At 38.0% G+C, this 576,716-nt stretch overlaps 17 protein-coding genes, 1 non-coding gene and 2 pseudogenes across 49 annotated transcripts; 12 read left to right on the forward strand and 8 right to left on the reverse strand.

Moving 5' to 3' along the window:
- The first annotated feature begins 573 nt into the window (after nucleotides 1-573).
- LOC117423657 (melanocyte-stimulating hormone receptor-like) lies at nucleotides 574-1,545 on the forward strand. The gene is made up of 2 exons (XM_058990489.1): nucleotides 574-767; nucleotides 900-1,545. Exons 1-2 carry the CDS (start codon nucleotides 574-576, stop codon nucleotides 1,543-1,545), a joined length of 840 nt encoding a protein of 279 aa, XP_058846472.1.
- A 1,890-nt stretch (nucleotides 1,546-3,435) lies between these two features.
- Nucleotides 3,436-4,527, reverse strand: LOC117423658 (probable G-protein coupled receptor 148). The gene has a single exon (XM_034039732.1). It carries the CDS (start codon nucleotides 4,525-4,527, stop codon nucleotides 3,436-3,438), a length of 1,092 nt encoding a protein of 363 aa, XP_033895623.1.
- A 7,117-nt stretch (nucleotides 4,528-11,644) lies between these two features.
- Nucleotides 11,645-12,578, reverse strand: LOC117423659 (transcription termination factor 4, mitochondrial-like). The gene is given in 2 exon segments (XM_058990490.1): nucleotides 11,645-12,089; nucleotides 12,558-12,578. Coding segments are annotated over 2 exon segments (387 nt in total). The 3' UTR covers nucleotides 11,645-11,723.
- Nucleotides 12,579-20,403: 7,825 nt separating this feature from the next.
- Nucleotides 20,404-35,704, reverse strand: pask (PAS domain containing serine/threonine kinase). Of its 5 annotated transcripts, XM_058990102.1 has the most exons (21): nucleotides 35,578-35,704; nucleotides 35,328-35,402; nucleotides 34,526-34,761; nucleotides 33,703-33,935; nucleotides 32,683-32,853; nucleotides 32,171-32,308; nucleotides 31,307-31,441; nucleotides 29,995-30,310; nucleotides 29,683-29,867; nucleotides 29,101-29,272; nucleotides 28,627-28,731; nucleotides 28,254-28,425; nucleotides 26,836-27,854; nucleotides 26,182-26,360; nucleotides 25,474-25,641; nucleotides 24,524-24,649; nucleotides 23,727-23,861; nucleotides 23,046-23,245; nucleotides 22,219-22,352; nucleotides 21,518-21,661; nucleotides 20,404-21,044 (listed from the first exon to the last, which is right to left on the reverse strand). In XM_058990102.1, the coding sequence occupies exons 3-21, from the start codon at nucleotides 34,731-34,733 to the stop codon at nucleotides 20,860-20,862; spliced, it is 4,125 nt and encodes a 1,374-aa protein (XP_058846085.1). In that variant the 5' UTR covers nucleotides 34,734-34,761; nucleotides 35,328-35,402; nucleotides 35,578-35,704; the 3' UTR covers nucleotides 20,404-20,859. The 5 variants fall into 5 exon arrangements, with proteins under 5 accessions (XP_058846085.1, XP_033894672.2, XP_033894671.3 ...); XM_034038781.3 differs by lacking the exon at nucleotides 35,328-35,402 and having other exon boundaries at nucleotides 35,429-35,704; XM_034038780.3 differs by lacking the exon at nucleotides 35,328-35,402 and having other exon boundaries at nucleotides 35,403-35,704.
- Nucleotides 35,433-46,847, forward strand: LOC117423735 (protein phosphatase 1 regulatory subunit 7-like). 3 transcript variants are annotated; one of them, XM_058990103.1, is made up of 11 exons: nucleotides 35,433-35,450; nucleotides 36,371-36,448; nucleotides 37,156-37,248; nucleotides 40,096-40,148; nucleotides 40,840-40,905; nucleotides 41,024-41,154; nucleotides 42,559-42,721; nucleotides 43,681-43,797; nucleotides 43,978-44,082; nucleotides 44,673-44,759; nucleotides 44,921-46,847. In XM_058990103.1, the coding sequence occupies exons 2-11, from the start codon at nucleotides 36,415-36,417 to the stop codon at nucleotides 45,095-45,097; spliced, it is 1,026 nt and encodes a 341-aa protein (XP_058846086.1). In that variant the 5' UTR covers nucleotides 35,433-35,450; nucleotides 36,371-36,414; the 3' UTR covers nucleotides 45,098-46,847. The 3 variants fall into 3 exon arrangements, with proteins under 3 accessions (XP_058846086.1, XP_033895750.2, XP_033895751.2); XM_034039859.3 differs by lacking the exon at nucleotides 35,433-35,450 and having other exon boundaries at nucleotides 36,231-36,448; XM_034039860.3 differs by lacking the exons at nucleotides 35,433-35,450; nucleotides 36,371-36,448; nucleotides 37,156-37,248 and adding an exon at nucleotides 39,645-39,765.
- A 4,175-nt stretch (nucleotides 46,848-51,022) lies between these two features.
- LOC117423418 (E3 ubiquitin-protein ligase rnf168-like) lies at nucleotides 51,023-58,484 on the forward strand. 3 transcript variants are annotated; one of them, XM_058990105.1, is made up of 8 exons: nucleotides 51,023-51,329; nucleotides 52,990-53,300; nucleotides 53,639-53,715; nucleotides 53,873-53,965; nucleotides 54,357-54,533; nucleotides 54,721-54,827; nucleotides 55,820-55,904; nucleotides 56,377-58,484. In XM_058990105.1, the coding sequence occupies exons 2-8, from the start codon at nucleotides 52,997-52,999 to the stop codon at nucleotides 57,298-57,300; spliced, it is 1,767 nt and encodes a 588-aa protein (XP_058846088.1). In that variant the 5' UTR covers nucleotides 51,023-51,329; nucleotides 52,990-52,996; the 3' UTR covers nucleotides 57,301-58,484. The 3 variants fall into 3 exon arrangements, with proteins under 3 accessions (XP_058846088.1, XP_058846087.1, XP_033895050.3); XM_058990104.1 differs by lacking the exon at nucleotides 51,023-51,329 and having other exon boundaries at nucleotides 52,565-53,300; XM_034039159.3 differs by lacking the exons at nucleotides 51,023-51,329; nucleotides 53,873-53,965 and having other exon boundaries at nucleotides 52,567-53,300.
- A 1,137-nt stretch (nucleotides 58,485-59,621) lies between these two features.
- On the forward strand, nucleotides 59,622-78,801 carry LOC117423419 (UBX domain-containing protein 7-like). 2 transcript variants are annotated; one of them, XM_058990106.1, is made up of 11 exons: nucleotides 59,622-59,640; nucleotides 63,371-63,524; nucleotides 64,164-64,231; nucleotides 66,078-66,143; nucleotides 67,670-67,782; nucleotides 68,258-68,404; nucleotides 69,602-69,692; nucleotides 69,974-70,101; nucleotides 70,621-71,107; nucleotides 73,084-73,163; nucleotides 74,190-78,801. In XM_058990106.1, the coding sequence occupies exons 2-11, from the start codon at nucleotides 63,397-63,399 to the stop codon at nucleotides 74,349-74,351; spliced, it is 1,470 nt and encodes a 489-aa protein (XP_058846089.1). In that variant the 5' UTR covers nucleotides 59,622-59,640; nucleotides 63,371-63,396; the 3' UTR covers nucleotides 74,352-78,801. The 2 variants fall into 2 exon arrangements, with proteins under 2 accessions (XP_058846089.1, XP_033895053.1); XM_034039162.3 differs by lacking the exon at nucleotides 59,622-59,640 and adding an exon at nucleotides 60,021-60,185.
- A 12,939-nt stretch (nucleotides 78,802-91,740) lies between these two features.
- Nucleotides 91,741-101,281, forward strand: LOC117422912 (transmembrane 4 L6 family member 5-like). 2 transcript variants are annotated; one of them, XM_034038153.3, is made up of 6 exons: nucleotides 91,741-91,940; nucleotides 94,416-94,623; nucleotides 96,985-97,053; nucleotides 98,152-98,321; nucleotides 99,024-99,216; nucleotides 99,795-101,281. In XM_034038153.3, the coding sequence occupies exons 2-6, from the start codon at nucleotides 94,447-94,449 to the stop codon at nucleotides 99,807-99,809; spliced, it is 624 nt and encodes a 207-aa protein (XP_033894044.2). In that variant the 5' UTR covers nucleotides 91,741-91,940; nucleotides 94,416-94,446; the 3' UTR covers nucleotides 99,810-101,281. The 2 variants fall into 2 exon arrangements, with proteins under 2 accessions (XP_033894044.2, XP_033894045.2); XM_034038154.3 differs by lacking the exon at nucleotides 96,985-97,053.
- Nucleotides 100,825-101,940, reverse strand: LOC117423660 (sialidase-4-like; annotated as a pseudogene).
- A 5,852-nt stretch (nucleotides 101,941-107,792) lies between these two features.
- LOC117423386 (WD repeat-containing protein 53-like) lies at nucleotides 107,793-112,815 on the forward strand. Its single transcript, XM_034039059.2, has 3 exons — nucleotides 107,793-108,065; nucleotides 109,916-110,413; nucleotides 110,987-112,815. Exons 2-3 carry the CDS (start codon nucleotides 109,934-109,936, stop codon nucleotides 111,581-111,583), a joined length of 1,077 nt encoding a protein of 358 aa, XP_033894950.1. The 5' UTR covers nucleotides 107,793-108,065; nucleotides 109,916-109,933; the 3' UTR covers nucleotides 111,584-112,815.
- Nucleotides 112,816-124,373: 11,558 nt separating this feature from the next.
- LOC117423387 (serotransferrin-2) lies at nucleotides 124,374-135,677 on the forward strand. Its single transcript, XM_034039060.3, has 17 exons — nucleotides 124,374-124,694; nucleotides 125,844-125,995; nucleotides 126,321-126,423; nucleotides 127,220-127,414; nucleotides 127,892-128,024; nucleotides 129,084-129,139; nucleotides 129,602-129,765; nucleotides 129,927-130,083; nucleotides 130,302-130,474; nucleotides 130,833-130,929; nucleotides 131,454-131,483; nucleotides 132,082-132,240; nucleotides 132,498-132,654; nucleotides 133,379-133,443; nucleotides 134,061-134,251; nucleotides 134,710-134,896; nucleotides 135,471-135,677. Exons 1-17 carry the CDS (start codon nucleotides 124,652-124,654, stop codon nucleotides 135,512-135,514), a joined length of 2,106 nt encoding a protein of 701 aa, XP_033894951.3. The 5' UTR covers nucleotides 124,374-124,651; the 3' UTR covers nucleotides 135,515-135,677.
- Nucleotides 135,678-136,174: 497 nt separating this feature from the next.
- LOC117423662 (nucleotidyltransferase MB21D2-like) lies at nucleotides 136,175-138,036 on the reverse strand (annotated as a pseudogene).
- LOC117423111 (signal recognition particle receptor subunit beta-like) lies at nucleotides 137,540-142,912 on the reverse strand. The gene is made up of 7 exons (XM_034038550.2): nucleotides 142,688-142,912; nucleotides 141,605-141,699; nucleotides 141,017-141,112; nucleotides 140,668-140,750; nucleotides 140,214-140,350; nucleotides 139,794-139,848; nucleotides 137,540-139,079 (listed from the first exon to the last, which is right to left on the reverse strand). The coding sequence occupies exons 1-7, from the start codon at nucleotides 142,800-142,802 to the stop codon at nucleotides 138,863-138,865; spliced, it is 798 nt and encodes a 265-aa protein (XP_033894441.1). The 5' UTR covers nucleotides 142,803-142,912; the 3' UTR covers nucleotides 137,540-138,862.
- A 2,408-nt stretch (nucleotides 142,913-145,320) lies between these two features.
- On the forward strand, nucleotides 145,321-183,193 carry LOC117423277 (uncharacterized). 3 transcript variants are annotated; one of them, XM_058990108.1, is made up of 3 exons: nucleotides 145,321-145,636; nucleotides 149,313-152,213; nucleotides 177,927-183,193. In XM_058990108.1, exon 2 carries the CDS (start codon nucleotides 149,332-149,334, stop codon nucleotides 152,194-152,196), a length of 2,865 nt encoding a protein of 954 aa, XP_058846091.1. In that variant the 5' UTR covers nucleotides 145,321-145,636; nucleotides 149,313-149,331; the 3' UTR covers nucleotides 152,197-152,213; nucleotides 177,927-183,193. The 3 variants fall into 3 exon arrangements, with proteins under 3 accessions (XP_058846091.1, XP_058846092.1, XP_033894696.3); XM_058990109.1 differs by having other exon boundaries at nucleotides 177,930-183,193; XM_034038805.3 differs by lacking the exon at nucleotides 145,321-145,636 and adding an exon at nucleotides 146,136-146,230.
- A 3,102-nt stretch (nucleotides 183,194-186,295) lies between these two features.
- Nucleotides 186,296-351,800, forward strand: LOC117423322 (rho guanine nucleotide exchange factor 4-like). Of its 15 annotated transcripts, XM_058990110.1 has the most exons (16): nucleotides 186,296-187,016; nucleotides 197,474-197,509; nucleotides 275,837-280,384; nucleotides 283,672-283,974; nucleotides 285,198-285,327; nucleotides 324,259-324,398; nucleotides 333,827-334,006; nucleotides 334,320-334,514; nucleotides 334,618-334,797; nucleotides 335,309-335,541; nucleotides 336,826-336,955; nucleotides 337,833-337,964; nucleotides 338,502-338,745; nucleotides 345,173-345,250; nucleotides 345,863-346,098; nucleotides 347,012-347,143. In XM_058990110.1, the coding sequence occupies exons 1-15, from the start codon at nucleotides 186,813-186,815 to the stop codon at nucleotides 346,090-346,092; spliced, it is 6,963 nt and encodes a 2,320-aa protein (XP_058846093.1). In that variant the 5' UTR covers nucleotides 186,296-186,812; the 3' UTR covers nucleotides 346,093-346,098; nucleotides 347,012-347,143. The 15 variants fall into 15 exon arrangements, with proteins under 15 accessions (XP_058846093.1, XP_058846097.1, XP_033894766.3 ...); XM_058990114.1 differs by lacking the exon at nucleotides 283,672-283,974; XM_034038875.3 differs by lacking the exon at nucleotides 345,863-346,098 and having other exon boundaries at nucleotides 186,305-187,016; nucleotides 347,012-351,800.
- On the forward strand, nucleotides 347,343-347,449 carry LOC117423805 (U6 spliceosomal RNA). The gene has a single exon (XR_004547838.3). It is a non-coding gene; the product is annotated as a U6 spliceosomal RNA (small nuclear RNA).
- Nucleotides 351,801-352,901: 1,101 nt separating the features above from the next.
- On the reverse strand, nucleotides 352,902-371,345 carry LOC117423638 (myelin-associated neurite-outgrowth inhibitor). Of its 6 annotated transcripts, none has more exons than XM_034039706.3 (7): nucleotides 371,213-371,345; nucleotides 364,452-364,534; nucleotides 363,877-363,957; nucleotides 363,432-363,574; nucleotides 362,710-362,887; nucleotides 359,821-359,910; nucleotides 352,902-357,806 (listed from the first exon to the last, which is right to left on the reverse strand). In XM_034039706.3, the coding sequence occupies exons 2-6, from the start codon at nucleotides 364,519-364,521 to the stop codon at nucleotides 359,834-359,836; spliced, it is 549 nt and encodes a 182-aa protein (XP_033895597.1). In that variant the 5' UTR covers nucleotides 364,522-364,534; nucleotides 371,213-371,345; the 3' UTR covers nucleotides 352,902-357,806; nucleotides 359,821-359,833. The 6 variants fall into 6 exon arrangements, with proteins under 6 accessions (XP_033895597.1, XP_033895595.1, XP_033895596.1 ...); XM_034039704.3 differs by having other exon boundaries at nucleotides 359,821-359,946; XM_034039705.3 differs by having other exon boundaries at nucleotides 362,704-362,887.
- Nucleotides 371,284-380,467, forward strand: LOC117423637 (pleckstrin homology domain-containing family B member 2-like). Its single transcript, XM_034039702.3, has 9 exons — nucleotides 371,284-371,382; nucleotides 371,714-371,894; nucleotides 373,736-373,791; nucleotides 375,225-375,377; nucleotides 375,982-376,084; nucleotides 377,099-377,138; nucleotides 378,463-378,552; nucleotides 378,642-378,756; nucleotides 379,129-380,467. The coding sequence occupies exons 3-9, from the start codon at nucleotides 373,755-373,757 to the stop codon at nucleotides 379,263-379,265; spliced, it is 675 nt and encodes a 224-aa protein (XP_033895593.2). The 5' UTR covers nucleotides 371,284-371,382; nucleotides 371,714-371,894; nucleotides 373,736-373,754; the 3' UTR covers nucleotides 379,266-380,467.
- A 2,848-nt stretch (nucleotides 380,468-383,315) lies between these two features.
- LOC117423663 (otolith matrix protein 1-like) lies at nucleotides 383,316-401,133 on the forward strand. Its single transcript, XM_034039734.3, has 9 exons — nucleotides 383,316-383,563; nucleotides 386,810-386,946; nucleotides 387,180-387,282; nucleotides 388,847-389,032; nucleotides 390,761-390,935; nucleotides 392,883-392,950; nucleotides 394,882-395,066; nucleotides 396,851-397,022; nucleotides 397,962-401,133. Exons 1-9 carry the CDS (start codon nucleotides 383,485-383,487, stop codon nucleotides 397,970-397,972), a joined length of 1,116 nt encoding a protein of 371 aa, XP_033895625.3. The 5' UTR covers nucleotides 383,316-383,484; the 3' UTR covers nucleotides 397,973-401,133.
- Nucleotides 401,134-401,199: 66 nt separating this feature from the next.
- On the reverse strand, nucleotides 401,200-411,189 carry LOC117422844 (otolith matrix protein 1-like). The gene is made up of 9 exons (XM_034038043.2): nucleotides 410,921-411,189; nucleotides 409,923-410,059; nucleotides 407,665-407,767; nucleotides 407,014-407,193; nucleotides 406,327-406,501; nucleotides 405,686-405,753; nucleotides 404,770-404,954; nucleotides 403,160-403,331; nucleotides 401,200-402,279 (listed from the first exon to the last, which is right to left on the reverse strand). Exons 1-9 carry the CDS (start codon nucleotides 411,108-411,110, stop codon nucleotides 402,257-402,259), a joined length of 1,233 nt encoding a protein of 410 aa, XP_033893934.2. The 5' UTR covers nucleotides 411,111-411,189; the 3' UTR covers nucleotides 401,200-402,256.
- Between the last annotated feature and the right edge of the window lie 165,527 nt (nucleotides 411,190-576,716).

Raw genomic sequence — 576,716 nt, forward strand, 5'->3', positions numbered from 1 at the left:
TAATTAATCTGGACATTGTGTTTTAGGCCAGAGGGGTAGGAATTTGTGATATAAACCTATTACATCACATTAAAATGTATTGACAGACACATTAGCTTTCCATTAAGCCACCTGTAGTCTCTTTTATTATTAAAAGGCAATTTCTTTCTTTCTTTTTTTGTTTTGCATTCGAGAACAGTTTGAAAAATCAGCTGTACCTGTGTATTACTTGGCAACAAAAACACTTGTCACACAAGAAGAAAAGGGTTGAAAAAGGAATCACGGTCAACATTTGTTGAGCTTCTTCTTGCAACAAAGTAGTGGGCAATTTATCCTGGAGAGGCAACTACATCTTACCTTACACCACAATATACAGTCTAAGAATCGGATTTTCCAGGACAGCTTTTGATAGGAGGAAGAACATAAAATACCTGCTGGAGGATTAAAGAGATCAGGGTTTTTGGCTGAAAAAACATTGCTAAAATTAACATTGTAGGACTTTAAGATACCTGCTTGCACATAGAACCTGGCTTGTTTATGTTAATAAGGATGAATATGTGTAACTTCACTCAGCTCAACTCTTCAGGATTGGCAATGGATCATTCCTCTGGAAACGACTCCAGGTTTTCTGTCATAAAGATCATTGAGAACTGGACTCAGGTTCTGACGTATGGAGGAGGGAAATTCTTCATTATTCCTGCCGCTGTATCCCTGGTAGCTGTGCTGCCAGCCAGCCCCTTGGTCCTTCTTGCTATATTTTCGAGTAACAGCCTTTATCAAGAGACAAGGTACAGACTGCTCGCCAACACTTTAATCAGTGACTTAATTTACTGCATTGTGAATCTTACCATTACAGCTACCAATATCGCTCCATTTCTTTTCACCAATATACTCTGTCAATTTCTTCTAATTCTTCTGAGTACTACATATTTCACCGGCATTTTGAATGTTACAGCTATGGTGGTGGATGTCTTTTTGGCTATCAACTGGCCTCTGCGCTATAGCTCTTTCCTGCCCACACCCAGAGCTGTCAAGCTAATTGTTTGTATTTGGGTGGTTTCAGCTACATCTTCAGTATTTATTTATGCATTTTTATCTGCCAAGGAGATCATGCTATGTAAAATTCCAGTCTGCATTTTTGACATTATTTTCTTCATTAAACCAGTCAACCAAAAAGTAAGCCAGTTGTATAACTTTGTCGTCATCATCTTGTTTACCATCTGTTTTGTCCTAATCGTGGGCTGCTACTGCATGATGTACTGGAAGACCCGGCGCTGCGGCATTTGGAATGGATTTTCCAGAGCCAGACAGACTTTCTCCCTCCACTCTGTTCTCTTCTTTTTCTACTTTTGCCCAGTGATAATACTGATGCTGGAAACAGTTCTGTACTCCTATTATCTGATGGAGCTCCAGTCAATGGTTTACTCTTCGATGATCTTGTCCAACATTGTTATGATGCTACCAAGGGCACTCATTCCCTATATATACGGCTTGAGGAGCAGGGAGTTATCTAAAACCATCAAATCTATGATTAAATATAAGGTCCCGATTAGCCCAGGAGATTAGAAGTCATAAAAAGGGGGTGGTATGATCATTTGTCTTATGAAAATGGGTGCAACACATCCCTGCAAATCCTACAATAATTCAACTAAACACTGTGTTTCATATCTGAAGACTTTGTGATATAAACCTATTTGAATTCAGTTGTTTGATAAGATTAGCTTTCCATGAAGCCATCACTTGTAATGCCTCATGCCTTTGGAATTCTACTTCTCAGTGTTAGAGATGCAGATCCCATTCATGTTTTTACATCTGGTTATATAATTTATTTTGTCAGCTATCTCTTTTTGTAAAGCATTCTGTGATATTAACATGAAGGATGCTTTTAAAAAGCTTGTGTTGTATTGAAATGTTGTATGGCAAAATAATTACAGTAATAACCACAGTATTCCCCTTAAATGAGCAGACATCTGGTACTGTCGTCTCCTGCACAGTTTGCTTTGTTTTCTGTGGTTCTCTTCTTTGCTGCAGTGATCTCAGCAACTAAGCAATTAAAATATTATCTGATAGCTTTGCATTTTCAATAAGCTTTATTACTATCAATTATTTCATTCCTAACTCATAAAAAATGATTAATAAATCTGATTTGTGTATTTAATTGCCTTAGACTGAAGGACTTCATTGATATAATGATGTGATTAAAAATAATTAAAACAACAATAGATTGCAGTAATTCTACAACTTCCCAGCAACAAGCCCCTTTATTTAGTCTTTCCATAAAACAGAAATAGCTGCAGGAGTTTACATGTGGCTTAAAGCAGAGGTAATTTAGAGCAAAAAGCTATTACTAATTAAGTAGACTGAATACCATATTCATGCAGAAATGCAGCAGCACTTCAAGAGAGCCTTAAGGAAGGGAGGTGTCTCATATGAATAGGAATACGGTTGAGCTGGGAAGTAAACTTTCCTGCTAAAAAACAAATGCAAACCTCACTTTTACTGCACCACAAACATACAACTGAGCTTCACCTCAGCATCCAGCAATTTTAATCCAAGAAATATTAATATGAACAAAATTGTTCATTTAAAAATATGATTCACAGAAAAGACCTTTTCTCAAAAGTGGAATTCTATTATATATTTACAAGAGGATGTCCCCTGTTGTACCGTGGTTATAGAATTTGAGCTATAATGTGTACCTAGTTGTTTTTAAATCAAATTTCAAAAGTCACATTTGGTTGTATTGTTATTCTGTTGTCTTTATTCTGTAGTTTATAGGAACTTAAATAAATAAAAGAAAAAATAGGCCAAGGAAGAAAAAAAAAACATACAGGTGAGGCTGGTATTGAGAGATACAAAACGAAATGTAATAAAGTCAGTGACAACTGTTTCAATGTCTTCAAGGCTGGTAACTGGGTACATGTACTCATGTTCCAAATGGAGGGAATAACTTCATGTTCCTGAAGCAAGGCAGCAGGTTCATATAATGGAGCTGCCAGCGGATTGCTATGTAAGTGTCAAAATCTGTGTAGCATGATGGTCAAGGCTCTGCTGGCACAGTGTACGGAGTAGGAGTACCACTGATTAGTCGCCTTGTTGACTAGTCCAGCAGTAAAGTGGCAGTCGACAGTTAGCAAACTGATGTATGTGCAGTTGTGGTTGCAAACCTGGTAGCATATAAATTACATTGTAGAACACTCATAAATAGTTCTAATTTGAAGCCTACACTACTACCAGTGTGGAACCTCAAGTGCCTCAGTGTCTCCTGCTTTTAACTACGATGTAATGTCCATGTAATGACATGCTTATTTCACCAGCAGTTACCAAGTAAGAGCAGCAAACATTGGTAGTTACCCAGTTATTACAATGTACTAGCATGGTTATGCATGCCCCTTAATCGTAATGATCACCAAATAGTGTACACCAAAACAGTACAGATTAGGGGTAAATGATTCCTTATGTAACTGAAAGACAACAAGGTGCTGAAGTCAGTACACCGAGTTGACTGATTTTCCTTCGCCTAAATAGCCCTTTGAGAGTGTCTGATATTTCCCTGTACCTCAGTCCATACAGGTAAGGAAAGAAAGCTCTCGGCAGCATCATCAGAAAGTTGCTGTTTGCAGCATGTATCCACACCTTGACGTCCAAGCTCATAGTATCCTTCTGAAGCAAAATTATCTCGATCGCAAAAACCAAACCAGGGCCAAAGTAAAGGAGAAGCATCACAGTGTGAACAATTAAAGTCACTTTAGCCCGCGAGTATCGCCTCTGCCAAAGGCCAGCTGTCTTGGTGATCCAGTACAAGCGTATTAAACAAAACACAACCACAGAGGAACACAGTAGGGCGCCTAAACTGAAGTACACGTAGAAACCAATTACCATTTCATTACCTAATGGCCCGGAGCCCATAGTCAATAACATGAGACAAACCTCCTTCTGCTGTTTAAGAGGTTGGTTGTCAAGCATTTCCAGTATGATCATAATGGTAACTGGGTAGAGGGATGCCATGATCCAAATGGCGGGCAATATCTTTTTGGTTCTGGAAGATGGCACAATGTTTTCGTAATGCAGTGGCCAATGGACTGCCAGGTAAGTGTCAAGAACCATCAGCGTGATAGTCATGACACCGCTGCAGTACGATGTAGCTATGATAACGATGAGGATGACACAGAACAGCCTGTGCAATGGCCAGCCTTGCATGTTGCAGATTGAAACCACCAGGTTTAAGATTGAGAAGATGATGTCCGATAACAGGGTGTTTGCCAGTAGCAAGTAGCGGGATTCTTGTCTGAGGTTCCTGGTGGAGACTATGCAGATGAGTATGAGCGGGTTGGCTAAGAGGCTGACCAGGAACAAGACAGCTGCAGAGATCAGGAACAGTTCCAAGTGCCAGTAGCGGCTCCTCAAGAACCAGTCATAAGTGGCGTCTTGAGAACTTGCATTTCCACTGCCTGTGCTCAGTCCTTCAGTGCCTCCAGAAACTCCAGGATCCCACAGTATGATAGTGGTCTGTTCCAGTTCAGTATGGTTCAGGCCAAGCAAGGACATGTTGGGATTCACTGCAATATTTCAATAATGTTTCAGTGGTAATGTTGTGTTCTAATGTCTGCAGGAAGGGGAAACAAATGAAACTTTTATCATTCAGAAATGTCTTGAAAGGTTTATTTTAGTATTTCTGGCTTTAGATCAATGAGAAACGTGGCACATGTTTAAGCCGTGATGTGAAGATGAATAATACAAATTATTTATTCATGTGTAAAAGCATCTGCTAGAAGGTAAATAGAAGAAAAAAACATGTGTGTTATCTTCAAATTTCAGCTCATATATAAGTCACTTTATGATGAGGGAGCACTGTGTTAAATCTACTATGGAAACCCTTTCTCTATACAAATTGAATGACTAACTGAAAGTAAGGCTTACCAACAGAACTTTGTTTAACATTGTACCAGATATCCTGTTTTAAAATGAAAATATGTGCTAGCTGTAACATGTTTCTTTCAAAACTACATTGTGAATAAACGTGCACAAGAGGTAAGATTTATGATAGTAATGTGTTAGCTACTTCTAATATATATATATAAATATATATAAAAAAAAAAATATATATATATATATATATATATATATATATATATATATATATATATACATACATATATGTACTTGGCTTGATTCATGCCAAAGCTGACCTATTCCAGCCTTGCTGAAGCACCCCCAGATCATCACTGATCCTCCACCACATTTCACAGTGGGTGCGAGACACTGTGGCTTGTAGGCCTCTCCAGGTCTCCGTCTAACCATTAGACGACCAGGTGTTGGGCAAAGCTGAAAATTGGACTCATCTGGGGGTGCTTCAGCAAGGCTGGAATCGGGCAGATTTGTCTTTGTGAAGGACGCATGAATCAAGCCAAGTACAAGGTTGTCCTGGAAGAAAACTTGCTTCCTTCTGCTCTGACAATGTTCCCCAACTCTGAGGATTGGTTTTTCCAGCAGGACAATACTCCATGCCACACAGCCAGGTCAATCAAGTTGTGGATGGAGGACCACCAGATCAAGACCCTGTCATGGCCAGCCCAATCTCCAGACCTGAATCCCATTGAAAACCTCTGGAATGTGATCAAGAGGAAGATGGATGGTCACAAGCCATCAAACAAAGCCGAGCTGCTTGAATTTTTGCGCCAGGAGTGGCATAAAGTCACCCAACATCAATGTGAAAGACTGGTGGAGAGCATGCCAAGACGCATGAAAGCTGTGCTTGAAAATCAGGGTTATTCCACCAAATATTGATTTCTGAACTCTTCCTAAGTTAAAACATTAGTATTGTGTTGTTTAAAAATTAATATGAACTTATTTTCTTTGCATTATTCGAGGTCTGACAACACTGCATCTTTTTTGTTATTTTGACCAGTTGTCATTTTCTGCAAATAAATGCTTTAAATGGCAATATTTTTATTTGGAATTTGGGAGAAATGTTGTCAGTAATTTATAGAATAAAACAAAAATGTTCATTTTACCCAAACAAATACCTATAAATAGTAAAACCAGAGAAACTGATAATTTTGCAGTGGTCTCTTAATTTTTTCCAGAGCTGTATATATAAACATTTAAATTATAATTCCAATGTATGACATTATCCCAAGTGATTATTCAGGGATGTATGCTAAAACAATCTTACTGAATTTTTTTCAAAGTTTGTAAATAGATGAACAGAGAAAATGAATAGAAAGCAATGTTGCATGCTTCTTGTGCTGGTGTTGTATAATAATGATATTTTGTTGCATAGAAAGGGTTTGCAAGCTGTCATGTCCAAACAGTTAGCTTCTGTGCTTCATTTTGGAGATAACCAAACCAATGGTTTTATGGTTGTTGAACATCACAATCAATTTCACCCTTGTAGTTGGACCAAATTGCTAATTATCAAGAGATGTTAAACAGACGTGGATGCAGTGACTAATGTGAACATGTACAGCAAGTCATTTCTTAGCTAGATTATAATTAGAGCAATGGAAACAAAAACAACTCAAGCTTTTTCTTAAAGAAACATTCAACAATTTGGATTAAATTTCCAGTGTATCAACCCGAAGAACCCCCACAGAACAATTAGCACATTGACCTGGAACAAATATTGCACTGTGGGGTTCTGGGTGCAAACAGCCCACATAATGTTTCTGCAACCCACAGAAAATATGGCAAAAATGCTAATTTGTTATTTTTTTAGTTGCAAGGAGATCACATCATATTTTTGTATTACATCATCAATACAGTTCAAAAGAATTTTAAGGAAATTATTGTTATTGGAATTAAGATATCGTTGGTGTATTACCGCTGTGGTATGAAACTGACGTTATAAAATTTTTTTCAGTTCTAAAACCACCACACTTTAGAAATCTAGCTTTTAAAAAATTGTACAAAGTGTCCCTGTCAAGACTGCCTGGTCAATGTATTAGGACCTGTCCACTCGATTATATTAGGTATTGCACTGGTGGAGGTAATGTTATCCTGAGTTACCTTGGGTCCCTTGATTATTCCAGAAGGCAATTTTCAAAACAATAATTCACCATCTACTCTGTTAGAATTGAGAAGCATGGGAGTGACTTTTCTAGATTAGAATCTGACCGAGCATGTGTGGGATGAACTTGTGTCAAGGCTGTGGCATACGGGTCCCAACCAACCCGCTATTAGGTACAGGTCCTAATAAAGTGACCAGACAGTGTACATCGCAGGGCTGCAGCATTTTAAAAGTTCTTTGTATGTAAATCCTACTAGTGTGTATTGCACAAAGGGCCCCCCCCCCCGAGACATTTGCTGTTTCCTTTTTCCTGTTGTAATGTATGCTATAAAGCCAAGGGATAGTCATGTATGTGTAGAATATGATTGGGGATATGACTAAATGAAATAAGACCAGCTATTAGATTAGAGACTATTAAGAGATATCATTGCTGTAATTAACATCCTTTCTTTGGAACTAGTCCCCTTAAGTCACCATAGAAACAATACAAAGTAACCTGAGGTAATCATCTCCCACACTGTCTAACCCATCCTAATATTAACATATTTATTTGTATTACTATATGACAACCTTTATTTATTTTACTTTTATATTATCGCTGATATACACTTTCCCCCTTACCCATGCCATTCTAACCTAAAGATCCCTATGGCAACTATTAGAATAACAATTATTAGAGAGCAAAACAATTTTCTAAGCCAAATTATACTTCAGAAACTCCTGTTTAGATTTGGAAATAAACACATCAGATACAGTATTTTATTTAAGGCATTTTAAGAACAGTTATGTTGTTTATTTTTCATTCCATAACTTAAAAGGCTTTTGCAATTGATTAATTCATATTTTGGAGTAAAAATCTTTGAAAAGTGCCTCCCAAAGGAGCTAAACGACATGGAGAATCCAATCTTAGATTCTAATTTGGCTTTTTATATGGAGGAAGAAGAATTGTTGCTAAATATTCTTTAAACCATGCCACTGATATAGGTCCCCCGTAATAGTAAAAGCTCTGTTTAAGAGCAGGGTGAGTCATGCAAGTGTGGTTCGAAACCTGCTCACGGCAATCTGGCTGGTGACCCACAGGGAGGTCTGAATTGCCTTAGGTCATGGAAAATAGGCTGAGGGTTGCTCGCCTCAATTGCACTTTAGCGACCCCTACTGGTTAGTTGCTTGACTTCCGTTGAGGTCTTCCCAGGCTTGGCCCTCGCCACCAGGGTTCAGTAGCTTGGTAACATCCATTGCTTTTGTTCAGCAAGTGAAAAGAGGGGTCAGACAGTGGAAATGGAGCTTCAGTTGATTCTGCATTTACCTGATTGGTAAGTGGGTATCAGTGGTGAGGCAACATTCAAATTTACCAAAGTGGGTAACAAAACAGGCTTAGGTATTATCTATGCTGTCTTTAATTCATAAGAAGATCTGCGAAGGACGGGAGGCCATTTGGCCCATCTATGCTCGTTTGGTTCTTAGAAGCTGATGGATTCCAACAATTTGTCAAGTTGGGTCTTAATGGATCCAAGTGATTCAGCATTCAACAACATGCCTACTGTAGTTAACCTATTCACCCATTCCATACCCTCACCACTCTCCCTGTGAAAAAGTGTCTCCTTCATTCTATCTCTACCTAATTTGCAACGGTGTCCTCTGGTCCTGGTATCTTGAAATGGCTTCCTGTTCATTTGAAGATATCTTCAAACGATTTAGAGATATCTCAAAATGAACAGGAAGTTAGTTTGAGATATCTCTAAATGAACAGGAAGTTATTTGAAGATATCTTCAAATGATTTAGAGATATTTTAAATGATTTAGAGATATCTTTAAATGAATAGGACATTATTTCGAGATATCTGAAAAGCATTTAGAGATATCTCAAAACAATTTAAAGATATCTAAAAATGCATTTTAGATATCTCATTTAAAGCTCCATTTAAAGATATCTGTAAATCATTTTGAGATATCTCTAAATGTATTTTAGATATTTTAAAATGATTTAGAGATATCTTTAAATATTTGAATTAGAGATATCTATAAATGAATTTGAGATATCTCTAAATGATAATTTGGCTTGCCATGCTGCCCGATCTCGAATCATCCATGACGTACATACAGTCAGCCATTTTCAAAGAAGCGTCATTAGCTTCCTGAGGAATTCGTTTTTACTTCGAGAAGTTTTTACAATTTCAGTGTTTCTAAAAAACAGCTTGGACAGAACAGAAATGCTGATCAGACCCCCATATTTTCTGACATGCCAAGCAATACTACAGTTCACAAACTGGGAGAAAAACAGGTGTGAGTAATCAGATTGAGGGTGGGAAATTTGGGCTGTGTCTTCAATTCTAAGGAATACGGTAGATTGAGTTATTTCTTTATTGTTCATTCCTTTAAGCCCTTTCATACCCAAAGCAGAGTCTACTGGATTTTTTTGCTAAGTATCTTTACAATCGTGCAATCAAACTAAGGTGATAAGATTTGTGAAAAACATTAAGAATGTCAGAATCATGGAAGGCAACACAATACAGTACTGCACTGGATACTGGAGTATCCATCAGTGGTGATTCTAAATACTTATTCAAAGAAATTGAACCGTCCGTGTGTGTATTTCTGTCTAATGATTTGAACGATAACACTGAAAGACTTTGAAAATACCACAGATTTTTTTGGCAGATTTTGTGTAGTTGTAGTTTATACAGATCTAAACTTCAACAACTAATTATAATCATAGAAATATTAAAAAAAAACAAAAAAAAACAACAAAAACAACAAAAACATAATAAATTCAATGACAAATATTTTGAAATATAGTTATGGATGATAATTATAATAATATTTAAATGACATTTTAACTTGTAACTATAAAGTTAAACATTTATTAGACACAATGCATAAATGCAGGTATGCTGTTATTCTTATCCATATCAGTGATGTTGAATAAATGAGTCAACAGTTTTATTTCACATAACAAAGAACAGAACTTTCATCATCTCCCCTTTTCCTTGCATCTCGTCTCCAGACTGTTTTTTGCCTAAATGTACATCAACTGCTAATGATTTACTTTTAGTTTCTTAATTGATCTATAAAAGTCCAGCTCAGGTTTACAGCAATTCAGGCAATGGAAAATATCAATACATTGATTGAATAACTTCACCGTGAAAGTCAAATTGACTTTTTTTTTCTTTTTTTCTAAAACTAACACACTGACCATTAATAAAAAAACAAAGCAAACACTGGCATGCAAACCTTCAACACTTACTATAAAAAAGGTTAAATAAGCATCTCACCTGTTTTTAAGTGAAGTGGATGAAAAACATTGGTGCAAACCATTCACAACCCAATGCTTTTAGAGGCTGATCTTCTCCCCGTGGGATTACTGGTGTTATCAATAGATAATGTTGTGTTGACTCACAGAGGCACTGATAGCGCCCTGAGTGAAATGAAGCACAATATCTGCCATGGCAACAGAGAAAGCAAAGGAAAACATAGCAGTAGGGGACATATGTTACTTTACATCATTGATAAGGCAATATTTGGACAGGTTTAACTCTTTATGAAATCCGTGATTTGATTCAGTTCTGTAAGTCAGCCCTTATATTGATGGATGTGTCAATGTTATAGTATTGAACATCTCAGCAATATCCGGTTCAGATTCAATCTACGCATATCCTGTCTCGGTGGGCACCATACAGAAGAAGGAGATCTTTGGCCTTCCAATTGAAATCAGTAGAAATATATCAACAAGCTTGTCACCATGGAAATCATGTCATGAAACTGGCCCTTCCTAAGCAAGAGTTATATAATGTATCATCACTTCGGGGTGGACAGAGGATGCTTGTCTGTCTGTCCAACTGTCTTCTTGGCTTCTTATTGCCTGCTGTTACACAAGTAAAGTGGAATATTTTCATTGCCTGACAAAGCACTCTTTCATGAGTGTGTATCAATCATAGCAATCCTGTTAGAAGCCAAATGCAATTGTGTTTATTTTGGGTACTTTGATGACAAGGGGTCTGCCACTCTTTAAACATTATCCAACGTGTACATTTTACCCAAGGGTTATAACCATGGTTTGTAAAACATTTTCTTACCTCTCTGTAACATAATACTATATCCTTGAACTAGTTCACTGTTGATATTTTTCTTTTTCACTCTGAAGCCTCTTTCTCCTGGTGAACAAAAACTATAAGTACTGCAGCTATTTTGTTTTACAATCTTGGATAAAACAAACTGAATGGCACCACAACCTGAAAGAACTTCAAACCTCACAATAGTTTAACTGATTGAAGAAATTATTCTGATGAAAAAATGCTGTAGTTTATATATGTTATAGATATTTAAATGCAAACTTGGAGGGTTGTTGAAAATTAGGGCAAAGGCAAAACAAGAAACAATTTGAAAAAGAACAAAGGATACCATATATAAAATAAAATCTTGTTTGAATTGACAGAATGTCTATTGTAATATATCATTGGAAATTAAAGTACACTACTTTAGATCATGTGAACATATATTTGGCATTGCTCTTCTAAACAATAAAAAAAATATTAAAAAAGACAAACAAGTTAACTTTAGTAACTGATGTAAAAAGGATGATCAAATCCTTTATTAGGTCTATGTGTTATTGAATTTTTAGAATATCACAAAACCTTTATAGCATGATGGCTATTTCAAGGCAGGATCAATACAGTTTGAAAAAACGAATAATTACACAGAAACAAGTCCATTTGCCAGAAGCAGGGAGAGAAGGGGGTTACTTTTTTCTCCTGGTGTACTCAGTCTGCTCACTGTCCTCACTCTCATACCCCTCCTCTGCTTCCTCTTCTTCACTGTCAGAGTCCTCCTCCTGCCCCTACTTCTCCTCTTCTTGCTCGCGGGTCAGGAGCTTCCTGAAGACCTGAAACTCGTCAGGCGAAGCCCTGGCCAAGTCCTCCAAGGCCCCCAGGAAGTCCTTCAGCTTGGGGTTGATGATGCGGGTTTGCCCCTTCTTGTCGGGAGTCTCGTACACCCCCAGCCTCTCCAGAAAAACATGCCTTGAGCGGATCTCCTCCAGGGGGACCCTGAAGAGCCCTGACTTCACCATGTCTGTGTGCCAGATCCCCATCCGGAAATATGCGTACTGTTGGGGGAGACAGGATAGTGCGAACCTCGTTTAGACAAAATAGTGATGTCATGAACTGACTTGGAGGAATGATTCAAATGATGTTTCCATGCGGAGGGTTTAACCAAGGGAACTGTAGTGGTGTGCCTTTTGATTTTGTGGTGTAATTAATAGCAAATAACAGGTCTGGTTGATATATAATTGAGCAATGACAATATTAATAGTTTATAAAATGATCCTTGTTGTAGAAATACACATTTTTGTCTTACTAAATGAAATTATAAAACCATCAAAAGCAATGCACTTCAGTCCACTTGACCATCCATGTTGTTTGTCCCTTTTTCTTTGGGAAACAAAAGTGCAGTTATTTCTTTGGGGAACAAACACTGTTGTGTGTTACCAGAAAGACAATGTAAATTGGTCTTAAATTCTGGAAAAAGTTCATAGCTTGAATCTCTCTTGTTACAGGGTAGTGTGTACACCCACTGTGTCACCATGAATACACATGCTACCTTCCAACAATTCCTACCACAGTAATGGGACACAATAGTTTCCCCAATACTTACTGGAGGACTGTGTATTAATAAGCATGTGTATATATCTATTGCATTAGATAGCTCAGTCAATGAGGTCTCAGTACACAGTAAACTGTTGCTTTTCCGTATAGCTTCACCCTGTGCTCAACAAAACCCATTGTTTTGAAATTATTATATTATTGTCCCGCAAATAAACTAATTTCACCAGCAACATATGTCCCCACCACACTGCTGTTTCTCCCTGCTTCACAATGCTTTGTTTTACCATGCCTTCACAATGCTGTTTTACCATGCCTTCACAATGCTGTTTTACCATGCCTTCACTATACTTTCACAATGCTGTTTTACCATGCCTTCCCTATACTTTCACAATGCTGTTTTACCATGCCTTCCCTATACTTTCACAATGCTGTTTTACCATGCCTTCACTATGCTTCACAATGCTGTTTTACCATGCCTTCACTATGCTTCACAATGCTGTTTTACCATGCCTTCACAATTCTGTTTTACCATGCCTTGCCTATGCTTCACAATGCTGTTTTACCATGCCTTCCCTGTGCTTCACAATGCTGTTTTACCATGCCTTCCCTGTGCTTCACAATGCTGTTTACCATGCCTTCCCTATGCTTCACAATTCTGTTTTACCATGCCTTCCCTATGCTTCACAATGCTGTTTTACCATGCCTTCCCTGTGCTTCACAATGCTGTTTTACCATGCCTTCCCTATACTTTCACAATGCTGTTTTACCATGCCTTCCCTATGCTTCACAATGCTGTTTTACCATGCCTTCCCTGTGCTTCACAATGCTGTTTTACCATGCCTTCCCTGTGCTTCACAATGCTGTTTACCATGCCTTCACTATGCTTCACAATGCTGTTTTACCATGCCTTCCCTGTGCTTCACAATGCTGTTTACCATGCCTTCCCTATGCTTCACAATTCTGTTTTACCATGCCTTCCCTATACTTTCACAATGCTGTTTTACCATGCCTTCCCTATACTTTCACAATGCTGTTTTACCATGCCTTCCCTGTGCTTCACAATGCTGTTTTACCATGCCTTGCCTATGCTTCACAATGCTGTTTTACCATGCCTTCCCTATACTTTCACAATGCTGTTTTACCATGCCTTCCCTATGCTTCACAATGCTGTTTTACCATGCCTTCCCTATACTTTCACAATGCTGTTTTACCATGCCTTCCCTATACTTTCACAATGCTGTTTTACCATGCCTTCCCTGTGCTTCACAATGCTGTTTTACCATGCCTTCACTATGCTTCACAATGCTGTTTTACCATGCCTTCCCTATACTTTCACAATGCTGTTTTACCATGCCTTCACTATACTTTCACAATGCTGTTTTACCATGCCTTCCCTGTGCTTCACAATGCTGTTTTACCATGCCTTCCCTATACTTTCACAATGCTGTTTTACCATGCCTTCCCTGTGCTTCACAATGCTGTTTTACCATGCCTTCATTATGCTTTAACTAGAGTTGGCGGTTCTCCTCCAGCAGGTGGCGGGGGCGCTGCGCAGGATCTCCTGCAGGAAGCACACCATGGTGCCCAAATGCTTGGGGGTGAGGGTGAGGATGTGGGGGCAGTGAGCCACTAACCGCTGCAGGCTGCCTGTGGAGAGACGCTGAGGTTTATCCAGTAACAAGGAATACTGACAGACACTGTCAAGCGAAGGTGGAGGTTTAAGAAAACTCACTTTTTATCTCTTATAACAAACTACATAAATAAATAAATAAATAAATAAATAAATAAATATGTGTTTGTTGGTCACCAAGAACACACTAACTTCAAGGAACAGGTGGTAAAACAAAAACATAAAACCGGTCAAACGAAACTGCTGTTTGTGATCATTCTTAGAGGTTCTGGCTTGCAGCAGATATTGAGTTATTCAAATGTTTCTGTAAATCTGCCTTCGTCTGATTTTCAACTTGCTTTGAGCTTGTCTGATGAATCCTAACTGCTGCAACTTAACATCCTCATTCTGATCAAATTATGCAACACAGTGACAAGTTCCACACAAGTTCAAAGACATATTAAATATATACCAGCACTGGACCAACAGACCCAAGAACCACTGTGAATGATGGGAAATACCTTCAATAGTAAAAGACTTAACAGCATTTAAAATAACATATGTAGCTACTTTATCTTTGAATAAAAGATGTGGTTGGATTTGGAGGATCTGAATAAAATGACAGAAGCTATTTGATGGCGAGTTCCATCAGAATGGTTAATTAGCCTGGCTAAATAATTCCACTCCCTCTCCAATTAAACCATGATTTATAATTTCAATTAAGAAAACTCCACCTCTGGATTAGACAGATTTTCAACTATTTTGGGGGCTACAACAGTATCTATCTGGGTAGGATTAACCTGAATGTTAAGAATGTTTCAATTTTCCATTTCAAATATGCATATTGAGATGCATACAGTCATTACACTTCTAGCAGGCCCAGCTTCCTCAGGCTGTCAGTGCGTTGCTGGAGCTGGTTCCCATTGACGCGTGAGAGCTCAGGATACTTCTCCAGGAGCTGCAGGATGCTGCCAGGGTTTAACACCAGGGTGGTGAGAGTGTGGCCAGGCCTTGTGTGCTCAGGGGGGCTGTCTGGCTAGAGACTCCCTCACACAGCCGGATCACCTGATCCCACCGTGTAACAATTTTTTTTTTTTTTTTGTTCCTGGGTAGTAAGTGTTATTTCCTAACTGCTTATGCCTCCAAAGTATAGAAAATGGCTATTATTCCCCACAAACTTTGCTTTTGTGACCAGGACAGTGATATTTTGAAATGTACCTATTTTCCAGAACATTCCAGATAGATTCAGTGCTGAGTAAACTTGGAGTAACTTCTAGAACTTTCTAGAACTTTCCAGTAATATAAATAGTAGTATAAATACAGGGGCCTTAAGCCCACCAGCTCAGTTTAGTTCCAGCTGCCTAAGTGGATACATATCTGCATTTTACTGAGATGGCATCAAGGTCATAGGAGACTTCAAAATGGTGGCATTCCTGATGGGTCTCCAAGGCGGTTTTACCAAGTTTCCCTGCTATCTTTGCCTTTGGGACAGCAGGGACACCAAGGCGCACTACCACAGGCGGGACTGGCTACAGCGGACTGAGTTCTCTGTGGGGAGGAACAACGTCAAGTGGGAGCCACTGGTGGACCCCCGGAAGGTGCTGATGCCACCACTGCACATCAAATTGGGCCTTATGAAACAATTTGTCAGAGCTCTAGATAAGGAGTCGGCAGCCTTCAAGTACCTTCAAGACTTCTTCCCTAAGCTGTCTGAGGCAAAGGTCAAAGCCGGTGTCTTCGTCGGACCACAGATAAAGAAGATCCTGGAGTGCAATGAATTCCCCAAGAAGCTCACTAGTGAGGAGAAAGTGGCTTTGATCAGCTTTGTTGCAGTGGTTTGGGGCTTCCTGGGCAATCACAAGGCCAAAAACTATGTGGAGCTGGTTGAGACTCTGGTGAAGAACTACTGCACAATGGGCTGTAGGATGTCCCTCAAAGTCCATATCCTTGATGCTCATCTTGATAAATTCAAGGAGAACATGGGAGCGTACTCGGAGGAGCAAGGTGAGCGCTTCCACCAGGATATAGTGGACTTTGAACGCCGCTACCAAGGACAGTATAACAAGAACATGATGGGAGACTATATTTGGGGGCTGATTCGTGAAAGTGATTTACAGTATAATCGTAAATCTCGAAAAACTACTCACTTCTAAATCTTTTGTAGTCATTTTTGTATTACTTTAGTATAAATACATGTTAATTTGGATTCATATGTTGTTTTTTTCTGACTTTATGTGAACGAAAAGACACAAATTCGCCTGTTTTCTCATTGGAAATAGGTAAATTTCAAAATATCACTGTCCTGGTCACAAAAGCAAAGTTTGTGGTGAATAATAGCCATTTTCTATACTTTTGAGGCATAAGCAATTAGGAAATAACACTTACTACCCAGGAACAAAAATTGTGTAACATAGTGTCCTCAGTGAACCCCAAGTCCATTAGCGAGTGGACGGTCTCCTCAAGAGCAGAGCTCCCTGGGGCGCTCCCACTGAGGAACTTCAGTTTATCATGAAGCTCCTGTGAGGGGGTCTCAGGTCTATCCTTGTCCTGGCTGCATGCTCTAGCTGGGGTCTGCTGGGAAGGGAGGAGCAGTGTTGGTGCTACAGGGTCTCCTGGCCACATTTTTTCAGAGCCAGAGGGTGCTGAGATTCTGAGAATGATAATCGTTGGATTCTGAAGAGGGAGGCCCACCTCAGCATCTGGGGTTAATGAATGTATTCATAAAGCGTTAGCATACTAAAGATTCCATCTTTAAAAAACTTCAGTACAGTAATCCGTCGCATATCCGACTGCGGTGGGACCAGAGTAAGGCCTGATATGTAAAAAGTCGGATGAATGAATCCTGTTTTAAATACCATTATACACAGCTGTAACAATTACTATATTTACACAATTACCGTTTTGAGATTCAGCTTTTATTAGTGAGCTCCCCTAAACCCCTTGTTTAGAAAGGGTATTAATGCTTGTGACAGAGTAGCCATCTGCCGTGTGGGTGCGTGCATACACTGCAGAGTGACAGGCAGGAGATTGAGATGGAGTTTAAAGTTGATACGCCCCTCAGGCGAACAGGATTTATATACCTATCAACACACCGAACAGCTCACATGACACTGCCAGCAATGGCAGCGCACAGATCACATACAACACAGTGTATGAAAACTTTGGTAGGATCTACAATATCTGAACTAATCTTCTCTGTTCAATAATAAACTAACGTTGCTGAAGAGGTTGATCATGGCGGATATGTGACATGGCGGATTACTGTATTTTGTTTAGCATTGTGACGTGATAATGGATGGGCTCACATTTAAAAATGGATGCTAAATAGGAGGTATGAGCAAAATTGCACAAATGTATTTGATACACTAAAACAACTTCCATAGTAAATATTGGATTTGTGTCACCTCCCACCTTATAGTCCCTTGTTCTTTGAGGTTTAAAAATACTTATTCACGAAACATACCAAAACACATTTTGAGGCATTCATTTATGAATAAATCCTTTTACAAATGAAAATCCTGCAGAAAACCCTTCCTTTTTTCTTCCTTGAGATGAACATTGTCTACATCCTTCATTATCTATTTGCGGCAAACAGGAAGTCCACATCCTATTTTCCGATGGCAAGGACTCAACATATTTTCATAATTATTATATGACTCCACACCCTTCCACATGTCCATATAATTACCACATCACATGGAAAATATGCAAGTTACAGTACAATTTGAATGACTGAAGTAGGCTGACACAGCAGATATTGTGTACTCTACAGCATCCCACAAACAGCTTCATCCACAAAGGACGACAGTAAACTTATAGAAACTCTTTTTTCTGTTATCAGATGGTGACAAAGCTATGCAGTATAAAAGTACAGGAATGACCTTCCAGGTAAAGCATATTAAAAAACTAGTATTTAAAAAGACAGTGTAAAATTAGGTAAGCTGTGTTAAATGCAAAGTATAACCATGGAAAAACCTTGCTGGCATCAACTAGAACTGAAGTTAAGATCCTGAACTCGTAGTCAAAGTACTTTAACAAAGACTTATCAGAAAACAACTTCCATAAACATCACATTTTGGTACAGTGCACATTATGCTAAATTGTGATGCCCATTTTTATCCTTTAAGTGGCTGTAGCTCAAACAATAATTTGCCTTGCAGTTCAATTTCCTATATTGCGGTCTCAAATGTGTGGGTTTGAAAGCAGACATGTATTTCATTTTTAAAATGATATCTGGTACTACACTAAGTTAAATAAGTATCTGTTTGCAAGCATTTATTTGCACTTTTTTGGTTGGAGAGTGAAATACTACATATTTGCAGCCAGTAACATGCTTTGCTGAGGTGTGAAAGAGAAACAGATTAATTGAAAACCGAGAACTGGTTTTAACCTAGCTTAGGTTTGTACTAACATGTATTTCTTTCGAATTTGCACATTTGATAACAATAACAAATGGAAATGCATGACAGTTCGCATTTATGCAATTGTTTTGTTTGCTTACAACTGCTTTAAGCCATATACTCATATTCCATTCATTTTTGATGCAAGTATCAAATTCTGGCGAGTAAATTGTTATGTGAGAATCGTGTACCATCACATCAACTGCATACTCTGATGTGCGGTCAGTTCTTAAAACTGCCACTCAGTCCTGGGTTTCAGAAAGCATGTGGAGGGCAACATTTTGCAGCAATGCACCCACACTGACACGGACCATAAATCATGATGGCAGATTATTTTAATGCTAATCTTGTGAATCCTGGATACACCTGCATGTATATGTATTAAATTATATCAGATTTTCCATAGTTTTTATTTTTGGTTTTGTACAAGTGTGATTGAGCCTAATGCAAGTTTTCCTTTAATGAATATTAAATAATGCTGCATCCAGGTCTGCTGGATATATAACAAAACGCACTACAAACTAATGATGATAACCACTGCAATAATCATCCTGCACTCGGTCACACCTACCCTACCCCCATAAGGCACAACCTTCTTTATCAAATTAACATTGCATAATTGACATGAATAACGAATGTGTTGTGCTTCATGGACATATTATAGAACGTGTAATTCAATGGTATTAAAAGTGGTACTGTGGCCTTGGCTTGTGCTGCAGTGACATCGTGAGGGGAAACTTCTGCTCCGTGTATACCTATCTGAAAATCGTTTTTCTTTGTCTCATCTTTCCATTATTAATGCTGCCGCTAAATCATTTTGTACTGTAGCCTACTCGTAAATCACCAGCAACGTAGAGAGGTTCCACTGTTGCCTAGCCTCTATATATCGGAAACTTTTTTAGTTACAAATACTGGTGCAGTGTTTTGGTAACAGAAAATGCAGCTGAGACAAGCTGAGACGTAAGATTATCAGACAGGTTATAAAATAGTTATACATTACAAACAACAAATAAAGCAAGGTCCGTCGGTATACAATGTATTACAGAGTATTATTTCTGAAAAAGTGTTTAATAGCGACGATTTAACACACACCGGTGGTATTCCATAGCGTTTTTGTTTTCTTGCAGTATCACTGATTGCAGACACTGTCAGAGGATAGCACGCACCTCCAAGTGCAGCACACATACATATGTAACTTTTTCCAACACGACGCTTATCTGTTACAGCCACCAATTTAGAACAATTGACATCAAACATATTTTCGAACCTGCTTTCCTCAGCTGCGCATGCTCCGTCTGATACCTGACACAATCCTGCTTGAAACATCACACAGGGAAAATGGGTTCCACCTTAATTTGTGTCCTGCCCGGTATTAAATTTGTACTTGGTTAATACCGAACAGTGATTGTGATTCGTGTGAACTGGATATAAAAACGGCTTGCTGTGACCAGTTTAATGTTAATGTAAATGTATTATGTGTTAATAAACCATTCCCCTAACACACCCACATCTTAATGTATCTTACTGCAACCCATTTAATTGATGCAAGTTCATTTTTAGAAAAAAAAAGAGAACTGATAATTGATTGAAGTCAGCAATAAACATAATGAATGAACAGATTTGTCTGAACCTCCAGCTACAGGTGTTGTGAGAGTTCCAGCGATTAATTAATAAACAGGTATGCCTGATATACCACATCTGCTGAAACTGCTATACCATAAGAACTTTGATTTTATTATAATTTACTAATTTCTTAAGACAAGAATCTTCGATTAAACTCGAAAGAAAAAACTCCATCATGCATGATTAAAATATATGAAGCACTCTTTAATAATTCTTAATAAAATCTGAATGAAAAGTTACCACCCTTTAAAACAGTTGATATGAATACAGGAATACAATATAAATAAAGATTGTATTTCTGAAAATATTTATACAATAAACATGGCATGATTTTCAAAAGGCTGCAAGGTGTTTTGTTAAAATCTGATTTAGACTACTGTTTTGCCCCTTTTGTTAGTGCATAATCCTTCTTTCACTCACAGTATTGTCTGCAGCATTGATAGACAAGCATTCAGCCTACAGCAGCTGCTGTAACCTCAAGGGCAATAGATTAGCCAAGTTGTGCAGTCCAGTATTTCTCCATAATGCTCCGATCGTTTCTGTGAGAATTACAGTCAACTGTAGTGACAGGCATTATACCTCCCTGATCTCTGTTTATCAAATATTCAGTCTCATTGTCCTGCAACATAATGAAAACACTCAGTCCTGGCTGAGGAGGCATTTAAGAAGTTCAGTCTCCAGGGCAGCGAGGGACCCTTCCTCTTCATCTTCCTCAGGATCCATGGTGTCTGTGGGAGCCTCGTACATACCATGCCTGGGAGTCAGGGAGTCCTTCAAGCAGCCCTTCCCCTCCACGAGATAGACACTCCTGCATAGAGGGGTCTCTGTAACAAGAGAAGGGGGTGATACCTACTGGTGTCTGCATTCTTTATCTATGTACAGTGTTATTCAGGAAGACCAGGTGAATAGACGAGAATATGCTGCTTCTTTAAAACAAAAATACATCTAAATGATAGGATTTTCATACTACACAATTAAACAGTTAGTTAACTCACTTAGTTTATGGCCAAGCAATTCACATGGCAAAATATCATCTACTTTAGTAAATCTGGTCTCATGCCATTTATCTACAGATCTCCACACACACTCTTTCTTGTTTAATCCTTTCTAGTATCTTCTAAATAATATTTTTGTATCATGTATAATGCATTGTCTTCCATACATACGGTCATTCCTACCACAAAATTTGCAATATAATGTTCCTGCGTCACAAGCACTTCCCTGTAGATTAGCAAAGACAAAGGTCCTTGTTTCCCTCAGGAGTAAAGGCAGCCAGTCTGCGATCTCCCCAGCTCACCTTTCCTGGCAGGACACACCTCCTCCCAGCTGTATTCAGCCAGGTTGATAGGTTGTGACAGCCAGGGCACCTGCAGCAACTCCTCCAGCCTCATCCTCTCCTGGGGGTCAGGGTGTAGAAGGCAGGACAGCAGGGTTTGCAGCTCTGGAGAGCAGGGAGAGAGAGGGGGTCAAGCAGAGACAGACTGTATTATACTGCACCGAAAGCAGGCGTTCATATGTTTGCTGCTGTTAGATACATGTTATTCAGTGCAGCTTTGTAATATAAAATCTTCAATTATTTTTGATTGTCAAAATTGTTACATTTTTGTATGGTATTATTCTTGTGTGTGTGCACAAGTAATTTATCAGTCACTATTTTTTGTGTTTCAATTTTGTAGTGTCTCTCAATGTGCCAGTAACAAGAGACCTTGAAATCATCTACAAAAAGCAGAGTAGTGCTGGTTTGTCGTTGGTTTTCTGCGAATTACACTATGGATTATGGATGTGATCTTGTTCAGTTTGCTAGAGTGAACACATTTGTTTTAAAATGATTATTTTAAGTGCTAAAGAATATGCAATTAAAAAAAAAAATTCTGCAAAGATTCTGAAACTGAAGAAACAATGCAGGCAAGTTTCTCAAATAGCTTCTAGACTTTAGAAGGAGTACCAGGAGGAGGTAATATAAAAGGAAAGACACAGTTCTTCTCGCTCTCTAGTTACCTGAGGACACTGGGGCAGGGGGCCTCAGCTCAGCCTCCATCGTCTCCTCCACCTCACAGAAAGGGTTTTCTCCGAAGAGCAGGGTGTAAAGGGCCACCCCCAGAGACCACATCTCCAGCTCAGGACCCTCATACCTGCAGAACAGGACTAGATAGTTACAATCAGAGGCTGACCAGCCCTGCATAACTATAGTGCGAGGAGAGCTTAGGATATCTAGAAGGCTGCTTTATTTGGCCTCAGAAAGACTATACAGTAACTATAAACAGGCACTTTTTAGGACCCCCTCCATTTCCTCAATTTGCATTGGACCATTTTGCATATTCATTCCAATTCCTTCTGATTAACCCCAGAACGCAGATTGTCTACCGTGACAGTTGTAACCAGTTCTAGTACCATCCATCACATATTTCCCTGTACTAGCACTATTTAAATCAAACTTGTGGGCACAAGTTTGGCATTACCAAATATGCAAAACCTTTGAGTTCATGAGCCCCTCATTAAAAACACATGCTAAATAACCTGAGTGAATGTCACGCCATACAGGAAAATAAATGTGAATCATTAATCAGTACTGTATTTTTGTCACGTAGTGCTATTACAATAGTGGAGTAGGTCACAGTAAAACTGCTATTCAATATAATTGCCCATAAAATGTAATTTGGATATCAAGATTGCCTTGATAGATCTTGTGGGTTGAATGAAATTCAATACCTCTGATAAAAATCTGAGTGAAACATAATAAAACTGCTGACTAATACTTGAATGAAACAATTGATCAGCCTAAAATAGCAGTAGCACATTTAAAGCTAACATGTTTAAATACTTACGGATTTCCCATGAGAACCTCAGGAGAGCAGTACTCCAGGGTCCCGCAGAAAGTGTAGAAGAGTTTTCCTGGCTCAAGAAGAGCGGCCGACCCAAAGTCTATAAGCTTGATGTGAAAGTTGGTATCAATTATAATGTTCTCGTCTTTGATGTCTCGGTGCAGGATGCTCTTGCCACGCAGGTAATCTACAGCTGCCACCAGCTACAATACAGAAAAAGGTGCTCTTAATACAGCATTACTTCTTGAGTTCATTCAAACTATTAGACTTTCAGAGTCTTTTAGCCTTGCATATCTAAGGAGTCATCAGATCCTACAAATTTAGACATTGAGCCTAAGCTGTGACCAGATGTAAAATCTTAAATCAAATGGGAATTTCACCATCTATAATTCTGTTTAAGCACTATAACATGGCAGTGATAAGGTAATATCAATCTGCTGGCTATTGGGGCACTACATGAACAGAAATGTGACACCTTTGCAAGCAATCCCTCAGAGGGGGCAAGATTTGGATAGGCATGGCTATTGACAGGGCAGCGTGGGCAAGCTTGCACAGCTGTTGTCCATGTTGTACTTATTGCACTAGCCAATGGATTTGGTTTCCTGCATCATCAATTCAGTACTGAAATTCAGATTTGAATTACAGTTTGGCACTGTAGAGTAACACCCAGTCCTTGTCACACACCTGTCTGAAGATGTAGCTGGTCAGAGGTTCATCCAGAAGGGGCTGCCTGTCTATAAACTCAAACAGGTCAAGCCCATCTCCATGCTTCTCCATCACCATCTGGAAAAAGTTCTCATTTTCAAGCACATTCAGCACCTGCGTGACATGATAAGGAGATTAAACTGGTTTTGAGTCAAGAGAGAATTGATTTTTAATAAGACTGTTTTCACTGCAGGTGCTGCAATCTCAACACCAGAAGTGGTTCTGCAGCTGTTGTATAGCCTTGGTTGCTTGAAACCTGTAGTAAAAGCATAGTGACGGGTAATAAAACATATCAAAATTATGGTAAAGCATAGGTAAGCACTGTAAATCCCAGAGAGGTACAGGAAAACATATTACAAAACATGGAAAACCATGATAAACTATGATAAATGCATAGTATAGCCACAGGAAATGACTGTGAAAACTGTAAACATACTGTGGTAAACTTTTAGACGGGACCAGCCACAAGCATTTTTGAATTGTATTTAATTTCTGAATGGATTTTATTTGCATAACTTATAATTGACAACATACATTTATATGCTGTCCTACTGTCCCCACAGTCCCCAATTCAAATGAAAAGGAGGCTTAATACTATAGTTTTTAAATGCCATAAATTATTTGAAAAACAAAACAAAACAAAACAAATATATATATTTGCCTCTGCATACTTTTTTATATGAAGGGAGCTTATTAAATGAAATTAAGTGTGAAATGTGTATGTGCTTTAATCAATCATCAGTATTCATTTCTATTCTGATGGTCGGGTTGCTTACCTTGATGATATTGTGATGCTGGAGCCTGGACAGTATGGCTATCTCCTGGCTGACTCGCCCCAGAGCAGGATCCTCCACCCAGCAGTCCTTCAGAATCTTATCTTTTCTTATAAACTTCACCACAACCTACAACAGACATACATGCATTCAAAATAGAAATTTAAAAGGTATATTCTTTTCAATGTATCCTTTATATGGGGGCATCACATGACCTGGTATACATGTCAAGTTTATAGTTACTAGTTGGTTTGACTTGGTACAACTGGACATGATCCAGTTGTACTGAGTCAAACCAACTAGTAGCCTCATCAAACTTATTTTATTTTTAATATATTACTTTTTATAGGTCATTTTATAAGGCCATTTTATAAGGTCAAATCACAATTTATGGTGTGCAGTTAGGGCTTTGTGGGTGCGAGATGTATATTACTGCTCAAAGTATTGAAGCAACAAATGATTTTGTGAACGACTGGAGGTAGGCCAGTTATTGCCCATTTTACCCCTCTGCAGACTCCTTGCCTAAGCTAAATATCTTGGCAGCACTGAATAGATAACCCCTTTTTAACATTAGGCTTCATATTTTAATGAGCAAACTGTCTGACAGTTTCTGTAGTACAAGAAATGCTAGCCAGTTTTTTTTTTTAGCAATGTAGGATGACTGGGGGTGGTGCACTGATCAGCAATTTTATCCCTTGCTCACTAAATACCCAGGTAGCTGTCGCAAATGCAGGGGAACTCAAATACCTATTTGGATAGGATTTGTATTTCTTCATTTAACCCCCAATGGCGACTCCTAGAACAGTGTTCCTGTAATATGCCTGGGATTCAGCAAGAGTTTAGAAAAAAGCCCTACTATAACCCATTAAAAAGATTCAGTGTGTAAGCAGCACTGTGAAATGTGTCGCACTATGTGATGTACAGTGTAGCTGGTGCTATGAGTTGTGCTTCACCTCCTCGTAGTCCGTTCTTTGCTGTGCTCTCCAGACGAAGCCGAATGCTCCCTTGCCGACAGCGCTGATGGTGACATACTTCTGGTTGAACTCCCCCTTGCAGGCCTGCGACTCCTCCAGGTCCTGGGAGCACCGCAGGCCTTCACCCCGAGCAGTCTCCTGGATCACCTACAGTGGGCACAGCGCTCAAGTTAAATTACTTAGTAGTTCTTCTCATTGTTCATACAGAACTTACAACAGCACTCAAACAATAGCAGACTTCAATACCTGAGGCTGGTGACAAACATTTTCTAAACTCATGCAAAAGTGCACTTCCACACACATTTCTTTGTGGTTTTGTAACAAAGATGAAAACTTTCCAATGATGTACACATTTAAAACATTTCAATCTGACACAGATGTGAAGTTAGTTTGCAAGTTTTTTATCCACATGTAGTGAACTTTTCAATCAAAATTAAGTAATACATAGAAACTGTGTACCCAGCTTGAGGGTGAACAGAGCAGGGTTGCAGCACACTTTCCAGAGGGACTGAAATGATCGTGATACACTGCATTCTGTAAGTGGCTGTATTACCCTATTCAATACCCTAATGCCAGCGACAGGTGTTGTCAGAGAGGAGGAAGCTTTCTCTTGAAAACAGCTACTGTAGTCCAGAGTGAATCTGGGTCTGCTGAGAGGTACGGTCACAGCTAGGAAGGCTCACTCACCTCCCCCAGGCTGATGCCAGAAACGTCAGGGAGGAAATCGGTGCTGTTGAGGCTGGACAGAAGGAGCTTCATCCTCATGACAGCTTCTCTCTGAGTCTCAAGGTGATCTCTCACCATCCAGAGGCAAAATAGGGTCTGCTGCTCAGGAAGCTCTACTTTCCGGATCTCAAACTGCACACCTGGGGAGGACAGCAGCTTTTCAGGAACAACGCCAACTCTGCAGTTTCTTATTAAACTCTTCACTCAAACAATGATAAACCTTAAGTCAGTGTATCAACAGCTTAATATTTTTGCTACCTCTCCTTCTGTGCTGTGGTAAAACTTACTATTTTACTTTGTTCTGTTAAAATCTTTATTCTAGCATTTTACAATCACACATTTTAAAGTAATTATATAAACATTATGGGGTAGAAGATTTCAGATAGGATTTCAGAACTAAGCCCTAAATACAGCCTTCATGCTCTGAAGAAAGCCCACTAATTAATAACTCAAGTGCTTGTGTTAAAGAATGTCTATGTTAAGTTCTCCAATCTCTGTATTTAAAAATGTAAGTGTGACATTACATATAATGTACATATAGATGCTATATCCACATCACCATGAAGTGGTAAGGTAAGACAGATTACACAAAAATAAGAGAGACAAGAAGCTTACGAAGTCTGGACCCATCTCGATGATAACAGTTTCCGCTGTAATGCCCCTCCTGGATTTCACTCTGGGTTGTGGACAATGTTTGTCCCTCTGGTTGTTTTTTAGGGGTTGATGTTGCAGGATTCTCTGCCTTCAAAGACGTCTCTTCAAGTCCTTCTGGAGCTAGGTAGACACCATCCTTACTCTGAGGCACTGATGATGTCCAATGTTCCTGATCACCCAGTTCCAAGGGCCTGCACTGCCTTTCCCCACTTAGATCAGATAATGCAGTGGTGACTGCCTCCTCCAGCCCTGCAGAGTATGGAGGAAGCTCCTTTCCCTCACTGCTCTCCATCTCCAAGTCAGACTCCACCACGTAGGGAGAGGGTGTTCTGAGGAGCTCAGAGGTAGAACAGGAGGATAGATCTGTGGAAACCAGTTCCAGACTGCCATTCAGATCCAAATCCTGCATGGCTTGAGTGAGCAGATTGCCACTGGACTCCCCTTCCACATTAAGGTAGCTGCTAGACTCCTGAGAAATTAAACTGGAAACAGGATAGGACACAACTGGGAATTTACTTCTGTGAGAGACAACTTCAAAGCTGGAGTTTTCTCTATATCTGTTAGCCAGGAGATCAAGTGTATTTTGTCTTCCAGGCCACACCTCATCCAGAGTGGGGGTCCCTGGAGAGCCATTAAGGTAAACTGGGCACCCTCCGGCAGAGGGCTTGGCGTCTCCTTCTTCTCTGCTGATTCCATTCCAGCTATGCTGTGGAATTACCAGTCTGCCTGATCTTGTGGAGCCAGTCTGAGGTTCTCTCTTCTCTGGGGTATCTCCTTGGCCAATTCTGCTGCTGCAGAGAACAGTTAAGGCACTGGCTGGCTGATGCCCTTCTGGGTTCCTGCATGGAGGTGACTCCACTAAGGAGGGTGTTTGCAGAAGACCATTGGTGGTGCCCTCCTCACTCTCTGTCAAAGCAAAATCACTGTACTGTGGGACAACCTGGGCTGCTAGGCCAATCAGTTCTGCCGTGCTTTCACCACTGTGGAGATAAAAACAGCAGTTTTGAGAAGATTGTTTTTTCTGTACAAAAAAAATTAAATACATTTTCACATGGCTGCTATATATTTTTGTCCCACGTAGTTGCAGGACTCATTTCGGGGGGGGGGGGGGGGGGGGGGGGTTCAAACCCTGAAAACCACACCCCTTGCTATGCAACTGTTTTTGTGAATAAACAAATAGGTCTGTGGATTCACAAAAAATCTCCCCTATTTAAGCTCCCCTCACTGTGATGAATGCAGCGTACTCTAATCTATTAAGAGATAGTGTAATTTATATTGGGGTATGTTGTGTGAAGCTCATTGTGTAGCAGGAATGTATTATTCAGTGTACTGTTTATTGGCTATGCTGTTTGGGTGAATGGTTTCAGTTGTACACCTACCCGCTAAAGGGGGTGGACGTCACTGCGGGGGAGGACAGTGTTGATGGAACACTTTCTTCGTTCTCCAGTCTGGTACTGGTTCCAGTAAAGATTTCCACCTTTCTGCCAGCTGATGTCCTTTGCTTCTCCTCCTGAATTAATTCCACATTGCCAGCCAGTAATGGGCTGGGGTCTGCAAAGCATGCAAGCAAGAAAAGCTTTTAACAGCAAACATTTAGAATACTTTCTGGAAGTATGTCTTAAACATGTCTTCTTGTGGGGCTTAACAAGGCACAAAAAGCCCTGCTTTGAGGAAGCAGTAAGCTGAAAGTCATAAAATTCTACATAAGTTTAAAAAAAAAAAAAAAAAACACAGACATAACCGTGTACATACCTTTCCCACCAGTGGGCGTTTCCTCTGTTGAAGGTGGAATGCAGAAATTAACAATGCCATGGTCTCCATTTAGAGTGTTAGCGCTACCAGCAGGACTACAGGCATCTAAATGGCAGGTTAAACAAACACACAATAAACTAAAACACTAGAGACACACAGAAGCTACTAGGAAAGATATAAGAAGCTATAGCAAAAAGAACTACTTAATGAAAAAAGCAGCACAGAAATAATTTGAAACAGAACAAATGCTATCAGTTTCTGAATCACCTCAGAAGCAAAGCATGTTATAAATAAGTTTGTCAACTGAATGCACAGGTTTTCTTTCCCCTTTTGATTTTGAAAGTATGCTGTAAAGTAAAAACGACATTGTTGTGATATTATCCTACTGCATTAGAATAGCCGAATCTCGGAGAGCTCCGGTTTGTACAAGCCTTTAAGATAATAACCCTGAGGTCTACACAGAGGCCCTGGCACCTGTAATGCTGCTGGAGAGACTGGAACAAGCACGCTGGGGTTCGTTGCTCTCCTCTGCTAGCCGACACTCAATCTGGTCGCTCGGATCATCCTCAACGAGGGGTAGCAGGAGAGAACTCTCCTCCACATCACACAGGCTCTCATAGAAACCAGGAATCAGGAAGGTGATATTCTACACAGGCAATCACAACAGAGAATAAATTCACAGTCCTTAAACCTTGCAGTTTAGTAGGTCATAGTTGGGAGTTTTTTCAGTGCTCCTAAATGTGCAGTTGCAGTGATGGGTGTTTGAAACTGTGAAGCATTTGAAGTAAGGAATGGACTTTACAATGAATAGGTATTGCAAGTAAGGTGAAACATGTGACCAAGCTGATTGGAAGTAAAAGGAACAATCTCTGCCACTGTAGGTTTGATTAAGCACAAGACTGCCCCTGCTGCATGATGCTTTTATTAACACTAGTATCCAGCAGACAAATGTGTGAATGTCTGAATGTCTGTTTTACTTAAAGGTTATTATTGAGTGTTAGATTTTAGGGATGAATTACACATATTCAGATTTAGACAAAATGAAGACGCTCCTACCTTCCCCTGCAGTTCTGCCTTCTCATACCCAAACAGCATCAGTGCAAAGTTATTGTTCACACTGTGTATTGTTCCATCAGACCGCAGGGTTAAAAGTCCACTGATTGCTGTAAACACCCAAATGGTTCCTGAGTAAACCACCCCTAAACTTGGTACAGTCTGGGCCCATCTCTCCTCTTCACGCACTAGAACAGAACAAACAAAAACATTTGGGTATCCTTCTTCAACTCCAGTTTGAGCATTGCTTCTATTGGCATGGAATGGGACAGTGGCGGGATCTCCCACAGTGGATTGATTTGACTGTTTACGTACCTGTAGATTGAACATTATATTTTCTAGACTCTTGAATGCTTTGTGGTTCTTTGGGTTCAAAGTGTCCTCCAGATTTTAGATGTTCCGTGGAATCTGTTGGCACCACAGCTTCTAAACTGCTGGATAGTTTGCTTTGTTCTTGAAGTCTCTCAGAGCCGGGAAAGCAGGACAGGAATTTTGATTCAGACTCTAAAAGGCTGGAGTGTTCTTTGTGTTCTGTGGCTCTCACTAAGTCAAGAATATTGTTCAGCTTTATACTGAGTGGGAAGGTGGTACCATCCCTAGAACTGCCTGTGGCCCTCTGGATTCTCAAACTCTGTAAGAAAATTGATCAGCCATCAAAAGAACAAATGGTCCAATGTGTATTCAGAAGTAAACAGTGGCAAACCAAATCTATACAATTAAAACAAATTAATTGACTGAGGTCACAAGTGAACTGAATTAGGTGTGGTCTCAACTTTGCCTCCATTACATTAGTCAACATCACAAAACCATCATGAAATTCAGTACTATTGTCAGTGTCTGTTTGAGAGTGGCCAAGGATTGAAGTAGGATTGCAGAGCTGTGAGCTCTAAACATGCATGACTGTAGCTATTGCCCCTTAACTTTCATAAATGATAAAGCACAAGCACCAAAATAAAGTGAAACTTCCTTTAAGGAGTGACAAGGCTTTAAAGTCTAGTTTACCTTCCTTTTATTAGCATTAACCACACGATCACTGGTCCCCTTAACATTGTGGTTCTAACATGTTTTTTTAATTAAATGGGTATATGCAGATTTTACAATCACCACTGTATAACTTCAGAACATTACATTGCATTTTCTCTGGAATCATACCACTGACAGAGGGAATGGTCTATTTACATGGTCGCGTCAACAGGCCTCATTCTCGAGGGCCATGTTGAGTGATTCGGACACAAAGAATTACGAGAATTTTTTTTTTAAAGCTTAACTCTGCCTATCCCAGATTAAGGTTAAAAAAAACAATGCAAGACCAGTGAAGATGCTGCTAATGTTAAAAGAGGTAAGGTTCCATAAATGCTTAGAGTTTAAGTACCCTTTATTATTTCTCAAACCTTTATAAACAGTCATTAAAGCAATGCACCAATTCTTAATTGCGCAGGAGATATTTTACGTTTCATAAACACCTGCCACCCCCTCAACCCCTAGTTATGTTTCAATCAAATTAATGAATTTAGTTTATGCTTGATCATTAACGGTTTATAATACCCCCTCATGCCTTTCACTGAACCAGTTCCCAGAACTGAAAAAACTAATTCTCAGTCCACAAACAGTATCTCTCTCTACTGACCTTTGGAATTTTCCTGCAGGGTGGTGGAATCTGGAGCGATGGAATCAGATCTGTGACCAACAGCCCAGTCACCTCCTCTGGTGACAAATAGCCATGGAGGTTTGCAAACAGAGCATCACAGGACAGGATCCTACCCTGAAAGGATTCACAAGCATACTGGTCAACAAAAAAATGACACGTGAAGCAGGACCTAATAAGTAAGAGGCACAGCCATTTGGAAACAGTGATTGTAAGAGTGTATATTTTAATGAAATGCTATGCGAGATCCCAGCCTGGCATAATCTTAACACCTAAGTGTTAGAGACAGATAGAAAAGAAAACCTAAATGCTGCTTATTATCGGTCTGTCATTGACCTTCAGCTGTACCACACCCGAGTTGAGCATCAAGATGATGCTGTATAACTTCTGTGCCCCAGAGTCTGTGCAGTCCATAAAGACTGTTCTGTGACTTCCATCGGCAATCCTTTCTGACAAAATCAACAGGTTGCCCATTTTCATTAACAAAGACATCTCTAAAGATGGAGATGTACCATTTGCTTTATCATTTGGTTGGTGAACAAAAGCCTGATTGTGCCACCATACCAAATGGTGCTCCAAGGTGTGATACAGAACTTTTTTGATTCCATTCCTAACTGTCTTCCATCCCTAAAGGATATGATACTAAAGACTGTGCATGCTTTCTTTTTACTAGTCTAGCAGCAGTTACAGTTGCCACATTAAAAGCATATTTTTTCCGACTTTGGTGTTCAGATCATTCTGGTCAGGATCGGTATATTAGGGTCCAAAACTGTACTTAACTGTATAACTATAGCTGTAATTTATTCTGAAAACCTCTCACTACTTTCACTACTTCCAAGAACTTACACTTTCTCCAAATGTGACAGAGGCTGAGAGTCTCTCCACAGGCTCCATCACTACCAGACAGCGCCTTCCCTCGTCATTTAGTCTGCGCACCCATACAGACACTGGAATCTCAACACCGTCACTGCTCACAGCATCAACCTGCACCAGAGAGGACACCAGTCATCAACAACGCTATGCCATGGGATCTACCCATGTAAGATCACACCAGCATGGGTTATATTATATTATACTGACCCCTGTAGGCAAGCAATGGGAGGATGCCACCTTCACTGAAAGCATCACAAAGATTCAAGAAGCTTCTGTTGTAAGGCAAATAAAAAGCTGTGCTGGATCTGACCTTTTCCCAAAAAAAACCCTACTACTCACAGTCATAGTCAATGACTCATTGTGTGTCTCGCCAGTGAGAGGAGGACTTTTGCTGGTAAAAAATATAAAATTCCTAATGCGATGTCGGTTTTACTTCATCTAGTTAACCTGTGACAAACAGAAAAGAGGGATTCATATTTTTTTACCACTTTCCCTGAAATCATCACAAGGTTTCCTGTAGCCTCTAGATGCTCCTCCCCCAGGGCCTCCTCAAGGCTCTGATTGGTTTTGCGTAAAAGGAACGACAGCTTCTGCCCAATCAGATCCTGGCTGTTGTACCCGAATAACTTACAGGACATTTCATTGGCAACCAGAATCTACCAGAGAAGAAAACAAAAAAGAGGAAGGGTAAACACTGACAGTCAAACTTTTAAATCCTCAGAGAATCCTAAATAGGCTAAAATAATTGACTGCAAGAGAAATGCCTCTAATAATAGGACTAACATTTTAACCTATTATTACTTTTGAAAAGAAAAAAAAAACAACAGGGCTCCTGCACGACAGACTATTTAAATAAATGCAATCCTAAACATATACTGTATTCTGTAATATATAAAAAGATGCATCTCTCATTTGCAGGTCAGTTTTGCTTGATCGGCATCTATTTCTGACTGTATTACTAAACTCAGTGCATTCTGGTGGGCAACCACTTTATCCTAGATTGTTGTACCAGTAGTTGGGTTTACAATGTTTCATTAATTTCTGTTGCATCCTATGTATACCAGCAGCCTCATATTTTGTTATAGAAGCGGGATTGCAAATCACACAAACAGTGAGATGAGAACCAGAGTTGTATGTCTAGCATCCCCAGGACACCTTTAAAAAAATTAAGAAAATCTCAATGGGACTTCTTTCTAGTTAAGCAATAAAAAATGCATGAAGAATCTGTGCTGTCCTGGCTGATTGTGATGGCATTTTAACTTGGCTGAAGTTACAACTATGATTCTAGATGACAAGTTCAAGCTACACTTTAAAAACCTGCATTGTAAAAACCTTTGCCGTCTATAAAACGGCACTTCAAAATCATAATCTGTGTTTTTGTTAAAAGTGGAGGTATGAGGATTTTTTGTGGTTTACTACATTTTCTGTGTATATAACTCAGAATTCTTCTTGAACACGCCATGAATGAAACCCTCTAAAATGCTAAACATTGGGTATGTGCTGACCTCTGCGCTTTTGCTGTCCACAGTGAGAAGTGCCTTGTTGGGGTTGCGAATGGGGGACGGGCCTGTCCGGCTGAAGGCTCCCCTAGCCAGCTGCCTGAGGAGGGAGCTGTTGGAGATGTTGCAGGAATCAGACAGGGACATCGTGTTGGAGGGAGACCGGGAGTGACACAGGTCAGACAGCTGCATGTTACGGGCAGCCACTGAGCTGAAGCAGAAAGAGTTCAGCCCATCTCCTAGTATTCGAGACAAAACTGTGTTTCAAACCTGATTGTCCAGCAACTCTGCAGTACAAGAGAGTTTTGTTCAAAGGTTTGGCACCTTTTTCTAAAAGCCGATTCATTTTTAGATGACATCTTCTTCCTTACTGTGCTTGTGAATGTAGTGAGGGACAATGTGATTTCTGCCAGTGTACCTCAGAATAGCAGAAGCAGAGCAAAACTGTGCCAAATACTTTTCTAGTGATTTTGTGATGCTGGGAAATAACTTGGGGCTAGAATACCAAAATAACATTGACCTGGGCCACATTTAACACCAGACCTCCAATTGGGAAAGGCTACCACCTACAGCATAAATTATATTAAAATGCTATTTATATCCTGTTGACAGAGTTATAGATAATAATTCCATTAAAGGGCCAAAAATCATAAAATAGGGAATTTTACCCAGTCTCTCTACCACGGAGCTATACTTTAGCAAGACTGCTTCTATCTTTAAGCACTTCAGCAATTCCTCCCCCAATACTGTAGAATTATACAACATCAATCCTTCTTATATGATTAAGTTGATGCAATTGACAGAATCTGTTCTGAACAGATAGACTAACCTGTAAAGGAGTCGATGCCCGAGCAAAAGTCATGAGCCCAGTTTTTTCGAAGGCCTGGCTTGCTGGCGCGTGGGTAGGATTTGCTCAGGTCGAAGGAATCACTGAGTGGGAGCACGACTCCTATCCGAGAGGTGGCTGCACAGAAAGAGCCACCCCTGAGACAGGAGTTAAGCTGCCCCGAGTCTGAGGGCGGAGCTTTCAAAGCCATCACCTGCTGATGTACCCTCTCACCAGCTCTGGAACGAAAAGAGTCCCAAAACACGAAGTTAACGAACATTCCCAATTTAGTAGGGGTGATGTGGCGGTATGATATGATATGTAGCCTATTAGTCGCCCTACAGGTGATGGTCCTGACTGGCTCCTTGTATGCATACAATCAAATGATCATTTAATGATGGATTATTTTGTCAAAAGACAAAAATGTAATGCGATAGGGAGAGTATTAATTTATATCAACTATAAAACACTGCTAGACTGCCTTACTGCAGAAACACCTGTACTTCATCTCGTGTCAGGTTAATATATATATATATATATATATATATATATATATATATATATATATATATATATATATATATATATATATATAGACGCACACATACACACACACACACACTACTGTACAAAATACCTGACACAACCTGTAAAACTACACAGATATGTTATTTATTTATTTATTTATTTATTTAAACTTTTGTTTTGAACATATACAATGTAATAGCTATTCAGACATTACACCCCAAAAACCACAAACTTAGGTCAGCTACTTATCTACTCTGGGGCGGGGCTTCCGACTCACAGGAACACATGGATTGGATGATGCGCAGAATTAATTTTTTTGCCCCGCGGACCTTTGAAGTCGTACAACACTCACCTGGAAAAAAAAAAAGACCTGGTTACCTCTCTGAAGCCGTTGCTGTGTGTGAGTTCCCTTAGCGAAACAAAAGCTGGTAACCGTCTGTTACCCAACCAAAAACAAATCAAAAGCTATTTTAGACTGCCGCTAATTAAATATAACGTTGACTCCAGTGAAGAATTTGTAATCTTACAATTTTATACTTGTCATTATTGTTTATTGTTTTGAGCAATATTTCAAACGGCCGCCCCAGCTACAGTCCGTGCGGGAAGCATTCCTTGATTTGTTGCGAGGGTGGGTAATGAAGAATCTGACCAATCACAGGTTAGTATTTAGAAAAAGGCGGTGTACGTAGAAGGCAAACGGCCAACAAGATTAAAGGAATGACGGTTCCTTAAATGTTTCGGTTTCAAACTGGATCACGGTTCCTATGGAGATAGACATGGTAGGTTGAAGGGTCAGATATCTATAATGTAAACAGAGAGGCAGACGGTGAAACTAGTTGTAACTGTTACATCAAGCATGAATTGACATCTCCTGCAGCGGGCGTGACAGTACACAAACTATGTCCACACAATCCTCCAAAAATGACAGATCGTTTTTAAAATCTTGTATTTTAAGGTCTTGCTCAAGTACAATATAGTCAGTTTGTTATTGACATCTATGAACTCAAATGCAGACGTATTTAGTCCATTCGGTTTTAAATTAGAAACGTATTTGGAATGTATTAATATAAGCCAGATCGTTGTGTGCAGTGAGTGACCAAGCTGAAGTTATACACTTGTTCAATATTCGTGTGTGTTTCATAACTTGCTTAACTGATTATTACTATTTATTTCTTAGCAGACGACCTCATCCAGGGCGACTTATTTTTTATAGTACACGGGTATATATTTCTTATTTGATAAACTACACCTCCCAGGATGCCTAACAACACACTCGCCTACAAAGCGATTCTTGACCAGCGTTTTCTGGATTGGTTGTAGACGCTGTCACTTAAACAGTTTCACAGGGAGGAGCCAAAACAATAATGGCGTCTGCAGGACAAGCGCAGGATATGGAAGGTGAGGATAAATAAATGAGAAATTACCAATAATGTCTCTTCTATAAAGATGATTATTGTAATAGATATCCTAATTGGCTCCAATAAATCTACAAAATGTCAGTTTAGGTTTGAAGATTGAAAACATCCTAGGTGGACCGTCATAATTCGTGATTGTGTTATCATGAATGTGTGTTCAATACATCATATTGATGCAGTTCATTTGTAAATTGTGGGCTAAGTAAGAAATCCAGATCTTCACAATGGTGATAACCAGGGTTAGTGTTATACTTGAGTTTAACCGCGATCACTGTCTTAATATGAGTGGAGCGGTACGATTATTGTTGTTTTTTAAAATATGTATTACATTCTTGGACGGGACGCAGTCTTCCTCCTTCCCCATAGCGTTTGTGCGGTTTATTTGCTGCAGGGAACACATTGTTGAGATTAAATAATGTGGAATCAGACATCAGACCACAGTCCATACTGAGGTATATTCCGCATACGTGACGGATTTCTTCATCATTGAAGAGCCGTTTAGTAGTCGTAATAGATAGTAGCAACGCAGTAGTTACATTTTATTGGTCGTATCACCTCTATTACATTATTATCACGGTTCACTGTACTTTTACCAGTACTGTAATTCAAATAATGTTATAGAAGCTGTTCTATCTTGCGCAGCCTGTATTTACGGGTGTGTGGGTTTCCGTGCTGAGCTGTGTGTTTTAGTTGACAGGCGAGCCGAGTCAGAGGAGTCTGGGGATGACGAGGGGAAGAAGGGACTGAATGGGGAGTCTGACCCCGCACAGCAGGGTATTGGAGGTGAGTTCGTTTTATTTATATATATATATATATATATATATATATATATATATATATATATATATATATATATATATATATATATATATAAATAAAATGCAGAACATTATGGAGTTTAGGGAGACATATAAAGAAGCAAATAGAAACAAAATAAAACCGTCTGAGTACTGAAACTTCCAATATAGGCTTTCTACATACATGCATACTACTTATACCTTATACATAAGAACATAAAAAAGTTTACAAACGAGAGGAGGTCATTCAGTGCCTCCCATTTTCTGTTCTGAATGCCCCTTTATCTAATCGTCATTTGTGACCACTGGTCCTTGTTTTTCAGGTCGAAATTTTGAATACTTGAATCAGATCGCCGCATAGTCTTCTTTGTTCAAGACTGAATAGATTCAATTCTTTAAGCCTGTCTGCATATGACATGCCTTTTAAACCCGGGATAATTCTGGTTGCTCTTCTTTGCACTCTTTCTAGAGCAGCAATATCCTTTTTGTAGCGAGGTGACCAGAACTGAACACAATATTCTAGGTGAGGTCTTACTAATGCATTGTAAAGTTTTAACATTACTTCCCTTGATTTAAACTTTTCACTATATATCCGAGCATCTTGTTGGCCTTTTTTATAGCTTCCCCACATTGTCTAGATGAAGACATTTCTGAGTCAACATAAACTCCTAGGTCATTTTCATAGTTCCCTTCCTCAATTTCAGTATCTCCCATATGATATTTATAATGCACATTTTTTATTGCCTGCATGCAGTACCTTACACTTTTCTCCATTAAATGTCATTTGCCATTTGTCTGCCCAGTTCTGAATGCTGTCTAGATCATTTTGAATGACCTTTGCTGCTGCAACAGTGTTTGCCACTCCTATATTTGTGTCATCTGCAAATTTAAGAAGCTTGCTTACTATACCAGAATCTAAGTCATTAATGTAGATTAGGAATAGTAGAGGACCTAATACTGATCCCTGTGGTACTCCACTGGTTACCTCGCTCCATTTTGAGGTTTCTTCTCTAATCAGTACTTTCTGTTTTCTACATGTTAACCACTCCGTAATCCATGTGCATGCATTTCCTTGTATCCCTACTGCGTTCAGTTTGAGAATGAATCTTTTTGCAGGACTTTGTCTAAAAGCCCTCTGGAAATCTAAATAAACCATGTCATATGCTTTGCAGTTATCCATTGTCGATGTTGCATCCTCAAAAATGTCAAGCAGGTTACTTAGACACGATCTCCCTTTCCTAAAACCATGCTGACTGTCTCCCAGGATACTGTTACCATATAGGTAATTTTCCATTTTGGATACCTCGTTTCCATAGTCAAGCCAATTCGAGTACACGCCCCTCAAACGAGGTAAAAGAGAATTTATAACAACAGAGTGAAATAGGTGGGATAAAAATATTTCAATAGGTCGACTAGTCGCCACTTTAAATAACATACTTATAAATCATGTATTTGATAATGTGGTCTTGAGAATTTTGCTTTTTGTGAACTGTATTTTAAAACAGCTTGGATTTAAAAAAAAAAAAAAAAAAGGTCTTAATGTTCTAATATGTCGTTTATATGTTAATGGATTACAACCCCAGCTGCACTTCCGTCTGTCTGAAACCACATGCTTCACTAGTCGAGTACCAGTTTCTGAGGTGGACTGTCGCTTACCTCTTCCACTAGTTGACTGTTCGCTGCTACCCTGCTGTATAGTATTGCATGGAATGATGTACCAGTTTCTGCTTATCTCTTCCACTAGTTGGCTGTTTGCTGCTACCCTGCTGTATAGTGAATATTATGTAATATATAAAAGCTGCATCTCCCTGTTACAAATCTTGTTCAGTCACAATGGAAAGACAGCAGATCTGTTTGATAGCAGGGCCGATAGACTTAATGATGACTTTGTGGGCCATTCTGGAGAACACATTTTGCTGCAGATTTTCAGCTTTAACTTCCCAGAAGGATTAGGAAAAGGTGGTAATTGAGGAACTTAGAAATACTAAAATAAGCTTAAATTCAATGCCAAAAGTTTCGACAAGAAGTCTTTATGAAAGTCTTCAATGTACAACAACAATTCAGACAGCTTGCTGACTGATATGATCACCTTTATAGACACCAGAAATGCATTTTTCACAAGTTTAACCGTAACATTACAAGAAAAATGAAGGAAAGCCTTTTTCTATTCCCTGGTCAATATATACTGCCTATGAATGACCATTGGTTAGTGGCAGTGGTGTGTAAATCAGAGCTTTTGTAATGATGCTGCTCACGGGGAGAAAAAACAGTCAAAGCATTGTTCACGTTGCTCGACATTGGGGTTTGAAGACCCCCCCCCCAGACAGACTAGCGCCAGCACTGACCAGCTCCCTTCTCTCTGAGTCACAAGCTTACATAGCTGCAGCAAAGATTCTCCTTCAGAGCAACAGAAATCTGAAGAGAAAAAGAATGACCAGTTTAAAAGCATTGGCTCGCTGCTGTGTGATTTTCTCGCCAGAGATCTTTTACCATGGCACCCAGGGTAAGACGACAGCTGTTTATTTTAGTGGAGTCCCTTAATTAATGCTATTAAAGGCTCAGCAGCCAAGCATTGTCATGCAGGTATGCTCGTTCAAATCGAGCCCAAGACAGCAGTCAAAGTTTAATTGCTTTGTGTTGGGATTGGTTACTTTTAAATAACTGTGCGTGTTTGTCTGATTTTGGGGTTACACCAGTGGTTTTCAGCAGCAGTATAGAAGCCACTAGGTTTTCCTCTCTGCAGTAGCCAGGTTGGCTGCATGTTTATTGAACACCAAATAGTGTACATTGAGATTGTTAACCTCTCTGTATTTTTTATTTTTTTTACCTGTAGCGAAAGAGTCACCTGTTGACATGGAAACTATAATTCTTGACCCTGAAGCAGAGGTGAGTGTGTAACAATTCCTACAACACCTCTCATGGCCTTTTCATTGCGGGAGTAATGGAACACATTGCAATAAAATAACCTTTTACTGTTTTTTTTTTTTTTTATCGATTACAGTCAACGTATTTATGTGCATGTTTGTAATAATGATGATTATGATGTAATGCAGTCTATTCCCAAAGCTTTAACTTGAAAGTTATTTAAATAATGTTTTCTAGTTACAGTTTTATATTCAATAAACAGTTCTAGGCTATTTTGAGTTTACATTTTCTATAACCTACAGCAGACATTTAAAGAACCTTTTTCAATCTCTACAGGAAATCCATTTGAAACTTGAACCATCTCACTGAATTGCTTAAAATATCTCACAAGATTTCAGTGACTAACAAGATCAGAGCTGTGCCTCTAGATTCACTACACATGACTACAATATTTATTTTTTAGCAGTTTTAGTGATGTCAGGGTTCTCTGTCATTTGCATTTTGAGTCTTACAGGCACTAAAACGGACAGACAACATGCCTTGGCGGTACTCTTTCCATCTGCATACATACATCAGTGTACAAGTGCCAGGATGCTTGCAGCATAAGTGTGTGATTGCACCCTGCAACAAGGCCAGGTTTTTACTTGGCTTCAGACTTGATGCAGAGCTTTAACAGTGTACTGAGTATGACTGTGTTTCTCTCTTTTTTTAGGATGTGGATTTGATTCACTGTCGAATCGGGAAAATAGAGGGCCTTGAGGTGCTCCGGAAGGCAAAGGTTAGTTTAAGTTGTAGCGTTTAGTACCAATGCTGGCTTTCACACTTCTAGTAACTACTGTCCTTTCGTTGTTGAGCAAGCTTCCCTGATTAATGAGGTTCTCTCTCTCTCTCCCTAGATACTGAGCCTGCGTCAGAATCTGATCAAACAGATTGAGAATCTGGAGGAACTGGTATCTCTGAATGAGCTGGACCTCTACGACAACCAGATCAAGAAGATTGAGAACCTCCAGGCCCTCACAGAACTTGAGTGAGTAGCCAGCTGCAGAGACACTAGGCACAATACTCCAAATAAAATGCACATACACTCAGGAGAGCGCAGGTTTGCGTCCTGGCTTAGCCGGTCTAGCCGGCGATTCCAAAGGGAGTGTCGCATTTGAGGATAGGGAGCTCACTGACATCTGTTCTCCAGTTATTGGGTGTAAAAAAGAGGACGCTGGCTTGGTTGTGGGATCGGAGGACGCCCACTGAACCTTCGGATCTCCTGAGCTGTGTGGAGAATTGATGCGATGAGGGGAAAAATAATTGGGGGTAAAATAATTGGGCACTAATTTTAAAAAAGAAAAATAAACAACCTGACTGTACTTAAAAGGCATTGAATTAAATATCTGATGTTTATTTTCAGTTTGTAATGTTAACAGGTGTATTTTGAAACATTGATGGAGTTATGGATTTATTCTACAAAAGAGGAATAATGAATAACCGATGAGCCCCAAAAAGAGTGTAAAAAACATGGCACATTGTTTGTTATAACAAGTATTGAAAAGAAATGCTTAAACCATGTAATAGTTCAATTCTGAGAATTACTTTCCTTAGATCAAGCACTGCATCTGCTTAGCAATGCGGCATAATTGAAACGGTGCAATTAGACTAGTCATTGTGTCATTTGAGTGAATGCAAAGTTGATTTCAAAATGCCTCCTGGAACTTTTATCCAACACTTCATCTAGTGTAATAACCAACATTTCCTTTCTGAAAAAACTTTCTTGAAAGCGCTTTATGATTTTTATGTTGTTGTTTTAGATTTATTTTGACTAACTCTGAAGTCTGTTTAACCTGCCCTGTGAAATTAGCTTCCCAGTTGAAACATGAATGTCAGGTGGGATCCAAACGCATGCTGCCCAGAGATTGAATCTACAGTGTGATGGCAAGATAAGCAGGCTTCACTGTATTCAAAGTGATAATGAAGTCTTTAAAACTGAGTAATCTACCAAAATAAAGACAATAAAGCTGTTGGAAGCAAATGAGAAGAAAGAAAGTGACTTGCTGATTACTTCTTTACGACATGAAACACAGACACTTTTTTTTAAATTTAGTAGTCACCAATATTTTTTTGTATTTTCTCTCAATTTAGAATATTCAATTATTATTTAGGCTCAGCTCACCGCTACCAACCCCGTGCTGACTCGGGAGCAGCAAAGACGAACACATGCTGTCCTCCGAAGCGTGTGCCGTCAGCCGACTGCTTCTTTTCACACTTCTTTTTGTGTGCGGTGAGCCGAGGACACCCTGGCTGACGTCGAACCGGCGACGTCCAGGCTATAGGGCGCATCCTGCACTCCACGCGGAGCGCCTTTACCGGATGCGTCACTCGGGAGCCCCTTCACAGACACTTCTATAGATAATGCATTACTGTGTGTCCATTGCTGTCGCAGGGTCCTGGACATCTCCTTTAACATTCTGCGCAGGATGGAGGGGCTGGAGCGCCTGACTAAACTGCGAAAGCTCTTCCTCATGAACAACAAGATCAGCAAGATTGAGAGCCTGGGACACCAGCAGCAGCTGGAGATGCTTGAGCTGGGCTCCAACAGAATCAGGGTGAGGAGCTCCGCTCTATGAAATAGGGGTACAATGTCTACTGATTTGACAGAGTCCAGTAGTCCAAACTTTACAAAATATATTAGTCACGTATTTGGTGCTCTTTGTGAACGTCACTTGTAAGTGTACTTCCATCCATCTGAAATTGCACACATCGCAATTCCACAAACGTACTTACCATTTCAGTTCAAACTGTGAATATAATTCAAATTTCTTTACTATTCGACAAGTCAACTATTTGGTGCCACCTCTACTTTGAAATGCCAGCACTTCTGGTGTCTTAGTTACTTGTGTATAATTTTGAATAAAGTTAAGCATTATAAGCCCAGCATACATGAGGAAACACTTTTGTTCCATTTTTTATATTGTTTTTTTTTCCATTTTCATATTAATAAAACTATTGATGTTAACAGCAATCTAAAGTTGCCATCTTGCTTAGTGACACGACCTGTGCTCAAAAGATCTCTCAAAATGTTTCAAGGTACATGTTTCTCAAGTAGAACGTCATGCAGACTGGTCACATGGCCGTACACACACAGAGTTGTGGGAGGTGTTTGTCGGTTTGTCCTGTGTACATTTTGTCTTTTAATTTCTAGTGTGACACCTAGACAGTGTGTACAAGCTCACTGAAAACCATTTGCCATGGCAATATTGTGCTTGACATATTAACCAAGTCTTAAAAAAAATGACCAATGTGACCATTTTGTTGTCCAGACTTTTTTTCAGTTTTGTTTTCTCCCCCCATTAACTTCTTGTGTTCCCTACAATACAATCCTGCCTGATCAGATAATTGTCAGGATAACAGGCTTCAGAATCAGAGTCAAGAATAAGGGTGAGATTGTGGAAAAGACCAGGTATATGCTTCAGTTACAGCAGAAGGTAGTATGCGCAGGTGCTGCTTTGTGGAGGAAGTGAAAAACGCAACCGATGTTCTGAAGAAGTTGTGTTGTTGTTTTCAGGTCATAGAGAACATTGACAACTTATCACACCTGGACAGTTTGTTTCTGGGGACGAACAAGATCACAAAGTTACAGAATCTCGATGGACTCACCAACCTGACGGTCCTCAGTATACAGGTACTGAGCCACAACCTTAGAACTGCTTTCAAAAGTATGTCGATGATTAAGCAAGAAGACAAGGAAATGACCTTCTCAGAATCTTGTGTTTGAGACCTGCTCGCTGTGTGGAGCCACTTGTTCAGAGCGCAGCCTCAGGTCTGTGATTGTTGCTCAGGTTATCTTGCTCTCTCATTGCAGAGTAACCGCATCACCAGGATAGAGGGTCTGCAGTGCTTGATGAACCTGCGTGAGCTGTACCTCAGCCACAATGGGATTGAGGTCATTGAGGGGCTGGAAAACAATGTGAGTCTGGGGCCAAGGTGTGGTTACATACAATATTAATATTATATGCATTTCCAGCGACAGCAATATTGTGGAGGCACAATTGTGATGAAACTTGGCATTGACATTAATTGGCAGAAGTTAAATTAAAATGCTTATTAATGAGCTCAGACAGGTTGGGGAAATGGAGGCTGCATTTTATGATACTTTACATTTGTGCCTTTCCATAAGTGTAACCCTATTGTATTGGTTAACTCCTCGGTGTCAGACTGCTTGCGCCGTTACCACAAACAACCTTGGCCTTGTCATTTGTGCAGTATTATGATTAATCATTGGAATAAGTGTGAACGTTATTTTGTGAATGTACATTAGGTAACATTTGTACATATGTCATACAGTTCTTTACCTTTAGTTATTGAGGTTCTCAAAATATATGCTATTTTTTTTTTTTTTTATCTAACTTTTCATGGACATTTGTTATAATACGATTGTGAACACATGTCCATATATGTCACATCATAGACTAAAATCATCCAGAGTAAGTATGCTGTTATATATCTTTTAATAGAAAGAGAAGTGGTGACTATGCCTTCTTTTTGTTTCTGTGTTAGAAAAAACTGACCACATTGGATATTGCTGCAAACAGAATAAAGAAAATTGAAAATATCAGTCATCTAACAGAGCTTCAGGAATTCTGGGTGAGTAGGTGCATTGAAGGGGGTGAACAGGGGGCCAAGCTGACCCCAGCAATGAAAAATGATCTACAAATCACAGGAATACTGCCAGGAGAAACTATTTGGTAGAGGGTGTTTTGCCTGATACAGTAGTAAGTCACTGAGTCATTGTCTTTTCCCGGCAGATGAACGACAACCAGATAGAAAACTGGGGGGACCTGGATGAGCTGAAGAATGCGCATGCCCTGGAGACAGTGTACCTGGAAAGGAACCCCCTACAGAAAGACCCCCAGTATCGGCGCAAAATCATGCTAGCCCTGCCCACCGTGCGACAGATTGATGCCACCTTCATCCGCTTCTGACCTGCCAGGCCCCCCGCCCTTCTCCCCTCCCTGGGACTGAATATCCAGTATCTGCACGCTCACCTGGTTTATATCCTGCACTTCAGCCTGAACCAGGACCTCTAAACACAAAGCACACCAACCAGTCCTTGGAATGAGCATATGAGTGTCTCATACGTTGCAGTGTCTGCTGTTTTTAATATTATTTATTTAACCATTAATACATTCTAATCAAATCTGCTTCTTGATGAGGTTGTAGGTATTTTCATTCTCAGCTGTCCGGAGATTAGTGTCCACAGACCCCTACTGAGCATGGTGAGCAGGTTCATAAAAAAAAGATATGTTACTTGATACTGGTTCTATTTTCTGTGGAATTTGAACATTTTGTTTTAAAATAAGACTGTTTTCAAGATACTGTTTGGATATGGACAAGTGAACTGGCATTTGAAAACAATAAAAAAACAATGTGCAATGAAAGAATTCTCAGCTATTGCTAGCCTGGAAAAGCGTATACATATCCAGCAAACACAGTTTTATTTAAAAGCAACACTTTTAGGAAACAGACCACACAAAGCAGGAATTGATTTGTAATGAACAAACGTGTTTGAAAAAATACACAAGGATGAACTGTATGCAGTGTAAACACCTGTAGGAAAGGAAAGGTAACTACTCAGAAAAGTCACTTCCGTGCAGCACAGCTGTCTTATGTATGCCCATATGAACCATTTTCTAGCATTTTCAGTACAGAAAGATACTGACAGTATAGTACTGAATTAGTCTTAGGGTTATCCTTCTGTATAGTATAGTGTTTGATTTTTGAAACAGTTCTTATAGAGACATGTTTCTAACTTGATCAGCAATCTAAGCAAATTTTTGCCAAATCTACAATGGATTGTTCTTGCCAAATCTACAATGGATTGAGCAGGACTTATACAACTTATAAAAAGTCTCACCTGCTTCGTCTTGCCCTTTTAAATTATGTATTGGAAGAAATATAGGGGAAACTATAGATTGTAACCTATTCAACGTGGGTTAGTATAGTCTTGATTGTTTACATGACGGCCGCTGATCATTTTTAAAATATCAAGCAGTAAAAATAAGACTGATGAACAAGGGAATTTAATAATGCCTACACATGTTTATCTTTCCTTCTCCAACTCCAATTGTTTTGGTAACTACTGTATGTTTCAAAGATATTAAATGATTTTTTTTCAGAAGCAACACTAATGAAGTCCTTATCCATTTAGTTTGACTGCTTGACTTGTATTCAGAGGTACAGTGTAATTAAAAAAATAAATACATTTTGAGTCCCTAATTATTTTACCCCTGATTTTTCTGCCAAATTTAGATTGTCCAATATTTTCCCACTCACCGCATCAAATATCTGGAACTGATCAAATATCCTCCAGAACGGCGAAAAACGTGTACATGTTCTGACAAGACAGGGCACTGTGATTGATCAAATTGATTTTTCAAATTCACACCTGCCAGTTTTAGGAGACACTGCATGGGTCAGGACTTATGAGCAACCCTTTTCTTCACTAAATATATTATTGATTGTTTTTGTTTTGGACTGGTGGTAAAAGAAATATGTGTTTTTAAAAGTTCTGTGGATGAAACCCACAGTAGTAACAAAGCCTTCATACAGATGAGTAGAAACAGTTATAGGATGTCAGTTCTTGGGACCACTGCACTGTATATGTACCACATTGGACATCTTACTCCTAGCAACTGTCAAGAATCACATTTAAAAATAAAATAATTTACATTCTTTCACTTGTTTTTTTTTCTTTTTTCCCCCAGTTGTGCCAGGCTCCGATGTTGGCTTCCTTATCATCAGGGTTTATATTCCTGTGGGATGTTCCCATTATTCCTATCTGTGTTATTCTGCCATTTACACTGAAGATGGCACTGTTGCTCCAATTAAAATGGTTGTAAGTTTCCAGAAAGAGTGAAGGCTATTTATAGCAACACAAATGAGTATTTTTAAATGTTTAATAAAAATGATTTTGTTTTTACAATTTTAATTCTTCAAAACTACAGCAACTTTGGAAGTGTTTTAATTTAGGGTCTATTAAATAATGTTTATTTCTAGAGCATTTGAACCAACAAAGTAAAAAAAAAGTATATACTATATGTAAGCAATAAGGCACGACAGGGCTTCGCCTCATGATTTATAACGCACCCAGGACGTGTGGATATGAGAGTATATCCCACACCTGGAAGTGCCTTATTGCACTTGTAAAATGGATCAACTAAATAACTTTGTTTTTTTTTAAATGTAAAAACATGTTTTAATTAACAAAAACTTTTTTTTTTAATTAAATAACCTTCCACCTCTGACCTTAAAAGTAATCCCTTAAAAAAAAAAAAAATGCAATAATTTTTTTTAATATACATTGAACTTATTAAAAACAAGAAGCACTATTTACAGATGTTAAATTGAACACTGCCATTGAAATTGCAGCTTTGAAGATTTACAGGCCCTTTTTTTAGATGTTCATTCTGAACAGTAGATGGCGCTGCAGCAAGCGATTTCGAGCAACATGGCGTTTTCATTGTTGTCGTTGTCTGAGGAAGTGCAGCAGGACACTCACGCTGACCTTTGCCACGTCTGGCCATATTTAGTTGCACATCAAAACAAACATTTCTCACAAGACCTGCGGTCGTGTCAGGTGACAGTGTTGGGCAAGATTATTATTAGTAGTATTAGTAGTATTATTAGTATCCATTCCAGATTTGCGGTACTGTTTAGTGGCAAAAAAGATGTTTGTATTTTGAAATACTCGGAGAGTGGCATAAGGACACCCGATACCCAGGCAGTGGACTTCTGTGATTTTTTTTTATCCTTTTCTATGTCCAGAGGCTGTGCTTTGGTAAGTTCGATGCCTAGCAGTATTACATTTTTTTCACCAATTGAGTAAGTGTTGGTGCCTTTTAAATACTCTATCCTTACATATATAGAGGAATTGCTGGAATAGTTAGTAATCCTAGCAAAGGATGCTCTAAGCAGAAACAATACAAACATGATAGATATCAAATGCATTAGAAGATGGCAATTGTGAAATATGACATACATATTAATACAAGAGCAACTATTCGTAATCATTGCAAACATCATACAAAAGTAAGGGAGTGATAAATTAAAACCCTGGCATTTGTAGCTGTATCTATTTAAACAGTGTGAACAGGCTGGCAAGTAAATGTAGGACATAGAGTGGTGAGTGAAAATGTGCTGTTTCGCGTATTTAAATAATAAAAATAGCAAATAAACAGGTTGAACATAAAACACTTGAACACAAAACAAACAGCACGTTGGCCAAACAGACAGACATCATGGTGGGGAAGCAGGTCATCAACAATGTGCAAGAGGTCATCATGCCAGAAGTAATCTTAATGGGGTAGGATGGAGCCTACCATCCCACCCTCTATTCCGTGGTCTGCCGTATCTTGCTGAAGTTCAACTTCTGTAAGACACAGGCATTTTCCTCCTATATCAAGTGATTTTTGAGGCCCTGGCAGTAATGATGAGGCCGAGAAGATTTATATTTATAAATTTTCAGCAAAACTATATATTTTTTGATATATAAACCTGACACATAAATATAAAAATATATATAAATTAAGTGTGCTTTGTTTTTTATTGAGCTTTTACTTCAAACGCATAGTCCTTAAAGAAGTGATATTAAAAGTGTCAGGAAGGGACGTCTGAGGCAGACCGGGAGTCAATTACAATTGTAATTGTGCATTTCGTAATTAATTGCAATTATAATGTAATTGTAATTAGACTATATCATTGATCGATTACAGTTCAATTAAGCATTTATTTGCTATTCGATTATTATTGCATTTTTAACCACTTTTGGAGATCCCATTTGTTTGAAAAAAATAAATAGTTTCTTATATATCATATATGACTATTGCACTGCCGAACATGTGCCAAATCATGACTACCACCTGGGGATGCAGGCGCCACTCGTACATGCCTGCCCTATAGCATCGATTGAAAATGGTGCAAGACCAGGTGCACTGCTCTCAGTTCCAGCGCATTGATGTGGCTGGACTACCACCTGCCAGTCCAGACCTTACAGATCCCCCTACCGTTCCACAATGCCCCCCAACCGAGGTTGGAGGCATCCCTGGTCAGTACCTCCCTCCGGTGAGGTGACAGGGGTTCTTCCATCAGCTCAGGGCACGCCAGCATGACTGAGACACCATCAGCCAGCGGTCTCTGTCTCGAGCTGGGTGAACCACTTGGGCATTTAGCCATGCTTGCAAGGGGCACATATGGAGAAGACAGAGAGGGAGGATGGAGGAGGCTACAGCCAGCAGACCTAGCAAGCGCTGGCACAGCACCACCTGCACTGACAGTCTGAGATGGAACAGGGACACACAGGCCGTGTCGGCCGACAGGGAAGCGAGCATGGAGCGGGAATCCAGCCGGATACCCAGGAAAACCGTCACTTGCACTGGCTTTTATTTATTTAAAAAACAAACAAACACAAAACTCGGTTTGAACGTGGACCAAAACACAAAAACAATCTGTCAAAGACAAATACAAAATGGACAAGGCTGGAAACAGCAACCGCTGCTTCCCAGCCACCTAAACCACACGGCCGTGTAATATAGTACTATTTGAAGAAAAAGAACTACCTTCGCATCCAAAGCAAGGGGCAAGACAGCTTCCGAGGAGGAATAGCGAAGTATTTTACTAACCAAATCAGAAATCGAACCAAATCGAAAGAAAAAGAGATTCTCACGATAACAGAACAAGTGCTTACACATCTACTCAAGTTGGAGTGAGGAATCAAATGGCAAAGGTTGCTGTGTGACATAGTGTCTTGTTCCCAGAATGTAACAGACACGTGGTCACAAGGCAGCTTTTTAAATATGTCCCTCAGGTCATGTGACACGAAGGTCATTTCCCAACTCGTAATGATTGACATTTCGAGATTGAAAGGGAACTCCTGGTTACAAGCCCTTTTCTTTAACCACCAAACCACACACCCCTAATTAAATGGAATATGTTAAAAATAAGGACGGGATGTTGGATTTACACAGATGGATCAAAAGACCCTAAATCTGGGAAAATAGGATATGCTTACTATATACAAAACTTTGAGATATAAATCGGGAAGATTATCAAATCATTTCAGCATTTACTGCAGAGTTGATGGCAATTCTTATGGCCATTAACAAAATAGAGGCATTTAAAGAAAAGGATATTGTGATTTTTACAGATTCTCTAAGCTCGATACAGGTTTTAGAATTGGAAACAGGAGATAGGATAGATATCATATATGAAATTATTCAGAAATTACATCCTAACTATAAAAATATTCAGATAGCCTGGATTCCAGGTCACTCGGGGATCTTCAGAAATGAAACTGTGGATTTTGAAGCAAATAAAGCAACCTAAATAAACACATTGACATAATAATACCTTTGAGTCCTTCAGAGGTGAATGCTGTAGCTAAAGCAAACATAATGGATGTATTGCAAAAACAATGGGAAAACAGTGGAAAGGGAAGATTTTATTATACAAATTGTTCAAATATAAAGAAATATAAACATATGGGGAAGGGAAAAACAGGGAGGAAGAAACTAATATTAACACAGCATGAAATCATCATTTCTACAGGATTGGGAGTCATGAGAATGAATTATGTAATTGTGGTGAACAAGAAGCAGTGGAACATATATTCATGCAATGCAATACATATGATCAGCAAAGAAACACATTAAACAGAAAGTTAAGGGATACAGAAATTGAAGTAGCATCAGTAAATTATATTTTGAAGGTAGACGGGACAGAAAGACAAATGGGGAAAGAAATGTATATTAAAATGTATAAAAAGCATAGGGAAATGGGAGAAGCTATAAGGAAACTAGAATAGATATATACATATAAAGTAGAGGGCGCTCATCATCTCCCTTTAGATGACATGCGCCAACAAATCCTAAAAAGAAGTGACTCGCTCTGTTTAGGCATGCGCACCGATACGTTCAGATCTGAGGGAAAGGAATGGGAGTTGAATTTTTTTGCTTATATATCTTTAAACATATAGTTATATTTAAAACATGAAATTGATTAGGTAATATAGTTTCATGTTATAAAAAAATAAACCGTATTGGTAAAACACACCCAGAAATTGGGTCTGCGTGTGTTTTGTTTTTTCCTGTGAGCTGAAGAGGTGGATTAAACATCAGTGCGCGGGTATTTTATATTTATGTTTGAGGAGAGATAAGACAGGTAAGCACCATGGTTTTCACTCATTCGAGTTACATGCAATATTACTTAACACTACTATAATCTGTAAAAAAATGGTTTGACAAGTTTAATACTAGCATTTTTACAAGAAAGAACATCTTCAGTTAATTTCCGCTTGGTGTCGCGTCCCTTTTTCTTTACATCCAACTAGTTTCGTAATGTTTTATACATTTTTCAATACTTAAACTGCAGGTATATATACACGGAGAACGCGTTTTTGTTTCGGTTTTTAATAATATTTTTTATCCTACCTTATTTGAATTTGAAAAAGGTATCAGTAACTTTAATATGCTGTTTATAAGTAATGTCCAAAAATAACGTGGAGAAAGTATGTTTTGCGAGAACCAGATTCCTCACACACACAGATCAGTGTTGCCAACTCCTCTGTAAACTAAAAGTATCCAGATTGTGCAAAATGTCGCTGGAGCCGAAAACAAGTGTGAAGAGGGGGATTACCAACTGTGATACTAACAAGTACACACAACAAATTGTCTGTACACTAGGGCCAGGGTTAGACTCCTACAGAAAATAGTGAGTGGATTGTAAAGTACGAAACAGGATACGCATCCCAAGGGACCCACTGATCCAGGTGACAAAGTCCTATTTTGTTAATCACATTTACAGCTCTACTCGGGGCGGATTAACTATTTCTCTACTCAGTTGGGCCAGATCAACAAAGTCAACAAAATTAATCAATTTTAAAAATGCAAGCTATAGCTGATCCAATACACCAACATGGAACAATTTGAACAATAATGATTACTATGCAACTGTTTAAACGTTAAAAAAAAAAAAACTATTATTTTACATACTGTTTGGTTTGGTAAGTATGTCATACAAGTGAACTGTAAAGTGAGAGCAGAGGTAATTCTACTACCACATAATGTTAAAAGCAGTGTGGACACAAGAGTAAAACAAATATTACTGTTATCCTTTCACAGAATACAGAACACAACTCCCCCTAAATCCTGCTATGCAAATCAAAAATTACTAAAAAAAAAATCTTAGTAATAGCGAACTAAAAAAAAAAAAAAAACCGGAGGCCTGTTGTAAACTGATAACGAACAAAAAAAATCTTCTATACTCCTCCTCTTCATCGTATATTAATGGTCGTAACAGTTAAATATTCTGGCGGTTTTACGGTTGTTGACGAAGATAAAAAAAAAATGGACTGTTGTGTTTCTTATTGGTGTGTGAGTGAGGGGGACGGGGGGGGGGGGGCGTGTTCACTTTGTCAAGACTCATACATAAGGCAGCACGGAAAGTCGATGCAATTTGAAGTTCTTTATGGTGGGGGGTGCACTTCATATAGTATTTTATATTTTATTCATTAATTTTTGTTAAAAAAAAAAAATCGTAATGAAAAATTGCACGCAGTACTAAACGATAGAATTCAGACTCCAACACAGTTCAGTGCTTTGTTTATCTTTCTACCACTTAATACCTATGCTTCAAACATATTGACCACAACGGAAACAGAAAACCTAAAATTGGAGTTGCCTAACGTGCTTTGATTCTTCCAGTTTTGTTAAGATAGTGAAAGATTGAAACACTTGTGCTGGTGCATTTAAAGCGCAATGCCAATTGCAGACTTTTTGAATCATTTATGGAGGAAACAAACTAATAGCAATATTTTGCCAAGGAGTGAGATGCCGCAAGTGTCACTGGACGAGTTGTCTCAAGCTGACTGCATTTGTCCGATCTGCTTGGAGATTTTCCTGGAGCCGGTTACACTGCCCTGCGATCACACCTTCTGTAAGCTCTGCTTCCAGCAGACTGTTGACAAGTCCAACCTGTGCTGCCCTCTCTGCCGGAAGAGGGTCTCCACCTGGGCTCGGCTGCACGCCCGCAACAAGACCCTGGTGAACGAGGAGCTGTGGGGGAGGGTGCAGAAAGCCTTCCCTGTTCACTGCCAACGTAGGCTCAGCGGACAGGACCTGGATGACGCCACCTGTGAGTTTCAATGTCAATCACAAACCCTGTCACAAAAAAACAAACGAGAACATGGCTGACCCATGTTGCAGCTCCTGTTTAACCTGTGTTTGTCACATGTACTATGTAGACAATACCGTAACACTCGGCTACTCTCTTAAGTAATGTTAATCTTTAACATAGCTGTAGAAACTGTTTTTCCTTATTTTTAAATAAAAAAAAAACATGTTTTGTCATGTAATTGGGTTTTAGTCCTTAAGCTATAAGCACTTCAAAGCTTCTGGTCCTTGTTTTCTTGCTGAAATATTTTTTTTGTGCTGAGAAACAAGAGTAACAACACTGTCATTTTTTGTTCCCAGTGAATGCACTGATTCCTCAGCCTCAACTGTGTAAACCAGGAGAGCTCCGACAGGAATATGAGGACCAGAAAAGCAAGGTACATTGTGTCCAAGTATATACAGTCACAGACAAAAGTATTAGCATAACATGCAAAAATGAATTTCATACTTTAAGCATGACCCTAACCATTTTGTGAAGTCTACAAAGGAATTTCTGAAAAAGGAAGATTTACAGTTATGGATTGGCCATCTCAGTCCCCAGACTTGAATCCCATCGAGATGTTGTGGATGGACTTGAAGGCTGCTGTTGCAAAAAGGAAACCAAAGTCGATTGCAGAACTGAGAGCTGTATGTGTTGAAGAATGGGGGGAAAAATATCTCCAGAAAGATGCCAAGAACTGGTTTCAAAATACAAAAAAATACTGCAAGCTGTAAAGGAAGCAAAGGGTGGGCACACAAAATACTAATGTAAGGGTGCCCAAATACTTTTGTCAAAGTATGAAATTAGTTTTAGCATGTTGTTTCTCATTTTATGCATATTACCTAATAATTTTATGTTTTATTATAAAGCTGAATCTCTACTTTTAATTTATATCTTTCAATAGAACAACTAGAAATGATAGAATTATAGCTGTTTGTACAGTACATGTGCATACAGTGGATGTTGGACATGGTACCTCTGCTTTATTTACAAACGTGGTGGGGTATGTTACTCGTGTTCATTTCAAATAACTTTCAGCTGGAAGCAGAAAAACGTGTGTTGGAAGAAGAAGAAAGGCGAGTGAGTGAAGAGTATATTCAACAGCTCCTAGCTGAGGCTGAGGATGAGGAGAGAAGAGCTGAGGAGGGCAGGAGGGCAGTAGAGCTGCAGCTGGAAAATGATGCAAGATTGGCCCAGATGCTCAGTGAAGAACTAGTGAGTTTTAATAGAATTGCCTTATCATGTTCTTTCTTGGTCAGGAACTGTATTGTAGTCAGTCATTTTTCTCCAATATTTTCATGTATGGATTTTACATTTTACACAAAAAAAGCTTTTAACACTATAAAGGCATCCTAAAACGTACCCCAAAATAGTTTCTCTATTTATTTGTGTTTCTTTTTAGAATGCAAACCAATTTTCAGAAACCCAGGGGCCCTCTACAGAAATATCAAGACAGAACTCTTCAGGAAAGAAGAAGAAGAAGAAAACAAGTTTAGGGAACATTGAGAAGTAAGTTTTGCAGTTACATGTACAGGGGTGGGGCATTGTAGATAAAAGATATGATTGAGAAAAGAAAGTGCTGACACAGACCTTACTTCATTAAGAGTACATGTGTATTAGTGACTCAAACTGATGTTTATGACCTTCCTTTTTAAGTTGTAATTGATTAAGTTTGGTCCTCATGTTTGCAAGCAAGGTGTGCACCTATGAGCTTTAACCTCCCCAAGCTTTTATTAGATGCTTTAACCCTTTGCGGTCCATTGTCGGACCTGGTCCGACATTGCAATTATTCCTATCAGGTCCATTGTCAGACCCTGTCCGACATCATTATAGAAACGCAAAAAACTGGTTTTAGTCGTTTTTTCTCCAAAAAAAAGTCGAGAAAACCATTCAATGGCCGAGTGGGAACGACAGGAGCCGAGACAAGTCGAAAAAAAAAAAAAAAGTCTATCTCATGGTTTGTCATACATGGCCCTGGTATCAGATAACGGGGCGGTCGTAAGTAAACAAGCTGGCTGCCTGTGCACAGAGAACATGGACATTTGCAGAGCCTTTTTGAGATGTTATAGTAATAAAATAATAATTTGGATCGCATTATTGAGGAGTTTGGTGATAAAACGAGTGATCAGGAGATGATTGATCGGTATGTACGACTATTATTATTATTATTTATTTCTTACATAGGTAAAAGCTATAGCGAAAGAAAGGGTGGGGCAGGGCTGGAGATGCCTAGTGAGTGCTTTGTTGATATGCAGGGCCATTTAAACCCGTTTGACTGTGAAAAAAAATACTTTTAAACAGCGCGTCTAAAATTAACTGCGCGTGTGAAAATTAATTAGACCTGGCGTGCCTGACGCGCATTTAATAAATGGACTGCAAAGGGTTCAACTATAGTGTTAAGTTGAAACTTTTCTGACATGTATAAAAATTATGGATTTGTGAGAGGTACAACATTTAATAACGTGTACATGCTGTTAAGTGTCTTTTTGGTCTGTTTTCAGATACTTATCTCCTGTCTCAAACCGTATGCCAAGCTCTTTGATACATTCTGAAACTAGCAGGTGTACAAGCCTTTCTGCTAACAAGGTACATTCTTTACTGCCAATAACTTTTTTTGTCCACATATATATTTACATTAGTATATTGTTATATAAAAGAGGTGCCATTCTCCTTGAATTATGTACCAAGTTATATTTAATTTTAAATGATTTTGCAAATGGATCAGCCATCTACTAATGAATGTATATGATTAAGTAATGAACTATAATCTGGAAATGCTGTACCATATATATGCCCCAAACACTGGTTTGTTAATCCTCCACAACTGCACCCTACCAGACAATTCAAAACCAATGTATGGGGCATGCTACAGTAAAATAAATAAACATCAAAATGCAATGTTGTCTAAATAAATATTTGGCAGTACAGGATAAACATACAGTAACACAATACAGCATATTTACAAAGAGCTAGAAAGCTAGGCACGCCAGTAATGTTAACCAACTAGTTTTAACCATTGAGAATGCATGTGCGTAATTTGTTTGTTTTTTGTACTTAGGAAGATATCTCAGCTGCTTTTGGTGGGGCTATTTTGATAGGAGATGGAATACAAACTTTAAGTCCCCAAGAAGCTGCAAGTTTCTCCGAACTACCTGCAGAGTTACCTTTGCCAAAGTTATCTTTTCATGGCGAGAGTTATCACCACGATGATAGTTCAGACATTGTCAGCTTTGCAGATGATGCACAGTTTGGAGAGACAGACGAGAAATTAGACATTTTAGGTAATGCCACTAAGGCGGCAAAAAAAATAAATGCAAGTACCAGTGACAAAGACTGGTGTGTCCTTGTGCCTACAAGCACAGATGAAAGTGAAAACTGTGGTGTGCACCTGAGAGACAGAAGCAGCCATCCAAACTGCAGATCAGGCAGAACAGGTGATGAAGATCCCTGCAAGAGGAAGAATCCAAGTAAGTCTGACTCTGAGAGCAATTTCAAAAGCAAGAGACTGAAAGTGTTACCAGCAGAGGGCGATCCTCCCGAAGGAGCAGAGGTCTCTGTGGATGCGACACACGTGCAGCAGCTCATAGAGTTGGAGAATGAGCTTTTCAAGAAACTGGAGCAAGAGAAAAGAGACAGACTTTTGGCCTTGCAGTTGCAGAGGCAGCTGAACAAGGAGATGAAAGAAGTGAACAGAAAAAAAAACTCCCCAGATGGGTACCAGCTCCGCACTAAGCTGCCTGAAGAGAGAGCGTCGTGCAGTGGACAGAGGAATTGGTCACGGTCCTGCACTACTGTGAGAGGTGAGATGGAGACAACATTGCCTGCAAATAGACCCAGTGGGAGCATGCTGACTACTGCTCTGACCCCAACAGAAGCTGGCAGTCAGAAGGGTACGAGCAGCAGTTCTGGGTCACCCGCAGAACGGCAGATATATGGCAAACAGATGACCATAACAAAGATGTTCCAAAACCATGTAAACTAAAGGTTTCCCAGAGAAAACAGTCCTTTACAGCGTTAACACATCACAGAGAGATATCTTACTTTACTAATTTGACCCAACAGCCGGACTACAGGTTTTTATAAAGTCTGATACTTAGCTGTTTTTTTCCCAGCATTTTTGTTCTGCTAAATTACCTCCATATGATATCCATGCTTAACATTTGGTAGCCAACAAAGCCACAATGTTAACATCACGATGAAATGATGGGGTACAAATGTTTAACAGCAGATTGTAAACCTGGTCAATAAAACCAGAAATAACAATAAATAGAGATGATACTCTTATTAAATGTGGAGCAAATGTAAAAATATATATGTAGAAAAGATGTGTACAGCTATGACCAAATGTTTTGCAAGAAGCAAAATGTGTTAATTATATAGAGTGATGTAAAATCTTTGGCCAAAGCTGCATTTAACTACTATGTGCTTTGGTCAAAGCTCATTTAAACTAAACATTTAAGAAAGATACAAACGTGGTGCATTCAGCATTCTCTCGACACACTTTACAATTAGGTAACTAAAGGCACAGCATTTCAATTATAACATGATCCATGTATAATCATTTTACTGTTATAAATCTATAGGACCATACCATAAAACAGGACATCAAAGGAGGGGTTCCACAATCAAATCCTATAATTTTATTAATAATATTAGAACATAAGAAGAAGAACATAAGAATATTACATTCTGTGGCAGATACAAGATCTTTAGAATTGTAAGTGCTTCTATAAAACTTTGAGAGTACATTTGAAGGAATGTTATAAGGGCTCCACAGAGTTGTACACATACAGATTCTGATTAAACTGCCTTGCTATGAAACTAAATATGTTTTAATTCTGTGGAGCAGACCCTGTCTATCTATAACTTTTAAACACAAGTTTACTCTTAAACAACTGCCCTTTTTATCTACAGTAAGAGTTTATTACTGAAAACCTTAACAAAAACTTTGACATTTAAAATGTCATCCATAACTATTAAACACTCAATGGTGGTATATTGAGAAATACTAAAAGAGGCATTTGTCATTGAAGTTTAAAATCAGCAGGAACACGTTGGTAATAAAATGTACATTGTTGTTACTTTTGTAAAAGTTCTCAATACTTGTTTTGGGTTGGTCTGAAAAAAAAAAAAACATTTGCTTCAATGCAAAGTTTGCACCACTTTCAGTCTCTTGCTAGTTACCTTTTTGTTTTCTCAATCGCAACAAAATAGCTCAAACCTTGAACTGGGACACATACAGTAAATATTCATAAATGTCAACTACAATGCCTGTGTGTCTATATACTTGCACTGCACAGGGAACCACTTAAGTATGGTCTGCAATGTCCATTAGTATTAGGGTTTTATTAAGGTTTTTTAATCAATTTTCAACAGGTTCATGTTATTTAACATTAAGTTTGTATTTTTATGAGCTTTATTGTAAGTTTAAAAGAAACTTGATACTGGTACATCAACAGTTTTGTAATTGTAAACTTGAAATGAACATCAACACCAGTTATATATATATATTTTCATCAATTGTAATTATTTTTCTTGGTTGGTTGTAATGTTCCTTGTACATTTTACAGTTGAAACTATATGAGGAATATTCAGCATTCAGATGTCTTCTTCACTTACAATAAACTGTTTACATTAAGCAGACTTATGGAAGTTTACATTTTTCAGTCTACACTGTCATTTTGATTATATACATGAAAAACAATAAAAAGGCAATGTTCATCAGACAATAATACTGAACTTTTATTTTGCCTTGTACGATAAATGAAAATGTTCCACTTATAATCAGACTAATTTATTATTTTAGCAATTGAAAGGCATCTTGCATTGGATCCAGTACTGTTTTCAAGTTCATGGGCACAAGAATAATTAATTCATACTTTTGTGGCAGTTATTTTAGTGCAGCAGCCACACTGTCAGCGCCATATCTCACAGACTATTTCAGTTAATAGATAAATGTACCTGTGACCTATATGTTAAGGTTTGAGCACTGGCCAATTAGCCAACCCCTTAGTGCATAGCTAATTGTCCAAACCAAACTCTGCTACTACTGTGATTGACAGCATGGGATGTGATTAGTTACCATAAATTTATAGCACTGTCTTTAAAAAGTAATCCTGAAAAAAGCAAGCAAAGAGCCTAAAGTGACATGCATGTCAGCTTTTAATATCATGGACAAGTAAAGCACCATAACTGCATCCACCATATAACAGTTGTACAGATACCATTCTATAACCCCCAGAATCTGATACTTAATAATTTGTGCTGAAGAATGCCTTATCAAAGTTTCATCATAACTGGATAAATGATTCTCTTTAAAAAGGTAAGTGTGACTTGTATTTACTTACATACAGATAGACGCTATTTATAGCGTGTGCTAATGAATGTTCTTAACAAGTTTCATTACAACTGGCTAAGCGGTTCTCTACTCTAGACATTAAAAACTTTGAAGTGTGACACACTTATGCAATTGTTATTACATGCATCCCGAGCAAGGATAGTAAGAGGTAAAAATAATTCCTTTATAGTTCAGTGCCCCCAGACATGTCCGTTATCGTCTAACAACACACAAAAAGACATTTTTGACAACATTTTTTTTTTTAAGTTAACATTTTGTATTGCTTCATAACTTATATTTCTATAACGTGGTTCTGTTACTTGCATGCAAACTTCATTATCCGGAATGCTTGGCGCTGTTTGTTTATCACGTGTACCTTACCTAAGGGTGGGGTTAGAGTTCGCGGGTATAGCAGCTCAATGCGCATGCGGTCTGGACTGTTGTTGTCGGTGGCGGTAAGATGGCGGCGCTAGGGGATGCATCAGCTCCGGGACTGAATGGGTTAATACAGCAATTTACAGCCATAACGGGTAAATATTATATTTTAAAAGGGGTATGAGGTTTTTTTTTTAAAAACGGCCGCAAAAAATAAATAAATAAATAACTGGACTGTAACAAGTGTGTGAATTGCACTGGGGCATCATACAACATTGCCCCCTGTCATGGAGTAGGAGAACCAGTTCGGTAAAAAGAGACGAGCAAATAAAGCACATCAATAATGCACGTAATTATATTATGTTATTATTATTAAAGTTTACGTTAATCGTTGGCTAATAATTAAAGGAAATTCACAAGTAAAACTCCAAACACCAAGTCAGATGTAAAAATTGTTGCCCGTTTTAAAACCTTCCTTTTTTCTTTTTGTAGCTATAGGCTCCTCCTTATGGTGGTTGAACGTGCAATTCAACGTACAATTGTTAAAATGTTGTCATGTTATTTTAAAAGAAAAAAAAAAACCCTGCGAGACTTTAAATGCTGCACAGGAATCAAAGTGCAAAACTGTTGCAGAAGTGACTTGTTAATTAGGCTGTTGTGAGAAGCTGAAGTTTGAGAATTAAATTAGGCTCTGCTTGTGATGCACAAGTTAGAGAGAGTTAAACAGTCACCGTGTGGGTTAGGGGAGGCGGAGAAGAGGAATGTATCACCATCAGTAGCAGCGATAGCACAGCATAATTGGTCTCTGCACTATGGTATAGTACTACCACGCGGTTTTGGCTCAGGGTAGTTAACACCCTTACTAGACCGATCTCTTTAAACGTATTGTTTTCTTGTTCCGTGTAGAAAATCGTTTTAACAACAGATTTAGGATTAGTTTAAACCCGTACTGTAAAAACACAGCAATCCCAACCATTTCATAACATAACCACTTGATTACATTTGTGGAGGTGCTTACTATACTTTTTGTGTTTATTTATGTTCCCAGTCAGTTGAATTCCTGTATGCAGAAAATGTGATGGAGGCAAACCACTTTCACAAAACTTTAATGATCTGGGCTTCTTTGTAGCTTTTCAGACAAGGCAGTCAAAACTTACACAGCATACACATTCATGTCATCTTTATCCACAGTGCTTTGTTCTGAAGACTGTAGGGATGCTCAAGGGAATGTTTTATTATGCTTTGCTTGTCCGTTTCTTTCACTTTCTGAAATTGCAGTTACTTTCACTTTTAAGCGCAGTTCATATCCTTCTGTCACCATCTGTATAAACCTCATGGGTGAGCACCTGTTCATATTGGATTGAATTGGTTTGACGGGTCATTTCGACTGGTGTGGTGTAAAGAGCTCAGTGTGATGGAAGAATCTATATATGTAATGTAAAATCCACTACTAAGGGTTTCACTGACACATATTAGCACTTAAGGTAAATTAGCCCAAGATTAGTGTTTACCCTGTAATGCGCAAGCATTTTTGAAATAAGATAAGCTGCTTTATTTATGTAACTAGATTCCGTTTCTTGTACAAAACTCACTTTCTTCCCCCCTGTCCGGCAACCCATAATGTACTGCATATGGAAAGTTCTGGCTCGTGAGGCTAGATTTAAAAAGAGTAATATAGTGGGTCTCTTAATCCTGTAATGCCCATTTCTGTATCCCATGTGATACAGAAATGGGCATTACAGGATTAAGCAGGGTCTGTGAAACTACCCCTTTGTGTTGTAGGCTATTGTCTTCAGTGACTATGGATCTACAGCTACCCTGTAGAATTAACTCATTTTAAACCTGCTGAATAATGTTACGTTAACACATTGTATTGCATATCGCGTTGTAGTTTTCCATATACTTAACGAAAAAAACTGACACGTTGAAAAAAATGTGATGGTTCAAAATCTAACATGAAATACTGTACTGCTATTATGGCTTTTGCAATATCATTTTGTAGTTTCGTTGATGAGGTTAAATAAAATATCAAAATTATGTTCATATACTGTATTTAAAACTTTTTTTTTTTTAATTGTCACTATCCTAAAATTCTAGGTGATGCAAAACTTTTGGCCATAGCTGTAGGTTTAATACCAACAGTGCATCATGGCTATCCTTCCTCTTTTTAAAGTGAAATAGAGACGACCCACCCGCTGCTTCAGAGTGCAATAGCGGGTCTGTGTGCAGTAACGTTATTATAGATTATGTAAACCTGTTCACATCTCTTGTCTTTTTTTTTTTAAGTTTTAAATGAACACAATTGACTGAATCTGTTCTCAAGCCTTTAAAGACTGCTGATGTATTTACAGGCAGTGTTTAAGACAGGTGTTGCCCGAGTTGAATTTTGCATCACTTGGACAACTACGTGCTGACTTTTTACTGCTGGTTGTCTTTTGCTAAAAGATCTCATACAAAACGTTGAAGCACCTACAAATTAATATACTGAATTAATTAAGTTGGTATCTGATATCTGTCGAGTTAGTGAATGGCAAACATAAAGTAGTAAACTAAAGTGTAGCATGTACACGTTTAAACCTGACACCCCAAGTCCGTGAAATAAGCAGGTGGTTGAAACCTGGAGTGCTGTTGAGAGCTGTTGTTGAGACAAGGAAAAGACAGGCAAACCAAAACAGTGTTGGACTTTAATGCCTCGGGACAAGCACAGAGTGGCCTTTCATTTTAACAAGAAGACATTGGGTGATTTCATGCCACGTGCCACATAAGGGGGGGGGGGGGGGGGGGGGTGTTTAAATCTAGAAATAATTCTACTGTAGTGCTGTAAAAGAGACAGTGGCTTTCACAGGTAATTCTACTGTTATCCTTATGTTTGTTACCTGTCTCTCTCAAACCTATAAGGAAGGGATATGCAACACATTTGAGTGCTCTGTGCTACTGTTATAGTCTTAATAATATCTATATAATGGGTCATACTAGTAGATTGCTCATTTTGTATAGTCTGAATTTGTAGTGGAAATCACATTAAATTATTGGATAGTGAAATAGAAGATTTAAAACCAAAATAGATACATTTGAATATGCTTCTATCGAAGAAGGTACCAAAATACCATTAGTTTGAATGCTTCACAGACGCAAAACAATATTCGTATTAGGATAATTACTTCTATCACAAACTGGACCCAGGTTACCAGAAAAGCAATTGGTCATTGAAAATGCTGCTTAGTTTAAATGAAGATTCCCACTGTGACACCAGTAGTTGGTTGCATAGAAAGGTTATTGGTGTGTTCCACTTAAAGATAATTCTTTCAATAAAATAGCGTGTTTTTTGTTTTTGTTTCAGGGGCCACCGAGAGTGTGGGCCAACACATGCTGGAAGCATGTAACAACAACCTGGAGATGGCAGTCACCATGTTCCTGGACGGAGGTGGCATAGCAGAGGAGCCCAGTACCAGCTCTGCCGGGACCTCAACCAGCAGAGCACCCCCACATGCAGAGTATGTTCACGAGCTTCCTTAGTGATTACACATTTAATACAGAAATGGAGCTATGTTTTAGAAATGGTAGGCTATGACAAACAAAATAGAACATTTTAATTTAATGCATATGCCAGGGTTGTTTGGATTTGTGATAGTGTTTTATTTATTTTTTTTCCTGACGTGAACATGTCATGATAATAGCTCGTTATCTGGGTAGTAACCAAGCTTTTAAAATCTTTTTAACCCCTGATTGGAACAAATACTTTCTTGTATGTTAGTTATTTGGTTCTAGGTCATTTACACTTGTCAGGTTCAGTTGCAGGATCTGACAATGGCCACTAGGAGGAGCAGTCTGGCCTGTATTGAAGTGGCACCACAGGCCAGTGTAAATAATAACACAAATGTTTGTTGTTCCGTCATGTGACCTAAGAAGGCTGAGATTTTGACTTAAAGCGTAAAAGGCAGACTGTAATCTTTTGCTGTGTTATTTCAAGATCTGTGTGTTTTGCACAAAACATTTCTTCTCAACTCTTGCATGGCCATGGTAAGGGAATTATTCCAGGTGGCCTTGAAATCAAGTTACACCTAATAATGACCTGAATCCATGTAGGTTAAACAAACTCAACAGTTTAATGAATACATGTCTTATATTTTCAGCGATGAGGTGCGAGCGCCTATTCCACAGAAGCAGGATATTTTGGTGGAACCAGAACCACTTTTTGGTGGTAAGTCTCCATTTCCTCACTTACAGCTTCTTACATCTTATACGGTACGTCGAGAAACCTTCGAGTGCGTCAGCTTGTTGTAAGGGAGACTGGAGTTTTCTTCCCCTCAAAGAATTTGAATATCCAGTACCAGTGAACAGTCTAGTTTTTCGTTTTAACCAGACCACCATTGGATAAGCTGAACTCTATAGTATTGACTTGCCAGCATCATCACCAGTTCCTGGGTATTGGCGATGACAGGGCCAGTCTATAACACCTGTAATTACTTTGGAAGATTCAGGGGGTGCTTGGTTTTTAATATCTCGCCCAAAGGCTCACCCACAGCAAATTATTTTCACATTGCATTTTCAGATAGCAGTCTGTGTTGCTCAGTGCTAACACTATCCCCCTCTGAGAATGAATATGATATCCCTGTCAGTGAGATTATAGTAGAAGTGGCGTGGAAACATCTGTATATATACTTGACATTTAACGAGTGAACCACTTATTCTCTGTCTAATTTTCTACTAACCCTCAACATTGGTCACATGGCAAACAAACACAGATCAAGATTTATATATTATTTTATGTACTGGAGAACCACACACACGACTGTAGAAGGGAACCTGAAAGGATATAACAGTTGTGGGGACTACCAGTAGTATGTGAATGTTTATCGAAAGGGAGTCCCAAATTTAACTTGACATTAGTGATTTATACATTTCTGCGTTTGTCTCGTTAATAATAAGCTATGATTTCTGGGAACTCCATGAGCAATTGTGATATATATAAAAAAAAGGTAATTGAAGACTTGAAAATAACATTTGTTTGCCCAGCCATGTTGCTAGAAGCACATGCGGCCTGATGTTAACAGAATAAGGTCTATTATGAGGAAACGTGGTTAACACATCCTTTACCAAAGCTTATTTATTATCAGAATCTGGGGATAGAAGCAGATGCCTGTCCCGTCTGCCTATATGTATGTACTTGCACATTTGTCACACTAACATTTGTACTTTTATCCAGAGAACTTCATTACCAGTCAGAGGATATATGGTGAAACCTGTCTGTCTGTCTGTCCATCCATATGCCACACTTGCATTTTTACATGTGACAGCTGTCATTTTATATTTTCTAATCTGGCAGGGATGTAAGCTGCTAACATTTGTAAAATAGGTATTTTTTTGTTTTCCACATAACATATTGAAACTAAATCTTCAGAAACCAAATCAAAAGGAATAAAGCTTTATATTTTTATTTGAAAAAAGGAATTAACATGGGACTTCTTCCTTAACTCTGTGCTAAATTGACTTGATGTTTGGATTCCTGTTTTCATGTATCAAAACCACCAAGAAAGTTTCCTTGAATTGGGGTGTGAAGGAGTCTGGATGCCGATACTGTAGCCTCTTAAAACATTTTACATGTGAAAAGAGTTTTCCTGTGCTTCATCTAGTTTAGTAATAAGCAGCATTGACACAGAACAAATACAGCTGCTACCTTATTATTAGCGATTACATTTACTGGTAAAAGCAATTTTAGCTCATAAAGGCCAGCTATTCTAATTTGTATTAAATTAATGTTCTTTCTTGAAGCAGATTTCCTATAATTTAGATAGCAAGGTAGATAAGTTCTGTCGCTGAATAGCCTAGTTACTGTTAGAGAAGAGATAAGATTCACGATTGATCCAAATGCATTTTTGATCTAGCATCAAGACATTGTTGGTTAAGTCTACCTTATCTTTTAGACTGTCCAACGTGGCCCCTAAAGAATGAGAATTTCATTGACTCCTTTTCTTTTTCCCTATTTATTTATTTATTTATTTATTTATTTATTTATTTATTTGCTTTTTTTTTTTTTTTAATTATAGCTCCCAAACGACGGAGGCCTGCGAGATCCATATTTGATGGATTTCGGGATTTCCAGACGGAAACAAGTATGCATTTACAGTTTATCAGATAATTACTAAATCTATCTACTGTAACCTGCCTGTCTCTGTATATAGTTTAACAAATAAATGTGGTTATTGAAATAAAACAAAGCTACAATGTTAACGGGTCTGCAGTCTGTAGCTATCCGACAGCACTGGTTATATTATCGTACTTAGCTTGATTCATGAGTTTGCAGCGATACTTGATTTCTAAGAGCACACTGTCAAAACTGACAGGTTTCACTTGTTGTTGAATTGTTGTGGTCTGTAGCAGAAAAGCTACTAGAAAGTGCATTTTAAAAAGTGAAAGCATGTTTAGCACGCAGGTGGTACAGCAGACTAAATGCACTTCTGTGATACTGTACAAGTAACCCTGTTTCTATCCAATGTATGATTAGAAGTTTTAAAAAAAATAAACCACCCATTCACAGTCCTTCAGTTTGAGTACTTAATGCTGTTCCGTATTCAAACGATGACTACACTAATTCAAGCCCGGCAAAAAATAAATTGCAGTATGATAAGAGGGACAAGACAGGAGTGCGTTAAAAAAAATTTATCACCCAAAAAATGAGCGTGTTAATCGCAGAAGTTAATTGCTGTTTAATTGACAGCCCTAATTTAGAGATTAAATTAAAAAAGAACCGTCTAAGCTTCCTGTAAATTGTTCCTTTTAAATCACTTCGATTATACCAGTTTTACTTATCGTTGCTTCTTTTTCAGATTAACAAGCGGAAATTGTTAGCATGACTTTTCATAAGTCAAATTGCTTCAAAAAATGTAAATGAAAGTGTACCAACTTGCCAGTATTAAATAAAATAGCTTGTCTTGTTACACTCTGTCTTGGTTGATTTAAAAGGGTAATAATCAAGGCTTTTCTTACCAAATTTGTTATTCTTTTGCTGTTTTTGTTTTTCAGTTTTTTTCAATTGTCATACCCCATTAACTTTATAATGGCTTATAGGACCCCAACTAGTTTCCTATGTGCAGCACGGAGTGAGAGTGTAAGGGTTAAATTGGGCCCTATAGCCTGTCGCACATGTTCATTTTTATTGATGTAAACTGACTGGATCTAAATAAGGCCCCCCAAAACTTGATATTAATCCCAATTGTGTTTCCCTCACCAAGAGTGATTTAGTAACTCCCTTATAGCATCACTGAATACAATACAGTTACAGTTTAAAGAAGCGAGAATGAAATGTGAGTAAAGTGAAAATAAAGTCTGGGAAACAGCATGTAAGGGACATGCTATTAAAGCTTATGAGAGGTAAGAAAGTGTTTTGGCATTACCCCTTATGCGGCTGTTTTCACACACCTCAGCAAGCATTAATCTTGCACTCCCTGACATTACCATAGTAACATCATGTAGAGCAAGATTAGGGTAATCCAAGCGTACTGCTAATAGAGGTCTGTGATAGTCCAGGATTAGGGCCATAAAACCAGCCATAAGATTGTTGTTAGTTACGTGCATGCAAACTGTAAGTACGTATACTGTCTTTTAAAAGAACGTGGTTTATTTATTATTGTGTCAACAGTTCGTCAGGAGCAGGAACTTTGGAATGGCAGCGCAGTTGATAAGAAGCTCAGCACTCTGGCAGACCTCTTTAGGCCACCTATAGACCTCATGTATAAGGGCAGCTTTGAAACAGTAAGACCCCAGAAGCATGCACAAAATCGATTGTTTTTATTTTCTTTAAATTAAGAATAAGTGGTTTGTCATTTTTTTTTTTTATAGCTTAATTTTGAAAATAAAATGTTTCCTTATCAGCTCACAGGTAAATAATGATAGTTTTACTGTTATGACAGGTGAAGGGCATAATCCGAAGCATAAAATACATTTCATATGCAAAGTAATGTAATACTGGAATCAGTATGATTTTTAAAAGCCAATTTAGACACTCCATAACAAAATATTGTAAAAATCACTTTCACGATACTCACAGTGGGGAAATATGAAACACTCAAGCTATATCTATCATTATGTAACCTCTTCATTTTGACCCAGTTGTATCAATATTCTACTGTGTGTTTGTTTCCTAGTTTAGTTTTCGTATTTAAATAGATTTTCATGGAAGAACCCTTGTTTCAAGTTTTGATTTTACCCTCTTTTTCTGTTTTCCCAGGCAAAAGAGTGTGGTCAGATGGAGAACAAATGGCTGATGATAAACATCCAGAACGTACAGGATTTTGCATGCCAGTGCTTGAATCGGGATGTGTGGAGTAACGAGGCTGTCAAAGCCATCGTTCGGGAGCACTTTATCTTCTGGCAGGTACAGGGAAACCCAGGGGACGCTCAAGGCCCAACTCGCTCAACTCTAGCTGGTGGGGGGGAAATATTTCATTTTAAGTTCACGCAATGCATAACACGAATGTGGAGCAACTCAGTCTACTCCTGTACCACCATGCAAAATATACATTGTTCTTTTCATAATATTGTTTTATCCATTACAACCATACAATATTATAACATTAAAAAGTACGGGGAAAAAGGAACAGTAGGTTCAGTATTTTGTTCACCAGCTTATCGATCTGCTGTGTCTTTAAACTTCTGAAGCAAGGCAGTGTTATCCAAATATCTTATGTTATCAATATTCTAGCATAAATATGTTAAGGAAGTTTATCTTTCATATAATATCGTCTCATATAATATCATACAATACAATTTAATCTGAAGGTAGTTCAGCTGATCTTTGGTTATGTATAATTTCCATAATGTACCAAACATTGAAAACCATGAGGCAGCAGTATCAAGGGTCATAGCCACCCGTACCCTTGCCCACTCTGTAACGCTAAAGACATCTGTTAAATGTGTCATAGGCACATATCATGTGTGATGGGGTAATTAAAACAGCATGGAGTCAGGTCTTGTAAGGTTTTGGGATTTTATTGTTGAGTGTACAGAAGAAAGATGCCTCTGTTAAATTATGCCGGCGTAATGAATGTACTGCTCTTTCCAGACAGACCTGTGGAGGCTATTGTTCCTGTTCCTTATTCAGTGTATAGGATTAGCTGATAGTGCTCTGCCAGCTCAAATGGAAAGCTGGTTGACAAAACTATTGAGTTTTACTACAAGGACAGATTTGTACATAATCATTTTAATGAGGCTTTGCATATGAATAAGTTAAACAGAATGTAATCCCAGTACAGTGCTTCTGCATTATTTATTGAAATTAGTGAATCACCCTAATAGAATAAAATAATGTACATGTACAATAGTCAACATGGCCTAATCATGAATTAACAAGATTTGTATATTGATGCAACTGTGAACAAGGTAGCAGTTTATGCAAATAGGCTTAAAATTAGAAACCATTGTTCATTTTAACACAGTAAGTGATCCGATGAGCATTTAAGCAGCAGTGAAATTCCCAGCTGTGAAGTCTGTATTTTAAGTTATTTCAGTCGTTGCATATTTTCCATCCTGGTGTTTTTGTTGAGTGATTTCTATGATCTATATATTCTTGTAGGTATACCATGACAGTGAAGAGGGACAGCGATACATACAGTTCTACAAACTGAATGAATTTCCTTATATCTCCATTCTCGACCCAAGGACAGGTGAGAGAGCCAAATGTTTGCATATGTCTGGTCTTATAGGCCAGACTAAACCAACTCCAAAAACTAGGATTTCAGGAAAATGTGATTATAGCAAAGACTGCTGTTTGCAGCTGTGTTTGGTTTACTTGGTTTAAACCCTGACTTTTTAGTGGCACCATGCGCAAACAATACAGAGTACATTCTTAGTTAAATCTCCAATTACAGGTTGGCAATGTGATAGTGTGAATATACTGGTCTTTTTTTTCTAGAACATTAAAGGTTTGCTGTTTTGTCACCCATAGGCCAGAAGCTAGTGGAGCTGCACCAGCTGGATGTGAATTCTTTCTTGGAGCAGCTGACAGGCTTCCTCACTGAGCACGGCCAGCTCGATGGACTCTCCAGCAGCCCACCCAAGAAGAGAATGTGCTCAGTGAGTACTCGCAAGAGACGCGCTGCATAACTCAGAGCGACACAGCAACTGGAGTACAGAACAAGCTTATGGGCTTATCGCTGGCAAGGGAGATATTGGGGGGTATCCCTACCTGTGTTATACCTGTCAGAATTTTACATACATTGAGAGAACATTATGTGTATAGGTGAAACTATAGTCCGACTGTAAACTTTGAGCTGCTAAACAGAAATTAAATATTTATGCAGTAACATGCGATAACATATCATACAGTAAAAATCCATTTAAGATCATTATTTTCATTTGAGACCTCCTGCATACCCTCTATGACCCTTAGAAGTACCCCCAGTTGAAACCGCTGTCTTAAATGATCACAGTATTCAGAGCATCTATGCACAAATTCCAGCTGAGTTCTCAATGTGGATATGAAAAGGAACCCTACTAAAATCCACAGTACTGTTTGCAAATACCCATTGTGGATGATGTTCTCCTACATTTGCACAGTCAGGCAGTTGAACGTTGCTTGTTGTTTTCCTCCAGGAGAGTCTCATAGATGCCAGTGAGGACAGCCAGCTGGAAGCTGCAATCCGCGCTTCTCTGCAGGAGACGCATTATGAGTCCAACGATCCGAAGATCGACTATCACTCGGAGGAGGAGTCGGAGGCAGAACCATTTTCAGACAGCGAGGGGTTAATCTCCGTAGACGGCTCAGACGATGACGTGGTGGCGGAACAGCCCCAGCCTCAGCCTCAGCCTCAACCTCAACCCCAACCCCAATCACAACCCAAGCCTCAGCCTCCAACCCAGTGTCAGGACAGCCCCTCCAAATCAAAGAAATCTCCCCACAAGGAATCCAGCCACAGGAAAGAGGAAAGTAAAAAGAACCATTTGGAGTTCCCTGCAAGGACTGAGGCACCTAAAGACACTGGTGCAGGTAACAACCACCACGCAGAGCCAGCAGGGAACTCAGGGGTATCGGAGACACAGGAGGAGGAGCCATGCTGTCCGGAGCTGCTGGATGACAATGGTAAGAAAATACAAACTGGCAAAATCGGGGAAGTCGTTTTAAAAAATTGCGTTGGTCTGTCATGGAACGACCTAGTTAAAAGTTTTCATTAACCATACATTTTCAGAATATCGTATATATACTTTTAAGAGTGATTTTATAAACCAGTGCTGGATGTTTTTATAATTGTGTTGGCTAGTCATGGAATAGTCCAGTTGTTTTACAGAATAAATGGTCAGCATCTCATTAATTAACATTTCATTGTGATTTTCTTTAACACTAGGTAATGTCAATTTGTGTATATTATTTAATAATCAGAGCGACCAGTGGGAATGAAGTACCTAGAAGGTGCTCTCATACTAGAGGTGTCACAACATTGCTGCTGCTTCCTTTCTCACATTATACAGTTTTGTGTGACATGTCACTGATCACTGTTACTATAATATAATTTATTTCATGGTAACCACAACGAGATACCACACAATGTACCTTCTATTCTTTCTTGCTACACTTGTAAAAGCGTCTTTAGTGCAGATGATGCATTGTGGTAAAGTCTGAATGGTTGGTTGAATAACTCATTCTGGAATCTTTAGCACTGCTTCTGTTAAACCCAAACCCTGGAGTCATACATGAAATCGAGGGATCTACAGGACAAAGCATTGTACTCTTTTCTTAGTTAAAGAATAATTAGTGTTCCTTTTATTGCCTGTATTAATTTTCACCTTTGTTGTGTTTTTATGGCCGTCCATACCAATTACTCTGGCATCCATCGGCCTTTCTTGCCTACAGTTTGTAAGTTGGTCAGATGGTCTTTTCTCTTGACAAGTGCTTGTTTTTATCTGCTCAGTTTACCAATAGCCTAGATCCTTGGTTGCAGTTCAAGGGTTCCTTAGTAGTTAATCCTGTGTAGCGGACGCTCTCCTGGGTTGTGATCATGTGCAGAATTAGATTCTCCCGGGGTTAGTGCTGGCTCCATAGCTTCAGCTGCCGAGCTGATTCGAGTCTGCAACGCAACAGACAAAACCCAGCAGTCTTCTCTCAATGCATGTCTGTATGGCTGGCTGTGCAGTAGCCTGTAGCACAGATGCTTTTTGAGCTCCGCTCAGCTTTCCCGGGCACGCCCCCCAGCCAATTAGAACCACCCGATCAGCTCAGCACCAGACGAGCCCACCTGCTCAATTAGTTGGTTAGCAACGCGTCTCCTGTTGTGTGTCCCAGCTGCTTCCCTAAAGGCACACATGCACGCCAAGAACCAGCAACATGGTCTCCCTGTCACACATGATTACGTATCACCCCATGCACAGTGGCACTGAACAATTTTTAAAGTGGGGGTGCTGAAAGCCATTGAACGAACCCCTGTATATGGTGGAAGCAATGCAAAGCCGCACCCCTAGTTCCAGTGCCCCTGCCCATGCATCATGCTTTAATTACGTCCCATCACTATTGCATCACTATCTCCATGTAATCCCAGGTTAGTATTGTAATCCTGCTGTAAATTAATTGCTGTTATCAGCAGTCTGCGTTGATGAGAGTCTCCTTTGTGGTCCAGCACAAATCCAACATTTTGGGATATTTATTTATATTTACCAGGTAAATTTTATATATCATATTGTACAAAAGATACATGCATCATCAAAAGCAGTTCACATTGTAGATCACCAAATTGTTCTTGAGTGAAGAATAAGTGTGTTTTATGGTTGGTATGGGTACATACTCTCCCTACTCATTCATTTTTTGTCTTAACAAAATAGTCCATCATTAAATGATCATTAGATTTTATTATGCATCATAGAACTAGCTCATCGGGACCATCACATGTATCATGATACGTATTCTATCGTGACCTGCATATTGTAATTTGTATCATGACATTAGTGTATGGCTACACGTCTAGTTCTCGTGTTATTCAAGACAACATAGCCACACTTTGAAAATATGTTTTGGTTGCCACATTAGAAATAATTTCAGAATAATTCAAACATTGTCTTCCATTCCAGGGCCAAAGGCAAGACTGATGCTGCGATACCCAGATGGACAGCGGGAGCAGATCTCTCTGCCAACACACAGCAAGCTCCTGGTAGGTGGTCTGTGCACTTGTCATAACTGTCTTCCTTTCAAAGTACAATTTCATGTTAGTAAAACATGATGGGCTGCAAACAGACAATATCAGAACTTTCTGACCTGAAGAACTACTGTCACAATTATTTACTTTTACCTAATGGAATGACTGTAGAATTGTTTTGTTATCTCCTTTAATTTTACATTCAAATATGCATGTGGTTTTTGTTTCATCAATGTTTGGCCTTGCTTCTTTAGTATAACAAAAGTAAATGCATGGCTTAACCCTTTGCAGTCCATTTATTAACTGCGCGTCAGGCACGCCAGGTCTAATTAATTTTCACACGCGCAGTTAATTTTAGACGCGCTGTTTAAAAGTATTTTTTTTCACAGTCAAACGGGTTTAAATGGCCCTGCATATCAACAAAGCACTCACTAGGCATCTCCAGCCCCGCCCCACCCTTTCGTTTGCTATAGCGTTCAGCTATGTAAGAAATAAATAATAATAATAGTCGTACATACCGATCGATCATCTCCGGATCACTCGTTTTATCACCAAACTCCTCAATAATGCGATCCAAGTCATTATTTTATTACTATAACATCTGAAAAAAGCTCTGCAAATGTCCATGATAGTCTCTGTGCGCTGACGCACTCAACCAGCTTGTTTACTATGAACGCCCCATTATCTGATACCTGATACCATGTATGACTATTCATGAGATACGCCTTTTTTTTTTTTTTTTTTTTTCCCCGACTTGTCTCGGCTCCTGTCGCTCCCACTCGGCAATAGAATGGTTTTCTCGGCTTTTTCCGGAGAAAAAACGACTAAACACCCGTTTATTGCGTTGCTATAATGATGTCGGACCCAGTCCGACAAAGGACCTGTGAGGAATAATTGCAATGTCGGACCCAGTCCGACAATGGACTGCAAAGGGTTAAGACATGTTTTATTAGTAACATGTCTACTATTTACTGAGCAAAACACAAAGTATTTGTGTGCACTTTCACCAAGCAGTTTTATAAAATTTATCTTCTCTTGCAGGCTTTGGTGAAGCACGTACAGTCCAAGGGGTACCCTAACGAACGCTTTGAACTTGTAACAAACTTCCCCCGACGAAAGCTTTCTCACTTGGACTATGACATTACGTTACAAGATGCTGGTCTTTGCCCTCAAGAGACTGTCTTTGTACAGGAAAGGAATTAATGAATGCTGGGGGTAGCTTCCCCAAGGCACCACAAGCAGCCAGACCTAGCAGGAAAAGGGAGACTGTACTGCTCAGCCTGTACTCTGCACTTTCTTCCCTTAACCTCCAGTTTTCTGTCCTTAAAAACAAGAAGACCCTGAAGGCAGTGGCTAGCTAGGGGGGAGGCTCAATATACAACTGTCTTTTGACATAGCAAGCTCAAGTCAATCACAAGAATGACTAATCAGATTTCAACAACTTATACAAATCCAGGAGTCCTTGGCATGTCTACGGACCAGGAAGAAGAGTACTTGTTAGGTTTTGTTAAGCAATTTGTGCTTTATTACCAATTAGATAGATTGTCTAGGTATGTGTTTGTTTTTTTTGTTTTTTTTTTCCCAGAAAGAATAAACTGATGGTAAAATTTATTATAATCTCAAAATCACACAGGACAAATCTGCTCACTTTAGAAGTGCTTAGCAGATTACCAAATGTTGTCAGAGAATGAAAGCAGTGGATCAGTGGTATTACTGTACAGTATACAGTCAGTGGCACCACGTTTATGAGCAGATCATTGGACTTTCTGCAGTCTGGTATATGTAAAGGCCTCTCGTTTCTTGTCTCATTTGATCTTGAATTTCGCTTTATAACATTGTCTGCTATAGTAAATAAGATTTGTGCTTGTAAATCATGTTGGGTAAGGCCCATGGAAAGTGCTGGCCGTTCAGACTTCAAGAACTGCAGATCAAGCTAACACTATCAAGCCATACAGGATTACATACATAAAGCCTACGTGCTGAGGTGAACAAAAGGTGATTTTTTTCTTTTAAGATGGTTTTGTTAAATTATGATTGAAGATATTGTTACTGTTTTTTTTTCTATAACTTTTACCATCTAGCAATACCACTTTAAATCTCGCTGCTACAACTGCTGTCGCTACTGTTTAAATCTACCGATAGCAAATGTGGCATTTTGTTTCCGATTCTCATGGTTGATTCCCCGTTTTGATTGGCTGAATAGAACGGCTTGCATTAGAAAGTTTCAAGCGACACCCCAGAAATAACTGCACACTTGCATTTTTCTTTCTGTAATAGTGAGTATGCTATAATAAGGATAACAATTATTTTTTTTCTTTGTTAATAAATACTGTTTTTTTGAGGTTGCAAGAAGTTCAACTTAATCACCAAAGGGAATTGTTATAAATATATATATATATATATATATATATATATATATATATATATTTTTTTTTTTTTTAAATGTTGTTTTCTGTTTGCACTCCATATATGTAACATTTGATGGCCTTTTACTACAGAATGTCTCCCACCTTCATTTGGAAACTTGTTTTTTGTTTTCATAATGCACCCCTGCTTATGTTCCCATTATCTACAGTTTATAGGTATTGGGAGAGATACCGGTCCTTCTATCCTTTTTATAGTTACAGATGTGTGACATGTTTACTTTACTAATGATCCAAGACATCATTTTTTAATTCAACAATATCTAATAATAGGTATTTTGCACTGAGAGACTTCTAACCTCTTCAGCCTGTATTTGCCCTTTACTTTCTCAGTTACTTCTGCCTTTCTGTCCCATTTTCTAATTGGAATTAGCAAGAGATAGGCCTTTCAGTGCAAAATTATCATTCCATTGCCATATCAACAGAACAATTGAAAGTAAGTAACAGTTGTGCACATCTCTATTAATATCTGTGCTGTTTCTATTTGGGGACCAAGCAACATTTACCTGGACAAGAAGGTAACAAGTGCTATTTAACATGAAGTGGGGATAAACAGTTCAATAGTGTGATGGGCAGCCCAGTCGGCTATGGGAAGTAAAACATTTAAATTGCCCCAAAAAAATAAGCTTGTGGATGTTTGTAGAATGCTGTGTCACTTATGTGAAATGTGCAAATATAATTATTCAGCAGCGGTTTCCAGCTGGAGAAAGCTAATTGTCTTGGACCAGTGGGGCATTCACCCCAATAAACAGAGCAGTAATACTTTTTCATTGAGACATCGTATCTTTGTTTGTTCATATTTTACCTTGTTTACCTTGCATTTAAAGAAACATGCCGTTCTTTATGGCACCTTTCCTGGAGTTACAGTTCTGCTGTAACACTTTGTACCGTTATCAGTACAGTTGCACTGTTAACAACATGAAACGATACACGGTCAAGGTGTCGGGACGAATTTTCACTGTGTAAGACGGGTTCCTGAAATGCTCTCCTGGGTCTGGCTCCTCTTTACTGCTATTTCAATGTGAAGTGCTAGAAATATTTTGTTATTCTCCACAAAATAAAGGAAGAGCAGATTTTTTAAAGATTTACCCCAACTTTGCAAAAGTCAACTTAGTCATATGTTTCAAAAGCTAAACTTGGACAAATCTCCCAAGCTCCTTATTCCAAAGTACAATTTGCACCGTTTTTTGAGAAATCAAAACAAAACTTAATGTTGCTAAACTAGTAATAAGTCAGAGGTTAATTTAAGGACTTAATAGCAAGCATGTCAGTTTTGAAAAATAAACAGTTTAATTTTCCTTCAATAAAAGTAGAGCAGATTGCCCCAAGTCATTGGTAAAGTAGACACTGGTGCACAGTATCTGATCCAGTTTATTCCTACAAATGAAAGTATTATCTTAACTAAAACACATCATGAAATATTGTCTAAGGCTTATGTACATCTGTTTTGATTAATTAAATAAAGCGCTGTTGCTGCATGAATCTTTTCCAGACTGTTAATAAACCAGCAACTGTCGAGAACTTGAGTTAATCCCAAACACAGCTTTGTGAATAGGGACCATCGTATCTTGACAAAATGCTGTGAATGATTTAATGTCATAAATACCTCACTTAATTTCAAAGAAAATCTCACTGGAAAAGATGGTCCAGAGAAAGCAGATGGCACTTGTGATAGAAGTGTCAGACTGTGACAGTAATCGGGGAAGCAGCTGGTGGTGTGTGCTCTGTGATTACTTCCGTTTCCCTTCTCTTCATACACAGTAACTAAAACCTGGGATAGGACACCCGAGCCTAACGGGCAGCTGGGGTGGTCATTCACACAATACTAACAATTACTGTATTGAAATGAATGCAATTTGAAAGCCTGCATGTTAGCAGCTATAGGTGCTTTTTTGTTTCAAAATGTTGACCAAAATATTTTCCTGGTAATAAACTGCTGTCTTCTGCTGCCAATGTAAATAGTACACAATTAGCTCTATCAGAATTACGATGAAAAAGTAGACCTACATTCACCGTATGTACAGTACTTGTAAGATTCATCACAAATGGCTAAATGGTGCCTCTGCTGTATTCTCCCTTTTAAATGTTCACCATAGTAAAAGGATTACAAAGTGTAATAAAACATAGGTAAGCACTATAAAGAAATACAAGGTTTAGTACAGCATATTATTCAGCATGGCAAACCAGGGAAAAATATGGTACATGCATAGTATAATCATGAGAAAAGCATGGGAAAACTGCAAAAATACTGGTAAACTTTGAGAAGGGCCTAGCTGGTGATAATAAAATAAGGATTGTAGTTCCACCTTTGTAAAGTCTGCACCATGAAAAGGAAAAGGTTATATAGCCAGTTCTTCTTGTGAAATACAATGCACAGTCCTTGGTACTGTATTCCACAAAAGAATAACATAATATATTTTACTGCCCCCAGGGATTCAGGGGCATCTGAGATAGCATTCCCTTCAGGCTAATTTCAGTTTAAGTTGGCTCCTATGATGTGGGTTTGAATGGGTTTTAAAACTGTTTTTCAAAGCTACTTCAGACATTCGCAGAGCCTTTTGTACAAAAAGAAAGTCTCCCCTTCTCTTGCATGTTTGTATACATCATTCATGCTGTTTGGTGTTCATTAGGAAAATAAAGTTACCATTGATGAGACTAAGATGTTGTGTAGCAAAGGTATGTGTAAACTATAATGTATCCATCATTTAAGTCAATACTGTGTAAGAGCTGTCTGATACAAAGCCAGACTTCTTAGGTTTTAATATATTTGATTTCCATGTATGTTTCTTACTTGCAGTGTGAAAATACCTTTTCCTTTCACCCTTCCTCCCTAAAATAAGAAGTTGGAGAGTGTGCAAAACCCTCGCTTTCACTTCAGGTATCCGCACCCTGTATTGAGTAAAGCGGGCTGCTTAGTAATGGCTTGATCTGTAAGTACAAGACAGAAGAGGTTTTGGAGACAGCTTTGTGTCTGTGTATTGGGTGTTCACAATTGTACAACCGCTTTTATACAATTCGTCTTAATATTGTAACATTTTATCTGAAAATAAAAAGTGCTTTTCCAATTTGCCCGTCCCATTCTTCTGTTTTAAAAGCGAGTGGGAAATTCAATTTTAAGTGTAAAACAAGCAAAAAGTGAGGTATAATAAGGCTAAAAGTTGTGTTTTATTAAGTTTTGAATTAGACCTCAGCCTTTTATAAACTGCAATAAAGTGCATTTTGATACATTGTTTTCTGCTTGGTCTAAAGTTATTTTATTAGTTTGTTTTATTTTTGTATTGCATGGTTCCTTACATTTGACAAATCAATGCATTGCATAATATTTTTACATAAACCTAAACTATATTCATAGCTTGTTACTGTTTCTAAAAGTGACCAATCATTTTACAAAAATTGTGCCTGCTATTTGTTTTTTTCAATTGTGTACACATTTTAGTCTTTGTTACAAAAATGCCTGTTTTAACAGAAAATTGTACTTGCACCTTACTGCACTGTATACTATATTTTATAATACGCAGCTAAATAAAACAATTAAACAAACTGACACAAGTTATCTGATGCAAATTACAGTTAAAAGCTTTATATATATATATATATATATATATATATATATATATATATATATATATATATATATATATATATATATAGTAACTCCTGAATGTGTCTAAGACTTTTGCACAGCAGTGTATATGTATTCTTTTTTCAAATATATTGACATATATGGATGCATATATATTTGGAATCTATTATATATATATATATATATATATATATATATATATATATATATAGCTTTTGTAAGGAAAGGAAAATCCTTAATCCGCTCCCATTTTATTTGTTTAATTGAAGTTTATTCATGCAATGATCCAAGATTTCCATTACACGAGAGTAGATGTTAAAACTTCATGCTGATTTGAACTCTGCTCTCGCCAAGATAAGCACCAACTAAGACGTAGCTTTACAGTAAACTAATGTGATCCATATGTGTCTCCATCCATTTACGTTTCTTTCCATATGATGATGTAGATATCCTTCTGTCTGGTGTTAATGGCTGAAGTGTAATGCTGGCTCCAGGGATCAGCTTATTTTGCCTCCCTGGCGCATCAGCACACACAACGGATGCGATGCTGGCTCCGGGGATCGACCACAGTGCGGCCTCCCCAGCACATCAGCATGACAACCGTCTGGATTGAGCTAAGTAGGGTACATCTCTGGGGTCTTCAAGTTGGCACCTTCCATCCTCAGTGTTTCGTCGACTAGCCCACGACACCTCAAGAGGGCTCGACGGTGATTCTGGCGTCCCAGCATCACCCCCCTCCGTCCCCCACTCAACTCAGCCCAGCTTACTTACCTGTACATCAGCGTTTCTTTCTTTCTATTGTGCTTGAGATCCCCAGCCAGAATCTTTCCGTCTCAACCACAGCCAGTTGCTGCTCCTCTCTGCTGCTTCAGATAAGTTTGTCACTGTGCGATGCAACTCTTGGCCACTGAATCCGACGTCTCTGAGAAACCGGGTTGTAGAGTGTGCCACAAATCCTCGACAACCCACTTCCACTGGGTAAACCCGGACTCTTCATCCTCGCTGTTCCGCTTCAGTGGCTAGTTGAGCATACCACAGTTTCTTCCTCTCATACGCCTCATCTACAGCATCCTCCCATGGCACTGTTAACTCTACCAGGTGAACAAGGCGTGCTGATCCAGACCAGAAGACAATATCTGGTCGAAGGTTAGTGGTGGCAATCTGTGGTGGAAAAATAAGCCGTTGACCAACATCTGCCAGCATTTTCCAGTCTCTAGCAGCTTCCAGTTGTCCTGGGCGAGGATTGGTTTTAACACCTTTTCTTGGTGGTTGCTCTCCTGGGCGGAGGAATGTTGTCTTTTGTGTGTAATGTTTTGATGGAACAGGTGGCAACTTATTGGTCATGTTACACTTGTCTTCCAATGCTAAGGCCAAACATCGCAGCACCTGGTCATGGCGCCAAGTAAACCGTCCTTGGCTAAGAGCCACCTTACATCCTGTCAAAATGTGCCTTAATGTTGCAGGTGATGAACACAAAGGACATGAGGGATCCTCTCCTACCCAGAGGTTTAGGTTCTGTGGTGATGGGAGAACATCATATGTTGACCTGATGAGGAAACTGATCCTGCTCTGTTCCATTGACCATAGGTCTTGCCAGCAAATCTTGCGTTGTTCCACACTCTCCCATCTCATCCATTCTCCCTGCTTGGCCTGGGAAATGGCCTTTATACACCTCATCCTCTCCTCCTGCTTTTGCACCTCGTTGACTACCAGCTTCCTCCTTTGAGCTGGGGCTGCCTTGTGCCATGTAGGAGGAGCTGAACTGAGACCAAGACCCCCTCTTCCATGCTGAACTTGCCCCATGATATCACTAATTTGAAGGGCACCCTTTGCATCCTCCACAGCTTTCTTTGCCGCCCACTTTCTTCCAGTTTTCAACACAGGTGCTGCTTCCCTTACGCATTTGTCGCGTGACTCTACTAATGTCATTTCCAGTCTGACCTTGGCGCACGTAAAGTCCTCGGTTAGAGCGGAGACTGGTAGCTGCAGTATTCCTTTACCGTAAAGTCCCACTCTGCTGAGGCAGCGTGGAACTCCCACTCCCAACCATTTCCTGATGTATGAACTGATTAAAGCTTCCAGCTTCTCTACTGTTGTCAAAGAAACCTTGTACACAGTCAGTGGCCACAGCAACCTCGGCAGCAGACCAAACTGAAAGCACCAGAGGTTTAGTTTGCCTGGTAGAGCGCAGCTGTCTATGCTCTTCAACCCTTCCACTGCTTGTTGTCTAACTTCTCCCACACAAACTGTGTCCTTTAGATCCCCGTCGTACCATCTCCCAAGACTCTTCACTGGCTTCTCAGACACTGTTGGTATTGCCTCACCATTAATGAAGAATGTTTTATCTACTACTTTGCCTTTAATTATAGAGATGCTCCTTGATTTAGTGGGCCCAATAACCGATTAGTGCAGGCTACTGTTGTAGTCATGGTTGTCATGTCATCCATGTATGCTCGAATTGGTGGTAGTCGCATTCCAGAAGCCAAGCGCTCTCCTCCTACTACCCATTTTGATGCCCTAATGATTACTTCCATTGCCATGGTAAAAGCCAGTGGAGAAATGGTGCATCCTGCCATTATTCCAACCTCTAGGCATTGCCATGTAGTGCTGAATTCTGAAGTTGAAAAACTAAATTGCAAATCTCCAAAGTAGGCTTTCACAAAATTTGTTATTGTCATCGGTACACTGAAAAAATCAAATGCTGCCCAAAGAAGTTCATGTGGCACTGAACCATATGCATTAGCCAAATCCAGGAATGTCACATGGAGCTCCTTCCTCTCCTTTTTAGCTGATTGAATTTGTTGCCAGATCACATTGATGTGTTCTAAGCTTCCTGGGAAACCTGGAATGCCCGCTTTTTGTATTGACGTGTCAATGAAGCAGTTCTTTAATATGTAAGCTGACAATCTCTGAGCAATAATGCTGAAGAAAATCTTGCCTTCTACGTTTAATAGGGAAATAGGACGAAACTGACTGATGCTTGTAGAATCTTTTTCTTTAGGTATAAAGACTCCACCTGCTCGGCGCCATGCTCTTGGTACAATCTGTTTTTCCCATGCCACTTTCATCAATTTCCACAGAATTCGTAGAACTCCTGAATCACTCTTGTACACTCTGTAAGGAACTCCATTAGGCCCTGGAGATGATGAAGCCCTTGCTTTTTTCACAGCTTGCTCTACTTCTTTCCACTTAGGTGCACAGTCCTCCATTTGGTATTCTGGTGGATTGATAGGTGGGATGGGATAGGAATTGACATAGGCTCCTGCCTTTTTGAATCTGTATGTGTTTCCTCCAAATATCTCTCCAGCTCAACCTTAGATGCTTTTAGTGTGCCATTCTTCTCACTGGTGAATAACTTCTTTACAAATTTGAATGGGTCTTTATAAAAGTTAGCTCTTGCACGCTCCTTCTTTTTGTAGCGTTTCCGTAGGCGCTCAGCTCTGCGCAATGTTGCAAGCTTATCTTTTATGACCCTTTGTTAAGTTTGTTTATGTTGGTTTTGTATAAGGTGTTTCTTTTTGTGCCGTCACTATATTGCACAAGTATGTCTTGAAAAATTCAAATAATAATAATAATAAACTTTATTTTGTATAGCGCCCTTAAAAGCAATCATCTCAGAGCGCTTCACAATTAATAGTACAGCAATAAAATAAAAAGATTATACATAAAAAGCACAAGGAAATAAAACAATCATAAAAAAAGCCTTTCTAAAAAAGTAAGTCTTTAAATTAGCTTTAAAAACACTCTAAGAAGCTGAGTCCCTGATCTCTAGTGGAATAGAGTTCCATAATTTGGGGGCAAATGTGTTGCCAACATACTGTATCACAGTATCTAATACAAAAAGCTTATACTATGAATGCATAGTGTAAATACACAAGCAAAACTGCACGCTGGTACTAATGCAATATTAAATATCAATGCATTGGAAAATAAAACATTAACAAGAGCATGTAGCACAACATAATTAGATTATATACAGATAGAGATGTACCCTCTCACATTACACATTTTTGTTATTTATTTTTTATAGCAGGATGTCTTCATAAATGAACTCATGCAGAAAACGGCATCTCTAGATACAAATGTTACAGAAAATGTTTTTCAAAAATGATATCTTGTTCCATGCTAGGTTCAAGAAAGTTAGCAGTTTGCATACCCTATGTTCAGGAGTTACTGTTTCACTTCCTACACTGTAGGTCATTTGACCCAAGCTCTGACTCTGACGTCAAAGCATGTAACTAGCTGGTTGGTTAATGACAGGAAAGCATGTCTCTCAAGGAACCAATGTCTCTTTCCGCGTGAAATGACATAGTAAGTGTAAGACTACATCCATGAACTTAAAGCATGCAAATAGAATGTTCTTCTATCTTAATGTGGTACCAGTTATTGATTTAAAACTGCACATGAGAAACCTGCTCGGAGAATGGAAGGACAGAACAGGTAAGACGTATGGAATTATTTCATTAACTAGACCAGAACCCCTTTAATGACTGAATGATATTGGAGCTTTAAAGGATCTGTAGACTTCCCTGTTGTCTGCTGTGCAATAGTCTTGTGAAATCAAGGGGCCTTCCACAGTATTTCCTTAAATACTTATGTTATGTTCATGGAGGGAATAATGAGGAAGTGACTGTGCACATTAATGCTGATCAGATTACTATTCTGTTCTTCCCATCTGTGTAAAAAGTGAAAGACCGTCTTCTAGGAAGAAAAAAAATCCCCCCATGCTACCATACCATGATAGAGCTGCGTGAGCTGAATTTGTAGTTCCTTATGAAACCAGACTCCCACTAACTAATAAGACAAATACATAGTTTCCACATTATTTAAGTTGGTGAAATAGATATTTTTCTTTATAGAGCTTGAAAGTTTAGATTAAAGATTGATTTAATCAATTAATAGCTTGAATTGATTTAATTTTTTGATGAATCATATCTGCCTGAAACAGCTGCTATCTTTGTCCAGTTTTTATAAATCAATTTTAATCAAGCATAATTATTTTGCACAATTTTATGGGGTGGACCTATAATTCCATACCATATTTGAATGACATGCAATTTAGCGATTGATCACATGCACAGTTTGACAAATTTGCATTGCATTTCTTTCTTGTAGGAGGCTGTGTGGTCCAGTGGTTAAAGAAAAGGGCTTGTAACCAGGAGGTCCCTGGTTCTAATCCCACCTCAGCCACTGACTCATTGTGTGACCCTGAGCAAGTCACTTAACCTCCTTGTGCTTTGTCTTTTGGGTGAGATGTATTTGTAAGTGACTGCACCTGATGCATAGTTCACACACCCTAGTCTCTGTAAGTCGCCTTGGATAAAGGTGTCTGTTAAATAAACACATAATAATATGTTTTTACATCTTTATTTAACAGAACGTAAGAAAATGTACTAACAAGAGAAGGCTATTTGGCCCATCTATGCTTGTCTGGTTCATAGTAGTTGATTGAACTCAAAATATTGTCTCTTAAAGGACCCCAGTGATTCAATTTAACAACATGACCAGGTAACCCATTCCATGTCCTCACCAATCTCTGTGTAAAGAAGTGTCTCCTTCCCTCTGTCCTAGGTCTATCTCCACTTAATTTCCAGTTGTGTCTTCTGGTCCTTGTTTCTGTACTGCGCTGAAAGTATTGGTTTGGGTAAACTATGTCAACTCTTTTTAAGATTAAGAAGTCTTCAATTAAGTCCCCCCTAATTCCTCTTTGTTCTAGACTAAATAAATGAGGTTTCTTCAGCTTATTAGGTTCATTCCTTTAAGCTCTGGGGTTAGTCTGGTTGTACTTAGTTGGACACTCTCCAGGACCACAATGCCCCTTTTGTTCTATGGTGACCAGAAGTGGGCAAGGGTGGTCTCAATAGTGCATTATACAACCTCATCATAACCTCCTTGGATTTGTACTCTACACTTTCGACTATACACTCAAGCATTCTGTTTGCCTTTTTGATTGCTTCCCCACACTGTCAGTTATTTCTCTTGGTCAGCCTGTTCTAGTTCTCAACCCTCCATTTACTATTTGGATCCTACATTTGGATCCAGTTCTGAATACGGTCTAAATCCGTTTGGATTTCCTGAGTGGCTAAAAGCGTGTAGGCCAATCCCCCACAGCTTTGTGTCGTCTGCGAATCTTACAAGCTTGCTAATTATCCCCTGATCTAAGTCATTGATGTAGATAAGAAACATCAGGGCTCCAGTCACAGATCTCTGTGGCACCCCACTGAGCACAAGGCCCCAGCTAGAGGTTTCTCCTCTTAAAAGTACTCTCTGCTTCCTATGTTGTAATCAAGTATGTGTCTACTTGAATGTGCTTCCTTCTAATCCAACTGATTTCAATTTTAGGATGAGTCTTTATGAAATATGTTTTGTTTAAATGTTTATTATTCATGTGATCATGCAGCAGCTTGATGCGAAGACCACATTATGACTCAAACAGCATGTTCCGAACAGCACAGGCCAAACTGAACTCATGTGATGTGTGAGCCCTCAATGTTTGGGTTTTTTGCATGCTACATTATTTCAGTAAACCATAAATGATACTGATCATGTGTATTCTGTTTAGTAAGCATGAGAATTTCTAGCAGGTGTGGTCAGGAATATAGAATAAAGAAAAAAAAAATCAAAACAAATGTTGTGAAATAGTGATGGTGATCAACAACTCGCCACTGGAATGAAACTCATGTGAGGGAGAAGAGGACGTCAGCCAACCAATCCACTAATAATTACTAGTAAGTGCAAAACTCAACCCCCTCAAGAGTTATACAATAACCACACAGTTGCAAAATAGACACTTGACTCATTTATTTAAAGAGTTGTCGGTTGTGACTATTTGGTGATATTGTGACGTTCTGAAAGTTCTAGTCAAAATTTAAATGAAAAAAAAAATACACTGAACACTCAATAGTGCTAAAATTTTAAATACTATAAGAAACTTAGCAAATATATATACACACACTAACACACACACACACCGGTATTAACAAAAGCAACAGCAAGAACTAAATGCAAACTGCTGCACAACAAAGTTTGATCGTTTATGTGATCAACAGTAAGAGGAGGATTGATACATAATTCCTACATAAGAAAATCTGTAATAATGCTTTAATTGTTTATCTGGCAATACATGGCCAAAACGATTAGCAGCAGCTAGTCTGTCTTCCCTGCTTAACCTTTTGATTGTTGGTTTACCATATAACTGTATTCCATCAACTGCCATTGTTCTCACCACAATGTACTTGCCAACATATGTCAGTTGGGCTGCTTCAGTAGCATTAGGCGTGAATTGTTTTGCTAATTCTGTGATGGATCTGTGCATCTTAAACCTGTAAGAAACCTGTTGTGGCACACACTGTGTGCCATTGATTAATTTTAAAAGAAATTGATTATTTCCTTCAAAGGAAAATGCAGAAGTGGCCCTAAAGGACCCCATGTAATCACAGTTGAAACAATGTGATTTAATTGGTGAATATTAAAAAAAAGAAATTCCCTTCCATAAGAAATACCCTTATGGAAGGGAGTTTTCAACTCCAAACCTCTCGCTTCCATATGCGTAGATGATGTCCCCAAATTTATCCAGCTTCTTTTCAACTGTTCCACTTAACCTTTCCAATGCAAAACAGAGATCCGTGTTTACTGTGTCCCACACAGTTTTCTCACAAGCTCTTGACCATTTAACTCCAGGCTTGTGCCCGTTGAGGTTCTTTTCTCTCTTACGCTGGTTCGTCTGACCGGGTTCACAAGGATCATTAGGTTCATCACTAGTTGTATCCATGCAAGTCCTCCTCTCATCTACGACAGGGGTGCTGATGTCCTGTGAACTGTGGTTTGCTTCCTGTCGCTGGATTTCATTCGACTGACTTGACTGACTTCGTAAGAAGTACTGATCAATGCGAGGCCCTTGTCCCTTCTCCCTCAAGCATTTAATTCTCCCTTGATGAATCTTCAAACCCCTGACTGTTGTCGCCTTGCTCCAGCCGCAGACACAAACCTGGAGTTCCATGTCTTTGCTAACTGCAGATCTTGAGCTAATCCTTTGTGAAGTACTCTCCATATCCGTTTCCTTTCCTAAGTCGTTAACCGTGTTGTCTAACATTGAGTCATCTTCCACCCCCGCTCTCGCAGACTCTAGGGGTATTTATCTCTTTAGTTTCTTAGAAGCCTTGAGCAGGTGTCTCCAGCATCCTGTTCCCCTTGAAAAGATAGAGCTGGATACTGCCAACAAGGGTAGCTAACCCCTGCCAGCCCAAATGGGGTCTCTTTCATCCTGTCAGCTGTCTCTCCAGGCTGTCACAAGGTCTTCCCCTTGTTGCCACCTGCACTATTCACAGGAGTCACTGGTCCAGATCGTCATGATTTCCATTACATGAGAGTAGATGTTAATTAACACTGGAGTTAACAACTTTCGAAAATTCTGCCCATAATGTTTTAGTAATTCTGAATTTTAAATAAACACAAATAAATAGCTTTGCAAACAGTAAACTAGATAATATTAAGTTTAAAGCAGAATTCAAGAATACACAAACAAACTAAACTGGGTGGGTTTTAGGGCCTGTGGCAGTGACTGCATCCCACTACAGAGTTTTTATGGTTTGTTTGCGTGTTATAAATAAAGTTTGGTAATATTTTTGTATAATTTGTCAGGGATGGGGTTAAAAACCCATAGCTGGAAAAGCATGTGGAATGTGGTCAGACTCAACTTGAATAATTTAGTGCCAATTTGAGTCTGACCACCTGGATACAGGAGGAGCTGAGAGCAACTCCTTTGTTCTCCAGCAAGGACGGGTTTGTTTTATCAAACAGAGAGGCTGCCGAATCCGTTGTCCCAAAGGAACATGGGCAAATACAATAAGAAGAATTAAAAGAATTATATAGTTAGTTCTATAAAATCTATTTTAGGTAGGATAGTGTTACTGGAGCAGGATCTCCCTCTTTATGGGGAGTCATGCACAGGGCCAAACACAGTTACCTTTTGTTTTATCTATATTTTTATGTTTAGCATTTTTTACACTACTTTGCTGAAACAGCAACACCACCAGAGTCCTACCATTGCTGGAAGCTTGGTGGTGGTCTAGGGTACTGTGCCTACATTTTTGTGTAATATTAAATAATACCTGTATTGTATGTCTGTTTGCAACCTCAATCCTGCTCTCTCAGTATTTTAAACACTCCCACATCTCAAACAGCTCAAAGATGGATCTACTGGGCAAAAGGATGAGGGATGGGAGCTGACCCAAGAATAATCTCCCAAACCAGGCAAGAGAGTCTTAAAATCAATTTCCCTACACAGTTCATTTCACTGCTCTTTGTATTGTTTAGTTCAATGTTCCCATGTCAAACTGGGAAGTAAACTTGGGTAACAGTGATTAAATATGCCCTCCCCGATAAAACGCATTACAAAACCAAAACTGACTGTTTCAGCAATGTGTCAGAACAGATGGTTTTGAAAAGACCTGCATCAGTGGAGAAACAGGGCTCTGTGCACGTGAGGGCAAGCTAGTCAAAACCGACCACTGTTACCACATGAGCACGGATGTTACTTCATCCATCTCCACAAATCGGAGAGACAGAAAACTGATCACATGTTAAAAAACTTAAACAGATTTACTACTACTACTACTACTACTACTACTACTAATAATAATAATAATAATAATAATAATAATAATAATAATAATAATAATAATAATGCAGCGCTTCCTCATTATTTCACAATTTGGTAAATTTACGTTTAGGTCATGTGAACAGTTATTTGTTCTATGCTGTACTTTACTGTATAAGGTCCCTTTTCATACATTTTTCACTGTTTTCAATATTTCATTTTTTTTATGTCAGTTAGAGAAATAAAGACGGAGCATTGAACTGATTGTTGGACATTTCATTTAGACAATTTTCTATTCAGCGATACCAAGATATGTAATAAACATGGGATCTGAGTGATGCCGTAGTCTTTCTGCATTCCTAGAAAACAATCTTGGGGAGCCACTGCGCTTGTGAGATGGCCTTCTCATTAAAATCTTTTGTATATTTTTTAAGAGTAGATGATTATCTATTCAGGAATAAGTGACAATTATTTGTGTATTATTCCATATATTTCACAAGACTCAGTAGCAAAAAACTATATACTCCAGTACAAGCAATATGACTTCTTTATTTTATTGTACAGTTGACTAGTATTGGTAAGAGTAATTGGGAAACAAATACTAACACCACAATGTTTACTTATGCTTGTACTCAAACACAATGTCCTCTTTCTGAGTTCATATAGAAACAGTGGTGACTCATTTAGACCACAGTGGAGATATAAAAATATACCTCAAGAGATTGCATCTATCAAGTCAAACAGCAACTCATAAATATGTTGTAATACTGAAATAAGTTGTTAGTTAATAATGATGATTAGAAGCAATGGAGAATGATACATAATAGGCTATTAAAAAGGTAACAAGACATCTAAATAGCGGTTTGTTCAAAGATGAAAATGCTGAAGACTTGAATGCCAATTTGTGATGTTAATGTGATCATTTAAAAAATAAAAAGCTGGCAGATTGATGTTCTTTTACCCAAATGCTGATGTGTTTGAAAGTTATCAAGAACACTGAGATGAAATATGTAGATACACATCTCAAACTTATATTATTATTTATTTCTTAGCAGACACCCTTATCCAGGGCGACTTAAAAATTGTTGCAAGATATCACATTATATTTACATACAATTACATTATTTTTTTTACACATTATTTTTACATACAATTACCCATTTATACAGTTGGGTTTTTACTGGAGCAAGCTAGGTAAAGTATCTTGCTCAAGAGTACAGCAGCAGTGTCCCCAACCTGGGATTGAACTCAAGACCCTCCGATCAAGAGTCCAGAGCCCTAATCACTACTCCACACTGCTGCCACACACTGCTGCACACTTCACACGTATCTCACACTTCACACATTGAGAACATAATCCTGGGGATGTAGGAGGTGTCTGTCTGTCTGTTCACCTTTCCATCTGTATGTCACACATACATTTTTGCATATATCATTTCATTGCTAAATCTTATTGTATACTATTCTGTAATACTGCTGATGTATGATGTCATGGCGTGACAGAGAGCAAATGAATCCAAGTCAACAATCTCCCTCCCGACCTGTGAGGCCACGGTATAACAGGAACAGTGTGTCCTGCACTAGATGGTTTGACAGTGAGAAGTCGGCCATTGTGTCTGTTTGTCCAGAGCACTGCATCACCACTGCACCTGCACACTGCAAACCACTTTGCCACACATGGTCATCAACTTTTTCATCATACTGATGGCTAATTTTGAATTTACAGCCGTGGCGGGAGATATATGTTACTGACATGCTTGTCATAATTAGCAAGAATATTCTTTAGGCTGGCTCATTAGAGCATTTTTGTCCCAGCACAGCAATCTGCAACAGACACCAGTGTCCAGCACGTTTCAGCGGAGGACACAAAACTGTCAACAGATACTAAGTGAAGGAATTTGATGGCAAGAATCACCCAGCAGGTGTCTGTACTATATTAGTAAATACACAGGGAGTGCAATGAACTCAGTGTGATAAACTATGAGGGCCCAAAACAGATGCTTTATAGCCAGTAGATGGCAGAAATGCAAATACCTTACATTTTCCTCCCTTCCTAAATTTCTGCAGAGGGTAAATTCTAGTAGTAACGGTAACAGTTTCCAAAGTGAAATGATTCCAATTTTCCAAAGAAGTTAATGCAGAAGTGAGGGCAAGCCTCACATGGGATGGATGTGTCACACTGTTCTGTACAGTAAGGAGGCGGCTGTGGGAAGCTGGACTCCAGAGGGTAAAGTTGAATGAGGAGGACAGGATGAAACTGGCTCTCATGAGAAATGCTGTGCAAACCGGAATGGGACAATGCAGTGAGGAGTGATTCTCAGAATACTGCTTGTGTTTGTCTGATGAAACTGAGTAACAAGAAGTACAACAACATTCTGGCTCAATTCAGCAGGTCAGAATAGCAGTTCTAGCATGTTAATAATTACTATGTCATACGTACAGCGTTACTGTAATCTGATTACATTTTTCAGTAACTTGTAACTGTAATGGTTCCTTTTTCAGACAGGTAGCAGAATATGGTAAAGGATTACATGTTATGTGAAAAATAACATACTTTCTGTTATATTTAAAAAAAGGACTATGGCTAATGCATAACCTGGAAATTGGAAAGTGTTTCAGCAGTGCAAGGTAAACCCTACATGTCACATGATCACGCTTTTAATATCATCTTGCTAGAAAATGGCTTTCAACTAACTTTTCACTGTTACAGATTAATTTTTAAAAGTTACTCAACACTGTGTACCTTGTAATGTTTCAAAAGGGAAATACACAGGCATTAGGTTTGATTTCTTAATTCCAGAAAGTTATGCACACTGTGGTACGGTTAAAGAACAGGTGGATCCAACATGTGGGTGGTGACAAAAGTCCAAGCTGTCAAACTCTACTTGATTTCTAAATACAAGAGACAGCAGGAGATGGGCGGAGCTAAGGGACTCAAGCACTAATAGTTCCCAAAGTGATGACACAGATTCCACAGTGGTGGAAATGGAACCTGCAGAAGTAAGGAACTGCAGACTGCTTACTAAACCAACACGGTATTTCCTCAGGTTTCTTTAGTTTGGACGTACTGTGGGCACCTGTTTGTGAAGCAGTTATTTTGTATATTGTCTTACACTTTTTCTAAGCAGGGTTTAATGGAAACACAGTATAATGTGACATTTTGATACTGATTTATTTTCTTAAACCAGGTATGTATATTATTATTATTATTATTATTATTATTATTATTATTATTATTATTATTATTATTATTATTGGTAGCACTTTATATTAAGTGTCTCTAATTACTATGTATTTACTTGCAGTTACTTAGTAAATACATGTGTACTTACACATAATTACAATGTTATTATGCATAGTTACAATGTACTTAAATCTTTTTGCATGATATAAACCTAACCCTATCACTAATTGTAACCCTAACTGCATAACTCTAACCCCTAGACCCTTTTCTCTGCATAATAACATTGTAATTATGTGTAAGTACACATGTATTTACAAAGTATCTGCTATGTAAATATTCCGTAATTGTAGACAAAATGTAAAGTGCTACCTTTATTATTATTATTATTATTATTATTATTATTATTATTATTATTATTATTATTAGATTGTGAACATTTATTTACCTGTAGACTGCAGGGTTCATCAGTCTCATAACATTCTCCTTTGAGCAAAAAAATACTTAATTGAAAAAAACGTGCTGCTGCTGCATTATTTCCTATTTAAAAAGCATTACTTTTTTAGTTTGTTTGGAGTTAAAGTATAGAGGTTTTGCAGCATTAAACTATTCTACATTGCTGCTAAACTTGCCAACATTAATATTAAACTGTAATCAAATACTCAAAATAGACTTTAAAAGGATTTTGAAATACCTAATAGATTAAAGCTGTGTTAATAGAATCCTGCTGTATATTTAAAGCAAAAGTCCTGTGTGCATTAAGTGTGCAAGGAGATAAGTTTACAGTGTGGTTAAAATCCACATGTCCTTTAGTTCCAGATATTATGTGTCAAGTGCTTTGCAGGTCTTGGACTTGAACAGAATGAATCATTCTATGTCAGACAGTGCTGTCAATGGGAATCTTTGTGACATTTGTTAATCCAAACTGTACTGTAAACTGTTATCACATTATAGCAGGATTAGGAATCCGAAAGTAAATGGCATTCCTCTTGGCATGTAATACAATTTAGAATTTGTATTGTTTAGAACAGTGATTGTGCCAAATAATAAATAGTCAGGTCTTTCCTCCAATATAAATAGTTCCTCCAGTATAAATATATAACATGGTACTTACAGTTTGCAGTTTACCATGGTATATATTGTAGAAGCTTTCATTTGGGAATCCTCATTAGTTGTTCTCGTTACTTTGTTTTACAGACTCATGCAAAAAAGGTTGCCCAACCATGACTGAGAAAGGAAGGGTTGCATATTTCGAATTAAAATTACTCAATCATAGGTTCTAAAATGTAACTTTTAGGGAACTAGGCAAAGTAGACAAACATTTCAGTTAGTGCCTTCATCAGTATGAAATCAAATATATAACAAAATAATTCACCTGGAATATAGCTTTTTGATTTAACACTAAACTGTGCTATTTTTTTCCAGTTCAAATGTATTAATTGCTTGATCTACTTGAGCATAAATGACACAATTAAAATTAGTAAATAATTTGAATTTTATTTATTTATTTATTTTTATCAAATGTGCTATTTTTAAATCTCATGATGATTGGTTCCAAAGAAAAAAAGAACCAGCTTGCCTTTTCCTTGTGATAAAAACATTTAAGCAAAGATTGACCAATGATATATCAGGTCTTATAAGAAAGAAACACAGAAAATTACCACATACTGAATGAACCATTAAAAAAAAACAAATACACAAGAAACTGGTTGCTGCCTCCTTGCTCTGCTTTCTTCACAAAGAAACTGTAAAAGGAACAGTATTAAAAACGAATCTTGCATTGCTGTTTGTAATCCCAAAAAATAGCCTGTTTTCCATTTGTAATTTGTAATTGCAAAATGTTCTGATCTACACAATATTTATATTTATATTTTTAAATTTTTTAAACATTGTATTTCTTGCATTTCATGTTAGTTTAAGGCATTATGTGAGTTCAATATGATTCTTTGATGTTTCTGCTTAGATCACTATTTGACAGACTTACTAACTATACCAGAAAAAAAAAAAATCTGAAATGATTCCTCATGACTTATGGTGTGGACATGAGATTCTTTGCACAGTGCAATCAATGAGACTTGAGCAATCTGTTTTATGCTGGCCTCATTAGTAAGCATGGCAAATAGCATAACTTTTCATACCATACTTGTCATATGGAATTCTTTCTCATTCAATGAAGTTTCAAACAAGAAAAATGTTTTCAATAAAGAATTAGGCCCTACTCATAAAACAAGGACTGTTTTTAAGAACTGATTTTAAGACTTAGGCCTGAATTAAATCACAATTCACAGTGTCACCACTGCTATACCTATTAATGTCTGATTTAATCTAGTCCTTAGATTAAGTAATGCTTTGAAATATAAACATGATATTCTCAACCCTTTCACCAACTGTTGAGAAAAGCAAAAAATCAACAGTCCTAAACAAACTATTCCTTTACATGGTAGAACAGAACTTTATTGTAATCTTTGTGTTCCATGCTTAGGTGTGGAGTCCCCTGACCCTCACCTCTCACCATGTGTACGGGAAGGTGTGCTCACTGCCTCGGGATCTCTCTCCTCCCTTTGGCTTTGGCCTGCACCCTAGCCAACGCTTTCCTTCTCTTCCCAAACTTCGAGTACCGCTACCTCATAGAGGGGAACGTCAGCAGGCATGCATGGGTTATGAGTGGACTATGGGGTGGGGGATTCATGGTAAGAGAAATACCCAAATTACATTACAATATATTAAGCTGTTTCATTAGCCAAGATAATACTAATTAACCCATGCATATTAGATGTCATGCACTTCCATTCACAATGTCATTTTGCAATTTTAAAAGAAACATATTTCATAACAAACAGTTAGCTTCATCTAAAGAAACACAATTTTACCATACTAGGCTACAGGACAAGCGTGTATTTCTTACTTTCATTTCTGTTATCCCTGCTCCTTGGTCATTTCACTTTTTCAACTCAATGCGATTTGTCTGTCATTAACTGACCAGCTGCTTCCCTCCATTAACTGATAAACTTTGCAGCCATATATATACAGTGCCTTGCAAAAGTATTCAGACCCCTGACCAATTCTCTCATATTACTGAATTACAAATGGTACATTGAAATTTTGTTCTGTTTGATATTTTATTTTAAAACACTGAAACTCAAAATCAATTATTGTAAGGTGACATTGGTTTTATGTTGGAAAATATTTTTAAGAAAAATAAAAAACTGAAATATCTTGCTTGCATAAGTATTCAACCCCTGTGCTGTGGAAGCTCCCAGTTTACACCGATGAAAGAAACTGCCCTAACGAGGACACAATTACCTTACCATTGGCCTCCACCTGTAAACCATTAAAGTTGCTGTCACATTTTCTGGATAAAAACCCCACTGTTGAAGGATCATTGGTCAGGCTGTGAATCTGAAGGAAAATGAAGACCAAAGAGCATTCTACAGAAGTTAGAGATAAATTAATACAAATACATAGATTAGGGAAAGGGTACAAAATAATATCCAAGTGTTTGGATATCCCAGTGAGCACAGTTGGATTAATAATCAGGAAGTGGAAGCTGTATCACACCACCCAGGCACTGCCAAGAAAAGGCTGTCCCTCAAAACTCAGCGCTCAAACATGAAGGAGACTTGTGAGAGAAGCCACAGAGAGGCCAACAATCACTTTGAAGGAGCTACAGAGTTCAGTGGCTGGGAGTGGAGTAATGGTGCACCAGTCAACCATATCAAGAGCTCTGCATAACACTGGCCTGTATGGGAGGGTGGCAAGAAAGAAGCCGTTACTCAAAAAGTACCATCTGAAAGCACGTCTGGAGTTTGCAAGAAAGCATGAGAGTGACCCAGCTGCGATGTGGGAAAAGGTTTTGTGGTCAGATGAGACCAAGATGGAGCTTTTTGGCCAAAACTCAAAGCGCTATGTGTGGCTCAAACCTAACACTGCCCATGCCTCAAGACACACCATCCCTACAGTGAAGTATGGTGGTGGCAGCATCATGCTGTGGGGATGCTTCTCATCAGCAGGGACTCGGCATCTTGTTAAAATTGAAGGAAGAATGGATGGAGCAATATACAGGGAAATACTGCAAGAGAACCTGCTTCAGTCCGCTAAAAAACTGAAGCTTGGGAGGAAATTCACCTTTCAGCAGGACAATGATCCCAAGCACAAGGCCAAAGCAACATTGGAGTGGCTCAAGAACAAAAAGGTGAATGTCCTACAGTGGCCCAGTCAAAGTCCTGATCTCAATCCCATTGAGAATCTGTGGCACTATTTGAAAATTGTGGTCCACAAGCGTCGTCCAACCAACCTGAACAACCTGGAGCAAATCTGCCAAGAAGAATGGGCCAAAATCACTCCAACACTGTGTGCAAAGCTGGTGCATACTTACCCCAAAAGACTTAAAGCTGTTATTGCAGCGAAAGGTGGCTCTACCAAATATTAATGTGTGGGGGTTGAATACTTATGCAAGCAAGATATTTCAGTTTTTTATTTTTCTTAAAAATATTTCCCAACATAAAACCAACGTCACCTTACAATAATTGATTTTGAGTTTCAGTGTTTTAAAATAAAATATCAAACAGATCGAAATTTCAATGTACCATTTGTAATTCAGTAATATGAGAGAATTGGTCAGGGGTCTGAATACTTTTGCAAGGCACTGTATATACTGTTGTATAGTAACTGGATTTATAGTTGGAATTGTTATTGAGTTGTTTTATTTGATTGAGTATGGACTATTTAGGTCTCTCTTTGTATTAGTGCTTGCACTATTGAGATGTACCTGTGCTGGCTTGGCAGGCACAAAGTGATTAAACTAAACTAAATCTGTGTGCTATACCTGGATAATTGGATAATTCTCTGTTGTGTCCTTCACAAGATTAACTTCTGACCAACCTAATTTCCATCTGTCCAGACCACTCCTAAAAGACTGACAGTGAATTCCCACTAGGTACATTTACAGTACCAAGCATTGGAATAGTGACCTCTAGTGGATTTCTTTTAAATAAATGAATACATGAATCCAGATTTGAATGTGTATTAAGCACATCTTTTTTGTTTTTTAGGTTTTTATTGCTGCCAAATCGTTTATGTCCGCCAGTTCCAAAACAGGATGCTGTGAATTCAGGACTAAAGTAAGAATTTATAATGCTTAATTAATAACATTGGCCTTTTTGTTAAGTTTTACAATAAAATACAATTATTTACAACTATATGTAGTTTATAAGTTAGAAAAGATATGACACAAACATTCAGCTAAATATGGTTTTGCATATACTTCCTTTGTTTCACCTTCAAGTGCAACTGACATTCCTGTTTGTTTATGTCGTCCCTTGTTGATATTTGCCTGGTATTACGCCTCTCTGTGCCTCAGCGTACTGTTACTCCTGGCAGCTGTAGGATGTCCTTTTCTATGAAAATCTCAATGGGACCAAACACAATACTTCTTAAGATTGCATTTACTACACACATCCTACAGTTCATCCCAAGCACTACCCCATAAGTGGCATTGATGCTTCATGCTGTTCCCTTGCTTGTCAGCCCGTCACCTCAATCCACAATGCTGCTTTACAAGGGTATAACATAAGCAAAGTTAATTTAGTTAATAACACTTTACATAAAGTGTCTCTAATTACTGTGCATTTCCATAGTAGTTACTTACTAAATGCAGGCGTACGTAACATATAATTACAATGTTATTATATATAGTTAAAATGTACTTCATGTGTAAATCTTTTTGCACTATATATGTAAGTACACAATTGTTTCAGAAAGCTGATAAGGTGAGGGTTAGGGCTACGGTTAGGGTTACAGATTATACTGTGCAAAAAAAAAAAAGATTATTATTAAAAATTTAGCAAATGCTTTTCTCCAAAGCGACTTACAGACACTAAGGGGTGAACTATGCATCACAACTGCTGCTGCAGAGTCACTTCCAATAAGACCTTGTTTGTTTTACGTCTCATCTGAAGGACGGAGCACAAGGAGGTTAAGTGACTTGTTCAGGGTCACACACACAGTGAGTCAGTGGTTGAGCCGGGATTGAACCTCCTGGTAACAAAGCTCTATCTTTAACCACTGGAACACCAAGCCTATTTATTTAAACATTAGGTGCATTGTATCTATGCATAATAGCATTGTAATTGTGTGTAAGTAACTACTATGTAAATACATAGTAATTAGAGACACAATGTAAAGTGTTACCATTTAGTGTCGCTCGCTTGCTACCCCAGATGCTGTGCTCAACCCTGTATTCCGCTGTGGCACTGACTGGCTCCACCCTGTGCTTCATGATCTGCTGCACCGGGCTGGTAAAGGGGCCTCTCTGTGCGTACAAAGTGACCTTCAGCAACAGAAGCCAAGGACTGGAGTGGGGCTACCCTCTCGAGCAGTTCAGCACAAGGTACTGGAGCGCCAGAAAAACAAAACTTACTGTTTGAAAAGGATGAATTCATAGTTCAGCTGTGTTGCAAGGTAGAGGAACTATCTTATAAACACCACCCACAAAGATGAATCATTGTTGTGGTGCAACCAGAATTTCTTGTTCCTAATGCCCAGAAAATGAAATGGTCAAAGTTAGTCAGTGGATACTACAATGTTAATGCTGTTGTGTAATATGTACACAAACACAAATGCAGAAATATACATTGTTTCTTTTTTTAATGTAATAAATGTTTTTTTCTGCATAGACATGAAACAGTAATATATTTATTTTAATAGAGATATTTTAGCAATAGGCTTCATAACCCTCTAACTACGGTAAACAGGGAAGCCATTTTCAATCTTGAGGGGGACCCTTATAAATGTTACCCATTATAAAAGCACAGCTAAGCGTAATAAAGCATAGTGGAAGCATGGTCAGCATTGGAAAGCCCAGAGAAGTATGGCAAAGCATATTAAAAAGCACATAAAAACCTTTGTAAAAGATGGTAAATGCATAGTATAACCATAGGAAAAGCATGGTGAAAAAATTACCGTGCAAATGTACTGTGGTAAACTTTTATAACAGTCTGAAAAAGGTCAGGAGTTGAACATCCCCATTTGCCCAAGATCGGTGCTGTCCAATCTGTGTGCTAAATGTATCCCTTGCGGTTTCTTTGTTCAGGGAGGTGAACTATCTCTACAATCGCACCTCGTGGTTCACTGTCTGCGTGGAGCCTCACAACGTGGTGCTCTGGAATGTGGTTCTCTTCTGCATCCTCCTGGTGCTCAGTGGAGCCGAGACCCTTCTCTGTGTCGTACAGATTCTCAACGGCATCGCTGGCTGTGTATTTGGTCCTGGTGTAAGAAACAACAAGGTAGGTTCCCTTCAGTGTCCTAGGCATGTAGTGCAAAAAGATTTACACATGAAGAGCATACTGCTAATCTATGGTAGCACACTGTTTATTTGTAAATCCATCATGTTGCTATTGCTGGTAATGCTGTGGAGTGCTAAGGTTTAATTCTTGGTATATTAAACACAACATTGTAATAGAAATCAGCAGCTTTAAAATTGGAGGAAACATTATTTACCTCTGACACACCATGAGAATTGTTCATAATAGTTTATATATGTATTTACTTATTCATTAATCTTATAGTTACCATACTGTTTTAAAGTGCAGGATCCTTCATTACTTTCAATACACAATCATAATATGAATTCTGAGGTAAAACTAAGATACGCCACCTTGCTTAGCAGATTCAGGACGGTTTCATTTAGGGATAAATATGCTTCCTATTCCATACATTGTAATTGTTATACAAAGGAATACACCGTGAACGTTCATGGAGTACTGAGTTTATTACACTCACAACAATGGACGCTCTCTCTCTATGGTTATATTGTGCCAATACCTGCATGAAAAAGTAACTGATCTGTATTCCTGTATTTTAGGTTGGACCGGTTTGAAGCAAGGAACCTGAAGCAAGAGAATGCGGTAGCCTGCAGGTCAAGTTTGAGTTTTTGAAAACCATAACAGATGCTATAAACTGGAAAGTCTCAATCTGGATTACTGTATGGAACTATGGCTTCAGTCACAACATGCTGTAATTGGAAGACATTTTCCTGAGTTCCCTGCTGTGGCAACAATCTGATCTGAACGTTCATCTTTCTTGGGTGGGGGAAGCGTGAGGGAAGCTGATTGTCCTGGAGGGAGAAAAAAAGCCTGAGATGTCTTAGAACAAAAACTTACGAACAAGAGGCCATCCATCTAAGATCATCTGGTTCCTAGTAGCTGACTGATCTCAGATCTCAAGTTGGGTCTTAAAGAATCCAAGTGATTCTGCCTCAACAACACGACTGGGTAACCTATTCCATTCCCTCCCATTCTCTGTGTGAAGATGTGCCCCCTTCCCTTCAATTAATTTCCAACTGTGCCCTTTGGTTCTGGTTTCTGTACTGCGCTTAAAGTATTGGTTAAGATTAACCCTCATAAAGACACGTCGGAAAACTGACTTTCCTGGTAACCTGGGGTCCAACTGAACCCCAGCAATAAAACAACATATAACTAACAACTGCAGTAAGTGAATGAATGAAAATGTGCATATGAACACTTTATTTTGCTTTTCCTTTACTTCTAGCCATTGTTTGGTATAATGTGTTGTTTATGCTATGCAAAATGGATAAGACGCCCAATGCACACAGCTGTCTCTTAGCAAGTGAAGGCACCACTGTATTTCCTCCTCTTTCATTTGGTATATTGACTGAGTTCCTAGCTCTTTCCATTCTTGAGTTACAGGCACTTGAACACACCTCCCGATTTGCTGCACGTCACAGCAATGGAGCACTGAATGAGGGGGTGGTAGAAAGTACACATACGGGCATGCCTGACATCAATGGAAACCGCAAAGCCTGCACTTTTAAATGACGTTGAAACCACAATGTTATCTGTTGAAGCGACCGAGTAATAGGCAACAAACGAAACTTAGGAGCTTAGGGGCTTAGGGGACACTTCTGTAAACGGCAGCTCCACATACGCCGGTCTGAGTAGGCACTCAGGCCCTTGTAAATGAGCCATGGCTCAGACCAGCTGTCTGAGTCCCTGGGAAAGGTGCTGAGGTAGATACCCAGTTGGACATGGGCTTCTGGGCTGCTGGGGTGGGAGTAAATCACCCAGGTTGGGGGCAGAAAGTTTGTCTCAGGAACGTGCGGTGTTCCGTTCTGAGATGGACGACACCCATGGACAGCACTCAATGCAAGGCTGTTGAATGAACGGAGGGGATAGAGTTGGTTCTCTGGACCATTTGAGGGATTTACTGTTTAGGTGTCACCACACTCAAGAATGGGGGCCAGAAATCCAACAAGACTCCCGTGACACCTGTGGGGTTGCTCCAGCTGCCCCTCCAGAAACACAGCCCCATCATCTTTGCCTGAGGGCCTGTACCTTGTAGCCTGGAGGACTCCTGGAATTGCAGTACAGTGCATTGGTGCTGTCTTCCTCATCAACAGAGACAAGCTGACACTCCACCGTCTCCAGGCTGGGCACAAACTCCCAGAATCGCCAGCTCTTGCCGTGGCTGTCGCTGTAGAAGGTGAAGGAGTGGGGGGTAGTGGTACAGATTTTGCCGAAGCAGTCTTTGCAGTCGATGTGGTAGGCATATGCTGGAATTAGGAGACCAGATTTCAGTTGGATCCTATGACCTGTGCCCAGTGCAAATATAGCCCATTCTGTGTGGAATGAAAAAAATGGTCAAGGAGGTAGAGGTGTGTATCACGTCAAGGAAAACCAAAGGAACTTGTCTGCTAGAATTGATAAACAGCCAGCCCCAGTGGAACGGGGGTAGAACATTTGGTGCTTGCTCAAAACCCACAACAGCTTTTATGTCCACCTTGAATGAAGAACAAATGGCAGCCGTAGTTCATTGGTCCTGTGTGGCCCGATGGGTGGGGATTTTTTGGTAGCTATGTTTTGTGACCTCTATTAGAATGTGTTGTGCCAAGAGGATTATGAAAGCAAAGGTTTAATTGGGAATTTAATTTTCCCAGTTAAAGTCATATTTTCTGAGTAATTACCTTTAATTGATTTGAAGTTTTCAGACATCGATTAAATAGATTTAAATGTGTTCATTACTCAACAAAACACAGTGCTCTCCCTCGGTTTTTACATTTTTACACAATTATTGAGTATCAATCGATAACAATCTGATTATTTAATATAGAACCTGTCGTGATCAAACTAACTAAAACTCATTTATATTTTCAAAGCAATTATTTGTCTTACCTTTCTTCCGTCCTTTTGATATGAAATGTATATATTTTTACATTCCTTAGTTTCCTTAGAAATATGTCATCTCTGCAGGGAATTGTGGGATTGTTGCCCTGAGCAAGGTGTTATCTCTGATTAAACTCGAGTTAGGGTTAACGAAAGGTCATGTTTATGTGACGAATCAGTTGCATTTGCTAGTTTTCCAATATATTTTCATCGCTAGTTTACAGTCTCGGTTTGGCAGTACCGCAGTAGGAATGTCAGCGCCCCGGATGAGAGGAAAATTAGTTTCCAATCGGCTTTTGAAACATTCAATGCGGAAGTGAATTGCCATTGTTGATACTCAGTTGGAAAAGTGAAGGAAGGACAGATTTTCTTGTTTTGAAATCAACACATTAATAAATAGGTGTGTTTTCATTTATTTAATACCTACCTACAAATTCTTCTTTAAGGTAATATGACCATCAGCACAGCCCTATAAATGAAAGCTGAGTTTACTGAGACCGTGTTATAATCATTTTGTATTTATTTACTTTGTATCAATTCACTATTTAAAAACACATGTAATAATACACTAATACAAACTGTTCAGTAGTACGTTGGCCCACACATATTATAGTCTTTCATGCTTCATTTAATTGACGTAAAATTTCAAGTTGACACCACTTACTGTGCAACACATTGTCCAGGGCCAACTTTCTTCTAAGTTACCAGTGATATCTGGTGTTCCTCAGGGGTCTGTTTTGGGCCCATTACTGTTAAATTTGTATATTAATTATTTTCAGAAAATAACAGTATTATTATGTTTGTAGATGACACTATGTTATATAAAATAATTATAAATCCAGTAACAGATTCAATAGCCCTTCAACCTGATATCAATCTAGTTTATGATTGGTTTAGAATGAATTACCTGAAACTCAACAGTTCCAAAATGTTTGTTGTTTTACATCTTTACAAGAGTTTGGTAAGACCTATTTTAGAGTGTAACTGTTTTGTGTGGAATCCATTCCAAAATACAATGTGAAGCTGGAGTCTGTGTGAAAATGTGCTTGTAGAGTTGTAGTGAATGAATGGAATTTGGATTCTGCTTATGATAACCTTCTTAAGTCACTCCTCTCTTAAACCTCTCAGTTCCAGAAAGACCTATTTTATTCTTGCTCACTTTTACAAGGTTTTGCATTCATTGTGTTCAACCTGTGTGACAATCTGTGTAAGTAAAAGACCTGGGTTGAGAGTTCTGCACAGAGTTGCTCTTCTCGAGCAAAATAAACTGAGCCAAAGGAAACCCGAAATGTATAGAGTAATTTTTCATTTGGCTCGAGCACAACGTTTCGAGAAAAATCAGAACACACATGGAAACTCCCCCAATGTGAAATACCTATATCCAATCAGCTCCACTCCCCTGACAGCTGTCATGGCAAATTTCGCCCCCCTGCCAAATTTGTACCCCCCTGAGTCATGTGACATATTAGCGCACGAGTCACGTGACGATTAGGTTTCGTGATGCGAGAGGATAGGGTAAAACATTGGCATTTTACTTACTGAAAGTTTGCTTTTTTATTGGCATTTATTCGTATTATATTTATTTTTTGTATCAATGTTTTTTTTGTATCATAAATGGTTGTATTTTATTTGATTGCTCTTGTTTTACTTACTGAAAATTACGTTTGCGTGTTTTTTTTACATTTATTCGTATTATTATTATATTTATTTTTTAATATTTCAATGTTTTTTGTATCATAAATAGTTGTATTTTATTTGATTGCTCTTCACGTGATTACATAAGAGCTTTTACAGTAAATATAAAGTACATTAAATATTGTTTAATTACACACACACACACACACACACACACACACACACACACACATATATATATATATATATATATATATACACACATATACTAATAAATAAATAATAATAATAATAATAATAATAATAATAATAATAATAATAATAATAATAAAGTTGAACAGCTTAAATGATCACAACTAACGCAAACGTTATATTACAATTGTAACTTTTCAAATAAAAAAAATGTTTATAACAATCAATAAGTTAGAAGTATAGTCTGGTAATAATATCTACATGTTTGTGGGTAGTCATGTTGATGTTTATAGTCTTGCTGTACTTATCACAATCAGGGAGTTGTCATGATTACACATACAGTTGCAGACAAAATTATTGACACCCTTAACTAAAGATCATTCAAGACGCTTTTTTTTTTTTAATTATTGTGAAATGTGGTTACCATTAAGGTCGCGTATAAGCCTTTTGTGTTTAGATGACTTTGTATAGTTATTTCATACACTGCTATACCAGATGTTTCTTTAAATCCTTGGCTGTTAATGGTGGATTTTTGCGAGCAGCTCAAACAATTCTTTATGCTATAGTGGTACTTTTCCTGGGACGTCCATTTCTTTCCATCCTTTCAGTTGAATTAGTCTTCAAATACTTCCTGATTATTGTGGATTTTTGTATTACGATTTTTTCCCCACAACGCTCTTTATCGATTCCCCTGCTACTGTAGTAGTTACTGTAACAAGTGCTTTTCTCACATCTGGATCCAACTCCTTTGTTTTGACCATGCTGTGCTGAGTGCACAAACTACTTTGCTTCAGTTTCTGTGTGTGTTTTACAGCTAATGTTTTTTTTTTTTTTTTTTTTTTTTTTTTTTATAATATTGCTAAATTGATAAGTAGTGGTTTCTAATTGATGAATAGTGTTAATAGTGACTAGCTCAATTAAGACTAACCTTAACTTACAGACTTTAATTGAAAATGTGCCAATAAGTTTGTGATCAACAAATATTGTTATTTACACCAATAAGGCAGTATGATTAATATAGGTTATACAGTAGCTTCAGTGTATATTGTGAGAAATATTTAGGGAATGTCAAAAATTAAAGGAATGAACAGGTCAAAAGATTTAATCTTTAGCATTATTCATGCATGGTCTTGCACTAAATCTGCAAACACATTTCTCTTAGTTTAACCATATAACTTGTCATTAAAAAATGAAGTAATACACCCTCATTGTATGTGTTGCCACTTCCTACACTGTTTGTCAGATCATTGGCATCATCCAGGAATGGAGCCTGTCATTTCTCAAAGCAGGTCTGCAGATTGGTTGTTGTTCCTTTGTTATCAGTAATACTGTATATGCATTTGTTAAATATGTATGAAGCCAAATTATATCATATGCTATAAAATAAGAATGTTTCTTCCATAACTTCAAACACTCAAAAGTACAAATTTGGAACTAGAAGCAATATGATTGTTAACCACTACATACTGTCCCTGACTTTAGTGTGTATAGTTCAGGCTCTTAACTAATGAAGCATACAGGATGTCAGATTTGTGTAAATGCTAGAGTAGAAGTCAATGTAGATCCGAGTTGTCCAGTCTTAGTGCTGGGGAACCCTTAACAGAGCACTGCATGGCGAGCAGAAATCTGCACTCAATCATTTTAGTGAGTTGTGTATCAGGTGTAGTTGTCCAAACCAGAAAGACATTCACAAAAAAGGCACATGTTGAAAAATGTAGCAAACTTTATTTTCTGTATTCTTCACAATAAAACAAGTACATGATCAGATTGCATATTTTCCATTGTAACGTGCTATCCAGGACTTAATGCGTAAGCATTAGTGAAAAAAAAAAAACACTATACTGCAGGTCAGCTTTGGTAAAAAGCCCCCTCACCACGTCAAGGTCCTGACCTATGGAGTGGGGTGTTAGGAGCAGGTTTAACAGAACTTTAAAATGCCTTCTCACATAATACACAAAAAAAGAAGGGCTTTAAAGAGGCTGCCTGTCTAAAAACGACATCACCAATTTATAGTGATATCAGTAAATCATATGGACATTTCATACTCTTAACTTTTATAGTATGTAATTGTCTAATATCAGTAAATAGGAATGGAAATGGAATTTGAAATTGAAGCATTAATGTCTGAAAGATGTACACGTAAAATGTGAAGTTGTTTATTACTTCAGAATTACATCTACTGTACTTTTATATCATGTTACACCCACCTTATTTGGCACAATTTCACTTCAATACAGTGAATCAGCCCCTCCCCAGCTGGTTCAATGTAACTACATTAAACAAGGTGGGTGTTAGAACTGACATCCAGTTTACTTTTGATATCTCTGCCCTGGAAATACTCAAGTCATGCAGTAATTCAGTAGCTCAGAAACTAAGACTACCATACCAATTAAAAATGAAAGTGCAAAAGCATCTGCAATATTTCTCCAAATAAAAAGGTATCAATACAGAATCAGGGTCTGCTGAAAAAAATAAATTCTTCAAAATAAGTAGTTTGTGCGCTCATGAAAAATAAACACTGAAGACAATGAGTCTTATTAACAATACACATGTAAATAGCTGTAAATTATGGTAATGTTGCTTGACAGGCATTACCACATTGGAGTGTTAGTATAATATGTACAAAAAAACATATACAGTAAAAAACAAAATAAACCTGTTACGCCTTTACTTACCATACTTACCCATGTGTGTAACTCTGCAAATGGAGCACATATACTCCTCCATACTTATGAGGTCATCTAGCTGTAGATCTTGGCACTGGCCATGGAACCATTCACCACACCTCCCGCATTCCACCATCAGCTCCAGTGCAATCCTGTATGGTCTCCACATCACAGAAATGTACCTCTGGGAGGGGGGTTCTCTCACAGCTCGGGAAAGAAGTAAGAGATCCATCTACAAAACAAGAAAAAAGATGATCACGCATTTGCTTTTAATCATAACATAACTTACCTGTATCTCCACCCATGCAGAGTGTGAGGCTGTTTGCGATGGTAAACAGTCCACAGTCACTACATCCCTGCTGCTGCTGTACATGTGGCCACCCGATCCAAACTGTCTTTCCACTGTACTGCAGCATTGATATGACCTGGGAACGGAAATCATGGTTATTATTAATTCACAAAGAGTCAAACACATTTAAAGTACTTTCCTCACAGCCTATGTTACTTACCGTGACCCAGTGATTGCAAGACACATTGAGAATCTGTACAAATCCCTGAGACGATGAGCTGAAGGAAGTCAGCTGTGTCAGGCTGGTGACAGCATACAAACCTCCCACCTGTGGGTACAGTCTACGTAGCAGAGCCTGGCTGTGCTCCATCACCTCATCACCCCTCCACGTGTGCTGTCCAACACAATAAAACAAATGACTCCTAATTCTGCCACCCCCCTTCATTGAGAATGGCAGTCTTCTCTTCATCGGTCACAACCCTATAGAGACACTCTCCAGTCTTCTCAGGGACACACAGGTACTTACCTGACAGATAAAACAAATGGAAAGATAATACTACAGTAAATACTTCAATGAGTGGAGGTTTTTAAATGAATGTTTTTAAAAAGAATGAGCTAAAACCTATTCAAAAAAATCAGAACCACTGACAATACTGACATGTGGAAAACTGTCTCTGCCCTTTATAATGGTCATTTCTTAGACTCTTAAGTCACATAATTTATATATATTTATATATTCTTCTTTAATACAAATTCTGTTTTCTGGTACCCACATTTCTGCTATTAGTTATATATAGAGAGATGTTTTAATCTTTTAAAATTTGCCATGACAAGGGCACGTCAGAATGCTGGCGATTCACGTGCACAGCCGCACAGTGCTTCAGCAACACATAACACAGAGAGACAAAGGATCTGCCTGTAGGCCGTTGTTACAATACTATATCAGTCAACACAACCTGATCTCTGAAAAAAAAAAAAGTAGAACGATAAAGGTTTAATTACAGTACACTTTCAATTTACAGAACATTTATATTTGGTCTCTATCAATTATGATTTTGGGACACTGCAACTTTAAGACTTCAAGCGCTGTTTTGGGGACGTCATCAATCTGCGCTGCCTGAAATCCCTGCTAAAGCTTCAGAAACTTCAACGGAGAGCAGTATGTGCTAAGGGTAGGGGTACAGAGTAATAACAATACATTCATGGTTTATTTTCACATACTTCTAATATTAACAGAAAGCAGTTATTTTATTTCCTATTTGTTTAATCAAAAGCTCTTGAATGAATTCGGGGTCAATGAACAGCATCACCAACAATATGTATTGATTAGTATTATTACAAGTAGAGTAACTTCACGGTAACTTGTTGTCATGTATTGTTATATAGTGTGTGTGGTTAAAGAAACTATATTGTAGTTGAATTATACGCTTTGGATTATTTTACGAGTTAACACGCCGGACGTACCAACACTCAATCATTTGGAATGTAACTTGTTATATTTAATATTAATAATAATAATAATAATAATAATAATAATAATAATAATAATAATGACAATAATAATAATACATATACAGCAATAATAATAAAAAAAGGCCCCAGATTTGACCGTGCTGTTCAATACGTGTTAAAAAAGGTGTAACAACTGTAGGTAAACAAGGTGAATAGCCTCAGTTTAAAAGACCCATTGCTTCTCTAAATCAACGTGTGAACTTGGGATGGGCCTTCCTTCTGGGTATCAGGGTCATACTCGTGACTTAATTATTTTATGCTTGTGCAGTCATTAAAAAATCCTGTGAATGTACAACAGCTCACCGGGACTTCATTTTTACAGACTGTATGTCACTATAAATTGGTAATGTCTGTATGTTTGTGTGGTCGAGGAAAGGTTATATTACTACAGAATTTGATGACCATTTTCATTGACGCCATTTATAACAAGCAGCCATTCATCACCCTCCCTGCGCATGCACAGGTTACAGTGTCCTGCCTTTTAATATTTGAAACGTTATACTGCATGCCCGTAGCATTTTGTATAGCAATTTAAAGAGATGCCAAGAGTTGACTATCCCAGAATGAGACTTCCTGCCCCATAGAGTGAGATTTCCAGCAGGTGTGCTATGTTGTTGCTTAAGGCAGGGCCTCTCATCCCAACGGGCCAGGTTTTTAATCTAGCCATAGTTTATTTTAAAATGTACCCTGCATAATGTTGCATATGAAACACATAAATGTCTTAATTCATAGTAAAATCTAGGACATGTAAGAGTTATATGTGCAATGCAAACACGTGTAGATTTTTATATAAACAATTAGTTGCTGGTTGGATCAAAAACCTGGATAGTTGGAGATCCTTGAGGACCGGAGTTGATAACTCCTGGTTGAAGACACATAGTCCGTGGACAGAATAAGGAAAATACTCAAGAATAAACTGTTTTGATATAAATCAAGCAAAAAAGAAAACAGTTTTATCAATCCAACAATATGTTTATTTTATGTGTCACCTTGTCATAGAGATCACCCATTCAAAACACTTTACAGTACAAAGTCAAATTATTTGGCATATTACGTTTACAGCACAAGTGCTACAAATAAGCAATCAGATTTTAAAATAAATAAACGAAAAATCATATAATGAAATAAACCATAACCAAAACAATAAATTAAATGAATGTACAAATCAATAAATCAATTAAATTGAAGCTAACAAACCATAGATAAAGGACTCAGATTCCACATATTTTAAGTTTCTATTATTTTCACATGAATGTAGGCAAAGAGCTTAATGTGTATGAGTTTGGTACTCGACTTAGCCCCTATTGAACATAAGACCACATTACCAAACCACTACATAATTTTACACAATTGGTCGGCTGTGCTTGAAAGGGGGTGTTGAGGTCAGCATTGAGGCACACTCACATAGCTACAAGGGACATTTCTGAAGGTGCTAGCCAGCAAATTGATGACTAGGCAGTGCCTTCAATTCACAAAAATCACCTGATCCAATCTGTTTGTTGTTTTGTAGACCACTGATCCTGGGAGCATGGTGTGGAAGTGGTGCGATGGGCACTCCTTGCCGGTGCTTTGTGTGGGTGCTGGCGCTGATGGACTTTTGGCTTCAGGAGCAGAAGGTGGAGAGCTGACAGTGTGGAGTGACGAAGGGACTCCTATTGGTCAGCTAAAACTGGAGGGAGGTGATGATGTAACCTGTGCCACCTTCTCTCCATCTTCCCCGAACAAACTGTACGTCTCTCACGGGGAAGCAATCAGCATCTTGGACGCCAGGGCTTTGAAGGAACCTGTGGACCGTTTCCGCGTCAGCGAGGATGAAATTAACTGCTTGTCTGTGAATGAAACGGACAGCCTGATTGCAGCTGCAGATGACTCTGGGTCAATAAAGATCCTGGATCTTAGCAGCAGGAAGGTCGCCCGTTCACTGCGCAAACACACAAACATTTGTTCATCTGTGGCGTTCCGCCCCCAGCGACCTCAATGTCTGGTATCATGTGGGCTGGATATGCAGGTAAATGGATTTCCACTGAGGTTAATGTAGTCATATATTGACAAGGAAGATGAGTGCCAAACATACTAAGTTCAGTTATTATAAGATTACAATTTAAAAATGCCCATGTTTTGCTAACCCAGAATACAGTGGTTTTTGTTTACTATCGTTTACTTTTGTTGTACAAATCAACACTAATAAGGTAAAAAAATATATATATATATTTTCTAATTACTATATGCATAAACTGATGTAATCAATTTAATATGCATAATAGTTTTTAAAGCGTTACTGGCAATGTTACACAGTAATCCACAGCTCCTCATGTATTACTGCAGTTTTTTTTTTTACCCTTTCATAACATCGATGAATCGATGCATGGGCTTTTTTGGAGAACAACATATCGATAGTGAAAAATTAGACACCGCTCCAGCCTTAATGGTTAAAGGCTGTTTAAAGATACAAAAATGAACATTGTCCTTTGTATAGTTATGTAACCTTTGTACAGTAATATGGCCTTATAATCTGTTCTCATTACTTGTATATTGAATTATAAACTGTCTGTGCTTCAAGAAAGATGTTGTCTTGATGCAGGTGATGCTCTGGAACCTGCAGAAAGCCCGTCCTCTCTGGGTTCTAAACCTCCAGAAGCTGGGTGAAGAGGAACAGCAGCAGTGTGCGGGCCAGCTTTTCAACCCTCCTCTCGCGCATGCCATCACCGTGGCGACATGTGGCAACAGCTTTGCCTGCGGTTCTGAAGACGGGAGCATCCATGTGTTCAAAGTGGCGGGAACAAGGTTTGAGAGACAGGCAGGGTTCAAGGGTCACAGCCAGGGGGTGTCGCAGGTCCACTTTGTCAACTTCCTGTCCCATCCCCACTGGCTGGTGTCTGGAGGGAATGATGGGAAGGTCTTGCTGTGGGACGCCAGTGCAGGAAGTGCAACGGTGAGCAAAGAACAGGCCAAAGGAGGCCACAGGAGAAAGGCAAAGTCTGTAAAAAGCCAGAGTGCCAGTAAGGAAGGTGCTGACCACAACACAGAACTAGAAGTCATCGCTTTTTCACCAAAGCTGAGCATTAACCACGAGGAGAAAGTGAACTGGATTTGTCCGGCACAGCTGAAGGGGGAGGGTTGGATTATAGTGGCAGATCAAAGTAGCTCGTTGTCTGTTTATCCTATAACAGGCCTGTAGGATCGATACGTTTCTCCCCGTTGCTCCTTCAATATGAACCTTGCTGTGCTCCAGGGCCTCATATGGTCTACCAAACAACATTGATGGATAAAAACTAATTTTAAGTATGTACCATAAACCTTGTATTATCATGATATAAATTGTAAGCAGGGTAAAACCATTGGAAATCAGCACTGTGAGTTTACTAGTGGACTCGATGTTGTGCAAAACAAGTATTTTGATATTCTGATAAGTAATTGAAATAATATAGAAGCCAAAGTGAGTTTGAGTTTAACAGCAGGGCCATTTTCAGTGTTTTATTGTGTACTGCAATCCCATAACTGAAATAAACACAATCGCATTGCTTTTTAAAATCTGGAAAGAGTACAGTATTTTTCTCCTGTTGGTGGAACATTAACGCTTGTGCCCCTTTCAGTAGTGTAACTGTTCAGAGTTAGAAACTCACGCTCGCCCAAGGCGAATTAAATCTGATGAGGACTAGTTGATGTCTGTGTCTCGGTAGTCCTCTGGGCAAGTACGTAAAACAAATGTACACATATACTCTCACGTTCAGTCTTGCGTTGTCGGAGGACAACGCAGCTCTGGGCAGCTTACAGGCAAGCCCGCAGGCGCCCAGCCAGACTACAGGGGTCGCTGGTGCGCGGTGAGCTGAGGACACCCTGGCCGACCTAACCCTCCCTCCCCCCGGACGACGCTCAGCCAATTGAGCGCTGCCCCCTGGGAGCTCCCGTCCACGGTCGGCTGTGGAATAGCCTGGACTCGAACTGGTGACGTCCAGGCTATAGAGCGCATCCTGCACTCTAGCGAGTGCTTTTACTGGATGCACCACTCGGGAGCCAGGATGCAAAGTTTATCGTTTGAATTTACTGAAACACGTTGCATCTTTTGAAGTAAGTGTTAAGTCATTTTACAAAAATGTGTAGATTTATACTGGGTTACGACCCTGACTGAAGATGTCATAAGATGTCACTAACAAGGTAAAACAATAGGTCATGTTTAAATAAACATTTTAAAACTAATAAACAAACAATTACCATAATGAACATTATCATAGTATGTTGCTTAAAACTTAACACAATATATTCATAATAAAGTTGAGTTCTAATCTATAAAAAGTAACACGTTTAAAGCTTGGGACTCGCTGTCTGTAGCTTGGTGTTGTTTACATTATCGTCAGCATATTTTAAGTGATTGGAAGCTGAAATTAAAACACACTTTTTAATCACTGATAATAGGTGCACAGGAGGTGATTCTGTGAGCGCTCCGAGGCTCAAGCAACAATGGAGGAAAATAAGATCCCGCAGAGTGCAAATCATCTGTTCTGTCAATATGTAGTGTGGGTGCTTCACAAGCAGAACTGTTATAGCAGTGTTTTAAAAATATAAAATCAATTTATACAAAGTCTCCCAGCTTTCTTGAAAAGATCTGCGTTTCCCTCGTTTTTCTTTTGTATTTGTTATACTCTCATTAGTATCTAAGTAGATACAGCGTCCGTCAGTTCTGGCAGATTCTACTGTACTTGCTGAAGCGGTTTTCTCCCACTGCTAATTAAAAAAAATATATATAAAAAATTAGCCACCTAGCTAACAATTTCATCCCGAGGGCTACAGTGAAATGTACCTTTAAATTGGGACTTTAGTGAAGACTGCATGTGTATGTGAGTACATTAATTATTGTAGATGATAATTAATAGCCAGCCAGCATTTTTGTAAATAGTAACACATGTAATGTACAATAAAATAAACATTTTACTCGTGTCATCAATGTCAGTTTCAGGCGGAGGTGAGAATTTTCCTCTGTCATCCTGTCTGGTGCTGTCAGTGTCAGTTTCTCAGCACACAGTACAGATAGTCGCTCAGTAACGAGGTGCAAACAGATGATTGATTGATATGTATGAGCATTTACTACAAAGGTGCTTTGTTAAAAAAAAAATGTAAATCTAAATTTATAACGGTGTTTATTTTTTAGCAAAATAAAATCTAAGCCTATTTTTAGGGACCCCAACTTTTTGTTGTTTATTCCAACTTAGGCACTTCACATAAAGACTACTAATTTTAATCAGGACTACCAGGTTTCAAAAGGTGCTAGTCCTTTGGACTAGTAGCACAATATTGTTAGTTTCTAACCCTGCTGTTGATGTAGAATGTGTTGCATTGTATTTTGTTTTATTCTTTTTTTCAATGTACTGAGAACTTGTTTATGTCATACTTATATTTTAACATGTGCATACTGTGAATATGGGCAGTGGTGAGTACGTTTGAATTTACAGCCATGGTGAGATATGTATGTCACTAACATGCTTGTTTCCCCAGTTTCTCTGGCACTGCGGAAAACGTCTGCTAGTCAAATGGTTAAGCATAACAAGTTTGGACTAATAAAGTGAGGATGATGTTTGAACACACTGCAGTCACATAGCTCAGGTCTGCAACTGACGTGCAGGAATTCTTTTTCTGCCCCAACACTTGGAGCTGTCAGCTCGGGGTCAAGGTCAGCCTCAGTGATGTATATCAAGCAGGGTTCATATCGGTGCTCGACAACCTTGAAAAACTTCAGGTATTTTTATTTTTTTTTATTTTTTTATTTTTTAAACCTCATCACTGCAACTTACTTACCGGTTAGGATGACTAAAGATCAACAGAAAACCTTCTTTAACCACTGTCTCTTCTCCTGGTCCAGCCTGGGAAGTCTGCCTGGTCTTATCGCGTGTCTGACCAGTAGGGGTTGCTGAAAAAATCAACAAAAGTTCCTGCTGAAAAGCCTTTGTGATATTACTTTCTGTCTCAATTCAATTGCTGTTGTGCCACATGTTACAATGACAGGGTTAGCAGTAGGTTTTTCAACTATATGTGGTTGTAGCTTGGGGGACTAAATAGCTAAGAAAGATGGTCAAATAGGGTTAGGATTTCACCCTCTGCAAATATCTTTTCTTTCGAATATGGCTTCGTAATTGCTGTAAAATGTGTGAATTAAGATGTCACCTCGTCGTGACTCTAAATGCTTCCCAATAATGACATGCCTTTGTCACACAAGTGATACTTTTATGTCTGCTGAAGGCTCTAGACTTCCATGCTTACTGCAATAACATTGTTTTTGAATAGTGCCGAGAAAGATTATCTCATCGTTCAAGATCATAGTTCCACTTGTGCCAGCATTTCATTGTAGTGAGCTTTAGCTAAAAATATAAGAAGCTCCCACAGCAAAATGTTTGAATTTATTGGAAAGTTTTATAACAGAAACAACTGCACAACTAAGACATTATAAGCTGAAAGAATACAATAGGCATTTCTGTTTAACAGTGTAAGTCATGAAATTATTCTTAGTTCAGTGCTGTTTGTCTGGTGTTGAGTTTTGACAAATTGCTTGCCCTATATTTCAGAACAGGTCTACAAAAAAAAAAAAATGTTATGGTCATGCATAACAAAATAAGTGTCAAACTGTTACAACCAACTTACTTGGAGAAGGTCTTAACAGTGTCCCCGTTAGAAGTAATGGAAGTCCTGAATTTTCATGATGTGCGTTCACATCTCCTGTGCTAACTGCAGCCCATGAGGAGTTCAGAGTCAATTCTGTGTGATACAGGAACAATGTTGAATATGTATGTTTAGTAAAGTTTTCAACAATGTGCTGTCCTGGTGGGAAAAAATAAATAATAATAATTGGATATTCTCAACTGTACTGTACACTAATAAATAATAAAGGAACTCTCAAAACGGTCTGGAGATGAAGTCCTGCACCGTGGTAGTACAATCATAGCAGTGAATGACATGGGAATGCCAAAGGCACAGCATGATATTCTGGATTGAGACCATAATACCTTGTGTGCAGCAGGGATCCAGTTGAAATACATGGCCCTGACAAATATTGTGCATAGACTAAAAAGTCTCTGTGAAATAAGATAATAAATTGTTAAACCAGAAGTGTAAAACAGCTGATTCTAATATCTAAAAAAAAAAAAAAAATAGGAAGGGTGATGCTCAGGAAACATTTTCATGCCATACATTTTGGAATTAAGTAATCATCTTTAAAATTGGGTAAACACACACTTGTCTCTTTTTTTATTGTTTATTCAGTTGATGCAACTGATTTCCGACCACTTAAGAGGGTGAGTTTTGTCCTTACTCTAGCTAATTCCAATCGGAATGCAGTCACATGCAAGGCATTATGGGTAACTGCAAAAAGTTGGTTGTTCTTGTGCTGAAGCCTTTCAGCGGATGTAACTGTATGCTTCATGATTGCTGTTGTCATTATCTGACCCAGAATAGAGGAATTGGCTGTTTGAAAATGTCAGGATACAAAAAAATGGATCAGATGAAGATGCATCTATAATAAGATTGAATGGTCTGCCCTATAAAGACTTTAAAACAAAATGTGGTTGTACACTACATGCAGGACTATTTTTGGAGTTTACAGTACTGCTGCAGGGATCCAGCCATTCCAAGTGTAACTTGACCCTCCTTACAGGCTAGATGTTGATCCATCAACCTGTCCAGAACCGAATACAAAGCAAGAATTGCAGGACTATTGCACTTACAGTAAACCTACTGAAGCACCCTTGTAAATGAACTGTTATTGACATGTTACCTGTCCTTTTAAAACTTTTTGCTTTCTCGTGTTTGATATGTAACTTGCTACATTGTCCTACTTCCTCACTAAAGTGTCTTTGTTTTGTTAAATTGCATATGCTGGTATTATCATGAGAAAAACCAGAACCACTGATGCCATGGGATACTTTTAGAGCTAAAAATCCATTGAATTGAGCATGCTATCTTTGCTTTATAGAGTTTTATTATTGTTTTATTTTCTGTATTTTGATATGAGCGTGACTGTAACTTGGCCTGGAACCTCTGCTGGTATTAGATTTGATAGTATTTGTAACAAGTGAATATCAATTAATATACAAAAACAGCTTGTTTTTATTTTTAACTACAACAGGGACGCCAGTGTACACGTCAGACTGTAAGCAGTTATTCTCTTCATGGCGAGTATCTTTCTGGTGGTAAAGTGAGGGAGATTGCAATGCATTTTTGTACCTTTGCTTGGTTGGATACATTGGTAGATGGCGGACAGCTGTGGTAAAGGAGAGGAAATAGCTTTGGTTTTGTCACATGAAATCACACCTCCGTACACTAACTTATACAAGGAAGCAAAACTTTAAACATCTACAAACAATGCTATCTTTCAACCAAAATCTGGCATTGCCACTGGAAAATACGTTTTGTGTTGAAATCTCATGCAACTTCGTTCCAGTGTCAATTGAGTAATTCTATTTTACCTTGCTGTGTAAGGTTTATTGTCAATAGAAAATGTTTTAATTTTAAAAAATCTGTCACTTACGAAATCTTGGGATTTTGTTCCTAACAGAGCTCTTTTGTGCAGACCCCCCCCCCCCCTCTCCTGGGGGGCTTTGAAAGGTACTTTCCCTAGGGTATGCTTCTGGGAAGGAAAGGGCCTGGCTCCAGTCGACAGCTCTCTGTACAAATCAGAAAATGTTTCAAAAGGTCACAGGGTTTTTCTCCTTGTCTGGTACAGACTGTCTCTTTATCCAAAGTAAAAACATGAATATACAGACTTGCGTCATCTTTAACAGACTATGTATTTGATTGCTACTCAAGTTGACCTGCACAAAATTTTTGCATCGTTGTTCTGATTGATTGCTTGTGGTTATATGGCTTTTATTTTTTGGGGGGGGGGGGTGCTTGCGAAGTTAGTTCTGATGAAAGGGGGGTAGCTACAGTCAGGCAAGGTGCCAACACGTGTCATGACACCTTCCCCATGTAGCCCTGCACTCCTGAATCCTGACCTGAGCACCCCCTTGTTATGCTTAACCATTCAGACTCAGTGAAGACTAACAATTGTACCCAATTGTGTGGTAGAATGAAACATTCAGATTAGTTATTCTTCCTTTTCTTGCAGATACTGTACTTTCTAAACCCTGATATTCAGTGAAGTTATGGCTGTAGGCACTAATCGCTGTTACTCCTCCGAGTTTCTCCTCACAATAGCTTTTTGCTGGTACGTTTTCATTAATCTGTTTGCACAATTTCAATTGCTAATATCTTACAAACTATTTGAGGTGCATATTTACCATGTTCGGGCAAAATCTAACACTACCATTTACTTTGACATGTGACCTTAGATGGCTTGACATCTAAACAATTGTCAGTAAATTAGATTTATATTTTAGACCATAGGGCACAGTAACTTTAGACTAAGGGATACGGGGCAGATCATTAATTATCACTGGTCCCGTCTCCTGAGGGGAAGCATATCAGGTGTTTAACTGATATGAGTGGAAGCAGACACATTACTCAATAAACTTCATGGCTTGCTAAACCACTGACTCAACCCCTTCCCTTGCACTATGAAGAGAAAATACACATGCCAAAGGGAAATATATTTAGTTATTTTAAACATGATAGATCTACAGTTAATAATATTTTATATATGGTCATAGCGGCAGGAGTTTAAATAACGAATATGCTTAAAAGATTATATGGTTCTCTAATGTAGACCATTGCACAATAATTGGGATACTGTGTTTATTTTTTTAATTCTTCCCATTCTCTGAAATTGTCAATTTTGTTTTTCAGAATAATAAAAAAAAAAAACAATGATACACTTAGTTTGGCAAGTAACTGCTCCAATGAGAGACTTGTTTCCATTGTTCGAGTCAATCACTGTTATCTCTGCAGCCATACTGTACCACCTAGAAGATCTTGTCAGACCTAAAGCTAAGCAAGGTTGGGCCTGGCCAGTGCCTGGATGGGGGCTCTCCTTGGCAAATCAGGTTCCTCCCTGGTGATGTTGGTGGTAAGTAGGGACAGAAGTGCGGGGGGCCCTTTCCCAAAAACAGTGACATTCAGCTGCTTCGGGTCCACCTTGACGTGTGTTTCCCCAAACCCCTTGGAAATGGTTAGTATTGCAGTGTCGCTGGGTAGATTTAGCTTTCTAGAATGTCTAAATGATTTACACTTATTTGAAAGTGGGATGTGACGGAAGATGCTAATGTGTATTCTAAATGTAATTTGTAACTTCACAACAGTGTCAGAATATAAGTTTACTCAACTATGTTCATAAGTATTACCTTCTGAACCTCCATGTACATCTCGTTCTTGTGACCCCCCCCCCCCCCCCCAAAAAAAAAAACACACATTGGTAAACTCAAGTAGAAGTTCAAGAATGTTTGGAGACATCTGTTTGAGATTTTTGGTCCTATAATTCAAAGTATATGACTTTTAACAACACTGCAGTATGCAAATGTTTTGCTTCTGTTGCATTCACAGTGTTGTTTGGGTAAAGGTAGCCTTTTTTGTGTCATGTCTATCCCTGACAGATTTCATCAATGTTTCCTTGTCACTTCACAGCTATGTGCGAGACAGTAATGCGATGTTGCATTTCCTGTGTGAAGTACCGGTAAGCCCATCAGAATTTTTGGCAGATAGGTATTTATTACATTTGGTTATTTCCCCCTCCTACTATCCCGGTTCGCTGCAATGAACCTAAACTAGGAACCAATCCAACATCCGTCACCTCAGAGTTGTTTATTGAGGCATTGCAAAATTTTGGAAAATACAAACTAGCTTTGTGTGAATTTCTGTTATAAAATATACGGTCATGTTTTATTTGCATTGCAATTGCAGACTCCCCAGCAGACACGCAAGCTAGTACAGTGAACAACACAGCAGCTTCTTACATATAGGTAAACTAAACACAAACTTTAAACCGGTCCAGAAACTGTTTTAACGTATTGTGTGGTTATGTAGGCTGTACAAAAGGTTTTTACTTTCCTTTATTTTCTGTGTAGTCTACATGTAAATGTGTCCTTATCATTCATTCGGTGGGGTGTATTCAATTGATCCGCCAGCATTTAATTCTAAATTAGGACCAAACATGTACTTGTATTTACTTTGAAAGACTGAAATGCATTTAAGAGACTCACAAAGCCTGTTAGAGATGTTGCTTTTGTCCCCTTCTTTTAATGATTTAAACAACGGCTGTATTTAGATCCAACACATGTTTTTTGATCAAATTAATAGTCCTCAGTATTTGTTTAAACACTAATTATGTTAAAGTTCTGAATCTGAAACCTATGGCTCAGCACTTTTTAAAACCAGCTTAAGAAGACAGAACAGATCAGGGGCAATTTTTTCTGATAGAAGAGGTTATCAGTTGATAAGGAATTTTAGTACAGACAGGCTTTATTTGGCAGGGCGACATCTGTTTCACATCAAAACCTGCAAGGATAAAGAGTTTGCACGCAGCCACTCTTCATATTCATAGAAAAAGGAGCGGTGGACCATACATGTTTAACACGTAGAGCTATCAATCTCATAAACAAAGCGGATCACTATGACCTACACACCAACTGCACAGTATATGAAATGTGTAAGTGACATGTATGTATATATGGATAGACACTTCCATATGCTCCTAGATTCTGAAACTCTTAATAACTTGTGGTAAACAGTGCCAGTACCAAGTTTTAGTACGTTTGGATAAACAGATCTTTAGCTATGTGAAAAAATGTAAATGTGACTTAGATGTATGCACGTGGTATGCACAGTTGGACTGGCGCTCCACTTATCCAGATCCTGATGCTTAAACACAATCTGGACCCTAAAGTCCTCAATAACTATAGGCTAATCTCCAACCTACCATTCTTAGATAAGGTTCTAGAGAGAGTTGTTGCAATTAAATTACAAAATGTTTTAACTCTTAATGCTATTTTCGAAAAGTTTCAGTCTGGTTTTCGTGCTGCACATAGAACTAGACGGCCAGTCAGAGTTGTTAATGATTTGCTGATAAGCTCTGACTCGGGCTTTCCATCAGTATTAATTCTTCTTGATCTAAGTGCTGCTTTTGATACTGTAGACCATTCCATCCTACTGAATTGTCTTGAAAGCACAGTAGGACTGTCTGACCTTGTCCTATCCTGGGTCAAATCTTATCTTTCTGATAGGTTTCAGTTAATCTCTATTGTATTGGGGAGGTAAAATCTGCATTATCGGAAGTTGTCTGTGGTGTTCCACAGGGCACCATTCTAGGTCCCTTGCTGTTTTCATTATATACCGTTAGGTGACATTATCCGCAGTCACGGAGTGAACTTCCATTGCTATGCTGATGATACCCAGCCATATTTGTCCCCAAAGCCAGGAATTTCTTCTGCCTGGGTGTTATTAGCTACTTGCCTTACAGACATCAAGCGTTGGATGTCACAGAATTTTCTAATGTTGAATTCAGATAAAACAGAGGTTATGCTACTGGGATCACAGAACCAACTAAAAGGAAATGTGGGATTACATGAGCTCGACCCTTGCAGTCTGTCATCAAAACTTATTACCATTTGAGAAATATAGCCAAACTTAAATCAATTATTTCCGTATCTGATGCCGAGAGACTAATGCATGCCTTTGTTTTTATCTAGAATTGATTATTGTAATGCACTTTTTTCTGGTGTCCCAAATCGTGTGGTATCCCGCTTGCAGCTTGTTCAGAATACCGACGCTAGAATTCTGACTAAACCAGGAAAAGTGAACATATTACCCCTGTTTTGCCTCTTTACACTGGCTCCCTGTGCAGTATAGAATTGATTTTAAGATTTTGCTGTTGTAGTTTGCAGTTGTATGTGTGACATGCTATATAAATGTATTGTGGTTTGTTCTTTTTTCTGCTATAAATAAATATACCAATGTAATAATGACAAGTTTCCATCTTCTACTGGGTCTGACTTTTAAAGCAATTTCAAGTCAGAGTAATCCTTTTCCATCAGCAACAGTTTGAGATTGAATTGATTTCAGTTGGGACTGTCACCTTGATTTAGGATTGTAAAGCTAAGATTGTCAGATAAATATTAGAGGTCGGTGAATTCATTTATAAATAGCAATTATACAAAAATGTGATTTTTACCTTTTGTGTAATGAAGCCATCTGTTTTAGAACTTTAGGTGCACAGGCAATCGGAATAAAAACCTGTTCATGTAAGACAACTAGAATCCAACAACTAAGGAAATGTGCCTATTGTAAGTTATTTTTTTTTCCCTAGGTTGACCATGTCTCTTAGTGATCATTCACTGGGACAGTTCAGTTTTTTTTTTTTTTAACTCAAATCCAAAGCATTCAGTTGTCTTTTACCTGTCTCTCTTCTTTCAGGGTTACAGGACTACAAATACCAGAATGCAGTGTGAACCCAAATATGGTGGGATTTTACAGTGGAACATGGAAAGTATTTTTTTTGTGACAGTACAGTAGAACCTCCGAGTTACGAGCACCTTGGGAATTAAAGTCTTTAAAACTGTACTATAAATGGGTAAAGGCTAAATTGACGTTATCATTGAAATTGGAACTGTAACAAAAAAACAATGGGTTAACATAGTGCTTGTTTTTATTTTATTTTAAACAAAATGCATTGACGCAGCTTGCTCAGTCATGCAGCCTCCATGACCAGCATGCCACTTATAGCAGCGCCTATCTGATTGCATGGCATGCATGGTTGAGTGATAGTTCCGGTTGAAAGTGGGGTGTTCGGTAGACCGGTCAGTTCATTTGTTGTTTGTAACTCTGGGGTTCTACTGCAGTAGTAAAACCGAGGAAAATATGCAAGGCTTTTCGTGTGTAAAAAAATAAACTTGTATACTCACACAAAGTTGAAATGTGCTGGTAATTGATAGAAATCTGGAATGGAAAAGTAATATCTTAAACAATATACAGCCTAAACACACGTGATTATACTCACCCCATCCACTTAACCCACTGGTGTGTGCCAGTTTAATTTCTTGTACCTTTTCGCTCTTGCCAATAATGGCTAACTTGTGATAGGGATCCAGTTTGAAGTAGACTTTGATTAGTTACAAAAGTTGCCCAGTTTGAGAGGTCAATCATTGTATCAACTAAGTTAATTACAGAGGGAGTGAAAAGTGTGTGGTTGAGAAGACACTCGACTTTGAAATAATTAATGATCAAAACACTATAGTTAACTATAGAATACTATGGTATTGCATATTGTATACCATAGTAAAGTACAGTAAGTTTGGCCGCTACCTAAGAAATAATGTATTGGAGGTATGCATACTCTACCGTACAACTGCAGGATAGGCATGTGGATTAATACCATCGTGTGGTTGTTGGGTAATAATTACATGGCAAAAGGACAAACTGTGTAAACATTATGTTCTATTACGGGAACATGCAATCAAGCAAATATTTATAGTATTGTCATGTGCACATACAGCTCTGGCCAAAAGTTTTGCATCACCTAGAAGATAATTAAAAAAAATAAATAAAAAAAAAACTCCTCAGCTACACCTTAACAAAGAAGTCAGAAACTAATTTATGGGTCATGTTATACTAAATAATACAAAATAGCAAGTTGCTTGAAGGTAACATGTGATAATTAATACATGGTTAAAAGTAGGAACTGTGGTAGAAAAGCACTGGACTAGACCTGGGCTGCACAGCTGATACAGTAACTGTAGCTCTCTGGGCTTCTTTTTAGAGCTGATGTATCCCTTTCAAGTATATTGATGGGATTAAAAAGTCTGCAAGGACACCTCATTGGTAGAAGCAAGATTAACGTGCTTTAAAAACTGTCTCTTGTGCAGTCTGGTTGAACTCTCTCTCTCTCTCTCTCTCTCTCTCTCTCTCTCTCTCTCTCTCTCTCTCTGTTCTTCTGAAAAGTCTGCCTTTTATTTTATTATTTTATTTTTGTATGGCTCTTTAAGCACTCGCTGGTCATCCTTTGGGCTCTTTAGTCAAAACGCTCTTTACTTGATATGTTTACCAATGTAGAAACACAGTAACGTGTAATAAAGCTCAGTGAACGCATGGTAAAGCATATTGTATGTAAGCATTGTAAAGCCCTGAGAGATGGGGAAACAGCACATTTACCGTGCTGTTTCCCCTTTACATCTATAAAACGATCGGAAATTTGGCATCGTAACAAATACTTTAGCCAGTCACACCACGTGATTTTGCAGAATAGTTACGCAAAATGTTGCCTGGCAAGGGACCTGAAATGGTTAGCTGCGATAAAACAGTACCCTGATAGACACTTAACGTGGAGCCTGGGCATTTTTTTTTAATGTTTTATTTAACAGGGACAGTGTACAATTTTTATCATTCATGACAAGTCACAAGATGTATTGTACCCAGACTTAGCTATAAGCTATTTCACATCGGGATTCCCTGGGCTCATAAGAAACCAATAATAATAATAATAATATTAGTTTATTTAGCAGACGCCTTTATCCAAGGCGACTTACAGAGACTCGGGTGTGTGAACTATGCATCAGCAGCAGAGTCACTTACAATTACGTCTCACCCAAAAGACAGAGCACAAGGAGATTAAGTGACTTGCTCAGGATCACACAATGAGTCAGTGGCTGAGCCGGGATTTGAACCGGGGACTTTCTAGTTACAAGTCCTTTTTTTAACCACTGGACCACACAGCCTCATAATAATGAATTATAATAATAATTCATATACAACCAACACATACAAACAGCACATTACAATAAATACAACAGCATTAACAGATTAGTTCATGGAAACCAAAATCCCATATACTGTTTTATAATTATAAATATAGCAGCTACCAAGTACCAATACATACTGTTGTCAACATAAAAATATAACTAAAATTAATTCCCTTAATAAATACCCACCCAACCCTTATAATATATTAAAATCGTTATCTTAGAGATATTAAAACTAATAATTGTCATTACAATGCTATAAACATTACCACTGTAGTAAAAAAATAGAAATAGAAATTACATACAAAAATACCAACAGACAGTCATGAATCAATCACACAGTATCCCCTCCCTTTTACTTGCAGAACCCCGTTGATCTCTGACGGTATTTGGTAAGTCTGGACAAGGTCCTGGGTAAACAATAAGAGTTTTTTTTTAAATTTTTTTTGCGAACTCAGCTAGCCCCGCTCCCTATAAAAAGCAGGGTCCCAACAGCACTGTATGCACAAACTCGAGGAGAAGTTTGTGAGGCAAGTTCAGCACCTACTCTTTCAGAGACATCAACTACCCTGCAGCTCTCCGCAGAACGCAGAACCATCATGAACCCTCTCTTCCAGGCGCTACTGCTATTGGGACTAACAGGTAACCAATATCTGTTTTCACAGTTTGCTTTTATATATTGTTTTCCCATAACCTAATCATTTAATCATAAAACGACCAAAAATAAAGATTTTTTTTTTAAAATCTAATCGACTAGCATTACGTTTCTGTGTTCAAAGTTTCTAAAGTTCACAGCAGAATACGTTAAGATTCAATAGTTGAGTAAATGTGTAAATATGCTTGTCGCAAAATTATAATAATAATAATAATAATAATAATAATAATAATAATAATAATAATAATAATAATAATAATAATAATCATATTTATCCAAGTGAAGCTGTTACATTCAATAATCTAATACATTACATTTGAAGCTGGTACTTACTAGGCTGCTGATTATCGTACATGTTAAATGATGAATATGAAATAAAATAACTTGATAATTTGTGCGTGGCATTTTACAATAGAAAGTTTAAACTAGCTGTCTAAACAGGGTACCCACTGTTAATCAGAAAACACAAGTAGTTCAGAAAACCTGGTCCTCACAAAGCTCATTGTTATTATAAGTATTATCCACAACCCCACTCTTTATAGAACATACATTATTGCGCGGCTGTTCGTAGTATTTGGGTTCATAACTGTTTACTAATCTTTGATCGACTATTATTCCATCAATATGCGTTATTATAAATGCACATATTATATGCTTTTAATAGTCTTGCTAAACACATTTTAAATTTCTCAGTTGTGGCAATATTTGTTTCGAGGGAACGTTGGTAAATACAATAAATATGATTTTCGAACTGAATGCTAGACTAGAGTGGAAGAAACTTGTACATGCTACCAGAAGTTGTTTAGAAAATAAAGATTCATTTAAAGTATATGCCACTTTTTACTTAACAAATAATTGTATTATTTTTATTTATTTTTTACTTATGGTATAAGCTAAATGATTGATTATTATGTATATTTCAGTTTTTCTGTTTTTAATACTTTTAAATTGACCAAATGGAGGTGCTATCCTGTGCTGCAACCTTTACAATGAATGTCTGGTTAATAAAATGTGTTCAGTCAAATGATGTCATTTGGTTAAAAAAATGTTTAGGCACTTGGTCAAATTCCTTGTTTGCCATGACTGCAATATTTCTATTGTAGAATTATTAACTATTGTGTAATGTTTTCCTGCAGCTTATTCGTTTGCAGCACCAGCTGCCGATTCTGTCAGATGGTGCAACAAGTCCCCACAGGAGCAGAGGAAATGTGAAGCCCTGAAGACAGCTACGGGCCACTTTACCTGTCTGGAGAAAAGCGATACAATGCAGTGCATTGAAGCAATAAAGGTAAGTGTGACTTTCAGTATTAACATAATGACTGGAGGTGTGGGTCAGAGCATGTCTGATTATAACAAATCATTGTTAGGACAGTTTTTTCTTTCTTCATGTTGTTTTAAATAGCTTACAACTGAAGCTCATTCTTCCTGGTCTGGAACTTGGTGCCAGCAACCAACATTTGGATCTTAATCTAAAGAGTGGTGTATCTAAAACTGTTTAAGAATTAAAATAGGACTAAAATCTGGGTGAACCTCCTGTCAATAACGCCAGAGACCCAAACAAGTGTAAAATATGTAATATGTAGGAGCACATGTTCTTCTTTTTTTTTTTTTAGGCTGGGATGGCAGATGCAATAACACTGGATGGTGGGGATATTTATGAAGCTAGCCTTGCAAATCATGACCTTCACCCAATCATTGCTGAGGACTATGGTGAAAGTATGATAATCTGATTTTACAGACTGCAAATATCACAGTGATATTCTCTAAGGGATAGCCAAAACAAAAATAATACACCACACTGTAAAATATTGCATTATATTATACCAGAGATGCCTAACAACACTCCACTCTGTTCACTCACGTCCTTGGTTAGGCCATCTGGTGGCTTTATTGGCTGTGGATAGTCACATGACTGGCACTGCTGAGGAGTGCTTTGGGCAACTGATTGATAGATAGATAGGTCCATACAGTTCTCAACAGGGGATTACAATGTGTTGTAGCTAACACAATTATTTCATACATCTTTCCTGTTGTGCACTTTCATTTACTATATAGTCTCAAATGTGTAGTTTTGAAAGACAAAAAACGATGTTATAGCATTTGGGATTACATTTGGTGAATGAAAGTTCCTTCCAGGTCTGTTACTGCTTCACTTCCTGTCATTTCACCCCAGCTGTGTTTTCGGGGTAAAAGCTGATAACTGGCTGCAAAGCATGTCTGTCATTGGAGGAAGCAGTTGGTTGGTTACTGACTTGGAAGAAGGTCCTGAAAGGGTTGGGATGATTTCACTTAGGAAGTGCAAGACAACATGAAAGCATGCACTGCAAACAGAGAACTCTAACCTAGTATCAGATATCATGTTTTAAAGTGAATGTTTTTCAATAAAATTAATAAAATTGAAGAGATGTAAAATGTATTGAAGTATTTTGTCAGCTACAATCACTTTATATGGTCTACTTTAGACCAAAGCAAATCTGAAATTCTAATGGCTGACATTTTTTTGTCCCCATAGCTAGTTCTGATACTTGCTACTATGCCGTGGCTGTTGTCAAGAAGGGCAGTGGCTTTTCTTTCAGTGAGCTAAAAGGAAAGAAGTCCTGTCACACTGGACTGGGCAAGTCTGCAGGCTGGAACATCCCAATTGGGACTCTGGTGTCTGAGGGGATCCTAAAGTGGGAAGGGCCAGAGAAAGAACAAATTGAAAGTGGTAAGGGCAATACAACTTCATCCACTTCAGTAGTTTTCCACATACTTTCGAAGTCTAACACTGTACTAGTATTATGGCTTCTGGTAGACTTTTGCAATATCATTTTATAGTTTATTTGACTACACAATGTTAAATAAAATATCATATAGTTTGTATATGGGTGTAATATATATATATATATATATATATATATATATATATATATATATATATAAATGTTAGGCTTGATATATCTATATATATATATAAATGTTAGGCTTGATATATATATATATATATATATATATATATATATATATATATATATATATATATATATAAAGACCAACATTTTTACACAGGTACAAAATGCATGATTCACGTACAGTAGTTTGGATTGATAGTTAGGTTTGGATTGATGATTCACTTTTTATTACACTGATTTTAAAAACAGCTCTGTGAATAGGACCCAAATTAAAATGGTTTTCTCCCTCACAGCCGTCTCCAGGTTCTTTTCTGCAAGCTGTGTACCAGGAGCAGCCAAGGACGTGTACCCAAAGCTGTGTGAGCTGTGTGCCAACTGTGCCCGTTCACACATGGAACCTTACTACGATTATGAAGGGGCTTTCAAGTAAGTTCTCCTTCATTACTAATCTCATATTAAATAATGTTTTGTATTCAAGGTGCTGAAATGACACCGTTTGAATCAGAACAGATATTTACTGGCCTCTTACCAGGCTCCCAGCAGGTATCTCAAATCCCAGGCAAGTTTCAGAGCAAATACTGTTTCAGAATGCAGACCACAAACATACTTTGCAGCGAGGAGATTTTTAATGAATCTGTTTTAATTTGGACCAGATTAAACAGCTCCTCAACCAGCACCAAGTCTCCCAGACCAGCACAATCAGCTGCAAACCAGTAAACCACCAGCTTTGATCATTGCTGAAATGTCCCTCAGGGGAACCACTTTCCCCACTACTGGTTTGCTTTTTTGTTTGTTTTAACTTCATTTTTCCATTTGAGGTGAAGCCCATTTACTGTACGCTAAATATTTTTCATGGTAGTACTCGGTGACCACTCTCCATTCACTTCCTGTGTTACAAATAAAGGGCCCCCATCTGATCCTGCCTCCGTTCTTTTGTGTAGTATAAAGTGTAAAGGCCTATAACCTGTAACGCAGGAAGTAAATTTATTGTGTCAGGAAAAATCTGAACAGCAAAACAATTATTTATCTTCTTTTTCATGACAGCTATTATTATGTATTTACAACTGTGTAACCCAGGCTTTTTTGGGCAGTGTTAAAGCTAAAGTTCCTTATTAAATTAGCATTAGGAAAGTAATCAGGTCCAAAGCCATGTTTTATAACAGCACTGGAGATGGAAATCCCATATGTTTGTCCACAGGGCTGGCATTTCACCTGTATGTGCAGTGAGTGTATTGGCACATAACCCTGCTAGCCAGTCCTGTAGGATCTTACACCCTCTTACATTCCCTTCTAAAGTGTATCCTCTTTTGCGGAGAATGCTTGTGTCTTGTACCAATTGTGCTAAATCATGTTGTTGTTTTTTTGTGATGGGCTGAATCACAGAACTCATTTCACCAGCCCAGGCCCAGAACCCAGAAAAAACAATTTCACAATGATTTCTGTTCTGTTAATTCATGATGCTCTCATTTCCTCTACTTTGTTCAGATGCCTGAAGGATGGCAAAGGTGATGTTGCCTTTGTCAAACACCTTACAGTCAAAGGTAAGCATAAAATCGCCCCTCAGTAAAACCCACAAAACTTGTCTTTAAAATGCATTAGTGCAGTTACAGTGTTCGGCTACCAGGTTATACAAAAACCACTTGAGTGCCAAAACAGTATGAAACCTGGCAGGTAGAAACAGTGGACCATGTTTAACAAACAATTATTAACACACGTTTGAAGTAGAAGAAATTCTACCAATTAAAGCAGCCTTTGATCTAAATAACAAACCAAGTAACATCCTTGATAAATATTACTGATTTTGTTTTTTGCACTTTATAGTGTTAGCAATTATTTATTTGGGTGTTTCAGTACTAGCGCTAAAATTAAAGTTAAATCCTATGTATCTATCATTTCATGTAAAAGGTAAAACTTTGTCATAAGCCTTGTAAATAAATAGAATAAAAGTCAAGTAAAACCCACAATATTGCTTTTTATTAAACACAGTCTTTTCTTCCTTTTAGATGCTGACCCAAGTGTTTATGAGTTGCTGTGTAAAGATGGCTCTAGAAAAGAACTTAGTGATTACCTGTCCTGCAGTCTGGCCAGAGTCCCTGGGCATGCTGTTGTTACCAGGAGCGATAAAAACTTGGCGCATAAAATTTGGCAGTACCTTGAAGCTGCAAAGGTATTGTTCCTCCACATACAAACAGTGCTTGACTCAGAGAAACAGACACTATTGTCAAGAGTTGCATAAATTATATAATGCTACAGATCTGTTGTCTTGCCCATCGTGAAAAAGTCCCTTTTTCAAAGGAACACTTTCTGTTTTCTGTTGCCCATTCTCAGAGCACATTCCCCAACCTCTTCAAGTCTTCTGATTATGGAGGCAAGAACCTGATGTTCAAAGATTCTACAAAGAGGTTGGTGCTTGCCCCTGACAACATGAATGCCTATCTGTACCTGGGAGCGGAGTACATGCACATAATTCAAGCCCTCAAGAAAAGTAAGTAGAGATCTTAGCAGAGACACAATCCCCAGACACGCTTTAACCAGACTGCACTAAGACTGAGCTTCAGTATGTCTATGCTCATTAAACATGTCACCATAGCATCAATTCTGCTGATTTTTGTCTGTAATTATACTGTGTCGTTGTAGTCTTTTCAAACCCACCAAAAGCCTTGCATACTTCATTGTCGAAATCTTTTTTTTTTTTTCGTTCAGAGGAACCCACCAGCACCCCCACAGATCCAGTGAAATGGTGTGTGGTTGGCAAGAAAGAAAGAGAAAAGTGTGACGCATGGTCCATCAACACATGCACTGTGGCTGAGTGTGATAAAGGAAAAATTAAGTGCATATCTGGGGTGTCTGCTGATGACTGTATTGAAAAGATCATGGTAAATACTGCCTACATCTTATCATGCCAGTAAGCAAGTCAATATTTATAGGAGGGTAATCACATGGGACACAGAATGAGGCAATAGACAAGTCTAATTATGCAACTATGAACTGTGGTAGTTCTATTAAAGGTAGTACATATTTCAGTCATCACCCGTAAAATTCCCATCTTATAGACCCGTTTAAAAGGAAAGGCCTCCTTATCTTATTATGGTGTACATTCTTTAGCACAAGAATTTTGTTTTAGTTGTCGTTTGACGTTTTGGATGTAGGCAATTTTACTCTACTTTTTAAGGATACTAATAGCTTTGTGTTTACAGCAGTGGCTGGAGTTGAATTTCAATTTGTCTCTCGCAGAAAAAGGAAGCTGATGCTGTCACCATGGATGGAGGCTACGTCTACACAGCCGGGAAATGCGGCCTTGTGCCCGTCATGGCAGAGAACTACGATGCAGGCAAGGACCAGTGCCACTACAACCGCTTAGGGCTCTGTTTTAAAATGAATGCAGTGGTTCTCAATTTGTCTGTAAATAAATACATCTATACCAACAGTATAAAACCTGCTGCAAAGAAATGTGTTGCTCTTCAAAATTGGGACCTTAGTGTCACAGCTGTGCTGCCCTATGACTTTTTATTTATTTATTTATTTTATTCCAGTTCAAAACAAAATAATCATAATTATAAAAGCATAGTGACACTTGTATCCTTGTATATGGACTCTTTTAAAAAGGTATTTTAACTGGTATTCCATGGTGAATGCATAGCTTATAGTACAAATTCACCAAGGTATCTTCATTATGTGAAAACATTGCACTTCCACAGGAACCCAATCATAGACTGTTAGTCTTAGTTCTGATTGAATAATGTTATGCACAGTACTAATGAGCCAGAGATGAACATAGGGGATTACTATATGCTTAGGAGGCTATGGAAGGGTAAACAGCAAAAAGCGAATCTTAACTTTTCTCTCAATCCACAGCTGCATGCTTATCGTCATCACCAGCAAAAGGTAAAACTAGCTTTTTTTTTCTTTTTTTATGTATCTTGTTTCAGATCTATTATAATGTAAACAGTACAAACCAGATTCATGCTCACTACTGTATAGGAATCAAAGAGAGGGAATTACAGTAGAACCTGTTCATCAGTCAACCTACATGCCTAACCTAGGATGCCATGCATGTTTTCTGTAAACATGCAAACTGTCTGCAGTTAACTGATCGGGAAGGGTTAATTGGCAAAATATACAATGTATTAAGAATTGCAAAATAAATGTAAACAGCACAGTTTTCTGTTGATAATGTGAAAAAGAAACTTAAGCATGTAAGGAAAAGTCATTTTTACGTAAGAACAAAAACAAAACTATTTTGATCCATTTCTGTCAAAACATAGCTCTAAATTTAACTTATACAAAAACAAATATCCGTACATAAAAATATTGTTTTTGCGTCATCATTTCTTAACAGACCATGCAGCTGCCATTACTTTTGACACCTAACTCTAGTATCTACATTTATGAATTCTTAAATGAATTCTTAAATACAACCTGTTTGTGTGTTCTTCGTCTTCTCAACAGTCCTGGCACCTAAGCACCTCTTGTTTTTGTTTAGGTTCCTACTATGCTGTGGCAGTTGTGAAGAAAGACTCGCCACTCACCTGGGCCACCCTAAAAGGTGTAAAATCCTGCCACACAGGTTTAGGACGGACTGCAGGGTGGAACATTCCAATGGGAATTCTCAAGAAAACCGTTATCAATGACTGTGACTTCTGTAAGTACCGTCTGTACTTCTTAATGAGTTGTCCCTGCAAAATACTTACATGTTACCTGCTGTTCACTTCCTTTCGCTGTATACCTAGATCTCATATGTCGACTGTGAAAGCTCATTGCAAACATGCTTTTATTCTGCATTCTAAATACACTAGGTTATAGAAAGCTGTTAATTTGCATGCCATCATTTCTAATAGCCAGTTAGTAAAAGCAGTACTCTAGCACTGTATACTGAATTGTCACTTTTTCTTTAAACAGCTAAATTCTTCAGCCAGAGCTGCGTTCCCGGAGCAAACAAAACCTCCAGCTTGTGCTCCCTGTGCGCTGGAGATAAAAGGGTTACTATTGGAGGTGACGATTCCAAATGCTTAGAAAATGACTCTGAGTCATACTATGGATATGCTGGGGCACTCAGGTAGGTTTACACCATATACTTCTCACTAGAGTGCAAAAAGATTAGCCCCGGAGTGCAGTGGTCTCCAAAGAATCCAAAGCATTTGGGGCGGGACGTTGTTTGAAATTAGTGATTTGTTTCAAGTACTGTACTGGTCATAATCTGTACTATAATAAAAATGCCTAGGCTCTCGTGTTTTTTTTATTTTTTTCTGATTTAAACTGAAATCAGTAATTACCATTTAAAGATAAATACTGCAGATGTTTTACATATTTATTGTGATATAATGTTGTATACTGGATTCATCAGCAGGCATTTCATCAGCATCAAGGGTTTAAAATCCATCTTGCCTCATATTAGTACCAAACATATTAGCACAGGTCCCTGTTTTTATGCTGTTGAAGGTTTTTTGGTTCTTTTGCTTGTATTGTGTGCTTTAATTTAGAATATGCAGATATCTCAAAATGTAGATAAAGTTGTTGCAACTTCCTGGTACCTAGTCCCTTTATGTGTTGTAGTAATGCAGTTTATTTATAGTGTTATATTTGAAATATTTACATATCTTAAAATAACTTTAAAAGTGTCCCACAATCATGTTCAATTTTAGTAGGATAATTAAAATACCACTGTAGACCTGGCACTGTTAATTCAAATACAACTTTTAACTAAACTCAAGATTATTTATAATGCAGACATTCAGCATGGCTTTAAACTTAGTGTCAACCCCTTTTGTTTCTTTGTATAGGTGTCTGATCGAAGGTGGAGATGTTGCCTTTGTTAAACACACAACTGTGTTTGACAATACTGAAGGTACTGTAACAATACTGCACATCAATTCAATCTTTGATGTATTCATTCTGCAATTGAATACCTAATATGGGGACCAGTCACAAGAAATAGTCATATCTCCGCTATAACAATACTGCAGAATGTAGCATTTACACACCCAGTTTGGAATTCGGTTTGGAATTCATTTTTTTTCAGTGGCTCATGTAGTAAAGGATTTACCATGTGTAGCGCAGGGTGTGTCATGCAATCGAGCTAACTGGTTTGAATCCTGGTTGCACCGACTTGCCAGTCTGGGTTGTGGGCCCACTGGAAACACTGGCCATGGTGTTCCTGAGGGTCAGGGAGGAAAATTGACTGGGGATACAGGAGAAAATGAGGAGCTACACAATGTCATTTATATAGCACCTTCCGAAACCAAAGCAACCAAGTATCATTACCCCACCTACAGCACTGTTTTTTTAAGTTAATTTCATAACACAGATTTCAATGAGTGCTATCCCATCACTCCATTTTAGGCTCATTAAATATTAAATTGCCAACTATGCCGATCCTCACATAGATACTGCATACATATGAATGCTGGGTTTTTATTGATCAGAATTTTAAACTAATTAAACCTTTTTCCAATCTTTTTTTAGGAGGAAATATTCCTAAATGGGCCATGGACTATAAGCCCTCTGACTTCAAGCTGCTGTGTTACAATGGTGCAACAGATACTGCTCCCCCCAGCGACTATATGAAATGCAACCTTGCTCAAGTCCCAGCACATGCAGTCATGACTCGTCCTGAAAGCAGAGATGTGGTCGTCAGATTACTGAAGGAGCAACAGGTTTGTAAAGCCCATTAAAATCAAGACATTAAAATACTGATAACTAAAAATTTTAAAGCGACATCATGAATCATCCCCATTTTTGTTTTATGCTTGCTTTTATACACTTACTTTGGCGGCATGCAGATATTTCAGACACAACACTGTCTATTAAAAGTTGGTGCTGCTTCCTGGTATCTAATCACACCCAGTACTGTAGGTCAATTACACTCCAATGATCTAGCTGCAATCAGATACCAGTGCAATGCAATTGCAATTTTATAAAAATCTGTATATTCCAGTGTAACCTTACATCAAAGATCAATGCCATTCAAACATGTAAAGGTCGATATACACTGTTGACTGTTTTCACACTGTAATTTATTGTTTGAAAAAATGACATGATTCATTGATACTGTACACCTTGATACATCTCTTATCAAGAGATTCTCATAACTCCCTTCTATTTGTACCTACAGAGAGAGTTTGGTTCTTCTCAAACTGATGCAGATACGTTTAAGCTGTTCAAGTCGGAAACCAAGGACCTTCTTTTCAAGGACTCCACTAAGTGTCTGGCAGAGGTCGCTCCAAGAACAACTGCCGAAGGCTTTCTTGGAAAGGAATATTATGACTCTGTAACAGGACTTGCAGCATGCATGGCATCAGGTAAGTAACACCTGAGCAATGTTAGTCTAAAGACATCCAGGATGTTGTAGTAAAAAGCTGCAGTCTTTAATGATGAAGGGTTTAAATACTGTAGAACCATTTAAGTATATGTATTTATTTGGGGTTAAAAATATTTTTCATGAAGGCACAGACGGGCACTAAATGAGCCAAGAAACCACAGTAAACATATGCACTGTAACTTGACCTATACCAAGACATACAGTAGTAGACTGTTTTAAAGTACTGAGCTAAAGAAAGCATTCTAAATAGCATTAACAAAAGCGGTCTATTTTAATCCTGATGCCCTTATTAATATTAATAAATATAATTAAAAAATACAATGCAAAACTTGCCAAACAAAAGAAACTGCGTGTGCACGCATGTGTGGGTGTGTCTTAAGAAAATCACACCAAATTATAATTGGTGCAATAGCTTTCTAATGTTTTTCTAATGCTTTAGAATTAAAGTACTGTAAGGAAATTAAGGATCTAGTCAAATGTATCAAAGATGTCAGCAAACACCTTGTCATGAAGTAAAAAGGGAGATTCTACAAAATGTGTTCTTTTTATTGCAGAACTCCAGCAAGCATGCACATTCCACAAGTGCCAGCAAGCTTAAAAAAAAAAAAAAACATCTGAGAACTTCTTCAGGACCTGTGCTGTTGAATTCTATTCATGTAATCGTCTATCTAGACTAACAAAGGTGGAGGGGGGATGGGCATAGATCATGAGTCTTCCAAATGTTGTCAAAAGAAAATAAATAAAATACTTTTCAGACTGGATACTGCACCTTTTTGTTTTATTTTCCGCCCAATGATTTTGATGGTGTTCATCAGGTTCAGATATCATATAAAAGTAGGGAATTGAATGTTGTTCAATCAGTCAAGTAGTTTCCAAGATTCCAAGATACTTCCAAGAGAACAGTATGTGAAATAACTATGTTGTAATAAAGACCCATTTTCTTGTTTAATGGTACATACTGTGAAATTAAGAATATAAATGTACAATAGGAGTTCAAACCCAAGCAAGAAATTGATCCCCCACAGTCAACATTGTCAGGTCTCACGTTCATTTGGGAAATATTTGTATTTGCTGTACCCTCCCCCTGGCAAAAAGCACTAGCATTTTCACTGCCATACTCAACACATCTGTAGCGGCTAAATGTGCATGTAGTTTTCTGACTTTTATTTAAGGTTGCATATATATAGTATGAATTTAGGCACTTGTTACACTGCTATCCAACAACTGACACGGCTCGCTCCAGCCATCAAGGTATGTACTACTGCTCGACCCAATAGAAAACTATAGAACAGTAACGGAACAGCGAAACAAACATACGCACTGACGACAGCTTGCGAGCGTGCAGCACCACAGACTCATCGGAGAGGTGCTCCAGCATGTTGCAATGCGGGATGAAATAGTTTGGGCACATCTTGTTTACTAGGCAGTGTTGGAGGTCGTCTATAAGTCCGAGTAAGAAATGAGCCGAGTAGTCTTCCTGGGAGAGGTAATGGGTTGGAAGCCTGTCATAAGCCCAGAGCATCATGCTCCTAAGGTGGTAAGGGCTAATGGCTTTGGGTCTGGATAACAGTTTAATGATGATGGCCTTGCAGGCTTGATAGGCTTGCATTAGACTACCTGAGATGCACTTTTTTAGCTGCACCTCACTCCTTGCAAAGGACAGCCTCCATTCATTCTCCTTCAGACCTTTAAAAGAGCAAGCAGGCACCAGATAAAACCCTCTGATCACTTCCTCCTGTTATCTTGCCATCCCAGAAATGGTTTTCCATCAGCCAGCTCTGGGCCACTGCTGGCCAGCCTTTGAAAGGCACAACTGGTACAATGTCACAGAGCATGTGGCTGCTGCCCACCCCCAGAATAACAGATATTACTGTCCCATTCTTCTCCACCTTGGGCATCTCCCGCTGAGGCTTCTTCTGAATCGCCACCAAGACCACGCTGATGGACTCATAAAACCAATCCGCCACACTGGTGGGCGAGAAGAAATAGTTGGAGGCGCCGTTGATGTGATCAACGATAGTGCAGCAGTCTTTGCATTTGTTAATGGTCCCTTCGTCAAAAAGCCTGAGGCTCAGCCAGGAGTGGCACAGGGCAAAGTGCTGCATGTCCAAGGTGACCGGCTGATTGCGGTCATGGAGTTTCAGTGCCGGGACCAGCAGCGTGGAATCCATGTCATAGTTGGTGCCTCTGGCGTAGACATTGAGCTCATCCAGATCCATGTCCACCACCCCCTCCTGAACTCCTCCAGAAAGGAGCAGGTACTCATTAGCAACAGGAAGCTTCTGAACCAGGAGCTTGTCTAGGTTAAAATAAAGTACAGCTTATCAATACTTAAACAGACTGATCCAATTGCCCTATTTCTGTTGCATTTAGTATTTTTAGTTCTGAATACTGGTAAAATGTTTCTGCTGGCATGAAATATCATTTAATCTAGTTGTCCATCTTCATTCAAACTGAATTTTAACAAGAGTTTGGTGCAGCCTGGTGGCAACATACTGCAATTATAATACTTTTTTTTTTTTTTTTTAAATGAGCGATATTTTTAAAAGGGTTGGTGTCAATAAGGCCTGGAATATTAATGAAAAATGAAGTCAGAATATCGCAAAATGAAAAGCAGAAGTACTAGATTTAAATAAATTACACTTTATTGCATAAAAAACAAAAAACAGCAGTTAAGAAATTTCTGAGCAAAAAAAGACCTCTATCCATAGTAATAAAATATCCAATCCTAACTTACAAGCTTTTCTCTTGAAGGAGTTAGATACTGGATCTCTTTGAGTAAGGCAACCGTACAAGTCAAACCTGCTAATAACACAAGCTCAAGGGATCATATAAAATGGGTCTTCATGGAAATGATCATAACATCTTTGATTAATCTTTGTGGACAGCTCTGCAAGCTATCCCTCTTCCCCATTTACCACCAGCAGTTACTGAATGAGCTTTATTGATTTTAACAGAAGTAAAAATAAAAAATAAATTATTTTTCAGAACAGATCATCAGCTTAACTGTCTTTGTTTTAAACAGGTTTGTTTTTTGCTAAGACTAATACCTTCTACGACAGCCACAGCTGTCCTTGCTCACATTCTCTACCCACTGATAAAGGCAGAGTTGAGATCCATTGAAAGGACTGGGTTCAGTTTTCATAGAGATTTGACACACGTAACATGCCAAACGGGTCAGACAGTGAATAAAACATATAAGTGTGGAGGATGTACCTCCTTGTAAAAGGTATTGGCATACATTAAACTAGTAATAATTTCCTATTTACACAATGTAATGTCAAATGGCATTTCACTGTCTTGTATTCAACACCTTGAAGTTACATGCTGCCGGGTTTAAGGGAGGCTGCACTGCACATCTTCTAAAAACACATACATTTCATTTATAGTCTACCCTGTTCACATTTGGCACGGGTCAAATGTCTTATGTTGCAACTTGTCCATACACAACAATGCATTATGTCTACTGTTGCACATGCTCAAAAATAAATTCATGTTGTGTTGTTTTAAAGGCAAAGAAAACCCCAAATGCAAATCAAATTAAGAATAAGCCTCAAAACAAATCCAGACAAACAGCTCATTCACCAGACAAATACAAGTTAACACTGATGATTTTATTGGTTGTTTCTTTTGGTATATACAGTTCTAAAAGATAAATAATAAAGGTTTATTTATCTGTTTACTGTAATAGTTTTGCTGAGTAGTTGCAGGACAAGATAGAAAAAAAAGCAAGAGAGAATAAAATATCCTTTGCCCATCCATAAAATATGTTCAGCAGGACACTTATCATCTGAAGCCATACTTATTGTGGCTTGGGGTGTACAATGTTAAGCCATTATTTTCTATTGCTGCTTTGTGATGTCAAGAGCATGCATTCGGATAGAGGGAGACCAATAGCCAGCTCTATCTGTAACCCTGTTGATGTGAGGCGCACCATGTAGTCAGCTCATGAAATCCTAGCCAGGCACTTCTCAAGCTGCTCAATGTCAGCCTCTCCATCCTCTGCCTTGTACCCTTTGGCACTGCACTCCACAAACTCCACCTTCATGGGTAGCTGAGAGAATTCAAAATCTTTGCCCTTCTTGCCCAGGTACACAGTGCCTCCAGCAGTAGAACCGTCCTGAGTGCTCAGAGCTGCTGAGCGGGTCACTCGCAGGGTGTTGCTGTGAAGCCAAAGAACACAATGAATAACAACACAAGCTCATGTAAGTCATTCACAAATGCAAGAACAATATGTCTACTATGTCTCTGAGAGAATAAAGCTTTCCTCACCATCTTTCTTGTAGAAACACTGTATAAAACTAGTCACAACTGTTTCAAGCTCCACTGGGGAAGTATGATGAATTTGCCAGACCTCATACATAGCAGTTAGGTAGGCTATTGTTTAATTATTTACATGTGTGTTTTCCAGGCTGAGTTTGTATCTTCTTGTTCCTCATTGACATTTTCTCTGTCCTCAGTTGATCATGGTATGCAGTACATCTTTCAGGCTGTTTTTCTTTCTGTCATTTCGTTTGCCTTTTTTGTTTTTCTTTAAGGGTTTGTGTTAGTAGGTACCTCGCTCGAAAGTAGATCTTACACCACTTTCATCTGATATAAAAGTTGTAGTATAACAGTGATAATGGTACTGCTGTGGCGTGTTCCATGGTAATAATGGGACTCCTGCATTCAAATAATGCCCTTGACCTCTAAGGCTTTTTGACTCAAGAGTTCCATTATTACCATGTAACACACCACAGCAATACCATTATCCATTAAATATATTATAATATAACAAGTTAGGCCAATGCAAGCAACACAGCATACATTAGTTAAAATAAGAGACTACACCTCAATGTCATTTAAGAACCTAAATTGAGATTAAATTTAATACTCACAGTTCCTTTTCCAATTGCTGTTGAATAACTTTAGCAGACTTTGCCATTGTGATATCTGAAAGATAAGACAGGGTAATTTAACTTTGTGTGCACCTTTGCTTGGGTATTTTATTTTTATATGTAATCACATGTAATGTATTTTGTTATTTCTCTAGATTCTTAGCATTTCTGGTGTTGATTTGATCATATTATACCATCATGGTAAGCCACACTAGAATTTTTTAGAGCATTGTACAGCACTGAGGAATCACCCTGGTCTGCATTCAACCAACTTTTCATGTGACTAGCACGAAATACTACAAAAGAAGCTGTTCCAATCCAGGTGGGCACCCAGGTACATTTTGCTATAAAAATCCATCTGTGTCCCGGTGGGGTACAACTTTGTCAAACCAACCCCTAAGCATCATTCAAGTGTGTTACCTTGTTTGTTGCAGGTGACCATCAGAGCTGGGGCATTCTTCACAATTTCAGCATCGGTGAGGAGGGAGTACAGGAACTCGGCCACGTCTCGCAGTTCCTTCTGAAACACAGCGCTGTCCACGACAAACACAACAGCCCTGCGGAGCAATACAATCTAATCAGCTATACTGAAATGAGAACAGTTTCCAAAGTCAGACAGAGGGGAAATTAAACATAAAACTGATATGTTCATCACAAGCTTATCCTAATTGGAGCCTTTTTATTCCCTGCAGCGGAGATGCTCTTAGGTACAGCAAATCTGCACAGTTTGTAAATGGGAAGGTGGTAAGTTCTACTCTTGGTCTAATAAATCGCTTAGCTGGTTGTGCTAACTGTTACAGAGCCGCAACTTTGTGGCATAAACCCATAGCCAAATCAATTGCCATCTACTTTGCCAACCCCACTAACACATCACCTGGCAGCAGACTTGAACCTCTCCACAAACTGAGGCCGCAGACTCTCATGACCAGGAAGATCAATCAGTGTAAAACCACGACCCTGAAAGCAATGAAAAAAAGCAAGGAAAGTGTTTTAGCAAATGTCTGTATACTAAGTGGATACATATGTATGTTTTGATAAACAAATATCAAGATTTGGACAGGCATCCTGTCTTAAATGTACTTATGCTATATAATGGTGTAGAAGTCAGCACACTGAGATTACAATTTAAACCTATAAACCACTTTCCAGCCCACTTCTATATTTATAAGTTATTATTCTTGTGTTGTTGTCGCAGGAAATGTTTTTGATTAAAGCACAACTACCTTTGTTTGACTTGTCACCTTTTCACTTTTAACATTGTATATGGCAGAGCTGTCAGTAATGGAGGTCTGGGTCTTCTTAAATTTTCCCGACAGTAACTGGAAAAAGAAATAATGATCAAAACATAATCAACAACTCTGTTTGCAGGGCTAACTTTCTCATTTGGCTAACGCAACACAAAGGATGAAATTCACCAAGTGATTTACTCCAAAGTGTAATTATAAGGGAAAAAAGTAAAGTTACAAAACTTAAAAAAAAAAAAAATTCAGAACCTTAATTCAGTGACTATAAACAGGTATTATTCTGTTTATTTCTAGTTTTGTATCATTAAAGGGTGTTTTTCTCTTTTCAACAAAACAGTAAATGGTATACTTGTGTAGAATACTGGTATCTTATAATAAGGCATTTTAATCACAAGATTAGTGAATTAAAAAAAAACAAAAGCAAAAAACTTGTAAGACTATAACCTAGAAACGGAGAAAAAAACAACAACAGTCCTATAGTATTAGTACTATAAATACATGCTGCCTGATAATAAATGATGTATGCATTTCTCAAGAGAACCCCATGGGGGAAGCAAAGAAACATACTCTGCTGAAGATGAGAGTTTTTCCAGAATCACAGAGTCCAACCAACAGCACTGCACTCCTGGTGGTTTTTCTACCCCAAACAATCTTCATGAAAACTGCAACAATAAATAAATATCAAATTCAGCAACAGCTGGCCTGCACAGATATCAGCAACCTTTGAAGTACGGGGGACTAGTCACGCACTGCAAAGAATATGCCATACTGCTGTGGAATAGTTCAAATGCCATTTGATAAGGTTATAGGTGTGATGTACGTTTTCCATAGCAATATTACAAACTTGCATGCTAACTTCATACATTGTTGTAGAAAGCTACCATAAGAAGTGATTCTGTGGGATCTAACTCGGTGCTTCTCAACCTGTGTGTCTACTGAGTGTCATTCCAATTGAGCTATCAATTACTTAACTAGACCCTTAATTGAACTGATACTTTGTTTAATCAGATCTTTTTAATTGTTTTAGCTGTTAAACAGTTGCAGATTTTTTTCCATCCTGATTCTTTGTCTAACTTCAGTACATTCAAACGGGCCAGAGCGAAATACAACAGCTGTTTGTTTGTTTTTTTGTTTTTTTTTTAACCTAATTGCATTTCCTTTGATTACAAAATGCAGTATTTCGGACGTAGATATAGAATAAATAGATACTCATAATTAACAAACACTATACAATACTTTATTATGTTTAAAACATAATAAAGACTACTGAGAAACAAAAATCACAACGGGTTATTCTAATCGAATACCCAAATGTATGTATTTTATTATAATAATTAAACTAATGTGTGTTATTCACATCCCCTTCCATATCGTACGTATTAATACAATTGATTTCTGTGTAAGGTTCACAATCTGTATTATTCACGGGAGGATTTGAAATCCCCAAAACAGATTTATTCCACTTGTCGTATACAATAGCCTCATTTTATTTACGTAACGTTAGTTTGCTTAAGCTAGCGTCAATGTTTCAGAAACGTTGTTGTATTTGATCGGTACCGACGCGACCTGGGTGCACTTAACTATGCAGCCCAGGATTTACCTCAGGCCTATGCTTGCCTGTCAATGACTTTTTTCCGTTTATTTACTTACTTATGGAGATTATGACCACCACCAGTGCGACGAGCACCGCGAGAACAGCGGGGTCCTGTGCCTGTAATTCTTTCTGAATAGAATCCAGGAAAGGCTGAAATACAGCTGCTTCCATTTTCTGTCTTTCTCTTAATACTCGAGTCTTTCCGCCTGGAGTTTACGTGGACTGTCTCACTACAGGAAGGACACGTGGATTTCAGACAAGGCGCATGCGCAAGGCCATTCTGTACTCTGCACCGGCAAGGATGTGATTGTAATAGACACAGACATAATTTAGTTAAACTATTTGTTATACAAGGCCAGTGGTCAATATATATATATATATATATATATATATATATATATATATATATATATATATAGATACACTGCTGTGCAAAAGTCTTAGACACATTCAGGAGTAAACTATCTATCTATCTATCTATCTATCTATCTATCTATCTATCTATATATATATATATATATATATATATATATATATATATATATATATATATATATATATATATTATCGATGTTATGAGCATCAACAATGTACTCAAAGCCTCCACTAGTGTTTTCTACTATTATAACAGCTTTGACTGTTATTAATACAGCTTAGTTTGGGTGAGAAGAAACCAAGCTTCTCATTAAACAATCTTTAATTCACATTGATCAGAATCTTCAAGGAAAAGTTCTGCTTTAATTTTGAAAAACAGATGCAAGAGTCAGCTTACCAGAAAACAGACAATCCCCTGACACTTCTTTGATCAGGTCACAGGTCTGGTAGCCATGGAAACGAAGAAGCACAGCCAAGAGAATGAATACTCAGCAGTGCAGCTGATTGCATACAATGCGAATCTGAAAAGAGCAAATGAAAAATAATTAGTATTGAACAAACAGGACAGAAAGGCTGTTAAAACGCAGTGACAATGTCTCTCAGTAAGTTTGTGACAAGACTATTCTACTATCTACCTATAATATCCTGGGCTCATCTAGAACACAGCACTAGCTGAATTATTTCAGAGATAGTAGCGTTTATTTGGTCTGAACTCACCTGACAAATAAAAATCCCACATTTATATGAAGGGTCATCGCTCAATAAAATCTTAAGGAATTCAGTCTGATGTTGTGGGGCAAACATGGTATCGAGAAAAACACCAGAGATGGTTCAAAGTTAAGTTTCAAGTTTCACCCATAGATACACCAACAACCAATACATCAATAACCAATCGCCAATAAGTTAATTTACCTTAGGATTACAAATCAGGTTATCCTGCTATAACAAAGCCTAGTCCAGTTTGGAGAAAATGTATTGGCCTGAAGACATGCAGTTCTGTAGCTCTCCAGAATGGGGCACTGTAACATCTCAAATGGCCTTCATACTTGGCTATTGGGCCTTATTGTTAGGGGTACACCTGAATACATAGGGCTGTGTTTATCAAGGTCTTTACAACACAATGCAAATGAACCCTGAAAATAAATTCATACTGTTAATCTTACAAGACAAGAAAAAACATGTCCTTAAATTAAACTCTTATATTAGAGAGTCATTTGGTATGTGATTTTTGTTCACTGAAAGATGACATACTTAAATACACAGCACCAATGTAACCCAATTATTGTATACATTGACAGGGAATGGAGTGAAATGTGTAAAAAGTAACTTTTTTTTTTTTAATATAATTGAAAGTAAATGGCTGGTGTTGCAGGATTGATGCTTGTATTGACCAATTATTGCATTCCCATAAATATCCAGCAGAGGGCAACACGCTAAAGTACAATCACCCTGTGCTAAATCCATGATAAAGAATCTGTACTGAAACGGTTTCATCTGGAATTCCTTTAAAGGGGTTAATAGCCAAGGCTCCGTTGGACAAATGCAGTTTCCATGGTTTCACATTTGTATTTCTCAACCCTACACTGTAAAAACAACAATCAAACAACACCCAAAACAGTAATGCGAGTTAAAATACACGCCAAAAATATTTACCAGTTTCCAGTAAAAATAAAACAAAAACAGGCTGTTACATTTTACGTGAATTTTATATAACTTTAAGATTTGTAAGGTGAAAAATGTGCTCAGGTTTGCTGTTTTTAAATTTCTGTATTTTTTTCATTTTATGCATTTAGTGAAAACATAGTGAGGTACATGCATGTCCTACAGAAACTATAGAACTCAATTCATTATAAATACCTTGATATTTCAAAATGAAGTCCATTCATCACTAATAGGATTGCATTATACCAGCGAGGTGCAATATGTTTTGCCCAGCCAAACAGAACCATATTGATATAGCTCAGATGAGATTTGCCTGCAGCGTTATGGACATGTGGTGTTCATTAGAAGCACCCTACATTGTACTGTATTTAAGGGGAGCCATACAATTCTCATTAACTCTGATTCTTGGAACCAACATGGATACTTGATAATGAGAAATTATATGAACCCCTTACTATACCCTTTGGTTTCAGTGTCTTGAAATGTTTGTCTTATGTTTTGCATTCCAATAATTCTGCTTTCTGCAATACTGTTGCCTGCCTGGCATTGCGCTAATGTATGTTATTGATGTAATATTTAAAAGCGCAGGCTAGCTAGATTGGCCCATCCAGACATTCATTAAAAGGTGTTTCATTATGGCTGTTATAAACGCAGTCCTTAATAAAAAGCAATACTGATATCGATGTTTCGGCATTGTGCCTGCAATTGAAAAAACATAGTTCCACTATGCCTATGGGGTGTTAATTACTGTACAATATACTGGGCAATATGTTACGTTCTGTACTGTTACTGCGGTCTGCTGATCACTGCATTCCAGACCAAATGAATGCTTTAACAGGTTGGCTGGCTTGTTGTTATTCAGCACCGCGGACGGCTGCTTATTGATCTCGTTGGATTCCCCCACACTCAACTCGTGCTATTTCTAATTCACTGCCCATTCTGCTCGCAAGAGAGGGATGCAAAAGCAGGTAAGAATAAGACTGTTCCCGGCTTTCAACTCACTTAAACAAGGGGAAATTAAGATAGGTATGTTTATTCATGGTATGTATAATTGTCTCTTGTTAGGAATAAAAATACGCAATGTAAGGGAAATTGAAAGGTATATAGCGTGACACAAATTCCAATATATTAATAAATTTATCTTTCTGCCTTTTTATAACAAGTAAAAAAAAAACACGAGCATGCATGGTACAATAAAAAAAAAATACAATTAAAATATTTTTAAAAGTAAGAACTATTTCAGTGTATTGTTAAGGTAACCTATATAAACGAAACCTCAATGTATTGATTTTATAAGATGTCGATTATATAATTGAGATGAAGCGTTTGAAATACGTATTTGTTTTATTCTAGTAAATCACAAAGTATGTTGGTTATCGTCCTGCAATACGCTCAGTGTTCATAGTGGTGTAGCTTTAAAATGTATCCACTCTTCAGAATGGTATAGTCTTATTTTGAATGCAGAGGGGAAGATAAGAAGGGTGAGACATCTCTATAGTAACCGATTCAGTGTTACATATATGCCCTATGAAGAAGTGCATTCTTTCCAAATATCAGCAAAGGTAAGTCAACGTGATTTAATCTGATATTTCTGTTTAGGGTATGAATGTGTATTAATGCGTTCACTCATAGTGACGAGAATATAGTGTTTATGATTTTGCTGGTGATTGTAGCAAGAATATCTGAAGCGAGTTCCACCGTAAATAACACAGGCATAACTAAAATATCGATTTCATCTCTGTAGAAACGTATTGTTTATTTGGTGTGGGCTATGAGCCGCATTTCATTTGCATGCAGCATAAGGACCACTTCAGTTAGATGTCAAAAAACCCTTTTACAGGTTCATACCCTACTAAATATGTACAGGTTAATACCCTACTAAAAATCCTTATATTTAAAAGCGTGTTGTTTACCACGAGAGATATGGTGCATTTTTCTTTTTTTTGGACATTTGAATGAAGTCGCTAGATTTGTATTCACATTCCATTTCTCACACAAGTGTCACATTATAATATATCAGCAGGTCACTCATTTTTATAATGAAAGATGTGCGGTGAATTTTGATTAGGTTAGTCTGTGCGTTGAGAACTACCCATGGTGCTGAAATAGCATAAACTACGCGGCTTGACGTTGCGTTTGTTAATGTAATCTATCCAACCATCAAACGATTATATATAGATCCTCGATATACTATCACTAGTGATTTATAATACATTATTAAGGTTATCAAGCATTACTAGATGTATTTGTAGAAATATATTCAGACGGGTAGTTATTTCTAAATCAGTAATTGGTAAGAGGGATACAAAATAGCTTTTTAAAGTTATTAACAGATTAATGTCTTGGACATAGCATAACTCTATCATAATGCCGCTATATAGATGATTTATTGTTCACCATGTAAATTATCGTTTTCGGACCAAATACGAATTAAAACAATAATGACAAAAATATTTAAAGACTTGATTGTAGGTCATATTTATTAAGTAATCATTACATAGAAATGCAATCTACCATTTTGCGTTAGTATATTCATAATTCCCACTGCATTTGTGTATTGACACATGCTTATCTTTTCAATTCAAAATGCTTGATCTATACGTTGTTATTACCCCTGTATAAATGTTAATATGGACTATACAGTGTACTGCATATGCAAATTCTACTCAACACTTGCAGTTTTCAATTAAACCAAGTGTGTTTGTTTCTAGCATTCCAAATAAGAAAGGTGAATTGGAAACTACAGCTGTTGAAAAGATATATAAATGGCCACATTTCCCAAGTGGCATAATTTCAACATGAATTAGATCAACTTGCATTGACAAGACTGGAGGTTGTCAGCCTAGCTACATCCACCTAGCTACTGTTAACTTCATTACATCCATGCTATCTATAGTAATAGTATAAATGCTGTAAAACTATGATGCTGTTATTGCTCAAGTAGACAATTTATTCTATGCCCAATCCTGAAACACATGCTTGCATTCGTACATTTTTTTTCCCAGATACATTTTATAGTTGCTGCTTACAATTCAGTACAAAGCACATTTCATCCACAAAGCATCTCAATCCACTACAACAGACAGCTAAAATATATTCTAAATTAGACTAACAACATGCTGAGCCAAGATCAGATCTTTCAAAGCTACAGTACATATTTATCATTATGTTGAAAAACAGGCAGATACAACAACAGCAACAACAACAATAACAAGAAGTGGGTGTAAGGGTATCCTACAACATATATCCATTAAAAAACACAACAGTGCAAATTTAGCACAGTGGTAAATGTTTTGTAAATATGGTCCATTATATTTCAAATCATACGCTGTATTTTTTAATTGTCCACAGTGTATTTCTAAAACTGCACAGTAATACTGCTTCAGATAGTTTAAACACAACACCTGAGTCAAAATAGTACATTGCATTTCAATAGATATTCAGCCAATCAGAGTTTCACGCTGCGTAGTAACAATTAATCCAAATATTAGAGTCCCGAGTAGGAAAAATTCTGTGGGGGATTTAGGGGGAGCCATGCACGGTTCGAATCCCGTTTGTGTCAAGATTCACATCTTAGCTGGGTTCCCACATGGAGCAATGTCTAGGAATTGTTCGACTCCTTCGGCAACCCTTGCTAGTCAATTAGGCTATATGTAGCAGGTAATCCTCAATTGAGTCGATAGCTGCAAAATCTCTGCTCTTATGTCCCCCTGTGCATTTAAGTTACACAGTGTGGAAGTCTTTGACTAAAGCCCCTTTCACACTGGCACTTCTACCCGGGTCCCGACCTTGGTTCTGGCTACCTGGGTCAGAATCCTGCGTAATGTGAAACCACGTACCTGTGTTGGACCCAGTTTGACCCGGGTCACTGCAACCCACCTCATATTTTTGTTGATTGAGACACGCCATGAAAGCGTCCGTAAAAAGCTGCTTCCAGGGGGCGTTGCAGCATTCATAGAATATAGCGTTACACATCCCCACGTGTTGCCACAACTGTTTAAATAACCTACTTATAATTTTTCTTTTGATTGTTAACATCCTGACTAGTTTTTACACTTATAGTTTCAAAGCTAATTTTAAAATGTCCACTATTTCAAAAGATTAAATATCTCATGTGTTGATGGGGGGGGGGGGGGGGACGGGGGGACACGACACTTCTTCATACAGAAAGTGGTGAAGGTCTTGTTTTTGAGGCAGAATCAATTGGATCATTTAAGACCCAACTTGGCAAAGTTTTGAGATCAGTCAGCTAGTAGGAACCTGATGAGTTTAGATGGGCTGAATGGCCTCCTCTCATTCATTCATTTTCTTATGTTCTTATGTTTGTTTCTAGTTTTGTAAGTTTAAACTGTGTTTCTCTCCTATACTAATTTACTCTTTGAGTAAAAGGCTTTAAAAAAGCCACCCTCATTCTCTCTCTCTCTATTTTTTTAAACTTATATGCTTACTAACTATTCCAGCAAAAAATAACTGAAATAAGGATCATACCAAACAGAATTCACAGGATATTAAACAAGTAAAAAAGGGGGGTTAAATATCCCTTTAACCAACTCCTGAATTACCTAATGTAATTTTAAAGAAAACATAAAAAGCCAATTGCATAATAAGAAAATGGATAAATGAGTTGTTTTTTGTTTCCTACAGAAATGAGTGAGATGTCATCATGGATGGAAGAAAGAGTCCCCGAAAAAGCAGTTTGCAGCACACTGACTCCCATACCAACACCATTGTAGATATAGATTTTTGTGGAAATGACAGCCGGATGAGAAGCAGCGCCTCCACACAGCAGTGTTCCTCCCAACACAGCAGCACAAACGGACTCTCTACATTCTTCCTTCACGGCAATGGCAAACGCTATGAAGAATGGGGCAGATGTAGATCAGTTAGGAAAAGCAAAACACATGATTGTGTCATGGGCATGGGTCAGCACAGGGGCCATGGCACCACAAACGACGGGAGGATAACTCCCTCTGTTAGAAGAAGAGGCAGGCTTGTAAGCAGCATTAGCTTTTCCGGATTCAGAATTGCACAAAATGGTCACGGAAGACTCCTGCAAGAGAATGGGAGCACGCCCAACTATGGCAGGCAAATTATTGATTACAGGAACTTTGCCCCTCAAGTGCCCTTTGTGCCATCCATTGCCAAATCCATCCCTAAGAAAAGGATTTCGCTAAGGAAACCCAAAAAGGGTTTCCGAGATCTGTTTAGCATGAAAAGGCACAGACAAGAAAAGACAACGTCTCCAGGGATCTCTGAGAAGGAAGCAACCCTGGAAGGGCCGAGAAGACGTTCAAAACATCGGGAGCGCGTGGCTGGAAATGCTACTCTGCAAGAATTCTCGGATACTGACCCCCTTTCAGACTCTACCTATGACTACTGCAGCACCTTCTGTGAAGATGTTGCTTCCCTGAAGAGTTTTGATTCCCAAATGGGCTGTGGAGAAATATTTGCCGATGAGGAGCACTATGCCCATCTGGAGCTAGAAAGGCAAAAGGACCCTGATAAAGACCAATGTGAACCAAGAAAGCCAAGTCCTGTGGTGGAATCTTTCCAAGGAGGTGTGGAGCAGCTAGCATCTCCAGCTCAGACAGAGGTCATAGACTTTTTAGGCTTGTGGGAAAGTGTGCGTAACACAGGACTGTTAAAGCAGGAGGCTAGCACTGATAGCAGAATGTTGAATACACCTAGTTTGCCTCCTACACCAGCAAGTGAACATCAGATTAATTCCCCTTATGACTTGCAACCTTCCCCTGAGGAGACTGCAAGCGCAGTTATAATAACGCCAAAAAGTGACATTCAGGAATCCATTTCCACAAGCGATGAAGGATATTATGATTCGTTTTCCCTGGGGAAAGAAGAGAACAGCAAGGAATCCTTAACCCCTTGCACATCCATCAGGTTTCCAAGAGATAGCTACAGCGGCGATGCACTCTATGAGCTATTTTATGATGCTGATGAACCTGGAATGAGTCCCATCTTTGATGATGGTACATCTGTGTCAGAGAGTATTTTAGGGCAATCCAGTGACCTACCATTGTCTATGTACAGCTTTCACGTAGGTGCTGAAGAAAACCTGGCCCCTCCATCAGCTCTTGATGTCATCAGCCAAGAGGTCCTTCAGAGCAACTGGAAGGGCAAGGAGTGTCTCCTGAAGCTGTGCGACACAGAAATATCCCTGGCAATGGGAATCATGAACTGGCTCAAGCAGAAAACTGACAAGCTGAGCTCCTCTGAATTAACACACAACGGCTCCGAAGAACAGAAGAGCAACGAATGTCATTCCACCATGGGGGCTTTCCCTGAGACTCCCCAAATTGCAAATAATGAGGCATGGAATGACACCATGGATTCAATGAAAACCGAGGAGAGGTCAATGGTCAGTCAGAAACGGTCACCTGCTCCTGATGTTGTCCCCTGTAGACTTGCTGAGGCCAGTTTAGAGTCTGTCTTGTCTGAGCTGGATATCACAAGGGGGCATGTAGAAACAAAGACCAGATGTATCATTAACAACAGCCTCAACATTTTAGAAGTAGATGGATACCAAGTCCGTTCTTTAAACAGAGAGATGAAGAAGACAGCAAGTTCACCTGGCACAGGAGCAAATGGCGTAATCATTTTTGCTATTGACAAGAAATCATTATGTGAGACCTGCAGAAAATCTGTCAAGCACAACTCGCATGAAATGCATTTATGTGCCTCATGCTTATCTTTGATAGAACATATCAAATGTACAGAACTACTAAACAGCACAAGCAACAATGTTCATGAATCACTGCCTGTTGATCTTGGAGGGACCCATCCTTTGTTGCCTCTGGGGTTTTGTGAGTCCCCTATGAGTCCTGATGAAGAAGCAGGAGATATCAATATTACCCATCTTGTGGAGCAGTGTGTCAGCCAAGTGTCCTCTTTGAAAATCAACAGCAGCAGCTGCAAAGGATCTGAAGGGAGAAACCCATTCTTTCTTTCATTTGGTGAGGACAGCGATGTCAATGAAGAGAAAGACCTAGGATCCGAGAAGAATAAAGATGTGATCCAGAACTTTTTAAAACCTAAGAAAAACTGTTCGAACGATGCAGATAGGAAATTATCACATGCCAACTGGACTGGTCTTCATGATGGAAGTCCAGAGGTCAACATTATTGAAAACACTACGTCATCAAGTGCTAGTATCTTTCAGAGCTCACCGCAGGAGCAAAAGCATTTGGAAATAGGTCTGGTTACAACAAACAACTTTAATGAACTCATTTTGGAGACACACCAGAGCCCTTGTTTGAGCAATTCTGGCTCTGCAAACCTCGGGAGTGAAAATGCAAGCCAACCCCTCCGACCCACTTATCTCCCACTCTCCAATTCTGCTTATTCGGAGTTCACAAGCAACCTGACACTAGCTTTGGACCAGGCGAGGGTGGCGAAACAGTGCGACAAACCAAGAAGGCACAGGAAGTCATTGTTTAGTCGAGATGGACCCTTTGGATATGCTTTGTCCGATGAGAAAAAGGAGGACAGGAAGCGAAGAATGAAGAAATGAGCTACTCCGCAGTAAAGGTATGTGCTGGTTGAAACTGCATATATTTAACTCCTGGGTTCCATTACATTCCAAAATATGGGACTTTCATTTTTCCACCTTAAAAATGCAACAGTAATAAACTGCTTTAAAATATTTTTTTTTTTAAAAAAACAGAAAAAATAAAAGATAATATTTTTTTACAGTGCAATCATTTCAGTATATCACAATGCAACATAACATCACTCTGACTAAATTCTCTTTTCAAAACAAAGGAACATGCCATATTGCTAACCCACCTATCACCATAAAAGAAACACTGTTCAAAAACATACAAGAAAAAAACAAAAAGACACAGCATAAAGTTAGTTCCATAACATAATAACAAACTTAAAATTTAACACTTTATGAAGATGACTACAATTTCACCTTTTCACATTTCTGACCAGTTACGCAAGGTAAAATGCAGTTTGTTTGTTTTCTCTTGAGATTTTTCTTGATAGTGGTGTTGGGTTTATTTTTTGAGGATTTTATATGAACGGGAGGAGGCCATTCGGCTCAGCTAAGCGTGTCTGGTTCCTAATAGGAGATTGATCTCAGAACTTTGTCAAGCTGGGTCTTAAAGGATCCCAGTGATTCTGCCTCAACACATTATTAGGGGCAGCAGTGTGGAGCAGTGGTTAGGGCTCTGGACTCTTGACCGTAGGGTCGTGGATTCAATCCCTGGTTGTGGACACTGTTGCTGTACCCTTGAGCAAGGTACTTTACCTTGATTGCTCCAGTAAAAACCCAACTGTATAAATGGGCAATTGTATGTAAAAATAATGTATAAAAAAATAATGTAATTGTATGTAAAAATGATGTGATATCTTGTAACAATTGTAAGTTGCCCTGGATAAGGGCGTCTGCTAAGAAATTAATAATAATAATAATTATTATTATTATTAGTCATTTAGCAGATGCTTTTATCCAAAGCGACTTACAGAAGCTAGGGGATGAACTATGCATCAACAACTGCAGCTTCAGAGTCACTTACAATAGGACCTCGGTTTTACGTCTCATCTGAAGGACATTGCTACTGCATACTTCCCTTCACTTGAAAAACAGCAGGAACAGCCCTTCAACCCCACAATACCTTCAAGTACCTGACATTTCTTATATGTAAGTAGTGGGGGATATCTGTACTGTCTTTATTTGAAGTTATAGTTGTATTCTCTCATTCATAAGGGTCCTTAACAGCGGCAGTCTGTTTAGAGCCGAAAGGCAAACTTGATTGAAATCAAACAGCAGCACAAAAAACAAAACACATGTTGTAGAACAGCTCTAACTAGAGGATGCATTGATTGAACAGAATATAAAGTCTTCTGAGTGGACATTCACTGTATGAATGAGTCCTGAAAATAACCCTTTTCAGACAGTCAGGAGCTTAGAGGAAAAGATATAAAAAAGTGCAAAGCAAAAAGATAACGGAAAGGGGACAGGCAAATACTGAACACAGGTTTGCATTAAACATGTGTCAGCTATGTAATAAAACTGTGTCTTATGCTACATCAGTAGGTACAATAGGTGTGAGTCCATTTATGTGTTGCACTGCTTGCAACAACAAAAACAATGCTAACCTTGTTTATCCAGACAAAGTGGAATAATAATACAGCAGACTGCCTTTAGATTTTTTCAGAATGTCCAAAATGTTGCAGTAGGCTGGTTACCCATATGTGGTGTAGGGATCCTGCTATTGTGTCACCAAAAAGTGGTTTCTAGAGTTTGCAGGTTTTCAGGCCATTGACAAATCATTTGTCTTTTTTAAATAGCACTTGAAATTGCTAATTTAATTAGAACAATAATAATTGAAAGGTTGGTTATGTGATTCATGGAACAAAAGGCTAACAAATGAATTCATAGTAATTCTTGCCTGGTTTTGTTTGTGCGTCAGATTTACTGTATTTGCTGTTTTGTAATGCATCTCAGAAGCTCTACCTACAGAGGAGCCTCACTTGCAGTGTGCGTGGTCTCTGGTTCGCTGGTGTAACAGGACCTGAGTGTACTATTGCAGTTTAATCATTTGAAATCATTTTCTTTGCACATAAGCAGTTACAATTCAAACTGACTGGAGTTCTGTATCCACGGTTTGTCTGGCTGTACTTGTTGCCTGTTTACTTTCTCAGCCAATGAGAACACTGCATTTCTCTAAACTGTGATTAGATTTAACCATAAGTCCCCCCCAAAAAAGAACAAGACTACATTTAGTGAAGTCTTAACCATAAGTACTGACACAGATTCTGTTTACTTTTACTAAAATTGGGTATGACCTAGCATATTGTATTACTTGTATTGTAACACTTGAAATGTATTTGCTTACGATTGTAAGTCGCCCTGGATAAGGGCGTCTGCTAAGAAATAAATAATAATAATAATAATAATAATTTACATGCACAAGTCCGGGAGATATCTTTTGACTGCTCATTACTTCATTCAGCAATGCTCAACTGCATTCAGAACTGTAGATTGTCCAGGCTATTGACCAATAAGCGATGTTAAAATCAAAAATAAAATGTATTGCGTGCTCTTATGGAAATAACATTGAAATAGTAGATGAGGTCAATATGTTAAAACTTTGACAATAGGTGACATATGTATTTAAAGATGAACTGGCTGTCATCTGTCATAACCGTGGTACATTGAGAGGGCAGAATGTAATACAAGCTGACATCAGCATATTTAGGGAATTTCACAGTTCACTTCAGTGACCAGTATCCGAAGGCAGTTTCTGAATAGCAGCAGATTCATTGTGTGAATGTACAAGGTTAAAGGATCTTGACTAACTGGAGCAAAAGCACTTAAAGTATTTCTTCCTGGCTAACACTTTTCATAATCTCTTCCTGCTAACGGTTAAACCTGTCTCTGCTGTGGGCTCAGGTTTTAAATTTTTTAAATTCTTTTGTTTTCACATATGAATAAGAGACACAACAAAATTCTATTCATATTATAAAACGATTTAATCACTGAAGCTAGGTTTATCTCTTCAGAACCCTGGTAATCTTACCCTGATAACTAAAACATCTTCTAGATCTTACCTCTCACATCACTTCCACACTAATCATGATTCATTTATCCGTGTGTCTGCTTGACTATGGGGTTGGGTTAATCCCCACTGGGATGTCACATCTGGATTTTCTTAGAATATTTAACAGCACTGAGGACAACCTATCATGGTTATCCACAGATTACTAAAAAAAGCGATTTCTGGGTGCTATAAAATACTCCAAAATATAGCTGCAACTTATCCTAATAGGGTATAGGTTAATCACATCAATCTCCTTATACTGTGTGTTTCAAATTTTAATTTATGTTTGGGAGTTTGAAATCACATCAAATCACTCTTGCTTATATAGCGCCAAAGAAAGCATGAAAGAAAGCCGGATTGTTCATGTTCGAGATCTGACTTTATGAATTATTAGCTGGGAAGAAATACCTATTTGAAAGAAACAATGAACATTTTGGCCTATGTTTTTAGCTATACTTTATAATGGCTATGATGCTGCTGGTATCTGTAAATGACTTACTTGCTTAGCTGTCAGGTGGATTTACCACAGCTTCTAGGTGTCATAACATGTATTTTGATTTAATCCAGGCTGTGACATTCCTTTCTGCATTGTTTACCATTGCCTATATGTTCTTTTAATCATGCCTGGTTATGTGTCTTATTCATATTTTCTGGGAGCTTGTAGGACTGTAAATAGTAATACTGTTACTGTACTCAATTGAAAGCTAGTTTTGGACATTTCCTACCTTACACAACCTTGCTCAATGATTTCCCCTTAGAATTTAGTTTTAAGATGATTCTCCAGAATATTTTCCTGTTCACTGGAAATTGCTGTACTATATAAATTGAGTGTGAATGAAAGTCAGTGAAAGTCCAGGAGCTCTGAGCCTCTCCCTGCACCTCTCTTGAGATCAGAAATCGGGGTCCACAAATAGCAGTGAAACTGAGTGATGTATAGAAACGCTCAGGGGACTGCATCTAATTGGAACAATAGTTGTCCTGTGCAGTCCGTATCTGATTTTAATAAAGATTCCCTCAGAAACAAATTGCACTAAAGCCTGCTTAGCGCTTTTAAACATATTTTAAACAAGATTTGGATGCAGCTTGTTAGAATCTTAATTAGGCGTTCAGGACAAAAATGCAGTAATTCATTTTGTGTGAATCAATTCCCATGGGAGGTAAATGCTTTCTTTCTTCTAACAAAAGGCACGATGAAGGCTTTTATTAAAGGCTGACTGCAGTAGCTGAGAATGCATACATTATACATACAATATGTGTGCATTTTATGTGCTGTTTCCATTATTGCCTATGAGAAAAAGTAGTATTACATTTTCATCACAAACTCATTGAAATTCTACAATTTAATGCATAGATTTGCATGTAGTCTTCACCATGCACCCTGGGAGCCACATTTGGTATGTGATATAAATGAATCACTAGAATAAAATATTCACTACCTCCCTCCAAAATGTACTGAAAATGTACAGCTCATGCATCTCATTACAGTGCGGAACAAACATTCTTCTGTGTACCGCATTGTTCATGTAAAAACACATAGGTGGGCATGTGGTAAAGGTCGCCAGTTGAGCAATAACCCTACAGTATGTATCACAATCAGATTGATGAGGGGTTTAAACTGCTGGAAAGACATTTCATTTCACGACATCAGTCTTGATGATGCTCTGTTTGTTGGTTGTTTTGTTTTTTTGGTGAAGGAAAATAAAACTGCCAATGTAATGAAATTAGTGAGATAAAATATATATATATATATATATATATATATATATATATATATATATATATATATATATAAATAAATAATTTATAATGGCATTTTTAAATGGCTGTAGTAAAAATAGTATTAGCTGCAATGAAGTTAAGGGGTCTGTTTACATGTTGGTTTTTAGTTGTTTAACCTAATAGGTTCAGATAGTATCCGCAAGCTGTTTCTCCAAGGTGAATTTTCCTGGCACAGTATGTTGAGCACAGTATGGAGCAGGTGCATTTTAATTGTTTTCAGTTGCAGAGTTCAAGTTACTTATAAAATGTTATAGCTGACTTGAAATCTGCAACTGTTTAAGAGCTGAAAACAAGTAAAAAGGTCTAATTAAGCAAATTATCAGTTCAATTAAGGGTATAGTTAAGTACTTCAGAGTTCAGTTGGAATAAAAACCAGCAGGCACAGAGGGGCCCAGGACCGAGTTTGAGAAGCCCTGGTCTAACTGCTTTATATTTGGCATTTGTTGCTCACAAAAGATAAAAAGCCACTTCTGTATAAAAAATATTACTTTAAAATATCTTAGATCTCATTCACTATGAACAGTATGTAATATAATTTAACTTTACATGATAAAGTAAAAAAGGACGCTGTTTGGACCTTTCATACAGCAGAACATTATCCTCCCCCTAATACACCCTTATTTAATTTGACTGCGCCTGTCACTTCGTTTTAATAAATCAACACCTAGTGCAGTTCTAACTGCAGATGAGGACCAGCATGGAAGAGTGTGTCGCTGTATACTGTAGTGCTTCTTTAGCAGAATCAATAAAATACTTCTGTTTTTTTCTGAAAGCAATTCAGCTTCTCTTCATCCTTTTTCTAAAATCCACCATCCCGCTTAAACATAATTGCTGTGTACAGTTCAGTTCTGTAACAGCAGAAAGCCCACGAGAATTCATAATTGAATGAGGGGGTCAGAGGTTATTACTATCATTGTCTGATTGCGTGATTGCTACCCTGCTATGTGACTGCTGTTGTTTCAAATGCAGTTGTTTTATCCCCGGTTACAGGTCTAGCTGTATAATATTCCTCTACTGCAGTGTGCAGGTGGCTTTGACATCACTGTTGCTTTTCAGACAAATCATGAGTATGAATGGCTGCGTTCCTAAATTCAATGCTGAGAAGCAACAACTCTCAAAATTGTTCCTAAACTCACCGTTGAGAGCTAGTGACGCACAGAGCTGGTGAGCTGCTCAACAGAAAGATAGCGACACCCACAACCGCGATCAAGCTGCTATATAAAAACCATGAATGGGATTTAAATGTAGATACTGATACCGCAATCCGCCTTCAAAACGGTAATTGTTAATATACACACATTTTATAAAATAAAATAAATAATTATATAGTGTTGTGTTATGACAATAGTGACGTTTTTGTTGAGTTGCATTTAGGTACGCTCTGCAGACTGTCTTTGGAACAAACCACAACAGCAAACAGAACTTTTCCCCCCAAATTACTCAAACACCCGTCCACAGGCAGGTTGATTCACCAAACCCTGATAGTGTGAACTGACCTGTAGTCTAAACTACACTGCTATCATAATGAAATGAATGCTGGTGGTGTGTTGTTTTATTTAATCAAAAACTTTAAACTATACAAGGCCTTTTTAGTTTGGTACAGATTATAATAAGTAGATATGTCATCCATTAATAACAACATATCCAATAGAGCTACATTTAGTAACAAAATAAAATAAACTAAATAGCTACAATGTCATTTCAACTAGTGTTTTTCTTTTGAAGCCATTGAATTTATTTAGTACAGTGTTCAGTATTTCTAAAGATCACCATTAGTACTCCAAACAGTTTTTGATCTGAGCAGGATCCGGCTCTACTGTACGGAAGAGCAGACTGACTGCCTCCTTATACACAGAGATTAGGAGACTAGGGGATAAATCGTGATACTTTCTTTACATGATATATCGTATTGTAATAGAGGTATATATCGTTTGTATTGTGATACAAGAACAAAAGCACATCAATACTCATTGCAGTTCATCAAGTGGTTCTTGAATAACAAATAAGTGTGTTGGCATGAATACATACCCTATCTCATTATTATTATTATAATTATTATTATTATTTTGTTAAAAAAGGTCAATCATGACATGATATTTTAATCTTTTTATACATCATAGAAGTAACAATCAGGAAAATCATAGGTATCGTGATAGATATTGTATCGCGACCTGCATATTATGATACTTACTTATTGTGACATTAGTTACAACCCTCCCAAAGATGAGGACATTTTTTTTTCAAACTTCTATTTTTATCATTGGTTTAGTCTGATTTACAAAAAAGAACAAGTCGATACAGATACATAGGTTAAGCAAGTCTGAGTAACAAGTACATAGACACATAACATTAGATGAGGAACAGCTAAATAAAATAGAAGAAAACAAAGATTGAAAAAACACACCAAAAGAAACTACAGCATGGGCTGGTTAATGTAATTAAAGAACAAAAGGGGACATTCATTTTATGGAAAGTCCAAAAAATCTCAACAGCATTAAAGGGATTTTATGCCAGTGCAAGAAGTTCACCTGGCGACCAGTATTCAGTCTCCAGTTTTATAACGCTGAGCTGGACTAAATAGATATTTTAACAACAAGAATGTATTCCTGTCAGTCATGAAAACTTTTAGAAATGCAGGTAAAGACAAGGCCAGAGACCACCCCCCGAATTACAGGCCTGGATTTCAAGCTTGTGCAGGAAACTGAGACATTTTCCCTGGACACCACGGTCGGATTGGTGTGTAAAGTAAATTAAATTAAATTACATTCTGACTATATTACACTGCAGATGGATACATAATACAAGTTTCTGGTTTTGTCTTAATTTAAAATGTGTTTTAATTATTTTAATTATTTTTCTTCCCACAAATGACAGGTAGCTGTGTTATAAGCGATATAAACCACTTTGAGCCATGTGGTTCCAATGATATATACCAGGCATGGTTTAAGTAACCGGTTGACCGGTCCAGCATAGGACGGAGTGGAGTGTCCATTATATTTTTTTCTATTTGCTTCCAAATTTGGTCTTCTTCATTTTGTGTATCAGATAAATTACAAGCCTTTTTTTCCAGCGTTGCAATTTCCAAATATGAGCAAAGCCATTTGTCCCCACTAATTTTGTTGATGTCCTTCCAGTTGATGGCAATGAGATGTTTCACAGTCATGCATCTCACTGATATTAATCGTTTCTCAAATTTGTCCCATGGGTTGTCACTAAAATAGTTCGAAAGACATATCTTTAGGTCTAACGGTATTACACTTCCAGTAATTCTAGACAAAGAATCAATTACCAGAGACCAGTATCTCACCAGTTTAGGACAAGTTGATGATGCTATTTAATTACTCCTTAGAAATTGGACAAGCTGTTCTCTAGATATATGTAAAACTGTATATTGTGGCATATGTAGATACGTCTGCCCTTCCCCAGCAGGGGATCATAAAGGAATTGGTTGAATCATTGATTATTGATTTGTGGTGCTGCCTGCTAAATTCAATTAACTCAAATTCCCAATCTCTGCACTAATTTACAGTACATCTTTGCTCTGATGTTCTGTAAAGCATGCTCCATAAATAGGCCAGCCTGATCTCCACGTGAAATCTGATCCAGTTAAATGATTGCTTTGAGCCCCCCAGGCAAGCTGGTCATTAAAGTAATCTATTAACATTTAAATGAGACATGTAGACATGGGAAGGATCGGAGGAGCTATACCAAGCATTACCTCTGTGCTTAAACACAGCATGCCTTTCCTCCTCTTCATATCAGCACTGTCAGTTGTATTTGTTTCAACTCCACTAGAAGGAATTTAACAACCAAATAAAAGGTCCATTTGGACAATATTGCAACACTCCTTCAATAATATGAATTTCAGCCATGGTGATACCTTTTAGTTAGTCCAATAAAAGGTATCACCTCTCCTTGTCTTTGTCTATCTTTTCTGGACTGATACGGCTATCATTTCACCTAAAACCATACTGTACTTTAGTCTTGCCTTCTCTCCCACCCTCCCAAACAAAACCAAATCCTGGAAAGAAATAAGCTTGACTAAAATTATGTCATTTGAATTGGTCACTGAAAAACCACTCATGCTGACAATTGGAAAAAATCATGCAATTCCCATTAACCTTTTCAGTGACAGGGTGACAGCTAATTCAAGGTGTTGGTTAACCACTGTCACAAATAAATTGACAGAGCGCTATGAGGTCATTCTTGGGCGGCCTGTGAGCGGGTCCCGTGGGGATTGGTTGATTAGTTTACACAATGATGTCGTTGTGAGTTTACAGGTGGAATAATGCAAGACATTACTATGATGATGCGGATCCTCACAGAGGTTCATAATGAATGATGACCCTGTTGTGAAGACAAGAGGGTGCTTAATATAAATCATATCTAATAAAAGAACAAGAACCATAAAGCAATGACTATCTCACCATAAGAATTATTTTAACATTATTTATTTTCTGTTTAAAAAAATAGAAATGGGTATTTTTTAATCATTAAAATATGTTTTAATCATTAAAATATTTTATATACTTATACTAATTATTTACTTGCTGAGAACTGAACTTTTTCTATACATGTAATGTCTGAGAACTTCAAGAGAGGTAGCATTTGTTCTTTGTATAATAAAGGATTTACTGACTGCATGCCTCGTCAAGATAGGCCAGAACATATTCAAGGTCTATATTGGAGACAGGAGAGATAATGAAGGGTACATTGAATATTTGTGGGAATGTGAGTCAGGAGAAATAATTACAAGGTCATCTCAACTCCACCTGTTGTTTCGCCCGAGTAGTGCTGTTTGGGGATGACGCAACTAAGACAGAAAGTAAGGGCGAGAAAAAGTTGGGTCAGCAAGCAAGACTGAGACACAGACTTGGAGGACTAACACAGAGCTAGCTGATCTTTTCCAAAGCTACCTCCTGTTGAAGGACAGACGTCTGTCGCCTGTGCTCCCACTAGAATCTGGAGTAATATACACTTTCAGTGTTATACACTTGCTGCTTATATAATTGAATGCATTTCTATAGAGACTCATAATAAAGTTTCAGACGACCTTTCGTTGTTGTGCTTTCCTCCTTCGTCCTACACCTTCGGCATCTATTCTGACATCATTAAAAGGTACAGGCACCCTACTCTCAATACCATAACCTTTCATAATCTTTATATTGTATGACTGGGATGCCTTAGCTCCTTCTTCGTTTGAGGTTCCTTCCATGAAATCGTCTCCCACAAAACCAAGCTAATCAATGAGAACCATTAGTGATTGCTAGGTTACAGCTTTTTATAAAATAAACCAAAGTAAATGAATTTACATGTGCAAAACAGGCTAGTAGGGATGGTATTTATCTAATTTGTGCATCGTCGCTGGCATACCCCTACTCCTTACGCTACTTATTAGATATATATTGTACCTAATTGCCTGTAATCAGCTATCCTATATAACTGAATGCTAAAAAGCCATATATTATACTTGTATTAGTTTTAGTCACAAGCAGTGGCCCAAATCTATTGAGACATGAGCAATCCCCATTGTTCTTTACAACTCTTTTCACTGTGGTCTCCTATGGATGAATTAATGCATATTTAAAAAAAAAAAAAACTTACGCCTCTTATATATGATTCCTTAATCATGATTTTACCTTTTTTAAATGAACTTCAATGGCAACACACTGCAATGTCAAATGAATGGTTCTGTACTGTGGTGCAATCGTATGAGCCATTGATAGAATGGTACCACATTTTCATGTTTTCATATACCAATGGCAACACAATAGTATGATTCAATACACATTGGTAATCCATTGCAGTGCCATGGTATTTACTGTAGTTGGGCTTCTGTACATTATATGTTCAGAATCTATTGTGTTGCCATTGCTGGTAGCAATGTGGTCTACTCATTCTGCTAGTGTTTCTTCAGGGTAATGCAGTACTGTTATAATGGTGTGCCATTTCAGCATAGTTCTATCAACAGAGACCTGACAGACTGTTAGTATTAACAATCTAAGGTGCTATTAGCTTGGTATTCTAATAATGCCCCCTGCGCTTTGCAGAAATGCACTGCAATAAATATTTTGAACTGGACTAGATATGGCACAGCCAAGTGGACATTAGTCCACATCACAAAACCTCACTGTATGGCACAATTTCAGGGCTGAACAGGGTGTTGCTCTTGTGTCCATTTCCATGGGAACTAAAATTCACATGCACCTACATTTTCAAAAGGTATATGAAAAAGCAGAAAGCACCAGCTAGCTCTCTCCAGTCCTTATTTACAGTACTGTAGACTGAACAGCAGAGAATCAGCAGAGAGCAACACTCAGCTGAAAGACTCGTCCAAAGGGCTGGTGCCACACAGACTGCTCCCCTTTGTACAGCCTGATCTTCCAGGACTGAAGCAGTGGAGTCTGTTCTTATCGAACCAGAGGAATACTGACATCATATCATCCCTCAGTTCTCTGCATCTGCAGTTAAATCTGGGATCGAGACAAACAGCTCAACAGACTGTCGCCTTTTCACGGTCGCTGGTTGAAAATATTACCTCACAAATCATCCAGTGGAAATGACCTTCAAGTGACAACTACCCTGCCTGATTCTCTACATCAAGGGCCCTTTGTAATCTCAATATCCTTGTCACTGCCTACAGACCCAGCCGATGAAAAAATACATTTTCATGCCGTGGTTTCTCATGACATACTTGACTATGCCACAAATCTTTACATACATTCAAAAATATATAAGGAATAGATAAGAATACGGTAGCTATGCAAATTCATTTGAAGGCACATTACAGTAATCTATTACCTTTTACCAGGCAGTACAGAGTAGGCAGTAGGGAGCTCACTCCATCCTACAGATGTAGGGAAGTACATTTTTCAGTGTTTTGTAAAGTCATTTTGAAATTCAACCATTAAAATATCATCAAAGTCCAAATTTAGATCCAAAATGTACCTCCATCTTAAAATATTTTGTATTTTGTGAAGATCAACATATTGTAAATAGTTTGTTTTAAATGATACACAGTATGCAATACAATCTATTTGCGGTGCACAATGAAAAGAAAAAAAGATATACTGTATATCCTTTCACTAACTTTTCATCTTTTAAACATCTTCAAGAATAAGAGTTAGTCAAGAGAATATGAGAATATGAGTTAGTCAATTTTATTTTTCTAATATATTCCTATTGCATTTTATACCAAATTCATTGGCTGCCCATCCTACATAGCAGAGAACAGTTTTAATGTGTGGTTCCACTCCACAGAAAACGTGCTGTCCATTTTTGGTTGTATTTATAGTAACCTGACAGTGCAAAAGGACATATTCCTTTATACAGAATTCTAACACTGCTTCAATCTCTGATGCACGATCATAAACTATAGAACTACTAATAGAATCTGTTATACACTAATGTCAACACCTTTTAACAGTAGTTTGAGAGGACTGCGATCACAGGCAGTAGTCAAAATAGCAATGTATCCAAATACTGTGATAGGATCTCTCCCACTACTGTATATTACAACTGTTTGCATCCTCAGAAGTGAAAAAAAAACAGTAGACCCCCAGAGAAGTGTCAGTCAGTTGCCCGGAGAGTCTGTGTCATTCCACCCGCTGTGGAGAGATGGTAAATTAAACAATTTTCTTCATCATTTATCAAGCTGCTGGTAGGGCTAAAGGGAAACTGAGCTGTAACTACTGTATGCACGCTAAACATCTAGCGGCAATGCAGAAGACATAGTAATGCAGACAGACAGCTCTTCTAAAAGGAATACAGAGAATTTCCCTCCATGGGAATGCATTTCTAGGGTCTTTTGGTGGTAGCCATGAATTTCACATCACCCAACCTTGTTTCAGTCCTTAACAATAATACAGTCAAGCTGGTTTAACATTTATTTTTTAGTTCTTTTGAAAACCAAGCCGCTGAGGTAATGTAAAATTAGGGAAAACCTTTGAACCTCTTTACCAGTAAACACCATCTATTATGCACCCATCTGTGTTTATAGGATGAGTGGGATGGGCAGCTAAGTGGATTGGCTGTATATTGAGTCCCTGGGTCAATTTTCTGAACCAGTCAGTAAATGTCAATTTCACCTGAAGGCTGAAACATCGCCAAAGACAGTTACCTTTGACTGGTTATTATTGTCATCTTATTGCTTGTACTTAAAAAGCAAATTGGTAGGGCTATGAAATATCTTAACTAATGTATTTTTCTTGTCGTTTACAATACTTTCTGCTTTCAGTCATCACATCCATGTGAAAAAGAATACATTAGTTAAGATAACTCTGATATTTATATACCTGTGCCAAGTTGCTGTTTAAAATAGGTTTAAAGCCCTCTTGTGGCCTGTCTTTTGTCTAAGTTAGGCTGGTACACCAGAGTGCAACCATTAACCTTTCCCCATGTTTTCCACATTGATGTATTTCTGGTTCCTAGTTGCTGATTGAGCTCAGAAACTTTTCAAGGCTGGTCTTAAAGGAGCCATTGTTTCTGCCTCAACAACTTGACCAGGTAGCCCATTCCAAAGCCTGAATGAAATCCTTGATCTTTGTGGAAAGGGTGGTTGCTGGATGGGTTGTAGATAATGGAGTTTGACAGAAACATGGATTTAGCGTAGTTTAACAGACCTCGACAAGTATTGACAAGAAATAAATTGCAGCAGTTTGTCTTTGATTATAGTTAGAAATTCTCGACGGCTAGTTCTTTTATCTAGGCTTCAAAATACAATTTTGAAAATCCCTTCATAATGTCGTATAGTCATTACAGAATAAGAAACAGCTCACTGGGGTGTTAATTATTTAAAAATCAATTGTATTAACTTGATATTTCTTTTGAATTGTGTGTTTTCTTCAGACCAGATCCAGAGGGAACCCATTATAACACGGACTTCCTCGTCATCAAACAGATTTTTGTCTCCTATGTTTTTAAGTCAGATAATGATAATAAAATATAATTAAATCCAGGGAAAAATTAGAATGTTTTAATCAAACATATCATCTACTGTATATACAGCATAGCAGTTAATTAAGCAACTTCAGAGTCAGCCTTTTCTAATGAAAAATGTATATTTGTAAATCTGTCCCTAAATATATAGGCAGCATATTGATAGATGGGCTGCAGTGAGTTATTTCTATATTTTCATCTACACTGCAGGTTTAGTTGGCATTGTATGTTGGTTAAGTTACCAGAAACACAACACGCAAATTAAAACCTAGATAGATTTTTTTTTTGTTAGTTTTATTTAATGGCACAGTAAAACATCATATATCTCGATCACAGTCTTTAGCCTCTCCTACCTGCTTTAGGTACTGGGATGTCTTCACTCTCTCTATATATAAGGCCAGTTTCTTTGCAGTGTTCTTGTTTTCTTGTTCACATATGATACACTGGCTTTAGTGTGTACATTTTAAAATGGCCTAGAGCTCACAGCTTAAAAAGAGTGTTGAGAATTTTAGAAAATTAGTCATGATCACTCGATAAGACGACTTTGAATGAATGAATTCTGGGATTATGACTTGGGCTAGAGTTCAGTTATTGGGCTTATCTGTACACCCTAAGAACTAAAAATCAATTTGTTATCATACAGTTTGCAATAACAAATCCTATGTTTTAGTTTATAATTTTCTGTACTTATGGCTATTTTGCGTGTGTTGGAAATTCACTAAGGACACATTTAACCAGAACATTTGAAATCTGTGACTGTTGTACTTCTGCATCTCGGAAGATGTTATCAACCTTCAGAACTGTAATTTGGAATGAGTAGATAACAGTGAGACCATGCACACACTGCGACCTATAATTAGCAAATAAGCAGATGGATCAAGAAGCTATGCAGATCTGTAATGCAGTTTCTTATGTAATCTATTTGAATGCTTTATTAGATCAACACCATACATTTTGACAGAGCTATAGGTTCAGTCTAAATGGTATTTTTCTGCCTGGGAAACTGTCTTATTAAGTGCCCCTTCCAAACTCCTTAGGCTAGCTGCTATCGCCATAGCAACTGTCTCCCAGAAACGATTTTGTTCTAAAGGGTACTAGGTATGGCGTAGTATAGGGATTGTGCAGCTCTTTCAGTAGACGGTCCAAGGTCATAAACAGGAAAGAAATAGATCTGTGATCTAAGACTGGTAAACATTATGCATTTTGTATTTTAATTTGATTATTTTATTATTAAGAGGTAATGGGTTAAAAGCCATTATAAAGAATTATTTTATCATATATCATATTTTATGTTTGTTTTCAGGTTGTGATCAGGAGATTGTTGTTTGATTTAATTATATTCAAGTGCATGATTGTTGCAAGGAAAACTATTACTAAGTATGAGAATAGTATGGTGATAGTAGGTGTGCAATATCTATTTATATGTATATGTTAAATGGTTAATCAGTTTTACCCAGTATACTTTTGAATATTACCTGTAGTATTATATAAAGATATAAAATAAGGAAATAATTCTATAAATAGGTGAAAAAATGCTTGGTTTCCAACATCTTTCTTTTGACAATTTCTTTGTGCCTTTTTGAGCCCATTATTAAAAGGCAGTGAGGCCCTGTTGTATATGACGTTTCAATCCTCCTGGGGGCTGGCTGCAAACGAGCGTGAGCCGGAGACCACTGTGCTTGGCAGAGAACTCTGAAACAGATTGGATTATGGGTTGAAGCGTAGCTTATCAAAAGCTGTCAAGGATGAATGTCAAAGCCACAATAATTGTTGCCTTCAAGTTACAGGTCTGTAGAAAAGAACAATTTCAGTTAAATACATATAGTATTTTCATTTTATTTCTATATTTCATTTAGTGCCCAACTGCTCAAACCTTGACTGCCTGGCCGATCGTCTCTTTATAGCTAGAGGTTCTTGCTAAGCTACTAAACCTGGAATACAGTGTTAAACTCAGTCCATCTCCACCTGGCCTCGTCTGGCACCTCACTAGTAGAGGTCTTTGTGGCTCAGGCAGGCAAACATACCCCAGAGGATCTTCTCTGCCTACTCCATAGGAGCGCAATGGCTAATGCGGCACCTGCTTCTGGTGGTTCTTGTAAAAGGAAAAACAATTCTCATTGTTTAGTTTTTTAGACTAAGACTCTTCTGTAACATATTTTTAAAAAAATATTTATTTCTCAAGAAATATTTTTTTTTCAATTCTGTGACTGACGTGTTTTTAGTGTTGACTGTCGTCCTTCAAAGAGGTGAACCAAAGGTGTAGTGAGATATCTGTAAAGAGCTCATGATATTTTTTTTCTTCACCAATAGCTAAAATATTTAAAAAATAGAAATTACATTTACCTTAAAATGTGCAGATATAGGAAAAAAACCCAACAACTAAGTATTGGAATTGTTTTGTTACTGTAGCAGGTTTATGGTCAGCCTTGTTAAAGGTGTCGTGTAGTGCCCTGTATGGTTTAGGCATTACCACTACTTTTTTGTTTAGTTGAATGAGCCAGTAGATGTTTTGACATCAGCACTTGTGAATCGTTCTTAAAAGAGAAGGATTTTTTCCAATAGTCAAAACACACTCCACCAAGGGGATTTAGGGCTGACTGAGACTGCTGTCTGACCAATAACGAGTTATGAAATTCTCTGTCTGCAAGAAAAAATTGTAATGCAGTCATCAATCCTAACACTTGAATCTGTCAAGAAAGACAGCTGCAATTATGAATGAGAAAGGATTTGTAATTTGTGGCTTTCAGGCTGAAAAACGAGATACAGTACAGGTATTAATAATGTTTGGTGATTTAGAATTTGTGCAAGATCTCAATTTATTTGCCAGATGTTTCAGTCGGTAAGCTATATGCACTGTATGTGTTTCGCAAACCAAGCACAGTACTCCCTCTGCTGTTCAGTCGTACACATTGCAATTTTCCATTGATTTCTGTGCTCCAATACTGATGTAAAGCTAGGATCTGGGAGATAAAAAAATAGCTAAACAAGTAAAACACCAAGGCTTTAAAGACATTTTCTTACCTCATATTAGCTCTAGTTTCATCCCTACTTTTCTTGTACTTAATCGGTTCCTGTGCTGTAGGACAGGTTCACTCTTATGGTCTGTCTGCTTGTATGTGACTCACAGCTCAGGAAGGTAAGTGCAAGGAAACTTTAAAAATGATAGCATTAAATTTGAAAAAAAAAAAAAAAAATCAAATATAAACGTTATCTGCATAACAGAAAAGGGACACGGTAATTAACACCAGTGTCCAGTGCATCAACCTCCCCATCCCTTTGTTTTCGGATTACCTTTTAGTTTAAATGTTCTTGCTATATAAAGTACCAAGGTAGCAGCTATGCAGCATACATTATTTAAGAACAGGTCAAGAATAATTCACTAGAGATCAATTATTCACTGGAGATCAATAATTCAAGCCTAAAAGCCAATTTGTTTTTAAAAGGTCAGAAATGTGGTGAAAATCTGTGAGAGGCTAACGTGGTTTATTAACATAAATATAGATAGATTGATAGGGTATACCCTGGTGGAGAGAATGATGGTGTCACCAGCCTTATATTGCATATCTTGGTATCCCTGAATAGCTCATTGTCTCCTCTTTAATAATATGCATAATAAACCATCATGCCGGTGCACTGGTACCCCAAAATGTTTTCCATTTTTAGGAATGTAGAACAATAGAGACAGGGCTTTTATCACACAGTTTTCCCTACTCAAGCCTCTTGCTCACTTAATATCTTGTATAGATAGTATCCTTGAATAGATCATTGTCTCACGTTTAAGTAAATGCAAGATTTTTATTTTTTTTAAAAAAAATTATACTGTCCCACAGGTGAAATTGTACCCCAAATATTATCAATTTACTACCAATGCAGAATGACTGTGGGGGCAAATGTTCTTTTTTTTGCCCCACAAAACATGTTTCTACAATAGTTACTGCCAAGTCAATTTCAATGTGGTGTCATTAATTAGAGAATTCCCTTGAAAAAGACGTTGCTGTGGAAACTCGTCAGGAGTTCTATTGTGACTCCTCTATAAAGAGATTATTTTTATGTCAGTAGAAAAATATAAAACACATAGCTACAATATTAAGAAATTAAAATCCTTTGTCTTTATTGTGTAATCATAATTCACAATCATAATATAATTCTACCATGCACCAAAGCGCTAAATTAATTGTATACATCTGTGAGCAAATACTTAAATGTTTCAGCACATAGGCGCACATGCTTATATTGGGGATGATTCGGTACTTAGACATGATTCAGAGAGCTCTGGTGAGACCACAGGGGGTGCTTTAAACATCTGGGTAATAAAATGACCAGGGTCCGATGACAACAAGAAAAAGCATTAGTGAAGTTCATTTTGATATGTCTTATCCACACAAGTTGCTCTTTAATCAGTGCTGGGACAAATATTCTATTTTCTGTTATGTGGAATGTAATTATTATTATTATTATTATTATTATTATTATTATTATTATTATTATTATTATTATTATTATTATTATTATGTGTTTATTTAGCAGACGCCTTTATCCAAGGTGACTTACAGAGACTAGGGTGTGTGAACTATGCATCAGCTGCAGAGTCACTTACTGTACAACTACGTCTCAGACGAAAGACGGAGCACAAGGAGGTTAAGTGACTTGGTCAGGGTCACACAATGAGTCACTGGCTGAGGTTGGATTTAAACCGGGGACCTCCTGGTTACAAGCCCTTTTCTTTAACCACTGGACCACACAGCCTCCTCCTCCTTTTTTTATTTTTATTGTGCAATGCCCCCTTTTCCACATGTATTTTATTTGACACCATTGCTTGAGCTAAAAAAAAAAAAAAGCATACGTAAACCTCAGTAATGCTATTACAGTGTACTTTATGAATTGTGTGTTTTGCCACTTTGTTTGACAAGGCGATGTCTACTTTATGTACTTTTTGACTGAAATACACACAAACTACTGTCTGACATCCTTTGATTTGTAGTTACATCAGTCGGGTATAGTAAGGCCTTCATATTTTTATTACTTTCATACATTTTTAAATATAATGGCTTTGATAACATTTTGCCAATTCACAAATATTCAGATACTTGTCTGAATTTCAACAGATATTTGAACATGGAAATGTTCGTCCCAGCACTATCTTTACTCCGTCCCTACTTTCACTAAAGTGACTAGGTTCTACTTGGTTAATTACACTTTCAGTACTTTGCAACTGGATGCCTGTAATTAAGACTATGCACAAGATAGCTGTCTGAGAATCCTTAAATATTTCATAATGTATTACTGTGCTGAATGAAAGTGGCAGTCAGTGTATTAAACAGTTGAATGGCTTTGCTGCTGGGAACACTCAGCATGATAATTGAAATTAAAGTACAGGACATTAATATCAGTTTCAGAATTGTGGAATGCATTTTAATTTGGATATGACTGTATCATAGATCTGCCGTAAAACAGCCTGCTGGTACAGTATGGTGATAAATCATGGGAGCAAATGTAAACAGTTCCTCTCCAAATTAAGGACTCCCACAATCGCTCGCTTCAAAAAAACTCTCAAGACCCACTTGTTCTCTCTTGCTTTTAATGCTGTCTAAGCCTGGTATCTGTTATTAGCTGTTGTCTAAATTGCTATTTCAGGTTTTTCACTCCATCTTATTCGTATGATTCTGCTTGACACACGCATCCACAATGTTTAGAATTCACATCCTTGCCCTGTATTTAATGTACTATGCCCTGTATTTCACTGTATTTAATGTATTATGCACTGTTCCTCACTATCTTGTAAAGCGCTTTGTGATGGTGGTCCACTATGAAAGGCGCTATATAAAATAAATATTGATTGATTTATTGAAGTGTTGGCTGCTTGAGAAGAATGGTATCAATATTAAGAGAGGGCTACCCATTTTATTACACTCAGATTTGTAATATTTGAGAGGTTTTCTTTGCTTTAAAATCGCTGGCTGTCTGACTATTTGTTTGCCTCTTCTCAGATTCAGAACATTTCACTGGCTGCCTCAGGATAGTAATCAAGATACTTCGGCATACAGTTTGCATTTTTTCCCTGCAAAGTTGATAAAGTTGCTGACTTTGACATGTCTAACAAGCTGGGGAAGTGCTTCATTTCTCCTTTGGCATCACTCACACATCGATTCTTTGAAGCTTTGGACTGCTTTAGTTCACATGTCTGTTGGTTGTAAATCTAAGTAGGGCGGTTTATAGTGACCTGAGGCAGAATACATTCTATATTACACTGACTCCTGCCTGCATTCTTTCAGAGACCAGTAAGTCCTCAGTTTTTATTAACCCTTTACTGCCTCACCAAGATTATGTGAACCTGCACTAAATACATTAAAGAATTCTCTCACCAATGTATCTCATTCATGATATTTCTTTTTTAGTTATTGCCTTTCTTATGTTTCTCATCACATCCTTGAAACTTTTTTTTTTTTTTTTTTTTTTTTAAGTTTGAGCAGCAAATTCAACCAGCAAATCACAATGCAATTGTCAGCAGGAAAGCTTGCACTGGTGTTGAAAGTGAAACTGATAATCAAATTAGTCACACTCTCTTACCTGTAGTTCACATTGATGACTCAGAAAGCCCTTGTGGGGTCCTAACCAGAGAGACTAGTTCTAGTGTCTGGGCTGAGATGAAATATGTCATGACAAACAGAAACAAAACAAGGATTGTAAACCAAATGTCATACATGCTATGTGGGTGAAAGGGCGTTTTAAATTGTGTGCACTCTGATTATTGTACCTTTAATGACTTCTGCAAGTACTGTAGAGAAAGAGTAATGTAGGTGTCACTATTTCTGAGTATCTCAAATATGTATTTATCAATAAGTGGTTCTCAGGATACAGCTAAAACGCAAATATCATGTGCATTACCTAGAATTTTAAGATTTAGACATAATTAAAAAAAAACATATCAACATAATTTATTTAACATCATGTTCAGTAGTTCGGGACAAACACCAATCACAAAATGTTTTATTACAAATATTTATTGTAGAGAATGCGGAGTATGCGATTTAACAGAAAAGTATGCTGTATATACACATTCATTTGGCATCAAACCTAAACTTGGTTTGAGGGTTCGCTGCCTGGCCAACTGGACGAGGCTGAGACCCCCATTTGATAAAACATAAAAACTGTTAAGAAAGGTGGAGATGGGGAGGTGGTGGGTTACGATGAAATCAAAACGCAACTGAGAGATAAGTGAAGAGGGTATTTATAGTGCTAACAATTTAAATTAGCTAATGTGTAAATTGAATGATTCAATTTGGTGATGCGGAGATTGGTGTCTGACCCTCCTCCCGAACTTTAATTATAAATTTCATTAATCACAGAAACTACAAAATTATATCACAAAAGTCTGCCGGAAGCCATAATAGTATTACCGTATTTCATGTTAGATTTCGAAATGGCACATTTTTCCATTTTTGTCAGTTTTTTGTTAAGTATGTAGAAAACTACAAGGCGGTATGCAATTCAATATGTTAATGTAACATTATTCAGCAGGTTGAATTCGCTTTTATGAAGCAACATTTGTAAATTGTATAGGGTATATCTGTATGTGCATGTAATCCTCTCCACTAGATAATAATCTCTTTCAAGACGTTTGATAGATACAGTGGACCATTCAAATAAAAGCAAATTCTAGAAGCATAGACCAGACTTGTGATTTGTAGATGAAGCTGCTATCACAAGATACAATACAGTACAATAAAACGCAGGAGCAGCAACATGCCAAAATGCAATATCTGCTCCTTACTGCAAAAAGGTATTACACATGGTCAAAACCACAGCTTTACTAAGCTGATGCTTGTGTCTTACATAAATATCAGGTGGTGCTCATTGCATGGGTAAACCAGGGACTGTGCCTGCAGCCCGCATGCTGGGGTCTGCTAATGCTTCTCAAAGAGATTGTTCTTTTGAAGTGTTGTTTTCAAGTTCAGTCCTGGCTGTGTTTTTATTTTATCTCCTGATCTGGAAGCAGCTGTTGAGTGGGTTCAGAGCCCATCTGGACAGTGTTTGAAATGTGCTCTTCTGTGTCTGTGTGAGTAGGGTGCAGCAGGATGTTTTGTAAGTGCACTGTTCTGAAGGAGGGGTTATATTGTTCAGTTACAAAATATTGCGGGAAGACCAGAATCATGCCCAGTTTCAGGGTTGAACGAAAAAAAAATGGTTAGGTATTGATTATCAGCTAGAAATGATCACGACTATTTAAAATCTTTTTACTCCCATTAGTTGCAACTTGTTTTCCTTGTTAGTTCTTCATCTCACACACTTTGTCTGCTTTTCACTTGTTGGCTTTTTAAAGTAAAGCTATAGCACAGTTCTCTTTCAAAATAGTAAGGGGACTGAATTAAAAAAAAATTCCAATGCCCAGTTTCATGCACTTAACCGCTGTCTCAAACATCATTATTGATCCTTTTTTAGTTCAATAAAAAAAAATCAAGTTTGAAGCTGACCTGCATCTTTTCTTATATTATAACTACTGTTGGGGGATTATTCATACAAAGAAACACAGGAAGTAATCTATAAACGTATGAAAAATAAACCAGCCACCTGCCATAATCTCATTCACTATAAAAAGGAATACTGCTTGTGATACAACATCGCCCCCACTAGAGGACACTGTGTATGTTTATATGCCCAGAGTTAAGCACTATTCCAACAAAACCTACAATTTCACACTCTACTAGCTAGACTTTTACTTCAAACCCTCTTTGATGATTACATCTACATTTTTGTACTAGCTAAATTACATCAGGTCTGGACAGAGCAGAATATATATGTTGCTGAGCCCACATTTCCCAAAATGTTATGAAACTCTCTCCACCAACTCCTTTGCAACTGTATCTCTCCTCTGGGGAGTCAAAGGTCCTCCATCTCCCAGCATTGGTGATATCAAAAGTATACGGCTGATGCAGGAGATCGCACCTCAATTGAGCGAAGCTGCTGCTGGACTGGAAGATGAGATCCTCAGCAGAAAATATTCTACTTTAATCAATTAGATATATCAAAGCTGTGGTTTTTGGGTGGCTGTTTTCCAGTGATCATCTAATCTATTAATTGCTAATCTAACCTTATTGTATGGAAGCTGTAATATCAAAAGTATACGGCAGCTTGACATCGAAAACTGTGTGTGTGTCCTAATCAGCCTGTATTTTAACTTGAAAAGCTATATATTGATTTGGAAGAGTGTACAGTACATCTCTGCTCTGTCCAGATCTGGTGTCCTCATTCTTAGCCACTGAGAAGCCAGAGCTTGTAGCCTTGAGGTTAGAAAACTTACCGCTGGTCCTGAAGGTTGTTGGCTTGTGTCCAACATTTTCACAAATATATATGTTTTTTAATTTTACCATTTATTTTTATTGTGGTCTTAATTCATTTGAATTTGTGAGTTTAGAATGCCGCGTGCCAGCAATGAGAGGAGGTAGTTAATCTTGTAACTACTTAGGGATTGTAGGAAAGTCAACTCCCAGGATCTTCTCTGTCGGCTGTGTACCTACAAGCACACTGTGGAAACAGCAGGGTTGAGAGGTCATGGCCTTAAATTGGTTTCAGGACAGAGGACATCAAAGACCACGGGTACTTACTATTTCAAAGGAGCAATTATAGGGATTGACGCACTTTGGGAATGAGAGGTTAGAGATAGGAAAGTGTAGGGTAAAGGAGGAGGTGGGAGCAACACAAGGTAATCACAGAAGCGATTTTAAGTAATAAAAGGCAAGACCATTGGTAACTGGAGGGGGGAGGGGGGAGGGGGGGGGGGGGGGGGTGGTGAGATTGACCAATCACATTGACCATTCCTTGAACAGAACTTATTAACCACAAGCATGGTCGAAACCCATTTAGTAAACATGTTTCAATAATGATGTTGAATATGGAATATCATGTTTTGCCAATGAACACAAAGCAACAGTGTGTTGTTAAAAGCTAAATCTGTATCATTGTATTGTTTAGGCCTCGATCAAACTTGGAATGCCCAAAGTACTTTTGTGAGAATAGAGCATTCAGTCTGCACATGTGTAGACAGGGAAATTACCCAGATTTGACTCAAAGATATCCTCTTTTTAAATACTGCACTTTCGTATTCATCAAACCTCTAAGAAGTACGTATTTGAAATGTGTGGTCTTTGAAGATTAGCCGGGGGGATCACATTTTGGCTTTGAAAACGGGTTCAGTCTTGATTTACAAACTCACAAAAAAGCACACACAATCTCCATAAACCCTTTAGATCATGCAAAATCGTCTTTAAAGTTTTTTTTCTCTGTTGTTATACTAGAATCTATATTAATTCAGCATGAAGCAATATAATCGTGCCCAGATGTATAAGGGGGATTTCCTTTGCTGTAAGCTACTCATTATGTAGAAACATACCGCTGCTTGACAAGGTAACCAATCGTTCTTTAATTTGTGGTGTTTAGGGAACAAAATGCTAAAAACATTTTTTAAAACAACTAATTTTTGAAGACATTGATAAAGCAAGTCAAAATAATTCTCGTTGAATTTATAAAGTTTTGTTTAGTATTTCTAAGTTCAGTGCTATTGACGGTTTTAATACTGTAGTTATGGAAATACTGTGGTCAAATGACCTAGGAAATGCAGACTAACTGAAAGTAATTTGTGCCAACTACCTAGTATAGTGCTAGATATAATTGTTTCAATATAAAAATACATGTGTGCTGTAACATGTGTTACTTACTGTAAAACTACACATTTGATAACTACATAGCAAATAGAAGTGTATGACAGATAAGATTTATATAATAATATTTTATTAGCTATATAACCCCTTTAAGGCCTTTTGACCTGTGGTGGTACACTAGACATAGGTTCTTGTTTCGCATAATTTGGTGCCTTCATCTGCCAAATTTCACAGCTCTCTATTGACTTTGTAACTGCGCTGAAGAAGTCTTTAGCTAACAGGGACCTCTTCTGTTGACACACGTTACATTGTGGCTTCTCCTCCAGATTCAGTCAATGCTTAATTGTCGTTATTGGAATTGGTTCATCTCGGGAAGCTAGAGCATTCTGTTTCTCAAAAGAGCAGCTGTACTATTCAAATGGAAAGTCTAATTGCTGAAAGACCTTAAATATAGGGGTTCTTATCACATGCAGTGGCATACCAAATTTAATCCTAATAAATGCATAAAGCAAAACAGGATGAATTCAAAAAGGGCCTCAACAGAAAATGTGTAATATGCATTGGTACCGTGTATTTAAACCAGCAGGTACTGCAGGTCAAAAATGCAGACTTTCATGACCTCAATCGATACTCTGAATAAGGCAAAACTTTGTCTACTTGACTTAGTTTCTTATAGTTTTGCCTTAGATTTTTTTTTTACCTAATGGCATTATGGTTTTAATGGAACATAGGGCTTCTGGACTGATTTACAGACTCCTTCCATTTTGTACCAGCGTTGTTCAAGTGACACATACTCTGGTGAAAGATGTATCATAAATAGGAATGTAATGATTCATGGTGCATTGATGAATCGTGATGCTTTCTTTACATGATGTATCGTATTGTAATTGAGGTATGTATCGTCTGCATTGTGATACAATTTGGGAAGTCATTATAATATCAGGTCATTATCCAAACAACCCACAGTTCCAAATGATTACTGCCTTTCTGTACATCCTTTCATAGATATATCATCTTGGGAATCACATTTCAGGAAACTTCTCATTGACTTTTCATATTACATTTGGCCTTGCATATGATGTATTCCACAATACATTGCAGAGGGTCCGAATCAGTCATGTCAGGGACAGTCACGTGTCAACAAGATGTGCTAAACTAGGGAAGATTAAAATAAACCGATACCAGTGATTTCTATTTTAGTGTAAAAATGGAGATGATTGACACAACAATACAGTCAAAAACAAAAACTGTGAACATCTGAAATATTTCCACATGACAAGGTCAACACTTGTTCTGTTTTATTTCTTTTTGTCTTTCAGCAGTCTGGGGATGCCTTGAAGCAGGAGCACTGCCATTGAAAGACGCACTATAGCCAGAGAAGCTTTAGAAGGGTTTGTGTTATCACGAAGCTGGGTTGGAAACTGCCTTTGAGGGTTCTGGATGTTTTTAGCTTTCTGAAGATCTCTTCATGCTGGTGATAAAAGTGAAACGCTTGTTCAGCCTCAACAGAGCCCCAAGGCTGCTGCCCGTCTGTAAGGAGTCGCATGTATGCTTTTATCAGACAGTTATTTATTGTTGCCAATACAGTGGTGTTGCAAAAGCCATGACATTGTAATAGGTTTGGCACTGCGAAGAGGTGATTTTTAGTTTGTAATTGTGTATTTTATTTGATGTCGTAAAGCAGTGGTAACCAATGCTTTTTCATTAACTATTATTATCACTGCTCCCTTTTTGTAGGGATGTGAAGGATATGCACATATTTCGAATGCCACACTGTTGGTAAACTGAGCAATACCTGTGTAGATTACTGTACAGTACCTTCAAAAGACTATTATTACTGATATCCTATTTATAGAAAATGTCAACATTCGTGGCATGAACAAGGTATGTTATGAAAAACCATGAAATTCGACATTAAAATAAAATAGGATAAATAACTAGATAAAGTAACCAATGTTTCAAATGTTAATGAGTGACTATTAATCACTGGTAATTAATAACATTGGTAGCGCTTATTGTAAATCCCCATTTTTTACAATAAAAAATACAGCTGATTTTAATATAGTTCTTCATAAACTAACAAAATACAACAGCATGTGTATTGAAAACGAATATCTATCTATAGTATGCTCTTATTGATTTAAATATAAAACTATGACATATCGTATTTGTCCTGTACTGTAGACCATTGGAGTTGAACTTGAACATTGGATGATCTATATGCCATCATCCTTTAAATCACTACCACAATCCTCTGGCATTTTACATTTTTACTGACAGATGTGCACTAAAGAGATTTGTGCCCCTTTAGATGTTAGATTTTTCTGACTACACAGATTCTGATGATCTCAGTGGCGGTACCAGAAAGTATCACAGACTTCAAATATCTCAAATTGAAAGGATTTTTAACACAAGAAAAGTGGGCAGTGATAATAATACGAGTGTGAATACGAAGTAAGGTAAATGGATTTGAAAACATTGGTCAGCACTCCTTTAACTGTTTATTATGCATGTTCTGTATCATCCTCTACGCAGCAATCAATATTTGTCATGTTTCATAAATACAGTTTATCTGTATTCTGAACATTTTGTTTTAACACAGTATGTGCTGATGCGTTTCAAACAGAACTATCAAACATATTCTGAAGGGGGGGCATTTGTTTATGTTGGACAGTTTTGTTTGAAATGAGGAATTTAAAAACTGGACAATTGGGGACAAGAATGATGAGTGTTATTAGCCTCATTTCTAAAAAAAAAAAAAAGCAAAACTAGAAATACATTACTAGCTCTTGAATTCAATTTTTTTTTTTTTTTTAATTTAGTAGTCGGCAATTGATTTTACCCCGTTTTTCTCCCAATTTGGAATATCCAATTGTATTTTAGGCTCAGTTCACCACTACCACCCCCGCGCTGACTCGGGAGCGGCGAAGACGAACATACGCTGTCCTCCGAAGCGTGTGTCGTCAGCTGACCGCTTCTTTTCACTCTGCAGGCCTGCCATGCAGCCAACACAGAGCTACAGCGTCGGAGGACAACGCAGCTCTGGGCAGCTTACAGGCAAGCCTGCAGGCCCCTGGCCAGTCTACAGGGGTCACTGGTGCGCGGTGAGCCGAGGACACCCTGGTCAACCTAACCCCCCCCCCGGGCGGTGCTTGGCCAATTGTGCGCCACCCCCTGGGAACTGCTGTCCATGGTCAGTAGTGGAATAGCCTGGACTCAAACCGGTGACCTCCAGGCTATAAGGCGCATCCTGCACTCCACGTGGAGCGCCTTTACCGGATGCACCACTCGGGAGCCCTGAACTCAATTTGTGAGTTATTTACTTTTTTCATGGGTAGTTTTTGTGTCATAAAGTGCTTATGCCATTTATACTTTGTCAATGCCTCCCTTTGGCATGTTTTTATTTTATATATAAAACTGCAAAGGAATGCACTAGTATTTATTTTAACAAAACAAAAAACAAACAAAAAAAAACCCTGAAAATCTGTGAAAATGTATTTATTTTTGTTTTTTTCCCAGTAATATCCTGGCATACTGTAAACCCAAACTAGTCACCATAAATGTAAACAATGAAGGACAAACAGTACATCATTTTGCAGTGTTTGAGCAGCCAGATCCTGTCGCCCAAACTGCACAAGATGACAATAAGAGACTGCCTACACATGACTTATTAACTAGTTTAACAACAAAATAACAAAATTAGGGTTATTATAACTGAACTAATTTTGTACAGTTTCATCAGCTTCGCTTCTTGTTGGAAAATTTTACAAAGTGCATCTACTAAAAAACAAGAATAACACATTATTTAAGAATACCCATACTCATACCAAGAATGCACTGCTTAAACCATTTTACAAAACGTTCAGTACTCAGTGCTTTTTCTTAATGTATTGCTGTAAGGTTATTATTCTGTTTTTCAAAGCCAGTGAAGATGCTGAGGCTGTTTTCAGATAACCTAGAAACTCTCGTGAAGCTGCATGATGTAGCTGAGGGGTTGTCAAGTGCGTTTGCACTGCCAAGGACCACTCTTCAAAAGGAAAGCACAGCACTAATCTAAGCAGCTGAATGATCCTTTGTTATTTAGAGCACAGTAGGCGGAAAAATTCCCCATCAATAATTGAATGGATAAACCTCATTAAATCTGAACTGTGGCTGGATCAATTCAGTAGAGATGAAAAACAAACAGAAAAAAGATCACTATGTACAGTCTTATTTAATATCCATTGTTTAATATCATTGACCAGTTTTCCCATGTCTCTATTCTATGAATGTATTATAGTTTACCATGGTTTGCAATGTTTTTAAATATGTTTTACCATACCTCTCTGAGCTACCTAATACCTATGCTTTACCATGCGTTTACTATACTTTATTACACTTTGCCATGCATTTCTTAATGTAAACCTTAACAAGAGATCTTCATTATTTTATCAACATTACCACCAAATTGAAATGTATGATTTGAGTATAAACATAAACTGATATTATTACTTTATACTCACATGTGATATTATTACTTTATGTTCTTGTAAATCAAATGTTCCCAGTTAACACAACTGCTTTAAAGTTGGCCATACTTAAAAAAAAGGAAAGTTTACATGTAAACAACTTGCTGTTTAAATTTGATGTACAGTCATGTTTTGACATACACAGTAATGCGGGGAACACGGCAAATTTGTTTTACAACTGTTTAGTGTTATGTGCAGTGTGCTGAACATGTACAGTATTGAAGTAAACTACTGAATGAAAATGCAATTCATGAAAATGAATTGAATTAATGAATGTTACAAAGTTTGTGTGTTGCTTATTGATAAACCAATTGAGTCAGCTCCTATGATTGTCTAATAAAATCCAGTGGTGGCTTATTCGGGTGAGGTATAAGTGAATCAAATTGACCCTTTGGACAGAGGATGCACACATTTAAAAAAAAAAAAAGGATTGGAAAGGGGTCAATAGACCAGTTCATTTCTGCAAATATACTCTATAATACAATTGTGAAACAAACTCCTGCTGTCACTTGTAGGAAGAAAGTCCCATCTTTATAGACCCATGTCCTTTTTATAACAGGTGAAAGTAAATTGAATAACACTGGTGCAAACTAGTTTCTTTGCAGGTGAATTGCTGGATTGCAGCACAGGTGATGCAAAACTGCATCTGTTTTTAAAAGCCCTCTGTTACTGTTTGTGAGGTAGGACTGCTGTGCCGTCTTCTGCAAGACCAATAAAACATGAAATACTTTGGATTGGTGCCACAGAGTTTGGCCTCCTTGTGGAACAAGAGCTATTATTAACTACAAGGGTATGCAAGAAAAACAATGTTCTGCCAAAGAAATGAAAGCATGTATTCAATTTCAGCTTGGGACATATTGTTCATCAACTCTGCAGCGAGAAATCATGGAAACATATCGTTTACACTGCCTTTAAGATTCTTACCCTTTAAGTGTGTGCATTACAGTTTTAGTTAAATTAATATAGTGTACATAGGAGGCCTGGAGAGCACTTCTTATTATTAACACATCAAAGGATACCAAACACTCCCTTTTAAATGTATAATGCTGCATTTATTCTAAATATGTCCCGAATATGTAAATATACTTATTAAAAGCAGGCAGCACATTGCATCCTTATTGATAAGCTGCATGTCTCGTAACACAACACACTCCACACAATGATGGAGGACAGGAACCATTTATGGAAAGATACTGATACACTTGCCTACCCTTTCTAGGTTTTTATCATGCTTAACTTATCGTTAGATACTAAACACTAATTTGAAGCCCTGATTACATTTAGTAATATTTGTTCTTTTATATTAAAAAGGTGGTAATTGTTTTAAGAAGTTATTGTAAATCTGAATTGTGGGTCTTTACAAACTACAATAAACCAACATGATTTCTTAATTTATTGAAAAAGAAAATGCCCATTAGTTCTTGTCAATGCAGTGCTCATGAAAGTTTGGAAAGTGGCACTGGAATGGGTTGCCTTGTTATTTTGATGCTGAATCACTGGGATCCTTTAAGACCCAAAGTTTTGAGATCAATTGGCTCCTAGGAACGAGATGAGCATAGATAGGCTGAATGGCCTCCTCATGTTAATAAATGTTCTCGTGTTCATATTTTAATAATAATAATAATAATAATAATAATAATAATAATAATAATAATAATAATAATAATAATAATAATAATAATAATAATGTATTAATTAGAACTGAAACTTGGAATTATTAAGCAACCAAATGCAGGCAGCTCATTGTCAAATGATGTTTAGGATTAAAAATCAACTTGCTTGTGGTTTTCTTCAACCCATCAAAATTCTGATTGGCTTCAATTGGTGAGACAAAGAAATGTAATATGTGCTTTTTCTGATTTTTTTTTTTTTTCAAATCAGAATGTTGGTGTGTGCATGTTATTTTGAGCGTTCTTTTTTTAGAATGGGTAAAGTTAGTACTTCCCATTATGTCATTTTATTTGATACTGGAAAATAATAAGGTTTTATGACGAGTTTTGTTTTTATAATTCTTATAACACTCTTTGTAAATATCTTGATTCAATACAATGTGTTTGTTGATTAAATGCTTGAATGTCCTCCTTTGTCGTTTGTTTATTGGTTTTATGCTGAGATGTAACTGACACAATCCACACACAGCAGACAGGAAAAATTGTCTTCAAAGTGTCTGTAAAATAAACAACATCAACAGAAAAGCAATTTGGAAGCATGTCATGGTAATAATTATTGGAGTTGTATTTTTCTTTCATGCTAAATAGTGTTGTGAATTACTTGGTGGGGGCAATTTTATAAGCATTTACTCTTATTCTATACTTAACACCTATTTTTAATGGGGAACATTTCATGTTAATGTTACCAAAAATAATAATAATAACAATAATAAACTTAAGAATGCTTAAGTGGACATTCACACTGGGTTCATTTCAAACGTCCTCAGTTCGGTTCGTTTGCTTTGAAACAATCTATCAACGTGCTAGCTGTTTACACGTGCCTTGTGTACAAACGTACTGAGTTCTTTTTTTTAATTAACTGGGCTCGTTTTCGTGGTTCACTTCCGTGTTTTCCCAGGACTCAGTTCACTTGTGTTCATATTGAAATAATCAAGTGAACTCGTGTTCTATTAATAAAAGACCATCAGATGTTTACATTTTCTGGCATTGCTTCTTCACACTATGTAATATTCAAATACAATAGTACTACAGTAGCCTACTGTATATATTGTTTAATGTTTTGCTTTTTTTTCATTTGTATAAAATCCTCGTATATTGGAAAAAAAATAACTACGGTATTGTAATAATGACATCATATATAAAGGAATGTATTTTTTTAGGGATATAGCTCCTTGTGTAAAACATTAGCCTAGAGTGTGTACGGCGTTGAATAAATAAATTATGTTTCATTTCATTTATGCAAGACAATAGTGAACACGTAATTCATACCTGGGAACTATTTGGCAAACCCTGAGACTGGTATCCTACTGCAGAGCATTGTTTTATTTCTGTAAGTTTACTAAACCATTTTCAGGAACATATAATAATTTAGTCCTTTTTTTAATACAATATTTTGTATTTTAGTTTTTTTTTTGTTTGTTTGTTTTTTTTTGCAGCACTGGTAAACATATTTACGCACGCACCAAGCATAACTTTGCCCAAACAGACGTTTGTTAAAAACTGGACAACGAGCCAAAAACAGAATGTTTAACTTAAATACTGTACTATATTGCATAATAAAGTTGGTACTTGCACACTCCCTCGCACAACATTGTATACAGTAATCCACGTGCAGCTGTATTTTCTGCAAGTGATTTTTTTCCCCAATGTGAAAGCGATTGGAGGCAGTTCACATAATTCAACATGAACTTGAACAATTCTACAAAAATAAAGAAAACAGATTTAAAAAAAAAAAAAAAAAAAAAGAAGTTAGGCTATAGCAATCGCACCAGCCAACCAGAGCCACGGTAATTTTAATAAATTCCCAGGTATGTTGATATTACAGCAACTACGTTGGGTTTTGTCAGTCTGATTTTTATTTTTATTTTTTTCTGATCAAATTTCTAACAATGCCGTTGTTTCCCCCGTTGTCCATATCACTCATCTGGACATTTTTACCACCTGTTTGTGTATGCAGTAACTGTACGCTATTGTACAGCCAAATCTACCGGGTTCGTTTCCTGTTTACAAAAGAACCGAGACCGTCCAGTGTTCACATTCACGTTTTTTAAGAGAACCGAACTCCGTTCTTTTGCCAAACGGTCTGAAACCACCTCTTCTAGTGGTCTCAGTTCGGTTCTGTTCGGTTCGTTTGCCAATCGAACTTTGATGTTCACACTGCTCTCCAAACGAACCGAACCGTACTCAGTACGAAAAAAAGCTCCAGTGTGAACAGGCCCTAAGAAAGACTGAATTACATTACTTACTGTTGTTGTTTGTTCTAGTTTTGAAGAAAAAAAAATACTAAAAAAACAACAGGTAATTTTCTTTAAAAAAATAGGAGTTAACTGAAGACTTAGACTGGCACAAATGCCTTGAAACTGTGGGTGCTAATGGGGTAACCAATACACACATACACACAAATACACCATCATTTAGTTTTTTTATATCTATAATTCAGAAACACAACAACATTTCAAATAGTGCACTGCACCTTCCCAGAAAAGTTCCCAACAGCCCGAGTCTCTATACTGAGTTCAGAAAGATGATGTCTATTCTATAATTAATATCCCTGCAATCTGTCTGGCTCCAGAGAAAGGCTGCTCGGAATCTGATGCTACATTTGTTTATTGGCGTTTATTTTACAAATCTTCACTGGACATTATAAACCGGATTCATTTTTGCTCCTTTTTCCTAAATAGTGTGTGTCACATGAATAAATAACTAAATTTATATATATATATATATATATATATATATATATATATATATATATATATATATATATATATATTTGAATGCGTTTTATTTTAAAAACTATAGAAACAATCCTTTCCCTTTATGTATTGCTTCCTAGAAGCTAAAACTCAAGAAATAAACTATTTGTCCAAACCTAGCCTGTCCTTTTATAGTAAACAGTGGTTAATTGTTGAAGGCTTGTGACCGAATGTCCCCTTCTTTTCAGACCCAGAGAGCAGACAGAATCTACGTGCGCCGTTTCTGCAACTGAACCCAGTGAAGTGGATGAAATACACAGCAAGGGGGCTTATCCGTGCCATTATGATAGCCAACACGTAATTACATGCTCTAAAAATAAATGGTTAGATGTGAGATCATCACTGAAAAGAAACAAAGGCAGATTTGTGATTTTTTTCAGATGGAAAGAAATAATACTGTATTAAAATAATCTTAAAAAAAAATAAATAAATAAAGTAAACGTCTTTATGAACCCTTACAGCGTGCTCCATAAGACAGCTGTAGAAACCAAAATGAAACAATAACACTGCTTGTTTTCACACAGCTGCTTAAGCCAAACTGTTTCCCTAACTTGGCTCAACTCAAACGCGGCGGAGGACACTTCTGGAGATACTGAGCTGCCAGTTTGTTAAAGAAGAGTGTTGACTCATGCCACCTGCGAACTGCATTAGAAAACCCCGAGCACACAAACTTACTTACACTCTCTATAGCACTACAACTGACCATGCAGTACATTTATAAGTTCCAGGTTTGTATAGTTTAAATTGTTAAATTGTTTAAAATAAACAGTTAAAAGACAATACAAACAAGTAAACACATTTTGTATTATGTTATAGTTTAATTATACTCTGTATTATGCTTATCTTTTTTTTTTTCATTGGATTTCCAAAAAAGTATTCCGCGCTTTTAGACACAGGTGTCTTCTGGCAACACGCTTAGGCTGACACGCAGTAACATTACGGGTTTCTTGTGCCTCACTCTTGTTTAGTAACTGGGGGCTGGGGCTGGAAGCACATAGCGGGGTGTTAATCCAGAACTATATTTGTCTTGTGTGCTGTACATAGTCACAACAGCGACTTGCAGACTATTTTAAACGCAACAACTCCAGGCGTTTCTAGCTTTAATGAAGAGAGCTTCACAACGTGCTCATACAATACAAGGAACTTACCGGCATTCAGCGATGACTGTAAGAAAAGTAAACAAACTTGAACAGCCTTGAGGTAGAAAAAAAAAAAATCGGAAGGCTGGAGAAGTGAGACGAGAATATGTACCGTTTTAAATCGTAAACACAATGGATAATAACACGAGCACCACGTTGTCTGATGAAGAGGCATTGATTGGAGAAGTCCAAAGAGGAGACAGCGAGGACAATGGATTCCAAGAAGACATTGACCTGGTTCAAATGCATCTCACCTGTTTACCGGAGAGGTACATGCACGCGAAGTTTACTTTATCGGCATACCTGCTGTGCTGGATGATACTACAGCTATGCAAGGTAAGCAATAAACATTCAAAACTAACATTTAAATATTGCAACTTTAAGCCAATGTTTAAATGTTTCTTCTTCTTCTTCTTCTTCTTCTTCTTCTTCTTCTTCTTCTTCTTCTTCTTCTTCTTCTTCTTCTATTCATTATTTTAATAATGTTTTTATTTTATTTTATTGGAAATGATGCAGAGTAAAGCATATTAAAGGAGTTATTCTTGACATACATATCTTAATGCTTTTGAATAATTCGTTATTTAGTAGTTAATATTAACTTATTTAAATTCACTTATGAACTGGCTTATATCCAATTAAAATAACAGAATTAATGTAAAGTAAATTGCATGACACACACTATCTTAATATAAAATAATCATTACTGACTTTTAAAAAACAAAAAATATAAAAGTTTGTATTACAAATAAATGTTAATTGACCTGCAATGCATTTCAATTCCTCTCACATATATTGTAAAGTCTAAAAAAATAGCGTTGAAGAATGTAAACAATCTGGAAGAAGGCAAAAATAATAATAATCAAATGTAAACTTCTTGAGATATTAAACACACTTATGTTACACACACTTGCATTACACACACTTGCATGTGGACTGTCTGTCCTCCCCCTGCTTTGTAGAAGTTTTTGTACGGTAAATTGAGTAGTTTCCCCATGCTTTGCTGTGTTTTTAAATATGTTTTACCAATACCATACTTCTCTCGGCTTTACAGTGTTTACCTATGCTTTACTGTGCTTTCACAAAGTTAATAAATTACACCTTGCTATGCTTTTACTATGGGGAACTTCCGTAAGGGTCCGACGACTGATTCATTTGTAATGTACAGACAGCGATTGTCGGTGAAAAGTAATTTTCATTATTCCCATACCATTACTTGCAAAGTCCTAGCTAAATTAAATCACAAAAGGTTTTTTGTATTATTATTTTTTTATAATAACATAAAGAAAACACATCACTGGAATCAGTGTGCAAGTAGTTTGCTGTGAAACGTATTGGGTGACAGTGTGTTGAAACAAGCTGGTGACTGTTTTCATCTCTGTAATTGGTCAAGATTGAGAAAGCATTTAGTTAAGGTAAAGGTTTCATGTATGTGTTAGACTGTCGCACGTTGTGGCTCCATAGCAGTATCTTCACTGAATTGTTTGGGCTATCTTTGTTTGATCTGTCTTCGTACCTAGCGTTTTTAGATCGGCCCACCACCACCTCTCCAGCCCCTTGCAGCAGGGTATCTGCTTCAGTTTAAAATGCTTTTATTTTTGTACTTTTTCTAGTTTGCTATTTACCAGCTTACCTCCTGTTGTTTTGAAGGATGAAGACTATTTTTTTTCCAGCTGTTAAAATACATTTGAAATCGGAATGATATAACTGCTAACCAAAGGGCACGGTTAAACACATACAACCAATGCGGTACTTATCATTTCGTGATAAGACTACTGGAAGCTTTACACCTAAAGTTTGAGCTAACGTTTCAAAGTGTGTTTATAAATGTTCTTTACAGAAAGTTTGTAGATTAAACCCTTTTGAGAGTTCCAGCAGGACTATTATACAAACAGTAGGTAAGTGTACTCTGGTGAACACAAAGTGTCCAAATGAATGATCACCAGGGCTTCAAGACCCATTTTCTTGGCTAGCCTTATTAACGTTATCACTGGTCCCCCTACTCTGTGTTCAAAATCTTTAGGTCCTTTGTTGCTTTTTATTTTTTAATTTAGATATTTCAATATTTTATGTTTGTAAATACCACTTCCTGTGCTAAAGGGCAATCTCACAATAATCTAGCCAGTGTTGTGACCTACAGCACAGGAAGAAATGAGGTACCAGGAAGCAGCAGCAGCAGCAGCAGTATATATATATATATATATATATATATATATATATATATATATATATATATATATATATATATAAATATAAAATATTTGTGTTCAAATAACGGTTGTAGCGATACACAACTGCACAATGCAGGTCGTGATGCAATAGTATGTAAAAAAAAATGTAATTGTATGTAAAAATAATGTGATATCTTGTAACAATTGTAAGTCGCCCTGGATAAGGGCGTCTACTAAGAAATAAATAAATAAAAATAAAATAAATATGTATCACAGTACATGTGATGGACCTCATGGGCTACTTGTATGATGCATAAAAAGATGAAATGATCATGACGTAGGAAGACTGTGTATTCATACCAGCTGTGAAACACATTATTTTTCATTCAAGAACCATGTGGTGATCGTGAAACTATGTTGGGCTTTTGCTCTTGTATCACAGTGCAAACAATATGATATGTCTTATAGAGAAAGTATCCCCATTCATCGATACACAATACACACCCCTAGTCCAGGTACAGTACTTGGATAATTGGTCATGCCTGATATTATCCAGACCACAATAACAGAGTAATTAATGTGGTAAGCACCTGCAGTTTTTGCTGTGACCCAGTAATAGCTGTTTCTATGATTAGGTTAGGAATGGAGAGTAGGGCTGGGGTACAGTTAAAAATAGTTGTACAATTAAATATGAAATTGCTCTGGTATATCTTATAACAATGGTATACACCGTTAATTCTGGCGTAATATAAAACATTAGCAAGTAAAAGTTTAAGTAAACTGAATATATAAAAAAAGAAACACAAGATGACCATTTTATTCCTTTGATGTGCCATACTTACCATATAATATGTTTTTGTATATTTATAAAGTGACTGGAGTATAAGCGTAAACAAGGCAGGTCTATCATAATCAAAAACCATCAACATTACAGGGAATTTATTTCATCCTGATGCTGTAAAAACAAAAAAAAAAACAAAGCAATGAAAACCAGGCATGTGGAGGGAAAAGCACTACTTTGGTCATTCTGTAGGGGGCGCTGAAGATGGTTCTGATGACATTAACCTCAAGAATAAAGTAAATACATGCATGGTCTTGAGCTTTTACATTTTTCTTTTTTTTTTTATTTAGCAGACACCTTTAAATGTGGTTAGTACAATAAAACAGGCAGGTTTTTTAAATTTAAATTCAGTGAGACACATTCAGTTATAAGTGTGAATTACGAGGCAGAACTGTGAATTATATATTTTTTTTATAATGGACTGAGCTTGGATTAGAGGCTAATCATATAATATAATACTGCTCCCTTGAGGAGTACTCTAGTAGAGCCTGCTGTACAAACTGGATTATAAGCAGAAGCTTTTTAACAAAGCCTGACCTGAACAAATCTTCAACTCAGCAATAATCCCTCTGTTAAACAGTTCATAATCACAGGCTTTATACATGGGATGTCTCTGAGTTTTGTATTCCTGACCACATAGATGTGAGTGATAATGTGTGTATGACCTCTGCTCAATAGAGGTATTCAGTTGTGTAGTCCTAAATCAGAAAGTATCGGAACGCCAATTAAAATATAGATTTTTCTTAAACAAATTATACAAACTAACGTTCTATTTGTACATTGAGCTTGAGGTAACATTTAATAGGTAATGCATGCGTATCGCATGCGACTTAGGCTATTCTCCCGTAATTGTTTTTCCAGTCAAAGTTGGCTTGTTTTGAAAGCATATAAAACAGGTAAATGTTGTCTTTGGTGGTTTGGTTCTTTTTTGGCTATTTTTATCATGCATGTTTTTTTCTGTTCCTTTTGATTATGAGGTCATCTCCAGCGCAGAACTTCAATCACCACGATGCCCTGTCTAGTATATCTTATCCTCCCGCTGTCTTTTTTCTGGAGCTTGCATCCAAGAAAATTATGAATCACAAACGCTCAGTTATTTTTTATTCGTCACCAATTTAAGAACTGTATCAGTACAATTAGAATTGCTTTTAAATGTATTTTTAAACACTATCCGCCGTTGCATCCAAGTTTTCAGAGCAAAAAATATACCTGGCTGACAATAGGAGAAAATCAGGCCTGTAAAAAAGTGAATTGCAAAGTAATCTTTGCAATGAGGCCTTTACTGGCTGGCTTGATTTTGTGCACTGGCCCAAAAACAAGCCACACAAGCACTAGGCAAAGTTGTCAAATGGCCAAGCCACATTTTTAATCTGGCACAATACTCATAAGAAGTCTATGAGGTTACATTTAGTCTTCACTTTGTATATAGAGAGAGGATCCTGTCTCAATACAGAACACTTGTACAAGTGGGTGTGGTTTTTCAGCAGTCAGTAATTTTAAACTTAGCCCTGAGGAATGTAGAAGTGCTGAGCATTTGCCTAGCAGGGATCTGCAAAGTTCATTCTCCTTGGACTGTCAATAGTTTATTTGCATACCTGTATTTATAAAGGGTTGGGCGAGGGGGGACGAACAGAACCGGAATCTAAAATATTTTAAGAATAACAGATTGTAGAAATACTTATACATTTTACCAGACTAATTATAACTTACATTCACTATGTCGGTATATCACCTGCAGTTTTGAAATAAATGTTTAGAAAAGATGGGTTTTCACTAAAAAAAGACATCTGGTACCATACTGGATTCAAAGACATTTTCAAGACTCAAGGACATTTTTATGCCTTTCCTTTTTGTTACTGTTTCACTTCCTTGGTTATTTGTCCACTAGCATTTTCTTAGGTGAAATGACCTGATAGACACAATTTTCTAAGAGGTTTTCTCAAACGTTCTCAGATGAGACCTCTATAGAATGGAAGTGCACAACATGTAAAGATATATGGAATTATTTTGTCAGGTCATTGATATCTTAGGCCCTCTCACATACGTTTAAAGATGAACATCTTTTGGGTGCTAGTTGAAACAGGTGTAAATCTGCTGGCTAGGTGTCTGTGACTTTATTTATTATTGTTGCCCGGTCTTCGACTTATGTAACATTAATTCACTGGAACACTCACACACACAGGACAACCCTGAACCACTGATTTACTTAAAGGTAATGTTGGAAGCATTACAGCAAGCAAACAATAATACATGTATTATATTAATTCATGGAGAATATCTATTAAGTCTTAAGTCATAGCAACTTAATAAAATTACTAAACAACAAACATTAAAGTTGCAGATGTCTATGTCAGAACATATTGATTGCAGCAACCCACTTTAAAACTACTTCTGGACAGTCTGTGAGTATAGATAGGACTGGTACACGTTCTATTTTTAAACAGAGCTTGTTTGCTCATCTATGTGTTGATCCACAGTTGTGTTGTAATAGACTCATCACTGTCAGCAATCAAAAGACAAACAGAATGCTTAGGTATATAGCTACAAGTGTAGAGTACAAATCCAAGGATGTTATGGTGGGTTGTATAGCACACTGGGGAGACCGCACTCAGAGTACTGTGTCCAGTTGTGGTCGCCACAGGACCAAAGAGGGAGTCCAATGAAGAACAACCAGACTAATCCCAGGGCTTAAAGGAATGAGCTCTGAAGACAGGCTGGCTATATGATTTTTTTTTTTTTTAAGAAATATCTAAAACATAGGTCATGCCCGTAATCTTTAACAAGGGACAGTGCAGATGCTGTGATGGTATTGTCTGTGTAAGGTAATAGCTTCATTTACCAGAATACAGGATTGTAGTTTAGGGTTAAACATCATTTTGGCAACCTGCAGGTTTAATGACAAGCTGAGTAGAAATGAGCTGCTAAGAAATTAGGCATCATTTGTTTATGGACTGAACCTGCTCCAGGGCATTGTTGTGGGGGAGACTTTTACATTGACGTTAAAGGAAGCAGAGAGGTATGAATTTACAGTAAAACAACTAAGTAATGACACCCTGGGAACAGGTCCCACACAGTTCCAATAATTGGTGGGATGTGTAGAATGCACTAAATGATACATATTTGAATATTTAGTGTCAGTCCAGGTATGAACTTCATGACCAATTTAAGGAATACATTTAAATGTATTTAAAGAGGAATTATCTATTTTCAGCTACATTAACTGCTACAGTAGCTGTGAACCGCTATTTGACTGCCCAATATTTGAGATTGTTATTCCAGTGTGTGACAGGATGCTGTGACATTATATATTAAAAAGAATGACACTTTTTTGTATTGGTTTCCTTCAAAAGCAAAGCTTTGTGTTCATAGAGCGAACTTTGCTAGTGTTTGTAAGGGTCGTCTGGGGTAAACCTCACTTGTCCAGCTACTGTAGCTCATTAAAGATTCACTGCATTCTTGGTTTACATGTAGATGGTTTACATGTAGGTACAAAATCTCTAAACATGTTCAGGACCAGGTCTACTCTCCTGGTGCACTCTCCTGGTGCACTCTCTCCTATTATCTTCCCACAGTAAGGAGCTCCTATAAACCTTTGGGGTCACCCATCACTTAAAGGGGTGACAGCAATATAGCGTCACCCCTTTGTAACAAGTTGCAAAGCATGCAAATGACAGCAAATGACAATAGTTTTTGGAAATATAATGTAATAAACAAAAAACAATGTGGAGCCATTTTTATTTTGGTTGGATGAATACATCATCAGTAAGATGTCTGTTTATTACATGCATTTGTATGTTTCTAAAAGACGTGTACCCCAGTTAAAAGTGAATTGGATTGGGCCTTAAGTCTTGATACCCAAACACATGTATAAAATAGGATTGTGTATGAATTATTTAGGTAGTGTAAATGGGGTATTATGGTGGAAAGTATTGGTTGTTTTTTCCCTGATTGCTATAATTTAGATCAATTACATTGGTCAAGGCATTTAACAGGCAGGAAATGAAGCAATTAAATCAGCACGGGGCTGCTGTTAGGTAGAGTCTGCATAGTGTGGGATCCGGTAAGAACCAGTTTGATTGTCATTTCTTCTTAATTATATGTAAAGTCTACTCAAAGCTGTGGTTGGCCTCTTAAGGTGGAAGCATCTAAATGAACTGAGCAGCTGCCTGGCTGTGGGGTGCCCTTGGGCAAGATTGGAATTCCAGCCCACTTTTACATTATTGTTGCCTACCAACAAGCCAAATGTCACTGGAGGGCTTTTCAGGCCACATACAAAATCATGCTCTGAGATATTTTGATACCAACATAAAACTGTCTTTGGATTCATTGTAACAAAGTTAGACACTCACACTAGTCCTGCATACAATCCTAGGTTTCAGACCTACCTTCATTTAGGTTAAAACCCAGAACTGGGTGCAGGACAAGTCTGCATTTATAACCTTGCCATAGAGTTTATGTATATTTATTATATTATACAAGTTTATCATGGTTATTTTGCAATGTAATTTTACATTATTTCCCCATGCTTTATGCATTTACGATACTTTACCATGGTTAATAGTTTTTCCAGTGTGTTATCATTTGTGATTTGCCTCCTTGTCATTTGCTGTACTTTGCTTTACTTTTTATGGTATAGTGCAGTAAACGTTATAAATGTATTGTATTCACGTTTGTTAAGTAGATGATTAGTATTGTAAAATATATATAGGTCTCCTTTATCCTTTGACATTGAACTCTGAACCTGTGTTCTGGGGAGCTCCAGGTTATATCAAGGTCTTGGGGTCTCTTTAGTTCCAGTTTGGCAGTCCAGTGTGGTATAATTTGCTCTGTATTTGGGTGACCAGTTGCCTGACAGCTTTTCAAATGCCCTGGTGCATTCCACAGTCTCCTGGTCTAGTCAGTAAACTGAGAAGGTTAAGAGTTTGCCAGATATATTGGTCATTTTTTATCAGTTCATCTTATGCTGTATAAGATTTCATGTTTTTTTATTATGTTATTCTTTCTTTTCATGGGCTTGCTCATCATCACACCCCATTTCTGATCGGCAACCCCCTACCCCCCAACTATTCAGTTGTGTACTTTTCTCAAGCAAGAGACTGGGTTTACTGGCTGCTTTGAAATTGAGTGGGTGAAAAACAAATTATATTGCACTCGCTTCACCTCAAACTCAAACTCTCTAAATCTGACCTCCTGTTCTTTCCCTCCTCCCCCTCCTCTGATCTCTCATCTCCGTTCCTCTGGAATCTACCACACTCTCTCCCTCCTCCTAAGCTAAGAACCTTGGAGTCACCCTGGACCCCTGCCTCTCTTATTCCCAGCACATCTCCACTCTGAAAAACACCTTGAAAAACTCTATTACTACTAGAAGAAATGCCCAGGATTGTATTCATTTTGCTTACTGTCTCCATTAATTAAACAAGAATTGAATGTATCATACTCATGGGACATGTGTGTATTTTTGCAACATAGTAATTATACATTTTGAAATGACAAGATTTGGTGCCGGACTGCACAGTCAGATTTACATTGATTTTAGGCAGACAAGACTTCCAGAGAAGACTGGTTCCGGATTGTAGAGGGTACCACATCATTCATTTCAATAGGGATTTGGTTTGGTCGGGACCCAAAAAGTATGCTGAATTTCAGAATGCCGATTTGTGGAGAGTCTGGATTAGACAAGTTTTATTGATTTGAAACAGTAACTTGGCCTGTTTTACCATGCTTGTATACTATGTTTATACTATGCAGTAAAGGCTGGTTTCACAGACCCTGATTAGCACTTGGACTACTTTACCAAATATAACATCGGGCAGTCCCCCCATCAGTGCGAATCGGGGTCTGTGAAACCAGTCGTTAATGTGTAAAATCTCAATAGTAATCCTTTATAAGAGAACAGGCAAAAACCCAGCAGACACACCCATTGATGTTAATGTTGACGTTGGCTTGGATGTGAACACTGGTTTTGGAGCACACATCCCTAACCTGCTGAGCTGAATTAGTTTGTATGTCATCCGGCACAGGCTGGGCATGCAGAGTCTTGTCGTCTTGTCTCACACACACATTTTTAAAAAGGTGAAGTGCGGATGGGATGATCTCTGCTCTGTAGAAACACACACCTTTTGGTCTTAGACCATCTGAAAGATTTTGGGGGAAATAAATCACAGAACAAAGGGTTAGATTTCCAAGGCTTTCATTTCAGCTCGTAACGCTTCAAAGTTAGAAATGTACAACTCCAAGTTTAAAGGCCGATACAGTTCTGCTCACTACCTGTGCTTTCTGTAATTTTGTTCATGCTGTGTAACAGTTTAACTCTTTACTTTATGTTGCATATTGTATGAGGTTCACCTCGAGCTGAATTAATATTAGAGCAGTTGTATGTAGATACGCCACTGTTAAGATAATTAAAATATAGCCCAATGTCTTCTACCATCCTTGTCTATTTTAAAATATATGTTTCTTTCCCAGTTTTCCAGGTCATTGTCATGTGGAAAGCTGTTGACGGAAAGAGAAAAAAAAAAAACAAGATATTTTATTTAGTAATTCAAGTGTTAGAGAACATCCTGCAAAAGTTTACTAGAAACATGTTGTCTGTATGATAGTGTTGTATTTGCAATCATTTTGTCAACCCTTTTGCATTTTTTAATTACACATCATGGGTCATAATTTACTTGAGAGCATTCACAGTATATCCAAATCACGCTCCCTTTTGCAACAACGCTGGTTTTCTGTTCCCACAATACACCACTCACCAATCCAAACATCAGCATTACTGCAAGAGAGAGCATGAGCTGGATACGCTGTGACCATTAGAAGAAAAATTCCTAGTTTATTTACCCATAATGTGTGAATAAAAAATAACCAAAATGTGTTTCTTGTTACCACTGCAGGGGGTTCAGTAACACTTTCAGTACCACAGCAAGGGGAGCGATGTGTTTGTGTAAATCTGCTATTGTTGCTGTTCATGTCTCAAAACCTGTTTCAGAGGCTGACTTCATATTTTCAATGTAAAGGAAACGTCTGCCCTCACTTTAAACTGTGGCCTAATATCGCTGCATGGTTTACGAATGATTAAAGGCTTTGAGATTTTGAGATATTTTATGTATTCTATAATTGTCTAGTTCAATTTTAATTTCTATTGTACCTGTTCTTTCAGTCTTTTTCTCTATACAATAATAAGCCTCACATTTCCTTAGACAGAGCATTCTCTGCTTTTACTGATACAATGCAACACAAAGGTCATTTTCAAAGCTGCTGCTGTGTAAGCTGGTGGTCCACAGATACTACTTAAAAACACATTAAGAATCAAAAAGCATATTCCATTGTATTTTTTATTTATTTTGTTTATTTATCAGACGCCTTTATCCAAGGCGACTTACAGAGACTAGGGTGTGTGAACTATGCATCAGCTGCATAGTCACTTACAATTAAGTCTCACCCGAAAGACGGAGCACAAGGAGGTTAAGTGACTTGCTCAGGGTCACACAATGAGGCAGTGGCTGAGGTGGGATTTGAACCGGGGACCTCCTAATTACAAGCCCTTTTCTTTAACCACTGGACCACACAGTAGTACCATAAAGTGTCATGTCCATCTGCTGGTCTACCATGTTCATGTGTAAATTAAAATCATGTCAGGATTTGGAAGCACCTCTGTGCTCAGGTGTTATACAGAAATGCTAGTTATGTTTACCAGAAATGTGCAGTAACATTTTTGTAAGACCATAAGCATCATAAAGACAATAATTGAAGCCAATTTCAGACTGCTTTCTTTTCTTTTCTTTTCCTAGAGGGTGTTTTTGAGATGCTCGCCTACTTGTCAACAGGTAAGATCTTTTTTTTAAAATTTTTTAAATCTAAATTAAAAAGGTAATAAGGACTGGTTTTGAGTTTTATTTGCTATTTGTTCCAGGTCATTAGTAGTAGTTATTGGGAAACTTTGTTTTTCAGGAATGATACACACCCTTTGTACTTACGCATATTATAATTTCCACCACCTCCCCTACTCCCACATTGCAGCAAGAGGGTGGGTATCGTTTGCCAATTTGTCCTGTTTTCTTCTCCTTCTGACTTACATGTTTGCTTTTTGTTATATCAGCTTGATTTTAGAGACAAGATTGGCAAGCCATACCCTGAAGCATGACGGTTTTGACAGCGGTCCAAATTAATCAAAAGTTTTTTTGCTGTTGGCGCCAGCATTAAACTCCAGCAGGATTCTGAATGGGCAGGTTTTCTACTCTCCTTTAGGATACACTTGATTACTTTCGATGGTGATTGATTTTGTTATTTAAAAATGAAGTGTTCCTGGTCTGTGCATAATGGGGTTAACTACCTTTATTACAACAACTGTATAATTCCGTCAAACTGGGGCAGCATTGCAATAGTTTCACCTCAAATACTATGTAACACGCACTGTGGGATATTAGGGCAGATTGCACTGAACAGAATGGTGAACATGCAGATTGCTTTGGCCTGCAAGGTATGCAAGTGGACTTGTTGAACCTGAGGCTCTCTATCTGTGATGTTTCAGATCTTTACTTTCAGATTCTTCCTTCCTAAAGCTCCATTGTGTGGTACCCGTATTGTAAATCAAATCTCTACAATGTGCAAACTCAAAGGAAATCATCCTTATCTGCTTGAGTCATACATCGACATGCTGTTTGACATTCTGTAAATAAAAGAAATCAACTGAGAATTCCTCTTCCTTAAAGACTACAAGCTCTGTACCGCCTGTTCCTTGTGTGTCAGGATAGGTGAAACAGGGACATCAAGGAAAGGGTTTATTCTGTTGTCCTTAAAAAGCTTAGTATTTAAGGGTTAAATACAATTCTGGTTTTAGGTTTTAGCACCAATTTTAGTGTCCTAACTGCTTTTCACTTTGTCTCTGAAGACACAAAGCTGTAGAACAGCTCTCCATGCTTCAGTCCCCTAGGCCAGGGGTTCACAAACTTTCTTAGCTTGATTTGTCATCTTGACTGAGGACCCCACCTAATGAATCCACAGAAACATTACATTTGTCCTCGCAAAGGTCAACCTTTTTTATTGTATAATGGTACTACAGTTAGGCAGTACCATTATACGTGTACATTAGAGCTGACATCAGGTAGTAAGTTTGAGGTATTATTCAAACAACCTCAAGATCTTAACAGCAGTGTTCATGTAAAATAATTGCTCCCCCCCTTTATGTTCTGTGGACTTCAGAAACCATATTGTTGCCTAGACCAAACTAGTCCCCTGTTCAAAATTCCACCTAACACATCTCAGGCCAGATTTCCAGTCCTGTTGAAAACTGTACAAAACTAGTACCAAAGAACTCAGTAATATGATTCAATAAGGTCTCTCAAGCAGGCTCATCTTGTTTCATCACTATACCCGATTTACAATAGTAACGTGTAATTATCTCCTTTCGACTTGGATTAAAAAAAGACTGGATTCAAATCTTGGGCCCATTGTACAGTACCACACTGCTTATATGAAAGCATTTTTCATGTTATATTTATATACAGAAATTTGTATTTGAATAATACAAAAAAATATCAGATTTCAGTTGTGCTTGGTCCATAGGTATTATGCAAAATAATATTTTTTACTTTTTAATCTTAAGGGTAGAAGGGCTACATTTAATTGTTTTTTTTTTCAATATCAGCATACTATTTATCCTGATTCTAATAATAGTTTTTATAACACATTGTGCTTTTTTCAGCTATATAAAATCATTAGGTTGTATTATCTGACAAAGCAATTATCCTACATAAACCCAGCCTGATTATCATTTTGTGATTACAGTTATTTATTAAAATATAGGGATTTAGGTTGTATACTTGGCATTTGATACATAAGGACCTGCCCAACCAATCACACTGAATTGCAGGTTTGATTGTTAAGCTGAACTAAGATCCTGTCAGTTTGGGGATAAAACAGGAACAGCTGTCCAAAAGAGTACCAATTATTTATTTTATTTGTAACAGACAAGGGGGAGGAAAGGCATAAAGCAAACCAGCAACCCTGTGAGTGTACAATTGTTTACAAATGTACATCAACCTGGCAAAATACAGAGTTATAGGACACCGAATGACTGTGTGTAAGGAAATATCAGCATGACTATAAGTGGTGTGATATAACACAGAGACTAGTAGTCCTACACCAATGTTATATTATATATATATATATATATATATATATATTGTTAACATACGTTCAAATCCAGCTATATTCCTTTTCTGTTCATGACCAACCTTTGTTTAGTTGAGTGTGATGTTTATTAAAAAGAGGAAAGTATGATGAAGAGAATACCATTTGGCACAGGTAGGTGTCAGATTGTGATGTCACTGCTTTGACTTGACTTTGCAGCTGAATGGAATTAAGTGGGTGCTGTGTATGATTTTTTAAAGCAGGTGACGTCAACCACACTGATATTGATAATAAAGCACAGTAAAAACTGAACATGATACAGGTTTTGTGATTTTGCACATGTAAAACATCTAAAAGCTGTATGCATACACGTTATGGTGTTCTGTATGCAATATTGTGCTACAATACTAAACTGCGCAGCAACTAACTTTCATGTGAACCTTGTAATCTTATGATTTTATTTGAAAATGAGTGGAGAGAAAATCTGCTTGATAAATTTGATAAACCAAAGTGATATGCCCGATTGACTCACATTATATTATGGCCAGGACATTCCAATATGATGATATGCAGGTTTAATCATACATGGAATCCCTTTCCACTTTTGACCCATCCAAGACCAGCTACTTCATATGAAAACAACACCTTCTCTGCAAAGCCTGTGGCAGCTTGTCAAGATGTTTGTTTAATCTCCCGCTAGAGATGCCATCTTGATAGTGATGACTTTCCTGCAGACTAAATGGAAATCCTTTTGGTCAAAGTGCAGATTCTTATTGATAAGCAACAGAACATACTTCAGCTGTGAATGGCCGGGCCAGCTGAAATTCAAACCAGTTCTGTCAGTTATACACATCTTTCTCTGCAGTATCTCAGACTGAAGACCTTTTTGGACCGTATACCATTCTTGTGTACCCAGAACCTCTGACATTCACTGGCTCTAAACACCAGAGAGGCTTTCCTAGTTGAGTTTGAGCTCCTTGTAATTACATGATTAATAATCTGCTTTGAACACTTCAGAAGCGGCTCAATTTTAATCTTTTTTAAAAAAAATGTATTGTTCAGTTTACCCAGTTTTTCCCAGGTTTAGGCAGTGCATCTACTGTATATGCGTTGTGCTTTACCAAACAGTATGCCTCTTCTCCATTGCTATGTTTCCCATGATGTACACTGAAAAGGCACTAACCTACAGTTTCTCAGTTTTACCTTTACCATGATTTACTGTGTCAGGCCAAACCCTACAGTACCTAGGTTGCCCATGATTTTTGGTCCTGTCCAGTGTTTACAGTACGGTCACTGTAATATATGTATTTCTACTTGACACTCTAGACACATGCATTTTCACAAGCCTGATAAGGGTATACAGTATATATGAAGGTTCTTTCATTTTTGTTATTCAGCCTTGATTCCACTGACTCTAAACTATACATCAGGTACCCCAGAGTGTATCTCTGTCCCTTTCCACCTTTCCCCTTTCCCACTGTAGTACCCCCTGGGGGAAGGCGTGTCAAACTTTCTAGGGGGTCACGGTGAGCGTTCTAATGATACAGTAATTATAGTTGTAATAAAAAAAGGTTGAGAACCCCTCATCTAGAGGATAAAAGAAGTACTTTGTTTGCTGTAAGTGTCTGGTAATAGTACGTGTTATTTCTTAGATCATCTAGAGCAGTGGTTGGCAATTAAATTTGATGGCGGGCCAAATGACCCGCGGGCAGCTGCAGAGCGGGCCACTTGCAATACTCCTCGCCTATACAGACGTGCTCAAATTTGTTGGTACCCCTCCACAAAAAACGAAGAATGCACAATTTTCTCTGAAATAACTTGAAACTGACAAAAATAATTGGCATCCACCATTGTTTATTCCATATTTAATAGAAATCAGACTTTGCTTTTGATTTTTTATTCAACATAATATTGTAAATAATAAAACAAATGAAAATGGCATGGACAAAAATGATGGGACCGCTAACCTAATATTTTGTTGCACAACCTTTAGAGGCAATCACTGCAATCAAATGTTTTCTGTAGCTCTCAATGAGACGTCTGCACCTGTTAACAGGTAGTTTGGCCCACTCTTCCTGAGCAAACTGCTCCAGCTGTCTCAGGTTTGATGGGTGCCTTCTCCAGACTGCACGTTTCAGCTCTTTCCATAGATGTTCGATAGGATTCAGATCAGGACTCATAGAAGGCCACTTCAGAATAGTCCAATGTTTTGTTCTTATCCATTCATGGGTGCTTTTAGCTGTGTGTTTTGGGTCATTATCCTGTTGGAGGACCCATGACCTGCGACTGAGACAGAGCTTTCTGACACTGGGCAGTACGTTTCGCTCCAGAATGCCTTGATAGTCTTGAGATTTCATTGTGCCCTGCACAGATTCAAGGCACCCTGTGCCAGGCGCAGCAAAGCAGCCCCAAAACATAACTGAGCCTCCTCCATGTTTCACTGTAGGTATGGTGTTCTTTTATTTGAAAGCTTCATTTTTTCGTCTGTGAACATAGAGCTGATGTGACTTGCCAAAAAGCTCCAGTTTTGACTCATCTGTCCAAAGGACATTCTCCCAGAAGGATTGTGGCTTGTCAATATGCATTTTAGCAAATTCCAGTCTGGCTTTTTTATGTTTTTCTGTCAAAAGTGGAGTCCTCTTGGGTCTTCTTCCATGGAGCCCACTTTCGCTCAAAAAGCGACGGATGGTGCGATCAGAAACTGACGTACCTCACCTTGGAGTTCAGCTTGTATCTCTTTGGCAGTTATCCTTGGTTCTTTTTCTACCATTCGCACTATCCTTCTGTTCAATCTGGGGTCGATTTTCCTCTTGCGGCCGCGCCCAGGGAGGTTGCCTACAGTTCCATGGACCTTAAACTTCTTCATAATATTTGCAACTGTTGTCACAGGAACATCAAGCTGCTTGGAGGTGGTCTTGTAGCCTTTACCTTTACCATGCTTGTCTATTATTTTCTTTCTGATCTCCTCAGACAACTCTCTCCTTGCTTTCTCTGGTCCATGTTCAGTGTGGTGCACACAATGATACCAAACAGCACAGTGACTACTTTTCTCCATTTAAATAGGCTGAATGACTGATTACATGTGAAGATTGCATGTGTGATACTAATTAAAGAAACCAATTAGTTTGAAATATCACTAAAATCCAATTATTTATTATCTTTTCTAAGGGGTACCAACAAATGTGTCCAGGCCATTTTAGAATATCTTTGTAGAATAAGCAATAATTCATCTCTTTTCACAGCTTCTTTGCTTTATTCTATGACATACCAAAGGCCTGCAAGTATACATGATAAAATAGCTTTTAATTTCATCACTTTTCAGGAGGAATGAAGCATTATTTCAATGAGCTGTAAGGGTACCAACAAATTTGAGCACGTCTGTATATGTACAGATAACTACCGTTGGCTCTGTTTGTGCTCTCCATGTTCGAATCTACTTATGTGAAGCGGCTTATTCCACAATTAATGCAATATTAAAAACAGATGCACGAAACAGGCTGACACAAGAATCTTTGGAGGACTGCCTATGTATCGCTGTCACGTCTATCACACCTGGTGTTCTAAAGCTGATCATTAAATGTGTCATAACGCAATGAAGCATTTAAAAAAAATGTATGCTGCTTTTGAATTGTGTTTTATGTTATTCTGCGTTCCTGTCTATCATATGAGGATTCCAGTATCATAGCGAGGCATAAATGCATCATCACAATCAGCAAGTACTGTACTTTGGAATCGATATTGCAAAACACTTAATTTTCTGCAAGAAATATATGAAGGTCATACAGAGAATCCACCGTGACAGCCCCCTTGCGGTAATATTAAAATAAAGTTCCACTCTCGCTCAACCCTTGATACAGCCCTGTCAGGAGGCATCCCTGTCCACGGGCCGGATTTGGCCCGCCATTTGCCAACCACTAATCTAGAGTGTTGCAGTGGGACAGGTTAATGGTTGCAATCTGATAGAGTTAAGGCATTGTTCTGAAATCTTTATTGGAGTCACAGGGGTGTTTTAAACTTTTAAAAAGTCACCAGGATGTGATGATGGAAACAGAAAATGATACAAAGTGAATCTAAACAAGAAGAAGAATACTAAAAGATAAGTCTGATGTTCCCTACCCATACCAAGTTTCCCATCAAGGAAACTCAGAGAGCTTTGCTCCTGGAAGCAATCTTTTCCCCCTATTTAGTTATCTTTTGGCAAGATCCAGTGTTGCCTTTGAGGCATTGTTGTAACTGGAAAGCATCAAAGCTGAAATGACCATCTAACAAACTGTCTGCTCATGTACTGTGCATCGTCAAACTTTGTAATGGGTAAAGCTACTTGGATTCTAAAAATGGAGGGCTTTTCTTGATTAGAAAGCAGTGGAAACCATTTGAAAAATGTAAATAAAACAATATATGCGATGAGTGTTGAAGGTGTTTGAATTGTTTTATATTTATGAAACTCTTCTATAGGAGACAGCTGTTAAAAAAAAAAAACTGAGAACAGTCCAGAACAGTTTCTTACATATCAAAACTGTATTGCAATCATAGAAATAGCCTTTTTTTTTTAGTTAAGGCGGTGAAGTTTGTGCACTTTTGGATACGGAAATGGCTGGTAACCAAGCTCCAGTTGTACCTCTATCGAAGCCTGTCAGATCTGCTTTATACAGAAAATACTGATAATACCTATACCTTCCTTGTGAAATAAATTTATAAGCAATACAGTGTTATTCCTTCTGGATAGCCGATTGTTCTGTTGAGCTGCAGGGTATTTATGCAAAATTGTACGCAATTATGCAACTATCTTAGGTCCATTATAAAATCAAAAGTTACGCTGTAAACACGCACCAACACTGCAATTATAGTCTGCAATGTTTTTGCCAGTCTGTTTCATACCTTTTGTACTTACATGTCCACATGACACTTCTGTTAGGTTAAAAACAATCTGGCAGAAACACAAAAAAGGGCAAAACTAGCTTTCCAGTCCCCTAACCTAACATGGATGCTGCTGCATATTTTCTCTGAGGCTCAGTTTTTCCATGAAGGCCAGAGTACGTTTGTGTTGTTGCCAGGTTCTAAGCCTGCAGTCACTGTGACAGCACACAAATGACATGTAAGCACTTCAAATCCCTGCCTGTTTCTCTGTGAAGGAAGGGGCTTGCAAGCTGTTTCTCAATTTACGTGTTGATAATACAATATTTCAAGTTGGCTCAGGAATGGGTTTTCAATTAAATAGTGATATGATTTATCACCAAAATATAAACTGTCACAACCTAGTAAGATTAACCCGGATAAGCCATATTTTCACAACCACAGACCTAAATCAAGCAAACCAGCCAACATTTGATGTGATTCTTATTCATTTTTCCTTTTAGTGCATAATAATGTATGGAAGATCATCAATATAAATGCTCCCTATTGTTTGTTCGATATAACAGTTCAATTATATTTTGATGGTAAATGGTATTGAGCTTGTTTTAACATATATTATTACCACTGCCTTTTCTAAAGGGGTTTAATGAAATGCTTAGTATCCTTGTTTTTTTCTTATTACATAACAGGTAAATTGCACCACTTGTCTGGTTTGACATTTAGGATTTATGCGTGGTGACCATGCAGCTGTTAAATTCACAGTTGGGCTGCTGTGCAAGCCTGCAATATACATATCTCAGACTAAGTGGCTCTTAAAAAACATTCTGAGCAAAGACAGCGCAGCAGTGTTATTGAAACAGGTCTATCTGCTTATGTATGGGATCTGTCTTGTCATCAGTATTAAACATAGGGGAATACAGTTCCACATAACCTAAAACAAACACTAGAAAAGACTGGTTGGAACATCTCTTTTTTGTGTGGCCTTTGACTCCACCTGTTTTAATTCTGTGCCTACAAGGTGCAGTTCATTCCTATTACAAATGTGAAGAAGTCTGTTTATAGCCTTGTGGCAATGTGCCCCGTCCCTGTGTGCATTTGTATGTTGCGTGCGTGTGTTAATGTTGGTGTATAGATTGGTACACGGGATATAAACGGGTCTGTGTTTCACGTGTATTTAAAAAGTGTAGATTTGTATTTAGGCACGAGGAGAGCACAAATCACTTCACGTGCTGGTTAAATGTAATATGTGAGCACGGGGTTGCACAGAATTAATTCACGTGCTGGGATTCAAGTGAATAATTAATTAGTAATTGAATCCCAGCACAATAGTATATATAGACGCACATTTCTTGCACTCAGGGTTGGTGTTCGGTGAGTGGAGAACGGGAGAGAGAGAAGGAGAAAGTAAAAGCAAGCAAAAGCAAGCAAAAGCGTAAAGATAAGTGTTTTCACTCACCGTGTTTGTTCGTCTGTCCTGCACCGTCTGTTTAGTGTTTAGTCGTTTTGTATGTCTGTTTATTTTGGCGCAAGTGCCGTGTCCTGTTTTGTGTACTGTTTAAAACCTTTTATTTGTTATTAAACGCTGAGTGCAGCCATTGCACTCAGCTCATCACAACCACCGTCTCAGTGTAATCCTTTTCTGGTCTGACGCCACCCACTCTGGCCGTCTTTGTGACACGTGGTGTCCTGCGTGGGATCGACAGCGCCTCCAGGACTCAGGCCAGAGCAGGAACCGCAGTTTTGGATTTAAAAAAAAATATATAAAAAAAAAAAAAAAAAAAAAAAAATGGCAGAAGACGCCATCAAAGTGCGGGACTGGATGCTGGAAAATGCTGGGCTGGAGGCCCAGTCTATACCAGTAGTCGTCCAGTTCCTGCAGTTTATGGATAGGGAACGATGGGAGGCTTATGCAAGGGAGCAGACCGTAAGCACCTGGGAGGAAGGTGTGGGTTTGGTCCTCAGCTACCTGGAGGCAATTATAAGTGGAACAGCAGCCCAGGTAGCAGTCCCACCAGCAGAGGAAGAATGCCTGCTGTCCCCGTCTCCACCAGCAGAGGAAGAATGCCTGCTGGTTTTGCCTCCACAGCCCAAGCGGGAGGAGCCTGAGCGTCCACAGCCCAAGCGGGAGGAGCCCGAACGTCCTACGCCTGAGTGGGAGGAGCCCGAACGTCCTACGCCTGAGTGGGAGGAGCCCGAACGTCCTACGCCTGAGTGGGAGGAGCCCGAACGTCCTACGCCTGAGTGGGAGGAGCCCGAACGTCCTACGCCTGAGTGGGAGGAGCCCAAACGTCCTACGCCTGAGTGGGAGGAGCCCGAACGTCCTACGCCTGAGTGGGAGGAGCCCGAACGTCCTACGCCTGAGTGGGAGGAGCCCGAACGTCCTACGCCTGAGTGGGGGGAGCCCGAACGTCCACAGCCCAAAAGGGAGGAGTCGGGGCGTCCACAGCCCAACAGGGAGGAGTCGGGGCGTCCACAGCCCAACAGGGAGGAGTCGGGGCGTCCACAGCCCAACAGGGAGGAGTGGTTGTGATACAGTATGTGTTGGATCATAGTTCTGAAAACATCAGAAGAAGATCTTCTTTGCTACATAAGAAGCAGTAACTCCTATTACTGTTAATAAAAAACGATTAATGCAGGTTCAAATCGCTCCCTCTGAATAGCATAAAAGCACACTTTTGTTGTATAGTTTCCATATGTGAAAATTAAAAGTATCAAATTCCTGCAATAGCAAATGTCTTAATGCACATATCAAATTATCTGGAATAAAATACTAGTCAGTGTTAAGCGAACAAAAGGGTAATTTGACCTAGTTGCAAAGTGCATTATGAATAAAATGACTCATTTAATAATGATTTAATTAATACACATTACCTCATGTTATGTTTTGAGCTATTCCCAATGAGTTTTGCCTTTCAATTAGAATACAGTTTTACAATGTTACAGTTTATGGGACATTCTCAATGTAACCGTTTTTAATATGCCTGTCTTGGCATGCAGTGCAATAGGAGTTTATATAGAGTATTCTTTGTGCCCAAACCAGACCTCCTGGAGCTTCTCACGAAGTACCTCAGGCTTTTAACTGACAAAAACATGTTAAACACGCAAACTGAAAATAAAGGTGAGGGATGTACTTTTCATTTGGTTCTGTGCAAAACAAAGATGTCCCTGCTTTGTGCTGCTTTTCATTGCCCTGTAAAGGTGTACTGTGCGGCGTCTTTGTACTTGTCTAGCTCTTTACATGTGGGTTTTGAATTTTCCTGTTCCTGTTTCTTGCCAGAGGGGGTTGAGTCTCTGTGTTAGTGCCAGTAGTTATGCACTGGTTTTACCTGTCAGATAACACCGTCAACCCGAGGCACTGGAAAGATCTGATTGGCACTTGAAGAAAATTATTTCTCGCGGGGACATGCTTCATTTTTCTTTATTATGTCTTTGTTTATTTAATTTTAAAAAAACAACTATTTTTTTTACATTAGAGGGGTAATGAAGCAAAGTATGGATTAAAGTAATTTTGGATTCAATCACCAAAAGAAAGGAGATACCTAGAAAGATGTCTTTCAAAGACTGAACAAAAAATGTCACAGGTAAATGGAGTAATTTCTGCTTTACAGCATTATGCTTTAGTTATACAATTACAGGATGTATAGGAGCCAAGGATTTCTATTATTAATTGAGTAGTATAATGCTTCAGATGTTATGTAAGGCTTGATAAATCAAAGTTAGTCAACAATTGTGCCAACAGGTTAAATTAGCACAGAAAACAGCAGTAACATGTCACTGTAAGATGTGTATTTCTGGACCGGAGACAGACTTCAAAAAGGTGTTTCAGAGTTGAATTTAGATTCACTTGTAAAGCAACCGTGAGATTCTGCTATTCCACCCATGTTAAGACAGACCATAAGCAAACCTATTGCTCTGTTCAAATGGATGTTGCCGTGCGACAGCACAAAGTTTGAAAAGTTTATAGGAAATTTGCTGATCCCTGTTGACTAGCAAGTTGCTTGTTTCGTGTATGGTGCAGAGGTCTTTAAATTAATTCTGCATGACTTTCGAAACAGTTTTGCAAAGAGAAATATCACATTCCTGATATGCAAGTGGGGTTCCAGTAAACACTGGCTTATCCGAGAGGAAGACATATACAAAAGGTTCATGGAAATATTTCATGGTTTGTAAACAGAAAAAAGCAGTTTTTAAAAGTTTAGTCAAGAAATGTATAAATGACTAAAGATTGCAATCATGTATTTTATAAATATATTTACCACATAGGCATAGTAGGAGCATGGTATGCATTGTACATAATGTTCTTAAAGTACAATACATGCACTGGAAAAGCATGTTTTAGTTTTTTTTTTTTTTCATTTTCTGATCATTTTCTAGCAAATTACATTCAGATCCTTGGTTTAGCTGGACTGAACAGGGTGAAATGTAGAACTAAAAATAACTCTTTTTTATAGTCTAAACTTGTAATTATGACATTGTGACTGGGCAGAAGCCCTGCACCGGTAAATAGGGTGTATTTTGTATTTACGGAATAATTCCATCCCTGCCAGATCTGTGTAATTGCGTAATTCCCTGAGGTGTATTCAGTTCTGTAAAAGTTGTCACTGGGACCTGCCTCCTGCCCCAGACAGTACGTAGAGAGACTTGAACACCCGTCCATCAGCTTTTGAACAGCATTGGGAAAGTACATCCTGTAAGGTACATAAACAGGATTCTGCAAAGAACGTTTTGTTTATGGTTTTGCTGATGTTTACTGATTTACCTTGACACAATCACTTCAGGCTTGTATATATTAATTTATGTTTGGACATTACAGATAGAGGTTGTGCTTAACAACAGATACCTGATACATGGCAACCAGAAGATCCTCCAGGTAATAATACAAGCTCAAGGAGTGACAGTTTAAAAATCTCCCAAGCAAAGACACCAGACCATTGGTGAAATTCAGACAGGATATCAGTAACCCGTCTCCTTTAGGTCTCCTGTTTCGATCTGCCCTCTTTTCAGCTTCCCTCTCTCTGAGTAAAAGTTAAGAAATGTCTTCACCAGCTGATTTATGACCCCTGATGCGTGTTGATAAGTTTGGAAAGAGTCAACAGTATGTTTAAAAATGCAATGCTCAATATGGACAACACAGGACACACCAAAGGTAACGTAATGCGCTTCTGGAAGCACTTCAGGGTGTTCTGTAACACTTTAGTACCTGGTTTAAAACCATTGCGTTACCATTATAACGCCAAAGCATTGCCTTAAAGATAATTTGTTCTGGGTTCAGAAATATGACACACAGACTTTCCAATTGAATGGCCAGCATACGGAATGCAGTTCAGCAGAGGGTTGAAGACGAACTGTTGTTGTTTCAGATATTTAATATACAGCGAGGACTGGAAGCCATTGCACTGTGAAAAATCACCAGGCTTAGTTTATAAATACATACTGGATACCTCACTCGTGGGTCTTGAAATTTCAATTAATACGGAGACATGGACTACACGATAAATCACAATAAAAACTAAAGTACAAGCAGGCCTTGGTTCAAATCAAATCAAAATAGATTCAAAGACGTTTAAATCCCAGTGGCATATTTGAAACAGCTTCCATGTGAGTTCTCAGCTGTCAGGGAACAAGCGTAAAGAATGGTTTGTGGACAGTGCCAGCCAGGATTACAATTTTAGAAACACAGATTTTTGGTGAATCGCTCTATTGGGTATTAAAAACTTCATGACAACTTAACAGTCCTCTGCTCCATGGTAGCTGCCGTTTTGCCATTATCACTCACATGGATTAAACCACCTCAGTCCATATTTGTCTAATTCTACAAGTCTGCACCGCAAAGGAAATTCCCTGCTACTCTGTAAATTTATGCAAGCAGCATTTTAGTAGTTTAGCGTGGTTGAATTAAAGATGCAAAAATGTGTTCCCTTGAACATACATAGCAAATTCAATCACATTTGGATGAGCTGTCAATGTAGGTGAAGTGAAGTACATACAGTATGTAGAGCAGGCACCACTGTTTTCCCCATTGTATGGGATATTATATCAAGCATGGTGGTTCAAGGAAAATATCTTATAAATCTCCTCTTAACCACATTTATCTTCAAAATGCAAAAGATGGTCACAGGCACTTTAAAAGATGCTGGCCCTTGATCAAAGAAGTATGGTTTTAATATTTTGCCAGAATGTTTGATGAAAGTTGACTTCATTATTACATTACCTAGCCAGCAGTCAGTGATGCCATCACTTTGGCTTCAGTGTTATTGTAACCTTAGTGTGGTTTGGGGGGCAGGAGCGAGGACTCCTCCCCTCATTAAGTCCTGCTCATAATATCTGCTAAACCCCTATTTAAATCCCGTCATGCATTTGCTCTCTGTCTTACGGTTTTTGTTTTACACCATCCTACCCTCCTCCTCCACTATGCTCCTCCTCTATTATGCCGCTCAACCTCTACAACTGCTCCACCTCTGCAATGGTCTCCCTCTAGGGGTAAGTGAAGCTCACTTCCCAACCTTGGAAGCCCAGCCGCGCTTGTTTGTCCTCTTCCAGGAAGGTTCTCCATGAGACAAGAGGGACCCCCGGCCAAATCTATCTAACCCTTTTTTTGGGGGGAAGTATCGGTTGCTTCCCAGCCTCGGAGGCTGATCGGTTTGGTCACCTCTGTCAGGGCGACTCTTTACGAGCCAAGGGGAATCCCTGTACTCATCCCGAAGTCACAAAGCACTTCTCTTCTATTATCAATTCCTGAACTTCTTCCACGCAGCCCTTGCTTCTGTCCCATGAACAACTGTTTAAAAAAACAAGGAAGAAAGGTTGTGCCAGGGTCGCTGCAGGAATTTGGCACTTTAAAGTCTCTGCACTTGGTAGTATACTTGTAAATGTAGCTGATGTCTAGTGGAAAATTCTCATTGTATTCATGTCAGTTACTTTAAAACATTAGCAGCTGCTGTATTCAGTTAAAAGGAAGCAGCTATGAAAAGGCATGTGCTGCATCTCTTTAAATTGAGATATTAAATAATGAATTCAGGTAAAATGTTAAAATGATGTGCCCTTCTCCAAATGGATAATCAGTTTTAATATTTGACATGATCCTTTTATTTTTAAATGGATTAATGTTTCACTGCAATTGAGAACTGTGGATTTGTTGGAGTACACAGAGAACTGTGGATTTGTCAGAAAACACTAGTTTGTCAAAGAAACCACGGACACAGAATCAACAGTAGTTATTTTCCAAATCTTTAATACTAGCACGGTTTAATTTTTAGAAGAGCTGGACAATCAATTGCATTTGACAGTGGTATTTTGAATGTAAGTTGAAAGTGTTCAGTCAGTGTTAATGCGGTCTATTTAATTGATCTTTGTGGTTTAATAAAAACCAAGCTCAATCAGTGATAGTGGGGAAAGCCATATAGAGCTCCAACTCATGACTATTTCTGTTTCTCTATAAGACTATAAGAAAATGTACAAATTAGTGTAGGCCATTTGACCTGTCAGTGCTCGTCCAGTTCCTTGGAGCTGGTTGATCTCGAAACTCAAGTTGGGTCTTAAAGAAAAAAAAAAAATCTCAATTATTCAGTGTCAATAATGTGAGTTGGTAAAATATTCCCTACCCTCACCACTCTGTGTAAAGAAGTGTGTACTACCTGCTGTCCCAGTTCTGTCTCCACTTTATTCCAACTGTCCTCTGGTCCTGGTTTCTGTGCTGCACTCGTCTTTATAACTCTTTTTGTTTTTTTCACCCTAGTAGTTTTTTTGCTCTACGCTGGACTCTCTCCAAGACCTCTTGTATCCACCTTTTGGAATACCAGTCAAAGACTGTGGTTACCAGTTGCCATTGGCTATGTATATCCAAAAAACATTTTTTGGATGTGATCCTGAGCAACCAGCCTGGGTGGACAGGTGGCCCAGCAATACATTAATGTCCTTCCGTGTCAAAAGCAGTTGTGAAGTCCTAGGTGTCAGTTATCCATTATCACCCCTGAAAAGAATTTCATTAGTGACCTTTAACATGCTGGTCTAGGGAGATACTACAGAGATGGTCACAGCTGTGTGGCTTCCATCTGGCTTAAAATGAAAGGTCAGAAATGGGGCAGAAGTTGAACGGATACTCAAAAGTTTACAACCCCCCTCTTGTGTATCTGTATTGTTTTATACAAGCTGTAGAATAAAGAGGAATGTGCTAAAGAGACAATATTCAGATTCTGACTTGGTTTGTGCAACTTTTGCGACTTGGATATGGTCCAAACCAGAAATGTGCAGGAAACAATCCTGACTAAAAGTTTGATGCCTCTAAGGCTTTTTACCCGTCAAAATCAGAATAGGCCTCAGAATAGATCAGTTTGGGACCAAACTAACTGTGGTTTAGCACTGGCCCTAACACTATAAGAAAATTGCATATTTTTGGGTACTGAGGTAACTACAAGTGATCCACGATATGATTGCTTCCCTTTGCCTGTTTGTAAACAACGTTAATGAGACTGTGTATTACAGCTGGATATTTGCCGTAATCTTATCATGTGAATTATGTAGCAATATATCCATTAATTGCTTACTTTGATGCCTAATTTCATTGAGGTGAAGAAAAAAGCAACATGAATAATCACCCAAATGGATCTCATTTTATTAACATATGTGCAGTTATATAACTTTTCAAGCAATACGTGCCTTAAAATGGATTCAGAATGCATCCAGTAGGCCCCTGCAGACTACTTTTCAACGACAGTTATAAAGAAAGTGTTCTGCAGGTGCAATTGAATTAGCATTATGGGAACAATGAGCAGTTCTGCAATATGAAGAGCCTCCTCTACTAGAGCAAGCAGTGTAGTTTATTACGTTCAGGTTGTATGCTTAATTCAGAAGCACTGTACAGCTATGGCCAAAAAATGTGCATCACCTAGAATTTTAGGATTGAGACATAATATTAAAAAAAAAAAAAACTATGTGATTGTTATCAAAGAAACTACAACATGATATTGCAAAAGTCTACCAGAAGCCATCATAGTAGTACAGTATTTCATGTTAGAGTTCAAAATGTCACCTTTTTAAATTTGTGTCCGTTTTTCATTAAGTATATGGAAAACTACAAAGCGGTATGTAATTCAATGTTAACGTAACATTATTCATCAGGTTTCATTTGACTTTATGAAACAAAATGTGTTAATTCTATAGGGTGATGCAAAACCTTTGGCTGCAGCTGTACAGTATATTTTTTATTTTTATTTCTAATCAGTAATTTGTATTTAAAGATAAGAAAAGCGAAAAAAACAACAACTTTGTCTTGATTATATATTGTACTAAATATAATGAATATTGATAATCTTTGCATCACAGCTATTCATATCTCTTCCTGCGTACATACTGCCTACTTGTCCACCTTTTTGTCTATAAAGCAGGGTGGTTGTTGGATAATTTACTTATAATTTTATTGGGCGCAGGAAAAAATGGCTTTAATTCAGTTTCCCCTCTGTTGTAGGAGAGAGCAGTTTAAGAGAATTGTGATTATTGTGATAATTTTTCGCAAGTTATCGATAACTGAAAATGTAACTAACGTCAAACCATTCTGTATATAGCAAGAGCTTATCAATAGCAACCAGAACCCCAGCATGTTTTTATTTTTGGCCATTGTGAGTCTCACCAGCTGAAGCCTGCACTGCACAGGCCCTGAGTCATCATTCAGGAGAAATGAGGCAGGACAGTCAGACACTGGTGGGGTCAGATTACACATTTCTGATAATAGATATGACACTCATAAAACCTGTGCTTGTGGAAGATATTTTGTGCATGTGTGTGTCACATTCATCATCAGTTGACCTATGGAGAGTATGGTAAGCACATGCCTACTAAGAAAAGGGGACATTTAGTCTCCAAAACTGCGTCTATAACTAAGCAACCTTGCAAGCAAGCATTATCCTGAGTAGTCCTGTCTAAAGTATGGTTATGTTTCTGATGTTGCAGTTTTGATCCATTACTTTTCAATTGAAAAGATGCAGGCTTGGTATTTATGCATACCTCCAGTCGGGGGTGTTAAGGGATTCATTGGTTTGTTGTAGTAACTCATGCTGTTACGTGTAAATCTTGAAACGTGATTTCTCGTGAGTAAATCAGTTTGACACAGAAAGTCCAGTACATGCCTTTTTAATATATGCTGTTCGCCTAACAGTGTCCTGATATTTCAAGTAAACACTTCTTGAAATGTGTTCAGTGCTTATGTAATAGAATTTCCAGTATAAATCAAATCGTGCAAATGACACCAATACACAAATGACATCTGAAAGAAAGAACACATAAAAAGTGTTTCTTTCCTTTCTTTAATAGGTAATATGATGGGATACCAGGTTTATTCAATGTGAAACAATGTGAACAGTATGCAGCATCATGTTCTATTGTGATCACTTTAGGTTGCCAATGTGAATGTAACTTGTAAAGCACTACTAACCCAAGGTTTGAAAATCCCTTAAGAGCACTAGCAACTCTCTGGTGCTCAGATGCCACTGAAAGCAGGCAATCAGGCACCACTGTGCCAGTTGTAATGTCAATAAAAAACTTTTTTTGTGGTTGGCATCCAAGTGGCGTGTTTAAAATGATTTTATTTATGTTTAAAATTGATGCTGGCATGCCTTTGTAAATCAGATCTGGCACTGTCTGGTTGGTGCCTCTTTGGGATGTCTTTGATACCCTTGTTCTGTTAAGGTTCTTATATACCGAACCATAGAGGACTATGTGTCTTCTAGCAACCACGACTAGTCTAGTGTTCAAAACAGATTTCATCAGCGTCTTGGATTGCGATGTGTTGGGGTTCCAAGTGGATAAAACACAAGTACTTAATGAGAAGCGAAGCAACAATTAATCGATTAATTGACAATGATCACCATGGCTTTTATTTTGCGAGCCTCATTTAAACAGTCATTGATCGATTAATCACCCTTGTGCCTTATTTGGAGCCTTGTGTTTCATGTATATTTTACATTACCACCGCATGTATGTTTACAGTTGTATTTGAAGGGTTTAGTGAAGAGCCTACTCTTTTTTACTTTTTACTGACCGGTGTTTGATTTGGGAATTGGTTGTTGATTGCAAAATTCTTTTTTTGGCTCATCCACTGTTTATCCTCATCGAAAATCAATACATGTGTTACTAAATTCCATGAAATGATGAACTGTAATGTTCAGATTCTATTTCACAGTAAAAAAGGTGAAACTGCTGGCTAGATGTTTGTGGCACAATCACTATTTGGCTATTGATTTATGAAAAATGATTTTGCTTGGAACTCCATTTCTTGCAATTCACTGCAGCCCATCTTTTATTAAATATGTACCACTATGGCCAAATGAGTTGCATCACCCTATAGAAGTAACTTCATAAAGTCGAATGAAATCTGCTGAATAATGTTACGTTAACATATTGAATTACATACCGCTTTGTAGTTTTCCATATACTTAATGAAAAACTAACAGTTGAAAAATGTTGAAATACTGTACTACTATTATGGCTTCTGGTAGACTTTTGTGATATCATTTTGTAGTTTCTTTGATTACATGATGTTGATGTTAATTAAAATGTAAATAATTATATATATAGTTTTTTTTAATTATGTCTCAATGTTATAATTCTAGGTGATGCAAAACTTTTGGCCATCGCTGTACATGTGTGTTTTTGCATCGTTATAAATGTATCTCTGTATTTACATTCTGATACTGTCAGCTAAAAAATGTGCTTACCAAGTTTCATAGCAATTGGATAAGATGTAAATAGTGATAAATAGATGGATGTGCTCCTCTACTATCTCTCTGTTGACAGGTACCAGCATCCCCACAGGGGATAATTAAGCATGCAAACTACACCACTGACATCATGCCAGTATTGCAAGCCTAGTTTTGTCTTGCTATACATAAATCATATTAAGCCACAAAGTAAAGGAAATAAAAGCTTACAAAATCAAATTTACCAGCTGGAGCAGGTTCAGTCTAAAAAAAACAAAACGCAACTAAAATGCCCTTGAGGAAACTTTCAAGAACATGACTGAAAACCCTTTGAAAGCATCATTACCAAGAAGCTGGATACAGATTGAATGAAGGCATATATGAAGATTCTCTGTCTGTCTTATCAGCAAGATACTGTGCATACAAACTTTATATTTATGTCAATTCAGTTATATCCTGTGACACCCATCTCCTCCTCCTCTTATCAGTACAATGTGTTACAAGTGAGGAGGGGAAGCATATTAGCGTTTTGCTGTGGGGAAGCATTGTGCACTGACATCTCTACACCACTGCTTCCTCATGTCACTTAGATTTGAGGAGCCTTTTCAGAAGCAATTTCTGCAGGAATAGTTTGTAAACATGACAGAAACAACAGTATAGAATCATACAGAACACACATAATATGTTAAACAGGTAAGAAATGTAGGTGGTACAAATCTATTTAACACACACTGGCACCGTTTGGTACACGTATACTACATTACCATATGTTATTTTTTAAATATATATTACCTTAGCAAAACCATAGCATTCGCTGTTGTACCTAAATGTACTAGATCTAAGACACAGCAGTGGGTTTTAGCTCTCTGTGACGCATTTTAAGAAAGAAATACGATTTGGAAAGACACTAGAAAAAAGGTTCATATTTGTCTTGCTTTGTAATTTCTGGTATACACGCAGTGTGGGGAAAACTCAATGAACTGTTGCAGATTACAAAAGAAACCTGGATGGTGAATTTATCTCCACTGTATGTTTTCTTTAGAGGGATAGTTTGGCAGTATTTGGTTTCAATTCTTATAATTAAAGCACCCTCCCCCTCCCATCTTAAATTCATATACAACAGTAGTCTTAGTTCAACAATGCCTATTGCCTACAGTGCACTTTATTTATTGTCATTTCTATTCCTCTAATACACTGTGTAGGGTGTTTTAGTCCTGTAAGGGAAGTCATCTTATGCTGTTTGCGGGAGAGGAATGAAGCAAAGCTGTTCTGGATGGTCACCTCTTCTGATAAGAGACAAAACTTATTACCTTATTATAAAACCACAAAACTGAAGATCATTCTCAAATCCAATAAATCATAAAAGTGTTCCAGGCTTGGGGAGACACCTGTCCCAGTAGTCCTAGATATATAACCATATTCAGAAACAACACTTTTTCTTTTCATTGTTTACATCCTGACTGATGTTTTACATGTATACCTTTAAAGAAAAATTACGGGTACGTTATTTAAACAGTTGTAGCAACACATGGGGACTTATAATGCTATTTTTTGGAACCCCACTACTTACTCTTTAAGAATCCTACTGCCCAGTATTTGGTACCTACTATCTCCATCCCTTTGAATACAAAGAGAGCATTTTGTTGCAGTATTGTAAATGCAGGCCAATTCAATGAAGTTTAGAAGCATGCATGGGGGAAAAAAAATAGGTTGCATGGCAATGAACGCAAATTCGAATCCATAAAATTAAATTGTGTTTTATGAACAACATGCAATATGCTATTATTTCACTAATTGACACACCTGGTTACATATTTATACTGCAATAGTGTTTGTACCAGGGTAGCATGGCTTGCCATAGGACCCTCTGAACACTGAGCTGCTCTTACAGCAGCCACTTTAATTCAGCTCTGATCTCACTGGTTGAAATTCAAGGTGATGGCGTGGCAGCTTCGTCCCAGAACAACCTCCCTTTTTTAAAGATGCAGCATCCTGTCTTTTCACTACGGCAATAGAAATTGGTCCTATCCAGATTCATTAAAGGGACAACACTTCATATAGCTTGCTTCTTCTCTTTGAGTATTGAGTGACTGCCAGTTTCAGGGTGCATGTGACGTGTGAGGAGGCTTAGGCTGCATTAACCTCACCAGCACAGCTGCTAGCTTAGTGGAGCTCACTTTCGTCATGGTATTAAAGCTTATTGGCAACAGGCCAATGTAATGGGATAGTGCATTGTATAAACAAGCCTCTCTTGAAGTAGCTTGTGAACCAGGATACGGTAATTACGATTGCTTTTATTGTACTAAAGTTTTCCTTATAGATTTGTACTATAAAAACAAGGCACAGTTTAGTAAAGCATTGGAGAGACTGAGATGTAAACGTATAGGATATGCATTGGAAGCTGCTTCTGTGGTGATTTACCATGCTAAAGGTTCAAATTAATTTGGCTTTCATTTTTAGTGTCATTATTTTACAATGTTCATGTTTTGTCCAGTTTTGCAAAACACACATAAAGTGTCGGGGGAAAAAAAAGACGACTAAAACCAAGTCTCCTCCGGTTTGTTTCTCTATGGTGTTAACGACACATCTTTATAAGTAACATCCTACGGCCGATCCTGTAGACAAATACTATTGTTTGTTTCAGCAACGGCCTTGGTTGAGAAGTCTTTTATTTGTACGTAGCTGACTCTGAGTGTTTTTTTTTTTAAACTTTACAATAAGTTAACCTCTCTCAGCAAATTGTGGATTCCATTAGTGCCTGACAGTCCATATAGTGTCTTATGCCTGTGCTGAAAACAATACTGCACACCGGAGAGATGCCACCTGAAATGGCTTACAGCTCTGCTTTTAACCCCTAAGGTACACAAGGTCGCTCAAGCGGTTTCTTCTGCAAATACATTTGAGAGAGACTCGGGTATCACAAGGAAACTGACAATTTGGACGACCAGATCCAACCTGTCAATACATTTTAAACCCTGTTTCGTGCACCTCATTGCACAAATAAGAAAGTAAGCATTATTTTATTTGTGCGACACATATGTCCCTTGTACCTCAAAGGGTTAGTGAGTCTCTGAGACGGACACATAAGCCTTGTATTTGTAGAGGTTGCCCTCTTTCATCTCAAATGTTGACAGGCTGGGCCCCTGTTTACAAAGCTTCAACACAAATTCTTGACTGTTGTTATTGAGTTTGTGCAAAAAAACAAACAGAAACAAAACGTAAAAAAATGTGTTTGAACAAGTTAAAGCTGTGGACAGGTCTCTCGGAACTGAATTAAACTTTTGTGAGCCCAGTTCTTTAGTGGAGCCCATCCTGATCACTGAAAGGTTAAAGTATATTATGCTGTACACAAAGGTGTCAAATGCACCTCTTCTCTTGGCTCTCACTAGATGGCAGCATCGAGCATCATGGTTTCCTCTCGTGGACTCAGAGTTGGACAATAAGGATTTCATGTTTCCTAAATTAAAAATAAATAAATAATCCATTGAATTCATTTTTGTACTTTGTTTTAAAATGTGACCATCTTAGCTGTTTAAGAACATACATCAGGCATCCCTTTATAAAGGTTTCCAATAGTAAAAGCATGGTAAAGTATAGTGAAAGTGTGGTAAAACATGGTTAAGTATTGTTAAACACAGAGAGGTCACGTAAAGCATATAAAAAATGATCCTGGTGAATGTTTGTAAGGGTTAAAGTGTGAGCAAGGTTGTTGAGTTAATATTGAGTTTGAAAACTGAATTCATAACCATTGTAGAGGCAGTCAAGTTTTGAAAACCCAGACTCCAGTGTATAAAGTGGACAAAGAGTTAGCTCTCTATAGTCCAGGCATGGGGAGTATGCCAGTTAACATTTCACTGACTGCCAACGCTGAAGAAAAGAAATAAAACATTTCAGTGATGAAAGCAAAAGAAGTTATTTGATGCTTTCGATCCTCAGACAAGCCATCTTTGCCAAACTAAATGCTTCTTTAAAAGATTCCTTGAGATGTTTAGTGAGAGGCAGGGGAAGAAGAGAGGCCAATAATCACTAGCTGGTTTTAATCAATATAGTATACTGTATCCCCTAACGCTTGCAGTTCGTATTGCAATGTGGGGCTATTTCCACTGCATAACCCAACTAGCAGTACGTTCTAGTGATTACAGACCCCATTATTTTTTATCTTGTTTCCATACAGAGTGTGTTGTTTTGAAACCCAGTCTAGTACAAATGACAGCTCATTGCTGTCATTCAAAAATGTGCATGTTTTTTGCAACACTATAAAAAACATTATCTTTTCCATAATACAGGGATCTCCAGTCTTTATGGAAATATAAGCCATATTTACTGTAAGCATTTCTTAAGTTATATTTGCTGTACCTGTTGCCTTATTTAAATTTTCCACTGGAATTACTTTAAAATCACTTTAATACCCTTACTTTAAGGGCAGCAGTGTGGAGTAGTGGTTAGGGCGCTGGACTCTTGACCAGAGGGTCGTGGGTTCAATCCCAGGTGGGAGACACTGCTGCTGTACCCTTGAGCAAGGTACTTTACCTAGATTGCTCCAGTAAAAACCCAACTGTATAAATGGGTAATTGTATGTAAAATAATGTGATATCTGTATAATGTGATATCTTGTAATAATTGGATAAGGGCATCTGCTAAGAAATTAATAATAAAATCAATTAGTTTAGTTTGTTTCCATCAACAACAGATCCAGAGCAAACTGCACTGAATCAGGATTCTGCAGGCTTTCACAAACTAGGTCTCTACAAATTGCTGTCTTTTCACTTTAGTTCTTCCCAATATACTGTATGAAAATAGACAAAGAACAAATTAGTATGTAAATTGCATAGCTAATATTGCATGTGTATTGCATAGCCAATATTGCCAAGGTTGTAATTTGAAATGGTAAATGCAATTCTTTAATTGTACAGTACTTTACTAAGAGTTTAACTGAACATCTTGAATTGATTTGTCATAATTTATAGCACAGTGAAAAAAAAACACCACTGTTGTTTAATACTGTATCCTAATACTGTCTGTCTCACTAAAGCTGCTCCAGTTTTCATGTATTTATTCTGATGTTTGTGTAGCTTTAAAGCTCGACCTATGCATCTCTGCTGGTTAAAAAGTACAATATCCATGTTCCTCTTTCAACAAAAACATTACGCTGATCTTGTAAAAAGAAAAAAACATGTTTTCACTAAAGAAAGCCATTCCTCTTTTTTTATTTTCAAAACCCACAGTTAATGTCCAGTAAATTTACACCAGGATTCTGCTAATCTTCAATTTGTAACCCCCCAGATCACCACTAACCACTAAACGCTTGCAATGATATATTTTCCTGTTCAATCTTTTTACATAAACAGTCGTGCTCTGATGGTTTACAAGCACCAAACTTAGGCACAGCTCAAGGCCTCATTTGTAATTGAAATGCACTGCAGATGCTTAATTATTCTCTGTGTAATGGGGTTACTGTGGAAACGCAAAGGACTCGAATCTTTCAGAACCTTAAAAAAGATTCCTCACACTTGGCAAGGCGCACGCTTGTCTGGCTGAGACACGGATCCAGATCTGCCAAAGAACTGACCCCAATTGATGCTTGGACTTCTTTTATTTCAGCTGAGTTAGAGGTACGTGCATCTACTGGCGAAAGCGTTCTTTCAAAATCAGAATCTGTTGTGTTACGATGCTTGACGCCTTGCAGTCTCATGATGATAAGGTTAATCCTTAACAAAACGAACAGACAAAAAAACGTGCGGAAATGTTGTTGCAGAGACCTGTTAGTCTTTTTCATTTGATTCAAGGTGAACTTTGTTTAGCGTGGGACTTACTATTCAGAATATAAATACGTTGTTGAAAAGGATTCATAATGGTCCATTTACTGTCAATCTAAGATAATGCAAAACTGCTCTTCACTGCCAGTCTTTAACAAGGATATTAAAGTCAATGAATTTGCTTTTGTAATAAGCCAAAACAAATATTTTTTTTGTGTATGAAAACATCTTATAAATGTGTCTTTATATTTATATTTTCAACTGGATTGTTGTTTGATTTTAAAGTCTGGTTCACTTTTAGGGGCATCTACTTGCTGTATGGGTTAATAAGCGCTCAACACAGAAATATGTAAACCAGACAGCTTTAGTATAACATACTTGCTGTATGTGGAGGAAGAGTAATTATTTGTGTGCTCTTTTCATTTATATTATCTGGGACACTGTCCAACGCTTCCTCTGTATATACTGTGTTCTGGAAACTGAAGCATTTCCCATACTTTGCAGCTGCTTCCAACGTTTTATACCGCAGTGATAAACAAATGCAAGTTGCCTGCCTCTTGGATTTAATTATTTCTGAAGAGCCCTCTATGATATAATATTTGTGAGTTTTGACCCTGAACAAGACAGAAGCTGTCTTGTCTGACGGACCAAGATAAAACGGGACAGTTCACTCCTGATAAACGACTACAGTGTCTAATGTCATTTATCAGCGTGTATGAGCTGCTAATCTCTGTTATGAATTCAATACTTTGTTTTTGTAACTGTGCGACATAAACTTTATAAATGATGTACTTCATAAGGTGTTCTCCTTAAATGCTTTATTCCCTCAATTTATTATTATTCTTTAAAAACACCATTTTAAACACTTTAATGCTAAAGTCTACAGTATGTATATGAAATATCGTTTCAGGTGCTGTACTGTACAAGCTGATACCCATACCATGAGAGGTCAGAGCAGCGGCTTTGCCACAAGTGACCTTGAGTGAAGCGAAAATCTGCTTGTATTTTTTTTTTTTTAATGAAATATACATAGGAATGATTAAACAGTGTGACTAATCTTAATGTGACGTCAATTCCATCCGCTACAAACTATCTGATACATCACTCCAATATCAGGGTTTACTATAGATTATATTGAAATATCTGTGCATTTCACCTCTAGTGCTTTGACACAGGGAGACCACATGGTAAAGTGTATTATTGCTGCTGTGGATTCATGTCCCTGGCGATGGGGATACTGGCTCAAATTGTGTCCAGTTGCCCTTATGTTAAATTTTAGTTTTACCTATATCTTGCTGGTTAGGACATTCTGAAATTAAGGTCAGTAACAGAAATGGGTCCGCCTTACAGTTCAATGCATATTCTTACATATTTCTAGAACCCCTTAATGCAATTGTGATGAAAGTCGGTTAAGGACATTATTCCTTATTCATTAAGTTATTGCAAGTATGAAAATCGGTGGGGTATACTGAAGAACTTGTCCTTTTGTTACTCTTACTTTCTACAAGCACGTCTTTTTTTTTATTAGATTGCTGTATTTAATCAAATTATCATCATTGAATGAGTTTTACTGCACCAATACAACACCATGGGGTCTTATAAATTGACACCCCAAAGCCAGACCGCCATACGTATGTATAAACAGTATTTCTATGTGCTGACCAGTGGCCTAGCCCCCAGGGACAGATCTATCTTTGCAAACTGATCCCCCCACAAAGGGTACCTAAAGCTAATGAGACAAACATGAAGATGTCCTAAAGGAACTTGCTCTAGTATGTGGCAGATGTATACAATACTGTACGCTCTGTAGATGCAGTAGGTTTCACAGTTTTATTAATGGCGCTATAAGCAGCTTTCTCACGCTCTCACGCTAAACTTTAGTGTCTTCTCAGACCAAAATATATTTTCTTAAATGAGACTAATAGGTTATTTCTATCATATGATCATAGGGTACAGGTGCTGTTAAACTGAAAATAGTGTATTATGTAGCCTAATTGCAAAATACAGTTGGGGTCACCTTGTCTTTAGATTGTGGTCTAAATTTATTCCACAATTGAATTGAGATCTAACAAACCAGTGAGGGATTGAGGTTTGTGTTTTTCAGCCCCCACTTTGAAAATGCTATTCAAACCAGTTCTACCTTTTATCGCAGGGTTTCCCAATCCTGGTCCTGGGGTACCCCTGTGTCTGCTGGTTTTCATTCAGATAAGTATAGTAAAGCATATTTAATAACATCTCAAACTATCCATTAGCTTAGTTAAACCGTTTTAATTGTTTTCAGCTTTTAAACAGTTGGAGATTTCAAGTTAACTATAAACTTTAACTTGAAATCGACAACTTTTTAGGAGCTGAGAACAATTAAAAAGGTCTAATTAAGCACATTATTAGGTCAATTAAGGGTTTGATTAAGTAATTGAGAACTCAGTTGGAATGAAAACCAGCAGACCCAGGGGTCCCCCAGGACCAGGATTGGGAAACCCTGTTTTATTGTACAGTAGGGGCATTGCAGTCTTGGCTTTACCCATTCATTTTTCAGAGAAAAATGAATCAACAGCAGACAGAACCACATCTGCCACTGGATTGCCATAAAGCTTTTGACTTTAATAAAGGGTTAAAAGCTGTTTTAAAATAGACGTCCTGGAGGTGTTTCAGTAAGGAGAAACATCACCTGACGCAGGTCAATTAAACATTGCTTAAGAAAGTCAAGGATGTACAGTATGGGTGGCAGGCAGTTCACATACAGTATGTGAAGATATCATTGATTTATTTGGTACGGTACAGTCTGTAACTCACCTTGATCTCATGCAAGAACAAGTCCAAAACTTGGCAGCAGAGTCAATAGCTAAATGGCATTTGTGATTGAGGTATGATATGGCTTTGGTACTTCAGCAGGAGAGAAGCTTCCAACACACAACACAAATTAACAGCAACCTGGAAATGGATACATATAACTGCCCCCATCTCGGTGCTAGCAGCTACTGGAGCCTTTGTTCAAACTTGAGAAAAACATTTCATGTAAGAATCAAATAGCAGGGTGTTTGAGTACAGGTCGATTCTGTTACTCTGTTATTAGTTTTGCTGGTGTTTTGGGGGAACCCTGTGTTACTAAAACACATGCCTGTTTAGTTCCTGCACTGTTATGAACCTGTACACAAAAGTTAGACGTTATAAGGGTCCCAAGCTAACTACAGTAGGACTTCTGATGGGTAATTAGAAGTGTTTTTTTTGTATATATATTTCCATGAATCCCTACTCTATATTAGTTTTATTTCAAAAGCTCTGTTCTTACAAACAAATTCAAGACATGTTGAAGGATTCGTTATTGTTAAATCTCTATGCATTCTTTTTGTTCACTGGTCTCGGTTTTGCTGTAAAACACTACTGAGTGCAGTGATGTGAGCTGACGATAATGGCTGTTACTAGCACTATTATTGCACCATGCAGTGCCCTGGACGTGATGTCAGTGAGTGATGCATATTTAACCTCTTGTAAAAGTTGACCACGGTAATTTATCCGTTTTCCAATATTTTTCCTGTGGTTATACTATGCTTTTGCCATAGTTTACTATAGTGTGCCATGTTTTTTGAATATGCTTTACCATACCTCTTTGAACTTTACAATGCTTACCTATGATTTATCTTGCTTTGCATTTTTTTACACTTTACTGTACTGTTACTATGGGTAACATTTAAAAGGGAACACATTAAACTTCACATTGAAGAAATGTAACTTACATTGGAGCAAACTAATAGTGTTGCAGTCATTCTCAAAAAAAAACTGTAATAATGTGACAATAAGCTTCAGGTTACATCACCTCCTCCCCTCTAGCACTTACATACCTCCCCGATTCTCATTTTAAGAAGACATCAGTTGTATCCATTTGTATGCTAAGTATTTGCAGGAATTATACATTCTAGGCAAGCAGCGCATGCTATAATTTGTTTTTATATTACGAAGTTTCTAATGTTTCTACTGTTACCAAATGAGACAAAACATCTTTCTGTTTCCACGATTGCAACACCAGTAACAACTAAGGCTTTGAAAGCGAGATAAGAGAAATGGGTTTGGTTTTAGGAGCAGCCTTGGCATGTCTTGATGTTATGACGGGTGTAGATAATAGTTAGGGGGAGACAGTTAGCAATAACAAAGCAGCAGGACAGAAAGACAGATTTACAGGAGAGACCCGCGGCTGACGTTTACTGCACAGCATGACGAGCCATCAGGGAGTTAGACTTGATAAACTAGATTCACGTGTCGTTTGTAATGGGGAAATAGTTAAGGGAAAGCAGGAGGTATGTGATTCAAACAGGATGTTTCAACATGCACTTCTCAACCCAGTTATCTTACCAGAAATCTTGAACCTCATGTTTTTATTTTATAAGAATAAAGAGTGGTTCATGCTTTAAATGTGTCAGGGCGATCTTATTGGTCTCCTATGAGCTGAATTTTGCCAAAGTAGAATTTGTTCAGCTCTATTATTATTATTATTATTATTATTTATTTCTTAGCAGACACCCTTATCCAGGGCGACTTACAATTGTTACAAGATATCACATTATTTTTACATACAATTACCCATTTATACAGTTGGGTTTTTACTGGAGCAATTTAGGTAAAGTAACTTGCTCAAGGGTACAGCAGCAGTGTCCCCTACCAGGGATTGAACCCACAACCCTCCAGTCAAGAGTCCAGAGCCCTAACCACTACGCCACACTGCTGCTCTAGGTGGTTATGTCACATGGCCATCTCCTGGTAGTCGCAAGATGTATGTATGAGCCAGCTTTAAGACTCCCATGGACTTGGTGTGTAGAGTGGAGAGAGTACTTCACCATTTTTTTGAAGAGAAAAAAAAAAGATTTCCAGATTTAGTTATGACATTTACATAACCAGAACACCACAGTGGGATGTCACATTTCATTTCAAGAAGGTATAGGGGACGGACAGCCTAAACCAATCAAAGGTTGCACAAGGCTACAATTGCATATATTGCATATTACGTAATAAATAACATATGTTGGACTGTCAGTGATCTTAAGAACATGTGCAAGGTGTACTCAAGTAAAAACACATGTTGGTTTAAACACACCAAAATATCCTGGAGGATTTGATAGATAGGCAATTCATTTCAAGACAGAAGACTTGGATAATGTTTGGCCCCATTGCCAGATTCAGAAGCTACATTACAAAAATACAGTTACATGCAGCTTCTCATGATATTAAGTTTCTTATTTTTAATCGGTGGCCTGGACTTACTGCAGTATACATAATCTGTCCCAACACTGTCTCTGTACTTTACACAATCTTGTACACACCACAGGTGGGTTTTGTTTGTTTTTCATGAAGCCCTTGTAGTTTAATATGCAGAGATCAGCTGATGATTAGCAGTGCTCACAAGAGACTGGTCATGCAGCAGAGAGACAGCTGTACAGAGCAACTGGTCATGATCTGTGGCAGAACATTAAAGTTCATTCCCAAATACTATTGCCAAGCCATTTAAAAAAAAACAAAAAAAAAAAACTATTGTTATCTGTTTATTAAAAACTCAACCGGCATGATCAGGCAGATAACATTTTCTTTTGTCTGGTTCTGTTCCTGTTTATCACATTAAAGAAAGGAAAAGGGGAACAAGAAGAAGAAAGAGAATAATACACTCTGCTGCAGGAAAATAATGTATTCAAGTAGTTCTGCCAGCTAACAACAATAAACCACAAGAGCTTAGCACTTAAAACAAAAGAGCAGGCGAATCCACTTTCAGAGAAAAGCACATGATGCTACACTATACATTTAACAAACCCTAGACCTCGCTCAAATGAGTGACACATGCAGACAGAATGTCTATTGAATGCAATGCTAATGATTAATAACATTCACAAGTGTTCTCATTTTCTCAACAGTCCTTAATGCATTTATTTTATAGGAGTGAACTAAATGTCACACCAAACAATAATCCTCAGTGAGGGTAAATGCCCACCTGTTAGAGTAAGCCATTTCAGTGCATTACTGACAGGTCTTTTCAGTGAGCTGATAACTTGGGCAGTTTGCATTTTGATTTAAAGAAGAATAACACTAAAAAAAGAGGTAAGACATCAACAGTTCATTGGACACCAAGCACCTGCGTTACATCTAACAGATTTATAGTAAGTGGCATTTTATTTGTGGTTTTAAATTTGTTAAGACTGTGACTACAAATATGGTTCGAGTGTATTCTTTTTTGTAGTCAGATAAAAATGTGCTTCATCCAAAACTTTTTCAATATGAATTCCCTTAAAAATTACTTGGTTTCAAATAAAAATAATAAGACTTGAAAGGTGTAGTTTACCAAACTCCCATTGCATAGCAGTTTTAGCCAGTCCAGGTTTTACTGTCTGCTCAATAAGCCACTTTGGAACATGGTACCAATAGTTGGTAGTTAAATAAGCTCATAGTAAAACCTGGAATGGACTAGGCTGCTATGTATTGGTAGCCTTATTGCCATCCCTGCAACCACCCATGTTTATTATAACCCGGTTCTGGGATTGGCTCTTTAACCAATGTAGGAAACTTATTACTGTAGGTATATAATTTCCCCTGTATAGAACAATACTGTAATATGCTTTCTGCATTGGATGGTTATCAATTATAGTCAATGGCAGTGCAATTGCTGTGTACTGGGAAAGGGTACCACAAGGGACAATAGTTTGAACCAATACACAATACACTGGTAATACAGTGCAGTACAATAGAGTTTATTCAACACCAGTGTGCTACAGCATCAGGACCTGCACAATATTTGCTCCAAGTTCAATTTGTTACCTTAGCTTTCAGTACTGTGGTCTGCTACAGTGTTTCTGCTGTGCTTTGGTATCCAAATGGGCTTTTGCTTATTTTTTTCTGCAAGGGGAAACTACATAGTAAGGAGTGGGTTTAGTTTATTCCGTGCTTAAAATTGGGAAAGGGAATTAGATGAGCTGTAGATGTTTTGGCAATATAGCTTTCCTTCTTTGACTTACAAGTGAGCTACTCCTCTTACCTAAAGGCTCATTAAGAGTGTAGTAGTTTACTGTGGTATAACAAGATAAAAACAGAGCAAAGTGTTGTAAATCATTGTCCAATCATTGCAACAGCATTGGGAAACCCAAGTGCAAGCATGATAAACCACAAAAGATTAAGGTAAAATACTGTATGATAAAAAAAGAAAAGAAACTGGAAGTATGATGAAGCAAAGTTTATACTATGTATTTACCATAGTTTACCATGGTTTGAGATGTTTTTAAATATGCTTTACTATACTTATCTGTGCTTTAACATGCTTTATTACACTTTGCTAAGATTTTACTGTGGGAATCTTCTAGGGTCCTCTTGGTTGATCGGTGGGCTGTAGCAGTGAAAAGAAATCCATTCACTGGACAGGAGCGATGTCTGTGGAAATTCAGATATGATTGTGCTGTGAAGGGTTTAGTATTTGAGTGGTTTGTATGGATTGGCTGGGGGTCCCCCTCCATCTTGCTGAGAGAGCCCATGAGGAGGTGAGGCTGAGCCGCCACAGCGGGGTGCTGAGCTTCGTCTGCCCCTCAGAGGGAGATGATGATGGGGAGGGATGGTGGGGGAAAAAGAGAGGTTGAAAATAGCAAGCTGTTAGAAGATTAACAGGACGAGAAGCCCTTGCTCTTGTCCTCTGAACCACACCATGGTACAATGATAGTAAAACCATCATTCAGAAATGGTGTAATTAAACTCCAGTACTAAATACAATAATAAAGTGATAAAGTAACAACAAAGCAAATGAATACTAAATACATTTAATTTAAAAGTTAATGGATAAACGTTTAGTACTAAAACACTAAACTAACTGCTGACCTGTTTTCCTTTCCAGACATGGAAAAACCCTGCACTGTTCCTTTTGCAGTTTGCATGCAGATTCTGAATTCTGCAGCCTGCTTGCTTTAAATGCTGTAACAGGGAGCTTTAGGTTCTTTAGGATACTGTAGTTTTAGAATATTGACATCATATATTTCCTTTGAATCGGAATTTAATTATAATATTTAGTTGTACTGTAGTTTATGGTCTAAAGTTCTTGCGGTTGTCTTAATCCAGCTCACAGTGACCTAGAAATCCTGGATTCCTGCTTCTCATTTCTAGAGCTAATGAGGGCTGGGATCCATTTGCCTGTATTTAATTACACTTTGCATGGGCATTCGTTACAAGACGTTATTCCACATCCTGTTTATATAGGTCATGATGGTCACTAAGTGTTTAATAGGCACTAAGTTCTGTGCTAAGGCCTCTAAGATTAAATATTCAAGGCTGTATCTTGAGAAATGCGCTTCTGATTTTAATGAAAATGTACATACATATTTGTTTCAGGATGTTGTGTCCATACTGACTACATTATTTTGGTTGGATGAGAAAATTACATATTTGCTGAATGTAAATATCCAGATATGTTAGAAATGTAGAAAAATGTATATAATTAGCAGTAACCACGTGGTATCAGTTAGATTTACAGTAATGTTTATCAAGCAGTAGGTCAGGACAAATGGTATGACATGGGCAAGGAAAACATTGTACAGCTCCCTGCAGTTGTTGTTAATGGTACAGACCTATATGAAAACAGCTATTAATGAAATTAAATTACATCAGGTTAGCTGTAAAAATACAGTTTTCAATTAATGCAATAATGAAATGCATGCCTATTGCTTATTACTGATTTTGGATTCAATTGAATTATCAAAGACATAACAGAAAATAGACAAGGCACGTTCCGTGTGGTACGGGTTTACGATCAGTAAAGGTTTCTGAGTTTGGATTAGCAAGAGGCGACTGTAAATGCATAAAATCATCCTGGAAAATGTATCATGTGTTACGTCATTGTCGTTTACATTTAAAAAAAAAAAAAATCGTATTGAGTCGTTCAATACTAGACTGTGTGGATTTGTCTGCCCTCTTATCTAAAGCCCTGACCTCACACCCAAACAGAAATGATAGTAGCTCTGCGATGTGCCTAACTCGGTAATCACAGAATGCCACTACTAGTCAAAGAGATCATTTCACACAGGGGTTCAACCTGTATGCTGTCAGTCAGTGCCACAGCTGGATTTTTTTTAGGTGAATTCCTCTGGCTTGCATCAATCATTTGAAGGTATTCCTAGGATAAACATGGACAGTTGTTGATACAGCCCAAAATGATTCCCCAGTTTGTAATATGCTCTCAGCCAACTGTGGTTTGAGAGCCATGTTAGACCTCTGCTGGAAAGTCTTAGTCTAAATGCCACATACATGTGTAGTCCTTTAGGTTTAAAAAAAAACATTCCCAGAATATTAGATTTCTAAAAACAGCCCTCAAGACATTATCATTAACTCTGTTTAGTATTTCTAAAACAAAAGAGTTCATCCTGATCAAGTAGCATTTATGCTTGGTAACATTTCATCTGATGCTGTTCTGTAATCTGTTTTATAGGGCAAGAGGGTTGGACTCCCCATTAGATACCACAGTAAATTTGCACATTCATTTTGCTGTTTCCCTATGCTTTCCCCATGGTCATACTATACATTGACCATAGTTTACCATGGTTTGTCACGTTATTGCTTTACCATACCTCTCTGGGCTTTACAATGCTTGTGCTGTATATGCTTTGCAATGCTTTCACTTTGCTTTCTTACACTTTTAATAAGGGCAGCAGGTCTTAAGATGCAGAAAAGGCTACACTTTTCTGTATTTATTAACAGAAGATACCCAGACACACACGCAGCAGCAGAAATACCCCATAGCTTTTAACCAAGTCACTAAAAAACGCCTTTGTTCTGCCAAATTATATTCTGTAGAAAGAAATTAGGCAACTTTTGTTACGGACACCCACACTAACAGGATCTGCATGCTGTACAAATCTCAAGGAGCTTTGTCTGAACAAAAATAGGGCCTACATGTTGGTATTCTGCTGGCAACATCAACAGCAGACGAGACAGGGCACGCAGGCACTAGACAGCCAGTGCAAGTGGGGCCCATCATGAGGGATCTGGGTGGGTCCAAACAAGCACAGTGGTTGACAGCTCCCACAGTACAGCCATTAAAGCGGAAACAGAATTAATTAACATTTCATCCCAGCTCCATCCTTTATTATTGTGTTTTTTTTAAATGTAAATAAATAAAATACTAGGTCAGAAGATCTCATGAATGGCTTGGTCCAATATTAGATTAGTCTCATCATGCCTTGTGTCAAAACTTTTTTTTCAATTGTTATAAACATGTTTCTTTTATTTGTAAAAGATTTAAGATGCATTGCAACTACATTTTCCATGGACTTTGCTACATCTGCACTTTATATGATTAATGAGTAGTATCATGTGGCTGATGCAGCCAAAAGTAACTTTGAAAAACTGATGAATGGGATTTGATATACAGAGTGTGGAAGTTGTGTGTCATCAGTTTCAGACTTGTAGAGTTATGGGTGGGGGAACAGTTATCAGCATTACATTATATAAGCATTCTTGTCAGTAAGTTACAAAATAAATTTAGTAAATAGAATACTGGAAAATGTTTTTAGACATTGGAGTAACTGCAAAACTGCAAATTGTAGTTCTATAGCAGTAGGCCTATCTCACAGATGCAGGCACTTCAAGTTCATCCAGTGATCCAGTGCCATACTTGTACTGGATATCTGCTGGAGAATTGATCACTTCGGATTGAACACGATGCCATCTATTGCAAAGATCTGATCAAATGGTGCTGCTGAAAAGGCAAATGGAATTCCCACAGCTGTCGCAATGATCTCAAGTGTTATTGCACTTAAAAAACTCAGACTTCTGTAACTCTTAAAAATAGAGCATTTATGAACATACTCCAAATTACAATAAGTACTGTTGTAGATGTGTTGCATTATTACTGTCTTTGTTTAATATATTATATATATATACTGTACAGTACTATATACATTTAACTTATGATTTGCTAATTGTGGCATCAAGAGTTACTGATGGAGGAAGAGTTAAAATTGCAACAACAAAATAAATATATTATTTGGTTGTCAGGTGTAAAAAAACAAGTACTATATAAGTCCAATTAGGCTCTGTATAATTATACACAGTTTATTTAGAAAAACTAGAATCCAATGTTGTATGAACTTGAATTGCTGGTGGATTCAGGAATGCAGTGCCTTGATTTAGCCAAATTAATTCCTTGAGCTGAGCCCAGCAGTTCGTCATATTGATCTCGAAATAAAAGCTGGATTTATATTACAGTTTGTAAAGCGACATGAGTGAGTGCCATGATCACTCATCCTTATGTGACTGTATGGTGAAAGTTATCTTTTATGATGTGTATGTTCCTCTAAATTAAGCAAGTATAAGAGTATATTTCTTTCCCATCACCATGGAGCAGGGGGAACATTCTAAACTCCCGTACTAATGATGCATCTGCAAGCTTCCTCTAGCCAAGGAGAAAAGTGATTGTAACACTAAATAGATGACAGGCTTGAAATATGCACCAAAACAACTTCAACTACACAATGATTTGAAGAGGACTGTGATGTAAAACTAATTAAAGGTAGGGCTTATGTATGGGCAAGGAAGAGGGGGTCTACAATGACTGTTGTAAGATTTCAATGCGCTTCAAAATCCTTTTCATCTCCATGCTGTTGTTTAATTCAGCTTTGCATTTCTAATGCATTTAATAACTTAATATCTGAAGCTGCAGCCCTGCCCCCCCCCCCATGTTCACTCTGTCATTCTCTCTCCCAACTGCTCCTCTAAAGCAGAGTGGCACAGCATGCAATCTTGGCTCAGAGTCCACAGAGAGCGCTGCTTTGTCCTTTGAAGCTGCAGGATTAGGCAGGAAAATCAGCTGGGGATAATTCACCACATTGCACCATAGTGACCCCTACTGGTTAGGCACCAGATGAATCCAGGAAGAGACTTCCAAAGCTGAGGCCGTGCCTCCAGTAGCTTGGTAATGTCTGTTACTGGTTACTGACTGGCAATTCTGGACACAGGAGATATTTCACAGTCCAGAATAGCCAGGGGTCACAACAGGACAAGCTCAATGAGTCTTAGAGCTGTGTTGAGAGCGTGAAGGCTTCACACTAACACTATCATTGCCAGAACAGAGGTTGTCCATCAGTGTATGTGTCATCTTTTTGGCCACGTCTTACTTGTAAAAGAGATTTTTAATCTCAAAATAAAGGTGAAATAAAATACAAATTCGATAAGTGAGACGTAGTTGGATTTTGGAATTGGGCATTTCAAATTGGGTAGAAAAACAGGGAAAACCAATAAAAAAACATTGATTTAAATACACAGACCAAAAATACATTTAAAAACTGTAGGGACTATTCCTTTAAACCTGTACAAAAAAGAGCTCTGGTAATTCATTATTTGTAGTTAGTTTTTGTAAGCATTCTAATCTTATATATTGGACCGGGAAAATACATGCAACATGAATAAGCTGCTAGCTTAAAAAAACAGAGCCTGCAGTGTTTATCTCAGTCAGGAAATGTGTGCTTTTTAAACTCCAGCCAAGCCTCACAAGGGTGTATGGGGTGGGGGGTTATGTAACACCCGAATGAGCGGTCACAGGAAGCACCATTTTTGACACATTAAATCATAGCGAGTCAAACCTAAGAATGAAGATTCATTTTGATTGAGTGGCTGCCACTGGAACACTCAAAATAGCTGGCCCGGAATGCAAGTTACTATAACACAATATAAAGGGTACGATGACATCATGAGGACCTAATGCAGATCCCAAGATGCTTAGAACCTTATCTGTGCCGCTGAAAATATAAAGCTCCGATTTCTGGTGGGAGACAATACAAATTGCAAAGTTACATTGTTGTATTAAAATGCTGACAGCATGTCATAATGTATTTGTAAGTTTTGTGTGTGTGTCGTATTTCTCTGGATGACAGTATTCCCTAAATAATACAGTCTTCAGAACTGGCACTGTTCTTCGATCCTTCTACTGAACCGATGGAAAGGCTGGTTTGATGTTAGGCCGGAGAAGGCAGTACAGAGAATTTAGACACGTAAATGCATGCGACCATGCCTAGCCAAGTTCTACAGTTCCATTCTGTAACATACAGTAAATATCACAGAGTAAGGGAATTCTATTATTTTGCCCGCTGGTTAATCCACGTTCCTCCAGATACATCCGAGGTACATCTATGCAGATCTCCCCCTCTTCACATCTAAGATATATTCAACACAAACCAGTAGATGGTGCTAAAGAGCTATGTTACTAAAAGATACAGTAACCAGTTAGTAAAGGGTGATTACACTACCCGATTAGTGTCAGGTGAATTCAGAATCATTTATCTCTCAATATCCTCTAAGATCAGAGTTTCATGCCATTGTGTTTGTATTTTTGAAAGGTAATTACCTTAAGGTTTTCAAAGTAGGCCATTTCTTATCAAGCACCAGCACTAGTGCAATGATAATGATAGTGTGAAGCTAGCTGTTTGTGATGGCTGACTCTAAGTGCTCAAGGCAATACAGTCTAGATGAGCTTGCCCTTTTATGCCCTCTGGCTAGCTGGAGTGTGAAATATCTCCTATGTCCAAAATTGCCAGTCAGTAGCCAGCAGCCATCCATACACCAGCACACTGAACAGCTTGGGCTCAGGGGTTAAACAATGCTATCAGGAGACTGCCAGTACACTGCCGGCAGTGCGTTAATAGGAAGGGGGACTACTTTTAAAAATGAGGTACGTTTATTGTTTAGGTAGCTTTGGTGTATTGCCTTCAGTTCTGTTGTTTGGAATATAGGAGCCCACCTATAAAAGTTAACCATAGTAAAAACATAGCAAAGTGTAATACAGCATAGTGAAAGCATGGCAAAGTGCAAACTATGTTAAAGACATAATAAAATTGTGTGGAATGCATGGGAAAACATGTACATGTATCAGTGCAAAATTACTGTAATTAACTTGTATAAGGTCCTTGCCATTTAAATCATAACAGTACATTTCCATAAACCTTGAACATACTGCAGTATATTGTAATTACTTTCCTTGAGTTAATGCATTAGCCTAGGGCCTTGGTCTATAGCTATACAATTCCATTTGCAATTTGTATGTGTACTTAGTTAATTAGTTAGTCCTTGGTAATCAAATGATACACACACATGTATGTTTCTAAATGTGTGGACTTTTTCACTGTCCATGACACAAATACGCAGTATTGGCTATATTTGGGTGACTCCTTGTGCGGTAACCTTGTGCGGTAACCTTATTTTTAAATGACAAATAGACAAATACACAAGTTAGGGTCAGCACAAGATTGGATTGACGTCCAAAGGTTACATGCTTGGGCCACACCAGTGATTTGCTGAAAGTGACCCCAGCGTGACACTTAGATGAAGTGTTGCAGAGCTGATGTTGCTGCCTGACAACCATCCCAGTGTGCAAACACAAACAGACGTCTGTACAGTGGGATGGGTTTTACACTATTTATTTGCAGGGAGTTTTGTGAATATCCTTTTTGTATCCTAATGTCTATAAATTATGATTGATACTCGATACTGGCGAACAAGCAATGTTTGTTCTAAAATGTATGCATTTGTCTTCTTTCCAAAAAACAGAATACAGAACATTTTTTACAATGCATTTAAATTATATATATATATATATATATATATATATATATATATATATATATATATATAATTTTTTTTAAAGAGCATACAGGGATTATGTTTAATTTCTTATCTATTTAATAACCTGCTGTGTATGATTAAATATGGCTGTTTTTGTATTGATCATTATTTGCCATTTTAATAACTATTCCAGCAGAAATTGCTTGAGATGAAAAATTCTTTAGGCTGATTGTAAAGAAAAGAGGGAGATATATTAATGTAGCTTTACTGCACAAAACACAAATATTCTACCCTTCCTCCTTCCCTTACAAAAAGCCTTAAGTAGCCTTACAGTAGTTGCTTACTTCTTCAATAGTTAGCAAGCAGAAACAGCGATAGATAATCGTACAGAATAGACATTATAGGTTATTAAACTAAAACAGGGATAATATACTGCGTGGTATCCCTTTATTGGGTTTCCTTTCAGGAGATACACAGGATGTGAATACAAAGGAGAACAGTTCAACCATGCTATTCTTTAAAAAAACAAAAACACGCAGGTTTGTGCCAAGCGTGACAATAGCGATTGTGATCAAGTCCATTTTGATACCTGTCCACAAAACAATATTCATTTCATCAACAATAATGTGAAAAGTGCACAAAATAGAGCAAAAAACAGCATCTAAAGGTATACAATCCAAATATAAAATAGCAAGCCAAACCTTAAATAAATCAGTCCAGTACTTGAATATTCACAGAGAAGCGGTAATGATGTGTGTGTGCTGTGGGGAGGTAACGCTTTGTGGGAGTTGCTTAACATGTTGACAGTTGGTAATAAAGTGCTCTGGGCCCCACGGCTCTGATTAATTGAGAAGGGATTTGCCCAATTAGCCTGGCTTGAGCGAGTGTGAACTTTTTTTTACCGCACAAAGGGCTTTTTAGAGCAGAACTCGTGGTGCCCAACTGGTATAAACAGGTTTTACTGTGGGTTTAATAGATGTGTTTACAAAAAAAACCTACAAGTGTATTAGCATGTAAATCTGTAGTAAATCTGTAATAAGATGCACCTATCAAAAGACACTTTTGAATGCAATTCTAGGTCGTCAAGGCAACAAGTATCAAACTTGACTGGCAGTCAGGAAATCAGCCTCGCTGTCTGTCCACCAATCTCGTGGTGGCTTTTATTCACCTATAAACTCCATTGCACAATATGCTTTATCATTTAATTTTGCCAGATCCATTGTTCATTTGGTATACACACAAATGGTCAGCTCTCTGTGTGTTTACTGTCAAATGATATCAGTAACAAAAAGAGTTCCCTTTTCATCTTCCTGGGCTTGGTGAGAAATTGATGATTGATATCTTTAGTAACATCTTACTGGTTCAAGTATAGCAGATGAAAGCACTGGTGTGGTAGTATATTTCAAAGGGAAGAAGCTCACAGCTTCAGTACATATACATTTGAATTTAAACAAACAAGACACTCAACAAGGCTACATGAGTGAGCAGTTACATTAAATCCAAAACACATGTTAGGCCACTACCTCATGCTGTAAAGCAGCAGCTGCTATTTCTGTAATATTTATTTTTCCAGCAGGGGGCGATATAAGACATTGGAGGTTTTATAGTTGTGTTTGTAACAGAAAGGCGTAAAGCTTGAAAATGCCCTTAAAACTAAAGTATGAAGTAGGGTTTAAAATGCAGAGTTCCCCCTGCCACCACCCCCACCTTCCCTCTTTCAATCTTAACTCTTTCTTTTCTCTCTTTCTCAACTGACTAAACTTAAAAAAAAATAAGATCCTTTTAAAACACTTGCGTGCATGTGCTTAACTGTACTTCCGAGTACTTTGAATAATTTACAAACACACCATACCCTTTTAGTGGCAAAACAGGTTAAACATGGCCTCACCAGCTCCCCTCTTTACTTTTTTGCTTTAACAAATTCTGAATTTACAAGATATGTAATTAAAAGAGAAGATAAATAGTTAAAGCAACAGCCCAGCTCCTCCACTAGTAAACTCCGACTGAACCAACCTGTTTGCATTATTGTACAGTGGTGTACAGATAAGCCCTAATTGCTATGCAACTCCTTAGCATAAGCTCCTGGCATGGCTCATTCACTTTCCCCAGAACTAATACCGTCTAAAATAGCAACAAGTAAGCATGCAACTAAAGACACAGCAGGGAAGCAGCAGTTTGCCCAGGGCCTGCAGAAACTGAAGGGAGAGAGCAGGGGCTCTGTCAAAAGCTTTCAAAATGTTAAGTGTTATGTATTTTTTCCGGAGTTTCTTTCAGGTAAGGAATTTCAGCTTTCTCTTGTGTGTTTCTTCTTTGTTGAGTTGTTTTAGACTGACCAGGACTGTACAATAACTGAAGCGGCGAATGCCAAGATGTGTTACTCCTGTAAAGGACTGTACAACGTTAATGTCCAGAGCTGCCGAGGTTTTTTGAAAAGACCGATTTTACTTGACTTCTAGCTTTGTGGGTTTTATATATGGCACTAGTCTAGTTAACACTGGTTAATTTGACCAGGTATTTGGATCTGAAAAGGGGTTTATTATATATTGTTTCTTTTCAAATCTGTGTTTGTTTTTTTTTTTTTTGCTGCCAGTCCCCTCAGACTGCTGGCATAAGGTGGATACTAATGCTTGCCCCTCTGAGTCACACAGCTCAGTTTTGGTTACTGAAAGTATTTTTTCTTCCCTCACATCTGTGTTTCATTAATTAATAACGGTTGGAGTTTTTATTGCAATTTTGTAGTAATTCCACATAGTGCTCAAGTCAGATCAACCGGACTATACAAACATTCAGTGAAAGCATGCAATAAGATGCAGATCATTCAGGTAATTCAAATCTGTTGTATACATTGTTTATATCTGCGATCCGACCATTTCATCTAATGCTACCTTTGATTTTTAGTTGCCATGGTTTTGCGTGTGTTGGGTAAAACCTTTCAATAGTGGCGTAAACATTTGAATTCCTAACAAATGAGATTTACATTTCTGTTTACTTGAATTTAGAAGTAAAGTATACTGGTTCAAATTGTAGATGGTTATTACTTTATAAATTAAGCTATGTTAATAGTTTGAAGTTTTTTAGGCAGTGTAAGGTTATTCAGTATTTATAGAAAAGTCTTTTCCGTGTACATTTAAATGTAAATATGTAGTTTCTAACAACATCATTTTATAAACCTTCCCTGATGTGCAATTCTATTTAAAGCTGAAAGTGTCATTTTAAAATGTGCTATGTGGTACTACATTAGTGTAAAGAAATATTGGTAACGCTTTATATTGCATGGCATAAATTAATATTAATAGATATGCAATTGCATATTAAATTAATGTTAAATTTATATTTAATAAATATGCAATAGCTGGTTTCTTGCTAAATGTTAACCAAATGTTGATTGAAAATGTAATTGCATATCACGTCCATTTATATTATGTTTTGTTACCCTTGAAAATATGTAATGATTTCCCATTGTTTACATGTTGTAAATTGAAAATACAGTTAATCTGACTTAAATGTTAATGGAAAGTAACAAGGAATAATTGAATGTAAATTTAATATCAATTGCATATCTATTTAATATTAATTTATGCCACGCAATGTAAAGCGTTAATGAAATATCATAGGTTGTCTTGCGCTTCGTTGGTAATTTCACCTGGATTGTGGCATTTTTCCTGTCATAACTAACCAGGGACTTGGCCTACTGAATGACATGCTTTGCAGCCAGTAATCTACTTTGACACCAAAGACACTGCTGAGGGGAAATTTCCTTGGTAGTGAAACAGTTACAGCCTTCCTGAAAGTAAGGTACGGAAACTGAAAACTTTCTTTAACCTAGTGTAGTAGCGGCTAGAATGTTTTTAAATGAAAACGCTTATTTCAAAACTGCACATTGAGACTAGAATAGCAAATTGAAAATTGCATGGCAGGCACGTTTTATGGAATTATTATATGCAGGATGAAGTGAATTCCTGATAACTGACTGTCAGATGCAGTGCTCTATACAAGGAGAATAACCCTGTACATGAGAGGACTCTCACAAGTTTAGCATTGTTCCTTGTTTAAGTTGATGTTCATATGCAGTCGTTTTCAACAGGTTTAGACATCATTATTATTATTGTTTTACTTTAGAATTTCGATGGTGTGACAGGGTAGCGTCACGGCCCAGGATGGTTACCGGCAGGAATTGGACGCAGAGACAGAAAGCAGTTTAAAGCGCTGTTGCACACTGTATTGAAACAAAATAACACAAAAACAGGAACAAACAAAACACGGCACAAGGGCCAAAACAAAAAACAAAAAAATAACAAAACACTTGTAGGCTGGGCATTAGCCTTCACTATCAAGTTGCAAAACAGTACAAAACTCACAGCACAAACACTCACTCCCCAAATTCCTCCAACAAATTCCTTTTTTTATACATGTGGCCACTCCCCAATTAGCACCAATTACCTAATTGGGGAATGGCCACACCTGTAATTGCTGGCAAGGATAGATTTAACCCCTTCCTGCCAACCTTACCCCCCCCCCCCCCCCCACACTACATACAGCAGCAGATGGATATTCTATGCATGGGGTGACATCTGTACACAAGATAAGATGTTCAGGAATTTTGACAACCCTTTGACTGCATTTGTTGCTCAAGAAAGGAGAGCTTCACCTCAACTCTTTAAGCACACCTGTCTTACCTATTGTATGCACCCCCTTACATTCAATCTAGCAAAGCCAAATGGGCTGAATTAATCATAGTAAATCGGGCTGTGGTATTGTTATTAATGTGTGCATTTTGGGGACCTCTATTCTAAAATAAATAAATACAGGTAATGGCCACTTTCTGCAGATTCAGGATACAGGACATTAAAACAATACTACTGACAAATTTTCTGGCCCATCATTTGCTAACACACCACACCACTGCATATTAGGGAGAGGCACGCCTGAAGCAGCTGCAGGTACACCCAGCTATGCCACCCTGTCACTGGGTGTGTGCTGTTAGCTGCATTCTCATACTCAGCCATGGCAGGATATTAAGTGATGTTTTTCAACCTCCAGAGGGACAGTTTACACCATTTAAAAGACTGACATTAGCCTGAAGCCAACGAGACAAGAATCTTGACAATATTATTGTACATTCCAGTAACACAACTCATTAGCGTGCTAACAACAATATTAACTTGATGTTTATGCTTAATTATGCTATCTTCCTGCTTGCAAGCAGCATTTAGTACATTGCTTTCTAGTAACTAGCTTGTAAGAATCCAAAATATATGTACAGTGCTTTGGGGTTAGTGTTAGGGACATCTGTTTGAAAGATTGATTAATATTTGATTGTCTTATTGTAACTGCTTGGGGGACTCATCCATAACTCAATCATAAGATAGTCAGGAATACATTTTGAAAGAAAGTGTCTTTGTGTGAAGTGTACCAGAAAATACAGTACGTCAGACACATCATATTGTAGAAGGATATGTCTTTTTTTGTTTCCATTCAGCATCATTTAATGCCTGATACTGTCAAACAAATAAGAGCTGTTGTAGCCTTAGGTCAAATCTTATCGGATTTCCTAGCTTAAGATATCTTTGTACAGTCTCGTGGGAAACCTGGGATACAATCTGCGTTGCCACGGCTTTGACATTCCGTTTAGTTCATAATACCAGATTTTGTAGAGGCCTTGCTGCTTGCACAGAATGGCCTGTCAAAGTCCGATTGTGTTCTCTCAAAACATTGTTTCTATAATAAAATGCCTATTGACTTTGGGATAAGGTCTCAGTGGTATAACAGGGTCAAGAAGGCACCATCCAGAGTAAACTCCATTTACAAGGAAGTCACTGTGGGAGAACCCAGAAACTTTTTCCATGTCGCCTACATATTAGACATCTCATGGTGGAGTAAAAAGCTGAGTTTTTTTTTTCATGTTGAGGACAAAGAGTTGCACTAGTGTAGATTTTAAATGTTAGTGTTAAACGTTTAGAATTTGTGTTTAACTGTTGTCAAAAATATGCAGGCCAAATATAAGTGTGTTTACACGGTTGTAAATGTAAAGTGGAAGCCAGATTATTTCATATTCAGTATGTGTTCACTGTTTTTTCCATATACAATGACATGATGCACGCATAGAGGGTTTATGGTGGATTTTCTGGTTGGTTACCAACATTAAAAATATGTTAAGGTTTAATCATTGAAACATGTTTAAACGTGTAGGAAATCAAGTGGAAACTACCCTAGGACTTTCAAAGAACTATAAAATGACTGGGTTACGCCACTGCTAATTAAATATCTTGGTATTCCAGAATAGATGATCATGTCTGACAAAGATTGGCACTGCATTGCATGTATTGGGATGAACTGAAGAACACATGTCAGAACCATTCATTCTACATTAGTAGTACAATCTAAACAGAAAAGTTTGATTTTCATCAGATGAATGAATGCCATTTATCACTTACTAAATGAGGTCCCAAGTGTTGACGACTATGATCAGCTAAAGTGATGAGAAGAGTTACAGTACCATCCTTCAGAGCGTTGTAACTATGTTTAGCATCTTGGCTCAGATGCACCTGCAATTACACAGCGGAAGAGATCTGATTCCTGGGAATGTTTAGGAATGCAGCTGGACGTAGTCAGGCTAACCTGAGCACCAGAGTCAGATTTCATCTTGGCAAGCCGAGCGCGTGCCCTAAAACAAACCGATCTGAACTCTGCTGCTGAAGATGTTGATTGAACTCTTTGTGATGCTGCCCAGTTAATTTGTTGTTTTTTATTTTATATTTACTTCTGCGTGAAGTAGGCTTCGCTGGTGATAACTTTAGAAAACTGAGGAAAATCTATAAGAAACACAAAAGGAAACTAAGGCTTTATAGGAACAGTAAAAAGAAAAACAAATCTTGCTCTTTGACATACAAACAAACCTGTTGGAATCGTTTTGTCTACGGACCACATATCTGGTATGAGTTGCACTGAGGTGCATTCTGGGAACTGTAGTTATTTCACCACTAAATATCCACAGGAGTCTTAGGAAGTTGTTCCACTTTTGAACTACATTTTTCAGCGATAACTGTGTGAAAACAACGATGTGCTGGGATTGTGTGAATGATCTGAAGTTTAAATGTTTAGTTTAATATAACATTACTAAATGTTTAGCCCTTAACTAAAAGTTTAAACTGATACGAGAGCTATGAAACACTAAATTAGTTCAATAACATTAATACTGTTGTAACTGGGACAGTTTATTTAGATACTATACAATCTGAGGGTTAGTTGTTCTGTTGCCTTTTTGTATTTAAACTGCAACAGTAATTAGACGTTCTGCAGTTTAGATCATTTCAATGTGATATTGAATAGTAAATGGAGTTGCAGTTAGTATGACTTCGCTAAGACTGTTGTGTCAATCTGGCACTGGAGCTATTTAGTTTCCAACAAGTACAACTACTTACATCCTACACATTCTGCACTTCTAGTGTAGGCTGCAAACACATGTCTGCATTTGGTGTTTTCATATGCACTGTATTCAAAGGATCGGAAATTTCTTTCACATGGAATCTAACAGCCCACCCTGTAAAGTGACACCTACAGCTGCCCACCCTTGCCATGCATAATTAATAAAGCCAAGCTTGCTGCTAGAGTTTAAACTCACGACGACTGAAGTCAACAAACAAGTGCAGCAGTGGGTTGGCAGTCGTGTCTCCTTTGAAGGACCTCTGTGGCTTTCATTAGAGGATTAAATCATCTTGGGGTTGGTGCAGTTTGATGTTGAACTTTAAACTAAAGCCATCTGCTTTCAGAATAGTAAGTAGGTTCCTCAGCTGGTCAACTGGGCTGTATTGTATGTGTGATGCGAAGGCATTAGCAAAACGTGGTGGGACAGCAGAGCCCCATCTGTGATAATGATATTCCCTTCAACGGAAATATGACACACTCCATATGTCACGGCTTCCACACATCCATTTGTCTACTTCTGGTGTCTACTACCTCTCACCAGGGAAAGTGCTGTGTGAGAACCACATGGACACATTCTTAACTGTGAATTGTGTAGCAGTTACTTTATAGCATCTATACACTTGTTACTTCCACTTTTTAGTCATTTTACTATCCATGCAGTAATGATTTTTTGAAACACTGTTCATATACATGAATTGTAAAAAAAACATGTGATATTTAACACAGGTATTTATATCCAAAATATGCCTGGCTCGTCACCGATTTATATTTATGCTACTGGAATCCATTGTTTTAAATATAAATTTATTATGGGGGTGGGGGGGGGGTGACGAGTCCAGAATAAAATGCAACAATGTTTTATTTCATTCTAATTGCAGTACTACAATACAAATTTCTGAGCAGAGTTGCGTTGTTTGAATGCGAGATCATTCAATATCAGCAAGAGACTAATAATCACAGTTAAGTTTAAACGTGTAAAAGTCACCCAGTTAAATAGTTACCTGGGAGAATAGCAGTGCCAAAACTAATTTATCATAGCAACATTAATTAATCATTAATCAACAGCATAAAGTTTATATTTTTCTTATTTAGAAATATGAACGACAATTTGACTCACAAGAAAACGTTTTCTTATAAAAGTTTAGTTTTCATTCTGTGGAAAATATTTTTTACACAATCAAACAATATTATTTCATGTCTAACATTACTTGACATAAGATCTCAGACAATTAGACATTTGCCTCAGCATTTCATTAAAATAAATAAATACAAATAAATATAAATGATTCAGTCGGTCTAATGATTAAATATAGTTATTTGACTGACAAACTATTATTGAGAACTGCAGTAGATACCCAGAGGATGAACACTGCTGTGTTACTTTCCATTAGCCTTTCATTTGTTACAACAGGGCACATTAACGTCTTTCTTTGCCATCAGCGCGGGTGGCTGTGGGCAGATGCCGAAAAGACATAAAATTCAAAGCTAATTCGGCATCTGCCCGCTGCAGCTGGGCACTTCGCCAACTGCCCGGGCATTACGGCAACGGTCCGATTTCGGCAACGGTCCATAACATACAGTATTAATAAGGGTATTAGCTACGTCATTTGATCTCAAGGCTTAATTTGAGTGGGTTTGAATTGGTAAAGAAATACCTTTGTTACTCCCACTACAGCACTACAGCATTATATTAAAACAGGGCTGCGTTTTGTATGCAGCCCTGTTGAGTGGCTGTGTTGTATTTATCTGCAGCCAGACTCAGAGCTCCAACCTAGTTTCCTAGGTATTGAGAGTGACTCGCAAAGTATTTGTAGCAGCTGTGGAAGCAGCTGAAACTGGCCTGTCGCTGGCACTGCAACCCTCAACTGTCCCCCACTTCATGGGACGTCCCGTACCTGCAGTCTCATCCCTTCATCCAGAATGGAAAATGACGACTTGAAGGTCAATGTAAAAGTATTGTGCTGTTTAGAATTCGCACAATTGGAGCCGGTACAAAAATGAATGTGTGACTCTGTTGTCCCCTTCAGCTTATTCAATCTCTGAAAATGCTTCTTTGTCTACAGGGTTTTCTTATGTATCTAGGCTGCTACACAGCCTGGGTTTGCAGTGCCATTGGTTTATCAGTCTCACCTTCAACATCTATGCCAGCTTCCTTGATTGATTTGTTGTGATGTGTTGGTTGAATTAATCACAGCTGTTAACAAGATTCATTGAATCTGGTGTTGTTTATAAAAGAGAAATTCAATAACTTATATTTTCTTTAGGGGGACTCAGTAGAGGCATTTGGTCTTCACTGGGGACTTATTGTCATGAACCTTGCTGAGTCCAAACTTTTTTTTAAATAACTTTCAAGGAAGGATGTGATGAAACACATAAAGACAAGAAAACGAAACTAAATAACATGAATGGTATGTGGGTGAGAGAATTATACAATGCTGTACATCCTATTTAGTCTACCTTTAAAGCTGCTATACTGAAATGGCCCTGTATCTACACAAGAGCGATGGAATGCACATGAACTATGCAGCCAACTTCCTATCAGCATAACCCTGCTTCATGATGTAGAATGGCAGTGCTGCTTTGCCACTTGGGTGGCTTCCATTCAGTGCAAACATTTCCTTTATCTGCACGTCAAAACCTGCAGACCTTTATACAGTCTCTTCAATTCCTCTACACATGTTAACATGTATATGATCTGCAATCCAATCCAAAATAAGAAATGCAATTAAAAGCAGTACTAATTTGGTACAATGAGAATCTGTCTTCAGGACTTGCAATATTTTCCCACATCTTTTTGAGGGTGACCTTGGGTAACCCCTCCGCTGCTGCTAGGAAACAGAGGGATGGGGGTAAACTCTTTAGGGAGACTGCTCTGTCCTCTGCTTAATGGGAACTCAAGCTCGGCACTCATTCCAGCCCAGACGCTGCTCAACAACAAGAGCCCGAGGCTGATGCGTGATAGCTGTGTGAGTAAAACAAGGCCATATTTACAATTGTGTGTCCCTTCCAGGTTAAAGAAACTGGCATACAAATAACTTTCCACTGCAGTACAGTGGAACCCTCAAGCATTTTATAATATATTATATATTTTTTTAAGTGGTACTTTTTCATTACAGAAAAAAGTTGTGCTAATGAAAATTTAAGATTCTAGCCCCTTCTCCAAACACCTGCTTATAGAGTATGTGTTTTTCTTTTCCCATGTCCTTAGAGCAGTTTGGTTAAAAGTGAATTTTCTGTATGTTATATTTTAATAGAACTCTAGTTTAAGGGGTTAAAACACAAATGAAAGTGAATTGTCCCATTGGGTCGAGTTTATAAAATAAAGTTTAGCATCACTACAACTTTATAAATTGTAGAAACAGCAACTTTTAAAAAAGGCTACAATAATTTGAATATGAATTTACTATAAGAGAAAATATAGGAAGCTGCATACATTTTTTTAAGTCATAAAAAAGCAGCAAAAATATGTACATTACTAAAACCCACGGACATTATATGAATACAATCAATTGTATAAAAATCTTGATCTATAATATACATTAGCAATGATCTGTTTCCTCAATAGAATATGCTGCAACTGAGACAGACCCAAGGAATCACTTTTTTTTAAAAAGGGAGTGTTTTCTTTTAAGAAACATTTGTCTTATATTTCAAGGTGGTTAAATGATCATATTTCATACAATGTTCCCCCCTTTGTAATCCAGTATGCTTAATGAGTTTCAATACAATGCTAAGATATAATTTACAGTACCTTACTGCTGCAAGTAGCAGTAACTGCAAGCATGCAAGATCCAAAGTGTGGTGTAAGAGTCCTGCTCAAAACAGCTTTAATACCACAGTTTGGGTTTAACTGCAATTGTGTGATTTTGTATTAAAACAGATGTTTTAATCTTAATGTTGTTCTTTTAAAGTAATTATAGCTAACAAAATAATTCTATAAATTATAGATATTTTGCACTTCCATTAGATATATGTAAAAAAAAAAAAAAAAAACTCTATTGCTTTAGGTTAAAGAAAATGCAATTTATCTGACTTTTTCACAGGGAATATGTTATACTTGCACTTCCTGGGTCATTTCACCTCATCAGTCCTCTGGGTAATATCTTGGTACTAGCTGGAAGCATCAGTTAATAGAGGATTGATGCATCTGATTGGTTGATATTGACAGGAAACTGATTTTAATTTAAGTGTTGACTTGTGTTTTCAGTTAATTTTATTAAATTAAAAATTGTACTCAATTAACTTGAATCTTTAATGGAGTTGAAAGCCTGTTAGAAGAGATGTGTGCTCCCCCCCCCCAAAAAAAATAATACTCAGTGCTTAGTCTAATGCCCAAGGCTGGAGTGCTAAGCTTCAAACCCTCAATGTCTTCAGTCAAAGCATAAGAGTTTGGCTGCAGTTTCTTGTGGGTTTTTTTTAAACTTTTAATCAGGGTTCATACAATATTTAAGAACTGCCTCTTTTAGTGATTCTCAAGGTTAGAGATTATATGCACCCTTGTAAGCAGATTTGTTTTAGGCCGTGTGGGGGAGTGTATTAAAGACCAGGATTCGGCCAGTTTCAAGAAGAAACAACACTCTTTTTAACAGGATAACATCTTACCAAATCAAACAGAAAAGAATAAACAAACATGTGTGCTATGATCCTGACACCTTTATCGGCAAGACAAGGGAAACGAAAATAAACTCACACAATCCCTACATCCCAGCAGTCACTTCTGTGGAACACTTCCCCCGTTTGTCCCTCACACAGCTTTTATACAATGAGGACTAATCAGTCCAACTAGTTACATCCTAACGAGTAACTAGTGCTGCCTGTGCAAACCTACCAATTAGACAATTATGTCTCCTAAAGACCTAATCCTTGTGGTTTTGACATGGAACCTTAACCTTCTTGTGCCAGGACTGATGCACCAGGCCTCTGGGCTTATTAAGCCAATTAACCCCCAAAACTTGCAGATAAAGACACAGGGAAAAGCAACAGAAATTAGCATTACTCATACAAATACTATGTATATGGACCAAGTCGGGGGCAGGGTCCTTTACCCTGTCACAAACCTTTTTAGTAAGTTACAGATATGGATTTTAACACTAGAACCGCCACGGCAGTCATTTTGATAGTTTGAGGTTTTCAAATTTAAATTACTCTGCGTGTCTGAATGTTATGCAGTTGTTTGTTCATGAGTTTTCCTAAATACATGTATTAAATACCCTGATGGCGTTTCAAAGGCAAGATCGCAAAAATAAGGAAGTTATAATCCCACCCACCAAGAACAACAAAAGGAGTCATTTTGCATGCCTTTTACAATACATGTTTTTATTTTGAATATAACCTACAACATTCCATTTTTTATTTATATACAAGCCTGTTGTTATCGCTACTGCACCTGGCAGCAATCAATTCCTTCATTTTGTACAAAGAATGCACCAGGGAAAATAACAGTAGGCGAGATTTCATCTTGAAGCTAGCCACAGCGCTTCGGCAGAAACATTTCGATCAGAAAACTGGCTGCAGCAGCTCAACCTGGATTCAGTGCTGCATTGACTGACACACGCAAGAGAAAACATATGTTACTTTAGTTTTAAATAAAAAAAATAATTTTATTTTTATAGTTTTGTATGTACATATAACTATTTACACCTGTTTACACAGTAGTTTCTTTTGAAATGTTTATTTTATTATAGTTTTTCATTTTTTGAAGTAGTGATTTATATGTGGTAAGTTAGAAAATAAACCCTTTTATGTTTACTTGTTCATTTAAATTCTGCGTTTCGGCTGTGCAGATGTTTGATATGACATGCTTGAATAAAACCATTGAGTTGTATCCAATAGTTTGTCTTTCTTAATATTGATGTTGTTTAAAATGGAACGTCATAATGACTGCCAGTAGTGGTTTTTGGTATGAGTATAACCGCGGCGGTTCTAGTGTTAAACTGAAATATGATCATAGTTTGGGCTATGATTTTTTTTATTTTCATCTTGATTTGGTGCAAAAAAAAAGTACTATATGTTTTCCTTTAGACAGTAGACAGTAGACTCCAATACAAACCCTGCTAGTCTTAATTTACCTAAAATCATATTGAAATGCATGCTGATTGTAGCTGCAGAAACTAAACTTCAATAGTATCATTTTGTGATGTTTGTGTGAAACGTTAACAGCAGTCTACTGGAATGTCATTATTTTGATGTCTCTATATTTGTATCCCTTTTCTGCAGTTTTATATATGCTTTTTATGTATAATGTCTTGTTTTTACATGTGCATGTTATATAAGGAAAGATACTGTAGGCCCTCCATACACACTTCTTTCTAATCATATTCCATTGCTCAGCATTAGTAAAGCCTGTTACCTGCATCTGCCCTAGTATATGTAGTGTTCTGCATTTTTGTTTTTTATCTTTAAAAAACAAGCCAGGTTTATTCGACTTGAAATCATAAAAAGAAAAGAAAATTGACAGAACTGGGTGGTGCAAGCCATCGGGGGACGCATCAAAAATCACACTGGACATTTCCATCAATGAGTTGCATAAGTTTACCAACTAAAGCATCACCATTTTCTGTCAAATATTTACGATTAAGATTGTCGGCGTTAAGGTCCTTTCACAATAAGCTCGTCGAGTCAATGCATCAAAGTCCGGCGTAAATTATTTTTTTAAGAATACAATACATCCTATGGAGGCATTCACACGGGACGCGTCGTGTAAAACCGACGACGTTAAACATAGACCTTATCCTATTTTTTTTGTACGTGTCAGGCGTAACCAATCACACTCCAGCTCTTGCCCCCTCGTCGGCATGACAACAAACATCATTAACACAAGCAGAGACATCGGCCCATTGAAAATGAGCGATTTAAAACAGTAGATCTTGCTGAAATGAAATGTGTCCTTAAAGATAATGGAAACAAATATAGCTACAGCAAAGGAAACAAGAAAACTCTTTCAAGGCTTTTTAACAGAAACACAAAATGAGGCCTGACGTGTTAAAATACCTCCATCTGAATTAAATGATACAGTTTTCTCGAAAAAAAAAGGAGCAGAAAACAGAGTGGGCAGGCAGTAAGAATTATAAAACCATGGAAATACATGCTGCAAATGAAAAGGTAGAGAAACGTAAACAGTCAGCAGTATTATTATTATTATTATTATTATTATTATTATTATTATTATTATTATTATTATTATTATTATTATTATTATTATTATTAATAATAATAATAATAATAATAATAATAATAATAATAATAATAATAATAATAATAATAATAAACCTAAACAGCCATAGCTAAAACAAATAAATAAATGAACACAGTACAAATAAGAAAAAAATACTGGATTATTATTATTATTATTATTATTATTATTATTATTATTATTATTAATAATAATAATAATAATAATAATAATAATAATAATAATCCAGTATTTTTTTCTTATTTGTACTGTGTTCATTTATTTATTTGTTTTATCTATGGCTGTTTAGGTTTTTATTTTAAGGAACAGTGCTCCATCATACACATGAACGAGTAGTAATTAATAAGTATATTTTTCAATAATAATACATCTCGACTTCTTGTGCATCACAGGTTTGACGTTTCTTGCGTTCTAATTATCTGAACGACTTTGGTGTGAAAGCAACTTGACGGCGTCAAAATACGCTGGATGCTGACGCTTTGACGCAATGCGCTCGCAGTGTTTCAGCTGATGGACAGTACTGTCGCACAAAGTCACCAATACATATCTCTCGGCAACAGTGGCTATCCAGCAAAGCACAGCACTCTGACAAACTCATTAACACAATCATTCTGCGCTCTCTTTTATTAAAGCGAGTGTAAAAGCAGCATAAATGGATTGCGTGTCTCTCAGTTCACTTTCTTGTTTTAGTTAATGTGTCGATTATTTTTCAGTATGTTCTTTTATTGTCAGTGCGAACATGTACCTCAATGTAGTATTTGCAGAGCTATGCATCACCTGCCTCATCTGACCCACTGCTGCTATTTTTGCTTTTTGTATACTTCAAAACATTTGTTTTCTTTTGAATATTCATTAACTGATTTACGTTTTCTCCCCATTCCTCATCCACTAAAAATCTTATATTTTCATGTAAGTATTTCAATTTAGTTTTTGATCAAGCTAGTAGTTACTACGCCCAGCAATTGCCCAATAATCAGACTTTGATTGGCCAACATAATCAGGATGATAATGTGTTTGTGAAGTGACGCAGAACCACTTTTGAACGTTATTTGATCCTCTGATGTCTAAAAGTCTGCTGTATCCTAGGATACAGTGTAGGGCTGCTTATTACAATGTCAGAGTCAAAGTAAAACAGCATTTTAATCAAAATATTGTGTATTTCCAATAAAATAGTACCTGGAAAATACTAAATAATAGACAAAAATCTGGTTTATATCAGTAAAAACTGATGTCCAGTTAAAAAAAAAAAATTCTGTAATTTTTCGGTAAAATTCGGAATAAACCAGAAACGCAGAACACTAGGTATACGGTGCTTACTATAGGGCCCCATACATCCCTTTGATTTTAGTACCCACAATAGACAGCTCTCCTTTTGACTAATGTTTTTCTCATTTGAGTTACATATCGAATACTAATCCCAGCTGTCATCTGGAAAGACTGTTATTGAACAACTTAATGGTAGCAACCATGTTGAAGGAAAACATTGATTACAAAGCAGAAATGTCAGATAGTCATTTTATAGAGCAGTTATTTATCTGGCCACTGGATAACAGTAACCATAAAGTTGTGTGTAGTCCCCCAAAGGGGAAAGAACAGTCAGTGTCTTGTCGTGTTTTCAAGTAGCATGTGTTTACCATAAGGGTATATTCAATGGAAAATATAGCACACAAGTTATTGCCTAGTTTTGGCTTTGATATGAAATATTTTTATATTATAAAGCTTAAAGCAGGGCATCCACCAATAATGGGGGAGATATGAAGAGCACACTGTGCTTCGTTCTTTATCTAACCCTGGCTCTCATGCACAACGGTCGGGCTGACTGTCTTCATTGTTCTGTTATTGGGCCTTCTGCATCTTTTATGTAGTTTGGTTTTCAGTTCAACCGCTCCCTATAAGCGTTACATATCAGGAATCTAAGTTTAGATGTGGTCAACATACTGTTTATTGTACAATAAATAAACCGAGGTGTACAAATTCTGTGTAGCCAGTTATCTTCACAAAAAAAGAGCTATCTGCAATATGCTTACCATGTCTGTGAAAACAGAATGCAATTAGTTGTGTATGAAAAGGGAGATTAGTTAGTTATATAAAATAGCTCTAATTCTATATGTATTGTGAGAATCACGATCTGATCTGCTTTAAACAAATCAGCTACTGTGCTGCCTGGCATCTTTCCCAGCACTCCACATGAAAAGAGACTTTATTTGTGTCTGGCCTTTTTTCATTCAAATCTGTGTGCTGCATAACAAATTAAGGTTGGTGAATGGAACTATAATCTTTCCTTAATATAAATAATATATTGTACTGTTATTTAACCTTTCCCCTTAGAGGAATGTGTCCTTCTCTGCACAGGGTGCTTTTCCAGAATTGTAGGATGCAGATTTGTAGGCATTGCAACATTGTTTGCCGTGATGCCTTCATGGATTTATGAGATCAGTGGCATTTTATTCATGGGGTGTTGCTGTAAACGATTTTGCCAACAATGTGGAATGTAATGTAGGTTTATACTGTAATGGTGATCTGATATGACCGTATTACCATGTAACTTCAGCACCACCTTAGCCTCGAGTAGAAGGTAGGGCACAAGTTTCAATGCATCAAGCTTGTGATTCAGATCAATCAGGGTTGAGTTCAATCATGGTTTTATGCGTCATTAACATGTTGAAAGACACATCTCCAGTGATATGGCAAAGCATTCTGGAAATTCAAAGAATGTCCATATAAAGTGTTTCACCATGAGTAAAAATACTAGCAAATACAGTTATACAGTGCTGTAGCCAACAGTCTATAGTACTGCTTGAAATTGGTGACTTCCTTTTTCTAGGAACAGCTGAACTGGGAAGGTGACACTAAACTATTTTGGGGAGTGCAGGTAATTTGCAGGTTTTGCACATGATTTGTATTTGATAAATGATTTAGGCTTCACTAGCTAAGGACTGACGTAGAGCCAGCTCTCAACACCGATATGTTAAACTTAGATGTGGTCAAGATGTGTGTTATTTCTAATATGAAGTTAAACAGCTTATTAATTATTAAACACATAAACAGAATTATTAAACAAGTACAGTGCCTTGCGAAAGTATTCGGCCCCCTTGAACTTTGCGACCTTTTGCCACATTTCAGGCTTCAAACATAAAGATATGAAACTGTAATTTTTTGTGAAGAATCAACAACAAGTGGGACACAATCATGAAGTGGAACGAAATTTATTGGATATTTCAAACTTTTTTAACAAATAAAAAACTGAAAAATTGGGCGTGCAAAATTATTCAGCCCCTTTACTTTCAGTGCAGCAAACTCTCTCCAGAAGTTCAGTGAGGATCTCTGAATGATCCAATGTTGACCTAAATGACTAATGATGATAAATAGAATCCACCTGTGTGTAATCAAGTCTCCGTATAAATGCACCTGCACTGTGATAGTCTCAGAGGTCTGTTTAAAGCGCAGAGAGCATCATGAAGAACAAGGAACACACCAGGCAGGTCCGAGATACTGTTGTGGAGAAGTTTAAAGCTGGATTTGGATACAAAAAGATTTCCCAAGCTTTAAACATCCCAAGGAGCACTGTGCAAGCGATAATATTGAAATGGAAGGAGTATCAGACCACTGCAAATCTGCCAAGACCTGGCCGTCCCTCTAAACGTTCAGCTCATACAAGGAGAAGACTGATCAGAGATGCAGCCAAGAGGCCCATGATCACTCTGGATGAACTGCAGAGATCTACAGCTGAGGTGGGAGACTCTGTCCATAGGACAACAATCAGTCGTATACTGCACAAATCTGGCCTTTATGGAAGAGTGGCAAGAAGAAAGCCATTTCTTAAAGATATCCATAAAAAGTGTCGTTTACAGTTTGCCACAAGCCACCTGGGAGACACACCAAACATGTGGAAGAAGGTGCTCTGGTCAGATGAAACCAAAATCGAACTTTTTGGCAACAATGCAAAACGTTATGTTTGGCGTAAAAGCAACACAGCTCATCACCCTGAACACACCATCCCCACTGTCAAACATGGTGGTGGCAGCATCATGGTTTGGGCCTGCTTTTCTTCAGCAGGGACAGGGAAGATGGTTAAAATTGATGGGAAGATGGATGGAGCCAAATACAGGACCATTCTGGAAGAAAACCTGATGGAGTCTGCAAAAGACCTGAGACTGGGACGGAGATTTGTCTTCCAACAAGACAATGATCCAAAACATAAAGCAAAATCTACAATGGAATGGTTCACAAATAAACATATCCAGGTGTTAGAATGGCCAAGTCAAAGTCCAGACCTGAATCCAATCGAGAATCTGTGGAAAGAACTGAAAACTGCTGTTCATAAATGCTCTCCATCCAACCTCACTGAACTCGAGCTGTTTTGCAAGGAGGAATGGGCAAAAATTTCAGTCTCTCGATGTGCAAAACTGATAGAGACATACCCCAAGCGACTTACAGCTGTAATCGCAGCAAAAGATGGCGCTACAAAGTATTAACTTAAGGGGGCTGAATAATTTTGCACGCCCAATTTTTCAGTTTTTTATTTGTTAAAAAAGTTTGAAATATCCAATAAATTTCGTTCCACTTCATGATTGTGTCCCACTTGTTGTTGATTCTTCACAAAAAATTACAGTTTCATATCTTTATGTTTGAAGCCTGAAATGTGGCAAAAGGTCGCAAAGTTCAAGGGGGCCGAATACTTTCGCAAGGCACTGTAATTCATATAACAAATTGCTGTGCTGTCAGTTTGCTGAGCACACTGCTACAGTTTTGTACTTAATACAAAATAGCAAAACGGATGTAGTGTATCGTGACATATCCTACAGCAACAGAGCAATCTGATTGGTTGTAAAGATTGTAATGGTGTATAATGTATTATAATTTAAAAGGCTTAGGGTGGTGGGTGGGTGTTTCCAGAACTTAGCCATGCAGGTTGTAGCAGCCTTGTATGTACACTTAAGAAAAATGCTGTCTTCTAATCCATCAGTTCAGGAGTTAAAGACAAACGCCCCATACTCTACAGCTATGGCCAGATGTTTTGCATCCTCCTATAGAATTAACTAACTGTGCTTCATAAAGTCGAATGAAACCTGCTGAATACTGTTACGATAACATATGAATTACACACCGCTTTGTAGTTTTCCATATACTTAATGAAAAACTGACAACATTAAACATTTTATTTTTTTATTGTGTCTCAAAATTCTAGGTGTTGCAAAACTTTTGGCCATAGCCATGTAGAAATATAATTGTATTGGCCAAAATGCAGAGACAATGGACAATTAATATAAAAGAATATGCTTATGATAATGTACAATATTTAGCCTCTTGTCCGCTGGGCTTAGTGAGATGAACTATTTTTAACAAGCATCATTTAGAGCCCTCTTGTGTTTTTAGTGATCGGACCAACTGATCCCAAAGTCTTTGGTCTTGAAAGGGTGATTTATATTTAAAATCAATGAAGAATAGGAGAATATCTATCGAGATTTGTGTTGAAAAGAAATAGTGTATTGATGTATGAAAACATTGAACTTGATCTTTTAGAATATTCGATAATGTAGAGGACATTGTATAGTGTTGTATACTTTAATACAATGTGTCTGTCCATCAGTGATTGTGTTTATTTTCTCATATACCGATTTGCAGAATTTTACTGCTGAAACATGATGCCAGTGACCTCCTAGTTTTCATAAGACCCCCAACCCCCCTGTTAAAAGGAATCAGATATCCCTCTTTTGTGCTCTGAGTCACCAAAGAAAAAAAAAAATCAGTTTGATGTAAGCATGCTGCTCTTTTTTTTTTGCTAAACTGTGGATGTAAACGATGGAGAAAGGAAGGATTTATTATTTTTTTGACTTGAGCCAAAAATCTTTGGAAGGCAACAAAGACACTTATTGTAAACAGGAATCTGAAAGCGTTAATCACAGGTAGGAAAAGTGTTTGATTTTAAACATGAAATAAAATAAAATAATAGTACATTAATTAATAATATAATATAATCTGCTGATTATTTTCTCATTAAAGTAGGTGAATAATGTAACTATTTTGGGGAGTGCAGGTAATTTGCAGGTTTTGCACATGATTTGTATTTGATAAATGATTTAGGCTTCACTAGCTAAGGACTGACGTAGAGCCAGCTCTCAACACCGATATGTTAAACTTAGATGTGGTCAAGATGTGTGTTATTTCTAATATGAAGTTAAACAGCTTATTAATTATTAAACACATAAACAGAATTATTAAACAAGTACAGTGCCTTGCGAAAGTATTCGGCCCCCTTGAACTTTGCGACCTTTTGCCACATTTCAGGCTTCAAACATAAAGATATGAAACTGTAATTTTTTGTGAAGAATCAACAACAAGTGGGACACAATCATGAAGTGGAACGAAATTTATTGGATATTTCAAACTTTTTTAACAAATAAAAAACTGAAAAATTGGGCGTGCAAAATTATTCAGCCCCTTTACTTTCAGTGCAGCAAACTCTCTCCAGAAGTTCAGTGAGGATCTCTGAATGATCCAATGTTGACCTAAATGACTAATGATGATAAATAGAATCCACCTGTGTGTAATCAAGTCTCCGTATAAATGCACCTGCACTGTGATAGTCTCAGAGGTCTGTTTAAAGCGCAGAGAGCATCATGAAGAACAAGGAACACACCAGGCAGGTCCGAGATACTGTTGTGGAGAAGTTTAAAGCTGGATTTGGATACAAAAAGATTTCCCAAGCTTTAAACATCCCAAGGAGCACTGTGCAAGCGATAATATTGAAATGGAAGGAGTATCAGACCACTGCAAATCTGCCAAGACCTGGCCGTCCCTCTAAACGTTCAGCTCATACAAGGAGAAGACTGATCAGAGATGCAGCCAAGAGGCCCATGATCACTCTGGATGAACTGCAGAGATCTACAGCTGAGGTGGGAGACTCTGTCCATAGGACAACAATCAGTCGTATACTGCACAAATCTGGCCTTTATGGAAGAGTGGCAAGAAGAAAGCCATTTCTTAAAGATATCCATAAAAAGTGTCGTTTACAGTTTGCCACAAGCCACCTGGGAGACACACCAAACATGTGGAAGAAGGTGCTCTGGTCAGATGAAACCAAAATCGAACTTTTTGGCAACAATGCAAAACGTTATGTTTGGCGTAAAAGCAACACAGCTCATCACCCTGAACACACCATCCCCACTGTCAAACATGGTGGTGGCAGCATCATGGTTTGGGCCTGCTTTTCTTCAGCAGGGACAGGGAAGATGGTTAAAATTGATGGGAAGATGGATGGAGCCAAATACAGGACCATTCTGGAAGAAAACCTGATGGAGTCTGCAAAAGACCTGAGACTGGGACGGAGATTTGTCTTCCAACAAGACAATGATCCAAAACATAAAGCAAAATCTACAATGGAATGGTTCACAAATAAACATATCCAGGTGTTAGAATGGCCAAGTCAAAGTCCAGACCTGAATCCAATCGAGAATCTGTGGAAAGAACTGAAAACTGCTGTTCATAAATGCTCTCCATCCAACCTCACTGAACTCGAGCTGTTTTGCAAGGAGGAATGGGCAAAAATTTCAGTCTCTCGATGTGCAAAACTGATAGAGACATACCCCAAGCGACTTACAGCTGTAATCGCAGCAAAAGATGGCGCTACAAAGTATTAACTTAAGGGGGCTGAATAATTTTGCACGCCCAATTTTTCAGTTTTTTATTTGTTAAAAAAGTTTGAAATATCCAATAAATTTCGTTCCACTTCATGATTGTGTCCCACTTGTTGTTGATTCTTCACAAAAAATTACAGTTTCATATCTTTATGTTTGAAGCCTGAAATGTGGCAAAAGGTCGCAAAGTTCAAGGGGGCCGAATACTTTCGCAAGGCACTGTAATTCATATAACAAATTGCTGTGCTGTCAGTTTGCTGAGCACACTGCTACAGTTTTGTACTTAATACAAAATAGCAAAACGGATGTAGTGTATCGTGACATATCCTACAGCAACAGAGCAATCTGATTGGTTGTAAAGATTGTAATGGTGTATAATGTATTATAATTTAAAAGGCTTAGGGTGGTGGGTGGGTGTTTCCAGAACTTAGCCATGCAGGTTGTAGCAGCCTTGTATGTACACTTAAGAAAAATGCTGTCTTCTAATCCATCAGTTCAGGAGTTAAAGACAAACGCCCCATACTCTACAGCTATGGCCAGATGTTTTGCATCCTCCTATAGAATTAACTAACTGTGCTTCATAAAGTCGAATGAAACCTGCTGAATACTGTTACGATAACATATGAATTACACACCGCTTTGTAGTTTTCCATATACTTAATGAAAAACTGACAACATTAAACATTTTATTTTTTTATTGTGTCTCAAAATTCTAGGTGTTGCAAAACTTTTGGCCATAGCCATGTAGAAATATAATTGTATTGGCCAAAATGCAGAGACAATGGACAATTAATATAAAAGAATATGCTTATGATAATGTACAATATTTAGCCTCTTGTCCGCTGGGCTTAGTGAGATGAACTATTTTTAACAAGCATCATTTAGAGCCCTCTTGTGTTTTTAGTGATCGGACCAACTGATCCCAAAGTCTTTGGTCTTGAAAGGGTGATTTATATTTAAAATCAATGAAGAATAGGAGAATATCTATCGAGATTTGTGTTGAAAAGAAATAGTGTATTGATGTATGAAAACATTGAACTTGATCTTTTAGAATATTCGATAATGTAGAGGACATTGTATAGTGTTGTATACTTTAATACAATGTGTCTGTCCATCAGTGATTGTGTTTATTTTCTCATATACCGATTTGCAGAATTTTACTGCTGAAACATGATGCCAGTGACCTCCTAGTTTTCATAAGACCCCCAACCCCCCTGTTAAAAGGAATCAGATATCCCTCTTTTGTGCTCTGAGTCACCAAAGAAAAAAAAAAATCAGTTTGATGTAAGCATGCTGCTCTTTTTTTTTTGCTAAACTGTGGATGTAAACGATGGAGAAAGGAAGGATTTATTATTTTTTTGACTTGAGCCAAAAATCTTTGGAAGGCAACAAAGACACTTATTGTAAACAGGAATCTGAAAGCGTTAATCACAGGTAGGAAAAGTGTTTGATTTTAAACATGAAATAAAATAAAATAATAGTACATTAATTAATAATATAATATAATCTGCTGATTATTTTCTCATTAAAGTAGGTGAATAATGTTTGGTTTCAGTGTATGTGGTCGTAATTGTAATTGCTAAAAGAGATTTGTCACATTTATTATAATTATTATTATTTAAATGAAGGATATCAAATGCATTAACTGATTACAGCAGTTTAATAGTCTAAGCTTGCAAAATGACCAAACTTTTACACATTTAAAATTAGATAATGATAACTTTGGGTTCTGTAGCCTTATCCAGGGAATGCTGAATTTGCTTAGGGATTCTTCAGGCTGCTGGGAGACAGCACATTCCCAGCAGGGAACTTCATCCCACGGATCAGGTCAAATGTACCTTGAACGTGATGGGAAAGGGCTACATTTCAAAGGCATGCTCACTCTCAGACAGAACACATGTTTTTTATCATATAAATACCCACCAAACTTTTAAATGTAACTAGACATTAGAAACAGCAAGTGATACTGATGCTGCTTTCCCTTGCTGATAAAGATTTGTGGGTGGATCTGCGCTATGTAGAGGAAATGTCAAGTAGCGTACGACCCACACAGAATGATTCAATTCACCCTGTAAGAGGCCTGACTGCTTGTTCAGTGGCACGGACTGTCAGATGGTCTTGCAGAGCATCTGTTTTCAGAACATGGAGATTCTAGGAAGATCGTGGATTTTTATATAACCTTACCAATAATTCATGGAATATTCACATGTTGTATTGCCTAAATGTGTACTCTTAGATGCTACTGTATCTTGTAAGGCTGGTTATTTGGATATGGCATTATGGACAGAGCATTTCTACTTGATCCCCAAAACTATCTGTTTAGAAGAATACTGGAACATGGTAAATGTGATTTTAATACATTTTTTATGCTTTAGGGTATTTGTGAACTACCTTATACTTACATTTATTGCACAATAGAATGAGTGTTTGTAAAACATTTTAAAAAAGGTACGAACATTTATAGTTTGTTGACTTTAAGATCGTTCCTCTGGTAGACAGTTTAGGGAAATTATGAATCTGGGCTCATTGCTTGAGCTGTAGATGAGTTCAGACATTAACTAGTTTCTAATGCTTATTTCATTTGGATACGTATAGATGGCATTATTATTATTATTATTATTATTTATTTCTTAGCAGACACCCTTATCCAGGGCGTCTTACAATCGAAAGCAAATACATTTCAAGTATCACAGTACAAGTAATAATACAATTAAGAGCAAGATAAATACAATGACTTTGGTTCAAGCAAGTACAAGTGTGACAAAATACAATTCAATGATACAGCAGATAAGTGTCAGTGATAGTTACATCAGGATATGATTAAATACAAAATACTACAGATTAAACACTTGGCAGATTACAGTACTCTGAAGTACAGGATTAAATGCAGTAAAATAGGGGGCAGATAAGAGCAAGTAAAGCGCATTTAAGGAAGGGTGATAAGTGTCCCAGGCGAAGAACAGAGAAGTTCTACAGGTGCTTTCTGAAGAGGTGAGTCTTGAGGAGGCGCCGGAATGTGGTCAGAGACTGGGCAGTCCTGACATCTGTAGGAAGGTCATTCCACCACTGCGGGGCAAGGGTGGAGAAAGAGCGGGCTCTGGAGGCAGGGGAGCGTAGAGGAGGTAGAGCCAGTCTTCTAGTGCAGGCGGAGTGGAGAGGTCGAGTGGGGGTGTAGGGAGAGATGAGGGTCTGGAGGTAGCTGGGTGCAGTCTGGTCAAGGCATCTGTAGGCAAGTACAAGAGTCTTGAACTTGATGCGAGCGGTGATCGGAAGCCAGTGGAGCGAGCGGAGTAGTGGAGTTGCATGGGAGAAGCGAGGCATTGAGAACACCAGGTGGGCAGCTGAGTTCTGGATGAGCTGGAGCGGACGGGTGGCGGACGCAGGGAGGCCAGCCAGGAGGGAGTTGCAGTAGTCTAGGCGGGAGAGTACCAATGCCTGGACCAGGAGCTGGGTGGTGTAGTTGGTGAGGAAGGGTCGGATTCTTTGGATGTTGCTCAGGAAGAATCGGCAAGTGCGTGCCAGAGTGAAGATGTGCTGGGAATAAGAGAGGCAGGGGTCCAGGGTGACTCCGAGTTTCTTAGCGGAGGAAGAGGGAGAGAGTGTGGTAGATTCCAGAGGAACAGAGATAGAGAGATCAGAGAAGGGGGAGGAGGGGGAGGGAAAGAAAAGGAGGTCAGATTTAGAGTTTGAGATGATGCAAGTGCATCCAGGAGGAGATAGCAGACAGACAGGTAGAGATACAGGAGGGGATGGTGGAGTCAGAGGTGGGGAAGGAGAGGAAAATCTTTGGGGCCCAGGGAGTGGGTGTAGAGAGAGAACAGGAAAGGACCCAAGACTGACCCTTGGGGGGCTCCTGTTGAGAGAGGGCGAGTTGTGGAGGTTGCTCCACGCCAGGTTACCTGATAAGTGCGGTTGGAGAGGTAGGAGGAGAACCAGGTCAGAGCAGTTCCAGAGATTCCCAGGTCAGCAAGAGAGGATAGTAGGATAGAGTGATCGACAGTGTCAAAGGCAGCAGAGAGGATGAGGAGAATTAGGACAGAGGAGAGAGAGGCAGCTCGGGCAGACTTTAGTGAGTTGGTGACAGACAGGAGGGCGGTTTCAGTGGAGTGAGCAGAGCGGAAGCCAGATTGGAGAGGGTCGAGCAGAGAGTGGTTGGACAGGAAAGCAGAGAGCTGGCGGTGTACAGTCCGCTCGAGGGTTTTGGAGAGGATGGGTAGGAGGGAGACGGGACGGTAGCTCTGGAGGGAGGTGGGGTCGAGGGTAGGTTTTTTGAGGAGGGGAGTGATAGAGGCTTTTTTGAAGGCAGATGGAAAGAGACCAGAAAGGAGAGAGGTGTTGAGAAGGGAGGAGATGAAGGGAAGTAGAGCAGGAGCAGCAGCTTGAAAGAGGTGAGTGGGGAGGGGGTCCAAGGCACACGTGGTGGGTTTGTGACCCTGGAGCAGGGAGGAGAGGTCAGAGTCTGAGAGGGGTGAAAAGGTGGAGAAGGAGGGTAAGTTAGTAGGGGTGCAGTGGGTATAGGGGTTGGAGCAGGAGTGGGTGCGGGGGATGGAGAGGTGTTAAAGAGTTTGCGGATATCTGAGATTTTATAAGAGAAGAAGGAGGCAAAGTCATCAGGGGAGATAGAGGAGGGAGGAGGAGGGGGGGAGGGTTTAAGAGGGAGGAGAAGATAGAGAATAGTTTATGTGGGTTGTTAGTGGAGGCTTGGATTATAGATTGGAAATAAGTACATTTAGCAGAGAAGAGAGTAGAGGAGAAGGAGGAGAGGAGAGTGCGGTAAAGGTCTAGGGCAGCAGGGAGTTTGGTTCTCTTCCATTTCTTTTCAGCAGATCGCAGCGTGATTCTTGCTGAGCGGAGCACAGAGGAGAGCCAGGGTTGGGGAGGGGAGGGGCGAGCAGGTCGGGAGGTGAGGGGACAGAGGGAGGAGGTGAGGGAGGAGAAGAGGGTGGAGGTAGCAGAGTCTACGGAGAGTTGTGAGAATGAGTCGATAGGAGGGAGGTGAGAGAGAGCAGTGGAGGCAAGGACAGAGGGGGAGAGAGAGCGGAGGTTACGACGAGAGGTGACAGTGGGGGTAGGAGGAGCAGGGAGAGAGGGGAGAGACAGAGTAAAAGAGATGAAATAGTGATTAGAGAGGTCCAGGGGGGTGACAGAGAGGGTGGAGGGGCAGCAGGCTCTGGAGAAGGTGAGGTCCAGTTGACGGCCAGCTTTGTGGGTAGGAGGGGATGGAGAGAGACAGAAGTCGAAGGAGTGAAGGAGAGGGAGGAATCCCGCAGAGTGGCTGGGGTTGGAGAGATGGATATTGAAGTCACCTAACAGGACAGTTGGGGTAGACAGAGAGGGGAGGGAGGAGAGTAGATAGTCGAGTTCATCCAGAAAGTGAGCGAGAGGCCCAGGGGGATGGTACAGTACAATTAGCAGGAGTTGACAGGGAGAGGTTAGTTGGACTGCATGACATTCGAAGGTATTAACAGAGAGTGAGGAGAGGATTGAATGCTAGCACATCCTCCAGGTTTCAGGCTTGTTTGGGCAGTGTGTGTAGTCCAGCATAGCACACCCTCATCCGCAGCTCCCACCCTCCCCAGCATTACATAAAACACACCTGGCTGTCCTTTTGGCTCAAGTGCTGACAGCCCCCCTGCCTTAAACCCACAGCTTCAATAAGTATAAATTATAGTTGCAATTTCCTTTTCTTCAGTGTAGAACTAATTTTACTCAGCATTATTATCAAAACATACAATTGTAAATGTACTTTGATCAAAAGCTTTCTGTCCTCCGATTGCTGTAGCAGAAACACTTTACTGTACACCTGGACCCTTCTGCTTTTAAGATTTCTAAGTAATGATTGAAATGGTCTGTATTTAAAATAAGGTTCTCTCATCTGGGTTACTTTACATAGATTCAAAGTTTGATATTAACCTCTACTAATCTCCAATTGCAATTAATGAGTTCCATTTTGCACTCTGGTTGGGTGTGACAAGGGTTGTAGACTAAAAATACCTTTGCTGTAGTTAGTTGTTTGAATGCTAAAACTGCTTCTGAGATTTATTAAGATCTGACTTGTCTTTGTTTTTAGTGTGTGTTCTGTGTGTGCTTTGGATATTCTTAAACACAGATTACTGAGATGATCAGAATGTGGGGATATTTTGGTGGGGATATTTTGGTGGGGGGGAGGGGGGGGAACGACAACAATTAGTTTGACTTTCAGCTATTCTTTGCCAAGCATTCCTAAAAGAAATTACAGGCACTTCTCCACTAAACATTGCTAAAAGCATGTTGTACTTGTTAGATAGGGTTTTTGAGTCTTAATTACCGAGGTCTGTTTTTGAAGCAGTACAATTGCAAAGCCCCTAAAAACACACCTAAATGTTAAACCACACTATATCAATTTTAGGTGTTGGGTTTCTTTTCTCTCTAAGACTTTACTAGTAGCCTTAGAGGAGAACCTTTCTCTAGCACAAACTGATTGTATCACATTGCTAAATACTCTCCTCTGAATTCAACACTTGTATAGGGATAATCTGTGCCGTAGGCAACCAGAATTCAACCAGAACTTGAAAACGCTCAATCAAAACATAAGGTAAAAGTTGTAAGAAACTTTCAGAGCCCTTGCAGATGTGATAACAGCATTGTGTAATAGGGTTGTAACAGGGCGAGGTGCCCTGTACATTCATTTGTTTATTTAGTTTCAGAACGGGGGTTCCCCCTCCGCCCCTGTGTTATTTTGTGTTTGTTTATTTTGATTTTATTATTGTATGCATGACGGCGAGTGCCGTATGTTTTGTTATTGTTTTGTATTTTGACGGCGTAGCCGATTATTTAGTAACGTGGATGGGAAGCCCCATCCACAGCACTTTAATAAACTCGTGCAGATTGTGGCCGAGGGGTAATAGGATAATTACAAGCCAGTTAAACCCCTCGGCCATGGTATATAAACCTCGCAGCTCTCTGCACTCGGGGTGGGTGTGAGAGAGGAGAGAGCGAGCAGAGAGAGAAACTTTATTTAAAAAAGACAAAGGATCAGTGAAGGCTATTGCCCAGCCTGACCGTGTTATTTTGTGTTCGAGACTTGTTTATATTTAAACCTTTTATTTTCGCTCTGTGAGCAAAGTCTTTTTGTTTAAATATTTTATTTATTTTTGTTGTTTGGCTTAATAAAAAAACGGCAGCCAGCCTTTACCTGCAGTACTTCCCTGGTGGTGTCAGTATTTTTCCTTCCTGCTTCTGCCTGACGCCAGACGACTCAGTCACCCTGTCACAAGGGTACATTAACCATTGGAAAGCACTGGATCACTACATAGTCACAGTGAAAACATTGAGAAAAACTGTGGTTTTGATGACGGCTGAATTAATGAAGGAACTAAGTGAGATGAATTGCAATTCAAGCAACCACACAGGGTTAGGAACTTTTCTATCGCACTACAGCATTGTTTTGTGTGCAGTGCTGCCCTAGGAGGACTGAAAAGTGAAGCCATTTTTGAAGACAGTACAGTAATAGCAGTGAGAAAGAAAACACAGCCTTAATCTGATGAGATTTCCCTCATAAACTTGCTGGCTATTTCACCATTTGATTTGCGTTGTGTTTAGTTGCGCTGTGCACTGAAATGGTGCTTTACTTTCTAGTTTTTAAACATACTAGTAGAAATGTAAATATAGTGACCTTTATGTTAAAAAAACAGTACTGTTTTATTTATCATACAGTAGCTGTCAGCTTACAAAGAAAGTGCATTGCAAGAGCCAGAACGTAGGGGGTTGTGGGATATTCTTGATATTAGGAGGGATGCTCCTGCATAAAATGCTGTCAATATTTTAAGACTGAATGTGCGGTACAGCATCTGTTCACAAAAGCACAAAAATGACATTGAAATACAAACATGCATTGAAATAACGACAGAGCTTCATGGAGACACAGGCCAGTCTACTGTATAGATAACATCAGCAGCCTGCTTTGATTTACCATGCAGCATAACACACCTTTCAAATGCACTCAGGCAGCTCACAGTTATCTGATGAAGCGCAATCCAATAGGAAGAAATACACAAAGCAGTATGATGTCCTCTAATTCTTGCAGGTGTTAGCCATGCCCTGACTTGACATTACAAGGTTCATGTTGGATTTTTGCAAAACGATCTTTGGAACCTTATCTATGGTTCTTGTAATGGTAAAGTAAAATAAGTATTTTAATAGCATGTGTCAAAAAGAAAGGATTTTTAAACCACTGCTGTGGTTATTCAGTGCCAACATGGATGTTACAAAATAAAATTATAGTTTTATGAAAATAAAGCATGGCTTCTGTGGTCCAGAGGAAGGCATTCATTTTTTATACTGAGGGGGATTAAGTATCCACCACTTAGGGGTAGCTTGTGTAGTTTCAGCACCCCATCACTTTCTCTTTGAAGGTGAGGGAATGGTTCTGTCTCAATGCCCTTCTAATCCTTGGCCTTTGATAACGCCTTAAAATGTGCCCGCTGTCAATTATGCTGAATTGAACCTGCTTAACCTGGTATTTTTTTTTTAAGTATTGCAATGGATACTTTTTTGTAAAATTGAATTTCATAGTGGGACACTGAAACTAAGTACAAGTGGAGAGAAAAGATTGGTCCTGCCTACAGTATAGAGGGATTGCTTTTATATCTTTCCTTCTGTTATATCCTTAGTTTACAATCTGGAGTGGAATAGAATAAAAGAGCTTGCAGATACGGATGTGTGATCCTGTTGAGATTGAAAGATAAGAAATACAAGATATCAAGCACCATAGCGTTTCAAGACTCTTGGTTTTATAAGCTTGGTAAAGATATTAACCCAGTCACCCTTTCCCACTGAGCTTCATTCACGTAAGGTACCAACAAATGAGAACAGCTGCTCAACCACAACTAAGGTTAAATAAGAAATGATGAAACGATCCATTCAAATAACGTATTAGGTGTCTGTTTGAGGGTTTGAAAATCAGCCAACTGTCATATGCCTTTTCACATCAGGGTATGCACGCAGGCATGGCTATGAAACCTAGCCAGTGTCTTATCTGGAGATAGAAGAGCTACTGACAGATTTACTGAGACCACATATAATGGTTGATAATAAAACCACATTCTTTCTGTATCTCATTAAAGGGGCTCTGTTCTATTTTATCACACTGTTATATACGTCTCTAGTTTTATTTGAACCCATTTCCATGGATCCAACTGTGGGAATAAATTTAGTATTACCCTCTGATAAGGATATGTGAATATTGTGCCTTTCACACCAGTGGAGTTGGTAGGTGCTGGCAAGGTATTATTATTTTGTTGGTTCATACAACATCATTGCCATCTTTACTGCTCCCAGATACAGTAGCTCACCATACATGTCTTTGGCCAGTATCACCGCAAACATGGTGACCAGATTAACCTTGGCGTGGGAGGTCATGGCTGCATGTTGGCTAGAATATCCCAGGGTCTATTATTGGGAAGTAGGAAGTACTCATTCTTGTATTTGATTAATTCTAGCAGATTTCTAGATACTGTAGTGTACACACTTTTAATCAAAGCTGTTTACTTCTGGATTTTATTGAGCTGTAAACATACTAGTAATGTTAGAAAACTAGTAATTGAAACTTTAATTGGGCTTTGGAGTCATTATATTAACATTCTGTTTGGTTTCTTGCTCGTTTTGAAACATATTTTTGTGAAAGAAGAATAAATAAATCAAATTATGCAGTGGAATTAAATATTTGATAGAAAGTTTGAACTGGATGTCTACTTTTATTAAAGTTTACCACAGTATTCTAGCACAGTATTCTTGCAGTTTTCCCTGATTTGCCATGTTTTTTAATATGCTTTACCACATCTCACTATCCTTTACTATGCTTACCTATGTTTTTAACATGCTTTCACTATGCTTTGTTACACTTGCTTTTACTATGGAAACTTTTATAAATTTTATGTGAAGCACCCTCAAAGGTATTCTTTTAATGACCTGCCTTACTATAAAATAAATCATGTTTGTGCTTGTGCTTTTAATCCTCAGATGTGAATCTGTATGGTACTAAGTCAGGTAGACAAACATTTTAGAAAATCAGCCTTCATCAATCGTATAATCCTTCTTTTGAATATACAGCGAATGAAGAATCCTCCTAGATGTTTTTGGAATGCAGCCCTTGTTACAACCTCAGGAGAATTGCTTTGTGAGGCCTCATGCCAGGGATGCTGTGGCAACTTGCCAGCTGTTGATTTTGGCAAATGCTGTGGTTTTCTTAACCTCCCCTCAGGTTTTTCTCCCCTTGTTTGTCAGAAAGCCACAGAAAGACAGCAGACACGGCTTGTGTGTCGGTGAGGGGATTGCAATTCCCCTTTACTGAGAGCTTGGTGGAATTTCTGAGTGCATAGCTTCATAGTGTCTATTAAGTCCTGTGTTACTTGTGTCTTTAAAGCTGTTTTAGTCTATGCTGGTTTTTATTATCCAAACAGGAAAAAAAAAAGCAAGGTTGTTCCTTCTGAAGAGCACAGATCCTAAGGTCGGACTGTTAGCAAGAGGGAGATTAGAAGGAGATTGTTTATAGCACTATTGCAATTAGCCCATGGTGATTCATACAGTTCAGTCATTATTGTGAACCTCTACAGCCATGCTGGCTCTTCAATAAGCACACTTGGACTGATATGGCTCTGGTTGATAGGGAAAACTAAGCCTGTTCTGGACTGCTAACCCTAATTTAAACTTTTGCTAGAACACTTGATGCAGGATGATATTTCAAATACTGCAGGCGTAAATATCATCATTGTGATGCTACTGTGCAATGTGTCTCTTCATTATGTAATGATGTCTTAATAACATATTCTGACAGTACTGTCCTAAATGCCTGAGCTATTGAAAGTCAGGTCAAAGTAGCAAAACAGTATACAGTCAGCGCCACTTTATTGGGACCCCTCTGGAGAAGGAAGATTATCCAGAACAAGTGGCTCAATTAAAATGAGTGAAATAACATCACACATTAACTGTTACACAGCGTAATCACGTACTCACTGCACTGCGCTACGCAGGCCTGTCTTACTCTGAAAAGCGATCTCCGTTCATCATTTGAAAATACTGTATCCCAATTAAACGACATAAATAGCACTGGGAAGAACCATCCCCCAGAGTTGAATCTCATTTAAGCAGCAATCATGATTATCAGTATGCCGATTAGGCGGCGCCGACTGTATAAGCAAACTATGCATCTGTTGCTACAGTACTGACTGAAAGGGCTTTAAATGTCAGTTAGAATCTTTCACTGACTTTTGGCAACACTGATCTCTGACCTGAACAATTCTGAATTATTAACTCTCACACTCCCATCACTGTTAGGAATGACAGCTGTTGGAAATTGTGTAAGATCATTCCATAGCTGTCAGAGTTGCAATGCAGTGCCCTGTGCAACAGTTGTACATTGATTCTCTAGTTGTCACAGATTGGTGCCAAGCAAGGTCGATGGCAGTGGATACAGGTGAAGGCTTCTTTAAAGGAACAGTCGGCTTTTATGTACAGATAAAAAACAATATCATTGTCAAATGTAAATCTTTAGCAGGAAGAAAAGTATGCATTTTATTTTGTTGATATTAAACGATTCCTTCCTAAGCTCTAAAAGAGTGAATGTTGAGATGCAGCAAACGAGAGAGATAATTTAGCAGTTTGTTTTGTCTGGAATCAGTCTGATTGGTTTTGGAACAAAATACTGAACAAAATAAAAAACTATTGTGTCCATATTTGTAGTTGTTGTTGTTGTTGTTGGTTGTTTTTTTTTTGTTTTTTTTTTTTAAATTTAGTAGTCACTAATTGATTTTACCCTGTTTTTCTCCCAATTTGAAATATCCAATTGTGTTTTTAAGCTCAGCTCACCGCTACCACCCCTGCGCTGACTCGGGAGCGGCGAAGATGAACACACGCTGTCCTCCGAAACGTGTGCCGTCAGCCGACCGCTTCTTTTCGCTCTGCAGACCCGCCATGCAGCCAACCCAGAGCTACGGAGTCGGAGGACAACACAGCTCTGGGCAGCTTACAGGCAAGCCCACAGGCGCCCGGCCAGTCTACAGGGGTCACTGGTGCGCGGTGAGCCGAGGACACCCTGGCCGACCTAAGCCCCCCCTCCCCGGGTGGCTTTCGGCCAGTTGTGCGCCGCCCCCTGGGAACTCCTTTCCACGGCTGGCAGTGAAATAGCCTGGACTCGAACCAGCGACCTCCAGGCTATAGGGCGCATCCTGCACTCCACGCGGAGCGCCTTTACCGGATGCGCCACTCGGGAGCCATATAGTGTATTGTTTAAGAGTATCATAATACAGTCTTGTGCGTTGCTAAATACACTATAATTGCACCATTGTGGATGTTTATTGAATATATTGAATATTGAATTGGTTATGTTAAGATTCGGGAAGGCAAACTTTGTTATACATTAGTGGACAATACACTTACCCAATAATGAATCAGAATAAATGTGAATGAAAGCATGCATTGTGTATCTGCTAAATGATGGGATAATCTGTTAAGTGCTGGGGAGTGTATCTGTTAAATGCTGGGATTGCTTGCTTCTTCCACTTATGATTCAGTGTTCCATTGAGCTGCCCAGTCCAGTCTCTCTGCTATGAGATCCAATCTAATTATGACATCATTCAGGTTTTCACAGAATATTCAGATGGGTTGTTGTAAATCGGAATTTAAAAAAAACAGTGTTATGCTCTGCCCTAATATCAATAGCCAAAAGAAGGACTCTGCTGCTTTCAGAAATGCATATTATAAATGAGCTTCATAAATAGCTCTACCTACATGTTATACTGTTGCTACCTTTTCATCTCCATTTGGCAGGTGGTTCACTGTAGCAATAGTAACACCATTTTTTTTGTCAAACATACCGTAGTGCACAGACATTAGTTTCTCTTTAGCTTTTTCTGGTGATTAATAGTTTAACAGCATCAGTGGTTTTATTCTGGTCTTTTTGTTTTGCACCCAGACAGGCACTGCTGTTTCAGGAAGCCCCCTGTATGTAAATATGAGTCCTCCGCTCACATCACAGTCAACTTCAAGTCAGCTCCTGTTCTGTTTACAAAGAGGCTCAATGCTCTTCAACATGCCAGCAAGTGTTCCTATTCCCAGTGTACTGTAAGGATTTCCAGTCCAAAATGGATGTTTATTGAGGCCTGGTTCCAGTAGCCAATTCAGTTGCCATATTCCTGTCTTTGTACCATTATGAGATGTCCCAAAGGAGTTTGTTAATTCCTTGGTGCCTATTTGTTACATTCTTCCACAGTTTAACCTTCTGTGCTCTCTCTCCGCATGTGAAGACTGCCGGGCTTGTTTACATTCCACTAAGATAGTTCTCACTGTGTGTAACTGAATTGCACCTCCCCCCACACACACACTTTCTTTTGAATCCTTCTTGCCTCTTTATCACTTTGCGATCCAAACAGGCACGTTCTTGATATTATACCCACAGAAAAGTCCAATTATTCTTAGATCATGAAACAAACAGAAATGAACTAAAAAAAGGGATTGCTGTTTACTGATAATGTCGGACAGGAAATAACTACAAACATGATAGTGGTTTTAAGGTGGCAGCATTCTGAAACGTGCAAAAACTCTTTTTAGAATTGTGTTGGACACTACAGCTGAAAGCTTGTCTGTGGCTTTCCGTGACACTTGACATCCGACAAAAAGTAGAACGCGTGCCTGTGTTTGTTGTCATTTAAGGGGGTCCGTGGCTCAGTAAAGTTTGTGCACACACAATTAAGTCGAGCTGTTGGAACTTGTTGTTTGGACAAGTTTAAGCAGATATCAAAGACCTGATTATGGAAGATGTCATTGGAATCCAGGAACTCTCATATATCAAGGTCAGGCTCTGAGGAAATTGGGCAGTAAAAAACTAAACAAAAGGAGAAAAAAAACACAACAGATCTTGGCAGCATACCTCTGAGTCCTGAGAAACTGCACTGCACAGGAGCAGAGGGTGAAAGATGATGGGAGCCGTGCTCAGCTGGGTAATTCTGTTCATTGAGTATTGAGTAGATCTGAGATTGCAGGGGCTTATGAATTTACTGGGGTCATTCGTGGTAAGTGCGAACCAGGGGAAATGTGAGAATTTACAAATCTGAATTCAGAGGTGAAGGGAATGTCTGGGAGAAGGGGCTGGGAATTTATTTGAAGTAAGGCACAGCAGCTGCTTTAACAATTACCAAATAACGCTGTTATGAAAGTCACTGAATGAATGTAATGCTGAAACTGCTATACAGAAATGTAAATGATCTTCATTATGTTTTTGTTTGTTTTGTTATTAAGTCAGATTTGATACGAAACATGATTGTGAGTACTTAAAAAATACGTTCACTTTGCCCAGTTTTCAAGTTCTTATTGTTAACCTACTAACCCAAAATTATCTTAAATTTTGAAATAGTAGCACCAGATTTAGGGTGGATGTTGGTAGAGTATGCTTGATCATGGTTGAAGATGTTTTAAGTTTTTATTAACACATTTCTGGTTATGTTAAATCATTTGTAATGATTGTTGAAATTGTGGAATCAACAAAACCTAATACCTTCAGTAATCTAATAAAACCACCTGGAACCTCCTTTATGCGTCTATCTGACATCACCATCGTCTGGGGTAGCTGGTAATAATTAGCTTGTGGAAGGAATTGGGGTGTGAGGGGAGAGTAAAGTGTGTGTGTGTGTGTGTTTGAGTCTCAAGGATTGGGGGCAGTGTTTTTATTACAGTATTTCTATTAGAGATGGTTAATTAGTTTTGGGCCCAAAAACGAAGAGTCAAAGCAAATCCAGGCTTTTGTCACCAGTTTATAGAGGCTCAAATCAATAGAAATAAATTAAACAATTGTATTGTAAAACTCAACAACAACTGGTCTCACTACAATCCCCAATATCTTATACTGTAGCTCAGAATTGTCAAACTCCAAGTCCAAATTACTGAAACGATATAGAAGTTGCTTTGTGAACTAATTCAATGTTCATTATCATGGAAATGCTCATTTTTATGCTTAAGGGGCGTTTCAGTAAATGCTACCTTGCTCCGATAACGAAATGTGAAGAGTTTCTTAAAATGCTTCAAAGTACGTACTAGCAGCTGTTTCAGTTTCTCTTAATCTACAGTGTATTGGTATGTAATTGAAATAAAACCCTGTGCACGCCGCTAATTCATGACATGTTCCTTATTGTTGTATCTTCATTCAGCATTAGGCATCAGTCTTCAATCCAATAGTACGATTACTGGGGTCCTGCCAGTGCTCACATTTGTCAGTGTTGGCCCATGACAGTAATACTAAAACAAAGTTAAACAAACAGACCAAAACAAACCCATCTTTACTGTGTCTTTTATATGCAGATGCTAAATTGCTCAACCTACAAATAACTTGCCTTTAATCACATAATGCTGTAAAACCTTTTCTTATGTGGAGATTACTTTTTCTCTTACCGTTGATAAGTCTAGTTGATCTTTGTTTTTGCACTGTGGCTTTATTGAAACTGATAGCGATGTCTGGTGAGAGTACAATGCATCCTATTATTATACAGCGTCAATTATTTCTATTATTAATTGTTTATTTGGCAGGCGCCTTTATCCAAGGCGACATACAGAGACTAGGGTGTGTGAACTATGCATCAGCTGCAGAGTCACTTACAACAATGTCTCACCCAAAAGACAGAGCACAAGGAGGTTGACTTGCTCAGGGTCATACAGTGAGTCAGTGAGTGAGTGAGCCGGGATTTGAACCGGGGACCTCCTGGTTATAAGCCCTTTTCTTTAACCACTGAAACACACATCCAATGTGCAGTCCAGTGGTCAATGTGTGCTGTACAGGGTGCCAGTGTTTATAAGACTGACACTGAGGCATGGCTGACTGCAAAGTTTCTCACAGCGAGGTCATAGGAGCAAGTGAGAGATGGAAATCCTTGCTTTCCACACAGAAAGAGCGTCTCATTCTTTTTCATCTTTTATGATGTGACGTGTCCTTGAAGAAAACAGCACTTTATTTTTAAAGTTCTTCCCAGGGAGCTCTTTTTCAGAGATGCAGAGTTTACAGTCAGATCCTGGTAAAAACAAAGTGTAGTAATGCATGGTAAATCATAAGAATATATGGTAAAGTATGGTTATCTATAGTAAATGCATGGGGAAAGCATGGCGAAGGCATGGCACACTGCACAAACTGCATACATGTATTTGATTTGATACAGTATATTGGAAATGATCTGTTATCAGCATCTTCAAATACTATAGAGCTATACAGCGTATACCAAAATCTTGTCAGCACAGATACAGTATATCTAAATCTTTATTCCCGTGCAGTTGCAAGGATATTTTGTACCAGATTTTTACTAATACTAGTTACTGGTTACTACAAGTTACTTACCAGCTTAATAGCCTATTCATTTAGTGTTCCATATGATACTCTCTTGTTGGTACTACTTAGAACATTATTTGCCAAGCTACAGTAGCTTTACCAGCAAAGATTGGTGTTGATTATGGGGAAGTGAAAAGGGGAAGCATTTTAGCACGGAAGTATGTGCTACATTGATATGTCTCCCCAGCTGCTTTCCCCGCAATCAGGAATCTTGTCAGAATTTTTTTTTTGCTGGAAAGATAGGAGTCGTGGCATAGTGTCATACAGAACACCCACCATATTAGATTATTAAACAGGTACAATGTAAGAAAATACATATGAGGAAAATATAGATGATATGAAACAACAATTAACAAATTTACTCAAAAGTAAAGACTCAAAACTATGCCTTCTTTAATTTGTTACTGGTTTTGTAAATTCTAATTCAATGTTTTTATGATATTTTTGGAACAATCACTTTTTTTCTGTAATGCTATAGGCTTCAGCAATAGAATATAGAAAAAAAATACATTCTCTGTAGTCCTGCTTTATCTTGACTAAGTGTTTTTTCTTCTATTTTCAAAGGCCACAGAAACAGTAGAAGACCCTGCAAGTGAAACTGATTTCTTAGAAGATCGAGATTCCGGCCCTAGCCCAGAGGAAACACTACAAACAAAGGAATCAAGTGATACTGCTACTGAACCTGCACACGAAACAACAGAGGAGTATTTTGACACACGGTCATGGAACAGTGACACTCTTTCTGACATAAGCCGAGATAGCTGTGAAGACTCTGCAGTAACAGAGTCCAGGGCTGATAAGAACCTAACAGACTGCCAACTGGAAACCGAATCCGAATCCAAACTGAACGATATCAGCTTGGGTTCAGCCGAAGGTTCATCGAATACACTTCGAAAAGCCTGTGATGTTATTCCTGTTCTTCAAAAACTAAACGATTCCAATTCTGACTCAGAACTGGTTTTTGTGTTGCAAGATTTAGAATCAACGTGCGAAAGGCAAGATGAAAATCTTCTTCTGTCAGAACTAGAACTGACTGGTGTTACTTCTGTGGCACAAACAGAACAATCACTTGGTATTTTTAATACAGAAACACCACTAAAGATAGCTGGAGTTCCCATCTTTGTAGACACCATCTCAGGTCAGGATGTTACTGAAGCAAGTCAGGTACTGAACTTTACAAACAAGAGGTTAGAATCAAACAAACTTCATCCTGAAACAAACTCAGCATCAGCTGAACATAACATAGTACCTGATGAGCCAGAGGCTGCAGCAGGATCCACTGCTGATCTAAGTAGTCTTGTCACACTTTTAGGGACAACTGACTCCCCTGCAGCACAGGATGAAGCACAACACCAGTTTTATACTTTTATAGATTCTAGAGAAGAAAGACCTTTGGATTCCGAGACAAGTCCAGAGATACGCAAAATTGTTGCTGAGCTACTACAATCTTTGAGTCAGGAGGAATCTGTACAGAGCCAGGATGCACCTGGAACAGAGGACAATCAGATTTGTTTAGAGACTCAATCAAAGCCAGAAGATGATGGTCCAGATTCAAATTCAGGGGAGGAGGAACAAACTTCTGTTGATGGTACTGCAGAACAGCATTGCGTAGATTCTTCTGATACAAACTGCGAGAACGTTTGTGCAGACAATCAGAGACATGCAGGTTTGCCTGAATCTGCTCTATCTGAACTGAATGTACAGTTAAATGGTTCATCCTCTGAATTGGAAAGTTTTTGTTTCTTGCAAGAAATACATTCTGAAGGGAGCAGTGCAGGGCAAGGGACTAGCTCGGAGACATTGGAGATCCTACCAGATGTGACACCAACCATTTCAACAAATACAGCAGAACTAAATGAACCCTGCCCTGTAGCTGACTCAAATGTAATTCAGGCTGATTTGGAGGTAAATTTTGATGAAAGCCTGGACCATACTTCAGAGGAAAAATCTGGAGCAAATGAAGTAACGACTAAAACAGCTGTGGAATCTAATCACTTGCAATGTGAAACTGACCTTTTTCAGAGAGAAAGTTTAAAAGACAGTAACTCAGGCTTAAGTGAAATTCCACTTAAGACAATAGAAACAACAGTGAGCACAAATGCACAATTTAATAGCGTTTCTGAGGAAACTTATTTTGAGATAAACACCACCCCCTACGAACCCCAATCAGACAGTAATAATAATACAGAAACAAGCTTAGAAACATACAATCCTGACCACCCTATAAGAACAGAGGTAGACCAGGTACTAGTAGGAATCTGTAGTGGGCAGACTGATCATGCTTGTCAATCAACTGACGAGCCACCAGATTCTTTGTCGGAGGAAGCAGTTAGAATTCACTTTAAGGATAATCTTAGAGAAAATCATTGCCTCTTGCAAGCAGATATAAATGATATTGTCATCATTAATAATCAGGAAAAAAAAGTGAGTCCTCCCAGTTGTTCAGAATTTGAGCCAAGCATTGCAGATGTAGAGGAGACCCCAAGCAACCTAGACTATGAACCAAACTGGATCAGCGATGAGTTGGTTTCAGGGACAAGTGATGAAGATCTAGAATCTGATCACACTTGTATTAAAACTGCTCCCCAGATTAAAACTTCTGTCACAAATGAATTCAAGACCTCTCAGAATGAGAGTGTGGTCAGTGGTGTGTGTCACATAAATGCAAGTGCAGTGATCCAGCATGCTAGAGATTGTACATTGAATACAGGGACTGAAAACAACAGCACTGGTTCCGGGTGTCATACCGACTCACAAACTAACAGAAAGTCTTTTGACAGTGCAGGTAACACAGTTGTTGTGTCAAACGGTAACACAATTAAAGGTAGTCCAGAAGTGGGTTTTAAGAAGTCTGACCACTGTGCGAGTAGCAAATCCCTTGCCAAAAGAAAGACGATTGTTCCAGAGAATCCTGTTGATACAGGACAGAGCAACTTGCCAAGACTCTCGGAAGCAAGAGAGATTTTATTACAGACGGTAGAAGAGGAGGAAAACAGTAAAAATCTTTTAAGAGAAGCAGCAGTCAGTGGTCTATCTTTTGATGCAAAGGAAGGATCAAAAGCTACATCATGCAGATTACCAGAACCGAGCAGTGAAACAACTCAACTGTGTTCTGAATCGAGCCTGTCTGCCCATGAAATTCCTGAAGAGGGGAGCCTAGAACCAGATACAAATTATAACTTGGGGTCGGTAAACAATCTCCAGACCATTCTGGTGGAAAGTTTCCCGGATGAAATACAACTGAAGGGTGAATCCAGTTTAATCAACCGTCAGGAGATTGATCAAGAAGTTAGTATAGTTACAGAACTCCTACGAAGCAGGATAACTGCTGATGAGAATCTGTTTACTGGCAAAGCTTCAAGTGATAAGTCAACGACTGAAAGAAAAGAAGAAACAAAAGCATCAGGACTGAGTCAAATTAACGACTCTGATCTGGCCAGTAAGATACCAGATACATTTAAGGAGCAGCAGCAAACCATTGGCACAAGCGAACATGACAACAGTGGGAAAATGAACCCCATCCTCAATGGTTACATGACTAGTGAAAGCCAACTCTGTCCCACAATGGTATTGCAGGACGCTGATGGGATTAGTACCAACAGCGAAGAAATGGATGACAATTTCTATACATTCCTTGGCAGCAACAACAGCCTCCACAAAGCTGTACAGAAACAGACGTCCAAGAGCAGCACGACTGGCAAGACCTCAAAATCTGTTTTCTCTAAAATGCCCTCTTTTAGGAGGAAAAAAAAAGCATCCCGGGACAACAAAGCAAAAGGTGAAAACCCTTCCAAGGACAGTACCAGCGCACCCCAGTTGGAGGACAGCAGTGGGGAAAAAGGACAAGATAACATGACCAAGGATGGCATACCCACTTATAAAATCCATTATCCTTTATACAGGGCACATGTATCCTATGAGTCAGATCATCTTCAGCACACTCCTAGGGGTGAAGAGCTTATCGCAGATAATTCTGAGGAAGAGGGGGTCTTTGAGAACAGCAGCACACTCAGTCAGAATATGAGTAAGGCTTTTTTTAGTGACAGAATTGAAATGGATGACTATGGCTTGAACACCTCCACACCACGGACAAAGCATGTTAGAAAGCTGTATAACCAGAGTTCAAGCACTGTTGATGGTGATACTGCCAGCAGCCCTGGTGACCAGGAGGCCAAAAAGTCTGGGGAGAACGTGGGCTACAAGAGGAGCAAAAGCACAGACAGCCTCAACCTGCGCATGAGGTTTGCTCTGGCCCACAAGTCCTTATCAAGCTTCTTCGAGTCAAAGTCCTTGGAAAAAGACAACGAGGAGCATGGTTCCAAGCTGGATAGTGAAGAGACCAAGTCCAAACAAATGTCCTGGAGGAAGTTCAAGAAAGCTAAGGAAGCTGAGTTACTGAAACGTGGCGTGTCGGCCTCAGATGCACAAAGCACAAGGTCTCCCCAGCAAATCCACAGCGAATATGCCACCAGAATATCCAGGAACATGCAGGAAGGCAGGGCCTCTCCTGCTGTGAAGAGAACCACAAAGTCCAATGACAGCACCGAACAAGTTAACACAGTTGAAATCCCACGAAACCCTCTGGAAAGAAGCAAATCAGCAGATGGCAAAAAGAGGAAAGGACCACCCAGTGGACTGACGATTGTCTGCTCTAATCCTAGTTTACAAAAATCCTCAAAGAACGACTTGGATGTTTCTCACCTGGAAGACGTTAGCCCATTGACGCCAATTAGCCCCTGCAGTCAGCAAGCACAAGCTAACCAACTAACACCGTCTTGGTCCAGCAACCCCACGCCTTCAGAGGGAATGGATGTTCCCCTGAGACCCATGAGCCCCAAACCCCAGAGCCCACGCCCTGGTGCCAACAGGCGGAGTTTCCGCTACCCTTGCAGGGCCAGTGCAGCCTCTTTGACCTCTCTTGGCAATGGGGCCAGTTTAGAAGGGCTCACCGATCCCCCAGAAAGGCCAAAGACATTGAAGCCCAGAGCAGCACAACTCCTGTCCGTCCATTCACTGGACACTGACTATCAGAAGGAGGACAGTGGTAGTAGCAGCCAGTCACAAACAAGCCTTATCAGCTCTTCTTCAGCCATTAACATTCATAAAGATGAGGTAAGGTGCAATATATTTTTACGTTTTGTTTGTTGTAATCCAAAAAGTGTTAGATTGTTCAATTTCAGAACAACACTCTTTGTAATAATAGCCCATGTCCTTACAGCTCAGTATCAAAACAACAACATGACAAGTCCAGTAGTTATTTTATGTTTCAGTACTTTATTTTCACTCGGATGAAGCCTATCTTGCCTTAACATGATACATTCAATTATTTTGCAACAGGTCCTACCTTATAGAAGTTTACTGTAGCATGCCATAGTAAAAGCATAGTATAGTAAAACAAAGAAAATGATAGTTGACCATGGAAAATTACAGTAAAGGATAAAGCATAGTGTAAACACCAGAAAACCATGGTTATGGCAAAGGTAAACTTTTTATAGGTGCTGTTGCACAGGAAATGAATTTATTGCAGTGTTGCAGGATAATTTGGCTTCAACTGAATCATAGTGAATGGGTTTAAAATGTTTTTTTTTTTTTTTTAAACACAGTAGTTGTGTCTGTATGGAGAACCGGGAGGGGCTGATGTTTGGGTGGCACCTCTATTTAACAAGCTATGTCTGGTCCTTTCATAAACCTTTTTATAATACTGTACATCTGTTCACACATTAAACTGAACCTGAAGGGGAGTGTGCACACAATGCAATTATAGCTGAACCAACAAAAAGGGTGTGCTTTGATGTCTAAATGTAATTACAATATCACCATTTATTAAAGCAGTATGGCCAGGATTCACGTGGCACATTAGACTTGGTACAGGTCTGAAATGTTACAGTATTATATTACAGTTGTGTAAAATCACTATTATATACAAAGTAATTATATAACAAAAAGAAGAATATGTTATTATTAAAACTGGGCTATCTGGGGAAAAAAGACATCACACTGGATTTACTGCACAGAAGCAATTGATTTACAGATCTCAGATGTGCAAGGTGTGTGGGGAGTCATAAAGCATACTGAGGACACATCCTTTGCTGCAAGCTATTGAGCTGAAACACATACAGATAGTCACTGCTCAGTTTGTGAGGAAGGTTTGGCTGTTCCACTTCTTCTGTGTCAAGAGAGGGCGCTGTTTTGCAAAGATCTCTCTGGGGCTAAGATAGAATTAGTTAAGACAAGTGTTTTAAAGTACAAGTTGATATATATGTATTGAGGTTTAGATTTGAGGAAAAATTGAAAAACAAAATAACAGTGCTAGAAAATGCTCCTTCATTTAGGTGATATATCCCTGTTTAATACAATCTTAAAATGTTATTTTATTGCAATAGGAAAATATGGATCAGGTGACAGAAAGGGCCACATTTTTTGTGAAAGGAAAATAAAACTGTCAATGTCACAAGACAAAGAACAAACAACCTGGAGTATTAGTTTAAGGGCCCCAAAAATGTGCACGCTCAAAGAGTTCAATTATGACATACATCTGGTTCTATATTTGACAGGTTTCGTTTCAGGTTCATAATGGTGATTTGTTTTTGGGCTTAAAAGCCTTAATTCGGGGACTAAACTGTATCTGTAGTTCATCAATCCACATGCTAGTTCAAATTATACAGGCCTCTAACAAGTGTTTTTCACCAATACTACATACCTGCAAAAATACCATTGCTATCCTGTAGCTCTTTTAACATGTAACCACACTGAAAAACAAAACACTCAGCAAGCTTCTCTTGTCCATGCCAAATTCTCGTGGAATATAAATAGCCATCCCAAAACTCCTATTCCTTTTTCATTGTAGCTGACTAATCATTGCCTTGTATCAGAGGGGGGTTCTCTCTCTGCAGGGTGTGCCTGCAGTTCACTTCCTTCTAAACACTCAATCAGTTAGTCATTTCATTTGACTATTTATATACAGAGCTTACTTACTGTTTGAGACAAATAAATACATATTTTTAACAAGTGAGCTAACTGACTAGACTAGCTTTGAAAATATCCTCAAAGAAAGATTTCAACTTTAAATTCGCTCTTAAACACGCAGCGTCCGACAACCATGTTCAGTCGTAGCCTTGTGTGTATACACTCAGAAAACAGACCTTGTTTACGATCTGGTGTGTTTTTGTAGGGACACAAGCTTCCTCCACTCAACCTGCTCTGAATAGGCATGCTTCTGTTAGTACTTGCAGCAGTAGTAGGTTATACAATGACAAGCGCTGTTTAAAAAAGGGCTTACCATTTTTCCAACGTTTGTTGTTATACTGACTACATTTTATTATTATTATTATTATTATTATTATTATTATTATTATTATTATTATTATTATTATTATTATTTATTTCTTAGCAGACATCCTTATCCAGGGCGACTTACAATCGTAAGCAAATACATTTCAAGTGTTACAATACAAGTAATACAATAAGAGCAAGAAATACAATAACTTTTGTTCAAGCAAAGTATAAGTGTGACAACCACAATTCAATAATACAGCAGATAATAAATTTTACAGGGAACAGTAGTAGAGATGATATTTTTTCACACTATAAAGTGACAATCTTCTAAAATGTATTTTAGAAAATGGATAGCTCACTGTTTAAAACCAAGTATGCAGCTCCATCTAGTGACTATTATAACTTCCCACAGTGCTGCATGAAACAGATTGACAAGCTGTTACAAGAAAAGAGTGAAATGGAGACAGTGTGCAGTATTCATTTACAATTACATCTCAAACAGTACATGGGACAAATATAGAGCTTGACAGACTTTGTAGCCTGTAGTGAACACAAATCAAAGGCTGAGAAAAATAAGTGTTCAGTGGAAAAATAATAACACTTAATATAAATGTTCTAACGGACCCTTAAAGGAATGTTACGAGGTAATAATGGAACTCCCGAGACACTAAAGGCATTTCAACTTTTTAAAGTTATTTGTTTATTTAACTGTTTGTATGAAATAATCACGTAGTCCATTGAAATAATTCACTTTTTGAGTGTCGATGTGAATCATTTCAATTATTCACTTTTTGAGTGTCGATGTGAATCATTTCAATAATTCACTTTTTGAGTGTCGATGTGAATCATTTCATCAGTAAGCATTGGTTTTAGAACAAGTGTCATTCATTAGTGTCGTCTATCAGCTTTGCGTTATTTGCCGTTCCGTTATTGAGTAAATAATCATGACAACTATAGTATGCTCATCACTAATACATTAAAACCATGGTGTACAACTCTAACCTGAGACAGATATGTTTGGAAGTTAAATGAAAATAATGTTACTGCATATTTAACAGCAGAATCAGCACTGCTCCAGTCAGTAATTTCTTTATCATTACAATCTCCACACAATGCTTATGCAGGACTTTATGAAATCACCAGTCCAAACACCCGACCAGTCGTTCACCCTGCGAAAGAAGTACCCCTCCCCAACCTCGCCCCCCTGCCGCCCCTTCTCAGACCTGGGCAGCTGGACCCTCCCCCTCCCGAGGACTGCTGAGAGTCCCCGGATGAGCAGTGAGAAGAAGATGAAGGAGCTGGTGAAGCGATGCAGCTCAGATGATCTGTGGATTGTAGAAGAGAAGAGACGCAAACGGAAGCTGGCAAGGGAGATGCCAGTCAGCTTCAGCAGGCAAGGAGCGGAGCTGTCGGACGACATGTGGAAAGTAAGACGCCTCCTCTGCATCTCAGTCTGCTTCTCCTGCTGTCGCTTCTACGAGATCTTAATCTTTCTTTGATCCTACTCAGCTCGTTCACCATCCTGCTTTCACTTCACCTTAAACCTGCTGCCATAAGAATTGTGTATTCCTCCATGTTGTCTATGCTAGGGGAGTGTCATAAGAAACAGGGTCCAGGCCCTATGTTGAGTGCTCACCAGTGTGATGTTTCTATAAGGCACACATTTGTAGACACGGAATGTCCTCACAGACCTCTACCTTTTTTGTGTGTCCCTGTTTCTGCCTGTTCATTTCTTTTTTTGGTTTTCCTTTCACCTGGTGAAATGACACTTTTACTTTTGACGTGACCAATGATTGTAATGGATAACAAAGTTTATACTGCTCTTGATCTACCGAATGCCCCAGAACAACCTATCAAAGCATGACCAATGCCTGACTCTAGCCAGTGCCTTTGTCCCTCATCTTTTCATGAGGACTAAATCCACAAGTAGTACTCTACTGTACTAAGTCAATTTATGGTTGACAATATCCTCTTTCTATAAAATGATAATTTTGATTTTTGTTTAGAAAATTTGTGCTTGAAACTTGGCTGGACAACCTGTAGCTTTAAAATGGGTTCAATAGGGAGAAAAAAAAAACAACTTTAAAGCCTGGTTGCCGAGCCAAGTACCAACAAGCATAATGCTCCAGCAAAGATCATTCTTAAATAAAAAGACATGACTCTGTCTAGGATTATTTTTCTGATCAAAAGTTGTTCTCCACCCCACGTATTGGGAAGACAACGACAGCAAAGGTAAAGATCACTGCGATAACAGCCATCCTTTACTTTCCAGCCTTGGTTTTGACTTACAACTCAAGAAGGGGTATCTGCACTACATTCTTAAGCCATTTTAACTTATTTCCCAAGATGTCTTGCTCCTCCAGTACACCTTGGGAAATAATATGACCTTGTAAAATCAAAAGGTCACACAGGTTTATCAATGGATAGCTGTTCCGTCTGTTATCTGAGCTAAAACTAGCTGTATAAAAATGCATGTCTGATGTTATCTGTATCCATGTTGATTGTATCCATGGTTCATGGGCGACAGTGACTATATAATCCTCACTAAATAAAAGAAAGTCATTATCTTTGGCTGTCCACAGCCAGAGTATCATTAGAAATGTGAACTATTTACAGAAGACCATGGACTAAAACTCTTCCCTTTTCCCAGGCCCGGGCGAGACTGTCCCTCACTACGTCAGTGCCCTTTCCTCCTCTGCCCCTGAAGGCTCACAGTTTCTCCCAGAGCACTCCCATCGGCCTGGACTGCCTGGGCTGGAGGCAACGGATCTCCTACCCGGGTGAGTGAATTGTTTCCTCTCTCACTGCAGCCAGGAGTGCAGTACTCTGTGGTGGCAACTTGGTGTCCCGGTCTGTGGGTTTACTGTGGCATATAATGGCAAAAGTAGCGTTGACTTAACAATCCTAACAACCCTTATACTAGTGCAGCCTTCTCTGTACTCAACTGTACTGCTTCAGAAATCAGACCATGTTTCCTCTGAAGCTTTGCCACTCTGCCACTGGAATGAACTAAATATCTTTTGTCCTACTGCTATGGCATTGTGTCAAACTGTGTGGTAGGTTGTTATGTAATTTGTACTTCTAATAACACATGTTTGGCAGCTATTTAGCATGTGGTGGGCATAACTTCTGTAGTATCATGATAGTATCAAGACTCTTGATACTCAGCATGGTATTTTTTTGTGGAGCTCAAAATGTGGTTATTGCACTGGTTGTAAAGTATAGTAAAACCAATGTAAATGCTTTTGATGAGAGGTCTCAACATTTGCTGTCTCTCCTGTTGTATCAATGACCAGAGGGCTGGTCATAAATGACTGGTAATTGGTATTTCCTTAGAGCTTCATGATTTCAAATTGTTAGGGAGGCTGTATCTGTGCATACAAATTATCACGCAAACATTCCCACAGCAAAGCTCAGCGGGACATGTTGATTCCTAGACGACACTGCTTATTAGACATAGTTTGTATTTTAACAAATGCAGTTCTGTCTCCCAATCAGCAGATGGTGTCTGTTAATTTTACCTGAGGTTTCAATAGGCCTGATGTAAGACAGAACCAATATACTGTAGAGCAATAGTGTATGTTAACTGTTATTTTGACTTTTCTGTTACCATCCACTCAAACTTACATTCTAACACATAATTTGGCACAGGGTTTCGAAAGTAATATTTCAACCCCTCCCTAAGTTGCATTGCATCCAGTATACTGGAGATTTAATTGAGTGATCCAAATAGACTCTAGAACAACTGATCACTTACATTTCTACATGCAGTATATGTATTGAAGCACTCATCCAATACGTAGTTGCTTGTTAACATATACATTCTATTTCAGACTATCCATTTTACATGTACACACTGTGCATGTAGGTCATGATAGTCTACTAGTCCATGTTACTGATAGCTCACAATGTTGGTAATTACAGTTGTGGCAGGATGGACTGTCTGTAAATCACATTTTTTTGAAATGTTTCTTCATTCAGCTGCTGAACCCCAACAAGTTTTAGAGTGCTAATTTGAACTGTGGTTCAGAACTCTTGAGTTCAGGACTTCATAGATTAGTATTTTGAGTTGAATTTCATGTTATTCATTTTCTTTATCAATACTGTATACTTTCTAATTTAAAATTAACTTTCTGTGTTCCCTGACAATGGATTTTTAGTTTGCTATAAACAAATGTCAGGATACCTTTCAGTCAGAATAAGAGAATGTCCATCCATGCTGAAGTGTGAGGTCATTCACACATGTAGACGCACAGGAGAGCTTATACAGCATCTAACCACAGACAATTGCATTTACAGCTCTGTCAACAATCACCTTACAGCTGTGTTAAAGCTGTGGGTGCTTACTGAAAAACGATATTCTGTAATTTAGAATTCTCAGTTGGTGCAAACGTGACACCTGTTGGTGAGATGAGGTTAAAGATTATAACCTATACCTGCAGATGAGCCTGACATAGTGGTTAAGATGCTTGCTTGCGGTGTGTCTGTTACAATGGTGCCGTGACTCATACAGTATTGGGTTACAGGGAAAAGAGTGTACTGAACAGTGTTGTGTGAGGACCTTTCAGTATGAATTCTGACCATGAGGTTAAGGGCAGGATTTTCAAAAAACAGTGTTATTGTATCGAACTTGTGGTATAGTAACGAGAGCTTTAGTAGCAAGTGATTTTTAATGAAATGTGTTATAAATCAATCTGTTAAGACAATGAACGCATTTCTCGTTAAAAAGCTTAATTGTCGCAGATCAAGAAAATGAATGGAATCATAATCCGCTGAACGGAAACTACTAGCGTAGAGCGAGACAGCTCTCTCATCTGCGAGCAGCAGCCAAATGGAAATTTTAAATTTACGTTTGAACTGTCATTTGTGTTTGTAGTTAGTTCATTTTTTGGGGGACACATTATAGGTTACCTTCATGGTATAATTTAATGATAACACTATTATTAATAAATGAATCATGATTATAGCAGCAGTTTTTAAGTATTCTGTAAATATTTTGTCTAATAGATAAAAAGTACAATGTGGGGCTGTCAGGTCTTGTTTTCAAAAAATATCGACACGGACATTATATACAAACCAATTGAATATCGTGTGGATATATATGTAGTGTGTGCGTGTGTGTGTGTGTATGTGTGTGTGTGCGTGTGTGTTTAATAGACAGAGAGAATACATGCATGTCTCCAGTCATATGTGGTTTTCACGATCACGTCACCTTAAGTTGTAAATATTTATTACTGCCATAGCCTTATCTTTTCACCTATTGATTCGCTCCATTGCCACTGTACTTTATGCATCCATGCATCCCTTCCTGCGATGTCATCGGGCAGAGTGTTCTGGGCTTAAGGTTACAAATTGTTAAAACAAGTGAACAAATCTCATTCATAACCACAAGTATATAAAAGTTTAAAATATTTCCATAACTAAAAAAATTGAATTATCTAGGTAGTTTCTGTATCGTCTGCGTCACAGCCGCGGTCTGTTCAATTTCTGTTTCAAGGTGGGTTACGACCACTTGATAATGCCAAAATCAATGCCTCATACCGATTTCTTGATTAACACTGGAGTTATCATTTATGACCTTTTTAAAATCCTGCCCTAAACATCCTATCCTATCCTATCCAAACCAAATGAGCCTGGCTCTTTTGTGCTGCGGTTAAGACACTCGTTTGTGGTGTGTGTGATCACTGGTTCACGCCCAGTCTCTACCCTGTTGCATAATTGTCTCATTGAGTGATGGAGTGTCAGACAAGTTTCAACATGAGAGGGAAGGCGGGAGTGAATGAGAGGGAGGAAGTAAACAAAGTCTACTGTCTGATAGAGAAGATTATGCAAACAGCTTTGTCGAGGAATGTTGTAAGCAGACACCTAGGAATTATGTTCAAATTGCACTGCAGAGTTAACGTTAGGTTTTAAAACAGTTTCAAGCTCCTCTCTTCACAATTGGTTGTGAACAAGGCGCTTGAGAAACATTGCTCAAGGATAACAATGTCTTGTCACATTATGCTCTGTAGCCAGTTGCCCTGGGAATCCACGACCTTCCTTGACATCAATTAGAAAGTCTAATTCAGAGTATTTCTTTCTCCCTGAGAGAGCCCTATTCACAAGAGTTTCTGCAGGCGAGGTCTTGTACAGACGGCATCTTTGTACCTTATGAGCTTGTGGTGTAGGAGTTGTGAACGCCTACAGACCCCTGAGATCGTGCGTAACACAATCCAGTAAATTATCCAGCAGCACTCTTAAGGGTCGTCCTCTCTTATTTGCAAGGAGCCACCCATCCTTTCAATCCTCCCACTAACCTAGTCATATGATGGGTTTGTAATTAAATTGATTTAGGTACTGTACCTCAAATGTAAAGATACAAAGTACACAGTTTAAAAAACATGATTATGGGGGGGGGCTGTATGACCTATGACCTCTTTTGACCTTGATTTTCTTAAGAAAGTTGGCAATGAGTAACTCACTAGAATCATAAGCATTATTTCCGTGGATTTTGAGCAAATCTGCATTAATCATTCTTAAATAAATGAATAAATAAATACATTGTGAATCCATCCCTAACAGGAGTATATATCTTTTCTAGCTACAGTGTTACACAGTCCTGTTCATTGGTTTGTCTTTACTACATTCTTCCAGTTTAGGTTTCTGTGTGCTTTACTATATCATGCCTGTTTTCCAGTCAAGTTTGTTTATATTTCACAAACGTAGTTTCCACAATGTTGTATAGACATGTTTATGCTACTACTTTTAGCTCAATAAGCAAAATAGGGTTTGCTTTTTTCTATTGATGTTTTTGTTAAGCCGTAGTGATAACATTTGAAAACATATTAGTTAAGATGTAATGAAATAACTTTGTTAGCTCCATGTCCTTTTGAAATGTTACAGAACCCCCTGCAGTGTTTATAAGAAACTCATTATTTTACGGTTGCTATACCCTGTGTTGTCAATATGTCAGCAATATTTTTTAACATACTGTATTCCCAATTGTTTAGATTTCTTTTTCATTCATAGATAAATCAACTAGGGAATTCGTTTTTTTTTTTCAACTCTTGCTCGTGAACGTTCGCCAGGAGAATAAGGATTTTTCTTCTAAACATCACAGTGCATCCGGTTCACACTCCCTCCTGCAACAATGCTGGGGCTCTTGTGGGAACAGAAAACCAGCATTGTTGCAGGAGGGAGTGTAATCTGGATACACTGTGATCCTTAGAAGAGATGTTTTATTTCTCCTGGCTCACACTCCCGAGTAAATGTTGTGAAGTACACTGTAATCAAAAGTTGATTTATGACCCATGATGTGTAAACAATGTGTTTAAAAATATAACGCTGCAATACGGGCAACACAGGACACAGAAAGGTAACGTAATGCATTTTTGCAGCAACGTTGAATTAAAAAGCTAACAGAATTAGCCTTGGCATAAATTTTTCATAAGTCTGTAGTGTGCTGTGTGCTTTATGTGGTGCCAAACTAGGCCTGGTTCATTTGTTTTAACCCTTTCACCTTATGACAAGCTACCATTGTAAAAAGCCATTTGGTATTGTATAAAAGCTGTCAGAAACAGACTGTTACAGCAAGGGCAGATTCCTAATACTGTATATTCTTCTAAATCCCCATTGTTTTTACTCCGTATCTAGCAATATCAACAGCATCCCTCCTCAATGGCTGGCCAAGAAATTGACATTTTTGTATCAAACTAGGCTAACCAAACAAGGTTTCCAAACATTTCAAAGTGCTACAGTATGCTCATCAAGTTCAACTTCGAACTGAGATTCCAAACCAGAGTCTTATAATTGCTTGTCCTCACCTGCCTCTCTTCACCTCATTCACGCCAAACCTGCATACAGCGCCTCCCACTGTCATAATTGTCAGAAAAATAACCAGCAAGGATGCTGAAGTATAGTCATTAGAAACCTTTACATCAGACAAGTGATGAGCCACAAGCCAGTTCATATACAGCTCAGAGTGTATGCAGTTTGTGCATTGTTGGTACAGTCATACAGGTAGTATTGCTGTATTATGTAACACATTTTAATAATGGCCGGAAATGTATATGAATTACAATAGAATGTCGCAGGTTCAAAATTCAAGTGGAACAAGATGAAATTCATAGAAATTATCTTTATGTTTTTGTTCTAGCATTTTACATAAATAACAGTATGGGATACTATGAAAGAAGAATTAGGTGGACTTGATTGAAGTCTTTAAAATCTTTAAAGTACTTGACAAAGTTAACCCTAACTAATACTTTAAGCGCAGCAGAGAAACCAGGACCAGAGGCCAGTTGGAAATTAAGTGGAGATAGACTTAGTATAGAGGGATAGACACTTCTTCACATAGAGAGTGGTGAAGGTATGGAATGGCTTACCTCGTCTTGTTGTTGAGGCAGAATCACTTGACAAAGTTTCGAGATACATTTTGTTTATATATAATTTAATAAACTGTTTTCAGCCAAGCTTGAGTACTGTATCTGATGCAGTTGTAATTGCCAGAATAGAAAGAAAACATTCATTGCCCTGAATAAAGCCTCGCCCACACGAAGCAGACTTTATTGGACGAACCATGAATAAAACATTTGGAATGTCTTGAACATTCCTTTTGCATCTTTATGTTAATATCGTTTGAAGGAATTGCAGTACCATTCTGACTCAACATGCACAGTATTTACAAACACAGCTATGGTGGCTTTGTATTGGAGGTAAGTGATCACTTTATTTTCATCAGAGAATTATATTTCCTAATTTACTGGGGACTGTCTGGTTTATGTATTCTGAAAAGTAAAAAAAAACACGGCACTGTTATTGAATAAATCATGAGCCTAACAAACCACTTAAAAAAACGTATTGAACATATTTTATGTTATAAATAGAACAAGAAAATAAAGTAATTAAATGTATTTGCTTTACCATACTGCATTGAATTTAAAATTATTATATTGTTAAAGATTGTGTAAAACCTATTGCACCTGTACAGAGAAACCTAGTCCCCAAAGGGACTGGGCATTTGTGACTGCTTAGGACAGGTGACTGCTTAGGACAGGTGACTGCTTAGGACAGGTGACTGCTTAGGACAGGTGACTGCTTAGTAGCTGGTGAGGTCAGGTGACCACTTAGTTAAGGAAAGACAGATTTACTGTGATTTACCTTTATTTTTAAGAAGCAATTTTTACACTTCATAGTTGCTATTGTGTTGAGATAGCAAATATTTCTATATTGTTAGGTATTACATTAATTCCAATAAATACAATGTATTTGCCATATACAGTCTACTACACTATACACTGTACATTGTAATAATTAAAAAAAAAAACATATGGAGGCTATAAACATACATTGTTTTGTATGCTATATTGTGCTACTGTACTTCAGATGGCAGAACAATTCTGTACAGCAACTTACATGTTTGCTTTTATTTCTTAAAGGTACATTGAGTGGGGTGGAAATTAGCTGCAAATAGCCAAAGTGATATTATCAGGAACTTGTCTCAATTAACTCCTGTTATATTCTGGCTGGGGCATTTCAATATGGTGATAATGAGTGGAGGATAATATGAAGTAGGTTTGACTGTATTAATAATTTTGGAGCAGATCAATTGAATATACTGTACCCTGATGTGTGGGGCAACATTTCTTCAAATTTACAGTAGGTTCAGAATTATAAGTTACCCTTTGTGTTCCCTTCTAAAAGTTTACAACAGTATTTTTTAATATGTTTTACCATACCACGCTGGTCTTTACAATACTTTATGTTTTACCATACCACGCTGGTCTTTACAATACTTGCCTTTACTTTACCATGCTTTCACTATGCTTTATTGCATTTTTCTGAACTTTTACTATGGGAGATCTTTCAAAGGGTATTAACATTGTTTAAGTAAACACCTTTAATAACAAGGTTCAGTGACTTACCTGTAACTCATGTTATAATACTAAAAGGAATAGACATTTAAAGGGCTACATTTTAAAAGCATTTATTCCAGTCTTTAATAAACTCCTTTTTTTTTTTAAAGAGGTCAAACGCCTGTTCATTTTACAATACTAGAAGCAAACAGCAGTTGTATATTTTGAGTCCTCTTAAGCACTCTCGATCTGTTTTGAATCTTATTTAGTAAGATTAACATGATTTTTTCTCCTTTAAAAAATTGGAAATATTTGAAAATAAGTCTGGAATTATTTAGCCAGAGGCATTGTAATACAGAGTGGTTCATACATACATATTAGAGTACACTATACCAGTATGTTATGTTTAGAACTACTGCATCAGTGATGTTATCAGGTTGTCTTTAACAACAGATTGTAGAGAAGATTTCAGAGGATTTGATTCAGTGCTGGTCAGTGATCGGAATTTAAGGTATTTGCCCAGTGTTTTGATGGTGCATGGTTTGTGTTATTTTTCCTGGCTGGAAAGTGTCTTTATAAGCAAGTGTGGGAGGTTTCAAGAATGTAAGATCCAAGCCAGTTAATATCAAGCACTGCCCTTCACCCACTGCTTACTGTATAGCTCTCTTGTTCCAAGTCTACTACAGCTGTTGGGTAGTGCAGTATTTTCACTGGTCTATGACTGGGAAAAACACCATCTCATCTAGGACAAACCCTTGGCAGGAATGCAGAGCAGAATGTCAAGAAGTAAAAGACCATGAGGATATAGCTAAATTTAGTTTATATCTACCAGTGTCTTTTTTATTGTTATAATTAAACTCATTTTGTATTGTTTCTACTGTGTATTGCCTATTGTGTCTTTGTAGTTTCCCAGACAAATTTCATGACTTAAACTGTACTGGATTTATTTTAAAATGAAGCTACAAAAATAAATAAACCTCACAAGGAAGCAGCAGCAAATAGCGAGTGTATTATCAAAATACATAGGGCCCTATGTTGATGCAAGTGCAAACACAAAAGCACATTTTCTTAGAGGAAATAAAGCAATTTAACCATTAAAAAACAAGAACCACCTCAGCACTTAACCCCTTCTGCAACTTAGTTGTTCCTAGTTTGCTTGTTTGACAGTATATTTTTTACAATACTTTTTCTTTTGGTCTTTTTTCAGAAAATCCCCCTTTGCCCTTGCTTCAAAATAAGGCCCTTACTGTTTTATTTCAGCTTAATTTTAGTAATCCACTTCCACTTGGGAAACTTCCATTTGGTGAACACCAAGAAGGAACTGTAGAACCACCCTGTCATGCAGTTGTCTTATACACAGTAAAACTTCAAAATGGGAAGTTCAATAGCACTTCAAAATCTCCAATGGCAGTATTAGGAATAGATACCTTGGAAATGAATAGCATAAGGCAGAAGCCCTGTTGTGCTGCTGCTGGCTGAGTGGTCCCACACTGCAGCCTGAATCGCCATGGCATGATTTTTCAGACCAGCTTGTGGGAGTAGTTCATTACCGTAGGCTTCGCAGACCTTATGCACAATGAGTTGTATTGTGTAACGCTTACATATTTAATACAGTACTCAGATCTGTCTGCTAGATAATATACCAATGCCATCAGTTGTTTCATTTCATAAATCATTACTTTAGAAATAACGTAATGCAGAAGAGAAGGTAAGGTGTAGGAGTTTCAATAATAATATATTTCAACATTTAATGAGACATGTCTTGCTTATTAAATTAGGATGATACATTGTAACTTTATACTATATTCCTGCATCAGGAAAATTACATTTTCACTAGTAAAAATAATATGTAAAAAAAAATGTTACAAAAGCTATACAGCATCTTAAATGCAAAACAAAAAAGTATATAGGCTTTAAATAAAGCTATGACGACTTCCAAGAATGTCGGTCTAGTCTAGTCTGTGTAGCCACCATTGCAGAAATCACATTTTCTGAGGTAAATTACTGTAGGAAACAAGTATCCCACACAGTAGTTCTATAACATTTGGGGTACCACTACACGACACTACAAAATACCAAGATACTATTTCTGGCACCAAATCCTAATAGATTGATGTGGTTTCCCTGTCATTAACCAGAAACCCATTCATTAGCAGTTACCATCAGCAAGAGGTAGAACAATTTCTTCCCATGAAAACAGTGAACTAGAAGTGTGTTTGCCTAACACAGCAAATAGCCCCAATTTGCACTTTTTTCAGGGAACTATGTGTGATAACAATAGGCATTTCCCTTATAATTTTGAAGCCATATACACATTTTCAAATGCTTTTGTCAACAAGTCATTTGCAATTCATATATAAGTCACAATCTGAGTCACAAGTTCACTAAATAAGAAAAGTGTTTGTTAAACACACAGATATATATATAAACTAAAATGAATATGATTTATACTGTACTGTACAATGTTAGGGAAATGATCGGGCTCCTCAGAAATGCTGCCAGCCAGACTACCAGCTGTTAGTAAGAAAAAGAGTTATAACATTTCAGCTCCTGTTATTCGGCAGCCCTTGCTTTATTAATGTTGTTGTTGAGTGGGTTGGGGTGTAAACAGGGGGGGGCGCTGCTTTCATTCCCACAGCTCATTGACAAAGCAGTGAGAGTGAGTCCCCCTTTAGAGGAGCCCCAGTGATGTCAGTGATGTGTGTGTGTACAGGAAAGGCAGCAGAGCTGGTGAGCAATGAAGACTAAGCTCCAGTCAGTCAGTCAGTCAGTCAGTCAGCCAGCCAGTCACTAGACAGTTGTACCAGGTACCACTCTGAGGAGCCTGCCTGCTATAGCTGTAGAAAGCACCACAGACAAAAGCATCTCCCCTGGACGCATGAGGACCCAGCAGTGTGCCGAGGGGAGCGGTCCCCACACTGGAGGAAGCTGCAGCAGCAGTGGCAGCTCAGGACTGTCCCCCAGCTCCGACTCAGACAGCAGCGGGGCGGGAGGAGGAGGAGGAGGTGTCGCGGGGATTAGGGGGGTCCTGTCCCGGTACTGGAGCCTGGAGAGCCTGCATTCTGTTACTGGTAAGAGCCCAGCATCCTTTACTGCTACTCCTACTGACCTTATGGGGAAGCGATAAGCAACAAGGGATAACATTTGAATCTGTATGGGCTCTGCTAGTCCTTTTCAGTGACTGACTGACATTGGAAGGTGGAAGGGAATGAATACAGGTTTTTCTCTGCTTGTTGTGTTTTAATGTTTTTGACAGGTTTTATAGGGTTTATTTTATTGTGATAAAAGGGTTTAGTAAACACTGGTACAGTTTCAGAAGCAACGGTTAGGAAAGCAGAACTGTTATAGGTGTACAGTATGTATTCATCGATCTTGGTACTCTTTGGCATTGAGTATCATTTTCAGAAGTGCTAACTTGGTAAAATGAAAAGTACTTAATGAAGTTAAAAATATAAAATAAATACAAATACACTACTGCTGAAATTCAAAGATAAGTTAAGAGTGGCTTGTTTATGGCACACTATGTTTATTTTTTTTTCTGCTGAACTTTCTTGAATAATCAAACTGTAGTTCTTATTCTTATTGTATCTCTTTTGTACAGTGGTTAAGATGCACACTTTTACAGAGGCACTGTGACTCAGATTCTTGCAGACTCTAACCCTGCAGGCCAGTAAAGGAAGAAGCTCTGCATGGTATTTTTTTGGGGAATAACAAAATTGTTAGCCTTTACCATCCTCTGTCTGATGGTTTGCTGAGGGATGATGTTTGACAAACTATTCAGGTGGGAACTGGGACCCTGTAGAACAATGTGTGTTTACCTTTGATTTAAAATTGGGGTCTGAATTGGGGGCCGAATATGGGAGTGCTGAAGCATTATTATTTAATTATGTTAAACGATGCTTCTTTATCCTTAATCTAAATTCTGAATATTTCCATAAGCCAGTGAAAATATGTCCTGTAGTACAATAAAACACCATCCTATTTGGTCCTTCTTACTTTCAAATGATGTCCATCTGTTTTTCCATGTTGTTTTGCTTTGGGGCATGATGGATGCTTGTAACACTGGATCAGCCAAGTCACCCCGGGGGCCACCTAAATTAGTTTTTATCAGAGATTTTATACAGTGGAGGATTGCATTGAAAGTATGGCACAACAAATACTGTACAGTTTTTCGTTTTTGAAAGCATGCAGAATTTGGTTGGACATTGATCCTTACTTTGTATTATGATGTTAATTGCTTGTGTCAGGCTTTCAGACAGCAAAGAAACAGGGAAGCTGCACACTCAAACATACTCCTTAAGGTTTTAAAATTTATTGAGAAAGAAACCAACGTTTCGGCTGCAAAGCCTTCATCAGGGTACAGAGAGCCACTAATAGAGTGTTTTTTTTATAGACAAAGTAGCAGATGAATTAAGAAGTCACAATCAGTCTTCATAATTGAAAGCTGTATAAAGACATAATAGATTGAAACAAGTTATTAATTCAAGATAAGTATAGAATCACTTGGATAATGTTGCATAATTCATCAATAGTAATAATGCAAAAGACAAAGCAAATATATAACCAATTATACCTTATAATGGATAATTGTAACACCTAATCATTAGCTTTTAAAAAAATAATTAAACTAAATGAAATTAACAATTTAACAAAAGCATAATCTTTATTATTGAAATTTCTAAACACATATCTGTAAATTCCAAAAAATAAATAAATTAAAATTGATCATAGAAGAAAAGCAATAATAGTAATAATAATAATTTAAAGGAATGGTCTAAGATCAAAATCAATATTCATATCATTAGGAATAAGAGTTTTTAGATTATGAATCCAAAAAGCTTCTCTTTTTAAGAGAAAAGTATCAAAATCACCACCCCTCCTTGAAAATTCAACCTTTTCTATACTAAAATATCTAAGAGATTATGGCTTCTATAAAATGGGCAGCAACTGGATAGGTTTCATTTTTACATCTTATCGTGCTACAATGTTCAGCTATTCTAGTTTTAATAGCACGTTTAGTTTTACCGACATAAGATTTACCACAAGGGCATTGGATCAAGTATATCACTCCCTTTGTGGATTATACCTTTACTAGGAGTCATTTTGTCAGTAAATTGGTGTTTGAAAGAATGGCATTTCAAAGTGCTTTTACATTGAGCACATGCTCCACATTTATAATTCCCATCTGGTATAGGTGTTAAGAGTAGTTGTTGAGGAGAGGGAGACAAATCAGTTTTAACCAGAAGATCCCTAAAATTCTTTTAAAGACAACACGACGAGGATCCAAGAACAGATGTGTCAAATTGCTGTCCGATTTTAAAATGTGCTAATATTTATGTAAAATTCCTTTAATTTGTTCAAAACATTTTGTATATTTAGTGGAAAAAATGACAGAATTGTGCTTAGTTTTAGCTTTAGCTTGTAAAATCTATTTTCTTGATTTTTGAGAAATCTTTTGGGCAGCAACATTTCTCCCTGTATCGCTGTTTCCAAAATATTTCTTTCATATCCGAAAGGTTGGATGAAAAATCAGTCTCGTTGACAAATGTGTTTAATTCTACAGAATTGACTATAGGGTAAACTGTTTTTCAACGGAAGAGGATGGTATCTATCTGATGTTAATAAAGTATTACAGTCAGTGGGCTTTTTGTACAAATTAGTATATAATGTATTGTTTTCCTTAATAGTCCATAAATCTAAGAAGTTACTTTGCTCAAGATTGTATTGTATGGAAAATCTTAAATGTTCACAGCAAGAATTCAGAATATTAAGAGCTCCTGAACCACCTCCTCTCCACAAAACAAATATATCGTCTATGTATCTTTTCCAAAGTAAAATATTATGCAAAAAATGGGTAATTTGCAGATCAAAAATGGATTGTTCCTCTAAATAGTCTACATACAAATGAGCATAATTTGGTGCCATGGACGCACCCATGGTAGTTCCTTTAATTTGAAGGAAAAAAAAATCTAATTAAATAACAAAATAATTATGAGAAAGTACCAATTCAGCCAAACTCAAAATACATGAATTAGAAGGTAAAGGATCATTGTTTTTGGAGGAAGTGTTCAAGAGCATGCAATCCACCATAATGAGGAATATTTGTATACAGACTTTCAACATCAAATGTCACAAGAATAATTGATTCTGTAACGGGTCCCAAAGATTTGATATTAGAAATCATATTAACATTGAATTCAATATTAGTAACATTCAACCAAAGTTGAATTGGAAAGCATAAATACATGGACTTTAATAGATTATGACAAACCATTCCAACATTGCAGTAATAAGGGGTTTGCACTCTTGGTTTGCTGGGCAAACAAAACAAATCATAATCATTGCATGACAGTCGACTGCTGGGTGACTAAACCATTGTATCTCTAATGTATTGGAAGTTATTTGTGGTGTACCATAGTAAAATCCTACTCGGAGAAACTGCAGTGACATCATTTTGCCCTTTTGATAGTTCATCACGCCTTTAATGCACAACCAAAATGTATCTATAGCCACCAGATTATCACACATGTGAAGAGGTGGGAGCACAGACTTCAGTACTGCTGAGTATTGTCTGAGCTCCATACACTGTATATAGCAAATACTGACAGTATTTCATTTAGATTAATACGCCTTAGGCAATATCCCAGTAGTTTTAACTATTACACACACTATGGCTACAGGAGTGTGTTTATGGAAGCTGTGTCTGTCTAATGGAATGTATACATTTACTATTGCTTTCACAATTGCCTATCTGACCTTTTTAAGCCTTGAATGGGGGACAAAGGTTGCGTGACAGGTCACATTCAAAAACTGAAGAAAGCACTGTGTTTATTTGATTTGACCTGTAAGAGAAAGAGCGGGGTTGGGGGTAAGCTAGGTTTTTTAATTCAAGGTTTGGCAGTGTGACAGAATACCCAGTATATTTCCCAGCTCAGTTGCATCTTTCCACATTGCTGAATTCTGAGTGCTAAATTCTGGTGCTACAGGTGTTTTTTGGGGTTTTTTTTACAGCTGGCTGGACTGTGAGGGAATGTTGTTGCTGTTGTGTTTTGCCTTACAATAGTAGTTCTTATAGTTGCGGTTAAATTACTGCATGTTTTCTGTCTTGTCCATCTGTCTTTGTCTGTTTGTTACATTTTTACGTATATTTATAGAAGCGCTTATTAGTTTGTGATGAACTTTGGTTAGAACATTTTTAATTCAAGTTATTAAGAGTATACAAATCTGGGAGTAGTATAAATGGAGGCATCTGTCCAGTTGTCTGTATGTCTCAGATGTGCATTAACAAACTTAGATGTAGGTTATAGGGATCTGCTTTTTCATGTTTCATGTTCATCTGTATTTACATCCGTGACAGGGGTTGTATGTCAGTGACATGCATGTTTAACTAGGTCTAGACAAGGAATAATACTTTCTCATTGACAGTGGTGACCTTGGGAACAGTGGTGCAGAATTTGGATAATTAGTTAGGCCAGAGTTTTATTGATTTATTACATTGGGATTTAGCCAGGACATTGGGATTAGCATTTCTTCAAAACAGTGCCAGCGGATCTTTACTGTCCACTGAGTAGAGAGGTTAATGTGTCATCCAGAGGTAGTATACTGTATAATATACTGTACCTCCCTCCGAACACCACGCAGCACCTGGTTTTCCACGTTCTCATGTTCAATTATGAACTGGCCAAGAACTGCAGCAAAACAGTGAATGTAAAAGGAACATTAGTGATTGTAAGGAGAACTGGATTGTACATTTCTTTGGATCCTTTTGATCAGGCATCCTCAGCAGGATGCCTTATCCCTTATAAAAAGTTTCCCATAGTAAAAGCAAAACATGCATTGTTAAACATAGGTAAGCATTGTAAAGAGGAATGGTAAAACATATTAAAAGCATGACAAACCATGGCAAACTGTGGTAAAAGCATGAGAAAACTGCAATAATACTGTGAAAATTTACCATTGTAAACTGTTGTAAGGGATGTCATGGGGGGCCTGGAGCCAAGAAATGTAGGCCCCCTGGCTTAGAAGCTCAGTAGGTGAAATATGGAAAAGCATGATCTCATAAACTATTTTCCCTCAGCCTGTCCTTTCTAAATAAAAGGAAACAATGTTTCTGAATTTCCAATGGTAAACAGAAAAATAAACTTAAATAGGTCGCATTTATGAGAAAAAACAAAATACCCCAGAGCTAACTTGGCTGCTGTTCTAAGCAGATCATCAAAGCATGCAAAAAAAACAAAAACAAAACACGGTAGGTATTTCATCAGAGATGGTTATTATGGTGTGGCGGAGTGTCCTGCCCCATATATATATATATATATATATATATATATATATATATATATATATATATATATATATATGTGTGTGTGTGTGCACTGTTGTTATTATTTGTATTATTGTTTGTGGTGCGGATAAAAGCGCAGAGTATTTGTTATTGTGTGACTGATCAGCTACTGATTATTTAACTAGCTGACAGTCACGCATCCTTACTAAACTCGTGCAGACAGTGGCCGAGGGGTAATAAAATTATTAACAGCTAGTTAACCCCTCGGCCAGAATATAAAAGCCTCCAGCTGTCCGCGCTAGAGCAGAGTGTCAGAGGCGAGACAGGTTTTTGAGGAGAGGAGAGGAGAAACAACTGTTAAACCTTATTTGTTTATTTGTTTGGCCAACGCACCTTTTTGTTTGTTGTTTGTTTAAATCTTTTGTTTGTTTTATCATTTAATAAATACGCTGAGTGCCATAGCATTCAGTTTCACCACCATCCATTCCTTGTTTACTGTTACTCCTTCCTGGTCCGTGACGTCATCACAGCAACAGCTCGGCCACATATTGTTAGAGAATTAGCGTTTAAGAAACACAGGACAAAGCTAATGGTTGAAAACTAAGCAGGTAGTGAAGTAACGCAAGCTATTATTATTATTATTATTTATTTTTTATACTTACAGTCGTAAACAAAAATACATTTCAAGAGAGTTGTAATGTCTTGTAATACTGTAAACAGTACATTGTTGACTGGCCATTGTTTTTGGTCCTTTATCACTTTTGAGTCTAAAAGGTAATGGTTAAGGTTATGGCTTTAGAGAGCCTATTGTAGAAGGTGGAAAGAGTGGTTGTATCAAAAATGAAGGCTCCTGATAACATATACTTATGCAGGAAAATACATATAAATGTAAGTTATCCTTATCAATTTTAAAGTATAAAATAAACACAAACCACTAACACTCTTAATAACCAAGGTGATTATTTAGCACTCAATATTCCATTTAGATCACTTAGAGCTGATGTGGTATGCAGTGGGTTCATCAATTAATACATATCTTTTTTAATATTAATATTATTCACTGCCAAAGATCCCAAAAGGATGTAGAAGTCTTACTAGTCCATTACAATAAAGGCTGGGTTCGTTCTCCATAAATGAACATCATGAATGCATAACTGTAATACCACTCCAGGTAGCTAAACCTAGTTTGAGTCTCATGGACTTTACGTAAATATTCAGTCTTTTAGGAGTATATATTCAGATGTTGAGAAAATCTATTATGTTTGACAGCTAGTAGTTTCTGATTCTTTGAGCAGAGGGGAGCAGTCAGATCCAGTATGGGGAGGCTATGGGGTTCAGAACAGTTTAAGCACTCAAAGGGGAGTGTCACAAAGACGGCCAGAGTGGGTGGCGTCAGACCAGACAGGAATACACAGACAGAGACGGTGGTGATGAGGAGCTGAGTGCAATGGCTGCACTCAGCGTTTATTTAACAAATAAAAGGGTTTAACAGTACAAAAAACAGGACACGGCACTTGACGCCAAAAGAAACATATAAACAAAACGGACTAAACAGTGAACAGACAAACGGACAAACACGGTGAGCAGATAACACTAATTACTTTACTTTAGACTTTCTTTTCTCCTTCTCTCTCTCCCGTTCTCCACTCACCGAACACCAACCACGAGTGACTAAAAATGTGCCTATTTATACTGTTGTGCTGGGATTCAATTACTAATTAATTATTCACTTGAATCCCAGCACGTGAATTAATTCTGTGCAACCCCGTGCTCACATATTACATTTAACCAGCACGTGAAGTGATTTGTGCTCTCCTCGTGCCTAAATACAAATCTACACTTTAAATATACGTGAAACACAGACCCGTTTATATCCCGTGTACCAATCTATACACCAACATTAACACACACACGCACGCAACATACAACACAGATCACACAAATGCACACAGGGGCGGGGCACTTTGCCACATATACCCCCCCTTGTGCGCAGCACACATGGCCTCAACGGCCACCTCCCCCCTTAAAAACCCAGCAGTCCAGAACAAAGTCTCGGGCTGGGAAGGGAGGCTTCAGTGGGCCCTTGGCTGGCAATGCTGTCAGCACCCCTGCCGGTAGTGGCACGGCTGACAGCCTGTTGGTCCCATCCTGCAGCGAAAAAGCTGCGGGGGCAGGTGGTCCCCCGACCTCCCCCTTCTTCGTAGCCGGCAGCTCCCTCCTGTGGGGCTCCGGCCACAAGAACTCCTGCAGCGAAACTGCTGCTGGGGAAAGTGGTCTCCAGACCTCGTCCCCCTTCTTCGTGGCCGGCAGCTCCCCTTTCTGGGGCTCCGGCCACCGTACTCCCTGCGGAGGTACGGGCAGCAGAGGCAGCTCCTGCTCCTCTGCTCCGGGCGGTGGCGGAGGCAGAGGCAGCTCCAGCTCCTCTGCTCCTGGCGGTGGTGGAGGCAGAGGCAGCTCCAGCTCCTCTGCTCCTGGAGGTGGTGGAGGCAGAGGCAGCTCCAGCTCCTCTGCTCCTGGCGGTGGTGGAGGCAGAGGCAGCTCCAGCTCCTCTGCTCCTGGAGGTGGTGGAGGCAGAGGCAGCTCCTGCTCCTCTGCTCCTGGAGGTGGTGGAGGCAGAGGCAGCTCCTGCTCCTCTGCTCCTGGAGGTGGTGGAGGCAGAGGCAGCTCCTGCTCCTCTGCTCCTGGAAGTGGTGGAGGCAGAGGCAGCTCCTGCTCCTCTGCTCCTGGCGGTGGTGGAGGCAGAGGCAGCTCCTGCTCCTCTGCTCCTAGTGGAGGAAGCGGTGGAGGTGGCGGAGGCAGAGGCAGCTCCTGCTCCTCTGCTCCTGGTGGTGGTGGAGGCAGAGGCAGCTCCTGCTCCTCTGCTCCTAGTGGAGGAAGCGGTGGAGGTGGCGGAGGCAGAGGCAGCTCCTCTGCTCCTGGCGGCGCTGGCTCCCTCCGCTGTGGCGGCTGGGCTGGTGCGCGCCGTGCTGCCTTCAGCAGCATGAATAGAGGCTGCTGGGGGACACCAGCCTCCTGCCCCTCTCCCCCCCAAAAATTTCCAGGGGGTTGGGCCTGTAACTCCTCCCCTTCCGGCCCTTGGGGCTGAACCAGCAGGCATTTTCCCTCTGCTGGTGGCTTGGGTCCCAGGGCTGTGGAAGCCCCGACTTGCCTCCCTTTGGGCTGTGGACGCACCGACTCCTCCCTTTTGGGCTGTGGACGCACCGACTCCTCCCTTTTGGGCTGTGGACGCACCGACTCCTCCCTTTTGGGCTGTGGACGCACCGACTCCCCCCTCTTGGGCTGTGGACGCACCGACTCCCCCCTCTTGGGCTGTGGACGTTCGGGCTCCCCCCACTCAGGCGTAGGACGTTCGGGCTCCTCCCACTCAGGCGTAGGACGTTCGGGCTCCTCCCACTCAGGCGTAGGACGTTCGGGCTCCTCCCACTCAGGCGTAGGACGTTCGGGCTCCTCCCACTCAGGCGTAGGACGTTCGGGCTCCTCCCACTCAGGCGTAGGACGTTCGGGCTCCTCCCATTTGGGCTGTGGACGCTCAGGCTCCTCCCATTTGGGCTGTGGACGCTCAGGCTCCTCCCGCTTGGTCTGTGGACGCTCAGGCTCCTCCCCATAGCTGCGGAAGGGACAGTGGGCGAACAGGTGATCCTGGTCGCAGAGGAGGCACCCCGGCGATGGCTTGTTACATCGCCGTGGATGCCTGGCCCTTAGGCGGCACTCCTCCTCCCTGTCCTTCACCTCTTTATCCGGTTCCTCCTCCTCCTCACCTTGGAAGGGGCAGATCGCCACCGTGTGTCCGTAGACTCCACAGGCCATGCACCAGCCTTGGTCCTCGAGGCCCCCGAGGAGGTCCTCCAGGTCCCGGCAGCCGTCTCTCCAGCCTTCCATTTTCACTTTTTTTTTTTTTTGAAACCAGTCCTGTGGTTTTTTTTTTTTTTTTTTTTTTTTTTTTTTAAACACAAAACCCCCTCTCCTGGTCTGACGCTTGGAGGCGCTGTTATCCCACGATGACACCACGTGTCACAAAGACGGCCAGAGTGGGTGGCGTCAGACCAGACAGGAATACACAGACAGAGACGGTGGTGATGAGGAGCTGAGTGCAATGGCTGCACTCAGCGTTTATTTAACAAATAAAAGGGTTTAACAGTACAAAAAACAGGACACGGCACTTGACGCCAAAAGAAACATATAAACAAAACGGACTAAACAGTGAACAGACAAACGGACAAACACGGTGAGCAGATAACACTAATTACTTTACTTTAGACTTTCTTTTCTCCTTCTCTCTCTCCCGTTCTCCACTCACCGAACACCAACCACGAGTGACTAAAAATGTGCCTATTTATACTGTTGTGCTGGGATTCAATTACTAATTAATTATTCACTTGAATCCCAGCACGTGAATTAATTCTGTGCAACCCCGTGCTCACATATTACATTTAACCAGCACGTGAAGTGATTTGTGCTCTCCTCGTGCCTAAATACAAATCTACACTTTAAATATACGTGAAACACAGACCCGTTTATATCCCGTGTACCAATCTATACACCAACATTAACACACACACGCACGCAACATACAACACAGATCACACAAATGCACACAGGGGCGGGGCACTTTGCCACAGGGAGTCAAAGGGGAGTTTGCCAATAAGCTCATGTTTCTCTGTAGAGCAACTGCCAGCAAGGCAATGGACCTCTATGATGTAAAACAAAGCTCTACAGTATTAACCTGATGATTCATACATTGTCATATACACTGTGTTAGTTTATGCAATGTTATTTTAAAATACAACAACTAATTCAAAGTATTTTGTTAAAAATGAATTCTTATGACAACGCAATCTTTTTCTATGAATCATGATCTGAAAAATAGTAATCCATCTGACTGGAATGCCTTTCAAAAGTATATGACTGTGGTGAAGATGTATTTAAGGATTAGGTTAAGATACCAGTGGTTGGTGATATAACTGTTTTCCCTCTGCTGCCTCAGTATACGTCTTTAGATGTAGCTGTTGCATTCCCTGCATACCTCCCATTGATGATGTGAATTCCTGTTTGTTTGACTCCTTTGTGTTGAACAGGAGCTGTCAGGCTAATTCTAGCTGAATATTAAAGTGTCTGTGTATCTCAGGGTTTCCATTGAGACTTAATATTTCAAATATTTTGTACAGGATAAGCACCTGTATAGCAGCACAATGCATCTGTTTGTTTGACACCTTGTCAGACAGTTGGAAAATTGTACAAAGACATTTCCATTCATGCACTGGTTCTTCAGTCAAAAGGGCACATAGCTGAGCCAATGAAAAAGCCATATTCTGCTGTTTGACCAGTCAGTGATAGTTGGAGCATGGCCTTTGACAGAACATCAATAGATCTGTATTAAAAGAAGTTCTGGGGTCGTGCAGTATTCCACAGTACAAACTACAAATCACACTGTTTTACATGTGTTGTAATACAGTATATCCCACATACTTTGAACAGGTGTTCTATGTCAATGGCTGACATAGACTGAGCCTCCATCTTGCCATTCTGCCCTCAATACTGCTCAAGTCTAAATGCAGCATCTTTGTAAGGCAAGACAACAATGGAAATGAGACACCAGAAACCTTGTAATTAATGGAGCAGGTCCTAAATTAAAAGCCCATTTAAGCATGTTTGGCATAGCAGAGCAAAATGACCATTTCTAATCTGGAAACTAGAGGTATATGTTTATGATATCTGGCTGCATAGTGAAAGAAGTCTGCTGTAAAAGAAACGTGCACTAATGTTCTGTATTCATCAAACTTCTCATATATATTTTGTGTTTTAACACATTTTCTAACACATTTATGAGGACAAGTGTAACGGGGGCAGGGAAGCCAAACCAGTCAAATGGTGTGCATGGCTACAGCAGGGGCAACTACGCTCAGGCTAAGCCACCATTGACTACGCCAGCTCTATAAAAAAAACAAAAAAACAAACAACTCAAATGGAATGTTTCCCAATTTTGCCCTAGTTTAACAGCACAGGTTCTTTTATTGGGAAAGAGCAATGCATGAACCACCAGAAAAGTAGAGGACAAGCAAAATAAAACAACCCAGAGTTAATTGCATTGGTGAATTGGAGATGTGGTTGAGGACTCAGTCAACAAAATGTATTCAAATCAAAATAACTCAGTGCTCCAACTAAACAAAACCCAGCGAGTCCTCAATCTCACCTCCAATGGAGTTCAGATACCGAGCATCGGGCACGTATTCCATTGACTACATAACCCCATTCTCACAGCTATCAGAGAAAGGAGATGGATTTTCATTTTACAGGCTAAATAATCACATAGGAGCCATTCAAGATCTCCCCCTACACCTCTCACTACAGACAGAGCCAGTGCTGGGCTAAGAATGTAGCAGTAACGGCAACACATGAGCTACAATTGCTATATGTGGATACACACCACTGCCAGTGTACTACGCTACAGTTCATAAACTTCACACACAAAGTAGCAGTTTCTCAAAAAACCCTAACGCCACTTCCCATCCATACTCACAGGAACTGCTCGTTATCCTGAACGTCCTCCCAGCTCTCCTCTCATTCTTCTTAATGAAGCTTTATAAAGTATTCAGCTACAACAATTGGACTAATTGATCAATTACAACACAATTTTTTTACGCACATTTTTATTATTTATTTATTTATTTCTTAGCACACGCTCTTTAAAAAAAAAACATGTTAATATAAAATAATCAAAGTGCAATAGATAAATGACACATCTTGAATTATAAATATAATAAAAAAACAGCCTTTATTTTGAGTTTAATGTTGGGCTACGGATTGCCCAGTATCATGAAAAGCATGTATTTTTAAATGTGTTTTCTGTCAGCTGCTTTCAGCATCATGGTTTCGGTCTACTGAAATGGACTTGCATATACAGCACTTACAATGCAGTTCATGGTTACCTTTTGAATATAAAAAAATATTGTTTGTAGTGTGATAGGCCAAATGGGTCTTTATCAAAAAATCTTCCAGCTGAAAGTAGACAGCAGCTTCATCAGTGGTATTGTAGAGAGGCAGATAAAGGGCCACTGTGCGCGTCACATTTCGTATCTGTGTTTCCTCACATGAAGTGGATTGGAAAAATTCTGACTCCTGGGTGGAAACAGTGATAAAGCACATAACTCAACATAGAAGGCTAGAGATGAAATGCCACCGTGTGGCTACATTATTGCTCAATAATGTCAGCCGCATGGCATCATTAAGTCATTTGCAGGGGCATGACTTCATCAGTTAATCATATCAGCTGCTTATTATTAGTAGTATTATTATCATGCCCTTTTTTCAGTGTTATTGCACTCAACTGTTTGTGAGTGAGAGCCTTATTAAAGGGACAGTTAGCCTAATTTGACAATAGTAAATCTGTTTTTAATTGGGGGTTTTAACCCTTAAACCCAAGTATCTCCATACTGTGGCAGATTTCACAAATTGTAATTTTAAAATTTGAATTTATTGCTGTTATTATATACATGTACCAAACAATATTTTTTATGAACTCTTATATGCTCTTGGTGTCTTAGTAACCATGGAAATTATTATGTATACATATTTACTGTATTTGAAGCACACAGCACAGCCGTATATATAGGTTTTATGGTTTTAGTAATTTCATTTAAAAGGAATTCCCGTGTGAGACACATTGGGGTCTATTTTAATGATCTAAGCAGTGGCAGATCAAAATTTCCAGCACATGATCTATACTGGTTTCATAATGTAAAAGCTTAATTATCTATACAGGATTGAAGGCAAAACTAATGCTCAGGGACAACATTAGTGGTGAGAGTATGGAATGGGTGACCTAGCCATGTTGCTGATGCTGAATCGTTGAGATCCTTTAAGACCCAACTTAACAAAGTGTTGAGATCAATCAGCTACTTGGAACTGGACAATCATTTCTTATGATCATGCATTTTCTTATGTTTTTAACTGTCTGTAGTTGGTTATCACTGAAAATATCCTTTGTATATTTAAAAGTCCTTTCTTTGAAGATAACACTGTGTTGGCTGTAAATTATTCATAAGGTCTGTGCTATTCAGTACCTCCTTGTGTCTGTCAGTTGAAAACACCATATTGGCTTACTTGGCAGCTATTAATCAGGCCAGTTGTAATGTGAACAGTTTCAGCTGTCTTTAAACGAATATCCAATCCTCTATTTTAATGTATCAAAATTGAATAAAAATGCCTTATTGTCATGCACTCTAATCCAGACCGAATCATCACAAGATAAAAACAAATGTTTGTCTGCTTTTGTTAGGTTTTCTTTTTTGTTTTTGTTTTGACCACAGATAAATCCTGTCCTGGCACAGAGATACTGTCTGAGTGCCAGACATAGAACACTCAGCTTATGCTGGTTGTGTGTAATTCATCTCTTGTTCAGGAAAAACACTATTACTGGCCTGCAGAATTTACAACAGAGATCTCCAACTCAAATGACCTGTGAGTAACTTTCATAGTCAGAAGCAGACCAGTAAAGTGCTTGGTTATTAAAAATATAAAAATACATAAGTGAATATAAAGGTAGCTTGGTTAATTGTTAAAATACCCTGCAACCCAGTTTTTAGAGTTTAAATATTAATAAAGTAAAGGTGAATGCTATAACTGGGTTAGGGAATTGTCACATATGTATTGTTTTAAGAACCAAGCAGGCAAGAGCCATATTTGCTTATAACAAGTTACTGAGGTAAAGCATGGAAAATAAAACACAGTGTAGTGAAGTACAGTGAGAATATGGTAAATTACTGTCAGATAGAACACAAAAAGTATAGTAATTAAAAAAAGCATGAAAATCATGAACGTTTCTTAGGGATATCATGGAAACGTACCTTTCCTCTGTGGTGTTTCTCTTTTTTATGCTAAAACACTACAGTAAATGCATCTTAATATCAGAACCCCTGATTTCTGTTTCAGGCTTGTATACTGGCTAGTCTAAAGTCATTGAAATCACTGTGCTGTGTAGAATGACAAAGACCTCGTTCTTAATCACAGCAGTGTTCTGTAGTGTCTTTTTTGATGATGTCTTCACACTGAAGCATTTATTCATTGTAAGCATGGGGGCTTCAGAACATTACCTCCAATCCTGCTAAGCTGTACTTCCTGCTGAGTTGCAATGGGCAGACTTGCTGGCAGAGGTCCTTCTCCTCTATGTAGGCTGTGTGGTCCAGTGGTTAAAGAAAAGGGCTTGTAACCAGGAGGTCCCCGGTTCAAATCCCACCTCAACCACTGACTCAGAGCAAGTCACTTAACCTCCTATGACCTCGCTGTGAGAAACTTTGCAGTCAGCCATGCCTCAGTGTCAGTCTTATAAACACTGGCACCCTGTACAGCACACATTGACCACTGGACTGCACATTGGATGTGTGTTTCAGTGGTTAAAGAAAAGGGCTTATAACCAGGAGGTCCCCGGTTCAAATCCCGGCTCACTCACTCACTGACTCACTGTATGACCCTGAGCAAGTCAACCTCCTTGTCTTTCAGGTGAGACGTAATTGTAAGTGACTCTGCAGCTGATGCATAGTTCACACACCCTAGTCTCTGTAAGTCGCCTTGGATAAAGGCGTCTGCTAAATAAACAAATAATAATAATAATATGTAACAGTGGAGTTCTTGTTGCCAGTAACTGACTCAGAGCTATTTGGGTATCTACACTGTATAGCATCAGTTCAGCATAGCAACATTGAAGGAGTCTGTGAGGGGGTAATGGAAAATGTGCACAACTGTGTCTACTAGTGTATCTGTTTCCTTCCTGAGCACATCCATCCCCCAGTTTAAACAGACTGCTGAGCTCCGGGATCTCCATTCTGAATCAGACTGCTTTGCATACCGACACTAATGAAAACATAATAATCTGTCATGCCTAATAATTAAACACTCCTTTTGTTTCTTGTAAACGTGTCATAAATCACTTTTTGAGCAGGCCGAGCCCCAGTTTGCAATTAAAGTCGATCAGGAAAGAAATAGGATTGTGTACAATAAATTAATAGTCAAATTGAGAACTCAGTCATTAGGTGATTCCCTGATGTGTGTCCTGCCTGTTGTTAATGAGATGTCATCAGAGTGCAGATTTGTGTCACTAACACTTACTCCCAATGCACACTGGGATTGCAGCTCATTGAAGTACGGAGAGATGACCTTTGTGTCTAAAGCCCCTTTCACACTGGCACTCCTACCCGGGTCCGGACCCGAGTCCTGGCTAACCGGGTCACAATCCCGCATAGTGTGAAACCATGTACCTGGCTCGTACTCAAGTTAATCCAGGTCACAGCGATCCACCTCAGGATGTGGGTTGACAAGCTTTGACCTGGGTTGAGTGAGACAAAATGCTTGATGGCCATTCATGAGCTCACGCAATAACAAACAGCCATGCCTGCGTGACGGTTTCACTTCCGCAAGGAGCATTTCTTTTTATTCTGTTTAGCCATATTTCTGTTGACTGAAACACAGCATGAGCCAGACTGCAGCAGGGATGTAGAAATCAACATTTGGGCCGCCGGTTCAACATTTGGGCTGAAGCTTGGATGGAAGCATCAGTGCATGACACCAGGTCCTGACCCGGGTAGAGCATGCCAGTGTAAAAGGGGCTTAAGAGTACTGCATGTAATTGGAGAGTAAGGGGAATGTATGAGGAGGGATGTATGGGAGAGAATGTATGGGATGTAAGCACTGTATCACTTTTTCACCATTTTAATACTATTGTAATATTCCGAAGAAACCCTAGCGGAATAATTTACAGATAGGGTTGCCGCCTTTCAAATACTTTTAATATCCCCTACATTACATGTGTCACATGAGATGTATGTGGAAACCAGTGCACATACTTTAAGTCTGATAACAGGCACAATTTAACAGTCATGCATGCATCCACCTGAGTCATACTGTAGGCCACTGGGGTTCGGACCCTCATTTGTGCATTGTTTATGCAAGTACACAATGACAACTGTGCTTGCTTCAGGTAATACAGTTCATGTTGTCTTTTTTATTATTATTGATGCCTCTTCAGAATAGGTTTAGTTAGAATATATTTGAATGGTTTCCAATAACTATGTCAATAATAAACTTGGATAAGTCACAGATAAGTTCCCTAACAAATGTCTTAAAGGTGACAATTAAAATGTAAAAAGTAAAACAAAACAAAAGTTTACATTTATTTAATAAGACGTCATTATTCTGTTTGTATGTCATCCTTCACATTTTGCTTGTATCATTATGACCTGCTTATGCATAATTTATGCCTTGTGGTAAGAAAGCTTTTGCTGTTGCCAGATCTATTGCTGTTGACAATCTGGTATTGCTTGACTGGGAGGCATCTGCAGTAGGCTCATGTATGAGTCACATATTAATCAAAGCAGCACTCCCAATCACCAATTTAATGTGCTTTATAAAATAAAGATAATAAAAAATGTGTTGGGCTGCTGTAACCTGCCCTACCCGCAATGTTAATTTTACCCAGCTATTTTTTTCCTGCACTTTAGAATTTATTCATATACATTTCTTCTCATAATTGTATTACCCTCAGCCTATAGTGCACTGATGGTTTCTCCTAGTACAGAAAACTTTACCTCCAGATCAGTAGACTATTTAACTATATTATGTGACATAACCTCATGATGTGAACTGCACTTAGTTTGCATGCCTTTGTGGGGCATGGCTGCCTGTTGTAATGGGGTGGTTCTCAAGTCCTTTTATAATTGATGAGAAAAGACAGTATGCACTGGATTCCCTGCTTACCCAAGAGCAGGCGATGACAGGATGTCACTGCAGGGGAGTTTGAAGCAAACCTTCATCCTGGAAGATCTGCTGAGCCTGTTACATGCACGCACAGTTTACAGTACATTTTACAGTGTGGAGGGTAGTGTATCGGAAATATGTTTAAGAAAGTAAAACTGGTGACGTCAGATCTTGGGTTCCGTAAGCTCACGGTTTTCCATTCATTTTAGCATAGTGATACTGAAATGAATGAAGGTCCAAGATGTGAGTTAATGCTGATTGTCATCCATCTCTTCTATTTCTGGCTGAACAACTACTTAAAGCTGAAGTCACCCTCCTCTACCTTGTATTAACAAACCCTGTTAGTCTAATTGATTTACATTCCCTAAAGGTGGTTTTAGCTGTAGGAACATACACACCTGCATCCCACTATCTCACTGTCTCTCATGGTTTGTACTTCCTAGGTCATTTCACCACAGCAGTGTCAACTGGGTCAAAGCATGTTATTGACTGAAAGCATGTCAGTCATTAGAGAAAGCAGCTGATTGGTTATTGACTGGAATGAGGACAGTGAAGGGGTGGGGAGACCCAGGAAGTACAAGACACTCTAAAATCATGTCTTGCAAACAGAGATTGATTTACCCAGAGTCCTACCTATCATGTTTTAAAATGAAAATACATTGATATAACGTTTCTTTCAAAAGTGCACATTTGAGACAAACATAATGTTAGGTATAATTATTTTAAGGTCTGCAGCTCGCTGACACAATAAGTAATCTTCCATACACTTCTACAGTGTGCACTTCAACCAATATACACTGGAAATCCAATGCAATATTGGGATGTTACCACATCAGAACCACTGTGCTTTTCTTTGTCCCAAATTCATTGTTTTGCCATTGCTGTTTATGGGTTTTTTCCTACTAATACACTGGTACTAGACTGTCGCTCAGCATTACAATGACACGCAGTATTAAATAGTGTTCGAGTATGAAACAGCTAAAGCTATAAAGAAAGGGGATTTGGCTTGGGTGGTTAGTCAATGTTCTGTAACTGAAGGGATTTGTGTGTGGCAAATACAAAGCCAGGACCATCAATCTTTCTGCATAATCAATAACTGGGGGGCAGGCAGGCTGTTCATCCTTTGATTATAAAGCTAAGTATTCAGATAATTTAATTGGGACACACTGGTTTTACAGTATAGATAATTCTATTTCTTCTTTATTATGCTTTGAGGATCAGTACCAAAAAGTACTACAAAACTATTGCTAATGTTCTTTGTAATACACATTGTACATTCTGCTGCCATTCAGTACTTAAGTAGTAAAATTAACCAGTGTGAAATATTATGTCCTCTGTATTATTCACAGACTACTTTATATGACATTTATTTAGGTGTCTAATGATCTAAACATCCATATGAATCCTGCCCGTGTTTGAATCTTGACCTTTGATATAAATACATTGAAATTATATCCGAACCATTAGTGTTTATAAATTGGGCATATTGGGTATTATGTCATTAAAATAGACCCCAGTGTCTCTTTCTCTATCCTCTCTCTCGCTGTCACCCTCTCTCTGCTCTGCTGGCTCCACGGCTCTTGTTAGTTTTCATGTGAACTGTTAGGGCATAACTGTCCCAGTTCATTCTCAGACATGCCCATCACTGTGCCACTTTTACCACTGTCTGTGTTTTCATCACCCTGTCATTAATTTAGCAGGTTTTACCATAAGTAGTGGAGAGATGGGTAGAGGGTAGGTAGCAGTAAACAAAAATAATCCTTTAGGGTCATGAGATAAAATCAGGTTATTTTTTTCATCACATTAATTGGGTTCACGTATTTAAAAAGCTTACAGTTAAATTGAAAAATACCCACAAGCTATTTTGTTGTTCCATTGTACCATTTTTAAGAAGGATTTTCAAGTGGAGCCTTCTCAAAGCTCAGAGTAATGGAAAGCAAAATACATTTTAGTCTCAGTACTAAAAGCAGTAAATAGAAACTCTCTATGCACTGGTCAGTACCTTACCAGTATGTCATTATTTCAAATGTATTAATTAGCCACAGCATATCTAAATTCAGTCATTTGTAGATTTGCCTTTACTTTTCAGTCTGGATACCTTCCAGTGGTACACTGTGTTTCATGACTTCTGTGGTGTTTTCACTCGGGAAAACAATCATTGTTAAATCTTATAACAATCACATAAAAGCTCCAGTGTTCCACAATCAGCTTCAATTTCCCAGTTAAATAGTGGTTTATACAATATTCCCCAGTTCAGCCTAATCTTCCACGTATTTCATCAGATAATGATGACAGTCCAGTTTGTTAACTCCCACCGGTGTTAAATAAGCTTCCTCCCCCCTTGTAAGCTGTTTGCCACCATGCTGCTCTGGTACAGAAAAAAGACGTGCCTGCTGTTACATGCATCAAAAGGAGGTTATACCAAAAACCTTCAACTCCAGTCAAATAGGAAACAAAAAAGGGGATTGTCTTTTTTCTAATTGGTGCTTTTGTTATGGGTCTTTTTTGAAGAGCGTAAGGCCAGGATTTGTCAGCACATATTTCAGTGAACATCAGTAGCAGGGCGATGCATGGTGTATTTCTAGACTATATTTGTGCATATAATAGGCATTGAGTAATGTGTTGAAAATGGCCATAAGTGAATCAATTCAGAAACAGGTTATTGCTCATTCATACCTTCTTTGCCTCAAAGTCAATGTTCATAAAAAATGAATCAAGCTACCAGTTAATAGAGTTTAGGATAAAACATTTTTCCTGTTGCATGTATGGCTTATGCCTATGATAACACAAATTGGTTGGCTAATATATCATGCTGTCATGGAATATGTGAGATATAGTGCTGTTTCAGAAAAAAAGCTTCATGGGGTTACTCAGAAGTCCATATTTGTATTAATAAAAGTCATTAACAGTTTTTTACTAAATACATTATTTGTGGTGCCTGTGAAATTGGCCCCATTAGTACTATTTCATACTATCTGAATGATATCTTGCAGATTTTGACAAAAGTTACTATGTTTGATCCCCTTGGGTATCTGTAGAATTTGTATCTGTAATGGCCGTTAATGATAAAAACAAAAGTTTGATGCCAATTTTGCCAAGATCTGAATGTCTCCTTTTAAATTCATATTCCCTATAGTGACAAATAATGTCAGACACTATTTGCAGAAATGTTATTCAGTTTTAGAGGCGTTATCTAGGCTGATGAAGTTGTCCTCCATTACTGTGCATAACTGCTTTTTTCTCAGAATGTGTAACAGTCAGGACTGTAGATAGGATGAGCCATTAATCTGAAATGAACTTCTGACCCATGAATTGGTCCACCCTAAATAACTGTTGATTTGCACACTACCCAATACTGTACATATTAACCCTCATAAGGTAACCTGGGGTTCATTTGGACCCCATGGTGCTTTAGTATTAGTTATTATGTGGATCTAGTGACTTGATTTTTGTTTCCTTTTAGGTAGTTGTCAGGTACACATCCTGTTACACTATGCAAAGGATAATTCTAGTCCAGGTAGCCTGGCTGAATTTCCCAAATTGTTTTAGGTTTGGGGTCCATATGGACCCCAGGCGTAGTGTATTGGGGGTCCCGACCTTCTATCGTGAATATCTCAGGCACCGTAATAGCTTCCTGGTTCAAGGCTTATTTGAAAGTAGATTTTGAGCTTTCCAATGATGTATCGTGTGTCCTGAACACACGTTCCTGGGTTAAACTACAGCAAACTGAAACTAAGGCTTTGTTTGTTGCCTATTACTCAGTCGCTTCAACAGGTAGCGTTCCGGTTTCAATGTCATTTAAAAGTGCATTTGCGCTTTCTAACGTGTCCTTATGAGGGTTAAACCATCGATAGATCCCTAGTCAAACAGATGCCTTATGACAATGGTATACAAGATATTTAGAAAACGTCTTTGAGTATTGCCACCATCGTCAGTGACACCGGGGCCAGACAGATTGATTAGGCTAAATATTACAACTGAGCAATGAAGATCAGATAGGTTGAGGCTTTTTCATGTTTCCTCTATTAATCCATAAGCAGCTTTAGGATTTGTTTAGCAGCACAACATTAGGTAAGGACAAGAGATTTCAGGAAGCAGGTCAGCACTCAACTCTGACATGATTTGTTTTCTTAATTAACTTGAGAACATACAGTAAATATTTGTATATATATATATATATATATATATATATATATATATATATATATATATATACAGTAATTGGATTCAATCAATTATTATTATTATTATTATTATTATTATTATTATTATTATTATTATTATTATTATTATTATTATTAGTCCTGCATTTCTAAAATGTCCATAATACTCTCTTCCCCTTGAAGCTGCCCAAATTTCCATTTTCAAGAAGCCATCTCTGCTAGATAGATTGTGTTGTGAGAAATGGTTCTGAGCCTCTATGCAGCTTTGCTGTGTGTGCCGGTGAAGTGGATGGTAGTGCAGCTATTACTGATCTGCCTGCACTCTAAGCCATCTGCTTGTGTGACACTAAGGCTTTCAGATCCCCAGAGATTGTCTGGTTTTCCTGCACAAGGTTTAAAAAGGGGACAGTGCTTCTACAAGTGTGTTAAGCTTGTGGGCTGAAAGGCAGTAACTAAAGTGGAAGGAAGTCTCATTTGTATGCATGAGTCAGTTACAAGGGACAACGTACAGTTTAGATATGATTCTGGAAGCTTTATCAGGGCCTCAGGTGTGCTTCTTCTGAGTTTACAAAGGTCAACAGCACGGTATGTGTTGACTGAAAAAGAAAAAGGAATCTTCACAACAACAAGGAACAGTCTATTGAATTGATTAAAGGGCTAAAGAACCAGAGATAGAAAAACCGTACCTGTATTTACAATACTGTACTGTATGAACCTAATCAACATAAGCCAGAAACCTTGAATAAATGGACCATGACTTAGATCCGGATGTTCTCAAGTGCGAATGAACATCCACAACAAGTTTCATCACAATTTGGTTGACAGGTTCTCCAAAGCACATCAATAACACCTCAGTGCTTTCTTATAATTCAATACAGACCTGCTTGCATTGTCAGTGTCAATGATGTTTTCATGTTTGACAAATAGTTTTTTTTGCTTAACAAAGTGCACTCATTAATTTATTGTAAATAGACTTAATATATACCAAACCCAAGCAAGCTCATGTATTGAGACAACATGTTTCCCTTTTGAATTGCCTTGTTCAATTAGTTTTTGTCCATATAGTAATTATTTTAAGAATATAATTATTTTTTGTTCATATATTAACATTTTAGCTGTGGTGCTCCAAGACACTTGTAATTGTCTTATTGAATTTGATACCCATGGAATAACTGTGTACAAGTTGAAGTGCTGGTCATAAACAACATATTTCAACTAGCAGGCAAGGTTTTTTTTTATATATGTATAGACATTATGAATGTATAGCTCAGGCTGTGGTTTCTTGTCTGTGGGTTAGAACATAAGAACATAAGAAAGTTTACAAACGAGAGGAGGCCATTCAGCCCATCTTGCTCGTTTGGTTGTTAGTAGCTTATTGATCCCAGAATCTCATCAAGCAGCTTCTTGAAGGATCCCAGGGTGTCAGCTTCAACATTACTGGGGAGTTGGTTCCAGACCCTCATAATTCTCTGTGTAAAAAAGTGCCTCCTATTTTCTGTTCTGAATGCCCCTTTATTTAATCTTCATTTGTGACCCCTGGTCCTTGTTTCTTTTTTCAGGTCAAAAAAGTCCCCTGGGTTGACATTGTCTATACCTTTTAGGATTTTGAATGTTTGAATGAGATCGCAGCGTAGTCTTCTTTGTTTGTCTGAATAGATTCAATTCTTTTAGCCTGTCTGCATACGACATGCCTTTTAAACCCGGGATAATTCCGGTTGCTCTTCTTTGCACTCTTTCTAAAGCAGCAATGTCCTTTTTGTAACGAGGTGACCAGAATTGAACACAATATTCTAGGTGAGGTCTTACTAATGCATTGTAAAGTTTTAACATTACTTCCCTTGATTTAAATTCAACACTTCTCACAATATATCCGAGCATTTTGTTGGCCTTTTTTATAGCTTCCCCACATTGTCTAGATGAGGACATTTCTAAGTCAACATAAATTCCTAGGTCTTTTTCATAGTTCCCTTCTTCAATTTCAGTATCTTCCATATAATATTTATAATGCACATTTTTATTGCCTGCATGCAATACTTTACACTTTTCTCTATTAAATGTCATTTGCCATGTGCCTGCCCAGTTCTGAATGCTGTCTAGATAATTTTGAATGACCTTTGCTACTGCAACAGTGTTTGCCACTCCTCCTATTTTTGTGTCGTCTGCAAATTTAACAAGTTAGCTTACTATACCAGAATCTAAATCATTATTATAGATTAGGAATAGCAGATGACCTAATACTGATCCCTGTGGTACACCACTGGTTACCTCGCTCCATTTTGAGGTTTCTCCTCTAATCAGTACTTTCTGTTTTCTACATATATGGTGTTATATGGTGTCATATACCTAAGTCAATTATATTTTCACAACTTTCAGTCAAGTAATACACTAGCCTTTTCCCTAAATTGTATTTGGTGGTGATATTACCTACACCAGTCATATACCCAAGCCAATTATATTTTCACAACTTTCAGTCCTGTAATAGGCTAGCCTCTTCCTCAGCAGTGTCCAATAGTTCAAAGCTTTCTGAAGAATATATAGCAGTTTACTGTCTGATCCAAAAATCATAGCGTATATAAATGTGCAATCTACTGTATAGGAAGTGTTTAAAGAACATCAATGGCTGAAACTGTAGGAGGCTGTGGTCCAATGGTTAAAGAAAAGAGCTTGTAACCTAGAGGTCCCTGGTTCAAATCCCAGCTCACTCACTGACTCACTGTGTGACCCTGAGCAAATCGCTTAACCTCTTTGTGCTACGTCTTTCAGGTGTGACATTGTTGTAAGCAACTCTGTAGCTGATGCATAATTCACACACCCTAGACTTTGTAAGTCGCCTTGGATAAAGATGTCTGCTAAATAAACAATAATAATAATAACTGTGTATATGTCAGTTCTTGTACAGTATGCGGTACTGAGAAATCTAAGCAACTTAAGTGATGCAGCTGAGAGAAGATACATTTTGTTACACTACAAGTTTTGTTAATTGCTTTTTTTCTACATGCTGCATTTAGAGACTTAGAGAAACCAAATTGATGGTTTATAAATGGCTTAGATTGCCATACGATGAATTTTGCAGTGACATTTTTAAAATAAGCGTACTATATCAGCAAACTTAATACAGGAAATCTGTCATTAAAAATGAGATATACAATCAGCAAATGAGAGTTTGTGCAGATAATGTTGCTTGTAGTAAAAAAGTCAAGTCCTTGCTTATTTTAAAATGCCACGGGCTGGTGTTGAATTTGCTAAAGCTCTTCTTCTGAACAGTAATGACACCAACAACATCCCTTATAAAAACCTAACATAGTAAAAGCCTAGCAGAGTGTAATAAATAACAGTGAAAAAAACAGTAAATCCCAGTTAAGCGCTGTAAAGCCCAGAAAGGTATGTTAAAGCATAGAACAAAACATGGCAAACCATGGTAAATTATGGTAAATGCATAGTATAACCATGGTAAAACTGCAAAAAACATGGTAAACATTTTTAAGGGATGGTACTTGTAGTACATTGCAGCTGTTTCAAAGCACTTTACAGACATTTTATATTAATTCAAACAATCCATCTGTCACAACTCAATCAAACAAGTAGGTCTTAAAAGGTATACTTTCACAGAATCCACAGCACCACCTACCATCTATCTGGTGCTGTGGAGAAGTGCTCCAGAGTTTAGGGGAATAGCAGTTGTAAACCTGCTTTTCTTAATAATACCAAGTCAGAAGATGTATAGAGACTCACTAGGTTTATAAGGTGGGCCTGACCCCTGGTGGCTTTCTAGGTCGGAAGTAGAATCATATATTTTACTGGGCTAGTATAGAGATCCCAAAATTGAGTGGTCAGTGTCCTAGGGTTTTATTAACTTGGGTTGCAGAATTCTCATAGTCACATGTTCACTTCTAGGTACATTAATATATGACCACACCCATTTTACAATTTGAAAAGCAAGCTACAAAGATCAAATTGACCACATAAGGGAATAACATATTTATTCTAAAAAATACAGCCATCTGATGCCACTGTTTGCTCAGGTAAAATCCCAATTAAAGAGGGAGTGGCACTTTATAGCTATAAAGTAGACTGCACATTTTAAACTCTGATTTCAAGATCTATTCTTAGGAAAGCTTGTAACTTACAGGTTGATACGGTTACAAAATTATATGTAACTCTCAAAGTCAAAAGTGGATCAGTGTTGCAGTCTATACATTTGTTTACCATCTACCAAAATTCAAAGCTACATAATTGCATACAAAACCACTTAATAACTGTCTTTACCTTTCATTATTAACGATGTAAACAGAGTGCCCTGCTGGATGCCAGACAGCTTTTCACTGTGTATGACTGCACTAAATAAAGGTCGTCAATACTGTATTTGGGAAAGGTCCAGCAGTGCCTATGCAGTGTACTTGTAATTTTACAAGAATGTCCCTTTAAGAGAAAGCTGTAGCTAATTATTCAAAGAAAGCTGACACCAGAACCCTAATGAAATCAAGTAAAGTCCTGGCTGGCAGAATTTTTTTTAGTGAGTATCATCTCGTGTAAGCTGCTCTGATCCGGACGTCCATATGACTGCACTCTGGGAAATTAATAAATAGAGTTTTGATTTGGTGGGCAGTTAATTCGAGATCATTATTGACATTGTTAAAGGTTTTACTGTCCTTAACTCTTGCCTACAGTTTTTGAATGTTAAATTACTCATTTTTAGGTCTTAAACTTTTAATAAATCACTCACCTTTTAGAGGAATGTATTTGTTTGAGTCGAATACTTCATTGAAATATCATGAATCCTGTTAACAGGGTCAGAGGCTGCTGTGTCATTTGTAACCTTTAAACTTACCCTTTGTTCATATGGCCCACTTGGCTCAATTCACTGAGAACCAAGGGACTCATGTTTAATAGCAAACACATCTACAGGACTTTTTCTGCTTTACTGTAAGCAAGGTATACATGAGCTCCCTAGTGTAGGTCATTATTGATGAGTGTTCCGTGCACTTGCCAGAAATAAACACTGACAAGCTCCAGCCTTACAGATTGTATTTATAAAACCCATTGCGAAATCTTCAGCTCCCTCTCCTTTCTAATCTAAGAAATATACTGAAGTCCCAGAGCCAGACTGCCTGTTACAGTAAAGGTGTATGCACATTCAAAAGAAAGCTATTCTCCTCAAGTGAGATTTAAACCTCTCCCAGCAGCATTTATTTAACATGAACAAATCAAACAGATTTTCTGTAATAAAAACTAACTTCCCAAAAGGTGTTTTTTTTTTTTTTTTTTTTTTTAAAAGAAGCCTAAACACATCACTTCAGCACCCTGGAGAGCAGCCACAGAGGGCACTTGCTTGTGCAGCTTCAGCACCACTAGCTAGACATTATTATTATTTGTTTATTTAGCAGACGCCTTTATCCAAGGCGACTTACAGAGACTAGGGTGTGTGAACTATGCATCAGCTGCAGAGTCACTTACAATTACGTCTCACCCGAAAGACGGAGCACAAGGAGATTAAGTGACTTGGTCAGGGTCACACAATGAGTCAGTGGCTGAGGTGGGATTTGAACCAGGGACCTCCTGGTTACAAGCCCTTTTCTTTAACCACTGGTCCACACAGCCTCCAATGACCACACAGCCTTCTATACATCCTAGTGGAACACCCAAGTGACATGAGGCAACTGTTCGTGCAAACAGACCTGGCTCTTGTGAGCTGTGGTTAAGATGCTCACTTATACTCTATCATTAAATATCATCACTCACCACACTACAAGACCTAACATATGCAGTTTCCTCTAGTGCAGTTCTTTAAACACATCCTATAGATTCTGCATTTTCAAATTATATGCTTTCCAGATCAGGCTGGCTATCAATTGTTAGGAAAGCTTTGAAGTCACGCATTACTTATAAAGCCAGAACAACTAGAATAGCGTGTATCTGTTTACTCAAATTTGAAAATACTGCTTGACAGCATGGATTCATCTCCACAGAGAACTAGGCTGAGACCATCGTACATATTTTATTTCAGTGAAATATATGAGAAGCTTGCTGCACCAACTAGCCCCCTGCATTACCCTTTTGACCTTTGCTATAAAAAATTCAGAAGAAATATTATTGATTTATTTTTACTGCTGAATGCACAGCATATAACTTTAATTGGCAAGTGATTTACAGAAACAATTTAACTGTGCTGCCAGTGGGAGTGTCTTCATTTTTTATGTAGTGCATTTTCCTCCTCTTCAATTACCAAAGTGACACTACAGAAACATTTCACACGAGAGTAACAGGGAGTAACAGTTATAGGGAAGGGCAAGTACCAGTAGGCTAATCCTAAACCTAAATGGTATCAGCTAAGAGGACAGGTTAAATAATAACCTTCAGTCCAAAAGGTGGATTTAACTGAGCATTGAACATTGTGCAGGTGTCATTAACAAACCCTGTGATTTTGGTAGCGTTTTATTTTGTGTGGCTTAAATAAGTATTTAATTGGTATAAAGTACAATTACCCATATCATCAATGTATTTGTAGTTAATAAATGATATCTGGGAAACCAGTGAATTTGTAAGATGGTTTGCATGTATATTTGAAGAGATGATCTATTCAGTAATATCAAAATATTTAAAAGTTAGTTCTATACAAGTGAGGTAAAATGGGCATGAAATACCCCAGTCATTCACCATTTATTACTCTATCCCAATACTTTTATCTTATAGTAACTCCTTGTTAGGTTAGCAAGGCAGTGCTTGCACAAAATGTGGTTGTGGCTTACATTCTGACTCTTCTTGTTACACCTGTGTGACTTTCCATGGAGTGAGATTGAGGTTACAGTTCAGCTGAAATTAAATACATATTCTGATGTGCTGGTGAATTCTAATGTATTTCTTTGAATCTTAACAGCGTGCAAAGGAGTTCTTGTTCTGGAAAGCAACCAAGCTTGAACTACCACAGCAGTCTGGCAATAAGCATTTGAAAGCCTTGGGCTCATGTAACCATCAGCCTATTTGCTATCAGCGAAGTACTTTGTGCCGTAATTTGAACTCAGAGATTATTAAAAAAAAAAAAAATGAAACAAACAGGGACCTCAGGTCTTCACTGGGTAAATCAACAGTGCAAACCCTGGAGCTGAAATTCAATAGAGAAACAGAGACCACATTCTGGCAGACGATTCATGATGGAAGCGCACATATATTCACAGTTTAGTTTGGTTTACTTTATATAGTAATTGGTAACTATAGCCACGTCAACTACATTCAACATACATTTTCCAGAAGACCCTTGTACATTAAGACATTGAAATAGACTTCTAGCCAAAATGCTTGTCATTGAATTTATTAAGTTTCTTTTAGTATTTCTAAATTCAGCACTATTGATTTTTTAATAGGTCATATTAACATACGCTTGCATAAGTTAACTTAGCATTGACATCCCTTTCAAAAGTCTCCATAATTAATCTGATTTAGCATTTGTTTGTCATTCATTCCAATACCAGTTCTTGTATCAGGTATTACAGTTAAGTAGCTTGGTAGTTTACGCTGGTGGGAAGATACACACCGCAAACAGTACAAACCCATTGGGACCCATTGGAGTTACTGCTAAGACTGCAATAGTACACTGCTGCTTGGTTATGTATGAGAACGGAAAGGCTAGGAAGTGCATCAAGTCGTTGCTGTTGACATTAACGCCTGCTCTCATACTGTCCTGTCTTGCAGTGATCACCGATGGAGCCCATGATAAGACAGCGTTGGTGGACGATGTTGGCAGTGAAGAGGATCTGTACGAAGATTTCCGCAGCTCCAATCACCGCTTTGGGCACCCTGGAGGAGGAGGGGAGCAGCTGGCCATAAACGAGGTAACAAAACAGCATCGGGATTGTTGATTAAATACATTGCAGTACATTGAAAACGATGGTATAATATAGCGGTAGAACGATTACTAAGTTTAGTTGAGTAGTTTAGCTAAAAATAGTCGAATAGGTCGACTAGTCAACACCATATTAATAAATCATGTATCTGATAATGTCTGGTGCTCAATTTGTGATGGTATTGTTTGTGCGCTATATTTTTTAAGTGCTTGGAATTTTTAAAAACTATTTCTTAATGTCATTTGTATGGCAATGGATTGCAACTGCACTGCTGTCCATCTGAAACTGCACAGTTCACAATTACTTCCTAAGTGGTTAGTCGACTATATGTTTCTGAGGCCAACTGTCACTTTTATATTCAACTAGTCGACTATTTAGTGCTTAATAGAGTGCAGAGTGCTAACATACGTGGTGCAGTATATGTATACATTAGCCAGTCACCAAAGTGAATCAATATTGTTGCTGCTTGTGACAAGTCATGGTATCAGTAGCCAGACATTTCAAGTAGAACTAGTGTATTTCATCTTTAACACTGCAAAATTATGTAATTTCCTGAGATGAAACTGAAGCTGTAAAGTTGCAGCGCTACACAAAAAGTTCAAACACACAATGATAAGAGCAGTAGTGCAAATGGTAATATAGCTAATGAAAGGGAAAGAAATGTATATATATATATATATATATATATATATATATATATATATATACATACTGTATTTTTTTCATAATTTCAAGATTAAACATGGTATTTATTAAGGCTAAAAGAATAGCTCTGTCACATTCAATATTGATCATTTTCTTTACAGTTTCTAAATGGTGATCAAATGCAGATCTGCAATGTGTTCAGTCATTTACTGATAGCACACTTAACAGGCTGCCATGTTCCTAAATGTGACAGGTAGTGCGTCAGCAAAGCAAGCATTTGCTGTGCAGTAAAATGTATGTATATGACACTATTCTTCGAGAAATGGTGATTTTCACAGGAACTACATAGCATTGGGCAGATTTCAAAGGAATCCATGATAACTTAAGAGTATTAAATTAAAAACGCCCAGGTGTCGCATTTGTATCCGCTACCATATAGATCAATGGAATACACTTAGTTAATTACTTTATTTATTTTTTAATATTTTTCTCTGTTATATCCAGATTTGTAATTCATTTTATGGTAAACTAGATGAGATCATAAACTGGTTTATGGTGAAAACCTCCAGGTGGCAGCAAATCCAAACAGCTATTTATACACACAGCAGACCAAGCCTGAAAGGATTCGATACTGTTATACAATTCAAACACAGCGGTGATGCATCTGCCGGCATTGAGAGCGGGGGGATTAAGGTGAGAGCTGAGTTTTACAACTGAGGATGGTACATACTCTAAATATTGAGGACAAGACACCCCATTCTTGAGTTTTTGTATTGTACTGCATAGGAAGTTATTGCATATTACACAGGAGGATGAGGCCTGCTTTCTGTTGAAATTGTTGATATGCATGTCTATGCATAAAATCACAGTTCAAAATCATATTATTGTTGACTGCATTAAGACCAGGTAGTGGTTATGTGTGATCAGGTAAGAGTTAAGTGAGAAACATACTAACCGGTTGCATGAGTGGGTGCACTAGCTGTTTGCGCTGAAGCAAACCTTGGTATTTCTGTTGAGGGTTTTAAAATGGTAGTACTAATATATGCAATTGCACAGATTTATGAAAGAAATTCTGCTGGTATTTTATGGCTTTTTTGTGAATCCTGCGTGGGGAGATTTGGTTGTTTGTCAAGGTTAGAAATGAGTAGTGGTCAGTGTACCAGGAATTTAAAACTGCCCTTGTTTCAGTATGTTATTACAATTTTAGCAGTCAGGCCGAAATATGCTCTTAAGGAGTATTGTAAGAAACTACGGTTACATGTTTAATTTTACGGTAGAATTTTAATAATGAAATTTCTGGAACAAAGGCCTTTTCTTAATCAACTCCACCTCCTTTACTGTAATCAAAAAATGCTCTTCCTCTTCCTTATAAAGCTAAAAAGTTAATAAAACACTAAATATTGTTCACTTTGAGGTTTTTTTAAACCCACACCTTCCTTTTTGAAGCTGCACTGCCCAAGCAATGAGACACCCCAACAGTGGCCTGAAAAGTGCACATTGACATAGGCCTGGGCTGTAAGGACCAAGGTTGCAGATCTTGACAGTCAGTTTCAAAATGAGATATGTACTTTGATGTGAATTGATATTGAGTGCTTGGTTTGCAGGTGTTCAGAGCCTTTTTTTTTTGCATATTTCCATTTCTAATTTACTGTACATGATGTACTCTGTGAGGAATTATCAATTATTACTCCAGAACCATTTGAACACATTGAATCAGTAATAGCTGTCGCTGCCCGAGGTGGTTCTACATCCTACCGACAGTGTTACTGTAGGGGTTTCTAATGTATGTACAATACTTGTATACTAAACAATGCAACTGATACCTCTATTAAAGAAGTGGCAGACAATCAAGGGTCACTTGGCTGTGACTTCAATTCCAATGATCTGTAAATCATATTACCAACCAAGTACTAATTCAGATCGTAATCAGAGCAGCCAAAGAGATCTTTGGACGTACCACTCTATGGGCTCAGCTGGGAAAAAATAATCCAGGCAATTAATAAACCTTAAAAGAAAGAATTGCCAGAAAAATGCACAGGCAGCACAGCTTGAATCAGCATTGTCAATAAATAGCTCTCTAGAGCCAGACACAAAGCTTTTAATATCTGTTATAATTTATCCTCTTGCTCGCTCCCCCTCTGTGCTCTCCTGCGTTGCTAGTGCTAGCCTGGTGACACCGGTATCCAGGATACGGTGTCGAACACAGATGCCTGATTGGCTGGAAAGAAACGCTGTGGAGCTAGATAGAAAGCTGTGCTGGATAAGCATTCTCTTCCACCATTTTTGTTTAGTTCTTTAAAAAAAACAAGCATTTTACTCAAATAAGAAACAACATCCATTCCAGCAGAGCATTACAAAACTTAGAGAGAGAGAGAGAGAGAGAGAGAGAGAGAGAGAGAGAGAGAGAGAGAGAGAGAGAGAGAGAGAGAGAGAGAGAGAGAGAGCACTAATTAAGAGACATGCTGAAACAGATAGACCTCTCCCCCTAACAGCAAGGGATTCACAGCAGGCATAGACCCCACAGGAGCTCACTCATCTCACAGAGACAGCAGCAGTTCTTGATCTTTTTCCACCTGCGGGGGCGGGGGGGTTAGCTGAGAAAGCATGGCTCGGGGATCGGACAGAACAAGGCAGAGGTTGAGCTTGAAGAATGCTTTCCTGCGCTGTAATCTGGACCCCGACACTCAGAAGGTAGTGGTCTTTGTGATCATGGTGCTGTTGGTCTTCATCAATGTGGTGCTGATGTTTCTACTGGCCTTCTTCCACTAAACTACACCTGGGCTGCAGTGTCCTGTTTGGTTGCATGGATGGGAGTCTGGACCTGGGAATTAGGACTGCAGGTACAGTACTGGAAACAGCTGGTTAAAACTGCTTTGGTGGATGTCGGTCGTTAGTCGGCACTGCACAGCAGGCAGCCCCTGGGACCGTCACCTTAATAAAGGTCATTTTAGGAAAGTGGGTTAGGAGAATTACAGCTATAGGATTGCCTATGCTCCGATAGCAGCCATAGAATAGCAAGGGATGCTCTGGAACCTTCTTGTTGAATTAAAGGGACATCAGTTTAACACAATGTGCAGCAGCTGTGAGGCTGTAAAGCGACCGAGATTGAACCTGAAAGAAATGTACAAGGAGAAGTTTATTTTTAATAATGGAAAAAGGTTAGAAGCACGGCAGCATTTGGTGAGTTATTGAATTTAGTGCATTGATACAGGGAGGTGGCATGGAGACTAACGTGTGCCTATATGGCTGTGTTCAGCTTGTTATGAAGGTTGCTCTAAACAATCAGGTTGCATGTGAGTCACAGCTGCTTGCACGTGAACCAGGATGTTTGCATGATAAAATAATCAAGCAGAAACCTCACTATGAAATGTAGATAAGATTGCTCATCCTCAGTCTAAACATGTGCCTGTTATTGTTGTGGATTATAATAATCATCTTACATTTAATTTAATCCTAACTGATACAGACAGACAGAGAAAAAAGAGAACAATTCTATTGCAAAGAGATTTAAACAGCCACAAATGCCATTTTACCTGATTTACCTTTAACTCAGTAGGCTTCACATGTGGCACATGCTTTCAACTTTAAATGGTTTGGTTCTACATTTGTGGGTGTTGCACCCCATAACACAGGCAAGCAGGAATATAAGAACTTTCCAGTTGTCTTTAATTTGAAAAAGGATCTCCAATTGCAATGCAACTGTCCTGTACTAAGGTGCAAAGGTAGCACAAGGGCAGCTGAAATCGAACAAGCCATTGATACAATGTTACCACACATTTTGTCACAGCAGTGTAGACCAATTCACAGTGTAGTCTACTGCAGTCCCATTGTATCAAATCAGCACCAATCTGCTTCCATTTCCAAAATCACTATGTGTGACAGGGTCTTACGTCACGTGCGTGGATAGCCGCTGTTTACAAAGTACAGAGAGACAACTGGGGGTGGAGTTGAAACGCCGGCACAGGCGCACAGGATTTATTAATACAAACAGAAAAGAAAGTAAAGGTGGTCATGTGACGTTACCAGCCATGGTAACGCACAGAGGACACATACAGCAAGCTGTACATACAGCAAGCTGTACAAAACTCAGTACAAAAACTACAAATAAAAGGTGCCCCAGAGGGCGAACGCTAGCCTTAAAACGAGGCATCCCGCTCAGGAACCTGCTACACTACGTAACCCTAGCTATACATCACATGGGATCACAATCCCCTAACTAACCTACTCATGAGCCGGTATTCATACAACGACTCGTACTTCTTCATACGGCCTTGGCTGGACATTGCCTTCACAAGCACCGCTTGCAGTCTCAGGGTTGTGTAGCGGTCGACATTCAATAAACCCATTTCCCCATACAACTTATATCCACACTAAATACACACGTGCAGGGCAATCGCCCAGCTACACTATGCAATATGTCTTCCAGATCTATTGTGTTGCCATGTGCAAATGGTTCTACTAGGTTTCTGTAGGGTATAAAAATAGTATTATAATTGTATTCCAATGGTGTTATTAGGGTCCCCATTAAAAAAACGGGGACCCTAATGCACTGATCGCACAGTACCCTAACCTTTCAGTTACTGTGTGCGATTATTATATGTTTTTATGAAAACCCTCTGCATGTGCATGCATTGGTTCTACAGAGGAGGTCTAATTAACTCATTTGAAAACATACAAATGAGTTCCCAATCTGTGACTTGTACCGTGGCAATATGTGGTTGTGGGTTGTCCATTTGTGAATGACCAAAAGAGTTTATGAGGATCAAAATCGCAGTTCATGAAATACCACATAACCAGTACCGAGGTTTATGACTGCAAAAAGAAATTGTTGAGAAAAGGACAGGCATGTGGGTGTGTAACTTAGCAACAGACTTTATAGTTAAAAGCTGCCCTGTTTTAAACTGGCAGCTGGTTATTTGTGTTCCGAGTCCGTTGAAGGCCTAAAGGAAAGAAGTTGAGTCTTAACCTTATTACTACCTGGCTACTCTCTATATATTGTAATGTGTTTGAGTTTATAGAATATATGACTACCTTTGTAGCAGGCTGAGAAAATACTCTTCAGACAGGGGTGTCCACATTTTTTGCAAAGGGAACTTGTAATGAGCTGATAGCTGATCTAACAAGAGCAAACAGACACAACATTATTAATTAAACTGAGAGGGGCTACGGCTGAGAATTTAGTTGGCAGATTTCAGCAGATACCAAGAATACAATCTAGTACTTTATTTGAAAAGGCTGTAGAATTGTCTAGAAAATTGGTTTTATAAGCAAGAACAATGGGCTCAATGACATTCATATTTTTTACTCAATTTTTGAATCTCATTAAATACTCACTAAATACTATGCTGTATCAAGCTTACCAATGGGTCCAGGTTGCTCTGTTTTGAGAAAAAGTGTACAGTGTATACAAAGACTGCATTGTAATAATGTACTGAAGATAAATGGAAAGTAATAGGAGCTGCTTTTTAGTATGAAGCAAAACATTCATATTAATACAAAAAATTAAATATTAAAGACAAGGATAACAAACTTTGGCTTTGGGACTTGGTGATACACGAGGATAACACATTTTGGCTTTGGGACTTGGTGATACACGAGGATAACACACTTTGGCTTTGGGACTTGGTGATACACGAGGATAACACACTTTGGCTTTGGGACTTGGTGATACACGAGGATAACACACTTTGGCTTTGGGACTTGGTGATACACGAGGATAACACACTTTGGCTTTAGGACTTGGTGATACACAAGGATAACACACAGGGTAAGTGAGGAAGAGTGAGGTCAGAAGGGCAAACAAACACACTAGTTATTTTTGGACAGATATTTTAGGATAGTACCGAAATGCTGTTCTGTCTCATAAAGCTGTAACAGTCTGTAAAATGTGCTTATACTTAGTTCTCAGAGGTGAATGCATTTTGATACATTTCATTGATTTTATAGTTTAAAGAGCGCTCTGTGCGTTACACATAAAGTCTTTGGGTTTAATTTTCTCAAATGTAATGCCCAATTGATGTCCTGTTTTTTTTTTACTATATCAGCTGTGTGTTTTATTATCTTAATACATTAAATGACATGGGGTGATTATTAGTTCATTTTAGAATACATAGTTTATATTATGTTCTCTTTAGTTGATGTTTTTAATTGTTTTATTCATTGGACTTTGGACTGTACATATAAATTACATTCATAAACATATTTTGGGAATATATATATATATATATATATATATATATATAGTGTGTGGCAAGGTGCCTGCCCTTTTATTATTATTATTATTATTATTATTATTATTATTATTATTATTATTATTATTATATTAAATTGTATTTGTGTGCGGACGGATGAAAAGCTGTCCGACATTGTTGTTTATTATTTTCGCCAGTCTCGTACAATGTATTTTACCTTGCTCTTAATTTTATTAATACTTGTACTGTGATTCCTGAAATGTATTTTTTGTTTATTACTGTAAGTTGCCCTGGATAAGGGCATCTGCTAAGAAATAAATAATAATAATAATAATAATAATAATAATAATAATAATAATAATAATAATAATAAATGTAGCACGTGGGAATGTGGCAGGAGTCTTAATAAGGTAATTGTTTAATGGATAATTAAGGCTCCAGCCACAGTATAAAAGACCCACTATGGGCTCAGAGCAGAAGAGAGTTTTGAGAAGTTAAAGAGACCAAGAGCGAATGCTACCAGCCAGCGAACAAGGTACTCGTTTTTGTAAAAGATATAGTACAAGCTACTAGGTACTACTAGGTGTGATCTCAAAAACTTACAGTATGTATCCACATTTAACATTTGCTAGCAGTCCAAGACAAAGGACACATGTGCTGCTCCATTTCTCAATGATGGTTCTCTTAGTCTTCAAGGGCAGTTCAATCTAAATGAAGCAAGACTGGACCAGAATGAGCGGATGAGATTCAAGTATAGAGTTAGATTTTCTGTCGACTTTCTTATAAATGTGGATGGAGTGAACAGTTTCTATTGTGCAGCAGTGTGGAGTAGTGGTTAGGGCTCTGGACTCTTGACCGGAGGGTTGTGGGTTCAATCCCCAGTGGGGGACACTGCTGTTGTACCCTTGAGCAAGGTACTTTACCTAGATTGCTCCAGTAAAAACCCAACTGTATAAATGGGTAATTGTATGTAAAAATAATGTGATATCTTGTAACAATTGTAAGTCACCCTGGATAAGGGCGTCTGCTAAGAAATAAATAATAATAATAAATAATATTGATTATACTAGCAATGAATGCACTTGAAATGGTTTAATAATGACATGTGGACCTATTTTTTTCTTCTTTACTTCTTTATTCAGCTTGTCAATATTATATGGTGTGAAATACTTATGTGTTGGGTCCTTGATGGAACTTGTGGATACAGTAAATGACAGCAACATCTTAGCAGTCTTCTACGATAAGGTACTACTAGGTAGCGCTGTGTACTGCTCCTTCTGTACTGGTGAAGCCAGCAGTCATGGTCAAAGTGGTGGATTCAAACAAAACAGCTTTATTTCTCTTTTTGTTAACATTTTATACACATTTATTGAATCGTAAAGTGTTACAGAACACACTGTAAAGTTTACAGGAAACATACTATATTGCTTTACCTTTGTTCTATCTCTTGCTGTTCGTATGCTCCCGTATATTGCTGACTCTTGACATTTTTAATCACACATCATGGAGCATAAATCAACTGGGCAATATATTTTTCAACATATATATATATATTCTAAGGATCACAGTGTATCCAAATCACACTCCCTCCTGCAACAATGCTGGTTTTCTGTTCCCACAATACGCCACTCATTTGAAACAGAGCACAAGCATTGTTGCCAAAGTTGAAAAAAGTAATTTCCAGGTGTTTTTTTTTTTCTACCTTTGAGTGAATAAAAAAAACTATTAGGAATTTGTTCCAAAATTATTATTTTTTTAAATGCTGCGATATGGACGATACAGTATACAGCAATGGTAAAGTAATGTGTTTCTTGTAATCACTGCAGGGGGTTCTGTAACACTTCAACACAATTGTATAACACACATAATGTGGCCGCTCTATTTTTTGACTGAATCCACCCCTTTAGTACTTGAGGCTGTCTATCAGCCAATATTCATTATTGGCAGTGGTTAAGTAGTACCAATGGCCATTAAATAATGTCTAAGTAGGAAATTGACCATTGATACTAATAAGCACTAGTAGGTGAATTAAATGTTTTAAAAATGTTTTTCACGTGATATAGGGCCCTTTTCACAAAGCTTTTGAGATGTATCTTGAGCCTGACTGATAAGCTTGGCCTTTAACAGGTTTCCACAAACAGTGATCCCAGCATTCAGGTTTAGTGTTGCTTAGCGACATTGTTTAGCAGTGTTACAATATTCTTTATTCTTTGTTAAGGTTTGTAGTTTTTTTTTTAAAATATATATACACATGTATTAATTGGAGAGTAAAAGTAAAATAAATAAGAAACAAAATGATCTCAATGACTTGAGCCTACAAACTTCTGCAAGGTAGCCTTAAATGCTGGACAAAACACACCTGTTAGTCCACTCGGACAGTGTTCTGAGTGCTACGCATTGTGGTTTTTAAGGCCATTCTCTATTTATTTATTTATTTGTCAGTGTACATGTGTATTTGCAATTCATTCTGCTGTTTATTATAAATATACTGTCAGGCTATGCAGATTTTGCTGAAATTAACTTTTGGGGAGGACATAATCAGTGTACTCATACATAGCTGATGTTGATGTGTCTTTCCAGTTAATCAGTGATGGCAGTGCAGTGTATGCAGAGGCCCTGTGGGACCACGTCACCATGGATGACCAGGAGCTGGGGTTTAAGGCAGGGGATGTCATTGAAGTAGTGGATGCTACCAACAAGGAGTGGTGGTGGGGAAAGATCCTGGACAGCGAGGGCTGGTTCCCAGCCAGTTTCGTTCGGGTAAGGACTGTCTTTAGGGTTGTCTACATATACAGGAACCTGACCTTATGAATGTCACTTGGCAGCTCATCCCAAAGTGATAATATAATGTAATTATATTTTCACATATTATCAGGATCAGTTGATCAGGTTTAGAGTTATATAGGAAATTCGTACCATGGTTATTCCACGAATGAGGGTGGACGAATTAGTCTACTCATCAGCGTTGAATATGAAAAAGTTATTTGATACAAGATCTCTCAACTCTTGTGGCATAAATTGAAATATACCATTAGCTACAGTCATTATAAGATCTACGTGTTTGCTTCTGCAGCTGCGTGTTAACCAGGATGAACCTATGGAGGAATATTTAGCCAAACTGGAGGATGGGAAGGCGGAAGATTCCAGCAGCTCAGTGCGTCGACACGGACCTGGGTTTCCCAGCAAGGACCAGATGAGGACCAACGTCATCAATGAGATCATGAGCACGGAGAAGGACTACATGAAACACCTGAAGGACATCTGTGAGGTGAGCACCCTGGAATTCTCCATTCTCCCTTACAGCATGGCCTCTCTACATTTCTGATCTTACCAGAGCTCCATATCTTGGTGTCGCCTCACTTCTTCCTCAGGGTTATATCAAACAGTGTCGGAAGAGAACAGACATGTTCACAGATGAGCAGCTCCATACCATCTTCGGAAACATCGATGAAATCTACAGGACTCAGAAGAAATTCCTGAAAGGCTTGGAAAAGAGGTTTAACAAAGAGAACCCACATTTGAGCGAAATCGGCTCCTGTTTCTTAGAGCATGTAAGTGTCTGAAAAGGTCATCTTGATTCTGTGCTGAAAAGGCTGCTTAGCTGAACAATTACACATCGTTTAAAGACTATGCATCTCCCAATTTAATTTTCTTATTTATTTATTTATGTATTTATTTTTACAGTCTCCTAGCCTATTTATGACGTTTGAAATCATTGTGGGAGTTTCTTATTGCAATTACTCAAGTACTTTTGTTTGTGATAAGTCAGTGTTTAGGGGCTTTCACTTTGGTTCAGGAGCTACTCTTTGGTTCCAGTTGCCTATCTTAGATATATGTTACATAGGTTGATCTAATCTAATCTAGCTCCATCTAGTGACCTGTCACTTTTGGATAAAAAAAAGAAAATGTATTTTGCAGCTATGTTCTCTAACAGTTTTGAAACCATAACTAGAATTATTTGACCCAACTATATATTTAGTTTACATGTGTACCCTGTCAGCCATAAGCAGTGCATGTCTTCTCCACTTTGAGAGATCTATCCTTCCTTCTCCTCCTTCACAGCAAACTGATTTCCAGATCTACTCGGAATACTGTAACAACCACCCCAATGCCTGTGTGGAGCTCTCCAAGCTCATGAAGGTCAACAAATATGTGTTCTTCTTTGAGGCGTGCCGTCTGCTTCAGAAGATGATTGATATCTCTCTGGACGGCTTCCTGCTCACTCCAGTGCAGAAGATCTGCAAGTACCCATTGCAGCTGGCTGAGCTGCTGAAATACACCCACCCCCAACACAGGTGAGGAGCACATCCACAGCACACTGCTCTGAGTCTCACTATTGAAGAGCATTTTGATCTTCATGATTTTTGCCAGTACATATGTACATATGTTCTATGCCAAAGTCTGTGAAGATGTTATCAACTATATTTGGTATGTGCAGTCTTATTATCATACAGGGGTTGCATTGTAGTATATCCCCTTCAGTCACTGTGTGCACAATTCTACCATGTTAAGTTTCCTATCTATGTATCTACAGTATTTTATAATGCATATAGGTAGTTTTCAAAGTTATGGCAGGGAAACTTCTTGAACTCCATAGAGTTCACACAAACTGTTTTCAATTTTTTTAAATAATTATTACAAAATTGTAACTGAATGAGTTATGCAGATGAAAACATTAACTACAAATAATAATAATAATAATAATAATAATAATAATAATAATAATAATAATAATAATAATAATAGTAAGTGGTTCATTGTTGAAAGTTTATTATAGCAATACATAATTGTGGGGATTTATCAAGATTGGTTTTGCAGATAATCTGTTGACAAGGACATTATGACTCATACTTGCACACATATACTTTAATAGAATTATTTTTCTGGAATCATAGTTTACAAATGCCTGATAGTCTCTCTACCTTTGAAATAGAATTATTTTTGGGATGCTGATGCAATGGCTAAACCAACTAATTCAATTAAAAACAAAATGTATTCTTCTTATTGTTTAGATTCCCTTTGTATTTTCTTTTTCAGCTATCTTATGCTGGTGACTTTGTAAAACTTAAAGCACCCTTGTGTCCTCAATAGAGGACAAAAGGGTGAATCCTGTCTAACCTTTTGGTACATCCGGTACACCCGTGTGTAACCATTAACCTGGCCGCTCTGCAGCCACCTTTGTCTCTAGTCGATATACTGTCAAAAAAATCCATAAGAAATACCAGCGTTGCTTTTCTTATATCCACCAGACGTACTTTAAGGTTAGATTCTCAAAGCTATATTGACATGAAGAATACTTTAGTTTAGATATTGTATACCAATACCAACTTACTTAAATTAAATTCACTAGCCTCTCATGTCTTTCACCTCTAATGCCCTTTAGAGGGATGAATTGTGCTCTCAAGTGAAATGACTAGCCCTCCCCTGTGTTTAAACAGCAGCATAATAGACAAAATGTATGGGGTAAATAAATCTAAATGTGATGTTTAGATTAGTGCAACAGCAAGAATCAAACCAGACAAGTGATACAAGTCAAAAGTGGAGGATTATAACAAATGTCTGGCTTTGTTTTACTGCAGGGATTACAAAGACGTGGAGGCTGCCTTAAACGCCATGAAGAATGTCGCCAGGCTGATTAACGAGAGAAAGCGGCGCCTGGAAAACATTGATAAAATTGCCCAATGGCAGAGTTCAATAGAGGACTGGGAGGTAATAGGACAGTCTGTTCTAAAACTTCATTACATACAAACAGGCACACAGCCACTATCAATATCAGATACGGTACATTGTTAAGATTGGTGGAACTGCTCTAGAAGTTTTCTTAATGCACAATTCTTAGGAATAAGTACTATTTTAATCTTCTCAACCATCTTAAATGCAATTCATTTTGTCAAAAAAATGGTATAATAGTCAGAAAAGCTCATTTATCTAAAGTTACAGCATGAATATTAAATAGAAAGGCATCTGCAAGTGAACAAAACAATGTAGCCTTTATAGATTGCTTCTTAAAATAGAAGCAATTTGTGTCAGGCAGGTTGCACTGTTAATGTATCCTGCAAAAATACTGCTGCCTTGCATCTCCATATCTGGAGTTGTATCCTGCTGCTCTAAAGGGGGATCTAGCCATTTTATTATTAGCTTTTCCTTTGGTGCTAATCGTTATATCAAGGAAAATATATTTCTAAATGTCTCACACACCTGATCTTACACAAATCAACATCAAAATGGCTGCTCTTAGCAAAGCTCTCTAGCAAAGACTGTTTGTGAGTAATAAAATCCACGATGGGCGAGCTGACGGGGATAAGGTTGGAAATGCGTTGAGGTACTTAAATTCCCTGCCGCAAGTCCAACCGCATGTCAAACCATTAGCCATACAGATCCTTCATATTTAAGAATGCCACAGAGATAAATGACTTCAGAAACATCAACTTCTGAGCTTTGCAATGGACATCTCAGCTGATTACTTCCCAAGATGATTATTGCACACACTGATTTGCTGTCTTTGAAAAAAAAAGCAGCTTGTTAGATATTGCACGACTTCTCACAACCCATATTTATTTATAATACCCCCCCACCCCCTCCCCAGGGTGAAGACTTGTTAAGCAGAAGTTCAGAGCTGATTTACTCTGGAGAAATGGCCATAATCTCCCAGCCTCAAGCCAAGAGCCAGCAGCGCATGTTCTTCTTGTTTGACCACCAGCTTGTCTACTGCAAGAAGGTAAGGATGGACATGGGAGAGGGTGAGATGAATCAAAATAAGAAGCCCACACCGGTGATGCATGAATCATGTCTTTTTTTTCCGGCAAATTCTCTATATTATTTTCTATATACACAAAAGATTTTCTAAACTCTTTCCCTATTTGTTTCCTTTGCATATTTTGAATTGAAGTAGAACAAATTGAGAAAAAAAGAGCAGTGGACTACCGCTAATCCAAACCTCAGTAGTCTGATTTGACCTAGTATCTGAAATTAATGAGCAGATTTTTTTTCTTCTTCTTCTTCTTCTTCTTCTTCTTCTTCTTCTTCTTCTTCTTCTTCTTCAGTTGAGTGCAAAGCAAGAAATGTAAACTCTACTCAAATTTATGATCTGCCACTGGGACAAGCTTTGCAAGATTATTTATTAATTAGCATTTATTCATTTGTTTTACTTGTCAAGGTAATATTTGTATGGTAAAACCCTGTAAAATAAACTGATGAAAAACATTGAAGGCTACAAGTAAGGTACTGTGGGCACTAACCCCACTCCGCTCTGCAGGACCTGCTGCGCCGGGACATGCTTTACTACAAGGGCCAAATAGACATGGATGACATGGAAGTGCTGGACGTGGACGACGGGAAGGACAAGGACTTCAATGTGAGCGTGAAGAACGCCTTCAAGCTGCGCAGCGTGCTCTGTGACGAGGTCCACCTGCTCTGTGCCAAGAAGCCAGAACACAAGCAGCGCTGGCTCCTCGCCTTCGACGACGAGAGGAGACAAGTGCAGCACGACAGGGAGACAGGTGAGCTTTTACCTTTTCACAAAGAGCACTTTTAATACCCAGTCTAGAAAAGTATTGAATTGGGGACATAATAAGAGCCTATGTCAGTAGTACTCAGTTCTGTGTTCACTTTTACAACATTTTTCTATAATTTAGCCTTTCGTGAACTTTATCAGACATTGCTGAGAGCAGTTTGTTAACATAGCCCAGAAGGTTGGCAGCATCCATACATTTGGAATACTGCTTGTCACTATGGCAGCCTATTATTAAAAATAAGAAAGCATTTTTTTGGCAAGGATATATTTAGGTTTGAGCAGCAATTGAATAATGCAGCTGGCACCTTAGACTCTGCTGTTCAAAAGCTACATTTGGCAGCTTTCCATTGTGCATCTATTATCAAAATAAAACTATGTATGCCTGTCACAAAGACGGCCAGAGTGGGTGGCGTCAGACCAGAAACAGGAACACAAACGACAGAGAGATGGGGTTTTGGTGAGGCTGAACGCGTGATCGCGTTCAGCATTTAATAAACAGAACAGAAAATAAAAGGTTGGAACAGACAAAAACACTGGACACGGCACTTGCGCCAAAATAAAGAGACAAACAAAAACGAACACACACTAACAAACAGGGACGAACAGACACGGTGAGTAAAGCAGTATTTACGTTCTTTCTTTCTTTCACTTTTTAGTTTCTCCTCTCTCTCCCGTTCTCCACTCACCGAACACCAACCCTCACTGAGTGAAAATGTGCATCTATATATACACTGTTGTGCTGGGATTCAATTACTAATTAATTATTCACTTGAATCCCAGCACGTGAATTAATTCTGTGCAACCCCGTGCTCACATATTACATTTAACCAGCACGTGAAGTGATTTGTGCTCTCCTCGTGCCTAAATACAAATCTACACTTTAAATACACGTGAAACACAGACCCGTTTATATCCCGTGTACCAATCTATACACCAACATTAATACACGCAACATACACACAAATGCACACAGGGACGGGGCACATTGCCACATATACCCCCCCTTGTGCGCAGCACACATGGCCTCAACGGCCACCTCCCCCCTTAAATACCCAGCAGTCCAGGCCAAAGTCTCGGGCTGGGAAGGGAGGCTTCAGTGGGCCCATGGCTGGAAATGCTGTCAGCTCCCCTGCCGGTAGTGGCACGGCTGACAGCATGCTGGTCCCGTCCTGCAGCGAAAAAGCTGCGGGGGCAGGTGGTCCCCCGACCTCCCCCTTCTTCGTAGCCGGCAGCTCCCTCCTGTGGGGCTCCAGCCACAAGAACTCCTGCAGCGAAACTGCTGCTGGGGAAAGTGGTCTCCAGACCTCGTCCCCCTTCTTCGTGGCCGGCAGCTCCCCTTTCTGGGGCTCCGGCCACCGTACTCCCTGTGGAGGTACGGGCAGCAGAGGCAGCTCCTGCTCCTCTGCTCCGGGCGGTGGCGGAAGCAGAGGCAGCTCCAGCTCCTCTGCTCCTGGTGGTGGTGGAGGCAGAGGCAGCTCCAGCTCCTCTGCTCCTGGCGGTGGTGGAGGCAGAGGCAGCTCCAGCTCCTCTGCTCCTGGCGGTGGTGGAGGCAGAGGCAGAGGCAGCTCCTGCTCCTCTGCTCCTTGCGGTGGTGGTGGCGGAGGCAGAGGCAGCTCCTGCTCCTCTGCTCCTTGCGGTGGTGGTGGCGGAGGCAGAGGCAGCTCCTGCTCCTCTGCTCCTGGAGGTGGTGGAGGCAGAGGCAGCTCCAGCTCCTCTGCTCCTGGCGGTGCTGGCTCCCTCTGCTGTGGCGGCTGGGCATGTGCACGCCGTGCTGCCTTCAGCAGCATAGCGAGAGGCTGCTGGGGGACACCAGCATCCTGCCCTTCTCCCCCCCAAAAATTTTCAGGGGGTTGAGCCTGTAACCCCTCCCCTTCCGGCTCTTGGGGCTGAACCAGCAGGCATTTCCCCTCTGCTGGTGGCTTGGGTCCCAGAGCTGTGGAAGCCCCGACTTGCCTCCCTTTGGGCTGTGGACGCACCGACTCCTCCCTTTTGGGCTGTGGACGCACCGACTCCTCCCTTTTGGGCTGTGGACGCACCGACTCCTCCCTTTTGGGCTGTGGACGCACCGACTCCTCCCTTTTGGGCTGTGGACGCACCGACTCCCCCCTCTTGGGCTGTGGACGTTCGGGCTCCCCCCACTCAGGCGTAGGACGTTCGGGCTCCTCCCACTCAGGCGTAGGACGTTCGGGCTCCTCCCACTCAGGCGTAGGACGTTCGGGCTCCTCCCACTCAGGCGTAGGACGTTCGGGCTCCTCCCACTCAGGCGTAGGACGTTCGGGCTCCTTCCGCTTGGGCTGTGGACGCTCAGGCTCCTCCCGTTTGGGCTGTGGACGCTCAGGCTCCTCCCATTTGGGCTGTGGACGCTCAGGCTCCTCCCATTTGGGCTGTGGACGCTCAGGCTCCTCCCATTTGGGCTGTGGACGCTCAGGCTCCTCCCGCTCGGGCTGTGGACGCTCAGGCTCCTCCCGCTCGGGCTGTGGAGGCAAAACCAGCAGGCATTCACCCTCTGCTGGTGGAGATGGGGACAGCAGGTACTCACCCTCTGCTGGTGGAGATGGGGACAGCAGGTACTCCTCTGCTGGTGGTCCTGCTACCTGGGCTGCTGTTCCATTTATGGTTGCCTCCAGGTAGCTGAGGACAAACTCCACACCTTCCTCCAAGCTGTTTGGGGTGTGTTCCTCCTGATATGCCTCCCATCTCTCACAGTCCATCATCCACAGAGCCCGGACGACCATGGGCAGAGACTGGGCCTCCAGCCCAGCATTCTCCAGGAACCAGCCCCGCAGTTTGATGGCGTCTTCTGCCATTGCCTCTTTTTTTTTTTTTTTTTTTTTTTTTTCTAAACAAAACCCCTCCTGGTCTGACGCTTGGAGGCGCGGCTATCCCACGATGACACCACGTGTCACAAAGACGGCCAGAGTGGGTGGCGTCAGACCAGAAAAGGAATACACAGAGAGATGTGGTTTGGTATAAGCTGGGCGCGTGATCGCGCTCAGCATTTAATAAACAGAAAATAAAAGGTTTGAAACACAAAAACACTGGACACGGCACTTGCGCCAAAATAAAGAGACAAACAAAAACGAACACACACTAACAAACAGGGACGAACAGACACGGTGAGTAAAGCAGTATTTACGTTCTTTCTTTCTTTCACTTTTTAGTTTCTCCTCTCTCTCCCGTTCTCCACTCACCGAACACCAACCCTCACTGAGTGAAAATGTGCATCTATATATACTGTTGTGCTGGGATTCAATTACTAATTAATTATTCACTTGAATCCCAGCACGTGAATTAATTCTGTGCAACCCCGTGCTCACATATTACATTTAACCAGCACGTGAAGTGATTTGTGCTCTCCTCGTGCCTAAATACAAATCTACACTTTAAATACACGTGAAACACAGACCCGTTTATATCCCGTGTACCAATCTATACACCAACATTAATACACGCAACATACACACAAATGCACACAGGGACGGGGCACATTGCCACAATGCCTCAACTAACATTTTAAATGCAATTTCTTGTTTATTTGGCTTTACAGTCGCAACATTTGGCAGCTGTCCATTTAAATCCGAATTATTACGCCCTTATCAGTTTGGAACTGAATTTGTGTAAATTGAAAATGGTCAACTGGATTCATACTACATTAACTGGCAAAACAAACAAATTATTTAGAATCTAAGAATTTAAAAGGTGCAGGGAGGTCATTTGGGAGCTCTATGTTTAAATGCCAGGTTAACCCTATACCACTTCTCTGAAACTACTGCATTAAATAATACAGTGCTACTCAACCTAACATATAAATATATTTGTAAGAAATATGCCTCACAAATACTGTAGACCTTTATTACACCAGAGCTTCATATAGGAACTTTTTTTTCCCTTGAGCCAGTTCTTCACACACACTCAGGCACTTCTCCATATGCAATCAATCAATCTTTATTTTATATAGTGCCTTTCATAGTTTACCACCATCAGAAAGCGCTTTACAAGATACAATAAAAAACAATGCATAATACATAAGTACAGTAAAAAAAAAAAGCATAATACATTAAATACAGTGAAAAACAATGCATAATACATTAAATACAAGGCTAGGATGTGAAAATTCTACAACATTGTGGATGCATATGTTGTCTAGAATCATGAGTATAAGGTACAGTTAAAAAAAAAAGTTAGAAGTAGCAAAGACATAACAGCTAATAACAGATATCAGGCTTAAAGAGCATGCGAAGCAAGAGAGAACAAGTGGGTCTTGAGAGTTGATTTAAAGCATGCGACAGTGGGAGCACCACTCACCAAAGCTGGGAGAGAGTTCCAGAAACAGCACTTAGTTAACCTTAAGCAACTGCCTTTGCTTCCGCACCCAAGCAGCAAATTTTATGTTTGGCAAATTGGGTTATACAATTGCATGTACATTAAATGCAGAAGTAAGACTGAGCATCACAGTAAATAATGACTTTACATCCACTTTTTTAGTACACAGATTGACGTATGCTATAGTGTGCACTTCCATTCGCTATATACAGTAGGTCTCAAATGTGCAGTTTTGAAAGAAACACATGCTATTGTAAACCATTTTAATTTTAACAAATGATATCTGGTGCTACATTAGTACTACATTACTACATTAGGTTAAAGAAAGCTCTGTTTTGCCAGCTATGCTTTCCGGTAGTGTTACACTTCCTTGGTCATTTCACTGGGAGAGTTAAATTATCCCCACCCCTCCACTCCTGTCCTTAAACACCAGCAGTATCCCCAATTGACTGACATGGTTAACAAGCTTTAAACCCGGATACACGGCTGAGATGAAATGACCTAGGAAGTGAAGCAGTAACAGACATCCTGAGAGTAAAGGCATGCCAACTTTCTGTAATCCAGTCTAGTGCCAGATATGTTTAAAATTACTAAACATGTGTTTCTGTCAAAACAGCACATTTTAAAATTACTGTGAATTACTAGTAAACATTTGCAATGTACCTAAATGCTGAAATGTATATTAGTGAAAGGGTATTAGTGTCAATGCACCGGTCCAATTAAAAAGATGTATTCCTACACTTCCATAGTCGGCATTTTTATGTGCACAGTGGGTCTTGATTGTCTATATTGATTTAGATGCGGCATCATCACTGACAGCTATTCATTTTGAAAATAAGAGATTGGCTTGGCTTTTGAAGAACTGCGCTTTCCACGTTCAGTTCACTTTTAAGCGTTGGTTTGGCAGGGATCAGATGTCTGTGGACATATATGATTCTCAATGCTGTACAAAAAAAAAAAAATCTTTAGGGTATCATTATAGTACCACGGTGTAACCTTTCCCTGGACACTTTGACTGATGTAATTCCTTAGTACCACATTACCAGTGTATACTGATCCATACCCTTGTTATACCTCTGGGATGTTAAAATATGAAAGTATTACAACCATGGTGTCATTCTGCCAATTGTTCATATGATTATAGCTGCCCTTGTGCTACCATTACCCCTTAGTCCAAAACCATTGCATTGCTGCTGAAGATGAGATTGATTTGTCTAGAATAGCATGTCCATATAGTATACTGTGCAAGAAATACTGTGCAGCACAGGACAGTGCTATTGTGGGTGACACCTGTTACAGGATCAGCTGATATGTAAATAATATATCGCATTCAAGACCACAGATCCACTTTGTCATTGTGAAAGCTAGTGTATTTAATATTCATTGGATGCTATTAACTGATAAAATAACAACCAGCAATCCCTCTTCTCACCAGGCATTGGTGTTGTGACCTATTCCCTCATGGAATTTACTATCGCAGCTTAATCCAGCTGCTCTAAGATTATAATGTATTATTTTCCTAGCTCGAGAAACCATATGAGATAGCACCACAGCCATACAAGTATTAGAACTCTGCAGTTATAAATCTCACACTGATAATTTCTTTCACTTTTCATTTGCCTCGTTGTTAGCTAAAGCATCCTACTGAATGAAAAGTGAAAGAGCTTTCTGTTGTATTTCTACTCAATTCAATTATTTCTCCATGGTTTGTGTTGAATTACTGTAAAGACTTTGTGTGGTGTGTTATAAGCTTAGAAAGTTTAAAATGTCCTGCTTAAGTGATCATAATGGGCCAGATTTTCCACTGTAGGCATTTAATTAATTTACTATGGAAATAGCAATTTGCCTAAAATGTGCCCATTGGGGAAAATATGGGCCACTGATGTTAAAGTCATTTTTTCCAGGTTGTCTCCTGGAATCCCAAAGAAGTTTTCAGAAAATGAATTAGAATAATATCTCTTTAATACCCACCCAAAGTGTAATGAAGTAACAAGTTTTATACAAATACAAAGCTTGTTGCTTTTAAGTTGGTCTCAGTTAGGCTGCCTCTCACATAAATGTTTGACACATTGTTTGCTGTTTGCTCGAAGGTTTTGCCATAACGGAGGTCCAAAAGAAACAGGCCATGCAGAATGCATGCAAGACCCACCCAGCAGGAAAGCCTAAAGGTAGGTGTGCTGCTCAAAACAAACATATTGAAGAGAGAATGAATGGGGCATTAATGTATTAACATTTTCCCTCTAAAGGTTTTCAAATCCATCTTTGGTTACAAGTGAAATATTTCTCTATCTATCTCAACGGGCAGTCCTCTGGGCATGCCTGAGGCACAAACTCTAATGGCCACTGCTTGTGTTATTCCTGCTCATTCTCCACTGCTGCCACTGCTTCACAAGAACCAAGACTCATGGTGGTGGTGTTTTACAGTGTGCCACATTGTTCATTATATACATTACCGCTACAGTCTTTTTAGCAATGGGAGACACCCTCAAATACACCCATAATTACGCCAAGAACTATTGTTTTATTTTTTTCGTAATTAGGATGTTTTACATGATAGTTATTGATGTAATTGAAAACTAAACTGTTAAGAATTGAAATATGTATAAGTATGTCAAACTGTCACACTGTTTGGGGAGCCATAATTACCATCTCCATTTCAGAATTCTCCTATTTATGCACATATTTTCTGTCCCTCTTTTCCCCTTCTGTACCTCTTGTACGTATGTCTGTCTGTTGGTCTATCTGCCCCTCCTCCCCACACACACACTTGTGTCACAAAGACATCCAGCACTTGCTTGCCAGTGGCTCCTCTCTCTCCCAGTCCTCCTCCTGCATTCACGAGTCTGCGTCCCCCAAGCCCAAGCCCCCTACATCCCCCGCTGCCCTCCCCAAGACCCCCCGGATGACCCAAACACGGTTGCTGCTGCAGAAGGGGGTCTGTGTGACCCCCGGGGCCCTGCGCAGAGCCATGTCCTGGATGTCCTCTCAAGGAAAAGACCTCTTTCATTAGAGCCGGGTAAAGTTGCATGTGTGAACATCCCAGATGCTGGCCTAACCAAATGATACGTGTCAGCGCTTTGAAATTACTTACCTATGTTTGTCCCATTGGTTACCAGCTCAGTGTATTTTAATAAAGTATGTTTTGGTTTATTGATTGTCCGTATATAAGTTTCCCATAATAAAGAATAATGAAAGCATAGTAAAGCATAGGTAATAATTGTATAGGCCAGAGAGATATGGTAAAGCATACTAAGAAATATGGCTTTTAAAGGGGCAAAAACTGCTATCAACAATAAAAACTGCAATAAATGCAGAAAGACTAAAGGTAGATGTTTTTGTGTAGCCAACTGAAGAAATATCCAAATGAAAATAAATAAATAAATAAATACATTGAATTTAGCCACAGAAAGAGGTTTAACACCCTGGCACATGCAATGGGTTTAAATAAATTTGGATTGAAATGATGACGTGTTTTATAACCCTGTTTGAATTGTGGTTTTTGCTATTGTCTCATGTCTTGTTTTAACAAGTATAATGTCTAAGTGGCTGTTAACACTAGTGTCAGCTCGTCAAAGACTTTTAGAAATTATGAAAAATATCACAGGTATAGGCAGGTAATGAGACTGAACGCCATTGGATTACTGCCCAGTCACACAATGATATGTAGGGAAGATTGTTATACATTTTACGCTATAGATTTTACTTATTCAAGTTGATTTATTTTTTCTGTAATGTCTACCTCACCTTAACCTTAAAGCTAAGTGCTCAATGTCCTGTGCTTATTTTTTATGGTAAATTACATAAAGCCATCAATGTTGGACACAAACATTAAGGGTAAGGACAAGAAATGGCATCTGACACTATAGGGGAACAGGTGTCAGCATGCAATCTTGTAACACCCTGTTTTGTATTATTTTTCTGGGTTCCAGCTGTCACCAGGCCTTATTACGACTTCCTTCTGCGCCAGAAGCACTCGACCCTGCCAGCCGCCCTCCCCCAGCAGCAGGTCTTCATGCTGGCTGAGCCCAAGCGCAAGCCCTCCAACTTCTGGCAAAACATTGGGAGACTGACACCCTTTAAGAAATGAAAGGGAGGGAGGTCCGTGCCTGTGCCTGTATTGAAGCCCCACCACCCCCCTTTTAATTGTATTGGTCCTCGAGAAAGCACTTTATAGGTTGGTTACAATCAGACTGAGCACTTGCTCCCAGACAGTATTCCCATAATGGAGGAGGTCATGTTACTACAACTACTACTACTACTGTGCTTGCTTCGGCAGCACACATACTAAAATTTGGTTCGATACAGAGAAGGTTAGCATGGTCCCCGCGCAGGGTTGACGCACAACTCGTGAAATTACTACTACCACTACTACTACTACTACTACTACTACTACTACTGCGTTCTATTTATTCTGAAGAACTTGACTGAAGAAAGAACTGGTTTTCAGTGTTTTTGTTTTGTTTGTTTTTAATGAATGCCAACTGTTAGCAGTGCCAGATAGCTTGTTGGCTGTGCATAGCATATTAGCTCTGGAGAGAAAACGGCTCTGTGTAATACTGAGACATTGGGTTTTATTATGTATTTCTTTGGAGAGAACACAGTCACACATTTTCTTCTTCATTATCTGGCATTCTTGCATGCATGGATTTATAAGAGTTCATTCTGGAATTGTCTGTAGAGTATTCTATAGATTGACATCATGGGCCCTCTCATAATAAATAGAAGAAAAGAAGAAAAAACAAAAACAGCGAGAAGAACTGCATTTCGAATAATTGTGTGTGTGTGTGTGTGTGTATATATATATATATATATATATATATATATATGGGGGCTTTTTTTACTATACAATAGGAGGTGAAATGGATCTTTCAGTGTTAAAGTACTGTACATTTATAAATTGAATCTGCCAATTAAAAGAAAAGATCCAAAGAGTATATTTAGGACATGATCTATTTTACGGTTTAACAAAAAACATGTGCCTAAACTGTATTACAAAAAATACAGAAACCGTTTGGTTTTATTTATGCCACTTTGTTTAAACTAGACCAAACTAGCTCAAGTAGTCACTCGTCATCTCTACAGATATTTGGAATCCATATCTTCTTCTGATTATGTGTCTTATCACTTCTCTGACCACCTCTTCTCAATATCATTTTTGGTGGTTATTTTCATTTTTCAGAGGCAAAAGGATTATAAGGCTGCCTGAGGGTGTCATTGTACAGTATATCTTCTTTCAGTTTTTTTAACAAAACACAACTTCAGCATAAACCCCAAAACAATTTTATATGAATTGTTGTCTTGTTCGATTTTCACTTTGAGAAGTCTGAAGCTACAACACCATAGAGCAGCCCGATCGTCCACCATGCTGGTCTGCACAAGAGGCGCAAGCGGTGTGATAGGTGACTCTCCACTGATTGTATCATCAGATGGAAAAAAAAAAAAAAAAAATCACATATATCATAGTCCTGTTATACAGCTAATAAAAATGTAGAACACATAATAGCTTTTCAGAATACTTATTTCAGTAAAGGTAAATGAATCGTGCACACCAGCTATAGCCAGTTCCCTGGAAATGGACTGCCAGATGTTCTCCCTCATTGCCGTCTCTTTCTGTGTCCTTTAGTTTACAGCTGCAGGTATTTTGATACTGCAAAAATGATCTTTTCTTCTGCCATTGTTTACGGAAGGGAAAGGAAGCTGTTCCTCATTGGTCAGTTCCCTAGCTGGCGCGTGACAAAATTGCAAAAACAGACACCACTTTTATTTTTTTCATGCTTTGGTGTCGCTTCAGTGTCGCCCATCACATCGCAGGCAGCGTGAGTGGTTCGTATAAAAAATACATGTTTTATTTTTTTGTCATGGCATGGTGGTATGACACATTTGCTTGTCGCATCGCATCCGGTGTGTAGAGGCCTTTAAACTTTAATAAATGTAAGTAGCCAATCAGAAAAGCTGTGATAGTCACCTTTGTAAATTACTGCAATATGTATTTGTGTAAAAGACTTTGTCTATAGCATGTAATTATATATGGAAAATAAATATTGAATATGAAATTGATTGGCCTACACCGTACACTAAGGCTACATTTGGCCTGTATATTTTTTACAATGGTTGTGGAAAAATTCTAAACGTTTACTGTTGAAGCTCTGAATATTTCTAGTCCGCAGCGAGAGTATCCTTACAATTGAAGCTTTAATTAAAGACATGCTGTGTGTTCAAAAAGAAAATTCTGAAAAGCACACCCTATCTAGAACAGAGAGAGCTAGAGGACTGTCAAACCTGTGGCCCAACATAGAGGAGAGATGCTGATATGATATTAAGAACATAACAAATGATAAAAGAAAGCATGGAACACTACCAAAGCTAATTAAGGGAAGGAGAACGGATTTCTAAAGCTATATGATGGGAAGGAGGGAGATTATTTATTTCACATTTTCATACTGTAAGTTAGCTTTTATAATTGCGGCCCTGTTGTTCCCTACTGGAGTCTTACAGCTTGGGATTGTGAAGCACATAGCCGTAAATATCATGAAATGTGATGCATTCCGTACATATAGCTGCAAACTGGGTTGGATTGTCAAAGCAGAGACTAGATGGTACGTGCAGTTGTGGAGCTGCATTGATTTACTTGACATCACATTAAAATAAAAAAATAAAAATAAAAAAAAAACATTAATAGGCCATTCTGGGCAGCAAGGAAGAGGAGCTCCAGTTTTTACACTACAGTCTAGACTCATGACCTGAAGCATTATATACTGTATAATAAATCCCCTTTGGTGAGTAATGCACCTTAAGGGTTTTAATCCCGTTACTGCAGAAATCCTTCAAAATAGCCCGAATCTGCTTTTACTTTAAGATTTTTGCACAGCTGGGTAATGCCAGCTAAATACAAAATCCTTACTGATCAATCCTTTGTTCACAGCAAGATCTACCAGTTTTTAAATATACTGTACTGCCCTCTACTGGAAGAAAAACACCCACTCCATTAATTTTGAATTCAGAGCGATAAGAATGGAATTTATACTAAACTGCTACAGTACATGTGCCAACATATGCTGGATTTCTAGCAGTACTTGGGATAAAATAAATTAATTTGTTCAAACTGTTGTGTATGTGGGCTGTTCCATTCTAGGGCACAAATTGGGTAATCTGCCAAGCCTGTAGAAAATCAAAGAGATTACGACACTGTACCTAACAGGTGGTATACTGCATTTGGTGCCAAAGAATGTAACAATGTATATGCAGATGTTTATACACATACTGGGCTGTATATACATAATTACAAAGTAAGATATTATTGGGGGCATACATTAATTTAAAACTAATTTTAACAATATTCTAAAATCTCCTCTAAACTCAACTCCAAATTCAGAAAAGATGTGTCTGTAATATTTGTCCTGTGTTGCCATTATCTATCAGTTTAATTCCATTACCCTATAGTATATGCTATTGTCTTACAGATGGCTTGTCATTTTGCTGAAGAATGGCACATTTTGATAAGACACACACTTACTATATCGGTCAGTAAAGCAAGATCATGCTAGATGACCAAGGCTGGGGCAATGGTGTCAATTCTATGCAACAGGAACCCTGGAAAATGGCCATGTTGTCACTAAAAATGACTCACTGGCCGACATCACATTAAAATGTTTTGTCGTCCGCTGGTAATATGACGTTACTGAAGTTCACACAGGTTATTCTCAAAAATGTCATGTTCTGAATTCTGAAACTGGGTTAATATCATGTAACTGGTTTCCTGCGTACAACGTTCAGTAACATTTCTGTTTTTATGAATATATGCAAAAGGGAACCTATTGTACAAATACCATTGCTCAACTTATAACTGAACATGAGATGAGGAGATCCTTTTGGTGGAATATTCCATGTGTTATTTAATACGACCCTAATATTAAACTGTGTGACATACCAAGCTGCCTGAAACAAATGTTGTCATCAAACTGGTTGGTAACTGAGTCTACTCTTAGTTTTGTATCTGGTGGTCAGTAGCGCCTTAGAGAGTAATATATCGTGACTAAGACAATAGCTATTATTTGTGGACAAGACATTATAATAAAACACTTTGGAATGCTGCAGTAATTCAACAGCGAACCTGCATAGCTTACGCATGAAAGCATTTGAACTTAATTTGGGCTTGAATTAAATACATACAAAAAAAGGATAGCTCTGCTGGAAATATATAGACAATTACCTGCCTATAGCATTGGTGTAACTTTGATTGTGTTCAAGCCTTACAGTAGTCACAAAATGTGTGTGAAAATGCTAGTGCTAGTGTTTTTCTAAAATAACCTAGTCTTATTACTTGGTGGTAATATCTAATTTAAACAAGTAAAAAGATTAAAATGCAATTTATTTGCCTACTTAGACTTTCTCATGTAACATATTCAGAAACAAGTAATGTTACTAATGCATTTTGCATAAATGATTTAGAAAACTAAGATCCAGACATGTAATATTTCTGTATATATATATATTTTCTGAAACAGTTTAGCTCTAATTTTGTGGGAGAATGCCAGTGACAATGCTTCCTGCACTGTTTTATATTTCAGCGTGAGCTAGGCACTTGTGATATGTAAGTGTAGTTTGTTTAAAAACAATAATTCTACAGATTTCAGTGTTTGTATATTATATCTTTGTATGTGATGGTTGTTTACATACTGTATGCACTCAAACCATGGGAAATAAAACAGTTTCAATGGATTTCATCTCCATAGTCTGGTGTGTTATAATGTTGCACTACAGAAGATCCTACATTGCTCCTCTAACATGGTCTGCAGAATTTAAAGTGAAGAAAACACTGCAAAAATCTCCTAGAAGACAATTTACAGGTAAACAAAGAGACTAAAGAAATGAGTGAATACACAAACACATTTCCTTTTTTACATTCCAGTTATATAACTTTTTTTTTTTTTTTTTTTTTTTTTTACTGTAGAATTTAAAGTGACAACTTCTGTCATGGGGAGTAAATTAGAATTCCTAGCTCAAGTTTCTTGTTGGATTATTATTCATAACAGCAACTAGTTTCTTATGGAAGCAAAGGCTGGATTAGTTTGGAGCTGTGAAATCAGGAAGGGCATAATTTTACTTGGACTGGAATGTAACGTGCCCTGGACTGTGTTAAAACCTGAAGAACGGAGAATCCTTGAACATTAAATCCAACTGAACTGGTTATGCAAGTCATTTATTCAAAATAAGCAAAAGCAAGATTATTAATCAGTTTATTTTTGGGGGTTGTTAGGCCTATTCTAATCAAGCCAATCAGTCAATCAATTCTGCTTCTTTCAAAGTTCTGCCCTTTTTTTTCTTTTTTTTTTCTTAATACTGAACTATGCTTTTTGCCACTCTATTCTTGCATCCACAGTCAGTTATTAAAAATGCAGAGTTTGTATTACTCGTCTCAGTAACAATAAACTCTCGTAGAGTATTACAGGGACAGGGCCATTAAGGTCCTGGTTATGGAGTTAGCAATTCAGGTCTGTTGCAGTGGTTTCTGTTGACTGCCTATAGGGAACTCTGGGATGCCTAGCAGCCCTGGAAATTCAAAACACTTCCCACTATGGTAATTCCACATTGTGAATATGACAGCTTTGAATTGCCCATGTCAGCAAGTAGCTAGAACAAACAGTAGTGTAACTAGTGCATGCATGAGACACACTGCAAGTGTTTGTGTATAATGAATACTATACGTTGCTCCGCTGACTTTCATAGTAACTCCTTACATTCTCCAATTCACACCAAAGGATTTTAATGTTACACTATTTTCTATTACTTGAAGTAATAAAAAACCCCACACAATCCAAATAAGCAACACAAGTCAATCTTTATTGAAAATGTAAGTATTAATACATAACTTCTTTGTTACAATAAACGTGCCGTTAAAATTTAAATCTGAGCTCATCCACTCAACAGATTATTTAAACAATAAAAAAGAATAAAACGTATGAATTTACACATAATTGAACTGGCTCAGAATGAAACAAAAAAAAGATGTTTTGATACAATTATCTTTCAAAAGTCAAAATCATTTATGCTTTGGAAGACAACATTGACCTAAACTAAATTAAAAAAGTACCAAAACAATTGCTCTTTAAGCATAGTGTTTCACACATCATAAAAAAACAGGGAAAAACTGACAAAAATAAACAAACAACAAAACAACAAATAAAACAGTTTCTTTTAAATAACAATGGCATAAGGAGAACCGGGAGGCTTATGTTTCAGAAGCTTTTCTCAGTCTTCATGTGCCAAGGTTTTCAGGACCTACATATATTATTTGACGTGGGCAAATCTCAAGCAATAACCTCCCCCTCTTAGTTTGCTCCAGTGTCTTTAAAGAAAATCATACTGCAACAGTTCAATAAACTACACCTGAATATGCATATTTTATAAACTGTTTACAGTTGTCTTACAGCAGTCCCTAATCATCTTCACAGACATTGAAGGGCAGACACAGTTATAACAGCAGGTTGATTTGTCGATTGTCAGATGTAGTCAGTTTACCTATTGGCAACAGCGACAGTGCTGAAAAAGGCGGACAGGATTATACTGCTTCATGCTTGTTGGTTGAACTATTTATTTATTTTTTAAGTATCAATACCACTATAAGCATAAGTCACCAGATAACATTAGTGTTATTGTTGTGTTAGCTTCTTTTCAACAGTATTTCAAAACCTGTGCCAATAACAGGTTTCTTTGGACATCTGAAATACAAAACTCCCACCCCCTTTAGCTGATTCTAAAAAACATACAAACAGAAGCCAGTAGTGTTGGGGTTTATCTATGCAGTTAAGGAATACTTTGCAAATAATCACAAGTAAGACTGAAACAGACACATCCCTTAATATTTAACTAGGTATCAGTTGCTATGTATTGCTTTCAGGTACAAGCTGTAAGGTGACATTTGTTAGGTATGCTCAATGTTCAGAAAAGCACCTAAGAATACATTGTTGCAGTTCCTAGGCTTTACCAGTTTCATTCTCTCAATCTAAAGTGCTCTACGTGTCAGAAAACCTCAAAACCAGAAAACTAGGATTTTATGTATTTAGGGTTTTTTTTTTTTTTTTTTTTTTTTTAAGACCCCTGGAACATATTTTTCATGAAACAGTGCCACCTGCTGGTTCTGATTTTCAACAGCACTTGAAATAAAAGCTGTTTTATGACTGTTCTGTTGAAACATAGTGGTCTTTCAGACCAGAAAGCATCTCAGCACAGCCCTGGATTCTGCAGTCTCATTCACTGTAAAATAAATCACAAACTGAGTGACAGAAGGAAACAACACTGTTAATCCCCAGCACTATCTCTTAGTACTTCATTTATTTTTTACGGTTTGTCACAACTAAGGCTGTTCATAGTTGGGGATCGACAATCCAATTTCAGTGTTGTGCAGTTGGAAACAAGTGCTACTTTCCACAGATTGGACTGTAATTTGATAAATAGCTTTTCTAGCTGTCAAATGTGAAAAGGTGCAATGATTTGATCCCAATTACAAAAAGTAGAAATTCTGCACCCTTTAATATGGTTTAGGAGAATTCGCTCAAGTCTAAATGTCATGTTCTCTGTATTTTTACAATAAAAATAAAAATTGAATGATTTTCAAGCACTAATGTATTGTGCTCATCAATGTTGCCAAATACAACAAAACCATGAAAACAAAACAAAAAAACAATAGGGAAAATTAAAGGCTAGTTGCAATCAAGAGAAACTTAATTTTGTCCATAATGGCTCCAATATTACAACGCAGCAGCACCCCCCCACCACCACAGGACAGGACACAAACATACCACAGCCACTATACTTCTTTATTATTATTTTTTTTAATTCATAATGACTAAAATGCCGTTTAAAATTGACTTGTACATCAATGTAAACCTTTTAAAAAGGGAACAATCAAAATGTAAGTCCATGTTTTTGCCAGTTTATTACAAGTCAGTCAGAATTATATCATCATTTCTTATGAAATCTTTTGTATTTTCTAGTCTTGGGTGCTTTACAGGTAAAAAGGTTCTCTAGACACTGTTAGTATGCACTTTACTTATGGCATACAGACAATGTATGCCAAAAGGCTGCAGTGTTAAAGGTCTGGGTTGGTGCAGGATGATGATGCAGCTAAAGAAACTCCACAGCTGAAATAATCAGTATTGCTGACAGTTGTCTGGCCTTGAAGAGGCGAGTGATGCATTTGGTACAGCTACATGTATAGGAAATGCCTGCTGACCTTCTAAACTGAGATGTTTAAACACTGCAATGTATCTTGGTACTGTTTGAACAATTTCCACAAAGTACTCTACTGGTCTCATAAAATAAATAGTAATAGTAAAACGTGATCCAAATTTCCAGCAGTCTCAGATAGCAAGCTATTTTGATTGTCGCAAATCAGGCTCTTGCCATTTATAGGTTGTACTTTACTACGTCATGCAGAAGCTCCATCTAGCAAAAACTACAAAAATTGTGTAAATATATTAAGTTAAATTAGAATAAAAATAAAATGCTCACCATTTTGTGACGTGAAAACATAATCAATTACAAGAATTATAATAATGCAAAAGTATACTTTTCCTGTGCCAATTTTAAATAATCCATGAATTCCCCTTTTTACCTTTAAATTATTAAATAAGTGATTTGGTGTTTTAATGTTGCAGGCTGGCATAATGCTATATTCCACATAGCAGTTACTGAAGACAATATTTCTGAGCAAGATTCCACACTAAACACTGCTAACCATGCTGCAGCCAGACCATGAAGGGCCACTGGCACAGTGCTCTCTATTAGTGCCAATGTGACAGTGTTAATGGTGAAAGAAAGTGTCTGAGACTGTGGAAACGCATTACACACAATACCTTAATCTACCATCATATAAAACCAATCAACTTAAGTGAACTGCTACATCTAAATATAAAGGTATCCCCCATTACAGGCTTGTGTAAGAAGTTAAATGTATGAGCTTAAAGTCCAGAAGACCTAAAAAGCATCATTCTGACCGATTCGTTCAACTGACCGTAAAAACACAAACAAAAACTGTAACAAAATTGCCTGTTCCCTTTCAAGAAAAATAAACTTTCAATTTGCTCCTCATCAACCTTGTGGACCACCATGTAGCCATGTTCTCGAGGTCCCAATAGCAAGTCATGATGTATAGACAGATACTTTTGCTGTAGTATTTGGGGATATAAACACAGAATCACAGATTGAAGAGTTTCCATTTTAAAATTCCAACTTTTAGGTATGGTGTAGGGAAGAGCACTAATCAGCTAGAATAAATGTATAGGTTAAGTCGTTACATTGCTTGTTCAGTTATTGCCCCATATTGCCTAGGGGTTTTACACTCAGCAGAAATACAATCCATGAAATAAGATCCAGAATTTAATGAAGCTGTAAAAAGTGTTTTTAATTTGTATACTCACAATTTACTTTTAAATGGATTTAGTTTGGGAGAAAAAGCCCAATATCTACAGCTATTGGTCTCTTAATATATTCTGTAAATTAGGACAATTCTCTTTATATATATATATATATATATATATATATATATATATATATATATATATATATATATATATATATATATATTAAAAGCTTTAACACCTAATGCACATTTGAATTGCCAGTATTAAATTGGATTTAACATTTACAAGTAAAACTTTTTTTTTTTTTTTAAACAGTTTAACAGTACCTTTAAAATCAACTGGCTGACTATATATAAAAAAAGTCTTATCTTCAATTTGAAACACAGTAGCTGTTACAATATTTGTCTCGCTCTGGGCTCGGTGTGTACTGTTTTCTGTTTAGTATTTCTTTTGCAATATTTCAAAGAAAATAAAGTAAAATGGGCAGGATCTTTCACATCTCCATGTTGTTCCAAGGTCTAAACCTGGCCATGCATATTTTTTGTTTTTCCCCCACCCTGCACGCAACACATCACTAACATCTGCATTCATAAAACTGACAAATCAACACAAAAGTAAATGCTAAGACAGTTCTGGCTTAATATACAGCCTGCCAGACAGAATCCCCAGTTTGCTTTAAAGGCATACTCCAAAATACTCTAAATGGTAACATCACCCAATGAAATAAAAACTGTGCCCATCTGGACTGACAACTCCAGCAACAACAAACAAAAATTATATGTATACTCTAGTATGTATCCAGAGTTAGAGAGTTTTTCATTATATAGAAATTCACTTATACACAATTGCTCTATTTCAGTAGGTACTTTTTTATATGAAGTTAAGACATTGCAACAGGGATACTGGGTTGCAGAATTATTTTGTTGAACTTCAATTCCTTTGGATTTTGCATATGACGGTTTTGCATCAGTCAATGCAGGTAGATTGAGCAAGCATTTTTTTTTTTCTTTTTTTTTTTTTTAAACATGCATTCAACTAATCCAAATAATTAATTTATACTCCCTTATTATTTTATAGGTTAGCTATAAAACTGCAAGACAGTACACAAATCAAGACCATTTTTTTCTGTTTTGTTTCGGTAATGGCCGAGTTGGAAGATGTAAGATATGCGGATGTGGGTTACCACGACTTCACTGATTTGGGTTTTTGCTAGAATTTTGGCAAAATGTTGAGCACTGGAAGTTTCTTCTTTTTTTGTGTATTTTTTTTTCTTTTGGAAGGAAGGAGTCCTGGGTCAGAGGCATAAGGGCATCAGCACCAAGTGTACAATACCCGACTGAATGCATATCTCCCATCTTTAAACCTGCAGGTACAAGAATGGATTAGCGATTAACATGTGTGCTTTAAAAATAGCAAAACAACAAAATAAAAACATATCAATGCTACAAAGCTAGAGTTCAGAGTTATCATTTCAGCATTCTGTACAAAACTAAACTCTCCTGGGCTGGCAACAGTCCGGAATCATTCGAAGATTAATAAAGATCCATGCTGGGGGACAGGCTGGGACAGAACTTGGGGCAGGTTCCTTTGGCCCAGCACAGACATGTAACCCTGCTATTTTGATTATTACTTTAGCTAACCAGCCAGACCTCTTCCAGTAGAGGCAAAGAAAAAAAAAAAATATATATTTCCTCTCAACAAGTATCAGGAAACTCTACAGCCTTTCAAACACGGAGAAAGACATAAAGTCCACTTCTACATGGATGAAAGTGGCCAATGATCATTTTGACAAACTCCTGGGGAAAAATCAATATTTTAGCTGGGGGTCTGGGGGCCACTTAGGCCCCCTGAAATTCTGGGGTTGTACATGCTCTCAGGTGCATTCTAAGCCATTTTGGATCACTTTCAGAAGTAAATTTGAGCTTGACTTTGTAGCAAAAGAAATTACTTTTAATTTAACTAGATGGACCAACCTGATAAATCACACATTAGCTAGTTAACAAACATATTTTTTTAAATGCAGTGTTTACTCTAGGACTTACTGATGAGGGTCAATTTAGGGGGACATTTTCTTTAGTGAGGTGGTCAATATGTTTAAAGATTTATAACTCAACACAACCACAGTATTTGTATACATGCCAACAGAGTTTACTGGCATTGTGTTTCTGATGAAAAAAAAATTAATATAAAAACAATGTTTTTATTTAGTATTCAATCAGTAAGAATTATGTTAAGAAACACGGTGTCCCTATATTACACAAGTCACTTTTTTGTTGTGCAGAATATCCTTCCTTCATTCTCATGTCTGAACTTTGCCAGGGCCGTCCCATAAATCAAATGCCTTCCAGTGAGGTCCCTCAACTCTTATGACAAGAAGGGTATTCAGTCTGTCACTTGCCAGTCTATGCCTGAGAGCTGTTTAACATATTTTGAGCTCAGAAGCCCCTCTCCAACAAAACTTCAATGTTTTTTTAAAACACAATATATTTCCAAATTAAATTAATAAATAAAAAAGTACAATAAATAAAAACAAAGATAGTTAATTTTTGTATGCTCCAAAAAGGATAACAAAAATCAAAACTACCACACAATCTGCAATGTTAATATGTAAAGTATTGTTATTAGAAACAGAATTAACATTAGCTAAAATAAAGAAATAAAAAGCCACGCATCACAGGCTGAAAAATTACATATGACAAACGTTATTCATATAAATTTACAATCAAGCACGTGTTTTTTTTATAAGCTATGACTTTCGTTTAACGACTTTTAGTGCACTTTAAGGGCAAGTATATACCGCACGCTAAACAACAAGTTCGCATTTCTCACATTGTCTCACTCTGCCACTCATTCTTGCTATCCTGTTCTCTCTCTCTAGTCCAAAACTAAATCGATCGCCACTTGACAGTTCAGGCATAACTAGTCAGACAGGCACGACTGTGTGTTGGTCTAGCAAACAGATACGTTTACAGTATGTCTTACTGCGTCTCATTGCCCAGTGGAGCGTTTTCGTCAGTGTGGTATCAGTGTCATTCTCAAGTGGAAGTGCAAGAGTCCCAGTGCAGCTCCTGGGTCACAAACAGGACGCATTTTGATAGATGGAGCTTGCTGATCAAAAAATAGTTCTATTTTTATATCAGTGATGGAGCTTCGTACGTGGCAGGATTCGCTCAGTGTATGCACTTTGCACACACTGAGCCAAACACCAGACAGAACTCCCACCACCCCTCTTTTTTTTTGGCATTTCGACATGAATCACAGGAGTGGACCTGGAGAGGCCATTTTGATGGAATTCCATCTACAGACAGAAAACTTTCACCCATGCATATACCCAATTACGTTTTGCATCTGATTTTTTTAAGCAAAAGGTCACTTACACTGCCAGACTGATCACCACTGCGGGGGCACGTAGCTATAAGTAGGTGTCCCTGGAGGCCGGTATGTGGGCATCGTAACTTGATGAGGAGCTACAGGAGATGGGGAATGGGTTGTCAACAAAGTGCCTAAAACACACAAAGTAATTTAATTGTTAAAGTGCTGTGGTAGAGAACAGACTTAAGCCTGGTACTGTTGTGGAGCTAGCATTACATATTACAACATATACAGTGCCTTGCAAAAGTATTCAGATCCCTGACCAATTCTCTCATATTACTGAATTATTTTATATTAAAACACTGAAACTCAAAATCAATTATTGTAAGGTGACATTGGTTTTATGTTGGGAAATATTTTTAAGAAAAATAAAAAACTGAAATATCTTGCTTGCATAAGTATTCAACTCCTGTGCTGTGGAAGCTCCCAGTTTACACCGATGAAAGAAACTGCCCTAACGAGGACACAATTACCTTACCATTGGCCTCCACCTGTGAACCATTAAAGTTGCTGTCACATTTTCTGGATAAAAACCCCAAAGTTGAAGGATCATTGGTCAGGCTGTGAATCTGAAGGAAAATGAAGACCAAAGAGCATTCTACAGAAGTTAGAGATAAAGTAATACAAATACATAGATTAGGGAAAGGGTACAAAATAATATCCAAGTGTTTGGATATCCCAGTGAGCACAGTTGGATTAATAAATCAGGAAGTGGAAGCTGCATCACACCACCCAGGCACTGCCAAGAAAAGGCCGTCCCTCAAAACTCAGCGCTCAAACATGAAGGAGACTTGTGAGAGAAGCCACAGAGAGGCCAACAATCACTTTGAAGGAGCTACAGAGTTCAGTGGCTGGGAGTGGAGTAATGGTGCACCAGTCAACCATATCAAGAGCTCTGCATAACACTGGCCTGTATGGGAGGGTGGCAAGAAAGAAGCCGTTACTCAAAAAGTACCATCTGAAAGCACGTCTGGAGTTTGCCAGAAAGCATGAGAGTGACCCAGCTGCGATGTGGGAAAAGGTTTTGTGGTCAGATGAGACCAAGAGAGAGCTTTTTGGCCAAAACTCAAAGCGCTATGTGTGGCGCAAACCTAACACTGCCCTTGCCTCAAGACACACCATCCCTACAGTGAAGTATGGTGGTGGCAGCATCATGCTGTGGGGATGCTTCTCATCAGCAGGGACTGGGCATCTTGTTAAAATTGAAGGAAGAATGGATGGAGCAATATACAGGGAAATACTGCAAGAGAACCTGCTTCAGTCCGCTAAAAAACTGAAGCTTGGGAGGAAATTCACCTTTCAGCAGGACAATGATCCCAAGCACAAGGCCAAAGCAACATTGGAGTAGTTCAAGAACAAAAAGGTGAATGTCCTACAGTGGCCCAGTCAAAGTCCTGATCTCAATCCCATTGAGAATCTGTGGCACTATTTGAAAATTGCGGTCCACAAGCGTCGTCCAACCAACCTGAACAACCTGGAGCAAATCTGCCAAGAAGAATGGGCCAAAATCACTCCGACACTGTGTGCAAAGCTGGTACATACTTACCCCAAAAGACTTAAAGCTGTTATTGCAGCGAAAGGTGGCTCTACCAAATATTAATGTGTGGGGGTTGAATACTTATGCAAGCAAGATATTTCAGTTTTTTATTTTTCTTAAAAATATTTCCCAACATAAAACCAATGTCACCTTACAATAATTGATTTTGAGTTTCAGTGTTTTAAAATAAAATATCAAACAGAACGAAATTTCAATGTACCATTTGTAATTCAGTAATATGAGAGAATTGGTCAGGAGTCTGAATACTTTTGCAAGGCACTGTAACACACCTTTATATAAAAATATAAAAGGGTGAGACAGCATATCAAACAATATTGGGTAGTGCTGCATCCCCCAGACAGTATTATATTGCAGTATTAACCCTTTGCGGTCCATTGTCGGACTGGGTCCGACATTGCAATTATTCCTCACAGGTCCTTTGTCGGACTGGGTCCGACATCATTATAGCAATGCAATAAACGGGTGTCTAGTCGTTTTTTCTCCGGAAAAAGCCGAGAAAACCATTCAATTGCCGAGTGGGAGCGACAGGAGCCGAGACAAGTCGGAAAAAAAAAAAAAAAAAAAGGCGTATCTCATGATTAGTCATACATGGTATCAGGTATCAGATAACGGGGGCGGACGTAAGTGAACAAGTTGGCTGACTGAATCAGCGCACAGAAAACACGGACATTTGCAGAGCTTTTTTGAGATGTTATAGTAATAAAATAATGACTTGGATCGCATTATTGAGGAGTTTGGTGATAAAACGAGTGATCCAGAGATGATCGATCGGTATGTACGACTATTATTATTATTATTATTATTTATTTCTTACATAGGTGAACGCTATAGCAAACGAAAGGGCGGGGCGGGGTGGAGATGCCTAGTGAGTGCTTTGTTGATATGCAGGGCCATTTAAACCCGTTTGACTGTGAAAAAAAATACTTTTAAACAGCGCGTATAAAATTAACTGCGCGTGTGAAAATTAATTAGACCTGGCGTGCCTGACGCGCGATTAATAAATGGACCGCAAAGGGTTAAGTCTACTGTGTGTTGCATACTGTATTTCTCACTTGCACTTACTGTAGTTGTGGGTCCCTACAGACCACTTATGCTTTGATCAACACTCAAAATAAACTATTGTTATTTTTCAGGAAGTTATTTAAAAACAGACAAGCATTTCTGGCAATCCATTAGTTTTTTGGACACTGACCATCCTGCAGCCTTTTTCCCTAAAGTATACAGTGGTATTTGCGACTAGGCTTAATGTTACATCACATGATTGGGGACATACATTTACTTACAAAACATTACAAATTATATATATATATAAATAAAATGTTCATCTTACTCATACCAGCTGACATTGCCATAGTGGTCCCAGCTACCATGCCCATGGCAACACCATTAGCTCTGTGTTGTGGGATAGGAGGAGCGTACATGGCCGCAGGCATACCATTGGGCTGAACGACTGTGGTGTGGTGAATTACGTGGGGCGGTGCTGCATACAGAGGTTGTGTGTAGTAAGCACCTTGCTGTTAATCAAGAGACAAAAAAAAAACTTTAAATCTAGAAGACAATCAAAGCCCAAAAATCTTTTTAAAAATGTGAAATATTAGCCCGACTCTAACACACTCCCTTTTAAAACCAGATAATTACAGACTTATGATGCAGAGGAAGGATACACCCAAATTTAAATCCAACTTTATGCATGTCTAAGAAGGTAATTTACTGTAGTTAAACAGAAGCTTTATTAGGAATTGTACACCCCACTGCCACTGACAACTAAAATCCATCTCCCATGCTATACATCTCCCAATAGCACACTACAGTGGCACACTTCAATGTGATTTGGGAAGCATATTTTAAAGTATACATTTACAATACGTGCCATAACATATAAGATCCGGTCGATGCATATACTCCAGCACAGTACATGCAATGTGAGTTGGTCTGTACCAAAAACACATTAAGAAAATGCTTTTTTTTTTTTTTTTTTTTTTTTTAATATGCATTTATTTATAGTTATGAAATCTACAGCAAATGGGCCTAAATAACCTTTGTTCTGCAATTCCCTACCTGTGCATACGGGTTCTGTGGTGGATAGGCACTTCGAAGAGGGTACATTGCTGTCTGGTAGGGGTTTGGTGATGAGGAGTATGGTGGCACTGCTCCAGTAGTGGGAGAGCAGGAGACTTTATATGGTGTGCCTGGGGCGAAGCCTGTAACAAAAGAAAGAAAAAAGAATGCTGCTTAAAGTAGTTAATGTACTAATAAAAGGCTTCAACAGAGCCAGATGAATTGAACACAAGACACTTGATGAGGGGCAAGATAATAGCAAGATTTGTTTTGTGTTTAGTTAGTATGACGTAGACATATGAACATTTACAGCTGCAGACTGCAACTCGTAACATTCAGAGAATGCTGCAATGCAATTAGGATTCATTTAGCAGCCAGTATCAGAAGTGTACACACTCCCTGGGAGGACTGAAGCCATTCGTTTATATAAGTGGACAAGTCCTACCTGTCTGAAAGGCTGCATTTGCGCCAGGGTACATATTAGGAGAGTAGCCAGGAGCAGCTGCATAGCCCACTGGAAAACCAGCTGAAAAACAATATAGGTATAAGAAAAAAAAGATAAGTGTAGATAAATACAAATACAACAAAGGTCACTTATAGGCTATAATGCACAAGGGTTCTAGGGTGGCAGTACTGTATTGTATGCACAACATCACTAGTTGGGTTACTGCATATCTGCCATTATGATAGTATTACATGCACAAGATATGAGTAACCAAATCTGAAATCTACAAATGACTTTCCCTTTAATATCCACATAGTTGTAGGTTAACAGAAATACCTAAATGACCATGTAGGTATTGCCTGCCTTACTACAATAAACTTACTGTTCCCGTCAGTCAAAATAATTGCCCCACACCTCCTTTTATCCATGGAGATGGCTATTCGGTTTACTCAAAGTCACTGTGCCATTGGTTTCAAATATGTTTATATAGGATGCAGCAGCAGTAGGCATGTGCACATTGTAAAGGATGTATTTTACAATGCGTAGGGGATTTACGATTATGTGTGTCCGCTTACCTGGATATCCAATTCCTTTTGGATTTGCATAGGGGACCCCTGAAGGAGCAGGGCTGTAAACAGGGTTCATGGTATCAGATGTTCTGCAAAATATAAAAATGAATAAATGTAAACCATAGCAAAAGATCAATGCTACATTTCAGTCTTAATGAGAAAAGGAAAATATACAGAAACAGTTTAAACCTAGGCTAAATCAGAATTGTTCTTACCAAAACACAGAAATGCTCCAAAGCCAAACAAAACATCCTTATCCCTGTATAGAGTCACATTTTGACTAAGGCTTTTTTTATTTTACTTATTCATTTCTGCTACAGTATAACATGTTTACGGTTACTTTGTAAACACAACTCACAAAAAGCACAGTGCCATTTTAGCCATGTAGTTAATAACTGGATGACAATCTTTAAAAGGGTAATTCAATGTTGATTAAGAGATCATTTTGTATTATTCGCTAAAGTGGTTGCAAAGATAACTTAACAGTTGTTTTCTTCACTTCTTACCCCCCCAATAATACCAGCATAGATTCTAAGCAAAACCAACTTCTTTATTAGAATTAAGATGCATTTACACTATATATCATTTTCAGGTATTATTACGGTGCTTTAAAGGGTCGTAGTGGTAAGATCTGACACACTTTAGACCAGAACACTAAAAATGGCTCAATTATGTTGTATCTTCAGCCGGTATTAACATTGTTGCTGGTTCTACATATTGGGTTAATCAATATGTACCGGTATTTGTGTTACACTGTGAACAGATCAACATTTTTCAGGAGGCAGCAACACATTCTACTTGTTAAGTATGATGCAATCAAAAACGCTGATGTACATTTAAAAAAAAATTAACATCACAACTTAATGCTGAAAGACTTGATATTTAGATTTTTTTAAAGAAACACATGAACAAAGTGTGTACTTTAATAATTATCAAACACATTGCTTGGTATTTTTTTCCTCTCAGAAATGTGGTAAGGAGAGTTGTTTAATTAAGTTAAATCTGATATCCCAAGAACTCTAGCTGACATACTGCTTTGTCTTTAAACTCAAACAAGTGCTATACTACTTACTAGTAAATACATAATTGATTTTCAACTAAATCTGTGTATAGATCTGAAATAGTTTCAAGTCTGTCAAGCAGAGAGTATTGTGATACGAATCACATTGTGGCTTGCGTATCATGATACGTATCGTATCGTGACCTTGGTATATCGTCTCACCCCTACTAATGGGTATAGATAGAAGCTTATCAATGGCATTATTCATTTAATTGGGTTACTCATAGTCAGGGAAGCCAAAAGAGGTCCAAATCACAAAAAGCACATCCCAGGACTCGCAAGCAACAAAGGAAAACTTGTCTCTATTGGGCTCCTGGCAGTTTACTGATATTTTTCCTATCATTGTAGTTTTTTTGCTGTCAAAGCCTCCTTCCTAACGACAAACCCTTTAGGTTGCCTTGGATAAAGGCATCTGACAAATAATCAAATAATAATAATAATAATAATAATAATAATAATAATAATTAATTTCATCCTGTTGATTATTTTGCCCTCTATGCTAAGAAGATGTAGTGATCAAATCAGGCGTTGGCTCTGTCCTCCGCAATATTCTGACCATCACATGATGTTATACCTAGTCACTGTTGGTGGATAATGAGGGAGAAAATCAAAGGTTCATACTGAACAACTCTTCTCTGAGCTCAAGCATTCATCTGCATGGGTCTAAGTAATCTTTGAGAAAACAGCCCAGAGGCAATTCATTCATCTGCTTTCTTTTTCGCTCTTTACTGGTCTCGCTGCCTCAAGTTGACCGATCTTGCTTTCTGCCACTTGCATTCCCTGTGAAGATTCCTTTTGGTCCTCTAGCTGCTTCACAGTTTTCATTCAGAAAGTAACATCAGTATGTTCTGCTGATTAATTCTTCCTGGCTTAATAATGCCTTTTTCTTTATGTTATGTCCTTTCTTTCTGAACACGTATGAATAGCGACACTGAATCATCTACCGTGCCAACAGGATCCATGACAGTTTATATCTCTGCAATCCCACCACAATACTAAACCGCCCGAGTCAATTAAAGATGACACTTCCAAATTAGTATCATTTGTGACTTGAGCCAGATTTCAACCAAACCCCTGAGCCTTTTCCCCAACCCCTCTCATTAATGTGCAGAACATGTAGGAAGTATACAGACAGTTATTGAAAACATATCATTGTAAAGTTTCATTATTTACTTTTTGTAAATATGCAAATAAATGTATAATTAAAAACACACAGCTAAGGTACAGTATATAGTGTACAATATATGCAATTTAAAAGCAATTTTTCAAAATATTACATTCACTTAAATTTAATGCACAAGGTGTCATTTTAAACTGTACCGCTTGCACAATTATTAAATCCTACCACGTATTTATAAGCATGTTGCTCCTTAATTGATTCAGACTAACTTCCCTTACGAACCCCCCTGGTACCTGGAGAAATGTTTGTTATATCAGGGTGTTCACTATACTAGAATTTGGCAATTTGCTGCATTAGAACAATGATGAAATGCCCAATTTATAGTACTTCTATGAAGATTACTTCACAATGATCAACATTTAAACAGTATGTTTTAATGAAAACAGTAAAGAAACAAAAAAGGAAATAATGTACACTTACATGCTAAACTGTATTTACATGTCCTTTCTCTTGAAAAAAATATCCAGTGTAGATGGTTTCATATTTTCTGTGGTTTCCTCAATGCACTGTTTGCAGTTGCCTCCTCACACCCGTTGCCTGGTTGCAGTTTGTGTAAAGATGGTCGGACAGGCAACGATTGCATCAGTCATGCATGATTCACACTACAATAGGTCATCTTTGAATTAGCCAACCATGGTCTTTGTTTTCACTGACAGAACACATTAACACTGGAAATTGTTCAGTGTCAGTCAGTACTGAGATCGTTGCATCCGGGTCGATCCTGTAAGTGATCTTTCGAATAGGGCTAATTTCCATTGAAAATATTAGTTCTTGCTGTTGGGATCGAAAAAACGGGGGTTCGTTATAAGGGTTTGTTATAGTGAAGTTACCCTGTAGTAAGATCAGAGATAGTAAATCACTGGGTCTCAAAAGATTGAGGCTCTTCCTGTGAATTAAACTATAATTACCATCTTTCACCATTCTGTCAAAGAATGCCACATGTTTTGTATGGCTTACCCATCCAAGCTTGAGGATTATTTTTGGAATTAAACATACTGTAACCTACATACTCTATCCTTCTTTACAGACTGCAAATATAGGCTTTATTCCTTGGTCAACTTCAACACATCACCATTAAAAACTATTTTCAAAGTAATTTAAATGATGGTGTTGATCTATCTGTTGCTGTGGTTTTGTACAAAGGAGCAATAAAACTGTATTTTGCAATGCATTGATCTGGATACGATAGTTTCATTATCTTAACTTGCACTCTCCTACTCGCAGAACACATTACATGACATGCCAGTTTGCATATAACAGTATAATGGGCTATGTAAACTGGTTTCTCCAGTGCATGGTTCCTCAATGAGTACTGCTGGTGCGCATGCAGCACAACTAGAATAGGACTACCAAACCTAGAGACTTTCCATTTCTCTTCAAATAACACATTGATAAATAATGTGCTTCTCGGTATGGACAGTGCTCACGACACGTGTAGATTTTGTGGATTACAGTATACAGTCTGCAAGGTACAGACTTCATTAGGTATTTCAGCTTTAGCATCACTATACATTAGGCGGGGCTGTGCTACTGCAGCAAGAAGTGTCCCAATGCTCTGCTCTCTCACACAATAAAAAAGACAGATTGTCTGTTTATTTGCTGTGACAGAGGGGTACATTGCCAGCTGACAGAAAATGTCAAACAAAAAGGATGCAAATATCAGACATCTGTTGGTGTTGGACATGAAATTGTATTTAACAACAGAGGGTACTTAACATTATATCCTCAGTCCCTGCATCCATTTTAAAAAAGACAAACAAAATCAGGAGAGCTTGTGTAGTACTGTAATTCATGAAGAATTAACAGTAAGCAGCTGAGGTTACAAAAATTCTATCAGAATCTATCTGAATGAAACTGAACTATGGGACATTCTGAATCATAACAAATACTGTGAAGTATGCAGTGTTAAGACTATGATTTTATCTTTAAAAGATTAATTCAATAGAATGCTGTGAATCAGTTCTCGAATGCTTGACTGTCCCTATTCTGCATGCCACAGAAGACCATTTTCAGGTTCAACTGGTCCCTTTCAGTGTCAGGTACAGATGGACAATGTGTCAAGTTGAAGCATTACTGAAAACACTGCAGATTGTCAAAGGTCCAATGGCTTGGACAGATGGTCAATGTGTCAAACAGTCATGTTCAGTTTCCTTGCATTTACTGTAAATATGTAGGAAATGTTAATAACTGCAGCAAAAAATGTTGTATTAATGGCACCACTAAACAATAACCTGCCTTCTCAAATCTGTCTGAGGCTGTCCTTGCTCCTAAATAAGTCCCCTTGGTACATTGCATCCCGTTTGAAAAGAGGTCCCTTGGTCCTTAAATCTGTGTTATACTGTATGAAATATTTTACCAAAAAACACTCAAGGAAAAAAGTTGAGCAGCTAAACCTTTTGGCTAATGCCTTCATCAGCATTAATTAATAATACACAAAGGTTTTACACTTGGCATAGGCCACAAAAACCTACAATTGTTAATGTCCCCAGACCATATTCAAATATTATTATTAATAAATAATAATAATAATAATAATAATAATAATAATAATAATAATAATAATAATAATCTACCTCATAAAGTGATCTTGCGATACTCAATCTGAGAAACACATTTAATAATTTATATGTTTGAAATGCTGCGTGGGCAGGGAAAGAAAATGCTGAATAACCTAACATTAAATTTTAATTGCTTTTTTCCCCCCTGTCGCAGGACTGGGAATAAGCTATTTGGCAGGTCTTTTAGTAATGACCAGTACTGTAGAAGTCTGAGGAATGATACAGGCAGGATGAAATCAGACTAGAACATTAATACTTAGTTATACTGGGGTGTAAAAGGTATCAGCTGTAAACCACATAATGTGGTTAAGAATCCTTAAATCTGCAGTCTGCATGCTGTGCTTTAAACCATATTTTAATTAAGAATAAGCACTTATAAATATCACTACCAGCTTTCTTGTCCCCATAACTCCATAAATTAATTGGGGCCATACTTTAAATCTTCTTTTGCAGTGTGCGTGTGATGGCTCAAACCTCCTTATAATCTGATTTATCCTGTTACACTTTATTTGCATGGTTCAATGGATTTATAAAGCATGTAGTCACATGCAAATCATTTACAGGCAACGCTCTTTAGAGGTTGCGTTAAAGAAAACACTACACATTACTGAAAGAATGGGAGACAATTAACACATGGCTTCCTCCAACACTTATAAACCCCAAAACAACTAATTACACTGATGATGACAAAAACCTGTGTCTACTTGACCACTGTCTATGCAAGAAACAATGTGTTAAATACTTCTGCATTCTGACCACAGTGCTTCCTAAGGCGGTGTTTAAACAAATAGCCAAATTATTAATATTGGCAAGCAATCTCAAAGATATTTGAATATCTAAAAATACATTGAGTTTCCATAAGGAGAAAGCCTCAACACTGAATCCAAGCTGATCATCAGTGTGATAATTATTAATAATCTTGACACTTCCAGGCCAACCACCAAGTTTAAGATGTATTATGAGTTATTTCCACAATGGCCCCAATACTTCACAAGAATCATTTACATTGTTCCGATTATATGTGCTACTGCAAGATGATCCTGAAAATCTGAAAAACAAATTGAGACTACCACAGCTACACAAAAAGTAACGATACCATTTACAAACAAGAGAAGCGTAAAGTCTAATGACCTCACGATGTAAATAATTCTGCTTACCACTTAATACTGCTTTCGAAATTAAAATTAAATATTCTACATCTCAATGAGTTATTTTGTAATTAGATTAGGATTAACAACGTTATGCCAACATGCACCACATAAGAACTGAAGTCTTTGTTATTTGCACACTAGTCATGTGTACTGATCCCGGTCACTGCGTGGTCATACAATACGCTTATCTGCATTCAAATGGCAATGTATTCATTTCACATAGTATCCGTATATTTTTGTATAATTTATTCGCGAATATTCTGTTATAAGTGAACATAATATACCCGCCTCGTATTTTCTTGTACATTATGGTACATGTTCTATTGAATACTGCATAAAATCACACATTCCCTGTTAATGGTTGTTAGGTACATCGCGTCCCCGTCAGTTTTTTTATGTATGTATGTATGTATGTAGAGTACTAGTTTCATAATTAAATACACATACCACATTTTTTCATTTACCATACCGTTCTCGATTACCAATTACTAATTGTCATTTCCATAACCGCTTGCACATCGAACAAACCCATGTACATTTAGTCGTATGTTTACACATGCACCCGCATCCCCGAGCCAGCGCTTCGCTGAATTCATGGGATTCTGCTTTCAGGATGGGGAACATTAGCAACTTGAGAGCGCAGGCCGCGGGGAGGAGGCCAAACCAGATTCAGCATCACGTAACTCTAATTATTGTGTATCCCTAAACTGAAAAAATACAGCCCATACCTGCCTCGAAGTCCCAAATAACTGCATCAGGTAAATTAGTCACACACTACAAAAAATAACAGTATATCCATTATGAACGCTGATACTCACGGTTTTTAAACGGAACGTCTGGATTGATTTTTACTGCTGTTTTCTTCCCTTCTCTCTCTCAATCTAGATTACTGCGCACCAACCAAAACCACAGTGCGTCACTTCCGACTACAAACGCTGAAGCCCAAGGCCGGACTCAGGTCACGGGACTGTGGTCATCGCTTAGGGTGGTGAGGAATCTAACCGTTACTTGTTATTTAATGTTAACTTATTATAATTTAATGTAAAGATTGGGATACATCTAATACTAGTGCACTGCGCAGTGGACTTTTTGCTTTTCTGAAAGCATCCAATTCGTTGCACTGTGAAACAAGTAACATGTATTTATTTATTTATTTATTTATTGCGCGAATAGTGTTGTGTAAAATGGTCTCCTCTTTGCAATTTTTAATAAATGTTCTCACTACCTCTGAAAAGAAAATGTTAAAATAATAACAGCATGGAAATGCATTCAAAACCTCTTATTTTAAAATGTCTGGTGCATTCTCCTTTTTATTTCAGCCAACGCAAGCGTCTATGGGAAATGTTTTCATTTCTGGGCTCCCTAAGTCAAATTTAGTTCATGTAAACTACAAATCCCAGGATAATCAGATGAGAGTGACCTCATCATAACAAGAAGGCGTGTGACGTGTTAGGAACAGGAAGAACTGTGGCTTGAGTCTCTGGTGAAACAATTGTAGAGGTATTTAACAAAAAAAATGACCTATACCATATGAAGTTTGTTACTGATGGTGTACTGTTACTAACAGTAGGATATTTAAAGCCGTTTGTCATTGACCCTTCACAGAATTTAGCGTGGGCTAACTAGTAGTTATTCGTGTCTGTTTTACAGCATGAAAACGCACAGTATACATTGTGTTTGTCAAGGTACATAGGATTGGTTATATGCGGCACAACCACTATATGTATATATTGTGGATTAACGAAGCTTTGTTTTGGTATTCGGTAAAATCGTGAACAAAATGTACTGAGTTACAACCAGTAGTGTACAGTTAGTTTAGTGTTTATATACGTGAATTTGTTCAAGATCAGGGAACATCTGTTGAGTTTTGTTTCGGAAATAGACATCGTCTGGGTTGTGTTAAATTGTCAGCTTCTCAATTGGTGGTAAACAGTTTGTGGGTAGGAAACACAGACCCGAACCGACCCGGATTTTTTTACTTGAACCTGGTTCGGAACCCAGACCTATTTATTTATTTATTTATTTATTTTAATTTAACACTAACATTATTTTTCACTTTGTCTAAACTCAAAACATTTGTATGCACCGAATGTGATTTCGATAATTGGTATTGCATAATTGGCAGTTACCGATTCCGGTACAGATCCATTATTATTATTATTATTATTATTATTATTATTATTATTATTATTATTATTACTAATACAATTGTAAACCATCACTTGAAATTGTAGTTTGACACTTGAAAATGTTTTTAAGCTATAAACTAAACACACCACTGACCTGGGGGTCAGTTATAATTACGATTACAGCAGGATTGTTTGCTGAAATTGAATTACAATTGCAATGCAATTTTGTTCAAATCCAATTAGTTAGAATTATGCTTCAGTAGTTGGAATTATAATTGCAATTACACATAAATAAGTAGCTACACACACTAACATGTTTACTCAGTTTAGTCTACCAAGCAGTAATCACTGGTACACAAATGGGGTCACTGGGTATTTTCAATAGCTTAATTCAGGAGTTTCCAACTTTTTTGGAATCACGCCCCATAAATCAGCAAATCACAGTGAAGTACAGTATTTGCCATATTTCGAGTTCATCTTATCCTGTGTACAAATGTCATCCCGTGCATAGAACACCTAATTGTAATGTTCAAAAATCAAAACAAAACAAAACACACACATAAAGTATCAGACAGTTTTTATAAAATGAATCAGCCTATTAACTTCACTCTCTTAAACATGTGTTTAGAATTTTTTTATTATTACTATAATTATTGTATTATTAGAATGCTCACGGTGCCCCCCTAGAAAGTTTGTCCCACTCCTGCGCCACTCAGATTGAGAACTTGCAGGTCTTCATTCATCATTTAGTATTGGTCATAGTGTTGGCCTCATCAGTCTTGAAAATTGCATCTTTCTCTGGTTAGAAAAACTTTGAAATTGTTGTGTGCGTAGTGTATCGCAAACATGTAAATAATTTCCTGGATACATAATGAGGAACTAGGTCTTTGCTCCCTCTTGCTCCAGTGCAAAGTAAGGAAACATCAGTTAAAAACGTTTCTGCACATGAGTAAGTGTCTAGCATATTCACACACAGATAATGCAGCAGAGCTAAACCTTTGCAAATAACCAGCAAGTAATCAGAAAGTAGTTAATGCATTAGAATTAGATGAAGTATAAATGTACCACTTTTCACAGCAGACATTAAGGATTTAGATTAGGCGTTAAGAAGCTAATTTAGAAAACAATTTCTAAACAACCCCCTTTACATTGCTACATGCTGTCGTTTAGGCCAGTTGATGTAGAAATTGACAGTTCATTTTCTTTTTCTAGAAGTATTATTTTGTCAAGGATGGCCTACGTTAAGAGTGGCTGGCTTCTTCGTCAAAGTAAGTTACAAGTAAATAAACAGTTCTTTGCTCATAAGCAATTTATGCTGTAAATGATAGTAATAGATTGGATCATTTCATCTCAGTGGACCAAATTTTGGGTATTTCCTTCATGTGTGGTTGATGATATATGCCAAACACAGAGAGAGCCCGTAAGTAGGTGCTAAAATGCCCATTTGAAAGACATTTCAACAAAAAAAACCATTGAATTGACATAAGCAGGGGTGGCCAACACTGGTCCTAGAGAGCCACTTGCAGATTTTATAGGTAACCCTTAAATCATCAGTTTCTGAAGAATGTAAGTTGTTCAAATAAATCAGGAGTGGTCAGCTCTGGTCCATGAGAGCTGCAGGGTGTTCAGGTTTTTGTTCCACAGTATCTCTAAATTACTTAATTCAACACATTACTACTTAAATTGAAACATTACTGCTTAACTAGTCAACATTAAATTGTTCCAACTCTTTAGAAATTGATGATTTCTGTCTACCTGAGCTGGATTGATCCTGTTTTATGTGCTTCAAAATGCCTGAAATGAAACAACAAATATGTAATATAAATTACGTTTACTTAACCCGAAGACAGAAATAACAATTACAGAGTACTTGCAGGGCCAGATTTTTCAAGGTCTTTATAAATATGTCGAAATGCAATTTGCACCATTTTTTTGGAACAAGAAATTAAGCCAGTCAATCCTTAAATAAACATTCATAGTTTGTTAGATGTTTGACAACTGCATTTTGGTGTATAAACTTTGATAAATCTGTCCCATCTTGGTCATTGATGTAAATGGGTGTATTTTTCCAATTGATTTTGAACTCTTTTAGCAGTACGTAACTTTACAGGAACACTACCCTAGAATTATCAGGGTTCAGTGATCAGTTTACACTTATAAGGTAGAAAGCACTGGCTAGGAATACATTTTAACCTCAATTCGCTTATTTTGTAAAGCATAACACCTTAGCTTTTCCACACAGAGGCTGTGTTCTTTAGCTGTTTATGAAATAGAACCTGATAAAAACTTTTTAGTATTACTCTGTTGGTAAGAAACATTTGCCAGATATACATTTTTACGTCTATCTTGAAAACCTCTAATCTAAATGTTGAACACGTAAGGAAGGAAGCTAGTTTACTGAGGTCACAGTTCTTGGGAAATGCATAGGCATTTATTTCAGGTAAGATATTCAATATGTGTTGCTCCAATAGGCTATAGTAATGAACTGTATCACTATACTGACACCTGGTTCAACGAGAAATTGATGGCTTGCAAAGCCAGTTTCTGGTTTTTATGAAACTGCACGGACAAGTGTGAAAATAAATCTTTCACAAACTGAATGGGAGTCATGGTCCCTTTTTTAGTCATGACTACACATGAGGGGTATGTATGTTATTCACATGTTGTGTTGTTATTTAGAAGTGTCTGTTTCTTACCACAGGTACTATTCTACGGAGATGGAAAAATAACTGGTTTGACCTGTGGTCCGATGGCTGTTTGGTTTTCTATGATGACCAGCATTGTCGGGACATGGAGGATAAGATACACATGAAAGTGGACTGTATCAACATCCGCTCTGGGGACATGTGCCGAGGTAAACAGTTATGACTGGAGAGCTCAATGCGTGGATTTGATTATTTTGTCCCCAAAGACTAAAACAAGAAAAATAAACTTGCAAAGATGTATAAAACATATTCCTTTATTATTAGGCGTCTCCATGAATGAAGCTTGAATGAATGAATGTGCAAATCCACCACCACAACTACAGCTGCTACTATCTCATAAACCATTTCAGCTGTGAACTTCATATTTTCAGTGTTATGAAAACTGCTCTGTTAAATCTAACAGCACTCTTCTCTCTGACCAGATGGCTGCAATATTGGGCAACATTATCTGTTTCAGTGCCACTTTGCTTTACCTGTGGCTATATTAACGATGCAGATCTTTTTCACATATCTGTTGTACTTCAACATAATTGGAGTAATTTCCATTATCACCCAGTAATGGACTTTGTCATTGAATGAATGCAGCAGGAAAGTTGTGATGTGTGTATAATTTAGTATAAGATTCAACATTGTGGTGCACTGGAACTTTTGGTATTTATCCCTTGGAGGGAATTGTGAATGGATGCAGCTGATTATGTAACACCTGTCTGTGTTGTCAAATGAAATGTCTGAGCAGTGGCTTCCTGTCCCCAGATTTCCAGCCTCCAGAGGGAAAGGGGAGGGATTGTTTACTGCAGGTGGTGTGCAGAGACGGGAGGACCATCAACCTCTGTGCTGAAAGTGTGGATGATGCTTTGTAAGTCCTCTACATGAGATCCAATCACCCATCTGTATTTAATGTAGGGTTATAGGATGGCAAACGTCTGTGTATGCGGATAATATCGGCACACGTGCAAGTGAATGGGCTGAGGCTGAAAACCTGTTTACATGCGGTGAGTGCTGATATACCCTACTTTATTATTAATATACAATTTTTTATTCATTACCAACCTTTGTTTAGTCTATTGTCTTTTTCATTGAAAAAGGGGGAAAAGGCTGATGAAGCCAATATTATTAAGTGGCTGAGGTAGGTACCAGATTGTGATGTCTAATGGAATTCCGAATGAGGCCTGTGGTATGAAGATTTATGTCATGAATTGGGTTTCTCAGTGAAGTGTCATGGAATACAGTGTCCAAAACCCTCTGATTATCTGAAAGATCCAAGCAGTCTGTAATATAGCAGTACAGAATGGTGCCCGACAATGCATTAACGGTTGCTGAAGTTTTTTAAATTCTTCTAATAGCTATCTATTGAATTCAGTCAGGTTTGTGGTGTGATATACTGTTGATTCATTTACCTTCCTGATTAATATTTTAATCCAAGCCCCAGTTGGTGGTAATGTCAGGACAGTTGTTTGCCAGCAGTCTTACTGACATATGGCTATATATTGGCAATCTTCAAAACCGTAGCAACCATATGTATAAAATGTGATGGACAAAAAACACAGAAACCCTACCAGTATGTTGTGTCTTGAGTGACCTGGGTTTGATGCTCTATGCTTCTATAGCATTTGAGATATATATATATAATTTTTTTTTTTTTTAAATCACCCAGAAAGGTTAGTAAAAGGCATTATAGGGTTAACTAAATACATATCTCTTGCTCCTTTTATACACTCCCTGATGGCAAACAATTAAGGTAAAGAAACTCATTCTATGGGTGGGCTTTTTTTAAGTGTGCTCAAATATTTAGGGTGGGGGTTGAAATGTGTATGAAAATGTAAGAGAAAAAGAAACTGCCTCAAAGTGATCTGGTCTGTTTTAATTGCAGGCCATGGAAGATGGCTCTTCAGGATTCTAGAGTAAACATGGTGAGTAAATGTTCCCATGGCGCAGTGTGTGTTTGCCTTTCTTTTATCATGTTCATTTCACCGCAGAAGAGCTCCCTTTAGACTATTTAAAAGGCTTGTCAATAAATTAATCTGAGACATGCTATTAATTTCCTTCACATTGTATTACCAATGCTAGACTTACTGTATTTGCATACATGGGAACATATATTGGACATACTGTAACCTACAAGAAAATAATCCTAATGGTTATTTCACGAACAGAACTTTTTAGAACATTTACCTACTAGTACTGCAGAGCACTGATGATCATTAACACAGAGTTTTCCCCCCAGAGAACTGCTGTAATTTGAGTGAATGTCAAGAACGATTTATTATATCCCACAGTTTATAAAGATAGTCATGGTGCCTACGTCACAGAAACCAAACTGTCAGCCAAATGGGATGAAACTTGGCATGGGCAATCCTTTACACTTGTTTTAAGGGTACCGAAATTCAGGCCATGGCTGCAATTGGCAATAATGTTTATCTTTGTTGCAGATTGATTGTCTGATATGACTGTGCAGCCATCTGAAGACCTCTCTGATTACAAGTTTGAGAAATCTGTCAGTGCAGCCCTTTACCTGGGGTCTCGAAATAGTATTGAGTTTCGAGAGAGGTATCATGGAAATGGAGTCCTCACATCTCAATCACTGGACCATTCGACTTAAACAAAGATTTTAAACTATTCCTCTGATTTCAAAAGCAGGAAATTTAAGCATGGAGAAAGTGTCATGGGCTGTTTTATTACTAAAACTAATTTAATAAATTCTCTGGTTAAAAAAAAAAAACACCCCAAGAACAACTTGGTATAATCAAATATCAGTTATTTGAACCATTGTTTTCTTTGTGTAATCATTACCACTGTCAACAGATGAAAAATAAAATGCTAGATTTCCACTATGTGGTATTTCTTACTTTTAAAGAACATGTGACATTTCTTGAATCCACTTTGGTTGAAGCAGGGGGACAGGTTTAGACATGATTCTGAAGGCTCTATTGAGGACGCAGGGGTTCTGTAATCTAAGTTTAAAAGTCATCAGGATGTGATGACTGAAACAGAAAATGATAACCAAACAACAAGAAAAATACATTTGATAAGATAACTCTGCTATTCCATAGCCATCGCTCTTTAATTTAACAACGTGGTAGCCAAATAGTGATCATTTGATAAATGAACTGGTGCAAACATCGTGATGAACTGCTCAACCAGCATTTTTATATTGTACCCTATAAAATATAAGTATAATACAATAACTAGAGGGATGCAATTTATATTGTAATATCCTTTTTTTTTTCTTTACAGACATCGAATGGCTCTCCTCTAGGATTCACAGAATCCACTTTTGCCTCTGCTCCACGCCCCTACACTGAGTATGCAGCACCTGTTCAACAGGTAACCCACTCAGTCTGAATACAACAGCGAGGGCTAACATACAAACTGAACAACAGACCTGTAAGTCTTCCTACTTGCTTATATTCCAGGTTGACAACTATGACCCTCATGGAGCCTATGGGCCAATGCCACCTCCTGGCTCTCAAGTTGTTTATGCATCGAATGGGCAGCCTTATGCAGTGGCTTACCAGTATTCATACCAAGGTACAGTATTGATTGGAAACAATATTATATAAACAGGTTCCGCCTGAATACTTTTTAGGCAGTGGTTCTGAGAAAATGTGTATGTCTTAACTTTTGCTGGGCAATAGTGGTATAAAAGATGGCAAACTGATTGAGAGTCTTATCTCCACAAACCACATTGCCAGTTCTAAATGGAACAGCTCGAAAGAGCCTCGCTGGGCTGTTTAAAACTGGTAATGCTCTTGTGACGACACTGTATAAGCAGATCGAACTACAGCAACCGAACGTGTGGTATAAAGCTAAAGATGTTACCTGGCCTTAAACACTTTCTTTCAAAAGACATAAATATATCAATGTTGTATTTTAATGTTGAATGTGTGATTTGATTCTTAGGGCATTACCCACCACCAGGAGTGAACCAGGTGATTGTTCGAGAGCAGTACCGTGACGACACTGGAGACATCGCGATGGGCGTGCTGGCCGGAGCAGCAACAGGAATGGCACTTGGATCACTCTTCTGTGTCTTTTAAATATCACAGTCCAGTTAGCAGTGGCTTTAAATTACAGAGGCATTGTTCTTGTGATGTAGAAGTGAGTTCCTTCGTCTGTGCTAGCACACTTACCAAAGCCTTTAATGTAAAGAAAACACTAGCACTTTCTGACTAGTTTGTGCATACACTCCTTTTAGCGCCGATTCTGTGAATGTACTTACAAGAAGAAGTTAATAAGTAGTTAATACAAATGGAAAAGGTAATGGTTTGTTTAGTAGACTTTCAATATTATATTACTGTCTCCATTTCTTGTTGCATGCCATTAACCCACTCATGATGTTTCTTCTTTACTACAAGATTTTTTTTCCCTTTATTTATTTATTTATTTATTTATTTATTTTTTTATTTTATTTTTTTAATTCTTTTTAAATATACATGCTTAAAGATTCTGAAGTTTGTTTTAGTTTTTGTTCCCAAGATGTTTAGTTTTCAGTATACGCTACTTTCTCATGAAATTGATTTAAAAAGTGCAGGGATATTTATTTTCTTTTCATTTTTGTGTGTTAATAATCTCTTTATAATTAATGTATCTGGGTTTTGGTATTTTTGTGTGTTCTACTAATTTACCAGAAAACTTGGAGAGTGCACCCAAATAATTTAAACTTCAGAACAGCTGCAGTATTGTTTTTTGCTGCTAATTAATACAATTTCTTTAACTTGTTTAATTGGTCTGGTGTGAGATGTATCAAATAACATGTTGCACCATTTAAACTAAATAAGTTTGTTCAAATCTTTGGGTTTGTTTGTGTCGTTTAGTAATACTATATACTATAATACTATCTTCCCTGCTGCTTTTTGGTTGTCTTTTGTCTTCTTAAAACTATGTTCCCTTCCATATGAAGCTATGTTTTTGTGGTTGAATGTTGAATTTTACCACATTTCTTGTGACCAATGCTTACCTAAAATCGAGCTGTGGCTTGGTTTTTACTTCTATAGATTCTGGAACACCCCACAGTATGAAAATAGATTGGTCTGCGTGAAATAAGTTTGTTTTATTTATTTGTTGGTAGGGGAAACAAGTGCCCCCAAATAGTTCTAGTACCATAGCCATATCTAAATGTAAAACAAGGACTAGAAATGGGTAGTCAGTTAGTGTATACTGAAAGGATTTTCATTCAGTTAAAAATGCAGTATATTTTAAAGCATTTGGATAAAAAAAAAAAAAAAAAAAAAAAAAACAAGTTAAGGGAGTACCATTCAGTAGAAGGCCACATTAGAAAGATAATTTCTAAAAATGAGAGATTAGAGATTAATTCTAAAAGTAACCAGAAAAAACAATAATTTGCCTGTGTGTGACAGCTTATTTGAAACCATCACTAGGTTACATGGCATATGTATTATTTCTCTCGTAACAGACTTTTCTTACATGTAACTGTTTGCCTTATGAAGAAGCCTACAAATATAATGACCTGTCAAATTTTGATATGAAATGCTTTGTTGGTTTAATAAAACAGTCATTTAGCATTACAAGAAGGAGCTCTCCTTTCCACCTTAAAATGTTTAACTTGAAAAAAAAAGATAGAAACCAGAGACATCCTAAAGGTGTGTACTTTTGTGCCAGACTTTTATTTATTTATTTGAATTATTATTAGTTATTTATCACACTGGATAGATCAATTGATATCAACATTTTCATACCATTTAATTTCTTGCTCATTTAATAAACTGTTCTATTACGTGTTTTCTTTATTGCTGTTTCTGCTTAAATCCTTACACGGGTTAAAGAGTAAGTAGCGGGGTGCTGGAAAATATAGCGTTATACATCCCCTCGTGTTGCTATAAGTGTTTAAATAACGTACCTGCAATTTTTCTTTTTATTGTTAACATCCTGACAACTTTTTACACTTATAACTTTAAAATCTGTTTCAAAACTCTTTCCAAAATGGCCGCGCTAGTGCACTTGGGTTTGAGATCTGTCCTGTCTGTGGATTTTCTGTTCCATACCACATCATGGCTTATTATTGCTGTGTTACCTGTTTGACAATGTGGGCAATAATCCTTACATTTACACTTACATCAGTGCACTAGAGCGGCCATGTTGAAAAGAGCTTTGAAAAGTACTTTAAAGTTGTAAGGTACGTTATTTAAACAGTTGAAGCAATACGGGGGTGTGTAACTATATTTTTCGGAACCCTGCTCTACTCTGTAGTAATACCATTTTTCATCCTCAGGAACTGCTTCTGAAAAGACACTGCACTGTGGTTTTATATAGAGATGTTCAATGAATGCAACATTGCAGAGGGGCCAGCTACAGTATTACAGTTACACACCCTTAGCGGTAATTCTTCTCTCACATCTCAGTTCAGAGATTCAGCTTTTCAGAAGCAGCCCCCATTTAAACTCTATCGATGGAATACTTCTCTCTATGATTTATTTAGGATTCCTGTTAACTGAGGAAATGTAGCTCAAACTCTTGTTTCTGTGTTTTTCTTTAACCAAAAAAATGAGACAATAATTAAATTAAAATCAGTTGGAATGCTGGTAAGCAAGAAGGTAATATTTGATTTGTGGAAACGGTATGCTTTCAATGTGCTGATTAATTGTAACAGCTTTTTAAAATGTTCTAAATGTAATGCTTTTGTCTAGCCAATAAAAAAAAATTGAAAACATAACAGTCTCGTCATTGAGTTTTGAGACAGATTTTTGTCTTTTGGTTTCAGTGGGGTGCTATGTGGCCCAACATTTTAATGTAATGTAGTATGTTCTGTAGAAAACTAAGGAGGACAGCATGTGTAAAGGGGTCCGTGGATATTTTGTCTTCCCACTCATAATAATGAATCTTAAATAATCTTTTTGTCTTAAATAACAACTGTAACTAAAATAATAGGCAGTAGTATAAATCCAATATACATGTTAATTCAGATACTAGATTACTGGTTGATCTTATTTTCATCATTCACTGGAATTGCTGTCAAGTGTGAAATTATATTGCCTATGAGTAATTTAAATTACTGCATTACAGTTGAACTGCACATGAACCTTTCCAGCAAAGTCTGAACACTGGGGCACCAGTATTACCTTGCCAGATACATCTGCAGACTGCCACAATACCATTAATAGCAACACAATGGATTTGTTACACAGTCGATCACCAGTGTATTGTTCATACTATTGTGTTACCTTTGGTATGTCGAAATATTAAAATGTTACCACTGTGGTACCATTTTACCAGCAGTTCATGCCATTGCAGTTGCCCATGTGCTACCTTTGCCCTTTAGTACAGAACCTTTTCATTGCTATTGAACATAATTTCGTAAAGGTACAAGCTCGCAAAAACTCTTAGTGGGAGACAACCAGGAGACATAATTTTTGCACATCATTGAATCTGTTTTCCCTACCTACTGGGATAAATTACCGCTGGATTTTATTTAGAGCATTTTACAATACAGTACCCCTCTGGATTGCATCACCCAATTATGGATAAGCAGTTGTTGCAATCCAGGGTGATTCCTTGGTGCTGTAAAACACTCTTAAGAAATCCTGCAGTGGCGTTGATTAAGTCAACCTATAAGTGGAGTTTGTAAAGAATCTACCACTTGTCCATCCTTACAAAATTCTTAGTGAAGACGAAACTGCAATATATATATATATATATATTTGACATGGAGCAGGTCAACAATGGTGAAAACTGTAATAAGCCCCGTAAGCATGACCCAAGTCATCATGAAATAGCACTTTGTGAAACAGCGTGCCCTCAGTCCTGATCGTAATGCCTAACCCTTGGTGGGATATCCAATTGCCTGTATGTTATTCTATAGGGGTTGCTGAGGGAGCGAGGGGACAATGAATGTTGCTGTTGTTCACCCTTCACTGTTTCCAGCTTCAATCAAAGCAGAAGCCATGTTTCCTGTTCCAGAAACAAGAGGAGATTCAATTCGGCGGCATTAGTAACCACAGAAAGACATTGTTTAGGATTTAATTATATACAAAAATGAGCTGGACTGCTTCATGCCAGGTTAGGCAAAATGTGCAAATTGCATACCTTCAATTCCCAGCGTAATTGAAAGAGAAATATTAGACTCTGTTTTCATAGATGAAAATCAACCAATATTGTCTGATTAAAACCAAATACAGGTGTGCTTCTTTCCAGTTCTCCTCCCACTGTATGGTCCAGGGACCAGGGTTATAAGTATGGGCGAAAGGTAGCCAGCCTGTTTTTTTTCCTGTTTGAAGATAAGAGAAGAAGAGAAGAGCCAAGATGAGCTATCTGAACAGAGTCTTTGTGATTACACTGTTTTTTGTTGTTTTAGTCCGGATGTCCAGTCAAAATGAGACAAGTAAGTTTGGATTTTTATTTTTGACAAGAAAAAGTGTTATGCTAATAAAATAAGTATGAATTATATTTTTTAATCCATTTGAAAGTTTAAGCTGTCTGCTATAGGAGTGCTCTCATGAGTACAAAGTGAAAAATGAGACCACACCATAAGACACAGGGTCAACCATTCATATTATTATAAATCATGTTTTAATTATTAAAAGAACACAATACATAATGTAATTATGAATGTATTTTTAGAATGTATTTTCAGTTGGTAGACATCTGTGGACGAGACGACCCTTACAGTAAAATAAGATGTACTGGAATGTTCTGAAATGTGGCGTTTGAGAGTGGCTTCAGATTCATAATATGTACAATATATCTTTTAAATTATGTCTTTTAAATTCAGTATATATATATACTGTATATATATATATATATATAGTTAATTCCCAGATCAAATAGATTAAGCCCGCTATGGGGGGCGAGAAGCATCCAAAAAAAAAAAAAGTAAAACGTTTTTTAAATTTATTTTAAATGTTTATTTTAAATGTTTGACATGACCTTCTGCAGATGGTGCAGGTTGATTCTATGGTAGTATAACCCCCCCCCCCCCCCCCCCAAAAAAAAAAATATATATATATACACACAGCGAACCAGGTGTGAAAAAACCAGCAGGATTGATGTAGTTAAAGAGCGGCGGTTTCTAGAAGATAAGAACATTAAGAACAAGAGGAGGCCATTTGGTCCATCTATGCTCGTCCAGTTCCTAGTAGCTGATTGATCTCAAAACTTTTCTCAGGCTGAGTCTTAAAGGATCCCAGTGATTCAGCATCAACAGCATGATTAGGTAACCCATTCCATACCCTTACCACTCTGTGTGAAGAAGTGTCTTCCACCCTCTGTCCTGTCTATTTCTACTTAATTACCAGCTGTGTCCTCTGGTCCTGGTTTCAGTGTCGCTCTCAAAGTATTGATTAGGGTTAACTTTGTCACCTCCTTTTAAGATTTTAAAGGCTTCAATCCAGTACCACAGAATTCTTCTTTGTTCTAGGATCTTGAAAGCTCATTCCTATAAACCCTGGGATTATTCTGGTTGCTCTTTTATGGACTCTTTCCAGGGCCACAATGTCCTTTTGGGTCTTTTATTTAGATCCATTACAATAATTTGGATCATTAAGCTAGACCCCATGTCCTTTAAAATAAAATACAGTGATGATTTTGATGGAATGTGTATTAAATTGGTTAATGCTTTAAGAATCTGCGGTATACTGGGTATGCATTCTTGGATCTCTAGTCTGCAGAGGGTTGCTATGGAAACCATTCTCTATTTGTAGACTTTCATGTTTTTTTTTTCTGCCATGAAAGATGGATTTTGAGTGTTCTTTTAAAGATAGAATTCTGGTGAAAGGCCAGTAAAGTGGGTTATTCCTGTAAAGAATTGATCCAGTAAAATTCAGCTAATAAAAAAAAAGATTAACACCAATATGTAGCAAGTATCTGTGAAGTATTATTTAAAACTGTGATGAAAATGTTGGGTTTTTTAAGATTGCTGCTGTACATCATGGTGAAAGATAAGAATGAATATGGGTTCATTCCTATTGGGTTCTGTCAACGCCAAGAATAGTGGCAGCATGGACTGCGCTGCACTGAAAAGAAAATACTTCTGGTAAACCAGTGTTGAAGGGAACATAACTGCCCGCTTTTGAGTTGCATTCATTTTTGTTCAGCAGAGTGATCTTTATTGTAATATTTATTTCAGCTAAGATGACAATTTTAGCTGAAATAAAGACTGTAAATAGACTGTAAATGGAGGCTGTGTGGTCTAGTGGTTAAAGCAAAGGGCTTGTATCCAGGAGGTCCCTGGTTCAAATCCCACCTCAGCCACTGATTCATTGTGTGACCCTGAGCAAGTCACTTAACCTCCTTGTGCTCCATCTTTCTAGTGAGACTTAATTGTAAGTGACTCTGCAGCTGATGCATAGTTCACACACCCTAGTCTCTGTAAGTCGCCTTGGATAAAGGTGTCTGCTAAATAAATAAATAATAATTATAATAAAAGAATAACAGTATTAAAAATAGCACACTTTTTTTTTATGGATATGTGCAGCTTATAAAAACAAGAAAATGAGCTGTCGTTGTATTTGGAAGTATTTTTTATTTTTTGCAGGTGCAGGTAACTGCTTAGTTGACCCTAAACATAAATCTATACAGTATATCAAAGGAGACTTAATTGGGTTCACCTGGCTGCCTACTCAGATACTGTACTGTATAATTCTAGAACATATCTTGTCTTTGAGGATTTCGGAAGGCCACCTGACATTCAATTTCAGCACTGGTACTGGAATAAAGTGGCAGAGACCTGGAAAAAGACTGTGTGCACAAAATATTAAAATTGAATTCTCCCAACCTGGAGACTTAATAGAGACCCATGGAAAATAATAGGAGTCTTTGCAAGGTCATTTTATATGCAAAATGACCATTTACATCTTAAAATGTATATATAATACACCTAGATATTAATGTGATAACACCCTCTGATATGTCTTTGTATAGGATGGAAATGATGTCACATTAAGTCTATACTGTTTAATTATTCAAATGTAACTATATATTATACAAAATAGAATATAGGGTGCTGGGAAAGCTGCAAGCTGATTTATTAGGTTTCAAAGTACTGGCAGTGGTAACCAATAAACCCTTTCATCCCAATTTAATTAGACTTTTAAAATGAAGATACAATTACTTTAATCACATTCAATTTGTGTTTATAATTGGTTTTATTTAATTCACACACATTGATATTTGATGTTAATAAACAAACCGTGGAATTCAGCTTGCATATTTGTGTTTGTAATATTGCAATAAACCACGAGTAGGTGGTAAAATGCTCTAAAAAAATCCAGATGTGGTTATTCCTGTGGAGTATGGGTCTGTCTTTAAGGGGTTACTTTTCATTTCATATTGTCATAATTGGTGCCAAATTTATGTAGCCCATTTAAAACGTACTGGCCAAAAACTCTTTAGTCCCTTATAAAAGTTTACCACATTTTTTTAGTCTTTACCATACCTCTATGGGCTTTATAATGCTTACCTATGCTTTACCGTGCATTCACTTTACAGTTTGCTATGCTGTTACTATGGTAAACCTTTACAGTGTCTTTGGTCCCCTTATAAATAACTCCTATCAGTGAAATGGGTGTTAAGGTTGGGACTAGCTAACATATTGTATTTTTAACTGGCTTTCTGTGCTTCTGTTGTTTAGTCACATGGTGTGTGCTGTCAGATGCAGAGGAGCAGAAATGTCTGGATTTTGCTGTGCATTCCTCAGGGAAGAAACTTCATGGCAAGCTTCACTGTACCAGAGCATACAACAGTATAGACTGCATGGAGAAAATAAAGGTAAAGATTTAAGAAAAATGAAACAATATATTAATTAGAACTGGAGACTACAGTACTTATTTCATTTTCTTCTTGCCTTTTAGTGTAACCTCTAATTTGGTGATATCAAGTCTAGCCAACAGCAGATGATCCAGCACCCTTTGGACTTTACATAAGGGTTATTGATATTGTGTATCATTGCCCAGGTTTCATAGAGATTACCTTGTAAATGCAAAGCTACAACTCTTTTTCAGAATGGCACAGCTGATGCAGCTACCATGGCAGGAGATGATATTTACGCTGCAGGTTGGTGTTATGGACTGGAACTTGCTGCTGGGGAATCCTACAATGCAATAGGTGAGTGGCATACTGTACAATACTGTACAATACTATATGCTGTACAATGCTGTACAATACTGTGTCACATGCAGTATTGCTGTTGATGCTCTCCAGAATACAATAGGAGTCCATGCAATCACTTCAAATGGACTTTACTGCTGTGAACAAAATGAGTTTAACAAACTAACACATTTCGATTACAGAACCTCTGTTTTGTTGGCTCACTGTTGACATGGTTCTGTGTGCAGATGGCAAAGCAAAATCATTAAATGACTTTTGAGTAGGGTCATATTCACTAATATAATCAAATCAGAGTTCACTATTATTAAAGTAATTGTAGTTAACAACATTGTTCCTTAACTATTACCTATTTGTACTTCTGTTAGTTACATAGGTCTCGAAATATTCACTTTTGAAAGAAACACATGTTATAGCAAGATATTATTTCCTTTTAAAACATGATATCTGGTGCTACTCTAGGCTACTCTGCTTGGTAGCCATGCATTCCAGGAAGTATGTTACTGCTTTACTTTCAAGGTCATTTCTCCCAGTAGTGTTTTCTGGGTGAAAGCATGTTACTGGTCGAAATGCATATCAGTCAACTGGGGAAGCTGCTGATGTGAAATGGCCCAGGAAGTGCAAGACAGTCTAAAAGCATGGCTTGCAAACAGAGATTTATTTAACCTGGATTAGTATCATCTTTTACAAAGAAAATACATTTTTGCTAAAACATGTGTTTCTTTCAGAACTGCACACCTAATACCTATAAAAATAAGCTTTATGAAACTACAGGTATTTACTCAGACACAAGTACTTTAAGTGTGTAAGGCAGGGGGATTCACATAGTAGAAATGTTGTTTTTAGTTTAAATATGGGCTCCAGTGTCTGTGGTGCACAGAGGTGCCTACACCCCCCCAAGGAGACGAGCGTCCCTCTGAATAGTTTCCAAATGTTGCCAAGTATGACATATTTATATGGATCTTTAAGAACTCCCTAATGTAATAAGCTTATAAGGCTAATTAGATTGGATAGCTTTGCTCTGGCAGATGATCTTCCTTTTCAATTACGTATTTTCAAATAAAATTCAGACATTTTTATTTCTGTTTCTAATGCCAGTTTTGTAAATAAGGTTTATTAAAAAAAAAAAAAAAAAATCTTCAAAAAATTTCCCCAACTTTGACTTAGTTTCACGCAGGTTTACTGTAGTAGCCATAGCTACACATTCCTGATACAGCCTTAGTTAAACGAAAATGCGTAGTGTCAACAAATTGCCATCTAATTAGATCGATTTTGCTGTGAAATGCAGACATTTAAAAAAAAAAATCTTGTCAGCAAAAGCTTTATTGATATTGATTGCAACTCAAATAGGGAAATTGAAATCAGGAAATGAAAAGTACATTTTAACGATGTAATGATGCAATTAATGCCTAATGTAAAAGGGAGTATAACATTAACATGCTGTAAAAGTTTCTCAATGCATTGGCAACATATTGCAGTCGTTTTACACAAAGTTATCTTTTGTACAGTATCATTGTACAACCTGCACATTGTAAGCCCTACCATATGGTTCCTTTTCTTTCAGATGGCATCAGCTATTATGTCGTTGCTTTGGCACGGAAGTCATCCAGTGACATCTCCATGCTGGAGATGCATGAAAGGAGCTCCTGCCACCCAGGAATCCAAACCACAGTTGGCTGGACGGTGCCTATTGGATTTCTGATGAATACATCGCAGATCAGTGTGGATGAACAGTGCAATTTCCCAAAGGGTATCCACATCATGTACCTTTCATGCAGTCCTGCCCCCTGATGCCAGCTCTCCATTAAGACCATTTTACCGTCTCTTGTGGTTAACCTTTTGAACTGAACTCAAACCTTGCAAAATATCTCCTTCTAGCACAGGGGTGGGCAATTCCAGTCCTGGAGGGCCATTGTCCTTTTTGTTCCAACTGTACCCTAAATTACTTAAATGCACCAATTAAGTGCTTTTTAAAAGCTTAATTGCTCAGTTGGAATGAATATCAGGAAGGACACCGGCCCTCCAGGACCAGAATTGCCCACCCCTGTCGTAACAGCTGATGAGCTAATGATACCAACGTCAGCATAAGTCACATACTTGCCTCTGGACTACAGAGATTGCTCTTTAGTTGAATGGTAAGACGTTAGTCTTTAAACCATATAGTTTGAGGTTCACATCCAGGCCTTGCCTTTCCATTCAGTTCAATGGGCAGAGATGCTAATTCATTAGACCTCACCGTTCAACTAAAGAACAAGCCCTGTAGTTGAGAGGTACAGTAAGTATATGTGTTATGCTGATGTCAGTATTATTAACCCAGGAGCTGCTAGAAGGAGATCCATTAGAAATGGAAATGCAGAGCATAAATGCAGAGTATGAGAATGGGTAAATGCAAAATTACTGTGCAGATTTACCAAGGTAAACCTAAGCAAACTATCCACTGAACTTAGGAGGCGAGACCCAGCCTGGCTAGTCACTGTCTGACCTCACTGAGCACCTGTTCAGTAGATGTTGCTAAAGGGCGATGAGGTGTAATATCCCCATCCAATTTTCATATCTACCTTCAGTCTGAGAACCAATAATATACTTAAATAAATGTGTTTTTGAACCCTGTGCTTTATACCCACTAGCACAGACACCCACAACAGTTAAAACTAGTACATTTAATCTCTTTTACTAGCTGTTCAGCCTGTTTAAAAGCCCAAGTACTCTGCTATTTTGATCCCATGAGGAATTTGCTTCAAAAGGATTAAAAAAAATAATGATAAAGTTGCAAATGAATAAAGAGAGGAGCTTAACCTCGCAACAAAAGAAGGAAAGAAACCACGAGTAAGCAGCTAATTAAAACCAAAAAAAAAAACAGTTCAGAAGCCACTACTGTCCGTGGCGACTCCAGCTTTGACTGTCTATAGACCACATTGTACAACTGCTGCAGGCTTCAGAAACACCTCTGAGCTGCAGTTTCTACTGCTGGCCAAGAAATGAGTCTCTTCCAAAAGGACTCAAACCCCCCACAAAGGATCCGGATATATATTTTCAAACACATTAATCATTTAACATATTTCCAGTTTTGTGTTGTTTCATCATTTATATTTAAGCAACCATTTACTAAGGATTGTTTACATTGGCACATTGTTTACAGTGTAATGTTAGCTAGATATTCAAAATGGACAACATGTATCCATCCATCACTGGTGCATCAAATATGCCATCAGGGATATTTGTGAGAAAGCATATGGAGCGCCATCTTGTCACCAAGAATGTTTTTAATATGTGAAGTAAGTTGTGAGGATCAACAATGCCACTGCTTATCTTCACCCCAACAAAGTTTTGTGGTTGTTGAGATAGAGATATCATATACCTTCAAAGGACATAGCTTCTCCCTTATCAACTGTGGAAGAAAGTTGAATATCTAGCTGTCATAGATGTATGTGAAAGAAAGGTAATGAGGGCTTTCCCAACCTTGCTCCTTGTTTTTCAGCTGTTGGGGATTTCTTTGGCTACAGCTGTGTTCCGGGAGTGAAGGACCCAGAGTACGACCCCAAAGGAAACAACCCTAAAAACCTGTGTGAGGCATGTATCGGAGATGATAACGACGGGAACATCTGTGCCAACGACCCCTCTGAGCGCCACTTCGGTGAGGCGGGAGCACTTAGGTAACCGCAGTATTCCAATATCTTTTTTTTTGTCTTATCCCTCTTTATTAAAACCTCTCCCTTTACATGTTTCTTTCTCAGAGTTTCACTATATATATTTACTTTGGTTATTATACCTCATTGCAAACAAGCATCTCTGTTTGCAAGCCATTTTCAGGTAGTGTTGCACTTCCTTGGTCATTTCATCTAGAGAGTGAAATCACCCTCACCCCTTCAATGCTGCCTCTCCTGTTTTAATCAATCAGCTTCTTCCCCCACCAACTGACGTGCGTTTAGTCAGTAACTGTGACCCTGAAGACACTGCTGAGGTGAAATAACTTGGGAAGTGAAACAGTAACAGACTTCTTTACAGCATTAAAACTGAAAACTTTTTTTTAAGCTAGTGTGGAAACAAATGTCACGTTTTAAATGGAAATACAGTACATGTTGGCTGAGTGTTTCTTTCAAAACTGCACATTGGAGATCTATATAGCGAACTGAAGAACACGACAGGTAAGATTTATGGAATTATTTTGTTAGTGACGCCCACATTAGAAACACCACCTCATTGATAAAGTACCGTTGTTGTAAAACAAGTGCATTCTCTGGATTTTCTACATCCTTTCCTTTACCACAGTAGACGTTAGGGATTTTCTTGACCTGGGGATAAAAGGAACTAAAGTCAAACAGAGTCTCGTAAATCACAGTACCCTCAGGACATTCTTTATAATACCATAATTTTAAAATTTAAATTTTTAAGGACATTAGGGAACTTTACATTGACTAGACTTTATTTAACCTTCACAAAGAAGGCATATCACCAGCCAGGGTATAAATCCCATTTCAACCACATGAGCCAATCATCAAGAGAGGCCCACTTTCATTTGCTGAAAGACTCATACAGTGCATTAGAAAGAAAATCAATACTACATTAAGGATACTGACAAAGCAAGTACATTGGAATGCAGCCTGCTATCGACTTGCAGAACATATTTGGAAATCTCTTGGCAGAAAGCTAATGAAAGAATATAAACTTTAAAGTACAACAATCCGTTTGTTCCAGCTACTTTACCCCGATTTTACTTGGGTAACTTTGACCCTGAAGACACTGCATCTTGACATCTGTTTTATGTTTGTCCTGAAAAATACTAAGATTTTGTGTACCTTAAGATATTGTTCCAAAATCTACATTAAAAACAATTCCTCATACATTTGTTCATCATGGCTGAAGCAAACATCAGTGTGGAGTAGTTGTTAGGGCTCTGGACTCTTGACCAGAGGGTCGTGGGTTCAATCCCCGGTGGGGACACTGCTGTTGTACCCTTGAGCAAGGTACTTTACCTACATTGCTCCAGTAAAAACCCAACTGTATAAATGGGTAATTGTATGTAAAAATAATGTGATATCTTGTAACAATTGTAAGTTGCCCTGGATAAGGGCGTCAGCTAAGAAATATATAATAATAAACATCATTAAAAAATGATAGATTGTATAAATTAAGTATCACTTGTACTCTATCTGTCAGAAACTACAGTCCCTTATTTTGAGTTTTTACTGAAAAGTACTACTTGCTACTGTGAAACAACACTGCTGTTCTAGTTATGTACTTCTGAAACCAATCTCAGCTTGAGTTTTCTAAGTTTTGTAATCATCTTTTGCAGTAGATGATTAGGACGTCAGTATCCGTTCAGTGAAGTAGGACGTCAGTATCCGTTCAGTGATATTAAATATTATAAGTAGTGCTTAAAGTTGTAAAACAAAGGCTTAAAAATAGTTCTACCTTTGTCTCAGAAGCCCATTTATCCTACTACTACTAAACACATTTGATGGAGGTTTTCTCCTTATCCAAACCCAGTGTTACAGGTAATGAAATCCCACCTGACCCCACATAGTCACACATTTGTACAACTATGTATGAAACACCAGAGTACTTCAGCTCAGACTTTTTTTTTTTCTTTGCCGTGCTAGGTGTGTCGCAGAAAATCTTGGTGATGTGGCTTTTGTCAAACACTCCACAGTTTCTGATACCATGAATGGTAAGGATGGTGCTTTTTCTTTACTTGTTGTTTCTCTATCTTTTTGTTTCCCTTTTACACTAATGCTTTGTAAACAGGGGGATTCTTAATTGGCACAACATTGTCAGAGCAACTGGAGGGTATGTGGTTGTTGATATGCAAAGGAAACATGTCTATGTCAGAGACACTCTGTGATGCACCATTTTTCCACGAAAGAGTTGTTCAGTAATGTCAACATTTAAGCAGAATTGGAAACAATCCAACACAACTATGCTGCGCAAAATTATTAATTACCCTGTATAATTATATCACATACTTTCTCCTTTTCTCCTATCTACTTAATCAGAGTATAGAATGGGTATAAATTCAGTCTTTAACAGATGTTATCACTTAGAAAGCAAAACACAACTTTTATGTGATACCATTTTAAAATTGCCTAGAGAACTGATATTTCCAACACTGTCGACGAGGCAACAACTTTCTTAAATCTGTTAAACATATAATTTAAAAATAGGGGACACTGCACCTTTAATAATAAATTAAAAAACCCCAAACTAGTGAATTAACCCACTAGGCCACCTAGTAATGGCATTTTAAATGTGTTCTTTCCAATGAATGTAGTTAAACTCTGGCAATTGGTTACATTAATCCATAATCCATCTCAGTTACTCTGAACTAAAACATGTCACTACATTTCCCTCAAGATTTTATTTTATTTTTTAACCAAAGCATCCACTCTTACTGTATTCAAAATGTTATTGGTAATAGTATCAAACTAAACAATAACCTGTGAGAAAATACCTGTGTAATGCACTGGGGGGCAGTATATAACCTTGTTTCATTAATACTGTATGTTTAAAATGTGTTTCATCAAAAAAAAAGGTATTGTACAACATTTGCCTTTCTCAAATATTAATTGTTGTAATGCAATTGTCAGAATGTTTCCTTAGTTAAAATATACAGTGCCGGTCATAAGTCACTATGTCACAGAGTTAAAAAAGAAAATACAATTTTTGTACATTAAAATACCAACACCATTATTGCACATTAACGACGGGACAGAATTAAATGTGTATTGAGCAGGCTTGATCCAATGATACACATTTTTCAGTATGGTAGAAGTATCATGTCTTTTCTAATGACCAGAACTCTTTTGTTTTAAAGCGTCCAGTAAAGAATAAGCTCAGAAAATGTTATCGTTTTGAAGGGTACAGTTAAAAAGACAATTTGCTGTAACTGGGAGTTAACAAGGATGGATGTGCACTGAGATAGATGAATAATGCAAACAAAATCTTGTTGACTAGAAAGACAGGTATTGCATTCAGTGACAAATCTAATTTAAAAATGATATTTATCTGTTTTCTACCAATTCAGGAAGACTCAATGAGACATTTATTTTTCATTTAACTCCTTTTTTTATATAATTTCTGCACTGTAAATTCAAATGTCCCATCCAGTCGACATTGGTAGAAAATTGATAATATTTCCAGTGACAATGCACTTTTTATACAAATTGGTCATTCAAATCATTTGTATAAAATTGAAGAGGGGCGACTATTATTACGTATTCAGTGTGTCTGAGTGGGTTGAAATGAGCAATAACCTCACCCGTAGAGGGCATACACATCCAAAAGTGACTAATAGTGTGATAGAAGTTACAGGGATATTAATTATCCGTTCCCTGCTGGCTAACTTACAACATTACCACATTCTCTTATACCTTACCCTAACTCTAACCCTACCAACTGGACATTATACACACTCTAAAACATCATTTTAAACTCTGATGCATTAATGTAAACCTATATTTAGCAAGCAATATGCTATAGTTAAAATACAAAAATAACGTATAGTGTTATAGTGTTACATAATTCAGGGACAAGTAGTGCACCCATCTGAAATATACTTTCCCTACTCTCAAGTATTATTTCTCATTTCCTTTTTGTTTCAAGTTAAAGACCCTGAATCCTGGGTAAAGGAACTGGAGCTTGACGACTTGAAGCTGCTGTGTCCAGACGGCACGGAGGCCGCCCTGACAGAGCACAGGAAGTGTAACCTGGCGGCTGTCCCTGCAAGCGCTGTGGTGGTGCGCCCGGAGGATAAGTGCAGAGTGTTCAAGTTTCTTAACAGGGCACAGGTTGGTATAACAAAGACTGACAGAGCAAAACATGGGGAAAGCATTGGAGGTAATAGATCACTGGGAGAGCCTGTACTGAGATAATGACATTGGAAAGCTATAATACTGGAACGTCTGTTTGATTAAGTTTGATATAGCCCCCAGTGGCTCACCTAGTAAAGGCACTGGAGTGCCAGGTGAGTCATGTATTCAGGAGCTTGCTGGTTCAAATCCTGATATTGTTGAGTTGCTGGTACATAGGGAGTACTGCATTGGTCTTTACACTCTGCGGACTAGGAAGGAAAACCATCTCATCATGATACAAAACCATGATCAGACAAATGGGAATTGTAAATGTGCCACGTCTTGGGCATCTCTAGGAGCAAACTGGGCCACATTAGCAGGTTAGATGTGCGCAACCAAAAAGGCCTCTGTTGTAAGTCAGGGTCATATCATTTCTTTTCTATGATGGGCACTACAAAGCTGATAATGCACTTATCCGCTGATACAGAGGAGTTGTGCTTAACTGGTTCAAAGAGCATGCCAGGAAATGGATACATCTCCTGCCCTACTGTCTATGCATGTATGATAGTTTGAACATTAATGTTATGCAGCATTGTGATGGGGTTATATCTCAATTGATGTACACTGCACAATGACATAATTATAAACAGACAGGTGGCTTTTAATACATTCCAGATGGGATATGTAGTACTAGATTTATGAAAACCATGTCTCCCTGCTGTTTAACGTACCAGTCCCTGATTTACGGGTTCACTGTGCCCTACAATATTCAGCTACCATCTGGGATGAAGCTGCTGTGGCCAGGGGGCCATCTGACAGCTGCCCTCTCAAATAAGTCATGTCTAAACATGTTCCAGTGGACAGGAATGATACAGATTCAGAGATGTGGAAACGAATTTGTCCTTTTTCTAACTACCCTAAATGTCTTACTAAAATCTGTTCGGGCATAAATCCATTCAGAAACACTCCCAACATATAACAAATACTGCAATGCCATCATAATAGAACTATTAGCAGAGCACAGCATTACCAGCATTGACTCAATTGATTTGAATAGTGGGTGTGATATGGTTGCACTGAAATGGATTGTCAGAATGCATTGGTCCATGCTATTGTGATTGGTATGTTAAAATATGATAGCACTGCGGTAGAATTCTAACAATAGTTCACGCTGTTGTAACTGACCATGTGCGTCCCTTGTTTTTTTTTTAGTGCAGAATTATTACATTGCCATTGTAGTGTCACTGCATTGCAGGTCACTTGGTAAGGGAATGTAAAAACCTGACTCCCACGGGGGGGATTTTGAGCAGTCCAAATACTAGGATGTAAGCCACATCATTTACATGCAAGCTGCTGTGAGTTACAGGCTGTCTGATATGGTCCCTGAGGGCTCACCTAGCAAAATCCTTAGAGTTTTTGATCCATGGTGTGCGCTGTGTTTCCCTTTACATTACTGTGGCCTAGGGAGGAAAACCTGCTTAAATGTACTTGCCTCAGAGTGACCCCTACTGATCAGACAAGGCAGCCCTAATACAAAACTGTAAGTATTGCTTCTGGAGTTCGCTAGTAGGAGTGCTGGTCCAGCTTTGTACGCTATATGAAAAAAATGAAGTGAACCTTGTGCTGCGTAAATAAGCGTGAACATGTTGTGAAATGTTCCCAATCCAGCCAACACCTTTAGCTGCATGAACCTTGAGTAATAAAATGACTAGACTGGAACTTTTTGAATATTTTTTGTGAAAGGACCTTGCCCATCATTGTACGTGGATGTTTCCCTCCAGAGAATGTTTGGGAGTGCTACACAGGGGTTCTCATTGTTTGACTCCTCTCCCTACGGAGGGAAAGACCTGATGTTCACCGATGGAACCCGGAAGCTTCTTAAAGTTGTAGGAAGCTACTCCTCGTGGCTTGGCCCCAGCTACACAAAGGTTCTTCAGGCTTTTGAATGTGAAGGTAAATTAATTTTGTCATCTGAGATTGTAATTATAGGCACCATAAATAGTGTTCGGAGGAGTTTGACACCATCACACAAGATACTTCTGTTTATAGATGTAACACAGCTTCAATTATAGGGTTGGCTACAGTACAAGGCAATTCAGCAACCCTCTACTACTACTCTTTCCTTCCTGCTTTATTCTTGGTCAGCTGAACGATAAAGAAGATACAAACCTTAGTTACAACTCTTTCTTGCCTGTCATGAGTCACACATTCTTGTTTGGCCACACATAGATATCAGCTGCAAGGCCCTAGAAATTCAATTGGACTTTGGTCTAGTTTTCAATCACACAAGTTCCATGGCAGAAGAGTAGATAATATACAATACCAGGAAGTACCATCTCCAAAAATAAATTTAAGACACACTGCCCCCAAAAATAACTACATGGGCGCCATCATTCCCAGATTTGAGTTAGGAGCTTACAAACAATGAATGCACCCGATAGATTATGGATGATTTATAATAATAATAATAATAATAATAATATTATTATTATTATTATTATTATTATTATTATTATTATTATTATTATTATTATTATTATTATTATTTATTTCTTAGCAGACGCCCTTATCCAGGGCAACTTACAATATACCACATTATTTTTACATACAATTACATTATTATTATTTTTTTACATACAATGACCCATTTATAATATAATGTAATTATAATGTAATTTATAATGTAAATCTGTAATTACACTCTAATAACATTGTAAATGCACATATGAGTGTGTTGGTAGAATGCAATAACATTTTTAATTATAATTTAAAATGTTATCAGTTGCATCTCTTGTAACTACACTATGCATTTACTATGTAATAACTACACATGCGACTACAGAATAGTTAGGGGCTCAATGTTCAGAGTAATAATAATGTTTCTCTTAACAGGTGTCTGCTAAAAGCATCCTCAACATGATCTGTTCTTCCATGTGCCCAAATCCCTCCTTCCTGACTGTCTCTCTCTCTGGATGTGATTATGCCACAAGAATGGAATGTTCTTCTCCTCACTCACTTTTTATTTCTTTAAAGCTTTTTGAATTCTTAACAAGATCATTATTGTTTGTTTATCACGTATTACTGCTGCATTGTTGGTTCAATTCACTGTGTCTGTATTGAAATGAAAAACTCAGGCTTCCTGAAATGAAATGAAATTTCAATGCACTCTACTCTCATTATACCCCCGTCCTTCCGATCGCTTTGTGTACAAGGTCAAATTGTACGTTCTACAGTGCAACAGACATGCTTCTAATAGGATCTGAATTATGACGGAGCCAGTCATAAGGTCAGACAGCATTGGATTGAGACTTACAGACATCTAGAGTGATGAATGCTTAAGGAGTGGGAGCAGATTTGTTGTATTTAACTTTTTGTGCACAGCCTCACAGCTCATCTATGCAAGCTTAATGGTCTTTGGAAAAATGTAATGTGTATGCTGTAATGTTTTAATACAGTTTTGAAATGAATTATTTGTTAAGAACTTTACTAAAAACTTGGGAGACAAAGAAAACAGTTGTACGTGAAGCTACTACAATTTACATTGACGAAAGTATTTCTGGATGTTGCCAGGCAATATTTAACGGTATTGGTTTGGAAAGCAGTGGTCTTGGTACTGTAGCACAGTGAAACTGGAATGGTAACTCAGTACAGAACCAATGTATTGCCATTGCAGCACAACAGCAATACAATTGAAGATTATTCTGGAGTTACAGCAGTGGTCTTTCCTGGAGCCCACACCAAATGTCACCATCCTTACATGAATACTAGTGACACTGCTGCTAAATCACCCCGGCCATTCTCAAATTATATGTACTGTAATAGCATAGTTTTAAATCCAATGCTGTTGCAAAAATCCATGAAATCCATAATCTCTGATCTACTAATAATCTTTGACTGTCACCCTGATTACTCCACAAATCTGCTGTTGCGTAATTCATTACAAATAGGAACACACAAGCTGTCTGAGTCGAAGGTCCAGTGACCACAAAATGCACACATGGTAGACAATGAATACCATAATACATGGGGTGGAATCTGTACTGCAAAAATGGTACTTATTCCCTAACAGATCACTTTATACCACTGGAAAACATTGACCGCATTGCCCTGAAGAAAACGCCGAACCATTAGGGCAGGGTTTCCAAATCTTCATGGCCTGGACACCCAAACAATGACTCCATAGACATACATGCATACATACAGGGATTGGAAATGTAGTACAGTCAGCACTCACATATCCAACCCTATAAAATTTTGCCGTTTAAACGAGTGTAACGCATATTAGATTTTTTCATTTTGGCTCATTCCAACCCTTGTCTGTTTTTCAGCGAACACAAAAAAGATACAATATCAAAAATACATATCTGAAAAGACTGTGTTTTAAAATGAGTAGACTTCCATTTAGATGTACTGTATTGGTTTTGTTGGTACAGTACTATATTTTCAACAGAAGTATTTTAATTCAGAATGATATGATTCTGAAAATATCACTTGCCAAAAGAGACAACGTGGATTGTAGTACAGTACATACATGTACAATTCCTCGTTAATGACCCAACAGCAAAATTAAATGAAAATGTTACCCATGCACAGAACTGCGTGCAACGTAAAGGGTAATGCAATTTAGCAAAAGATTTAAAAAACAAAAAAAAACAACGACACAGTTTCCAGAATTAAAACAGTATCCAAAGTCAGTATTCAAAATTGCAGAATATAGTGCTCGATAAGGCCCTAATGTCACAGTTCACTTGCAAATGAAAATGCACAAAAACAACTGAAGATCACATATTTAAAAAACATACATCACAGTATCTAAAACTGTTTAATGATTAACTGTTAGATTACTGTAGCTTGTCTCTTCGCATTGTTTTGGCTGCATTTTCGTGAAACTGGAGGAAGAGCTGTGTAACTGCACAGACTGATTTGGCATGCAGAGAGGAAAAAAAAAACACGGGCAATGGATATTCAAATAAATTTTAACATTGAAGAGATGGGCTTTGTATCAACACAACACAACCTCGACAGCGATCATGTCAATTAATTTATCTCTTAGCCTGGGGAACATTACTTTGACAGATGTCATTATTGTTGAAAGAAAATATTTCTGTATGTGCTTCAGCCCCCCGAAACCATCTTACAATCCCCCATGGGCCCCTGGTACCCACTGGGGAACCACTGCATTAGAGGAATGAGCATTTTCAAAAACACAATGGATTCAGAAAATATGCATTATGTTTCTAATGTATGTTTAAAAGTGTTCGGTGCCTACCACTAATCAAGTTCAGTGTTTCTCATGCACTCTTTGCTGTGTCCGGCCTGTGGGTGAAGCAAGTCGGGTCTATCACACATAGCATGCAAGAGAAAGTACTCTCTCAACTTGATGAGAGTTAGCCACCAAACATTTATAAACATATTAAAAGTAATTAAATCTAAATAAAAAAAGAGACAAAACATGATATTAACACGCTTAATCTGTTTCTATACAAACTGTTGTTTAAACCTTTAGAATGCTTTGTCATTGACATTAAGAGCGTGAGATCTAGACTCTCTGACATTGTAAATGTAATTGCTGCTGATAAGTTCCAATGGGGGACGTGACATAATTAATTTCAGAAAATGATAAGCATTTTGTTTGGCAGGTGCTACTGTTTGTAGCTCTGCAGTGTTGGAAATGTATGTAGACATTAACAGGCACATTAAAAACAGTGTATTTAATTGGCAATAAAATGTGTCCCTATTGCGCGGAATGATGCTTCAATTAACATCACTGTCTCGGGGTGATGTACAGTATATGGACCTGTGACAATTGGATCTGACTGCATTGGGATGCAGAGCAGTAAAGCAGTTGATAAAAATACTTACAGTGTGATCAAAGCACCATGGATTAAATGAGATGGAAGGATGGCATGCTGTCATTCCTAAGTGGTATGTTTTATACACTGGTGCATTATTAGAATGATACAGGTGAGAAGATTGACCACTGTTGAATTATTAAAATGATTATTAAAAATGCTTATAGGTGATAATTATGATTTTTTCTTATAGAAAGGTATTTCCGTCCTGGGCCAGTCTGTTGTAATTATTAGTAATTAATTAAGTGCATGCTGTACATTGAGATTGTGCTTCAATTCAAGAGTTTATTGAAGGATCAGGAAAAAGCTGTTACACTGAATAGCAAAGAAGAAAACATAAAAAAATCAAATAAAACATTCATTTCACTTTTTCACTTAAACATTATTCCATTATATTTCACTAGCGTACAATAAGGTCTACAGGTTTAGGATAAAATATGTATCAAGCTTTACTTTTTTCCAAACAGGCAAACACACACAATACGCAACCTAATCCCAAGTGTGAACCCTTAGTGACTGACCCAGAGTAACACCAATAAGAAACGCAATGTATTTGACTCATCACAAACCGGTACACACCTCCAACCGACTGGGTAAGCCTACTTGTCTTCAAACTCACCATTTTGGGATGAGTTCTTAGTAACTGGTTAGTTGAACAAGCTCTGTCTCCATTTTCTATCTTTCTCTTAAAGCTTTAACTGTTAGGGAGCATTGAATTGGCATTGGGAGTTACTTGCATTACCTTTATCCTACAAAAATCCTTAAGGCTTGCTTATGTGTATTTGCTTTCATAGGGATGCACACATTAAGAGAACATCAAATGCATAATTAATAGGGAGATGGCTGGAAGGCGGTTGTGCATTTCAGTAATGTTTTGTCAACACATATTTTGAAGATTTCAGCTGTATTTCCATGAATGACATTTTTGTTTTATTATATGTGGCTCTTCACCATAGCTACTAACTGAAATTATGACTCATATAAATATTTACATATTTTTGCCCAGACCAATATAAAAACAGAAAAGTTACCATTATAATATCCACGCATAACCATAAAAATAATAAATAAAAACTAGCAAAACCATTTTCGGGGTCAATATTACCAGCAACAGATTTAAATAAAATATTTCACAATGGTCGTTGTAGGATAACACAAATGGTTCCACTGCAGTACCTTTCAACCAATTTCTCATACATTTTGTGCTACTATTACTCCTTATATTAGAAAGTGTATCTTCTTTTCAGCATTCCTCAACTATTTAGATACTGTATATAAATTTGCTGCAGTGAATAGTATTTGTTAAGAAGATGGGATGGTATGACCCTCTGTCAATCATTGTTCCAGGTAGCAAGGCCCTGAAATAGAAAATGTATATTGAATTAAAAAGACGGTAGGCTAGCTCTTGTTTTCCATCTGTTCTTGGCTTTGTCAACCAAGAAAAGTCTAGACACATTGTTCAATCAAGTACCGATGGGGTTTGTAATCCCAGATCCTGGAATCAAGGCCTGTTTCGTATTCTGGAAACATTACCTTTAGATTGCTTGAGGGAACTGAATTTAGTTAGTGTAGAACAAAGAAGAATAAGGACAGAATTCATGGGAGTCTTTAAAAATCTTTGAAGAAGTTAACACAGTTCACCCAGTGAAGACAGCTGGACCAGCAGATACAGTTGGAAGTTAAGTAGACTTAAGACACTGTTGAGGGTATGGAGTAGGTTACCTAGCCATGTTGTTGATGCTGGATTATTAGGACCTTTTAAGACCAGACTTGACAAATGTTTGTACATTTTCTGATGTTTTTATATTCTGTAATGAAAAAACCTGTACTTTAAAATACTAAAACTCACTGTAATAGCTGTTTAATTTAAAGCCAATAAATATTGTCCAGTACATTAAAATGTTAAGAAAAACAGAGATTTTTTTTTAATATTATATTTTGTGTGTTTTAGATAATTCTCTATTGCTGTGTCTGCTTAGATCATTATCCCCCAGGCTTGCTAAATAATGTCCATTTCAACTATGCTTCTGAAAAGAGGGCACAAAATGTTATTTGGGATTATTTTACTCTTAGATGATCATTATATTCAATAGAGGTGAAGTATATGCATGTACAAATACATAGAAGCCGGTGCATTACAAACCAGCAGTGTTACCTTCAGATTAAGGATAAAAAGCAACCTAAAATAAGACAGAGAGGCAAACAAGCCCACACACACAAACATATCCTACTAGATACCTTCACAGTCAAAAGCCTGCAGAGCTGTCAGAAAGCTTTGGCCCAGCCAGGAGGAATAGCTCTGTTGCACTGCTACAAGCCTTGTGGTGGCATCATTGAACAGCAAGTCTTTATCTCCATAATCAGAGGACTTAAACATCTGGAAACCTCCTGCATTGTCCCCAAACCTTTTCTGTGAAGAATAAATGGCTTTAGTCAAAGTCTTGGGAAGCTTGGGATCACATCACAATACTGGCACGCTTTATCAAAGATCAAAGCTGGCTAAAGTATTTCGCTGGTCCCAAGACAAAGGTAATGGATCAGGTCCCTCCAGATATATTTATTTACTGTATCTTATTAAGAACGCCAGTGACTTTAAGAAACTCATGAACATCTCTAGTTTCTGTCTTCAAATTCCTAGCCTGTCTTAGATTTCATGACCTTCTGAAGCACAATAGGGTTATTTGTTATGCTACACTATAAGGTATTGGTGCATACCAAGGAATCAGGAGACAGAAACATTTGTAATCATAGATCCTGGGAAAAAGAGATTGTTTTTCTTTGGGAGACTTCTAACAATCCCCATCGCTTTATAAGAGTTATACCATTTGACCACCAGGTAGTATTGTGTGCTGTTCAGGCATGGCAAAAAAAAAAAAAAAAAACTATAATAAACCCAATTTCAAAAGCCAAAATAACTTAAGTTATCATATTAAGACCATTTGAGTATCTGGCAGAACACATGTAGTTCTAAACTTAAGAGTCCCCAACTATATTGTCACAATAACTGAGCACAGTTTGTAAGTAACCAATAGTATTTTGCCATTATCCTATAAGGCTATGTGACAAGGATGACAGAGGTTGCGGCTCAGAGACAGTTTGAAAGTTCAAAAATAAAGTTTTTAATTCACAAAAATACAAAATAAACAGGCACAAGGGCCAAACAAAAAGGTTTTAAACATAAAATAAACACAAAACAAAAAGCAAAACTTACAAAAATAAAGGTTTCCAGGCTGGGCGTTGCCTTCACTGGATTCAAGCACAAACCAACAGAAAAACAGCACACACAAAACACTGGCTCCTTCTCCTTCCAGAACTCTCTTCTAATGGGAGGCTGAAGCCTCCTTTTATGCCAGGTGGCTCAGTCCTTAATTGAATAATTAATTAGTTGATTGCTCCCACTTGAAGCAATCAACCTGGGCAGGGAGGAGAATTTAACTCATTCCCTGCCAGTATTTCTAAGGGCAGAGCCCTGCTCTGCCACAGGCTACCTTAGGTGGCACTGCATGTTTGGTAACAAAAACAAAATATGTAACTATTCAATGCAACAACAGTACTTTGTGATTTGCAGAATTTAATACTATATATATTTTTATATTTATTCTAAATGTTCTTTAAAAGTGAAAGTAGAAAGATGTTGAAATAATTTTAGAATTGAAACCTGGAGTGAAAAAGCTTTGGGAATATGTCCCTTTGATGTGGTCGAAAACCTGATTAAACTGGTTTAAGAAAGTCCTTTAAAGTATTTTTTTAAAAACCTGTGCCCCCATATTTATTAACAGCTACCAGTTGGGAAACCAGTAAATAGTGCCAGTTCGCCAGAACTGAATTTTCAGTCTTGTTTTACAAACCTGAGCATTATCCAGAAACCTGAAGACCTGGTGGCGTCGGGAAACTTGTGTCATGACAGCATGTGCAGGGACTGTGGCCAGATTGCAGGTGGTGTACTGCCACACTGGGGCTGTTGATCCATCCTCACAGAGCAGCTTGAAGTCTGCAGCCTTTAGGTCTCTAGCCCAGGGTGCTGGGTTTGTACCTTAAGAAATGGATGTGAAAAAGCTTTATAGCTTTAAGGATAGCTGTCAAGCCTGACATGGTATTTTGGTTGCCGGTAAAGTCTAGAATCGATTTTAAGATTATGTTCTTCACATATGAAGTCTTTGACTCCTTTTTAAATCCATCACTTAATGTTACCTTTGAGATGCCAGAAAGCTTATTTGCTTGTGATTTCAAAGAGGTGTTTGAAGTCAGTGCTTTCAGTTGTTACTCTCCAAGTTTGTAGATTTCAGTTATTGTTAATATAAGGAATGACAGTAAAAATAAATAACTAAATCAATCATGATAAACATGTTCTGCGCTATTTTATGCTCCTTAAAATTATTTTGGAGGTATAATTATTTCGTTACAACCATTTAACAAGTTAATTGGGATATTGTAAAAGCGCAACTTTCAGGTAAAAAAGGCATTGAGGTGGGCATTTTCACTCCTCAGGTGAAATCGTTCAGACTGTCTCAACGATTTCAGTGCTACCTGAAATTAAGACATGAGAACAGAGCTTTCTTAAAATTAAAATGCATGTTTGCTATAACATGTTTCATTTAAAACTGCACAAGTGATACCTACAGGTAAGATTTATATTATTATTTTATTAGCTATTACCCCTTTAACCGTAACCCCATACTTATAATTATTTTTAGCATCTGTTTTGCACCCATCACAGATAGATTAAACTTTGATAAAATGCAAGACATGTATTGACTAACTCACCATCACTGTTTTCAAACACTGTGGAGTGTCGGACGAAGGCTACATCTCCTTTATTTTCAGCCAGACACCTAGAGGACAACCCTTGGTGTTAAGGGCAGATTTACTGGTGATATGTGCAGGACACATTCAATTGTATACAATAATATATAATAATACACTAGTACCAGCATATGGACAGGTAGCACCTTAACTGGTGTATTTTTATTTGTTTATTCATATACTTTGAAATTATAAGACATTAACAATATTTCACATTCTGTAAGTAGCTTTTCAAAGTTTGAGATTAGTGTTGGGGAACGTGGATATGTATCTATTTATGTATGTATCTATATTTTTTTTCTGATTTATTAATCATCCAGCTGACTTGCAAAGCGTGCTAAATGGCAGTTCAGGTTGGTGTGTGGGAGAAGAGATGTGTTATTTTTACTTTGTTTTAAACAAAATCAGGTGTGGTATCTTTTCTGTTCTATTTTCAAGAGGCAGTTGATCAGTGTTTAATATTAAAATAAAAGGTATTACGTTTTCAGGGTGACTCATCGATTTACCTGCACCCCAAGTTCCTATTGTGAATATTAATCAGTATATTAAAGTTGAACCAAATTATTTGTCTAATCCCCTCATGAGAGTTACAGCATATTTACCTGAATGCCCCTGCATACCCAAAGTATCGTTCAAAAGATGAATTGGCACAGATGTTTTGCCCATCGCCACCACCACCGCAGCCCTCACACAAGTTCTGAGGATTAGTACCAAGCGGGTCATATTGTAGGTCTTTAATTCCAGGAATGCAGCTCTGTTTAAATAAACTACCAATAGCTGAAACAAAATATCAAAATATAGTTAAAAAACCACAAAGTAAAAATAAAACATCACAGGTATACATAAAAAACTACTGTCATTATAATTGGGATTTTAATGTTTTATACAGTTGCGTGTTAATACTAATAATTATCATATAGATGTCAAATTATATATATATATATATATATATATATATATATATATATATATATATATATATATATAATGTGTGTGTGTGTGTGTATATTTGGCAATTCATTTCTGTGTTTCTCTGACCATGTTTTATGGGTGTTTAATGGTGGTTAAAATCTTAAAACAGGTCTACATACATACAGTATGGTATAGCCTAAGGCATTTGTTTGTGAAAATCTTAGGTCTGCTGCACACAATTATGTACTGCTTACTGTTTCTGATTCATCAGACCTTCAACATGGCCTTACTCTGTATTTAACCATTTAATATACTAATTCAAATAAAAACATTAAGGTAAGATTGTCTCGGCTTCTCTTTTATGCATATTAAAGTACCTCCAGCAAAGTCACAGTTGCGAACGGTTATGATGTTTCTGTTAACCAGGAATCCCACTGGTACTACCCAGCCAGCAGTGCGCTTCATTCCAGAGTGGCAGGAACTCATGTTGCTCAGGGTTTCCATGGAAATGTCCTGTAATTTGTTTGCAACAGCAACTGCATAATATATGAGACTTTCTGGAAGAAAAGAGAGTAAGATTGTTTAATGCTGTGGTACCCAAAACGATATGTCATGTAATGCGCTTATGAGAACAGAAAACCTCCCCATTACCCTGGTTTTTAAATATTTAAAGAGTAAGTGACACATTAATTGCTTTTTTTTTTTTTTTTTGCTTTACTGTTTTATGGTGTTGCTCTAATACTGACTTTTCAGCTCAATCTCAAACCAGGTAATAGCAGGCAGTAATAATGATAATAACTCAATATTCAAGCAACATAACCCAGTATCACTCAAAATGATAGCAACACCATCAAATACAGTAGTAAGGGAAATGTTAACAAAAAAAAAAATTCTGAGATAATTACTCATTGATAAAGTGAGAAAATGAGCCCCATGCAGTTTGGAGTAAAAGAGAGATTATGGAATACACTTCTTTCACTGTATTTGTAGGTTAGGTATAGCAGGCAAACTCACAGAAAAGTACTCACCATTGTTTTTGTAGCATTCTCCAGCAGCAGGTACCAGGCCATAACATCGGCCAGCAGAGTAGATGTCCCCTCTATCCAAAGTAACAGCATCAGCCTCCCCTTCCTGAGGTTATCGGGCCAACCAGTGCAATTCATATGGAAGAGATTATTGAGAGAGGTCAGTGAAAGTCAGTAGAGAGGACTTCAGTGTTCACCTACCAGTCAAGCAACTTTCATGAACACCAGACAGGTAATTCATCACAAAAATACAGGAAAATAAACAGGCAGTGCTAAACACTGCTTCTGAAAAGCAGGAATTACGTTAACTTAAAATAAAATACCAGTAACACATTGGTTTATATCTGCTCTTTGTTTCGCATATTATGTTCCTTTTAATAGAGAGCCTGGACATGTTATTAGAACTTGAGAAAGCATTACAGCAATGTTATTTGAGTTGATTAAAGTTGAAAGTAGTGTAATGGTAACACTAATTAAATTGGTGTGAATTAGTGCTATTACTGTTTGAAAATCAATCCAACATCACATAAAGGTCAAAGTTTTTAATAAACTTTTAGGAAAACTAAAGTGATAAACTACTGGTAGTGGAGTCTTCTCTGTCACTCAAGCGAAACTGTAGGTTCTAACAACTACGATGCTGATCTGGGCTCTTCAAAACAGCTTAACTCACTTCACTCAAATGTCTAACTATGTAACTCACCTGTCAGTAAAGCAGGGTGTCACATCATGTGCTCAGTGGAGTTTGTACTACAAAGTGACTTTCTGTCCATCAAATATGAGTACACAAATAAGAACTGTTCATGAATAACTTAGAGATAGCTGTCTTTCAGGGTTATCAAAGAAGAAAAAACCTTTAGGGATATGTTTCTGTGTCAAAACCATATCTAGAGGCATACGAATTGTCAAGCTGCCAAGCAAACATGTGTAATTTATATTAAAGCACAAAGAAGCCTGTACAAAATTCAGTTATGATGCAAACCCACTGAAACAGTATATTCTCTGGCAACTCAATGTGAGTCATAATACAGGTTTGCAGATAAATCAGCCAAGACGCTCCATACAGCTCTGCCTGGAAGAAGCTCCTAAGGATCAGTGTTGGCTTTTTTTTTCTTAAGTCTGAGAACAGGGTGCACAAAGAGTCCCAGCAGAATGCTACAAATCTTCTTTTGATCAGTGTTTGCTAGATTTTTCTTTATAATGGAATTCAAAAGTGTTCAAGTAAAAAGCAACTTGGCAATCAAACGCTGACACCCTGAACTTTTGTGATGAAAACCCCCTAAGCAAGTGTCTGATTAAATTTAATGAAACTCTAATGACCCAAACACTTGTAATTTTCCATAATAAAAGGTACCTGCTTGACATTAAAGTATTCTGGACCTGTTTAATATAATTGGGATCCCTGAGCAGTAAGTGAGAAAATAAACATCCTTTCCATGGACAGATGATATCTGATCACAAATTGGACCGCCAGGGCAGCCATCACTCTCACTAATGCATTGTACCAGTGTGACAGGAGTTATGCTGGTTGATCCTTCTTTAATGTAACTGAGCTGCAAAGGCATTTAACTGATAGAAACAACTCCTCTTTTCTTCGCAGACCTATGCAGTGATGTGTTGGATGTGAATATTTCAGAAAGGATTCTTGTCATTTTCCGTAGCACACAATGCATCGCTGACAGCAAACATTTTAACACATTTCACATGAGATTTTAAGTGTGTGTAACTGAAGCCTATCAAAGTCTCCACAGCTAATGGCTGAGAAAGATAATATACAAGGATTTGAAAAAATATAGAAAAACTTGCCAAAGCACTGTCAAAAGGGTTTAGGTGTTGTTCTAGAGGAATAAACTACTGGTAGCCATGGAGTCTTCTGCATCACTTACTAGTAACTCCAAGAGAAAAGGGAAATTCAGGCAGCTACGATGGCATTGCTCATTCAGTACAGCCTAAATAAGACCATTCCTCATTTAATACAGCCTAAATATTTAGAGAAATTGAAGGTGGGATGTGGGGAATTGGGGGCATCTGTTATGCAAAATGGCCCATGAAATCATCTATTCTTACCTGGACAGCAATGGACCCAATTACATGAGTAATTTTCATCTTTTGAGAGGCGGAACAATTGCTCCGTGTACTATCAGATCATCAGGGATCCTAATACACATGGACTGAATCTACTGTGTCGGGCTTCACCCAAGTCTGAAAAACCTTTTATTGTCCTATTAAGCTGAACCATCATCTTACGCTAACCTTCGGTTTACCTTAATCTTCTCCATACAGTCCAAAGCAGAGGAGGTCCTGATACATTGGAGTCCATTGTGAATATTGCTCTCAGTTGCGTTGCCTGCAAAATCCAAGCATTTCTGTAGCTCTGCCGCAGTCAGCACACACCATCTGACTGAAGAAACAAACAAGGAGGTTAGTGATAGGCTGTCTTGGGGAAGTTACAGGTATAAAAATTATAACGTATTACAAAGTGCAATAATGCTGCTACCCGTCAATAGAGGGTAGATATACGTTCATAAAATGGTAAAAACAGTAATAATAAAAGCAAAATACCTGGTCTAAAAATCTAATACACACACAATGTCCATACAGGAGAGGGAACACAGAGAGACAGAAAGAGAGCCAGCATTACAATATATTTATTCTGTTTCATTTCCTAAATTCCGGTTGGATACCTCACGTTCACTTTTCAACACCGGCATACAGTTTATTGTCAAGATGCTCCATTTACTAGTCCGTTTAACTCTCTCTTACTCATCGTTGCAAATTTCAAACACTGCGTTCCCACTAGACAGACAGACAAAACACAAACCCCATGATGGCCGTCCCGTGGGCTACTTATAGTCAGGTGCATAAATGTATCTAACTCAATTAGTCAGTGCTCAAAAGGGCAGGTAAAGGGAAACGAGTGGAGAAGCCAACATAATGTGATACAAATCAACTGTAAAGTGTCAGACAACATAAAGCAAGCACTAATCAAATCAATAAATAAAATTATAAAAATAGTAACATACAAGTGTAAAATAAATGTGAACAGGGCATCCTTGACCCCGTTACACCTTTTTTTTAAATACTGATCCAATTTCAAAGAAAACTCCTACAAAGCAGGCGTTTCCTATATGAGCTTGCAAGGTACCTAGTCGGAATGTGTTTATGATTTCCAGTACAGTAAATCTATACTGCTTGCACTGTATCTTACACCCAAGACATGATTGTATAACCTTCAAAATAGAAATTAAAAATTAAAACTTACTTGTCCCTTGCTCAGTTGACCCCAGAGACAGGATAGCTGAAAAAAGAAAAAAAACAATCTCCTTCCTCAGACAGTTCATTTTTGATGCCAGGTGCCTTCTCTTTGTGACACAGGGCTTTGAGCCCAATACTTTCCTCCCTTCACTTATACCTTCAGTTTCTACAGAGCAGTGAAGTAGGTGGAGACACATAAACAAGTCATAGCATCATGCTGATTAGGCAGGTTAACAGAACATTTCATCTATCAGATTCCATTGTGGCAGGACATTTGTAAACCAACCTTGCCGGCACTGGCACCATTAAAGTTTGTCTTAAAATCCCACACAATGTTGTATTTTGAAAACTCATGTATCAGGATCTGGGCAGTCCTGGTTTAGAAACTTTGAACAACAGCATTCATTTTATGCTCGCCAAGCATTCTCCCTGTAAAACAAGAAGTACTTTGTAATGAACAAAGCTTCACAGCATTGGTGATTCCAGAAAATAATGTTTAAAAAGTGCTGCATCACAACGACTGAAGTGATAACCAAGGCTTTAAAATACATTGTCTTCCATATTATAAACATCAGCTCTCTGGCCCCCTATATGTTCTTAGCTTGTGCTTTTTTACCTTAATTAGGTATGTGTATATTTCTCTATTACCACATAGTTCCTGGTCATTAACAGCAGTGTTCTGAATGTACGGGGGCTGCAGGATTAGCATGTGCGCTTAAACGCAGGTCTGTTTCATTGAAGAGAAAGATAATCTATAAGGAATCCAATTACAAGGCTTTAATATGGTCTTATATCAATGTTACAGTGACAGCTTACCATGCTAATGCATTGTAATGCACATTTATAAACATCTTACTCGCCACGTCTTGCATTACGGGGATTACACTTGGTGACAGGTGCATGGGCTTATATATGAAACCAAAGGAATGACTACATCTTCTCAGAAAACAGTGTGTACCCAAGTATAAGCCCATGCAACTATCATACAGTAGAACATTTAAACTGTTTCCTGGGTTAAAGATCATTCCAGTATTCTTGTCTTTATCTGGTAGACCATGGCTTCTCTGTTCCAGCCTTTTTTACTTTTTGGTATGGATATGACCAAAAGCTGATTCATGAATGTAGTAACTATTTAATGCTAGTCACTGTGTTTATATGGTATTCAGCTTGGCCCATGCTATGTCTGCTTGGTTCCCTTGTTGCTTGAAATATGGATACCAGGTTACACAGCCATTGCTAAGAGCTATTAAAGCTATAGTGCTTGTAAAATATGTTCAACTTGCCACAGCATTTGTTTTATTTTATTGCTGGGCTATCTATCTAATAATTAATAATTTAAAGGACAAACACTGCTTCATGCTAAAAGGCGGACTATGGAGATTAGGATTGAAGATAGCAATTTGTTCAACTAATTCCCTGGAGTAAGCAAGGGAGTATCTATTACAGGCTGTGCAAGAAAAAACATCCAATGGCCGGTGATTTTGTGAAACATACACTAAAGATAACATTGTGGCCCCTGAAAAAGAGGAATGTAAAGTCAGAAGGTAGCTTTACCAATAAGGTCAGAAAATCAGCAGTAATTAGAGCATAAAGCTAATACATTCATTGAGCACATTGTACACAGTCCTATTCACTTTGTTGCAAAGTATTGGTTATGAAACCACAATTTATTTTTGACTATTCTGTTCAGTGTTTTAATAGGGACATATAAACTACAAAATGTAAAAACTACTAAAACTACATTTGAAGCTAGTTACTCTTAAAACAACAGCCTCATGATTTCCTTTGGATGAGATAAAGCAAGGTCTTGTCTACTTTGCGGACATTAAAGATTCAGTCAACTCTCAAACAGGGCTTCAACTCCCAGTCCCTGCATACCCCTTGAAAAAATATATAACATCCTTTCTGCTTCAATATCTAATAATAATTGTACCACTTCTGATGCATGATAGCTTCCTAAATTGTAACTAATAGAAGAGAATGAAAATACACCTTAACACAATGACTAGGTAGCCATGAGAATTCTTTTAATGGTATTTGTTTAACGTTTTCTCTAAAAAGTGAAATAGCAATGAAAATAAACTTTGATTTCTATGACTGGGGTGCCATAACTCTCTTCTTCCTTTAAGGCTCCTTTCGTTAAACTTTCTTCCTTACTGTCCATCTATGAGAACCCTAGACAGTTGCTTGGTTACAGTTAATCATAACAGCTTTCTACAAAATAAATACTTGTGGTAGAAATAGGACAGATGATTATGGACTATTAGGCACAATGTTTTATTTAATTCGTTCAGGCATTGCTGGCACACCCCTACTCCGTGCTTTGCATGTTGTAGGGTATTTGACTTCACTTATTAGATCAATATTGTATATTAGCTTGGATCTTGTCTTAAACAAAGTCCTCTTGGGAGGTCATTACCCCTCTGGCTCATTCAAGGGATAGTTCTGTTCACATTGAAGATTCAGTACATATATGAAAACTGGAAACTTCCCCCACATTTTAAATTGAACACAATTATGATATATATTGTGGAGGAGGTTGATAAATACACAGTGTTCCAACTACTCTGCATTTTACCTGTAATAATGACATTCTGTCACTATCACCACAGGTTAGACTGCAGGTAAGAGGCACAAACCAGGGTTATGACTCTAATGCATTATTTATATAAGTATGAATGAAATCCTTTATGAAATGCAGTAGTGGTAAACAGAAACTTACATTTTGGCAGATTTATTGGTTGGTTTCGTTTCCTTTTGTTTGTTTTTTCATTATTAATGAACTTGAAAATACACTGTTTTGTTAAAATAGGTTAAGATTTATTATATGGACATCAAAATGAATGGTTAGTACCATTATTGGTCAGTGGGAGGAGCTATTTGTCTCACTTCGACTGTTGGAATGTAATGAGTTAATATTTTTCACAGTTTTGTAAAACGCTGTGTGCCAATAATTCCTTCTAGAATACAAATAATATATTTTATAGACATGCAACCTGTTTCCAGGTCAACGAATATTCAACTCGCAAGCAGTATGCAATAAATGATTACTGGTTTGCTTTATGTGCATTATGCAAGAAAGACTCATACATACTGTATGGCATCATTCAAATTCAATGTCCAATGCATTATTTACGATGATAAGGCAGACCTCAGCTGCACATTCCACTTCTATGATGTCGTTCAAACATTGATATGCGATTCAGTTGCAGTTAAAAGATAGATACAAGTGTAAAAAGTATACCATTGGGATATTATTATAAAACCACTGTATTAATCAGTGGAATCCCAAGCAGAATAAAGGAATAATGCACTACAGGGCGTGTGTTGTGCTGGGATAACCAGAGAAGTGATGTTATCGCTGCACAACACACAACCGGGAGTGCATTATTCCTATTATACAATGGCTCACACTGTAAAAACTAGAAAATAAGACTAATTTCATATGTTTAATTTTAATTAATTTTAAGTGATTTTAATTAGACAAATGTGGAAATAACGTTCCACCTCATAAAATAGTACCTGTTTTCCATTTACAACTATGACGTTCTAATAGATATACTAAAGTGTTATTTCTGTTTAATGTGAATTAAATAATATAGGATTTCTTAAGTTTTGTATGTATGCCGTGAACAAATTGTTGACTTGAACTCTGCATTTGACGGTATATTAATGTTACGGCTCAAGGGAGAGTCATTTAAGTGTCTGTTTAAACCCACTCTGAGCCCCAGTTAACTGCTTATGCCATATAGAACTGTATTATTAAGGTGTTCTGTTGTGACAGTTTTCAAGTCTATGTTTGTGTTACTCTCACTCAACCAGTCATATAAAACTTTGACTGCCCAGTTGGTTGTTTCATGGATATGCTTCTGTCGGATTCTATCTTGTCTAGTCCCTCAGAGCTGATCTCCAGGGGCCGGTTTTTCAAAACTTTTAATCTGGATCAAAGTGTTCCGGATTTTGTAATCCTATATTTTGTGATCGAGATTACTTTTATCTAGATCATTTTGATATGGTTTTTCAGAAAATGTCACTGCTGGATTACATTTATCCCGAAATAATCACGATTACGAAATCCAGTTTTTTGAAAAGACTAGTTCTTAATAGTTTTTTTTAAAGGCCTTATTTATGATATAACCTAATTTAAGAAAATAAATAAGATTGTGGTGATAACAATTAATTCACAACTTTATTTATTTTTATATTAACAATATCTAAATCACTTTTAATGTTAGTTCACAAATAACACATGCATATAAATATTATTTTATTTATGCCTACTTAGCAGAAATTAAATAACTAAATCCAAATTGAACAAATAAAACTTTTGAAAAATACGTTTTTAGATATCTTCATCATCTCTCAGACGAGCTTTAAGGAGGCGTATGTGAAGGCGTATGAGTATGCATATACTTTTTCTATTAAAGCTGTACCACTAAATGTTTTCCTGTTTTGCTTGGATACAAAACTTAAATATGTAAATATTATGTTTTAACACTCTATTTGGACATAGTGTGTGTTGCTATGACAATTCAAACAAAATATCGATGTTCTGTGATCATTTAAAAGCTAAATCCACCTCCACAGTAGGATCACAATAATCCTGGTATTTTGGATCAAAGTAATCCTGATCTGCTCTTTAAATTCTGAACAACCCAATTGAAACATTTAATCCAGATCAAACACGGGAAATCCGATAACCAAAGTTTTGAAAAACCGGCCCCAGGTGTCTTTTGTTTACTGTTTTTTTCTCTCATTGAGAGGTGCTGTCTGGTCTCCTGACTGCTCTGTGTTTGAAGGCTCTTTAACAAGCGAGGTTTCCACAGTTGTCATGTTGTTTAAGGTAAAATTGACTTCAGGAATTGTGTAATTTATTCTGTGTTAGTGACAGTTGTGGCAGATTGATATGCCAGTCTAGGTTTTCAGTGAGGAGGTTGCCGGTGCTAAATCCGTGATGTTATGCTGTGATAACATCACTAGTCTAGTGCAAGGCTGACCAATCAAAGCTCAGGAATTTTTCTTGCCATTGTATAATCATTATTAAACCACAGCGCTAACAACAATGGAATTAGATTTCTAATTATGGCACAGTAATACTCTAATACTAGTGTATATACTATCGTAATACCCTTTGTATGTCCAAATATGAAAGTGTTACCACTGTGATTCCATTGTATCAATGACTCAGCTGCCCATAAGCTGCTTTGCCCCAATGTACAGAACCATTAAATAGTCATTCTAGTGGCAGAGACTGTATTCCAAGTACCATCTTACAGTGAAGAATGTGCACACTTGGTAACAGCTTCCAGTAGCATCTGTATTATCCTGTCAGTTTACTTTCAGTTGTTATAGCAAGTAAATATACAGGGGTCAAAAGCCCCTTTTTTACCATCAAATTTTGCTGTGTCACATTGTAGTCTTTTTTTTTCATGTTGTGAAATGTAGCATTTGGTAGGTTGATGTTTCCGAATATAATATTAGTCATGAACATTGTTCTAGCGTAATGGTAGATCGATGATATCTTCCCTCATTATATTGTGTTGATATTCTCTCAGGCAAATGGGTCCCTAATAACAAAGGGAACACACAGTATCAATCTGAGCTATTAGTTAATTCTATTATATTCATTTTTCAAACCACAGTTGTTGATTTTTTTTTCTATAGAAAGATACATTTTCATGGCAATGTAATAAAATATATATATTTTTAAATAATGTATTGTTTTAACAACTGATGATTGCACAAGGTAATAAGAAAGAAAAGGAGCAAGGAGTTGCACTTACTGCATCTCTAATGTTCTCTAACGTAATAAATTATATGACATCCCTAATCCAGTGGACATCTGAAGGTGGGCTAGTTTGGTTCCTCTTTTGCAGTATCAGCTATATGGCCAACATGACTGTACCTTGGATAGGGTAATACCACTGGGCACGACACCAAAAAGCAGATGTAAACCATTTGGACCGAAACATGTTTGTGTGTAGCCACTTGTGATAATTCTGTCATTATGTTTTGAGTGCTGTACCTTTAAGACATGACAGTGTCTTGTGCGAGAGACTAAAGGTCATGTAAGATTCTAATGAGGAGGGGAGAGGGAGTTAGGTGTAAATGGAGGACGTATATTTTGTTGCTCCCTTCCTCCTTTATGCTATTGATGTAGAGGCAGTATGCCTAAAGTCTAAATGTGTATAGGATTGATACTGCTACAGAAGGGAACCGAGTTATGTATAACTCATGAGATATAACGATGCATCATACACTCTTTATTAACGATGCATCGTACACTCTTTATTAACGATGCATCGTACACTCTTTATTAACGATGCATCGTACACTCTTTATTAACGATGCATCGTACACTCTTTATTAACGATGCATCGTACACTCTTTATTAACGATGCATCGTACACTCTTTATTAACGATGCATCGTACACTCTTTATTAACGATGCATCGTACACTCTTTATTAACGATGCATCGTACACTCTTTATTAACGATGCATCGTACACTCTTTATTAACGATGCATCGTACACTCTTTATTAACGATGCATCATACACTCTTTTAAAAAAAAAAAAAAAAATGTATAACTGAATCTAGACAACTGAGAGTGCTTACTTACTTCCTCATATTACAAGATCAGTCCAACGGATGGCTCATTGAGCTCCATAGTACGGCTCTCTTTATTTAGAAGTGAAGTATGCCAGTTAAGGCTGTTAAAGGATTTGAAAAGGCTGCAAGAACAAATGGTAGTCTTCGGCAGAAGCATCGTCAAAATGCAATACAATTGATGGGGTTAAAAATGCAACAAAAACCCACTCATTTTGTTAGGCAGGTTAAACCTTCTCTTTATCAGTTTTGCCCATTCTCTGTGGTGCTCTTAGTCAGATTTTCAGCACACTTTTTTTTTTTTTTTTTTAACAAACTCACTATTGCTCTTTTACAGTCTATGTTACCAAACAGTAACTTTTGATGAAGTGACTGACAGATTGTGCAAATATATTTGTTGGTATATTCAATCAGTGAATTGGCCATTTATTTTCTAGATCATGTTTTACTAGATACGTTTTCCATGGATTGATACTGTTTGTCCAATTTCCCCTGTAGCAGTGCTACTTGTAAACTATCAATTGCTCTTGAGCACCCTATCACTACTCAACTGTAGAAAACAAATCCTTCCTTCAGTCCATGACTAATCCCTGCAGTTTTGTCATCTGCCTTATTTTTCCTACCTCCGTGCCTTGGTTATGATATATCCATCTTCTATCTGTTGACTGACATTGTCTTATGACTGTAGATAACCAATGTCATACATGGCTAGTCGACATTTCAAAATATTCTAGTCCATAGACAGTCACTGTTGGTTTTGTTTTTATTCTGTGTGGATTTTATTGTCACACTGTCATATCCATGAACCATGAACAGAATTGACATGGGTACAATCATAGACAGACTCAAATATAACCACAATTGAACCATGGATATACTTTTCAAGTTTGTTTACCATCAATGATGGTCTACAGACAATATCCAGATCTTAGTTTGACCATGAAGATAACACTTTAGCAGAGGCTTCCCTGTTTGAAGCTTACCAGGTATGTTTATAGGAGGCTGTGTGGTCCAGTGGTTAAAGAAACAGCCTTATAACCAGGAGGTCCCCGGTTCAAATCCCAGCTCAGCCACTGACTCGTTGTGTGACCCAGAGCAAGTCACTTAACCTCTTTGTGCTCCGTCTTTTGGGTGAGACGTTGTTGTAAGTGACTCTGCAGCTGATGCATATTTCACACACCCTAGTCTCGTATCTTGTAAAGTGCTTTGTGATGGTGGTCCACAATGAAAGGTGCTATATAAAGATTATTATTGTTATTTATTTTCTCCTAATAATCAAACTTGAGTCACAAACATTGCAATTCACATTTTCTTAAATCACATGTGAAAGTGCAGGAAGACACTTCATAAAAGGACTCTTCAACACTCCATTAGGAATCAAATGAGCAACGCCGATACTCCCAGAGCACAAAGCCATCTACTATGATCAGATGATTTGTCATGTACTGTTGTGGGTCTGGTAATGCACTATTCATCCTGTAGACCAGGAGGATGTCCTAAAGTGATGTCCGGCAGAAGAATCTTTTATTGTATGTAGATAATGGTGCTGAACGAAAAAAGCAGTGTTTTTATATACTAACCAAAAGTATTCAATGTTTATTTGTTGAACACATTTTTTTACTTTTTTTCTAAAAAATATTTTGAACAGTTTTTCCTATGACATAGGTATCACCAGAAAATATGTATCGGAGTAAGACTATCTGGGCAGGATTTTCAAGAGGTTGTAAATGATAACTCCAGTGTTAATCAAGAAATTGGTATGTACATTGATTTGGGCATTTTCAAGCAGTCGTTATGCCTATTTCGTTATTAAATAATCGTCCTGATGTGATTTCTGAAATTATGTTGATTTACGAAATAATGTTAATATTTTAACGAGCAGTGCTTCTTGTGACTACCAGTATTTCATTTGTTTGCGTGGGAATTTAAAAGCAAATCCGCGGGGGCTCCCGAGTGGCGCATCCAGTAAAGGCGCTCCATGTGGAATGCGCGAGTTCGAGTCCAGGCTATTCCACAGCCGACCGTGGACAGGAGCTCCTAGGGGGCGGCGCACAATTGGCCGAGCATCGGCCGGAGGGGAGGGAGGGCTAGGTCGGCCAGGGTGTTCTCGGCTCACCGCGCACCAGCGACCCCTGTAGTCTGGCCAGGCGCCTGCGGGCTTGCCTGTAAACTGCCCGAGAGCTGCGTTGTCCTCCGACGCTGTAGCTCTTGGGTGGCTGCATGGTGAGTCCGCAGTATGAAAAGAATAGGTCGGCTGACGGCACACGCTTCGGAGGACAGTGTGTGTTCGTCTTCGCGAGTTCGAGTCCAGGCTATTCCACAGCCGACCGTGGACAGGAGCTCCTAGGGGGCGGCGCACAATTGGCCGAGCATCGGCCGGAGGGGAGGGAGAGCTAGGTCGGCCAGGGTGTTCTCGGCTCACCGCGCACCAGCGACCCCTGTAGTCTGGCCTGGCGCCTGCGGGCTTGCCTGTAAACTGCCCGAGAGCTGCGTTGTCCTCCGACGCTGTAGCTCTTGGGTGGCTGCATGGTGAGTCCGCAGTATGAAAAGAATAGGTCGGCTGACGGCACACGCTTTGGAGGACAGTGTGTGTTTGTCTTCGCCCTCCCGAGTCAGCGCAGGGGTGGTTGCGGTGAACTGAGCTTAAAAAATAATTGGCCATTTCAAATTGGGGAGAAAATAATAAAAATAATTGGCAACGACTAAATTAAAAAAAAAAAAAAAAAAGCAGCAAATCCATGTTAATTGTCATAATTTATCAGGAGTTAATTTGCCCTTGGAAAAGCAGGGTTTAATTAATAAAACAGTATATAACTCACCTTGAAACAGAAATTTAACAGACCACGGCTGACAATACAGAGGTGAGAGGGAGAGAGAGTGTACAGGACCATAGTTAATTTCTTACAGACGACCTAGATAATTCAATATTTGTAGTTATGAAAATATTTTAGACTTTTCTATACTTGTGGTTATGAAGGAGATTTATTCACTTGTTTTAACCATTTGTAACCTTACGGATGTTTGTTGTATTGCTAAAATGATAAACCGTTATTTGCATGAAGTGTAATGTTACTACCAAGAAATTATCAATGCAACTGTAGCCTATTTGAATTCTGCATACATACATTATATAACAGCTGACCTCTACTGTAGATTTTATTTGAATTATACAACTGAAATCTTGGTATAGAAAACGGCATATTAGATATTACAATAAAGTTTCCTTAGGTGATTGCGAATTTGCAATGCGTCCTTGGCTTTTAACATCTGTGTCTTATCCACACAAGAACAAAGAAAAGATGTACAAGGGTACACAGATCCACTAGAAATGTGATCGAGATCATTGACATGGATTTTGCCTAAATGTATTTGTAATGTTGTCAGACTCCCCCCACACTTTATGTACAATGTACACTTTCACCTGCACACAATATGCAAATAAAATGTTCTTCTAATACTAGTAAATGTTCGGTGGCTTCTTCTAATCATGTTGAGTTTATTTATCATGGAGGTGAGCAAAGAGTACCAGAGAAAATGCATGATTAGAGGAATTCACAGAACAATTAATTATAAACAAATTGTGTATTAGGTAGGGAGTTCATAATTTTAAAAGCTTAATACATATATAATGAAGTGTTACATACATGGTATACATGTATAATAATTAACTACTACAAACACAAATGGCATTTACAACGTATTTATTTATAGCCTTACTGTATTTTTTTTTTTAACCAAAAAAAGATTGCAAAATGCACATTAAAAGAGTCATATGTAGTAAGCTGTGGCAAAATATCCCACGAAAGAGGGTAAATGACTAGTGGGTTTTAATTTGTATTAATTTATTTATTTATAAATCCATGCCATCCAATTTTTACCCACACACCAGATAATCATAAATCAGCATTTTATATGTGATGTTCTAAATAAATGTACATTCTGCATGACAAAATGCACAATTGTAAATGAAGTTTACAAATGATATACAACATAGATATTCCCATTATTTTTTATTTCCATTTGGCTGCTGCTCGCAGATGAGAGAGACACCTCCCTGTAACTAGTATTTTCCATAACAGCAAATTATCCTTCCATTCATTTTTCTTGATCTCGTTAACATGCATTTTGATTAACAAGTTCCCCTTATTTAGTCGTTGAGACAGGAAGTGATGTAGGTAACCTGCGACAATTAAGCTTTTTAACGAGAAATGCATTAATTAATGACCTGATCGACTCACCACCCTATATCCTCACCAATAAACACCCAGCCCCATATATACCCAATCTAATATTTTGAATAACTTGAAAATAAAAAAAAAACTCAAAAGAACAATACTAAACACCTGACTATTCACTAAACAAAACTTGAATTTAAAAAAAAAAAAAAAAATGACCTTCATTTTCAATTCATGATCTGTAAATAATTCCTATTGAAAAACCTCCAGAGGAGTAGAGTAAAATGCCCAGGTTGACAGTGACAGAGAGACTTAGAGAGGAGAGGTGACAAGCAATCTATCATAGGTACTAGTGTCATTACTCATTTTCAGTCATCCTGCCCTAAACTTTAAATACAGCAGGGTAAGCTTTTTTTTGTTTGTTTGTTTTTTTTAAGAATTCCATTGCATAAAACAATACGGTTTGTATTGAATAGGTGGTAAGACACACTTCCTGTTTAGTAGCAATCTATGAACAAATGAGATTGATCTGCCTTGTAATCAATACAAATGCATTACAAATCATAAAAGGAAATGTAATTTCGTTAACTTGGACAATAGAACAGACTTGTCCAATACAATTTGGGTGACCTTTTAAAAAAAAAAAAAAAAAGAACATAACAAAATATTAGGCATGTTCTCCTTTATATACAGTGCCTTGCAAAAGTATTTAGACCCCTGACCAATTCTCTCATATTACTGAATTACAAATGGTACATTGAAATTTCGTTCTGTTTGATATTTTATTTTAAAACACTGAAACTCAAAATCAATTATTGTAAGGTGACATTGTTTTTATGTTGGGAAATATTTTTAAGAAAAATAAAAAACTTAAATATCTTGCTTGCATAAGTATTCAACCCCCACACATTAATATTTGGTAGAGCCACCTTTCGCTGCAATAACAGCTTTAAGTCTTTTGATGTAAGTATGTACCAGCTTTGCACACAGTGTCGGAGTGATTTTGGCCCATTCTTCTTGGCAGATTTGCTCCAGGTTGTTCAAGTTGGTTGGACCACGCTTGTGGACTGCAATTTTCAAATAGTGCCACAGATTCTCAATGGGATTGAGATCAGGACTTTGACTGGGCCACTGTAGGACATTCACCTTTTTGTTCTTGAGCCACTCCAATGTTGCTTTGGCCTTGTGCTTGGGATCATTGTCCTGCTGAAAGGTATGTTTCCTCCCAAGCTTCAGTTTTTTAGCGGACTGAAGCAGGTTCTCTTGCAGTATTTCCCTGTATTTTGCTCCATCCATTCTTCCTTCAATTGTAACAAGATGCCCAGTCCCTGCTGATGAGAAGCATCCCCACAGCATGATGCTGCCACCACCATACTTCACTGTAGGGATGGTGTGTCTTGAGGCATGGGCAGTGTTAGGTTTGCGCCACACATAGCACTTTGAGTTTTGGCCAAAAAACTCTATCTTGGTCTCATCTGACCACAAAACCTTTTCCCACATCACAGCTGGGTCACTCTCATGCTTTCTGGGAAACTGCAGACGTGCTTTCTGATGGTACTTTTTAAGTAACGGCTTCTTTCTTGCCACCCTCCCATACAGGCCAGTGTTATGCAGAGCTCTTGATATGGTTGACTGGTGCACCATTACTCTTCGCCACTGAACTCTGCAGCTCCTTCAAAGTGATTGTGGCCTCTCTGTGGCTTCTCTCCCAAGTCTCCTTCTTTTTTGAGCGCTGAGTTTTGAGGGACGGCCTTTTCTTGGCAGTGCCTGGGTGTTGTGATGCAGCTTCCACTTCTTGATTATTGATCCAACTGTGCTCACTTGGATATCCAAACACTTGGATATTATTTTGTACCCTTTCCCTAATCTATGTAATTGTATTACTTTATCTCTAACTTCTGTAGAATGCTCTTTGGTCTTCATTTTCCTTCAGATTCACAGCCTGACCAATGATCCTTCAACAGTGGGGTTTTTATCCAGAAAATGTGACAGCAACTTTAATGGTTCACAGGTGGAGGCCAATGGTAAGGTAATTGTGTCCTCATTAGGGCAATTTCTTTCATGGTGTAAACTGGGAGCTTCCACAGCACAGGGGTTGAATACTTATGCAAGCAAGATATTTCAGTTTTTTATTTTTCTTAAAAATATTTTCCAACATAAAACCAATGTCACCTTACAATAATTGATTTTGAGTTTCAGTGTTTTAAAATGAAATATCAAACAGATCAAAATTTCAATGTACCATTTGTAATTCAGTAATATGAGAGAATTGGTCAGGGGTCTGAATACTTTTGCAAGGCACTGTATCTTGACAACAGTATGACTTTTGTTTTGCTTTGTTGAAAGTTGTTCATCCTATTCACAAATATTTACTCTATGTAAAGGCCTGGTCACAGAGGAGACTTACCTTTGTGACCACACTGGTCAACATTCTGTTGAGCCCCCCACAACAAGCCAGCAATGTGTTGCCAAGTATAGGACACTGTTCCGTTTTGCTGGCAATATGAAGGACAACAAGCTCAATACTAGCCAATCATATTTGATAGTAGTATCAAATGGTAAAAAATGCTTCACTTTTATATTCACAATACTCCATCACAGTATACTAAATATTAAAGCATATTGTAGGCCAGGATATTTGAAATTAAGCTGCAGTTGCACTCCCAGAGAACCTTTGAAATGAAACATCTGTCTTGTGATTAATCATGACAAATAAGTCAATTAAATAAATACTGGTACATCCAAATGTCAATGTGACAAATATTAAAGGCAATTCTTTAGTATTTTGTTTAGTTTTTTCTGAGTTTTATTGACGAAAAAGTCGTTTTGTCCAGAGGTATTGTAATACATTCATGTTTCATACTGTACAGATGGATTCCTTAGTATCTCTCTCTCTCTCTCTCTCTCTCTCTCTCTCTCTCTCTCTCTCTCTCTCTCTCTCTCTCTCTCTAATATATAAATGAGTAAAAAAAAAAAAAAAACTAAACTGTAACATCATATTAACTTACAGTATAACCACAGTTCAATCTATAGTACTTAACATGTTTTGTTATTTAAATTATGCATCTTTAATTAAATATGGAATATACAGGTAGTGGACAAAATAACACCTGGGTAAATGAGGGACACCAAGTATATTAAAAGCAAGGGCTTCCACACAGGTGTGGCTCATGCGTTAATTAAGCAAATAACATCTCAGCATGCTTAGGGTCATGTATAAAAATGCTGGACAGGCCTGGTTGCCTATAATTATGGCTAGCATGGCTGCAAGAGGAGACCTCAGTGACTTTGAAAGAGGGGTGACTGTTAGTGCACGTTTGGCAGGAGCTTCAGTGACCAAGACAGCTCAACTTGCTGATGTTTCACAAGCAACGGTGTCTAAGGTGATGTCAGCATGGAACTCAGAGGGAAAGACATCATCAGCAAAGGGCAGCAGTGGGCGGAATCGCATACTCCAGGATCGTGATATCCGTGCATTAATTCGAAGTGCAAGGTAAAACAGGCGAGCAACTGCAAATCAATTGACTGCAAATTTCAACCTGGGGCGCAAGCAGCCAGTTTCATCAAAAACGGTCCGCCGAGAGCTCCACAGAGCAGGATACCATAGTGGCCCAACGCCCTATTAAGTGACTTTACATTGGTGTTTCCATTTATTTGTCCACTATCTGTATTTAGAACATAGTAATCTTAGCATTTATTTCCTTTTATTTGTCAGAATATCCCCTGTTTTGTCAGTACGTGGTCTAAAATTTATTACATTAGCTTGCGTCCCATGCCTCTGTCACAGGGAGTATGCACACTTCTCTTATATACAGAATAATATTTCTATAGTACGCTGGAGAACTGAATTCCAGTTTTGTAGTCTGAAAGGGACTACAGTTAATTTAAATGTATAGCTGTGATTTTGAGCTAGGATTAGGTTTATGTTTTGATGTTCTTGAATCAGCCATCTATTTACCTTACCTTGTTAAAATATGTCTACTTGTCTAACAGTAATCTTGGACTATCTACTGTTAACTTAGTTAAAGTATTCAAAGACTAGTGCTAATCAGGGACTGTGAAACCAGCCATAAATCTGTGTTCCAGAGCTGGGTAACTAAAACATGCTGACTTGTGAGTTTCCACAAAATGTAGAAATGTACAACTGAATACTATTAAATGATTATGGAAAATATTTAATAAAGCATAACACATTTAATAGCACATATTTAATAAAATGTAACAACTATCTAATAACACATAACACACATTTGTCATGTTCTAGTTAATAACAACTTATTCTTTGTGAGTGTTTTGATCATCTGAGAGGGTTGATTTATTACCAGGAATAATGTGGTAAGCACAGTCCTACTATCTTAATCATAAACAGTATTGAATCTTTAGAAGAAGCTGCCTGCAGCAGTTTCAAGGACCTTGAAAAAACAGAATGCTCTTTTGTTTCCTTCCCTTAATAACAAAAATATTCCCATAGAAATATCTCATATATTTTAACTGTACCACTGTATAATAGAGTCTAATAACTCAAAATAAACAGTGTCCTCACACACATGCTACAAATCCCACGGCTCTTTTTAATGAGGACTGTATCAGCACATTATCATTCACATTGTGTAATTATCATCACAGGATTTTCAAGTAGATTGCCTATTTGTAATTGTTTTTGTGACAAATTGCTGGCTTTGTGGTCTGCAATCGGCAAATCAATGAAATGCTGCCCTCTGGGATCCTGCCCCCCTGATGCTCATTTAAAAAGTACGTTGTGTTTCACTGAGGATCCAGTTTTATACAAGAGACCCCCCCCCAGATGGTTTAATTGGCCTATTTCAGACATGTTGATAGTGTCATCCACCTCTGCATCTGCTTTTGGGGGTTATATAGAAAGGGATCTGTGTAGAACAGGATGGTTTGTGCATACCTGACCATGTTGACAAAAGTCACCTTACCCTATGCTAACATGTGACCAATTTAATATCTCTCTATTTATTGGTCTGACTTTATCATGGCTACGACATTTACCATATCTTTCGATGCATCTATCCTTTGGTTACATATTGAACAGCTCCCTTGTAACACAGAGAACACCAACGATCTAGTACCTTCTATTACAATAGCAAATAAAACTGTCACGTCCCTTGAAAATATCAATAAACTTCAATATAATTCTACACTTGAAATTATGCAGTTCCCTGGTAAACGCAAGCAGTCATAAGTTGGTCCACAAATTAGGTTCACCCCAGGAAGCCAATTGGCATATGACAAAATTTCACTAAGAGCTCATCCATCAATTGTGTTTGTGCAGTCTTCCCAGGATTCAGAATTATAAATCATGCAGTTTAACTGAAGTTTTAACCAACATAACAGCTTGAAATACAAGTATTTGCCACCCATAAGCTTTTATGTACATACTAAATAAACTGAAGAAAAACTAAGGGCTGGTCCAAAATTATCATCATTTTTTGCCAATGCACAACACATATGCTATAAGGAGGGGGTGGCAGTACATGCTTTTGAAAGTGTATGCTTTTTAAAATTGCTTAAATATTCACATGACTTCCTTAAATGCGGATCTATATATGTTTGTATGCATTTAATATATTTTGGGGAGATGTGTAAGATCTCCTCGTGCAATTTTAGTGTTAATATATATTTTTTAAATACATGCAAACATTAATAGCCAACATAAAATGATCTGTCTGCTCAATAAACCTGATATAATTGACACAGTACTATACCTGAAGTTTTTATTTCACTGATGACATGCATGTTCAGTCAAGAAATGCAGTTTTGGAACATTGTTGTCAGAGTGTTATTAATTGATACTCATTTATGTAAACAGGGGAAACCGAGGAACCACACTGTGTTGTGTTGCGTAATTAACACATTTTACTCCATTAATTAATACCGAACAATTTTTTCAAAGGGCGATTACTCAGAAAATATGATAACTGGCACAGCCCTACTTCGTGCTAGTATTGTCTGGAGGGCAATAACATGGGAAGAAAAAGAGCTGATTTTGATATGCTAAGAAAGCCATGGAGTGTATATATTGAAATGCATTTTTTTCTGACCTATCACACCGTGGGCAGCTTGCTTTCAATCAAACAGAACCAGGCGTCCAGCCAACAACACTGCAAATGCTTAAGTGCCTGCAGCCTGGACTAGGAAATATCAGTGCGCAGAAGAAGAATCATGAAGAATCCACATCCCAATACTCTCTGCATGGTTGTACAGTACAAAAATAAATGTTGCAACAATTCACTGTAGCATAACCTCTACCTAATCTATTGTAACACGGTTATTGAGTTTGAAGTAATGGATGAATCATCAACTTACCTTTTAATCCTTAACTAAGTACAGTGCTATTCTAAACTGCACATCTTTTTAACCCTTTGTTGGATTTTGTCCAGGGTACTAAGTCATCCAAAGAGTGCTGTGCTTTTGTTTTGTTTTATTTCAGACTTTTATAAGAATGTTCTTGAACACTTTTCATGCTAATAATCATATTGTATCTTTCTCTATTTTTAATGGTGTATAAATGATTGATGGGGTTTGAGCAGGATTGCTGTTTTGGTTTTGCAAGTAAAGAGTAAACATACAAAAACAGATTATAGAAACAGCAACTAGAAAAATAAGCATGCCTAGAAGAAGTAATAAATACATACGTCCAACTGAGTGCTGTGTATCCACCTCCTTCTTCACACAGACAATACAAATCAGTACCAGCCTTCGAATCAAAGTTGCTTCTGAGAAAAGCCTGCCTATTTGTAGAAGATCAACATCACACACTACACTACACGTGTTTAAAATTCAGATTGTGTGTTTTAATTTGGGCAGGGGGTGTTTTCTCTTACCTTTTGACTGTCCTTAGGGTTAAGCTAACAAGCTTTCCATATCCATTTTTAAGGAGAAAAGTATACATGGAAATTGAGGCCACCAGAATACGGAACTCATCAAACTCCTTGTACATTTAAAAACTGGAAACTGACAACAAAAGGAGGGAAATGGAGGTTATGTGAATAAGAAAAATAAATGAATGTGCTTCTCTCACTCTCTGTATATCTATATCTATATCCCTGGGCTAGATTCAGGCAAAATACATGCTAATGTCTCAGCTGGACTTAAGCACAGTACACCAGGGGCATTCTTTACACAAACAGTGGAGCTACGCAGTGATAGGATGGGGAAAAAAAAAACCCAAAGGGCAATTTTTTCTTCTTGCCATCTCTGAAACTAGTTTATCATTTGAAGATCTCCACTTATATCTTTACAAGTCAGATAGTCTATTTCATAATTAATTCTCCCCACCATCGGTCTTGCTTTATCTAGATAAAAGCAGTGGTTGAAGAAAAAGTGGTAGTATGATCAGTAAACAGCAATGCAATAAAAACTGTTTCCCACTTCTCAGGGCTTTTCCATAGTGCCAAAATGTTCCCAATTTCTTCTGAAAACACTCCTCAAGGCTGATTATGATATGTGAGGTGCTGGTGTATTGTGCACAGAAACCCATATGGGTTGCATTACCTGTGCAAATACGAGTGTGCTGTAGTAACTAATAGTACCTTTTATATTATAAATTCGTGGATAAGATGTTCTAGCCTTTTAGCTCAAATTCATCTCAGTGAAGCATTTGATAGATACATAAAGCATTCCTTATCTGAAAAGTATTACTCAATCTGCATCCAGAGCAACATTGTTATTAGGTAGAAGTGCTCCTATGTATTGACAGAATAATGGGATCTTTAGAAATACAGTTCTTGCTTTGTACTGTACATTGTGAGCAATTTATTCCCTCAGGGACAAACTGTATAGAAAAAAACACTTGTAAAAATGTAAAAAGTCTGTACCTCGTAAGCCAACACTCATCTTTGTGGTGGTGAAATATGTAAAGTATGTATGACATCTTGTATGTATGCTTATACTTATATGCTTATGTATGTATTTCTTTTTTTTTATATTTCTTTGCAGATGAGATGTATTTTGTTCACGAGGACTTTCTGTTGTCAGCAGCATTTTTGGTTAATCTCGGCCTATTTTTAATTATATTTGTAATACGGCTAAAATATTGAGTGTATATGTATTCATCTTTGTTAATGTAACAAAGTAAGAAACAAACAGGGAATACAATATACTCTACAATCTTAATTGTTTTAATGATATATTTATGATGAGACCTTCTGCCATTGGTACATTAGGAAAGAGGACATTCCCCAGAAGTTGGTTCTCCTCTGGTAAAGTGTTGCTGTGGAGGAGTCAGAAACCAATGCTTGGGATATACCGTATATTACTGCAAACAAATACTGTGCTCCTGATTGGTAGCACCTTAATTTAAAATGAATGTAATCCACTTATTTGAATGAAGGTGAAAATGTATGGAAAGAGAGGCCTGAGGAGAAAGGGCCTGAGTCCATGTAAACTATGGCATGGAAGTAAGGCATTCAACCACTTAATAACCTCCTTAAACACCCCCTGAACCCACATGTAAGCAAAGGAATTGAGGTAAACATTTTTTAAAAGGGGAAAATAAGATGGCTGTTCTGAATGTTCATAACGCACTTCATAAAGGGTCAAGACCTTGCAGGGTTCTCTCGGCAGGAATTCCATGGTTTGCCACTGCCTATTGATGTTTCGGCTCTAAACACTAGGGAGTAATGGCTGTAATTGCTACATTTTTTGTTAGGGTTTTGTGTCCTTGTGAAATAAACAGTACTGTTAGCTACATGAATGACAAGCCCTTAAAGACACTGTTGGGTTTCCTCGGCCTGAATTTTAATAACTTTCATTATTTCACGGTCACAAGAAAATGCCACGATAACCCACAGTTTCTTTGTTATCCCTCAACACTGTGCACACACACGCTGTCAAGCGCATGGGATTTTAAAGGTAAGGTGTGTGGCTGTTCAAAACCTTGCCCTTCATTAGTAATACACCAAAAGCAAATAGGCCACAGTTTATTTCAGCAGTCATCCATGGGGGAAAAATATGTTATGCATAGTGTTTTACATTAAAGAGAAAAAAAACTTAATGACATTTTCCCTTATGTTTTCATGGTATTTGCATTTGTTTGAGTAATTTAAGTGCCATTGCTCAGCTATTGAGTTTTTAAACAGATCGCTGGGAGTAATTTTAAGGGCTGTAGCTCAAATATTGCATTTTATTGGTTTTCAAAACAGGTCATATGAAAATTTTCAACAAAATTGTTGCATAGTTGCTTGAACTCACATAGTTGCTATAATTTTAGGGCTAGTTGTGTAACCTGGAGAAAAAAAAAGTTCCCTCGCTAGGAAACCAATGTCATTTTTTCATTTGGTGTCCCTTTTTCTAAAATAAACAAATGTTATGTAATTTACTGTAATATATGTTAATGCTACAAAGTAAGAAAGAAACAGGGAAGACAATAAACTGTTGTCTGTAATTTACTTAGTCAGTTTATTTCCTTGTACACTTAACTTCAGGCATTTTATCTTAAATCAACCTTGCCTTGGGTCACAGAGTTTTACTGAGCTTATAAAATCAGGTGGGATTTTTACATGGGGTTTTAGCCAATGAGAGTACTTGGTTTGCCCAATCCATTTAATAATGTTAAAATGAAGTACTAATATAGAACTTTTCTGTTTCTATTTGTATTTGCACATGTTAGACACAGTTCACTTTTGCCTTCCTCCATAACAGTTGAAAATCTTTGTTTTGTGCATGGGTATCTGTTTGGTTCATCCATCACTATAAAGACACATTAGTACAAAAGAGAAACAAATTAAATTCTTACAGGTTTAGCAATGCCTCTTATCAATGGAGTTATATGGATCGCTTGCACAGTTGATAAATGAACCAAGGTATGTGAATATTTGCTATCAAAGCAATCGTGATTATATAAAAACATTTCAGGGATACATAAAGCACAGGAGACGGGTATGGTAAGTAATGAGTTTGTTCAGTATCACTTTAAATTGACAAAGGTTATGCATAAAACATTGAGCTTATGTCAGTTCAATAACCATAAAAGCACTTACTGCAAGATGGATGTTTTGGCAAGCTTTGCTCTTTTGTTCCAATGAAGAAGGCTTTCGAGTGCACTTTGAAAGATTTAGTAAAAGGTTTATCTTTGCTGATCAAAAGGCAATAAACTAAATGAATGCCAAGTAGAGAACATGATGCTAGAATGGGGTAATATATGAAGTACTTAAACTTAATTAAGATCTATAGCATTTTCATTTCTTTTCAGAAGTTAAAGAGTAACTTATGTATTCAGAAGTCAAAAGCACACCTGCAGCCTCTAAGTACAGCTGGTACACCAGCGTGTAACAATTAACCTGTCCCTCTGCCACACTATCCACCCAGTGAATGTAAGAAACACCACAACTTTTCTATGACTTATTTCTTATTGATGTACTTCTTACATTGACTAGAGGCAGAGTGTTGCATGAGGACAGGTTAATGGTTACACTCTGGTGTACCAGCTGTACTTAGAAGTCATGTTTGAGAGCCCTGTTGAGACACCAGGGGTACTTCTGAGTTTTAAAAAGTCAACATGATGCGATGACTTAAACCAATGTGGAAAATTAATCTATGCAAGAAGAATATGTTAGCTCAGTTAACCTGAGGTCTTTCAGACTCTTAACAAATGGGCACAATTACAGCATGCCCGCAGTTGGGAATTTCATCCAGATATTTCTGGGAGGGCAAAGTCAGCATTAAGTAAAGTGCCCCTGTCTATGTCGTAAGCTAGTTTTTGAAGTGAAAACCTGCATCCAATTGCAAGCCAGTCTTGGCCAATCTAGGCTGTGAAGCCATGAAGGTTTTAATTTAAAACCAATAATAACTTTCTCTTTTATTAGAACAATACATCTCTAAAAACCATGCTTTGCAACTTCTAAAAATGATAATTCAATTTCAAACTCATTCGGTCCATGATTATGTTTTGCAAATCACCTACACTAACTGAAATGTTCCACAAGATGGCACCCTAATGCTTTATTTTAATGACATTTTGTGATAGATGCTGGTAGTCGTCAATAAGAACCTAATCATGGAATATGACATAGACATTTGCAGACATATTTTTAAATCCTATTTATCTTATAACGTGTCAAAGCATTTGCCTTTTGGATGTTGAAGCTGGCTCACAACGACTTATTCCCAAGCAGCGTCAGTTACAGGAAAATAAAACAGCTGTCGCGGTTCTAAACAGGGTAAAAGTAAAATGTTTAGCTGCTGTTTAAAAACAAACCTATTATAACAACCGATCAAGCTTAATAAACACAACTGAGAAACATGTAATGAGAGTCTCTGACAGCGAGAACAGCAGCCTCAACAACTTAATGGTAAAGAGACATGATGTTGTGACAAGCCAGCCAAACAGATGAGTCATTGTTTGCTTCCTTTTTAATGTGTATCTTGCCAGAAATTATTCCAGGCAGCTGACTCATGCCTCAGTAGAAAACTGAAATCCCTATTGCAGCCCCAAAGGACGTATTAAGGGAAACTGAAATGAAAAGGTGACCATCATTTACTATGAGATTGTTGGTGCCCGTCATTGCATTACACCATGACAATATGTTTGCCTCAAGTTACCGCACTGTAAGTCTTTCTGCTTTCTCCATCAAATTGCTCTACGTAAAATGGACGAAGTAGCACTGAAAAATGCTTAATAGAATCACTGTTTTTTTTTTTTATTAAACTAAGAGTGCCCAATTATTTGACCCTGTTTTTCTCCTCAATTTAGGATGCCCAATTATCTTGCCTCACCATAGCAACTCCCCACAACAGCTCAGGAGAACTGAAATTCAGTGGCCATCTTCCAATCCCACCACTTCTTATAAATGGAATCGTATTTTTTTTTTATCAATTTGTTTGTCACGTGTTTTTTACATGGTTAAGCAAAGAATAAATACATGAACTGAATTATCCAGAGAATAAAAATCAAATGGGATCCCTGTGAAAGGGCAGCATTGTGGTGCAGCCTTTAATGGCTGTAAAACAACAAAAACTGTTCATTAAGTAAGGCAGGCAAAGGCAGACGTAGAGAAAAATTATAACTCCATATCTGATCAATAAAACCAGAACCACATGGGACTACAAAATCATGAACTAGTAAGGGAAATGTATAAAGCAGTTAAAATGAAATCTCAAGCCACTTGATTCGTCAGCGTTCTATAAAAGGCACAATTAAAGTGCTTCAAACCACTTTCTCAGGTCCTATGAAGCAAAAATAATGATAGTTCAGGTATTTACTGGGCATTTTATGTTAAAGCTGCCGATAGGCCCCTCCGGGGAGTGACGTCCTCAGTCCTGCCTACCGAGGGATTAAGTAGTCACTCCGCGGAGACCACATTCTCTTTTGCATCTAACCCACGAATGTGAGTGATGTTACCTCACAAGGTTTGTTGGTTGTCTTCTTTTTCAGGGAACCAGGATGACCAACAACAATACTTTTGGGAAAGTATATCAAAGCCATCGCGAGGGAGCGTGAGCGGACAGCAGATGAGGGATGTCTTGCTACCACTATACTAATTTCCGTGTTGTGAGCGTGCAACCTCAAGGACCCTTGTGCCTAATGAAGGCAAGGTACGCCCAGCGGTGTCGACACAACAGCGGGTACGGCAGCGGCGGGCCCCGGTGGAGGAAGCGACTCTCTTTTCTCTCTCTCTGTTATTGTTTTTTTGTTTGTTTGTTTTTTTAGCTGCAAAAAGCAGAAGAAAAAGCACAAACAGCAGATGCTGTAGGTTAGAAAGCAGCCTACATACAATCGGCGAGCAATGTAGGCTGTTGAAATAAGAAGAAATACTTGGTTTTTTTTTTTAAACAGAGCGCAGTTGCACAACGTTTGCTCAGTCCTCAGATGCTGAGTTACCGATTCCGGGAAATGGCAAGCCGACTTTCAGCAACTTCTTGCCGTGGAATTACAGAAAAACTCGAAGTGAGAGCTCTTTTACACAATACAATCCCGCAGCTGGAGAGGTTAGTTATAACTACCTTACCTACCTGATTGTGAGAAGCAAAAGAGAATGTGGTCTCCGCGGAGTGACTGCTTAATCCCTCGGTAGGCAGGACTGAGGACGTCACTCCCCGGAGGGGCCTATCGGCAGCTCTGACATAAAATGCTCAGTAAATACCTGACCTGTGGCAGGCATATCTCAAAAGTATTGTTGTTGGTCGTCTTCCTCTTTAACAAAGTCACAATCCCAGAGCTACAGTAGCAACTAAAGCAACGCATCCACCAGAACCAATGTGGGAAGTGTAAACAAATAGTAGCATAATCATATTTCCTATGAAATACAAACGTGCTGCTTGACAAGAAGCATATTAATATTGATAACAAACCCAATGGGTAACTTTAATAAAAATGCAGAAAGTAAATGTGAATTAACATAGAGCATTTGTATAAGCTATTTGATGTCCTGATATAGTGGGAGTTACACATCTGCGTGGCTTCCTGTCTCTGTTGGGGTGGTTCACAACATAGTTCTGATTATCCGATGAAATGCATTTGGGATGGCAGCCTGAGAGCTCCTCCACCACTGTGGCATTCCGAGCCTAATGGATCATCTCTTTAATGGTCCTCAGAGGCTGCTGTCGCAGGTGGTGAGCTCAGGACTGTGTGTTTGACATGCATATGGTAAGTCATCCACTGCCAATCCAGCAGTCTGAACAGTTGGCATTCTCTTCTGGGTCTTACACAACATACTGTACACTGTTAAACAAAAAAAAATATGAAGAAACTGTGTGGAAATGCTTACACCAGTAGCACTGTATGGACTGTACAAAAGGAATTCATATTGTTTGAAAACAGTGTATGAAAATAAATTGGTTTATAAAAGTGTTGCTCAAATGATTCTTATGTTTTTGCAAATTGGAATCTAGTGCTAGCCCATCATATATATACTGACTTGTTTCAGTTGGGGAAAAGTGCCAATTCTAGAGAATACTCAAGAAGTTTCCAAAAACTCATGTTTGCTGTAAGAACACATTCCTTTGGAAACTGCACATGTGTAACCTGCACATAGAATGGAAGCGCACGACAGGTAAGGTTTATTGGATTTTCTAGTTGGCCACAACCACTCTAATACATTGATTTCTTGTTCACTCTAGTTGTATGGGTTCAATTTGAAACCAAACTCACATTGTTTAAATAGCACTGAAGTTACCTTAGGATAAGCCAGTAAGAAATATGGCCTTATTAGCTATGACCACGGAATGTCTTTGAAGTATAAAACATTTGCATAATTGATAAGCAGTTAAACCAGGCTGTGTGGGAACATCATTTTTTACAGGGTAATTCATAGAATGTCTAACATGAATTTATAAGGACTTGAAATACATTGATCGTTCCCTGTGCAATTTATGTCTATGAACTTGTTTTGAAGTGGAATTGATGAAACTCAGTGCACTGGGCAAGGTGTGCACCGAGGTACCAAAGCACCAGGGGGCAGCTGAAACAGCGGTGCCTACCCTAACTGCCTGTGGTCACACGCCTGGTCAGCGCGTACTATACCAGGGGACACACAGGCCAAAGCCGCGGCGGGCGAATCTGTGGACGGGGTACAATGCAATAATACAATTACAACAATATTACAGGGCACACACTGCTGTTGTTGTTGATTTTTCGAAGGCCCGACACACCGAGGTGGGCGGGCCGGGGCAGCCGGCGAGGTCTACTCTACAGCGGGTCTGGAAAAATACAGCCCATGGAGGACAAGGCCTGCTAATTATTATTATTTATTTATTTATTTATTTATTTATTTTTAACCTAGCTGATGCACAGCGCAGGCATTGCAGATGTGCCAGGAAGGGTATTTAGTCAACAACAATATATATATATATATATATATATATATATATATATATATATATATATATATATATATATATATATATATATATTATATATATATATATATATATATATATATATTAAAACTATCACTCGGCAGCTAGCTAACTTGCTCAACAGTGGGAGTATGGCAGAGCCTAGCCCCAGTGGAGGGCGTGCTCCCACACGAGTGAAAGCTGGAAAGACAACAACACTCACTCCTTTAAATCAATACTGCACAGGCAGTCGACTCATGTACCACAGATAGGAAAGCAGCAGCCTGCAATGCGAGCGCGCACAGGTACTGAGGTAGAAAGAAAGAAAAAGGCAGAATCAGGAGTCACTGATTCTGTGAAAGCGGCAAGCCAGCTTTCAGCCTGAAAGGCAAGAGAACTGCAGTGACTATTTTTCACAATACGCTCAGATACCAACACACAGGGTCTTACCTTACCGTCTTGAGAGGCAAAAAGAGAAATGGCTTCCTCAGTATGACAGTTTTAACCCCTCGATAGGCAGGACCGAGAGTGTCATCCCAGGAAGGGGCCTATCGGCAGCTCTGGTATAGAGAGCTCAGAAAATACCTACCAATAGGCAGGCATATCCAATATGTAATGTTGTTGGTGGTCGTCTTCGAATTGAAAGGGAACCAGATATCTTCCATTTTCCCATAAGCTTTTAGTCAGAATGCATTATCAATGAGTTCATAATCATTGAGGCTGTAGACTTCAAATTGTTTTAGGATTACTATGCTAAAGCAAGGGGTTGGTTGGAATTTCTCCTTAACAGATAGCAGCTTGAGCAGACTACTGCAGAAAGGAATTTTTTAATGGCAAATCAATGAACCATTTGAAGCCCAAACTGATTAATTACGCAATATTTCATGTTTTAATGACTTTCGCGAGCTTACAGGACTGCTTAATCATCAAGTTCAATTCATATTGAAATTCTGATATACTCCATTTTATGGTTAAGAGATGAAGTAATCGTGTAGCTCTGAGCTCAATATTGTTGTGTTGGCCACTTGTATAAGACTTAAAGTGCAGTGATACACATATCACTGCTAAGCTTGCTCAGTTGTTAGAATCCCTACAGGAGGACAGAGAATTGAATTCCCCCTTTAACCTTTTACTGTCTGAACCCAGATAGAAGTAACACATCCTGTCCATTACACAGCATTTTATTTAAACAGTTACCATATGGAACAACTATTTGTATTATAATCGATATCTTTTTTGAAAAGAGTGTATGTCCTAGAATAGCTCATTATTGATTCTCCTCATGGTCTTAAAGGACACATAAGGACCTTTTTATTTGATTGTGTTACATGTTCCCATGTGTTGCTACAACTTTTAAATTGCACTCCCTGCCTCAAGATGGCTTCCCATGTACCCGCATGAACCTCTCAGAACTATATTTCCCATCATCCTCCTGCTCACTGGTAAATCCATCTCAGTTACATATGTGTAAATTAAAACAATACACACACCTTACGTAAACAGTTGTAGCAACACATGGGAACATGTAACACAATAAAATAAAAAGGTCCTTATGCCCTTTAATATGTTCAAACCTTTTTAAATGTAATGGTGCCAGAAATTCTGGTGCTTCCCATTTGAGATTTGACAGCTGTTTTACCTGGGGGCTTTCAAAGTTTTCAAGGTCATATCTTATTATTTTAAGTTATGTGGACCAGCAGGCAGGTATGTTGTAGGCTGTGTCTGATTTGGTTGAAGCCCCAAACATACCTGTACAGGACAGCTTTTTAAACAGTCAAACCCTCATTGCACGCTCCCTCACACACACACACATAGGGTAGATATTACGTCTATACATTCATTATCTATATTAATGGCTAAATGAGGGGCACATGATTGGTGTTGTTTTGTCGCATCAGCTTATATGGAAAACACTCCAAGGAGACCACTAGTGGTATTCTACATTAAGATTACTGTCAGTTTAACCTTATGATTAAGATAGAAAACCATGTCACATTGATGTTTCTAACCAATTATTTTTTAAGTCAAACACTATCAGGGATGTTTTTCTGTAACCTTTATCAAATTATCTTAAATTGCAATAGAGTGACAATGGAAATGTAACAGATTTTGCTAAAAAGTAAGGCTGGAGCAGGAGCCCTTTGAAAAACAAACCTAGTAAGACTTTCTTGGCTACATAGTGTACACACTTAAATAAATGATTCTGTTTATAGCATAAGTTGCCAGGGATAGAGAGGTTAATTGCTGGACTGTACAAGGAATTCAGATTTGGTACAGTTCTGGCTTCAGGTTTTTTTTCAGACACGCAGAGAATGCATAATGTGTGTCAGCTTTGAGCCCTCACAACCAAGCACAAAACCAGGAGGCTGCTTTATCATTGGTACAGTAGACACATAGCAGCAGGCTGCCTTTCAATGCACTGTCAAGTAGAGAGTCAGCATCTTTCCAGGGGAGATTAGGGATTGATTAAAACCATAGTCCCTGCAGTCAGAAGTCATCCACAATAATCTTAAAACTATTTATGAAGCAGCGGGGCGGCAGAGGACAATTTGTAGTACAGTATATACCGAAAGTGAATATTTAGTACTGCATATGGATCTTTTGGTTTGCAGTGTGTTCTTGGTGAAACAGTGTGGGGACAACTTTTTTCAACTGGGTTTGAACAAAACCCTTTCTTTCTTATCTCTCAGTACCAAAAAGACCTCATCATCATTCCTTTATAGTTTCACTACTGATTTTGTTTTCACTATAAGCCAACATTTCTTGCAACAGCAAGTGCACTTCCTTGTTTTACTGTTAAAATGTAGTATAGTTCAATATAGAACAATATAGTTCTTGCCACTAAGCAGAAAATTAAGTGTTTTGCAATATTGATTCCAAAGAGCTTGCTGATTGTGGGATAACAATACATTTGTATATCAGGTTTTGCATACTACAACATATCGTATTACATTTATGCCTCGCTATGGTATTGGAATCCTCATACACAGGAATGAAGAAAAACATTAAAACAAATTAAAAAGTAGCACGCATTTTCATTTTAAATTCTTGATTGCGTTTTGTTCATTGCGTTTCATTTATGCCTGGCTATGGTATGGAACCCTCATACACAGGAACACAGAATAACTTTTTTTTTTTTTTTAAGTTTGTAATGTACAGTATGCCATTAGTTCTAGGCACTACTTTCAAGTATAAGGCTCCCAAGTTCACATGCGTAGTTGGTGGCGCATTAATACTATATTATGCTTGTTAATGTTAACTACGCAGCTATGCAGTTATGCATAAAGACTATAGTTACAGTTACTGGTGTGTATGTGTTGTTCTTAGGTTATTGTTGTGTAAGACGAGTTAAATACAGAACAAAGTAGCATACATTTGTATTTTAAATGCTTCATTGTGTTATAACAAATTCAATGAGAACAATTGCACTTTCCTTTTGCAATCAGCTTTAAAACATCAGGTGTGAGTGCGACAGACTTGACAGCGATAGCAGTCCTCCAGAAATGTACGCGCCCCTCATTATTTTGTTGAACTACCAAATCACACAATATGTCACTCAAAACCACTTGACAAATATAGGGGGCACCGGCTGAACAGCTGACATTGAGTTACATTTCACTTTCAACATATCGGAATGTTAAAGTAAACTAATTTGTCTCTTAATGCAACACAGATGCTACATTATTTTTACATATATGTTCTCTATGCCATACAGCAACACATTTGGCCCACCGTGAAATTTAATTGCCGACCCCTGGACTAGAGAATAATAATGACAATGATAATAATAACGAGTAAACAATAGAATAGTTTAACAATTGTGTTTGTAAACAAAGACGGTATTCATGCAGGTTAAACAAATACATATAAATGATAAGAAACATATGTAATGTAAAATATACTGTATGAATGTTTATTGTAAATACAATGAATGTTAAATAATATTTTATAGAAAATGATTCCAGGTATAACCGGTTATTGAATAATTATGTTCTAAATACCTGTGTTTTTGAGAGAATAATGTGATTCTGAGTGGGGGTAAGCTCAGACCGTCACTGCGTTACCTTAACATTAAGTCAAAATAGTCAATAATATACTGTATGTTTGGAGTCATCTGCCAAAAGGAGCACTCCAGAACACCGCAGCACCAGAACAGCTATCATCCCAGATAATATTGGAACTGCAAATTTCCAAAGGACCAGGACCCTGGGGCATTCCCAAAACATATGAAGATAGGTGCTAACTACATCCTGGGTGCACACCTGGCAGAGGGGGTCTTCCACAATTCTCTGGTATTTTCTATGTGGGGTCGCATAAGCTCTATAGGCAAATTTAAAATGTATTAGCTGGTGTGCCAAATTTTTAGGGTGCCAGGAAGCCGGTAATTCAGGATCAAGCCAGGTTTTGAGAATTCTAACTTTGGTAGTGGCAATCCGCCAAATCCTTTCAGACGATGCAATGTCGCCAGCTTGATTCTAGGACGCTTGCTATTCCAAATGAATTTAGAGCATATTGAGTTAATATCTTCGATGTATCCAGTGGGGAGAGACAGGGATAGCATTGAAAACAAAAAAGTTATACGAGGGAGAATATTCATCTTTATAACCGTGTTGGAGAGTGCAGCCAGCGGCTGGTGTTGATTTGCAGGGAAGCACACAGATCACAGTGAAGTATGGTGCACAACCAATTATTTTTATTTAAGAACAATAAAAAACAAAAAGCTAGTTGAACAAAATATTAAACAATCTGAAGAAAGAAAAAGTGAAAACCAAAAATAACTATTTATAGTCACCTAATCACAGGTACTGACTCCAATAACTGAGTCCAACCATAGAGCTGTAAAACTGCCCTCTGATCTACACAAAAGGAAGATCCTGACTGAACAAACTAACAGCCTTTATACCCTTCCAGGCCTACCCCTCCCCCAGAATAAACCATTATGCAGGTGGTTATATAGAAACAAACCAGCAAACAGTTATTAGTAATAGATATCAAAGTATTCAAAAAGAAACATAAATCAATGAATATATATAACTAAACATTAATCTAGCATGTGCATTAAAACTATGCTTTAAAACAAGCAGAGGGAAACTTAATTCAGCCTTTCAATATCTTCTACAGGTACTGCCCTGACTACAGGAAGTCAGTACCCAGGGAAGTCAGTAAAAGCTTCCCTCAGCAACATGGCTGGTTCCCCACTTCCTGTCAAAATGGAGGACCACACCACCACACCCAACTCAGGTTACCTAAACCATTGCATATCAAAAAACATGCACATTAAAATAACTGTTGTTCATTTTAAAGTTTCTTAACAATGGTACTGCAATACATTGTTCTGGAAGTGTGCACCCTTCCAAACCAACTATCTAAACAGTACTTTTCTTTTGTTTTTCAGGACACTCCCAACCACAGCCCGCCAGTCCCCATATAACAGGTAAGTGAGTTTTTTTTTTTCTTTTTTCTTTTTCTTTCTCCTTACTAGACACAAGGATCAGCAACACAATACAAAAACAGTTAAAAAGCATTTGCAGTAAATGTACAGATATACTGAGACAATGTGAGGGTCTCCCTCACAAACCGATATTCTGCCATGTAAAGTAATCAGATTTTATTCAAAGTTTGTGTAAAATTCTCCTTGCATATTTTTTTTTAAGACAACAGGCAACTAAAACTGAATAGCAACTCTTGAACTCACTGTCAAAGTATCTTTATTAAGAATCATTAAGAATTACTCAATTACTGTACAGAATAACTTTAAGGAACAGTGTACTTTTTTTTTTTTTTTTAAATGGGCAGCTCATTAAGCATCTCAAGATCGTTAGTTTTTTGGGTTTAAAATACTATAGTTCAAATAATGGATGATTAGGGTAATGAACCATGAAAAAAATGTATGGCAAGTCATTCTTTTTCAATAGGCTTATCATAGTGGGATTCAGTTATTGAGATTGCATCTGTTAATTCAGATTTTAGATAACAGGGACCTTTTAAAAGCCCTGCTTCTGAAAAAAAACACATTGTTCCTCACTGCCGTGACATCAGTCCAGAGTTATTTCATTTGTTCTGCACTTAGTATAGGGCTACAACATGTTTTCTTTGCTGCTGATTCACTAAAATGTTCTACTAGCAATCAGACTCTGTGTACAGCACAGGATGGGATCATCTTAACCTGAATAGCGAAAAATCAATAGATCTTCAGCACAACAACGGGTGCCAGTGATAATGGTGCTAATATTAATAATTTGATAAGAAACTGGATTTAAATGAATTCTCTTTTGGCGTTGTCAGGCTCTGACCTGTTTCCAAATATGGTTTCTGAAATTGTTCCTGTTCCAAGTTTGACATTTGGAGGTCCTGATCTTCAGTGGCTGAAGTTATTCCCTGCTGTTCTGGCCAAAAAGATTCCCAGAAGGAGCTGTTGTCCTCAGTTTTGGCAACATTCCTTGCTGAAGTTAGGAGGCTGCAAAGAGATGACTGGTTTGCCCTTTGTTCTTTAGTCAGTTAAGTGGGTTGCAGTGGGGAGGTAATATTCAGTGTCTTTATCAGTTCAGGAATATAGGTGCTCAGATCGATTGCATCAGTGCTCACCATCTTTTTCCCTTTAGTTTTCTGTTGCTAAAAAAAATAAGTGAAAAAAACTACATACAACAAGGCAGCTAGACAGATTGAACAATGATAAAAAGATATATATAATTATATTTGAGCAACAGAACTCCATTTAGAATCATTACAAATTTCATGAAAAGGCTATGGAGGGGTATGAAATAAAAATGAAATGGCATTTGCAGCTATACTTTAAGGAAACATGTTTTGAAGGCCAGCTTGTCCTGGCAGAAATCATTAATACTTGCATTAAGACACAATAATACGTGTTCTGAATATGCCACAGAGAAGAAATCTTATTGTTGGAGGATGGGTGCAGTACCAGCTAAATGGCATTTTTTTCAATGTTTTATTTTAATGTTGCTGTATATAAGTGGAGAGATCTAAAACAACGAAACAACATTTTTTTTTTACTACTGTATATGACTTTGGAAAACTGTGCGGCTGAAGAAATGCTTTCGTATTGCAAAAAATACACTCACTTCTTAGGTAGGTGTCTGTTTCATCATATACACATGTTTACTAAATGATGTGCATCCTCTCTGCATTTTATTTTTTTCTGTCTAGTCAATTCCAGTTTTAGCCCAGCCCACTTTTTGTGTCTAGTAGGTTAAAGATACAGCCTTTCAGACTTACAAAATCCACATAGCAACTTCTGTGTTAAGTACTGTTGACTACCGTCATACACCTGTCACCGATATGACTGGAGTGATTAATGGCAGCATCAGTGCAGCAACTTGTGAGCAATATACTCCATTGCATTCACTCGCTAGCCTTCCTGACCGCATTGTGCTGTGTTTCTGTATTCTTTTTTCCCCCCTTAATTTGATTGACATTCACTTTGTAGGGACATCAGCCGAAAGTTAAAGTGGTTATTCTGTACTTTAATTTCCAACTTTTTTTTTAATCTCTACTGGACTTGGCAGCTATCAATTCTTTCATTTTGTACAAGGAATGTACCTGGGAATATATCAGTAGGAGAGATTTTATCATAAAGCTAGCTACAACGCTTCGGCAGAAACATTTTGATCACAAAACTACAAAGCAGCAGGCTACAGCTGCTCAACTTGGATTCTATGCTGCACCCACACAAGAGAAAACATATGTTACTTTCGTTTTTTACAGTTTTGTATGTACATATACCTGTTTACCCCTGTTTACACACTAGTTTCTTTTGAAATGTTTATTTTATTCTAGTTTTATGTAAGTTAGAAAATAAACCCTTTTATGTTTAATTGTTCATTTAAATACAGCATTTTGGCAGTACAGATGTTTGATATGATGTGCTTGAATACATGTATTAAGAGATTAAATGGAATATAAAAACCAAGCTTAACAGGAAATCGGATTCTCAAAACTTCTTGACTTGACTCATGCCTCATCAAGATTGGGATAAAAGTCTGTATAAAGCCACTATAGCTAAAAATACTCAAACAAATTCTCTCTGATCTTATTTCTTCATGCGTGTCTTTGTGTCCTATTATAAGCACCTGATATATTCCATCTAGCTCCTTTGTTGAACAGTTTCTCACTCCTCTTCTGCTCCATTGCTTTCTTTAATTTCCCTTCCAGGCTGCCTGGTGCACAATGTGTACTTTACTTTCATTTGTTCTGCCATCGTGGAGAGTGTGATAAGTAGTGTCGTTTTTAAACAGGAAAGGAAAGTGGGTGGCTGTATATCACATATGATAGACTGTGACTCATTGAGGGGGTGCTAGAGATGAAGCATATAACAGTGATCCACATGAAGGATAGGTTAAAGGGACACTTACAGCTAACATCTGTAGCACACATCTGTCTGAGATAAACAGATAGGAGCAAAGCATAAGGAACAGAACACACGGTTGTGTGGATTGAATGGAAGGTATAGGAAGCAGGGACCTATTACAGTAGACATATGGCAGCACTTACATAACTCAGTCTATAGGGGGTAGTATTTGCACCAACCACAATGATTCCTTAATCCTACCTGTTTTGCACATCCATTCGCTACATATGTCTCAAATGTATACATTTCAAGGAAACGCATGTTGTAAAACATGACATCTCGAGGAACACTTGGTTAAAGAAAGTTCTCAGTTGTCTTGCCTTGCTTACAGGAAGTCTGCTACTGCTTTACTTCCTTGGTCAGTTCACCCCAGAAGTTTATTTGAAGTCAAAGCATCTTACTGGTTGCAAAGCATGTCAGTCATTAGGGGAAGCAGATGGCTGGTTACTGGCAGAAAAAAGGCCTTGGAAGGGTGTGAACAATTTAACTCTCCAGGAGAAATGACCCAGGAAGTGTAAGACAATCTGAAAGCATGTCTTACAAACAGATTTATTTACCCTGGTGTAGTTCCAGTTGCCATTAAAAATGAAAATACAAGTTAGCTACATTCACTTATTCACGGAACAGGAGAAAAGACTCCTAGGAGTAAGCCCTGAGACTTGAAATAGGAATTCTGTGCCCCGGCCTCCAAGACTGGGAAGCAAGCGTTACTTCCCCAAGGGGAAAATAAAGAGAAGGATAGAGGGTACTTTTGAGAAGACTATAAGTCGCCCCAACTAACAAGGGATGCCTAGAGAGAGAAAAAAGAACATGCAAAGGGGCCAGAGAGGAACACTGGCATAGATTAAAGCAATTTGTTAGTAAAGAATATAGGATTTCCCCCTGGCTCAGGGAGAACTGCCCTCTCAGAAGTGAGACCAAACCAATCGGCCTGCAAGGCTGAGACTTTTCTGAAATTTTGAATTTAGTAAAATGATTTATTAACAAAATTGCATAGGGAAGTATTGGAAGCCAGAACGAGATGCTGTGAATACATGCTGCAATAATTAATGTAGACAGAACCAGCGCAGTCGTGACAGCAATGTAATATTTTAGTAAGAATGAATGTGTTACTACTATTTCTGGAGCCTGAACGGGTCAGCGGGGCCAAGGCAGCAGCTTGGGATTGTACAAACAAGTAAGAGCACAACAAAACACAGAGCAGGGTGGAGCATTGGACACCATTTGAAGCATTGACTGTTTTATTTGTCAATTTCAGTCATAATGGAGAAGATAGCAGATCTGACAGACATAGATCTGGGCTGATTCCACCATAAGACCACACACATTCCTAAAGTTTCACATGGAGCAGTCTCAAAGGTGATTGCACTGGTGACAGCGGTATACACTGAGTCACGTATATCTCTGGAACATCTTGCAGACTCACCTCAATGAATTGATGCCACCCTGGCTACTCCCTGGCCGTAGACCCCTCTGATGGTCTTATGGCAGGTTTTGTGATGTCCATTGTTCATTTCTTGTTCTGTGTGAAGATCAGTTTAAGTGTAATCACACCAGAAGGTTGACTTGGTGCTATTCTTTTCCGTGTTAAACAGTTGGAATGCGTTTCCATTATTATGTAACCTTGCAAAGCCATTGCCAGCTAGTGTTGACAAATGAACTGACGGGGTGATTTAAAGCTCTGTCAGTAAAGGCATACCATGCTCCTCTGTGAGAATTACAAACCAATAAAAGTTTAATTTTCCATTTCAACCTCGCTCCTTTCTGCTTGACCTACCAAGAACATGCATAACACCGTGTGAGACACATGACGTCTGCATTACTGCCCCAGAGTGAGTCCGCGTCAGATTACTTGGAAGCGTTTTTTTTGGTAAACTACTGTGAATTTTTTTTTCTCTATTTTTTTTTTTTTTTTTTTAATGAATTGCATCTAACAAAACTATTCCATAAATCATATTCGTTTTTATTTTCCATTAGCTGCATACATCTCAAGTGTGCAGTATTAAAACAAATAAGTTTAGCAGAACTTGATATCTGGTACTACTTTAGGTTAAACAAAGCTCTCTGTTTCTGTGTCTTATCTTTTTGCACTTGTACTCCCTTGGTCATTGCTGGCTGAACGCATGTAAATCCATTTTAGAAGCAGCTGATTGGTTAATGACAGGAAGGAAGCCAGTGATGGGGTGTGGATAATATTACTCTGCAAGTGAAATGACCCAGGAAGTACATGATGGTCAAAAAACATGGACTCCAAAGTGAGTTTTCTTTAACTTGCACAGTACCAGATATCATGTTTTGAAATGAAAATACATGCTTGCTCTAACATGCGTTCCTTTTAAACCACACATTTGAGACCTATACAATAAATAGATGTGCATGACAGAGAAATATTATGGAACTATTTTGTTATCTACAGTTACAGAAGGTATTTATTGTGTTTAACACAGAATGCAAGATTTTAAGTCTCACTATAGTGACTGTTCAGGGGACTTTCAGTCTGCATAAGGGTGTAATGAATCTCCTCCCCGTGGCTGATGAGTTAATAATACTGACAATACTTGCCTTTTGACTACAGAGCTTTCCGGTTACTTGAATGGCAAAACATTTGTCTTTGAACTGTATGGTTTGCAATTTGCATCCATCCCTTGACTTTACATTCAATTCAATGGCCTGAGATGCCAATTCATTACATTGGGCACCATGTTGGGTACTATTTGCGAGACCATTTCGGCATCTTTATAACTCTAGTAATGGAGAGAAAGTGCAGTTGAATGAATCTGAATTACCTGATTTTCCTTACAGTTACTGGACAGCCAGAGTATAGACACTGAAGTGTGCAAGCATTTCCCAGACACAATCTAGGATAAAATAAAATGCCAGAAAAAGGTTAGCATTGAAATACATACAGGACTATACATGCGCTCTAACTAGCGTTATACTGCCCAGATGTTTTATGTCATAGATTTAAAGTGGCAAAGCCTATTTTCAAGAAGTACAGTAACATTTGACTTAATATTCATAACAAGGGGACTACAGAAACTACAACTCCCAGAGTGTTATTTAATATTTGTTTCAGGCTGTAATAACATACAAGGGTATTGGTAGCATTCTGTTTCTGGGGTTATAAGAAGGCATTTTACTTGTGCTAAGGGTATTTAGACTGCAGAAACGTACCATTACATCAGAGTTAACATCCCTGATGTTGAATCATGCAAGGTTTAATAATCCACATTCAGCACAGTACTCCCTATACAACTGTTATTCAGGCGCCTTAGTGGCATGCTGATAAGTGACCATAGAAACTGTAAAGACCATAACATTCCTCAGCTACCTCTAATCATGTTGAAAGTGACTTATCTTTCTTTAGTCATGCCTGGTAGTGATGTTAATTAATGTCAAACTGACAATTGTGTATTATTGTGAGTCATTAAATCTAAAAGAAAAAAGACAAAAATTGATTGTATGAATGAGAAGATACGTTCCCTTTTGAAATAGTTAAGGCAAGGTTAGAGCAGTGCAGGTACAGCACTCCAGTAATGTTAAACTTGTTGGCATCCAGGAGGAGGACAAAACAAAATGCTTCCTCTGTGTTGTAGTAGCTTTTGTGTATTGTTTTGTTTGTTTTTCACTATACTAAGTTGACAATTTGGGATTGTTTCTCCCCATCATGTAACAGCGGACAGTACTGGCTAGGCATTTGGTGAGCTCAAGCACATACTGGCCAGGTTGGCCTTTGTCCTCCAGAGACTGCAGCTTGCTGACATATACTGTCCGGGGGTACAAAAAGGAAATTGGCTTTGCACCTTTTGTGGGAGATTGCTGGGGTAAGGGAACAAATCTGTATTGTCTATAAAAACAGGAATAGAGTAGTTAGGCACTAAACACACACATACACACACACACACATACCTTTTTTTTGTTTGTCAATGACATTCTGTGAACACTTGAGGCAAATATATTCTAATGAAGACAGGATTTATAATACATCTGTATAACTTGTAATCAATATGTTATACTATTGATCAGATTGAATAATACAACATGATTTCCTAATGAACAGAGCCATTATTGAACCTAGTGCTGAATGTTGAGGGCAATAGTCTATCTGCAGCTTCTTAATCATTATTTCCACCTCCAGTAGGATTATTGAAGTTAGTTAATAACACTTGCACTGTGAAATTTTGTTGTCAGTTTGTATGTTAGGAGGGCTTTGTAATATCCCAGGGTGGTTGCAAATTTAAAGAGATGCCAATACACATTAGTTCTTTGTGACTACTCGGACAGCAGGCCTTCAGCTTAAGAGATAATATCATCCTTTCAGACTGCTGGATATTGGCCTAGCATAGCAGGGCTATTGTGATTCTGTAAACTGGAATATAGTGTACTCAGGGGTGGTTCTGACTACAGTGTCAGTCACGACATTGCTCAAGAGAATAAATGCAGGCATTTCCCCAAATATTTGTGTGTTTTGCCTTTTTTATTAAAGGTATAGTGCCCCAAAAGGTTTTAGCTTTTAGATATGTGTAGATATGGTATCTGGACAGATATAGGAATTCTAAATGCCTGTAAATGATGCATATGTTGCTTATTTTCCCCCACTTGGACCCTTTGCTTACAAATCTCTTTACATCTCAAAATAGATAATCATCACATTCAATCTGGCACAAGCCTTTTTTCAGTGACTATTGCAGAAACCATTCTTTTCAGGGGTGAACTTAAGAACAAAGTAATTGGGGTAATTGAAGAGAAGATGATTATAGCTATTCAGGAATACCAAGGTATTTAGTAGGCAAGAAGTATGAGTAGGGTAAATATTCACAATTGAATAGTTTCAGAGCATTGACTGTTGTGATTTAGTTGACTGTGGTTTCCTGAGTTTATCAGTTGAATTGGAAAATGAATCACTTAAATTGTCATAAAATAAACATTAAACATGAATAATAAATACCAAAACGACCCTGATTACGTTAATACATTATATTTAAGGGATAGGTTAATTTTTGTTCAAAACACTGCAATGTTCAGAAATTATTTAGAAATCCTTTTGTGCTAATAGCTTTTTCAATCCTGTACTTTCTAATACGGTATATGCCCTAAAACCTTAATTATAACACTGTTGTTTTTGTAATACTGAATATTCTATTACTGTAATAAAAAAAATCTGCTTTCAATTAGAGATTTATTTAAGTAATTATAATGACTTCACTGTGAATCCATCGTCTACCTACTGTGACCTCTGGCAGTGTAAACATATGGATTTCATAACGGGGCTATACTCTTGCCACATCAATAACTTGTATCAGCATTAAACAAATGAGAGTTAAGAGCCAATTACATTGCCCAAGGTACAGTACATTCTTGCAGTGTACAGTATAATATTGATGTACCGACTTTCCTGTTGGGATCCTTGCATATTGAAGCATTCACATTCAATAAAACACAGTTAAAACATTTGGCAAAGCTATGCCTCTGCTGGATTGATATATTAAGATGTACTAGGGCTCTCAGCCTTTACAGTGGTATGAACACTCAATAGCCAGGGAATGAGGGGATTTATATTGCCTGTATATGGACTGACCCACAATACTGGTCAACAGCTCAAGCAACTCATGTTCTTCTTCAAAGGATATTTAGCTTAAAATTCCATTGTCGTGTGTGTGTGTGTGTAACCTTCACCTTGCCTTTTATAATGTCTGAAATCATTCCGAATGGTTTTGAGTTTTGTTTCTTCAACATTAAGATGTATTCATGTTTCCCTTTTTCTTAAAATGTCACCAGGCCTGCACCGAGTTCTAGGTTTAAGAACTTCCCTTGCTATAACATTATTGAAATAATAAGGTGCCAGGAGTTTGAACAATCGGGCCCCTGGTAAATCAGTTCTGAACTGGTCACAATTATGACAGCATAAATACATACCTATAGGTTTACTGATAGGCGTTTATGAAGCTATAAAGGAGAAGCAATCTATTTAATATCAAACTCCTGGCTCCTGATCATTTCAATTAACTGGAGGTAGTTCTGAAACCCATCAGTTGCAGTGCTAGTGCGGGTTTCAAACCCTAGTGTCTGTATTGATCTGGCTTTGAGAGTGCGTGATAAAATCTTGTTTGGCCATTGTGTATGCTTACTGATTTCATAAAAAAACAGTGCTGTTTCAAATACTTTGATCTAAGCATTGGCGAATCTTAATAACATTACCATTTTAACCCTGCTGTTTTTTTTCCATCAATACAACAAGAACAATCTATACAGGTATCTACAGCCATTAACTTACACAGACATCATTGTAGCATCTGCACTGTGCCTTGTGAAAGTTGGCAGTCATTAAATACTTCCTAGAAACCTTATGGAAGATCTACTGTTTGAGTGATTCAGTTATAATGTTACAGTGTAACACATCAAAATGGCATCTTCCATGAGACGTTTATATCGTCTCATTATGCTAACGAAGGCATATTCTGTGCTGGTGAAATTACTGTGCTTAGTGAGGGGACTGAGGTATTCAAATAATATTAACATAGCATACAGTACACAATCTTCAAAACTCAGATCCCTTGTCACTTATTCTCAGCCCCATAAACAAATCTGTAGTCACCCTATTTTGTTTATGTGTGTATAATAAATACATATTTTGAAATATATGAATACAATGTCTTTTGTCTGGTAGTTGGCCTCAGTACCTTTCAGTAGCCTTCCACTTGGGATGTATGACTCCCATCACAGTCAACTACCAAACAGGAGAGCCTTCATCTACAGGCACTGTTAATTAAACAGGAAACCCGTTATTACAGGGTTGTGTATGTCTGTTCTAAAGGGTTTTTCAATGCATCTTAGTACAACACAAACCTAACAAATGTAGACAACAATGTTAGTTCAATTTAAAAGCAAAAAACACTAATCTACCACAATCTGAAAAAAAAACAGAATGCTGTGCTTTTGTAAAACATATGAATCATTTGCAGTGTGCCGTGTTCTTCATGTTTTTGGTAGCAATTTATGCAGATCTATAATCGTTATGCTTACAGTCAGTCAGTGAGTAACTGCAGCAGGATGGTAGATTATGGCGGTTTTCAGTGGAATGTACTGTGACAATAAATTATACTACTTGAGTCAGATTCAGGTATATGGATTAAATGTCATTTGTGAAGAGTTACTCTTACAATTGTAACTGACGGTTGCTGCAACGCATGAGACGTGTGGTGGGGTATCCACTCTGAATTTAAATCTTGGCCATTAAAGCTGCTAGTGTTTTGCACCACGAAGCACAAGAATAATTTTCTTTTAGAGGAAAAAAATAGAAGCTCTAATGGCTTGGTATATGTGTTTTGAATACTAGAGATAAATTCAATTAGGGTTTCTATGAAATATCGCCTTACACATCCTCTCCCATTCACCAGCCAGGAGGCATCATCCCCATTTCAAGTCTGGTCTAGTATATCATCAATATTTTTTTATAACCCTTTCATATGTTTATATCTTTTTTTCATTGTGACGAATGTTAGTTCTCCTGACATGGGATGAATATTGATAGCACTGCAGATCTCTGTTTACCCACAATGGGGTTAGCACAAGCAGTGGCCCAGCAAACGTAACTTCCCCTAGGAAACAAAACTCATCTTTTTTTATGTAGAGTGCCGAATTATATATTTTCCAAAAAATGGAAACATCTGGGTAAATGAAGGACACCAAGTATATTGAAAGCAAGGGCTTCCACACAGGTGTAGCTCATGCGTTAGTTAAGCAAACAACATCCCAGCATGCTCAGGGTCATGTATAAAAATGCTGGACAGGCCTGGTTGCCTCTAATTATGGCTAGCATGGCTGCAAGGGGAGACCTCAGTGACTTTGAAAGAGGGGTGATTGTTGGGGCACGTTTGGCAGGAGCTTCAGTGACCAAGACAGCTCAACTTGCTGATGTTTAATGAGCAACAGTGTCTAAGGTGATGTCGGCATGGAACTCCGAGGGAAAGACGTCATCAGCAAAGGGCAACAGTGGGTGGAAGCGCATACTCCAGGATCGTGATATCCGTGCGTTAATTCGAAGTGCAAGGTAAAACAGGCGAGCAACTGCAGATCAATTGACTGCAAATTTCAACCTGGGGCGCAAGCAGCCAGTTTCATCAAAAACGGTCCGCCGAGAACTCCACAGAGTGGGATACCATAGTGGCCCAACGCCCTAAGTGACTTTACATTGTTTCCATTTTTGTGTTCACTACCTGTATATGGGCCTTCGTGTTTCTTGTAAAATGTAACTGCCTGGTTATTTTTACCAGCCAGTAATAGGTTTAGATGTGCTTTAGCGTCACAGATTGTTACTGAGTAATTTTACCTAACCAATTGTCAGAGGTATGCAAATGAGCTGTGTCCCCTACTTAAAACATCAATGGCATACACCGTCTGTTTACATCTTCACATTATGACTACGGGACAAGTCTGGAGGTGGACAGGTTGTCTGAAATATTGAGACGTCAGGTTTAAAAAAAAATAAATACTTGCAGGTTTTGGAAGCGAGTGATAGGTTAGGGGCAGTGTATGCCTTTTCATTTAAAAAAATTATTATATTTTTGTCAGTTTTTCCTTAAGTATCATTGTAAAATTACAAAGCGGTATGCAATTAAATGTTAACGTAACATTATTCAGCAGGTTTTATTTGACTTTATGAAGCAAAATTAGTTAATTCTATAGGATGATGCAGCACTTAAAATCACTTGACCTGCTTCTATCAGTAGATGGAATCCTATGAAAGATATGTAAATTAGAGTACTAGCTACTTAAATTACGTAATTATTGGATAAGACACATGTAAACTGAGGCACGTGTTAATTATGATGCCGGTTGGGTCAGTTAACGGCACAATACCGATTTATAAATCAGACAAATAATATGTTAATGAGAAAATTGGTCTCTAAGGGCACGTTATTCTGACTTCACGATGAGTGATGTTTTTCGATAATACATGGCGTTTATGCATCACCCGATGAAATACTGTCATGTTAAACACTATTACTGGCACGATAAAGGAGACGGCAAGTTTTATGAATATGGGCATAAGATCTAAATATTGAAAGCACACTAGATATTTAGGTACACATTTAAATTGATTTTGGTTATGTGGACATCCATTTTTTAACAGCAAAGATCCATTCAGAATCCAAACCAGCAATTCAGTCTAAAGAGGATTTAATTGAAATAAAATGAATTTCTTCATTAGTATTTCTAAATTGCTTTGCAATGTCACATTAACCCCTAGGTTTAAAATTACTTTTCGTCTTGTATCTATTAAATTACCCTTAGAAGCATTTGATGTAGCAGAGAAGTAAATTTCATTAGACGTGTGGGTGAAAATGTTGAAATTATGTCTCAGCACCTGGTCTTCAAACATTAAATCCATCTCCATCAACACGTCAACAGCTGGTCCATGCTGCTTAAAGTAGATGCCATAGTTTAACATTCATATCCATTTCTGAGAAGTCTAGCTTATTTTGGAATTATCCCATTTTTATTTATTTATAAACATGTTTCTACATCATAAGAGATAGTAGAAACACAGTGCTTTGAAAAATGACAACAAACTTCCAACTGTCTCTGAAACAGTTGAGACAGGGCTCATGAACTATAAACTTGATTTAAGGCCAACATATAGGCTTAATAAAACAACTGCTTAACAAAACATTCCTTAAAACAGTCCTTAAAGTTTTGTCAATAGGGCCTTTAAACAAAGTGGTATGAATTTATATAAACCATCCCATGTTTGACCAATTTAAAAAAAATGCGTTGTTAGGTGAACTGTTAGAAATTGTTTGACAGAAAGTGAAGGTTAATTTGTTTTATCAATGAAATTTTATGTGTGCACTAATGGCCTTTTGCCTGCTGTAGAGATCTCAGAGACGAACAGCTACAATAATGCTATCTATAACTGCTCAGTCCATAGATACTACTTCATTAAATGTAATGATGCCAGGTCACAAATTGGACAGGCACTTGCCAGGTTTAATTACTAAGTACAGCAGAGTAGCACAAAGCAAGGTCAACTGGGAGATCACCACGGTAGATGATGGGCTGTTCTACAGTGAACTGACGTGTTTAGCAGCCTCCCCTACCTACCGGCCCCCTAATTGAGCCTTGCTTTGACAGCCTTGTTGTTGTTGCCCACCTTATTAAAGGTACATGTGACAGAGACACATCCTCAGACCCCTATGCTTTGTTCAGACTTCCAGTAGTATCATCATTAATTGTCATTCATAGTTTAGCATTGACCTTGTGATTAAAGAGGTGGTGGGTGTTTCTAGTAGTAGATCTGACTGCATCTTTTATTAAAGTGGATCTGACAAAGATGAATCAATTTTAAAAAGTTTGAACACGGTATTACTAACTGCACCTGTAGGTGCATCCAGAATAGAAGGGGTTACAACTCCCTCCTTGGTAACCCAAGCTAGCACTAACGTCATCACTGGATTACTACATGGTGTATAGGACTGAAGAAGCAAATTTATGAAGATCACAAGAGGCAATGCAAAGGGTTTGCAAAAGAAGCATTAGCAATATTGATTGCAAGGCTAAAAATATGGCCTGATGCACAATAGCTCTGTGTCCATTGTATGACCAACACTCCTCAGCAAGCTTACATATGTTTTTAATTAGGAACTATTGACCTCCTTATAGATTTTAACAGTACTTGTCTTTGTTGATGAAGCACTTGCAAGAAGGCCAAGAAAGATAAATATCCTTCCTGCACTTTGATGTATGCAAAAATCTATTAGCTATAACATTTCAAAATCTTTAATTACTTCTTTGAGAAGGTTTGACTAACTGCAGTCATTCATTTTGTTAATGTGAAATACAGAAAATTGATATTGCCAATATAAATTCTCAGGCAGCAAGAGGGAGGTTCATGTGAAGGCAGCCTGTGCACTCCTGAAGTTAGGAGCTTTGGTACATGCCAGAACTCCTTGTTAAGCTGAAGTAAATGTGACATAGGATATATTTTCAAGTTTGAAAATCTGCTGTCTGTGTAAATGGGCTGGCCCTTAAATGACTGACTACAGCCTCAGTCACAAGGTTCAAGGCAGAGTTGGCTGACAAAAGGGGCCTCAGTTCGCCAGAACAATTTGAACACATTGATGACTCATAAAGTCAAATTAGCGCCCCCAGTGATCCCACACAATTTGGGTTATTATGTACATTTTACTGTTGCTGGTTTTAGGTTTTAACCAATTTAAGCTAAGATAAAATACACCAGAAACAAAAATAAATAATCTAGTATTTATCCTCTAAACACCGACAATGGTGACTACTGTTTGACTACTGTTTGCTCCCTTTCCCTAGTTCATGGTGCAGTTTACTGTATTTTGCTGCAATAATGGAGGAACATGATGTACTTTACTGTGAATATCAGCTGTACTGTTGTATGTCTTGAGCAGTTCTCTGGAATGGCAATAACAGAAAGAACCAGTCAGTATAAAAAGAAACAGAAAAACAGATAAAACAAAGACTTTTTCCATCTATTTCTAAAAAAAAAAAAAACACCTTTAAAAATACTGCTTTATTTTTAAGCAACATTTCTAATGTCTTTATATGTGTCACAGGACTAACTCCTTTAATATTTAGAGTCGCTGGCCTTAACAACAAAAAATACAAGAGTGACTTAAACTTTAATGGTATTCCAGTGACTTGTATCTGTAAATGGTCTGTGGGGCAGAAAGTTGTACGATTAGAATTCTTATAAAAACTAATAAGCCATTAGTCTTCAGGTGCTTTCAATCAAAATAGCTTTATTCAGAAAATCAAAGGCAATACAACAGTGATCACAGGCACAAGTTGATGGTATTCTGAGCTACCCTGGTACAGAGATGATATCAGTATAGATGTTAGTTTCTGAGCTGAGCTTGCATGGCATCAGAGATGTTTGTTTTTTTTCTGAGCAAAGAAATTACTTTGTACAGCACAGATATACAGCTAGCTTACGGAATTTTCTTGACCAAATGTGGTCTTATTTCCCTAGCATGATGCACGGTGTGGGACAAATCACATTAATAGTTAACATCTGCGTTTCTTCTTCAGTTCAGCAATGCTGGCAGAAATCCAGATAACATGAAATTACATTTAAGAGTTTTGCTAAATTCTCACAAGCAGCAAAACACTATGCCCACGCATCACAAGGTCGAACGACAAGGCTGGTGATTGCAAAACTGCTGATGTACACCAGCTATTTACAGCTTAATTTTAAGAGTTCGTTAACCCTGCATTGATTCAGAGCTTACATTAAACACAGGAAAATGGGCAAGATAAGCAACGGGTTGTATAATGGAAAGATACAGACGGCTGATGAAACAATAAGAACTTGTGCATTTTAACTGGAACGGAACAATCTGTACACCACACCGCACAGGGTGCATGTTTATCAGAAAAAAAGCCTATGTGTTCCATTTGTATAGTGTGTTATTTGGCGTTCCGTGACATTTTACTTAAAGTTATAGCATGTCACCAGTTTTAATTGGTTTGATTATGGTTTGTACTGTACATAGGCTCAAAACAGCTTATTAAGCTGAAACAAAGGTTTTATGTGTTAGGTCGGCCAGGGTGTCCTCGGCTCACCGCGCACCAGCTACCCCTGTAGTTGCGTTGTCCTCCGATGTTGTAGCTCTGGGGTGGCTGCACAGTGAGTCTGCAGAGTGTAAAGAAGCGGTCGGCTGACGGCACACGCTTCGGAGGACAGCGTGTGTTCGTCTTCGCCGCTCCCGAGTCAGCGCAGGGGTGGTAGCGGTGAGCTGAGCCTAAAAATAATTGGGAATTTCAAATTGGGGAGAAAATAATAAAAACTAATTGACAATGACTAAATTATTTAAAAAAAAAACAAAAAAAAAAAAAAAACAGTAAAGTGCCACAGTTCATTCACTGCATTATTAAACGTTACAATATTTATTATGAAGTGGCCATGGTCGTGTGATGGATCCATTGACCCCTGAAAGGGAGATGCAGCTGCAGAGGTGGAGATGAGGAGAAGCAGAAAACTTCACGACAGAAGGAAAGGGGCAAGTCACAGCTTCAAACCAAGGAGGGAAACAAGGGAGACTGTTGCTTCTTCTTTAGAATAGCAATAAGACTTTAAAAAGCAAAACAAAACACCTGTAGTTCACTGCGGAATGCTGAATAAAGTGTATGTTGTGTATGCCAGCTAATACGTCCCCTACTGATACCCTAATCTGGCATGAAAATAGCTGACTACTTCACAAAGCAGATGATTATCTTCTTGGAAGATTTTTCAAAATAAATTCATACTAAGTATGTCCAATTCCTTGGCAAAGCACTCCCACAAGTACAATAATAAAATAATTTTCTGAATCCTTTATTGAGTACCGCAGTGGGACACACTGCAGTACAAATACAATTCCTTATTAGTATTTCATCTCTTGCACTCATTATTGTTTCTTAGTGCAAAGCATAACTCCAGTGTCTCAATCAAAAACTTTTTTTTTTTTTTTTTTTTAAATTTAGTCGTTGCCAATTAGTTTTTATTATTTTCTCCCTAATTTGAAATGCCCAATTATTTTTAAGCTCAGCTCACCGCTACCACCCCTGCGCTGACTCGGGAGGGGCGAAGATGAACACACGTTGTCCTCCGAAGCATGTGTTGTCAGCCGCCCGCTTCTTTACACTCTGCAGATTCACCGTGCAGCCGCCTCAGGGGGACAACGCAGCTCTGGGCAGCTTACAGGCAAGCCTGCAGGCGCCCGGCCAGACTACAGGGGTCGCTGGTACGCGGTGAGCCGAGGACACCCTGGCCGACTTAACCCTCCCTTCCCCCGGGCGACGCTCGGCCAATTGAGCGCCGCCCCCTGGGAGCTCCCGTCCACGGTCAGCTGTGGAATAGCCTGGATTCGAACTCGCGACATCCAGGCTATAGAGCACATCCTGCACTCTAGCGAGTGCTTTTACTGGATGCGCCACTCGGGAGCCCCTCAATGAAAAACTAGTTTATAACAGTTTTGAATACTTTTAAGTCTTTAAAAACAGTTAATCTCTTTTCTATCTGCTTGGTGGTAATTAGAATTACTTGGAAAAATGACCTGGAAAAGTAAATTGTCTTTTTGAACTTTTGAAGCTATCTGAGATTCCTGTTGATGATAAAGGACAAACAAAAATGAAACAGATTTCGTCTGGCACGTCAGTGTTTTCAAAAATAAATTCTGATGCCAAATCTGTCATGTAGGATTCATTCCAATTTCCCAGTAATCTGCAGGGTAATAAAGGGTTAAATATGTGTTGTCTTTCCATGATGTGCATAAAAAATAATTATAGATAGTATGAGTAAGGGCTTGCTGATTGATTGTATTGGTTTTATTTTTTCTGTCTCTATATAATTAAGGCAGCATGTGAGAATCATTATATACTGTAAGCATTATTCATATAGGGCATCAGGATTTTTGGAACCAAGATTGAGTAGTTCTGGAGACACATATGCATGTGTTTTGACATATTAGTAACCAAAATGACAACTTCTGGCAGCCTTGTGCAGTCTGACAGCTCACGATGCAGGACACAAAGGCTGTGTCTGATGGCTTTTGTTGTTTTTGCAACTGCAGAAGGCTCTTGCTTCAAAAGAGGTATCATTTTTTAGCCACAAAGGTTTGATAGAAAATTGTTTACAGTGAGAATGAGGAATATTTTGATTGGAATCTGTGCATCCTTGCTTCGGGTTATAAAGATATAGCCATTCATTGTGTCAGGTAATGACAACTTGAGCGACATAGGCTGTTGAGATTTTTGGATCTGGGTCTTTTAATGTATTTATTTTTCTTCTCTGCACTGCTTACTGGCTTGGAAAACTAAACTTATTTTTGGATTGTTTGTTTAATCAAAATTAATCCAAGCATTCAACATTAGTATGTTTGCTTCAGTTGTATTTATTTACCTTGAAGCATTTTGCGAACATTTACCAAAGTCACTCATACTGTAAATTAGAGTTAGTCAGAAGGTTATTTTGTTGGTTAGTAGAAATAAATGGAAGTTGTTAGTGAAACTCCACTCTTGCGTATAAAAGAACCAATTTGAAATGATCGCCTATAAAAAAAATTTAAAAAAATAAACAAATGCAGGCAAGCCAAAATGTTATTAGTTTGGTTTCACAGACCATGATTAGACTAAACCTGGACTATCTTTCCTAATGTACCATTTTTTTTAGGCAGTCCAAGATTGGCGCTACCTGGGATCTGTGAAAAGATCCTTATTCAGCCCATGAACAAAATGTCAATGAATTATGTGATTTCAGATCAGACACTGTCAGGTCTAAATCTTTCTTACAAAATGAAGTCTTTTGGATTCAAGTCTCACACATTTTTAGCAGAACCCACAATACATGCAGCTCAGTAACACCTAAAACCATGCTGGGGTACACATTCCAGATTAGAGAAGATAGTCACATGTGCCAGTACTGCAGTTGGATAATTATGTGTACAGTTGAAAAACATCGAGACATTAGTGTGGCACATGCCAATGCAGACTTAAGTATTTTGTTAGTAGCCTTTGTCATGATGCACTCAAGCTGAGAATGAAATAATTATGGGATTTATGGGAACTATTGCTGTTTTGTTTTTAAAGTTTTTCAAATTAACATTGCATGTTTCAAGGTTAACACCATTTTTACCCTTTTTTTATGTGCGCATAGATTTAAAGATTAAAACATAACTGCCTGTTCAAATAAAGACTGCCTAGTTGCAGGCTTAAATGTCATTAATCCCTTTGGTGAATATTCCAGTAATGTCATTCTTTCTGCTGGTCTTAATCAAGCTTAATTAAAAAGGGAGTGAAATACCAAGAAGAATAGATCAATGTGTAGAACACAAATTGAGTCTTTATTACTGTCTTCGAAAACGTTGCAATGCAATTTAAATACGCCTCCATATCGGCTTTTTAAAACAATTGCCATGCATATCGACAGATGAGCGGCTATCAACTAATAGCTGACCTTGTAATGTCTCCTTTTAAAAGGCAGCTGATACCATTAAGACTTCAACTCGGCAGTAATAGAATGGAGCGAATGGTATGGAACGAGATGCATCTTCACCGTTTAGATCTTTCATTTATGCGCACTATAGTCACATTCTCTTAGGAGTTAATGCACCTCTGCAAATGACCTGAAAACCTCCCAGCATAGAATAATTTGGTATTACTGAAATGCCTCACAATTCACAGTAAGTAGTCTGTAATTTGTTAAGGGATCTTGAGGACACTTCAAAGTGCATTACAGAAATTAAAAGTAATTTGTTGCCGTCAGATTTCTGTCTATGATTCCTGTGAGCTCCAAAGCATATTTTTTCAAGTGGTCTTCAGAAATAATACTGGTACATTAAACACTATACACCATTTAAGTAATAGTCCCAGACGAAGAATACTTTATCATCTGGTCAGGCCTACTTCATGTAGTTAAATCTCCCGAGCTGAATTTAGAAAATGACTGTGTTAAAAAATGAACATTTCACATTTTTTCTGTTTGTTTGTTTTCGTGATTTTATGCAGCGCTAGTTCTAGTTTCAAATGAATATAAACGTTTTCATCAATCTCTTGTGAACTGTATCATAGCTTTAACCAGCAGTAGATGATGTGGCGTTGTGGCTATTTCCCATAGCCTAAATTATAACTTTATTATTATTATTATTGACAAAAAATCCTGGCCATGAGACAACTATGGGATATACTTTGGTCTTGGCTGCTATTTCAAATAGGTGGCATTATGTACATTTGTTTCTCATTAACCCAGATTGAAGCCTGGAACTAATTTAATCTACTTCTTTTTTTGCCTGTTAAGATATATCTGACAATTTATTTATTCTCTCTCAGGAGGTCCATTCCGATTAAAACTAACAGAGAATGTGGCAGGAGTTGTGATTGGCCGGCACAGTGGTGCAGTACTGAAGGGTTAGAATTGAAGTGTAAAGTACCGGGTTGGGCTAAAAACCCATTGCAATGCTTTCTCATGACTGATTAAGTTAGTATGCCAATAGAAATGCACACATGTATTCTGTATTATGTAAAATCTGCATCTCCCAGTTGCCTGTCCCTGTCAGTCATGTGACTTTCAGGTGCTTCTATATAAAATGACTGCATGCATACAGGAGGCTTGGTGGTCCAGTGGTTAAAGAAAAGGTCTTTCTACCAGGGTGTCCCTGGTTCAAATCCCGACATAGCCACTGACTCACTGTGTGTGACCCTGAGCAAGTCACTTTACCTCCTTGTGCTCTGTCCTTCAAAAGAGACGTAAAACCGAGGTCCTATTGTAAGTGATTCTTCATCAACAATTGTGATGCATAGTTCACCCTCTAGTCTCTGGAAGTCGCTTTGGATAAATGCGTCTGCTAAATGACTCATTAATAATTAATAATAATTACTGATGTATCACAAGGAAAAAATGATCGTTTTATGGACCATTCTGGAGAACACCTTGTGCAGCAGACTTAAAGTATTTGTAGTTAACAAAGCATTTCCATAAAATTTCTCTCATTTTCACAAACGTGTATTGGCTTTTTAAAAAATGATATCCGGTTCCACACATGGTCAAAGAAATCTTTGTTTCCAGGCCATGCTTTTAGACTGCCTAGTACTTCTTGGATCAGTTCACCTGAAGGATAACACTGTTCCCCCGACTCTTTCATTGGCTTCTTTCCTGTCAATCACCAATCAGCTGCTTCCATTATTGACTGAAATGCTTTCAGATAGTAACATGCTTTGAAACAGAAGACAACACTGAAAGAAAATAAGGAAGTAGTAGATTTCCTGGAATGCAATGCATGGTAATTGAGAATGCCTAGTGCAGTACCAGATATCTGATTTAAAATGAAAGTACATGTTTGCTATAACATGTGTTTCTTCCCAAACTGCATGCAGTACCTGAGAGGATTTATCTGAATCAATACCTGCATATTGACAGGTGTTTCTGTTTTGTTGTCCAATCCCTGTACATTTGGTCGCACTTGTGTTAATGTGCAGGTTAACTGTAATAGAGAACAGAAAACTGAGCCCTTTCCAACTAAAACATGCTGTATGCAGCAACTAAATGACTCCCTTTACTGAAAGCACTTTCTGCATCATCAGCTTTCTCTGTCTTTTGCACTTTCTCTGTCCTTTTGACTTCTCCGCACAAAGACTGCCAACACCAGATCTTGTGATATAGATCCTGTTTACCTTTCCCTCAGGCTTCAAACAGTTGTTAAATAAAAGTGACATTCTGGTCACTCAAAATGGGATTAGATATTAATCGGAGTCCCTGAGCTATAGGCAAGTGCGCTTATCAGAGTGCAAACACACTGCACCATTCAGACATCCTGCATGAACCTGCCTGATTTTAAATAGCCTTACAAATAAAGCAGGCCCTGTCCTTTTATGGAGCTCTGTGATAAAAACACAGTCTCATTATTAGGCCAACAATGGCAAGTTTCAAATGACATAAACCACGCTAATATAATCTCAAGCTTGTAAAAAATGCCTCATTAGGACATGTTGAATTCCTGATTACCAGGAATATGTTTTTATTAACTCAATAACTCTATCAGTATGTTTAAAGCATATTGACTTTTAACTATGTGTACTAATAAGCAATACCAGGGGTTTTGCATTACAGTGGTTTTGGTAGAGTAAAACACAGCTAAATGGCACCAGTCTATCCAGTTAAAATGGATGGGGCACTGTCACCCACATGGCTTTGTGGTGACGTTAGACCAGGAAGAGACACAATACTGTGAGGTATGAAGCACTGATGTGCATGTTTATTAAATAAATAAATAAATACAACTTTTAATCAAAGAAAACACTTTATAAAACAAATGGCATGATGGCCAAAACAAACAGACAAAACACAGTGAACAAGGAACAAACAAGTATCATCCTGGTCTAAATCCAGCACGAGTAGCAATTGTTTATACTAAATCTTACTGTCTCTCACATATCTCCTCTCTGTACACCCAACACTCCAGAGAGAGATTTCCACCTTTTTTATACAGCTGTGCATGGGCTCAATTGCTTGTTAATCATTCATTCAATAATCTTTTGGATTCATTCTTGAACACGCAGTATGCAGTGCAGCATGTTCACTATTGACTGGAGCAACTTCCGAGCACCCAACACAAAGGAGGGGGGTAGTGAGCCTCGGGCCGGTGGACTTGGACTGAACCTGACAAAAAGGGTCTCTACAGGATTATAAATAGATCGGAGCATCTGATCAGAATTTATGGAGGAAACGAAAGCTGGAGACAGCCGAAGGAAGTAATTAGATAATGTATTCATCCCATGCAAGATGAGGCAACCCATTGTCCAAAACAATGGAAGACAGTTGTATGGATAATGTATAGGTCTTTTTGTGAAAGTCCTATAAGAACTGGCAACTTGCAGCAAGAACTTTGAATTGGTTTCTGAACTGGTTTCTCAGTCTAATATGGCTCTATAAGAGAAGATAGCATTAAGCTTTATACCTCTTGACTGCAAGAAGGTTCTGTACCCTGCAATAAACAAACGTCAAAGAAAGCTTCGTTCAGGACTTCTGCAGATAGGAAAAAGAGACGTCTGCGAGTTTATCTACGCATCAAAAAGAATCATTCCTGGCTTGGATACAAGCTTCTGTTTCCAGTCGTAACCACAGCATAACGAGACTGTGTCTGCCTTTGAGGCTAAGCATTCAAGGAAAGAAGAAAACGCACAGGAAGTGTGTGAAACCCCCACTTGGGTTTTGAAGATAAAGGTACACATGGGACGTGTGTAAAACCCCACTTGGGTTTTGAAGATAAAAGGAGCCCAAGTTGGGTTTGAAGATTTGTGGAAACGAAGCAAAAATTTAACTACAACTGAAGATTTGTTCTGCAGACTTTTGGGGTTTTCTTCAAGGAACCGTTGAGTATAATTTCCTTACCTTTCCCTTGTAGAACTAGAGTAATTAATTGTAATTACAACACATAGAAATTGATAAAATAGTTATCTTAAAATTGTGCTTCATGAAAATGAGTTTGAACCTTGTTAAAAAGTAACTAAGCTGCTTAACTCATATTGTCATATGAAGTGCTTATTTGAAAGTATACTTGTGTAATTGTTAGTAAACAATTGTAGTCCAGCCTTAGCTGTGATATGTTATTAGAAGAATTGCAATTGAACACATTTTGTTTTGCATTTTAATAATAAATGTTTGTGTTTAACTAGAGTTATTTCGCCTGTGAGCGGTAGACGCAGGGCCACTCTGTGTAGTTGAGCTGAGGGAACTGTCAGCAGAGTGATGTCATCACGTGCTAGCAGATCCGCGCAGCCTGTACTGAAATTGAGACAGAGGAGTTAATGTACTGTGTTAGAATGAAATGTTGAACCTATACTGGATGTTAGGAAAGCAATAGGATTCCACTTGTACTGTAGTTTTAAATGCATTATTGAGAAACAACATATATAGAAGCATATACATTCAAGGAACAAGTGTTTACTTGTGCTGCATTGATACGTATGTGAATTGTTACCTCATGAAGTTTTTCCTTTCTGTACCATTAGTATTATTATCTAATAAACTGCTACAATATTTTAACCTACCCTGTTGTGGTTGAGGGTGTTTTGTGTGTTCATTGTAATTCCTCAATCGTATACATGTCATTAAATAAAATGATTAAGATGAGGTCTTAATTAACGTGAATGAATATTCAGATTATTTAACCGATAACTAATAGACTGTCTGTGTGTAGTCAGTGATCTAATATGGTAATGGTCATATAGTATTCATTCAAGTTGATTAACGCACATGAATTTGAACAATTGTGATTATTCAAATTAATTGTTTAAATTAATTATTAAACAAACTAACGTAATTAGCCCCACAGTGCTGTACATGCTTGAGCACCCAAAAACATGAAATGGTTACAGAGAATCCACATAGACATGTAAATAAACTATAATGTAATACAGAGCCTTGCATCTGTACAGTATATTACAAAAGTCCCCATGCGTGTGAGGAGAATGAACAGGACACATTGAAGGTTAGTGTGTATTGTATTTGTTTTACATAGCTCGGTGAAAATTCGCCTTGAGAAAACAATCCAGTTTTCACCGTCTGCATCCTAGCCTGTCACCCGTGACTGGGTGCTGTTAATGCTTTTGTCATGATTCACAAAGAATGATGGTAAGATAATCCAATTATTTTAAAGGTTATAAATGTATGCTTTATTGAGAGTAGTGAAAATGTAATGGTGCAACCCATGGTTTGTAATCATTGATAAATAAAGTGTTGCATGTAAGATATAAAAAGAAACAGGCTAAATAGCTCTCCACCAGTAGTAATTAGATTGCTAAAAATGCACTCTTATTAAAGTAACAATGATTCACAACAGCTGATTAACTGTATTTTTGTTTGTATCTGTATCCATTGTACAGTCCATTATAAAAGCAATTTTGGAGCTTTCCCAGGGTTATTCTACATGTTTACCATGGTTCCCAATGTTCTTTATATGATTTACCATGCTAACCTTTTCTTTACCATGCATTCACTATGATTTATCACACTTTGCTATGCTTTTACTATGGTAAACATTTATAAGGGTTTAGCACTATAAGGTAGCACTATACCAAGTACTCCCTTTAGATAAGCCAGCACCTACAGTATGGTCACATTGCCAAAGACCTTGGGAGAATAGCAATTACTGTATTGTGTATACCTACAAATGGGCACCACTGGGTGAATAAAGTGCTGGGAAGGCTTCTGTAGAACAGTATCGGGGTGCACAGGTTCAGAGATCAATGTGCAGTCGTCTGCACTACAAATCATGAAAGGAACAGACAGACAAATCTTTGCATTGCTCAGCTCAGTCTTCTACCTGGGAGAGTTCATTACACCGTGTCCCGCAATCATGCTCACAATTTCTTCCATTGTTAAGCCTTCAGTGCATTCAGCTGCACCCATCTGTTTAGTTATATTATTCTGCAGTACATGCTGCAATGCACACATGTACGGTTTATATTTTTGTCTTCATTCACACACTGCTACGCTGGTTATGAATTGACACATACTATTTTGAGCTATATGAAAAGCCCTTGCATATGTTTTATATTAACCTTGTGAAAAGCCGCAATGACACTTACACACTAGTGTGTGGCTACAAACTAAAATGAACGTTTATGCAGGGATGCTGAAAAATATTATAACATAACCATAAAAAAAAAAATCACATCTATTTAACACACACTCTTAAAAATGGAATCACTGACTATATGTAGAGTGAAAGCGTTAAAGTGATTGTAGCTAACACATTAATTCCATAAATCTTTCCTGTTTGAAAACTGCATTAGCTATACAGGTCTCAAAAGTGCTGTTTTTAAAGAAACATGTAGTAGCAGACATATATTTCCATTTTAAAACATGACTTTGATATTACACCACGTTAAAGAACGTTCTCAGTTTCCATGCACTTTCATGAAATCTGTTACACTTGAACTTTCTAAGCTGTTTCACATTAGCAGTGCCTCATGGATCAAAATATGTTACTGGCTGAAAGCATGCCAGTCAGTAGGGGAGGATGCTGGTTAATGACAGGAAAGAAGCTGTTGAAGGGGTTGGGACAATTTCACCCTACAGTTAAAATGACCAAGGAAATGCGACACTATCTGAAACCATGGCTTGCAAACTTAAGAATGGATTTTTGTACCTAGTGTAATACCAGAAATAAAAAACACATGCTTACTAAAACACGTGTTTCTTTCAAAACTGCACCTATGAGACCTATACAGCATGTGCATGACAGTTAAGATCTTCATTATTATTATTATTAATAACCACTGTGTTGTGTGTGGACCCGCTGCGATGAGGAGAAAAAACTGGCCATTTCAAATTGGGGGGAAAAATAAATCAAAATAATAATAATTATTAAAAAAAAAATTTAAAAATATAATAATTAAATGAAGAGAAGAGAAGCTCCTGAACACAGCATTTGTGTAATTGCAAAAAAAAAAAAATCACTCAGAATTAATGAAATCATCATCAAAGGGTAAGGGGACAGTTTAAATTGGGAAAGGAAGCTGGTGTGCTTACAGTTAAAAATAGCTGTGTGGAATGTAAAACAAGATCGTCAAACTGGATTGACTAAACTGTGGAGTGATGCTATCAACAGACACCAAGGGATTTATATTTTCATGAACTTCAAACCGAGCTCAGTCCCACAAATGCATCATTTCACACATCTTTATTTTACCACCTACTGCTATAAGAGCTCTGAAGTGTGAACACCTGAAATTATCCTTGTTTTGTCCAACTCCTCCAAAGAGCTCGGAAATGAGGCATCGTGGAGAGCTGTACTTTAAAACTTGCTTAAAAGAAAAGCTCTTTGCTGTTTCTGTGCCAGGAGCAGATTTTGTTTTCTTCTGTCATACTAAAAGAAAAAAAAAGTCATTTACTAGGCTGTGTCATCACCTTTTTTTTTTTTCCAACAGCCGGATAAAGATGTCTCCATTTCAAATGAGGCACAGTTCAGTCTAAATCCTAAGGGAGGCAGTGTTGAATCTTTTCTGCTTGCTGCTTGTTTTTGAATGAATGTCTGATTTACTAAAGATAATGTGCAGTACTTACAAAATAAGCTTTGGCTCTCCACTTTCCGTTTGTGGCATTTCAAATTGTTTTCAGTTAAAATGTTTTCTTTTCTTTAATCTTTTTTTTTAAATCATTACCAATGCTACACGTTTCTGAAGATATGTTCTGTATCATACAATTCATACATTATATTGAACTGTATTTGTAATGTTGTGCTCTAGTTTGTAGGACTAATAATAACACATGCAATACAATATTAACAAGCTATAACTGGTATGTTTACTACAGCCTTAACTCCAATGTTTTGAAATGAGAAAACAAGTGTTTATTTTACACAACTAGAACTAAACAACTAAAATAATGTAAGTGGGTATTTCTTAAGCACTCTCAAGTTATTTGATTCATTTTGCAACATTGACCAGGATTTTCAATTATAGACTGTAGTAAACACTTATTCAGAATGTCTTTTTGATGAAAAAGGGTGGCCTTAATATAAAAAATGGGACTTAACTCTTTCATGTTCTTAGAGCACCCATCAAAACTGTGCTTGATTAAGTGTCATAGAATTCTCCACTAATGAGTGGGTGAGTAAAAACTATGACGAGCTTTAGTCAGGGACTTTGACAAGCCTCAAAGAAAAATAAATATGAGACAAGGACTAGGACAGGCACTAAAGTTGTGGTAACCATGCGATTTGTGTTGGAAGTTAGCCGATGGTAAGCACACTGCTACTTTTGGCAACATAGATAATTATGTAAAGATTATTTTCAGACTACACATAGCTGGGTAACTGCATTATTATCTGTGTAGCAACAGCAAATCCTTGAAATCATTCACTCACTCACCAAAAAAGCTCTCTGTCAACCAACTTTTAATAAATTAGCTGATATTTTATAATATATCTTTCAGCTGAGATTTTGCTGTCAGATTAACAAACACTATATATATATATATATATATATATATATATATATATATATATATATATATATTAAAACAGCAGGGAGGGGGTTAAAGCCTCCCTGAGGTAAACATGTGAATATGCACGTTTGTTTATTGTTTAATTGTTTTGCTTTGCTATTAATCAGTTTTTGTTAATTGTTTTATTGTTTAATTATTCCCTGCACCTGGGCGGTAATTGGGAATTGGGACCAGGTGCAGGGTATTTAAGAGAGGCAGCTAGTATGCTCGGGGCTGTTGAGTAGAAGGAAGCAGAAGAGAGGTGCTCTGCTTCCGAGCAGTCCAGAGAAAAAAAAAAATAGTAAGCGCTGTGTTAAGCCTGTTTGGTTTTTGTTTGTGTTGTGGTGTCAGGTAAACGGCTTAGCCGTCCTGCAAGTTAGTCAGGGAATAACCTGTTTAGTTAGCGCTCCAAAACGGAGCTAGGTGTTTGTTTTGTGTGTGTTTAGTTTTATTTTTGTTAATTAAAAATAGCGCGTCAACGCAGAAAAATCAATTTCTGTGTTTCTGGGTCGTATTTTTAAAGGGACACGAACCCGTGAGTGGTGCGAGTCGTTTACAATATATATATTTCACAGCAAACATTATTGTATCCTTTATGAGTGGTTCGGGGGTAAGAGCTAGGACTCCTCCCCACTGTTCTACCCTACCAAAATATCTGTCAATCTCACTATTTAAATCCAGGTCACACCATTATTCTCTATCTTGCTTTTTAGTTTGGTCTGGGCTTTTGCTTTATGCTCTGTGTACAGTTAAGCCTGAACATTAATACAGCTTAGACAATAAATCAATAAGTTCCATCGGTATTGCTAGTATGCCCTTGGGGGGGCTCAGGGCTCTCCACTGAATAGTGTGATTAGTCTTTAATTTCCAATCGGAGTAAAAAAAAAAAAAAAAAAAAACGTATTTTCCTTTGCATTGGTGATGTAGTTGTGGGGGTCCTCTTTTGAGGGCAAGTGAAGCTCACTTCCCAACCTTGTACCGGCTGTACCGGCCTCATCCTCTGCCAGGAAGGTCTCAGAAAGCAAGAGGGCATCTCGGTCAAAACTATCCTAACTACTCTTCATTTCCTTTTTTCCTCTGCTCGCTCTATCCTTTTTTTGCCTGTGTTAGTCTCCCTCTCTGGAGAACAAAGCTTGTTCCTAGCATCTGAAACTAACCACATAGGCTCAACTCCTCGAAGTTGGCTTTCTGAGAGCTGGGGGAGACCCCTGGTGCCCTGTGTATGCTTATTTCTTTTTTCAGCATTCTGGTCTCCCCCTCGAGACAGCCTCACCTCTTTGAGGGCGTCTCTCAGCTAGCCAAGGGGAGACCCTGTCCTCTTTTCTAAGTCACAAGCACCTTTCTCCCATTTCATCTCTCAAGGTTCTTCCTTCTCGCAGCCCTTGCTCCTGTCCTGTGAATTTGTTATTAGGTTTGACAGTTTGTCTAAAAGAAAATATAACAAATATACAATTTCATCTACTTCTGCTACTTCTAATTAAATGCACATGTGTAAGAGTTAAAGCAAGGTTTTTACTGTAAATATACTTGAAATAATTTACTACCTTAGATATAGATATCACTTCTGCTTCTTCCTGGTTCCCAATCACAATATGTTTTGTAGTTCAAACTCATCCCAATGATTTGGTGACAATCAAACCATGTGACCTGTAGCGCAGGTACCAGGATGCAACCGTTTATCTTTAGGATTGTATTTAAAATATTTGATTATCCCATTAAACAAGTGAAGAACCAATAGTTTGTCTGTACAATAAAAGTAAAAAAAGTAATAATTCTAATAAGCGGTAAGAAAATTAATGTTAAAGCATTGGTTTAGCTATCTATTATGGGTAAAATAGCCAACTGGATGTGGGACCGCTAGACAATGGCAACAATACTTTTTATAACATGATCAATTGTTTTGCATGTGCTGTGTTACAGCTGTGCACTGTACTGCTCTGTTCATTATATGTGGGACTTAGCTAAATGTCAGATAAGAGTTCTAATTTGCAATTGCCTGTACAGTTGAACTACCGATTACCTGAGCTCTGAGTTCTCCTAAACATCATGTAATTGTTCGATAAGATCTTCCTCCTGAGTTTGTCTCCGCACTCCCACTTTCAGATCCAACTCTGGCAAATCAATTTTGTGCTTCCGTAGCCTCCTCTGGCTTTAAGTGCTCTGCCAGACAACATTGGATGATCTATTTGTCTCGGGCCCTTCAGGAAAACAACTCTTACTTACTCGAGACCCAGCTGTGTTTGTTACACCAATCAATAACATATTAGTTTATAATTCCACCTGCGTGAGATCCAAAAACCGACTTCTTACAGCAGTGTAAGTGTTCTTGTGACAAGAACGTTCTTTAAATACATCTTAATAAGGTATTTCCTTTGAAATGTAAAGGAGTAATTATTATTATTATTATTATTATTATTATTATTATTATTATTATTATTTTTATTTGTTTAAGAAAACAATAAAAACAACTGTATGTACATTTAAGTATAATTTTAATTAAGTTCCTTACATCTTACATGCCATACGCTTCAATTTGCTGGTCCCAAATGTGCAGTATTGATAGAAACATGATATAGCAAGCATGTATTTTCATTTTTAAACATGGCACGTGGTACAGTACAACACTTGGTTAAAGAAAGTTATGAGTTTACATCTCTTGGGGAGTGTGTTCACTTTACCTCAATAGTCTCTTTTGGATCAAAGCATGTTACTGGCTGAAACCGGGTCAGACAGTAGGGGAAGCAGCTGGTTGGTTAATGACAGGAAAGAAGGCATTAAAGGGGTTGGGACAATTTTACTATCCAGGGCAAATTGCCTAGGAAGTGCAACACTACCTGAAACATGGTTTTCAAACAGAGATCTCTTGAATCTCGTGCATACCATATGTATCTAACGACAGAACAAATGGAAATGCATAAAAGACAACATTTCAGAAATTATTTTGTTGGTTTCCACCACTTTAGAGCCTGTCTGACTCCTTATGTTATTATTGAGTTTCTTTAAGGCTTGTCAAAGTCCCCGACTCAGGTCATTCCAACTTTTACCTTTGTGTTTTTCAATTTTCCTTCCATTTATGTAAGTCTACAAAATCAGGTTAAGTTAGTGGAATAAGTTATCCATAGGCATTTTGGACCAGGATATCTGGTGGGGAAATACCTAATTTAATATCTAAGTGTCTAATGTAGCAGACCTTCACAAGCACTATATGTAAAACAATGTACCCTATACCCATTGCTCATATTGTATATGGATGGAAACATGCACTGTAGCTGTTGCAATAGCTTGAATCCTGAATGACTGTAACCCTCTAATTAGAATTATAATATGGACGGATCCTTCCCTGTGGGGTGATTTTATATATTTGTTTCCTCCCAAGAAAACTAGGTCATATCATTCAAGGCAGAAATATGAATTGCAATGAACTGCTTTTACAGGCCCGGGAGGATAGATTCAGATGTTCAATCATCTGATATTTTCACTGGGCCTGCTCATTGAGGTAAATGTATATTACTAGGTATAGAAAAAAGACTGTGGATCAAATTACGGGTATAGTCCGTGATATTGGACTCTCAGACTAGTTATTGGATTTTACCTTTTCAATGTATTATTATTATCATTATTATTAAATCGGACATTTAGCAGACGCTTTTATCCAATTTAGTTCTCTATCCTGCACAGTCGGTCCAAAACCTGATGAAATAAGAACCAATAGCGAATCCTATAACTGATAACCCAGCTGGAATTACCCAATTAACACTGCTTTTTAAATCTGCCTTGCTTGATTTCCTGTAGCTTGGTAAATCTTTTCAGAGATTTTAAACCACCACCTTGTAATAATCCCTTATTTATATTCTAGCTCTGGGGCTTTTGGGAGACTGACATCTAACTCTGCCTCCCATTGCGGGTGCGTGATTACAGTGAGTGGAGTTGGACCGCAGTAAGTAAAAAGCACTACAATCAGCAGTTTATGCAGTAATATTGAGTAATAAACTGTGAACTTTGTAAATGTACTGTACTATACAACGGTTGCTGTACATGACTATCTATCTTTTGTCTCTAAATGTATGAAAGTGTGACATAAATAAACTGAGTGAAATATCATTCAACACAACATAACCTCCAGCTAACAAAACAGTCCATGGGTCACTTTTAAAGCTAAACATCAGAAACAGTACACAGGTACTGTATGACTGGTAGTCCGATTAAATTTGACCTACAAGGTGCAAAGGATTAAATCCTAAACTCTTAGTTGCATTTTCCCAGAACAAAATGCCCAATTAATTTTAAATGTATTTTAATAAACATCAATTAAAAATCTAAATATCTGGAGGACGGTTGTATTTTGCTAGGTCTAGGTCCTTAATAAACCTTGTTTTGAAAGAACTTTATTCAGAAATTTTACATGCCTTGCAACCACAGTAAATTTGCATTGACTAGGTGTAATGAACATAATGTGTCCATCACCCTAATACAGCTTGAATATGCCTTTCCAAAACTGTCATTGTGAATGTTCTTAATAACTAAGTTTCAAAGTCTTTTACAAGGTAGGCTGTCATTTGCATTACACAACCAGGGCCGGGCCATGGAGTATCTAGACCTGGGAGACTGACAGAAGCAATAACAGTTTCTAGCAAGAAGAGTAACAAGTGACAATTGACTGACATTTGCCTATTGAATGAATACAGTGTTGTATTATTGTCAGTTAGGCTCTCCTGGGAGACAATTATATCGTAGATGTCTGTCTAAAACGTCTCTCTTTGCACTTGCATTTGAAACACTGTAATTGAACAGTTTAAAACCTAATAAAACATTTTTAAACAAAATCAAGGCTATAATTATGAAGGCTTTATCTGCGGTGTTACATAACCCATTATTTACATAAATGCTTTCTGTTGTAATGGACCATTGAAATCCTTTTTTAAAAAAGAATTGCTTTCTTGGTGTCAGTCCCAAGTAACTTTCCAGATCACCCAAAGGGTTTGTTGTGCACATTTATTATTGCCTGTAGTTATAACCCATATGAGAGACAGGAACTGCATTTGCTATAAGCAAAGGTAACTGCTTATTCAGTGGTTTTCATTGGAGTCTAAAACTAACTGCCAAGGCTCCATTTTACTTTCCTGCTCTATTCTAGGATCATTTAGCAACATGATGGTTTTACACGACTGTGAAATGCTGCAATTAACGCTGAGGAAAAATGGCCATTACTAGACTAATCTTTCAACACTCACTGAAGGAAATGTCCTTACACCCACACAACTGCTTGTCATTAGGTGTAGATATGTTATTTCAACCATTATAGTTGAGGCTAAAATAAATGCAATATGTCTACATTAGCAGTTTTAATACATATTTTTTTAGGTTGAAAACCTAATTGCTCAAATGTTTTGAGGACATGCTTCAGTTTTTCACAAACTTTCAACAACTTTTTAAAAATAGCGAGGACATTTATGAAATACACGCCCTCACTGTAGGCTTACTAGACATGTTGTTCTGCACATTTATATATTGTAATAGAGGAACCAGTTACTACCAGTTGCTGCATAGTATAGAGTAGTACAGAATTGTATTATGTAAAGTATTTTTTATTATGTATTCTGCTTAGAGATACATGAATAAAAATGTGTTATTCTATGACCCGAGGGACCTTACAATACTTCCTGAAAGTTTTATTGAAAGATACTGATGTTTCACCTGAGTGATTGCAATGACATAATACAGTGGTTTTCAAACTTTTTAGTCCCCGTACCCCCTTCCAAATAATGTAGTCTACCGTGTAACACATTCTGATTTAGGGTCATAGTTAGGGGTTTACCTAATTGGGATTTCACAGAAATCTGGAAATTGAGAGGTCACCGTGAAATTCATGTTTTTAAGGGGCCAATGCATACCTGACTAGTACGGAGAGAAAAATAAAAGAAACCTCATTTAAATGAACTACTGCACACCGCAAGTGACGCAAACTACATATCTTAATTCTGTAGATTGGCTTTTTTTTATTTTTCGCCGTCCTGTGTGCATTGCACTTTGGGAACCCGCCCCCCCCAAAAAAACATCCTTAGACAAATGACATTTAAAAAAAAAATACTCCAACGCAGTTAACTTTCTTGTTTACTGACAACAATGTTTTAATCAGCCTATCTATCAGTGTCTGTACTGGCTTTTCTGTGACCTGTACTGTACAGTAGGAGGTGGGACAAAGTCATTGTTGCATTGTTATTTTGATTTAGGTTGCTAAAATCTAGTTTTTTAGTATTGGAGGTAAAATACCAAAAATGGACGACAAAGCAATAAAAGCTAAGTATATTTCAGCTGAGGATCATGTCAAGACATTTCCCAAAGAAACTTTACATGCAGATAGAGGTAAGAACATAAGAAAGTTTACAAACGAGAGGAGGCCATTCAGCCCATCTTGCTCGTTTGGTTGTTAGTAGCTTATTGATCCCAGAATCTCATCAAGCAGCTTCTTGAAGGATCCCAGGGTGTCAGCTTCAACATTACTGGGGAGTTGGTTCCAGACCCTCATAATTCTCTGTGTAAAAAAGTGCCTCCTATTTTCTGTTCTGAATGCCCCTTTATTTAATCTTCATTTGTGACCCCTGGTCCTTGTTTCTTTTTTCAGGTCAAAAAAGTCCACTGGGTTGACATTGTCTATACCTTTTAGGATTTAGAATGTTTGAATCAGATCGCCGCGTAGTCTTCTTTGTTCAAGACTGAATAGACTCAATTCTTTTAGCCTGTCTGCATACGACATGCCTTTTAAACCCGGGATAATTCTGGTTGCTCCTCTTTGCACTCTTTCTAAAGCAGCAATATCCTTTTTGTAACGAGGTGACCAGAACTGAACACAGTATTCTAGGTGAGGTCTTACTAATGCATTGTAAAGTTTTAACATTACTTCCCTTGATTTAAATTCAACACTTCTCACAATATATCCGAGCATCTTGTTAGCCTTTTTTATAGTTTCCCCACATTGTCTAGATGAAGACATTTCTGAGTCAACATAAACTCTTAGGTCTTTTTCATAGTTCCCTTCTTCAATTTCACTATCTCCCATATGATATTTATAATGCACATTTTTATTGCCCGCATGCAGTACCGTACACTTTTCTCTATTAAATTTCATTTGCCATGTGTCTGCCCAATTCTGAATGCTGTCTAGATCATTTTGAATGACCTTTGCTGCTTCAACAGTGTTTGCCACTCCTCCTATTTTTGTGTCGTCTGCAAATTTAACGAGTTTGCTTACTGTACCAGAATCTAATTCATTAATGTAGATTAGGAATAGCAGAGGACCTAATACTGATCCCTGTGGTACACCACTGGTTACCTCACTCCATTTTGAGGTTTCTCCTCTAATTAGTACTTTCTGTTTTCTACCTGTTAACCACTCCCTAATCCATGTGCATGCATTTCCTTGAATCCCTACTGCGTTCAGTTTGAGAATTAATCTTTTATGCAGGACTTTGTCGTAATGTGACTTTTGAGAAAATACAAATGAAAGGCTACTACAGAGGCTGCTAAACAGAACGTAAAACAAATAGCGTTCAGAAAACAAACTTGAACATCAGCGCAGAGAAAAGGTATTTCTGTTGGTTGTAGCCAAATTAAATCAGTACTACAGGTACGATCCAGCACAGCCACCTCACTTCAAACAGCCTGCTGCTTACTTTAACGCAGTTAAAATTTTAGACCCGAATAGGCACGTTTTCTTTCTCTTGACTCGGTACACTGTATGGGCAAGTCTTCACACCACATAGACAGAGAATGTCGGCAGCAACAGCATGCTTGCCTTTAACAAATGACAACACTCCATTTTAGTAAGGAAGCAAGTATCATTATTTTTAGGCTTTTGTAGCGCACTCAAATATTATCTACTTAGCTTTATTTAATCTTTAAACAGGTCCACAAAATCCTAATTTTATTCCATAACCTACCCCGGAAAAATATGTAAATTCTCAGCGACTTAAGTAGACCCCTAGTAATAATATACCTATGAAAACAGGACAAAATAATGGTCTTTCCTAATTTCTAGATTAAGTACTGTAAATGGAAAACTGGTGTTAAAACTAATTAAATAAAATGTTATTAGTTAACAACGGTACAAATGCACCAACTAAAAATGCTATGTCCAAAAACAGGTTATGCTTTTGAAAAACAAAACTAAGGATCCAAACAAAATAAAAAAAGTAATTGTCAACAAAAGTCATGCATTTCTTCAAAAACTTGAGCAGAGACAATGTAAAATGCTATGTGTGTCTTGTGCGGTATTGAATCTAGCCAGAATAAGCATATTGTTTTGATAATAATAATAATAATATCGTGCTTTTGCTTTTAGTAATAATTGCCGGTATGGAGGCGTAGGGTAATGCACTCACATGACAAAGGAGTTCTTCAACGAATTAAATAATGAAAAATCACATAAAGCATTGCAAGTAAAGACAACAGTCGTGTTGCTCCAGGTCCAGCACAGAACAAGTGAGTGATTTCACTGTGTAAGCAGGGAGGCCCAACAGCCTGTTCAACTCAATAATACGGTTATTTAAAAACGTAAAGTAGATAAAACACTGAACTGATTAAATTACTGACACTGAACATTTAAACTCCAGAGAGTAAAGTTACCTAGTAAATACTACACATGTTTAAAAGAAACAACACACAATGTATACATTTTTACATGCAGGTCCTCAGCCCTGCACATGCTAACACCATTTTTTTTACTTGCCTTTTCAGAACATTGTCAGTGTCAGTCACAGCTGATTTTGCTGTGGAAGATTGATGCAGACTCACAAGTTCGAGCTGCTGAAATTATATTCCTCACCTTCATGATATAGCCAGACAGCTGTTTCCAGGATTCTGAAAGCTGTACTTGCATTCCTTGAACATCTGGATTTTAAATGTGCAATAATTTGCTTCGTATCTCTCAAACATAATAGGAGCACAAGGTCATCAGGCTTTACTGTTGAAAGAACAGAGATATTTTCAATTGGAAACTATATCATTTCCTGAGAAGGGGTAAAATGTGTTGGGAACGAATGCAATTCAAGCCCACTAAATCAAGGAGCATTTCTATAATTAAAGGTAAAGTAGTAGATAAAACGTTCTTCATTAATGGTGAGGCAATACCAACAGTGTCTGAGAAGCCAGTGAAGTGTCTTGGGAGATGGTACGACGGGGATCTACAAGACACAGTTCATGTGGGAGAAGTTAGACAACAAGCAGTGGAAGGGTTGAAGAGCATAAACAGCAGCGCTTTGCCAGGCAAACTAAAACTCTGGTGCTTTCAGTTTGGTCTACTGCCGAGGTTGCTGTGGCCACTGACTGTGTACAAGGTTTCTTTGACAACAGTAGAGAAGATGGAAGCTTTAATCAGTTCATATATCTGCCTCAGCAGAGTGGGACTTTATGGTAAAGGAATACTGCAGCTACCAGTCTCCGCTCTAACCTAGGAGTTTAAGTGCGCCAAGGTCAGACTGGAAATGACATTAGTAGAGTCACGCGACAAATGCGTAAGGGAGGCAGCACCTGTGTTGAAAACTGGAAGAAAGTGGGCGGCAAAGAAAGCTGTGGAGGATGCAAAGCCTGCGCTTTGAATTGGTGATATCATGGGGCAAGTTCAGCATGGAAGAGGGGGTCTTGGTCTCAGTTCAGCTCCTCCTACATGGCACAAGGCAGCCCCAGCTCAACGGAGGAAGCTGGTAGTCAACGAGGTGCAAAAGCAGGAGGAGAGGGTGAGGTGTATAAAGGTCATTTCCCAGGCCAAGCTTGGAGAATGGATGAGGTGGGAGAGTGTGGAACAACGCAAGATTGGCTGGCAAGACCTATGGTCACTGGAACAGAGCAGGATCAGTTTCCTCATCAGGTCAACATATGATGTTCTCCCATCACCACAGAACCTAAACCTCTGGGTAGGATAGGATCCCTCATGTCCTTTGTGTTCATCACCTGCAACATTAAGGCACATTTTGACAGGATGTAATGTGGCTCTTAGCCAAGGACAGTTTACTTGGCGCCATGACCAGGTGCTGCGATGTTTGACCTTAGCATTGGAAGACAAGTGTAACACGACCAATAAGTTGCCACCTGTTCCATCAAAACATTACACACAAAAGACAACATTCCTCCGCCCAGGAGAGCAACCACCAAGAAAAGGTGTTAAAACCAATCCTCGCCCAGGACAACTGGAAGCTGCTAGAGACTGGAAAATGCCGGCAGAAGTTGGTCAACTGCTTATTTTTCCACCTGAGATTTCCACCACTAACCTTCGACCAGATATTGTCTTGTGGTCTGGATCAGCACGCCTTGTTCACCTGGTAGAGTTAACAGTACCATGGGAGGACGCTGTAGATGAGGTGTATGAGAAGAAGAAACTGCGGTATGCTCAACTAGCCACTGAAGCGGTACAGCGAGGATGGAGAGTCCGGGTTTACCCAGTGGAGGTGGGTTGTCGAGGGTTTGTGGCACACTCTACAACCCGGTTTCTCAGAGACGTCGGATTCAGTGGCCAAGAGTTGCGTCGCGCAGTGAAGAATTTATCTGAAGCAGCAGAGAGGAGAAGCAACTGGCTGTGGTTGAGACGGAAAGATTCTGGCTGGGGATCTCAAGCACAATAGAAAGGAAAGCTGATGTACAGGTAAGTAAGCTGGGCTGAGTTGAGTGGGGGACGGAGGGGGGTGATGCTGGGACGCCAGAATCACAGTTGAGCCCTCTTGAGGTGTCGTGGGCTAGTCGACGGAACACCGAGGATGGAAGGTGCCCATTTGAAGACCCCAGAGATGTACCCTACTTAGCTCAATCCAGACGGTTGTCATGCTGATGCGCTGGGGAGACCGCACTGAGGTTGATCCCCGGAGCCAGCATCGCAGCCGTTGTGTGTGCTGATGCGCTAGGGAGGCAATGAGCTGATCCCTGGAGCCAGCATTACACTTCAGCCATCAACACCAGACAGAAGGATATCTACATCATCATATGGAAGGAAGCGCAAATGGATGGAGACACATATGGATCACATTAGTTTACTGTAAAGCTAGGTCTTAGTTGGTACTTATCTTGGCGAGTTCAAATCAGCATGAAGTTTTAACATCTACTCTCGTGTAATGGAAATCATTATTATTTTAGAGTGCAGTGGAATATATGTCTGAAGTTCAATGTACTGTGTATTATGCATGACCTATGTGAAAGCACTGTACCTTGTAAAGAAAAACTAGAAAAAAAATCAATAAAGAAGTTATTAAAAGGAGATGTAAAGGTAATTTTAACATTTACAAATGTAGGGTAGTCTCTGCAAATGTTATTTATAGACGAGGTAAAAGTGTAAGTATCGATTACTTTTGAACAAAAGACAGAATGGCAGTCTTTATAGTTTCAAAATACAGGGTGAGCTTTAAGCTTCAACATGACGAACACAGACAAGCCAAATGCCACTACATATTTCTTAACAAACTAAAAAGTTTTCGTTTCATTCTGGTCACCAAATGGCTGTAAAGGTGTCTCTTTTCAAGGTCCTTCTGTTATTTACATGTACTGTAATAAAATCTGTTCTGCTTTGCTATACTTGTCTTTCAACTCTGGAGACATAGGATCAAATCTGTCTCGGGTCATGAGTGAAATGAGTTGGCGGTCTTAGGTAGCAGAATGTCTGAATCGCAGAGGGTTAGTATAAACCTAAATGAGTCTGCTGGCCAGACCTAAGCCAGCACCTTTTATGAACACTAAACATCTACACGCTCTCCGTGACATCGACAGTGTCTGTCTTTCCAATGCTTGTTACATTTTTTACTGATCAAAAGCTGACAAAACTGATTTAATTCCAGTGATACAAATGGAAAGGTAGTCTCTTTTGATTAATGAAATAAAGTTTTGTATTCATTTAAGATGCTTTAAATGTTATAGAAGATTCTTGACCCAGGCTGCTACACACTCATGTCATGTGCTTTTCATGGTAGAAAAGCCTGTAACGTGGGATTGAGAGTAAAATGTTTTGTGAACACAACATGGTTGGATAATAGAGGCTGGAGATATATACAGAAAGTAAAGATTCATAATCAGTCATAAACTTCCATCACACGTAAGCAGAGCTATTTCCATGAAGGGCTTAACGTACAGTAGGTGCTGATGTTACACATTCTGGAACTAACCTCAGGGATTCTATTCAAGAAAGATAACTATTATCCTCAGCCCTTTGGTGTTTGTCAAAAGGTTGCCAAGGCTACAACACCTTGCCTCTAGACTCCATTATATCCTAATGAAATCCCCTACATTGTAATGTGACCCCTCATTACATCATGCAAAATGCTATAATGAAGATAATTAACATTATTGTGGAAAGCTGAAGGCTCTCTATTCAGTGCAGATCACTGCAATGTGCTGCTGTGCAGAGAAACTAAAATATGTCACAATGTATCTCTGGGGTGAGCAGCCTTTGATACCCAGCCAGAATCTGTTATGTTCCTTAATATCTATTAACATGAACTTAAAGAGGTCTTAGAAATCGTGTCTGGCTTCAGTTCTCTGGGCTATCTTTCCTTCTCATTTTTAGTTCAGCTGAGGAGTTGCTGGTGGCTGTTTGCAAGATATGCCAGTGGTCTGACCCTGTGGCCCACAACACAAAAAAGCTCTGTTCATATTTGATTGTTTTAATCATGTTCATTCTCATCAACCACAGGGTGCTCCTGTTCTATACAGTTTTTCTACTTTATAGTGGCAGAGCAGGAAGAAGGATATAGTAGAGGCTTGTTCTGAATGGGCACTATCATTTACAGGAATAATCTTTTTTTTTTGTTTGTTTGTTTTTTTTTTTTTTAATAATTTAGTAATCACCAATTGATTTTAACCCGTTTTTCTCCTAATCTGAAATATCCAATTGTATTTTAGGCTCAGCTCACCGCTACCACCCCCCTGCGCTGAGTGGAGAAGACAAACAGACGCTGTCCTTCGAAATCTCCCGGCGGCGCTCAGCCAATTGTGCGCCACTCCCTGGGAACTCCCATCCATGGTCGGCAGTGGAACAGCCTGGACTCGAACCAGCGACCTCCAGGCTATAGGGCACATCCTGCACTCTACGCGGAACACCTTTACCAGATGCTCCACTAGGGAGCCCCCTGAATACCCTGTTCTGACACCACACACACATTAACCTTTACTATTATGTTACCTTTTAAAGTGGTTGTAGCTGACAGAATAATTCCACAAATCTTACCTGCTGTGCAATATGGGTTTCAAATGGGCCATTTTGAAAGAAATGTAATACAAACATATTTTAATCGTAAAGCTTCATATTTGGTACTACAGTACACAAGGTTAAAAAAATCTGTTGGCAAGACTTAATTTCAAGTACAGTAATCTCCGGCTAAGAGAACACCCCTCTGGAAGCAAGCAAAGTGTTCTCTTAACCGAGTGTTCTTTAAGTTGACCACCAGACACAATATGAATCAATTAGGGATGTGCTTTTGGTAATTTTTTATGGACGTTTAAACGCTTTGCGATGTCAGCGTTTAAATGTTTAAACCATATCTACACACACACACTCTTTATATTACATTCTGATACTCTTGTTAGTATTTTCTAAGCAAATAAACCCTAAATGTTTTAACATCGCAAAGACTTGTACACGTACACATCAAAGTATATATTGAAAGGTTTATATTTATGGTTGTAATTAAAGTTGCTATTGAAGATATAACTATATACTATATACATATTGAATACATTTTCGGATAGTATAATGTTTTTAGAATAGTGTGTTTGTTAAAGGTTAATTTAACAAACAAAAAAACCAGGAACCTATTATGTTTTTTGTGTAGTTTTTTTCTTATTATCTTTATAAGTAACTTTGCCCAAAATTATATGGTTTTAAAAAAAAAATTTAAAAAAGACGAACATCACCCACTGTACAGAGCTAATGCAAAATGGCTACAGGAAAGTGAAAGCGAGTTGTGCTTACAATTGAAAATAAGTTGGAAATACTTAAGTTGGAAAAAGGTCATTACCAGTGATAAAATAGCCCACTGTCTGGAGTGGCGGTTTCTTTGCGTGAGTACAGCACTGCAAGTCAGACAGTCACAAGACAATATGATGTAAATGTCTCCATTAGAGGGGAAAAAAACTAACAAATTAAAACAATGAGCACAGAAGCAGATTGCTGAACTAGGGCTGCAGGATAACAGGTGAGAATTTTCCATAAGTGAGGCAGGGTAGGGATACAGTAAAATAAATGACATTTACAATCAGAAACTGAATGAGATTCAAAATAAGCAGAGATTTTTAACAATTAAATTGACTGGGGTCCACAGGATGGATGGATAATATTTTTCCAGACTAGCGTTTCTAAGCTTTATACTTCAGGCAGGGGTTGACCGAGTCTACTGCTATTTGTAGAGACTGTGCTTGTTATATCTGGCCATGTATGTGTTTGTTTTATATCTTATGGTTTACAGTACTATTGTGCAGTGTATGTATTCAGTGTACACACTTGGGACATGCAGTAAATCTGTGTTTAATGTATACCATCCATGTTTTAGGTTCAGCAGGTGGGCTTGAAACACAAAATTGAAGCAAATTAAATATACATTTGAAGAACAATTTTATAATCTGTGCTAGCTATGTGACATCCATTTATATATAATAAGTAAACAAGGTTTGGCCTGGGAACGAGAAACAATATGTTTATATATCCACAATTAAAGTGGACATTCTTCACAGCTAAAACTCCTGTTGTCATGTTCATTATCATCTCTCTGAATAAAGAGAATGTGTGTGTCAGAGTAACGGCATACATTCTATTTTAAAATGTACAGGGCTGTTCCAGCTTGACTTCCATAATCATGAAGAACTCCTCCTTCAACTCTGCAACTTTGAGGCAGGGGGGGAATCCTTGTAACTTTGCAGGCGAGAAACGCCACTGTTGAATAGCTCTTTTTTGTTTTAGCACTTGCATTAATTCCATTGGATTCCTGTTGATTCCCAGCATCACTCCATCTGCCTTTACTGAGCTTTCTCCAGCTCCTTTGGGGATGAGGTTTATTCTGAGATGAGGTGCTCTGCTCTGATTTGTGTTCATCTGTGTTACATGGTGCAGAGCAGTGCCGCTCCATCCTGTCCACTGATCCCAGCAGCTCTGTGTAGGTTCTTAATTATATACTGCTGGGTTCTTAATTATATACTGCTACAGATTTTGAACATCTACACAGATCCACAGAGGCTAACTTTAGTGAAAAATGTTTCGTGTCATATTGAATAATATATCAGAACAAGTGAATGGGGATGGAAGGGGGATATTTTTACTTAAGCAAATCCTATGACTCATGCATAAAATGAAAATGCAGGACAAATCCATTTAATGCATTTTCCAGTAACAACATTTTTATTTTTTACTATTACAGCTCTTCCGCCAATCAAATGTGATATTTTAGTTTTAATACTTTAGTTATAAACCTAGTTTAGAATGCTAATGTTAACATGAGGTTTTTAATTGACTGTACCTCAGTGTGGTATGAACTGTCTCACAGATGAAAAAAATCCTGAGCCAACATCCTGGGGACGTGTTTCTGTCCGCTTTAGAAAAAAACTAAACTTTTATTTTAAACAAAACTGCAAGGATAAAACACAATGCAACCCATTCTTCCATAGAGTCTTTTATGCATTGTTTGAGCATCTCAAGGTTGCTTACAAATAGGACTCAAACTAAATACTGTAAGCAGATCTTTAACTTAGATGTAAAAAGCCTTAACCAAAACGTTTGTCTACTTGTTTACAGTGTGTACAGTTAATTTCATGGTAGTTATCTTGGGGGTAGTAAATATAACAGAGTCTGCAAACCTCAATACATTACTGGTAAAGTCCTTGGAATTAGATAGCTGCAAATTCCAGCTACAGTATACACTTATTACACTTTCAATAAACATGATTGTTAAATGAATCAGTGTTTGATCAGGGCCTTATTTTGTTTTAATAATATTTGATTCATGAAAATCTATCTGCCCTCGTATTGTAATTTGGATTGCTGTAATTGGACTATATCTTGTGGATATCGCTTGAATGTTAAACAAATACTACAGTCATCATTCCACCGTACGTGTGCGATCAAAATGCAACTGCATAATGAAACAGCATGGGACGGGAGCTACTGCAGCTTCCTAGAAAATGCATTTTAAAATCTGTCCCTTGATAATATGAGCTGTGAAAATCAAACAGGTCATACTGTACACACATGGGGTACCAATCTTATAGGAAAACTTGAAATGTATTGTGCTGAAGATCTCTTGGTATTTTGCTTGTGTATTTTACTTTAATGCACATCTCTATAGGAACACAAGTCACTGTTAACTAATCCGTCCTCATCTATTGCAGGTGATAATACAAGATATGAATGCAGATTTGAGTGGTCCTTATGTTGTGCTGCTCTTCATATCAATCCGGGGGCTGTTTTTCAGCGAGCAAGTTTTCCAAAGCTCTCAGACCTGGCATTTGTTCAATCAACAAATCATGACTTGGACTCTGCTTGAATCCTGACATTTTTTTATCCACTTTATAAAGATCAATGGTTAGCTAGGAAGATATCAAATACAAAATAAATGGGGCCAGGTTGGAAATTATTGGGCTAAATTGCCCCCTGATTAATTGAATAAAAACTGTAGGGGATGCCTGCTGTTTTCTGGCGAAGCATACATCAAAACAACACATCCAAGTGTCTGGATTGTGTTTTGTATTGTATGCAAATGATTTATTAATGTTTGTATTTATTTCTTGTCACTATTGTCTTTTCTACTGACATCACATTGTTTTTGGTATATTTGCACAGTGTCTTGAATGTTTATTCAGTTTGTTCTGAATTAAAAATCATCTGAAGGCTAAAAGTTAGGGGCTAAAGTTCAGGTTTACAGGATGAAGAAAGTACAATTGTTCAAGGAATTCCAACTAAAAAGGCATCTTATTTTTGCAGTTGTTTTTTCATCTTTCAAGCAATATTGAAAGTTATTTTTATACTGAGCATTACTCTGTTACTGTGTTATGCATAATGTAGTAAGTGAGCCTCCAGCAAAATATTTGCACCTTGAATATTGCCAGTGCTTGAAATGGGGCAGTACTCACCAGTATGAAGTACCGCCACTTACAATTTCAAATATTTGAGTCCCGCCACTTCTGAATGTAAAACATTTGAGTAGCACTTTGGCGCTTATCACTGACTATCTGCCCATTTTCTTTTCCAAACTGTCAGCTGCATTTATGTGACTTTCTAGTTACCTTGCTGTCCCAGCAGCAGCTGCAAGATTTACATCACAGCAGAGCACAGACTGCAACTTCCAGAGTGCATTACAAAACAACTGCAGCTCCCAGAGTGTATTGCAAAACAGAGCGGTGGAATTTATTTTGAGTGGTCCAGATCAAGTCGTGCTGATTAGATGAGATGAGCTGGACAGGGAGTGAGGGAAAGAGAGACAGCTAGACAGGGTGTCTGAGAGAGAGCTGGACAAGGAGACACATAGAGAGAGAGAGGTGGAAAGGGAGCCTGAGAGTACTGTGAGTTTCCATTTCAAACACTGAATATTGCTAATACTCCTCTGAGGAGGTAGCAGCTGACTCTTTAGTGTGATGGATAGCTGCAAGACTCAGACTAGGAGGGACATTTTACACAGTTATCTTCATGTGGTAAAATTCTAGTGAGCTCCTTCTCTGTTTATTGAGCTGAGTGGGTTTGTTTCAAATTGAGGAAGAGTTTCTAGACCCACAAGAGGAGACTACAAGCAACACACCCTATCCGCAAAGAACATTTTAATTTTTTTTTTAAATAAAATCAAGTTTGAAGTTCTAAACACTTTAATTTGTTTATGAGCTTTTACCTGACTTGAACCTAAGAAAATAAACACTTTTCTTTATTGTTTTGTGATTCAGACCCATAGATTGGAAACTAATCTGATTTCTTTTCTGTTTTCCTAATTTTGTGTTGCCTCTAGGTTTTCAGTTTCCAATACGGTATGACCATTTAGGAATAGATGGCACAGTGGTATAATTTACTTGCTTTGAATGATCTACTGCACTGAGTTCAAATTCAGCTCAAAAGTAAAATTACTATTTATTTTTTAAAAGGAGCTGTCACATAATCAACTGTGCTATATAGAGGGCCTGGCAAAGTTTGTTGGCATAAGTGCATTATAAAGAACTTCCTGATTGATCATTAGCTCCCTGTAATGAACCTCAGCGAAGGCTCAACCTTTTGACTTTGATTTCAGGAGCTGCTCTTCGATCTGAGTTGACACTTTGGCTGATCTAGCCTCTATCCTACATACAATATGTCTATGGCTAGCAGCCAGAACTCAAGAGCAGCTCTTGAGCTTATAGTCAAAGCACCATACACACCAAAAAAAGAAGTATTTGATCAATTGCAGAATCACACAAGCTTTGAAAACATCATAAAGGAATGGAAAAAGAAAAAAGAGCATGTAATTTGAATCTAATTACTCTTTAAGTTATGTGTAAAAAAAGCCTCGGTGACAGGGTAGCGTCACTGGCAAGGCTGTTTCTACCCAGGAAGGAAGGCTCATGTTTAATCGCACACGTTTAATACAAAGACTGTACTAACAAAAACACATTTAACAAAACAAATGGCACAAGGGCCAGAACAAAAGGTCTACAAAAACATACAAACATACAGGACCGCACACCAACACGCACCTTAGCCTTCACTAACACCAACATAAATTCTAACATTAACACCTGTGATCACCCTTTTTATTCAACTTACTGCTCCAGCCACATCCCCACGTGTTCTGACTTGAATTTAACACCCTCCCTGCCAATCCAACACTCCCACACACACACACACCTGTGAACCCGCACCATGTCACGGCCTCCTTCCTCATATAGACTCTGCATTCCCTGTAGTATCTCCAGTTGTTGTAGGGTCTGAGGTTTTTCTATTTTATGTTTTGCACAACAATGCATTTTATCCTCGCCTTTTTTTTCTTGCCTTTCTTCTGCCAGGTTATCTGACAAACTCAGATCGATCCCATGAACTTGCTGTGCCACTCACTCAACAGCACATCACTGTATTCTCTGTGGTCTCCCTCTCCATCACCTCACCCATGAGGAACTGTCATTCATTTGACAGACAGATTGTAATGAATACCTTTGCAGTTAACAGCCTTGCTACATGATAGCCCTTGCTATTCATTGGAGTATACATCATACTTTTCTTTGACAAGTAACACAATAAGTAATTCATACTGTTGGGACTTGTATCCTTGTTGAAAAATGAAGAAAATCTAAATAATGTAGCTATTGTTTGCTTATGCACTGGACACAGACACTGAGAAACGTTATTAAAGCTACATTACAAAGGACTGCAGTTTGTAACAGTAGATACGGTTTGTACTTTACACATGAAACAACCATGTTGAAAATTTGAAAGGAATTATGCATTTGTGAACTGTTCATGAATATTTCAGGAATTCATTTCAATAATATACATACAAAAATTATATGTGCATGAACAGTTCATGGAGAGGACATGGTGATAAAATGTAATTGCATGCAATGGAATTCTAGAGCTTTTCTGAATTCATGTCCTCTAATCAGAAACTTATGTCAAAGAATATCTAAAACATCTCATGCACTGCTAAAAATAACTACTAGTCACTTTAATTCACGAACTGTTCTCTGTTAGGTTATGAGATGACTTGCATCTAGAGCACTGAGATTTGTTCTGCAAATATTTCTATGAAATGTTAACCCATTAAGGTAAGAGGTCACTCAGTTGCTCAGCCAATTAAGTTAAAAGGTCACGAATATACTTGCTGCACATTTATTATTGTGAAAAAACTTGGAATTTAATCCAACAGTCCCCAACAGAAGACAGGGTATATTTGGGTGATTTCAACAACGGCAGATCTAAATACCACTGCTCTGAAATCTCGTAACCAGATTTTATCTGGCCCTTATTCCACTGTATTTTATTGTATGTATGAATTTTAATAAGTCTTAAATAACCCCAGGAGAAAAATGCCAACAGGATTAAAATAGAGTATGGTTTTCAAAAGCAATCCTGTATACATTAAGTATAGTGCAGAAACAGCTGTCACATTCACAGTGTGTGGAATAACCTGTTGTACCAGATGTAAGGTATCCATTATCCAATAAATCTGAGACTTCAGAGCAAAAAAATTAATTTACCAAATGTTTCAAATCTAAAGCTTCAGTGACAATTTATTAACATTTATTTGCTCTATTAACTAGGACATGTCATCACCTTCTGCAAATTCCCAACCAATACTTGCATTTCACAGACACATTTCTCCCTGACAAGAGCCTCCAGCCATCGGCTTCTTGAGATGGTCTGGCATTTAATTGACCTCTTCCTTGTCACTGTACATTAACATTGGCTCATACCTTCAAAAAACTTCAGAAACCTAAATCTTGGACACTTCCTGAACAGTCAACCTACAGGTCTGCTAGATCTGAGGATGGAACAATTTATTTCTTAATTTAAATGCTGTCTTCCTGCACCTCTCCCAGAATCTCTTTGTTGCTGCTCTTAGAACTGCTTCTGGACACCTGGTTCTTCATCTCCACTTTCTCACCTGCTTTGCTAATCTCCTCATCCTACCTTCCAATGGAGGCCAGTTGTCCACACCAAGATGTAAATCAGTTACTTAGTGTTTTCACTGGTTACTGTAATGTATGTAGGGCTGCAACGAAGGCTACAAATTGACCTTTGAAGGTTTGGAACACATTACCTAAGGAAGGTTTGAACATTCGATGGTACTCATTTGCATAATGTATTGGTGACGTCACCATACTACTTGTTTATATTTGATTTAAAATCCTATTATTTTACAGGTAATCAATTTTAATGTAATAAAACATTCACATGTAGTTTAAAAATCTGTTATATAGAACAATAATCATGTTTTTATAATTTAAATAAAAATAAAAATACACGTTGTTTATTTACACGTAATTGAGCCTGTTTGTGATCTATACAGTAAGCATTGCACCAGCGCCAACTGCAGCAGACAAAGCTTTATTTAACAGCCACTGTTCCAAGCAAGTTATCAGTCACATTTTACTACTACTAAAAATATTAATAATACTATGAATTTACCCTTGTCAAGTGAACCCAGAGATTGGTTATGCCTCCATGATGATACGAGTCGCTTGCACAGTTTGCATTCAACTTTTTTTTTGTGGTCATCTGGGCATTTAACAAAAAAATCCCAAACAGTAGAGGGGTTTCGAGACAATTTTCAAATCCCTGGCTAGCGAACAAACCTTTGAACCTTCGGACACAGCCCTAAATGTATGTATTGTAATGATAATGTATCATTCAACAACTGAATGGCCATTTGCGATGCAAGGCAAGACATGGACAACAGCCTCAAATTTAATCACGGCTGATTGCATGCTGGTTGCTGGCTTGTTTTCCAGTTAATTTAATCTTACCTACCTTGGGTGCTGATTGATTGATTGATTTCTTCTATGAGTTTTTCAGTTGATATTCCGGCATGCAATCCGAATATCAATGAGCATCTACTGGGATCCATAATAGGTAGGGACAGCGTTTCACTGAAATAGCAGCAGACCAATTAATGATTTATATGAGCAATTGTGAAATAATAATACAACTTCAAGAATTGAGCAATTGCAGAACTGTAAATCTCCAGATTAAACATACAGCAGTGCTTAAATATTTACCTAATCTGCTTTTTTCAGTGCTGCCGGGTCGTCAATTAGATTCTGGCCAAAACTGTCAGTGGTAAAGAGTTGTGGTTTAATGAAGTAATTTAGGACCACAAACACATTTAACTTTCACACAAAGCTGGATTTTGAAAGTGTAATGCAGACAACATAGGTGAATACAATCATAGTCTGTACATCTCTATTTGTGCTGCTGCATTCTTTCCTTGGAGATCTTATCTCCTTAACCCTTTCATGCATGGCAATTAGCTAGACACATAATAAATATATTTTCATTGAAATTGTAAAAATAAAATAAACATTGCTTTATATAGGGAAACAATGGCATCCTCCTATGAGGCTATCATGCATTTGTGTCTTCCATATGTCCTCATATGATTAAAAAGGGTTAAAAGAATCATGAGGAATGGTAAAGCATCATATTTATTTGTAGGAGTTTGCTTAAAAAAAAAATAATGGTGGCACTAATTGGCCCTCAGTTTGGAAGCCTCAATCCAGCCACTACAAGGGCCTCAAGAACCTTTTAAATGTAAATTCCCCGTTAAGGTTTGTGCCTCCACCCCGTTACACTTGCTTGGTCCTCGTGTTTTTATTAGAGATAACTTCAAAGAAAACCGAAATGGAAATTAAAAGTAAGATTCATGGAAGATATAAGGATAACAGAAAGCTTTCCTGTACTGTGGGAGACTCCTTACAGATATTCCTTGTAAAAAAAAATAAAAAAAAACCTCCTACTTTCACATACTTTCTGACGTGATTCTCCACTGTATTTAATTTTTTCTATGGCACATTTAAAAGTTAATACTTGTAGAAGTGGTGCAGAGTAATAGGGCACAGCATTATATTTTACATAACCTCTAGAGCTTCTATCAATTGATTATTTAAAGGGGTGGTGTACCAAAATACCATTGTCAAATGAATCATTAAAATAAGACCTGCAACTTTGCATATTCCTTCAAACAGAAATGCACAGACTCTCATACACTGTTGATTTCCATAAACAGAGGTGATATATAAAACCACCACATTTCAGATCAATTGAATAAACATCAAAAGGTTCTACATGGCCTAGTCCCTGACTATCATTGTGCTTTGATTGCCCCTTATGTTCCTGGATGCTACTTGACGTATCTATTTTTCTCTGCAGTCATTTAAGTTTTGCAGGAGAAAAAGAAAAATTAAGCCATTTTCCTTGGTCAAAATGAAACTTGCATAATAAAGCACTCAAATTAAAACCCAGAAGAACTTCTCTCAATGTAATAAGCTGCTTAGCTGGGATACATCTGCTGCTGTGTGAGCCAGACTGAGAGGCATTTATGTGGATTGAGAGGTACAGCAAAACAGCACACTTAAAAAAAAACAAAAAAAAAATGCAATTTACATCTTAAAACCTAATTTATTCAGTATAATTATTTGTCAGACAAACAGGCCCTAGATCAATCAGTTCTCAATTGAAGTATTGATAATAAAATGGGATGGTCTTTTACCTCTTGAGTTTAATTTGTATAGTATGGTATGTTGTAAGAATAAAACCGCAATTGAGTACTCCTTCCTATATACTTCAATATTATGAATGCATTATGTTCTATTAAAAATTTAAACAAAAGACAGATATGGTAAAATTCCATTATATCTGCCTTGGCAACAGTGTTTGCCAAGATATAAAATGTTTACTAAACGGCACATAGACTTTGCAAATCAATTTAGAATGCATTTGCATTGACTTTAAACATTGCAGCATTAATCTTGTTTTCAACTGTGGAGGTGGAAAATGTAATGAAATATTTCTGCCACCAAATAATATATCTTTCTTTAATTATCCAGTTGTATATATTTTATAGCATAAATATTTTGACTTGCAGTTTAATTAATCATGCTTGAGCCGCAGAATACATTAGCAGTTAAATAGGTAGATGCTGAAATTAGTAAACAGATGGATTACAACTGAAACCCGCTACATGCAGAAAGAACTACATAGATCTGGATTTCAATAGCAATTAGAGCACAGGGCCTGAATGTGAAGCTATCCCGCCTCTAGAAGGAAAGTTTAACCCTTTTCGGCTAAGGAGATAATTGTGAAGAGGGTGGATTTAGTGGAAGGGAGGGGCATATTTTTAATTAATAGATTTTTTTCTAAAACCCCATACGCTTCCTTCCCAGATATCATTGTCTTCATTCACAGGAGTAGAATATTAGACATTATACAGTACATGGGTTCTGGTATAATCAGTCCCTTTATCCATTTAAATTGATGTTTGGGATTTCAGTATAAATCACAACCTGTAGGTTTTTAGGTACTGGAACCTAAAATGCATTTAAATTGAGCCTTTACGGAACCTCCTGGTGTGGTTTATATTGCATTAAACAGTGCTTTTGATCATTTTTGGAAAGACTAAAGTATGACCAGCTTATCCCTTTAAATCAGGGGTAGGCAACTTCCAATCCATCCCACTGCAGGACTTTGTGTCAACCAGACCTTAAATTAATTAATTGACCTCCAACAGGGTCAATTAAATAATTAAGGGTAGTAAATACTCAATGTTTCAAATACTCTTGTAACATCTCTACCATCTGCCAGCAGATCCCGAGACCCTCTAACAGTGTGCTTACGTCAACCATGTGGCTACTGAGAAGGTCTGGTGTTGTGGAGTTAATGTCATGCTGGGGGACTGTAACAGCCTTCTGCACTCTATTTAGATCATTATTGATCATGCATAGTTAGCACTTCTGAAAGCGGAACTTTGTAAGTTGTTTTGATAAACGACCACCAGGGGAGCACAACTGTAATTCTACCATATCCCTTTTAATCCTTATTGGTTGAAAACAATGTTACGCAGAAACATGCATCAAACAATTTCAATGTGTTTTTCTCTGTTGTCCAACCAACTTTCTTGGACAGGGAATTCAAGATATATTTGTAATGGTATTCTCTGAACATCCACAAGGAAAACCATTGACACTAGAATTATACAGCTTGACAAGGGTCAAATGCAAATAATAATCCATCACTCAGACTACATGGTATTATTTTCATTCTCCTGGGAGCTGCCACATTGGAATGAATACATGTTATGCATGGTCTGAACCGAGCCCCTACTGAGCTGTAAATGTGATTTCTGCCTGTCTAGAAATGTAATTTGCTCCCTAGTTTCTCTTGTATATGCAACATTCAAGTTCAGATTTTTGTTTTTTTAATCTAAATATTGGATTATAAGGAACCCATATAGCCATATTTTACAGCTTTGGATCATCATTTATAAAATGCCTTAACAATAATAATCTATATCATTTGATTGCATTTCACAGTATAGGAAAAACTGGAGTTTTTAAATATTATACAGTATATCTGTTCTATATTTAGCCATCTTATAAGTATTATACCAGCAAATCGTGTCCCCATTGGAACAATCATACATGTGATAATAGTGTCACCTTGTACACAAATACATCAATAAAATGCAAATCCCAACAGGAAAATGGAAACAGAAAATGTTAAATAAGTTAGTTCTCCTGATACTTCTAGCGACTTAAGTCAAGAACAGTTGACCTATGAGATGTAAAGGAAGCCCGAAAAACAAGCTGTAGATCTTCCACTATTACTACAACAAACACTTTTAAAATCTGAATTCTATTGGCTTTTACAATGCAATATCTAAATTCAGCTTGCTTTTGTTGCAATATTTAATATTTGTGTATGTGTCAAGGCCATACATACAAAAACAGCCCTGCACCATGTTAAAAATATATTAGAACAAACTTCAGGTTTTCAAGATAGGGTGAGAAAACTGACACCCTGTTGTGTGTTATTACTTGTGCAATATGTTTTTATGGCCATTTTGTTAATTTTCTTGTTTTACTGTTGCAGGTTAACCCCAATTATGTATTGCAGATCCAATCGCTTTCTGCATATCAAATCAAAATGGCTTTGGTTTAAACTGAAGACAGTTGGTGGCGCTCAGTAATATTTTTTTTTATGAAATTGCTCATTGAATCTGTGAAATCTCGGCTGAATGGAGGGCTGTGACAAGATTTTCTGCCCAGAAATGCACCTTTAATCTATGAAAAAATGGTTTGAGACACAAGTTCGAAATAATACACTTTAATGGCACAATCTAACATTTTACACCACTTGTGCTTACTTAAGGGACATATCCACTGCTGCTGATCCTTTTGCTTCTTATCCCCTTTCATATAGCACTGTATCAGTCATTGGTTCTCATGGAGACAGATGCCAAAAATACATTGTCACACAGTGTTCAGTGTTTTAGGAAACTATTGTGTTTTAGATGGCACTATAGTATTTTTATAGCACTGTTGAGTGTTTAATAGTTATGGATGATAAAAGCATGGTAAACTACCAAAGTACTGTGAAAATTGAAATTATGAAATGGCTTGGACAAAACAAGCTTGCTGATTGGTGGTATGCATCAAGATTAGTCTTATGTATCGCGGTGACATCAACCATTTTCACTATTGATGCACATCTCATGAGAGTTCACACACATAAGTTGCCTGCAGCTTATTCTTGAGTTATGTACTCTTTTATTTAGTAATTAAATACAGGTAGAAATCAAACAGAATCTCAATTGATTGCTACTGTAATTATTTTGTACACTCTATGACCTTATGCCTCATAACACACCCAGTTGACTCTGTGTCACACTTCAGTCCAGTTAGTCACCTTGTAGTGTGTTATTGATTACACATTGAAAAGCCCCGGTGCTATCCTTTTTGTTTCCCCTTCAAGAGAAGAGAGAAGGGAAGCACAACCACTTTCAGACCAGATCATATTCAGAACTGCCAATCTGCCACGGAACTGAGCCATTGCTGGTGCCAGTGGGACAGAAGGCACCTTTTGCCAATTGCAGGCTTAAGTTAGGTCATCCTAACCATAAGCCGTTTTCAGGACAGCTCTTCCCATTTTAATATGCATTGGCTAAAGACCTTTGTTGTTATCTCATCTGGCTTATCAAAACACAGGCTGCCCTTTTAAAGCCCAAAGAGGATCTGCTCCATAGTTCTTTTATCTGCACTGACAGTTGCTGCAATCTGAGATAAGCAGCCAACTGGGCCCTTCTTTAAGTCCCTGCTTAGCAAGAGCAAGCCCTTGTCCTTTCAGTTCATTCAAAAAATGGGAGAGAGGGGGAAAGGGGTGTGGGCTATAGCTTGAGATTTGCACTGTTAATTAGCTCCTGCCAGAACAGATTATTTTCATCAGTGATTGTGTATCCATCCATTAAAAGAAAACTGTGTGGGGGGGGGGGGGATTATTGAGAAGAGAGGGAAGCTTAGCCACACCCAACAGATTGTAGGCTGACATAAATGGGATCAGAATTAGATGGCACACATGAACACCACTGAAGGTGATGGTTTGGTCCATACTTGGACTACAGCTAGCAGTTAATCACAAATGTATTTATTTTTTCTGTCCCCTCACAAATGGCATGGGGCTCTTCATGAAACAGCACTTTGGCAAAATGGTACCACTGGAACATTATTTCCTGTGCTGTTTTTTATTTTATTTTATTTTATAATGCTTTCCCCATTTTCACTGTTCTTTAATATGGCTAACTTCTGTCCTACCACAATGCAAATGAATTCTGCTATGATAGCGGGTAATACTGTAGTCTACTGATGGATCTGTGGAGGTTAACACACTGCTATAATAATGAGATCCAAACTTTTCTGTAATGGTTTTAATATGTTTAATCCCTTTTTACTTGAGAATAAATTCCCTTTCCACCAATGCTTACAGTAAACAGCATGCATTTGTATGTGTTATCTAAAGGTTAATCTATTTCTCTGATACCTGAGAATGGTTCACACCTTATAACATAATTGACTGACTAGTGAAATGCCCCTTTGCTGGTCAGTCTTGCTATTGTGAACTGACTATTCACAAAGCAACTTTTACATTCTCATGTGAACCAAGGCTGTACAGAATACTGATCCAGTTCTGGCTCACTGTTTTCAGCCATTTTAAATATGAAATATTAATAGTAGTGCTGGGACAAATATTTTTTTTATTTTGCATTCGGATACAAAAATCAGATGTTCGTATTTACTAGAAATGACAAAAATACCTTGCACTTATTTACAACCTCACCAGAAGTTGCACAACAGTTTCAAAACTGGCAAATGAAAAAGAGCTCTGTGTGATATGTGAGAGTCATATATTAAAATAAATAAATAAAATAAAAAGAACAGGATCAACACAGCAGCTCTGGAACCTCTATTTAAAAATTTTAGATAGCAAAAAGTAAACAAAACAGATTATGCACATGCGTGCATAATGATCTCTATGTATGCCATCTGGGTCAAAAACGCATTGTGCTGCTTCATATCCTGTGTCTGTCCCAGCACTAATTAATAGTATTAAATAGTATTCAGCAACATATTTAGAAATGTCTTAATGTTTACAGAATTTTCCTTTACATGTCTTGCAATACACTTTTGTAAAAAAAACAAAACAAAACAAGAGTCAGAAAGGCAGGTTCTGATTCAATGAGAAAGCTCTGTAACATTCACTACAATATAATACAGATGAATTGTTTACCCCTTTTCAACAACCACCCTATAACATTAGATGTATCTGTGTTAATAAACAAATGTATACGTAAATACTGACAAAAAACATTCCCTTCAATTTTAGACTATATATTACTCATTAATTTATTAACAAATGTACTGAACTTTTGCAGGAAGACAGGGAGAAGCTAACTTACTTTATCACAATGTGGAAGCCTTTAATTAAACATTTAAATAAAGGCTGTTAAATACAATTGTAAACCCTTCTCTGACCATTTTCTGTATGATTTCCACATTATGCAAGAGCCCTAGTTATTTTTTTAAATGTAACCAAAAGTAACTACATGATTTTTTCACATATTTGAAAAAGGAACCATTGCAGTTACAGGACTACTGAGAAATCAGATTAAATAAGAAGAATTATAATAGAAACTGTTTGTTTACTCCTGTATTGGCTACACTCACTGTTTATTTAAGATGGCAACAGCGTGAATGTCATAAACTGTCAGGTTTGTAGGGATTTAGTAGTAGCATCCACAAGCTCATTAGACCAACTGCCTTATGAGAATAAATGGCAGCAACTCTTCCTGCCTTGTCCTGTCTCTGTCTGTCTGTCATTTTATTACAATTTAATTTAACGTTTAATGTATTTTTAATTGGCTTGTTTTTCTACACTAATATCCCAAATTCAAACTCCTAATTAGCCGTAAGCTCTTGAAGTATGACCACTCATCAGCTAACTCGGAGACCCAGAAGATTTCCCTGCAGAAAAGCCACTAATGGCCAGAGTTTGTTAGCTGCCATTTTATGCTCCAGATGCAATGGTGGGAGAAGTCTTAATAGGGCACCGCCACTGAAACTGAAAATGATGAATGCATCGTGCGCATTCAACAGTCAGGTCGACCGTGTTTGGGGAAGCAGTTTGAGTTATACCAGGTTAGTGCAGGTAGATGAATATTGGTGGGGGGAACACATGAGAAATTGACCTGCCACTGTATTAAAGTATTACTGATTTACTATTTGTTTACCAGCAGTATGATACTGTTGTACAGACGTGCTCAAATTTGTTGGTACCCCTTCACAAAAAACGAAGAATGCACAATTTTCTCTGAAATAACTTGAAACTGACAAAAGTAATTGGCATCCACCATTGTTTATTCCATATTTAATAGAAATCAGACTTTGCTTTTGATTTTTTATTCAACATAATATTGTAAATAAGAAAACAAATGAAAATGGCATGGACAAAAATGATGGGACCGCTAACCTAATATTTTGTTGCACAACCTTTAGAGGCAATTACTGCAATCAAATGTTTTCTGTAGCTCTCAATGAGACTTCTGCACCTGTTAACAGGTAGTTTGGCCCACTCTTCCTGAGCAAACTGCTCCAGCTGTCTCAGGTTTGATGGGTGCCTTCTCCAGACTGCAAGTTTCAGCTCTTTCCATAGATGTTCGATAGGATTCAGATCAGGACTCATAGAAGGCCACTTCAGAATAGTCCAATGTTTTGTTCTTATCCATTCTTGGGTGCTTTTAACTGTGTGTTTTGGGTCATTATCCTGTTGGAGGACCCATGACCTGCGACTGAGACAGAGCTTTCTGACACTGGGCAAGACGTTTCGCTCCAGAATGCCTTGATAGTCTTGAGATTTCATTGTGCCCTGCACAGATTCAAGGCACCCTGTGCCAGGCGCAGCAAAGCAGCCCCAAAACATAACCGAGCCTCCTCCATGTTTCACTGTAGGTATGGTGTTCTTTTCTTTGAAAGCTTCATTTTTTCGTCTGTGAACGTAGAGCTGATATGACTTGCCAAAAAGCTCCAGTTTTGACTCATCTGTCCAAAGGACATTCTCCCAGAAGGATTGTGGCTTGTCAATATGCATTTTTAGCAAATTCCAGTCTGACTTTTTTTATGTTTTTCTTTCAAAAGTGGAGTCCTCCTGGGTCTTCTTCCATGGAGCCCACTTTCACTCAAAAAGCGACAGATGGTGCGATCAGAAACTAACGTACCTTCACCTTGGAGTTCAGCTTATATCTCTTTGGCAGTTATCCTTGGTTCTTTTTCTACCATTCGCACTATCCTTCTGTTCAATCTGTGGTCGATTTTCCTCTTGCGGCCACGCCCAGGGAGGTTGGCTATAGTTCCATGGACCTTAAACTTCTTAATAATATTTGCAACTGTTGTCACAGGAACATCAAGCTGCTTGGAGATGGTCTTGTAGCCTTTACCTTTAACATGCTTGTCTATTAGTTTCTTTCTGATCTCCTCAGACAACTCTCTCCTTTGCTTTCTCTGGTCCATGTTCAGTGTGGTGCACACAATGATACCAAACAGCACAGTGACTACTTTTCTCCATTTAAATAGGCTGAATGACTTATTACAAGATTGGAGACATGTGTGATACTAATTAAAGAAACTAATTAGTTTGAAATGTCACTATAATCCAATTATTTATTATCTTTTCTAAGGGGTACCAACAAATGTGTCCAGGCCATTTTAGAATATCTTTGTAGAATAAGCAATAATTCATCTCTTTTCACAGCTTCTTTGCTTTATTCTATGACATACCAAAGGCATGCAAGTATACATGATAAAATAGCTTTTAATTTCATCACTTTTCAGGAGGAATGAAGCATTATTTCAATGAGCTGTAAGGGTACCAACAAATTTGAGCACGTCTGTATACTGTGCATGCTTCGATGTGAAAAACACATAATTAAAGGTGTAATCCATATTTCCTAGTTTATTAGCCTCAGTGCCATTCAGATTGTGCTTAGACAAGAGGGATGTAAAGACAGACAGGCAGTCAGACTCACAGACAGCATCATTTATTTATTTATTGATATTTTAAAATGGACAAGTCACACGCATCACATCTTTATGAAGACCCCAGGGAGTCTGAATCCATGCATATGTATATTACAGGACATCCGAGTTCAATGACAATTAACTTGTTTTGTCAACATGGAAATATACTAGGGAACACACTTATTGGGACGTTTATATCATTTATATTAAATGATTTATTTCTGTTTTAAAATGGAACATTTGCCTGCAAAACTATCTTTCTTTATATAAATTAAAAAGGTCTGGAGTGCATGGGATTTGAACCTATAACTTTCAGTTTGTAAGCATGTTGTGTTAAATGGCAATGCTATATACAATAAGTTGAGAAAACAACCAGTATTTTAAAAGATGAAGTCAGCTAGCTGAAAATCTCGGGACTTATTTTGGAGATTTTTTCCGGGTCATCATCATCATCATCATTATTATTCTGAGATTCTGATCCTGATCTCTGAAAAAAAAAAATTGTTTCTTGTCAGTGTAACGTTCATTGTGGTCCCTGTTGGCACAAGGAAGTACGGTTTCCTCTCGATACTGGTTGATGAGAGTAAAGCTATTTGTGGTCCCCACTGGACAAAAAGGAACGTTAATTTCTGAGAATTAGCTAATGCTGAAGTATAGCCTATATATTTAGTAACAGTAATATATATATATATATATATATATATATATATATATATATATATATATATATATATATATATATATATAAATACATTAATAAATATTGAAATAAATGAATACATAAATCAATACATAGACATTTCTTTCTTTACCTATCTTGATATATTTATTTCTTTTTCACTATCAGATATAAACACTCATTTAATACTATATGAAACAATACTGTATGAAATGAAAATAAATACTCAACGGTTCTTTTTCAATTGTATAATAGTGAAGACTGTTGTATATAAAGGTCGGTATGTTTTCATATATTTTTACTTTCAAATTAAAAAAATATATTGGAATGACACGGAGAATTGTTTTGTTGCAGGACTTCTTGTCTGTTCAGTTTGTCAGGAATTCTCTGTAGTTTCAAATAAATAAACATTTTGAGAATTCAACACATCCAACAAATAGGCACGCTAGGAGTAAAGTTTATAATTGTCATCTTTATGTTTAATTGTACACTGAGTGGCCACGTTATTCGGACCGACCACATCAGATTTGGCATCTCCCTGTTGTGGGGCATATTCTATTTGTATACCCTGGGTATTCTTGATTACTCTGGAAGGTAGTTTACTTTAGCATTGTTGTGGCTCAAGTCTACCCAGCAGTCCTGCATTTATACCCTGATGGCAATGGCTGCATTCAAGATGATAATGCATCCATCCACTGTGCCAGGATTGTACCTGAATGGTTGAGGACCATGACATCTTCCATGGCCACCCCAACTCATGGATCAAAAACCATTTGGGGGTCTTTCCGAATTATCATGACAAGACAACCCTGGCCATACTGTAATGCTAATAGCATAATAACTGTATGCTTACCACATCTTTACAAAGCCTATTATAGAATAAAGAGAGAAGGTGTTTTGTGTAGGTTGAATTTAAGTTTTAAATGGTGAATTCCTCCAAGGATAAACACATTCATGTTTCATACAACATCTTGATACTGTGTTTTTACTGATTGCAAAAATGTGGCTGACATTTTATTAATTTTTTTATCAGTGAAAATGTTAACTGAAAAGTTGAATAGGATTTGTGTAGCAGAGTGTAAATGTGAAAATGTCAATACAAGGCATGTAGCCAGTGTAATGCTGGCATCTTTGAAATATCTGCAATCGAAATGGATCCATTTAGTTAATTCAGCATAAAAGGTCAGTCACTCAAAAAAACAAAACATGTTTCTACACTCTAAAAATAATAACATAAATCATTGTTGAAAAAAATATCCTATAACATTTTGACTTCAGTGACGGTTAAACGGTTGACGCATATCTGATTATTTCATTTTGGCCCATTCCAACCCTTGTATCTCTTTTTTGTGTTCCCTGAAAAATGGACAATATCAAAAATACATATCTGAAAGAACTGTGTTTTAAAATAAGTAGGCTTCCATTTAGATATACTGCATTGGTTTTGTTGGTACAGTACTATATTTTTTAACAGAAATATATTTTAATTTAGAACGATATGATTCTGAAAATATCACTTGCCAAAACTAAAGAGACGACATGTTGACTGTAATACAGTACATACTTTTAAATCCGGTACGTATTGTAGCGGTATGTAAAATGTCACATTAACGACCTAACAGCAAAATGAAATCTAAATGTTATCCATGCACAGAACTGCATAAAACATAAAAGGAAATGCAATTTAGCAAAACCAAAATATTAAAAAAAACAAAAAAAAACACAGTTTCCAGAATTAAAACAGTATCCAAAGTCAGTATTCAAAATGTAGTGCTCAATAAGGCCCTAATGTCACTGTTCACTTGCAAATTAAATGCACAAAAGCAACAAAAGATCACAGATAAAAAAAAACATCATAGTATCTAAAACTGTTTAATGATTAACTGTTACATTACCCTAGCTTGTCTTGTTCACTTTGTTTGGCTGCATTTTCGTCAGGTGAAACTGGAGGAAATGCTGTGTAACTGCACAATATAAGACAGACGATTGATTTTATTCTTAATACAAGGGCGGTAAAACGGGACTGACGTGTATCTGGGTAACATATATCTGAGTGCTGACTGTATTAGGTGATTATTCTAGCTGAGCTATAGCTATATATTTATATAGATAAGAAATATAGTTTTACAACAGTTTAGGGTTTAAGTATGATTTTACATTAAAGCCTCTAAATCTATAGTATTGTGTAGACTTCTTGCATATGTCATTTTTGCCTTTCTGGTACAGAAGACATGCAGATAGAGCCCAACACAAGACCCCCCTGCCCCACAGCATCATATACCAATCTGTTTCATGAGATTAAGATGGCTGCTGATAATAACTAGCCATTGGGGGTCATGGATAATCAGCAAACAGCCAGCTTCAAATTTAAATTCCACTTTTTTTTTTAAGCTAGTGGAGGGGAGGTCCTTTCTGCCTTCAATGAGATTTAGTGTGATGATGAACCAATGTTTCTGTAGCCTTTTCATCAGAGTATTCCATAGATTCAGTGTAAAAAATATATATGTGACCTCTGTTGCACAAAAACAAACGAACTATAGCTTGAATCCAAAAGAACTCAGTCCCTTTGCTCGCAAATAAGTGTGCACATCAAGTACATTGATACATTGTTTCAAACGAAACGAACCAGACCAAGTCCATTAGAAACTGACCCAGTGTGAATGCAGCCTAAGTGACCCAGTCAAATTAATTTTAAAACTAAAGACATGGCTAGACACGATCTGGACTGGGTGTCAAGGTTAAATAACACTGGTGTACACTACATAAATACATGTCTGCACATTACTCATGAGAACTTGTTTGTTTTTACATATTTTTGTAGTTTGTTTTTATGTCAGCAGCTGTGTTGATGGATGACGAGCTGAAGTCCTGTTTCTGACAGCTGTAAAGAACCATGACAAACAGGTTTTCCTGACATATGCCCTTTTTAATTGACAGATACCTTTTAATAGGGATGTGTGAGATGCCCTCCTCTTTGGTGTCACTGTGGTGTGGAACACAAGCAAATCATTTTACAAAGGACCTTCAGTGACTTGTTTGTCCTGAGTGTGGCTGGGAAGTTTGGCTTTGATTCAACTGAAAATCCCCCCTGAGTCTGTTATCTCATCTGAATTAATCAGGGTCAAGATGGGTCAGGCATGCTTGACTCAATGTGACCCAGGCGGGTTTGTTGTTCCTTGACCTTTTGTACCAGACTGTTCTACTTGTGGATTAAAAATGGCACATAACAACATTTTAAAACAATTACTGAAGACCTTGTGTACTGTAGGGCGTTGAGCAGGAATGTAATTATACAAGATACATGCTTGCACTGATACCATGAAAAACATCCACTGTTGTCTACTGAGTAGTATGTATTCTCATAAATTATAGCAATGACACAGAAGGAACAGTACAAGTCTTTCCAAAATACCATTTATAGAATAGTTGCATTTCCACCAGATTGACAATGTTCAGTGCTATTTCTATATTGCTTTTGATGTAAATGTCTTTGTGAAAAAGATGGCTGGTGGATGACGTCAGACCAGGAAATGAAACCAAACAAACTTTCAAATAACAAAAGAAAACGGCATGATGGCCAAAATAAACAAACACAAACAAACAAAGGACACGAGTACCTTCAGGATGGTTCAAAGTAAGTAGCATTAGTTTTGTTCCTTTGCAGTTTACGTGCAACACGTCTCTTTCCTACTCAGTCTAACGCACTCTACCTGTGTAGCCAAACTGCAGGTCTTTTATATTATGGCCGAGGGGTTAACTAGCTAGTAATTATCTTATTACCCCTCGGCCATAGTCTGCACGAGTTTCATAATCTGCGTGGTTAAACCATCAGTAGCTGACGTTCACGCATTCTCAAGAGGTATTTTTAAAAATAACACAACAATAACAAATAATGGCAGACGGCACCTTGCTCATCCTGCCAAATAATAATACATAATAACACCGGCTTTTCCGCCGTCATGTATATAATACATAAATCATAATAATAAACAAATACAAAATATAAATCATAATGTGCACAGGGGCGGGGAGTCCTTCGTCATTCTCAAACCCATTTTTTTGATGCTGCAAGATTCACTAATCCAATTTTATTTAGTTTCATATATTACGTAGTATTGTAGAGGGTGTCACTTATTATTCCCAGCAGCAAGTAAGGCCGTATGTACGTTTGTCACACTTCACATTTTTTCCATATTGCTGGAGAATTTTGATGAAATTTGGTAATATTATGTAGCATTTGAGAGTGCTTGAGAGCACAGGTGAATACCAACACCACTAAAAATCATTCCTAATCTGAATGATGATGACTGTTGACGCAGGCTCAACGAACTCGGCGAGCGGGCTGACTGAAAAGAAGGAGGCATCCCCATGTTCTTGTTGATTTTCAGTGATGTTGGCACGGCATTAACAATGGAATGGCTTTGAACAATATGACAATGGTAGCACGTCCAACCAGTTTGAGTCATGGGTGGAATGGTTTTCTCCAAGCTTACTTTACAGTTTAGTGGGTACATCAGCTCTCTTCTTACAGTGCTTTAAAATACATTTACCACTTTAATTCTACAGTATGGTACTTTGCTGGGGTTCCACTTTGGTATTAAGTCAACCCCCCACAACACATAATAATGTATTTGGTAATTATGGCATATGGTACAAGATGAAAAAAATCCATTTGGACGTTTGGATGAGACAATACAATTGAGGATTGAGGGAGGTGGAGGGATTTAAATATATTGATCGAAAAGAGAGGTATCAGGTCAATTTATAATGGATAAATCTCTCATATTTTAATTTATCTCTCATATTTTAATGGATTATTTTTGACAAATTTCGCATATTTTAATTTAAGACCATTGTTTATTTGATTGTCTTTTTTTTGTTTTTGTTTTTGCCAAATTACAGTTTGTGTGTTGATGGATTTTTTTGGTTTGTGATACTTTAGTGCAAAAACCCTGATTTGTTTTTTATCCTTGATATCAGCATTGGACTTTTAAAAGTTGCTGTTTCCCTTGATGTGTCCTTGAATACCTTTACTCCTCGAGATGCCATATGCATCTGTCCTCAAGCAAAGCCGCCACAATCATCTGTAGCTTTTCTGTGTGGACAAGGTTGGGCAAGGGCTAGAGAACCCAGCTGTTCCAACAGATAGCCGCGTCCTGGTGGGAACCAACTCAATTACAGCATAAATAATTACTCCCTGGAACTTGAAAATATGTTCAATTTTCATCCATTCTGTAACTAAATTAGTGTGGCAACCTTTATCAAGACTTGCATTCAGGGGGTCTTTTGAGTACAAGGACACCAGTCGTGTCTTCTGAGGAAATGCTGGAGAACTAGCTCCAGCATTAAATTCAATAAGAGCGACTGAATTGGATTACAAATAAGTTTGAGGCTTTTTTTAATGCAGATTCCCATGAATTACTGTTTTATTAACACTTTCTATTTCTACAGTAAATGACACAGAATATTTTGTTGGCTGCTGTTTTTTTTGTTTAAATAACTATTCTGGGTGTAGCTTAGGCACTACAACATAAAAAAATAATAATACTGTTAAGCCAATGTTAATTAAATAATATACAGCAAGTTTTTAACATGAGTACTAGTTATTTATTTATTTTCCAAACCCTTCTTAATTTAATTTGTTGGTTTCCACTCATATATCCAGTCAATGTAATTCTAATGCTAATTTAAGTTGTTAAAGGTATTAGTATTGTGTAATAATATTGTGAAAGCATGGTAAAGCCTGGAGAGGTATAGTAAAACACATTAAAAGATATGGTAAACTATGGTAAATGCATAGTATAACCAGGGGAAGCTGCAAAATTATTGCAGTTAAATTTAAGGGTGACATTAGCGCTAACTACACAAGAAAAACATTTCATAATCATCTGGCTTATACATGTCAAGACTAATTTTGTCATGTGTTGTAAATTATGATTGTGTTATTATTCAAAGTTATTTTAACAGCCTCAGAGTTGCTATCGGAGAGAATGAATTCAAGAAAAAAAAACACCTGGTTTTTCACTCTGGGAATCTGGTAACCTCAGTCTTGAATGAGCCCATCTGATTGTATTGCATCCCTAGAGGTCCTTTCCAAACACTTTTTTTCATTGTAACATTTACTCAAGCACAGCCTGATAGGATTTAGTACTACAGGCAACATATTTTTAAAGGATTCTCTGTTGAGTAAATAAAACTGTTATTTGATCAGCTTCTTACTAGATGGTGACCAGCCTTGATTTGCTACTGTTGTTGCATCAGGAAGTGGATTGAGGATTATAGATGTTTCAATGCCCACTGCTTCTCCACTGGGAGATGCATTTCACCTTTGTCACAGTCATGTGTGTGTTTATTGTGTAGAAAGACATAGAATTTGGTAATGATTCCCTTTAATTGAGAAGAATACACATTTAGTTCCAAAGAGGTGCTTTTAATGCAATACCATTTACACCCTGGGGAATTATATACAAAAAAAATCAAAATTATGCACAGAAAAAATCTAAATTATGCAAAAATATGTGGTATCTCTGTACAAGTATGTGCAAAGTAACAAAAGTATTGTGCAGTTGTACTGGGTTCTTCTCTCGTACTGGATATCAAAATACTTGTAGAAAACAATGGATTTTTTTTTTTAACTTAAACTCTTTCTAAATTCCAAGATTGAAATAAAGGAACACCAGCTCTTCAGTTTGTCTTCTGAAAGAGAACGCCTCTGATCAGACAGGACAAGATCACACAGTGAGTTGCTGCGCTCAGCATCAGCTGTATTTGTTACTGCATTGCTGTATCTGAAAGTGAATGTTTTCAAATTAGGAAGACGGTCAGCTGTCGATGTCAATCTCCTCAATCTCCCGGGCGGTTAGGGTGACCACCTTTTCAAAATGCAAAAACGGGACACCTGCCACTTTTGTAAGTGCGGGGGGGTTATGTATTTACATATTTAATAACAGTATTTCACAATTAAATATAAACTTTGAATGCTTTTTAATATCGTTTTAACCCAGTTTCCAATATTTTCTATACAATGTATATAGAAAAAAAAAACACTTGTTGAATCATTTGCACTTTTCCTAATCCATGTGTATTACCTAACCCATTACGCTCTGAATTTGCACAGGTGCCTACTTTCTTTCTGTGGTGGAGTAGGCCTAGTCATATAGGGTCCTTCCTTTACCAACGTATCACTATCAGTGTCACTTCAATGATATTATTTAATATTACGCACCTATGCGTGGTGATACGTTTTATGCATAAAATTACACAGGCGCGTAATTGCGTAATTCCCTGGGGTGTAACAATTCTGAACAGCACAGTGAGTTTTGTCAAGTAGTCACCCCAAATATATTACCTTTATAAAGCAAAACGCTGTTCACTAAAAGTAAATTGTATAATTATCTCTGCAACATCAACTGTTTTTTTTGGCATTCAATAAATACCACTTGCGGATTGCTTGACCAGCAAGTAGCCTTATGAAGAGGGTCGTGTTTAGGATTCTGTGAGTTGCAAGAGGTAAAATTTAATTGCAAATTTGCAGACAGGTTTGCAATTTTGGTGCCTTCCAGAAACACCAGTGCTCTTTGACCATGTGTCCTCGGTTGTTTTTTTGCATCATCAATGCTGATGCTCATGTAAAAATTCTGGTAAAGTACAAAAGACTTTGCCATGTAACACAGATTTGGAGGTTGAATAGTAAATACCAAGCAGTCATATAAATACTGCAGCTATAGCTTGAAACCAAGTTTGACCTCGGTAGAATGTCAGCTCTGGTTACGACGCTGTCTTTGACTACTCCTTAGTGAGAGGTTTGCTAGATAAAATGCTTCCTAAACTTGTGTGAGAAACAAAACACTGTACAAATGCCAATTTATTGAATTGAACATAAACTGTCATAGCAATTTTGTCATTATTTCTATTACCATTCAGTAGAAACACTTTACAAGCATATTTTTGACACCCTATGGGTCAGTAAAATAATTTGGCTATTTATATTGTATAGGGCCCCTTCTTATAAACCTGTTCTACCACATAGAAGTCTAAATAAGCTATTTTATTACCTCCTGCTTGGAATGAAATGACCTGCAAATGGGATATACAGTAGTGTCATACATGTTTGCATATTTGTGGAGAACCACTTATCCAGTTGTCATGAAACTTAGTATTAACATTATTTAGTATATAACTTGAGAATATGAGATTCTGGAGATAAAGGGGGTGGCATGTCAGAGTCTGGAGATATAGAGGGGTGTCTGCCTGTCCATATTTCTGTCATATATATCGAAAGAACCTCTTATGTAATTGTCATGAAACTTGATATTAACATTATGTAACAGAAGTTTATAGATTAAACATTTCAATATAACATTCTTAATATATACTGTTCTGTACATACTGTTCATATGGCTTGGTCTCACACCAATGGCTCTCATTGTGAAATTACTGCTGTGTCTGGGGATGCTTGTTAACTGAAGTACTTGTTTTGAATGTGGGCGAAACATGGTTCAATAATGCTGCTTTGAAGGTACCAGTTGGCTGATGGACTTTCACATGATTGGTAATTGGACTTCTAAAGATGTATTTAGGTCGGTGTTACTTTTCTGCAGAGAGCAATGTTATGTATTTAATTCTGGCAGGGGGTAACAGTGTGAATAAATCTCATCTAATCGAATCTTTCTTTAAGTGACCGTATCATTGTACTCTAACCTATTGAAACATTTTTACCACTAATCCAATTTTCAACAAACTTGGCAGTAACATTATTTAGCTTAAGTTATTAACAATGTCAGATTCACTGGATATATGGAGTTGTCTGTCTTTCCGTTCATCCATCCATCTGTAAGTCACACTAACATTTTTGCTTATCTGGAGGATCGCTTACCAAATTGTGATTTAAACATGTCATTGCTAATTATTATTTCAATATATTCAGCAATACTCTCAGCATACTAATAGCTCTAATTTTGAATTTATAGCTTTGGTGGGGAACGTATATTACTGACATACTTGCTTGTAGTGTTATATTTTTTAAATCTGCATTTCCTAAAAGAAATTATAGGAATTAACACCATAAAAGGGGGACCAGTCATAGCCTTAAAATAATTAACCAAAGTAAAAGCATTGTAAAGTAATATTTAATATTGGCAAACCATGGTAAAAACATTGTATAACCATGGGAAATGTACAGTGCAAATGTGCTGTATTAAACTTATTAAAGGGTAATGCTAATGATGTAGGAATATAGATTTTACAACGTTGGTTAGAACTAATTTAAAGCTATTAACAAATTGTATATTTGGATATGTGTTGTTTGATTCCTCCTGAATATGAATATGTACATATAGTGCTACATACAGTATTTTTTTTGTTTTTAAAGAATGATTCACAAACACACACAGCTCCTGTACATATAGTGCACACTTATCGTATGCATGGTTGAGAATTCAACCTGTCATACAGACATTGCACCTGCTTACCTGTCACTGCAAGTCACACTGCGCTGACAGCAAGGTACTATCTCCTCTAAGTATTCTCGACTTCCCAATGTGAAGTGTGGAGCACCAAGGGACGAGATAGTAGCTCAGAAGTCAGTCTGCATCTGCCTCAGGCAAGAGAGAGACTTTGGCTGAGTTTGAAAATCTGCAGTTTAAACAACTGGAAATACGCAGATTTGTTATGTTGGCTTGGTAAGATCTGCAATCACATTTTACTTGTGTAACAAGAAGATCCATGAAACTTTGGGACATAAGAAAATAAAATAAAAACTGGGCAAAGTAGATTGGAAAGTCTAAGATAAAACTTTAAGAAAATAAACTGATTCTTTCAAATTAACTGTCATGGTGTATAAGAATCACTGATATAAGAATCAATTGCATATAGTGATCTAAACCACTGGGACCAAATCATTCCTATACCAACCAATGTAAAATAATCAGCTTGTAAGAATCAAGCAATCCGCTTATAAGAATCATTTCGGGGCAAACTGACTACATGTAATACGGTACTGTATCAAGTGCAATGACATGTACAGCCAATAAAAGCTGTTTTTGAATTTGAATTTGATCACATCTCGCATGATTAGGCACGTACGCAGCATGGATAGGGCAATGATGCAGGAAACACTGCATTGTTTGTAATCAAACGTGACTGCGCCACTGCATTGTGCAGGTATGTTTTTTTGTGTTCCCTGTTAGTGAAGATGTGTTTCAATAAAGTGAATACACATTCATTGATTACATACTGAGTACAGCAGTGTTATTGTGTGATATGCATGTAGAGGGAGTGGGATTGCAGCATGGTGTGGTGAGGGGGCGGGGGGGATTGCAGAGCTTTGCCTCTCCGCTTGATGAAAAACTGTGATATTTGCATTGCAACAGAAAATAAGTAAGCCATAGATACTTAAATGCAGTGGTAGTCCTGACAAAAATACTGTACTATGATGTCATTTTAATTCAAAGACCATTACATGTAACACCGCACGGCAGTTAAACTAGGCCCCCTCACGAGACGATCGATTCTCAAGTATACTGTTGTAAAATAGGATTCTGCAGTAAACATAACCGTGATCATATAACAAGCTGCTAACCCACGAGGACTTGTTTTGTATTGTCCTCAATGATTGAGCACCATTGACATCTGTATACTGCATTTAAACTGCTGATGGCTTTTGCTAATTGTAATGCGACAGAGTGGCCAAGCACAGTGTAAATTATCAGGCTGGAGTCTTGATTCACAGTTTTAAACTGGTGTTGTTTTTTTTTTCTTCTTATACTGAGGTGGCGAAACAACCATTAATAAAACAAACAAAATAAACCTAGCTCTTAGCTGGAGCTCTAACTAACAGTACTTCATGTGGAACAAACACTAGATCTCTTACTCGAGTTTTGGTTTCTTTTTGTTACTTCAGCTTCCTTACGCCTCTATACCCCCATCACAAAGCTATCGGATAAGCCATTTCTATCGAGGTGTCATTAACTTTAACAAGCAGTTAACCAATTGACTATTATCCATAATTCATTAAGGAAAGCAGCTGTGGATTTTTTGTGGGCGTGCATACATGTGGGAACTCGTGACATCTAATGGTCAACCCATCATACTGCAGCTAGGGAACAAGCTCTTATCATTCTCACACTAAGTTCTGCACCACAGCAATCATATCGGTCCGCTTTTAAGAATCATCCGCTTATAAGAATCAAAACACCCGGGACGGATGTGATTCTTAGAAGTGGACTGCACTGTATTTTGATATATATTGACATACTGTATTTTTACATATACAACACAAGTTATGGGATAATCTACAATATAATGAGAATAATGGAAGGGGCAGACTATATTAGTATGCAATAGTGAGTCAATCTTGGTTAATAATGCATAAGCTGTGTAGCATGTAAAAGACCCTTCAGTGGCTCACTTAGTAAAAGCACTGCTGCTTGAGGTGCAGGGCAAGCCAAGCAAGTGTGGTTTGAATCCTGCTTCCACCAAGCAGGAAAGTCAGAAAGACAAATCTTATTGCTGTATTAAAACTGCATAAGAAAATTATATTATCCTCTATTTAAACCTTGGCTGGGCAAACAAAGGCTTAAGACCCCCACAGAAAATATGCTAACCATTTTGGTGACCCAATAATGATACAATAATGATAATATGGATCATCTCTGTAGGGCCTGCTTAAAATAACCTGGCTATTAAAAATGGCATCTGTCTATCAGAGCAGCTAGTTTGTCAGCTTCCCAATGCTGCTTCTGTTGCCTCTGCTTACAATTCTATTATTCAAAATCTCTGAGGCAGGGAGTTGAGAAATGCCTGATTGACAGGTTGGTGAGCGATGAACACTGCCTTCCTGGAGTTGCAGTTCTGTACCTTGATGGCTTAATAATTTGGAAGACAGCGGGATGTGAACTGTAGATCTCTCTGAGATTCACTGGACACTTCTAAATAGAATAAATAAGTATATCTATTTGCAGGAACTGAAATAAACATGTAGGTATACTTCCAGTAGAATTAAACTACTGGAAAGATAGAGGATTTTAGAATGGTTTCAGCATCCATCTTGCATGTTGTAGTATTGGTAGTGGAAAGGGGAGTAAACAGGTGCAGTGAAAAATGTCCAGCAGGTGGATTGTTATATTATAGCTATTAATTTATATGGTAATGTAATAATCTGAATAGTAGGGAATAGGGGTGAGCAGAGACATTTAGTCGTAGTAGTTTTTATTTCTTTCAAATTAATTGACAGTTGCCAACAAGCACAGTTATAACTGTTGTTAAACTGACAACAGAATGAATCCTTCCTGAACATATAACACCTTGGTAGGTACTATATTGTAGTAAATTAAATATTATTGAGGTTATCGGTTAAGAACATAATGGAAATGTCATTTTTACACTTAGAATGTTCCAGAATTTCAATGTAAAAGACCAATGTAAAGCACCTCACAATTTGTCTACTGGGAGCTTGAAGAATGCTAGCAGCTCATATGGAAGCATTGTGAAGTCAGTTTTAGCACACTTCAGCACACGTGACAGCCTTCAGAAAGGTTTCCACTTTGGACGTAACCCTTTAATAACCTTACCACAGTTAAAAAATATTTGACCATAATTATAGAAAAATAAAGAAAAAACATTCAGGTTATCATTACAAAACAAGTCCCTACTACCCTAAAGAAACCCAAGATTAACCATTCACAGATCACAATATTACCAGCTATGGCAACACATTAGATCTGCACAGTGGTCCCAATATGGTAGAACGCTATTACAGTGTTCCATGGGACATGGTACCATGATACTGTACTTATAGAAATTACAGTAAATACTGTATTGGTTTATACCATTGAGATACTGAAGATTTTACCACTGTTGTATAATTAATGCACAGGTAGGCAGACATCACAATTGTCTGCCTACCTCTCTGCACCAATTGCATGCCATATCAATGACTAAATTAACACCCCTTGAGACTCCTTCAGGCATTTTGTTCAGTCTGAACCACATTGTGTCAAGTCTGTAATCATGGCAAATCGTGACCCAATATTAAGTATAGGTCCCATTAGTGGCGATGGTAGTGTATGTTTCTCTAAATCAGTTGTTATATTGGAAACATGCACAATAATCAGATTGCATATATGCACATGCAAACAGCATTTCTGTTGTAAATATGACACATTTGAGTAGACAGACCAATGCCAAAGGAAAAAATGAGTCTTAATTAGTTCTGAAAGTCTCAACTTTAGTTCTTAGTGGACAGGTCTACACATCTCACAACTTCCATCACAACTGATGCTAATTGGCTTTTTTGGTTGAAAATGTCTGAGAATAACATGCTCCCTCAAGGGCATAGCACTGGTGTTAGGAATCTTTTTTCACTGCCATAGCTCATGCTGAATAGGTTGCCAGTACTTGAACTCACAGATCATGTGATGAATGTTGTTTACTATAGTACAGTATTTATGACAATTTTTAACATTTAGTATCGCCATTGTACTGGTATTGTGAAGGTGTGGTTTAAACTGCTTAAAGAGAATTCAGTAAATTGAGGATTATTATTCAGCAGTGGTCTTTGTTTTTGGACTATGTGCATTCTCAATGATGGTAGAATTCAGAATGGTTCTAATAAAATAATGATAATTATGCCATTTCTTTTAAACACAATTACCTTTCAGCTGTATACTCATTATCACTTGTACTTGTATTGTTTCTACAATGTACCTGCTGCACCACCCCCTACACACACACACACACACACACACACACACACACACACACACACACACTTGAAGTCATGACTAACTCTTAATAACTACTTACAAACAAAACTATCAGCATCAATTATGCTGCCACACAAAAGTGATTGAACAGATGCACATCAGGTGTTGGTAATTATTTGTACTTGATAATTACTGCCCCACAGATGTATATTATTTATGTGCACTTGTTAACCCATTCCTTACCAGTATGCAGGATCGATGCCAGACCTGTGTTTGTTTGTTTTTTTGCAAATTACAATTGACTGATACCCATTGTGCATTACCATAACTTTAGAGGGGTGTTGCACACTATTTCAATACAGGATTTTGTGACTTTCTGTATAACACAATATACACATCTCTTCAATATCATATTGTGCTTACTGTGCATTCTCAGTGATTTATGTGCTGCTGTGATTTCTCTTTCTTTCTTTTATTGTTTGCTATTGCCTTGTTAAGTTTTTATCTCAAGTGCTTGATTAGCTCTCTTTGTTGTGTAGGTTTTGAAGGACGAAATCAATTATTTATCCGGGGCGACTTGCAGTTGTTACAAGATATCACATTATTTTTACATAAAATTACCTATTTATACAGTTGGGTTTTTACTGGAGCAATCTAGGTAAAGTACCTTGCTCAAGGGTACGGAAGCAGTGTCCCCCACCTGGGATTGAACCCACGACCCTCCGGTCAAGAGTCCAGAGCCCTAACCACTACTCCACACTGCTGCCCTGAAATCAATGAATGACTAAGCAAAAAAAAAGCAAGCATCCAGGACTCATGCAGTTATGATTAATGTTGATTGGCTGTTTCAAGATCAACTTAAGATGGCTGACAGCAAAGCAGCTAGCATTGGTCAAGATGTATGGCATTTGGAACATAGTTTAAACAAGTTACTAGGGTGTGGGGAGAATACATAATGCAAAAAAGTTCAGTTCACTACTTGTAGACAAAACGCTTGTATTTCAATTGAAGATAATTTGGTAAGGGATATGCAAAGATAAAATAGATTGAACAGTGAGAAATGGCTGCCTTTTATCCAAACCTGTCAGCCTCTCTCTCTCTCTCTCTCTCTCTCTCTCTCTCTCTCTCTCTCTCTCTCTCTCTCTCCCTGCTGATACCTCACATAAGTGATATTGTTCAGGGCCTTATTTCACGACTCACAAGTTCGAATATTGAGTTATTGGATCTGCTGTGATTTGAGAAAATTGTTTTTCAGTGAATCTAAATCAATTTAGGATATTCTCCTTTTTTGTATTTCGTAAATTATGCAGCAATCTTCAAAGTCGTGGAAGGTTTTGGATTATCATTTCCGGCTGTATTTCTGGGAAATATCTCTAGTTACTGCTGAAGAAAGCTATTTAACATATAAATACGATGCCATCCCTCTGTCACATGTTTCCTATATCTTACTCAAGGAGAAAGACTGCCCAACCATATATGAATAAAAGAAGACATATTTAAGAAGAGGAAGCCTTTAAAAATGTATCGGGTACTGTGGCAAGGCTTGTGGTGATGTCAGACCAGAAAGAGAAACACAGTTCTGTGAGGTATGAAGTGCTGCTGTCTGTGTTTATTAATTAAATAAAAGGTTTAAACAAAAAGAGAAAAAAACACTATACAAAACAAAATGGCACGATGGCCAAAACAAACAGGTATAATACAACAACAAACAAACAAACAAGTATCGTGCTGGTTTAAAGCCAGCACGAGTAGCAATTGTTATTTTAAAGATCTTACTGTCACTCCATCTCCTTTCTCCAAACTCCAACCCTCATCAACCTCTCTGGAGCGGCTGCTTCACTTTTATATACGGGGCCACCTCCCCAATTGGTAGTTACGAGTTTAGCTGGAGGGGGGATTTTAACCCCATCCATGCTGTAAAACAACAATAACAAAAACATTGTGTAAAACAAACACAAAATAGTACATTTAAACAATAATACAAAATAACAGTAATACAAAATGCACACAAGATATGCACTGGGGCGGGGGTATGATGGAGCAATTAAAAAAGGTGGCAGAATGCTTGGTAAATATGTGTTTTCAAAAAAGGATTTGTTTTTTTCTATCACTATGGCATCTTATGTTTGGATTGAATAGCAACAAAGTCATAAAGTGGCCCTGTGTCTTTCTTATTGAATCTACATAACAGAACAGAGATTATGCCATTTTCCATGTTTACAATTTATTTTTACATGTGGCCAAATCCCACTTGAGGTCTATCAAGAAATGCAATCTTCATTGGCATTGCTTGGATAATTATTCTGAAGTAGCTTGGGGCAATAATAAACACATTTTAAAGTGGGTATTACATTGTACATTATATTCCTTGGAGGGTTCATTTCAGCTGCACTTTTCATTAAACTTCAATAATTTAAACATATGGTATACTCAAAAGCCCATTATCTCTGCAGAGATCAATGTGCCAGAAACTCTATGACGATGTACTGAGAAGGGGTTCTCTTCAAAACAAAGTGTGCTGCCTTGGGATCTGAGCGGTTCCCTTTTGTGGAATTCATCTCACAAGCTGTCATTTTTATTTCTGTTGACTACAAGTTTCCTGGCCACCTTTAATCAAGGAAGAGCCTTTGTGTTTGTACCATACCTTCTCCTCAATTCAGAAACCCTCCATGACCACCCATGTACTCTGGCAAGGCAACTGTTCAATTCCTAGATATATAATTATCTAGTATATGCTGCTCAAGGCACTTTAGGCCAGGCAGTACATTGCATCTTGCGTTCAGACAGAGATGTATAGCCTATCACAGCTAAATAGGGTCAGCTGCATTGTCAATCTGACATTCTTTGTAAGACCTGATAGTTAAATAATCCCAGGAAACAGCAGACTGCCAATGTTAAATGTGGAGCTTTCGCTGCTAAGTGGCAGTTTACCAGCTACCACATACATGTAATTCAACAGCTACAGTTGAAGCTGCTATGTTTTAAAATGAATGAGTGTTCCTCCATTAGCCTTTAAGCAAATGGCTCATTGTCCAAACATTTTAATAATCGATTCAGCTGAATGGTTTTTATTAGGTATTCCTGGAACCAATCCTCTAGTCGAACAGCAGCAACTGAAATGAACTTGAGATGCAGCCTTTCCAATGGCTTTTGATGGTTTCAAACAAGAAGCCCAAACAAAGCCTCTCTAAAAGTTATTTGCTTTCAAGGCTGTTACTAAATAATAAATGGAATAATGCATGGGTCAGCATATACTGTATTATCACACAGTAGTGTGCTTTCCATCCATTTATCGAGTGAGTTTGTATGGGAAATTTCCCGTATGGGAAAACTGAACCTGCAGTGAGTGTCAAAAATGATGTAAATAAGTGTTGCATGTGTAAAAGTTATTTACAAGGTAAAGGTATAAATCCTGCAGCATTGTTTGCACATATTTACCCACTAGTTTAAAGGTTGCTTATTCTATTTCTGCTCTTTTGTTAGAAGTCTTTCAATTTTGTGTAGCACAGTGTACTAGGATGCATACTACTACCTGCATAAGCGGAAAGAAAAAAAAAAGTTGTATTATGATAAAGCCATTTAAAAAGTATGTGTGTGTATACTATATATATATATATATATATATATATATATATATATATATATATATATATATATATATATGTAGGGAAGCTCTTATTAAGAAAAAAAGACAATTAAACATTAATTTTGTTTAACTTAATTTTAAAGCTGAGGGAACACAGAGACACTTTGTTGCTTGGAATTTGGTTTCAGGCCACTGCATGGTGCACCAGTGGAGACTTGAGGAGACTAGTGGCGCCAAATCAGCCAATCAAAAGCCCACTTTTAAAATGGGAGAAAATAATTACTGAATAAAGAATAAAAAGATTAACAAATTCCGACATTATTTCTCAGTTTGTGTTATTATTGAGTACATCTGAAATTATACAAAATAATACTGACAGTTCTCTCATTTACAAATTGCACCTTTAGCAAAAGGTGATGCATTCAATAGGATTTGCTTGTGTGATTGTCAGGCAAATCAGCGCATTTTTGGCAGTGACATGATAAAATAAAAAAAAAACAACCTAATACTTCTGACATTTTATATATATACAGGTAGTGGACAAAAAAATGGAAACACCTGGGTAAATGAGGGACACCAAGTATGTTGAAAGCAAGGGCTTCCACACAAGTGTGGCTCATGTGTTAATTAAGCAAATAACATCCCAGCATGCCTAGGGTCATGTATAAAAATGCTGGACAGACCTGGTTACCTATAATTATGGCTAGCATGCTGCAAGAGGAGACCTCAGTGACTTTGAAAGAGGGGTGATTGTTGGGGCGCGTTTGGCAGGAGCTTCAGTGACGAAGACAGCTCAACTTGCTGATGTTTCACGAGCAACGGTGTCTAAGGTGATGTCGGCATGGAACTCCGAGGGAAAGACATCATCAGCAAAGGGCAACAGTAGGTGGAAGCGCATACTCCAGGATCGTGATATCCATGCATTAATTCGAAGTGCAAGGCAAAACAGACGAGCAACTGTAGATCAATTGACTGCAAATTTCAACCTGGGATGCGAGCAGCCAGTTTAATCAAAAACAGTCCGCCGAGAACTTCACAGAGCGGGATACCCCTTTGTTCTTAGCTTGTTTTTTTGCCAGTATTGAAATGAATGGGTAGAAACTTTTAACTTAAAATGTAAACAAATCAAATGCAGAAACAACATGATATTTGTTCAGTAATTATTAAAAAATAATTGTGTTTCTTATTTGTGCCACAACTGCCAGCTTGTTTTTATCAGCAGTGCATGCACATCGTCACTGGAATGGTGAGGAGGGTGCTAGGACCAGAAATACGCTCGCTATGGTTTTCCATGCAAGTGTCGAATAAAATGTCGCTGTGAGTAAAAAATAAAACCACCTCTAGCGAGCGAGCTTGTCATGTGAGTAAATACTTCTTAAAAGTCGACTTGAACCATTTTCCATAGCGTTTGTCGCGTATATTTTCTTATTCGCATAAGTTTTTACAGAGCTTAAAAGTTGGATGGAAAAAGATCTAGTGATTACCACTATTGTTTATGTATTTCAAAAATCTGGCTAAATTAGTCAGTTCTATAATCTCACATTCACATAATTATGTACTAAGTGCAATGTAATATCTGGGGTAAATCATGATACAAATTTAGTATCATTACAATGTGTCTCTTACAACAGTGAAGCATTTGCAGTCAGCCAGCGTAAAAAAAAAAAGATGGTTTGGTTTTGATTACATTTTCTTGTGTATTGGGGAGAGGGGGCTCTATCCCCAATCTTTCAGTGAAGTTAACAACCATCACTGAAATTCACTAAGAACTGTAGAATACATGGTGGATTTCCAAAAGTGTAAAGTATTAAACCATGTGAACAAACTTGAATTCACTGCAATCTGAACTCAAGTAACCCTTTTCCGGGTGTGAAATTGACCAAACAAATCTGATTTGTTTGATTAGTTTGCAGGTGATTTACAGGCTTTTATTAACTTTTCCATTATTAGGTAGTACATAATACCATTTCCCCACACAGATTCTTTCAAGCTCTTGTGGCGCCTTACTGCACTGTGAGTCTTTACCATCATCCCTTAACTTTCAAGAGAACAAAACTACTAAAAAGTATACTGTAGGTTAAAGTATGTATTATGTGTGGTAGACTTAAATTAAGATGAACCATAAGGTCTGTATAAAAGGAATAATGAATTGTTTAAGCTGCTGTGTTTTCATACAGTGTCTCCTTAAATCTCTCCAAGTTTATATACAGGTTCACACATGTGGCATGCATTTGGTAAACAACAGTTTCCTTTGCCATGTGGAAAAGACTAATGTGAACCATGGCCTTATGATTAACTTCATAGTTCAAAGATAATTGCATAGGTTACTGTGACAGCCTGGCTCGCAGTGGTGAGGGTGATGACGTCACGGACCAGGAAGTAACTGAATCACAAACAGTGGATGGGCGGGTGAAGCTGAGTGCAGTAGCACTCAGCGTATTTATTAACAAACAAAATATTAAACAAACCAACAAAACACAAAACAAAAGGGCACGAGGGCCAAACGAATGAACAAACAAACAAGTAAGTGATGTGCTGGGTAATCCAGCACGTTTTAGCAATTGTTTTCCAAATGTGGCTTTCTCTCTCCTCTCTCCGCTCTCCCGTACTCTCCTCTACACTCTCAACCCCAAATGCAGAGAGCTGCAGGTTTATATACTCTGGCCGAGGGATTAACTAGTTGGTAATTATCTTATTATCCCCCGGCCAGAGTCTGCACGCGTTTGGTAAGGATGCATGACTGTCAGCTATTTAAGTAATCAGTAGCTGATCAGCCATGCATCCTCACGGGGTTTTTAAATAATAATAAAAGACGCGGCGCTTTTACCCGCGCCGCAAACAAAAATACAAATAATAATAAATAGGGGCGGGACACTCCGCCACACATGCCCCCCCTTGTGCGCAGCACACATGGCCCCAACGGCCACCTCCCCCCTCAGTCTTAAAGTCCCGGAAGAGGGGGAAGCAAGTTACTTCTGGGGGGTGGCCATGGTGGAATCTCTGGCACCCCCCCATTCTTCGTGGCCGGCAGCTCCCTCTTCCGGGGCTCCCGCCACACTCTATCCTGCCGCGAAAGTGCGGCTGGGGGAGCTGGTCTCCTGACCTCTCCCCCCTTCTTCATGGCCGGCAGTTCCCCTCCGTGGGGCTCCGACCACATGATCTCCAGCCGCGAAAGTGCGGCTGGGGGAGCTGGTCTCCTGACCTCCCCCCCTTTCTTCATTTCTGGCAGCTCCCTTTCATGGAGCTCCGGCCATCGTGTAGCGACCCCAGGCGAAGCAGGATCCCTGGCGACCCCAGGTGAAGCCGGACCCTCGACGACCCCAGGCGAAGCAGGATCCCTGGCGACCCCAGGCAAAGCAGGATCCCCGGCGACCCTAGGCGAAGCCGGACCCTCAATGACCCCAGGCGAAGCAGGATCCCTGGCGACCCCAGGCGACGGCAGCAGCAGCGGACCCTCGGAAGGCGACGGCAGCAGCGGCGGACCCTCGGAAGGCGACGGCAGCAGCGGCGGACCCTCGGAAGGCGACGGCAGCAGCGGCGGACCCTCGGAAGGCGACGGCAGCAGCGGCGGACCCTCGGAAGGCGACGGCAGCAGCGGCGGACCCTCGGAAGACGACGGCAGCAGCAGCGGACCCTGGGAAGGCGACGGCAGCAGCAGCGGACCCTCGGAAGGCGAACTCGGGAGGGGAGCCCCTGGCCATGGAGGCGGCAGCGGGAGCTCCACTTCTCCCTCGTACCCTGTGTCCTGTAGAGAACAAAAGGCAGCCCCAGGCGATGCAGAACAGCCATCCCCAGGCAATGGCAATGGTGGGAGGGGAAAGCAGTCCTCCCACAGCGGCTGAGACGGAACCAGCAGGTATTTACCCTCTGCTGGTGGAGCTGGGAGTGGCAAGCAGTCCTCCCACGGCGGCTGAGGCGGAACCAGCAGGTATTCACCCTCTGCTGGTGGAGGTGGGAGGGGCAAGCAGTCCTCCCACGACGGTTGAGGCAGAACCAGCAGGCATTCACCCTCTGCTGGTGGAGGTGGGAGGGGCAAGCAGTCCTCCCACGACGGTGGAGGCGGAACCAGCAGGCATTCACCCTCTGCTGGTGGAGGTGGGAGGGGCAAGCAGTCCTCCCACGACGGTGGATGTGGAACCAGCAGGCATTCACCCTCTGCTGGTGGAGGTGGTGGAGGCAGAGGCAGCTCTTGCTGCTCTGCTCCTGGTGATGGTGGAGACAGAAGCAGCTCCTGCTGCTCTGCTCCTGGTGGTGGTGGAGACAGAGGCAGCTCCTGCTGCTCTGCTCCTGGTAGTGGTGGAGGCAGAGGCGATGGGGCGGATGCTGGCCACTCAGAGGGAGGCTGTGGCGGTTCTGGCTCCCTCTGCTGTGGCGGCTGGGCTGGTGTGTGCCGTGCTCCCTTCAGCAGCATAAATAGAGGCTGCTGGGGAACACCAGCATCCTGCCCTTCTCCCCCCCAGAAAAATTCAGGGGGTTGAGCCTGTAACTCCTCCCCTTCTGGCTCTTGGGACTGCAGCTTGGGTCCTAAGGCTGTGGAAGCGCAGACTTCCACCTCTTGGGCTATGGACGCACTGACTCCCCCCTCTTTGGGCTGTGGACGCACCGACTCCTCCCTCTTGGGCTGTGGACGCACCGACTCCTCCCTCTTGGGCTGTGGACGCACCGACTCCCCCCTCTTGGGCGTAGGACGTTCGGGCTCCTCCCACTCGGGCGTAGGACGTTCGGGCTCCTCCCACTCGGGCGTAGGACGTTCGGGCTCCTCCCACTCGGGCGTAGGACGTTCGGGCTCCTCCCACTCGGGCGTAGGACGTTCGGGCTCCTCCCACTCGGGCGTAGGACGTTCGGGCTCCTCCCCAGGCTGTGGAGGCGAAACCAGCAGGCATTCTCCCTCTGCTGGTGGAGACGGTAGCGATGGCTCCTCTCCCTCTGATGCTGGAGACGGTAGCGATGGCTCCTCTCCCTCTGATGCTGGAGATGGCAGCGATGGCTCCTCTCCCTCTGATGCTGGAGACGGTAGCGATGGCTCCTCTCCCTCTGATGCTGGAGACGGTAGCGATGGCTCCTCTCCCTCTGACGCTGGAGACGGCAGCGATGGCTCCTCTCCCTCTGGCGCTGGAGACGGCAGCGATGGCTCCTCTCCCTCTGGCGCTGGAGACGGCAGCGATGGCTCCTCTCCCTCTGGCGCTGGAGACGGCAGCGATGGCTCCTCTCCCTCTGGCGCTGGAGACGGCAGCGATGGCTCCTCTCCCTCTGGCGCTGGAGACGGCAGCGATGGCTCCTCTCCCTCTGGCGCTGGAGACGGCAGCGATGGCTCCTCTCCCTCTGACGCTGGAGACGGCAGCGATGGCTCCTCTCCCTCTGCTGGTGGAGACGGTAGCGATGGCTCCTCTCCCTTTTGTGCTGGAGATGGCAGCAGCAGGGTCTCTCCCATATCCGCAGCCAGGTAGTTGAACACCATGGCTGCGATGTCTGGGAGGGAAGCTGGGTGGTGTTGCTGTTCCCAGGCCTCCCAGCGCTCCCCATCTCTTGCCCACAGGAGGTTGATCACAGCAGGGAGGGCGTCCACGATATCCCTCTCAGGCTCCGCCAGCCAGTCCCAGATCCCCTCTGAGGAGAGTGGACCAGTCCGCCTCAGAGGATGCAGAGGCAGCTCCTGCTCCTTTCCCTCGGACGGTGGTGGTGGAGGTGAAACCAGCAGGTATTCTTCCCCTGCTAGTGGAGCCATTGGCTGTGGACACTCGGCCTCCCCCCTCTTGGGCTGTGGACGGACCGACCCCTCATCCTCCGGTTCCTGCTCTGGGCCATCCTCCTCCCATATGTGCGCAGGATGTGCGCAGGATTCAGACTCCTCCCTCACCTGCCATGGAGGGGGTTGGTCGGGTGCTACATGCCCAACCTCACCAATGGCAAAGCACCATTCCTCACCCCTCAGACAGGTGAGGCAGACGTCCAGCACAGCAGAGACCCGGCGGGACTTGCGACCAGCCCCGCGCTGTTGCACCTGCTGCTGCTGTTTCCTCCTTCTTCCCATTATTTAGTTTGGGAAAAAAAAAAACGAACAAACAAAAAAAAACGCACTTTTCTGTCCTGGTCCAGCTGTTGGAGGCGTTGTTTGTCCCACGCTGGACACCATATGTGACAGCCTGGCTCGCAGTGGTGAGGGTGATGATGTCACGGACCAGGAAGTAACTGAATCACAAACAGTGGATGGGCGGGTGAAGCTGAGTGCAGTAGCACTCAGCGTATTTATTAACAAACAAAATATTAAACAAACCAACAAAACACAAAACAAAAGGGCACGAGGGCCAAACGAATGAACAAACAAACAAGTAAGTGATGTGCTGGGTAATCCAGCACGTTTTAGCAATTGTTTTCCAAATGTGGCTTTCTCTCTCCTCTCTCCGCTCTCCCGTACTCTCCTCTACACTCTCAACCCCAAATGCAGAGAGCTGCAGGTTTATATACTCTGGCCGAGGGATTAACTAGTTGGTAATTATCTTATTATCCCCCGGCCAGAGTCTGCACGCGTTTGGTAAGGATGCATGACTGTCAGCTATTTAAGTAATCAGTAGCTGATCAGCCATGCATCCTCACGGGGTTTTTAAATAATAATAAAAGACGCAGCGCTTTTACCCGCGCCGCAAACAAAAATACAAATAATAATAAATAGGGGCGGGACACTCCACCACAGTTACGCATCTCAGCTCAGTTCTGTGGATTCCTGCAAGTATCCATTGGTTGATTACTCTGTTGATAAAACACAGGCACATCAAGGTAATAACTTTCTAATCTCGGAAAGACAAGGACATGTACTGTCATAAGCCTCAGGCTTTGAATTTTAGACACACCAAGCTACTTCACAATTGACCATGCAGTTAATAAATGTCAGACGTTTGAATGCTTCAGGCTAATCTATGTTGTCATGGCTTTTTACCCAAGATTAGTCCTATCAGGGTTGTGTTCCATTATTGAAGTCCACTTTTAACTACAAACTGTATGTTGGCATCAGAAGAGAACATTCACCTTTAAACTGACCTCTCTCAGGTCTTTGATAATACAAATAAAGGTTTCAAACACTTTATTTGTATTACCAACATTTCACACTGCTTTTGATAAGGCAGGGTTGACCTGGGTGACAGATGTAAGTACACAACATGCGTATCAATGCTCCTGAAGCAGCTTGTTATGGACACTTCCATCCAAGCTTCTCTGGACTGAACCATCGGCCCAAATGTTGATTAGAGCAAATGTTTCTTCTTCCTGTTGCAATCAGGCTCATGGTGTGTCTCAATCAACAATACGGCTAAACAGAATAAACATAAATGTTCCTTGCAGAAGTGAAACCTTTACGCAGGCGTGGCTGTTTGTTTTTTCGTCGGCTTACGAATGGCCATCATGCATTTTGTCTAGTTCAACCCGGGTGAAAGCGTGTCGACCCACATCCTGAGGTGGGTCGCTGTGTCCTGAGTCAAATGGGGTACAACCCAGGTCTGTGGTTTCATACTATGAAGAAATGTGACCTGGGTAGCCAGAACCTGGGTCAGGACCCAGGTAGGAGTGCCAGTGTGAAAGGGGTTTAACATTAACATACATTAGAGATAATATGCACTTGTAAATCTGAAATGAGTTTGGATAAATTATTCTCTGATGTTTTTACCAGCAACATGCAGGGTCAAATAGTTCATACATTTTGGGTGGGGGGGGGGGGGGGATTTCCAGTTAGAACAAAAGTGTAAACATGGCACAAATTATACATGATTACCACGATTGAGGTGTAGGAGGAAAACATATTGCATTGCAATCAATTAGCAAACCATTCATTTAGTCTGTTTCCTGAGGAACAAAACCCAGTACACAAAACTATCAGCTGTCAAATTGCTTTAATATATTTATGTTCTAAATTGATATATTATTTTATTCTCTGCCACTGGCATGGTTTCTATAAGCATGGAATATATAATAAGATGGTTGTATGCTGGATGTTTCCATGAAAATAGGCAATAAGGCAATGGTATGAAGGCTGAAACTAAACCATATGTTGATATTCTCCCTCAACAGTACAATCCCACACAAATTGCTACAAATACACATTTTAGCTAAACTTTTGGTAACAATTTTTGGTACAGTATTTCTAAAACACATGGTTGCAGGGGGGGCTTGTTGAAAACCAGGAGAAGCTACAGTAATGTTTTATTGTCTTATCCTCAGCTCTACTAAATGTAATACACAACCACAACCCTCTGGTCAAGAGTCCAGAGCCCTAACCACTACTCCACACTGCTGCCCGTATTAGTGATAAAATAAATATTTGGACCCAGGGCCATAAATAAATCATTCTATTAAAAATGTTGGATTTGTATGATGTATGGGTACTGTGATTTATCTCATATTCTTTTTTTTTCTTAATTTATTTTGTCAGATTCATTTTATCTATACATATTCCCAGTAGGCATTTGGGACTTGTTTGATAATTGGTGGATGTGATATAATAGGCTGTGATGAAACAGCGAGGCACCCTGCTGAATTCTTGTGAGGCCACCTCAGTTAGTAAGCTGCTGTAGGTTACAGTTTTTGAAGCTAGTATAAATGTTTCATGGCAACCAGAAGAGAGATTGAGCTGGTGACCTGAAACCCTGCTAACTTTCCCTTACATTTCGGTCTGTTACTAACAAGGCAGTGCTAGCTCGTTTACATTGACAGGTCTATGATAGGCTAATTGTTTCTGGAACTACATTCTATTGATGGGTAAACCACCCATTTAGAAGAGGATGCATTATTTTGACCTCCTATCTTGACAGAATGTACTATGGCCTCCTTGATCTAACAAATGTATGCCCCAAGATAATTTTAATTCGTTATTTTTCTCTCCTGTATTTTTGTAATGTTTTTGTTTTCTTACTTTATAGTTATAGGAGTTGCAAATGAGATGTAATAGCTAATGGGAGGATTATAAAACTCCAAAATGTTCTTATTTGGTACAAAGACTGTAACAGGGATATTCTGTACTAAAAACAATAGAGGGATTTTATTTTTCTGAAGCTTTTTAAATTACATTTACAAGCTTTTGAACTTGAAGCCCTCTAGTCCTAACTTGAATGACATTTAATTTGTTTTGCAAAGCCTTTATATGAACAATTATGAAACAGCTGGTGTTTGGTTCCCAGAAGGCAGTGCAGGTCACACTTTTGTGGGCAGACGTGGACGTTTTTGAGAATTAGTTTTTGCAAGTTAAACCTCAGCTAGCATCTGTCTTCCCACCAAAAGCTCAACAGCAACAGCAAGGGTTCATTTTATTCTAAAAGAAAAAAAAGGGAATAAAAATAGATTGTAATGATACGCTTACACTTGAATAGGAGCACAAAAGAGACAGAAGTTTCCTGCCAAGAAAATTAGGCACAATTTAGTGACACCAGAAATGTAAGGGACTGAAGTTAATCACTGGTAATTTCCCCTCTGTTATAACTTATTGCAAAAGTACCGTAAAAACTGTTGTATAAGTCAATTTTCTAGGCATTTTTGCGGGACCCTTAAAAGGTGGGAGCGACTAATACACCTCTGCGATGTATGCGCAGGTGTGTCTAATATTAAACTACTGTACCAGTGCCACAATGGGATTACTACAGCCACGGTTATGGCTCACACAAACTTAACTGTCAACAACCCGATTTATTTTTTCAGGATCTACAGCATTCAGGTCATGTTGCTAGGTAGAAACACAAAACCACTGTTCTAATTAAAAGTTTTAATTTGTTACTCTCAATACCTTTAGTTATTTTGAATGTTAAACGCAACCTTTAAGACTCTTGACTGGCCTCAATGACAATAGCTGTCAGTCTCTGTGAATTTCCTTATTCCAACACTCCTGAGCCATGGATTTTTCAACATTCAGACTGAACCTGCCACTGGGAAAACATTTTGTTTGAATGGAGTACTTTGAATGACTGTAATACATACTGTAACTTGTTCTACATGTCAGTGCAATGCAGTGGTACACTTGTAAAGTATGTGTTGGGTTCTGATAAACAAAATGAATGTATTTGTACAGTTGGAATTGGATGCAATTGTACTGCACCGTATGCAACACTAAAATGTTTTGTTTACTGGTTAGATGGTGCACTGTTTATTTTATTTTATTTATTTTATTTGTATTTATTTTTTTGCTTTTTTAATTGATGCAAGCAGCATGGTGTTTAGTAGACATTTTAAGCCGTTTTCCAATATTATTGATTGTGTTGATTTAAACCATGTGAATCTGGGAGTTGTTCAAGTTTGCATCTGAACCATGTATTCAATATGGTAGAGTAACACTTATTTCAAACCTGCATATTCTTAACAGAGGTTTCTACACACACACATGTTCTGGTACACAAAGACAATATGCTTTTTTAAAAAAATATATATATTTATAAAAAATTTTGTCGTTGCCAATTATTTTTATTATTTTCTCCCAATTTGGAATGGCCAATTATTTTATTATGCTCAGCTCACCGCTATCACCCCTGCACTGACTCGGGAGGGCGAAGACGAACATACGCTGCCCTCCAAAGCGTGTAAGCCGACCGCTTTTTTTCACACTGCGTACCCACCATGCAGCCAGCCAAGAGCTACAGCATCGGAGGGCAACGCAGCTCTCGGGCAGCTTACAGGCAAGCCCGCAGGCGCCCGGCCAGACTACAGGGGTCGCTGGTGCGCGGTGAGCCGAGGACCCCCTGGCCGACCTAACCCTCGGCCAATTGAGCGCCGCCCCCTGGGAGCTCCCGTCCTTGGTCGGCAAAGGAATAGCCTGGACTTGTACTCGCGACGTCCAGACTATAGGGCGCATCCTGCACTCTACGCAAATGCTTTTACTGGAATCTCCACTCGGGAGCCCATTAAAGCTTTTTACAACAAATCTTTATTGTGACAATTGTTTCTGAAAGAAAATACCAATTACAATTAAACAAATTAAAAGCAACTTAAGAGTATTTACAAGCCTTAAATCAAATGCCTGAGTTGTTCATTTCTGGTTTGTTCACTTTACTGGGTACACTTCCTTTCTGGGGAAAAAAAAATGCTAATACCAATTTGAAGTAAAGAGCTTTGTCAATATAGTGCATTAACTTGTGAAAGATGCCTAACTAAGTAATGTTTTTTGTTAACATTAACTACAAACAGTGTTTAAATTGCAGAAGCTTTTTGTTTTTATTTTGCTGTTTGCTATTTATAGCCAGTTGAGCAAAATACTTTTTAGGTGCATTATCTCTTTTAATACACAGAACCCCCTGTGTAATTCATTATGATTGAATGGTCACAAACTACAATATCAGTAACCAGGGCAACTAGATGAAGTCCAGATTTTGTAGAGAAAGGAATGGTGTGTGAAGTAAACTAGTTTACTTAATTTAACATCTATGTATATTGTTATGGTATTTAATATATTGTAATAAATGACACACTCTTCAGTTTGATTAATCGATGGACCAAGAACCTTACAATGTTTATTCAAAATCAACATTTAATGCATTATACTCAGGGACTAACATTAAATTGAATAGAGGATGCCGATACCTACGGGCACCACTCTAAAGAGTATGTAAAAGCTGTTCGGTATACTATAGTATGGATGACTGCATGGTTTTAGCATACCATTTTCTACTTAATTCATTGGTTGGTAAAAAAAAAAAATAATATGGTAATTCATCCCATTCTGCTTGTGTATTGTAGAAATGTATTGTCCGTGATCATGTAGCATGTAACACGATTCAATGTTCTTTATTTAAATTGCAGGCAATCCAAGGGACCAAGACCCTAATGAGATGGTGCATCTCAATGAGCAGTTCTGCTAAATTAGTTCCTCATAAACAAACAAGTTAGCACTGTCTCCCTTGTCTTTAATTAGAACTCTACCGTAGATGAATAAAATAATTCTTTTGAGACCAGGCAGTTTCTTTTCTAACATGCACAACTGAGTGTTTTGATGACAATAGTAGGTTACCGTTTTAGAATCAGTTTAGTGCATAAATGCGGCATATTATAGTGGCACAAGATAAAGCTGGGAATTGTAATTGACCATAAATTCCCATGAGAAATACATGAACAAATTATAATCGTGATGGCTATGTACAGAACATATATCCAATAATTATCCACAGTAAAAAATAATAGGCATCATTAAAGTACATTAGCATTATAAAAGTTTATTTTTTTCTGGTATTGTGGAGGGAATGCTTTATTTCTAATAATACAATTAATGACCTAAGTTGCAAAGGGAATTCATCATTGACTAAAGCTTTGGCAAAGTACATCTAGGAAATACAGTTTGATCCACAAAGCAAAGGATGAAGAAACACCATTGTAGCCATGGCTTTTTAAACAAATTATCTGTTTTAGCACATGTTCGGAGGGATATCAGAGTTATCCAGGCTCCTCTGTTGGTCGAGACAAACATTCATGAGCCCACATTGATATCCTGCAGTCTTGCCTTTTGAGTAATTAAACAATCTAAGCCCCCAATCTGTTTCAACAGCAATATAAAGGGCCAGACTGAAGTCGTTTGGCTTGGGGTAAATGTTGGGGTTTATCTAGCTGATGTAGTTCTGAATTTTCTTTCCGGTAGAGGGCAAGGCACGGGGAATACAGTAACACCATACAAAGCCCTTACTATGTCCATATGACTTTCTGGGCAGCTATGAAGCTATACCTATTAGACCAGCTGTGTAATATAGGCGTCATTGTGTTCCCTGGTAAATCCTAGTTTTCCTATTTCATCATCATATCCATTTTCAGGAATGAATGTATAACAGTTTCACATGTAAATGAGGGAGATCTTGGGGCAAAGGTGTATTTTAACTATGGAATTTATAAACTAAAATGTTGTGGATATAAGTTCTGATGCATAATGTAGGCAGCACATCATGTAAGCCAACTGATAACTAATCATATCAGTGCTTCTTCACTGTAAACACAAGCAGACAAGCATATGCAGTAGCCATGGAAATTGCAGCCATTAAAAAGACAAGGAATATACAGTATTATACTCAACAAGGTAAATCAATGGGATAATTTATACTCAATTGTATTACTAACAGATGATGGTGACACAGGCTGCTCTGTGATGATTTTATCATTTCTTGACTCTGCCTCAGTGGGCTTGAATGAGCTGCTGTCAGTCAAGTGTATTGTCTTGTAAACTCTGCTTGTAGAGTAAGTATATCTATACCCTACCCAGGTTTGTGGAAATGTGTTGCCTGTGAAACACAAGGCAGCGTTTCTGGTCATTATTGAAGCAGCTGCGTTGTTGAATGTGTTATTCCAAGCGATTTCAAGCGTCTCAAATCAAACTTGCTTGTTGTTGCTTGAACTCTTCACACAGGGGAACATGACAAGGGTCTATAAGATGGGACATTTGCCTCAAAAGAGGGCAAATGTTCTGTGAAACTATTAATTTATTGGAGAGTATTATTATTATTTTATTATTATTTATTTCTTAGCAGACGCCCTTATTGTTACAAGATATCTCATTATTTTTACATACAATTACATTCTTTTTTACACATTATTTTTACATACAATTACCCATTTATACAGTTGGGTTTTTACTGGAGCAATCTAGGTAAAGATTGAACCCACGACCCTCCGGTCAAGAGTCCAGAGCCCTAACCACTACTCCACACTGCTGCCCTATTAGATTATCTTCTGATTTCTCATGAGGAACATTTAAGTCTAGACACTGTTTGGCAGAAGAATACCCATCTGTTGAAATGTTACTGAAGCACCATCACCCCGACCGAGACTGAAGCACTTTTCCCTGTGCACTGAGGTGGACGGATTAATCAGGATACTATGCGTTTTGTTTATTTTGGGACATTAACCCACCATTTTGAAAACCCCCATACCATTGCTGGTATATTGGGTGGTTTCCTTATTTTTTTGTAAAATAAAAGAAGGGTTATTCAACCGGACTCACACAGTATTGAACATTCAATTATACCCCACACTATAGAATAGTATAGATGTGTATTTTGCAATGAAATGTTTAATCATAATATGATCAGCAAGTCCCCAAAAATGCAAGTGTATTTGCAGTGACACCCACCTATATCCACAGAATCTGATATTATCAATAATCTTTGCTAAATAATGGTAATGCTGTTTCAGCACAATTGAATAAGCAGTTTTCCAGATAATGCACATACGGATGTATGAACGTATGTACGTACATACTTATGATTATGTCCCTGCAGAGGGTTTCATCTCCAGCGGAGATCAAATTCTTATTCTATACTATTCTGTTCATAGCATTGATATGTCCTAGCCATCAACTTTTTCATCATAATAATAGCTTTAATTTATATGTATAGCTGTGTCAGGGGATATATGACCCTGACATACTTGTTTAGTATTCCAGCTCTAACATGTATGGAGATGTCAAGAAGCAGCTGTAGGCCTGGCTATTGTGCACCAGAGTTGTGGATATTACAGGAAAGAGACCAAATATTGACCTATTTAATTCCAATCTCATCCCAGGTGCTTGGAAAGTAGCCACAATTTAAGTGTTCCACAAGGGAGGTGACAGTTGACAGATCATCACCTGATTTTATTAATTGTTTCTAGGTCAGCGACATCCTGCTCTTGTATAGATCCTAGATCTAGGTCAATTGGTCTGTATGGACTTGCATTTGACCCTCAATGAGTGTCATGTATATCTTATGGTTAATTTTCTAGACCATTATACATTTTTCATTTGTACTGTGTTTTACTCTGTGTATGCCAATGGTACTGTTTGGACCGTTTACTGATTAAAACCTTCAGTTCTTCCATTTATTCCCCGCTGGGGTTGAAATCCCCTGCAAAGGGGATATAGCGGAGACAGCTCTATGGTTGTCAAACTTGACAGTTTTCCATATATCTGAAGAACCATTTATCATGAAACTTGGTATTAATATTATTTAACATATTTTTGTATTTTATTTTAAAATGATCAGATTCTGGGCATAAATGGGAGTTTCTGTCTGTCTGTCCATCTCTAATAAGAACCACTTATCCATTTGTCATAACTTGCTATTGAAATAATTTAGCTTAAGTTATTCAGAGTATCAGATTCTGGGGATATATGGAGGTGCCTATCTGTCTGTATCTCACACTTACACTTTTGCTTATCAATTCTGAGTGTGATTAAACATAACATTGTTAATTCTTATTCTATAGTATTTTGTACATACTGCTGATATACAAGTTGTTCATCAACGTTTTCATCACACTGATAGATCTAATTTTGAATCATGGATTTCTGGAGACCTGGGGTTGATTACTGCGCAGTCTACAGCTATGGCCAAAATGTTTTGCATCACCTAGAATTTTAGGATTGAAACATCATTAAAAAAAACAACAAATAACATTATATTGCAATTATATTATATTTATTCTAACAAAAGTCATAGTAACACAGTATTTCACATTAGATTTCAAAATGTCACATTTGATCAGTTTTTCATTAAGTATGTGGAAAACTACAAAGCAGTATGTAATTCAATATGTTAACGTAACATTATTTAGCAGGTTTCATTCAACTTTATGAAATAACTAATAAACAGAAATGTATTGTGCTAATTCTCAGTTGTGTGTCAGTGCTGTCATTGTAATGCATGTTATGAGATTGTCACCTTGCTTGTCTTCCGCTAAGATCTATTCTTTTTATGCATCATCATTTGCATTCATAGCATAGTTTCATTATGCTTGTTTCTGTTGGATACAGATTGCTTGCTTTGACCAGTATCATGCAGGAGTGCTATGATCTGAGAGACTACATGGCTTATTCATACAGCACCTTTTTTTCATTCCATACTCTTGTTCACCAACCTTGAATATTTTATGTCACAGTTGGGCTCTTTTGATAAAGAGGCAGACTGAGCGAAGCTGCATATCCCAAAGATTTGAAAATTGGAACTGCATTTACATAGTCAGTGTTGTGGATTTTGTAATTTCAAGCAGCAGTGGGTTCTAGTCATAAAATGACTAGAATTTATTTTATCATTCTGCCTTTGCAAATTTAAGGTTGCCATACTGAATTTGTTGAAAGGACCTATCTATTTGCACAGCAGCTTGCAGACTCTGCAATATTTCACAAGTAGAGATCCAGTGAGCTTATAATTTTGCTGTCACCCATCTCTCCTTCTCATATAGTTTTTTTAAAACAGAGCCACAAACTCTAGACCTGACAGCATTTTGTATTTTGTTTGTATTTAATGTGTTCCATTTAGATTCTGTGGGCCTTATAAGATGATACCCATTCCACCAGAGGTCAGAGTTGCTTCCTGGCCACTCTGGAATTAAAGGGTACATAAAGACCTTTTTATTTTATTGTGTTACATGTTCCCATGTGTTGCTACAACTGTTTACATAAGGTGTGTGTATTGTTTTATTTATTTATTTATTTGCATTTTGACCTCCTGCTCACATATGTAACTGAGGTGGATTTACCAGTGAGGATGATGGGAAATGTAGTTCTGAGAGGTCCATGCAGGGAAAGCCATCTTGAGGCAGGGAATGCAATTTAAAAGTTAAAAAAGTGGTCAAAATGTAAAAATAAATAAATAAAACAACACACACACCTTACCTAAACACTTATAGCAACACATGGGAACATGTAACACAATCAAATAAAAAAAAGTCCTTATATACCCTTTAAGTTAGTGGAAAAATCTGTTTGTACCTTACACAGTGCCCTGTACTACTTTTTTCTAATAAAAAAACAATCATACTTTAATATTGAGCTTAAGCTGTTTCATAGATATTCTGCTTTTCTCACCCTAGTATTTTCAAAATAGCATTGAAAGATACAGTGTGTGTCTTAAAGTTATTTTTGACACAGTGTAACAGGGTCAATAATGCCCCTGTTATCTTTCACGTATTTATTTGTCACTTGTTTTATTTTTTTTATATAATTTTACACTTTGATTTGATTGGTGCACTTTTTATATATTACTGACTACCACTTTGTAATTTATGTATCACTTTCTAGTAGCTTCTAGTAGCCACTTAGTTCACTTGTTATGCCTTATTGGGTACCGATTAATTAAATGATTGATAATTTTATGCACCTGAATATATATAGCCCACATCTCTTGCAAACTGGATGGCCATCCTAGGGGTTTGTGTCTGTCTGTCCTTTGTTGTGGATTTGTTTGTGCAGGAGTGGGAACACAATTTTAGTGTTTGGAACGGAGAGTAACAGAGGGAAGTGAAACAAGCCTGCACATGGACTTTACTGACAATAAGTATTAGGCTGGCATACAGTATGCCAGTTTGAACAGTAAGTGTGCTATGATATGGAAAGTAAAGTAAGAGATTGTTATATAGATGTTCCTGTGGCTCTGATGTTCCCTCTCCTGCACAGAGAACGTGTTATATGTTTTGTTTTTACAATGGTCAGTGTTTGTGTTTATTATTAGTTGACGACTTTGGAAAGGAAACGGATATGAGAACGGAGAGTACTTTGCAAAGGACTTGCAGTTAGCAAAGACATGGAGCTCTAGGTTTGTGTCTGTGGCTGGAGCAAAGTGACAATGGTTAGGGGTTTGAAGATTCATCAAGGGAGAAAGAAATGCTTGAGGGAGAAGGGACAAGGGCCTCGCATTGATCAGTACTTCTTACGAAGTCAGTCAAGTCAGTTGACTGAAATCCAGCGACAGGAAGCAAACCACAGTTCACAGGACATCAGCACCCCTGTCATAGATGAGAGAAGGACTTGCATAAACACAGCTAGTGATGAACTTAATGATCTTTGTAAACCTGGACAGATAAACCAGCGTAAGAGAGAAAAGAATCTCAACGGGCACAAGCCTGGAGTTAAATGGCCAAGAGCTTCTGAGAAAACAGCTATCAATCCATCAGAATACCAAATGGAGGACTGTGCACCTAAGTGAAAAGAAGTAGAGCAAGCTGTGAAAAAGGCAAGGGCGTTATCATCTCCTGGGCCTAATGGAGTTCCGTACAGAGTGTACAAGAGTGCCCCTGGTGTTCTATGAATCCTGTGGAAATTGATTAAAGTAGCACGGGAAAAACAGCCAGGGTTATGTATCGTACTTACATCTTGTGGTATAGTATACAATAAACTGAATATGAATCTTAGATTCATTTCTATACTACATATTTTTTAAAAGATAATTATTGGAACATTTATCTCCCTGTCTGAATGTAAGCATTAGAGCGGGTATGATTGCGTGGTGTATAGGGTGAGTCATACAGTTAGGGGAGCACAAATTTGCATTCTGGCTGTGAAAAGTTGCCAGTCTTCTCTGAGGATTCCACAAGGAGTGTGAAATTGTCAAAATCCACCAAGGACGTCCTACTGCGAACCCGACTAGCCAGGCACCACCTGTAGGGTATGGGCCTTTGTCCTAGAGGCCAGTAACTTGCCGACATCTGCTCTAATGCTCCTGGCCGTAAACTGGCAATTGGATTATGTGGGATCCGAGGATGCCCACTGACATAAAGTTCTCGTGAGCTGTTGTGGATAATCTAAATTGGGGAGGAAATAGAAGGTAAAATAATTGGGCACTCTAAATTAATAATAATATTCAGTCTACTGGAGAGAGGCCCAAGACTGAACAGAGTGGATGTTCAAGTTCAGGATGAGTGTGAGGGGAAGCGCTCAATGACAGCACTAAATTCACAAGCCCTGAATTTACATATGAGTATATATATATATAGTGGCATATGAGAGGTGTGTAAAGCATACAGTAGGAAAGATGTTAATATTGTACGTAACAAAAATGTAAAAATAAATGCCACATTGTGTGAAAACTCAATTTCCCCAAAATACTAGTGACGTCAGCCAGTGTCGTCTGAGAAGACGTGGCAGATTTAAAATGCTGGCTGAACTAGTGAGAGGGGGCTGAGAAAGGAAGCAGGAGCGAGCAGAGCGAGAAAGGAGAAAGGAGAAAGAGAGCGGAACACTGTACACTGCAGAAAGTGACCAAGAAGCAAGTTCACTTTAAGAAAGAAGTAAAGTAGTAAATCTTTTAAAAATATTGGGAGTGCATTAAAAAGCTTGTATTCATTGTGGATATGAAATTATTAAATGCCATTGTTGTGCATTTATAAAACAAACTGTGTGTCTGCAAGTGCTCTGTGTGGTAAAGTCCAACCACCAGGATATACAAAACTAAAACATTGAAGAAAGGATGCCGTGCTGCAAGGAGCCATTTCAGGAGCCAGGCTGAAATGTCTCCTTTGCACTGTTGGAAAAATAAAACCAACCATTGTTTTGTACGCCTCTTGTCTTGCCTGTTTCTTCAAGTTCTACAATCAGTCAGCAATCCTGCTATTACATGAGCCTCCCGGTTCACAATATATATTAGCCACTGAAAACACATTGTCTGTTCTGTATTGCAGGACAGCGTCTTGAGCACATACAGTACAAAAGTTGCCATAGAGATAATGAGTAATGATTAAAAGAAGTGATGGACAGTGACCTGTCACAGCGTCCTGTAGAAACGTGCCCCTGAGGGAGATGGGAGGAAGACAGCTCTGGTAGAGTTGCTTCAGTCTGATTCCTGTTCAGACTGAACTTGTCAAATGGGATTTGCTCACATTCATGGCTGTATCCACTGACACTCACTGTGGAACCTTGCACTTGCAGTACTCCCTGTTGTGAAATCCGCCTGACAGGATTGGTAGGCCTTGGGGTCTGTTCCTTGCTGCCCGATGATTTTCTTCTTTTCAATGTGTAGAATTTTAGTGCTTGAGAAAGATGCTAGATTGATGGCACTGAAGACTGACCTTACAATGTTTGGTGGTTTACATTTGAACAGCTACCACCTGCAACTCGCATAGCAACTGTAAAGTAACGAACTGCAGAGGATCTGACTAAGTATTGTGTCGTGCAGTTTTAAGATTTGTCCAATCCTAGGGTTTAAATGAGCAATGAAAATAGGTTGAATGAACTGTAGTAGCCAAGAACAAAGAAGAATTAAGGGGGACTTTTGAAGTCATTCAAATCTTAAATGGAGTTGACCCTAACCAAAGCTCATCACAAAAAACAAGACTAGAGTACACAGTTAGAAATTAAGTGGAGCCTTATGATGAGGTACGGAATGGGTTACCTCACCATGTTGTTGATGCTGCATCATTGGGATCCTTTAAGACCCAACTTCACAAAGATTTGAGATCAGTCAGCTGCTGGAAACCAGACAAGCACTAATGGGCCAAATGGCTTCCTCTCGTTTCTAAATGTTCTTATGTCTGTTCATCTCTGCAATGTCTGTCTTCTACCTGTACATATTATAATGCACAACTGTAACTAGAAATAAAATAACTGCAAATGACCTGCTTATGGTCCTAGTTTTGAATGCAGACATTCTTGGTGCCAATGTGTGTGGACTGTTGCATTACTCACTTATTCACCTAACACCCTGGGGATTTATATGTGTTGTGCAAAAGTCCAAAAATGGTGCACATCTTGCAGAAACCCTTAAATATAAAACAAAGATATCGCAGCGGCATACAGAAATAAAGATACCATGGCAAGACTCAAGGATTTTCATTATCCTGCCATTTTTATGAAGAAACCTGAACATACAGTAGCTCATGTTGTCAACCTAAAAAAAGCTTGTATAATTATTCAAGTGACTGGAAAGATAAAATAGGTTGGAGAAGAAAATAGTGTCAACGGTGGAGCTATTCTGTCAAGTAGAGATAATTGGTAAAGAGAAAAACAAGATAAATATGCTGCTCTGAAGAAGGTCGTGACTGAGCATACTGTATACAGTGGCACCAATGAGTGTGCAGACCCCGTTTTAATACAAATAGTTTTGTGTTAATACAAAAACAGTCCCCTCTCTCAATCCTTCTGCATGCTAAATGTATCTTTGTCTTGACAATTGTTAACACTTACATACCCGAAACTTACCTTATAAATAGTTGAACATACAGTTGTATTCAATTGAAGACAATCATTTAGCTTTTGACTTGAAATTCATGTAAGTTCACGGGAAGAGTCTATTTGGACATACCTGTAGATGGATGTCCTGTTGATTGACAGAAGGAACACTAGGGGCTGTTATGCATAAAAACAGATGTTATTTCCAGATTGACCCTTTAACACACTGTGACAGCTGTTTTGTCAGATTCATAAAACCACCGTAAGGATAAACATTTGTACTCTATTATTGTCTGATTTAGAGTTAAGGGAGCAAATTTCACAAAGAAATTGAGGTTCAATTAGCTTGATCATTATAATAATAATAAATAATAATGATAATAATATCAGCAAAACTAACTATGGTGGAGTTTCCATGCATGTTGTTTTTTAGCTCAAGACATTTGCTCGAGAAAAATGTCTTGTGTACTTTTTTGGGTTTCCATTCACTCAGTTTATTTTAGTAAACCGGGCTTTTCACCTGATGTCATGCAAATGAAGGGGAAAGGTGGGGGTTGATATGTAAATTAGTAAAAAGTGCTTGTGCTGTTTTTGAAGATTACTAGTGACATTTTGTGAATCTAGGCTGCTGTAATAAAGCAAAATACCTCATGCCTGATTGGTTAATAATGTGTTTTACTGCTCTTGCCCAAATTGTTTTTTAAATGTCATTTTGCGGAGTGGCATTTCGTTAGTATTGAATCAGTTTTCAACTCTTTTATCTTACGACTCATTGATTAAAAATTAACTGGGACGTATAAAATGAAACTGACCAATACAGGTATTGTACAGGTATTGTAGATCACCATGGCTGAAAACCGGAGGAGACATAGGATTGTAAAGCTCTGTGCCACACATCTTCCACGTATGCTCCCAAGGCTGTCTGGATTGGGAACAGTGGATGTTTTGCCTTTGTTTCAGGAGCTTAAACCTCCAAACATCCTCTAGCAGCACATCCTTATGCCTTGTTATGCCAATGGCTAGCGAAAGGACGGTTTGGACACATACTCGTCCATCTTGCTGGTGGGAAGAGGGTGTGCTGCATCACTCTTTCACAGATCTGCAATGGATAGAGTGCTTTCGTGTCACCAGGGCAACATTAGGCATTAGTGGAACTACTTTCTGCCATCTTGGAATCCACAGTAACAACTGACCTGCTCCCTTGCAATATTTAGTCACTTAAGGATAAACACGCTCATTAACATTTACACATGAAATGCGGGTTTCCATGCGAAACTGGGAGTGGATTTTCCTGTTTTTTTCGTCATTTACGTGAATAAATGAGATGTACCCTATCCCTCTCTTTGGCCTTTTTTTTCGGCCACAAACCTGATTTACACAAGTAATTCTCCCAAACGCGCATTTCATGTGTAAATTGCCCTGCATGGAAACCCCATATATTTCTGCCTTACAAATTGCTGCAACAAAATGACAAACTTCCAGACCTAAAGCAGCTTTTCAGGATTTGCCATGCTGTCATACTGTGAAAAGCTGCAGGAATCTTGATTGTGAGTTGATTTGTAGCTTGTCAAAGAAGGCTTTATTGGTTATTACCTGCTGACATAAAGAGTGGGCTGCTGTACAGAGTATCAACAGAGGAGTAGTGCTTAAAAAACAACAAAAAAACAGAATTCATATTAAAATTGAAATATTACTTGGGCACTATACAATTCTCGTATTATTATTCAAACGCTCTTGTGCCAGATTTTAAAATGTGTCCAATGCTTGTAGGTGTTCCAAATCCAATTTTCTTAAATCAATTTAAGAAGAAAATAGACAAACACTAGCTAGACGAGCAGAGTTTCACATCTTTCAAAAGGCAAATGGAATAAAAACCATGCCAGCTAATCCTGTACCTTTGCTGTAAAGTACGCTGCAATTTGAAAAGAAAATGCTGGGTATTAATTTGAGTAGGATAAATGCAAAACTTGTTGGTTTTGCTTAGGCAGTGCAAAAAGAATCAATTTGTGAGTAATGCCATATCCAACTTGGGACTTTCATTACAAATTGATTGGTACCACAATGGTAATGTGTTCCTTCATTCATTGATTATTTTCCCCAACCACACCTAAATTAATTCATGTTGTAAGGCATGAATCGCAAATAGTCATCCATAGCTTTAAATGTCCAATATTCAGATATTCAGTATCACTAATAAGGTAAAAGTATTAAAAATTATACAATTAGTAGGCAGTAGTCAAAAAGTGTGCCTACTCGACATAGTTTCTTATAGTTTTATAGTTTTAAGAATTGTCTTGTAGTTCAAACCTAGTATCAAAGAGCATCTGGAGTATATGACCAACTTGTTTTCTCAAAAGACTGGTGTTATTTTAATAGCACAGATTCTGTGCAGGCTGTTGGCTATTTTCTAATATGAACTGTGACCATATAGTTAACATTTGCAAATTATTTATATTCTGGTCTAGGAGTTTTGTTAATGTATCTAATAAAACTAATTTATTTATATCAGATCAGCATTTGAAAATGTTATGCCACATATGAAAACGTTAAAATTCAATGTTTTGTAAGTGACTGTGAATAATGGACGCCTAGGGGTATTCGGCATGAGGCACTGCCTAGGCTTGTGGATTTTGGACCATATTCAAACACCCTGGAGTGCATTATTGCACTTATGAAATGGCACCCCTAGTCTGATTTTTAATAATAACGATGATGGCCCTATTCTGATTTCTGAAATTACATTCAATTGCTGTAGACTGCACTTCAACCCCGAATCACTTCCTAAGACAAGCTCTCAGACGTCACTAATGTGGCTTATCATTTTAAATGTGTATACTGCCCAAATGAAGGCATTATAACTGCAATGGTGGAATATGAATTGGTCACAGTATACAGTCCTGCACACAAAACTAATAAAAAATATCCAATTTCACATGTGCTAACTTGTTCAGATAACCATTAGGGCTCTAGATCATTACCACGCCAACCTCTGAAGCTCATTTTAATACAGGGAGAGGGCCCACAGCTCTCTGTAGGGCTGTAATGATAAAAGGCAGCTGTACATTATAGAGACCATGCTGAGCAAATGAGTGTTATAGAAGGTGCAGTTACAGCCTCTGACATGGACTTATTGACTCTTTTTTATGAGACTAGTAGCGAAGTCCACTTACTTGACCCAGCTTGAGATTCGCAGCAGCAAATTGCCATTATGAAAAAAAAAATATATATATATAAAATATATACAGAAAAGAAAAAAGGCACCGGTTGTATCATTTAACTGTTTTATTATTTAATTATCCCCTGCACCTGGGCAATAATTGAGAATTGGGACCAGGTGCAGGGTATTTAAGAGGAGCAGTCAGTCTGCTCAAGGCTGCTGAGTAAAGGAAGCAGAAGAGAGGTGCTCTGCTTCCGAGCAGTCCAGAACAAAAAAAGAAGTGCTGTGTTAGTGTGTGATGCCAGGTAAACGGCTTAGCCGTCCTGCAAGTTAGCCTGGGAAATTACCTGTATAGTTAGCGCTCCAAATCGGAGTTAGGTGTTTGTTTGTATTTTTGTTTGGTTTTGTTCATTAAAAATAACGCAACTGCACTTTAAAACTCCATTTCTGTTGTGCTGGGTCGTAATTTTAAAGGGGCACGAACCCGTGAGAGGTGAAATCTTTCACTATATATATATATATATATATATATATATATATATATATATATATTGTAATAGATTTCCACTCACTCGGGTTCGTGCCCCTTTAAAAATACGACCCCGCACACACAGAAATGGATTTTTCAGCGCGGTTGCGCTATATTTTTTAATAAAGACAAAATAAAACAAAGTACAAAATAAACACCTAGCTCCTCTTGGAGCGCTAACTATACAGGTTATTCCCTGACTAACTTGCAGGACGGCTAAGCCGTTTACCTGACACCACAAACACAAACAAACTTCACAGGTCTCCAGCACTTACTTCTCAATGACTGCTCGGAAGCAGAGCACCTCTCTTCTGCTTCCTTCTACTCAGCAGCCTCGAGCAGACTGCCTGCTCTCCTTTTAAATCCCGCACCTGGACCTAATTTTTAATAACGTCCAGGTGCGGATGATAATTAACAATAAAACAATTAAACTAAACAATGAGCAAATTAAATGAAACAATAAAGCAATCCATCAAAACAATTAACAAAAAGGTGCAATTCTCTCGCAGGGAGGTTTTAACCCCCTCCCTGCTGTCTCTCACAACCCACTATCTTACAATATATATATATATATATATATATATATATATATATATATATATATATATATATATATATATATATATATATATACTGTATATACTGTATATATATATACTGATGCACAAAAGAAACTCAACAATTAGGGCAGCAGTGTGGCGTAGTGGTTAGGGCTCTGGACTCTTGACCGGAGGGTTGTGGGTTCAATCCCTGGTATGGGACACTGCTGCTGTACCCTTGAGCAAGGTACTTTACCTAGATTGCTCCAGTAAAAACCCAACTGTATGAATGGGTAATTGTATATAAAAATAATGTGATATCTTGTAACAATTGTAAGTCGCTCTGGATAAGGGCGTCTGCTAAGAAATAAATAATAATAATAACAATCAGGTCTAATGGATTTAATCAAATATTTTAAACATAGATATTAAACAAAATCACAGAAAATGTGAACAAAGATACAGATCAAAGAATCATGATAAGTTTTCAGTATGAAACGTGACACACTGTCAAAATGAAAGCATTACAAAGTTAGTATCAGGTATGGCCTCCCTGAGCATTAACACAATCCTAGCAGCGTTGACGCATAGACCTGATCAGCCTCTGGATAGACTGCTGTGGGGTTCCGCCACTCTTCCTGTGCAGCTGCAGCCAGCTGGCGAGGGTTGGCTGGTCGCGGTTGTCTCCTGTGGTTGGCACTGCCAATTTGGTCCCACAGATTTTCTATTGGACTCAGGAAAGGAGAAAAAGCTGGCCACGGGAAGACCTCGATACTGTTTTCTTGAAATCGTGCAATTGTAATCCTGGCACTGTATGGTCTTGCATTGTCCTACTGGAAAATCGACTTCTGGATTGGCTTGCAGGAATGGAAAAACTGTTGCCTCAAGGACTTTGTCAATGTATCGCTGAGCAGTAAGGTTGCCCTCGATCTGCACCAAAGGCGTTCTTGTGTTAAAGTAGATTCCTCCCCGTCTCCATACACGTTGTCTTCCGTCAGGTCTGTCAAGGGCAAAACGGCATTCTGGCAATTTTAAATCTACTCAAATACAAAACGCTAAGCACATGGCCTTTTTATAAAATCACAAGACTTGAGCTCAATATTTTGTTATCCCAAGGAAAAGGAACAATACTACTCAAACAATCAACAAATCTATCTGCTCACTATTTAAAATGTAAATAACAGTATGAATGTGCCCAATGAGCTATTGGTGTAAAACGTACAGTATACTGTTGCATTTCATTTCATATACTGTATATAATCATCATCTTCAGACTTTTTCAATCCACTGCTGGATGAAGGCCTCCCCAAGATTCTTCCACAAAAGCCTGTTTGCTGTGTCCCTCATCCACGTTTCTCCAATGTGTTTCCTAATTTCATCTTGCCATCTTCCTGGAGGTCTTCTTCTTGGTCGCTTTATATCTCTTGGGATCCAGTCTAGTATCTCCTTGGTCCAGCTATGGTCTGTTCTTTTTGCTACATGTCCGGCCCACTGCCATTTCAGTTTTTTCGCTCTTATAATAACATTGCATACTTTTGTTTGCGCTCTTATCCATTCCTTCCTTTTCCTGTCTCTTATTATTATTCCCAGCATGCATCTTTCCGTACTTCTTTGAGTCGTTTGTAATTCATTTTTGCATTGAGGGTCCAGGTTTCGCATCTATATGTTAGCACTGGCAGTACGCATTGGTCAAAGACTTTCCTCTTGAGGCATAAGGGTAGTTTCTCTTTCAGCACCATGTTTAATCTTCCAAAGGCATTCCAGCCCATTTTTGCTCTTCTGTTGATTTTGCACATTTGGTTCTCCATTGCCAAAACTAACTGTCCTAAGACTTCTTCAGGTTTGATCCCATTGATTTAAATTGCCTGTGGAGTAGTATATTTATTATACACAAATAATGGTCTTCTTCCAAATATTAGTAATGGCCGAATAGTGTCTTTCATTTTTATGTATATTAGGCAGTATTGGTTGCAAACAAAGTGTTTGAAATCAATGAGAATTGGTCTCTTGTTTCAACCACGCCTCCCTCTGCGGTCTGTGACACTGGCAGCCAATCAGTGTGGGGAAGAAGGGTAGAGATTCAGTGCTTCAAATCATTCAATTCGAGGGCTGTATAGGGAAAAGTAGAGTGGAATTGTTCTTACATTTGTTTCACTGTGTCAAGAAAAAAGACTTGTTTTGTCATAATTTAAATTAAATAATTTTTTTGGAGGGGGCAGGAATTTAGTATTGTTGTGAAAATATAATTTAATATTTTTGTAAACAGCTTAGCAAGACGATTGTCTCCATGTATCGTGCACAGTTGCAGCACTAGGCTCCAGTTAGGAGCTGCACTTCAAAAGCTATGTGAAAGAGGAAAAACGCTGTTTCACTGAAGGTTGAGATTTTAGAAAAGTGTTCATTCGATTTTAAAAAACATTTATTTTTTTGGTTTGTTTAATACAGTTATGGCGGCTCCATGACTGCCTGTGTTTAGAGTTTGCAGTCACTCGATGTGGTATTTCTTTAGCATAGCTCGCAGTGCTGTTTTTTCTACCCCACAATCACAATTATTTATATATTTTTAAAAAAGCAGTGTTTCTCTGCTTTGCCTACACTTGCCTCAATAAATTCATTGCAGTTTTTTTTAAATAAATTGTTTTGATTGCTACATTTCACTTGCTGTCTGATTGTGAGATAAGACTATTGTAAATAATAAGATAAACTAATAATGTTCTAATACTGTAGTTCTTTTAATGGTGTATAATAAAAAGTTGTGATTGCATTTTTATTGAACATGACTTGAGTCTTCTTCAGGTTCATTTTCCAACCTACTTTGATGCTAGCCTCATGTAGTTCTTCTATTCTTGTTTGTAATTCTTCTGGGCACGTTGTAAATATGAGGATGTCGTCAGCAAATCGTAGGTAATTCAAGTAGGCTCCATTGATCTTCAGCCCTTTATTTTCCCAATCCAGTGTTTTGAAAATGTCTTCTAGGGTGGCCATGAAGAACTTTGGGGAAATTGTATCTTGACGAACTCCTTTTTCAGTCTTGATTTTGTCTTACTGTGGATGTTGCATTCTTGTATATGGTGCTGATCAAGTCTCTGTACGTTTAATCAATTCCTTGTTTTTTCAGAGAGCTTAATACAGATCTTGTGTAAACAGAGTCAAAGGCTTTTTCATAGTTGATGAATCCCAAGCAAAGTGGTAGTTCATACTCATTGCTGGTTTGAATCACTTGCCGTACGACTTGAAGATGATCCATTGTGCTAAATCCACTCCTGAATCCTGATTTCTCATTTGATTGTGCCGAGTCAAATTTATCTTGAAGTCTGTTGGTGAGTATCTTGTTAAAAATGTTGTAGATTATAGGAAGTAAGCTTATAGGTCTGTAGTTCTTGAGGTCTTCTTTATCTCCTTTCTTATGTAAAAGTATCACCGATCCGTTGTTCCAGTCGTTTGGCACTGTCTTTTGCTTAATACAATCTGTAAAAATACGCGACAGTATTTTTGTCAGTTCTTCACCTCCTTCTTTCATGATGTCAATCATTATGCCGTCTTCTCCGTGTGCCTTTCCTGTCTTCATATGTTTGATAGCATGTTTCACTTCTTCCGCTAGAACGTCTAGAACTTCTTCCTCAGGTTGCATTTTTTTCCGTCTCGTCTTCTTCATCTGTAATGTTGCTCTTTTCCTCTTGAAATAATTTTCTGTAAAAGTCTTTGACTCTCTTAAGAATCAATTTGCGGTTCTTGATGACAGTCCTGTCCTCTTGTTTGATTGCTAAATCATTTTTTTCCAGATGATCACTTCATGCTTGGGTTGTTTTCAATAGTTTTATCTACCAACCTACAGTTCACTGACCGTATATCCTCAGTAATGTGTTTTCTTACTGTCTTGCAGAGCTTAATGTATTCAATCTTTGACTTCAGCTGCTGTTTGTTTTATTTCCCTTCTTTTTCTTCATGAGGTCTTTTGTCCCTTGCGTGATCTTCTGGTCGCATTTTGTACTCTGTATTCCGTACATTTGTACTCTGATGGAGTTCTTCCAACTCTTGAAGTCTTGCTTCACCTGAAAGAGATCTGCAGTTGTACGTGGCCAGGGTCAGTGTTCTGTGGTAGCCTAAAATCATAACCCAGTAATTCTTAGCACCCTCTGCATGCATAACCAGCCGCTGCCTTGGTCAGCAGCAATCCAGCCTCTGGGAAATGAGGGCCATGTTTTATCTAACTACGCCCATGCCCTCCATCCACTCTTGAGTTCCGGGGTCTAAAATGGCTTAGTTGTGGAATCGGAGGATGCCCACTGACTTTCAGTTCTCCTGAGCTGTTGTGAGGAATTGCTGCAGTGAGGGAACGTAATTGGGACATTCTAAATTGGGTAGAATATCTGGGGTAAAATAATTAGGCATATATAAAGCATGTATTATAATTCAACAAGTTGTATAACCTCAATTTTGTAGGAAAGAAAAAGGAAACATTAGGAACATGTAGCACTGCTGTTGTATGACTGTGCAGTCATGCAAACCCCACCTTCTTTGTCTTTTTGGGCTCACAGCACTCACAAACAAGAGGTCTTATACTTGTAATCCCCAGCTGTGGATTCATACTCCTGCTGGGGATATAGTGGAACAGATCCTGAAGACAATGCTGAAGTAAAATGACCCAAGATGTGCAAGTGTAACACATATCATGAGAAAAAAAGGCATACAATGGAGAACCTTCTTTAACATAAAGTAGTAACATATATTGAGCATATATCACATTTTAAGATGAATATATATATATATATATATATATATATATATATATATATATATATATATATATATATATATATATATATATATATTCCTTTCAAAACTGCACATTTGTGACATATGTCGCTAATGGAAAATAGGTCAAATTTGTGGAATTATTGTGTAACTAGAATTACATATTGTATTCCTCTATGCAAATCCACCTTTATCTTAATACTTCAAAATAGGGCCCATATTGTTGCAATTCGATAAGCTAAAACGTGCCACGTGATGCTTCCAGTGAAAGGAAAGCATTTCATTTATTAAATCAGCAAGGGGCAAGCTTAGTTAAACATCTAGGACAGATTCTTTCTGATTGGCAAACATACTTTCAAAGTTAATTGCCTGGGGAAACCACACCAAGAAGGGAAATCTAAATGTAAGAATGTTTCTCTTTACCATTGCCAGTGGTCAGATGATGGGAATTGCTTAGGGCTGCATCCCATTCTGTTTGGAATTTTTTTGCGCTGTTGGGAATAGATGTACTGTTAACAAAAGGTCAAATAGAGTCTTGTTACATCTCTAATGCATGATGAGGTGCTATTGACCTAGATACAAAGTGGCTTGCAAGTAAAGTGCTATGCTTATTTTTGTGCACAATTAACAGGTGAATTGATGCTTTATATGGGAGTTATATATAAAGGTCAATTTATGTGCTTCATTAAAGGATAGAAGGAATATCCAGTAGTGAATCAAAGAATTGCCAAAAGCATTACATATACATTCCTGGTACTGGAATAGGCTTGGTGAAAACATACACATATTCACTTTTTTGGCCTGAGGAGAATTAAAGCACCCAAGACAACATGACCCATTGCTCTAAGATCTCCCAGTTAAGAAAAGTACTGAATGCATTTTATAGAGAATATTGAAGAACTGGGACTCCCTGATCCAGGATTATAATGTAGAGGTACCATAACTGGAAAGTTTACCAATGTACCAATGATTTATTTGTAAGTTTTGATTGTGTTCACCATCCCAGCATCACCTGGACCGGAGATATACTCATACCTAGACGCCCCGCAGCAGTCTTTCTGACATCTGTATTCAAAACACTGTAAATAGTATAACGAACAGAGAAACAGTCGGATGTAATAGTTTTTTGATAGTTATATAAACATCTGAAAAACCGAAGCATATAATATATATATATATATATATATATATATATATATATACACACACACACACACACACATACACACACATACATATGAACACGTATTTTACAAATCAAAACAAGAAAATGTAAGTAAATAAACATCTGAACAGACATTGGTTTACAACATACATATTTATAAAAATGAAACGATAGCAATCAGTTTATCAGATGCGCAAAGCAACTGAACAACGTAGATAAATAAACTTAGAAGAAAATGTTTTACAGAAGCGCACAGCACAAGAAGTTATAAAAAAAAGTCTAAATCATTTTTCTTTTTTTTCGACAAAATGGCATTCCTTTACCTTGAGTCTAAGGCTGTTCACAATCAATACAGATAACGCGCTTCTCCACGCCGCCTTTCTGCACAGGGCACAGCTGTTCAAAGTTTTATTTTTATTGCACTTGCCAACCTGGCATTGGCGTCTCTTGTGGCTCTCAGCGGGGTTGCCAGCTTCAGCTGTGGGTACACGCTTGTCAGTTTCTCTCTTTTCCAAATGCTTCTTGCAAAGTTCCTGTGCTAACTGTAAAATATATTCTCTCCTTGGTAAATTCTGCTCCGTGCATTCTTTGTAAAGTATCCAGGAGTTGATGGCTGCCAAGTCCAATTCATTGTAAAACACCTGAACAGAGGGGGCTCCCGAGTGGCGCATCCAATAAAGGCGCTCCGTGTGGAGTGTATGATGTGCCCTATACTGTGGACGTCGCGAGTTCGAGTCCAGGCTATTCCTTTGCCGACAGAGGACGGGAGCTTCCAGGGGGCGGCGCTCAATTGGCCGAGCGTCACCCAGGGGGAGGGAGGGTTAGGTCGGCCAGGATGTCCTTGGCTCACCGAGCACCAGCGACCCCTGTAGTCTGGCCGGGCACCTGCGGGCTTGCCTGTAAGCTGCCAGAGAGCTGTGTTGTCCTCCGACGCTGTAGCTCTTGGGTGGCTGCATGGTGAGTCCGCAGTGTGAAAAAAATGCGGTCGGCTGACGGCACACGCTTCAGAGGACAGCGTGTGTTCGTCTTCGCCCTCCCGAGTCAGCACAGGGGTGGTAGCGGTGAGCTGAGCATAATAAAATAATTGGCCATTCCAAATTGGGAGAAAATAATAAAAAATAATTGGCAACGACTAAATTTATAAAAAAAAAAAAAAAATAGCTGAACAGGCCACCATCAGGAGCTAGCTTTCACGGAATATACTTCCGTGCCATCTGATCCAAACCTCAATTTCATATTTTGTTGCATTGTAAAACTCCCTGGTCTCTGGTATTTATTTGCACTACTCCCGATGCTAATTGACTGACCAAAGCAGCGCAGCTGGCAAGCAGGCGCCAGTCTTTCAAAAGGCTGATTGAAAAACAATAGACTGTCAGTCATTCACTCAGGCAGAGAGTAGAGACATAGAGACTAATCTAATTACAGCTAAACACATTGCGGACTGGTAAATAAAAATAATAAAGTAGAATACCGTTCTGTATAATGAAAATACAATTGTTTTCTGTGTGGCCGTCAATGTGACTGCTCCCAGGGCTTTTAGGTATAATGTAATATATGTCCTTGTTTATGCACTCCCGTGTTTCATGCTTTGTGAGAATATTTAATACATACGGACAGAAAGGTACACGAACGCAGAGCCCCATATGTGTTACACGACTGGAGAAAATTACATTTTAAAACCAAAAACCGCCAAAATGACCACCGCGGGGCTTCTAGTGTTAAGTAATTGAGAGCTCAGCTGGAATGAAAACCAGAAGCCACATGGTGTCCCCAGGACCAGGGTTGGGAAGCCCTGCTGTTCAGCTACACTATTCATTACAAATATTACAGCTTTCCATTTGTAAATCACAAAAACACACCAAAATATTTGTTCTCTTTCTAAATGTGTTTGTGTGCCAAATAAGAGGACAGATGACATAAAGTAACCATGACATTGATCTTTGATCTCAAATGGCTGCCATTCAATAGATTTCTGCTTATTTTCTTGATGTGGATTTTCTTATTAAAGAATTGTACTGTTACTTTGTGTTCTTGGCTATTGGTGGACAAATTCTTGGAAAACTATCCTCAATTGAACAACCTGTGCAGGGGCTATTTTAAATGAATTATTTCTTTAAATGCTCCTCCCTTCTGTACACTGACATAGAAGTGGCGTTGTCAAGAAGGCTAAGCCATCTTTAATCAGGCTTTAGTCTTCCCCTGTGTATTTTAACTGACATTAGCTGAATTGCTGTTAAAAGTATGAGGTCAGGAAAACAAGTCTTCACCATTAAAATAAATGGAAAATAGGTTACACTTTGAATAAATCTAGTGCCCAGTGGATTCCTATTTATAGTACTTTAGGAATGTTACTTCAATATGATCTTTATGACATTTCAATTTAGTTATTGTCAAATATAAAGGATGCCCAGTCAAGTTAATTAAACCACCAGGAATACTATACTTTGACATGGATAGTTGTAATTGAAGTTAAGACAAGTTCCTCTCCATACAACTGAGAATCAGTCAACCCAGTTTTCTGTAGTATGATTTTACACAGCAATAAAGGAAATGTGTCTGTGGCATGGGGAAGTAGTTGACAGCTTACTTGTATCTGGACCTGGATTGAGATATAGTATAACCTGAATTTACTGTGTCATTCCTTGGAGAGCAGAGTTAATGAGTTCAGTGATTTAGTCACTGTGCCTCAAGACTCTTTTTGAAAGGTTTCCAGAAATATCAACATCATTTTGTGTTGCCAAATGCCACCACCCACTCCAATGAAATTGAAAAATGCTTTGTGTTCAGGGTGAATACTTCAAAATGGTGTGGTTTTGGCTTTGTGTACACCTGTCCTGTTAATGCACAGAATAGGATTCCATGTTAACTTTTCTAATAACATATTCTGAATAGCCTAGTCAGTTTCCTAAAGCCTTTAGACTTCTATGATGTAGGCTCACTGAGTCGTGTATTCTGTTCTATGACTTCCATAGAACTGTAAGTGCTCTGTCTTGGTATTCCACTTGGTGTGTGCCAGATTATTTGTGTTTACCTGAAGTTATGAGATCGTATAAGTGAAGTGGCTGTCTGGCCCTCGTGTAGAATAGTACTAGTCCGGGATCCAGACACCCTGAATTGGTATGGATATGACCCAGTCTGCTATACTCATTCTTTCTTAAAGTTTAGACCCTCTGGCATAAGAATCAAGTGGCCTGCTCCACCAGAACTCCAAAATATCAAACATCTTAAAACTCTTATTTTGTAGCAAAGTAACTTTTCTTTGATTTCAACTTTGTTTAAAATCAAAGATCTACTAGGTTTTCAAGATACGTCAATGAAAACATAAAATGACATAGCAGACCGCCCAGGGGACCCACAAATTAACATTAAAACGCGAAGACCTGTGACAGTCATTGTACAACATGCTAAATAAAACTTGTTTGTCATTATCAACATATGACTCTATGCACACTCAATTCATTGATGGGTTCTTAATTCAAGCTACAAACTATATCATTTTAAATGAACCAATGAGGTTGTTTTCTTTTTCTTTTATTGATCCGAAATGTAATTTTAATAATCTAATTAATAATTTTTTCAACATTTTTGTCCGCAGCAAATAGTCTGGAACAGTGTTCCAGTTGATGAAACTTGGGACCTACGCATTGACTTGTGTAGTAAATTGAACAATTTTCTTTTTTTTTTTTTTTTTACACTTTTTTCTTAAACGTAGTTCTGGATTAAAAACAAATCTAATATTTTACTATTCAAACAGTAATCAAAGACAATGTGTTGCCTAACAAGCTTCCATAGTGTGATTTCTTCCCTTCTCCACTAGAAAATAGTCATAAGCAAATGAGTTGCAAGAGTGAGCAGTTAAATAAATGCTCTTAATAGGTTTTTAATATTTTTATTTTTTATATAACATCAAAATTACTTTCTTTATAATAAGGCCCTATAGGTTGCACAATGTCAGAGGACACCAGAAGACCTCACATTTAGAGAAGGATCAATATTGGATTTAATACTTTTTCATTCTGGCAGTTATTTAGACAACAGATGTGTCACTGTTTGATGGATACTTGTATGACCAATTGCCTATTTTGGATCTGCTCAACTGTAATGAACCCTTTGCTGTAAGGACATTTTTCACAAGATCTCAAGCTGGCAGGCATACTCATTCTACTAGAGAATAATTTACCAAACATCTTCAAAGAAAAACATGCAGCTTAAGGAGTAAAAATGTGTTTTTCCAAAAGCGCATTTCATTGACTCCACATGCAGAAGCTGCCTGTCCTTGGATTACAAATGCAGCAGATTTGGTTAAGCGGTGCTATAGTATGAAAGATTTGAAGAGAAGGGCTTATTGACCAAACATGAGATTCCAATAAGCAACACATCATAATATACAGTATACTAATATTGTCATTTGCGGCATGCAAGCTTCAGAATAGCCACTTGAAACTAAATGGCAGCCTAGGTTAGAATAAATGTACTGGTGTCTTGTAGAAGACTGTGTCAATTTGGTAGTTTAAGAAATATATCATATTTAAATATGTTTTTATAATTACTATTACTGAAGGAAAGAGTGGCAAGACAATCAGGAGACATATATTTGGTGCAAATCAGCGCCCAGCTGCAACTTAACAGGCACACCAGCCATGGCGGATGAAGCCGCAAACTGTCCCGTACTGCATCTGGTGGTTCTGCTGCAACAGAAACCTCAGTCCATTCTTCCTGACCAGTTCTTACTTACTGGGCCTTGCGATTCCCAGCTCAGGCACTGTCAGCGCCTGTCAGCGCATGGTATCTAACAAATTAAATTGATCTTAAGGTGATACAGGTGCATTTACTCAGTTGTGAAACACTGCACTGTACACTAAAATAATGCTGTTCATCTGCCTTCAGATTCAATATTTCATAAGCTCACCACACGTGAGGGTCATTGGTGTTGATTGGGCTAACTTACCATTCCAAGTGAAACAACTGAAGAAACAGCTGCTTGGAGTTGTGTGGCTTGCTGTTCTCCACATAGTCCAAGTCAAACAGCAACCATCACAAACCCAAAGATCTATTTCTTCACTTGTTTCATTTTGAAAGTTAAATGAGCCCAATCCACAATGGCTCTCACCTGTCAGCACCTGATTTCTGTGGCGAGCTCAGTCCAAATAATCAAATCATCGTTTCCTGCAGCACTATTCTCCAGTAGAGACCATTTTGGGGGTTCCTATTCCTTGTGTGAAGCGAAAGTTGGTAGTGGCTGATGGCAGCAACAGGAGCATTCTCTGTTTTCTGATTTGGATTCAGTTTTGTAGAGTTACACAGAAAACACAGTTTTGCAGTTGATATAAAAAGGAAGCGATTGTACTACATCTCTGCAACTGCAAATGACCTTGTATTCCATATGGCAGGTGTACTTTATGTTAAAATTATTGTCATAGTTCCCCAGGCCTTGTTTTTACCAAGCGTGTGAGTGTGTAAAATTAGATTAATTTCAATCAGGGACTGATGAGAATGAACTAAAATATAATGGGATGCTGTTTAAAACTTTACAATAGATCCCTATAATCAGACATTGTAATTTTATTTTTTAGTACTGAGGTACTTCTTGAAAGCATCCATAACTATTAAACACTCAATAGTGTTGAATACTAAAGTATTAGAAATTACTAAAACAAACTTAAATTCAATGACAAATGTTTCCTTTGTCTTCTTTACCTTTTCTTGTATATAATTGAATCAGATCATGCAGCTCTTTCATCTGATTTGATTTCAGGATCCAGTCGAGGGACAAAATTAGTGAAGAATTGTGCCTTTGCTAAGTGTTTGCTGTTTAATAGCTCAGGATTGAACTTTGATAATGATATCCTGTTAAAATTTGAATCTGAGGCACAGCAGACCTCGAGTCTGAAAGAACCCCACTAGAGGTGGAAGCTCAATGGATGATTGTATTGATTTTGTGAAGGAAATGTCACCTACTGCATAACTACAATTTCAGTAATGCCGATTATGGTTTTATGTATCATTAACTTAATCAAATCTCTGCTATTGTCAAAAAAACACAATTTGCATCCCATCACTAGTGGGGCACCATTGCTTTCATAATGTGCTCATTGTATTTCCACTGAAGCAGAACCTCATTGCTTAACAGTCTTGACATACTTCTAATGGGCAGATCCTCTTGCTTCATGTCTCTACTGTTCACGAATAACAGTCTGTTGTATTTATCTGCAAATATAATTCATTATAAACACTCAGTATTATCAATTTGTTAATTGAGAAACACAGCACTAGCATGGCTTTTTATAAGCATTTAATTGATGGATTGCAGGTGACGCCAGGTAGTACTCTCAGGCAGAAAAAACACAAATTGTATAATTTTTAGTTATTTTCTATATAATCTTCTTACACCTGTGTAGAATACAAACTCGCACAGAACAGATATGAACTTAAGTAATACTTCAATTTGATGAGACATTTTACCATACGTTATGTATACAATTATCTTGCTTACCATAAGGCAATTGAGCATACTGTATATAATACAGGCATGTACAAAGACTGAGAGAGAACAAGAGTAGGGTGTTTGAAGCAGTGCTTATTTCAACAAAGGGAGTTCTTGAAATGTCTTTCAATTCCTTTCCCTTTTATTTCTGCTAATAAAAGTAGGCAGAACAATCAGCATATTGTGTATAGTGTTCTGTAATTGCCCTTGCTGGTGAATGCTACTCGAGTGTTCAATTGAGTGACAGGATGAAAAACAGGCTATTAACACTAGAACTACCGAAGTTATACACATACCTAGAGCTACCATGAGCAGTCAATTTGACCACCGTATTAAGAATATATACAAAACTGTACAACCAAAATGATGTAAATAAGTAACAAAAAATTGAAAATAAATGGGTTTATATACAGACATAACAAAGCGCAAATACGCAACTGAAATTATGTAAATAAAAAACAAACATTTGAACATAAATGCTATCAAAGAATCCTAAGTGTGTCCACGATCCACACAGATGTTGCACTTCTCCACATATGCAGTGCACTTTCCACACACTGCCTTTGGGCATTGGGCACAGCTATCAAGTCTTGTTGCCATTCATTTGGCAACCTGGCATTGTGGTCACTTGTGGCTGGCACCGGGGTAGCTACCTTCAGCTGCTGCTTTGCACTCTTCTTCTGTTCAAAATGTTTCTGGTGAAGTTCTTCGGCTAGCTGCAATATATAATTTATCCTTGTTATCTTCTTGGTCACATGACTTCCTGCAGGCTATTAGCTGAGATTTTTGTTGGGTATTAGTCCCCTAGAGAAGCAGAAAGGTGGTTTTACAACAAACAAAATGTTGAAACAAAGCACTTAGAAGTGTTATAGCTATCTGTCTGAGATTTTGAGCACAGTTCCACTAACAATTCAGCCCCAGGCATAATACCTAAAAGAAAAAGGGCCTACCCATACAGCGAACTCCACACTGGCACTGTACACCCAAAATCAAATCCTGTATTTATTCGTTAAACTATCAATCCCATATATACAGAAAGACACTCAATTTACAGTGAACAAAAAATGCTGGGCGAAACTTGACTTATGAATCACTTGTTGCAGTTATTGCTTAGTAGGTATAGAGGGATTTGATTTATTATCATGGATTTGAATGTAAACAATAACAAGTAGTTGTCATGCCGTCAAAAACCTATAAATACCTCTAATGTTTTGATTCAAACACAGGCTCCCTTGAGAAAGATATGTACAACATATCGAAACATTGGGCAGCTGGCTCTTTGAGCTAAATATATATATATATATATATATATATATATAATTATTATTATTTATTTCTTAGCAGACGCCCTTATCCAGGGCGACTTACAATTGTTACAACATATCACATTATACATGATTTCACAGTATACAGATATCACATTATTTTTACATACAATTACCATTTATACAGTTGGGTTTTTACTGGAGCAATCTAGGTAAAGTACCTTGCTCAAGGGTACAACAGCAGTGTCCCCCACTGGGAATTGAACCCACAACCCTCCGGTCCAGAGCCCTGAGCCCTAACCACTACTCCACACTGCTGCCCTATATATATATATATATAAATTAATGTTAGGGCTGTGCCGAGCAACAAGTACAATAATTGTAACGAGTATGGACATTTTTCTGAGTAAGTAATACATAAGTCATTTTGCTATTTCTCGTTATTCAGAGGAAAAAGGTATGTGAAAAAAGCATTGAATCTGCTCCTGGCTCCAAAATGGCAGTAACAACTGTAAATCTCAAATTTAGAGCTAGAGAACCAATCCATAGGAGCAGGAGGAGGGACCATCGGCACAGCAGTCTTTGAGCCGCATTTCAGTCGTCCATTACACAATGCATTCCAACATACATTCAGTTTGAAAAGTGGATTTTATAAGAACATAGGGCCAGATATTCAAAAGAGATGCAAGTTTCACAAGGTAGGTGCGGAGATTGTATCCCATCAATTCTGCCTTGAGAAAAAAAGTGGTGCCTTCAAGGGAGTTGCAGGAGAAAAAAAAAAAGCCTTGCTTGTGCTTTTTCATCAACTGTGGAGTAGGAGTTGTGAATGATCATGCAAGTCTACCGTGCAAAATTCAAAAATGTTTTTTTTTCCCGCAAATCATAATGTTGAGGACAATTTTGTAGCATGGGTTTGACTCCACTTAACTAATTCGAAAACAAGCTCAAATATAATTTAAGTCTGTGAATGTTTGCAATGTCAGGGTAGCATTTCAAAATTTGTATTTTCAAATGTTAACTGAGCAACAAGAAAAAAGAAAGAAAATACCATACTGGAATTATGAAACCTGTAATGTTTAAATAATAACAATAAAACCTGTGTGGCAAATTCTATTGTTCTCACCCATGCAATAATGACACTCGAAAAATAATACTGTACTAATTTTGACCACAAGAGGAAGCTTAGAACTCACCAAGTATGAGTAATGGCTTCGCTGCACACCCTAAGTTTATATATTAACTGAGGCATGTGCATGCTTTGGGGAATCTAAGCCGTTAGTCTTTGAAAACATTTTGCTAAAATCCACATCCCCATTCCACTGAATGTTCCGTCTGCACCTTTAGATACAGTGACAATCGTGAGTCATTATCATTATGGTATGTGTGGTTTATCATGGTAGTGGATTGTACCTTTCAGGTTGAGTAACATTACAATATTGTGGAGATAGATTCCTAACCTGTAATGAACCTCTCAGGTGAACCTCTTTTCCAGTGACAGCTTCAAGCAGACACTTTGAACAAACATTTGTGCTATTCTGGAAGCATCTTGAGATGGATCAGCATGAGGCAATATAAGTTGCTTTTTTATTTTTACGGGACAAAAGAGATTTTTTCAAACATATGTCTTTGCTTAAAAATCTTTCTTCGCCATCAGCCCGGGTGGCTGTGGGCAGTTGAACTGCCCGGGCAGATGCCGAAATGACATACAATTCGATGCTAATTCAGCATCTGCCCTCCACAGCTGGGCACTTCGTGAACTGCCAGGGCATTTCGGCAACTGCCCGATTTTGGCATCGGTCCATAACATTATATATATATATAATATACCGGATGACCTACAGAGATTTCGTTAACAGTAATGTTGCGTCAGCAGAAGCTCACAGTCCATGCTTTCACTTTCAATTAGCAGTTCTGAAAATCCAATAACATCCATGAAGCAACAACACGCATATTACCAAAAAAAGAGATATAGGAAGGTTATCCATCAGAAAAGTGGCAAGTTTAATTCCATTTCAAGATAATAATCAGGTTTATTTGCATCAGAGTAACACTGTGTGATCCTAATGTTTAGTCTTTTTTGCAGGGTTTATTTGACCTAATTGTCAGTGGTGTTAGCGGCTGTGAAAATAAAATTCTGCTATAAACTTGCCCAATGCCTATGGCCCTTAGAAGACTCAGATTAATGAGCAAAAAAAAAGAGAAAAATATGTATATAAGAAATGTTGCTGCAGGGATATGAGGATGAGCATTTGCTGAAGGAAAAACAAGCACCCCAGTCCCCTTAACTTTCACAGCTCAGCAGGGTGCTCTTTGCTATGCAATGACCCATTTACAGTTTAACTGTAGCCCATGCATAATTTTAGACAGAACACTCAAATTAGGTTACACCAAAAAGAAAACTCATTTGTCTTCGAATGACTTGTACAAAGGGGGATCATTAACTATAGATATTAATAAAACAAAACGCTGTGTTCACCCTTCTGATCACCCTGTATCCCTGCTATTTATTTTTTGTGGAGTAAACACTAGCATTCTGGTCGATTTGTTTATTAAAAGCTAAATGTTCAATTAATATGTAGCTGGAGACTCTTGAATAAACTGAATGCTGCCATATAGATTAAAAAATGTTTTATTAGACAATGTAAGTAGCATTCGTGTGTAAAATGATCAAATATAAGTATATACAATATCATATATTATGACAATAAGGTTGTAAATGAAATGCAAATGAGCATAGATATATTTGTTTATTATACGTAACTTTCCTAAACACTTTTATACAGGTCTACAGTGTTAAGAGTTAATGAGAAAAAAAAAAAGCTTTTTCTGTGTATGTTGCCTTGATCTATAAATGTAAGAATTCATGCATTATCAGCATAGGAATGTTCTGTTGAACCTCTCGTTTTTTTTGTTTTTTTTCTTTACAAATTGGGTGCTTGTGAATGGACTTATTATAAAAGGTGCTTCCAGGTGTCACAAGAGCTTCTCCATTCATTTGCCATTCAGTCCTGGAGCCCCCTCGGGCAGACACTGACAGTTTTCCTATATTGTGTGGTGTTTTCTTTTTTTCTACGATGCAGAATAATTGAGATTAAGAAACTCCTGTCACACAATATTTGAACCCAAGCCTCCACAGATGAAAGGTTAGTGATTACATAATGTACAAAAGCTTGCTCCTCATGAGCCTTTTTTTTATTGTTTATTACTTCAAACAAAACAGTGGGATCATTTAGCTCCAGGGACAACTGAGGAGGGTCAAGGGAGAGATGGAAGTCTAAGTACATGGACAGCTACAGTACTGTGCAAAAGTTTTAGGCAGGTGTGAAAAAATGCTGTAAAGTAAGAATGCTTTCAAAAATAGACATGTTAATAGTTTATATTTATCAATTAACAAAATGCAAGTGAGTGAACAGAAGAAAAATCTACATCAAATCAATATTTGGCGTGACCACCCTTTGCCTTCAAAACAGCATCAATTCTTCTAGGTACACTTGCACACAGTTTTTGAAGGAACTCGGTAAGTAGGTTGGCCCAAACATCTTGGAGAACTAACCACAGTTCTTCTGTGGATTTAGGCAGCCTCAGTTGCTTCTCTCTCTTCATGTAATCCCAGACAGACTCGATGATGTTGAGATCAGGGCTCTGTGGGGGCCATACCATCACTTCCAGGACTCCTTTACGCTGAAGATAGTTCTTAATGACTTTCGCTGTATGTTTGGGGTCGTTGTCATGCTGCAGAATAAATTTGGGGCCAATCAGGTGCCTCCCTGATGGTATTGCATGATGGATAAGTATCTGCCTGTACTTCTCAGCATTGAGGAGACCATTAATTCTGACCAAATCCCCAACTCCATTTGCAGAAATGCAGCCCCAAACTTGCAAGGAACCTCCACCATGCTTCACTGTTGCCTGCAGACACTCATTCGTGTACCGCTCTCCAGCCCTTCGGTGAACAAACTGCCTTCTGCTACAGCCAAATATTTCACATTTTGACTCATCAGTCCAGAGCACCTGCTGCCATTTTTCTGCACCCCAGTTCCTGTGTTTTCGTGCATAGTTGAGTCGCTTGGCCTTGTTTCCACGTCGGAGGTATGGCTTTTTGGCCGCAAGTCTTCCATGAAGGCCACTTCTGACCAGACTTCTCCGGACAGTAGATGGGTGTACCAGGGTCCCACTGTTTTCTGCCAATTCTGAGCTGATGGCACTGCTGGACATCTTCTGATTGCGAAGGGAAGTAAGCATGATGTGTCTTTCATCTGCTGCAGTAAGTTTCCTTGGCCGACCACTGCGTCTACGGTCCTCAACGTTGCCCGTTTCTTTGTGCTTCTTCAAAAGAGCTTGGACAGCACATCTGGAAACCCCTGTCTGCCTTGAAATTTCTGCCTGGGAGAGACCTTGCTGATGCAGTATAACTACCTTGTGTCTTGTTGCTGTGCTCAGTCTTGCCATGGTGTATGACTTTTGACAGTAAACTGTCTTCAGCAACCTTACCTTGTTAGCTGAGTTTGGCTGTTCCTCACCCAGTTTTATTCCTCCTACACAGCTGTTTCTGTTTCAGTTAATGATTGTGTTTCAACCTACATATTGAATTGATGATCATTAGCACCTGTTTGGTATAATTGTTTAATCATACACCTGACTATATGCCTACAAAATCCCTGACTTTGTGCAAGTGTACCTAGAAGAATTGATGCTGTTTTGAAGCAAAGGGTGATCACACCAAATATGGATTTGATTTAGATTTTTCTTCTGTTCACTCACTTTGCATTTAGTTAATTGATAAATATAATCTATTAACATGTCTATTTTTGAAAGCATTCTTACTTTACAGCATTTTTTCACACCTGCCTAAAACTTTTGCACAGTACTGTATATAACTACTACAGAATGAGAGTGAATTTCATTATCTCAAATGTAAGGGTCCCTGTGAGCCAGAGCAAAGGTGATTCTCTGTAAATGTTATTGCCATTCTATAAGTGAAATTGATTTGCATCTTTTGTAACAGGACTGTTAAGACTGGCTTATGTAATGTAATGGCATATCCCATGTGGTACAGGTGAAGTTACTTGATGTAGTTAAATTGCAGTTGGACAAATGGATCTAATCATAGAACAGTATCTTGATAATTACATCATCATGTGACTTGGAAGTAATTGACCTCCATTTCCAAGAATATTATTGAGTAGTTAAGTGTGAAACCCAACAGGTTATATATCGTTTCCGTTAGTCAAATGTCTGGCTCTAATTTCCTTGTCTGCGTATGTTAAGTTCTGTACAGGTAACTAATTCCGGTGAACTAGCTGCCATTACATGACTTTATTTAATATCAATTATCACATATCAAATAATAACAAACAAAACCTATACAGGTAGGCTTAGGTTAACTGTTTGCACAGTGCCAAGTCTTGAAACACAGCTCACCTAGATGATAGCTAGTGGCTGTCATTCAAGTGACAAAGTAACCAATCGAACTTAACACAAGGTTCATTTTATGAACCAATGTTAGACGCCTGCCAAGATGATATGAGAGAGACAGGTGCAGTATACAGCAAGCAGGCCTCCGATGTGATTTTATACACAAATCAATGTGTGATAGCAAACATAGCATTGCCTTTGATATTTACGTTATATTGTATTAGTTACACCAAAAACATTTTCATGACTTAAGATGCAAGTTGTTTTTGCAACTTTTTCAGTTGGCAAAACCTGAATGTTTTCAGTTTTGAACTTTTCAAGTGGAGACACATTGATGTAAATATTCCCAATGGGGAAAACATGAAGCAATTTTTAATAAAATGTAAATTGACTGCCCAGGGCTATTTCTTGCATGAACACCTTGGTGGATCGCAGTGGAGCTGAGAACGTTCAGTTGTGGAGTAATCAGCCATTTCAAATTACAGTTTCATCTGTTGCTGTCACCTGTGCCAGGTTCCTGAAGGCTACAAAACTCAACCGCTTGCTTGCTTGCTTATATGTTTTGGCTTTGCAAATAAATAATACAAAAAAACTCACTTTAAGAATACATTTATCCTATCAATAGTAATGGATTTTTTAAATTTAAAATTGTTCAATTTGCAACAACCGAAACATTTGTGCAGTATTGCTTGCAGCAGTCATTTTTCTTCTCAATCAACTGTTTCAGGAGAAGTATCTTAAAAGTGATCACTCTGTCCATCCAATTCAGATACTCATTATATGGCACATGCAGCCCCTAGGGACAGATGTGGCCCCTGCATCTTAGTGTCAAGTTTGTAAATACCTCCGCCTCACCAATACCTCCGCCTCAAGAATCGACTCCTTTGACTTAACAAGCCAACAAACTTAAAATATTTTTGAGTAGAGCCACAAACCAATTATTCGGATTGAGCTCTCCACAGGTGTGGGTCATTGGTGTTGATTGGACTAATTAACCATTGCAAGTGAAACAACTGAAGACACAGCTGCTTGGAGTTGTGTGGCTTGCTGTTCTTCACAGAGTCTAAGACGAGCAGCAACCATCACAAACCCAAGAGATATTATAAATAAACACAAAGTTATTTTGAGATATCTTAAAATTATTTAGAGATATCTCTAAATAACTTCCTGTTCATTTGGAGATATCTTCAAATGAATAGGAAGCCATTTCAAGATATCTCTAAAAGATATCGCAAAATCTCTAAATAACTTCCTGTGAAAATGCTCTATGTTTTATGAGATATCTATGTTATTTCGAGATATCTCTAAATGAACAGGAAGTTATTTCGAGATATATTATAATGATTTAGAGATATCTCTAAATGATAATTTGGCTTGTCATAGTTTCTCCCCAGTCTTGCAAAGATGTCACTCTGACCAAATCCCTGTATCCATACTGGAGAAGTATCCCCACTGATTTATCCAAACTTGTTTCATGTACTCCAAGCAGTTTCTTGATAACTGTTCAGGGGCATCTGGATAGGTTATCATCTTTTGTTCACACAACTATTAAATATAACATCCTGACTATACATGCTTCTTTATGGTCTTAAGAACATACATCATGCTATATTGCTAAAAATAGAGGAAAGTGAATTCGCCACAGGGTGATTTTGTGAAGAGTGTCTGGAAACCCTGTTTGAAATAGCTCTACGCTCAGGCTAACAGTCATCTTTACGTTTGGGTCCAGTTATTATCAGCCTATAGTACATTCTTTAATAGCTTAGGCTTATGTACAAAGCTATTTTTGTTGAAGACAACAAAGCTACTGTAGAAAAAGATCAGCGATGGAGCAGGTATAAGGACAACCTTATTTATATCTGAAACTGTGACTATATATACACCTTACACCACCAGGCAATAGTCTCCATCTGTCATGTGATTGGTTCACATCACTGTCAGTCCCGCCCCTTTTCAAAGGACCGCCCTCCTCCTCCACTCCAACAAGATAAAATGGCTGAATGAAAAAACTGCTGAATGGCGATTCTCTGACTTAACAGAAATATGGAGTGGAATAAATAACAGAAAATATATTCATTTTTTAATGTAAAGTCTTTGAGTCTTTGAATTTTTTTAACTGTAAAGAGTTTTTTTTTTTTAAACATTTATTGGAAACTTAATCTTTATTACGTTCCAGTACCAAGGCATGCTTTTCACTTTGAGAATCTAATATTCTGCCTTAATTTTGTGGTACTGCTGTTATCCTAACTGAGATGAATTTTTGCTTCCCATCTTGCAGGAAAACATTGTCATATTTTTAAGTAATAATATGAACAGAGGCATGTGGCAATGTGCCCCGCCCCTGTGTGCATTTGTGTGTTATATGTTGTATGTTGCGTGTGTTAATGTTGGTGTATAGTCATTGGTACACGGGATATAAATGGGTCTGTGTTTCACGTGTATTTAAAAAGTGTAGATTTGTATTTAGGCACGAGGAGGGCACAAATCACTTCACGTGCTGGTTAAATGTAATATGTGAGCACGGGGTTGCACAGAATTAATTCACGTGCTGGGATTCAAGTGAATAATTAATTAGTAATTGAATCCCAGCACAACAGTATATATAGAGACACGTAGCATTCACTCAGGGTTGGGTGTTCGAGAGTGGAGAACGGGAGAGAGAGAAGGAGAAAGAAAAGCAAAATAAAACGTAAAGTGTTTGTTCTCACCGTGTTTGTTTGTCTCCGTGCACCGTTTGTTAAGTGTTAGTTCGTTTTGTTTGTCTGTTTATTTTGGCTACAAGTGCCGTGTCCTGTTTTGTATTCTGTTCAAACCTTTTATTTTCTGTGCTGTTTTATTGCTCCACCAAACTCCAAGTCTGTCTGTTTATTTCCTGCTTCTGGTCTGACGCCACCCACTCCGGCCGTCTTTGTGACAAGGCACAATCTAATTTTAGCTACAGGAGGTAGAATATTAATTCACACTTCTTATAAATGGATTGCATTTTGTGGTATACAGTCAGCACTCACATATCCGACCCTATAAAATTTAAACGAGTGTGACACATATCTGATTATTTCATCTGATTTGACGTGTACGTAGGTGAACAAATTGTAACCTGTCCCCTACCACCCAAACAACCTCCTGCCCTGCACACACACAAACAAACACATTTTGTACTGAAAGAAAAAAATATGACTTGGGTTTGAGGAACTGTACAGTATATTTTAAAGTATTTGTCTTTTCTGTGACTCGAGTCCCTGCAAGAAAATACTCAACATGAGTCCTGGCCCAAAAGTCTCCACTCAACTCGAGTCATAGTCTTTATGATCAAATAAATTACACGATCAGTTTTGTTTTCAATAACCGCAGCCCTTCTTATGATGCTTACAAGCCCTGTCTCTTTATGAGTGAGACAAACACGTGACAACATAGAGACAGAGAGAAGAGCATCAGCAGCATGGAAGGTGACTACCTGCGGTTGTCAAGTTTGCAAGAACTACTGAATAGACAGGGAAAGAAATAAGCAGGCTGCATCCTGCCAGCACTGAGAAATGCCAAACTAAAATAAACTGTGTCTAAAATCACTGAAATCTTTTTTGGTCTTTTTTTTATTATTTCTTACCTATTAATAAGAAATTACTTATTTGGTGGGTCAATCAATAGATTTTTATTTTAGTAAGCTTAAAACTTAAATGCGGTAGAAAAAATATGGGTTTAGTGTTTGTTGTCTGGTTTAAAGTATATTGATCTAAAGTTTACGTTTTATGTTTAAAAAAATAATAATTGTTTTAGAAAACAAAAAAGAACTGGCAAAAAAGTCAGTCTGCTAAAATTGCTAGTTGTTTTAAAATCCAAACTACCACTTGCCAATCCAAACTCACGTACAAGCTTAAAAAAAAATAAAAAAAGTTTTGCACACAAAATGTAATGTAATAATGCATTGTACAAGAAATGAACACACAAAAGACCCTCTGGATCTTAATAATTGCATTTCTTTTTTTACATTCCTGTAGCCTTCTACAGCCACTGGCACTAGCCACATGGTACAGGTGATCAATGAAGCTGTTGCATGGACATTTTTTTTTTTGTTTTCCAGAATTCCCGAATTGAGTTAATCAGTTCAAGATGTGTTTGATTAATTGAATACATCGGGATTTGCAGCCTTGATAGATGTTTTAGAGTAAGTTTGGTTAAAAATGTTTTGTTTTTTTAAAGAATAAATTCATAAAAACAAAAATGGGCAGACCAGACCACAGCAGCATGATTTTGGGATTAGGCACAATCAACATTGCCAGACGAAAGGAGGCTGAGGACGGAACGGTATTGTTTGTTTGTATTGGCAAAGTGCTAATTTGATAGCAGGTGCAGAATGCCAGGTGAAAGCCATTCTTTAAATTCACTGTATTTTTAGTGACTGCTAAAATCCCACTTTACATCAGCTAAATGTTTTTTGGCAACAATATGGGTGTTTTGCAGCCACAAATCACTTTGCACGCATTCTTACATTGTCCCCTTAATTAGCACAAGTTCTTGCAACTATCAGAATATTGGGGTAAAAGGTTTGTGTATTTGTCTGTATGACAAATGTACCTTTTTACATGCATACTGTAGTCAAGTTGACTTTTGGCGGGGATGTATGTCATTTCTTTGAGTAGTTTTTTTTTTTTTTTCTGACAAGTAGCTCTTTCTGGTTGTAGAGAGTTAAACATTTTATCAGACCTGCCTAAACATCTTTAAAATCCCTTCTTGACTTGTAAATTGAAGTTTGGGATGAAAACAGCAGTATCTTTGTCATTAGGCCCTGTGAATGATGATGTCCCAGCTTATTACTGCAACTCACACTGTGTCTGATGATGCTGCAACCCATAAAGTGTTGAAAAAGTGACAAGCATTTGCTATTATAAACCTGCTTGGAAAAAGCCTGCTTTCTGATTGGTTAGCTGGGTTCTATCAGCCATATGTTAATCCCACACAACCTTTCAACGCAGACGCATCACCTTAATGCTTCAATATAGAGTTTTGGGAGAGCTGGTGATGCAACACTTACTAAATCACTTGCTAGACAGACTGCACCCTCGTGTTGGTAGTAACCTTACTGAGATTACATCATGCATGCAGTATTCAAAAGATTTTATGCATGTACTGTACTGTAGCTACTTTATTAGGAGCAATTAGGAATAAAGTAGGCACATTTTATATGAACATTTCGTAAGTAATAAGCAATTTTATATATATTAAGAAAAAGTTCAAGATTTTATGATCATTATGGAGTTTTGTACAGGGTTTGCAGGGTGAGTCATACAGTCAGGGGAGCACACTCCGTGTCCTTGCTGTGCAAAGTTGTCATCTTCAGTGATGGATTCCACAAGGAGCCTTGCATTGGATTTAGGGCCCCTGCTGTTAGAGAGGCAATATTGGCAAAGGGCTGTTTCTCCCAAAGATACAGCGCCCCCTACTGGCAAGGTGTCCAGTGAGCTTAATCGGACACCTGCAGGGCTGGCATGTATCTGCATGTAAAGAGTTAGTATCTACATGTAAAGAGGCACTTGGCTTGTCTGTGGGATCGGAGGACACCCACTGACACTGAGCTGTTTTGTGGAGTTGCTGGGATGAGGGAACATAAATTAAAATTACAAAATTAGGAGAAAAACGGGTAAAATAATTGGGCAGTCTAAAGAACATAGTAATGATGTATTGTTTATTCTAAGACTATTTAAACTAATTGCTGAAAGGTGAAACAACCTGTCAATGTGATAAAACAAGTAACAAATAACGTGTTTCCATATACACCATGAAACTAATCTGTACTTTGTAAAACGCTGTCTATTATTCCAACAAACTGGATTTTGGAGCACAAGGAATACCACATATTTAGACTATTTTGAAATTCCAATGGTATCACAATGGTGTCAGCCTATACAAGCTTGTAATTCAGTATGAAAGCTAATCACTACCTCTGTGTTGCCTTTGCTGGTTATGCTGTCGTCTGTGAATGTTTCCTCAGGGTAGTATCATAATGGTATTTTTAAAACTTTTCTGTAAGGGTTGCCCTATTTGTTTTCATTTGTAAGCTGAATGATGTCTGCTTTCCACAATCTAATTACTTATCTGCCAAACCAGTGCAAAGTTTTTCTTCTAATGATTTTATAGGATTTGTTGAGCTGAAAGATTGACTAAATGCTGCAGATGTTGATAAATACATGCAATCATGTGTAGTGGTGTTGTGTGTGCCTTAGGCAGTTCAACATTTTTTATATGCATAAACTGTTATGTATATACTGTAGCAGAAAAAACATAATTGCTCCATCTATGCTAGAACCATTGCTAGTAATACTGTGGTCTGTGTATGGTTTCTTCAAACTTTACTGAAAGGGAGGCTGTTAGTAGGCCATTTACACATTCATAACAGATGATGAATGGAATTTCCACCTGGCTGTCAAAAGTAACTTGCATTACAGTTAATGATAATGTAATTGTTTACTGCAGTCAAGTAGAGACCTGGTTATATTGTTATGTGCTAAAATACCTTTTCGGAGATCAAAATATGCAGTATATTGTGCCTTTGAGCTGAAAAAGCAGTATTTACATTATTATATCTACTATGAAACACTTGCACTTCCAACAATGAGGAGATAGTGTAACAGGCCAACAGACTATGCTCAAGTACTGTCTGCAAAAAGGTCACATTATTCCATTGGTTCAACCATAGCTTCAACAACACTCAATCATACATTATAAGCCAAATGGCTCAGTCAGTGTTCGAATCATGTTTGTGCTGAGTGACCGATCTCACTTAGGGCCTCACAGGGAGCTCTTCATTGGCCGTTGCGCCACACAAAACTAGGGAACTGGCTGGGGTTAGGCCATTGTTCTTGAGAACAGGAATTGGACATTTCAAATTAGACAGATAATTTATTTTAAAACAGTTTTCCATGTTGAATAATTGCTGTCCTAGCCCTGTTGACTGTGTTATAACAAGATATCCATCTGTCTTTATAATATATATTGTGGTTGTTAAATATCAAGAATACCGACTGTAGATTTTGTAGGTTTTGCCATTCTAACCATTTGTATTTTGGCACACAGATGTTTACAGTAACTTGTATTCAAGCTTTTCACTTTGCTAATTGTAATTAAGTGTTATGATTATTATCTTTTTTTTTCAATCACGTTTTAAGCACATGGCATTAATACAAATGGCGTGAGTTGGTCTCATTTATAACACACATAAATGCATTATTGATGCGGGCCTGTCACAGTCTTTGGTCATTTGCCAACCTTGCTATTGACCCCTTGCTTCCTTCTCATCCCACTTAAAACAACTGACAAACTAAAATACTTGAATGTATTCTAATCTTCTCTTTGTTGAAATCCATAAACAAGATGAGAATACTCAAGCGAAACACACATGCACAACCCCTATACGTTGATATTTGACCTTTGGCTGACCCCAACACTCTTAATTGATTTAATCCCTATTTTCTGAAATTGACAATCACAAATAAGCAATACTTTTTTTGGTGGGAAAGTATGGTGGTATTAGGCTGCTGAGAAAAAAAGAACATCTACATTTGTACAATGTGATTATATTATGAAAAGAAAACATCCAATCCATTAAACTTGAAAGAGATATAATAAGAATAATCATAAAAATTTGACTTCAGTGACGGTTAAACGAGTGTGACGCATATCTGATTATTTCATTTTGGTCCGTTCCAACCCTTGTCCGTTTTTTCACGGAACACAAAACAGATACAGGGCAGGATTTTCAAGAGATCGTTATGCCTATCTCATTATTATATAATCATGCTAACGTGGTTTCCAAAATGATGTTGATTTATGAAATAATGTTAATATCTTAGCGCTATGTGACTATTTCTTTTGTTTGCGTGGGAATTTAAAAGAAAATCTGTGTTAATTGTCATAATTTATCAGGAGTTAATTTGCACTTGGAAAAGGAGGGTTTTAATTAATGAAAGAGTATGTAACTCACCTTGAAACAGAAATTTAACAGACCACGGCTGTGATGCCGACAATACAGAGACTACCTAAATAATTCAATATTTGTAGACTTTTATATACCTGTGGTTATGAATGAGATATGTTCACTTGTTTTAACAATTTGTAACCTTGAGCCTGGAACACACTGCCCGATGACATCGCAGGAAGGGATGCATGGATGCATAAAGTACAGCGGCAATGGGGTGAATCAATAGGTGAAAAGATAAGGCTATGGCAGTAATAAATGTCTACAATTTTGGCTAGAACTTAATGCAACATGATTGTGAAAACCACATATGACTGGATGACTGGAGACATGCATGTATTCTCTCTCTCTATTAAACACATACAGACAGACAGACAGACACACACACACACGGACACGGACATTGTATATAATGTCCGTGCCGATATTTTGTGAAAACAAGACCTGACAGCCCCACATTGTACTTTTTAATTATTAGATGAAATATTTACAGATTTACAGAATACATCAAAACTGCTGCTATAATCAGATAATCATGATTCATTTATTATTAATAGCGTTATCATTAAATTATACCAAATCACATTTATTTACAATGAAGGTAACCTATACCGTTTCGCCCAAATGCTTATAAACTCTGCAAAAACATGTTTCCCCTTTGTTGTAAATAAAAACGTGATTTGGTGTAGTTTAATTATAACGCTATTAATAATAAACAAATCATGCAGCATGGTCCTAACAGCAGTTGTTAAGTGTTCTGGAAACATTTCATCTAATAGTTAAAAAGTGCAATATGGGGCTTGCTTTCAAAAGATATCGCCATGATTCAGGAGGGACTGTTCCTGTTTAGATTAGAAATTTGTAACATGGTAGGCTCATTAGCCAAAACGCTTGTCACATGAATGTTTCAAATTAAACTATGTTTTTATATTGTGAGAACTACACTGAGTCACTTAATTGCACAACACTTTATAAGAATATATATAGATCTTATACTTTATAAGAATCTATATAACTACTGTAATCCATGATATGTCATTTTGAAGGACTCGGTTAAAAATTAGGCATGTTTTCCATCAGCAAGATTGTCATTAACTGTACTATGAAGGACTCATGTCCAATCCAACATTGACAAAATATCAAAATCTGAAATCAAAGTTTTTGCCCCTTGGTTAATCACCATTGATGTGCCAATAGAGGGAGCAATCTTATTGGCTAGCAAGTGTTCCATTCTGTGGACATGTCACCATACTAAAACAGCTTGTTCTTTTGCTTCTCTCCCATATCACTGTTTAATCTCTAATGCAGAATCAAAATATATAAGAATCTTTTTTAGGTACCTGGGAGAAAACATAATCAGTTACTGCAAACACAAACCAAGACCAGTTTCCATTGTTGGCACAGCTTAAAAACAGTAACAAAATAAAAATAATAAAAAAGCTACCATTAAAGAAAAGGCTTACTCAAATATGTTTCAATTTACTCAAAAAGGTCACTTGAAGGACCATGCAAGACGATCTGGCCTGCATTTAATTCTTAACAATGCCTAGCGTGGGAGAAATTTGTATTTGTAATTGAATTAATTGTTACCAAGAAACATGAAACGTTTAAGAGAATAGAAATTCCTAATTTCTTTATTCTAAAAGTTAACTGAAAAACAAATTGGTTTTAGAGTCATTTTAATAACAAATCTTGCGGACACATGTTTAAGTGTTGTTTAAGTATGTTTTCTCAATACAATTGAAATGTTTATTGTGTTTTAATGAAGCTTAAAGTGAAAATAATTTTTAAATGATTTTACTTTAATTATTGTATAACATGTTTAACATGCTTGTAATGGTAATTTAGTTAGGAGAATGAAACTGAAATGTGTATCCTTCTATGATCAATATAACTAAAGCTAGAACAAAAGGAAGTTTTGTTCTATAAATGTGACTGTTTTCCTGTTATATCTCTCTCCATGGAGGAGGGGTCGCTATCTGTGTTAATGACACACATTGCTTGTGTAAAAGGAAGCGCCATTCAAATTCTGTAAGCTAATGAAAGGACTTATTTTGTTCAGGGATTAGCTTTCTGTTTTACCCAGAAGTGATTGGATCACCAAAGTAAATTCCTCTTTGGGCGCTATATTTTAAGCAAAACAAGCATGAACTCGTTCTCATGGATCTGCACTCTCATAATGAAGTAACCACTGAGCCTTAGCTTAATGGGGATCCATTCAAGCATCATACCTATCTTCGTACTGCAGACTCCTCGCTACATCCAACTGCACGTGTTATGAGAATACCAACTGCATCTCCAGACTTTACGATTCAAGTAAAATACTGTTTGTTTGATAAGAAATATCTATATGTAAACCAGAACAAAAAAACCTTTAATACAGCATAACAATTTGCTAAGATTAAAAAGACAAACAATTCAACTTTGAACAATTGAAACAAGATAAGACATTACCTAAACTGATGATACTGTGTGCATTTGAAAACAACAACTGCGAAAATAGGAACTATTTCAACATTGATTGAGTTTATCTGCAAGTTCGAAGTAACTAAATTACAACGTAATATTAAATGCAATTAAAATTGCTTCCAAACTGAAGTAGTTGAAGTAAAAATGCAGTCTTCATTCCAACCAACACAACAGACACTGCTTAATACCGTCACTGAATGTAATGTGCCTGAATCCTGCGTGCAGGTGTACATAACCATACGGAATCCTGCGTGCAGGTATACATAACCATAACCTGCGTGATTATGAAAATGTTTGTTTACATGTTTTTTCCTGCTTGTGTCTATACCTATAATTCTGGTACCATGATTTCTAACTTCTATATTCTTACTTCTGTGAACCTTAATAAACTTAATCATTTTTCTGTGTTGAATTTCTTTTTGCCTGTTATGAGTACTAAAGTAAGCGTTTATGATTAACCTCTCGATATTAAAACTGAAAAGCATATTTTTATAACTTAGCCTCATATTTCTTTTCTATTTTGTTCATAGTTCAAAGACATGGGAAATCATACCCACACTCTCAATGGTTGAAACATCATAAAAAGAAGGGAAAGTTGGGCTCCTGTTGGGAAGAACTGCCTTAAATTATTATTTGTTTATTTAGCAGACACCTTTATCCAAGGCGACTTATAGAGACTAGGGTGTGTGAACTATGCATCAGCTGCAGAGTCACTTACAACTACGTCTCACCTGAAAAATGGAGCACAAGGAGATTAATTAACTTGCTCAAGGTCACACAATGAGTTAGTGGCTCAAGTGGGATTTGAACCGGGGACTTCCTGGTTATAAGCCCATTTCTTTAACCACTGGACCACACAGCATACTTTGTCTCTAAATCAAAAGAATCTAAATCAAATCATAACAATGGCCAAGAGAAAGCACTCATCTAATTATTACAATGTTGGTCCCAGACAGGAATGATCCAGCCTCTATGTTTTCTTGGTGTCTGAACGTCTACAGCAGCTCACCTCTGGCAGTAATTAGTTGTGATAGTCTATGAGCCAGGGTTGCACTTGTTTCCCATTGCTCAGACCTGCTAGAGTAGAGCCCTCTCTTTTGTCAGCTTAAGCCTGCTCAACCATAAAGAAAAGTAAACGAAATGGGTGACACACTCATTCATTATTTCTTAATGTACCACATGTATAATCTTGTCATTTGTACTGTGATGTGAAGCCTAGCTGTTAGTTGGGGTCTCAAAGGGCTACAAGACTCCTTCAGTGAGATATGAGCATGGTTCATTAAGTGGCATTCAAAATAGAAATTTTAAATTGAAAAAAATTTACTGGTACCTGATTAGAAATTAATAATGCATTACGAGTTCATATGCTTAAGTGAAAAAGGGACAGCGAAAATAGATTAGGAACTTCAAAAGTTATTCATAGCTAGCAGAAAATTAATGTATAATTCCCTGTTCAGTGAAAGGTAACATGACTATATCTTTTAAGAAATGTAGCTCTCTCGTCCTTGGGAAAGAATGTTTTTTAGAAATTCAAGAAGCTCTTCATTTAACAGAACTGTCTGGTGCCTCAAAGAACACATCTGAACTAGATGGAAAAAGTGAGGGATAAAAGTACCTGAATTTTTCATAAGATCCTTTCGGTGCATATGGACAGGTGATTGGGGTTAGAATAGGTTTGCCATTTTAAAGAAGCTTTCTCAAACAACCTTATCCACTGATTTTCCATGGCTCTGTTTAAAACACAGAAAACATTTTGTACCTGTTAAAAAGCAGATCTATAATAATTGTGAACATGTAATGCCCATTGGCTTTTAATGTCTAAATAATCTTACAACTGCAGTAAGTACTACTACAAGGCATCATCAATTAAGTCAAGGGCTGCTGCATGTGGGTATGTCCACGCAAGACCATAAATGCAAGTTTAAAGAAAGCAAGCATCTTAACCACTATGCAAAAGAGTCAGGCTCATCTCTATTTGTGTTTATAGACCTCTTGACCTCATCTCAATGACAGGGGACTGGTTTCATCAGCAGTGATTGCATAAATATTAGTATGGCCTGTGGTTATAGAGTTTTTAACCTCATCTCACCTCACAGACAGGGGCTATAATTCATACTGGCAGCGTATCACACAACAGTGCCCATTACACTCTTCCCCTCTTTAACTTTGGTGATCGGCTGCTGCCAATCTATGAAATCCAGGTCACGTCATCAATGTAACAGGGCGAAGGCTGGGCACAAACCAGAAACCATGCATAACACAAGCAAGCATCTTAACCACTATGCAAAAGAGCCAGGCACATCTGTATTTGTGATTATAGAGCTTTTAACCTCATCTCAATGACAGGGGACTGAGATTCAACCAGCAATGATTGCATAAATATTAGTAAAAAGTTATGAAATACGGAAGCAGGGTCTTTAAAAGGGTAGGATGGAAGTAGCTTCTACTTTTGTTGTAGCTTCTATCGTTGCTGTCAATACAGGTTTACGGCAGAGCAGTTGCATTGCCTTTCTTCTGTATGCTCATTTTTCTTGAACTATAATTTAACAACAAGGATATTTAAGTGTAATTGCATTAAATAAGTGTTGCTAATATTGTATTCTAGGTGCTTTACGCTCTGTATACTGTATGTATATATACTTATAATTTTACTGCAATACTTACAGTAAATAATTTAGCCCTGAGCTCCAAAATGTTATTGCAGAGGTCATGTGAGTGCAGACATAATTATAAAATAATTTAGGCATGTGCAATTTTAAAACAATTGCAAATGTCCATATTTTTACGACGATTGATCATTTTACTTTTTGAGATCTGCAGTAAGTAGCATATTTTACTAATTAATGAGGAAAACTAGCACTTATTTGTGTGCAGGTCTTAATCCTAGTAGTAAAAAGGACACTGGGCCACAAGGACACTGTGAGGCCCAGCTTGGCTCTTCTTGGGAACATATTAACCCTTAAATTATAATGTACGTACTAAAGCTCTAAACATCTAATTCGGCTCCGTAATCAAAATAGGGCAATTAACCATTAAACAAGTTTTCCTGGTCAGTAGGTTCTGCTGTTATGGCAAGCCAAATGATCATTTAGAGATATCTCAAATTGCATGTTAAGATATCTTGAAATATTTAGAGATATCTCTAAATCATTTGCAGATGTCTTTAAACAAATATGAGATATCTGTAAATAAACCCTTTAAAATATCTTGATTTCATTTTGAGATATCTAAAAATGAAACAGATATCTCAAATTGATTTACAGATATCTTTAAATAATGTTTTGCTAGCATGGTATGCCATACTGTCATTTAGAGATATCTCAAAATAACTTCCCGTTCATTTAGAGATATCTCTAAATCATTTAAAGATATCTTGAAATAACTTCCTATTCATTTAGATATGTATCTTTAAATCATTGATATATCTCTAAATGAACAGGAAGTCATTTCAAGATATTGCTAAATGACTTCCTGTGAAAACGCTCCATGTTTTGAATGGAAGTTATTTCGAGCTAGCTCTAACCCTTAGCGGTCCATTTATTCAGTACGTCAGGTCCAATTTATTTTCACATGCGCAGTTTATTTTAGACGCACTGTTTAAAAGTATTTTTTTCACAGTAAAACAGGTTTAAAAGGCACTGCATATCAACAGGACACTCAGTACTGCATCTCCAGCCCCGTTCCACCCCACTGTATTTTTCACATACTTCTTCATAGTATTGCATACCGATAAATCATCTCCTGATCACTCG

The sequence above is a fragment of the Acipenser ruthenus genome, chromosome 17, assembly GCF_902713425.1.
Source record: "Acipenser ruthenus chromosome 17, fAciRut3.2 maternal haplotype, whole genome shotgun sequence".
Classification (NCBI taxonomy): Eukaryota; Metazoa; Chordata; class Actinopteri; order Acipenseriformes; family Acipenseridae; genus Acipenser; species Acipenser ruthenus.

Bases quoted from the DNA above. Each gene is read 5' to 3' on its own strand.
- LOC117423657 (XM_058990489.1), top strand. From the start codon at position 574: ATGGATCATTCCTCTGGAAACGACTCCAGGTTTTCTGTCATAAAGATC. The intron at 768-899 runs GTACAGACTGCT...AATTCTTCTGAG, and splicing joins AGCCTTTATCAAGAGACAAG to TACTACATATTTCACCGGCA.
- LOC117423658 (XM_034039732.1), bottom strand. From the start codon at position 4,527: ATGTCCTTGCTTGGCCTGAACCATACTGAACTGGAACAGACCACTATC.
- pask (XM_058990102.1), bottom strand. From the start codon at position 34,733: ATGGCTTTGAAAGCTCCGCCCTCAGACTCGGGGCAGCTTAACTCCTGT. The intron at 26,361-26,835 runs GTAAGCTTCTTG...TGTCCTCCCCAG, and splicing joins TCGAGATGGGTCCAGACTTC to GTGTGCAGTTTGAGATCCGG. The intron at 23,862-24,523 runs GTAAGCAACCCG...CATGTCACGCAG, and splicing joins AGCATCACAATATCATCAAG to GTGCTGAATGTGCTTGAAAA.
- LOC117423735 (XM_058990103.1), top strand. From the start codon at position 36,415: ATGGCGTCTGCAGGACAAGCGCAGGATATGGAAG. The intron at 36,449-37,155 runs GTGAGGATAAAT...TGTGTGTTTTAG, and splicing joins ACAAGCGCAGGATATGGAAG to TTGACAGGCGAGCCGAGTCA. The intron at 43,798-43,977 runs GTACTGAGCCAC...CTCTCATTGCAG, and splicing joins TGACGGTCCTCAGTATACAG to AGTAACCGCATCACCAGGAT.
- LOC117423418 (XM_058990104.1), top strand. From the start codon at position 52,925: ATGCCAATTGCAGACTTTTTGAATCATTTATGGAGGAAACAAACTAAT. The intron at 54,534-54,720 runs GTGAGTTTTAAT...GTTTCTTTTTAG, and splicing joins AGATGCTCAGTGAAGAACTA to AATGCAAACCAATTTTCAGA. The intron at 55,905-56,376 runs GTACATTCTTTA...TTTTGTACTTAG, and splicing joins CAAGCCTTTCTGCTAACAAG to GAAGATATCTCAGCTGCTTT.
- LOC117423419 (XM_034039162.3), top strand. From the start codon at position 60,116: ATGGCGGCGCTAGGGGATGCATCAGCTCCGGGACTGAATGGGTTAATA. The intron at 60,186-63,370 runs GTAAATATTATA...TTTTTGTTTCAG, and splicing joins GCAATTTACAGCCATAACGG to GGGCCACCGAGAGTGTGGGC. The intron at 64,232-66,077 runs GTAAGTCTCCAT...TTTTAATTATAG, and splicing joins ACCAGAACCACTTTTTGGTG to CTCCCAAACGACGGAGGCCT.
- LOC117422912 (XM_034038153.3), top strand. From the start codon at position 94,447: ATGTGTACGGGAAGGTGTGCTCACTGCCTCGGGATCTCTCTCCTCCCT. The intron at 94,624-96,984 runs GTAAGAGAAATA...TTTGTTTTTTAG, and splicing joins TATGGGGTGGGGGATTCATG to GTTTTTATTGCTGCCAAATC. The intron at 98,322-99,023 runs GTACTGGAGCGC...TTCTTTGTTCAG, and splicing joins CTCGAGCAGTTCAGCACAAG to GGAGGTGAACTATCTCTACA.
- LOC117423386 (XM_034039059.2), top strand. From the start codon at position 109,934: ATGGTGTGGAAGTGGTGCGATGGGCACTCCTTGCCGGTGCTTTGTGTG. The intron at 110,414-110,986 runs GTAAATGGATTT...GTCTTGATGCAG, and splicing joins CATGTGGGCTGGATATGCAG to GTGATGCTCTGGAACCTGCA.
- LOC117423387 (XM_034039060.3), top strand. From the start codon at position 124,652: ATGAACCCTCTCTTCCAGGCGCTACTGCTATTGGGACTAACAG. The intron at 132,241-132,497 runs GTAAGTACCGTC...TTCTTTAAACAG, and splicing joins TATCAATGACTGTGACTTCT to CTAAATTCTTCAGCCAGAGC. The intron at 134,897-135,470 runs GTAAGTAACACC...TTTTTATTGCAG, and splicing joins TGCAGCATGCATGGCATCAG to AACTCCAGCAAGCATGCACA.
- LOC117423111 (XM_034038550.2), bottom strand. From the start codon at position 142,802: ATGGAAGCAGCTGTATTTCAGCCTTTCCTGGATTCTATTCAGAAAGAA. The intron at 140,751-141,016 runs GTAGTTGTGCTT...CATTGCTTTCAG, and splicing joins AGGTGACAAGTCAAACAAAG to GGTCGTGGTTTTACACTGAT. The intron at 139,080-139,793 runs GTGAGTATTAAA...TTGGCTTCACAG, and splicing joins CAGCAATTGGAAAAGGAACT to CAACACCCTGCGAGTGACCC.
- LOC117423277 (XM_058990108.1), top strand. From the start codon at position 149,332: ATGGATGGAAGAAAGAGTCCCCGAAAAAGCAGTTTGCAGCACACTGAC.
- LOC117423322 (XM_058990110.1), top strand. From the start codon at position 186,813: ATGGATAATAACACGAGCACCACGTTGTCTGATGAAGAGGCATTGATT. The intron at 334,515-334,617 runs GTGAGCACCCTG...CTTCTTCCTCAG, and splicing joins ACCTGAAGGACATCTGTGAG to GGTTATATCAAACAGTGTCG. The intron at 345,251-345,862 runs GTAGGTGTGCTG...TGTGTCACAAAG, and splicing joins CCCAGCAGGAAAGCCTAAAG to ACATCCAGCACTTGCTTGCC.
- LOC117423638 (XM_034039703.3), bottom strand. From the start codon at position 364,521: ATGAACCCTGTTTACAGCCCTGCTCCTTCAGGGGTCCCCTATGCAAAT. The intron at 363,958-364,451 runs GTAAGCGGACAC...ATTGTTTTTCAG, and splicing joins AAAAGGAATTGGATATCCAG to CTGGTTTTCCAGTGGGCTAT. The intron at 359,947-362,703 runs GTAAGATGAACA...TGTGTGTTTTAG, and splicing joins GGCAATGTCAGCTGGTATGA to GCACTTTGTTGACAACCCAT.
- LOC117423637 (XM_034039702.3), top strand. From the start codon at position 373,755: ATGGCCTACGTTAAGAGTGGCTGGCTTCTTCGTCAAA. The intron at 376,085-377,098 runs GTAAGTCCTCTA...TTTTAATTGCAG, and splicing joins GAAAGTGTGGATGATGCTTT to GCCATGGAAGATGGCTCTTC. The intron at 378,553-378,641 runs GTAACCCACTCA...CTTATATTCCAG, and splicing joins ATGCAGCACCTGTTCAACAG to GTTGACAACTATGACCCTCA.
- LOC117423663 (XM_034039734.3), top strand. From the start codon at position 383,485: ATGAGCTATCTGAACAGAGTCTTTGTGATTACACTGTTTTTTGTTGTT. The intron at 390,936-392,882 runs GTAACCGCAGTA...TTGCCGTGCTAG, and splicing joins GGTGAGGCGGGAGCACTTAG to GTGTGTCGCAGAAAATCTTG. The intron at 392,951-394,881 runs GTAAGGATGGTG...TTTTGTTTCAAG, and splicing joins AGTTTCTGATACCATGAATG to TTAAAGACCCTGAATCCTGG.
- LOC117422844 (XM_034038043.2), bottom strand. From the start codon at position 411,110: ATGTGTCTCCACCTACTTCACTGCTCTGTAGAAACTGAAGGTATAAGT. The intron at 410,060-410,920 runs GTAAGTTTTAAT...TTGTTTCTTCAG, and splicing joins GTCAACTGAGCAAGGGACAA to TCAGATGGTGTGTGCTGACT. The intron at 405,754-406,326 runs GTAAATATGCTG...GTTGTCCTCTAG, and splicing joins GGGTATGCAGGGGCATTCAG to GTGTCTGGCTGAAAATAAAG.